Source organism: Cydia amplana, chromosome 18, assembly GCF_948474715.1.
Source record: "Cydia amplana chromosome 18, ilCydAmpl1.1, whole genome shotgun sequence".
Lineage (NCBI taxonomy): Eukaryota > Metazoa > Arthropoda > Insecta > Lepidoptera > Tortricidae > Cydia > Cydia amplana.
In genome coordinates, this window is record NC_086086.1 from 10022630 (window position 1) to 10535449 (window position 512820).

The 512820-nt window shown below is 36.7% G+C and overlaps 9 protein-coding genes and 1 long non-coding RNA gene across 10 annotated transcripts; 7 read left to right on the forward strand and 3 right to left on the reverse strand.

Annotated features, from left to right (window-relative positions):
* The first annotated feature begins 879 nt into the window (after window positions 1–879).
* LOC134656601 (protein unc-13 homolog B-like) lies at window positions 880–327856 on the forward strand. The gene is made up of 40 exons (XM_063512157.1): window positions 880–1333; window positions 65674–65703; window positions 66257–66359; window positions 74205–74319; window positions 80295–80418; window positions 106662–106775; window positions 107882–107997; window positions 110059–110162; window positions 111416–111501; window positions 114417–114513; window positions 114961–115183; window positions 115963–116047; window positions 116511–116651; window positions 117515–117626; window positions 117757–117821; window positions 118077–119270; window positions 119555–119904; window positions 282392–282429; window positions 282741–282831; window positions 284837–284911; window positions 285265–285484; window positions 290152–290284; window positions 290817–290923; window positions 292767–292908; window positions 293145–293271; window positions 293948–294088; window positions 318174–318349; window positions 319928–320078; window positions 320322–320480; window positions 321150–321275; window positions 321536–321718; window positions 322845–322958; window positions 323342–323509; window positions 323960–324181; window positions 324478–324644; window positions 325139–325280; window positions 325603–325734; window positions 325968–326111; window positions 326761–326980; window positions 327717–327856. The coding sequence occupies exons 1-40, from the start codon at window positions 1312–1314 to the stop codon at window positions 327854–327856; spliced, it is 6399 nt and encodes a 2132-aa protein (XP_063368227.1). The 5' UTR covers window positions 880–1311.
* Window positions 128113–140460, reverse strand: LOC134656379 (uncharacterized). Its single transcript, XM_063511894.1, has 5 exons — window positions 140127–140460; window positions 138250–138441; window positions 137676–137820; window positions 136410–136543; window positions 128113–128443 (listed from the first exon to the last, which is right to left on the reverse strand). The coding sequence occupies exons 1-5, from the start codon at window positions 140181–140183 to the stop codon at window positions 128228–128230; spliced, it is 744 nt and encodes a 247-aa protein (XP_063367964.1). The 5' UTR covers window positions 140184–140460; the 3' UTR covers window positions 128113–128227.
* Window positions 275060–280883, forward strand: LOC134656421 (uncharacterized). Its single transcript, XM_063511946.1, has one exon. The coding sequence runs from the start codon at window positions 275425–275427 to the stop codon at window positions 280018–280020; it is 4596 nt and encodes a 1531-aa protein (XP_063368016.1). The 5' UTR covers window positions 275060–275424; the 3' UTR covers window positions 280021–280883.
* Window positions 327857–328224: 368 nt separating the features above from the next.
* On the forward strand, window positions 328225–330557 carry LOC134656602 (protein unc-13 homolog B-like). Its single transcript, XM_063512158.1, has 3 exons — window positions 328225–328406; window positions 328962–329088; window positions 329511–330557. The coding sequence occupies exons 1-3, from the start codon at window positions 328225–328227 to the stop codon at window positions 329694–329696; spliced, it is 495 nt and encodes a 164-aa protein (XP_063368228.1). The 3' UTR covers window positions 329697–330557.
* Window positions 330558–331550: 993 nt separating this feature from the next.
* On the forward strand, window positions 331551–333548 carry LOC134656210 (uncharacterized). Its single transcript, XR_010097497.1, has 2 exons — window positions 331551–331978; window positions 332171–333548. It is a non-coding gene; the product is annotated as an uncharacterized LOC134656210 (long non-coding RNA).
* Window positions 333549–343458: 9910 nt separating this feature from the next.
* On the forward strand, window positions 343459–364727 carry LOC134656581 (actin-binding Rho-activating protein-like). The gene is made up of 5 exons (XM_063512139.1): window positions 343459–343655; window positions 356524–356660; window positions 358265–358442; window positions 362533–362625; window positions 364581–364727. Exons 1-5 carry the CDS (start codon window positions 343599–343601, stop codon window positions 364692–364694), a joined length of 579 nt encoding a protein of 192 aa, XP_063368209.1. The 5' UTR covers window positions 343459–343598; the 3' UTR covers window positions 364695–364727.
* Window positions 364728–375392: 10665 nt separating this feature from the next.
* Window positions 375393–377430, reverse strand: LOC134656603 (uncharacterized). The gene is made up of 2 exons (XM_063512159.1): window positions 376353–377430; window positions 375393–375571 (listed from the first exon to the last, which is right to left on the reverse strand). Exons 1-2 carry the CDS (start codon window positions 377428–377430, stop codon window positions 375393–375395), a joined length of 1257 nt encoding a protein of 418 aa, XP_063368229.1.
* A 2283-nt stretch (window positions 377431–379713) lies between these two features.
* On the reverse strand, window positions 379714–389915 carry LOC134656604 (sucrase-isomaltase, intestinal-like). Its single transcript, XM_063512160.1, has 6 exons — window positions 389782–389915; window positions 388519–389464; window positions 387876–388083; window positions 384560–384904; window positions 382236–383009; window positions 379714–380121 (listed from the first exon to the last, which is right to left on the reverse strand). The coding sequence occupies exons 1-6, from the start codon at window positions 389876–389878 to the stop codon at window positions 379714–379716; spliced, it is 2778 nt and encodes a 925-aa protein (XP_063368230.1). The 5' UTR covers window positions 389879–389915.
* Window positions 389916–437289: 47374 nt separating this feature from the next.
* LOC134656605 (adipokinetic hormone/corazonin-related peptide receptor variant I-like) lies at window positions 437290–479901 on the forward strand. Its single transcript, XM_063512161.1, has 6 exons — window positions 437290–437429; window positions 440598–440703; window positions 443322–443526; window positions 469730–469880; window positions 479243–479455; window positions 479763–479901. The coding sequence occupies exons 1-6, from the start codon at window positions 437290–437292 to the stop codon at window positions 479899–479901; spliced, it is 954 nt and encodes a 317-aa protein (XP_063368231.1).
* A 24113-nt stretch (window positions 479902–504014) lies between these two features.
* On the forward strand, window positions 504015–505144 carry LOC134656646 (ribose-phosphate pyrophosphokinase 2-like). The gene has a single exon (XM_063512203.1). It carries the CDS (start codon window positions 504107–504109, stop codon window positions 505136–505138), a length of 1032 nt encoding a protein of 343 aa, XP_063368273.1. The 5' UTR covers window positions 504015–504106; the 3' UTR covers window positions 505139–505144.
* The last annotated feature ends 7676 nt before the right edge of the window (window positions 505145–512820 follow it).

Sequence of the window (512820 nt, forward strand, 5' to 3'; positions counted from 1 at the left end):
TGAGCGAAACTTATAATTTCATGTTGTCAACCAAAGTCAAGTGTACAATATCAAAATAGCAACTGTATTACCTATAATTATTATTTTATCTTTCTGTATCTAGGTAAAACCAAATTGGCGTAAGTAATTTCCAAATAGAGCCTTAAACGACCCTATTATTAGGGCAGTTCATTGTCATGCGAGTCGCGAATCGGGCTGCTAAGACAACGACTGGAAACACCTGAAACTCACTTAAACCTTTTGGTGTCTGGCGTTGAATACAATCTTAAAAGCAAATTGCTACGTTTGAAATTATTTTACGCTAGGATTTATTGAAATAATTGCACTATATTAGGTAATATTGTCGGCGGTTACTGCGATAGTTATTCATGAAATAACTAATTGCACTATAGAGTTAGACCAAGATAAATCACGCGAGGTGTTTATGGCTACTTCTTGACCCCCCCACCTCCCCTTGGATGATATTTGGTGAGGTTTTTGGCTTTCAAACTCATACTTATCATCTTTTCGAAAATCCGATGTCTGCCTATAAGCCTATAACACTTCGTTTTTGAAGTAAGTACCTCATACCCACTTTTCATTATAACCATGCTAGCTGCGTGACCTCTTGTGACACCATCGACAGGTCTAGCTTCTTTATTCCTCTATACATATACCTATATATTACTTAATAACATACAAGCGATATAATCTTATCAACTGCCCAAACAATCAAACAACTTTAACAAGAGAATCTGTGTTTTTATTTAATTCTTAGCAGTTCAATGACATAATAACGAATCTATATGTATAGTAAAGTAATCAAGTCATTGGTACGCCTGGTGTATTTTTAGTCCTAACACTCCTATTATAAATACCTACCTAAACCTAACACGACCTAGCTAAGTTAACGCGACTCAAGTTAAGGTGCTCAAGTACACTGAATCATTGCAACTCACTGAACAGAAAACGTCAATACAAGCAAAGGGATGACCTAATTTCAGGGCCGGATAAGGGTCAGTGTACCAACCATGAGAACTGCATGAGCAGGCCCAGGACAGTGCAATAATTGCATCAAGTTTAACCGGGTCCGATCGATGTGAGGGTATTTACCTCTCCGGGCGAAAATAATCCGGTGCCGGTGATGTCAGAGTGGAGCGTAGTACGCTTGCGCGGCCGGTGGTGAGTAGCCGGGCGTCAGTCGGTTGCCGGCCCGCGTGAATCGGGCGCGCGAGTCAAAATATGCCGCCCCGCGGCGGCCGGTGAGGCGGCGGCCCCGCCGACCGCCCCGGGTCGACGGGCCAAGCCAGCTCCTAAGACAAGAGCCTCACCATGTCTTTGCTCAGCGTCACAGGTAGCACCACTCAAATCACTCGCTGTTCCTGGAGTGCCCGCTCGACCTGTGAATCTTGAGAGCTATGTTTTGCTTTTAGTGCAGGAAAACACTGTAACTGAGGAATACCTCAGGCCCAATGGATCGAAATAGCTGCAGGATGCGGTGTATATTGTTTTTGTTCATGATTTCAAGCAGGCACTCCAGGTTACAGTAAGTCAACGGTTAACATAAGTCTAGTGTAGTGTTTTGTACAGTATTTATAAAGGAAAGTTATTACCGAGGCTAGCCTTGAGTGTTCGCATAATTGCCTGTGAACGAAGGCTACGTGATGTTTTGTTTAGTCCATTTGGATTAAACTGGATGCACTCAAATTATTATGTTGGTAGTTGATTAAATCCGTAGTAACAAGAAATGTTTGTCTGTACTAGTGGTTGTGATTGAATGTGTCTATATTTATCATTTTGGAAATTTCTTGCATATTTGAAGGATGGATTGATGTTGTGACCAAATCGGAACAATTTTTGTAGGCAAATGGATTATTCTAAAAGTTGTATCTGCTCTAGTAGAAGGTTTCGACTTACTCACGATCTATACATTTAATTTTGTCACGAATGATTTCAATAAACCGACTTAAAGGACCGTTGCTACAATTTCCTTGTTACTTTAAGGCAATAATTCTTCGCTATGACAAATAGCGTGAATATTTCATGGTTTAAGCCACCTAAACCCGAAAATGCTTAAGTGAACATTCATGTCATGTCCCGATGCGGTTGACTGGTTTCAGAAGTAACGAATGTAGGTAACATAATTTGATATAATACTTCAAACAATCCTTTTGGCGTTTTCCTCATTCTCTAAAGAACAAAATAAGGATATTATGTTGGAAAACGGTTTTGTTTACCAAATAGGTACTTATTGGGTTATGTTACTAGATTATTAACTTCATTATAATGATGTGTAGGTACCTCTACATTAATGTTATTCTAGAAACTGATAATAGTTATTTGTTTTACAAGGGGGCAAAGTTGTTGTTTAACCGCTCGTGCTAATATTGATACCCGAGCAAGCAAAAGATCCCAAAATTGAACCACGAGCGAAGCGTGTGGTTCGAAAAATGGAATCTTAAGCAATGCGAGGGTTTCAAAACACGAGGGTTAAACAAAATTTGCCCCCGAGTGAAACACAAATTTTTTCACCACACCAACCCGAAGCAAATATTAAATGTAAAATATCAAACAAAATCAAATCAAATTAAATCCAAATTAATGTTATTAAATATTTATCATCTAACATAATCATTTAAAAGTCAATTCTACCAGCAAACATAAGAAAACAACTCAAAATTTGCATTTGATTACTTTGCCTCACATGTGAATAAAATGCAACTTTGCTATCAGTTTTTGAAGTGCAAAGTAAGCCTTTCCGAGTTGGTGTGGTGAAAACTTATTATTTCCGTTAAAATAATAGTTATCATGATATCAATAAGGTCTTTACCCATCTCGACTCTCTCAAGTCTAGTCCGATCAGAACCGAGGTTGCCTGCCTTGTATTACTTGTCACCTTCGCCGATGCTCGGCCATGTTTAAAACACTCGTCCGGTAATCAAGCCCGTGAATAGACATCATTTCATGAGCGTAGGCGTACAACTTCGGTTGTCTGAGATATCTGTCTCTGATGTTTTCCCTTTCCTTGCAATGGCTAAGTTTAATTTCGAGTAACTATAGCTTATAACATCAGATCCCTATCACCATCAGTTTACTGTTAATCGATTATAGTGATAACAATCGTGTTTTTATCTCGCTTTTAATCTACTATCCAATATGTTCGTTTTATTGTTTAACACAATAATAGTGAGGTTCTGTCCTTTCAAGTGAAGAGACCTGGAAAAAAGATGAGGAGTCAATGCTCAAAAATATTGTTCTAAGTTCGTAAACGAGTAGGGTAACGGCACCAGTGGCCAGCCAGGGACCAGTGGTCAGCCTTTTGAGTCGTTTATTGGTCATAAATATCTGGTATATTCGTTTAAACAAATCGCGAGTACTCAAATAGGAGCTTTGATTCCTTATTGGTTAATACGTCACACGACAAGTGCGGTGAGGGAACGGGCGGAAGAAATATACTCGTTCATACAGGTGCTGTTTGTCGAAGAGTGCAATAGTATCATGTCCGCCATATTTTTTACTGCACGTGGTGTTCTCTTAACAGGCAAGAAAAACTATGTTTTAATGTTAAAAGTTATTGTTTTTGTTAATTATTGGTTTATTTATTAGTTTATCTATTAAATTGCATTATATTTGAATGAAAATATCAATATTTCACTTATAAATTGAGGGGGCTGGCCACTGGATAACACTTTTTTTCAAAGAATCCAGTGCCCAGCCCCCCACGGCTGACCTTTGGGTTATTCGTTTATTTTATTATTTTCGAGCCAATGTGACCGTTAGGACCGTTAAATTTACATTTTCAAATTTAGTTAGACATGCCCTAGCCAATTTAAAGTAAAACCCAGTAGTCAGCCGCATTTGAAATAACGTTTTAATGCGGCCGAGCACTGGGTTTCGCGGATCCAGTACTCAGCCATTGACCTTGCTTGGTACGTCGCCGCCAAAAATATGTCCCCATTTTTAAACCCTATCTCATTGAAATAAGGTTCAAAAGTGTATACATATTTTTGACGTTAACTATACATAACTATCATTTTGCTTTTTCCTGGTCGGTATATGACTTTGTTTAATAATGATAATTAGATCTGCATAGACTCGATTAATTATTTTTTACCGAATACCTACTAGGAACATAATTATATATTACCTGATTTACCTCGTTAATTTTTGACGGATTAATTATTAGAAAATAAATATTGCGATTTTTAATTTGCAAGAATAGTGTTAGTTAATTAATTACCTATGGTCAACAAATTTCGTGTCATAAGAATTGTATATATATATATATATATATAAGTTTTTTTTTTATTAAATACGTAAACAAGTAGGTAAGTAATACATATATGCAAAAAAAATATAAACTAAAATTAATAACTACAACTAACTACAATAACAATAACTAAAATTATAAATAAAAAATAGATTTTATAAAATCGTTGATTTTGATATATGCAAAAAATTATAAACTAAAATTAAAAACTACAACTAACTATAATAACGATAACAAAAATTATAAAGAAAAAATAAATATTATAATATCGTTGATTTTGATATAAATATTAGTGATTTTGATATAATTATTATGAATAGTTTATATAGGCTGAGTACTGGGTACACAGAGGCTGCTCACTGGATTTTGGAGGCTGACTACTGGAGAAAAGTGCCACTTTTTGTTTAAACTTAATTAGAGATACTATAAAGAGGATTGTTATTTTTTTAAATATTTTGTTTTAAAACTATGATAAACAATTGATATAACCATGTCATTTGTTTAATTATCCGACTAATCCTGTAGAAATGCCGAACGTTAAAACTTAAAAAAGTCGTTATAAGGCTGACTACTGGTGCCTTTACCCTATCTAGTAATCATCAGATCAGTTCGACAGTATCATATTATTGTATTGTCATCAGAACTACATACAGCTGCCAATTTTCATGACGCTACAATCCTTGGAAGATGGTTAAATTAGCATACCCCGCAACGGAGCTAGCAAAACCGTAGCATATGACAGTTTTGTGTCAGGGTTGGCGATTCTGATGAACCATTTTGCTTTAACTTTGTTGTATGTAAGATTAATAAAATTGATCGAGAACCTTGTTGACCCTCTTCCGATATAACCCGGTTTAATTTACTGTCAAAATAATATAAATTAACAGGTCAATGTCAATATTAGATGCGTTTCAATGTATCTGTTATTTTGTTTAAAAAATCACGTTTTTTTACGCATTTCTTTCAAATATTAACATGGAATTTTCACTGCTTGAAAATATTGGTGTGTTTGAAAACAAAGAAAAAATATTTTTTGTACTTTAGTTTATGCGTAGTAGTGATAACCCTGACGTACAACTGCTACAGATTTGCTAGCTCGGTTGCGAGGTATGTAAATTAGTTACCTTAGATTCCATTACATAGTTAGTTACATACAGGTAGACCTAATAAAAGCTTGTTAATAGGCTAAAGTTTCCCTTAAATATTTTATAAAAGCTCTGTGTTCGGTTGGCCGGGATCTGGAGAATCTTTAGTACTATTACTAAAGAGTTTTTATGTAATTGCATATATTTAACCCTTAAATGCATAATGATGTATATATGCATCGTATATTTGATGGTCCGTGGCTCAATATGCAGCTATCCAAAATAAATGACAATGAGTGATATCATAAGAAAAACTAATCCGGTTTCCGATTTTTTATATAAATCTACGCAATATTTTAATTTATAAAAATTACATTCGTTTTAAGACGATATGTCAGAAAATTTGAAAAAATTCATAATTTGATGATTTTTAGTATGTGATATTGTATGGTTTTTTGGGTTTAGTAATTATTTTATATTTAAAAACTCTATCATAGGTGTATCACAAATAGTGTACCTTTCTGATGATAGTGGTATTTATCATATATCTCTTACTGAAAATTATATATTTACATAAATATGATTTAGCCTATGCAACTTCTAACACTGATTTCGCAGTGAAAATCGATGTTATATTTTTTTTACCATATTTCCATAATCAGCAAACAATTACGTAACACATATATTAATTTCGGGCAAACAGAAAAAATCATGCATTTAAGGGTTAAGACATTGTAAGTGACTATCACTACATAGTATAAAACAAAGTCGCTTCCCGCTGTCTTTCTATCCCTATGTATGCTTAGATCTTTAAAACTACGCAACGGATTTTGATGTAATTTTTTTTATAGATAGAGTGATTCAAGAAAAAGGTTTACGTACCTATAATTAGTTATCCCGTGGGAAACCGGGCGGGTCGCTAGTTGTTATATAAATAAGGTGACCTATAAGATCATTTAACCTTTTGGACGCCAATGACCGATATATCCGCACCGTAGGTTCAACGCCAAAGACCGATTAATCGGTCACAGACCACAGAGCAACATCGACCTACGTGCATATACATAAAGTTCAACTACAGTTTTGACACTTCAATGATGTGGCGTCTGAGTGACAGCTTTTGTGTTTGACACGGCATGGAAAAGGTTAAGCATGGTGAAAAGTGATCCAGTAATTATTTCTGCTGATCCATATAACATTTAACTCCCGGTCTCCCGTATACATAAATAATTACTTTATGTCACGCGTTTTCCCGGTTCATTGCCAACACAAATGTATTGCCGTTCTCTTCATGTTAACTACAGATTGTATAACTTTAGCAATAAGGCTTGCACGTGTACAAAAAGGGAACCGCCTTCAAAAAACCAACCCACTGAAAAGTACAAAATAATTTGTATATGGCACCCCTTTACGTGTCCAGTCCCTATCCCGTCGTAAAGCAAAATTTTGCCAAAAAGTAATGAATACCTAATAAGAAAATTAATAATCATCCGAGTAATTACTTAGTTTATGAAGTCGGTGCCAAACCAAAAATTTTGAGAACCGATATTTTAGACAACGAAGAACGCTGCACTTACTTGCATTATAAAGACATACTTAGTTTACTCATTAATTTCGTTCTTGTAGGTACTACGTACTCGTATTTTTTTTCTGATTGGTAGTAAAGACTGGTTTTGTTGGTTTGGCACCGCCTTCAAAAACTAAGTAATTACTCGGATGATTATTAATTTTCTTATTATTAGGTATTCATTACTTTTTGGCAAAATTTTGCTTTACGACGGGATAGGGACTGGACACGTAAAGGGGTGCCATATACAAATTATTTTGTACTTTTCAGTGGGTTGGTTTTTTGAAGGCGGTTCCCTTTTTTTTAAAAAGATATTATATTAAGTTATTTTATTTTTGTTTATTTTTAATTTTTTAATTATTTTATTTTATTTTTTACTTTTTAGTGATAGGTAGGTACTTCATTTATTTTAGGTTTTGGGCTAAAATACTAGTTAGGCTCTCCATATTTAGTTTTGGGCTAGTAACTACCTACTGTTGGTTATGGCCTAACTCGATGATAATCGCGACACAACATAATATGACGTTTTGGTGCTAAACGATTTGTATGTATATTGCTCCCACTTCCACTCCCATTCCCAGTCCCAGTCCGAGTCCGACTCCCACTCCCACTATTTTATCTAAATCGGTTTCAGCAACATAAATTTGTTGGTAGGTATACCGATAGCATCGCCACCTACCGGGTCCAATTGGTTTTTCAAACCATCCATGTACTGTACACTAAAACCTTCTCCAGAATGTAACAAACACTTTTCTGAAAACCGCATCAAGATAATCACGAACAAACATACACACATACATACGTACATACGTACATACATACATACATACGGGTCAAACTGAGAACGTCCTTTTTTTAAAGGCAGTTAGAAAAAAGTTCATCGACCCACCTAGTGGAACTCTGCAACATAGGCACACGACGACAAGTCGGTTAACCAAAACAAAGTGTGCCTATGTTGCACCAAACCTAAGCTCCACTAGGTACAGCAAGGGTTCAGCATCAGCTCTATTTTGGGTACTGCTCTCCCAAGTGCTCATCAAGATGTGACGGATGACCAAAATAGCGTGGGCCTATGTTGCACCAAACCCGAGTTCCACTAAGTACAGCAAGGGTTCAGCATCAGCTCTATCTTGGGTACTGCTCTCCCAAGTGCTCATCAAGACGTGACAGATGACCAAAATAGCGTGGGCCTATGTTGCACCAAACCTGTGTTCCACTAGGTACAGCAAGGGTTCAGCATCAGCTCTATTTTGGGTACTGCTCTCCCAAGTGCTCATCAAGATGTGACGGATGACCAAAACAGCGTGAGCCTATGTTGTACCAAACCTGAGTTCCACTAGGTACAGCCAGGGTTCAGCATCAGCTCAGATCTATGTATACTAAAACCTTCTCCGGAATGTAAGAAACACTTTTCTGAAAACCGCATCAAAATCGGTTCAGCCAAACGCGAGATAATCGCGAACAAATATACATACATACATACATACATACATACGGGTCAAACTGAGAACCTCCTTTTTTTTTGAAGGCGGTTAAAAACTGTAAGGCTACCATACAACTAAACTCAAATGGTAAATTTTTATTGCAAAAATAGTAAATTGTACAACAAGGTCATAAAAAATTTTATGACGGTGTTGTAAACTCGTTTTTACTCAGATTGTGAGCAAGAAAAAATACCCCGTATATAAATCGGGGCTAAATGAAAAATGATAAGTTTACTAACACAGTGTTAAGGCTATATTATGTTAATAACAAAATATGGATTGCTGCCCTGGTCTGATATAAATATTTTTTATTATTATTGTTTATTAAATTAATAGCTGATAAAATGTATAACATTAGAATGCAATATTATAGGAATTATATTATAATCAACCTGTTTAATGGATTTAGATTTGCAATTGCAACAGTTTCTTAAAAAAATTCCAATCTAAATACTGTTCCTATTTATTTATCTAGCCATTGGTAAACATGTACATACAGGAATGATTTTAGCCCTCATTGCCATACACACCCTGTATACAATAGTTGCTAATGCCAGGGGTTCTCAACTAAAATTTTTTTGTCCTTAAACAAGAAAGTTTGGTGGGGTTTTATTTATTGCTTAAGACATTCCGCGCCCACTTACGATTTTGTTACGCTCCTTGGGTTAAAACCCCTGGTTTATTTTAAATTCTAAGTTTTTCGAAAAAAAATGTGCAGTATATATACTTATCACACTATGATGTTTGCAGTGTATTTTGTTTTTTTTTTAGATCAGATAGGTCAAATATCCAATAAAGCATTCTGTGGAGTGTTGCCGTTGACCGTTTCAGTTATCGAAATTGTTAATCAATGCACACTTATCTCCTATCGATTGACGCATATTGCCAAATTGAATACTTTTGCGAAATACGGGCGGATATGCTTGATAGATAACCAACCAGCGCCTCATTGCAATGTCACCGGTTCATTTCAATGTCGATAATGCAAGTACCATCACAGAATAAATAATAGTACTAGGTACAGAAGACTCACTCTCTAAAAAAACGCGTCTGTTACGATCAGGACAAATATGGCCGCTAGGTGGCGACAGCGCCACGCGCGGATTATGGCTAGCCACCAAAATTGGTGTGGAATGGATGTACTTTTAGCTACCTGTAGCAAAGCGACGAAATCGCGGAGTGAGCCACGCCTGGTACCATCTAGTGTTGGTAGAAACTCGAGTCCTTTGTGTACCGGCTACCATGAGATGACATTTGATGTTCACGCTAGCGACTGCGTGACCTTGATCGCAGTCCATCTCGCTCACACTGCTCTATTGGTGTGAACGAGTTATGGTAACCGTTAAGCTTTCAAAATAATTTAAACAAATATTGTTAAAAAGGTGATATGGACGAAATTCAAAAGAGACTCAAACCATTAACTGCGCTTTACATTTTGTTATGAGAAAAACTGTTCTTACATTTTATATTTTCTTAGCGTGGGCGTGAAATACGCCATCAAAACATGTTAATTAGTAACCTACTAATTTATTTAAATGTAATTTGTTATCGTATTTCCTTCGTTCCCCGAAAAAGCGACTGTTAAATATCAAATTATATTTTGTATATAAGTTCCAAGAAACCTATTGGCACGAGCCGGAGTTCGCGATCTCTGGAGCCCGATTCAGGGCTATAACCGCGAAATTGTGGGCATTTTTCTCTGTCACTCTAATTACGCCTTCATTGGAGTAAAAGAGAAATATCCCCGCAATTTACGAATTTCGGTTTTCGCGGTAGCCCCTCAGATTTAACAAATTGTTACGATCTCATTGTGTGATCTCATTTTAATAAACTAGTAGCACTTTCTACTGTAGAAATGTCTTGGTTAGTATTGCATTAGCGTAATGGTTCGGACACGACATTGAGCGACTTGTGACGGCGGCAGCGACAACCATAGGTGAGAACGAAAGGTCCGATCGCTGTCTCGCTCTAACCTATGGTCATCGCTGCCGCCGTCGCAAGTCGCTCAATGTCGTGGCCTGTAAGTGTTGCTAAAGTATGAAGTGCTTCTGGGTTTATAGATACTCGTATTTGCCATTTTCAAAGTTAACTCAGTGCAAGTGAATTTAATTTTGTCATAATAGGGACTACCTAAGGAGCTAATGAAGGGCGACCTTCCAATGTCACTAAAGCGTAAACTCGTTGACATGTGTATTCTGCCTGTCCTAACCTACGGTGCCCAAACATGGTCACTCACTGAGAGTCAGAAGTCCAAATTGAAGGTTTGCCAGCGAGCAATGGAGCGTAGCATTCTAGGTGTGACAAGGACGGATCGTATCCGAAACACTACATTGCGCTCCAAAACACGCATAGCTGACGTGGGGGAGAAGACCGCCAGGCTGAAGTGGGACTGGGCGGGTCACGTCTGCCGCATGCATCCAGATATAGGTGGGCTAGTATAGCCACCAAGTGGATACCGCAAAAAAAGCGCGGACGTGGCAGGCCCAGACAGAGATGGCGGGACGACTTAGACGACTTCATCAGTAACTGGCCGGAAATAGCACAACAACGGGAGCTGTGGAGATCAAGGGGAGAGGCCTTTGCCCAGCAGTGGGACACTGAAACGGGCTATTAAAAAAAAGGGACTACCTATTAGAGACTGAAATGGGTATACAAATCTAAATTAGGTATAATCGCTCTACTTTCTAGAACCCTTAATATTCATATTATTTTTATCTACTTGGATGTAGAAGACGGCGTACTAAACGCGTTATACAGTTTGACTACTAAAAGCTCGAATCACCTAAGGTTGCTGTGGAAATATCAACTTAATCTTCCGTAACCGAAAGTTCACATTTCATCATCACGACGTTACACGTGTTTGGCTCAAGCCGTTTGAATGCAACAAAGCGTTTTATTCGCGACTTTATTACAAAAGCAATTAAGTTGGATTTGCTTCGGTTAGTCGAGGAGGCTCGCCAACTCGCCATGGCTATCGGAAATCCCGTGTGCAATAGGTTTTCCTGCTTTCGATGCGACGGAGCTGAAACGAGGCGAGGTTTTACGGGAGGTTTTATTTTAGACCTGAATTCTGTTGTAGCAAATTTTGAATTCACTCAATTTATTTGTTTTTTACGTCCTTGTAAGGTGCCAATCATGGGCATGTTAAGCACAGTAGTACCCAGTAATGGACAGCAAAGGTGTAATGCCTTATATAGCCCACCATTTATGATCTTTAATAGTTACGAGTTACGCGCGAGTAATATGGCCATCAGTTAGCTGAACATAGTGTTGTTAGTTTAAAATATAGTGTCTGTTTCTTTCCAATTGAGTTTACGGAAAATAAGTTTTTGACAAAAATTTCATTTTTGGTACAAGCTTACATCGCTGACTGTACTTTTCTTCCACAGGCAACTAATACTCATCGAGACATTTCTAAAAACCCCAATTAGGTTGCGTTGTTTTATCACAGAGTTCCTATGGTCACCTCCTGTCTCCATCATCAGATCAGCTCGATTGTACCATAATATTGCATTGTCACCCGACTTACACACGTATGCAAATTTTCAGCTTCATTGGAAACCGGGAAGTGGGTCAAATTTAACTTGCAAGATTTGATTACAGACCGACAACGGGACAGGTGAAACTAAATAAAAGCTTGTAAAAATGTCCATAATTGGTTCTTGTCCATTGCTGGTGTCGTCACCCTGTTTATCATACCTATAGGTCAAAATTTTAAAGTCAAACATGAACCATTGATGTAGTGTTCCACCTTTGAAACCATGGAGACCCTCGAACAATATGATAAAAACCGGTGGTTGCCATAGCAACTAGCCGTATTATCCCAATTAAATTGGCCTGTTCATAAATTAACAGTTTGGAAATGTCTATTAAGGGTATGTGATGATTGATACTGTTAGTTGCGCGTTAAAGTTAACTAAATCTAAAATTAGCTACCTGTGTTATTCCTACACATATATGTCATACTGTACGTATTCCTCCCGAGCCCGTACCATGAGTCATTGACAGTGTCAAAACTGACATAAACGCTTATGAGAACGTAATTTACTTTCTATACATCTCCCTTGCCCTAATATGCGAGTACGAGCGAGATGCATAGAAAGTAAGTTACGTTCTCAGTGGCGTTTATGTCAGTGTCAAACTGGTGGCCCCATATGCACTTTATTCTAAAGTTATTGTTGGAGTTGTTAGGCTGCGCACTGTGTGGAAAAATCGATGACGTGCATAACTTTTTATCACTGAGTTCAATTAAGAGCTTTCATAAACCGTCTGTTATACCGCTGTTATTATTTCCATCCACTCTAACGATTCAGTGGATATAACAAATACACAAGTGATGATCGTAAGAACAACACACAAACACGCTGAGATGTGACCACTTCATGGCACTCCTTGCTGTTTTTTTTCAAATTTTTGTATAATTTTATTTTTTGCGTCTGTGCTTACGAATTTCTATTTCTATTTCTATTTCTATTTCAAATATCAAGATTATAACAATTAGGTATACTACGTAATTATGTTGGTCCGTTACTGCAATTGCAAACTGATAACACACCGGTTAAGGGGGCGAAATGAGGTGGAAAAGTAGGAGAGGGCATTTTAACAAGTATCAACGCACGTTGTATTATTTTGAATCTAATTATAAAACTATTTATACTTTCCAGCAAACTCGAAATATATCGTTTTCTCGTTTCACTAAATCCCAGGCTCGAGACATAATTTGCGTGCCCCGCTCACGCTGGTACGTACATAATAGAATGTGCGATTTATAGAATATTTCACGAAGCTGATACAGCAGTAGATTAATTCAGTAAGTCAACTGATTTATGGAGGATATCCTCTTTAGCTTTACACATTTACGCAAGCCCAAACAAGTGTCTCTTATGCACGAGTCAGAAATGCCAGTTTAGATACTTTAGATCCAATATCTTGTTTTCTTACCTACTTCTCATTAAGAGCCCACTAAGGTGCTCACGAGCGCCACTGCTAAATACAATGAACTCAAAACAAAAACGGCCGTTTTAACTTTGGACGCATAGATTGACGAATCCAGCAATATAAAAACTATTATAATGTATTCAAAAGGTACTTAAAATACAGCACATAACGGGCCCGTTTTTTAAATATCTATCGTTAAATTAAATAATTACAATTATTTACCAATGGCGCTAGTGAGCACATTGATGGGCTCTTAATTTAACATTTTAAATTCTAAGTACCAGTGTAAGCGTTGTGAGTTGTTTTATGGCGTATGCTTTATATTTGCTACCGCTTGTACCAAAATGAAGTTGCCATGTATAACATTCCAAAATAAGATAAATGGCTAACCATCAAAATCGCCAGAAAAAAATACAATGCTAATAAATAAATAAATAAATATTATAGGACATTCTTACACAGATTGACTATAAGTCCCACAGTAAGCTCAAGAAGGCTTGTGTTGTAAGTACTCAGACAACGATATATAATATACAAATACATAAATACATAGAAAACACCCAAGACTCAGGAACAAATATCTGTGCCCATCACACAAATAAATGCCCTTACCGGGATTCGAACCCAGGACCGCGGCTTAACAGGCAGGGTCACTACCCACTAGGCCAGACCAGTCGTCATATGTTTGACAGACAGACAGACATATGTTTGTGATTATGGTGGCAGGGGAATACAGGATGACAAACTTTTGCGTTACAAAGAGGAAACACGACATTGCAATTTGAGGCCTAAGGTAAGCTTTAAGTAAATATCGGCCGAATTGGAGGCACCATTGAAGTTTGTAGTCGTTCGAGATCTATATCGACCAATAGATATATTTTGGCTTAAATTCTGTTCTTTCTTACCCGCTTTATGATTCAATTTAAAAACACGACATGAGAAATGTAAATTTATTACTGTTCTAAAAGGTGTACCGTGTAGTTGCGTAATAGGAACCGGTAGCGTATTTCGTTGTGTTTTCATTGTCCCACTCCCTTTCCTCGGTTCAATTTTAAATCGCAATATTATTAAAAGGTAAGGACGTTCGGCTCAAAGAGGCTTACAAAAAGATTTTTAGAAAAATCATTTTTTGATCAAAACATCCCTTGGAATTCCTTTTTAATAATATCTGAGTAATAACTCTCGCTGTCTTGTCACAATAACACGTAAAAGGTTCGTAAATAACTATAATGCGGTTGCGATTTTTCATAATATACATATAATACAAAACCTATTCGTTTTCGGAAGCTAGATTGAGGCCTTGCAACGGGCACAAAAACAAACCGATTGACACCTCATCCATCAAAATGGGCTCTGTAGTTTTGTCAGTACGTCGGAACATAAATAAGATAAGATACAAACCCAACAAGGGTAAATCTAACATATAAATTTTGTCTTGGTCAGGCCCTGGTAGAGTAAAAAAAACACCCTATTTAAAGGGCCATTTGGAACTGTGAGAATCCCATGCTAATGACTATTTTTAATGAACTTTATGTTTAGTTTTGGACCTTGGGGCGATTGGCGCTTACTAATGATACAGTAAAGTTCATAATTATGTACCTACTTATACATTTCTTCACATTAATCCAGTGCAATAAGGTGAAAAAATTTAAATGTAAACGTATTACGTATTTATGAACCCGCCTGTACAATATGACAGATCCACGTTTGCCTTACGAGGGGTTAAAGTACCTAACCTATCATCTAGTATTCCGTACCATGAGTTACTGACAGTGTCAAAACTGTATACGCTAACGTCTACGTAATTTACTTTCTATACATCTCGCTTGCACTTATATGCGAGTAGACGAGCGAGATGCAGAGAAAGTAAGTTACGTTCTCGATAGCGATTATGTCAGTGCCAAACTGGTGGTAGCCACATAGATATTCTAATCGTCTGTAAACTCCCGTAAACTAGGCTGTCACTGGTGTAATATGTGAAGGTATTTTGCAATCTCAATAATTAAACCCACAGAACATATTAAAGAGGTTAGAATGGCTATCGCGCGCAGTTAGTATCGGAACCGGTGTCGCCGCTCGTTCCTCTCCACATTTACTAACACTCGCGCAACGGTAGTAAAAACTTGTGTGCGTGGTGAATGGATACGCCTCCTTTAGACAGCAGCATTGCCAGATGGTCACAAAAGTCACATTTTTCGTGACTTTTCGCCTTCTCGTGTGACACGTGCGTGACTTATGATTTTGAGGCAATTTTTGTGACTTTTTAAGCTAGTCGATTTTTGGACAAGTTTAGTTTTGCAATTTGAATTATTTAGCAATGCTCCCAAGTTTACTATTTGACACTTGCACTGACCCTTGACGTTACATCGACAATCATGTTTATTATCATAGTCATGGCAAAATGAGACTCGTTACCTTGACGTGACGGTGTTATATAGTTTGATAGTAGTAGTTTTTTTTAGTGTAATAATTTATTTCTTTTTGTCTGTATCTATACTACTCATTGTACTGCATTAGGCCAGACGAGACAATTTTTCGCCAATCTGATGAAATTTTCCTATCGAATCAGGCCGTGCGGACGCAAACGCCAATTTGATTCCCCGATCAAATCAGCAGTTGCGGACACAATAATGGCAATTTTCTAAGTTAGTATCTATGGAACGCAAATTGATGATTAAATTGTGTACGTGTGGACGCTAGATGAGATTGGCACCAAATATTTTCCTGATGAAATCGGTCGATTTGCCCAGCTCGTCTGGGCTCTACTTAAAGATTCGCAGACCGGGAAATCGACTCCACACTCGCGTTCGCGCTTCCACACCGCAATTCACGCACATAGTCTGGAGGGGGCTTAAACAGTGTAAACTTTTAAAATTTTTCTTTCGCACTGACTGACTGTGACTCGTATCTTCTTAGTATACTTGGTCAACCAGATCTTGACAGTAGAAAAAGGCGGCAAATTTGAAAAATGTAGGCGCGAAGGGATATCGTCCCATAGAAAATTTGAATTTCGCGCCTTTTTTTTACTGACAAGATTTGGTTGACCAGCTATAGTTTGTGGACTCATGTGCTAGATTAAGGCGTGTCCAGACGAAGACAATTGATCAAATCAGGACGTGCGGAGGCAAACACCAATTTGACCAGTTTCATCAATTTTAATTTTATGGTGATATTTGACAGCTGTAAATTAAAAAAATGCCCCTAACTGCGAAAACTAGCGTCACAAATTAGTATTCTTGCGTCCGTACCCCATTGTATTCGTAGTATCGGTCATAAATCATAATCGGCGAGCCAAATTGGCGTCTATGTCCGCACGTCCTGATTTGATCGGACAATTTAATCAGATTGGCGAAAAATTGTCCTCGTCTGGACAGGCCTATACTATAGTATGTCAAGCCATTTCAGTAAGTAGAAAAAAGCGGCAAATTTAAAAAAAAGTACTTTATAATAACTTATTACTTATCGTAATTTTTTTTCGTTTTCAACAAGAAAAAATCAAGAAATAAAAAAAAGGAACTTACAATTCATGAAATCGATCACAAATAGCATAAAGAAAAATCATATAGCTGGTCAACCAAATCTTGTCAGTAAAAAAAGGCGCGAAATTCAGATTTTGACCAGACAAGATCTGCTTGACCAGCTATATTTTCTAAATTTCTTCTAACAAAATCGATTTACCAACCCATGCTATAAAAATGTGACCTAAGCAGCAAAACGTGACTTTTAGGGAAACGAAACGTAACTTAGGACTCCAGAGCCCTGGCAACACTGTTAGACAGATTTGATGTCTGGCTTCTTAATCTGAAGGTTATTGTGGCGCAAAAGGCATGTTTACTTCGTTTTTCGGTCAGCGCGGGCGAGTAGCATGCGAGCGTTTGCTCAAAACCGGCGGCGACACGTACCCTGCTCGCATCGCCATTCTACTTGTTCTGTGATTGAACCCTTCACGTGTATTCGTGACGTTGATTGATTATATCGTGGAAGTTACATTACGGGACCGTGAGAAATAGCGGTACGTAGCGGTACATTTTCCTAATTTCAAACTTTTTATTAGCTCCCCTTTGTGATTCATGTACGAAGTTTAAATCCCACAAATAGTCCAATTAAGACCGTAATAACTTTTAACTAAAGGGACTCACTGATTAACAGTCCGCCGGACGATATCGGCCTGTCAGTTAGAACAAAAAATTGACAGTTCCGAACAACTGACAGGTCGATATCGTCCGGCGGACTGGTAATCAGTGATGGGCCTCTTAAAAAAGAACCGAGCTTATAAAACGGTCTGTCAACATTTTAAAGGCTTCACCAGCACTTTACAAAATGTTGCTTTCAAATTGTGTACAAGTACTTTAAATACTCGCTTTCGTCTTAAAAATATCAATCTACTTTTGAAGTTTAGTCTTTAAAAAAGTTATAAATATTACCTTTTCCTAATTATGATAACGTATTAATATGCTTTAAAAGAAATTATGTTGTTCCATTGAAATAGTTGCAACTAAATTTTGTAGCCATGGGTGTATGATACGAGTACCTATATTTAAGCTGAAAGGTCTAAATTGACCAGCGCGGTAGTATTTGTCTCTAATTATTCAGCCCGACGTAAATGCTACCTTATTACAACGGAATAATTACCATATTAAGGAAAAAGAACACTAGCGCGGTTATGTTAACACGTCTACACCTTGCGGGGGTCCGAGGGGAGAGGGAAGCTCACATTGACACATAAAATATTAGGGTGTGTGACAAGTGACAACGTCTTTGGCGATGGTTTTACTAAGAACGACAAACTAAGATACCATATAAAGTACATATTACACGAGTCTGCTAATGATAATAATTCTATGCGCAAAAAAAGATAACAGTAATTGCTAAATTATTCTAAGGCGTAAACAAAAGGGAAATGGCGGTAAACGTTAAGGGCTTCAATGTCTTGAATAGTCTTGATAACAATGAAAACCCTGTTGGTTTGAAACGGAGTTGTTGCTCAAATTTCGAATGGTATATCAATCTACTATTTCACACCACCTATTCGGAAAAGAGCTTTTTCACCTCAGCAGCTCGAACAAGGGTACTTTGCTACTTAAAAACAGTGAGCAAAATCGCATTTTGCTCATTGAGAGAGACAAAATGAGCAAAATGCGATTTTGCTCACTGTTTTTAAGTAGCAAGGTACCCTTGTTCGAGCTGCTGAGGTGAAAACTTAATTGTTGGTATATCTTAAGAAAACATGAGTGAATAGAGGTAAGTGATGAAGAAGGAATACATTTTTCGGGTTCTCTAATATGTTCTCACTGCTGAGGTGAAAAGTTTTGTGAACTACACGAGATCAAAGTTATTTACATCTCGTGCGCTTTTGAGTCCCTTACTACGCTCAAGATTCTAAATTAGATTGCTCATTTTGTCTCACTCAGTGAGCAAAATGCGATTTTGCTTACTGTTTTTAAGTAGCAAAGTACCTTTGTTCGAGCTGCTGAGGTGAAAATAACTATTTCTTCCCTGCTAGGAGGGATCAAAGTGGCACTTTTCCTCCTTGTTAGGAGGGATCAAAGTAACACTTTTCTGTTCTAGCACACTATTTTTATATTTTCTTGCACATTATTTTTTTAGCTTAAATAATCTGTTTAAGCATCAGATTGTGTCAACACTAAGATTTTTTTATTTTCCTCATAGTTGATGTAAAAAGCTGTATGTGTCACACGGTATCAAAATTATTTCATCTTGGGCGTTAACACTTGAATCCCTCATTACGCTCAGGATTCTACTTTAGAATCCCTCACTACGTTCGGGATTCTATTGAATCCATCGCTTCATTCAGGATTCAATGTACGCCCTTGACGGAAATATATCATTTTGATGCCTTGTAACACAAACTACTATTTATAATCCAGAACCTGTCATTAAGTATTCAATTAGAATGGCAGCACCAAATCACCAAATTACATAAAAGCGGTAAAGGTAATCAGAAATCGTTTTACACACCGTCAATTACACAAAACTAAACGTCAAACACTATTATCGTTGTATTCGTGGTAGGTATAATAACGGGAATCTCGTGAGTAAATCTATTAACTATGTAAATATATTTGAATTCCTATTTATCTACATATTTACAACACAATGTTCTTATGTGAATTGTTTACTGTCACAATTAAAGTGTCATTCAATAGAACTTGCTAACTATGTAAAGAAACCACCAAACTAAAATTGACACTGAATGTCAAATTACTAGTAACTTTTGTTTACATAGTTAGCAAGTTCTATTGAATGACACTTTAGGTAAAAATTCGAATTCAATATAGGTACCTACTAAACTAGTTAAATAAAACTATAGATAAAACGTGAAATTAGTTTTGGTTGCTATACCTACTTTCAATAAAACAAATCGATATGAAAATATGAACGTGCCATTTTGATAATAAACGGCTCAAGCCAGCTTTGGACTGGAAATTGAAGACAAAACTTTACTACCCTCAGTATTGGAAACAAGTGGACGGGATGTTACGCTTACTCGAGTCCGGTACAATTCTCGAGGTTCAAGCAAAATGCGGTAGCACGGTCGCATTTTTATCGCTTGCCACCATGCCTGTCACGTTCTAACGCGTATGTAAGTGCGAAAGTGACGGGCGTAGTGACAGGCGATAAAAATGGAACCATGCTTCGAAACGTGCGGGACTATAAAAAGCAATAAAGCTTTAACGGCTTTCAATTTTCACCGTGGAAAATACTGCCGGTTTTTCGAATACCAAATAATTAAGTTAATAAACACTACACTTTATCTAATTAATGACTTCACAATTAGTATCTGTCAGATCAGTTCAATCAGTTCTCTTCGAAGTCCGCAAAAATATTGTGACACGCTCTTATGGCTCTACAAATAAGATCGTGGCAGATATTTTTGCGGCCTTCGTTGTGTATACATAAATACATATTATTGCACTTTGTGACTGTACTTTTGAAAATGTAAGTACTATGCAGAACCATAAAGCTGGCCCCGTAGACAACATGCCAATCGCTAACGCTCCATAGCGAACGAAACGCAACTGTCACTGTCACACTAATATGGAAGATAAGATAAAGATAAGATAAAAGATAGTTTATTCAAGTAGGCATAATTAGGTACAATGCGCTTATGAACGTCAAATAAAACTAGGTAGACCGGCTCCAACCCTACACCTCTGCCCCGAGAAGATTTAAGTCCCCCCTCAATTGGAGGAGGGTATCCCAATATGGGACCGGCAACAAACTCGGCGGGACACATATTTTCAAAAATAATTACATCTTATAATTAACATGCATTACGAGAAAATAAGGAAAAAAAAATACAATTTAAATTACTATAGAATTCATGCAATTGAATTCATGAATTCATGGAAGAGTGAGAGAGACACAAAGCGATTCGATGGCGAAGCGATAGCGATTGTCACCTTGGCTAGGCCGGTCCCTTAGTATCGTCGCCGCTCGTAGCTTGCGCCTAGTCAGGTGTACTCCGGAAACGATGTCATGTCAAGACGGTAGGCTGAAATGCAACAGCAACGGTACATGCCTGATAGAGAATTTTATAGAACCTATATAACACTAGTGGCTCTGTGAGCAGTAGACCTCGCATTAAGCTAAGAAAATTTAAAAGTGAAAAATAAGTTAGTTCGTAGAGACTTTATCTATCACAGTGAACTAACAATGGTCGTAAGCGCCATCTAGATGCTATTGGCGCTTAAGTCCTTTATGCCAATTTCGGCATTTTGAAAATTTTCCAAAAACTGGATCTGGAAAAAAATCTATTTAATCATATAATATGGTTACAAAATTTCACGAGAATCGAAGTACGCAATTTGCGGCCATCTTACTCTGTCACAATGACGCCTTCATTGGAGTAAAAGAGAAAGACCCCCGCAATTTGAGAATTTCGGTTTTCCCGGTAGCCCCTCTGTAGAGTATCAGGACATACAAAAGCAAAATGCCCGAGTCAAAACGGAGACCTACACTAACGATACGGTCAATAAATGCATAATGCAAACCAACATGTACGTATTGCTAGATGTGTTATCGATTCTGATAGTGCAAATAACAGATAAAAAGTTTGCTACTATGTACAGTCGACGTCAAAGAGATCTTTACGACTAACGTTACAAAAAATTATTTACACGACTTTATTGTCATAGCATTTAGGTCGTGTAAACATTTTTTTGTTACTTTGGCTGTAAATTTCTCTTTGACGTCGACTGTACATTTACTGATGATGCAATCCTACATACTTACCTAATTCAGGAATCTATCTATCTAATATCTTTAAACGAGCAATTATTCCATATCTATTTATTTATTTATATATTTATATGTATATATATTTCGGGGATCTCGGGAACTGCTCTAACGATTTCGATGAAATTTGCTATATGGGGGTTGTCGGGGGCGAAAAATCGATCTACCTAGGTTTTATCTCTGGGAAAACGCGCATTTTTGAGTTTTTATATGTATTCCGAGCAAAGCTCGGTCTCCCAGATATTCTATGAAATGTAACGTACCTATCTGTGTAACTTTTAGTTTTAGCTTCGTTGCACATCAGCTTATAAAAAGCTCTACAAATTAGCAATAATTTCTAACAATCACTTTTAAAATGAAGCTTATAAATTGACTGCAATTGCCCATTTAAACCTTATCTAACTAATAATGCAATGATGAAGAGTCTTAATAATATAGTGGACATGCAAGCCCATATAATGATCGCCTTCGGAAGGTTGGTTGCCCCTGGCTCCAGTAGGAGTTATGTGACTGAGGAGTCTTTGTGAGTGTGGCGCGTCCTCGCAGTTAATGGCAAACACGTGACTGCCTTTGGCTATGACAAATAGAGCTTAGAGAAATGCGAATGGCTTGAGTCATATATCTATCTACAGAGTTAGACAGACTGAAAGACATAATTTTCCATAGACTATTGTCATTTCCACTAGTAGACACAGACAGATAGTCGTACTAAAGAAAAAACATTACTTAACAATTTTTTTAAGGTACATCGCCATAGTAGGCCTATAGTTATTTTTATTTTTTCTTATGTTTAGTAAGAACTTGCAGTTTCGTCTATGGTACCTACTAGCGAACATGGACACAACATTTAATTCCTTTCACTCTTATAAAGTATACAATTATAAAAGTAGGCACGGTTAGTGGTAGCGAGGCCGAGGTAAGTACTAACAATTCGATTTCATCCACTAAAAAACAACATTCCGCCACCCACGCCTCTTGCAAATTATACTAAAACCTACATTAAACGGAATTACTCGGGCTAAAATAAGTGCACATCCACTGACCCATTTGGCTTTGAAATGAAATGCGAAGAATGGGCGAGAAGAGCGTTGAATATGAAAAGCTGAGTCTACGCCTCCATTTGGTGCTGCCGTATTGTTGTTGGCGCGTTTGTTTAGGTTCGCATCAACTTTCCCCGAATTGTGCATCCCGTTTTTGTGTATGGAAATTGGTGTTTATATTTAGTGATGGGGCGAACATGCAGTACCTAGCGGCGTAGGAAAATATTTGCTGAATATTTTTACAAGTTTTTATTCTTTTGACAATGGAGCACCATACACGGTTAAGAGCCAACAGGAGTGGTCATTTCTCCATACAAACGTACTCGACTCCTCCGTGGGTTGTGGGTGGGTGGGTTTTGAAGCTAGAGCAATGATTTTTTCAACACAGATTAATATTGTCAATATCTGTGTCGGACCGTTTTGCTTTTTTTGATATTTTTGTTTTTTAAGGCGCTAGAGCCCTTCAAAAATGGCCAAAATGGCCTAATTGACTATGCCGCAATGAGAGGCGTGCTATTCAAAACTGACATCAATTAGTCAAAAAAGCAAAACGGTCCGACACAGATAATGTCATAATCATTTAGATTTCCAAATTTGGTTACGATTATTTAAGTTTTGGAGGAGGAAACAGTCGAGTACGAAACCTCGATTTTTGATATTTTTACGCAGGATTTTTCGCCTTGTCCTTATCGCACTAGTTTTAGGAGCCGCTTCCGTTAGCGAGACGGGTATATTTACCTAAAATATTTAAATCTTAGCTCCTGTTGGCTCTTAAGCTTAACCTTTTGGACGCCAATGACGTATGTTCAACGCCAAAGACCGATTAATCGGTCACAGGTCACAGATCACAGAGCAACATCGACCTACGTGCATATGCATAAAGGTCAATTTCAGTTTTGACACTTCGGTGACGTGGCGTCAGCCTGACAGCTTTTGTGTTTGACACGCAGTCGAAAAGGTTAAATACGAGTAGGTCTGAACCACTGTCAGTGGTCAAAAATATTGCAACACACACGCACCACGCTGTTTTAAGTACAACAGGAATAAGTATATGTTGAGATATATGATATTTTGTTTTGAGCAGTTTTACAGTCACTTTCTGTAGTTTCTGTTCGATGCGTCCATCAAGTAAATAAATTATACTAAAATTACGAGACACTGATTTATTTTGCGGATGTATGAGATAGCCTCACCGCAATTTACGAGATGGTTTTTTTTTACTTTATTTGATAGTCTATATTTGTGTTCCACTGCTTCCTCTGTCTTCCGTTACTCATCGTCAAAGTCGTCTCGCCATTTATATTTACATCAATTATATACAGCAAACACAGAGGATTATTAACAAAAAAGCAGGGTTAATTTTTGGGTCCCTCGACCCAGCGACCTTCGCCTCACTTGGCATCTGGCTAGTCCACGGCCAGTATGGACATTATTCGCAGTTAGCCCCTTTTTGCTCGCTTTTATTTAACTTATTACGTTTTAAGAGAGACCGTGTATGTTAAATCCGGGTTTATTATAGCCCTACAAAGTTTTTCCCTTGATAATTTTTTTTAGACGGTACCAAATTCCTTTATAAAATATTCCTATTCCTTTCGTGTTTTTCGTGCCAATCTGATTGAAATCAATTAATTTTAATCTGAACCAACACCTCATTTTAGATCATCCATTCCATTTAAAACGCGAAGTTACAAATACGTGTTTGAAAAAAAAAATTTCTGGGAAGAAATATCTTGGGTTACTCTTCGAAGGCCGTAAAAATATGTGACAAGCTCGCTCTTATGGCTCTACAAATAAGATAGTGTCAGATATTTTTGCTGCCTTCGTTGTGTAACGTATTATTGCAGATAACTACGATACTTGCTGAACAATACGACATTGAGCTGGATTCTGATTTAACTATTTGTTATAGTTTTGATACGAACTTGAAGAACGCTTACGCTGATTGGTGCATGCGAAATGAAGTGAAAGTCGTGCGTGAGATGCGCGCCAATCACCAACAGAATCGTCAAAGTAGTGTCAAAACCAGTTCAAAACCATAAAACAATTGTTAAATCTGAAAATATTAAAATCGGGCTCCCTAATATAATTATGAGAATCGTTTCACATACTACAAAACAAACAAAAAAATGTAAAACACTGCTTTTGAAATTTTGATCCATTTTAACAATAGGTTGAAGGATCGTTACAAGTAAATTATTATTACCTCCAAAGCGGCTTATGGCTGTATATTCAATCAAAATGAAGCTTAGTTGATATCATTAAGGTTTGTAATAGGATCGGAGGAAATCTCTTCTGCGAAACAGTTTTCTATAATGACGTCCTTATTGAAGATTTATGTTTGAATAAAATATATAGTTAATCAACAAAATGCTCTTATATTAACATACAATAACTACAGAACCGATATATTCGTGTTTGGAGGAAGCAAAATGATAATAAAAAACCTAGATTTGAAGAAACAAAAACAGCAACGACCAAAAGGCTTTGTGAGGTCATTTGAGGGGAAGACCGGCATATAAAATTTATTGCAGGGAAGTCAGTCATAAGAAAAAATACGTTATGTCGCTCAGACACAGTCAGAAGTAGTGTTGAGTCGCTCACTCGTGAGGCACCTCATTTGTACCACTCATTTTGTTAATTTGTCGCAGTACTTCGTACCGCAAAAATGTCTTACTTCACTCCTCTATTCATTTTACTTGATTCTAAAATTATCTTTCTCCTAAAAGTTCTATTCTTAACCTCCAGAATTGCACTCCAATTAAATGTTACTATTTATTTATTTATAAAGGAAGTGATGGATACATAAATATGTATATACATTAAATATTTTTGTCGCCGTTGGAATTAATGGAATAGTCGACGCTGAAAATATGCTAGTACCTCACCTCATTTGAAGTAAGACATTGTAACACCTCATTTTAGAAAATGAGGTACTCATACAAACTCATTTTAAATTGATGTCCTACCCATCACTAGTCAGAAGGGAAGAGCTTCTCTCATTTGGCTCTACCGACCTTCTATTTCAGTCAGTCCACGTGACACACGTAAAACACAACGGGTTGCACTCCGGGAGTGCCGACAGATGATAACTCAATGACTAGTGCAAAATGTCTGCAGCACTATGTATAATTGAGGTTAACGCCATCTGGCGTTATTTCGTCGCATTACTTGAAACCCCTAAGCACATCACTGTTAGTACTCGAGTTATATTAGTACCAGTTAGAGGGAAACTCACTAGATGGCATTTAAATCAATAAAGAAAAACTCAATGACATTGTAACAGTTTTTCGATCAGGTCGCGTGTCCGTCTTACGTCTTACGAATCTTACCTGTCGCGAGTTTAACATTTTTTCCCCATCACAAAAAGTGCACAGCGCCGCTAAAGAAGTTTTCACTTAAAAAAGTGGCGATAAATGTGACTTCACACATTATTTTATGCAGCTCGGTCAAAGAACGGACACGGCTCACGCTCGGTACGAAGCCCGAGTCATTCTTAAGATTGCTACGTTTCCTCGCCCGTAAGACTGCCGGTATTCTATTATTAGAATCCGTGACTGGCCCGGCGAAGCCACTGGCTTACAATGCGACGTTGTGACTCGGAGCTAGACAAGGTAAAGTCCTTGTTAATGTTTCTCTGCAGAGATGGGTAACTACCCGGGTAAATACCCGAGAGCGGATATTTACCCGGTATATACCCGATATTTACCTACCCGCGGGTAAATACGCGGGTATTTTCGTTTTTCTTCTAAATTTGATGTGTTTAATGGTATGTGAGTATAAATAAGATTAATTTAAGTAATTTTTTATAATAATAATAACTCCACGGCCGGCTTCGGCCGCAGCAACTGCTGTCAACTCCGTTGCTGTCGCTGGTGCGCTCGCAAGTGGCTGATGTAGCCGATCTTTTTAGTAAATGTTCGCGAACATTGCGGGCACATGCTCACATGAGCACACCGTTGACATAATTATAGGGTATTGCCGCAGGTGGTCTGGCTTTTATTTTATCACGCTTGGCATCAAGCTCCAAGCGCCGCCGAGATTCAAAATCGGTTATCTTGGCATTTAGTGCAGCCCGCCATTCCGTACGCACGGCTGCCTGCTGCTCCCATCGCGAGGGCTCTACGCCACACTTTTTCATGCGACGCTTAAGCACATCTTTGTACCTGAGGAATTGGCCGCCCTGTTTTCGCTTGCCCTCCTCAAGCTCAGAATAAAAGATGTGCTTAGCCACACGCTGGTCGTTCATCCGCGAAACGTGACCGCACCACCGAAGCTGACGTCGCATGAGGTATACCTCGATACCACCCACATTAGCTCTACGCAGCACTTCGGTGTTCCGAACACGATCAGACCATCGGATCTTAAGTATCTTACGTAGGCATCTGAGGTGGAATAGATCCAGCATACGAATATGGCGGCGATAAACGGTCCACGTTTCAGCAGAGTAAAGGAGGTTAGGCAACACGACTGCCATGTACACGGAGATCTTAGTGGCCAATTTCAAGTGGTGTGAGCTGAGGACCTTGTGATCTAGCCTACCGAAAGCTGCAGCCGCAGCCCCGATTCTGCTGCTAACTTCAGCATCAAGATCGCACTTGGAGGTTATCGTGCTCCCCAGGTAGCGGAACTTGTCAACCTGCTTCAGCTGGTCCTCGCCGAGTCTAACGACCAGTGTCTGTTGACTGAGGACGTCCAGCGACATCACTTCAGTCTTCTTGACACTGATCTTGAGCCCAAATTTGCGGCAAGACTCGTCGAAACTGGACATGAGCTGTTGCATACCTTCCGGGGACTCAGTCACAAAGCACAAATCGTCTGCATACATGATCTCTGTGATCACTGCGTATGAGACTCTTGTGCGTGCTTTGAATCTGGCCAGGTTAAAAATGTTGCCGTCAGTGCGATAGCGGACGCGAACACCTTCGGAGCATGTCGATAAGACTTCTCGGACTACGACCGAAAAATACAACGCAAACAGAGTGGGTGCTAGGACGCAACCTTGCTTCACCCCGCACGTAACGGAGAAGAAGTCCGATTGTTCATCGTCGATAGCCACGCAGCACTCCATATCGTCATGCAGGAGTCTAACTAGTCTTACAAACTTCTCCGTACATCCAAGCTTGCTCAGCACTACCCAGAGGGCTTCACGAGGCACGCTGTCAAAAGCTTTCTCAAGGTCAACAAAACAGAGGAACAGTTGTCGACCTTGCTCTCTGCTTTTCTCTTGTAGTTGACGCACTGAGAATATAGCTTCACAGGTGCCTCGGTCCGGTCGGAAGCCAAACTGGGTTTCTGGGAGCAGCTTTTCGGATACATCCATAAGGCGGTTTAGTAAAACTCTGGCAAAGACTTTCCCGGGGACCGATAACAGTTCGCTGTTCGCCCCGGTCGGTATTTCGATACCACGGTAAGAATTGCAATCAGAGCGGTCGCCTTTGTTATAATGTTACATAAAATGTATGTTCAAACTAATTACGAAAAGGTTGCTATGAGGTGAAGTTCGATTTTAACATATAAGTCAAATTATGAATATCGTGTAAAATCATTCCCTGGCTTCCGGAAATGTTTTATAACGCTTTTAATATACATTAGAAAGATGAAAATAAAGACTACTTATGAATGATAACAAAAAAAAATTGTGCAGTGTCACAACTTGGGAAGCTCATAAGTCAAATACAGTTATTTTTAGGATAAAAATGTATATAACCTTTTTTGTAGGAAATTCTGTGTACTTTAGTTTGTAAATACAACACTTTTCCATATTAATGTCAGATTCCAAGAAATATGAAAAAGTTCACTTTTACCCCCCTCCCCTAACCACACCCCCCGCCGACTGAAGTTCGAATGTGTATTATCAACGTATAAGTATGATAATTTACTAAAATCTTAAAAAAATACTCTTATGACGGTCTTTTTTTTATATTTATCAAAAGTACTAAAAAATCCTTAGTTAAAACTGCAGGTTTCACTAAACCTTTTCATTTTAAATGACACACATTAATTACAACCATTAACTCGGTTTATATCTCCACTTTAACACAACTCGACATGTGCAATAAGAAATGAATCTACCCGTCCATTTGGGTAGATACGGGTAAATACCGGGTAGATGGGTATTTAGCGGGTATTTACCTGGGTGGGTAAATTGGGTAAATAGTAATATTATGAATGGGAATGAAACGGCAAAATACTTTCATGGTTTAAAATTAAACCCAAATGTGTTTTAACGAAATGCTAGGCAATGTGAAGATTTGTGATACTCTTAAAATAGGTGTAAAATTATTTTCTATGCATTAAACACACCTCTAGAAAACGAGTCAGTTTATATATAAATATGCACACGTTTTGATATTTGAACCTTTGAAATGTGGCCGTACGAAGCCATCAGTGCCAAAGTTCATTAACCTTTTCCACCACGCCGTGTCAAACACAAAAGCTGTCACTCAGACGCCACATCATTGAAGTGTCAAAACTGAAGTCGAATTTTATGTATATGCACGTAGGTAGATGTTGCTCTGTGGTCTGTGACCGATTAATCGGTCTTTGGCGTTGAACCTACGGTGCGGATATATCGGTCATTGGTGTCCAAAAGGTTAATATGTTCAAGCTTTACCGAGCTTAAATCATTTCAACTGTGGCCCGTTTATCAAAAGCTTGTAACTTGTAGGTAATACAAGTGGAAGTCCCTTTTTGACAGCTTTTGTTAGAAAGGGACTACCACTTGTATTACAAGTTACAAGCTTTTGATAAACGGGCCACTCTGGTCTTCTTCTCTCAGGTCTTCTCCAAAGAAGCTGTGCACCTTTAACGGCCGGTTGGCAATCGTTACAAAACTGACGGTCAATGTCAAATCCCATACATTTTGTCAGGAATGTAACGGTTAGAAGTTACTGAAACACGACATAAGTCGCGCTTTAAAGTACACAGTTAAGTGAAAATGCCCTATAATGCCATTAACAGAAATACATTGCATTTCATGCATTCTCGCATCCCATAATTATGTCATAGTACAAATATAGTCGCGTGGCGAAGCGTACTCGAGCCTGGCCTTGAGCGTGTCCAATTAGCGGCGTACAGCGATTTCACTATCGCGCGTTTAAGGGCCATACTGTTACGGCAAAGAGAATTTGAAATAGAGGCGGATTGTCAAAGTAAATTATGTAGCCATGGTAAATTCACTGCCATCTTTCGACAAAAGATAAAAACTGTTAGAACGCCATTTGACTTTGACCCTTATTCTTTCACCGATATGTGTTAATTTGTTAAATATTGAAATTAATGCCAATCTTTTCGAGCGATTGCGCCATAACCTTTGGCCTACTGTAGACGAGATGGCGTTAATTTCAATATTAACAAGCTTTTATTAGGTCGACCTGTATGTAACTAACTATGTAATGGAATCTAAGGTAACTAATTTAACCATCTTCCAAGGATCGTAGCGTCATGAAAATTGGCAGCTGTATGTAGTTCTGATGACAATACAATAATATGGTACTGTCGAACTGATCTGATGATGGAGACAGGAGGTGGCCATAGGAACTCTCGACCTGTATGTAACTATGTAATGGAATCTAAGGTAACTAATTTAACCATCTTCCAAGGATCGTAGCGTCATGAAAATTGGCAGCTGTATGTAGTTCTGATGACAATACAATAATATGGTACTGTCGAACTGATCTGATGATGGAGACAGGAGGTGGCCATAGGAACTCTGTGATGAAACAACGCAACCTAATTGTGTTAGGGGTTTTTAGAATTGTCTCGATGAGTATTAGTTGTCTGTCGTAAGAAAAGTACAGTCAGCGATAAAAGCTTGTACCAAAAATTAAATTTTTGCCAAAAACTTATTTAACAAATTAACACATATCCGTGAAAGAATAAGGGCCAAAGTCAAATGGCGTTCTAACAGTTTTTATCTTTTATCGAAAGATGGTAGTGAATTTACTAGGGCTACATAATAACATGACAGTAACTCTCTGATACACTCTATTCTCTTTGGTTACGGGTTGAGGAATTCGTTAGTGTTTTATGAGCACGCGAGTGAAATAGTCTGAAAGGGCTATTAACAAGAGTTTATGGTATAAAATTGCATGTACGTTTTATTTGTTGACGGTTCATTAAGGGTTAATATAGGTACGTAATAACTACAATAACTGCATGCTGTGTGCTTACGTACGTGCCTTGCATTAACTTTGCTTGAAATTTTCGATATTAAATTTTTAAAACACATCGCATTGAAAATAGGTGCAAAATTTGCTGCCTTTCTAAAAGAAAGACGACAGTTTTACTCTGATGTTAAAAACATTAGCAGAGTAGATTTAATAGTGTCACAAGTATCTTCAGTATAATAGTGCAAACTTTTTTGTATTCGAAAGTATGGACATTCTCTCTCATTCCTCTCAGTGGGCTTAGGAATGTATTACTTAGAGTGGTAGGTACAAACATATTAGTCGGAAATGCCTTGTTTAACCTTTTTGTACCGAACTATGAGTAATTTTTTGGAAAATTTTCGAGTAAAGTCGATTTTTTACGGTTGCATTCGAGGTTTTGACCACCACACATATGAAATACCTATTAATATCGTCATATTAATAGTAGTAGTAGTAGTAGTAAAATACTTTATTGTACAAAAAGAAACATAAAACATGAAAGAACACACATCATTAGTACAAAGGCGAACTTATCCCTTTCAGGGATCTCTTCCAGTTAACCCTTGAGCAATTGAGGGAGAATTGGAGAACGGTAGACATAAAAGCTGTACTAATCGGCATAAAGATAAAAGTTTTAATATCCTACAAGATAGGTCAAACCTATATCCTACTATAAGTATATACAAAGTATGGGATATGAAATATAACAAATATGTAAACAGCTAAATGTATAGCTAGTTATATGTAATAGTAATAGCAATGCTAATTTTTGGCTTTCCTGCTGTTACGTTATCACTTTTACTTATAATATTTTGTACCAGCCCGCCATTTCCCGTGGTTCAGACTAAACCCGACCCATAGTTCGCAGCCGACATCTGTTCTGACATTATATTAATTTACGCGCTCTTCGCCTCGGCGTATCATAATTAAATAAATAGCTATACTCATTTATTAATCGAGATTTTAATATTCCGGTCGTCTGGAGAAAATCGATCCGTAGAAGTCTGTTAAGACGAAACTGGACGAACGCTTCTACATACAAATCCGTAGAAGTCTGTTAAGACGAAACAGGGGGCCGATTTTATAAATTCGACCGCTCGATTTCGTGTATTTCGTTCAGTAATATCTCCACGACTAGGCATGTAAATTCTACTAATAGAATGGAAAACGAGTGGTCAATACCAATAGATTCCCAGTTTCTATCGCTCGTATTTCAAAAATCAGCATTTCGCCGTTTTCCATCGATTTTCGAGTGCCGAAATCGAGCGATCGAAATTCAAAAATCGGCCCCCTGGACGAAAGATTTTCCATAAAAACGTAGTCTACATTTTCCTCAGTGGATAGTATAGTCACCTGCAATAATATGTTACACAACGAAGGCCGCAGAAATATCTGTCACGATCTTATTTGTAGAGTCATAAGAGCGTGTCACATTTTTGCGGAGAAGAGTAACATGTTGTTGCAGGTGACTGTACACAGTGCAGGACCAAGCTTTCCAGTGGCATAGGCCTCTTCTGGCCTCTAAGTTCACGGGCCCGTTTCTCAAAAGCTTGTAACTTGTAATATAAGCGCATGTCACTTTTTGACAGCTTTTGTTAGAAAGGGACTTCCACTTGTATTACAAGTTACAAGCTTTTGAGAAACGGGCCACCAGGGCGCTAGCCGCGTAAGATGAGGACACCGGTTTGTTTCCTGCCTCTGCCACAGAAGTGCTTGGTAACTTTTTGTTTATATGACATCTATTTCAGGTTATAATTTGATTATTCATGGAAATACACTTGTGAAATACCTATCTAACTTAAAATTACTAAAAAGAACAAATAGTCTAAACAACTAACACAGCCCGCATAAAAGTAATCACATAGAAAAAAAAAACCGGTCCGAAATGCAAACTTGCGTTCCGAATTATAGTAAGCATCTCCAACTTTTCGCATACAATTTTCAATCTTATCCCGAGGAGGTAAGATTGAAAATGCTCCGGCACGTAATATTAAACGTTTGTACAAAACGGACTTGAGTAAACAGTACGCTTTGTTAACGCGGTTGTGAAAACAGAACTCGTTGAGTGTATCTTTTTAAGTTACGGGTAATATCAGTGAATAGAGTTTAAGATTATATTTAGAAAACGTAAACATATATCTTTGACGTCGACTGTACCTAGCTATTTTTGTTAGGTACGTTCCTTGATAAAATGGTACTTTTTTTGCTATGGGGTTTTTCATCTAGATGTACCTATAACGTACCTGCGCGGTGAAGGCCTATCGATATTTTTATTTTTCTTAAATTTAATTATAAACTTTATTAACCCTTTACCTACGGGCCCGTGAATCACTCCGTCACCGCCCAATACGGGCATGTTTTGGCGAGAGTCAGCGGTTAGGCATAATTTCACTTACTTGTAACTTTTGAAATATTACAGCTACACACTTGAAACTTCACACACACAATAAGTATTATAATGTGTTTAATCAATAAATAATAACTTGGAGTAATAATATTCACTATTTTCTCTGCTATCAAGCAATATATCAGTCACTAAGGAATTGAAGATTTTTAAGTTACTACTCGCGGATTTCACAAGTTTAAGTTTAAGAACATTAGTTTATAGTATACTTAACACAAATAAACACTTAAATAACGATAATTATATAAAAAATAATGCATAAATATCAATCACTTAAAACGTTGCATAAAACAGTTTGCCACTTATGGAAAAAAGTGATGTGCGTCTATCGACACATTTGTCGATATATCGATAACCTAGTAAATGTAAAACTTATGATTTTGGTGAAATTATTATTAAGTTGGTACAATAGTACCTAATAATGATATCATAACATGTTAAATTCCAATATTTGAACCAAAAACACTAAAAATAACACTCCAAACACTGCCACGCCATACTCTCATATCGACAACAAGTCGATGAAATTTAAAACAACACTATTGTCCGCCATATTGAGTTCAATTTTTAGCACCTCTGCAGTACGGGTGTCAACCCCAGTTGCCAGCAAAAAAGCGGTAATTTTAAAATTATGTTTATGTCAGAGCCATCTACCGAAATATTATGATATTTTTTTCTTTGTATCTATACTAATCCCAGTGCATAATGTGACCGCTATTACCAAACCACAAGGTCTCGTTTTGATTAAAAAAAATATTTAACACGACCATTACTTCGATCAACTATAGTTGACACCCGTACTGCAGCGGTGTTGCCTTACTGGCAACTCTGGTTGACACCCGTAGGTAAAGGGTTAAATCTATGGTTTTAGTACATGCACGCAAAAATGGAATGCATTTACATTTATAAAAGTATGAAATTTTGAAAGTAGGCAAGCTTAAGAAATAGGAACCGTGCCTTCTTTGGCGCAGGTACCTATGTGTGAAAGTATCCGAAACAGTTACCTATTGAGTCATCAATCAATGATGAGGTCTGCTTCAGTTTGTCGTAAAAACTACAACTTGAGGTTTATGCGAGAGAAGTTTTGTTTTAACTTTTTTTAAATAAACAAATAAAACTCCAGTGACATTGGTGGAATGATGACCGTAAGAAGCGTTACGTTCTACAACGTAGCACGTCGGCGTAGCTTTTTCGTAGCTACTTCGCGTCCTTGGAAGCATTTGCGTTTTAAAAGAAGTAGAAAAAACAAAAGCGAAATTAAAACGTCACAATTTGGTCTCATTTTCCTCCTATTTTTTTTATATTAAAGTCGATCACGAGTTATTTAAAAGTATAATGAACTCTAATTCAATTTAATAATTTAAATGCCGCTCCAGAGATTTCTATTCTATAAGGGTTTGCCTTTTTAATAATTTTATGATTGCTTCCTTGATCGCTCTATTGTGTCTGTCTGGCCGCAAGCCAACGCCTCCGTCTACGTAATAACCTGCCTTAGAATTGCAGGCAGGCAAGGCAGAGGCAGGCAAGGCAAAAGGCAGGCAGAACCAAAATGCCATAAGTAGAATTTTGTTTTGAATGCTGGCGTTTTTAGGGTTCCGTACCCAAAGGGTAAAAAACGGGACCCTATTACTAAGACTTCGCTGTCCGTCCGTCCGTCCGTCCGTCGGCCACCAGGCTGTATCTCATGAACCGCGATAGATAGACAGTTGAAATTTTCACAAATGATGTATCTCTGTTGCCGCTATAACATCAAAATACAAATAAAATAAAATAAATATTTAAGGGGGGCTCCCATACAACAAACACAATTTTTTTGCTCTTTTTTTGTTGATGGTGCGGAACCCTCCGTGCGCGAGTCCGATTCGCACTTGGCCGGTTTTTTAGATTTATATACTGAGAAAACTTTAATAAGAGCTGAACTCTAGTTACCGTTCTCTAGGTACAGTTCGTGTTGTGTGAGTGTTATTTTTTTTAATGTTTTTTTTTTATTATTGACCCAACATGCGAGTGAAGTGTCTTCGTTCGGACTTGGGCTTTAAAAATATTTTTGATTTTTGTCCTCTTCTACAAGTTGCATTTCAACTAGGTATTGACGGGATTCACTTTGTGAGTTAGCTCGATAATTAGGTATATAATATCATTTGCATGTAGGTTCTAAACCTATTAAACATTTAATATCTGGGAGACCGAGCTTTGCTCGGAGAACATATAAAAACTCAAAAATATGCGTTTTTCCCAGAAATAAGACCTAGTTAGATCGATTTTTCGCCTCCGAAAACCCCCATATAGCAAATTTCATCGAAATCGTTAGAGCCGTTTCCGAGATCCCTAAAATATAAATATATAAATAAATAAACAAGAATTGCTCTGAATATGCAAAATACAGGCCATTGCGAACGTATCTACACTGACATCAGAACGATATGTGAATTATGTCATTTAGATATCGTGCGTCTCACTTGGACAGGTACAGTCGCTATCATATATCGGAGCGGCTAAGGCACTCACAACTATCTGAACACGCCTCTATTGTCAAGGCGTTAGAGTGCGTGTTCAGATATTGTGAACGCCTTGGACGCTCCGATATATCTGATGGCGACTGTACCAGCGAAATTCACGACATGCTGAATCAATGAACGGCTAATAAAATCATCTTATATGGCGAATGCTGTAGGTAGTCTAGACAGCTTAGTTGGCCGAAGATCAGATAAACTTAAAACTCTGGCTTGTGCACAAATCACGCGAGGTTCGATAGGGGAGGGGGGAGTCACGAAAAAATCACGATAGATCACGTTGGGGGAGGGGGGTATAAGGAGACCTCACGACCCTGTATTTTTCTACAGTGAACGAAACTAAGAAAAAATACGTACCACATCATGTGTAGATACTTTTTCTCGGTGTCGTTAAACATAAATCTCACTCCGCACTTCAAAATAGCTCGCTATATTATCTTATTTTACGAAATTGGAGCGCGTAACTTAAAATTAGGTCGAATGTAAAAATTCAAAAAAGTACACGTGAGGTTATTTTATAACCAAAAACCTCACCAAATATCACCAAGGGGGAGAGAGGGGTCAAAAAGTAGCCAAAACACCTCGCGTGATTTGTGCACAACCTCCTAGATAAATAAGATTTTTCATGATCTTTCAGACATAAAAGGTGATAAATTGCTCCACTTTATTGTTGTTACTCTTGATGGGAGGATTTGTCTGTTCACATTATCCAAGGCACTTAAATCCTTTTGTATCCAGTCGTGGGAATAGGTATTTAGAGTTTAGACCATAAATAACCTGATATCTTCGAACTTGGTGAGTTTCATAATCCTAATGCTTCTATAAACAGAGAGAGATAGATATAGCACGTGACGAGAATTTATCTGTAGGTCATAAAACGATATCTGAATGTACAACGCATTTTATGGCCAAAGCAGATTTTATTGATATTTATTTTATATCGTAAAACTGGATTTTATTTACCCAATCACCCAAGAGATGTCGCTCTTAGATGCAAAGTGAATCTAGCATCGCGCAGTTGTCTTCTTCTTAAATTATATAATATGACCCGCCCCGGCTTCGCACGGGTTAACAAATTATACATAAACCTTCCTCTTGAATCACTATATCTATTAAAAACAAACCGCATCAAAATCCGATGCGTAGTTTTAAAGATCTATGCATACATACAGACAGACAGACATACAGACAGCGGGAAGCGACTTTGTTTTATACTATGTAATGATCAATACAGTGGAACCTCGCTAACTTGAATCTCGATACGACGAAATCCTCAGTGAAGAAGTTCCATACTCAGATCAATGTGTTGCATGAAAAATATTTATAATATAAATTTATGGGTATAATAACAAATCTATGCAAAAATTAGAAATTCGCAATTATTTTGTTACGTTTTTGTAATGAAATGAGAGTTTAAAAACGTAAAATTGCCTCGACATCGTGAAATTTCCTTTACCGTGATCTCCAGGGGCCCGTTTCTAAAAAGCTTCTAACTTGTACTACAAGTGGAAGTCCCTTTCTAACAAAAGCTGTCAAAAAGTGACATCCGCTTGTATAACAAGTTACAAGCTTTTGAGAAACGGACCCCAGGTCCATACCAAGAATGATACCTACATTATTTGGAGAGCATACATACCAAACCCACATCTTGCCCGTGCTCGGTAGACGATTGGAACGACGAAATGTTATGGGCGAGCCGACATTTACTGAGATACTGGAAAAACGATTTCATGTTATTTGGTTAAAAATGAACGAGGAAATAAAGCGACATATTCTCAAAATGAAAACGGCATGAACATGTATTGTTAGAGCTACTATTTATTTCTGCAGATATGTCTGATTCGAGGGATAAATTTCTTACGTTCTGGACATTTTTTGATGTGTTTTTGGGTCCAGTAGGTATATGACAAATTTTACTCAACTTACGGCGCGATTCAGGAAATGGTGGCTGCCTTACACTATTATTAACGCCGCTCCAATATTCAGCCGGGGCAATGGTATCTTTTGCCGTGGAATGTCACATTTCTTTACTATTTCATATCTAGTGAATCTCTTATTCATTTTGCGAATCGCGGCGTAAAACAAGAAATTAATTTCAAAGTACCTACATATATGATTATAAGTACCTATATATATGAAATTGCAAAATATAAAACGAAAAGAGTATGATAGGTAGATTAAGTATAATTATTATGAAAAGCATAATATATAAATGATACATGACCTGAATTAGATAATGTTGCTTTTTTTTAAATACCACGTCGGTGGCAAACAAGCATACGACCCGCCTGATGGTAGGCAGTTCCCTATGGACGCCTGCAACTACAGGGTTGTTACATGCGCGTTCCCGACTCTTGTTTTAGATTAAACTAGCGACCCGCCCCGGCTTCGCACGGGTTTACAAATTATACATACCTAAATCTATTAAAAAAACATAGGTACACACAGACAGCGGGAAGCGACTTTGTTTTATACTACGTTAGTACGTATTGATGATTAAAACAAATATACACGAGCAACAGATCGCTATCTCAAAACGATGATCTCACTCAATAAGATGCCGTCATTCCTTAACAACAAACGCTTGATAGCATTAGCATATTTCCCTCTTAATTCCATCCATGAGGGTTAGGACTGCGGACCTGGATCCGACCTTCGATCCAAGGTCACGGCCGGATTGCGTACGATTACGTCACGAGCCGCATTTTTACACAAAGGTATAAAATAGGTAGTCGGCTTAAGGTTATTTTGAGCTTGCAAACATGACATAGGTGATACGCCGATAGGTATAGTGTAAATCTTTTGAACTGAGCTAGTTTACTCAAAGAGTCTCAAGAATACAATACCATTGAGTGGTAAACCACAAATTAGGATAACTACCTCGTAGTAAAAGCAGATTATAACCGCCTTGAAATGTTACTATAGATTAACGACTCTATTTCTTTAAACAATAGAGTACAAAATACACTAACTAAAATATAATGGCTAACATAACTTTTTTGAATTTTGCACCAGACTACTTCCCTGTCGTGGCTAAGGTGGATATGACTTTACAAAAGATTGAATATAATTGACCGAAGCGTAGCGAAGGTCTACGTTTCGACTCGGGCATTTTGCTTTTGTATGTCCGGATGTTCTCGTCTACAGGTCGCAATTCTTAACCGATTTTCGTGAAATTTTGTGACCGAATTCTATGACTAAATAAAAAAATTTTGTCGATCCGGTTTTTGGAAATTTTTCAAAATGGCGGAGTCGTGATAGCTCCCGCCTAAACAAATAGTCGTATCGGTATCATAAGAGTTTTTTCTTTTTGAGATATGTTTATAGATTAAATGGCCAAAAATTCAGAAAATTTGTATCGCTGGTTTTGGCGGTATTTAGATATTTAGTTTTTAATTGAGAATGAGTAGCTAAATTTAGTCAGCTTTAGTAAGAACTATAATGGTGTATTTTGCAAACGTTCGCTTTTTTTGTTTGCATCGGGAGGTCCCTGGTTCCATCCCCAGTAATTGTATACTGCTACATAACTTTTTGTATTTTTTTTATACTTAAATTTCGTATAGTTTTTTTTTTTAATTAAAAATTTCGTATTTTTTATTTATCAAGCGCGGGTTAAGCGTATTCGTTTAATTTGTGTTTGTAGCTTTATGTAATTTTTAATTTTTTGTTTATATTACATGTACTATACCTATATTTTAATTAATATTTTTGCCATACATTTATTCAGTTTTAAGCTCTGGGGGCCGATTTTTGAATTTCGACCGTTCGATTTCGTGTATTTCGTTCAATAATATCTCCACTGCTAGGCATTTAAATTCTACTAATAGAATTGAAATCGAGTGGTCAATACCACTAGATTCCAAATTTCTATCGCTCGTATTTCAAAAATCAGCATTTTGCCGTTTTCCACCGATTTTCGAGTGACGAAATCGAGCGATCGAAATTCAAAAATCGGCCCCCTGCTCGCGAGGTCTACAGCTCACAGAGCCACTAGTAAAAGCAAGTGTACAATGTGCGTGCCGCTAAAACTCAGAAATGAGCCCCGATACGATCAAGGAAGTTATATGGTGTGGTAGCCGTCTACCTCCCGTCCATGAAGAAGTTTTCCGTTTTTACCTGAAGCGTGTGCTTTTGAAGATATAAGGGCTGAAAGTTTCGCCTAGACCCAAACCCAGAAGCAGTCGTTTTGTTTTTGAATTTTGAACCTTAACTTAATAGACGACAGTTCAGAATAGATCGTGAAATATATACCTACAAAATGTTGTACCTGGTGTGGTGTCTCGGGTCTCGGAGGCTAGACATTTCTAGAACAGTCCAGCACTCCACAGCACCCCAGAACATTCCGGAATGCTATCGAACGCTCGAGAATATCCCAGATCATTACGGAATATTCCAGAACACTCTCGAATGCTGTGGAATACCTATGCCGGAATATTGGGGGCCATTTGTTTTTTTACAACTACCTGTCAATGGTATGTCAACTCTCTGAGCTAGTAGGTACTAATTAAGGACATACATTACTGGCAGAATAGTAATAATAAAGTACTAAATTATTTATCTTGTGCTTTTACATTTTTGTTCTTTTAATTTGAAGCCTTTGAAGGTTTAAGGTCCCTTTTTATAGTTTTTCGTAAATAACTCTTAAACGGTGTATTATTTCCCCCGATTGGCAATTTTTGGTGTTCGTTTGGTGGACTATTGGATAGTTTCAGTAGGTATGAGGAAATCTGAGTTTGCATTCCCTTTAACTCTTTCATAATTTTTTTAAATGGGTAGAAAATTTGTTTAATATGTTTTTAGTAGTCGCGCACTAGGTATACGGTTTAGGATGATTTTCTTCCCGCGGATGGTTCGGCTGTGGAATGAGCTTCCTACCAAGGTTTTCTCGAGGGGTTCTTCAAAAAAATATTGTTCAAGTGTTTAAATGGTCGATAACGCGCATGTATCACCCCTGGAGTTGCAGGCGTCCATCGGCTACGGTGATCGCTTACCATCAGGCGAGCCGTATGCTTGTTGTCTATTCTATAAAAAAATCTGTTCTTTATATGATCTTCACTAGGGCATAGACATATAAGACAAACCTAGTTGATTGGTGAGGGTTTTAACTTTAACGACCGCGCTCATTCAAGCGCGAAGGCCTAGGGCTGCAGTAGGATAGGTACGTGTTGTTCGTGTAACCCTATTATTATACTATTTTTAACCACGACCCGCTATCATACTTCCCCTCAAAGACTGAACTTTTATCAGAAATTCAGAACTACAGAATAGAATAACGAGGATGTACAATTTGTTAAGTGTGTTTGTAATTTTGTTAAGTGTGTAAGTTTTCGAAATATTACCATAGACATCTTTATTAGCTGAATGACGGCCACTGCTGGACGAAATCTTCCACAAAAGATCTCCAGAACATGGGTTAGTGGTCGGCCTTTATGCAGACTTACCACTTCGCGGGTTTTGGTAGTTAGCCGAGTCCCATCGGTCATCGGATCTACAAAGGGTCAAAAATAGTAGATGATTTTTTAAATTGCTTATTTAGGCTAGAGCTTAATTTTTTTGGCATAGGTACATTTTTCAAAGTCATATACTTTATCAGCAATGGTGGAAAACTGATTACCCAATTTCCGAAAACTTCTGTCGTTAAGAATTTTTTATGTCCCGGATATCGCATCAATCTGAGTTCGGACAACCCCGGCCTTTAAGGCTACTTTTAAATACTTAACATCGCAATCCAATTAACTCCTAATAACAGTCATCAACTGTACTCAGGGTGTATTAATTAATCAAAAAGTTGAAAAAACTTTTGCAAGCGCCGCTGAAATTTTAATCTTAAAGTTAGGAACATAAGGTTGGGAATTTGAACAGCTGGCAAGCGGGAAGTTTTTGCAATCAGTTGGGAGTTAATGGCTTCGTGCCAACAATAACGGATAACCGGTGCACAGTAAAGTTTGAAAACAGTAGTGTTTCCAGCTGAATACTGTCAAGGCCGTGCAATGCCAAGGTATAGCAGCCCACAGTATACCTATCGCATATTGGCATGATATTCGAAGTATCAAGTCATAACGTATGAATGCCGTAATCTTTGAGATCTTAATAAATATTAACTCACATTTATAGACGCTATCGCGAAATAATTTTTTTTGAAAATGTGACCCCCAAACTTCTACCCCAAACTTTTTCATACACTTTTCGTCGGGTAACTGCACAAATCTCTGTTTTGACATTTTGCGACATCAGTTAGCCGCGACCACGACCAGTGAAACCTGTGTCGAAACGTCGATTAATAAAGGTAATAAAATAAATTTCGCGATAGATTTGTCTATAAATGTGAGTTAATATGTGTTCAAATCGCGAAAGTTTTAAATATTATATCTTAATAAATACCAGAATAAGATTATTGAGTTATGATTATGATTATTGCAATATTAATTACCAGTATCGCCGTATATATTAGATACGTACGGATTGTCTATTATGCTGGCGTGATTAGTTTTGTCGTGTGCTCTGCCCAACCAACGACTCCAGTCTATTTTGGTACCTAAATGTAAATCGGCCATATATGTACTTATATGTATGACGACTGCAAATGTTTTTTGTAACGGTAACTGCTTTGTCACTTGTTAGAAATATATGACCGACTCGTTCATCGGCCATATACGAGTTTGTATGTATGACGACAGCAAATGTTTTTTGTAACGGTAATTGCTTTGTCACTTGTTAGAAATATATGACCGACTCGTTCTTACCGCTTTTAAAATGTTTACTTTAGTATATTACGGATAACCGTGGCTTGCGCGAATATAAAACTAGTGCGATGCAAACTACAAATGTTGCGTGAATAGTTCGTTTACCCGCGAGGGATTTGGACGTACTTACTCGTAGCGAGTTGTTAGTTCACGGAATGATTTTTGGTTTTTACTATTTGCTGGGGCGGAAAAGTTATGAACAATACTCGAGATATACTTTAATGTAGTGTTAGCAGAAAATCTTTGATTAGTGATTAGTATGCGTACATTGTTTCTGCTGTACATAAAGTATTCGATCGATATGTATACGAAGGAAGGCTTAAAGTAGAGTATGCTATTCAAAAGAATTGCATCCATCTTGTTTGCGGGAATGTACCAACGTACAGTAACGTGGCAAAACCTCAACACGGTCACTATGGTACGTCAATATTTATGGTAACTTCAATAAGCGAGACAAAGTTCTTGGGTGTGATGCTCTCTTTCGGACTGCACCTTTTGGGCGTAAACCGCATTCTGGAGGCCAATTCGGACGTACATCAAAATGATATCATTTAGTTATCATTTGCGCGTGCATTTCGCTCGTATTTATTCGTACATGTATTGGCGGACGAATGATAACAAAAATACATAATATTGATGTCAAAATGTAAGTTTGCATTGGCCTCCTGCTTTGGAAATAGGTATACCACATTTTGTGATTCAATATAAGTTTTATAGTTTTCTTCTACCTTGCATTGTCCGTCCGGCTGTTGTCACGGGTCACTAAAGGGGTCTGTATTCACCCGGATGGGTCTGTATTCATCCGGGCATTAAGTACTTTTCAAGATAATTTGTTAGATTTGTTAGATGCAAAGGGACTTTTGTCTCAGATGTACTTTAAACTCATCCTAGTGTGAACCAACTAGCCTTTGTCCAGCGATAAAAAGTATCTTATCATTTTATTGCCTTTTTGTCCAGAACTAGATCAAAGAAACTTGTTATATAGATCATATCATATACTCGTAGATTATTTGATTAGTCTAGAGTAGGAAGTGACTAAACATTTTAAGTATTTGGAAATATATTACGATTTAACATTTTTTTATAATATAATCGGTCGTTGATTAACCTGTCTGATAACGATTTAATATTTAAGGTTTTATATAAAAGGGTGGCATACAATTTAATAAAGAATTTTAAATTATTATTTATATTGATACTAAAACTTAATACAGAAATGTACAAATGGCAGACTCGCTGCCTTATCTCTTTAATTATTTAATGTGGCTAGGCAGATAGGTTAGACTTATAAAAACCCATGTGACCATAAATCTGCCTAGATTGCCTCTTACTCTTAGGCTGATTCGGTCAAAGGCCGGCTTGAGCTTGATACGGATCACGAGCGTATATCGCTGAGTTTGATCTAGTACTTTGTGCTACGACTTTAACCTCCTAAGGCTCGCGGTACTAGCTATAAATATTAAATAACACATATATTATTCAGTTCGATGAAATGTAAATTCTTTTCAATTGCACCATTGTTTCGTTCAATTTCCAAACAAAACAATAGCAAGTCTATTTCCTGATGTTTTTAACAGTGTTATGAAATTTAACAGGTGAAGCGATTTCCATGTATGTCGGTCCTCTGCCTAATTGTAAGGCCTGAGTGGACGCTCGAGTTGGGTGTGCAGCGGGACGGGGCGTGCGGCGTGCATGTTAAACAAATGCAAGCGTATAGGAGCGGCGTTAGTGCACGCTGCTCAAATTACTTGTGAGCCCGACGCTACGCTGTACGCCCCGCCGAACGCTCCGCTTCGAGCGTCCACTCAGGCCTTACACTTAGGGGAGACCACGGAGAGTGTACAGGACCAAGTGCAAGAAAAACTGAACGTCGTGCCGTATCAGGCTATCAAGTCGAAGGACCGACTATTTAAGTAGGCATTGACTTCTAAGTGATTTAAATTACTGTACATGTTTCTGCATTTAACCTCGTAAGTCCCCGTGGACTTATTATACAAATACAAACTAAATTTTTGTTTTGAACTCATATGGAAATAAAAGAAATTCCAAATTCAAAAGCGCCAAAATTGCCCTGGGTCTTACTAGGATAAAAGGTGTATGTCGTCATCACCTATTTTTTTTCCTAATACAACGAACAGGAAACAGAAATGTATCCAAACAAAACCATCATGAAGTCTACTGAACATTACGAACCGCGTCACAATTACTCGTCCTTATCGTTAAAGCAGACAATCGTCGTGAATTGTACCTACGGATGACTGTACAGATTGGTAGAATAACAAAGCAATAGAATGTTCAGAGTTTTGAGATAAAAATATTCACTGAGAACTTCAGGTAACATTAGTAATACAAAAAGAATTCAATTTGAGGATACACACACCATTTTTGCGGTAGCCAGACCGACAATTCTTCAAACAGATATTATGCACGTACTCGTACATACGCGAGATTACAGCCACCGAGATCAAAGCAATCTACTTTCAAGTTTCCCTTAGCTTTGGTAACGATCTGATACGATACAATGACATGTTCTTACATAGGTACTGTTTTTAAGGTTCCGTACCTCAAAAGGAAAAAACGGAACCCTTATAGGATCACTCGTGCGTCTGTCAGTCCGACCATTCCCCTTAGTGTAAGGCCTGAATGGACGCTCGAGTTGGGCGTGCAGCGGGGCGGGGCATGCGGCGTGCATGTTAAACAAATGCAAGCGTATAGGAGCGGCCTTAGTGCACGCTGCTCAAATTACTTGTGAGCCCGACGCCACGCTGCACGCCCCGTCGAACGCTCCGCTTCGAGCGTCCACTCAGGCCTTACACTCATCGAGACATAGCAAAATCTCTACAATTACAACAAGACTTGTTATAACTTGACTCTTGACATTTACTCACATGTAGAGCTCTTTAACAGGCACTTAAGTTCAAGACAGAAAACGGGTTTTGTATTTTATAGAGACTTTAACGAGACTGAGTTGGAAGGCTAGCGATAAATTAAGTATACTTAAGTACTTTTCACTACTTTAGAAGTCATCCTTCACGTTTATTATTCAGCGATTAATGTAAGACAAATTGCAATTTTATTTCAGTCTTTTCACTTATGTTCGTTTTGGTCAGAGACAAGTAATATGACAAGACTGCCGAATTCCTTATTAAGTCATTGTTGTAGCCAATGGCGCCATCCTCTCTTTTAGCCCATATAAAAAATGTGGGCATTTTTAAGCTCTTAAACTTAGTGTTGTGAATAACGCTCATTTCGAGGCTTAAAGACTCGAACCCTTAAGACTCTCGAGGCCTAACGCCTGAAAGGCGGCAAAGACGATTTCTTACATTCATACGTGTAAAATAAATACATACAATTCTTAAATATAGTCGAGTCTTCAAGACTTACCAGTCTTGAGGGCTCGAGTCTTTAAGCCTAAAAAAAAACAAGCGTTATTCACAACACTGCTTAAACACCGTAACTCTATCAAGTGAAATATCAAAACGAGAAATAAATGCTACCATATCCGTCTGCGATAAATTCCATACACAAGATTTTTTCATCTCTTGGCTACAGAGCACTATCCACTTTTGACTGCTGCTTTATCGATGAAGTTATCAAAAAAGATAATTATTTATTGTTGGTTGAAAAACGCACTTGTGTTCGAAACTTCCCACAGAGAGAGAGACGTTGACGTTACCCACCCACATTGACGTTATCTTTGCAATACAAACTCAGCACAGGGCTTACATCTCACAAAATGTATGTATTGACATTGACAAATTTGTGTAAAGAGTATAGTCTTTATTATTTGCTTGTCTTTGGTTTTCATGTAAAAGTAAGTTAATAGAGCGTTTCTTTTTTTTTTGCCATTTTTATATATTGTGAAATTTTTTGCCACCCTTGTGTTATTTCTAGTCTGGATCGCGAGCCCTTTTCATCCTTATAGGAAAAAAAGAGTGTCCTAAAATTTCCATACATTTTTCAAACTTTCCTTTTTGTTAACACCATACAAAGTACCTATATGAAGAAATGGTAACAATAGGAAAAAAACTCTAGAACATTTTTTTACCCTTATAGGATCGAAAAAGCTCGTGATTCTGAGTAGAAATAACACAAAAGTGGCAAAAAAGGTCACAATAAATAAAAATGGCAAAAAATAAAAGAAACGCTCGTTAGCGGTATATATATGTTTGAGCACTTTAACATAAATGTTTAAAAATGCGTTTATGTTATTTAAATGTAAATGATTTATGCATGGATTTGCAAAGCGTTATGACATTAATTTAAGCTAAAATATATTTAAAAAGTCTCTACAAATTAAAAACAAACATTTGTTGGCTTCGTGATTAAAACAAAATAACCTCTCTGCTCGTAATAATTAACTAGGTCAACACATTTTATTTTCGAAGTTAATCGTTTCCGAAATTTAAGAGACGGATCTCCTTCTCTGTTTGGTTCTATTTTACTGCGTATCATCAGTAATCGTAGGTTTGCAAACTGCTTCTTAATAGTCGACATTTTCAGATCTTACTTATTATTAGATAGCTATTTACATGTAAGAAAATATCATGAGTGAATCGCTCTAATCCAAAAATAAAATCTTAGTGCTTTCGCTTATTCTGAGGCTAAAGTAGTCCATCGGGCACCGACGTTCAGCCTCTTTGGATGCAACCTAGAAAGCGCCGAGGAAAAGGGGCTGGAGGAAGGGGGGGGGGGGGGCAGATAGCACCCTGATTCACACGCAAATGAATGCCACGTGGGGCGCATATCTCTGAACTTTCAGAAGCAAGAGCTTTCTTGAGCTCAGGTCACGCCGTTCACATATGTCAGTAAAAATATGGGGAAACGCGAGCGATGTAGGCAAGTATGTAAGGTTCCGTAAGAAGTGTTGGCATCTCTCTAATGTTTCTCACCATAAACGATTGTAATTAGGAGAAACCTAACCGGGAAAGTACCTTTAAGTATTACAGAAAACATCAACGTAAACAACATTACTATTTTGTTGCTATTTTTTTGTTGTGTTGTGTTGATAACTGATGTTGCGAGATCTCCCTAGGATCTCCTGCATTATAAGCTGCTTATACAACAATGTATACTTATTTGTATTGTTTTATATTAATATTATTATTTATGTTACAATTATTTGAATTAATTTATGACTTGACTAAAGACGTTATTTTTTCTTTTTCGCATTGATTAATTTTACAGTATTATTGCCATGACTATTATATTAGTTCGTTATAACGAGGCATAACAACACTAGTTCGCTAACTGTCCGACCGGACATACCTACTCGTACAGTTTGTGCCACCGAGAACGCATGAAAAGTAGTAATGAAGAGGCTGCTGTCATTTCTACCTTCTGGGACACTTTACCCGTTATCCTTTACCCTTATCACAAAGCAGTAAAGTCCGAAATGGGCGAATTTGTTGCGGCTTAGAGCAGATGATAAACGTCAGGCGTTTCCCTAAGAGAATGTGAATTATTACCGGAACCCCTGGCTCCATTTCATTATCAAATGGATTATTTTGTACGTTTTATCAAGGCTCCTAAGAACATTACACGCATGACGAAGATGGGAAGATGTAATGTTTGAGACATTGATAGTGTTCAGTTTGGTAATGGTACGTTTTTGTTTTTATAGTTGACTAGCGACCCGCCCCGGCTTCGCACGGGTTAACAAATTATACAGTATAAACCTTCGTCTTGAATCACTCTATCTATTAAAAAAAACCGCATCCAAATCCGTTGCGTAGTTTTAATGATCTAAGCATACATATAGACAGACAGACAGACAGACAGACAGATAGACAGCGGGAAGCGACTTTGTTTTATACTATGTACTGATTTGATTCTTACTTCAAATCCTTACTTTTAAATCAGCGACAATATAAATTCGATAAATTACCAACAGGCGATTTGTCTGCTCGTTTGCCACTTTATCATGAAAAAATTGGTTAAACGTTAAATGTACCTAACACGTTTAGAGCCAATTGTAATGTCACTTAACACTTCGGCTGCCAAGAACCGGCTGGACCGGCCGCCCGGATCATTCTGTATAAGAATCACAGAGCTTGGCACTGGGAGTATTAAAATTTCAAATATCAATTCCGACCTCGTTCGAAGCTTAGCTATAAATTATAAATGAATCCACCAGTTCAACAATGGAAGATGTAAATAGATTTTAACCAATATTTAGTATGTGTAAATCTTTTCAACTGAGCTAGTTTACTTAAAGAGTCTCAAGAATACAATACCCAATATTGAGTGGTAAACCACAAATTAGATTTTGCACCAGACTACTTCCCTGTCGTGGCTAAGGTAGATATGACTTTACAAAAGATTGAATATGATAGTATCTTTTTAGACCATTTTAACCCCATTCAACAAGGAATAAGGTTAAAAATTCAATATACATGCAATGTACTTGTAACTTATTTTGTAAGTAAACCAGTTGGCGCTTACGGGAACAAAAGCAGATAATAGCATTGTAATAAAACAATGCCATTGTTTAACAGGTAAGTGAACAAGCTCAGTTCAAAAAATTTGTTTATAGTACAAATTTGATTTGGAAACATTTCGTTTTCAATTCAATTATAATTTAAAAGTATTGAGGCGTTTTCTTATGGTAATAACAGGTTAAATTATATGGTCTGTCATTGACAAAACTGACGCTTCTGGTTGAAAAAATATCACTTTTCCCTGTGACAGATAATATGAATAAAAAATTCGGATCAAATTCATAACCTGTTATTACAATCAGAATACGCTTTCTTGTCAGGTATTCCAATAAATTAGAATTAACTAGATAGGTACATTTGTTGGAAATGCTTATTTTGCTTTTGACTCTACTTACATGCTTGTCTCGTGTCTCTCGTTTGCTACATGCTTGTTTACAACGTAGTGTAAATGATATATGGGGCATTATCTATGAAAAGGGACCTTATTGTCGATGGCGCTTACGCCGCACAGTGTCGCGCGGCATTGTAATTATGTCGGAGCATCGTTAATAATGGCGTAACCGCCATCGACAATAAGGTCCCTTTTCATAGATAACGTCACATATGTTTTACAGCTTTCAAAAAAAAATCCAAGAGAGAAACATTATATAGAATGCCTTTAAGCATTAAGTCCGCCATTTATACTTAATTTTATTGTGCAATAAAGTTAAAAAAAAATAGGACTATGAGTAAGAGGTTAAAATAGTTACAATAAGCCTCCTTACCCCGTACCATGAGTCATTGACAGTGTCAAACTGATATAAACGCTTTCGAGAACGTAATTTACTTTCTATACATCTCGCTTGCCCTAATATGCGAGATGCATAATAGAAAGTAAATTACGTTCTCGATGGCGTTTATGTCAGTGTCAAACTGGTGGTAGTGGTACTTGTGTAATTTATTTTTTATTGATGTCCCTGGAGGCTCGAAATCACTTTTATGAACTGTCAAATCTAATTCGGCAATATTAGGCCACCGTAATGGATGGCACTTTGACCCTTATTATTCGAACATCTCAGTTTAACCATCCTCCCTTTTCACGAGATTATCTGTCAGCCACGGTATTTGAGGCACTTTAGAACTTTTAACACAAAAATGCACAACTTTTCATTGGATTGTAACTACATATTTTCAATTTAGTACGAGCTTGAGAATCTGCCAGCTGATAAATAGCATAAAAAACATGTACAGTCAGCAGCAATAGTTGGTAAGCGGGCGAGGTGTGCAAAATAATCTTGACGCGAAGAGAATAAGAGCGCGTCAAGGTAATTTTGAACACCTCGCCCGCTTAGCACCTGTCTGCTGATATTACTTAGTTTACATTTTCTGGTGTGACTGTTTTATTTCGCATTTCTTATAATAAAAATTGTATTTGTATGGGTATTCCAATTGTATTTCTCTTTAATGTAAAATATATTCTAGGCCATTCAATAGATACCTACTAGGTACAAAAAAATCACAATTTCACAGTATTCTATTTAGTCTGTATGAATGAGTTTAAACTCCATAAGTAAATATGGAAACAAAAGAAAGAAATAAATAAAAGTATATAGGAAGTCAAAAAAGCCTTAAATTTAACTCGACTCTGCGTTTAGAGTAATAAGCGATTCACGGCGTACTTTATAGGGAAATGTACCCCATTTTTCTTTGGGACGACAGTATAGGGACCCACAGAAGTAATAACACACAGTACCTTGAATAAAACACTTGATACATGAATAGCATAGGTACCTACGAGCACATATTAAATAGGGTGTCGCAGTCAGTAATAATACTTACTTACTTACTAACTTGGCTGGCGTGATGACCCAAAATGAGTCTTGGCCTATTAATATTATTACTTGTATCTCCTTTTTTGGGATCACGGGCCTATAAATCTCGGTCTTTTGATAGGCTTGCGTCCAAGATCCAACACGTAAAGGCCCCTTGGAAAGCCTGCTGGGACCCTTTCACAGGTGCAAAAACAGACATAGGTACATGAACCGGTCTCAGCAGGCATTGGGACTAATTGTAGAAAAAGTGAACAGAATGGATTGAAGTTTGGGTGGACTATGAGACTGGGTTATTGCAAAGACGTACGGACACCTGCCATAACAATGTTTACACAAGTTATCGAGGCAGGTGGTGACTTGCCGCGCACTAGATGGGCGCCTGAAACTGCCGTCGGGAAGACGACCAGGAGCAACATCGCTGTGAGCGGCTCCGGGGTGTCGAGAGGTGTGCGCCGCTTTCTACCCAGTGGCTGTTAATAGCCACTTTCACTTCCACTCCTGGAGCATATAGCTCTAACGACTCCTCTCTGGACGGCCAATGAAGGCAAGCCAGAGCCGAGAGTCCTGCGGGTCCCCTTGGGGTCCACTCCGACCGACGAAGACACGCCGGAGACGGAGACCCTGACCGACTCTCTGGAGCACTCGGGTTCTTCGGGTCGTTACTCCCCAACAGCTCGCCACAAGCTGCCCTTATTAACCTTATTATTCAGTAATAATGGTTTTGGAAAGTACGTTATTAAAATTCTTGATTATTTGTTTTTGGTTGTAGCATTTAAAAGCGTTAGACTTTGTAGTCGGAATTGAATATTTAAGTACCTACCTAGTATGTATCATAAGCAAAACTACTACTACTAAATAAATATCATAGGACATTATTTCACTAATACAGTAAGCTCAATAAGGCTTGTGTTGTGGGTATAAATACCACAAAAACAACAATGGATGAGACATGATGAAAATGGGTCTAAAGACAACAATACCTATATATAATATACCTGTATACATATTAAACACCTACTTATACGTAAAGGTTTTTTGCTTGGGACAGAAATACCTACCACTGAAATCAATATGAAATGTCCCAGTAGGTATATTGATGAATACTGGCTCAGTCCAACTTCTCCTATACACCATCCGGCCTCGTTTAGCGGTTATTCCTCTAACGATAGTAACGATACCTACCCTTCTAATGACTTACGCCATCTAGAAAAGCTTTTCATAATATATCTCATATCCTGACTAATATTGTGGCTGGTTTATTCTCAACTCAAGATTTGTTTGGTCTCATTTTGATTTCACTTGAATTGTAGGGGAAACTGGGGAGGGTTGATCACCCCTTTTGTTTTTAGCATACATTTTCTTAACTATTTGTAGTATTGAATAACTTTATAGACCATACGACTCAGAATTTATCTCTTCATTAATAGTTTGAATTAGAACAGATTTGTGCAATAAATTAGATCATTATTTAATGAAAACCCATACTGTTGACTTTTACCATGTGTCCCCTATGTAAGGGAGACTTGTTTACCCCTGGCCGGGAGCCTTGATCCTAGGGGGATCAAGTGACCCTGGTTCTTGGGACACATGGTAAACATATTTTTAGCATGTCTCCCCATACCAGATTCTCATTGATTATATAACTCTGATTGCTATTAGCAATGCATCTATAATTTGTAAAATACACAGCAAACATATATATATTGCATCTTCCATGCTTTGAAGTTGTATTTCCGGTAATCAGATGTCTAAGCCGAAGGGATCAAGTCTTCCAGATTTGGGGACACTTGGTAAAAAGATTTTAAGTGGCAATGTCATATTTCGAGGGTAGTATCTACATTAATTTATTCACTTTATCTACAGAAAATTAATATATGAAGATATCAAACACATATTAATCCATAATCTTATACTTTTAAAAAACAATGTAATCGTATTATCCATAAAACAACATAAAATAGGGAATCAATTTTTGTACCAAAAAAAAAAACAAAATCTAAGTTATTAACATAAAATTTCTTGTAACAAGCTAATTTTTTTAAAGTTCTTATGTAGGTATTTTTAGCGTCAGATACCTACAGCAATTTTATTTTTTTTACCCATCACTGGTAGTTATTGTTTACTATAATAAATAAGTTTAGAAATTTACTGCTCACGTTTCGAGGACGGTGTTTGAGCTGCATAATCCTAAAATGCTTTTTATGGACCGTCGGTTCTATAGTACATGAGGTCGGAAAGCCATTGAAATAGCCTTTCATCCATAAAAACAAATATCGCCGGTTGAAAACCAAATATCGTTATAAGTGTTTTTTGTCGACCGAGTAACATCCCCTGTGTGTAAAACGTTTAACTTGATAAAAAAGACCAAGTACGGGTAGTTCGTAAAATGTTGATGTCAACTTTAGTCAGTCTTCAAAGGCCACGGGGATAATTCCGTTTTCGGAGTCGGTTGTATAATTAAAAACTGAATTATACGCCATTAAATTCCGTTTTAATAAACAATAATGAGTCAAAAACCTTGAAAGTTTAAATCAGTGTTTCTCTGGTCGTACTTTCGCGGCATGATTTACTAAAGAAAAGAAAATATTTATGATAGCTCTATGAATCATTTTGTAAGTAAATTTATTATAATGTATACTTGATCGCTTTGGGGGTGACATGATCCCGGAATCATATCTCCCCTGAAGAAAAAGACAAAGTCTCCCCATACATAGTAAGATTATAAAACGTGCCGTACTCGAAACATGTGTTCGCGTATATCAATGTAATCTAAGTTAATCATCACCTCAATAAACAACAAATAAAATAAGCACACTCACTAACATCATTTCCATCTCATATTATAAAATAAATCCAGTTAAAGCTTACCGAAAATTGAATATAGTACGCAGAAAATCTTTCACCGTCCGCCATTTTTGAACCACTGACTTTTCCGATACAGTGCCATGACAGAACGTGAAGTTAGGAACGAATGAATGAGTGTTACCAGCGCAAAAAATTGTATCTCGTTTGGTTTGATTAAAAATGAAGTTTACCAAGTGTCCCCTAGGGATCGACCCTCCCCACCCTCACCTACCTACTTCATACAATATTTTATTAAGGTCTAAGGGAGTGCATATTAGGGGTCTGCCATCTTATGACCTAAATAGTTAACTGAAACTTGACATTGACACTTCACGCTAAGATGCTGCCCTCTAAAGTGCACGCACGCTCCCTACCGCGTTTTAGGTTCTGCCATCTTGCGGCCTAAATCGGAAACTTAAACATGACATTAATACTTTGTGCCAATAATCAAGGGGCTCCTGTGCTGCCCCCTACAGTTCATAAATGTTCTCTATTGGAAAAGTGTAATTTTACCATAGTTAAATACCTATTATGTGTTTTACGTATTGTTATTGCAGCCATGTTGTTTTCATATCAAGATGGGTGTACACCTTCCCTGTTTGTATAAATGATTAGTAAGGAAAACGTCCTGAATAAAATTGGTGTATTACATTTTACGACTACCCAAGCTTCTGTATAGTGACGGGTCATATCTGAAATATTTCTAGTTTCGTTAGCCGTTAGCAACAAAGTTTTTGCTTCCCTTAATGTGAAACGAAGCAACAAACAAATAATTTAGTGTAATTATGTAAAATATAACCTTCATACTTGTCATTACGTCCGTTCGTCCGCAGCACTAGCTCTATTTAAATAGCCTTCCTATTTATTTTTACGTTTAATAAAAAAAATGCGTTTATTTCGGACAGCGTATCCATACTACATAGTACATACACAACACAAATAAATCTCTCTAGTCTCTTTTATTTTAATTAACGTTCTAAGTATTTAATTGAAATCTCAGTTCCTTCTTCGTAGTTAGCAACGTATAGTAACAAAACAACGTAAATTAACAAAATAAAATAAAATGAGAACAATGTGGGTAAAGGTTAAAGCAACCGACATAAATTTTGAGGAATACTGCGTGGAATGGACAGAACTCAGGACACAGGAATTAAATGTCACCATTCGGGAATAAAATTAATCTTGATTAATATTTCAAAGGACAAATATTGCTGTATATACTGGATTACTTAATTAGTGAAATAAACTCTTTTTAAGCTTTAAAATGTCATTTGTTATTTTTATTGCCTATTTTATGCCTCCTCTGTAGAGTAAAACCAGTATTAAAATGAGCACTCTTCAAGTACGGGTACCATCAGTTTGGCACTGACATAAACGCCATCGAGAACGTAATTTACTTTCTATACATCTTGCTCGTACTCGCATATTAGTGCGAACGAGATGTATAGAAAGTAAATTACGTTCTCGATAGTGTATATGTCAGTTTTGATACTGTCCGTGACTCATGGTACGGGCTCAGTATGTTTACCTAACTCGTACGTTCAAATGTTATGTTAATGAGTCTACTGAAACAGATTGGAGGACTAACCTGCTACGTCGTAGTGCTACAAACGTTAGCTTAGCAAACAAAGGAGCTAACGCAGCTTAGTGTAAGGCCTGGGCGGACGCTCGAAGCGGAGCGTTCGGCGGGGCGTGCAGCGGGGCGTCAGGCTCACAAGTAATTTGAGCAGCGTGCACTAAGGCCGCTACTATACGCTTGCATTTGTTTAACATGCACGCCGCACGCCCTGCCCCGCTGCACGCCCAAGTCGAGCATCCACTCAGGCCTTACACTTACTCATACTTGAGGGCCGATTCGAGCGTACATTTTGATATCGAAATGGTGTTATTTTGTTATCATTAGCGCGTGGCTTCTTGGTTGATTTCTAAAGAAACCCTCCTTAAGTGCAGATCGAATTGACCGATTGTTCCTTAACAATTGACGACAATTCTTTATACTCAAATTAGGTAGTAGGTACGAGTATAGTAACAGCTAATAGTTGTAGAGGTTATTGACCGTTTGGTCGTTTTCCCTCCGTCAATTTGACCCCCGATGTCGCCTGACCGCTCGAGTCCGCCAAAAGCATTTGGTTGGCCGCCCTGATTCATGGCCTTCCGCTTTGACAAGCTTTGTTTAATGATTTCGGGTCGGGATGGTTATTTATAATGTGTAAAGCAGAGGTTTTGGGTAACAGGTTACTAGTTGGATTGGGTGGCTTGATGTTAAAAGGTTCAATGACACATTTTGGGTAATCTCTAAGTTTACAGATCTAAATAGGTATCTTAATACAAGGTTTTTTATTACCGATATTAGTTACTTTATCTTATGCGCTGTGAAAATGCATATGCGTAGGTAATGATTACCCATTAATGCATAGCGATATACATGATAATATATATTTTATAAATAAAATTATCTCGTTTGAGGTCCTTCTGTAATAACATGGTACCAAAATGTATAGGTATGTGTGATAAGTTCGTTATGAACTATGATATTACGCGTTTTCTGATTATGTGATAACACTATATAAAACTCTTACAAAGATCAGAGCCCGTACCATGATGATTGATGACTCATGGTACGGGCTCTGATCTTTACGGCGACCATCAGTTTGGCACTGACATAAACGCCATCGAGAACGTAATTTACTTTCTATACATCTTGCTCGTACTCGCATATAAGTGCAAACAAGATGTATCGAAAGTAAATTACGTTCTCGATAGCGTATATGTCAGTTTTGACACTGTACAGAGCCCGCACCATGAGTGACTGACATATACGCTATCGAGAACGTAATTTACTTTCTATACATCTCGTTTGCACTTATATGCAAGTACGACCGAGATACATAGAAAGTAAATTACGTTCTCCACGGCGTTTAATGTCGGTGCCAAACTGGTGGTAGCTGTACTGTACAAGCATTCGAATGAGATGGGATGTTTAATATTCATTTGCTTCAGTGTACGGTACAGATAAATCTCTGTCGTAGATTACGCGAAATTTAATTAAATAAATGGCTTGCCCGAATCAGCGGCATCTTTTTGTGGTATTTAGTTAAATGTAAAGATTCTATAGAATTTACTTACATTTTGTATTTAAACAAAACGTTGTTACAAGGTAAAATGTGGTGTACCCTTATTTTACCGTAAAATCTTTTGCCGAATTTTGTTTTAAAGAAAATTATTCATAGAATAATCGAATCCCACATTTTTTTTACAACTAATTTTGTTTCTTCGATTATTAATTTTAAAGAAACATACTATGTAACTTTATTAAAATTCAGAATATTTATTGAAAGATTATTAAATAAAATAAAATACTAACTGTAGAATAAAATAAATTTTTACTTATATTAGTTTTTTTATTTTATTTGTTTTTTTTTGTACTGTAGAATTATTATTCATTGAATATTATTTGTACGACACTACAGTTCACAGAATATTGATTTCAACTATTATTACTTCACTAAATTACCTTTCACCTAGTATTCATTTAAATAAAACACACTTCAAATACACCTAAACGCACTTAGACTTAAAAGTCTAAACTAATCAAAATCCGAATCGGAGCACGTGGTCTTGTCTGTCCTACCCCTAGAGTGTATGTAAAAAGCCGGAGGCGTGGAGGGGAAGCAGCTCTCGCCCGCCGTAACAAAGCGCAGAGCACAACGCGAGCCGAAGCTGTGGAGGCGAGTATTTGTGCCTGCGCTTTGATACGCAATGGTGAAGGGGCTGCTTTGCCCGTAGCGCCGGAGCAGACGCGGACCACGAGTACCACGACTCGATAAAGAATATAACTCCAACAATAACAACTCCGCAACATCATCACATTCATTCATTCATTGTGGATTCATTTGAGTCAACATTTCATATGATTTTACCAGCAATGTTTTTAACGTTGCAATGACTTTCGGCCTAACAAAAATATGTATGAAGAATACTTTAATAATATATTATTCTATGAAATTAATGTTCGACTAAATAACTGTTCTGTATTTTAAATTTCGGTAAACCATATTTATGAGAATCAACTTTTATACATATCGATGATTCTGTGAAATGAAATTACATGGATAAATTATCCTTAAAACGAAACAACTTTTTAATTTTTTCTGTGAAATGTAACTAAACCGAACCAAAATTGTTTGAATTAAATATTCTGTGTAATGATTATTTTGCAATATGAAATTACTTGAAACATTTTCTGTGAAACAAAAATCTACAGAAAAATTGGCAACAAAACAAAGGTAAACCAAAACAATGTACCTAATAATAGTAAGGCGGCGGATCAGGTTTTAGGTTACTTTTCGTGAATGTCATCAGCATCACTACATAGTATAAAACAAAGTCACTTCCCACCGTCTATCTGTCCCTATGTAAGCTTAGATCTTTAAAACTACGCAACGGATTTTGGTGCGTTTTTTTTAATAGTGATTCAAGAGGAAGGTTTATGTATAATTTGTTAACCCGTGCGAAGCCAGGGCGGGTCGCTAGTCTCGGATATGAGTGAATATAGTATCAGTGCATTCAGTTTGATGTCCTGAACACAAATATATGACATGACAAGCGCGAAAATGGTGGGGGTAGTTGTGTGACGAAGGAGTGTGACGTTATTAAGTCGGTCTTTTAAACATACCATATGGGGTACCAAAGTAAAGGGCTTTGTGAGTAGATTACAAATATATAACATACTCTAAAATTTTCACTACTTGGTTTAACAAATTAGAAGAAAACTGGGCAAAAGGGCAATTTAGATCCTTGCCCAGCATCAGAAAGTTTTTGGAAGCCAGCAAAGCGGACGGCAGGTGAAGTTTGCTTTATACGAGTAGGTTAGTAACCCGTATAAAGCAACTCCATTCAACGACAAAGTCTACACTGATTTAAACTTTCACGATTTTTACACATTTTTAAATTGTACAACGGGACTTAATCGCGTATCTAAGTTTTAAGATTTACCTCCGACCTTTCGAGGACGGCGATGTCCCCGTGGTCTCGGAGAAGACTGACTTAAGTTGATATCAGCATCTTCTAACCGCGCGAGTTTTTCGAACTACCCGCACTTGGTCTTGTTTATCCGCTTGAACGTTTTGCGCACTAGGAATGTCACTCTGTCAACGCATTTGATGCGGTTTTTAATAGATAGAGTGATTCAAAAGGAAGGTTTATGTATCATTTGTTAACCCGTGCGAAGCCGGGGCGGGTCACTAGTATATAGTAAAATTTAAAGTCACTGATTTCCTTTCAAATTCTTTTGCCGGTATTTGTACTTACGTACGTCGCGCGTCGCCAAAGCAGGCTATAAATAAGCTCGTAATTATACCAAGTTACTAACGTAAAACATGTTGAAGACTTAATAATAGGCCTTCAAAACTCGGAATTATTGACGGTTGAAATGTTTGGAGTAACATTCGAACTTTAGAAATTTTAATTTGATTTCATAATGATTTCACATTACCTACCATCCGTCTTGGTCTTACTTAGACATTAGTGCTTAGAGTCTGTGCGGAAAGAGAAGAGTCGTGGAATGTATGGGGCCCAATACATTCCACGACTCTTCTCTTTCCGAACATACTCTACAAGATGCAATGTAATTAACATTTAGTAAATAAAGTTGATTTTAAATGTCCGAATACGATGGCCTACAAAATAAAGTTGTGTTTAAAGCCATTTTAAAGTTAAAAGTATGAATTTTAATGAATAAATGTGTGTCCATTTTCAAAACTTTTATACTATTGAACAAGGCTATAATTATTGTAATTTATGGTAGTGAATTAGTAAAAAAACTTGTCTTTATGTTGCGAAGTACGACCGAACAGAATTTATCCAATCGATGTCATGTTTTTTTGATATATGTTTTTAAGCTATAAGCTTTTAATAAAATTATAAGCTATGTTTTAAATTGTTGAAAGCAGAACATCCAACTGGATAATTTTAAACCTAGTTTTAGGCGCTCTACTTTTAAATAATATCGAGTTCTCGATGCGTTATGACCGCATGAAAAAATAAACATTTTTGCAACGGAATATACGATAGCCTCTTCCATGTCTGAACCTCAAATCTGATACCAGTTCAATTTAACCTTTAAATGCATGACTTTTTCTTTTTGCCCGAAATTAATATATGTATCACATAATTGTTTGCCGATTCTAGGAAAAATAGTAAAAAAAAATATAACTTCGATTTTCACTGCGAAATCAGTGTTAGAAGTTGAATTGGCTAAATCATATTTATGTAAATATGTAATTTTCAGTAATAGATATATGAAATTTTTTACTACCATTAGAAAGGTACACTATTTGTGATATACTTATGATAAAGTTTTTAAATATACAATAATTACAAACCCCGAAAACACCGTTCAAAATCACATACTAAAAATTGTCAACTTCTGGATTTTTCCAAGCATTCCGACTTTTCGTCTTAAAACGAATGTAATTTTTATACATTAAAAATATTGCGTAAATTTAACCCTTAAATCATTACCCTACTACTTGACGTTTTGTATAAAGGTGCATTCAAGAACGTAAGCCTTTTTTTTAAATCTGTGAGCTGTCTAATGCTTTAATAACAAAACTTCCGTGAGACAAAGACATATTAAAATACGTGAGTGACCCGTTTCTAATATATTTAATATGTCTAATGCTTTGTAGACATTTGGCAACACTATGCATTTAAGGGTTAAAAATACAAGCCATCAAACTTGTCCACGTGATTTCATAAAATCGTTCAGAGAATGAGGTCACAGATGATTAACAAGCTGGTCAGCATCGATTGAAGGCTGAGGCTTTCGTGCGCCACGCAACCCTGGAGGCAGATTGAAAAAAGTGCGACTTATTTATTTTTATTAATTCAAAAATAGGTACATTAAAGACGAAGCTCAAAAACATGGTAAATTTAGAACATAATATATAAACACTGAATATGCCTTCGGGTCTCCGTTTTTAAACTTATTGAATACCTCTTAGATCATAATTAAATTTAATCTTATTAACGCGGTTTGTTCTCCCGTGTTCGAGGGTACTATGTTGTCAAACTAATAGTACGTTTCTTAATCAAGTTTTAATACGCCATACGTTTTATGTGTACGAAAATGTGTAGGGCATAATTGTTAATTGACAGTGGTTTTTGACCAAAAGCCATACTATAAATAGTCATCATTTTGATAGGCATATGCAGGATTATGTTTCTTGTGAGTCGCATAATTTCTTTTTAACCTTTTGGACGCCAATGACCGATATATCCGCGTCTTTGGTTCAACGCCAAAGACCGATTAATCGATCACAGACCACACAGCAACATCGACCTACGTGCTTATACATAAAGTTCAACTTCAGTTTTGACACTTCAATGATGTGGCGTCTGAGTGACAGCTTTTGTGTTTGACACGGCGTGGAAAAGGTTAAACCCTTTTTTTTTGGTATGGTTACGCATAATACATAAAATGTCATCATCATTCAATTTAAGAGCTGGGCTCTTGTCGGTGCAGCGTGATGAAGTTGTCTCCACCTTGGTCGATCCGAAGTCAGCCCCTTAGTGTCCTGGTACGACACGGCCCCTACATGTTCCTTCACTTGGCTCATATAACTTTTTCTTGGTCTTCCCCTCCTTCTCCTTCCATTTATTTTCCCTTCTATTATGTTTGTGATGAAGTGGTCGTGTCGTAGCAGGTGGCCGATAATTTTTCCTCTTCTATTTTTAATAATGTTCATTAAACTTCTCTTTTCATTCACTCTGTTCAGGACGGCTTCATTGGTCACTCTTTCCGTCCACTTTATTCCCTCCATCCTTCGCCAGCACCACATTTCAAATGCTTGTAGATATAGATAGATAGATAGATAGATAATATCTATTTCTGATTGAAAATTTACATGTTACTTCCTTAAAAATAGCAGAAATTCACAAAAAGATCGTCAAGTGTATACAAACAAAATTTAAAGAATAATAAAAATAATAGTAAATTGTGAAATCAATAATGTCAAAAATAAAATAGAAATAAAATTAAAATGTCGTACAACTTAACTAAAATCTAAAACTATTTTGTATATAATACTAGTGCTTTCCTAGGTAATATAATGTCAAGTTCCATAAATAAAATGTCAAAAATGAATACAAAAAACCAAAATAAAATAAAAACAATAATTTAAATTAATGTCAAGTAAAAATTTTTAGTATTTGTATTGTTCACTGTACTCTTTTACAGAGTACAGCGATGTCGTTAATAATAGTTCTTTAAGTCGGCGATCAAACATGTCGTCATCGGTCTCATTTCTGATACTGGCGGGTAGACGTTCATACAGCGACGGACCTATTACTCGCGGGTTCTTGTCGAGTAGCGCTAGCCGCCTCGGCACGGGTAGTAATCGCCCCGTTTGACGGGTTATTCTGCCGAGCATAGTTGACCGTTTAAATTGGTCAATATTTCTACGCGTAAACATTATAATTTCGTAGACGTATAGCGAGTAATATGTCATTATGTTAAATTTTTTGAAGAGCTCTCTACACGAGTTCCTCGAACTCACACCCGCCAATATTCTTACAGCCCGTTTTTGCAGTATAAATACTCGGTCTGAATCGGTTGAGTTGCCGTACAAGATTATACCGTAGTGCATCAGTGAAAAGAAATACGCGTAGTATATTTGTATTAAGGCGTCATTTGAGACAATTGGTTTCAGTTTGCGCAGCGCAAACACAGCGCTGCCTAACCTTTCACACAAGTTGTCTATGTGATCTTTCCACTTCAGCTTGGCGTCTATGGTGAATCCGAGGAACCTGCATGAGTCGCAGCGCGGTATCGGACTCTGTACCTGTGGGATGTGTGTAGTGTTTCCAGCTGAGAACAAGATTACGTTCGATTTAGAGGTGTTTAGGACGAGACCGTTCGCCGAGAACCACTCGCTAAGTTGGCGGTACGCGTTAGCTATGTTTTGCTCAAGTTGTAAGTGCGTGTGAGCGGTTACTACTACGGTTGTATCATCGGCAAACAACACCGTCGTACCTTCGGTTACAGAGGTAGGGAGATCATTTATAAACATTAAAAACAGAGTGTTTCCGAGCGCCGATCCTTGTGGTATGCCTAGTTTTAGCACACCTGCCTCAGATCTAATGTTTTCAATGGAACCTGATACCTCCATTTTGACCTCAACCGTCTGCTTTCTATCGTCAAGGAACGATGCGAATAAGTCATGAACTTTATTTTTGATTCCGTAGTGCCCTATCTTTTCCAATATCAGTTCATGACTTATAACATCGAACGCTTTCGATAAATCGCAGAATACCCCTGCTACCTTCTCCTTTGCATCTAAAGCGGTTGAAATGCAATCGTATATTTGATATGCCGCTGCTGTTGTCGATCTATTTTTTCTATAAGCAAATTGTCTGTCCGTCAGTAGGTCATTTGTCTCAAGATGGCGCATTATAGTGGTGGATAAGATAGACTCAATGATTTTGGATATATTAGGTACTATGGTGATGGGTCTATAATTATCCACAGAACTTTTTTCTCCTTTACCTTTATATACTGGACATACTCGTGTGCATTTCAGTACGTTAGGGTACACTCCGCAAGCGAACATGGAGTTTATAAGTTCTACTAGTAACCCTGCAACGACTGGCCAGATACACTCGATTATGTTCAGTGATATATCATAGATATCTAAGGTTGTGTTTTTTTTCATCATGGACCGCAACGTACGGTTTAGGTCTGTTAGTGTGACTGTGGGTAAAACAAGTTCAGGTATATTTGTGTTTTGTAACTGTTGTTGTAAGTATTGTACAGAGTCCGGTTTATTTATATTTAAATTAAACTTCGAAGCTACTGTGAGAAAGTGTTGGTTTAAGCGTTCAGGCACTTCTCGAGGTGGTATATTCTTCCCGCTTTCATCCTTTAGGGACACGGCATGTTGCGGTTGTTTTGTTGACGTTTCGTGGTTGACTACGCGCCACATTTCTTTAGGCGGGTTTTTGCTGCTTACGATGCGGTTTGCATAATATTCTCGACGGGCTGTCAAAGATTCCGATTTAATATGATCTGCTAGATAGCTAATGCGTTCCGCTAGAGTTTCCAATTCTGGGTACTGACGTTTCATCTCGGTTAGATCGTTATAGTCTGTAATTTGTTTTGAGAGGGTTTCTGTAAGCCATGGGACCGATTTGCTTTTTTTGATTAAGATGTTTTTGGTCGGGAAGTGTACGTCAGTATAATACTTTAAAACATTAAATAATTTGTCAAATTTGTAGTTAATAGAAGATATGTCGTCAAATATAAAATTCCAATTGTAATTTTCTATGTCAATATAAAATGCTAATAAGGATTGGTCAGTGTATAGCCGCTTTTGGATGTAAGTGTTTGGCTTGATTTTTTGTCTCAGCTCGTCAGTGGGCAAGGTAAACACTTGGGCGCTGTGGTCGCTGATGGGGGTGTCAAGCGGAGCGGCCGCGACGCCCCGCCACCCGCGCGCCACCAGCCCGCAGTCGATGCTACTTGCACTGTGCGCGGTCACACGGGTCGGAAACTCAACACAATTTCTACACATGTAGCTTTGAAGGATTTCGTCTACGCGCCGTTTCGAAATGTTTTCGGACATGAAATCGACATTTTGATCTCCGACCAAAATGAACTTCTTATTCTCATTTGTAAGCTTATCTAATAATAAATCTAAATTATTTATATACATGTCAAAATCACCATTTATTAAATGCTTGTAAATGCTTGTACATAAAATGTACTTATAAGAAAATACATTTTCAAGCCTCAACAAATATGATTTCAATCACCTTCGTGCTACACCCTAATACCTTTAAGTCACATCGAATTAAACTCATAACTAAACCAACAAATCCCCGTAAAGCGGTTAAACAGCTTTCCATTTCTCAGTGAGGATGATTACTCGTAGTTGACTACCAACTTGCCTAAACAAGCCGACTTAACTTTAAACTGATAAAGTTAAGCTTGGTTCGCTAGGCGCCTATAGTTATTTCACTTTGTTATCTGACATACTGCCGTATTCGAATTTCAAGATATTCACAAGAGACGACACGTACTAGATCCATTCTAGATACGTTATAGTTTATTTAGATTTCAACTAGTTCTCTTTTGCAGCGCAATTCGGGCAACCAATGTCACTTTTACGATAGATCGTGTTAGATATCTATTAGACGTGAATTAGATCTCTAAGTAATATCTTGTGGAAATCGTTCAAGAGTATCTCCAGAATCGCGGAAATGTCAAATTTGACAGGTTAGATCTTAAACATATCGTTATCGTATCTTGGCGATGTCTAAAAGATATCTAATAAATGTCTATTACAAAATCCGAATCGGGCCCTTTTGAGTTGATATATTGCTCTCAAGTGAAGAGAAAAAGACCTCAGACATTTTGAAAACACTTTTTTCTTTCGGTGTTAGGTAGTTTGGAAGTTGGCTTGGGCTCGTTAGCTTCTTTTGTTTGCTTTGCGGACGTGATGCGAGTTTCGTTTGTTTTTGTCCTAGAAGTTTTGGTCTAGTCTTGGTTGGTGTCACAGACAAGACATCCTCCAGACTGAGCATATTAGCGCTACCCCCTCTGCCACAAATATACGGTAGTTTTACTCCATTTTCGAGTCAGTGTCTTTGTGTGACGTCCGTGTCTTTGAACGGACCAATCACGGCACGGGACTCGCTCACCTCGTCCCCCGCACCCCAGTATTTTTGGCAGCATCGGTTTCATGAAATAATTGCTCTAAAACTCCGTCTAGAGGATTCCTAGTCTATGCAATGGTTGGTGTAAACATATAGGAAATTGGTTGTTAGGTCTTTGGCAGTCAATAGGGGTCAAGTAATCGGGAAATAAATAATCGAACCTAGATTTTCTTTTCTTGGCCACTCTCGTGCTCTCTTGGGGAATATGAAGTATAGGTATACAGTATACTGTGAGTTGTAAATAAATAGATAAATATAATAGGACATGGAGGCTACAGTTGTACGCCATTGGGTTTGGGCTTAATAAAATGTCTTTATAATTATGAAATTACATTATAAACAAAAACTTGTTAAGATTTTATTGTTTGTCTATCTGTAGGTTTATATGAAACCTGAATAAGAACTAACATTGTTATTTTCTTTTGTTTCAGTTAAAAAAGCGCGTTATGTTGGTATACAAGGTGAGTTACATTTACTTTATTACTATATGCCAATATAATATTTATGTATTTAAATTACATTCATTACTTTGATAAATGGATTGTTTATTGATTCCTTAAAGCTTGGAATGTACATCCACATAGTAATGTATCATTAAAACTATTCGATATTATTAGAAAGGTTTTGGGTACGCGACTAGTTTCTACGACATGTACGGCTACCATCAGTTTGGCACTGACATAAACGCCATCGAGAACTTAATTTACTTTCTATACATGTCGCTCGTACTCGCATATTAGTGCAAACGAGATGTATAGAAAGTAAATTACGTTCTCGATAGCGTATATGCTAGTTTTGACACTGTCAGTGACTCATGGTACGGGCTATGGAACGACAACTTTTAATATCGCAATCACGACGTTTTGTCATAAGACCATAATTTTCTCAAAATTTTCACAAATTTTTCGCGAACGTAACCGCCGTCCCCCTTTTCATCCGTTCCGAACTCTGCTAAATAAGTATTTATAATGAAAGATCAAAGATGGCGTTTTAATATAATTTTCTATTCAACAGCAACACAATTCAACACGTACGTGACACTCAAACTGCAGAATGTCAAGTCGACGACGGTGACAGTTAAGGGGCCCACACCGTGCTGGGAGCAAGATTTCCTGTTGTAAGTACACATGCGAAAACGAACTCTAACCATAAGACTGGATAGCTCAAATTCTACTGACGACTATTGCAGACAAAGTCGATTGCTAAAGTTCACAATGCTGTGAAAACAGAAATGAATTTTATGTAATAGGCGCTTGGGGACATTTTTCTTTGAAGTTGATTATGTAAACAAGGAATACTTTTGCTAAGCAACAGAGGTTTCTGTTTAACAGTAGCGAGGCTTTTTGTTGTTCTATCTATTACTATTGAAATACCCTTGATATCTTGGGTTTTGAGTTCGGGAAGACTTAAGACGGGTAACTAAGATGAGCATATAAAATATTCTACTAGAATTGTTTTCATTCTTTGCTCTACTTAAAAGAAAACTTTTTCGTTTGGAAGCAACCAATACCTATTTTACACTTGTGTAAGATTAATCAATTTTTTTTTTAATAACAAAAATATTAAAACATGCTTTATTAAACTGCCAAAAATAAACCAGCATCGCTTATTTCATTCATCATCATGTCTGTCAAGAAGATGACGTGTGTGATGCGTCTCGCGCAAACCATTAAGCCTATAGAAGGCTTTCGCGATAAAGAAATTGTAGAGGCATTCAATGTTTTCATTCTTTTATAAGAAGCTGTATACACATTTGGATTTTCAGATTCAAGATAGCTGTGAATAATTATTAAGTTAAAGATTAAATAGTAGGTACTTAAACTAATGTTGACTATCATAAGATATTCTCTCAAGAATATTACATAGCGTATTTGGTACTTAACTTAAAACAAACAACAACAACAACTTAACAATTGTCTTTAACGATATTTAATATCGATAAACAAACAAACCAAAAACCAAACCAAACATAATTTAAGATTAAGACCTCTCATACATTTCATACTGTGACATTTTGATTCAGGCTCAAAATTCATTGACCAGACAGGTGTCATTATTAATTTCTAAGAGGCGTGCACCAATAAAAATTATACTTTTCTATCCGCGGTTGTGAAAAGATAACTAACAAGAAAAGTCGCCCAGGTGAAAATAAAGTGCTGAAATGGCCAAGTTTCAATACCGAGAACCAGTCAACTGAATTAAACTCGTAATGTAATAAGTTGTTCGCGGGGTTTTAAGTATAAAGTACCAATTGGAGTGGAATTTGTGGCTGCAAAAATACCTAGAAATGTTCAGTTATATTGTAAGGAAAATATCCTAATTACAGTGAACGGAAATTGCGTAACGCGGATCGCGGTTGGAATGATTCAAAAGGCCGGTTGATAACTGGCTATAACAGTGTGTAAATCCAATACGAACATTAAATTAAACCAGATAGTATAATTTATTCGTCTAATCAAGTAATCATTTATTAAAAAGCTTTTTTAAGTTAGGTACACTTAATTATGACCCCGTCATTATTATTTTTAAACTTACCGAACAGAAATGTAGGTACTAAGATAACATGAAATTACGAGATACGAGCTTTTTAATAGTAACTGCCAACAAGCGTTGACAGCTACTTTAAAAAGCTCGTATCCGGTAACTTATTATGTGTTGTATTACATTGCGAGCCGAATTATTTTGTTTGGTTTAAATTTTCATTGTATGTATTTCTAAGCAAAATCTATCTCAATATACTTCTTAGGTCCTTTGCTAACCATCGTTTAAATATTCGCCCGTATTTAATGTAAGTACACACTTTATAATGGACGTTGAATATTCGAATAGTCGTTACGTTAGATCGTTACCAACATAATACTTGGCTGCCGTGTCACGCGCATCTCGTGTAACTTTAAAAGTTGAGTTTCGACATAATTACTTACGTTTAAAGTTTTAAAGATTCAAATGCTGTTATCGTTGACGGCTTATCGTAAATTTTTAATTTTTTCTAATCTACATGTGGGAAATATGGTCACAGAATAGGATCTTCCATTTTTTTTTCGCATAAGTAATTGAATAGTTTTCATTTTATTCGAATTAAATGGTTCCGCATGACCAACTCTTCCATACTATAGTGGTCACACGAAGTCATGTAAGTCAAGTTACATGACATACGCGTGATCAGACGTGCCACGTATTTAAGCGAAATAATATTGTTGTCGTAAAAACCATGCGCTCGGCCAGTCATGCCAAATTGCCTAACTCCGGTAACTTAAGAACATATATCATGCAACTCAAGTTAACTGATTTGTATCTGACGCCATCGGCAAAATAATGAAGTTACATGAGTTAGTCATATGCTTTTCAAAATGTTCTTTTAGAAGATATACCTATATTTAATGGTTTTTTAAGAGATTTAGACTGGTTACCCGTAACTCATGTAACTCGAGTCAACGGAGTTTGGCGTGCACGGCAGTTGGTACTAGGTATTCGTTTCTCAGGTTTTTTATTAAGCATAAAAAAGTAGGTTCGAATAATAAAAAGCCTCGACTTCAACTCGGTTATAACGTGTAAACGCTTTACTCTGATACCATCGTGATTTGGAACATTTGCCTCCTTTATTGACACAAAGCCTTATAAAACATAATATTTATATGAAGATAAGTCTTTATGGGACTAAGAATAGTCTGGTCGGCTAGATAAAGTAACAGATTGTTAGGGGAATGAAGGTTACGTGACAGGGATTGCAATTTTTTCCAACCAGATGGGATCTCTGAAAATGGACGCGTGTTTATAGCAAGCGCTTTATTCTCTTTTAAATTGGTTTTTCGTTATTGATCTCGTCTATTAAATACCACACTGGCTAACTAAACTCCCTGGATTCTTTAACCATTTCCACGCAGTGTCAAACACAAAAGCTGTTACTCAGACGAGACGCCACACACAGACTTAAATTTAAGTCTGTGACGCCACATCGTTGAAGTGTCAAAACTGAAGTTGAACTTTATGTATATGCAAGTAGGTCGATGTTGCTCTGTGGTCTGTGACCGATTAATCGGTCTTTGGCGTTGAACCTACGTTGCGGATATATCGGTTATTGGCATCCAAAAGGTTAAACAATTGTTTTGTTTTCAACCTTGTATTTTTACTAGTATTATTATCTTTATTATTCAATAAAATATCTAAGTAATTAAAATTTTAAATATGTACAATATTCTGCGTTGTTCATAATCATATTAATCTCTGTTAAATCTAACAAGCCGTTGATAAATTATGACGTTATCTATGAAAAGGGACCTTATTGTCGATGGCGCTTATGCCATTATTAACGATGCTCCAATATCAATACAATGCCGCGCGACGCTGTGCGGCGTAAGCGCCATCGACAATAAGGTCCCTTTTCTAACAAGCCGTTGATAAATTGTGACGTTATCTATATAACGTCACAATTTATCAACGGCTTGTTAGAATTAACAGAGATTTATATGATTATGAACAACGCAGAATATTGTACATATTTAACATAGAGGTTTAACCCTTTTCATAGATAATGCCCCAATTGTGATATAAAGAGACAAAATAAAACAAAGGTTGACAAGTTATATATAAATTTTTATAATTTTATATTTTTGATAATTAAATATGACAGAAGTTATATATGAATAAGGGGGGAAATATACCTACCTACGAGTTTGCTATTCATTTTTAAATTCACAAAACTGTCCCGCAGTTATTTCTGTGTCCCTCGCCCACGTTGTTTCACTGTACTCTGTAATTTGCAGACATAGACTAGGAATCCTCTAGACGGAGTTTAGAGGAATTATTTCATGAAACCGATGCTGCCAAAAATACTGGGGTGCGGGGGAAGAGGTGAGCGAGTCCCGTGCCGTGATTGGTCCGTTCAAAGACACGGACGTCACACAAAGACACTTTGACTCGAAAATTGAGTAAAACTACCGTATATTTGTGGCAGAGGGGGTAGCGCTACTCTCAGTCTAGAGAATGTCTTATCTGTGTTTGCAGACAATGTGAGCATCGGAAAATCCGCAGGAATTCGGCTGCAAATCGAGCGCCGACTGAAACCAGCTAATTGTCCCTATTGATAGCCGCGCGGTCTATAACGAAAGCTTAATTCTCTGGTGAAATAATCGGTCTGCATAAAACAATCGATTATTTTAAAGTTTAATGACAGTAAAGTAAAGTAAGTGCCAGTTGCACCATCCGCACTTGACAGACTGATCAACGTTACCCGACGACTTTATATACAATAAAATTTTGCGAACTCTAACAATGACAACCAGTTAGGTGCAACCGACCCTAAGTGGTAATTAACTTCAATTTAATATTAGTGGCCTGTGTTATGGCTCCTCTACACGATGGGCCAACGCCGGCCACTCCAAGGGACGCATTTGTGCGTTAGAGGGAGCAAGTGATATTGCCATCTCATTCTACCGCATGGCTGCGTCCCTTGGAGTGGCCGGCGCTGGCCCATCGTGTAGAGGAGCCCTCAGACAGAAAGGGGAAGGCCCTCGCTTTGAGCCGTTCCTCGTGCAAAGCCTGTCCGTGGTGATCCAGCGTGGAAATGCTGCGAGCATCATGGGCATTTAAATTTATAGTTTTATTTTTATTTGTAACCTTAATTAACAAACTAAGCTAGAGAATGAGGCAATAAATTGGGATCATTTTAATGCCTACCTTTATCCGCGACCGACTGTTTACATAGGCCCTTAAATCTTGGCGAGAAATTATTTCTCTTTATACGGTGCGGCCTAATCTTTAGCTATATTTCGCAACCTTCGAGAACTCTCAGTTCCACATGCACGAGAGCGTTCGTCTCAATCGGTCCGGCGTAAATTAGCTTTCTGTTCGGCTACCATCAGTTTGGCACTGACATAAACGCCTACGAGAACGTAATTTACTTTCTATACATCTCGCTCGTACTCGCATTTTAGTGCAAACGAGATGTATAGAAAGTAAATTACGTTCTCGGTAGCGTAAATGTCAGTTTTAACACTGTCAGTGACTCATGGTACGGGCTCTGTGTGCATATGTCAATGTGTGTAGGATCAACTGCTCTAATGCGACTCGACACTTAGATATAGTTGGTCAAACCCATTCGTCAGTCAGTAAGAACCAGGAAAACTATACTTATCCTTTTCTTTTGGGTATTAGTACTAGTGTAAGACAAATATAGTATGATTCTCTCTGTCTATGTATGAAATGAGACAGTGCTTTGACAAACTATATTAAGTAGGTATACGTAAAAAATTACCACCCTATAATATTTACCTATGTATTTGTATATTTTTAAGCAGAGTTTCTAGGACTTTAAAGAGGCGATGATGAGCCTTGAAACGTTTTTTTTTTAGTGTTGACTGTTAACGGGTTAAAAATGTATTCAAACCCATTTAATTTTGCTTGTCAGTTAACTAAACAATTAGGATCACTTAAATCCCAGCACCTGCTTACAAGCTAATTCTTTTGAGGTGAATTTTTGCTTAATCTTTTAAATGATCGGTAAGCGATTGTAATAAGACTGCTGAAACTTCGAGATAATAGACTAATATAACGTAATTTCTAATAAATTCAAATTATTAAAATTTCCACGTTGTCTGTTTAAAATCTATAGAACTTTCAATTTTGCGATGAATAATGCGATTTAATATTTTAGCGCTTTTGTCAAATTGCACTTTAGATAATTTTAATTCATCATCATCAATATTAAGAGGGCCTGGCCCTCTGTCGCTGCAGCATTTTCCATTCCAGCCTATTCTGGGCTTTCGTTTTTACTTCCTGATACGAGTGGCTACAGCACCATTCTTTTATCTGTGTCATGTATGATATTCTAGGTCTTCCTCTTCCTCTTTTTTCCTCAATTCTGCCTGCCTCAATTATTTGTACCTATCTTAATGTACATACCTACGTAAAACTTTAAAATTATATGTTATACCTACACAGGATAACATATCCTAGCAGTGCAGGGTAGGGCACCCTTGACGAAACATGTTGGGGCCCGATTCGGATTTTGTAATAGACATCTATAAGATATCTTTTAGACATCGCCAAGATACGATAACGATATGTTTAAGATCTAACCTGTCAAATTTGACATTTCCGCGATTCTGGAGTCTCTTGAACGATTTCCACAAGATATTACTTAGAGATCTAATTCACATTTAATAGATATCTAACACGATCTATCGTAAAAGTGACATTGGTTGCCCGAATTGCGCTGCAAAAGAGAACTAGTTGAAATCTAAACTATAACGTATGTAGAATGGATCTAGTACGTGTCGTCTCTTGTCAATATCTTGAAGTTCGATACGGCAGTTTGTCCCTTAGAAGGGACGCCTAACTACATGTACACGTCAAGGCGGCCAAAGGGCCAGACAGCTACCCCTCTCAGAGCTTATTCCCATGACTAACAGAGCACTAGCCTCTGTCAAACTAGTACAACTTGCTCTCCAAAACGCGTATTTGTAAAGGATCTAGGGGACTCATTTATTTTGGTCTATGATAGGCAGGAGCTAAGTAAGTGAGAGGAATAGAAGGCCAGCTGCTTGCGTAGAAATTCGGTCAGGAAATACGGCCAAGATATTTGGCGCGACGCCAAAGGGATATTTAACATTATCTTTACCGCCGTAACTCTTTTGGTTTCACTTAAGTTACGGAATGAGTTCTCGGAGTATTGATTTGTGTATAATCTTGTTATAGGTTCTAGTAACATTGAACAATATTAAGATGATACACAGGCAGCGGTATTGTACTTTAAGAGCACTTAGTTTAATATTGCGCCGAACAAACCATGATTCCAAAACAAACCAATCCAATTAGTGAATGTTTTAGATTTAAGTACTGTTTTGGTGGATGAAAAGTACTGAATGTTTTTCCTGATGTACCGCGCGTTAATTTTGTTGATCAAAATTCCGCAGAATTAATCAGTATGAAGTGCATATAGGTAGGTACTTGGAAAAATTCGACCTATGCCGCTGTGGCACGGTAGCTGAGTGGCAACAGGCAGCTGCCGCGATAGCAGAGGACGCTGCTGGTTCGATTCCAGCCTGGGGCACTGGAGGCTTGGGTCACTTTTTCTCAGTATATTATGACATTTATTTCGGTTTATAATTTATATAGTAGTGTTTCTACTTTAAATAACAACAAATTAAAATATTTTCTGAAAAAAATTAATTTGTTCTAGTAAATATGTAATTATGTAGGTAACTGTTTCCTTCTAACGTTTTTGTGTTTCGTGTTATCAACGTTTTTGGCCACAGGAATCGTTTATGGCCCCCCGGGAGAACCCAGAATATGTTCTATGCCGACACAATTTAGGGTTTCTGCAATATATTCTTATGAGATGAGGAGAGAGCGATTTTGTTTTTGCGAGGCCGAGGATAATGTCTTCCAGATATTATAGCGCCGAAGGGTCGTATCGTTTCCAGCAACGTTTTAAATAAAAGAAAGTATTTAAAAAACACTTGCTGGAAAAAAACGCTGCAACTCTCAGCTTAGTTGGTAGATCGAGGGCTGGCATCACCGAGTCACGAGTTCGATCTCGAGCGAGGTAGCGAAAATGCCATTTTTACTTTAATTCAAACTTTGTGGTTACATTAGCACTAGCAGGCGTCTGTTTAGTACAAATGCAATAGGTATTGCCTAAGACTTAATAACGAAAATCTACTAGAATAAGTAGTACCTATATTTTGCAACGGTGCAGGTGCCCCACAGGTGCCCACAAAGGGGTGACAGGAAGGGGCAGCTGTCTGTGCACATCTAATAATCGAAAAAAAAAACAAAATATAAAGCAACCAAAATTTTCTTCCCTGATAGATCGATTCTGCATGTCAAAGCTCGAATGCTTTGTCAATTTTTAATTTTTTATTCAAATCACAGGTCGCACCAAATTTATAACATTTTCATCTATATCTTTCGAATTTTCAATAACTTATAGGCGTGACACTAATGTAAGTTTTGTCCACAGTGAAACCAACGACATCAACCAGGGCTTACTAGTAGAGGTGTGGAACAAAGGCGTCATCTGGGACCGGGCTCTCGGCTACCACTACCTGCCTCTCACCTCCGTCGCTTACAACGAGGTGAGTTAGAAAAGGATACACGATCTGCTGAAATTAACTGTGCATTGCTTGTGTCCGGCCATATTTGAAGAAAAGGGCCAGGCGATTTATTATAAAAACTGCTTTAAACGTATTGTGTGTTCAAAATTAAATTTTGACTATACTTGTGTTTACCTTTTAAAAATTATATATTTTTTCGATGTTAATAATTCTGGTTGAACACATTATAGCAATTCGCTGAAGCTTGCGAATTCGATGTTCAACCTAATGAGTCCTAATAAGGGGACAAAGTAGGGGCACAGTCTAGTAAAGTATTACTTAACTAAAATCCAATAAAACATTTTTAATGCAATGTTATACTAGAAAAGTCGAGTCAGACATTAAATTGAGTCCAATATTCAGCATAATAACTGTCAATGAATAATTTTTCGGTTTACACTCACTTGTTTTAAGTCACTCGCGTGACATGTGACTTAAAACAAGTGAGTCTAAACCGTAAAATGATTCAATGTTAGTATGTCTCACAACAGTTTAAATTCGATAATAACTGTCGTTAGATTCGAAACCTCTCAGGTAAACTAATCATTCCAGACAATCGGACAAAGAATGATGAAATCCCTATTTTTTTTTCTTTGTAATCTAGGATATTGAGGAGGATTTTAGAGAGATCGAGTATGAGGCTACTTATCCGGTAATGGATTTAGATTGTAAAACTAGTAATGCCGAGTCATTTTAGGTCCTAATGTACAGTCGGTGTCCACTTTAGTGTACAGCGAGTATGGTGACGTAGATACTTAAGTTAGATTGTACTTACGCCACGCACTTAATGTACGAACGTTATTCATAAAAGCTGAAGATGTTCATTGCTGGCCGTATACACCTTGCCCAAGGGTCTCAAGGACTCCTTGCTCTAACACCTTCCAAATAACACTGATTTAAACTTTCACGATTATTACACATTATTAAATTGTACAACGGGACTTAATCGCGTATCTAAATTTTTAAGATTTACCTCCGACGTTTCGAGGACGGCGTTGTCCCCGTGGTCTCGGAGAAGACTGGCTTAAGTTGACATCAGCATCTTCTAACCGCGCGAGTTTTTCGAACTACCCGCACTTGGTCTTGTTTATCCGCTTGAACGTTTTGCGCACTAGGGATGTCACTCTGTCGACACACAACACTAACGATATCCGATTTATCGACTGTCGATATTTGTTTACGCTTACATTTACTAATGACTGGATTCCATGTGGACGAGGGTTTCAAGATCTCAAGATGCTGATCAACTTAAGCCAGTCTTCTCCGAGACCACGGGGACAACGCCGTCCTCGAAACGTCGGAGGTAAATCTTAAACATTTAGATACGCGATTAAGTCCCGTTGTACCTTCCAAATATTTGCTTAATATCAACGGCCCACCGCCCACCTAGTCTGATCTTTTCCTTTGCGTCCTTGCCGCATTTGTATTGACGTAAGATCTTAAATAAATTGTGTCCCAAATTTAAACTCCCACCTTCAACCAAACAACATCTTCATGAACAAATAAGTTTTCTGTTATAAATTGTCTGTCTGATAGAACTCACTAAATGGCTGAAACAACTAAGTTATGATGACACAGAGTCATTACTGTACCGCGTTAATTATTAACTAAACATAACATATTGGCAGAACTCATACGCTAATCCACACACGCACGCACATACACACACACACACACACACACACACACACACACACACACACACAAACACGCACACATTCATTCATTCATGTATCCTCATAATAAACATAGTAGGTATTTAATTAGGTTAGAATACTATATAATAGCATGAAATACCTAAAACATTCTTTAAAATAAAAATAGATAATATTAGTTATAAGTAGTTTACAAATAAAATAAGTTACTTGCTTATGTATAACATTTCCTATAATAAGTAATAATAAGACTGTTTAGTTATGGAGGAGCGGGGCACCCTGATACAGGTTCACTCACCTAAAAGGAAGTCCCAACCACTGATGGCAATTTGTATAATACTAAATAAGGAAATAAATAATTTTCATTTTCAGTATTCAGTATTCAGTATTCAGTATATTTATTGCATCTTCATGTTGTTTTTACAAGGTGTTAAGGTATTTCATTTCTGGATCAAACATGAACCCTGTTAGGGCATAGCAATCTTATAACTATATCTTATATCTAATAATTTACATGATACTACTATTCTTGAATAAAAAAAAAAATTAACATATAACATTAAAATTTGGTGCAAATAATATTAATTTGATTAAAAGTTTAATAAGTAATTACAAAAATGTATAAATATAAAAGTCTAATTGTGAAATATGCGTCAAAATATTGACTTACAATATTTAATATAGTTCATGAAAAACATTTCATTTTCATTTCATTTTCAAATTAAGTTTAGTTATATTAACAGTTGTTTTAACTAGGCGTCTTTAAAGCCACTGCTCGTTAATTTAGCATGCTTCAAAGTCTGGGCAAACACTTGATCCAGAACACAACTGGTCATTGTGTGGCACTACAATGGCGGCCGAACTTGGTGGAGTTGGGAAACCTTTTGTTAGTTATTTTTATTGGTACATTAACCAAAATTGTAATGGCCTCCAAGAACAGTCAAATTCTTAGGGTTTTTTTACCAAAATATCTGGTAAGATCAAGGAAGAAAAATACTTTTTGGTACTGTCAGTTAAAACTATTCTAAATTAATTATTGCTTAAAATATAAGGAAGTAAAAGTAAATCGAAATGACTAGTAGTGGTAGCGAGAAGATACACATACACGTAGGCTTAATTTAGGTATAGATGATCAACCAAATCTTGTCAGTAAAAAAAGGCGCGAAATTCAAATTTTCTATGGTACCATATCCCCGCTTCGCGCCTACATTTTTCAAATTTGCCGCCTTTTTCTACTGACAAGATTTGGTTGACCCAGTAAAGGTACCTAAGGCACCATTAGTGGAAATGTATATTTATTGTAATTTTCGATAACTATTTTCATTTTAATGATTCTACTACTTCTTAATGTTTTTACGAAAAAAAATTGAGGATGTTTCAATTTTTGTTTATTTAGTCTAATATAAATAACACGTTATTTTCACATTGTTGATGATAAAAATATGTATACCTACTATAGGTATCGTTTGGTAATAAAATTTCATATCACAAATGGCTGATGGCAAGGATATGCCTACGCATCGAGTTTCGTCCCACGTTGGTTTGGTCCGGTTTGGAGATCTAACGTACCGTGATTGTTCCGCTTACCTTTGCTATTATTTTAACATTATTCTCGTAAGTGTCAAGATTGTTTTCCTGCCCTTTGCCGTTTTAGTCAGGTACAGTCAGCAGCAGAAGTTGCTAAGCGGGCAAGGTGTTCAAAATTACCTTGACACACTCTTATTCTCTTAACAATAAAGTCGCGCTCAAACTTGGATCTTGTTCTGTCTTATAACGAGACACAACTTTAATTATTTGTAGTTGTGTTGCTAGCTATTTTAATGACGAATTGTATGTTTTTTACATTATACAAAACTCCAAAAACATTGACATACCTAGTGATAATTATTAGCTATCGCTAGAACCACAGAACAAGTTAGAATGGCGATGCAAGCAGTACGTGTCGCCGCCGGTTTTGAGCAAACGCTCGCATGCTACTCGCCTGCGCTGACCGAAAAACGAAGTAAACATGCCTTTTGCGCCACAATAACCTTCAGATTAAGAAGCCAGACATCAAATCTGTCTAAAGGAGGCGTATCCATTCACCATGCACACAAGGCGCTAGCAAATTTTTACTACCGTTGCGCGAGTGTTAATAAATGTGGAGAGGAACGAGCGGCGACACCGGTTCCGATACTAACTGCGCGCGATAGCCATTCTAACCTCTTTAATATGTCCTGTGGCTAGAACGTCAAAAACGCTATCGATTTAAAGTAACAAGTAGGTACTTACCTATTTCTAATTAAGTAGTACATAGTAGTAACTGGCAGTTGGCTTTGTAAGCATAATTGCCATATCATAAACTCGGGGTGGGGTCTACTTTGTGTGAGTTATCAAGGAAAGATTGGCCTTAATTAAGTCAAACAATGTAGCACTTATCGACGACCATCGTCGTCTATTGTTTGTAACTTTTAATATCATCTGAACATTAATTATTAATTAATTTTCAACTTTACATAAATGCCTTTATAAAAGTATATGACAATGGACATCACTGACATAACATAATTTGTTTAATAAAATATAAATAATATCATTATAATTATACAAAAGTTCCTGCAAGCTCTCTAAGGGCTGTGTTTTGTTTGACCACGTTATAATAATAATAAAAAAAGCGGCCAAGTGCGAGTCGGACTCGCCCATGAAGGGTTCCGTATTTAGGCGATTTATGACGTATAAAAAAAAACTACTTACTAGATCTCGTTCAAACCAATTTTCGGTGGAAGTTTACATGGTAATGTACATCATATATTTTTTTTAGTTTTATCATTCTCTTATTTTAGAAGTTATACAGGGGACACACACACACACACATTTTACCACTTTGGAAGTGTCTCTCGCGCAAACTATTCAGTTTAGAAAAAAATGATATTAGAAACCTCAATATCATTTTTGAAGACCTATCCATAGATACCCCACATGAATGGGTTTGATGAAAAAAATTTTTTTTGAGTTTCAGTTCTAAGTATGGGGAACCCCCAAAATTTATTGTTTTTTTTCTATTTTTGTATGAAACTCTTAATGCGGTTCACAGAATACATCTACTTACCAAGTTTCAACAGTATAGTTCTTATAGTTTCGGAGAAAAGTGGCTGTGACATACGGACGGACAGACAGACAGACATGACGAATCTATAAGGGTTCCGTTTTTTTGCCATTTGGCTACGGAACCCTAATAACATAACACATTTGACATTGTGATAATGATAATTATAACAATTACCTACAATTACTCCTCACTATCAAAATTATTAAAACAGTTTTTGCCTCCTTGTATGGGTAACTAGGTAGAATATTTTTTTAATTTAGTGATGTTTGTAGTCTTCAAACTTTTTGACCCTGATGCCCTGGCCAGCTTCGCGTTGGGTACAATTTGTAGACCCCAGGTTTTGATTATGAATTGGGAATCTTGACACGTACATATATGTAAATGTCAGTTAAATCACTCTTTTTAAAAGATAATAGAAGTAAAACGACAATAAATTTGTTTATCAAATATATTATAAACGGGTCACTCACGTATTTTAAGTCGAAAAACGCTCGACATGTTTCACTCCGTATCGAGGAGTGTCATCAGGAGCTTGCTTAAATGAGGGTAGTTTCTCGCCCCCCCTGCCGCCACCGGCGCCTGCGCCGAGTCATGGGGCGCGGAGAGCTGCTGCAGCCCGCAGTCTGCGCCGGTCCGTCACCGTAAACGCAAGCTCCTGATGATACTCCTCGGTACGTGAGTGACCAAAGACGAAACAGGAGCTGAGATTTAAATATTTTAGGTAAATATACCCGTCTCGCTAACGGAAGCGGCTCCTAAAACTAGTGCGATAAGGACAAGGCGAAAAATCCTGCGTAAAAATCGAGGTTTCGTACTCGACTGTTTCCTCCTCCAAAACTTAACCAATCGTAACCAAATTTGGAAATCTAAGTGATTATGAAATTATCTGTGTCGGACCGTTTTGCTTTTTTGGCTAATTGATATCAGTTTTGAATACCACGCTTCTCATTGCGGCAAAATAAATTAGGCCATTTTGGCCATTTTGAAAGGGCTCTAGCGCCTTAAAAAACAAAAATAGCAAAAAAAGCAAAACGGTCCGACACAGATATTGACAATATTAATCTGTATTGAAAAAATCATTGCTCTAGCTTCAAAACCCACGGAGGAAACAGTCGAGTACGTTTGTAGGTATGGAGAAATGACCACTCCTGTTGCCTCTTAATATGTCTGGGTCTCACGGAAGTTTTGTTATTAAAAAGTTGTTCGTTCAGCAGGAGTGCGGCGGTCGTTGGGTGGAGCTCGAAGCCCAGTTGATGATGCGAGGCGGGGCCGTTGTGGGCACCACGGGGCCCACGGGCCACGCTCTGCTGCTTGACTGCCGGTTTGAACCGCCTTTCGGTAAGTTTATTATTATATATGTGTCGGCGGCAGATCGTAAATGAAATGAAAAATTAAAAACTTTATTTTCAGGCAACTATTGGCCCATAGATAAATACCTTAAAACTAGCATACATATTATTACAAAATATATCTTAAAACTAAACACACACACAATTATGGCTGCGATGCAGTTCGTAACCCCGCAGTATCAGGGAGCCGGCCGCGGAACCGCCGGAACTTGATACTCTTCGGCCAAAACTCCTCCTTGGTGAAGGTCGCTAGGTGTTCAGTCAGAACGCTCACCACAAAGGAATTAAAATTCACAGTGTGTCAAGATTCCAACTTCACGACCCTCAGGATGAATCCGGACTTAACTCGACATACTTTACGATCTCTTCGACCTTCGTCGAAGATCGTAAAATCGGGCATATCGAGATATTCCTAGGCACATCATGAAACGCCACCTTTTCATGATCTGACTAAGATTAACCCAGGCATATCACGATCTGCCTTATAAAAGAGGCGGCAGATCGGTCAGACCAATGTATTAGTTGAAATTCCTAACTTCATACCGGACGCATCGTAAAGTAATTGATGAGATATTCCTAGGCATATCATGAAACGCCGCCATTTCATGATATGACTAAAATTAACTCAGGCATATCACGACCTGTCTTATAAAAGAGGCAGCAGATCGATAGGAGGCGGCGTTTCATGATATGCCTAGGAATATCTCGATATGCCCGATTTTACGATCTGCCGCCGACATATGCATATACTAAGTGTCACTGGGCATCTCAACGTAGGTGAACTTGTAGAGGGTGCTTCGTGGCCCACAGACTGTGTACCTAACCTGTTGCGAGAATGCTGGATTGAATCGCCTTTTGTTATATTAAAAACATACGCCCCTTCAATCGCTCATTATGTAATTGACCGGTACTGCGTACAGTTGTTTTTAGTTCTTAAGAGTGCTATTACATTTCGGGGATGAGCGAGTTTAGGTATTTTACGCGCTGCGGCAGGCCCCGCGATCTCAGGTCGCCGAACCCTTCCACCGCATTTTCCCTCGGTCGCACTACAATGATGGATTAAACATTCTTGATCCGATCGTGAAGCAAATTGAAATCAATCATAACAACACTAACTGTACTTTAATATCAAAGTCCTAATAGTAGTTTATGCAACAGTGATATAATAAGGGTTCTTAAAATTCAAGGGTCGAAGTTACAAAACGAGACGTAGTCGAGTTTTGTAAAAAAAGACCCGAGAATTTTAAGAACCAATTATGAGCTGTTGCATACATTACTTTTTCTATGACAGCTGCAGCAAAAAAAAAAAAAAAAAAATATATATATATATATATATATATATATATATATATATATACATATATATATATATATATATATATATATATATATACATATATATATATATATATATTATTAAAAAAAAAGAGTTATTATTGTAAATGAAAACATACCTCTTTCAATCAAGATGATCGGAACTTGTATCTTTTTCTACTCCAGCACTTAAATGTGTCAATTAAATGACTGACAGTGATATCTAAAGCAATGTCATTTGAATGATTTGCTAAAGCTTTATTTTTTTTAAAGATACAAGTTCCGATCATCTTGATTGAAAGAGGTATGTTTTCATTTACAAAAATAACTCTTTTTTTTTTAAATAATAACTCTTTTTTTTTTAAATAATAACTCAATTTTTTTTAAATAATAACTCTTTTTTTTAATAATAACTCTTTTTTTTTTTTTTTTTTTTTTTTTTTTTTTTTTTTTTTTTTTTTGCTGCAGCTGTCATAGAAAAAGTAATGTATGCAACAGCTCATAATTGGTTCTTAAAATTCTCGGGTCTTTTTTTACAAAACTCGACTACGTCTCGTTTTGTAACTTCGACCCTTGAATTTTAAGAACCCTTATTATATCACTGTTGCATAAACTACTATTAAAAAAAATAAAGCAGTTGTATTATACTCATAAGATGACTGCTAGCAGTCATCTTATGAGCCTATAGACAAAGCATTCAAATGACATTGCTTTAGATATCACTGTCAGTCATTTAATTGACACATTTAAGTGCTGGAGTAGAAAAAAATGTTATTTGGTACGAAAATACTAAATCCAGTGCAAATATACATACTTATGTAGGTCATTATTACTAGAAAGAAATTATACGTACTTACTTAGGTACTCGCTTATTTTCATTTTTCGTCATTGCATATGGTATAGGTTGTATAGTGAAACTATTTTAGCTATATAATAAAACCTTTAATTTGTATCTTAAGTTTAGAAACGAGCTGATACTAAGCATCTGATGATGAAGCCTGATGATGATGATGAAAGTGGTCACGGATACCAATCAACCATGTAGTAACATGATTAGGCTCGTTTGATTCGTCTCAACAAGATCTTTGGCACTAGGTGACACTCAGGGTCTGATAATGGAGCTGGAAGGTGGCCACTGTTACCAGTCAACTATGCAATTAAACCACTTCGTGTTTGAGCTCGTTTGATTCGTCTCAACAAGATCTTTGGCACTAGGTGATACTCAGGGTCTGATGATGGAGCTGGAAGGTGGTCACCGGTACCATTCAACCATGCAACTAAACCACTTCGTGTTTGGACTCGTTTGATTCATTTCAACAAGATTTTTGACACAAGATATGACTCAGGGTCTGATGATGGAGCTGGAAGGTAGTCACCGGTACCAGTCAACCATGCAACTAAACCACTTCGTGTTTGAGCTCGTTTGATTCGTCTCAACAAGATCTTGAACACTAGGTGATATTCAGGGTCTGATGATGGAGCTGGAAGGTGGTCACCGGTACCAGTAAACCATGCAACTAAACCACTTCGTGTTTGGGCTCGTTTTATTCATTTCAACAAGATCTTTGACACAAGATAGGACTCAGGGTCTGATGATGAAGCTGGAAGGTGGTCACCGGTACCAGTCAACCATGCAACTAAACCACTTCGTGTTTGAGCTCGTTTGATTCGTCTCAACAAGATCTTGGACACTAGGTGATACTCAGGGTCTGATGATGGAGCTGAATGGTGGTCACCGGTACCAGTCAACCATGCAACTAAACCACTTCGTGTCTGGGATGACAACCTTCCAGCTGCACATCAGACCCTGTGAGTACTATGTTGTGTCAAAGATCTGGTTGAGACAAATCAAACGAGCCCAAACACGAAGTGGTTTAGTTGCATGATTGACTGGTACCAGTGACCACCTTCCAGCTCCATCATCAGACCCTCAGTACTATCTTGTGTCAAAGATCTCATTGAGAGGAATCAAACGAGCCCAAACACGAAGTAGTTTAGTTGCATGGTTGACTGGTACTGGTGACCACCGTCCAGCTCCATCATCAGACCCTCAGTACTATCTTGTGTCAAAGATCTTGTTGAGACGAATCAAACGAGCCGAAACACGAAGTGGTTTAGTGGCATGGTTGACTGGTACCGGTGACCACCTTCCAGCTCCCTATCTTGTGACAAAGATCTTGTTGAGACGAATCAAACGAGCCGAAACACGAAGTGGTTTAGTTGCATGGTTGACTGGTACCGTTGACCACCTTCCAGCTCCATCATCAGACCCTCAGTACTATCTTGTGTCAAAGATCTCGTTGAGAGGAATCAAACGAGCCCAAACACAAAGTAGTTTAGTTGCATGGTTGACTGGTACTGGTGACCACCGTCCAGCTCCATCATCAGACCCTCAGTACTATCTTGTGTCAAAGATCTTGTTGAGACGAATCAAACGAGCCGAAACACGAAGTGGTTTAGTGGCATGGTTGACTGGTACCGGTGACCACCTTCCAGCTCCCTATCTTGTGACAAAGATCTTGTTGAGACGAATCAAACGAGCCGAAACACGAAGTGGTTTAGTTGCATGGTTGACTGGTACCGTTGACCACCTTCCAGCTCCATCATCAGACCCTCAGTACTATCTTGTGTCAAAGATCTCGTTGAGAGGAATCAAACGAGCCCAAACACAAAGTGGTTTAGTTGCATGGTTGACTGGTACTGGTGACCACCGTCCAGCTCCATCATCAGACCCTCAGTACTATCTTGTGTCAAAGATCTTGTTGAGACGAATCAAACGAGCCCAAACACGAAGTAGTTTAGGTGCATGGTTGACTGGTACCGGTGACCACCTTCCAGCTCCCTATCTTGTGACAAAGATCTTGTTGAGACGAATCAAACGAGCCGAAACACGAAGTGGTTTAGTTGCATGGTTGACTGGTACCGTTGACCACCTTCCAGCTCCATCATCAGACCCTCAGTACTATCTTGTGTCAAAGATCTCGTTGAGAGGAATCAAACGAGCCCAAACACAAAGTGGTTTAGTTGCATGGTTGACTGGTACTGGTGACCACCGTCCAGCTCCATCATCAGACCCTCAGTACTATCTTGTGTCAAAGATCTTGTTGAGACGAATCAAACGAGCCCAAACACGAAGTAGTTTAGGTGCATGGTTGACTGGTACCGTTGACCACCTTCCAGCTCCATCATCAGACCCTCAGTACTATCTTGTGTCAAAGTTCTTGTTGAGACGAATCAAACGAGCCGAAACACGAAGTGGTTTAGTTGCATGGTTGACTGGTACCGTTGACCACCTTCCAGCTTCATCATCAGACCCTGAGTTCTATCTTGTGTCAAAGATCTCGTTGAGAGGAATCAAACGAGCCCAAACACGAAGTGGTTTAGTTGCGTGGTTGACTGGTACCGGTGCCAACCTTCCAGCTCCATCATCAGACCCTCAGTACTATCTTGTGTCAAATATCTTGTTGAGACGAATCAAACGAGCCGAAACACGAAGTGGTTTAGTTGCATGGTTGACTGGTACCGTTGACCACCTTCCAGCTTCATCATCAGACCCTGAGTTCTATCTTGTGTCAAAGATCTCGTTGAGAGGAATCAAACGAGCCCAAACACGAAGTGGTTTAGTTGCGTGGTTGACTGGTACCGGTGACCACCTTCCAGCTCCATCATCAGACCCTCAGTACTATCTTGTGTCAAAGATCTTGTTGAGACGAATCAAACGAGCCCAAACACGAAGTGGTTTAGTTGCGTGGTTGACTGGTACCGGTGCCAACCTTCCAGCTCCATCATCAGACCCTCAGTACTATCTTGTGTCAAAGATCTTGTTGAGACGAATCAAACGAGCCGAAACACGAAGTGGTTTAGTGGCATGGTTGACTGGTACCGTTGACCACCTTCCAGCTTCATCATCAGACCCTGAGTTCTATCTTGTGTCAAAGATCTCGTTGAGAGGAATCAAACGAGCCCAAACACGAAGTGGATTAGTTGCATAGTTGACTGGTACTGGTGACCACCTTCCAGCTTCATCATCAGACCCTGAGTTCTATCTTGTGTCAAAGATCTCGTTGAGAGGAATCAAACGAGCCCAAACACGAAGTGGTTTTGTTGCATGGTTGACTGGTACTGGTGACCACCTTCCAGCTTCATCATCAGACCCTGAGTTCTATCTTGTGTCAAAGATCTCGTTGAGAGGAATCAAACGAGCCCAAACACGAAGTGGTTTTGTTGCATGGTTGACTGGTACTGGTGACCACCTTCCAGCTCCATCATCAGACCCTCAGTACTATCTTGTGTCAAAGATCTTGTTAAGACGAATCAAACGAGCCCAAACACGAAGTGGTTTAGGTGCATGGTTGACTGGTACCGTTGACCACGTTCCAGCTTCATCGTCAGACCCTGAGTTCTATCTTGTGTCAAAGATCTCGTTGAGAGGAATAAAACGAGCCCAAACACGAAGTGGTTTAGTTGCGTGGTTGACTGGTACCGGTGCCAACCTTCCAGCTCCATCATCAGACCCTCAGTAATATCTTGTGTCAAAGATCTTGTTGAGACGAATCAAACGAGCCGAAACACGAAGTGGTTTAGTTGCATGGTTGACTGGTACCGTTGACCACCTTCCAGCTTCATCATCAGACCCTGAGTTCTATCTTGTGTCAAAGATCTCGTTAAGAGGAATCAAACGAGCCCAAACACGAAGTGGTTTAGTTGCGTGGTTGACTGGTACCGGTGACCACCTTCCAGCTCCATCATCAGACCCTGAGTCCTATCTTGTGTCAAAGATCTTGTTGAGACGAATCAAACGAGCCGAATCACGAAGTGGTTTAGTTGCATGGTTGATTGGTACCGGTGACCACCTCCCAGCTCCATCATCAGACCTATATATTCTGATTCTGACATGTCATCAAAAGCATTTGTATTCAGCCATTTTTTTATTTAGTACCAATAAAATATCAGATCATTTCAAATATCTTTAATGCTGTCCGGTAGTTACATACTATACTATAAAACCAAATACACAGTACTAGGATCAAAGTTTCTCAGTCGCCGTTTACACGCACTGTCACGCACACAGTATAGCATTTTACACGGCGCCTGCCGCACACAATGATAAAAAACCTCGTCGTCGCCGTTGAAAACGTGCGGAGCCGACCGACACACGTCCTACCTCTACAAGCTCTGCCGCGGCACTGAGCTCACGACCGCGCGTCATCGGTAATATTAGAGTCGTTTTCAAAAATTTGCCAAAAAATTATAGTAGAATTTCATAAACACTAATGTATACCATCAGTATAAGCAAACGCTGCAGATTGCTTGAGTATGAAAATGACTTCGATATTAAGTAGAATTTCGTAGGAATTGACACTTGTTTCGGAGAGAAAATTGAGTTTGTTTTTCTTCGATTTTCTCTTTCTCAAAGGTATTTAGGAAAAATGTCAAAAGTAATTCCTAATGTACAGGGTATTAGTAATACAAAATAGCCAGCTTTACCAGAGTAAACTTCTCAACATTTCCAAATACGAGCTCACAATTTAGTGCTTCACGTGGTTTTTCGGAAACAACCATCAGAAAAAAAATCATTACTAATTTAATAAGCCCTTTTTCCAATATTTAAAAAGTAATTCCTAAAGATAAGAAGACGCTTTTACCGTAACAAGTACTCATTGTTTCTAATAATGACCCTAAAGTACTGAATGTCATCGAGGAATATCATCAATTTTGCATTATTTTGACTTTTCTTGTTGGAGCGCTCTTAAATGCTTCTGTGGCAGCTGTCAGTTCGACTCAAATTTACGTCTTAAAATCATATTTTTTTGGGTCAACCTGTACATAAAACAATTCAAACATTCTTATATTTAAGCAACGAGTCCCCTGTGAGACGAAACCGCATCACAATTTATATCGATTGCAATTTACCAAAGGCTCATTCAAGGCTCCATGTGATATCATGACGAGATATATTTTTACGACAACAGGAATTGGCAGTCACATACAGTTTTCGTGATCATCGCCAATCAATGTGCTTATAAGCCACATCATGGTACGAAAGATTTTTATCTAGTTGGTTTGTGAGGGTCCACTCCGTCCGCTTTTAGAATTTTTGGCCTCCACGTCGAATTTTATTGTTTATAAGTTCCGCTTAATTATTTTAATCAAAAATTTTACATTTTTTGTTTTATTCCACTGTGATGCGAAAAATCTTCTACCTAATAATACAACTTCATAAATTTATTCCGAATAACAGACTTGTTTGGTAACCGGGTTAAGCTTGTAAATAACATCCTTACACCACTCAATCGTGGATGTAAACCCACTATATGAAAATATATTGCGGTCAACAAAAAGGAAAATATCCCAGAATCTTGGCAAGGATCTCAACTGTGCCACTGTGGCGCCGTCTGACTGGTGGCCTTGCCAATTGTAAGTCCTAGTAAGAAACGAATAACCCTATTTTTAGGTTATCATGAGAAATGCTATGAGCATTTTAGTGTTCGGAAACTTTTTCGGGTCAATGGCCTGAGACTAGAGAGTTATATTTTATGATAACGATTAAAGTGTCTAGGTTTCACGAAAAGTGGTGATATGGTAGTTGCACTCCAAGAAAAAATACTTAAATCAGAAAACAGTTATTAAACTGTCCCTACTTTAAGTAACTACTTCTAAAAGGCTTACTATATTTCAATTACGGTCAATATTTTTGTACGTTTGTCTGATTTTGTCTATAATGCCAAATGACATTTAGTAGATAATGATTTCGAACATAATTTCTGAGAGACGAGCACAAATTCGAACCCGTGACCTCCGGTTTGAAAGTCGACCTACCTGGCTGCCCTAGACAAATTGAGTTGAAGCTTTATTCCAGTTGTTTTCAAGTTCAAGGCCTTATACCCCGAGGTTAGGCTTTATTCTGTCCATTCATGGACTATGGAAGCTCATTAGTAGCAGCTCTCGGTAGGTATGCGCTAATGAGTTGGGCTTGGATAAAATGGCAGAAAATTTATTTTTCACAATTTCGTGGAATAGCGTAGAATACTCGCCAAATTTAACGATCTTTCGTAATGTACAAAATGTGAGGGCTATATGATACTTACATTTTCTGTTTTAATTTCATTATATATTATGGCTGCGGAGGGTGGATCTACTAGCGGAGAATTTGTGTTTTGTTATGTCCAGTAAAACTCAAAGTTTGATATTTATACCTTTTTTCGTATTGTAGTGCTTTCACACAATTGGAGGCTTTGGAGCTGCCACTGCTCAAGTGAGCCCGGTCGAATAATAGGTATCCATATCCAATATAACCTCGATAGGTACTGACAAGCCTAGTTATTTTATAACAGGTCTATAACCGCGAAAATCGAAGTTCGTCAATTGCGGACATTTTTCTCTGTCACTCTAATTACGTCTTAATGAGAGTAAAATAGAAAGATCCCCACAATTTGCGAAACTCGGTTTTCGCGGTAGGCCCCCAGGATCATAATCCGTGACACTCTAACAAATAAATTTCGATGACATACGAAAACGAATGCGAATTCGTTACCCAAGGACCTTACATGCAAACTAAATAGATGTTCCGTCTAGCTAGTCTAGACTATTCAGTCGAGGCGCCATAAAATGATCTTATATGACGTCAGACTCATTTTAAATAACTTTGTGCGTAGCTCAGCAGTTTTACCGCTGGTTTCAAGGGAAAGCAACGTTTCAGCCTCTTTCAAAACAAAAGAATCACTCTACAGAAAGAGGCTGCGACTCCAACTTATACATAACATATTTCGCACTTCATCTGATTGACTTAGGCGGAACGGACAGTTTTAATGAAAGAACACTGGTTCAATCCAAATATATCTTCGTTATTTGATCATTTATGAATAAACTTAGCTTTTGTGTACATATCTCTCTAATTTATTTGAACTCCTACGCTTGAATAGATAGAAAAAATAATTTAGCAAGACTATTAAAATCGTGACGTCAAATGTTACGTCGGTTTCAAGAGATGATCTAGTACTTAAATGGGATAATTTGATCTGATTAGCATATGCTAATAGCGTGTGTATTTATAAAGTAATTTAAAGCGGTAATTATTGCTTTCATTTAATTGAAGTGATAAATATTTCGTTCTAGCTTATTTACGCCTGATGGACGCTTTACTCAAATGCAAATGAATATACATATATACAGTATATGGACGTTCCTATTGGGTCTAAGTCTAAGTAATCAATACGGGTAAGTGATACTTGCTACTGGTGTGTGTGGCTAAGGTGGCTTCAATATAAAAGACGCTTGGAAAGATGAGTGGCAATCTAACCTGCCAAACCCCAGCCTAAATACCTACGACCCTACCAAAAAGCCGTATGGCTTTTCAACATCTAGGAAGGAATGGTGCCAACTAAACAGACTCCGCACCGAACATGGACGCTGTGCGGACTACCTGTTTAAGTGTGGTTGGCGAGACTCACCAGCATGCGACTGCGGGGCCCCAGTACAGACTATACACCACATTATACATAATTGCCCGATACGGAAATTTGTCGGAGAGGCCCTAGATCTTCACTCACCTAATGCACACGCTGCCCAATGGGTGAAGAATTTAGATATTGTATTGTAATTGATAACTAGCGACTCTGTAAATGCCATACGAATAAATAAATAAAATACTTGTGTTTAGTGGCGAATTTTCCTCGCATCAATAAGTAATTTTAGGTTTTGGCAGTTTTATATACTTAAATGTACATTTTCTTCGTTTATCAGAAATTTAAAAGACGTTTGTTAATAATAGTAAATAGAAACCTTCTTAAAATAATTACAAGAGTCAACAACGGTGAAACCTAAATTGAGGTTACAACTTCCATGAAAGCCTGTAGACTTTTTTCTGCTTGTTACTTGCTTTTGATTAAATTTGAATAAACTCGTTTTAACTGTTCGACGTCCCGGAAAATAATGAATGCAGGACGAGACGAATGGAATCAGTCATGAATATTTTAAATTTTAAAGAGTCGAAAAAATCTGTAGAGGTTGAAGAAAATGTTGCTAACGAACAAACTAGCTTTCTGTCGCAAACTCTGTTTCTTCCTGTCACTGAACAACAATAACATTTCACCCATGGACAGGCGTGGCTCACTCCGCGATTTCATCGCTTTGCTACAGGTAGCTAAAAGTACATCCGTTCGGCCCCAATTTTGGGGAAAGCCATAAGCCGCGCGTGGCGCTGTCGCCACCTAGCGGCCATATCTGTGCTGATCGTAACAGACGCGTTTTGTTAGAGAGTGAGTCTTCTGTACCTAGTACTATTATTTATTCTGTGCCATGGATCAGTTTAGAGTCTGTGGGGCTGCTTGGAATAACTAGTTGGAATTAAAATCAATATGATTCTGCCGCGACAAATTGCGCACGTTGGCCCCCTTCAAGTTTCAAACTATCAGATTACAGTACTGCTTTAGGTATCCTCACGTAGGCTGTAACCTTATTTGCTACTGACTTGGAATTTGGAATACCTAACGTAGGATATTGTTATAGAGACAAATTTTGAAAATGGGCGTTTTTTTTTTGTTGTCCCCGACACTTTTTTTTCAAATTTGGGATTTTTTATGTTATTTCTACTCGGAATCACGAGCTCTTTCTATCATAATAGGAGAAAAAAAGTGTCCTAAGGTTTTTATTTCCATTACGTCACCATTTTTCATAGACTTTGTATGGCGGTCGCGAAATGGAAAGATCGAAAAATGTATGGAAATTTTGGGACACTTTTTTTCTCCTATTAGGATAGAAAGAGCTCGTGATTCTGAGTAGAAATAACATAAAAATCCCAAATTTGAAAAAAAAAGTGTAGGGGACAACAAAAAAAATGCCCAAATATCAAGATAATCAAAATGGTCAGGGGCATTCTAACGTGAAAAATTGATAGTTATTCCCTTAACTGTCCTGTTTTGCGTCTACACCAAACATCAATAACAAAACAACATCGTTCCCTTCACGCTCTTGTCTTGGAGAGGAGTAAATAGCGGCCGTATTCCAATTTGTTAATTTACAAGCGCAGTTTTTGTGGAACTGCTGATAGTGCTGATATATCACTCGCCCAAGTGATAATTATACTAAGTAGTTATTGATAATACATAGTCTTATTGAACCCAGGAGCAGATTTGAACTTTAAACATTTATTTTTGATTTGATATTGATTTTCTTTTTCTGCATATTTCTTTAGTGCATATAAGACAACCGTCTTGTAAACGCTTGTGCCAAGCGCCCCATTTCCAATACAAAATGAACAATACACCTGGCCTGTTCTTGGCAGTGAATGTGTACGTGACCACTTCCGTAGTTTAAAAGGCGTTAATTGGCACTAGCACTGGGCACTGTAAGTCGTTGACCCTGGCTTTTATCTACACAAGGGTCATAATCATAAACTTGTAACGGACATGTTATGCCGGTCGCTACGGTCAGACATTAGCCTAACCTTTATTAGGGAAGCGCTGATGCAAGAATTCTAACGGAGTATAAGTATACAGTCATTTCTACGTTACCGTGCTTCTTGCAATGGTACTTGTGTTCTTTGAGGAATACTGTCGTAGATACAAAATAATATCTATACTAAGTGAAGCGTTTATCAATATGTTAATTGAAAACTCCCGTGGCTCCAGTACTTTTCTAAGGAGGCTAACTTCATCAAAAAACAATCCCGACTACCGCCCCCGACGACTATTTTGATCGTCTGCCATCCTGGCGCCGTCTGGCCCGCTTGGTGGCTAGACGTCAAGGACATGTCGGCAATGAATGAACGTACAGACGCCTTGGCGGGAAATAGTGGGTTTGATGAGTTATGTCAATGGTTGTTGGTGTGGAGGGGGCGATATTGGAAAAAAATGATTCGACAACTGATCATCACGATATATTCACGTTATTTCGACTGGAGTGAACAAAAGTTGTACTTACAGAGAGTTTAGTTTGAGAGAGAGAGAGTAATTTTGATGTAAGTCACGATCTAACGACTGTCATAAAATAAAGACAAATTTATTTCACGTGATTGTACGAACCTCGGCGAAAAGATTGACTTGCCAAACGTGACATATTTTTACTAGCTAATAAGTATGTGTGCTCACAGATCCTGCACAACATTGTTTTGTTTTAGTCAACACCTTACGACATTCCGCTAATCACTAACCTAATTAGCAAACCTGTTTTAAATTTTGTTTCTTTCTAATAACACAAATGTCAAAATTTAAACAAATGTCATTATTAGATTTGTAGATTTTTTTTTACGTAACCCCATAAGTACTTATACCTAGAAACATGCAAACTCGATACAATCTATTTTCAATCACCATCAAATTGTATATTCAACTAAACCTATTTGTGTTTACCGTGACCTGTATTGTACCTATTGGCAAACAAAAACGGCCGGCTGCGAACTGCGAACCCTTTTCACGGCTTGACGTTTACGAGCAGGTAAGCACCTACTGCCGTATTCGAACTTCAAGATATTCACAAGAGACGACACGTAAGGTAGGGTCGCCTAAGATCGGATGTCACATAAGACCGGATATGTTTCACCTGTAAGAACAAAAGCGTACTTATGCATGCTTGAAAAGCCAAAGCAGACATTCAAAAAGCACATGTTTACGTTTATGAATGGTAACGAATATGACCATTCGTTTCACACAAATAGTAAAATTTACACACAGTAGTAGTAAAATTAAAATTAAACTAATTTAGTAAGTATACCTAATTATGAAATGGTTTATTATTCGAAGACACAAATATCAGACGGCCTACCACAAAAACACCTTTATCTCAATAAAGACAGTATAATAAGTTACTTTTTTTAGATTAATAAATATGACGGTTAAATGGTAAAATAAAATAAATCTTGTTTTAGGAAGGTTTTTAACATTGACGTACTTTGATGATAACATGAAAGCAACAAGCTTGTAGGCGATTAAAAGGCAGGAGATACAAAATAAAATGGAAAAATAATTTGCTTTATCCTTTAGAGAGAAACGCTGTCGCTATTTAGGTATCACTTTATGATCAAAACGACAGGTAATCACCAGTAGGTATCCGGATTTTTTATGGCACTTTTGAATGTTTTCAGAGATTTCGTTTGAAACAAGTGATTTATTAATGTAAAGTTAGTATTTTCATTATACTCGTTAAGCACTAATGACGTGTTAGACATTCTAAAAATTAAAACATTTTATTACATTTTTTAAAACAAATTCATAGTGAACCTCTGCCATAAAATTGCATGGGCTTTTTTCATGAATGGTTACATTCATAATGTGTAAAATTTTGCAGCTTGCTGTACACGCACATACATTACTAGGCCTCGGAGTATTCATAGCGGTCTCATACTCACAAACGTTGACGAAACTTATTCGTTAATTGGAAATTAGAGGTCGTTTTCTAAGATTGCTTTACGTTTGAAACGTCAGGACAAATCAAAAAAATATACCTACTTTTATAAGATTAAGTTTTATTTCAATAAAAATATTCATATTATTTATAAGTTCGTGCTACTTTTGAATTCGTACCTACTTCATACGATTATATAATGTTAACTATAGGTCGGCAGGCGTTCAGCCGCGCGTGAAATGTGCCCGGTCTTTGATGTGTCATCGATCGCTTTCTAATGGATGAAATGCAGAAAACACTAGTAGGTGCCTATATCGGACTATCCATTTATGTACTGTCTTTACCTTTTAAGCTAACCTAACCTAACCTTTTTAGACTTTTAACTTTTCATATTTTATGAGTGTAGTGGTCAAAAATCGTGGTTTGTAACCTCAGGTGTACTGTATAATAATATAATAATAATAATTTCAGCCTATATACTCGTACGTCCCACTGCTGGGCACAGGCCTCTCATGCGCGAGAGGGATTGTACTGTATAGAGCATAAAAAATCGAAAAATACAAGAAAAATTATAAAAATATGACTAAGAAAAGAATTCGTGAGATTTAAAAAAAAAACAATTTAAAAATAGTTTTCTCGATGTACTTAAATAATTTCGAAATGTGTGAAATAACAAAATACTTGTAAAACTATATCTACATTTTAAAGTATATTTTATAATGTTTATGCTATATCCGTATATCGTATTCGTGAAAGTGGGATTAATATTCCTAACTAAGTAAAGAGGTATAATTTTCCTAAAATATTAAACTGGATATGACAACGTTACATGGTATCTTATATTATATAATATTAAGGTAGTATATACTTAACATAATTGTAAATAGACCGTTATATAAACGTATGAATAATACAAATACGTCGATAATAATACTTCTAATAGCATCAAAAGTCCGACCCCGGACTATGACCTACATAATTTAATACATACACATACTCGCAAAGACAATTTTTATTTTATTTAAAAAACCCTGTATACAATGTAAAAAAAAAACATCCCCAATTACAAACAACCAAATACAATGTTTAAATGCTTAGCATTTCCCGGTGAGTTTATGATGCTCTGTTAAAGACGACTTTTATGACGCCTTAATATTAGCCACTCAGTATTCAGGACGGGATTGGAACCGAAAATAGCGTTTCGGATGCCTTATCTCCCCTTGCAGGAAAATGTCAATTGTGTCACGTAAAAGTTTCTACTGTATATTTTTTATTTGTTTAACAAGTTTTACGTTAAGTTTATAATGAGTCGCGGAATTATTTTGTTTTTACTGGACTACTCGTACGGTAAATTTGCTTTAGTCCGGTAGAAGGAACGGTTATTATTTTAGAAATTTTGTTGTTTATATTTTAAGTGCGTTTCCCAATAGATTTGTTCGTCAACTTTGGTAAAATGAATCTACCTAACATTCAAGTCAGAAAGTCTGATATCCGTAACGCGACCTATAGTTCGTTTTTATTGCATTAGAAATAAGGTAAACAATCTTGATGTGTCTTTTAATTGAAAAACACATTTTAAAAATAAGTTACGGCAAATATGTAACAATTATGAATCTAATACGATCATTTATATTCTTCTGCTTTCATAAGTAATAGTTACTGATTTATAAAAAGCGTTTTTCAATTAAAAGACATGTCAAGATCGCTTACCTTCTTTCAAGTTCTTTCTTTTCTTTAGGAAGAAAGAGAGGCCTATGCTCAGCAGTGGGACACAATAAGCTAACAAATAATAATAATAAATATAAGGAAGGACGGTACGGTCGACATTTGTCGGGCATGCCGCCGTCCCGGAGAGTCACTCAGGCATATCATTTCCGGTTGTTCTCATCTTGCTAACGGCGAGTACTTGCACAGACATAATCTCGTAGCCAGGATTATTCACCAACAGCTTGCTCTTCTATACGGTCTTGTGGACCGCGAAGTACCGTACTACAAGTATTCACCTGTGCCAGTTCTTGAGAATGGTCGTGCCACGCTCTATTGGGATCGATCTATTATCACTGACAGGACTATTGTAGCCAATAAACCTGACATTGTGATAATAGATCGAGCGCAACGCCGGGCCGTGCTCGTTGACATCACCATCCCCCATGATGAGAATCTCGTGAAAGCCGAGAAGGACAAGTCCAGTAAGTACCTAGACTTGGCTCACGAGATAACCGCCATGTGGGATGTTGATTCGACGATCATTGTCCCGATAGTTGTATCAGCGAACGGTCTAATAGCGAAGAGTCTCGACCAACATCTTGAGAGACTCTCGCTAGGTGGTTGGATCAAGGGTCAGATGCAGAAGGCGGTGATCTTGGACACGGCGCGGATAGTCCGCCGGTTCCTCTCTCTGCGGCCCTGACCACCGGCAGCTTGGGCCTTGCCCCGCTGCTGGCGGCACCCTAGGTTAGGTTTTTTTATAATATGTTTATAAGTATTTTGTATTGTTTTTGTAAGTGTTTTTGTATTTTATTTTTATATCCATATTATAAATTAACCTAACTTAAGATGATGAATAAATAAAGAGAATAATAATAAATATAACTATACTGATCATTTCAATCAATCTTAAGAGGACTTATAAAGAGACTCCTTGAAGGCGATCACAAAATGTTGAAAAATGTTTTAATTAGAGTTTATAATAAAATTAAAGTAAAGTAAGTATTTAGTTTTAATAAAATTAAGATAGCAGAATTTGGCTCTTTATAATCGTTAAAACTCATGTATAAAGGCCTAATCCCTAAAGCCCCTAACGAATTTTCTTTTTTAACACCGTTAGCTTCGTATTCTTAAGAATTCCGACTTTTTGTTTGATATCACAGCAACGTTGCTCACGGTTGATCTGAACGGGGAAGTTACTTTGCCGTCTCGTGTTAAAGAATTTTCATTGTTTTCAAAACAATGTTTTCATAAGAAAAGCTTAAGCAACCTGTGAACCTTAACATATCTTCAAATAAGTGTCAGGCGACTTTAAGCCAAGCCAACCACCCGGTTAGCAGTATGTACAGTCGCTATCAGATACATCAGAGCGGCTGGGGTGGTCAAAAATATCGGATGCACCTTAACGTCTTAATAATACAGGCTTTGTTACGATATAGACCGCGAGCCACGAACAGGTTTCCATGACCAATCGCCTCCCAGGCGATAACTCCTATAGTGGTTAACGGCTACGTATGATGAATCCTCGTGGACGTCAGCTGCCGCTCCGTTGGTGGGTTGAGGAATGGCAGCAACCGAAACACGTAAAAAAAAAAAATATTTTCAGTCATCGCCTCCCGTTTGATACTTTGCCAGATGATAGTTTAGGTGCTATTGTTAATAAAAAAAATCGTCAGCCGGTTGTATCGCGGTGGAAACACCGTCAGCTGGTCACATGAACATGTAAAAAAAAAATTTTTTTTTCAGTCATCGCCTCCCGCTTGATACTTTGTCAGATGATAGTTTAGGTGCTATTGTTAATAAAAAACATCGTCAGCCGGTTGTATCGCGGTGGAATCACCGTCAGCTGGTCACATGAACATGTAAAAAAATTTTTTTTTTTCAGTTATCGCCTCCCACTTGATACTTTGTCAGATGATAGTTTAGGTGCTATTGTTAATAAAAAAAATCGTCAGCCGGTTGTATCGCGGTGGAATCACCGTCAGCTGGTCACATGAACATGTAAAATAAATTTTTTTTTTCAGTCATCGCCTCCCGCTTGATACTTTGTCAGATGATAGTTTAGGTGCTATTGTTAATAAAAAACATCGTCAGCCGGTTGTATCGCGGTGGAATCACCGTCAGCTGGTCATATGAACATATATTAGATTTTATTTATTTATTTGCTTGATATGTTCATGTGACCAGCTGACGGTGATTCCACCGCGATACAACCGGCTGACGATGTTTTTTATTAACAATAGCACCTAAACTATCATCTGACAAAGTATCAAGCGGGAGGCGATGTCTGAAAAAATATTTTTTTTTTACATGTTCATGTGACCAGCTGACGGTGATTCCACCGCGATACAACCGGCTGACGATCTCTTTTATTAACAATAGCACCTAAACTATCATCCGACAAAGTATCAAGCGGGAGGCGATGACTGAAAAATTTTTTTTTTTACATGTTCATGTGACCAGCTGACGGTGATTCCACCGCGATACAACCGGCTGACGATTCTTTTTATTAATAATAGCACCTAAACTATCATCTGACAAAGTATCAAGCGGGAGGCGATGACTGAAAAAAATTTTTTTTTTACATGTTCATGTGACCAGCTGACGGTGATTCCACCGCGATACAACCGGCTGACGATTTGTTTTATTAACAATAGCACCTAAACTATCATCTGACCAAGTATCAAGCGGGAGGCGATGACTGAAAAAAAAATTTTTTTTTACATGTTCATGTGACCAGCTGACGGTGATTCCACCGCGATACAATCGGCTGACGATTCTTTTTATTAATAATAGCACCTAAACTATCATCTGGCAAAGTATCAAACGGGAGGCGATGACTGAAACCAATTATTTTAAATTTTAGATTGTATTTATTTATTTGCTTTATAAATTCATGTGACCAGCTGACGGTGATTCCACCGCGATACAACCGGCTGACGATTTTTTTTATTAACAATATCACCTAAACTATCATCTGACAAAGTATCAAGCGGGAGGCGATGACTGAAAAAATATTTTTTTTTACATGTTCATGTGACCAGCTGACGGTGATTCCACCGCGATACAACCGGCTGACGATTTGTTTTATTAACAATAGCACCTAAACTATCATCTGACAAAATATCAAGCGGGAGGCGATGACTGAAAAAAAATTTTTTTTTACATGTTCATGTGACCAGCTGACGGTGATTCCACCGCGATACAACCGGCTGACGAGTTTTTTTATTAACAATAGCACCTAAACTATCATCTGACAAAGTATCAAGCGGGAGGCGATGACTGAAAAAAAAAATTTTTTTACATGTTCATGTGTACAGCTGACGGTGATTCCACCGCGATACAACCGGCTGACGATTGTTTTTATTAACAATAGCACCTAAACTTTCATCTGACTAAGTATCAAATGGGAGGCGATGACTGAAAAAAAAATTTTTTTTTACGTGTTTCGGTGGCTGCCATTCCTCAACCCACCAACGTAGCGGCAGCTGACGTCCACGAGGGTTCATCATATATGGCCGTTAACCAGTATACGAGTTTTCACCCGGGAGGCGATGACTGACGAAATTTGCGCCTGGCTCGTGGACCAATATTTGTGAACATCTAGGCCGCTCCGATATATCTGTAAACAGTAGGTATATATAATTTAATAAGTTTGATAACTAGTGCTCAAAAATTGGTAAAACGTAAAATAATAAAGCCTAGAAACTTAGTACCATTGAGCCGACGAAATATAATCTCTTTCGCTATTACAATATTTTTTATGACTTGTACGAGTGTCCATTGTGTTATCTCTCATTCCGAGGTGAAACCCTTAATCCTGGGTCATACATGGGCACCGTGTTAAAGTAATACAGTTTTAATGGCTTCACCGTGATTGCCCAAACTCCCCTTCAAGTTTTATTATTCTAAGTCTACATAATGTATTGTTTTTTTATCCCACACACGTATTGTATACACACGTGGCGCTGTTTCTCATAAATACTTAACCATACTACTCCCGTGTGGAAACAAAACAAAACACAATATGTTTCCAAGAAGATTGGAAGTTAGATTTTAAGTAGGTGCAATTTTATTAATAAATTGTCGTGGTGACTTTACCAATGAAATTAAAATAGCTTTTATGGCGTTTCGCCTACAACTAAAATTAGAATATATTTTAGAGTGTTACAAGTATTATACAGGGTGAAACATAAAGTCGTAAACAGAAATGTTTGTTTCTATCACAGTATTTTAAGGCAAATTCATTTCATTAACTCTAGAAGCAAACAATTAAACTTTATTGATAATAATTTTTAATAGCAAAAACATCAACCTTATGGTCACCCTATACTCACCTTAGTTCGAATTCGTCGGCCTTTACTTCGTCGAAAGTTAAGTCAAGACTACGCGGTAGTGTATGGGTCCATTTCGGCCTATCCAGCGTTCAGGGTATTCATAATCCAAGTAATTACGGACGTCACGTTGAAAATGAGCTGGAGCTCCGTGATGGTGATTCGGGGTAACGTTCTCGAAATCCTTCTCGTGTTTGCTCTGTACATTCGTTCGAGCGTGGTCTTACCATATCGAAACGTTCAATAAAAGTGTAAGCTAGATATGCAGCCGGCATTTTAAACGCGAATTGATATTAATTATTATTTTTTCAGTTTAAATTCGTAGCGTAATGTTATGACTTTATTATGAATTTTGATTTTGTCATTGTCAATTTAATGTTTTTTCAACGTTCTTACCAGCTAATACAAAAAAGTTGAATGATCAATCTTAGTAACATGCTATCATATGGGTCTATGACAGTTTATCGTAGCAATTAGGATGACCATGAGACTCAGTAAATTTAAAACATGTTTTTTAATTAACAAATTAACAAATAACGTATACATATTTTTGCATATTTCTGTTCATGACTTAGGATTCACCCTGTATAATGCGACTAACGTTAAAGATAAAATTCTGTTTATATTCGTTAGTCTTATCGTTTAATTTAAAGATTTTATAAACAAAAATTGCCCCGTTTTATTTTTTATACACTTACTATTCTAAGATTATAAATAGAAAATAATAACTCTCAGTATACAAAAAACATCTAATTTAAAACAGCACCATTTGGTGAGTTCAAACTCATGAAATATTCATCGCTGGTATATATTGCAAATCATTTTAAGAATATCGCAACTAAATTTGTGAATCTGTTGCAGGGATTAATGGGAACATACATTCGTATGCACAAACTAACACACAACCTACTTTAATTTATATTAAGTTACATAACCAGAGACTGGTGACCCCACAGTCAAACTCATTGTTGAGTTTTGCGGGGCTATTATAGTTAAGAATATCACTGTACTTTTATTAAATAAATAATAATAATAAACCAGTCTCACACTCTAAAAGCGAATATAAAATAAAATTTAAAAACAACACAAACAAATGTGTCAATTAAAATCCCAATATCCACGTATTTCGGTCTGACGCGTCTATACTTACCTATAAGAGGTTTGAAATTAGCGTCGCCTGAAATAGCCCGGTTTGGAGGCAGGCTGCGCTGGCTGAAACGGGGGCAGTGAAGAGTCGTGACCTCTCTATTTATGGAGGCAGTACCTAGTGTAGTTCGCCGTGAGGTGAGTTTGGCGCACGAATGTACTTTTATAACGGACAATTCAAAAAGTAACCACAAGTTTATTGGATTTTAATTAATATTAGTACCAAATGAAAGATACTACAAATAGATTGGAATAGTTAGTTAGGGAGTTTAGCTGCCGCATAGCTTTATGTAAATGGTTCAATATGTTAGTTCAGTATTTTCAAAGTGGCTGTCACTATCTATTTGATGCTGACTTTATATATCTAGATTCAGTATTATAGAAGGTAAATAAATATTTGAGCACTTAATAATAATTATGGTACACTCTATAAAATGTGTGATGTTTAGTTAGATGTTAGTTCGGTATTTTCATTAGTTATACCTACCTAATAATTATTGTGCACGGAACCCTCGGTGCGCGGACTCACTCTATTCTAATTCATAGTGGTCTTTACGGCCATACAGACCCACATATCACACATGAAAATAAAAAAAAACAACGGGTTGCACTCCGGGAGTGCCGGCAGAAGTGAAAACTCAATTACTACTGCAAAATGTCTGCAGCACTATGTATAATTGAGGTTAACGCCATCTAGCGTTATTTTGTCGCATTACTTGAAACCTCTATGCTTAGATTCTTTAGAAAACGCATAAAAGAGGTGATTTTCCACTAAGACGTGCTCCTTGTCTAGCAGGATCTTCGAAGATAGGGTTACGTGGAGTTTAGGACCAATAAAACGTTACGGCGCACTATTACTTACATTGTATGTGTTCAAGAACTATTAAGTGTCTTATGAGTGTGAGAGGCTATTTGGAACCACGATTAGATTTCCTTTTATGATCTATGGGACATGGGACTAATGGAAAAAGTCTATTATTGTAATTAAAGGGAGTCCGGGAGACTTGCCCAGATGGGTTTCATAAATGGTTCAAGTATCCTGGGCAAGTCTCTCGGACAACCAACATTTTTAAGAATTTATTTAGAAAGTTTACACGCTTAGGTTGCCTACATAAAATTTACTATCAAGGTTTTTCTCCACATTTTGACATACCTATAATTTCCATCTTATGTATTGATGAGACCGCGTTACGCTGCGATTGATATGAAAAACAATATCAATCTATAAATAAGGTTTGATACAGGTATGGGTTTGATAATGTCGCCATATGAAAGAAAATATCAAAAAGCACCAATCTTTTAACTTGTATCGCCTATAAACACACAATAAAAACACATTGAGATAACATACGTATATTTGAATGAACTGAAAGTAAATAAGGGTTATTTGAGAAACTGAGAAAGCCTATAACATATATAAGTGTATTTTTAACTAGCTGTCTAGGAATATCGTTTGGTATTCTCAACCGTGAAATAACATGAAACAGGCGCTAGTTACTTCGTGCTAGTGATGTGATGTTTTGTTTGTTACTGGGAATTTTTCAAGTACCTTCCTTAAACTGGGGTTAATTTTAGTCGCGGAAAAAAAATATCGATTAATTACGTTCATAATTGTTCGTTCGTTATTTTAATGTATGTTTAGCATGTAGGCACTAACTCCTAAATGTAAGTACTTGTAATATTAACAATTTTATGGACCTATGCAGTCTGAAATAATATGAATTGAATTGAATTGAATAATCACTGATTCGCTATATATATATACTTGAAAAATGTAGGCGCCAAGGGATATCGTCCCATAGAAAATTTGAATTTCGCGCCTTTTTTTACTGACAAGATTTGGTTAACCAGCTATATTTAGTAACAAGGTGGGTGACGTCAACCATCAACTTTTCAGTAGATTTAACGCAACCATGAGCGCTAAAAACTCAAAAATTAAAAGTAAACTAGTCACGTATTTCTCTAAGTACATGCGCTTTTTGAATACTGAGCTAGAAAATCTCGCCAAGCTTGATGAAAACTTGGTAAATGAAAATTTTAAAACTTAAAAAAAAGGTTCGTTTTAAAAGTCTGATTTAAGCGAGTTACGAAGCCTATGTGAGGTAGTTATTTTTTAAGTGATACATTTTTTGCACCGCACTGCACTGCATTTTCACTACGAAGTAAATGAAGCCAAAATGTCAACTTAACTTTAATTTTTGGTAATCGATTTCCATGGGATCATTTTGAGGTTAAAGTTTGTATTGAGCATATATGAATCGGCTTTTTATTCCTTCTTAATAAGTTATTAATTTGAATCGTTTGTTTTAAATAAACTTGGCTGTAATTATTAATTTCACGATAATAGTCCAGTATAACTGAAATATCATTTTCGAGTTGTTTATTAATTTAGGTTTCGTTTCTCATTATAATATTACAGGTAATCTAACTCAGTATCTCTAGACCGAATAAAAGCTCAAGCCGTCAATAATTGTAGACATTTTTCATGATCTTTTACATAAAGGTAGGCATTGTACTAAGTTATACCTTATCACAGCCAATACTAAGGCGGGTCATGATTTATTCGCTCCGAAGCCTGACGTAGCATTTTCGTCACGCAAGCTTGCTTTTTGCTGCCACATATTCTCTGTAAACTGTTGACCTGAACGATTTTGAACTCTATTTTTAAGAGTACTAAATACAAATACGAAAAGATATGAATCTAATAAAGCAGGGCTATTTTTAAAATAAGGCTATTTTAAGTATTTTCCAGGTAATTTTTGCATTAATGTTTTTTTGCGTTTAATTGAAATCTAGTACGACAACCTGAGCACTTAGGTTAATACCGCGTGTTGTTCCTGTGTATATTTTATGGTCACGTGTTGCCAACGTTGTCACAGAATTTCTAACTGCGGAATAACTAATAGGGTTATTTTTAACACAAGGCTATTTCAAGTGCTTTACCTGTTTCAGCTTCATAAAGTCATACCAAGTTGTACCGCTTATTGCAGAGGCGGGAAAATACTCGTGGAAAAGTATTGTTAATCCATTTTTCGGGGTTTTCCCAAAGGGCCATAAAAGGAACGCTATTATTATTCAAGGATGACCGAGGCTTTATTTAGTATCGTTCTAAATATCCTCATTATCCGATAATAAAACAAATTAGGTCAATAAACTCACATCGCTCCAGCAAATTAATTCTAACCCGGCGCTGAACGCTTCGGCCACGAAACGCACGCCCCAAACGTTCCCGCTAAACGCTGCGTTGATGCCAACCGGTTGATAACCAAAACTAATTGCAAAAAATAACTAACAATAATCATAAATTATAAACTGAAATAGATGTCATATAGGTATTAAAGAAAAAGAAGAAGCCCTCCAGTGATGAAGGCCGGATTCGAGTCTTTAACAATCCGGGCTAACGCCTTGAACCCCTTGGCCATCCCGCCACGGTGGAACCCGTCCCAATTTTAGTGCCCCCGCCAAGACGAGCAAAGCGAAGCGCAAGGGCACTACCTACCTTTTCTCGAAGCGCTTCGTCTTTTTTTTTGAACCCTCTTAACTTGGGTTTGGATTATACCAGATAAACAAAACACTCGGGATATGATGTCAATAGTGGACTTAATAAGCATAAAAAATTTCAATTGCATAGCTCTTATACTTTGGATTTTATTAATGTCTAAAAAAACCCGATTTCGTCACTGACTCATTCACTCATTCACTCACTGTTGATCATCAAAACCTCTAGGGTACTTCCTGAAGTCCTAGGAAGCTGAAATTTGGTATGTGAGATAGTATTAGTCCACAAACAACAAAATAATCCAAAAACTTGAAATTATTAGCCCCTAAGGGGGTAAAAAGGGGGGTGGAATTTTGTATGGGAAATCGATAACCGCGGAACCGATTTAGTTGAAATTTGGTATGTAGATAGTTATTGTTATGGGGAAGGATATAAAATAGTTACAACCCCAAAATCACCCCGTAAGGGTGAAAAGGGGTGGTAAAAGGCATTAGGGGAAAAAGGGGGTTGAAGTTTGTATGGGTCAATCAGTAAAAAAGCAGATTGTATATAAAAGATGCCCCCAAGTACGTATTTCAGGATTTTTAATAGTAAATCACCCGCAACCCTTTAAATCAGAAGATTGTCATAAGCAACTTACAAAAAGATGTGAAATCCCACCAAAAACATTTTCATGTAAAATGTTGCCAAGACGAAACCATAAGGCTCGCACTGACAAAAAGTTATCAGATATCTTGTAGAGCCAAGCTTCTAACTCTACAGGCCCTACCTTCACAGACTCTACACCTTAGTCAAAATATGTGGCTTGGCCGTTTCATTATTACAACAACTATTTTATAATAAAAAATACGACCCTTGTGACGAAGCGGTCAAGCCACATATTTTGACTAAGGTGTAGAGTCTGTGAAGGTAGGGCCTGTAGAGTTAGAAGCTTGGCTCTACAAGATACATATCTGATAACTTTTTGTCAGTGCGAGCCTTATGGTTTCGTCTTGGCAACATTTTACATGAAAATGTTTTTGGTGGGATGCCATCTTACTAAGACTAGAATTAGAATTTGTATAGGTGCAAGCGCATATTGCTTGCCCTTAGAATTGGTCAATGACGCCTAGTCTTATGGCTCTTATGGCTCTGAACTTGTGGAAATAATTAGTGAGTTTCGGTTGTCACCTGACGATATATTGGTTAAAACTTAAAACAAATGTATGGTGGTCGGCGTCCGCGTTGAGCGTGCATTATCGGAGCGTATATTTCGTGGCCCTCCGGGTAACGGTAGTGGCTCGGGTGGAAATTAGTTTAATACAAGAATTAGGTCGCGTATAATAGCGATGATAGGACGCGAGCTGAACGCACTGTCTTGATCTTGTGACCTTTTAATTCAACCAAATCAAACCAAAACCAAACCAAATCACTCTACACATCAGATTATAAAATACGTAAGATACGAGTAGGTATTAACAATATTTGGGAAAATCTGATCACAGGGCATTATTAAAACTCCGCTTTAAAATTATAATTATCATGAGATTGATTTGTTGAGCGTACCTATTTAAAATGTAGGATTTGGAATAAGTTTTAGTATAAGTAATTTTCATAGTAAAAATAAATTTACAAGACCAAGGTGAAGACGGGTGTGGCGAAGACAGGTTTTTTGTACTATTTTTACGCAGCTCTCTTTATTGTGAATTCAATGGATATCCAATTCTTATTAAAATTATTATTTTAATATTATAAATGGGCGGAGATAGGCAACTGGCGAAATGACGCTTCAAAATTCTATACAATTTTCGGGTCTATCAACTTTTTAAAGTAGTTATTTTCAACAGTTCTTCAGTACATAAATAACGATGCTGTAACCAGGTTGAATAACCATGTAACTTATTTCTATTCCAGACGCAGAAGGCACGGGGGGCGCCGACTTACAGCGCAAGTTGGACCTTCTCAACGGTGCCCTCGACGCCGAACGCGCCGAACAGGCTCGCCGGCAGATGCAGTATATAGCTCATTGTAAGCACACTTATTAATTAAACTACTTATTCGTAAGCAAGCTTTTACTGGGTGGGACATGTTGTTGTGCAGAGTGATGGCCGGCGGACCAAAATGTGGACGGATTGGTGGCCGCTTTCGGATGAAAGAAGCGCCTGGCGTCTGTTAGCTAATTGGTTGGACGACATTTAATAGTTATTTGTACAACAAGAGATCAAAGTTTGCTTCTTCGAGTGCTTATTTTGAGTCCCGTGCAAGCGAAAGATTCTATACTAAAGATTCTATATTAATTTAGAATCTTGAGCGTAGTAAGGGACTCAAAAGCGCACGAGATGTAAATAACTTTGATCTCGTGTAGTTCACAAAACTTTTCACCTCAGCAGTGAGAACGTATTAGAGAACCCGAAAAATGTATTCCTTCTTCATCACTTACCTCTATTCACTCATGTTTTGTTAAGATATACCAACAATTAAGTTTTCACCTCAGCAGCTCGAACAAGGGTACTTTGCTACTTAAAAACAGTGAGCAAAACCGCATTATGCTCACTGAGTGAGCAAAATCGAATTTTGCTCATTTTGTCTCACTCAGTGAGCAAAATGCGATTTTGCTCACTGTTTTTAAGTAGCAAAGTACCCTTGTTTGAGCTGCTGAGGTGAAAAATAAATTGTTTCTTTTTCAACCAGTTTTTTCCTAAGTGTCGAATCCTCCTATTAAGTTTGACACTTCTGTTAGGAGGTATTCGCTCTTTTATATATTAGGAAGATGGCGGAGCACTTCTGGATGAGACTAGCGTACACGAAGAGAGACCTATGCCCAGCAGCGGGTGACAGTAGGCTATAGTGATGATTATGAAGTAACCTTATTAAGATATAAATTCACATGGGGCTTTCGACGCTGACACTGTACGGGATCATGATAATATATAGCCGCTTTTCTAATGTTCTGATAATAGGTATCATAAAAAATAGCAGCACCACATTTTGGAAAGGAAACTTTAGAAATTGACATTACTACAACACTTGTATTCTAACAAAATACCTACCTATTATTTATGAATGAAGAATATTGTTTACTTTACCATGTACTTCCTTGCTGTTGCCCAATGTACGCATTATTAATTTTCCAGCGGGTTACTCCGAGGATTCCGACTACACGTCGGACCTCAACTATCCCGTGGGTCAGCACGCCAACTGCAGCGCCTCGCAGTTCCGTACCGCTGCGCATCAAATGCACACGCCACAGGTAATAGTCGCCATTTTACCTTTGATCACGTACTTAGGTACTTCTCAGGAACATGTGTAAGGCCTGAGTGGACGCTCGAGTTGAGCGTGCAGCGGTGCGGGGCGTGCGGCGTGCATGTTAAACAAATGCAAACGTATAGGAGCGGGCTTAGTGCACGCTGCTCAAATCACTTGGGAGCTCGACGCCACGCTGCACGCCCCGCCGAACGCTCCGCTTCGAGCGTCCACTCAGGCCTTACACTTACGGCCCGATTCGAACTTTAAGATACCTACGTCAATTAATAGACCGTGGGGACCTAGCGCACGTAGCCTCTATGAGGAGCTGTCAAAGCGCCTTATAGAGGCTTCTGGTGACCAGAGGGCTGGCCAATATTTTTCCCAGCGGATCAGCATTGCCATCCAGCGGGGCAATGCGGCCAACCTTCTGGGTATCAAGCGACCACGACCTAGGTCAATTTTTTTATTTATAAGTTTTTATTTTAAGTGTTTTTATTAAATAAATGTTTATTAATAGATCTAGAAACGATATGGACTAGATATGTCAGTGTCAAAAGTGACGTTTTTGTTTGAAGAAACGTCACATTTAACCTGACGACCGGTCTGGCCTACTGGGTAGTGACCCTGCCTGTGAAGCCGATGGTCCCGGGTTCGAATCCCGGTAAGGGCATTTATTTGTGTGATGAACACAAATATTTGTTCCTGAGTCATGGGTGTTTTCTATGTATATAAGTAAGTATGTATTTATCTATATAAGTATGTATATCGTCGCCTAGCACCCATAGTACAAGCTTTGCTTAGTTGTCCCTTTAATATTTATTTATTTATATATTTGACACTGACATATCTAATCCATATCGTCTCTAGATCTATTGATTGACGTATCTTAAAGTTCAAATCGGGCAGTTAGTACCCCAAACAAAGCTACCAAAAATAACTCCCAGAATACCATAAACGTTGGAATAAAATAAGTTGCATTCAACTGAAACAAGATTCACTGGCTTGTACTTTTCTATCAAATAAAATGTTCACTTTATCGAATCCCTATCTAGTTAAATATTTGTTTTATAGACGTTTATTGAATACAGATCTAATCGTGTGTACGATATGTCTGAAACGTTATACGCTTGCGTTTTACGACCATTTTATAGCAATTTGCTACGTGTTTCAAATCTTAGGACCCGTTTTATTATTGAAATATTTTATTGTTTGGTTTATAGGTTCCGTATTTTATGTCCAGCAGCTGCAATTTTATTATGGGGTTCCTTAATTATATGTATTTCATTATCTAAATCGATCTTTATTATTAGTAAGTGACTGACAACGCACGCCATATTATAAAAAAGTATTTTTTTTAATCCTAAAAATCAGAAATCAGAAATTATTTATTTGCATCGATACAGTATGGAGATGTTACAATATTATAGTACCCTACTCCTTAGGGGGTGGAAATAGGGTTGAGTGTTTTTATAACTTCTTCCCCGAACAGAAGTGGTGTGCTTGAAGGTACTTGATTCACAACATAAACTTGATGATTAAGAGCCCATCAACGTGCACACTAGCGCCACTGCTATAAAATCTTGATTATTTAAATTTAATGACAGGTATTTAAAAAAGGGGGCCGCTACGTACTTACTGTATTTTGTATTAAGTACCTTTTGAATACATCAAACTAGTTTTTATGTTCTGTCAATCTATGCGTCCAAAGTTAAAACGGCCGTTTTTGTTTTGAGCTCAAAGATCGACGAATCCAGCAACATAAAAACTAGTTTGATGTATTCAAAAGATATACTTTAATACAAGATACAGTACGTAGCGGCCCCCCTTTTTAAATATCTTTCGTTAAATTTAAATAATCACGATTATTTAGCAGTGGCGCTAGTGTGCACGTTGATGGGCTCTTAAATTTACCTATTACGATAGGACTAGGGTAGTTTATGTAAGAGTATCCCAAAATTCACCATTCGACTTGATTATGTTTCAATTGACAAAATAATTATGATTCCAGTTCCAAGAACTTCAACTCCTCATAATTATAAACAAATTGTTTTCGTTGTAATTTCAGAGATCACTGGAGGTGTCCAGAGAAAATTCATCGGAGAGGGAGGAGTATCATATGCACGGAGACACCGACCCGCTTTACTACAATAGTCAGCCAAGAACAAATAGGTAAGTCTACCTATTTGTAATAGTCATAAATTGTTTGTTATAGTCATAAATACCCACTCCATCATCATCATAACTTAAGAGCTTTGCTCTTGTCGGTGGAGTAATCGCCAGTCATTTCTTTCTTGTGATAGTCTTTTAATTTACTCATACAACGCATTATTTTTTTATTTGGCTCAGATAAGTAATTCTAGGTTTCTCTTCTTCTCAAAAGTTGTCATGACGTTATCAGGTGTTCTACCATCATATCTCTCCTATTTCTTATTATATTCAAAAAGCATTGCTCAGGACTTCTTCGTTCGTCTTACTTTCAGTCCAGCTGATCCTTTCCATCCTCCGCCAACACCTCATTTCGAAAGCTTCCAACCTTTAACCTACCTACCTATTTCAACTATCATGCATTTAACCAAAATTCTAAATCATCTAGTAACTCAACACAATCTTTGTAGAGCTTGAGTTTAGAGTGGTTGAGCACTATGCGATATAGGTATATTTTTACAGAGGTGAATATATTTTTCATCAGTCTCCCAATGACCACGAACGCTTGTATTTTAAATTCATTGAGACGCGATATTAATCCATTTACATGGTTTTATTTTGTCGCTAAAACTTCTAACTTTGCCAGTGGGTCCTTTGAAATGGTACCTCGATAAAACTGTTTCCCGTTTCGTTGCAACTATGGCCAATTTAGAACGAATGCACTACAAGTAAACGTTCGCGTACATAACTACCCTGCTATTCTATTCAGTGACTATGTATCTAAATAATACACAGATGGCGTTCAGGAGCAACAATCGATTCTTTGATGCTAGCGCCATCTCTTGTGAATTGTTCAAAGTATTTACCTTGAATGTTTGCTAAGAAGAGGATGATTTGGTTTGGACTATCTTATGTTTACCAGCCAGTATGATTGGGTTTTTATCCGCAATAGGGTTTATATCCGTCATAGCAACTAAAATAAAGACAAAAACATTTTTAATAAACACATTGTTTATTACTATAAATTTGCCACTATCGCTGTCCCATAGGTACCTACTAAACTATATAATAATATGATACAATCACATGTTCGGGGAAAATCACGTTCGTTCTGTATAAACCGTGCCTACTTTTATTAAATTATTACTAACCACTTGTAACTACGTGTGGCATTGTGTACACTGTTGTGTACAATGTTTTGTAGGTACATGATCCAATGATCAAAATGTGTTGTTATTAGTTATATTTTGATATTTACCGAGATTTGTTTGTTTTAGGTTAGAAACGTGGTCACAACTTCATGCTCAAACAAGCGTTGAATCTGCGATATCTTGGCGAACAGCCGCCGATTGGCAATCTGCAGGTATGACATAAAATCAGTGAACGCATATAAACCATGGAAGTATTCTGTCCGCTCAATTATGACCCAACGTAAAGTATTCGATTGTAGGCGGTGCTTACAGAGTGTTCGATTGGCAACTTCAGTGCGGCCGAGATGACAGTCAGTGAGGGATGGCTAAATTGGTTTATAAAAACTACGTTTTTTTGTAATTAAAAATGTCTTCATGTGTCGTGAAGTGGTGCAGAAGTTGTTTTAGTTCATATCAAGGACAGTGGAATCACTTTTCACTTGTAGTAAACAGATAACTTCAGTAAAATTTGGAATAAACATGACGACATTTTTTCAATACTACCGTGCTAAGCTAAAACGTAACAACTGCATACGACTTTCATAACAACATACGACTTTTTAAATTGCGAGGATAATAGGGATGGTTTTATGCCAAATGAAGTAGACTATTTTATTAACTTATGATTGGTTTAGGTATTTTCTATATACAGTAGAATCCGCTTATAATGACATTGAAGGGAAGTAACAAACATGTCATACTAAGCGGATGTCATATAAAGCATAGTTGATAAACTTTTTATTTTATTTTTTCCAAATTAATCTCAAACAATTTTGTGAGAGATGAGTTTTATTAACCTTATACCAATTATCAACTTTCACAGAGAGTAAAAACTAAAACAATTTAAACGCCACAGACGTCCTCGCAGGGAAAGATGTGGGGCCGGCCACGAAAACCAGCGAATTTGTCAGTATAACCGGACATAATTCCATAAAAATAGTATTTATAGGTCGAAGTTATCTTATCCGACTTTGTCACAAAGAATTTCATATGAAAACCAAACTTCGCACAGTAATTGCGTCATAGTAAGCGGTTGGTCAGTATAAGCGGAGTCATAATAAACGGATTCCACTGTAATTATAAATGTAGTAATAAATTCCTTCTTACAGATTTGTATTTTCCTTTTTTATTTCATGAGATGGAGCTATAAAAAAACTACCTAGTTATTTCAAATTAATAATCAAATTTGGTATTGTCATTTTACATTACTTTCCATTCAAATTCCCACAATATGCTATTCGCAGCAATATTGCAATATTGCTATGGAAAAAAGCTGTCCAATTAGAGAGACATGAAATTGAGTGGATGCCTGGCAAGATATATAATGTTCTATTCATGAGATAACCCGTGAGATAATCATATCCGGTCTCCTATATGTAGATACATTTTTTTCTATCACGCTTTCACTGAACTAATTTAACAAATACACACATTATCTCAAAATGTTGATCATTTTAATCCACCCTCTACTGTCACATATATGTAGTTTCTCTCTCAAGCCATTTCCGTCAGTAGAAAAGAGCGGCGAATTTAGAAAATGTAAGCGCGCGAACGGTTATGGTCCCATACAAAATTGTAATTATGCGCCTTTTTCTACTGACAAACTTGCTTGACCGGCTATATACATATAAAATATTTCCATTGGAACTGAAAGTGGGGATTTATTGTGACTCCGCCTGTTCAAATGTTTTTGACCCGATTCGTGTACCTACCCATGTAAATTTTGCAGGCTGTATAGCCTGTCCGATTTCTAAGATCAAGTTCGCCATACATTTACTATGGCTACCATCAGTTTGGCACTGACAAACGCCGTCGAGAACGTAATTTACTTTCTATACATCTCGCTCGTACTCGCATATTAGTGCAAACGAGATGTATAGAAAGTAAATTACGTTCTCGATAGCGTAAATGTCAGTTTTGACACTGTCAGTGACTCATGGTACGGGCTCTGAACGTGACTTCGCACTGCCATACAGATTGATAATAAAATATACAAAATACTTATTATAGCGGAATACATTTATACAACAATGAATATTTAATTATGTTGAGTTAGTCTGTCATTTAATTTCATAACAACATTTTAACTAAGTAGTTATCTTTTAATCTGCATTAAATTATTATACGTGAATTATTTGACTGGTTCTTCAATGTATGGCATAAACCTATCCCTGTCCAAGTCATATTCTGATCAAATATGAACCGCGAATTCTCAGCGGCCAGTACGTACAGCAAGAAGGTTATTAGCGGATTAATGTCGCTGATTGGTAGTTATTGACATTATATGCATTTCATCTACACTTAGCTGTGTACGTTAGTGTAATAGAGACAGGCTCTGTAAACGTATCGTCTTATTTAAATGTAGGCGTAATTGTGTATGTGTGCTAATTTGGCCCGAGAATTTGAACGGTAATGTTCCCAAAGGCGGTTTCCAGTTATATGCTTTCACTGCATAAAATGATTGAAATAATAAAAGTTATATTTTCTTAAATATTACATTCACCATTTAAGTTTAACCAAACTGATACGTATATTTATAACAGCTGCTACACAACTTATATAATGTACATAATGTGATAACTATGTTAGGCTGTTTTATTATTCAATACTTACCCGCACTCTGTCTCTCTCTCTCTCTCTGTGCGAGTACTTTGTCGAGAAAAGTCAGGGCTGAATGGTCTTGTTACTAGGAAAATAATTGTGAAAGTGACTGGTGTCGTATCATCATTATGGTCACTTAAGATACAAATTACCTTAAGACCTTAGACACCTCTAAGACCTTAGACACCTCTAAGACCTTAGCGAACTCGGCGCCGTCGACTGGACAGAAACGGCTTTGGACAGAGTAGCATGGCGGTCTTTAGTGTCGGAGGCCAAGATCCACTTCGGGTCGTTGCGCCACAGCAGTAAGTAAGTAAGATAGAAATAGGCACAGATTTCAGATTTCTTGACCGTATAGTAAGATAATCTACTAATCAACTCCAAGTATGAACGCCATGTAAACGAAAGTTAACCATGTTCAAAATATTCCTAAATGTCATCAGAAATTTAATAATACATTTTCAGTGGCTTTTTTTTACTATTGCAGAAGACCAAAGGCGGCCAAGCCTCGAGAGGCAGAACACGCTTTACGACGAAAGTATGGGCTACGGTTATGACCCGTTTTCCAACAGCACGCACATTAGGTATGTTTATTCAATTACTATTAACGGATGTAAAGTTGCACTCTATGTCTTCGCAATAAGGTTTACGAAGGTATAGTCAGTTACTGTGTGAATGATGATATGTACGATGCGCGTGCTGTGCGCAAGAGGTTCGCGAAATTATAGCGGCGTATTCGCCAGAACTTGTTCGTGCAGATACTGTTAAAACTCGACTCAAGTAACAATTTCTGATTGTGAATAACTTTCACTAATACAACAAGCATGGTAAACTTCAATCGCAAAATTCGCAAATACTTAGAAATAACGCAATGTAAATAAATTCTGTTACATATTAAGCTTACTTTTACTGTCTTAAAACAGCCACTAATATCTATAAATTATGAGCGGTTAGTTTAGAAACTCGCTCCGATCCGATCAAAAATATAAGTCAAAATAAAGTTTTACCTAATAAATAATCTGTGTTTCCAGGGACCATTCGCATTTATCGCAGCAACCCAGCTACGAAGAGTACTACGACTCAAGTAGCTACCCGTACCAGATGTCGTACCCGGCGGAGGACTCGAGGCAGTGGGACAGCGGCGGGCGCTATTTCTACGATGAGTGCTACGGGCTCACGCCGACTGAATACGAGAACATAGTTAATAAGAGGCGGTCTTCTGTCGTTCAGTTGCCACAAGTGCCGCATAAACAGGTGAGAGCTGGGGCCCGTTTCCCAAAAGCTTGTAACTTGTAATACAAGTGGAAGTCCCTTTCTAACAAAAGCTGTCAAAAAGTGACAACCGCTTGTATTACAAGTTACAAGCTTTTGATAAACGGGCCCCTGCAGTAAATGTCAATGGTTCATTTGATACTGGAAATACGCCACGACTAGACCTAAAGTTTGCGATTAATGAGAAAATACAAGAAAGGCTTTGGCGCCGCTATCGCTAGCATAAGGTGACTGCGGCGAGCAAAGATCGAAGGGCGTGTTCCCGTAAATATGTCAGTAGGTCGACCTCTATTTATACGAAACTTGCGTGAACTGTAGGGGCAGTTTTAGATTTGTTTAGGGGTTGCAATCCGGATCCGGAATATATGAAATTATCGGGATCTGGATCCGAATCCGCGGATCTTCTCATACATTTCGGATCCGTCGTGCAAAGCATAGATTCGTGTCATAAGGTCGCAGACCATTCAACGAGCATGGTCTCTATAGCTGAAAGTGTACAGCCTATAAACTATAAGCATAACTTCGTTTAAAAACAATCATCTGTCGTCCAATTGATCCACCTGAGGATGTTTTAAACTTGCAAAACTTTTTGAGAGTTAGTCTATTTAGTAACAGATAGGTACTTTTCGGTCGAAGAAATTCTTCGAAGAGATACCTTTGTACTGGTTAAAGGCATCTTTTTTATTTGAGCACTAAAGTGTATAATATATTACTTAGGTACTTGCTGAAAGAGTTATTTCTAATCTGTTTCATTGTTTCAGCTACCGGCGTCCTCTCGGTTTTCGGACTTCAACGGCATGGCGCCATACAGACCGCGGCAGCGGCGGACCGCCGCGAGTCTTCCTGGTTAGTTTATTTCAGAAAGTGTACATTTTGAAGATTCCCTGTGGATTTTTGGATATAAATTAAGTTTACGTACCTATGCGCCACAAAGGACGCATACTGTACTTTCAGTTTTTGTAAAATTGCACGTTCTACCGCAGTTGCTAAATTACACTTGAAATATACCTACTTTATTTCAATAGCGACATGAAGGATATAATTATATATTTATCTTAGCATTTTTCCGAGCATCTGGTCTATGGTATAAGACTATAAGACTAGACTATTATAAGACTCCAATATTTTATCCATGTACTTGCAATATATAGTTTGTCAAAGGACTCTGTCTCATTTCAAACGTAGACAGAGAATCATACTATCTTTGTCTTACTAGTACTAGCACCGAAAAGAAAAGGATGAGTATAGTTTTTTTTTGTTCTTTTTTACTGACATATTGGTTTGACCAACTATAATTAATTGTAAACAGCAACCCCCTCGTCGACGCCGAAGCGCGGGCGCGCGCTGCCGGTGCCGCCGGGCAGCGAGTCGGGCTCCGTGCGCTCCCGCGGAGGCCGCCGGCTGCCGCGCGCGCCCCGGGCGCCCGAGCAACACGTGCCTTACCTACCCGGTAATTATCTTTCTGAAGGCACGGATGATAACTGCAGCTGCATTACTGTTGCAACCTTACTGAAGCAGCGTTTGACCCGAAAGACTGAAAGTGGCGGTTGCTGTAATGCGGCAACAACAAAAACGCCTGCGACAACGCAGTTGTCATCTGTATACTTTCATATCTATCTAAAACTTGCAATACAGAATAGAGATTTTCTGGTAAAAACAAATTTTACATTAATAAATATATCCGAATAGGTACACATATGTTCGTTAACTAAATGAATTATTTCATAACATTGATACAGTAAATAGACTGATAATATCGATAAAAAGCGGTGCTTACAAATATGTCAGAACTTCAGAAGTCGCACGCAAATTTCCGGGCCCTAGTTATCTCTCTAAAATTTGGACCAGTCTGTCGGAGATATTTTATTCTAATGTTGTGTTGCGTCTCTGGTAAATGTGCAAGGTCATCAGCCTGCGTGTGCGTGGTAATATCACACTTCGTGTTAATGTAATAACGTTGATCGACCAGCGGCGGGCAATAAATTTTACCTCTACCATTGTCACGCTGAAATTGTTCTCTTTTTCATTTCGAAATAGGTAGTTTTAAAGCGCGTATATGTCATGGCATTTGCTTGCCCCGAGAGTAATTAATTATCATAAATAATCTTTTTCTATACACTTACCATATTAAGTACCCGTATTACAGCCCGTACCTATATTGATGTATGCATCCAAAATTTCAAAACTCTTCCATGGATATTTTTTAAGTAAAAACTTAAGTTCTTTAATTTTTTGCGACTTGGAGGTGAAACATCTTCACACAAACGAGTATCATACCCATAAATAAGTTAAAGGACATTGTTTTTTCCACAGAACCTGTCAAAACGATACCGGACGTGAGCTATGGTTATGACAGCTACGGGTACCAGCCGGAATACCAGGACGCCGTCACCGAGCAATATCAGGATCATAATTATAACACGAAGTAAGTCATTTTAGAACCAATCTTCATTTAATTTAACATGCAAAAATATCATAAATAACTAAATAGGTATATATATAAAATATGAGTGATACTTCTGATAATGATAATACAACATAATTATTTGTTACAGCTACGATGAAGATGGAATGCAGCCTTTCTTTGATGAAACCCCACACGCTACACCTCCTGCCGCAGGTAACATTCGCATTATCATAAATGTGCGGTAAACAAAATAATGCAAAAAATGTTTTATAATTCCTAATGTGTAACATTGTACTGTCGTCATTGAATAACGGTTTATAAATGAACTCTTGATAACAGTTTCCGCAATAAAATATTAATCAACTCAGTTAGTGACCTAGTACAGGCGACAAATGACGTCCCGACTCGCCAATTGGCTCTGTGAGGAATTAACCTTTAACATATTCACAATTCTCTTTAAAATTTCAGCTCAAAAAACTCCGTGGAGTGAAACGGAAACAACGACACAATTCACATATCCAGTTACTAGTGAAGAAGACTCTTTAGTTCCCTTATCCGTGCCATCAACTATATCAGCGTATTTACCGCAACCCCCAGTTACTACCCAACACGATGTTTATCAAGACCAAAGCTATAAACAATACGATTTACAATACGACACTCAATCACAATACCAGACATACGATCAGCAACAACAATATCAGGAGCCACATAGTCAGTACATGGATCAAACACAAGACTATCAGCAGCAATTTGAACAAGAACAATATCAGGATTCACTAAAACAACAGCAGCATTTGCAACAGGAACAACAATATCAAGAACAGTTTGCGTTGCAGCAGCAAAGGCAACAACAAGAACAGCAATTGAGGCTGCAACAACAACAGCAACAACAACAATTGCAGCAGCAGCGACAACAAAAGCAGCCAACGCAGCAAATCCAAGCGAGCGTTCTTACTGGAGCTGCAACGCTAGGAAACTTTATGGCTGGCAGTGCTAAAAAACTCGGAAGTCTATTTGGCTCTGCCGCTGCAGCTATTGCACCACCTGTAGTGAGTCTTCCGTCTGCAGCCGGTTCAGTTCCTGCGACTACAACCCATTACATACAATCATCAGTTATAGCACCAGTGACGCCTTTTACGAGTACAACAACTCTACCCGCATCCGTCCCCGACGTATCGCCGCCAGTGCCCACCGCAACCACCTCAGCATCTATCACATTACCTCGAACACCGTCGCTTAGAAGACAAGAGTCTATACAAAGACCTTCTGTGCAAAGGACACGGACGTTGCCCGATGCACCAGAAGAATTACCCCCTTCGAGTTATGACGAAAGTGCCTACGAAGATGAGTACCATAAGACTGAATACGATCAATCTGTTGAACGTGATAGAACAGGATCTTTGGATAGGTATCACGACGATGAATATGTGCATGATACAATCCCTGAAGAGATCCTAGAAGAAGGCCATTTGCCAGAAGAGGGTGCTCAGCAAAGCCCCTCTATCCAGAAAACTGCTTCGCCGACTAGATCCGGCTCTGTAATAAGGAAACCTTCTTTGGACAGCTACCATAGCCAAACCCCGTCGATAGTTGATCGGAGAACTTCTCAAAGCTCTTTTCATCTTGAGGAGAAACTAACTGTCCCTACCACAAAAGAAGGTTAGCATACCGACACTTTTAAGAGTTTATTAAAATGAAAAGTCATATTTCTTTTCGTTTACATATTCGCTACCTATCAAATTATTTGGCCAGGTAGGAGATACGTTTTATATTTATAGAAGATTTATAATTATCATTAATACAAAGCTTTTTAAGATTTCAGTAAAATGAAAACTGGAAAATACGAGTACAATAATTAATCTTACCACAATCGCATCTTATCTTACCCCCATCTGACAATTTTGTTCAAAAGCTAGGTTCGTTAACCATCAAATATTTTTCAGAAACAATTGCTGACAAAGCAAAAGTCAAATTTCAAGAAGAACGCCCGACATTTCACGAAGTGCCTGAAGAACCAGAGCAATTCGAAAGACGAGAATCTTATGCCAACCGCGAAGAAGAAGACAGGGAATCGTTCCATGAGGATGAGCCTTTTAGCGAGGAGCAGGAAAAGTTCGATGATCAGGAACAGTTTAACGAAGGAGACGAACATTATAATGAAGATGAGGTGTTCCAAGATGACCAAGAAGACGCTCATGAAGAGGAACAGTTGGAATTCCAGCCTGAGAAGCCGAAGCTGACGCCGAGGCAACGGTGGCACCGCGCGTACAACAAGATCGTGATGCAGCTAAATGTGAGTCCTTTTAACATTTCGATGAAAGCAGAATACTTTATAAATTATATTTTATGATAATGTTATTTCCTGTTTTATTGAAAATGATTTTTCTGAATAGTTACAGGTTCTGCTTTCATTATTATTTTTATAGTACGTATCGGCCACTAATATATAACTTTTAAAGCACTTATGAGGAACTTTTTAATATTTAGGTACATTTTTTACTTTGGCAAGCTCTGCTTGGTAGATTTCTTGCTGATTGATAAATTATTTATTATAAATTAAATTTAATCAAAGTTAGTTACATATATTTGGCAGATACTGTAAATGTTTCTGTTATTACGTCAACCAAGGAGAATTCATATTTGAGTTATCGAGAAAGAGGTAAGTTATTAACAACATAGAAATTTAGTAATGTTTTTACAAGTTTAAAAGTCAATATATATATATATATATGTCTATATTACGCTGTCCCAATCACCGAAACTATTATTCCTATCAATTGTTAAAATTTTAACAAATGATGTGACACAAGTAGGTAATAAAACCGGATGCTATGATAAGGTAAGTACTAAATAAGGAGATAATAATTTAAATTTGTAAAGTACCCAATATATGCGTACGTATAACTACACAAACTTGCTCGGTAATTACAATACAGGTAACGTTTCTTAGTGGTTTCTTATCTCCGTCGTTTTAGGTACCTTTTTCTTTTAAAACGCTACGCGCTAGGTCAAATTTTTACTATCTTTTCTGCAAAAATACTGAAGTTAAAAATAATATTATATGTATTGTTTTCGATGTTATGATGAAATATCATATAAAAAATCATATATTGAATATGAAAACATATCCAAACAAAGTTCAAACTCTATCCAACTGAAATATAATTCTTGTGACTATGTAAGTAAGTAACTCTTGTAACAAGATTAACGCATATAGTGACATAGTGCCACTATGTCCCCCGCTGTGTAAAAGCTCTCTGGAATGTGTATATTGTACATAACAGCCTTACGAACGCTGACCTCTTAATGTAACCTTGAAAATATATATAGTTGGTACACATAAACAAAATTCTTTGTTATTATAGGGAGAAATGATTTGTCGCAAAAAGGAGCTACATTCGTAATTTAAAAAATATAATATCGATTATTTTATTGATATATTATTAATTTCACAATATTCACACTGCGAATCCGATCATACTATCGTCCACATTATTAAATAGCAATTTGTAAATTATGTAGGCACAGGCCCAGGGGCAGTGGCGGATTTGCAGTCTTTGCCGCCCTAGGCTCAGACCCTGTAGCCGCCCCTTCAGCATCAGCACCCATCATATTGACTACATTTAGGTCAGGCAACGAAAAGGTATAGAGGGAAATGCTTGGGACACATTTTTAACTTAGTAACTTTGTTTGGACTCGTTAGGAGGTGAAAATATCAAAAGTCCCCGGCCGTAGCCCTTGAGCGGGGGTAGGGAGGTTTGATTTGAAGGTTACATTTTTCGGTTTTTCGCTTATAATATCTTAGAAACTATGCGTCGTTGTGACATGATCATTATACAAAATGAAAGCTGATTAAATTTGCTACAAGTTTTATACAGTCGAGTTTTTCGATAGGTATCTTGTTTAGTTTTTGAGATAGCTGCTCTTGAATGTCTATAATTTTGCATTAAATTTCCATCAATAATATTCACGGTGCTCACGAGAAAAGGAACCCGAAAGTTTTTAACAGTGTAGCAGATCTGCGAAATCGACTCACTCGCGACACACTCGCGTTCGCGGCTTCGCGCCGCGATTCGCACACGAGTGTGGAGGGCCCTATACAAGCCCCCCTCCAGACTATTGTGCGTGAATCGCGGCGCGACTTCGCCGAGCGAACATATCGCGACGTTGACGTATAACTCCACACTCGCAAACTTCTCGGTGATTTCGCAGTTTAGTTCGGGCCAAGATGGCTGAAAAGCATCAACTGATCGAGTTTAACTGTCATTTATCTAAGGCATCATACTTGCTGTAGCTATTTTTCCATTTTGTATTGTTGTAAAACCGTAAAATATAGCCGCTATATATAATAGAATTAATATTTATCTTGCAGCTGATGAGCCAAAATAGTGTGTATTGTGGAGTCTTGCAAGTTCGCGCTTCGCGCCTCCTTTGACGCTGGCCGAAAAACCGACAAAAAACGGGGAACAAGGCGCGAAGGCGTGAACAATCTGTGAAATCGACGCCACACTCGCGTTCGCGGCTTCGCGCCGCGATTCGCGTACAACTGTGGAGGGCCCTCAAGATATCGAAAAACTGTACTAAATAAAACTTGTAGCAAATATAATCAGCTTTCATTTTGTACAATGATCAGTCGTTAGAACGCAGAGTTTCCGAGGGTTGTCTATTGTTTGTCCGAAAATTGTATAAAATAATACTCATATGCCCGAATTTTATTTACCCGAATTGTTTGTTTGTCCATATTATTAATTGTAATAATACTATTTCATAGAATATTTAAACGCCATACTAAATAATGGTTTTTCCCCGAATCTATCTAGTCACTATAATTCTGGCATACGATTACGCAGTTCGCCCTAAGAGCCGGAACAAGGCGCGCAAAAAAGCTCCACTTCGCTTCGCTCCCGCCTTAGACTTCTGAACCTAACCTATCCGAGTCGGAGTGCCCCGGAAAGTCTTGCTCGCTCGCTTCGCTCGCTCGCTTGTTCGCAGTTCTACCCTAATCTAACCTACTTTCTGGTAGCCGTTTTATTTTGTAGGAGGTCACAGTTCTAACCTAACCTAACCTAACCTACTTTCTGGGAAGCAATTTGAATGGCAAATTTTATTATGGCTAGTGATAATTATGGCTTACAATGATGATGACAAATGATATTATTGAAATTGATTTTATGGGAAACAAAGTTTCTGGCACGTGACTAATATAGTAAACAATAAGTATTACATATGTAATTATGGGAAACAATATAATGGCTGTTGACTATTATGGCAGATGAAATTATGGCAAATGAAATTCTGGCAAGTGGGTGTATACCGTTTCCGAGATATAAGCGAAAAACCGAAAAATAGGACCTTCAAACCTCCCTCTTCCCCCGGCTCACGGGCTACGGCCAGGGACTTTTGATATGTTCACCTCCTAAGTATGTAGTTCAAACAAAGTTACGAAGTCAAAAATTGTGTGCCAAGCATTTCCCTCTATACCTTTTTTTGAGAATTCGTTGCCTGGCCTAATTTCCAGTTATTTCTTGTTATCATCAGTGTTTTTTTTGTCACAATTTGCCGCCCCTAATATCTCGCCGCCCTAGGCACGTGCCTACTGTGCCTTATGGGAAATCCGCCACTGCCCAGGGGGCTTAGCTAAGATGACAATCGTTGATGGATAAAAGCAAATCGAAACTAAAATTAATGATTCAAAATAGTCATTCAATAGGTCCTGGATATTCAAAATGACCTCCCTCCAATTTATAATTTAAGTAGCTGTCAATCACCAAAACTTTTATGTAAAATTACCTACTTACTAAAGAATCGAATGAAGCTTCTTAACTCGTATCTTAAGCCTCGTCATATAATCTGAAATAAATGTCATATACAAAGTGAAGTGACCTAAGCCTCCAGTGCCCCAGGCTGGAATCGAACCAGCGTCCTCTACTGTCGCGGCAGGTGCCTGTTGCCACTCGGCCACCGGGCCACAGCGGCATAGGTCGAATTTTTCCAAGTATATGCACTTCATACTGAAGGCTTATGGCGCCCCCTGACCACCTCTAAGGTAGAACAGTATGGTTCGACCTTCTAACTGGATTATAATTATATGTCATATATGTTGGTTAATTCAGCTTGTCTCATTAAAATCAAACGGATCCCTTAAACGAAATACTTAGAAAGAGGATATTAAACTGGGAATTATTACAAAGTTTTCTTTTGATGTTGTTTTATGCAGATTTATTACGACGAAGTGGATTTTGCGCATAATTATTCTCGTATTAATCCGTAAGATGAATCCTTGTCATTTTCTCTTTTCTGGAATACAAATCTAAAACATGTTTGAATCTTTGCTGAAACAGTAGGTATTTTTCTCATTCTATGTTTTCAATCGGTAAGTAATACAGTGAATTTATGATTATTTATAGTTAAGGGTTGTATATACTTTTACTAAATGTATTGGGCTGCTTTTAAATTAACTTTAAAAACTATACTTTATAAAGTTGTATGTCTTAACTTTCCTGGTACCAGGCGTGTTTCACTCCGCGATTTCATCGCTTTGCTACAGGTAGCTAAAAGTACATCCGTTCAGCCCCAATTTTGGGGAAAGCCATAAGCCGCGCGTGGCGCTGTCGCCACCTAGCGGCCATATCTGTGCTGATCGTAACAGACGCGTTTTGTTAGAGAGTGAGTAGGGTTTGCAATCCTGATCCGAAATGTATGCAATTATCCGGATCTGGATCCGGATCCGCGGATCTTCCCATACATTTCGGATCCATCGTGCAAACCCTAAGAGTGAGTCTTCTGTACTTAGTACTATTATTTATTCTGTGCTGGTACTCAAAGGTTGTCTGGACGACCGCCTGTTGTTACCTAGTCCTAAGCTTGTATTTCGCTCTCTGTGTATTATTTAACACTATGGTGCACAATTGAGAATATTTATATACTTACTTTAAATATGGTGTTGACACCTAAGTTCTTGCAAACAGAGGTGCTGTAGGAAAGTTCAAGCTTTATAGTAAAACTACTAAGTCCTACCTAGTTGTTCTGGTTTCCAAATAGCTTTTATGATCGAGTCAATGTTTGTAGTTTCAATTGCCCTACTTTATCCAACACTAACTGCCGTATCTAAGCTTTGCTCACATCGGCAATAATCTTCTGTGGACAACGTCCCCGCGAGGTTATAACTACCATATACGGTGTTTCTTTCCCGGCCCCAAATTGTACCAATAGGGAATACGATTAGTGTCACATTTACATGAGTGCGTTTATTTATTTATCTGGGTCGCAGGGAAGTGTCGTCGAACCAACTAATTTCATTGTAAGTTAGACAAGTTATAGTTGATTGTTGTAGCGGAAAGTCTATCGTCAATCGTAGATTAGGTTTCTATCTAGTTATGTTATAAAGCGATTCGACAAGGCTGTCTGGTTGGTTATTAAAGTTAATTGAGACAATGGTCTTCGCAGTCGCGTAGGTCGTAAAAATATTGTATTAAATTAGGTTATATGACTACCTACGGTAGGGTAGTGACCCCAAACCCTTTTAAGATTATGATTGTCTGTGTTTTATTTTATAATTATCAAAGAGATCTTTTATCACATGAGCAAATATTGGCGGTAATAAAAACGTGGCTATATTATTCGTATTCCCAATAGTTCCTTTTTGATGTCGTATTATCTTTCTGTATATAAACCATTATATGAAATGCCTACGGCTATGTCAGTATAAACAACAGAAATAAAATTGAACTGTCGAATATTACATTTTGCTCCAAAACATTGCTTGCGGGGCGACCACGTGTTTGATGTTATAAATTACACACAGTAAAACTGGATGTTAATTAATGTTAGGTTTAATTAAGGTTTATAAATACTTTCAATTTGACGGGGGCAAAAAGTTGCGTTGTTATTCTAACATATTTCTACATCCGTAATTTTGGTATCCCGCAGTCTGGTGCCCGAGGAGGTAGCCGCCCGCAGAGCTATCGCCTCTCTTTGAACCCGATCACCTCATTAGTTCAGCTGAGTTACTCTTACGTACATAGGCAACTACGCAATCCACTCAGTCCCTTAGCAGACTTCGTCCCGTACGCACTCTTGAAACTGTACGATATTTATATCTTGAAGAGTTTGGAACACTACATGATGGCGGAAACGAACCCGTAATGTCGCGATAGCGGCATCCTGCGGGCCGTGGCCTTACTGATACGACTCGTACGCAGCTATTTGTATGCAAATTAAGTGCAGCCACAGGTGTGAGTGTTAACATTCAGTGGCGTCCCGGACGTGGCTTGTAATGTACTTTAAATTGGTCTGATAAAGCCGTAAAAATGGTGCGTAGCCGGAAAGTGCAGGCGATTAGCGAGGCTGACGTGCGTCGTGACCAGCCTAGCGCTAGCGGGTCTCGCTTGCGTGTCCGTCGAGGCTCCAGCTTGACTGACTTAGATAAGCTGCGAAGTGGCGGGTCTAGTGGCGGTGGTTCCATCGGGGATCTGATGAACATGTTCAGTGGGAGTGCTAACTCGGTGGGCAGTGATACGTTGGTGGCTCGGACTGTACCTCTGGAGACTGTCAGGCGAAGTGTTGCTCTGCCTTCATCTACCCTAGCTCGCCCAACTCCATCACCTCTGATACATGTGTCACGTCCAGTTGGACCGCTCACAATGGCTCAACGAACGTTAAGGTTCAGCAGGCTGTTGAAATATCAACCTTGCTCAGCCGACGCTCCTATAACTTTGGTGAGTGACGGTAGTTTCAATATTAGATAAATTAATTTTTACGAAACAAATAAAACACTATTAGTTAAAATAGGTACCATTAATAAAACGGAAAAGCAAATTACATAAACGATAAATCAAGACAAGACTGACCACAGTAGTTTACTCAATTAGTAGGTTAAGAGCAATAATATAATATGTTACACAAGAAAGGCCGCAAAAAATCTGACACGATCTTATTTGTCCGAAGAGTAACATATTATTACAGCAAGTGAATCAAAATTCCTATCAATATACGCCATTGCGTGTCATTATTAGATGCAGTAAATGTTATTTGATGTTGACTGTAACCATTACTCGTTAACTCTTGTCATTATCCCATTATCTGCCGCTTATAACAACTTACTGATATGATTAACTATCGATTAACACTTATCTGGAAATTATTTGAATTCTGTTTCCTATTTATGCAATGATTTGTCCACAATGTGAATACTTACTGTATTAATACGTAGGTAGTTATCGTTTATGTTCATCTTTCGAATATAGGGTGTAGTTTTGGGAGTAAATACAATTTTATCTTAAAGTTTATATGTATGAAATTATTATGTAGGTATGCAAATATCACAATACTAAAACTCCAGTAGAAATACAGATCGGAAATCAAACTGTAGTGCAAAATAGAGTTATTTTTATTGAATTTATTCCATATTTTTACTATGTAAATAAACCTTGATTGTAAAAATAGAATCGATAGCAATGCATAGAGAAGTAGATGCATTAGCCAGAGCGGAAAGTCATGCATTTTCAAGTGCATTTTTATTTAAATAGTTCCATTTACATTTGAAATGAGTACGCAGAACTTACTGTAGGATGCAGTAGACATTTCGCTCTGAAATATAAGGTGAGATCCAGGCCACCCTTGTTTATCTTGTTCAGAGAAAAAAAATGGCTGTCGTCTTTTTATTACTTAAAGCTAATTTAATTCCTTTTTTTGTATAGGTAGTCAGTTCGTTAATCGTTAGTCAGAGTGTAACCATTTTGTAGGCTTTTAATAAGCGAAGTGGCTATTCGGGACGGTAAATGCTATAGTTTTTTTTTCTTCAACTTGATTTATTTATGTTATTTATTTTCCTTTTTTTTTGTAGGCTATTGGGCCATATTGTATTATTTAAAGTTTTTTTAAGAAACTTTATGTCGGGTTTGGGTATTTTTATGTTACTTCTTAGCTTAGCTCTTTCGATCCTGATAGGAGAAAAGAAATGCCTCATTTCCATACTGTTTCGTTCCTTTCATTCCGTTACCAGTCCATAGAAAGTCTATGAAAATTGGCAACGTAATATAAATAATAATCGTAAAACTTTTTTTCCCTATTAGGACCTAGACAGCACGTGATTCTGAGTAGAAATAATATTGAAAAATACCAAATCTGAATAAAGTGTACCTAGTGTACATCTAGAAATAAAATGTTCCTATACGTAATAACACTATACGCCAAATCTTTAATGTCAGCATATTCCTACCTAAGTATTTATTCAAAACATTATGAAAAAAGTGACACCACTCCATCATTACTTAAGAAGTCCCGTCGTGCGAAACATTGGCTTAACCGTGGCTGTCTAGACATCTAAAAATAGAAAGTTTACCAAATTAATAATATCATTTTAGGTCGGTGTTAGCCTCAGTAATAACCTAGAAATAAAACACTGATTTATTTCAAGACTATTTGTTTTACAACATGAGCGCCGTTTCTAATAAATAGCCATTCGACAACGTAAAATATTATAAATGAAGTGAGCGTATTTGCGCTTAAACGGCAATCATCACTCATAATGTACATAAGCAGAAATTTTCTTATTTCTGTTTTATTGTTATCAAGTATCATACTCGTACCTAAAGCTAATCTATTTCTTATGCCTTTTAAGCATATTTCTTCATGAATTTCAATAGGTACTTCAGTTTCGGCATTTCTATGTTGTGGATGCATCTATTGAAGTCGCCGATTACTTTTACCGAGTGCGTCATCATTCGGGAGATTATGTCTTTCAGGCAAACGCTCAGATCCGAAACTTCTTTGAAGCCATGTATGCCTATCTCCGCCATCACCACTGGAAACGGCGATGTTTCGTAGAGGAACTGTAAGAAAAATGTACAATATAATATGTTTTATTAATGCATGTAATATCGAGCTTATATCTATTTAATTCACCGTATTGACCATTCTACCCGATTCTATTCGAAGTGGCGGGAAAATACCAATGAAAAGCTCGAACTGGGGAAAGTGAGGGCCCTAGGGCTATGCGGAACAGTGGGACGATATGCTAATCAAAAAAATATTAGCCATTGTGACTTTCATCGTTTTTTAAATGATCATATCAACGAAAAGCCATGCTTTTTCTGACTACATAGCAACTACATAGATATCAGTGTTGGCCGAACGTTAATCCCAATTACCATTAAAAATTAACCATTGAAAAGGTTAATTCGAATTAACCATTAACCATTGAAGGAAAATTAATTGTCAATTCGCATTAACATCAATTTACATTAATATTAATTTATTTCGAACCATTAAAAATTAAAAAGAATTAATGGTTAATGCTTCACAAACCATTAAAAATTAAATCAATTTTTAATGACAATTAAAAATATTATTGATAATTATCAATTAACAAAAATATATCGTAATTTTATAAAGGCGCCCGTAATTTTTATCTAGCTAGTGGACCTCAGGTTTGGTGCAACATAGAAACACGCCGTTTGGTCATCCGACTCGTCTTGATGAGCACTTGGGAGACCAGTACCCAAGATAGAGCTGATGCTGAACCCTGGGTGTACCTAGTGGAATTCAGGTTTGGTGCAACATACACACACGCCGTTTAGGCTATTCGACTCGTCACAATGAGCACTTGGGAGAGCAGTACCCAAGATGGAGCTGATGCTGAACCCTGGCTGTACCTAGTGGAACTCAGGTTTGGTGCAACATAGACACACGCCGTTTAGGCTATTCGACTCGTCACAATGAGCACTTGGGAGAGCAGTACCCAAGATGGAGCTGATGCTGAACCTTGGCTGTACCTAGTGGAACTCAGGTTTGGTGCAACATAGACAAACGCCGTTTTGGTCATCCGACTCGTCTTGGTGAGCACTTGGGAGAGCAGTACCCAAGATAGAGCTCATGCTGAACCCTGGCAGTACCTAATGGAACTCAGGTTTGGTGCAACATAGACAAACGCCGTTTTGGTCATCCGACTCGTCTTGGTGAGCACTTAGGAGAGCAGTACCCAAGATAGAGCTGATGCTGAACCCTGGCTGTACCTAGTGGAACTCAGGTTTGGTGCAACATAGACACACGCCGTTTAGGCTATTCGACTCGTCACAATGAGCACTTGGGAGAGCAGTACCCAAGATGGAGCTGATGCTGAACCTTGGCTGTACCTAGTGGAACTCAGGTTTGGTGCAACATAGACAAATGCCGTTTTGGTCATCCGACTCGTCTTGGTGAGCACTTAGGAGAGCAGTACCCAAGATAGAGCTGATGCTGAACCCTGGCTGAACCTAGTGGAACTCAGGTTTGGTGCAACATAGACACACGCCGTTTAGGCTATTCGACTCGTCACAATGAGCACTTGGGAGAGCAGTACCCAAGATGGAGCTGATGCTGAACCTTGGCTGTACCTAGTGGAACTCAGGTTTGGTGCAACATAGACAAACGCCGTTTTGGTCATCCGACTCGTCTTGGTGAGCACTTGGGAGAGCAGTACCCAAGATAGAGCTGATGCTGAACCCTGGCAGTACCTAATGGAACTCAGGTTTGGTGCAACATAGACAAACGCCGTTTTGGTCATCCGACTCGTCTTGGTGAGCACTTAGGAGAGCAGTACCCAAGATAGAGCTGATGCTGAACCCTGGCTGTACCTAGTGGAACTCAGGTTTGGTGCAACATAGACACACGCCGTTTAGGCTATTCGACTCGTCACAATGAGCACTTGGGAGAGCAGTACCCAAGATGGAGCTGATGCTGAACCTTGGCTGTACCTAGTGGAACTCAGGTTTGGTGCAACATAGACAAACGCCGTTTTGGTCATCCGACTCGTCTTGGTGAGCACTTAGGAGAGCAGTACCCAAGATAGAGCTGATGCTGAACCCTGGCTGTACCTAGTGGAACTCAGGTTTGGTGCAACATAGACACACGCCGTTTAGGCTATTCGACTCGTCACAATGAGCACTTGGGAGAGCAGTACCCAAGATGGAGCTGATGCTGAACCTTGGCTGTACCTAGTGGAACTCAGGTTTGGTGCAACATAGACAAACGCCGTTTTGGTCATCCGACTCGTCTTGGTGAGCACTTAGGAGAGCAGTACCCAAGATAGAGCTGATGCTGAACCCTGGCTGTACCTAGTGGAACTCAGGTTTGGTGCAACATAGACACACGCCGTTTAGGCTATTCGACTCGTCACAATGAGCACTTGGGAGAGCAGTACCCAAGATGGAGCTGATGCTGAACCTTGGCTGTACCTAGTGGAACTCAGGTTTGGTGCAACATAGACAAACGCCGTTTTGGTCATCCGACTCGTCTTGGTGAGCACTTGGGAGAGCAGTACCCAAGATAGAGCTGATGCTGAACCCTGGCAGTACCTAATGGAACTCAGGTTTGGTGCAACATAGACAAACGCCGTTTTGGTCATCCGACTCGTCTTGGTGAGCACTTAGGAGAGCAGTACCCAAGATAGAGCTGATGCTGAACCCTGGCTGTACCTAGTGGAACTCAGGTTTGGTGCAACATAGACACACGCCGTTTAGGCTATTCGACTCGTCACAATGAGCACTTGGGAGAGCAGTACCCAAGATGGAGCTGATGCTGAACCTTGGCTGTACCTAGTGGAACTCAGGTTTGGTGCAACATAGACAAACGCCGTTTTGGTCATCCGACTCGTCTTGGTGAGCACTTGGGAGAGCAGTACCCAAGATAGAGCTGATGCTGAACCCTGGCTGTACCTAGTGGAACTCAGGTTTGGTGCAACATAGACAAACGCCGTTTAGGCTATTCGACTCGTCACAATGAGCACTTGGGAGAGCAGTACCCAAGATGGAGCTGATGCTGAACCTTGGCTGTACCTAGTGGAACTCAGGTTTGGTGGAACATAGACAAACGCCGTTTTGGTCATCCGACTCGTCTTGGTGAGCACTTGGGAGAGCAGTACCCAAGATAGAGCTGATGCTGAACCCTGGCAGTACCTAATGGAACTCAGGTTTGGTGCAACATAGACAAACGCCGTTTTGGTCATCCGACTCGTCTTGATGAGCACTTGGGAGAGCAGTACCCAAGATAGAGCTGATGCTGAACCCTGGCAGTACCTAGTGGAACTCAGGTTTGGTGCAACATAGACACACGCCGTTTTGGTCATCCGACTCATCTTGATGAGCACTTGGGAGAGCAGTACCCAAGATTGAGCTGATGCTGAACCCTGGCAGTACCTAATGGAACTCAGGTTTGGTGCAACATAGAAACACGCCGTTTTGGTCATCCGACTCGTCTTGATGAGCACTTGGGAGAGCAGTACCCAAGATAGAGCTGATGCTGAACCCTGGCTGTACCTAGTGGAACTCAGGTTTGGTGCAACATAGACACACGTCATTTTGGTCATCCGACTTGTCTTGATGAGCACTTGGGAGAGCAGTACCCAAGATAGAGCTGATGCTGAACCCTGGCAGTACCTAATGGACCTCAAGTTTGGTGCAACATAGACAAACGCCGTTTTGGTCATCCGACTCGTCTTGATGAGCACTTGGGAGAGCAGTACCCAAGATAGAGCTGATGCTGAACCCTGGCTATACCTAGTGGAACTCAGGTTTGGTGCAACATAGGCCCACGCTATTTAGGTCATCCGTCACATCTTGAACCTGCAGGTACTGCCAGGGTTCAGCATCAGCTCTATCTTGGGTACTGCTCTCCCAAGTGCTCGTCAAGACGAGTAGGATGACCAATACGGCGTGTGTCTATGTTGCATCAAACCTGAGTTCCACTAGGTACTGCCAGGGTTCAGCATCAGCTCTATCTTGGGTACTGCTCTCCCAAGTGCTCATCAAGACGAGTCGGATGACCAAAACGGCGTTTGTCTATGTTGCACCAGACCTGAGTTCCATTAGGTACTGCCAGGGTTTAGCATCAGCTCTATCTTGGGCACTGCTCTCCCAAGTGCTCATCAAGACGAGTCGGATGACCAAAACGGCGTTTGTCTATGTTGCACCAGACCTGAGTTCCATTAGGTACTGCCAGGGTTCAGCATCAGCTCTATCTTGGGTACTGCTCTCCCAAGTGCTCATCAAGACGAGTCGGATGACCAAAACGGCGTTTGTCTATGTTGCACCATACCTGAGTTCCATTAGGTACTGCCAGGGTTTAGCATCAGCTCTATCTTGGGCACTGCTCTCCCAAGTGCTCATCAAGACGAGTCGGATGACCAAAACGGCGTTTGTCTATGTTGCACCAGACCTGAGTTCCATTAGGTACTGCCAGGGTTCAGCATCAGCTCTATCTTGGGTACTGCTCTCCCAAGTGCTCAACAAGACGAGTCAGATGACCAAAACGGCGTTTGTCTATGTTGCACCAGACCTGAGTTCCATTAGGTACTGCCAGGGTTTAGCATCAGCTCTATCTTGGGCACTGCTCTCCCAAGTGCTCATCAAGACGAGTCGGATGACCAAAACGGCGTTTGTCTATGTTGCACCAAACCTGAGTTCCATTAGATACTGCCAGGGTTCAGCATCAGCTCAATCTTGGGTACTGCTCTCCCAAGTGCTCATCAAGACGAGTCGGATGACCAAAACGGCGTGTGTCTATGTTGCACCAAACCTGAGTTCCACTAGGTACTGCCAGGGTTCAGCATCAGCTCTATCTTGGGTACTGCTCTCCCAAGTGCTCATCAAGACGAGTAGGATGACCAATACGGCGTGTGTCTATGTTGCATCAAACCTGAGTTCCACTAGGTACTGCCAGGGTTCAGCATCAGCTCTATCTTGGGTACTGCTCTCCCAAGTGCTCATCAAGACGAGTCGGATGACCAAAACGGCGTTTGTCTATGTTGCACCAGACCTGAGTTCCATTAGGTACTGCCAGGGTTTAGCATCAGCTCTATCTTGGGCACTGCTCTCCCAAGTGCTCATCAAGACGAGTAGGATGACCAATACGGCGTTTGTCTATGTTGCACCAGACCTGAGTTCCATTAGGTACTGCCAGGGTTTAGCATCAGCTCTATCTTGGGCACTGCTCTCCCAAGTGCTCATCAAGACGAGTCGGATGACCAAAACGGCGTTTGTCTATGTTGCACCAAACCTGAGTTCCATTAGGTACTGCCAGGGTTCAGCATCAGCTCAATCTTGGGTACTGCTCTCCCAAGTGCTCATCAAGACGAGTCGGATGACCAAAACGGCGTTTGTCTATGTTGCACCAAACCTGAGTTCCATTAGGTACTGCCAGGGTTCAGCATCAGCTCTATCTTGGGTACTGCTCTCCCAAGTGCTCATCAAGACGAGTCGGATGACCAAACCGGCGTTTGTCTATGTTGCACCAAACCTGAGTTCCATTAGGTACTGCCAGGGTTCAGCATCAGCTCTATCTTGGATACTGCTCTCCCAAGTGCTCATCAAGACGAGTCGGATGACCAAAACGGCGTTTGTCTATGTTGCACCAAACCTGAGGTCCATTAGGTACTGCCAGGGTTCAGCATCAGCTCTATCTTGGGTACTGCTCTCCCAAGTGCTCATCAAGACGAGTCGGATGACCAAAACGGCGTTTGTCTATGTTGCACCAAACCTGAGTTCCATTAGGTACTGCCAGGGTTCAGCATCAGCTCTATCTTGGGTACTGCTCTCCCAAGTGCTCATCAAGACGAGTCGGATGACTAAAACGGGGTTTGTCTATGTTGCACCAAACCTGAGTTCCATTAGGTACTGCCAGGGTTCAGCATCAGCTCTATCTTGGGTACTGCTCTCCCAAGTGCTCATTGTGACGAGTCGAATAGCCTAAACGGCGTGTGTCTATGTTGCACCAAACCTGAGTTCCAGTAGGTACCTACTGCCAGGTTTCAGGGTCATTTTGTTGTCTCATTTTAAAATATCACGACCTGATAATTCACTGAAGCTTGTATTCATATGCTTATTTTTAATTTTAATACCTAGCTCCAAGTTTCTAAGCAATAGTAACATTAATTATTAGTTTATGAAAAAATTGATTTAATTGCATTAAACGTTAATTTAGATTGACAATCAATGGAATTAAACGTCTCAAAATTCAATTCTAATTAACTTAATTTAAATTGATGCGTAATGCAATTGACTAATTGCGGATTTAATGGTTAATGGAAATGATTAATTGTTAATTAGAATTACACATTACGGCCAACACTGATAGATATATATATCTCAATACTCAGTCGATTGCTGATCTCATCCAGCGATCTTTTTACCATTTTACCTAAACTTCTCATTTATCTCTAATACATACATACATCCAATTTAAGAATTTAACTCAAACTAGATCTGTTTAGACGACAATTGTTCCACTCACTTGAATTTTTAGTCGCTATTGGCGACATGTTTTCAAATTCACATTTGATCAAACTAGATCTGTCAGTGATGCATTCATTACTCGTACAGGCATAGGAGCCATACTCCATCGACCCACAACTAGGACAGTACTACATTAATGATTTATGATATTATTTCAGACGCCGCGGGTATTGTTTTTTTTTTATTTCGTATAACCCTGCGTTTCACTCCCCAAAACATGACGAGACGAAAATTTGCAATATAAAACAATATGGGCCTCTAATTACTACGTGACACGTGTAAAACTCAGGGCCAACATTCTCCTAATTAATTGACTGTAATTTCGAGCCTAAGTGACGCGTCAACCATTTACTAAAGTGCGTTGAAGCTTTTGATTAACATGGCAGATGCTGCCAATATTGAATTTTGGTGCTTGTATCGTGAAGAAAGCCTACAGGCGGTCTTGTTGTTCATTATCTACATACGCTATATGTTTAACCTCGTAAGGCCCACCATAAATAAAAAACTTTCCCATTTTTTATTTGAACGTCGTTTTAGGTATAAGTATATTGGAATTAATTTCATTTGTTTGAAGAAATGCCACTTTTGACACTGACATATATCTAATTCATATCGTATCTAGACGTAATATTAAACTTCGAATCGGGCCCTTAGGATTTGGCAAGCCGGTTGTTTATGATTGATTTTCAAACTGTTTTGTGCAAGTCGATTTTTTTTCTATTATATTAATAGATTATTTCAGAAGCTTTTATCTTACCGTGACCGATTTGTTGGCTTTCGACTACTAACGTCCTAACGACATTTACCGAACCACCGTGCTATCTATTTATTAAAAAAAAAAACTGGTGGTCGTAATAGAAACTTTTGTAATTATATTAAGAATTACGAACTTATATTTTTTAATACCCAACTTCATCGCTTCATTTCAACTGGCTTTAGGTAAATTATTCTACCGCTAGTGTAAAATATACCAACCTCCAACATCAATTTACCCGAAGCTTCGAGTCTCACGTTTTTGACATAATTACACTGGCTGTCAGAATGCTGAGTAGGCGCAGAATTTCGGCCGCTATGAATGTTGATATTTCAAACCGCTCATATTATACACACAGCAATCAAGTCCGCATGTTTACTCTGCGTGAAATGCCTCATACTTCGACTTTACAAGTCAATCACGTTTGCTAATTTCCCTTCTTGATTACTAACATACACTTTGTTTTGCAAACTTTTTTGTTTGAGTTGCGAATTTAATTGTCTTTCAAGACAATGAACTCGTTTGAATGAATTCGTCTACTATAAGGTTTTTGGGTGTGAGTTTACAGTAGATATTGATGACATCTTAGTTTTTATTAAATATCTACCTAAATTCATCAGAGTAGGGGAAAGATGAAGCAAACTGTCTAATTTTACCCATATACGAATGTTGTATAGGTACTCTTCATATTTTATATGGCTTTAATAAGAGGCCATTATCTCGTATCTAAAATAGAAAAAAAACCTTCCCGTAATAGAAAAATAAAACAATACTTACCACGGTCCGCTCCAGATCTTGACTCTCATGAGAACAGTTGCCACCAACTTGCTGTTGCTTCTGGCACTCAAATAATTTGGATGCCGAATATTTTTTTAAGTTTTCTAACGTTTCAAAGTGTACTTGTAGTTTTTCTGTAATATTTAAAAATGCATGTGTAATTAATGCGTATATATTATGTGGTAATTTTAAACCCAGGCCATATTTACTTGTACCTATATAATTTCAGGCGGTCTAGCATGAGTTGCGTTCTCGCGCGCGACTCCATACATCTGGCGCGACTTCAAGTATGGAGTCGCGCGCGAGGACGCAACTCATGCTAGACCGTCAGGTTTCAAGACGTAAGTATTAACAAATACCTAAGGGATTCATGTTATTATTAGATTGACAAAGCTTTATCAAGCATGAACATACCTAAGCATATAAAACCATAACACACTTGGAATATTCATTCCAGAACAATAAACTAGTTTCAGTACGTTGGGGACACATGACACATTATAATAGGATATTATTTGTTTTGAAATTCAACAGAGTTGTCGGCAGCGGAACCATTCAGAACTATGTACGTATAAACAAACGAGGTGAGGTCCAAATAATGTGGCGCAGGTTGATATGCGTTTACCGGAAACTGGAGGCGGGCGGAAAACAAACAAAATATCGTTATCCTCACGTTGCTTGGACTAAATATGCGAGAGAAAATTTAAAATGTATTTGCGCTGGAAAGAACTAGCATTTTACAGTTCCGGTAGTAATATTCGTGTGGGTTTTAGAGATTCATTTTTGCAATTTCCACTTCATTTGTGATTCACTACATCTTACGTTCTACGTTCGAAAATTTGATTTCGCTGTGTGTTTTAGTTATTGTAGAATATTGTAAATATTTTTGTAATATTGTAGGCGGTACAGGAAAATATAAATTATATAGAGAATTTCTCACTGATTGTTCATGTTTCTGTACGGCTACCATCAGTTTGGCACTGAAATAAACGCCATCGAGAACGTAATTTACTCTCTATACACCTTGCTTGTACTCGCATATAATAACGAGATGTATAGAAAGTAAATTACTTTCTCGATAACGTATATGTCAGTTTTGACACTGTCAGTGACTCATGGTACGGGCTCTGCTACTAACAAATACATAGGTTATCATAAAACAATGAACCAATTTTAAACCTCCTTCTAGACTGGTTCCCTTGATGAGGATACAAATATGAAACTGGAAATTATGTATGGAAACAATAATATGTTAATACATCTCACCTGGTAACCTCTGCACTCGCTGGTAACCTAAAGCGAGGCACAGAGTGACATTTTCATCGGCAAGTTGCAGATTTTCTCCCAGTAGCTTGACGATACTTTCTTTACAATATGTGCCGTTCCGAGGTTTCCGATCGTGTATGATTACCTAAAAATATAACATTCATTCACTTCACAAAAAATATAATGAGGCCTAATGCTCAGCAGTGGACGATAAAAGGCGGAATTGATATGATGATGATGACGATATGTAAGAGAGAGAACTGTAAAAGTTAACAAAATAATACTTAATGCAGAAAATTGAAATAAATGTCATGTTTATTATACATACAGTCAGCAGCAGAAGTTGCTAAGCGGGCAAGGTGTTCAAAATTACCTTGATGCGCTCTTATTCTCTTTACAATAAAGTCGCGTCAAGATCATTTTGAACTCCTCGCCCGCTTAGCAACTATTGCTGCTGACTGTATGTATAATAAACATGACATTTTCATTGGTAGGTAAAGGATGCAGGTAAATTTACTTAATCCAGTACATTAACGTTCTAAAACTAGGAAAAATGCATATTTAAATCACGTACTTGAAAATACAACGATATTTGTTCCAAATAGACAGTCATGTAGTTTATCGCCTTGTCGGCTTCGTTTTTCATGAGTAGTTTTATTTGTGACACCAGCGTATCCATATCTTCTCTCGACTTCTGTGTTCGCATTTGAATGTCTGCGATAAGCGCTCGGTAGCCATTTACTAAGTTCTCCTGAAAGTCTCCAGACTGAAAAATCGATACATAAAACATTTATTCAGCAAATAGGCCACAGGGGCACTTTTACATGTCAAATTTTTACAAGCAATAATAAATAACCAAAATTAAAATAAATATATATAAATATGGATCAATGAAACATTAGATACTTCATTAGAGATGTATACAGTCTCTAAATGTCGATAACACAAAAAATATATTTAAAAAAAAAACAGACATACTAAAAATCTTTAGTTATAGATGTAAAAGGTCTCTAAGTGTCAGAGATAAAATATATACAATAAAAAAACGATAATCAAAGTATCATTGGAGATGTAAAGGGGCTTATATATACGAGACGTAAGGAAATACAAACATAACTAAATAGTATTGCTGTTAGTCATTGATGATGTTAAAAGCTTATTACAGAGTCGAGGACTACTTGACAGACAAACATGCATGGTCCAAACCAGAAACTAACTAATAAAAAGTAGTAGCAATTAAAAACATTGTATTATGTATAGAGTTATAGGTGACACAGCTCAGGTAAGCAGGAAAGCACATCAAATATTATATGTTGGTAATTAATAATAATCAATCAGATTTATATAATATGTTTTCCCATTTCTTTTAATAACTTTATTTTCTTTTCCTTTTGTAAGAATTTGATATGTTTTCTGAAAGAGCTACGATTTTGTATGATTCCATGTACATATGTATATTTTCTAAATCAAATTTCTATTACACCTTATGTGTATAATTGCATGAATTCTATAGTAATTTAAATTGTATTTTTTCCCTTATTTTCTCGTAATGCATGTTAATTATAAGATGTAATTATTTTTGAAAAGATGTGTCCCGCCGAGTTTGTTGCCGGTCCCATATTGGGATACCCTCCTCCAATTGAGGGGGGATTTAAATCTTCTCGGGGCAGAGGTGTAGGGTTGGAGCCGGTCTACCTAGCTTTATTTGACGTTCATAAGCGCATTGTAATTATGCCTACTTGAATAAACTATCTTTTATCTTTTATCTTATCTTATCTTTATGTCAAAATAAGCACTTATTTCGAGACTTAAAGACTCAAGTCTTTCATTAAGTTAAGTGTAATCGCTAATGCAAGCCGGCAGAACATGCTGTCCTAACACCTTCTATTTACTAACCAAAATTGTACCATATTCTTAGAAATAAATGATTAAAATTGAAACTGATAACATTAAGCTGGTTTTTGTGTTTAGTACAAGGAACGAGTATTTGTAATCTTGCAAGTATACTCCTTAACGGCCTTTGTGTCACAATTAATCTCAAGTCTTTTCGTGCCGCGGCTTTTAAATCCAAGATAGTTCTAACTCATTAATTTAATCAGTATAATTCAAATAATTTTGCTTAACGTTTGTGTCGAGTCATGAAATGTATTTCACATTACACAATTAATCTCAAGTCTTTTCGTGCCGCGGCTTTTAAATCCAAGATAGTTCTAACTCATTAATTTAATCAGTATAATTCAAATAATTTTGCTTAACGTTTGTGTCGAGTCATGAAATGTATTTCTATAACAATAGTGTGCCTAAGTGATCCAAGGACGTGAATTTGGGATTCCTTTCATATGTTATTGAATTGTGATTTTCTAGATAGAATTCTGCTAAAGATTTTCCTCGCCCGCTTTCTCTTCTATAAATATTTTTCTCTCGTAAGAAGTAAATATTTAATTATCTTACCTGCACAGTTGACGCAACGTAGAAAGCCAGTACAGCACAAAGTATAAACTTATTCATGTTTATGTTTATGCCGCATTCCAGCTCACCGTAACGCACTTGACATTTCTTCCCTTATCCACAAATATCCTTCTAAATACTTATCCCCAAGAAAATGTGATGGAGGTATCTAATTACAAATTTACTTAAATGTAAAGCAGGTATCAAATATCGATCCAGGCTCAATGGTTATCGAGTAAAGACTGATTGTTTTGGACGTCGTCTTTTGTTTTGGCTTACCGCGCCGCTTTCCTTGTTGATTGTTTGAAATTTGCTCCAAACTTATGACTGTACATAAATGAATCGAACTGCGGTCAATTGGTGAACAATTAGTTGTTTGCTGGACTGCTCATAAACCACGATAGTTTATAGAAAACATGAACAAGAGTGTGTAACTTTGCTTACTGTAATTGATACCTCTATTTAAGAAGTTAATGAAACAACGATGAATAATAGTAGTTATGAAACTTAAATATGTTAATAAGTATGAAGAGAAAAGTTAAAAATGAAAAAATGCCACTGGTAGTTTTTACTCACCGTGAGTGCGTAGCGTACATTCACGCCCAAATACAGTGCAATTCATGTACAATTTGAAGACAACCAAAATGTCTAAGTAACAAATGCACCTGAACTGAACCAATACTACGTTAGTTTCTAGGTAATATATTGCTTTCTACTTTATAGAGCCATACCTATTACATTTCTAGGGTAAATCGATCTTGTAAGTTTAGAAATCAGAATAATAAAATTGAAGTAGGTATCATTATGTAAAACATATTTAATAAAAAACACAAAGGGCAGGCATAAAGCAGAGAGGCGGTACAGGGAAAGGTATTCAATTTGAAGTGTAAATTATACAGGGTGCTTCCTGTAACAGGAGCAATAAATTAAACTGAAGGCTGTACTCCTCAAACTGACCAACATTTTTGTTCAGTAACTTTTAAAAATTATGAATCCTTTAGACTTCCTCTTTTTCATACAAAATAAATATTGCCTTCATTGTACGCTGACCTCAGTGTGTTTGACGTTGCTGGTCACGATTTAAACATAACAAAATTTGCAATACATTGCGTCTTGGAATAAACTTTAAAGTGTAATGAAAATCAGAACATGAGTTATTTAAGTGCCGTGTTGCTTGATCTCGAATACATTTCTTTATCGAATGTATTGTTTTCAAAATGCAATTTTTACGAAAACATTTCCTACTGAAAAACAGCTCAGCTTAGTTTTAAGTATAGCGCCATCTACGCGACAGCAGTGGCATCTTCTGCCGGAGAAAGCAACGGCTACCCTTACATTACAGAAATCAGAGAGTAAAAGGTTTTAATATTATTTCACGTGATGGCGCTCTCAATCAATTGTTTGTATAGACATCCATATTTGTTTTTTTGATAAACCGTAAAAGTTACTCAGTTTTCTGAAGATAAATGATTTTCAATGTCAATTTACTTCTTAAATACGTTGTAGGTAGTAAACAAAACCCCATGCAAGAAGCATTACATTCTACCCATGTCTTATGTACCAACTCGTACACGTAACCATTTATGTTTTATTAATAATAACAACATAAATATAATCAAAAGGTTAGTCATTCGTTAGACTGTACAAACTACATGTACAAACAGCCTTGTCGTAGTTAGCTCCTTTAACGAGAGGTTAGCTACGCAAACCCCGAATTTGATTTGTTGGCCGAATTTGAACAAGAATCGCGTACCTACCGCTCATCAAGCTTTGCTGTTTGGATTTATTCAAGTTCCATTCAAGTAATCAATAGGTACCTACGTAGGTATATACATAACGGCAAAAGTACTACGTGTAATAACGTAATACATACTTAAACTATCCTAATATTTTGCTTGAATTGGCTACGGGTACCTATGCAATTAGACGAGTCATGCTGCTTGTTATAAAGTATTGAATAATATTTAAGTATAACTAGCATTATACCTAATAAATACTTAATAACAAACTTTAATAAGCTTATAGCTGTATAATTTAATAAGTAACTCGTTTAAAGGTATAAGATAAGTGGTTTGAGCTCAGTATCTAGATATAGTTTACGTTTTACCTTCTTTATGTAACTAAAATTTGCTATTTCAGTAGGTTTTGAGCATAAACGTGTTCAAGGTATTATGATACGATCGGCGAACATATTGCTCCTGCCTGTATCTGGAGGCAGCCGACCGCCGCTGATACGATAGCTTTAGTCAATTCTCTTTGCCTTTAGCTTTAGTTCTAAGCTAACCAGGAGACATCACTTTAATAGGTATTTCCCTAGAATAATAATCTAAGATTAATTCTAAAATGTTATTTTTTCCTTACTTTTAACTATCTAGTAAACTTATAGACCGGCAAAGTAATAGGTATTAATTAAGAAATAAAATATTAAGGACTAAAAGAAACATGTTTAAAATTATTGAAATCGATGAACTAAAACATAATAGATACGTTTTTACAAACGTTCTAATAAATTGCATGTTATTATTTATTTATTTAATCGTATGGCAAACATATTGTACAAATAGAAACAAATATAATTATAAAAAGCAAAGACCATTATGCTGCACACAATGTGGTGGTTTGACCTAAATAAGTTTTTGGCAAAAATTTCATTTTTGGTACAAGCTTTTATCGCTGACTGTACTTTTCTTACGACAGACAACTAATACTCATCGAGACAATTCTAAAAACCCCTAACACAATTAGGTTGCGTTGTTTCATCACAGAGTTCCTATGGCCACATCCTGTCTCCATCATCAGATCAGCTTGATGGTACCATAATATTGCATTGTCACCCGACTTACATGTGTATGCAAAATTTCAGCTCAATTGGAAACCGGGAAGGGGATCGAATTGAACTTGCAAGATTCCATTACATAGTTACATACAGGTCGACCTAATAAAAGCTTGTTAAAAAATAATGCTACATTTAAGTAGATACGAACAACTCCTGTGGTAAATAATCTGGTAATTCCTGGTTAATATTAAATGAACATATTAACCGCTTGAATGTTTCTTAAAGTATCTCTCAAATGGCACATTAAGAAGAAAAGCGAAAGCAGTGAATATACTTTGGAAGTGTTTAAATTACATCATTTAGGAGATGTTCAAGTTTAAACCAGTTATAACACTGAAATTAAAACAATCTACATAAGTAAGTACCTAAGTTATAAATTATTCTTTTAATAATATGTATTTTCTTACCTTAAAGTATGTTACATAACGTGGACCAGAGTACATATTTGTACCTACTTACAGTGGAGTTTTTAAAATTATATCTCTAAAAAAGGGTTTTTAATTGATGCTTCATTTTAAACATTTTATTTGAATAAAACCGTTTGTAAAGCAGTAAAGTACAACGTCTGATATTTTTTTAGCAAGTATGAAACAGTTTTTTTTATTCAACCTCGCCCTGTCAATGCATTATTTAAAAAAAATACTGGACTTTTGTTATATTCTTTATATTATTATCAGTATCACAAGCGATTTTTTTACCCATTATAACTATGGACATACCTAAAACAAAGTCTGTGACTCACAAGTCGCAATCATAAGAAATAATTAATCATAATTAATCATTATCCGGTTTGTCTGTGTTTTGTGACTCTGTATTATTTATTAACAATAGTCTTAAGTTATGCTTTAATTGTAAATATACACTAACACTTTTATGGGCTTTGCCTGAAATAAATGATTTTATTATTATTCTCTTTATTTATTTATCATCTTAAGTTAGGTTAATTTATAATATGGATATAAAAATAAAATACAAAAACACTTACAAAAACAATACAAAATACTTATAAACATATTATAAAAAAACCTAACCTAGGGTGCCGCCAGCAGCGGGGCAAGGCCCAAGCTGCCGGTGGTCAGGGCCGCAGAGAGAGGAACCGACGGACTATCCGCGCCGTGTCCAAGATCACCGCCTTCTGCATCTGACCCTTGATCCAACCACCTAGCGAGAGTCTCTCAAGATGTTGGTCGAGACTCTTCGCTATTAGACCGTTCGCTGATACAACTATCGGGACAATGATCGTCGAATCAACATCCCACATGGCGGTTATCTCGTGAGCCAAGTCTAGGTACTTACTGGACTTGTCCTTTTCGGCTTTCACGAGATTCTCATCATGGGGGATGGTGATGTCAACGAGCACGGCCCGGCGTTGCGCTCGATCTATTATCACAATGTCAGGCTTATTGGCTACAATAGTCCTGTCAGTGATGACAGATCGATCCCAATAGAGCGTGGCATGACCATTCTCGAGAACTGGCGCAGGTGAATACTTGTAGTACGGTACTTCGCGGGCCACAAGGCCGTATAGAAGAGCAAGCTGCTGGTGAATAATCCTGGCTACGAGGTTATGTCTGTGCAAGTACTCGCCGTTAGCAAGATGAGAGCAACCGGAAATGATATGCCTGAGTGACTCTCCGGGACGGCGGCATGCCCGACAAATGTCGACCGTACCGTTCTTCAGGATATATTTCCGATAGTTGTTCGTCATCATTACTTCGTCCGCAATTGCACAGGCAAAACCCTCGGATTCTCCGAAGAGGTCCCCGAATCGTAACCAGTTCACCGACGCGAGCAGGTCTACATTATTATTATTATTATTATATCAAAGTAGCGCGAAGTTTTTAGCGTTAGCCTTTTTCAAAACTTATATTGAAAAGCTTCAGTCTTGAGCTAATATTATAAAGCCAATTTGCCTTATCGCGGTGAATATTAAAGTGCAGGAGGTTGCTGGAAATCTTTCTCCGTCAACTAGAGAGACAATACATTACATTACAAATAAGAATTTCCTATACTTAATCTACTACCTACTACTACTACCTAATAGGTTTTGATACTTTTGATATGATGCAATAGGGTATTTGACACATGTTGAATTTTATAACTAAATCTAGTTAAATCGATAGAAAATGAGCAATTTGTCACAATACGTTAGAAGTTTAAAAAGTATATGGGAATAATAAAAAAATACAGGGCTTAAGTTTCAAGAAAAAAAAAATTAACTTCCAAATAGGAAAAACAAAATGATACCATTTGATTACTTACATACATTTTATAAAAAAAAATTGTATATACATATATGCAACCATATACAAAAACGCAATAATTCACCGACAAAATCGCAATTTCCTTGTTTTCCATACATTGAAACGGCTTCTATCGTTACATGATGACGTCACGATGTATTGCCATTTTCTATGAAGCGTTTCGTCAGTAAAGTGCGGGTGCCAAACTTTGACCATCATTTGTGACTTTTGTATTGCTTTAAGACAATGGGTCCCATACAGACATTTGATCCTCAAAACAAACCTGATCGACTGATACCATTCATAATAAATTGTCAAATACCCTATTGCTCGCGCTGTTTAGTGCGCGTGAAGCGTGTTGCGGTGCGAACGGTGAAGGTCGTATCGTAACAATATCACAACTTTAACAAATTGAACAATCAGGAAACCGCTCTAGATTAATAATTTCACGAGCATACAAACGGTGATTTCTGACTTTGCGGGCGGTGCAGCAATCTGGACGCCCGCAATCTCCCTAATTGGTTTTGCAGTTCGTCTAATTTCACTGGCCGCGAGGCGTTAGAGCAGTTTGAACGTCGTTTACTGTATTTGATTTCTATTCCTGCCATTTCAATTCAAATTCAATAATCTATTGATAGCTCAGAAAGCTTCATAATAGAATAATAATATTGTAATTAACTTACTGGCTATTGGATATTTTCAAACACTAGCAAAAAAAGTGGTCTTTTCTGTGGAAATGTGAGCTGTAAACCTCGTAAACCCCCGTATACCATAGCTTGACTCATTTAAAAAAACATAAACTTAATCCCGGACTGAAATACATGAGCATTTTTTTACCAAGCTGAAATACAGACCTTCTTTTCGCTCAGTCAATAATATATTTACAAACTTTCCCAAAAAAAGTGTTGCTGTTTTTCTGTGGAAATGTGGCATGCATTGTAAATACTATTTTCAAAGTCAGTCGCAGCGAAGGCGAAGTGTGTAAGGCGAAGAAAGTTACGAACTGAAACTCGAGTTAGCGAATGACTTTTTCTTTTTTAATCTATCGAACTTTTTAAAAGTCGGCCAGAGCTAATCCGTGTCGGTCAAGTTTTAGTTCAAAGTTTACAGATCAACCCCGGATAACTGTGTCTTGGGAGAATAATATTGTTATATCAACAGTTTGTATTGTTAGAAAACGAAATATTGATAGTAAATAATTTATACCGTGTTATTTATTATATTCTATACGATTCGGATTAGAGTACGAGTAGTATCAGGTAATATCAATACCTACTTCGTTTACTATTCATAACATAATATCTGGGTGGCCGAGCTTCGCTCGGAAAACATATATAAACTCGAAAATACGCGTTTTCCCAGAGATAAAACCTAGCTAGATCGATTTTTCGCCCCCGAATAGCAAATTTAGCCGTTTCCGAGATCCCAGAAATATATATATATAAATAAATAAATATACAAGAATTGCTCGTTTAAAGGTATTAGATAGATAGATAGATTAGATAAACACGTGCCATAGATACATAGGTATATAGGTACTTATCTTTAAAAAGATCTGTCAGTCGGGTGAAAGGTGAAAATATAGCTATTGCCAAGTAATTAGTGAAGTTTATTTTAATCCCAACTAGATGTACTTCCATTCTATTTATGTTAAAAGCTTCATTAGTCTAACTACACCAACAATGAGTGAAAAAAATAGAAAAAGCACTAAGATATTTCCAATTGTATTTCAAGTGTTAACTTATACGTGTTTATTCGAAAAAAATCCTTTCAATCAGAAGTCAAATTTCGTGGACTCAGCATAAGGTTGTACTTTCTGTGAACATTTTCAGTTAGATAGGAGAATGTGAAATATATCGCTAGGTTAAGCTGAAGCCGAGTCAGATACGGTGCAATGTTTATTGGTAAAGGAGTTAGAGCTACTGGGTTAAGCTTGATCGGATAGACTTTCCTATTCTTTCGTTATTTTTATTTTACAGTAGCTAAGAAATCAACTGGCGCTGGCACGTCTGTCGTTTTGGAAATGAACGTGTTGAATAACCATTATTTCATTTTCTTTGCCGGTCATGCTATGCTCCAGCTAAGACGCCGCGGGGACTATTAATGAAAAAAATATAATTTTAATAAAAGAAGTATTCCGATTTTCTTTGTAATAGAAACACGTCTGTCCTTTAGGTATAGTAAATTTGTGACCGCAGGCTCTTTTCGAGCTGGTTTGCGGACTTTGTAGTATTTTTCCTCTGAGGCAAACGCTTTTTTCAAAGGCTTCTGGGGTTGTTTTGATTATAAAGTGGGCAAATAGGTTTTGAGTCATAACGCTTACTGAAAAGTTTTGTTTCAAATTATTTGCTAGACTTCATGATATTTGTGTAAAAAACTGTTGACTTATTTCTTTCTTCTTTCGTCTTGCTGTTAACGGTTTAAAATATTGCCAAGTTCTAGATATTATTCATGTTGTTATTTTGCATTGAATACTTAACAAAGTAAACTAAACTCAGATTGTTCCTTTGTGCAGTTACAAGTTTTGTTCTTTGATTCCTTTTGAGAATGCTCAACTTTTGTAAAAAGTTAAAACTGAAGTTTGTGTTCATCGTCGAATATTTTTAATGAGAAACAGATATTAATTACACCCAGTTGTGCAATCGTTATTGGGTTAATTGAGTCCATGATTTAGAAAGTAATTTCTTGTTATTCATTTGTTTCGGGTTGAAGAAAACTGATAACAAGATTAGCCAGGTGTACCTTTCAGAAACTTTTACTTTGTAGTTGAGTAAGCTTTAATAATTATATTCTAGATATTTGTATGGGTTTTTTCCCATTGGCTGGAAATGAATGAATGAATGAATGTCAAGATAACTTGCCTGGTAAACATCCAACATGAATTTCAAACAATTCCTTTCATCATTTTCGCAACTTGCGCACCCGGGTTTATGAACAATCGGGTTATGTTTTTCTGGATCGAACTTTTTCGTAGACCGCCATTTTACTAAGAAGCATACTGATTGCCTTTGGGCCAGTTTTATTTGTCTTTTTATTCCTGAAATGAAATAGCTTTTTGGTCTAGGGGCTGTGTAATAAATGATCGTATTTGCAAATCTTGGGTTTAAGATAAGGTTATCGGGACAGTAGAATAAGTAATGCTGCTTAGGATAAATCTTTAGTCTGAATCTCATTCTGAGTTAAGTGATAGCGTTTTGTCAAGAAACTAACTGTTTTGTTTGTAAAGCTTTCCAATAAAATAATGCTTCTGTTACTATACCCTAAACTCTATTTGATAGTAATTCGGCTTTGTGTTAGATCGCTTAAAAACCGTTGGCGTACAAAAGGATAAAACAGTAGACACAATTTAATTTGATAAAATTTACGCTCCGTCTTATGGGCCCTGTCGTTCTTGTAAATGTAAGGCCTGAGTGGACGCTCGAAGCGGAGCGTTCGGCGGGGCGTGCAGCGTGGCGTCGAGCTCCCAAGGGATTTGAGCAGCGTGCACTAAGGCCGCTCCTATACGTTTGCATTTGTTTAACATGCACGCTGCACGCCCCGCCCCGCTGCACGCCCAACTCGAGCGTCCACTCAGCCCTTACACTAAGTTATATCGGTCGCGCTGGTAACAGAGGATTGTATTCATAGAGCAAAAGCCAGATGCAATATGCCCGAGTTATCACGCACGAATTGCCTTGCGATCACGACCTCTTTTGATAGATGGCGTGGCATTATGTTGACGTGTTTAGGATTGTGGATGAATGCGATGCCGAAATGGGTCAGTTTGATAAACGGACTTTTGTTGGTTTTTTCAATTGATAGGCGTTTGTCTTTTGCTTTTGTAGACTGACACGCGTAGGCAGGGTCGGGTTTGATGAATGAGATACATTGTTCGCTTGATAAAATTGTCGAGGAAAATAAAGATGTCATTTTTTTATAAATTATGTTTGTGAAAATAGGGACTGTTATTTTAGTTTTTAAGCGAGAGTAGACTGGCTGCGTCTGCGTAGATGTGCATGTGAGCGTGCGCTAAAATATTGGAGCAGTGCACGCACACGTTACGCAAGCGGTGTGTCGTCTCATAAGGATCAGTAATCAACATATCACAACGCGTACGTGCACTTCTACCCACACGCCATTGGTGTGCACAACTGCACACAGGCCTTTAAAGTTCATTTTCATTGGAAGAACTTCAAGATAGCTAACAACCTTGCCAGTGGCAATTTGATGAATACCTACAAAAATACCTTTAGTTTAATATAGCTTCATAGTGACTCCAAAATCTTACGGTGTCAATACATATACAGGGTGTCCCAAGAAGTAGTGATATACTGAAGCTGGGAGGTAGAGGACCTAGAGGGCTATCTGAATCACCCCCATGTATGTTCCGCGATTTTTCGTATTTTTGGAGTTATGATTTTTTTTAATTTTTCACCTATCGCCGAGTACGATGAGATTTTTATTTATGGTGACGTGAATTATTGCGGTAGATGCTTGATTTTTTTTGTGTGTTAAGCTGATAGATAGGCCAATTCAGTATGGTAACATTTACTATCGTTAGATCTCTGAATAGAATTTAAAAAAAAAAATAATGCCAAGAAAGATAAAATTACCCAGTATGTTTTATTTTTCTAAGCGCCCTTGAAGTTGTGAACATACTGGGTAATTTTATCTTTCTTGGCATTAATTTTTTTTTTAATTCCATTCAAAGATCTAACGATAGTAAATGTTACCATACTGAATTGGCCTATCTATCAGCTTAGCACAAAAAAAATCAAGCATCTACCGCAATAATTCACGTCACCATAAATAAAAATCTCATCGTACTCGGCGATAGGTGAAAAATTAAAAAAAATCATAACTCCGAAAATACGAAAAATCGCGGAACATACATGGGGGTGATTCAGATAGCCCTCTAGGTCCTCTACCTCCCAGCTTCAGTATATCACTACTTCTTGGGACATCCTGTATAATGAATGTATAAAGTGGGTTTCCATTTGACAAAATGTTGCTCTCTAAACCTTCTCGTCAAATGTTTTATGCGACCCGCATCATTACTTTGTCGTAAAGAAATTTCAAGCTTTACGGCTCACGTTTGAATTAATTTAATAGCTAGCGAGATTGAAAAGCGAACATTTTGAAATGGAAAGCAGATTTAATCTGAATTTATGTATATGCACCAATTAACTGGACTCTAATAAGTGATGGTTCAAATAATGTGTAGACTTTTAAAAGTACCCCGACCCATTGTTCTTGATTTTTAATCATAGCATTAGAATCACGTCTTGTGTAAAGTGTATATGTAGTTATTACTAATTACTCGTACACACTTGATAATATAAAACTATATACTTAAATTCATGGTTCTCTCAAATAAAACGCAATACATCCCGAACTTCACGAGGAAAACTTTCATTTCATTTAAGCAAAATACTAAAGTTCCGCCTAAAACATGCAATTTATTTTGACCTTTATACCTCTGAGCACAAGGATGCTAACCGCCTAAAGTTTCTCTAGTCGGGACGAGTTAAGGAATGCTTCTGTGAGGAATACATTTTGCAACGCTGGTTCAAACAGGCTTAAAACTGGATTCCGTGCACATAGAAAGGGATTGCATTGAAATTCGAGATAACTTTTAAATACCTACATAATACTATTATAAGTATTCCTGCTTACGGTTAAGAGCAATAAAAACAGCAACATTATCTTGTTCAGAATATCTTTACTAGATTTCAATTAACTCCGACCTAATTTATTTCAAATTTTGTTTTGCGTGCCCGTTCTCTAAAAAAAATATGTATGATTTTGACCCACATCCCTATTTCATATCACTTATGATTTTGTATGCAAATATCAATCCGATAAGGATACAATATTGTTATGAATGTTATGATACTGGACAACGGTTGGAGCGGAGGCTGACCACGTTAACGAAACCCCATCGAGTTTGAACATATTTGATTGTTTTTCATAAAATCATATCTCTCGTAATTTAGTCAGTTTTTTTGACTAATCAACTTATTATGTTCTCTTACAAATTAAATCTGCTTCTGCTTATATAAGTATCGCAGTACGATAGATAAAGCCGTTATATAGTTATAACCCTAGGGATATAATTATATGCCGTAACATAATTATACGAAAGCGATTCATTACTATCTTACTAGGAATATAACTGCGTCTTTAGTTTAGTGATATAGTTATATTACTGGATTAAGTTTAGTGAAATAATTGTAGGTTGTAGGTAAGCATTACGTGGATGTCAATCCCACTTGTAATCTTATACAATGTTGATTCCCGTGAGAAATTTATATTCAAATTTTGATAAAAGAGCCTGAGTAAAATTTCTTTGCTTAACGACTTTTATCCAACTAATTTAAAAGCTAAGTTCTAACGCGCTGTGCCAAAAGAATACAACTTTATAAAAATTGAGGTGATCTATATGCCCCTTTAAATGTACTACGCCAGGTTTCATATAAAGGCATATTGAATAACGTAGGAGCAAAGCTGCTCAATTTAGCTTACGCTCTGCAACCAAAACGAGCGAATATACATGTAAGCAAGATAATCTCCCATTATCTTACATCATGTTTCTTGTAAGTTGTAAAAATGAATGTTTAAAGTTTTATAAAAATATTCCAGCTATTATAAAAACAAAATAGTTCTAAATTTTGAATTAAGGCAATATCAGCGAACTACGTAATTTAGTGATGACTGTTACGAGCTTTATTTTTTGAAGGATGACTGATTAACTTATAATTTACCAAATTACAAGTAAGTAGTGTTTGCGTTACTCAATTAGGTATAACCTCTAGCCGCCCACACGTAAAAACTGGCCAAGAAAAACCAATTTTAATTTGTTAAAATAATCTGTTTAGACAACAACGGTTTTACTCACTTGAATTTTTAGTCGCTATTGGCGTCATGTTTCGGGCCCTTCGGGGGTCCTTCTTCAGGCTCGAGTGCTCGCGACGACTGCAACTCGTGCACTGTCACACACATGCACATGTGCACATGACGCCAATAGCGACTAAAAATTCAAGTGAGTGAAACCGTTGTCGTCTAAACAGTTTGAAATATGTCTCACGAAAGTTTAATATCGATTGTGAAAATAAAGATTAAATATATTAAATATTTTATAGGTCTCTGGATGGCCTGGATAAAGTTGCACTTGTTCATTTTTATAATTCGTCGAAATTACCCGATTAATATACCTACCAAATTAGTCACACTTTTGTACAAAAACTTCCTATTTCATTGCATCAATTTCTAGGCTAGCGATACCCTTTGTGATCCGTATCTAACTTTTCTTTTTGACAAAGCACCGGTAGAACCGGTAGAATTTACTGCCCAATAAACTAACACGCTCTACCTCCAAAATCCACTGAATGAAAGCTTTTACGACCATGATCTCTAAGTAAATACAATATTTTATGGTCTATTATTGCAAGGTTGCATTATATTGAACTATTTTATTGAATCAGGTTTGTTTTATGTTAGATTTTATATAAATATTGCCTTTTGGCGACCTGTGTTTACAAATATTAGTACCAAACTAGAAAAACAGAGGTGCTGGTTAGACAACTCAGTATGTTATTGATTTGTATCAATATTTTAAAAAGCATAAATTTTACAAAAATATACTAGTCCATCTTTCAGTAAAAGTATCCTATTTTGTATTTTATTACAATTTTATACGTGTAGCGCAGCCCTTAGTTCCCACACAGACGTGTAAACACACCTTCATACACACGTCTGTGAACCCCTTAATCTTCATACACTCACCATTCATCACATTCACTCTAACCAATCACTCAATCACCTCGCGTGCGCCATATTGGCAGTCCGATTCCGTTTGCCCTTTCGAGATGCAACGCACGCGACCTTTTATGATATTTCCGTGAGTGTTCCCTTCCCATAGTTATTTTGTGTAAATCACAGGACCCCTATTGACCATCCCTGGTTATACGTGGCGCCCAGCGTTCGGATTGTGTTACGAAATAGCAATTAGACGGGAATTGCGTGCAAAATGCCACCGAAAAAAGACATGGCCGCCGCCGATTCAAACACGGGTGCGAAGCTGAAAAGCTCACCTTCCACTCCGACATTGGCGACATCGGAGCCGTCCTTTAATTTAACGATGCCACAAGAGTACCTAACTATTTTGTTGCAACAAATGCAACAATCGCACAACGAATTGTGTGAGAAGTTAGTGACGGCGACTCAAGCCACAACGCACCAACGCGACAGACACTTCGCCGGTTGCAAACTCAGCTTTAGCGGAGCTGAAGATTCGGTCGAAGACGCCTTAGAGGTTTTTGTCGATGGCATCCAAACATACAAAGATTGTGCTAAGATATCTGATGAAAATGCAGTACGCGGATTGTCATTTTTATTCACCGGACTCGCGGCAACATGGTGGAATGGCGTTCGTAAAAGCATAAAAACGTGGAACGAAGCCATTACCGACCTACAACATGCATTTGGCAAGCGAAAGGCTCCTTTCCTCATATTTCGAGAGATATTCCGCGAAGAACAAGGCGATGAAAAGACAGAGATTTTCATATGTAAAATTCGTGCATTGATAGCTCGGCTGCCATATTCGTTCGAAGAAAATATTCAAATTGACATTGTCTACGGTTTACTAAACCGACGGATACGGAAGCGAGTCCCCCGCGATGACGTCAAGTCGTTCAACGATTTATTTCGAAAAACTCGATCAGCCGAAGATTCACTGGCTGAAGTGAACGAGACGAATGGAACGACATCCGTGAACGCATCAAACGTCAACGCTGTCAATGGCCGAACTGTCAACCGAAATAATGGAAACGATCGGAACTCCGAAAATAAAACAAGTACCGCGTCTTCTGATAATAAACAATTAAAACAGAAAACCTTCACGCGACAAAGTGCTACTAATGAAAATAAAGTGTCGAACGATACGAACTCTACCGCGAAACCAAAATTAAGTCGTTTTTGTAATTATTGCAAGTTATTCGGACATAATAAAGATAATTGCAAATGGTTGCTCGCGAAACGTTCAGACACGACGGTTACTTCTACCGATAACAGTGACAATGCAAAAAGTGAAAAGTTTTCGTGTTATGGCTGTGGAACCCCTGGAGTGGTTCGCGCCAACTGCCCGCGATGTAAACAAGACCCCGGCGCTGCAGGGAGCAGCGGAGGCGTTGCATTCTGCGCATTCTCGACTGAAGAAGAAGCTACGACGACGGAGTCTACCACACCTGTCGATATATGCGCGCGCGAGACAAACACACACATTTACACACTTACACTAGATGAGTACCTTCTACTGGGACAACAAGCCGACAGACCGCGACCTATTCTTCCTATTACCGTCTGTGGACGCGAAGGTCGTGCAGTCGTCGACACAGGTGCGGAGAGGAGTGTTGCAGGTGAAAGTCTGTACAAATTAATGAAGAACTCCGGTAAGTCATTTACCCCTTCCACTTTGAATATTAAATATGCCAAAGGGCGTTCTGAAGTAGAAGATATACTCTCCATAAACATCACTATTGTGTTAAAAGGAAAACCTATACCTATGAATTTTATAATCTTCCCCGAAGCTACCGGTAATCAAACCTTGTTAGGCATGGACTTCATATTCAGATCAGGTTAAAGACTGATTTTGACAACCATACCTGGAGCTTTAGAGGTGAACCTGACATTCAGTATGAACTACAATACGAACATGACCCTGTAGCCATAGCTGCATGCAAACCTACTGAGGCATCTCAGAAACTTCGTGATAATGAAGGTATCACACTCAATAATGAACAACGGGACAAGTTGTCCTCACTCCTTGACCGTCACCGGGATACTTTCAATCTAGGGGGAGAGCCAACCACATATGCTGTCCATCATATTGAGTTGATCAATACAAATATACAACCTATCTCTGTACCACCTTACAGATTACCAGAGCCTAAGAAGGAAGCCCTGCGAGTGGAACTCGAGAAAATGCTGAAAGATGATGTCATCGAAGAGTGCGAGTCTCCATGGTCTGCTCCTGTGGTACTAGTACCGAAGAAAGACAATACTATAAGAGTTTGCATTGACTACAGAAAACTGAATGCAGTAACCAAACCCGATCGATACCCGCTGCCAAGAGTGGATGACATATTGCATGGAACTGGCAAGTTTAAATACATATCTGCCTTAGACCTTCGTGCTGGATATTGGCAGGTACCAGTCGCAATGGAAGATCGTGATAAAACCTCATTTGTAACACCACTAGGAATGTACCGCTTTAAGCGAATGCCTATGGGACTGCGAAACTCTGGATCTACATTCCAAAGATTAATGGATAGATTTCGTTCCAACCTTCCCAATGTAACATTACTGGCTTATCTTGATGATGTCCTGATCCTCTCAGATAGTTATGAGAAGCACCTCCAAGACATGGAAGCTGTATTTCAGAGACTCAAACTTTTCAAGCTGCGAGTGAACAGAGAAAAGAGCACTTTTGCCTGCGAATCAGTGAAGTACCTCGGACACATCCTGTCAGCCGATGGAATCCAACCTGACATCGAGAAGACTAAGGCCATCAGTGAGATGAAGGAACCACTCAATGACAAACATCTGAAGACCTTCATCCAGACTTGCTCCTGGTTTCGGAAATTCATTCCCGATTTTGCGAAGATAGCAAGACCACTGACAATGTTACTTAAAAAGAACCAAAACTGGATCTGGGGAGAAGATCAAGTCAAGGCATTCAAAGAGTTGAAGAAATGCCTCACATCCGCGCCAATCCTACGGCAAGTTGACTATACCTTACCTTTTACACTTAGAGTTGACGCGAGTGGATACGCTTTGGGAGCTGTTCTGCTTCAAGGTCAAGGCTATGACGAGCGACCTGTAGAATACGCGAGCAGACTACTCACGAGCGCCGAACGGAATTACTCGACCACAGAGCGTGAAGCTCTTGCTGCCGTTTGGGCCCTTGACAAGTTCCGTGGGTATATCGAAGGCTCCGAAGTCACCCTCGCCACTGACCACCAACCGCTGAGATGGATCCTGACCCTAAAAACACCTACAGGACGCCTCGCGCGATGGGCTCTGAAGATACAGGCCTATAATTTGAAAATTGAGTATCAACCCGGAAATAAGAATGTTGTCGCCGACACTTTGAGCAGACCTGTGTGTGATGATACCACTAAGGATTCTTGTAACTTATGCACTGTCATAGTAGATATACCACACATGTCACCTACTGACCTGCGAAACGCACAGGCAGAGGATCCAGAAATATGGAAGATTGCCAAAGACTTTGAAAACGACAATAGAGAAGCTGCTACACGCTGGACTGAGCGCGGCTATTACATGTCACAGGGAGTGCTATACCACTTTAACCCTGACGTCGAGAGTGACGACCCTCAGCTTGTGGTACCACAGTCCATGAGAAAGGACATTTTAAAGGAACTACATGACGCTCCTACAGCTGGACATAACGGAGTTGAAAGAACATACCAACGAGTGAGCCAAAGGTATTATTTCCCTGGTATGAAGAGATATATAACAGAATACATACGAGATTGTAACGAGTGTCAGCGCTACAAACCTTCCAACTTGAAACCTGCAGGTTTACTGCAGACCCCAGTACCAGCTTTTACGACCATGATCTCTAAGTAAATACAATATTTTATGGTCTATTATTGCAAGGTTGCATTATATTGAACTATTTTATTGAATCAGGTTTGTTTTATGTTAGATTTTATATAAATATTGCCTTTTGGCGACCTGTGTTTACAAATATTAGTACCAAACTAGAAAAACAGAGGTGCTGGTTAGACAACTCAGTATGTTATTGATTTGTATCAATATTTTAAAAAGCATAAATTTTACAAAAATATACTAGTCCATCTTTCAGTAAAAGTATCCTATTTTGTATTTTATTACAATTTTATACGTGTAGCGCAGCCCTTAGTTCCCACACAGACGTGTAGACACACCTTCATACACACGTCTGTGAACCCCTTAATCTTCATACACTCACCATTCATCACATTCACTCTAACCAATCACTCAATCACCTCGCGTGCGCCATATTGGCAGTCCGATTCCGTTTGCCCTTTCGAGATGCAACGCACGCGACCTTTTATGATATTTCCGTGAGTGTTCCCTTCCCATAGTTATTTTGTGTAAATCACAGGACCCCTATTGACCATCCCTGGTTATACGTGGCGCCCAGCGTTCGGATTGTGTTACGAAATAGCAATTAGACGGGAATTGCGTGCAAAATGCCACCGAAAAAAGACATGGCCGCCGCCGATTCAAACACGGGTGCGAAGCTGAAAAGCTCACCTTCCACTCCGACATTGGCGACATCGGAGCCGTCCTTTAATTTAACGATGCCACAAGAGTACCTAACTATTTTGTTGCAACAAATGCAACAATCGCACAACGAATTGTGTGAGAAGTTAGTGACGGCGACTCAAGCCACAACGCACCAACGCGACAGACACTTCGCCGGTTGCAAACTCAGCTTTAGCGGAGCTGAAGATTCGGTCGAAGACGCCTTAGAGGTTTTTGTCGATGGCATCCAAACATACAAAGATTGTGCTAAGATATCTGATGAAAATGCAGTACGCGGATTGTCATTTTTATTCACCGGACTCGCGGCAACATGGTGGAATGGCGTTCGTAAAAGCATAAAAACGTGGAACGAAGCCATTACCGACCTACAACATGCATTTGGCAAGCGAAAGGCTCCTTTCCTCATATTTCGAGAGATATTCCGCGAAGAACAAGGCGATGAAAAGACAGAGATTTTCATATGTAAAATTCGTGCATTGATAGCTCGGCTGCCATATTCGTTCGAAGAAAATATTCAAATTGACATTGTCTACGGTTTACTAAACCGACGGATACGGAAGCGAGTCCCCCGCGATGACGTCAAGTCGTTCAACGATTTATTTCGAAAAACTCGATCAGCCGAAGATTCACTGGCTGAAGTGAACGAGACGAATGGAACGACATCCGTGAACGCATCAAACGTCAACGCTGTCAATGGCCGAACTGTCAACCGAAATAATGGAAACGATCGGAACTCCGAAAATAAAACAAGTACCGCGTCTTCTGATAATAAACAATTAAAACAGAAAACCTTCACGCGACAAAGTGCTACTAATGAAAATAAAGTGTCGAACGATACGAACTCTACCGCGAAACCAAAATTAAGTCGTTTTTGTAATTATTGCAAGTTATTCGGACATAATAAAGATAATTGCAAATGGTTGCTCGCGAAACGTTCAGACACGACGGTTACTTCTACCGATAACAGTGACAATGCAAAAAGTGAAAAGTTTTCGTGTTATGGCTGTGGAACCCCTGGAGTGGTTCGCGCCAACTGCCCGCGATGTAAACAAGACCCCGGCGCTGCAGGGAGCAGCGGAGGCGTTGCATTCTGCGCATTCTCGACTGAAGAAGAAGCTACGACGACGGAGTCTACCACACCTGTCGATATATGCGCGCGCGAGACAAACACACACATTTACACACTTACACTAGATGAGTACCTTCTACTGGGACAACAAGCCGACAGACCGCGACCTATTCTTCCTATTACCGTCTGTGGACGCGAAGGTCGTGCAGTCGTCGACACAGGTGCGGAGAGGAGTGTTGCAGGTGAAAGTCTGTACAAATTAATGAAGAACTCCGGTAAGTCATTTACCCCTTCCACTTTGAATATTAAATATGCCAAAGGGCGTTCTGAAGTAGAAGATATACTCTCCATAAACATCACTATTGTGTTAAAAGGAAAACCTATACCTATGAATTTTATAATCTTCCCCGAAGCTACCGGTAATCAAACCTTGTTAGGCATGGACTTCATATTCAGATCAGGTTAAAGACTGATTTTGACAACCATACCTGGAGCTTTAGAGGTGAACCTGACATTCAGTATGAACTACAATACGAACATGACCCTGTAGCCATAGCTGCATGCAAACCTACTGAGGCATCTCAGAAACTTCGTGATAATGAAGGTATCACACTCAATAATGAACAACGGGACAAGTTGTCCTCACTCCTTGACCGTCACCGGGATACTTTCAATCTAGGGGGAGAGCCAACCACATATGCTGTCCATCATATTGAGTTGATCAATAAAAATATACAACCTATCTCTGTACCACCTTACAGATTACCAGAGCCTAAGAAGGAAGCCCTGCGAGTGGAACTCGAGAAAATGCTGAAAGATGATGTCATCGAAGAGTGCGAGTCTCCATGGTCTGCTCCTGTGGTACTAGTACCGAAGAAAGACAATACTATAAGAGTTTGCATTGACTACAGAAAACTGAATGCAGTAACCAAACCCGATCGATACCCGCTGCCAAGAGTGGATGACATATTGCATGGAACTGGCAAGTTTAAATACATATCTGCCTTAGACCTTCGTGCTGGATATTGGCAGGTACCAGTCGCAATGGAAGATCGTGATAAAACCTCATTTGTAACACCACTAGGAATGTACCGCTTTAAGCGAATGCCTATGGGACTGCGAAACTCTGGATCTACATTCCAAAGATTAATGGATAGATTTCGTTCCAACCTTCCCAATGTAACATTACTGGCTTATCTTGATGATGTCCTGATCCTCTCAGATAGTTATGAGAAGCACCTCCAAGACATGGAAGCTGTATTTCAGAGACTCAAACTTTTCAAGCTGCGAGTGAACAGAGAAAAGAGCACTTTTGCCTGCGAATCAGTGAAGTACCTCGGACACATCCTGTCAGCCGATGGAATCCAACCTGACATCGAGAAGACTAAGGCCATCAGTGAGATGAAGGAACCACTCAATGACAAACATCTGAAGACCTTCATCCAGACTTGCTCCTGGTTTCGGAAATTCATTCCCGATTTTGCGAAGATAGCAAGACCACTGACAATGTTACTTAAAAAGAACCAAAACTGGATCTGGGGAGAAGATCAAGTCAAGGCATTCAAAGAGTTGAAGAAATGCCTCACATCCGCGCCAATCCTACGGCAAGTTGACTATACCTTACCTTTTACACTTAGAGTTGACGCGAGTGGATACGCTTTGGGAGCTGTTCTGCTTCAAGGTCAAGGCTATGACGAGCGACCTGTAGAATACGCGAGCAGACTACTCACGAGCGCCGAACGGAATTACTCGACCACAGAGCGTGAAGCTCTTGCTGCCGTTTGGGCCCTTGACAAGTTCCGTGGGTATATCGAAGGCTCCGAAGTCACCCTCGCCACTGACCACCAACCGCTGAGATGGATCCTGACCCTAAAAACACCTACAGGACGCCTCGCGCGATGGGCTCTGAAGATACAGGCCTATAATTTGAAAATTGAGTATCAACCCGGAAATAAGAATGTTGTCGCCGACACTTTGAGCAGACCTGTGTGTGATGATACCACTAAGGATTCTTGTAACTTATGCACTGTCATAGTAGATATACCACACATGTCACCTACTGACCTGCGAAACGCACAGGCAGAGGATCCAGAAATATGGAAGATTGCCAAAGACTTTGAAAACGACAATAGAGAAGCTGCTACACGCTGGACTGAGCGCGGCTATTACATGTCACAGGGAGTGCTATACCACTTTAACCCTGACGTCGAGAGTGACGACCCTCAGCTTGTGGTACCACAGTCCATGAGAAAGGACATTTTAAAGGAACTACATGACGCTCCTACAGCTGGACATAACGGAGTTGAAAGAACATACCAACGAGTGAGCCAAAGGTATTATTTCCCTGGTATGAAGAGATATATAACAGAATACATACGAGATTGTAACGAGTGTCAGCGCTACAAACCTTCCAACTTGAAACCTGCAGGTTTACTGCAGACCCCAGTACCAGCTCAGAGGTTTGAGGTACTTGCGATAGATCTATTTGGACCTTTACCTACTGGAAAGAATGATGAACGATGGATTTTTATTATAGAGGATACTGCGACTAAGTGGGTCGAGCTCTTCCCATTAACTATAGCGACAGCAGAAGTTTGCGCCAAAACCCTGGTTGAAGAAGTTTTCCTTAGATACGGATTTCCCAGGAGAGTAATATCTGACAATGGTGTACAATTTGTGTCACAAGTCATGCAGAAAGTCATGCACACCCTAGGAGTAGAGCAGAATTTAACACCTCTTTACCATCCAGAAGCAAACCCAGTAGAGAGAAAAAATAGAGACCTCAAGAGCCAACTGGCCATCATAGTTGAAGGGAACCACACTAACTGGCCGAGCGCCCTACCTGCTATACGCTTCGCCATGAACAGCGCTGTCACCCAAAGCACCGCGAAGTCGCCTGCTTACCTTGCCTTCGGGAGAGAGATGCGATCACCGGTAGAGAATAAGCATGACCTGCGGGCAGTTATCCAAGCAGAGAATTTTATACCTCAGATACCCTACCTGTTGAGACTTAGCGATAATCTTGCCAAAGCTCAAGAACATAATCTCCAACAACAGGAATGCAGGAAGACCTATGCAGATCAAAAGCGTAGACCACATGAAAGTTATAACATCGGCGATAAGGTCCTTTTGAAAACACACGTCCTAAGTAACCAAACAAAGGGCATAACTAGCAAATTTGCGCCCCGACGTGACGGACCATATACTATTTCAAAGATAGTAAGTCCGACTACTTATATGTTAACAAACAATGGTGAAACTGTTGGTAAATACCATGTGTCAGACTTGACTACATACCATCAGAAGAGTGGTGATGAACCTGCAGAGCCCATCATGCCACAAAGGAAGAGAGGTAGACCGCCTAAGCGAGCACCTGCTACCCCTACTCCGCCTGCAACTGGTGAGAAGAAGAGAGGAAGACCACGCAAGAAGCAACCTGTGTGTCGGCCCATGGGCGAGGACGTCCCCATGGCCCGAAGGGGGAGCCTGTAGCGCAGCCCTTAGTTCCCACACAGACGTGTAGACACACCTTCATACACACGTCTGTGAACCCCTTAATCTTCATACACTCACCATTCATCACATTCACTCTAACCAATCACTCAATCACCTCGCGTGCGCCATATTGGCAGTCCGATTCCGTTTGCCCTTTCGAGATGCAACGCCCGCGACCTTTTATGATATTTCCGTGAGTGTTCCCTTCCCATAGTTATTTTGTGTAAATCACAGGACCCCTATTGACCATCCCTGGTTATATACGATAATTACAAACTATATAACACATACTAAATACATAAAATAATTTCATTTCATAACAGACCTACATAGAAATGAGCGTTTATTTGCATACTTATACGTACGAACGTAGTTCCTTCGTAAGTAAATAAGTAACTTTGTTACTTTTTACGTTGCCTCCTTATAAATACGTGCTAATAAGAGCAAAGGGAATACATGCCTATTTATTTAGGCTCTAAAATTTTACCTTTGAATATAAAATACACTAGGGATCTCGTTAAATTGCGAGAGCTGTATTTTATCATAATTTCGTGTTGTAACACGCCTGTAATAATTTTAAATTGTTATCTTGTGTTTCTTTTAAAACATTAGCAAATACATAATACTGTTATTTAGTTATAAATGTGTACATTACAATTCTAAGAATTTTAAGTTTCGTACATAAGAAATAAAAATATTACAGGTTGGGACCGATTTCGCCGTGACGTATTTTTTTTAAGTAAATCTGCTGTAGTAGCACGGTCGCATTTTTATCGTTTGTCACCATGCCTGTCACGTTCGCGCGTTCTAACAAGTATGTAAGTGCGAAAGTGACGGGCATAGTGATAGTCGATAAAAATGGAACCATACTGAGCACTTAACCAGTAAAAACCGTTCTTGATAGTGTCGATGTCTCCGTGTGTTTGTTGTTCCAATTAAAAAAATAAAGAGTTAACTTGTTATGAGGTTATAACCATTTTATACTTATTCTTTTATTATACCGTAAAATGGGGTGAGTAGGGTCAAAACTGGAATTCAAACCTCGATAACATTTTATTTTTACATAGGTATGAAAATAATAAATAGGTGTATATATAATAAGTGTTCCGGACGTTTGTATTTTAGTTTTTATTTTATTTTGGTTAGTTCCATTTCATAACTTTGACGATAAAGAGGAAAACCCACCTCACCCCGTAGTGTCTCGTATTTGGGGTGAGAGGGGTTTTCATACAAAGGTGATTTTGGAAGATTGTTGGATCGATTTTTTTTATTATGCGTATTACTATATCCATTTTAAATTGGAATACATTATTTTTATAGCAGTAGCCTTAAAATCCCTTCTCACCCCCCTCTCAAACCTTCTCTCCCCATTCATAACCCACCTCTCCCCGCGAAACATACTCACCCCGTTTACGGTAATTATACTCAGATTATGGAAAGGGTACTGATTAACACGGAATCATGTAAATTTGTCATTTTGTCGCCTTTTGTCATCTTCATTAGTGCATTCATTTACGTGAATAGCAATTGGTTAAGTGGTGTTACATCTCACTACTTAAATATTGAAAAAATAAGATAAAACTTTGCAACAAAGTGCTACTTTGTATTTCACATTGTCATATTACTTTGCAAGTTTAGTGTCTCGTGGATACAATACAATGTTCACTGATATTCTCGGAAAATGTTTGAGTTTGTATCAACAAATATTGTACCTAGCTTTAATAGCTTTTGATTTGCACAATACCCATTTCTGGTGCTTCTGAATACCTATAACATTCAATAGCTTGCGCTCCTTTGTTTTTTGAAGTGAAAACTTCTATAGCGGCGCTGTGCACTTTTTGTGATGGGGAAAAAATGTTAAACTCGTAACAGGTGTCACATGACCGTAACACGTAAGACGGTCACGTGACCTGATCGAAAAAACTGTTACTTCAATGTCATTGAGTTTTTCTTTATGGATTTAAATGTCATCTGAGTTTCGATCTAACTGGTATTAATATAACTCGAGTACTAACAGTGATGTGCTTAGGGGTTTCGCTATAAATAACGCTAGATGGCGTTAATCTCAATTATACATAGTGCTGCAGACATTTTGCAATAGTGATTGAGTTTTCACTTCTGCCGGCACTCCCTGAGTGCAACCCGTTTTTTTTTTGTAATGTTTAGAGACTATGTCAGTTTCAATAATAGCGGTTGAGACTACGCGTCAAAAGTATACCTACAGAGTGTAACAAAAATACTGGGAATCCGTTTAAGGACATATCCGTTATCTCTAAGTTTTTATAAAAAGAGACATGTCTACAAAACAATTAGTGTGTGGTAGGCACTTTTGAACGAATATTGTAAAGAAAAAAATGTATCCGCAAAAGCATTAGAGCTTGGCAAATACACTATACACTACTACCTATTGATACTGACTGTATTACATTGTAAATAAAAGATATGATACATTCTGATATTTTTACACTTTCAAAGTTATGTATATTAAAACATTATAACTTAAAAACTGGTATTAAACAGCTATGTTTACCAAGTAGAACATCAAAGTACTTAATAAAATGTATTAAATTTTATCCGGGCGAATAGCACTCCCTCCACACACAAACTTTACACAAACTTCACGCTCAAGAGCGAAGTTTCTGCCATATACAATTACTTTGTTCTCAAAAGATAGACAAGTAACAGTCACAATCACGGACTGACGGACCAACAATGATGACAGTTGTGACAATGACGTATTTTGTGATGCAGACCATAGTCGTATATATGACACCGTAAGATTGTGAACCCGTTAGTATATAATCTAACGTAGGTTAGGTTAGGTTAGTTTATAATCTCCCTACCGTCAGTGTTGTTATAGTTTTTCCGTCCTTATAGATGCAAATTGTGGTAGACGTCCTTATCTTACAATCTAAGATTCTTAGTAATTTAGATAGAACGGAAACTTTAAACATTACAAGTCTTACGCTGCTGACTTGTTCAGAAAGTTTTAATAAATGTCTTTGTTTTTTGATAAAAAATCTAAACAAGCATTCCGTTTTACTTGAAACAGGCAAATGCTACACAAAAATAAATAAAAATAGAACTGATACAAAATGACACAGTTGTAAAGGCAATTTATTATGTTGTACCTACTCTACTTTTGCGTACTTGCGTCACATATAAGTAGGCAAGCAAAATATGTACATCCGTCACAGAAACATGCAAGCATTACAGAAAAAAAAATCCAAAACATCTAGCTTCCCAGGTATCCTGTAAAATAAAAGTTTCAATAGGTTATGTTGGAGAAAGAAATCAAAACAGGTGAAGTTAAGAACGTGACTCGTCGTTTAGAAGCTTGGAGTGCACGTTCCTTCCCTCGCCTCGGTTACAACGAAAAGGTGGAACTTTTCAGCTAGCAAATAATATTCAGCAGCAATAGTTGCTAAGCGGGCGAGGTGTTCAAAATTACCTTGACGCGCTCTTATTCTCTTAACAATAAAGTCGCGTCAAGATCATTTTGAACACCTCGCCCGCTTATAGCAACTATTGCTGCTGACTGTACAGCAACTCGTGTCGGATTGCGCCCCTAGCAATAGAGTTGCTAAAAGCATTTTGACCTATATGATGAAGTCTGAATCGTGATCAGATATTACATCACGATTTGGTGTTGTTTTGTATGAAGTCAAAGTTTATGAGATTGATAATGTAATAGATAATTTTCTTATTTACCGAGCTGACCTGTTTGTGATTGTTATCGAGTTTGCGTAACTGCCGTCGTAGGGTTTACAATCCGGATCCGAAAATCCGGATCTGGATATTCCCATACATTTCGGATCCGTCGTGCAAACCCTATGCCGCCGTAATGCTATGCAAAGGTATGTTGGTTAAAAAAAATAGTTTAATGTTAGAAAGAATGCATATACAAATAATAAGCGGGTAAACCATCAGTCCACTGCATATTTGTTATTTAAATCATATTCCTTGAATCATTATTAATTTTGAGGAGAATTCACACCTGATTGCAATTTGTCTGTAAATTGTTGTAATATACCTACGACTACTTGCGGCAATTTATGCCAGATTTTAAATTATTGCATCAGATTGTGGTCATCAGGAATTACGTCCCGTCAATTTCTCTGCCGCATAATATTGTGCTTACGTGATATGAATTTCAAATTAATGGGATTCAATTAACATCAACAGTCAAAGTGAGTCATTACTACTCGTATTAATATGATTAATTAAAATATTTACATTACCTATATCTTATGTACAATATACCATATCATATACTTTTGTGTATATTTGCGCATAGGTAGGTATACATTATTTTATGCTGCAGCCTCCAACTTGCAAATGTTATAAAGTCAACAATATAGTTTTTTGAACAAATATATGTCGGAGAATGGCTGAAATGTGCCATCTATTGTCTTCAAGAGGCGTTTCATCACGCAATATTTGATAAATAGAGGTGTACACCTGAGTGGCGTTCGGCGCAGTTCCGCCAAGGCGTCATAGAGTGCGCTGCCAAAAACAAATGAAATCCAGAATAATTGAAGTGATGCTGTCAATCGATCTTCAAATGAGAACTGGATGAGAATGAACGGGAGAAGATGACGTCTGTGGCGGTTCCTGGGTCTAATCCACTGGTTTGCTTTGAATAAGAAGTGTAACGTGTGCTACGATTTGTAATCAGTCTTATCCAGTACAGACTGTGAGTTGAATAACGTATTTCATTGACGAGGGCTCGTCATCCATGATTGAAGGTCCTAATGTGCTCCTGATAGTGTGATACGCCCACGATTCCGACATATATATACATATAATAAAATCGAATTAATTATCTAGGTATAGGTAAAATATTGAACAATTGATAAAAGCGAAGGATTATTATCTTTGATGAAATCTTTGTTTTACCATACTTAAGGTGTTTTAAGTATACCTACAGTTTACCAGTGACTTTCGAAAACAATTTTCTGATAAACTCGGCTTAATGCATATGCATAAAATTTGCGTCATCAAAAACATAATTAAGGCCCCAGCAGTGCAGCAAGTGCAGCTTTGCCTTGCACTCCAACCTTATTTACCTGTCCGCTTTCCACCGCTCGGTTCCCAAATGACGTAATTACGTATGAGTTTCAATGGAGCATAGGCTTCTTTTTGAAATCAAGGCGCATTGTCATGATGCGTCATTTCAGATTCAAACTGCGCTTCATTTCAGCTCATATGTGGTTTAATCTGCGTTTGCTGTTAACTTTGATGCAGATACGGTTATGGTTATTTTCTGGAATAGGTTATTATTTTGTTTTGTTCCTTCCACTGACCCATCTTCTGTCAGACATGTCTTCAATTCAGTATGAAAGCAATTATTTGCATTAACCTGTCGAATCCCACGATATGACGTCACCATAAGCGTTCTGGCTCATACAGGGTGCTTCCTGTAACAGGAGCAATAAATTAAACTAAAGGCTGTACTCCTCAAACAGACCAACATTTGTTCAGCAACTTTTAAAAATTATGAATCCTTCAGACTTCCTCTTTTTCATACAAAATAAATATTGCCTTCAATGTACGCTGACATTAGTGAGTTTGACGTTGCTTGTCATGCTTTAAACATAACAAAATTTGCAATACATTGCGTCTTAGAATAAACTTTAAAGTGTAATAAAAATCAAAACAAGAGTTATTTTCAAAAGTTGCTGAACAAATGTTGGTCAGTTTGAGGAGTACAGCCTACAGTTTAATTTATTGCTTCTGTTACAGGAAGAACCCTGTATATGAGCCGTGGGAGCTGACAGATTAAAGCGGATTATTAATCTCTCTTATCTCAGCGATTTTATTCGGACAAAATAGGTTAAGATTGTGATTATTTGTACTATTTGATTGAGTACAGTGAGTACAATAAGGATTATTTGTGTAATATTTTGTTTTATTTTCGATGTATGCACAATAAGTCGCATCCCCTTAGAAATTACTAAAAACAACAGTTAATCATCGCATTAATTATTTTATTTTATTAAGTTGGGGCGATTCCTGAGTAAATTTATCAAATATTTACAAGCAATCTTGGTCTAAATGAAACATTTTCAAGTCATTAATCGTCATTAATGAGTTCAGAATGTTTCATGTGATATCACGTCTTAGGCTCGTGAAATACACGCTCGCTTCAACTTGTGGCAACTAACCCAATTAAAAGTTTAGGCTACATAATAAGACTAACTTTCTTCTTAGCTACAATAAGTCGGAATTTAGGAAATGAGTTGTTAGAAAATAAAATTACGCGGTGAAAAGGTCGGAGATTAACAGGATGTGAACAAAGTAAACTTGTATTTTTTGTCATCCTATGTTTTTCTTAATGTCAGGTCTTTTAGAGTTTATCCTTATATGAACTGACTTGAATTGGTTTCCCATGTTTAATTATGTAGATATGTACTCACTCATCATTTAAAAATAATTTAAATAAAAGAAAAAACAAATTAAAAACTACAAATTCGTTTTATACTCCTGCATCATTGCACCTGCTTTTGGCCTGAATCAGGTTCAGCACCTATACATAGCCTCAGCAAAGTTATTGCGAGTTTCACGAAATTTCGCAATATCGCAATCGCAACCTTAATATCGGAGCTTTCAAAGAGACTTAATCCTTTGCGCTTTCAATTAGACTGGATTATATAAATGAACTAGGCTACATTGGCTTAATGCCAGTAGTATACTCGTACCGTGGCGACGAGCCCAAGTAAACAGGGCTATATTTGTGTTAACACTGCTTGACCTTCACTGAGTGGCCGGCACAGAGGGAATTCGTGATGCGGATTAATGCATGAGAATAACAAATGTGATTAGACATTTAAGAGGTTAATCCTTGATGTCGGAAATTAGTAACAAGTCGTACTTAAGATAAATAGTCACGATACGTTCAGCTGGTAGGTATATACCTACTTGCTTTGTTTATTTGAGGAAAAGGGTATTTTATATGTATTTTATATAGCAAATGGTTACTGATTGTAATAGAGAGGTAAAGTCTAAGAAAAAAACGTTTCCCTAATTTGACAGCCGAAACAGATGGCACTGTACTCGCCATATGTTTGGTGGTCACTGAATTGTCAAAAACTTTAACTTTTGACAATCAGAGTTACCGCAAAAATATCGTGAGGGGCCGTACATCGTCTAGCACATCTTACTCAATCAATATTTGGAAATTGTGAAGTGAAAACGTTGAAGTCATGCCACACGGCCACTCGATACAACTGATCACATATTTTATTCAGGGACCATAATCTTATATCTGTCTGGTAGGCTGATCACATGGTTGTTCGTTCACTGACGTTTTTTACAAACATAATCAGTTTTCCGCTGATTGGAAGCCAATTGGTAAAGGTTTATTGAATACGTGAGCGGGCTATGATCGCATTTTAAAACTCGTTTTTGCTGTAATCAACTGAGTTTAATTCCCGTTTGATTTTTTCAAGGCTTTATAATTGCCTGGATGTTTAACTAAAACCTGGCTACGCCAACCCGTTAAAAATGAAATTTAAGGCGAAATCCTACGGGGGTTTCATATTACCAAGAAAAAATATCAAGCTAAATTAGATATCTTTCAATGTCTATTTCTAGAACAAAGCATTTTCACGGCCCGAGTCACCGAGCAAACAAATAAACGCGGCTTCGGATATCTAAATAGGCTTTTATTATTTTTATATCTTTTTTCTTTATATGAATCTCCACGGACCTTAGTAAGCTGAGGCAGGTACTAAACTGAACGAATTATGGCCGCCATTAAATAAAGGTTTATTCTCATAAACATCCAGTGGGGTCAGTAAAAGCGTGATGGTGCCAATCTGTCATAGCGCGGCCTTGACGGCCTGACACTGGGGCGAGTGAGAAGAGATGAATTGTGGTCCAAGTGATTTGATTGAGTGTTCATTCTACTCGTGTATTGAGGTACCTGCTTACTGATTTGAGGAAAATTGTAGCAGTTAAATGAGAAAAGTAGCAGATGTGCAGTTACACTGCTACATTGTTAATGCATCAACATGGCATTGTTATCTCGATATACTGAAACTACTATTTAGCAGTAGTAGTCGCAGATGAATTTTGTCGCAGTTTATACTTGTTTGTTTGTGTAAGTTTGTTGTTTAAAATTATTTGCACTAGTTTATTTATTTAGAGGCAATGGTAAAAGAAACATTAAACCTTTAAAAACGCTGCATTCAAATATGTACTATCGAGATGATAGCAAAACACGCCCTTGTTAATATTACACAGTTACTCTGATAACCCGGCCGTCTGTAATCTCGTCAAATTTCATTTAAAATTCAACGCCTGTAAATAGTAGGTATTAAACACAACGGGGTTTCGAAAGTACATTTTGTATTTCCTATCCTGAGCATTAACGAAATCGCTTTGCCGGATTTCACTGTGACGTAATACAGCTAGAATTTCACAGGCTACGGATCACATTTTGAATAGGTCCCCTTTTAGACGCAGTTAAAGGGGTAAATAATAGTTTCAATTAGTAGCCCTACTAACCGTTGATGAGATGGGACACTTAAGAAGGAAGGGAGTCATTTTACCGCTTTTTATTGCGTACGCTTTGAACTGAACTCAAACACGTGACGACCTCAATCGTTCAATATAACTAGTTTTCAATCTGAACTTCTTGCAAAATTTGCCTGTAAACAATACAAAATTACCAACCACGAGGAGTTTATTCATCTTGCAAAATCAGAACCTAATTTAACTTAATATCTTTTTTAACTTTACACCTAACAAGGATAGCGAGAAGTATTACGCTTCATTACAACTTTCCTTGATCACGTTTTTCTTTTAACCTCTACCTCCATCTACTCTATTTAACTTACATGGAGCGTTGTCTTCTAAGTTTAAGATACTCTAGACTTAGGGATTTAGGTTACACAAGAAACTTAACTAACCGTATCTAAACTCAAGCTCAACAGCTTAAAGCGATTTGAGGTTTTGTTGAGCGTAATGATCTTATCGTGAGAGATATAGGTACCGAATCAAAAATGGATCTTGATAGTACTGAATACAAAAAAAAAATCTGGTGATAAAGTGCCATAGTGACCCGTGGCCGCAACGTAAGAAGCATTTTTGAAGATGTACCTATTTATAATAATATTAATAACATCAGGTAGTACATAAAATTCGAAGTAAGTAATTTTTTACATATATTTAATTTCACTTAAAACTTTATAATTTACATACAACCTGGTTTTAGCTTAACTTTTAATGTACTAGTAAATTTACTAAACATTTTCTTCTTAAGAGCTACGTAATTTAATTAGAAACGGTGAATGAATTAGGAATTAAGTAATGTTAGTTTTACGTGAACTTTACAACAGGATTTTCTTAGAGATGCTATAGATAATGCGGTGTTTCTTCTATATCGCCATGTCGTGGAAGAGAGACTATGATTGTGACAATATTATGGGCGAATTAACCGCCAACCGGGGTGAATGCTTGAATAGGGATTAAAACCAGAATGATATTACCTGTTAATTTCTTAGAAATCTTAATAATTCCTATTTTGATTCTAAACCTAGGTATAAAGATTTTCTTCAAACTAGGCACGAGTAAGCTTGTTTCTTCCCAGAGCCTTATTTAAAGGCAGATAATAAATTCGATATGATTACATTAGCACTAGTGTAAATTGACTATGGCGGAACGTTTGAATAAACCAAGTCACGAACTTGGAAATACGCCCCTAGGGAGTCCCACCTAAATAACAGTAAGAAAAAGCAAAGAGAATACGATACGCCGCTACTAACAAGGGAAGATACTATTAGGCGTACCAGTTACACGTACGTGACATTGAATATCAGAACAGTTTGTCATTTGATTTCCTTACTCGTGTCATTTTGTGATATTAAATATTACTGTTTTTGTTTGGGCATTACTTTTGTTAATTTTTTTTTTAAAACCACATGTATTTCATGTTCATACATGTCTCTAAATGGTGTATTTATTTATAACTAAAAGTAAATTTGTAGTAGCTGATATCATTAACCAGCATTGTCATATCGCCAATAATGCTCATAATATTGCAAATTACGTACTTACAAGTATTGCGAAATCCAAGTCAATTTATTCATTAAAAATTATTGTGACTGAAATGTTTGTTTGTTAAACAGCACAACACCGCAGCGAATGTCACACGAATGTCGTGTACAACCACAACAAGGCAAAATTTTCGCTTGATAACCCTCTGTTCAAACTCATGTCACATCACACGGTATTTAGCAATTCCATCCGCATGAATGGGTTGCGACGGTAAACCTACAAAGTTCCTAAAAACGGTCAGGTAGCTTTTCCGTCCGCGGTAATATTTCGCGTTTTGCGTCCCGCTGTGCGACTTTAATTCTCATATTTCAGAGCAGTTTTTAAGGAACTATTTTCAACTACCTGCACAGCAAAGTAGAACAAAAGTTACTGCATTCAGCAATATTTTTAAATTAGGTACTGTTCCTTTGTTCTGTTGTTGTTAAATTATATTACGCTTTTATTAATGCTAAATGAATTGCAAGGATTGTTAGTTGAAATTCCTAGCAGTCTTTGTTACAATAGTTTTGAATGATTCACGGTTAGTTTCACTAGACTTACCTATATCGACCGGCTACTAGACTAGACTTATAACAATAAAAAAGGTAATCACGGTCCATGTAAGTCTAGTCTTTATTATATTAAAGGCCATATATTATGTAGATGCCAAAAACTTCCAGAAAACGATATCATCGAAGTAATGAGATGAGGTCACCGTCTCAAATACGGCTATGTACAGAGAGCGATAGAAAATATTAACATATTAGGGCTTGAATAAATCTCTCCGAGTAAGCGCGGAAAATTGTCGAAGTGGCGACAGTAGACGTAGAAATTAAGTTAGCGAATTTTCTTGTGTGGTTTTCTAACTTGAAAAGTAAACAGGCAGAGTAAATGCGAATTTTGGCATGATTTCAGTAAGGGTGAAATCACATCTGTCAGCATCGAGCCGCATTTTATGTATGAGAAATCGCTCGTTAGTATGAAGATGCGTACGCATCTTCATACTAACGAGCAATTCCTCATACATAAAATGCGGCTCGATGCTGACAGATGTGATTCCACCCTAAAAGTTTCGCACCGCTTTAAATAGCGTCAACCGGTAGCGGCGCCGGCGGAGGGAAACATTTCTAATCAAACCTATATTTATTAAGTTTAACATTCTTCGACATAATATAACATGATAAATATATACGACATAACATTACGTGTAGGTACGAATCAGTTTTTAATACTCATGGCTTAATATATTTAAAATTGGAGAAAAACATGCCATTATGTTGACTGAGCATGACTTGCCGATTACTGGTTATGCATTTGACAGCTTAATCTACTTTGACTTATGTTTCGCAATCTTGCTGGATTAAATACTTAAGAGTAGGTATTTTTTGCTCGATCAAAGTGTAAGGGGCCTATTCAGATAGTACTTTCTTGTTGTACAGATCACAGAACAAGTTAGAATGGCGATGCGAGCAGGGTACGTGTCGCCGCCGGTTTTGAGCAAACGCTCGCATGCTACTCGCCCGCGCTGACCGAAAATGAAGTAAACATGCCTTTTTGCGCCACAATAACCTTCAGATTAAGAAGACAGACATCAAATCTGTCTAAAGGAGGCGTATCCATTCACCACGCACACAAGGCGCTAGCTAGTTTTTACTACCGTTGCGCGAGTGTTAGTAAATGTGGAGAGGAACGAGCGGCGACACCGGTTCCGATACTAACTGCGCGCGATAGCCATTCTAACCTCTTTAATATGTTCTTTGGTACAGATAATCCATATCCATAACCGTTTAGTGACAAGAAATTTATATCTGAATAGACGTTTAGTTTATTATCATCACTATAATCAGCGTAAAGACTTTTCGTAACTACTCTTTGGTGAATAAATTACGGTAAACCAACACAGATTACGAGCTGTAATAACACGAAGAAACTTTCTGATACAGAATTCGGAGTATTTATATGTCTTTTACTATTGCACTTATAATAAAAAGAAAATAAAACACCAACCTCAAATGTTACTTCGAAACCACATGTTTGTAAAGAGCTGGTTCGCTTGCGACAGTTACAAAGTTATTTTTATATCGCTGTTACGATGCTACTTTGTATGTTCAATGTAATAGTAAAAATGAGATTACACATATATATGTTTACGACGATGTTGGAAAGTAATCTGTAAAAGTGGACAAGATCAAACAAAGCCTTTTTCCTTTCAAAACATTTCTTTTAAAACCACTAGGTATCCGTTGACTTTGGTCCACGCAAAAGAAAATGTCCCTAACCTTTCACAGAATCAATAAATACAAATTAAAATGTTGTAGGTATTCTAAGTAAATAATGTTTTGGCATAAAAAAATATGAACAAAATAGTTATTTGTTTTACAAGGAGGCAAAGTTGTTTTTAAGCGCTCGTGCTAATATTCATACCCGAGCAAGCGAAAGATTCCAAAATTGAACCACGAGCGTAGCGAGTGATTCGAAAAATGGAATCTTGAGCGTTGCGAGGGTTTCAAAGCACGAGGGTTAAACAAAATTTGCCCCCGAGTGAAACACAAAATTTTTCACCACACCAACCCAAAGCAAATATTAAATGTAAAATATCAAACAAGATCAAACCAAATCAAATCCAAATTAATGTTATTAAATATTTATCATCCAAAATCATCATTTAAAAGTCAATTCTACCAGCAAACATACGAAAACAACTCAAAATTTTGTTTGATTACTTTGCCTCAAATGTGAATAAAATGCAACTTTGCTATCAGTTTTTGAAGTGGAAAGTAAGCCTTTCCGAGCTGGTGTGGTGAAAATATTATTTTAACATACCTATTTCAATTTAAAATTTATTATAACCGAATCTGACTAATCTTTATGAATGATGTTTTTGCATTGACTTAGAATTGAAAGTCACAGCCTTTAGATGAAGATCCCTCTAAATATTTCCGTATTGCCAGCGAAGCGTGAAGGCGCGAAACGAGACATTTTGTCACGAACACTCGAGAAGGGCGGATTGAAGTCGATTTGTTCGAATATTATAAAAGTTTTTTGATAGATCCGTCACTTGGATGTAATGAAAATCATGACGGTAACATCCTGGGGTCTTATTCGACAAGCGATGTTTGACGTATCGTGTTGAACTTCCGTTGAATCTCAACAATCCTGTGTCAAAATATGACATTAGCAATCCACAGTTAGGTGACAACCAGACCAAACCATTATAAATCTTAAAGTAATAATATAATAAAGTTGATATTTTGTTGCATTATTGGTTGTACCAAATGATATTATCCGCACTTGATGAACATGCGATTCATTCAACTGTTGAATTGAAATGGACGCAAAAATCTGACAGTTGTACATGTCGAATAGGGGCCCTGAAGTAATAACGCATTCCAAATTTGAGAAATTTTAAAACTGTGTTGACCCATACGGTGGAAAGATTTGCTGGCTATTGTTGAGGTCTTGGTGGCTCAGATGGCAGCGCGCTGAGTATCGAGTGCTATCGACCCAGAGGCTGTGAGTTCAAGTCTAACCCAAAACAGAATTTTTTCCACTTTTAAATTTATTCTAAGTTTAAAACTGTGTTGTAATGTCTTAAGTTAGGAACATTTTCTTTATGTATTAGGTAGTTAATTGCTCCACCTACCCGAAATATTATAAAACTTTAAAGTTTAATTTAATGTGCCACGTATCCAGAATCTAAAAGCAATCTTACATGCTATATACAAGCCGTAATGTAAAAGATTTTATACCACATTTGAGTAAATGACGTCATTCCGAGCAGAAATGAGACTTTAAACACGTTTCGTATACTCTGAGGCCATGTAACTAGAGGTCGTAGGTGTGGAATGAATTGATAATGAAACCTTTTATGAAGGCAGTACTTAATTTAGATTTTATAAAACGCTACAGTGTACTGTACCTTTTAGTAATCGAACTTTCGAAGTCTGTATACCGATCGAATATATTTTCGCAACTAGGACTATAAGTACGTAAGTATTCTATCGTTAACCTAGTAAAATTTTCTGTTACTTGATATTCCTTTACTTTTAAAACATTTCAGTGCTAGTATTTCAGTATGACTACGTACAGTAAAAATAGGTTTACTTTCGCATAAAAGCTAGCGAGCTCATTCATGAATATCCGTGTATCGCGCTTATACTTACAAGTCCATGTCTGTTATTGAGATGTACGGATATCAAATCGGAATCATATTCTATGTTTCTGAATACTCTCGTGACAAAGGTACCTATGGAAGTAATAAACAAACAGTCCGAATTGAAATGGACAAGCACTCTGTTCCATTAAAATACGCGTCTGCCTAACGTTAGCCGTGGCAAGAAGATTTCGTTGAATAATTATAATAATGGCGCTGTTTGTGTTAATTTTGGGAGTATTCTCGCAACGAACTTACAATCGTTATTACTTCAATTAAACTCGAATTGTTCTCATAAATATTAATTTACAATGTTGATGTCGTTTCTGCATTTGTAAATATTACTCTACAAATAACTTTTTGATGAATACTCTGGTATGTGAATTATGTGCTTGGGTGAGAATTTGGTAAAAAAAATATTCTTATTATTTTTAGTGGAATTTGCCATAATTTAATTTTAAATTTCCATGTTATCTCTGATAATGCAAAGATATTCGAAGGCAAAAATACAGGAGTTAAGTATTAGGCAGATACAAGTTACATTTTAAAGTTACATTGTTATCTGTATAATAATCCAATATTATAGATAGATAGATAGAATACTCTTTATTGGCACTCCTCAGTAAAAGATACAAAAGAAAAGAACAATTGATTAAAAGAGGCAGACAACAGGCAATTTATTGATGTTATTATGGAATAATAACATCAATAAATTGCTCTGATAATTAGCTTAAGAGAATACCTATATATTATATGTTACGATGCATAAGTGCTTGTTGCTAGGCCTACATGAATAAAGTCTATTTTGACTTTGACTTTGACTTATCAGAGTTTGATAAGTTTGTTAACTCAAAAATAATAATAAGATCCTTAGCAATGCGTAGGTAAGGTGGTTAAAAAATGTAGGTAGGTATAATACTTACTGTGTGTCTAAATTAAAATAAAAACTTATTTCTTGGATTAAATAATCTTAATTGTAATGAAAGAGAAGAACTTTATAAAGATTTCTTGTTGATGAAAGTAATTAACTATCCTAAAATTCCTAAGCTATTTAATAAAGAAATATTACATTAAAAAAAGTCAAAGTCAAAATAGACTTTAACATGCATGTCAGTAGTTGAGTGTTCCAAAATGTATGTGCGTGTGTTTTTTTATTATTTATTTAATTTCATTCTAATCTATACAATATTAGTTATTCATGAAGATGTTTTTCTTTAGTTAACGGGTAGTACAATAATTTGTGCACACGTTTTACTTCTACGTCGTAATGGTCCCACGGATGCAGTGCTGAATTTTCGCGAAATGGCACGCTAGAATTTCCTAAATAATTTGCATACCCTGTTGACTGCATGAACAAAGTTATATTGTACCCTACCGGGCCAAAATTACCTAGTAGAAACCAATGTTAAAACTTGTTGTTTTTAACTTTTGTCCGTAGATTATGTACGTAAATTGTAAATCAACAATTTTGATGATTTAATAGCCATGTGGTATAATTATACAATTAACAGTTTCTGATCCCCTAATAAAATATCTAGAATATTCATTACCTTTTTAACTCTATTATTTTGTAATTTGTAGTAGTGAATTTAAGCAAGGTCATTATTTCAGATTCAGATCCTATCTGCTTTTGACACGAAACTTAATTAATTATATGAAACCTACCCTTTTAATGAAAACTTTACTTAATTGCTCATATTTTATTAAACTTTGTACTTAGGTACGTAAAAAATTTGTTACATGAAATATAATTATTGGATATTCTGAGCTTGTAAAGTTTATATCACTACTATCTATAGTGCGCTCGCATACGAGCCTAACTACTTAATTAAATATAATGGCAATGCTCAAAAATATTTTTAAGTAAATGAAAGTGAAATGAAATCTTTATTTTAGGCAACTAGTGGCCTATACATAAGTATCGGGTTTATAGCTTTCAGTGCTTTATTTGATTTTAATTTTAAATATTAAAGAACATGCATGCATCGGCGTAGCATAATTATATTACAAAAACAATGTTTTTTGTATTATGTATAACACACACATAACAATCTATGTACGTGTCTTACTCACATTTTAATGAAAACACCCTTGTTATCGTGAAACTTGGTCAGTTGCGAAATACTCGTAACAAAATTGCATTAGTAAAAACTCAGTTGTTCCGAATGCAGCGCAACTCTGCTTATTCATCGTCAAGAGCCATGAAATTGTGTTGAAAATCCAGTCTAAATTGGCCACCGTTTCTTCGCGCTAGATGAGTGCATTCGCACGCGAATAGCTGACGCTTACAAACAAATGCATAGTCGGGTCTACTCAAACCATACTTTTTCGCGAAAATGTTTTTTCACACCTCCTATTCAGAAAAGAGCTTTTTCTTCCCTGCTAGGAGGGATAAAAGTGGCACTTTCCTCCCTGCTAGGAGGGATCAAAGTGGCACTTTTCTGTTCAAGCACACTATTTTTACATTTTTTTGCTCATTATTTTTTTAGCTTAAATAATCTGTTTAAGCATCAGATTGTGTCAACACTAAGATTTTTTTATTTTCCTCATAGTTGATGTGAAAAGCAGTATGTGTCACACGGTATCAAAATTATTTCGTCTTGGGCGTTAACACTTGAATCTCTCATTACGCGCAGGATTCTACTTTAGAATCCCTCACGTAGAATCCATCGCTTCATTCAGGATTCAATGTACGCCCTTGACGGAAATATATCATTTTGATCCCTTGTAACACAAACTACTATTCCCTCCTTCCTCGAACTCGCTTCAATCTCGGCGCGATTAAGCTTCAAAACCGTCTTTGTATAATTCTGTGTGGTAGGTGTGAACCTGTGTTGTAGTATATGGGAACTGTTCCGCAATGCTACGTAAGATCTCAGTAAGATCATGCGCGGAAAATGAAATTGTATTAGGGCATTTGTGGTATCATTGTTCCTTTATGGTAGTAAATAATAGTTGTATTACAATGTAGGTAAAAGTCAATTCACTAGGACGCACAAAATTTGATTTATTGTACCTACTCAGCTTTAGCAAGACATGATGCTTAAGTTAAAAATATATTTTTTTACTTTTGGAAGAAGCGGTGTCCACTCTCCCCTTAATTTTTGCCCGTTAGTGTTACACTTTACAGTCTACACTAACGGCTAGCACAGGCAGCCAACGATAAATTCAAGCGGCTTGAGCTCTACCGTCAATGTTGATCAATCTGGTTTGAGCCCGACGTGTGCTAGTTTGGAATCCCGTGCAAGATTATCCCTTGACTGGTGGCATGTGTTTGTTAATTCAAGTAGCTGGATTAGAATTACTTAGATCGCTATACATTAATTAAGTTAACTATAGAATGTATTGGATTTTACTTTTGTTATTTTGAACCCCATGTGTATTTGGTATTTGGTAAATTCAATCTATTATGCAAACTTACTAAAGAGTAAAAAAAATTTTGAAGAGACTTGTTGAAAAGTTTATCCGTCTCTTTTATGGATATAAACGTTTTCATGTACTACTCCAATTTAATATTAATAAAGTGCAACTTTTTCTTTATCGCATACTTTTACCTCCATAAATTTATCACGAAATGTCTATTCTCGAAACAAGACAAATTCTTGAGCAGCGCGACTAAACTCCATAGCGGCCGCAGGTGCGAGAACAAACTGGGAGATGTTCTGAATTTAAAATTCAAGCAAAGTTGCAATGCAAATTTAATCAACATGCTTTAGTAGATGTTGATGCAAGCTACTATTATAGTGTTGGCGTGGGCCCGGAATGAGTAGTTTAGGTACCTTTAGGTACTTATACTTTATTTTGTGTCAAATATTTAAGTTGCTGTTGCTATTCACCAGTCACAGTAGGACACAACAATATGTTTTTCTGTTTGCTTTGCTTTCTTCTACATTTGTATTGTACCTAACAGACAAAATGAGAAATAGCAACTGATTCATATTATTATTAATTGTTCATAATCATGTGATTTTAAAGATCCATCAACATTGTTAGGTATTTCAATGTTGAAATATATTTTTTGCTACTCTAATGTCGTCGGTAACTAATTTTCATCAACGCTGCTCAATATTACATGTATGAAGTAGGTACCTACCTTTCAAAGGTTGATGGCCGTTAAAATTTCAAGGAGCCAACAAGATTTTATAAGTACCTATAAGTGTGCTTAATACTGAAACGAAATTAGCAGATAAATCGTGCGCGTCAACACTGCAAGAATAAGGCTATTGCTGCTGCGCTGGTGTGAATGTCACCTTTAGAGACTTAATATGGGATGAAAGAATAATGATGCACAGTTTATTAATTATAATGAACAACACAACATTGAGGCTAACAGTCAGGCATTTAGAAACCTAAAACAGCCGAAATAACCATTGAATTACTAGTAATTCCGTTTGTATCTCAAAATGATAACGGTACAGTTGAGTTTTGTACAAATTTCTTCTTGAACAACGCGAGTATTTGAAGCACTTACTAATTAGAAGCAAGCGTTAAGTACTTAACAGATTAGTGTTTTTGAGTCTCGTTTCAACTTTGAGAGAAATGCAACGTTGAATATAATTGTGGGTAGTCGGGTTGCACTGGGAAAAACCGGAGTTACTAACTATATGAGTGGAAATGTTTTTACACGGAGAGTGGAACATGCCAATGTATATTGCAGTGGTAGATTTACTAACAAATCTAAACTTTTAAAAATATTATTTTGAGATATTGAATCAAATTAGTTTATTTTGAATGTTCTTGCTATACAATCATTTTTTTTTACTTTACCAAACATCTGGGAACTTGCGAGTATTAAGTTACTAGTAGAAGCTACCCATTTGTTTTGAGTAGGGGTTCGAAACTGCATTATTCGGTTGAAAGCTTACCACTGACACTCTAATATCTGAAGATTCTTATATAAATTATATCAAAATATTACTGTAGGAACTATCAAGTACAGTATTGTTAAAATTCTCCTCCAATACTTACTGGATTACAAAATAAATAGGTAAATATCTTTTATACTCAAGCCATATTGGATTCCCGTACTAGGTCAAGGCTCTGCCTATTTCAAAGCGTCTCAGTCTAGAACCGAGGCGTTTATATCCAGAAAATACTCGGTAAAATACTTGCAAGTATTTCCATTCAGAGTAACAGTCGCCGGCGTTGGTAATATCCGGTGCAGAGTATTAATCAATGTTTCCTCGGCGGTATAAATGGGAAATGGATCTGGAATGTCATTCCAGCTTTTAAGTTAATTACTGAAAAGGAGAATATGCGAATAGTGATGCTAAAAGGTTAACGAAGGGCTGTTTTTAAACCTTCCAAAAATAGAGCTCTTAAATTGGTCGCTTAAGTAAATGTGACAAGCGACGACCGTTCAAATCTTCATATATGTAAAGTTTTAATAAGCTTTTTAAGTACTTGGGCAAGAGCATACCTTTACCCTTACCTTTACCTTTTTACATGTGACGTTAATATTTCATATAACAAGTTATATTTGGCTTATCCATCGATGATTAAATGAGTTGAGGAATTGATTTTGAAATATGATTGATGATCGAATAACCTTATGCAATGATATAATTTTTTTTTATATCCAAATAAAACATAGTATTTCGATCCGTTTTGAACACTTTACAATCTCAAAACCTAGTTAATTATTTTTAGTTAAATTTTATACTTAATGAAAATTGTATCAGCATTTGTTGACGTTAAGTGTAGGTACCCTTTTACAACTTAACTAGCCTAAATATAATAATATAAGAGTTGAAAATGATAATAAACATAATCTATTTTATTAATGAAAGTGTAATTTCATTCGGCAATTAGCAAGGAAGAATTAAAAATACCATCCACTTTTGCTTTAAAATCAAAAGAAGCTTCAGATCTCATCGGCAATTTATTATGAAAAGTGCCTCGAAGGAGATAACATCATTATGGTTCTCGCGAACGAAATGGGTCACCGAGGACTGCGGCTGCGGTGACCGTCCGTATATCACTCGTATCTTTCAACCAGCTTGTACCTATTAACTGTAACTTTACTATGTTATCGACACTATGTTTACACAACTTATTCAGTTGCTGTCACGGGTCCGCCAGCTTCAGATTCGGACTCAATTTTTTCCTTTCCTACAGGGTGAATTTAAAAAATAAAGTTTCCTACGTCCATCGACAATCTAAACCATTCTTAGCGACGTCTTTCTAGATACCAAATTTTTTTAAAGTCCCTCCTCTTTTTTTAAGATACTTAATTACTAGCTTCTGCCCGTGACTTCATCGGCGTAAAATAAGTACTTTCATTATCCCCATACGGAATTTCATCTTCAGTTCAGCGTTTTAAGCGTACAAAAGGTAACACATGAGAGACAGAGGTAATTTGCTTTTATAAGTAATATTAGTAGGGATTTATATGGTTTTGAGTAGACGTTAAAACTCAGGTAAAAGCCGCATCATTTTCGATTTAAGATTTTTCGAAGTCCTTCGTGCGTAAGAAAATATATTATTATAGTTTGTGTAAACCCCTCTGGTGTTACGGTTGCCTATGGGCGACGGTAATCGATTACCATCTGGCGATTCGTCTAATCGTTTGCCTCCTTTATCATAAAAAAAGTTAAACAATCAGCTAAATGCCATATAACTTTCCAAGCATGCAGTACTTCTTACTAACCCAAAACAAAGTTATTTATATTCCTTCTATAAACTGTAAACGTTTCTAATCTAAGCGATTCACAAATAATGCTTCTACCGTGTCAAATACAGGTTGTACCTAACTGTCGTCACGTTTTAGAATCATGTTCTGTCCTCGAAGTTAAATGCATCCTTAGACGTGCAAGCGACGTTGTAATTTTATTAAAGACTCGTTGTTAGCGCAGAGATTCCATAAACGTGATAAACTTTACGATTATAGCTGAATACACACCCATGTTGTGACTGCGTGACGTGGTTGCTTATAAGATTTTCTTATATTTGAAAAAGTCTGTATACAAATAGCTATAATCTACACCCATACATGATGTTGCTTGTCGTGGAAAATCTTTACTGCCAGTATAATCTTATGCAGCAAGCTTCTTGTTTTTGTATATTTTAAATCATAAATTTAAGAAGTTTGCTATATTATAATATTATGGCATTTTATTGCTTAAATTCCATAACAAAGTTATTAGAGAAATGTTTCGATATTATTGCTCGCAGCTCTCGAATTCTTGCAAGCTACATTCATCAAACTATATAAATTATCGCTTGCAGTTTGTGGCAGTTACTGTGGGCTGGTGTGTTTCTTGGTATGAGTGTTTTGAACAGAAGCAGTAGATACATATATATAGTAGGTACATATATCATATATCGTAACATTGTAAGTAAACCGGGAATGTTCTAGTTTCGATATAATACTGGGAATAGTGGAGGTAGAATCTTATAGCTAAGGGATGGATGAATCAAGTATTTCTATTAAAATATTATTGCAGTACAGTTTACAGTGCAAAGTAGTGATTTTTAATGATTTATTAAGATGTCCCACGTTAATAGGGAATTTGAAAGTAAAACCCTGGTAGAAGTTTTAAAACCAGATTATATAGGTAAACACTTGTTGTTGAAACAGTTTGGATTGATAGGTTATTTAACTAACCAAATACTTAGTATATTCTTACACGTTTATGCATGTAGATACATATTACTCTGTTAGATGTAATTTAATTTTACAAGCAGAAACGTCTGCGTCCGATGCTATTAAGCTTAGAATACATTTAAAAGTGGAAAAAATTACTGTCTTGGGTGAGACTTGAACTCACGGCCTCTGGATCTGGTGAGTTCAAGTCTCACCCAAGACAGTAATTTTCCACTTTTAAATTTATTAGGTGTATTTCTAAAAACACTACTAATCGGTTTTATCGTAGCTATTATCTAATGTGCATTATTTTATTACTACCTAGGTTCAAAATGCATTGTTGCAATTGAAGCTATCGATGTTTGCTGTGCAACTTAATTAAGTTTCAAGTAAGCTTGAAATATTACCTTGCTAACGATTCCCAAGATAGACAACAACAAAGCATTCACTTAGTTTCCGGTACAAACTAACAAAGTTTCACTTTAACTGCATATCGGGTTTCCACGCTTAGTTGCTGCATTGTAAACTTGTAAACAGAGGCGACGATTCTGTTTAATAATTTGATATGGTTTTCATCTTGTTTTGATATGACTTTGACCTGGAGCACCAATCAGCGCTAGCTGCTTACTATGATTGGACCCGGGGAAATGCAATTTTGATTCGTCTCATAAGACATTTTGGGCGTCCGTTGACTTAAGATCGTATCGAAATGGGATGAAATTAAATTAAATCGTTAAAACAGAATCAGCCTCAAAGGGCCTTGTAAACTGGGGTATGGAGCACGATAATTTATTATCTCGGTCGCTCAGTGTTCCAGATTTTAATTAAAAACCCGACCCAGCGTTCACAATACTTGGAACGTTTTGCGTAAAAAATATGACAGTGCCATTTTTTTTGGTGTCAGTATTGAATAGCGTATGAATTCACCCTAGGTATCTATAGTTTTATATATTTGCTATACTTAGTCGCAATTTGGCTACTTTGTACTGGGTACTCGATCTATTTAATTAAGATGCTCAATCACAAATTTATCTGTTAATTCAGTATGATCAATTTGGCCCTCAAAATCTATTGTTACTGCTTAAACCTCATACTATAACCCAAGTTGCTATCTTGTTCTGTTAGTTCAAATTTGTTTACTAAAATATATTGATATTCTTTAACTTTGCAACTTTAAAAGTTTTTGCTTCATTAACCTGTATTTTATTCTAAATTATAATGAAATCGTTTATTATGTAGGCTCCATAATGTTTTTGCAACACCTACTTTTTCGATAATTTCTCTGTTTCCGCTACCCAAAGGTTGTCTGGAAGAGATCGCTCTTTAGCGATATGACCGCCTGTTGTCTGCCTCTACATTTAATCAATTGTTCATTTCTTTTGTTATTTTTTACTGAGGTGTGCTAATAAATAGTATTCTAACTATCTATCTATCTATGTAACAAAAACAATATATATACTAAACATTGATAAGATACTAAATATTGGTAACAATATAGTGTATACCAATATTTAGGCTTAGCACGCACTGCGGTTTTTAAAAAGCGGTTCCGCTACCGCAAAAAATGTAACGTACGGCATTCTTAAATCGCAAGTGCGTGCGCTTATAAAGAATGCCGTACGTTACATTTTTTGCGGCAGCGGAACCGCTTTTTAAAAACCGCAGTGCGTGCTAAGCCTTAGTATCTAAACTACCTAAGTACCGTCAAATAGGAAAGTTCAGCCGGGTACCGACATTGTCATACAGTACTATTGTACATAACTGACAAAAGTTATTTGGTCCCAATACTTTAGGTACTTAATACTGTAAGCTTAAAGCAAAAGTTCGGCTGTCCAACTTGGATACTAGGTAATAACATATTGGGAGTTATAGTAAAGTTAGATTTTTTAAATGTCCGAATGTTTCTCAAAAGTTCGTCCTCCCATTCGGATATCTTAAAAATCTGAGTACTTATACCTACATGTTATCGGTTTTATGAAAAAAAAACGGACCCGGCATGGCTCAGAACGGGTTTTAGTTCTTAAGTTTTGTATGTACCTTTATATTATTGAAATAAAAAAAAAAACACTTTTATGAATTCATTCAAAAGACCAACTTGCAAAAATATGAAACTTTATTCACAATAAAGCCAGGTATATAGATAAAACGTGCATGGAAAATGTTTTACAGGATCGCTCAAGGCTTTATCTTTTGCATTGCCATACATTTTCACAGCTTTAATAGTATGTACTTGCATAACAATAGAGAAAATTCTCGGTATCGTAACATTTTTAGTCGTACATATTATTAGATAAAGGTTTTTCTATTTACACAATATAAAACTTCGTTTTCAAATCTTTGTATGACCAGTACTCGTATGTGACTGGTCATACAAAGATTTGAAAACGAAGTTGTTACTTCTATACAGCTTGTGTGCCTAATTAATTCTTTTATCCCAGAGATTAATAAAAAGCGGCCAAGTGCGAGTCAGACTCGCCCATGAAGGGTTCCGTATTTAGGCGATTTAAGACGTATAAAAAAAAAACTACTTACTAGATCTCGTTCAAACTAATTTTCGGTGGAAGTTTACATGGTAATGTACATCATATATTTTTTTTAGTATTATCATTCTCTTATTTTAGAAGTTACAGGGGGGGGGACACACATTTTACCACTTTGGAAGTGTCTCTCGCGCAAACTATTCAGTTTATAAAAAAATGATATTAGAAACCTCAATATCATTTTTGAAGACCTATCCATAGATACCCCACACGTATGGGTTTGATGAAAAAAAATTTTTTGAGTTTCAGTTCGAAGTATGGGGAACCCCAAAAATTTATTGTTTTTTTTCTATTTTTGTGTGAAAATCTTAATGCGGTTCACAGAATACATCTACTTACCAAGTTTCAACAGTATAGTTCTTATAGTTTCGGAGAAAAGTGGCTGTGACATACGGACGGACAGACAGACGGACAGACAGACAGACAGACATGACGAATCTATAAGGGTTCCGTTTTTTGCCATTTGGCTACGGAACCCTAAAAAGGGGCATCCCTTTATGCAGATAAGGGCTCAATCATTATAACTTTTTAGCCCTTAGCTTCGGGCTTCTTCACAAAGAGATGAGAGATGTCAACCTTATTGCTGTATATGACCCGTAAGTATTTACATACTGAAAAGTCGCTATTAAATGCATTAACGGCGTAGATATATTTCAAAAAACTTCATTAGTTATCTTTGTTATGAACAAGTAAGTTTTAATTATGCGTTTTATAAATTTATTTGTGTTGTCTAATTTTTGTAATATGGATACGCTGTCCGAAATAAACGCATTTTTTTTTTTTTGTTACCTTAAAAACTTACTCATATTTACATCTAAACAACGTTCAAAGGGATAAAAGCAGAGAATGTCTGTATATCGCGAATGTACACGAAATATGTCGGATCGGAGTGTCCGTAATACAGATTTATCATTTTGGTGCAAAATATGCGAGGCGGCGATATCAAAAGCAATAGTCGTTTTGCATGGTAAACTAGACATTCGCAAAATCAGTTTTGTTCAAGTTAAAATAAGTATAATCCGTGATTCGTGAGTATATAAAAGTAACTTCTTTATGGACAAACAAAACACGGGTGTGTTTAAACATAAAAACGCGAAAGGCTCATAATTCGAGCCTAGATCTGTTTCATATCAAATTACGTTCCGAATGTCATAATTTATTTAGGTCGTACACACACATCAGCCTGTTTGAACAAGCAAATTGCGATTGTCATGAAAGCATGTGATTATAAATATTTTTTCATGAAATTTACGGAGTAGCTTGCAGTAATTTGTCACTATTCAACGTGACTGTAATTACCTGAAATAAAGGCTTTTGAATATAACTTTTGATTGATTGTTTCCGAGATATCAATTCTTAAGTTATAAGTAGAGGATTTTATACACTACAATAGTAACTGACCTAATAAACTGATATTGATATGTGCCTATACGACTTGATACGTTATTGGCCAACGGTAGGTAATGCCGATATAAACACATCTACTAAAAAGTATAATTATATGGGTTTTGGAATAGTACAAGTGACAAGATGTTTTAATTTAGGTAAGTATGTGTTGTTTCCCTAAAAAATAAAATGTATAAAATTTATCGTGATAAAGAAAAATATAATGCTTACAACAAATAATTCGACAAGTAAATAATAAAAAATGCACAATAGCAATCAAACCCTTGTGTGTGCAAATAGTAATATTGATTGTACGTGTACAGTCACCTGCAATAATATGTTACTCTTCGATGGCCGCAAAAACATGTGACACGCTCTTATGGCTCCACAAATAAGATGGTGTCAGATATTTGTGCGGCCTTCATTGCGTAACATATTATTGCAGGTGACTGTACTCGTAACTGTAGGTACACAAAATGCGAATAATTTCACCTAAAACTAATACTGTTTTATATGTGTGTATGTTTTTGTTATTTACGTATTCATCTCGCGCGAGAAGTAATAAAGTCGTAAATGAGATATAAAATTACTTATTCAGGCATGCATTATCACGTACAGAGTTATTATCATAAAATAAAACCCTGATGGGAATCATGGCAGCATTATGAAATAAATTACAAATAAGCAGCACTATATCTTTTTTATCTGAGCTTACGTATGCAGCGGACCCTTATGTTTTATGTTTCACACCCAAAAAGTACTGCATAACAAACAATATTTTATACTTTATCCACATTCATATAAAAATGCGTACATGGCATAAAAAGGCTGATTCAGCGAGGCTTTGCATTAATTCGTAGTTTCGCGTTGCCGTCATACCTTTTTTCTGAATGCAAGGATGATGAATAACACGTCACGAAGCGAGTGTAACGTAACGTGAGTGTCACGTGTAACATATTTTTTGTTAAGCTCTTCTAAATTGAACAAGAATTTCGTTTCTGGTCCATCACCTTATCAAAACATAACGTAATATTAAATAATTAGGTCCGCAAATATAGGTATCAAAAAATGAATAAGTATGTTAGACTCAAACTATACCTGGCGGGATTTACAGAGTCGACTCGACATGTAAATCCTTACCGATCTGCTAGGTAATATATTTATTCCTGATTTGGGGGTGAGGCTTCTATCTTTTATACAAAAGTTTTATTAGAAATAGGCGAAGCAGAAAATGTGGCAAAATAATGGAAGGTAAAAAGATTTACCTCGGGTACAGAATAAAAGGCTCGGCCTGTCCTGAATAGCGTCAGCTGCTGGAATTCCACTCGAAGCGACCTTATTACTGTAAAGGCACTTTGCTGAGAAGTTTTTAAATCATCATAAAGAAACTTGAATTTTATTGAGCTATTTTAAGTGTTTAGCAGTGGTTTCTGTTTTACATTCCAGTTTTAAAAGTAAATCGAGTTTTAATTTGAGAGAAAAATTCAAAAACTATATTAATATGTGAATTTTACGGGTCTCTATTGTTTCCCAACAAGTTTTAAGTCATAATGTATTGTTTGCCCGCATTTTCGTTAGTAATAATTTATTTGGTTCGGAAACTCACTTCACTTTGTCACTTTTCAGGGTCGCGATAAAACAATACAGGGTTGACATAACCTAACCATACCAACCATAGGTATAGGTTAACTTTACGAAAATCCTGAAAAATTAACGGTTTCAGTTTTATGACTAATGATGATAATATGACAAACAGAAAAAAAGTAAGGGCAAACCGCCTAGCGTGGTACGGGCATGTGATGCGGAGGGATGAAAGTCAGAATTAGCGTATCGCCGGTCAGTTTCCTAATTCGTCAATTTTGCTGATTCAACAGTTTAATGATTAGACTGTTTCTTAATTCGCCAATTTCCTTTTTTGCCAGTTTCACTAAATTGTCAGAGCCCCTATTAAGCCAGTTTCTTGAGTCGCAAACTTCCTTATTCCTCAATTATCTTAAGTTGTCAGTTTTGCTATTTCGTCATTTTACTAATCCGTTACTTTCCTTATACAACAATCCAATATTATAACTTATATCGTAAAAGTAGCAATGTAATCTCTACAAAGGTCAAAAGTTAGTTTGCATGCATAAGTACCTTTATCATTAGAATTACGTTTACAAAATACTCGGTAACAAATTACACTTCATTGCAATGCCATTAGTTGTTACAATAAAAAAAATTCATACTTAATTATGGTCAACCTATTCATGACTCAAACTGTAGTACAGTCACCTGCAAAAGTATCTTCGACAACAAAGCACAAAGGCCACTAAAATATGTGACACGCGTTTATGGCTCTACAAATGAGATTGCTTAAATAAGATACTTTTACAGTATTTGTTCTGGAAGATAATTTCGCAGGTGACTGTACCTACAGGAGAATAGCAGATGACATAACTTTGTATGGTGTCGGATAATAGTTTTAAAATAACATTTAATAAGGTGACTAGAAACATCAATGAACCATCAATAGGTTCATCTTTTGATTCTGCATCAAGCATGGTCTCTTGCTAAATGAAATCACCTTGTATATTTGATACACCGAAACACGACTATAAGACCCTGGCAACTAGTGAAACTGGCGAATATAGAAACCGATTATCTAGGGGAAATGACCATTTGACCAAACTGACGAATAATTAAATTAGCACATAAGGAAACTAGCAAATTTACGAAACTGAAGCCTAGCAAAAATGGCGAAAGAGTAAACTGAAGGTTTAGGAAAATGACCCACTAGCGAAATTGTCAACCTAGTGAAAATGACCAGAAGGTAAACTGTTGAATCAGCAAAATTGACGAATTAGGAAACTGACCGGCGATACGCTAATTCGAAAGTCATGTGACGAGAAAGGTATTACGAATGAATTTGGAGGGAAGTACGAGGAGAGGAAAACCGAGGAAAAGGTGGATGGACGGTGTGAGAGGTGATATTCATATTCATATTTATTTATAATATCATTCATATTACATGTCAATTTACATATACGTTATTAGGTGCCGTATCATACACTATAAAATGTGTGCTCGAGAAGCCACGCTTTTAGTTTGGTTTTAAAACATTGCAAGGATGGGGCGGAGGTGACCTCTGCAGGTAATTTATTGTATACGGTCGGACCCATCACGTGAGTGACCTTTTCGGACTACGCCAGTCGTCGCTTCACAGGGAGAAGCATATTTGGGTGCCGGAAATAGCGCGCCGAGTCCGAACGTTTTTTTTATATTCGCTTAAATTGACATACGTATAAATTGCTATCTGATAGATTACTATCGACGGCAGAGTTAATATTCCTAGCTCTTTGAAATATGGTCTTACTGAGGTTTCCTGTGCTACCAGGACCACAGATCTTATGGCTCTTTTTTGTAATCGGAACGCGCGCTGCCATTCCGCGGCGCGTCCCCACATATGAAACGCGGCAAGTGGATGATGAGATGACGGGTGACAGAGAGATGGAAGATAAAGATATGCTGCGCCGACCCCAAGTGTATGAGACAAGGGCAAGAGAATGATGATGATGATAATATCACAAACAATAAATTATGACTTAAAACTTTATGGGAATCATAGACACCCCGAATTTTACGTTACGATATATTTCTAACTAACCACTTGATTAATTATGTATATCTTTAATCATGATAAAACAAGTAGCAGTAAATTATGTAGCCAGTTAGCTTTCATCAAGACCAATTCTGTTTTTCTGAAGTAAAGCAGTGTAGCATGCTAATTGCTAATTTAAAATAACGGCAAAGAGCATAATTTATTCTATTAACTTCCTTGGCGCTGCGCTGTTTGCAAGATGCCAGACAAATAGAACCTATTTAATTTTACTGCACATGTTCAATGGCACGAATGTATTTCTTAGCTTAAATATTTTTTTGCTAAAATGTTATTACGAAATAAGTCAAATTTGAATTTTCAAAACTGTGTTTTTTTTATTGGAATACAGCAAAATGGTCAAGTGGCAAATAGTATAAGCATAGGTAAGTGTTATAGTAAAGTCGTAATCCAATTGAATCAATTAACTTAAGACTAATTACAGGTCCTTAACTATGTATTTTTTTTGAAATTTTCCTATAATATAACACTTATATTTACCTACTTATACTTTTTTTATGACACAGTTAAAAATCCTATATAGCTAATATATTTTTATCGGAATACAGTGTAATTATATTTAAAAAAAAGTAATAGTTATTATCACCAACATATTCTTCAATTCTTTTCCCTTGTGTCATGCAAAAATGAGTGCCGACAGTGTGCAGAATGATATAATCTTGTTAATGGCGAGTCCTGTTTCAACCTGCGCATTCCTTGTTTATATTTTACCCATAATTGTTTACGACAACATTGTTATGTGTTTTGTACTACACCGCTTTGTTTACGATACGACGGCTCATAAACAAGTCACGTTTATGTAATGATGCTAATACAAGGATGTGTATGAAAATTGTTTTTCTTTCACTCTTTGGTTAGAAGACGTGTTGTCCTTACACTTATTTTAAGGATCGACCATACTATTCCACATACCACATTTTGCTGTGAATAATGATTATGAATAATATTATTGGGAGACATATAAATACTCAACAATGCGCGTTTTCCCAGAGATAAGACTTAGCTAGATCGTTTTTTTGCCCCCGAAAACCGTTAGAACAAATTTCATCGAAATCGTTAGACCCCTTTCCGGGATCCCCAAAAAATATAAATATATACAAGAATTGCTCGTTTAAAGGTATAAGATAAGTAATGAATATATGAGCGTTACATTTCACGCTGCGGTGTGGTCGTTCTTTTAGTTGATTTGAACTGAAAGGTTTTGGTTTAAATCAACTAAACTATTTAAATACTACTAGTATTTTTATTGGGTATTTTTCTATTTATTATACTAGTTAATAAACACAAATCACGCTGAAACTTGAGGCAGCGTAACGTGTCTTAAACGTTGCGTTTTTCATTAATCTTTCTGCATATTTGGCGACCGGTCTGGCCTAGTGGGTAGTGACCCTGCCTGTGAAGCCGCGGTCCTGGGTTCGAATCCCAGTAAGGGCATTTATTTGTGTGATGAGCACAGATATTTGTTCCTGAGTCTTGGTTGTTTTCTATGTATTTAAGTATTTGTATATTATATATATCGTTGTCTGAGTACCCACAACACAAGCTTTCTTGAGCTTACCGTGGGGCTTAGTCAATTTGTGTAATAATGTCCTATAATATTTATTTATTTATTTTTATTTATTTATTCTGTATTTTGAGTACAAGTGTAATTAAGATATAAATGTTATAAGTTCGGACATTTCAATAAAACACTGGCTAACAATTTCTAACTAAGCTCATTTTGTTTAGCTTACCGTACTTGTAATCTTGTTCGCAAAGAAAATCTGGTTAAGTACTGCTTGTATTGCCCTTCCATTCTGTTCCTTGGAAATAAAAGAATACTCTGAACAAATTTATAGGATTACAAAATTGCTTTGTTTTGCTTTTCGGGGCTTTACTTTCTGTTAATACCTAGGTGTGATTGCCAGTGTATTTTGCTTTGGTATTAAAAAAATGGTTTATTTATGACTGCCTATTTGAAGATGTAAAATAATGCCCACTTGAAGTTTTTGCTATCATCTTAAACTTATATTTTATTTAGTTATAGAACAGGATATATTATTTTAATCCCAACTATTACTCAAATCATTATAACATCTGGCTTCAGGTTCAGAATTTAAAATGACTAAGATTATTAATAATAGATAATATTAAAATTATAAAGAGCTATGATCTCATCATTTGTATGGGAGCGTTTGAAATAATCTTCACTTTTAATTTAAGCCGCTAAACATTGACAGTTACAGTTGGTATTAGAAAAGAAAAAGATTTATTTAAGTAATGTTTAGTTTTATTCATGCTGTGACTGTCGCAAATAGCAGTTAAAAAAATCCTGCCAAGCTTTAAACATTCAGACACCCAGAATCAAATCATTCGTAATGGCAATCCTGTTTATCCAAACCCAATGGTATTTGCTAGTGGGCAATGCAGCGTGATGTTTGAACAGGGAGCTAATAAATACCGGCGATGCAGGTAATTAAACATTCGTTACACTGTCCGAATAGTTACTTTGAAAATTGCATATCTTTACAACAATGATTTTCTGAAAATGAACCTTGTCTCTAAAACTATAAGATTAAATTTCGCAAGAGAGTTTACAGTTAGCGCATCTGAATCGTTTACAACACGTCAACAACGCTTGTTCCAATAACATCGGCTAACCAAAACACGCACGAAATACCGAATTAGGAGCAACCTACATTGTCTCTTTTATAAACTGTTAGATGAATAGGTACTGTTTGTTCATACGTGAAACATTCCTTGTCAAAATTAGAAAAAGTATTGCAATAATTTATTCTAGTTCTACCCAAATCATATGCCGTTATAGCTTAAAATAAAATAATACCAATTTTATTTTAAGTCATCATGTATTATGTGATAAGATTAAATGATAGAAAATTATTATAACCATTCGTTTCAATTTTAACACTCGTTTCGTTAGTTATCGCAACTCTCTAAAATTCCTAATTTACTTAAGCAAGTAATCGCAAAAGCAACTTTGAATTAATAATAATAAAGTTTATTTTTGATAACAAATCTTTTAGGAATCTGAAAAGTTTTAAGAAGTCGATTTTATATGACGGCGGCGCACAGCGCATACCGAGTTCCAATTACCGCTAGAACACTCCATCCAATTAAGGATTTTATATCTCTTGGAAATCTTTACTTCTGAAGCTTTAGAGGGTCATTTGGATGTCTTTGAATTTTGCAAATAGGGAACGCTTCATTCGAAATGATTTTAACATCTATTTTAGTAAAATACGTGGTAATTTATTAAAAATGTTTATTTTGCATTGTAATTGTTGTTAAACGAATAATCAAAAAAATATTTTTATAATGATACCTACTATTGATGCTAACCAAATACGTCAGGAATCTATCTCCGTCTCTTCATTCATAATACTTCTGTTTATTTAAATAATTATCACCATTAAGATATTTTTCTATATACAGGGTGGCGCATTCAGATCGGTCAGTATGGGAAAATCTGAAACTATAAGACATACGACGATCTCTTCTTAGGAACCATGTCATCGATTTTAGTAACAAGAAAAACTGCATTCATACATTTAAAAAAAATGTGTACTCAGCTCGGGAAAAAAAAAATCTAAAATTATTTCTATTTAGATATCGATTGTGTAGGTCTTAAGCAGTAAATGTTACTATGAAACATGATGTCTGAAATGAATAAAATGCATTATTTTCATATCCTTTAATTTATTTTAGTATGTTTTCGAAATGGCCACCATTTTTTTCAATACATTTTACATAAAAAAAATTTAAATGTATGAATGCAGTTTTTCTTGTTACTAAAATCGATGACATGGTTCCTAAGGAGAGATCGTTTCAGATTTTCCCATACTGACCGATCTAAATGCGCCACCCTGTATATGTTAACAAAAAAAAAATACAGCCGTCCCGTACACTTTTCGGTAGAAATGATCTCGCCAGAAAAAAATAACAAGCTTACATTTTGCTGTACAAACGAATGTGAATATGGCCCGCTATTTGCAAGCTAGTTAATGAATTTTCGTGCATTAATTGCTAAGAGGGAATTGCTAATTGTTTGCCTTATACACAGAAAAGCACTATTCTACTGGCAACACTGAATTAGCATCGGACTTTGTTAAATATTCTAAGTGATGTCGGAAATAAAAGGTTTTCTCGCCGCGAAATTGTGAATTTGAAGTAAAATACACTGAACGGAACACTGATTGCAAATATTCTTTATTTTTATTAGTACAACTTCTCTTAGTAAGATAAATCTGCACAATAATATTTTTTTACCTAATTAATTGCAAGTTAAATTACTATTGTTGTTTGATTTCAACTTTTAGTTCCTTTAGATCAGTCACGTCAATTTTCTAGAAATACCTACATGTGTTTTTCGTGTTCTTCGTTAATTCAAATTCGTCTGATTATTTCATCAGTAATATTAATTTTGAAACGTGGAAATAAATTCTACGCTATTTTATATTAAATCCACCATGTGTAGATTTCTAGCAATCCGTACTGACCTCCACAGAGCATTTAAAGCTTTCCGAGCTCTTAGTTAATCTCCAAGCACCGACCAAGTTAGAAAGAGATTAAAACAAGTCAATCTTCATACATTTAGTTCGAACGTTTAATGTTTCTTTATAATGAATTGTACTAAAGAATAAAATTTAAAATTAAATATCCCATCACGTGGACGTCCTCTGACGTGGTGGACGAGTATGGCCAAACTATTATGGCTCCTCTGCACGATGGGCCAGCGCCGGCCACTCCCAGGGACGCATTTATGCGTAGAGGGAGCAAGTGATATTGCTATCTCATTCTACCGCATGGCTGCGTCCCTTGGAGAATTGGCCGGCGCTGGCCCATCGTATAGAGGAGCCATTAGAAAAATCCCAACTACCCGACCCGACAACTCAAGACAGATCGTCTTGGTGCTGAAGGATAAGGAAAGCCGACCTCACCTAATGTGGGATAAAACAAAGGAAAAGAAGAAAGAAGAGATCAGCTTAACAATTGACCATACAGAAAAGCGGCCAAGTGCGAGTCGGACTCGCCCATGAAGGGTTCCGTATTTAGGGGATTTATGACGTATTAAAAAAAAACTACGTACTAGATCTCGTTCAAACCAATTTTCGGTGGAAGTTTGCATGGTAATGTACATCATATATTTTTTTTAGTTTTATCATTCTCTTATTTTAGAAGTGTCTCTCGCGCAAACTATTCTGTTTAAAAAAAAATGATATTAGAAACCTCAATATCATTTTTGAAGACTATCCACAGATACCCCACACGTATGGGTTTGATGAAAAAAAAATTTTTGAGTTTCAGTTCTAAGTATGGGGAACCCCCAAAATTTATTGTTGTTTTTTCTATTTTTGTGTGAAAATCTTAATGCGGTTCACAGATTACATCTACTTACCAAGTTTCAACAGTTTCAATAGTTCTTATAGTTTCGGAAAAAAGTGGCTGTGACATACGGACGGACGGACAGACAGACAGACAGACAGACATGACGAATCCATAAGGGTTCCGTTTTTTGCCATTTGGCTACGGAACCCTAAAAACTGTGTTTTATAAAACTGCCCTTTCTTAAATGTAGAAAAACTTTCATCCATCAAGTTGTATGTCACAGGAAGATGAGTTTATGTACATTCCCGTGGAGAAACCACGAGAGATGCTAATTCGTCGCGATAGTATCTGCCGCGCGTCCGCGATATACATTATATTTAAACATAATTTTCGTTGAGACTGCAAAATACATATAAATTTGTTAAAAATGTAAATGTAGAATTTATTTACTTGTTTTTGAAATATCTTTATTATTTGAGTTATATGGAAGAAAAGTCAGTAATATCTATTTACTTTCTTACTTGTAGATAAATATACCTATAGATATAATACTCGTTATTGCACACCTCAGCAGAAGATTTAGCAAAACAATTGGATGTTGCTGTTTTTGCTTATCTACCATACATTTATATAAGGGTTGTAAAAACTTGGTAAAAACCTACAAAACGTGCATGTTTACAGTGATTTCTTCAGTGGGAATAAGTTTTTATTCCATAATATCTCACTGCTGATTTTGTATAAAATACTTGCTAATGTATCCGATCAAACAAAATCAGTAGGTTCCGAAAATACGATTTAAAGTTTGGGTTGATGCTAAATTGACTTCGCGCCACTTGCACCATCCCACTAACCCGGGGTTAAACGCTTAAACCTGGAGTTACCAAGGTTACCAATACAATTTGACACTGGGTGGTAACCAACAAACTGCTAAGTTTAACCGGTTAACCCCGGGTTAGTGGGATGGTGCAAGTGGCGCTTAGTGAGAATAGTGAGCAATTTCTAGTCGTTTAATGAATTGTCTTTCTAACGTAATAACCTTTTTTTAAAAGGCTTGTATTAGTAAATTATGAGAACAAGTTTAGCGAATTATGTCCGTATCAATCCTAAGGTAATTTCTCTTTACAATTCTCAGAAGCTTTTAGGTAGATTATTGCATAATTAAAATGAATTAAGTGGTACGTAAAGTACACCGGAACGCTAAACAAGGGATGTAACTCAAGTATAATTTAATTATGGGTTCTGGGGTTTCCCATTAAAAATCAAACAAACATGTTCTCTTTTTGTAATACGTGGCGTATTTCCTTGCTGTTTAAGTTATAGATTAAATTTTTTAAACCATCAAGTAAATAGTACCTATTATTTATGCTGGGACAAACAAGGATTAAATACAAAAAAGAATGCAACTGTTAGCAGGCGGCCGGTTCTACAAATATAACACGCTGGCTTTAGATTGCAGCCATGCACCCGCTATCGTTTACTTGATATTAAGTAACATATTTGACTTAAGTAGGACACAGATTTTCCTATTGAATTGGAATAAAATTTAAATTGGATTCAAAAAATCTAAATAAAGCTCCAGTATACCGCGTTTTATCCCATCGTTATTCTCACGATTTACAGCTTTGGCAATATAATTCTGGCTCTCGGAAATAGAATCTATTGGTGTTACAAAGTCAGATATTTTCAGTGAATATAGGATTTTAAAATATGTTTTGCTTTGGCCGTGAATATAAAACGTGAAATGTGTTCTTTTGTTTTATGACGGTGTTGAATACGCTCTCAAATTTCATTTCAAAATCTCAAATTTCTGCTTTAACACAAAGATAAAGTTCAGAATATAAAATATATAATATTTTACGTGCGTATCAAGTTCTAGATTCTGCTCAAGAATGAGTAGTAAATTTATTTACTAATTCTGTATTACCAAGCAGCGTGTTGCACTGATTTTAATATTAAATCTTCCAACGCATTTATAATTATGCCAATGCTGCATACATTACATTTGCGAGAGTAACTTACCCTCGCATGTCTTTAGTGGCAGAGTTTTAGCTGTCCTAAATGATTACTATTCCGGAAAAAAGTATTTAAAAAACCTGAAATTTCAACTAAGGTATTTTGGTTACGATTACATATTCGAAACATTCTTAATTGTCCCCAGCTGATTTGTCCTCAACTAGGGTTTTCGTAAGTGCGACATCACGAAAAAATGTAACACATCAACACGGAATGTTTGGATGTTTTGGCGGGGCGGGCCCCGGACCTTCTATTGATTTTGCCCCGCTGCCCGACCCCGCACGCATCGCAACTGTTGCTTGAGAGAATCGTCCTTGGCCGAGAAGTATCGAATTAAAAAGTGCATCTCCGGGATAAGATAATATTTTTCGATGGATATTTGAAATCCTTTAATTTAACTGCCTCAAACGCCTATTTTTATTTTGAACTGGCCATGACACCTACTGCCTTCCATTGTACAACACACATAATTCTGAAATTAGTAAGCACTTCCTTACTTAGTAATATTTTGCAGGAACGGGGCGAGACGCGAAAATGATTGAGATGAATGGGGACCTAAGCTTAATTGCGTGAAAATTAGTGGAAGCACCCCCTTTGATTTACACCACTTTGTGCGCCGTAACCGCGCATTACGACCGTTATTGGGGATAACTCTTTTTACATCATTTATTTTGACTTTTGGACTCAATTATATGAGGTTTAGTTCCTTATTCGACATATGCTCCTGTTGGTTTATACTTTTGGTGACTAAACTAATAATAGATTGGGAGAAATGGGTTTGTCAAAATCATTTTAAATAATTATACACGTAGTACAGTTTTAAATGATATTATGGCAACATTTACCCAGATTTCTACTTTCTCGACATATACATTTGACCTTGAATAACTTGAGAATAACCTAGGGAAAATATTGTGTTATAAGAATAGATACGATATCCTCGAGAAGTTTCAGGGGCGTCATAATTATGGCTAATACCATAACGACGCATCATATTAACAAGTAAGCATTTTTGTGTAAATGTACTTATACAAAAGTGGAAATAGATTTGTAACACACACTCGGCAATAAAAATATGTCACTTCAGTGACATCAATATCACTTTAGTGACATATCTTCTAGCTCATGAGGACATTTTGTCAATAACAAAGTTGAAATTGTCAATTACGTCGTTCGCGGGTAGTTGTACAAGTTTGAAGTGTCCTCTACGACCCCTCGGAAGATTGCTCTCGCAATAAATATGATTACATTATGTATTCGACGTCATAAATATGCCTTCGCGTGGGACAATGTAGAACCCAGACACAACTATGTGAACCGTAAGCTTACGCTTCAACTAGTTTGACCTCTTTAAATATACTTACCGTTATGATGGTTTTGATTAACGTAACATAATAGTCTAAGTACTTGAAAAAGCGCTGCTGGTGGCCTAGCGGTAAGAGCGTGCGACTTGCAATCTGGAGGTCGTGGGTTCGAACCCCGGCTCGTACCAATGAGTTTTTCGGAACTTCTGTACGAAATGTCATTTGATATTTACCAGTCGCTTTTCGGTGAAGGAAAACATCGTGAGGAAACCGGACTAATCCCAATACGGGCCTAGTTTACCCTCTGGGTTGGAAGGTCAGATGGCAGTCGCTTTCGTAAAAACTAGTACCCACGCCAATTACTGGGATTAGTTGCCAAGCGGACCCCAGGCTCCCATGAGCCGTGGTAAAATGCCGGGACAACGCAAGGAAGATGAATAGTCTAAGTACTTATTTTCAACAAAGTAGTATTTAGAAAAACTGTTTTTGAGTTTTTCCATTGCCTCTGATGGGAAAATGCCATACAATAGAACAAATAGAACAAAGCTTTACAAAATATTGTATTAAGTAAAAAATATTCGCAGCATCCGTTCCAACTAACCATACGTCACTCAAGGCTGTCGATATTTCTCTCGCAAAGCGAAACGTACAAATTTATGGCTTCGGAAAAAAAAACCAGGAAACAGAAAAAAACGTAATAAATACACTTGCAAAACTGCCATGTAGCGTACCGATAGAAATTCATTAACATGCAAATTCATACCGTTAGGTATATTATTTAAAATAAAAATCTTATTTGTGTAATGGAGTTTACCTTGGGATACATTGTTTCGGCACTCATATGATTTCTTGTTAGCAAAGTCTAAGTTAATTCAGAAATTGATCAAAATCGACTTTGGGTAATATACGGCCTGTGTTCGGCGACAATTTTCATTGGCAATAAATTCAATGATCAGGGTTTTTAACTCAATTATAGGCTTTTAATTATCTATCTGATATGCGTTAAGCAATTATAGGTTTTTTTTATTTAATCTCAGTACATCAAAAGCACACGGGAACAAACCTAAACGTGTTTTGATTGCGATCGAGTGGAATAGGCGAGCAGAGCACTCCCGTTAATGTTATTGTTTACCTCTGAATGTAGATTAAATTCGTTTTTCTACTCCCGTACTTTCATTTGTCATTTAAAGGGTCGTACACACACCTTTAAAACCCTACCTTATAGTCGTCAAGACAAGTCTTTAGTCTATTCCCCAAAAAAGAATTTGTGCATACACGCAGTATCTTTTTGACGATTTTACGATACTTCGTGTAATGACGACTTAAAAAATATTGAATGAAATACAGTGTTGCCATTGTTGCCAACCTTATTTTAAATGTCATCTCTGACAAATAAGTGAACCATAGACATGTTTTTTTTTAATATTTCATTCATTCATTCATTCTTTTCCCGCTCGTACCCTCCATTTTTGCTACTTCTTGAATTAAAAATATTTGTTAAATTTACAATTTTATTTCAAAGTAAGTGCTTGGTTGTAGAAAAAGTATTGTATGCAACGTTGTTTAACTGAGTCAAAAAATACTCGTGGCGTCTTTATTAACAATTTTCGGCTTCGCCTCAAATTGTTACTCACGCCACTCGCCTTTTTTGATCTCTCTTAAACAACGGTTGCATAAAATACTATTAGAATATTCGATTAAAAAGTATATTGTATCGTAGTTAGTGCATACAAATAATAAGTAATCTCATAAAAAATCGTACTGTACCAAGTACCTATTTGTGAGAAAATGTGTGTGTTGTTGTGTGTAAATAACTATGTGTACGAAACACAATGGTGATAGATCATTCGCCTGCATTAAAACGATATAATTATATTGTATTTAGGCCAACATAGGATTAAATGTAGGTTAAATTTACTAAGTAGTAAAGCATTGAATAATGCATTAATCATGTATCTACACAGTGAAATGAATAACTAAACAGATGTAATTGCGAGTTGATAGATTATGGTTTCAATTTATTGTTATGTTGGTGAACCATTACTGGAGGCCAATTCTAATTTACCGATTTGTTAGTTTTGATCTTGTTATCATACGACCTTGACGATCGCTTACGCTGATTGGAGCACTCAAAATTCACTGGGGTGTCGTTTCATTAAGTATCTCGTTCGCACCTATTGGCGTGAAATCGTGATTGAATAGTGAGGTCTTATCATAACATGATCAAACTATAACACATTGTTAAATCAGAATCGGCCTCCAACAACAACAAACATATTAGTCAGCAATTTCGATTGATCCGTTCCACGTTATAAATAATATAACTGGGCTTTTTCTAAAATAAATATCAAAAACCTGATTCTTTCAGATCTGGACATTGTTGGGCTCATTCTACTCAGAATCGACAGCATTCTCCTTCCCGTCATTAAAAAAAGATGTCCCAAAATGTCCATTCCATTACGTCACGTTATATTATGAGAAAAATTTTCACTTGTATGGGCGTGACGTAGTGGAATGTACAATTTTCATACAAATTTTTGGGACATTTTTTTTATCATCAGGATTGAATATGCTAGTGATTCTGAGTTGAAAGAACCCAAAAACACCAGATTCTGTGAGAATCAGGTTTTCAATATTTATTTTAGAAAACGCTCAACTACGTCAGTGACACGTTCATCCATCTCTACTTAGGTTCAACCGCAGCCTAAACTGGTAAAGACACGCAATTATCTAGAGGCATGGAGGCATAGAATAGGAATCCTCTAGACTGAGTTTAGAGCAATTATTTCATGAAACCGATGCTGCCAAAAATACGGGGGTGCGGGGGCACGGGATTGACTCGAAGATGGAGTAAAACTACCGTATAAGTGGCAGAGGGGGTAGCGTTACTATGCTCAGTCTAGAGGATGTCGTCTGTGCATGGAGGTAAGCTTAGTCCCACTGTAGTGACTATCTTGATATGCTAGGAAACGGAAACGAATTATCAGATTAAAATCAGTCTTGCATAAACTTACTAAATTAGAAGTGGAATTAATATTCCCATTTAGCGAAAACATAACGTGAATAGGAACCGGATTTATCTTTAATTTCTTGTTATGAAACGGTTATGGATGTGGTCTGTCAGCTGTCAACAGTAACTTTGTGAATGTCACTGTTGATTGAACAGATCATATTCATGAACTTTTCATAACATGAATCGGATTCTAGTAAAAACTATAAATTAAAATTATTAATTGAATTCCGAGGAGGAATTAGGTACTGAATTTCGCGTGAACGAAGGGATCTATATCTGAATCCCTAAAGTCTTTTCTCGTATCTTTGCATTCCCTAATATTGTTTGTCATAATGATCAGTTGTCCTAACAGTAAAAACCCTAACTTTGGTTTCCCTAATTATTGATTGCTTATCCTAATGTTATTAAGCATATTTTCTTTTTTGCGAGGGTCGCAGTTCTAATCCTAACCTAACCCACTTTTGAGGCAGCAAGTTCTAAAACCTAACCATTTTTCAGAACCTTACATTATGGAAAATAATTGTTATGACAATTGATCGTTCGGGCATGTGCCCATTAGGACAAACCAATTAGGGCAAGTGACTTTAGGAGTAACTAAACGTTGTTAGGGATTCAGAATGACACCCGAACGAAGTGGCAAATAGTTGTAATTAGTAAGTTTAAACGCAATGGTCTAATGAAACGTACCTACTGTACCCTGGAGAACTAGTCTCATATTGCGCAGTTAGGTATCCTAAGGGATTGAGGCACTTACCCAGTTGCGATTCACAGAAGCTATCTAGTGACGCAGGCTCTTAATTAACATATAAATGTACTAGGTTACTATGAAGTTGGGATCATAATTCATATCGTACACAGATACCTATGTATGCTGAAGAGCTGTTTGAGATATTGTCGTTTTCTTTTTTATTGCATGGATTTTGTACGAAAAGTAAAAGCGATAATTTTAGCTATGATCACCTTTTATGATACTTATCCACTTGGTGGTTGTGGGTCAGTTAAGTTACTTGACTTTTGACATATATGAAAGCTTGGATACATGAAAGTTCACATTTTTTCCACGCCATAAACTGCTATAATAATTACTTTTAGGTCTCCCACCACCGCAAAGCTAATTCGAACATTAAATTGTTAGTTAAAACGGCACTCCTACATGTAAACGTACATAATATAAACATTATTTTAATACTTCACTACATTTAACCACAACAGGCACTTAAATTTGTCGGCCGTCAATTGTTCAAGCGAGGTGCGATCGATCGAGGTTTAAAGTTAGGCTCTCCGCCCGAATAAGGCAGTCTGAATATTTTATGACACAGAGTACGCCCGGAAACAGCCGTACGTGTATCTAATCCTATTTGGGGTATTTCTTTCCAAAACAAAGGTACTCCGGACAATAAATAATACATTTATGGGTTTTTAGGGCAGTGGCTTGTCATAACAATCTCTTATTTTGCTCAAAAGATGCTCAGAGATATTTGAAACAAAATGTGAAACGTGAGAGAAAATCTTGCAACTCTTATTTTATCACACACACTTGGACCAATTTAAATGTTCTCAAGAGTTTATGTTTACCTACCAACCTCCGTTGGACCAACGTTTGCAAGACGTTGTTAGTATATTTTATTAAATGTAATATCTATCAGATTATAATTCACCGCGTTAGAGTAAGGCCTGAGTGGACGCTCGGAGCGGAGCGTTCGGCGGGGCGTGCAGCGGGGCGACGGGCTCACAAGTGATTTGAGCAGCGTGCACTAAGACCGCTACTATACGTTTGCATTTGTTTAACATGCACGCCGCACGCCCCGCCCCGCTGCACGCCCAACTCGAGCGTCCACTCAGGCCTTACACTTAGCGTTTTTTACAATATTTTGGGAATTACTTGTTTCTAAAATTTTGTAGAAACGACATTTATAATTTATCAAAATACCTTGATGACACTCGACTCCCTTGATAACAATATGTCAAGGAATAAATTTCTTAAAAAATACAAGTACTTTCCCCAGGGAGTCAACTAAAATACAAAGTTTTACTTGGATTTTGCGCCTTGAATTCTTAATATTGTGGTTCATTTTTCAACGTCACGGGACGAGATTTTGTGATGTATCACCATTGCAGGAGCCATGACAAATAGTCCGCCAAATACACTGTTAACCATAACAGCACTTCAAGATTTCAGGCCACGAAAAGAAATCTGATTTTGATATCGTGAAGAGATAAAGAACTTATAAATAACATGATTGTAAGATTATTACAAATTCAAATTAATGTTAATCTATTGACTACTAAAAATAGTAATGTTATGTTATGTCAGAAGTGTTATCCTTACTGGATAGTGTTAGGTTACAATAGAAAATTTGGCCCTTATGTTAAGTATTAGTAACTTTGTAATTTTTTGAGTCGATGTAAGAGAAAAGCGATTTATTTTATTCTCAGAATAAGTGGACTCTGTATTGTGTCTACTCTATATTCTGTCACTTCTAATAAGTTAGGTGTACCTAACTCTATTTAAGTTTGGTTTTCTCTGTTTGATTGTTGTTGATCTGATTTATCCGAATTCTCGCTTCGGGTTAGGTACCGTATTATTTTTTCTTAAGAAATAAACAAAAATAAGACTTGAATCTCAAGCCGCCCAGAGGCCTATAAAAGGTCTCACATTCCATTTTAATTTGAATCCTTATATGGACAAATCAAAATTGCATTTGTCTTGGCAAGTTTTTATGTCTGTGAAGATAGAGGTTAACTACCCAGGTAGCAAATTGACGTCAGCGACGCACAGGCGACGTCATTTATAGGTCATAATAAGGTCGGTCATTTATTCGTCGAGAATAGACGTTTTACTGACGTCCATTTGGGGTCACTATCAGGACGTACCTTTTTGTCACAAAATTGACGTTTTAATGACGTCTATTTAGGGTCACTATCAGGACGTACTATTTTAGTCACAAAGTTGACGTTTCACTGACGTCTATTAGGGGTCACTATCAGGACGTACCTTTTTGGTCACAAACAAGACGTTTCAGTGACGTCTATTTGGGGTCACTATCAGGACGTACCTTTTTGTTCACAAATACGACGTATCACTGACGTCTATTTGGGGTCACTATCAGGACGTACTATTTTAGTCACAAAGTTGACGTTTCACTTACGTGTATTTGGGGTCACTATCAGGACGTACCTTTTTGGTCACAAATACGACGTTTCACTGACGTCTATTTGGGGTCACTATCAGGACGTACCATTTTAGTCTAAAGTTGACGTTTCACTGACGTCTATTTGGGGTCACTGTCAGGATGTACATTTTTGGTCACAAACATGACGTTTCAGTGACGTCTATTTGGAGTCACTATCAGGACGTACCTTTCACATAATTCATTTATAGATTATGGTTATTTTTGTTGGCAATTAACTCTAAAATATTTGTAAAATTATTTGGAATAACATGTTTGTAATATTTTGCATTAAAATTCACAATTTAGCAAATGTAAAATTTTGTTGTTATAGAAAATTTATTACCAAATAAGTCAAGAGATGGCGCTTTGTTCCCAACGCGTCTGTTCTACAACGCGGTGTTAAGATTTTTCCGGGCTTATATATAAGGTTCGAGGAACCATAGGTCGTCAATTCAAAAGCATTAGTGAGTGTTGTACAGTGTACAGTAGTGTAAATAGTAAATGAAGTGGTAGTTTTATACAGTGTTATTTTTGAACCTCGTACATGGTCCTTCGAACCGGATAGTTGGCTATTCGGTCCTAGGATTCGACAGCAGAGCGCGTTACTCCAATTTCTTGGCTGCCCTAATACGTACGGCCCAGTAACGTCCCTATGAATCCAGTATATGACGTCACTCCAACGTCAGTGGCTGCCCTAATATGTACGGCCCAGTAACGTCCCTATGAAGTCAGTATATGACGTCAGTATTACGTCTGTAAACTGACGTCTTGAGGCTGTGACAAATTAACGTCATCTGCTGGGACCCCCCGACGTCAAGAAATGACGTCTCTTACGTCGAGCAGTACCGTAAACGGACGTCATAATGACGTATAAATGCTACCTGGGTATGCACAGACATGCAGGCATAAACTGACGCCTCGCCAGACAAAGAATGAAGGACTTTGGAGTAGGATACCTGGAACCAAAAGGCTTTAAAATGCTACCCATGAGCTCCATCATCCGACACATGGATATGGTGGGAAAAGCTCTTGAGTAGTTGACGGATCTTTTCTAGGGGGTAATTGCACAAAAGATCCCTATGGGTCGAAGTGTATCCGCAAGGGCCCCCGAAAACAATAAGATAAGATAAGATAAGACGCCTTGCGGCGGCGGGCCATCTAATGCTTCCTAAAATAGGCTTGCATCTTTCTTAGGCCGATTACGCGAGAGAGACCGTCTGTGAAGTTTATCTTTAGAAACCCAACGCCAAGTTCGCCAGCCGCTGACAGCGCGTAAGTGTTATTTCAGTGATTTAGAGGTTACACGACGCTTAATATAAATAAAAAAATCTATGAATTAACGAAAATGTTGTTGTAAAAGCTTTTGTGTTCATGTTATGTTATTTTTAAGTTAGTTATCAATCTTCTTCTTAAAGTATTTCCTATTAGAATTTCAAAACACAACTAGTTCATGTTAATGCTAACATATCCACTTCATTACTTGCCCATATTTAGTAGGTATGAATTTTCATGAATACACCGCATACTATAGCTAAAGGTCGGAAGGATTTTCATAAATTAAACAAATTATGCCAAGCTGCCATTGAATATTAATGTGTCAATTGAAAATAAACTTTCCACCAACGGTTTACGGTGTGATATTTAATGAAATTGTATGCAGATACGGGTACCCGGGTATCTTCTGAATTGAACTACATTTTATATCAGTTTCAGCTAATATTAAAGTTAAAAATATGCAATTTTGGTACACTCCACAAAACATGAATTGTAATCATCGCAATATCATTGAAATAATCCAAAATACACACATAGAAAAAATTGTTTAGTTGCTAATAAGAAATGCTTCCAAATGCTAATCCTTCCCATTTTATGCAACAGTTTGGCTTACTAAGCAGAGTGTTTTCTGCACTTGTTGTTAGAGGTTAGAGGAGAGTGCATAGCAAAGTTCATAAACTTAACGAATGGGTCAGTAGCCATAAAAGTAAACACACTGCTCGTAGAGCTTAGTGACAGGATAACGAGGCACTTTATCTAAATTTAGCTTAGCTTAGCGCTGAACAACGTTTTATTTATTCAGCAAGGTGACTTAAAAAAATTAAAAATATCGCTTTCGAAAATATTCATCCATTTCAGTCGCTCGTAATCGTTTTAAACAGCGTTATATTACGTTAAAACGTTGAATCGCTTATTAAACATTTAATGGATAAACTGTTACGCTTTAAGGTGTTTTATTTTAATCCTGATCTATGGACGCAAGCATTAAAATGTTTGCAGTAAAACAGTGCCGGTATTAATAAAACCGGATGTTTACGCTATTGTGAAAATATATTACAAACGTTTAAATGTATGTATTAATAGTAGTTTATGTGACTGCTACATAATGAGAGGCATTAAAATACGAGTGTGGGTTTAAGAAACGAACGTCAGTGAGTTTCTTAATAGGATCACACGAGTGTTTTAATGCCTAATTATGTACAGTTACATACACTACTTTATCTAAACACATACTTAAAACTAATTAAAAGAAAAACTGTACGTCAAATGGCGGTGAATGAAAACTTTTTTCACGCATGTCACGCATCCGTAAGTAGTTTTTTTATTTTATTTCTAGACAAACGAATGAAGACAATGAAGTCCCTATTCTCATGTCACTCGCGATCAAATTTCGTGCGGTTTATATTAAAAAAACATACTAAATTGACGTTTCGTATCGATAACTGTTTTAATATCTATGGATACTAGAATAGAGACCCACTTGGAAAACTCAAGTTTAAATTTGTAACAGCAGTCAAAACGACTGCTGTTCCAAATTTAAACTCATAATGTTACAAAAAATCTGTGACGTTTTAACTACTTATAACATTAAAGTACAGATTTTACCTACTACCACCGCTAAGAAAGTTCTCATAGTAAAATTGGTTGTAATAAAGCTTGTCATTTCCCACAGTTTCTGAACGCATTATAGAGCACTAATGACATGTGTGTAGATAAACAAAGGTAAATGCATCATTACTTAATATGAAACAGTTTACATTTCATTAAGTAAGTCAGGTTTTCTAACTTCATTAGGTTTAAAGTGAACAAATGCCTCGCCCTGCTTTTTGTAATTTATCATTGTTAGATATTAGATATGGGTTAATATAGATTTATCTCAAAAAAATTCGGTTTGTCAAAGAGCGATGGAGAGAAGCCTACTCAATGTCAAGATTAAAGTGAAGATCAAAAATAAGAACATTCGGGAAAGAACGAAAGTAATTGATGCATTACAGTACGTCAAGAAAATGAAGTGGAGATGGGCAGGACACATTGCACGCTACGATAGCTCGAGATGGGTGAAACGAGTGACAGAGGTGGAGAGGACCGGGGAGTGGGGATAGACACGCAGGACACCCGCTCAAGCGCTGGGTGGATGATATAAAGAAAATTGCTGGCATGGGGTGGCCACATGTGGCCCAAGACCGAGATAGGTGGCAAAAGCTGGAGGAGGCCTTCACCCAAGAGGAGATCCCAAAATAATGTTATTTTATTTGAGTGTTACAACTGTTTTAAAGGGATCACAAATAAAAGGCTTTTTTTTTCCTTTTTCCTACGTTAAATTTCCGAAACATTTCGCAATTTTGGAAAGTTTCCTTAGGCACATCAGTACGTACTACGCACCACGCACCGTCTTGATGAGTCGAATAAAATCATATACATCTGTAAAGTTTTTAGTCAGTTATTCCGAACTTATTCTTATACGCAAATGTTGATTGTTGTTAAAAACACACATTGGTCGCAGCCCGCGAAATGACATAACCAGTTTATGAATGAATTCAATCGTAATATCTCCAAGCAATTTTGCAGCTATCTTTACCTGGCCTGCCTGTAAATTACAAAATAGAGCCAGAGAACTAGACTTGACTATCCTATCGCACGAATTCATACTATATGTACACATTGTTATACCTATCAGATATAACATTATATTCCCAAAGTTCATGACACCTCCGGGGTGCTGGCTGTAATCTTATCTATCGTAATTATTGGCTATTCTGGCCATTTGCCGCGGCGTTCTCCAGTATCGAGCGCCAACGATTTGCAGCTCCAAAGGAAATCCCTTCTCACCCTAGGCTAAAATGTATTTAACTGGTACATTATACGGGTTGACTACCGTTGAGTTACTGAATCAAGGAAAATTGATAAAGGATGAAATTGGCTACTTTACAAAGAATTTGTCTTCGACGTACTTCTTTATTCGTAAATTAATTTTAAATGAACTTAAACTTTAAATTTGAAACTACTAAACTTTTAGCTTCTTAAAATGCGTCTTAAAATGGTAAGTTTTATAGAATGCAAAAGTTCCGCATATTATTAAAGAAATTTTAATTTAGTGATTGCCAACTTGGAATTAGGTAAAGTTAAATATTTTAGCATGAGCAGTTCAAGTTTTCAGCGTAACTTTTCTCATTATAGTCGTCAAAAACTACAGTGAATCTAGTTTTCAACTGTTTGCTAGTGTTTTTCTGCTAGTTTTATGAGAAATAGGTACGCGTACGATACGGTTAAAGTACGGTACCTATGTTTTTCAGAGTACAGAACTATTTATTGCATCTTGCTATCGCACGCAGAGAAAACTTCAAAAATACATTTGAATAAAAAGACACTGTTCGTCAAAAATACTAAGCATAATTAGTCTTATAGCGAATATAATTGAATATTCATAGAACTTAGCTAAATAGTGTGGGCGATTTAATTCGCTCGTACCTTGTACCGAGTTTAATAGAGAGCACAATAGTCTAGTTATCGGATCAAACATTAATTAATACTTATCGGAAAATAATTAGTTTCCACTTTCGCAAACTAGATAAATTCATGGGCGGACAAGGCACTATCAATAAGAATGAACAAAATAATGATGTGCTACTCTCAGGCGAATCATTTGTCAAACTTACATTTGACCGAAGTGTTTTTTTTTTCAACAACAGTCAGGTTTCCAGAAGGTTCATACATGTAACCTAACCTCTAATAGAGAACTGTATTAGCATTCTGAAAAACTGTTCTGGTCGGGGGGGGTGGTAGCCAATATTATAACCGTACATCGACCGACAGCCTCAACCTCTAATTGGCTTCTACAGGAAGGAGAAACTGATGGTTTTTGCAAAAAAAGCGGCCAAGTGCGAGTCGGACTCGCCCATGAAGGGTTCCGTATTTAGGGGATTTATTTATACGTATTAAAAAAAAACTACTTACTTACTAGATCTCGTTCAAACCAATTTTCGGTGGAAGTTTGCATGGTAATGTATATCATATATTTTTTTTAGTTTTATCATTCTCTTATTTTAGAAGTTACAGGGGGGGGGGGGGCACATTTTACCAGTTTGGAAGTGTCTCTCGCGCAAACTATTCAGTTTAGAAAAAAATTATATTAGAATCCTCAATATAATTTTTGAACACCTATCCATAGATACCCACACGTATGGGTTTGATGAAAAAAATTTTTTTGGGTTTCAGTTCTAAGTATGGGGATTTTTTTCTATTTTTGTGTGAAAATCTTAATGCTGTTCACAGAATACATCTACTTACCAAGTTTCAATAGTATAGTTCTTATAGTTTCGGAAAAAAGTGGCTGTGACATACGGACGGACAGACAGACGGACAGACGGACAGACAGACAGACATGACGAATCCATAAGGGTTCCGTTTTTTGCCATTTGGCTACGGAACCCTAAAAATGCTTCGGTCAAATGATAATGTGGCAAATGATACAACGGGCATACATTTTCAACCGACTTATTTACCCAGAAGGAGGAGGTTCTGCATTCGTGGCTATTTTTTGTATTAGAATTTGCGATAAGGTACCCAATAAAGCACTTAAGTTCGAATGCCGCTCATTGATCATAGCTTTTAAAAGCCTACAAAAGTGGCTTTTTAAAGCCGTCACTTCAATGCAATTTGGCGCTATGGCTTTTCATCTATATACCTAAATTTAGCTTAATTAAAAATGAAACTTAACGAGTTCTACGTTCAGTTTGAGTCAGACTAAATAGTGGCAGAATTTCAGAGTGACCGCCTACGCGCAATAATCGTGGATACTTCTACTATAGGACACATTTTCTTGCTTATTTGACTTTAGCTTCAGTTTGCAAAAGTACGCCACATAAACCTACAGTCGGTACCATCAAACATTTTCTTTTACAATGAGTATCAAATAATATAATATTCATTTGCCTTTCTTTTTATGAAATCAAGTTATAGGAGATTACACAATACTGTTATGGCTACTAAATAAAGCCTAATATCAAATATGACATATCCTATCCACACTCAGTATAAGTGCCGATTGTAAATACATAAATAAAATAGGTATGTAAGTTAATTATTAATTTGATTACTAAGTACCTATAATCGTTATTATAAGTAGGGTCGCTCTGAAGGTATCGTAACAATATAGGTAGGTATATTCAGATAGATTATTTGATGATTTAGAATCGTCGTTATAGGTACATCCTGGATCGTTTTAGAAAGCTTCGTCTCGGGATAGCATCGCTTAGCACGAACATTTTATTGTAAATCACAACAAGTTTATTATCAAGATTTCTTAATCTTAAAAGCGATTCGGTTCAACCTCTCCGTTTGACGGCAATTTTATCACATTTTCCTATTCGGTGAACCATAAAAACAAAATTATATATGATTTATTGCACATTACGAGTTGATTAAATTTTTCGTTTATATTATAAGTCAGCTCCTTACAAGAATGTTTAATATGTTCAACATTTATTGGTAAATTCCAATGGAATCATACTCAGGAACGTAATCAGTAGGTATCTTCGTGATATATGACGTTGATATTATGAAATTATTTATAAAAGTACTTTGGATGGTTTCTATAACACAATTAACGGAATCTCGTCAAGTATTGATGAAGTTTGTCGTGACTTTTATACCCTTGAGGCTCTCATATTTATTTTGTGTTTTTAGTGTTCCGTACCCAAAGGGTAAAAACGGGACCCTAATACTAAGACTCCGCTGTCTGTCCGTCCGTCCGTCCGTCCGTCTGTCACCAGGCTGTATCTCACGAACCGTGATAGCTAGACAGTTGAAATTTTCACAGATGATGTATTTCTGTTGCCGCTATAACAACAAATACTAAAAACAGAATAAAATAAAGATTTAAGTGGGGCTCCCATACAACAAACCTGATTTTTGACCGAAGTTAAGCAACGTCGGGCGGGGTCAGTACTTGGATGGGTGACCGTTTTTTTGCTTATTTTTTTTGGTTGTTTTGTTCTATTTTTTGTTGATGGTGCGGAACCCTCCGTGCGCGAGTCCGACTCGCACTTGGCCGGTTTTTTCTTTTACAGCTAAAAGCTTTTCTCAGAAACTGTTTACATTTTCCTGGAAGCAAACAAAAACAATATTCTTTGTTGCAAACTTTATAAGTGAAAAATGTTTTGACTATGTAGAAACTTATAGCTCTAAAATAATAAAACCGGCCAAGTGCGAGTCGGACTCACGTTCCAAGGGTTCCGTACATTAAGTCCGACTCACGCTTGACTGCGCATTTCTAAACGGACAAACAGACCGACAGAAACACGAGTGATCCTATAAGGGTTCCGTTTATTCCTTTTGAGGTTACTGGAAAATAACTACCTATATTTAATCTGATAATGTTGTTTAAAACTGAAAGTTTGGACAGCGCTTAATAAGTTGTATTATTTACTTAATTTTACAGTGCATTGGTGTTAGCTGTAATGCTGTAAAATTTGTTTTCAATAAATATCAAATATCAATATCAAATAACTTATAACGTGCAATATTTACTATATGAACAATAATGTAAATAATCTACTTCACTTTTTCAAAACAAATTAATATATATTATGACTAAAACAGACGGCCTACCCAAGGTGATGATCGCTGGCGCTTCGCCATCGAATCGCTTTGTGTCTCTCTATCACTCTTCCATATTAGTGTGACAGTGACAGTTGCGTTTCGTTCGCTACGTAGTGTTAGCGATTGGCATGTTGGCTACGAGCTACGGGGCGAGGACCTACGTATTTTAACATTTGAATTGAATTCGGTCCTGACGTAGTATCCTGTATTACTGAACCAGTAAGCCTTATATTAGTCTCTGTTATTATACTTATTATATACCACCAGATGAGATATTTAATGCTGCCAATCGTAGCTTAGTTTGTTATGAAGTAGAAAGCATAACAATACCTGTAACAAATATATATTATAATGAATAAAAATACATCAATAACTCTATATTTCGTATTTTCTAGGATAAGATCAAATTATATTTGTCTTGTCTACTAAGCCATATTCTACGTTACGAGTATATAAGAACTGATAAGAAGCCGATTTGTATTCAAGCTCATTTTATTTTGGCATCTTGAAGATTTGCATGACGATAATAACTCACGCAAATTACTCAATATCTTGTACTTAAATTCCTGTCACTTGTGCATGATGAAGTATAATATTGTCGTTCTACTTTGAAATTATTTACCAATTCGGTAAATTATTTCATTTGTATAATGAGTATTTCGCAATTAAGCAATTAAACTATAATTAGTGTCGAAACAAAACCTTGGTAAACTTTCCTTGGGTCGTACCTATTACAGTATTTACAGTCGAGCTCATAAACATGTAAAAGTATACATTTCTTCACCGTAATCCATTGCAATTAGGTGAAAAGATGTTTACATATTTGTGAACTCGACTGGTACTCGTAATTTGAAACTAAATATAACAGGACTTCGATCAAAACCAAAATGCGTGGCGTTCGGTTCGGACACATTTGTAGCCTTGAACTAGAACATGCCAGCGTACCTGGGCGTTTTTTTTAAAGTTGTCCCGTACACTTTTTTTTTCAAATTTGGGATTTTTTATGTTATTTGTACTCGGAATCACGAGCTCTTTCTATCCTAATAGGAGAAAAAAAGTGTCCTAAGGTTTTTATTTCCATTCCGTCACCATTTTTCATAGACTTTGTATGGCGGTCGCGGAATGGAAAGAGAGCTCGTGATTCTGAGTAGAAATAACATAAACAATCCCAAATTTGAAAAAAAAGTGTAGGGGACAACTTTAAAAAAAAAACGCCCACCTAAGCGATTATTGTAAAATTCTAATTCCATAATTAAGGTCTCTTGAGTCTTGTCATTAAAATAAATCACGTTAGCATTTAGGATCAGAATTAAAACGCTAAATGCCACAAAGGATTGCCCTTTGTGCCTTTAAAGAGGTGTCCCGCGGATGCGATTTATCCGGGCATCTTAATTTTACGCCAGTGTGAGACGGTTTTATTTGACCACGTAAATTGTTCTGTGCACAATGCACTTTTGACGACAAGGGAAAATGCACCTATTTTGTAGTCACACAGAGAAACATTTTACGTTGAACGTAGAAGTGATTTATTCTGTCACAAAGATGGGATTTCGTGGAATGTCTAGTGGCATTGTAGAACCGTGAACTATTCGAATTATAAGGTTAGATTACTTTGTGCGGATTCTATTTAATAAGTACCTAGTAATATTTCTAATTGTGTTTGATCGTATACTATTTATATTTCGTCGTGAGTTTATAATACAGGGTTATTTTTGGACCGTTAGCCATATTGTGCGAGGTGATTAGGTAGGCCATACTGAACAACTTTTTCTATGAGACCAACTCCGAAATCACAAAAAATGATTTGGCCGTTTCATACATTTTGGTCGAGTGGATGTCGACATTTTCAATGGGGAGGCCAATTTTTTTTTGGGATTTCGGGGTTGGTCCCATGGGAAAAGTTGTTCAGTATGACCTACCTAATCCCTAAGTAATGACCTTGTATAGTGATTTATGTGACCATGTAATATTTTTCGTAATTATGTTGTTTATTAGTGTATACTACAACACTTTTTATATTGTATTTATACAGATTGTAAACCGACATCTTTATAGGCAGGATCTAGACGACCTCTTTATCAGACCATTTTATAGGCTGTGTGAGCTTGTGGTGTAGATTTATCGTGACAGGTGAAAGCCTAATATACACTTGAATTGTGGTCTCGACGACTTTTCACAATCTTTGTATTATACTTTAGAGTTATGGCTCGACAGAATTTTAGTATATACAGTTAGGTTCCCTGAGCCATTATAGTTTTATGGCGTTATTCAATAAACGGCTGCTAACTTAATCAGTTGATGATCGTCTTTTGTCTCTATCTGTCGTTATACCAAAGAGAGGGACAAATGACGATCATCAACTGATTAACTTAGCAGACGTTTATGAATAAGGGGGTCAGCCTTTAAGGTTTGGCTAATATACCCGAACTTACTTTCTTTCACTTTTTTTTTGTCTCTTATATGATGAGCTTTTGTCAGACTAGTCATGATGAGGGGATCACAGTGATGCATCTATACATATATCTCTAACTTGAGACTTATACATAGGTATATGTATTATCTATATATACATTTCCATTTAGTCCAACAACGCAAACACAATTATATTCACATTTGTTTAAGTCTAACAATAACTTGTTTAACTTTAGCTTTGATAATATTCCTGTTAACTAACTCGTATTTCACTTTAAACTTGTCTGTAAATTAACTACCCGTTAACTTATACTCTCATAACCTTTAATTTAATGGTGACACATCAAAAAGGTTATTAAAAGCGTACTTTACCAACTCTAGGTCATAAAACAGTCCCAACTACGTTCTAAGTTTTTAATATTCTGTTACCGACATAAATGCTGAAGTTACACTGTAAGTGTTCGTTTGTAACAAAGCTAAGCCGCTAGCTCGAGTCTACGGAATAGCATAATTACAATTTTCATCGCGGCACTAAGTGTAAGGCCTGAGTGGACGCTCGAAGCGGAGCGTTCGGCGGGGCGTGCAGTGTGGCGTCGGACTCACAAGTAATTTGAGCAGCGTGCACTAAGGCCGCTCGTATACGCTTGCATTTGTTTAACATGCACGCCGCACGCCCCGCCCCGCTTCACGCCCAACTCGAGCGTCCACTCAGGCCTTACACTATTAAGAGTTTGCAATTAAATTGTGCTCGCACTTGCTTGTTACTGTTAGTTTATAATTCGTGTTTGATGTTTGTTTATAGTGGTCGGAACTTATGGCCTCATGGATTCTCTTAAAATTAAACATAAGAAAATAATTTTCTTGTTTTACTGATGCTACGAATAGTATTTTTACGAATTGGTTTTGGTATTTCTATTCAATTTAATCAATCGCATTCGACAGTAAAAACAGTATTACTACAGCATTTCTATAAATTGGCAAAGAATCGACAATAAAAAAAAATTGGTTTACTTTTTGTTATAATCTGACGTTCTTTTAATTAAATATATTCCTAAATAAGTAGTATTAAGTTTTATTTTGAAGAAAACGTAATAGCTTAAGCAATATACACTAAATTGAAATTACTGGACAGTAACATGGTTATGTTACTGTCTACTATTATACTTAGTGCGCAGTATACATAAAGTTAGATAACCGTTAAACATAAAACGGGCTCGTTTTCCCCTTTCTATGAAAAGGCCCGGAGAAAATCATAAGTGATGGTCATGTTTATCAGAAAAACTCGCTTCTTAGTGACCTTGTGGAAAAGCGAGAAAGTTATATTACGTCAACCTTTACGACTGTCATATAATTACATTTATACAGAGATATAATATTCTTGTAGGTAGCGCATATTTTATACCAGCTACTGTCTGCAACTTCGCCTGCGTAGAATAATGATTTCCGTGATAAAAACTATACGTCCTACCCCCATCATCCGACTTTCCTCAGAACTCAAACTATCTCCGTACCAAATTTCATTTTAATCGGTTTAAGCGTGAAGAGCTAACAGACAGAAAGAGTTACTCGCATTTATAATATTAGTAGGCGATTAGCAAGGATTATAACAGCACACAACACTTATAAGTGTTCTGCGTTCATGACGTAAATATATACCAATGGTTGGTGCATTAGCGCGCCGTGTATGGAGCCACTTAAAGCCAGATGGTGCAGATAAGTTTCCACTAGTGTGTACTAGTAAAACATACCTACCTGCACTAATTAATGAACTTTACAACTTTCAACGGTTTTAACGAACGGCTAACGAGGTTAATTTTTAACTTCAAAGTGGTGAATACGTTACCTTTATCAAGGTTACCTTATTACTATATCGGTCAAAAAGGGTTAAAAATAATAAGTAGAATATTTCATCTTTTAATATACGTATTAAATCGTGGCTATTATATTTTGCTAACAGTTGGACGTTTTTGGTAACACACGTAATGATACTCTCCAACAAAGAAATGTTCAGAATAAATACATACCTTGTCTAGTAAATATAAGCTGTGTGTAAAATGCTACTAAACGGGAGAGTTGCGACTAATTACTTCATTAAATTTTAAAACAAGATTGCTGCAATCAAGGTTTCTTTTAAAATATATTACAGTATTATTTTGCTGAGATTTTTACCCGATCATATGAAGCCTCGATTTCGTATTTTTTTCATCTTATTACTGTCATGAAATAAAACTATTAAAACGGATTATATCGCGTATATTGAATTTACACTACATCAATTCAATATACGCGATATAATCCGTTTTAATAGTTTTATTTCATGAGTAACTATCGCAGTAACCGAAGACAATATCATTACTCTTACACAAAGTTTTACTTGTCATGAGGAAGCAGTCTCTATTTTCAAGGAAAAATTGTAATGGATGCTGGAAATAAATATGTTAGTATTGTTAAATATAATGTGCCTATAAAGCTATGATGGTAGTATTTGTCTTTGTGACACCGTGGCCATGACAGTGTATGTATGTCTCTTTCAATCGCGTAGTGTTATAGAGTGACACTTATTTTATCACGTGGATAAAGTCTCCTGGACTTAAGGGACGGGACATACTTTCATTGACTACTAAAGTAGAATTTTCTTGCCTAAAGCTATAACTAATTTTACTTGCAATCATTTCCCTCAAGTATTCTTCACGTTCTGTAGATTAGGGTGTATGGAACATTTATTTAGTACAAGGCTTTAAACATGTGTCCGCCATCTTATTCTTGAGATCTATTTAGAGTGATCTGCTCTTAATACAGAACGCGACCCGGCTTTATCACCCCGACCCAGTTCTGCCCGATAAAACTTCATCTTATTTAATCTAGTATCGGAGTGACAGGATACAATCCCTTGTTATGGCCTGATTAAGTTTTATTGATAGACTTGGATATAAAAAAGCGCTGGTGGCCTAGCGGTAAGAGCGTGCGACTTGCAATCCGGAGGTCGCGGGTTCGAACCCCGGCTCGTACCAATTAGTTTTTCGGAACTTATGTACGAAATATCATTTGATATTTACCAGTCGCTTTTCGGTGAAGGAAAACATCGTGAGGAAACCGGACTAATCCCAATACGGGCCTAGTTTACCCTCTGGGTCGGAAGGTCAGATGGCAGTCGCTTTCGTAGAAACTAGTGCCCACGCCAATTACCGGGATTAGTTGCCAAGCGGACCCCAGGCTCCCATGAGCCGTGGCAAAATGCCGGGACAACGCGAGGAAGATGATCATAGACTTGGATATACTTAGAGAAAACACTGTGACCTTCACATATAAGATTTTTTTGTAAGATAGTTGTAAGACATGAAACTTCTTATTGTGAGATATGTTGATGATGAATAAGAGTGAAATTGAATAGTGATGAATTGATGATAAAGGCTCGAAAAAACGCCCGTCATTTTAAACACATAGACATAAACATAGACATCATTTATTCGTAATTAGGTATTACAGGTCACAATTTTACAACTTATTTTATACATCTTAAATCTATTATTTACAGCAATTCGGACATTATATTATTCTTTATAATCTAAAAACTCTTTAAAAGTATAAAAACTTTGCCTGACTAGCCAGTTCCGTAGATACTTCCTTTTACCAATGTCAACTATTAAATCTGCCCCAATGACGTCAATAGACTGTGAATGAACATTTTCGACTCATAACCGAATGGGTCCTATATTATAGTAAAATTTTCAAAATGACGGACGTTTTTCCAAGCCTTGATGATGATGTAATGACCTTATAGTTAAATAATAAGGGCTTTATTCAATTATTGTTTCTTTTGCTTACTCAAAAGTCCACAGAACTTATGAAAAATATGTTACTGACTGGTATTAACTGATGAAAATTAACAATAACCCATTCTTTCATAAGGAAAATCATGGCCATCAACACTGAGACATTATGATCGTATCGCTTAAACTGAAAAAAAAAAAAACTGATATCTAGTTGTTCAAATTAGCATACAGGATTGTTCAAAATAAGGTTTGCGTAGCTTTGTAAACTAATAACCCAGTATTCAATCCATGCCATCAATTTCCGAACAACAACAAAGTATTCCAAAGAATTTCCGTCAGTAAACTTTCCTTTTACGACTAAAAGGATTCGAACCAAATTGGCTCAATAATTCATTCGGCTTTTCAAATTAAAAGGCATTGCGGGCAGTGTGGCATTATCTTAGATCAATACCCTAAGCTGTGAACTCTATTATCGGAATAGCAGAATGTAAATAGGCTATTTGTCACTGCGAGTCTAGCGAGGGACGATTAAGTGGTACCATTAGGAACACCTACTTGCCTGAACAAACTTTTTATCTTTGTTACCAGGGCGGAACTTTGCTTTACTGATTGAACACTTTCATTGGAAAGTAATTCTATGTAAGCAATCCTCTTTTCTGAATTGATATGCCTTATAATAAAACTTAACGGTTACTTTTATATTTATTCAATAACCAGTTTCAAAACTGCCGTCCAATCTTTACTTTCTTTTACATTTTATTTTGGCGATATTACGATTTTAACTGAGATTTTTTTGCATACCTAAGACAATATATAAAAAAACAACGGGTTGCACTCAGGGAATGCCGGCAGAAGTGAAAACTCAATGACTAGTGCAAAATGCACTATGTATCATTGAGGTTAACGCCATCTAGCGTTAGCGTTAATTACTTGAAACCCCTAAGCACATCACTGTTAGTACTCGAGTTATATTAATACCAGTTAGAGCGAAACTCACTAGATGGCATTTAAATCAATAAAGAAAAACTCAATGACATTACATGTAACAGTCTTTCATGTAATGTCATTGAGTTTTTCTTTATTGATTTAAATGCCATCTAAATGAGTGGCCATCTAAATCTTAAGGTCACGTGATCGTCTTATACGCTGTCTCGAGTTTAACATTTTTTCCCCACCTCAAAAAGTGCACAGCGCCGCTAAAGAAGTTTTCACTTCAAAATCTAACATTCACTTTGATTTCCTTATCTCGTGCAAATACGGTTCTAGAATTAAATTAGAAATGCGACACACCACACGTTTCAAATGCAATTTCCACTTGGATATTCCTCAGGTATTACTCAATATTCCGAAGTGCGCCCGCAAGTTTTCGATTCTTTTAAAAATGGGTGCATATATTTTTCAACAAGCGCCACGTCCCGCGCCGAGCGTCACGTGCGATGCATGCTGCCACCGATCCAAAGGTAAAATTTACAAAAGTGCAGCGGTGCGTGTAACAAGCCTGTGCTCGTTAAACTTTTCCAACATATTGTTTGAGTGCTTTATAAACTTTATCTACATAAAATATATTATTTCGAGTCAATAGCAAGTAACAAAATTTAATCGAGAGTAGATAGAGTATATCGTAAGAATTCACAGGCTAATTGAAAGCCATTTATTTCCAAAGACGTTTTTTGTCTACGAGAAAAATGGCAATTCACATTTTTATGACATAGAACAGTTCTAGAAGATGAGTATAATAAAATCTTTTAAGGACAAGGACTAATATAGTCTTGCACTTAGCTTAATGCTGAATCATAAAAAGGCACTTATTCTCTCCAAGCCCGTGGGATCCGGTGGATAATAAACTGCATCGTTAGTATTATCTCTTCACACGTATACCTACCATGTTTTATTTTAAGCTCAATCCAGGGAACACTTAAAACGTTATATTGGATTTTATGATGAATACAATCTCCCACCGCTCCCATTGTAAATGGTTTTTATACTACTAAAATATTTTATGTGACTAATAACAAAGTACCGTTTTATTTCCGCAGAAACGTTTTAATGCAAAGCGGAATTACTTCACGCAATAAAATTTACATGTAAATGTGTACCTTAATGTAACGTAATAAGGTCTGTGTGTGCTCGAACACACAACTTCTCGCAAAAAAGTAAGCTAATTACTAATTAAACTTAACTTACCCTTTTTAGTTCCTGCGGTTGCTGGCTACTTTTACCTCAAAGACAAAAGCAAAAACTGAGTGTAAACGACTTTATATTCAAACATTAAAACTCCTTACAGTCCTTGCCTACATTGCACAATAGGAAAAGATCAACTATCATATATTTACCCAAGTTAATTAGGTATGAAGCTTGATGTTCAAATCCGTGTCTTCCGGGATAACCCGGTCAAATTTACTTGTATATTTAGTACCTACGTTTCCTATAACTTAAGAACGTACTGGAGTTACCCTTGTGTGTAAAACTTTAGTTTGTGTTTGTAGAAGTCAAGGGGAAATTCAAAGTTACGAAGAGTTGGGATAAATGGCTCTGAGGTGGACCAAAGTTTCCGTTTCATTCTGTACCGAACGCAAAGCTAACACAGAATTCTTATTTACTTAAGATTAAGGTTTTAACCTAAATAAATACTAGCACAACAAAACAAAAGCAAAACAAAAGTACTATAACAAAATCTAAGGAAACATCATGCAAAGTATGATACAAATGAGAATTTTTAAAAAAGCTTTTACATTTTTGGACATATCTACCCATCACTGATACTAACGAGAACATACGCACACAACAGCAACTGATTCATGGGCAACATAACCCCTTAATGGACAGAGCTGTGATACATCTGGGTATTATTTCATCTGTGCCCAGCGCTCGTGAACTCAGCACTACCTACTATAAAATATTTCTTTCCGGATTCTCTACTTACTCCAATCGGAGGGGAAGTTTAGTCTAGAAAATTTTTGTCGAAAATAATCATTCCTAAATTCTTATACTAGTTTATGGTGAGATTGGTACGGTGGAGTTTATGATTTAAATCAATTCATTCCTTAGATTCGAATAAATACAGTTAAAAAATATATTATAAAAGTGTACAGTCTAAGTTCTAAGTCTATTAGTTTGCAACGTTCCTCGTTTCCTATTTTTCAACATTAAATTTCTTTTTTATTCCTTTCTTGTTGAGTTAACCTCTCCGTTGACTGAGCTAACTTGCCCCGGCTCAAGCAAACGGTTATGTTGCTTTATCCGGGGTATAAATTGTGGCAGAGCAGTAAAAGGTTTAGTAGTAAACATTAACGATGTTTTAGCTTTTTAAGAGTTTTATGTAATTGTTATGTTCTCTGCTGCTAATGTTGTTAGCTACTTACATATATTTCAAGAATATAAACGAACTGTACTTACGTTTTTCGTCATAATCTGATATCAGATCTGTGTAAGACAATAGTTATTTGTTTTACAAGAGAGCAAAGTTATTGTTTAACAACCCGTGCTAATATTGATATGAACGCTATTGTGTCACTCAAAATCATCACAAAAGCATTTACGAGCTGGTGTGATGAAAAAAAAATGTGTTTCCTATAGGTATAAGTAGGTAGTCTCCGCTCTAATGTCCTGAACGCAACGTCAAAAACGACATCTATAAAGAGACATTAATATTTAGTGTTTTAATGGCTCCTCTACACGATGGGCCAACGCCGGCCACTCCAAGGGACGCATTTATGCGTTAGAGGGAGCAAGTGATATTGCTATCTCATTCTACCGCATGGCTGCGTCCCTTGGAGTGGCCGACGTTGGCCCATCGTGTAGAGGAGCCATAAGATATCATTTCTCTGGATTTATTTGGACACGTCAGAAGTGTCAGAACATCACTCACACCCAGGACAGTAATAATTATACAATGTATGATTGTGACAATATTAATAACAGTAGTAATTAATATTGTCACAGCTAAACAGTTTCAGAGCCCGTACCATGAGTCACTGACAGTGTCAAACCTGACATTTACGCTATGGAGAACGTAATTTACGTTCTATACATCTTGTTTGCACTAACATGCGAATACGAGCGAGATGTATAGAAAGTAAATTACGTTCTCGACGGCGTTTATGTCAGTGACAAACTGATGGTAGCCGTACAGGCACACGGAGATAAGTCAAAATATGTCAAGGTGTTATATTTTATAAATCTAAAAATGAACTTTCAGTGATCTATACTCGCTTCTACAGGCGGTAAAGCTTTTACCACATCTGATGCGGTTGTGGTGGGTGCGCTTTGAGCGAGGTTGATTCTAAAATGACAAGCGTTGTTTAAAACATAGCGAGGACTAACGTTGCAGCACATCGCAGCCTCTGTGCGCTAACTGTCAGTTTTGCACTATTCTGGAGATGTAAAGCGAAAAGAGCAAATTGCACGTCAAAAGCCGCCAGTGGACAAAGCTCGCCGAGTTATTACGCTCCCGTGACCTATTGTGCGATGTTACACTTACCGCTATTGCCACATTTCTTTCGGCTTTGAAATAGTAGTTTGTGTTACAAGGGATCAAAATGATATATTTCCGTCAAGGACATACATTGAATCCTGAATGAAGCGATGGATTCTAAAGTGGAATCCTGAGCGTAATGAGGGATTCAAGTGTTAACGCCCAAGACGAAATAATTTTGATACCGTGTGACACGTACTGCTTTTCACATCAACTTAGAGGAAAATAAAAAAATCTTAGTGTTGAAACAATCTGATGCTAACAGATTATTTAAGCTAAAAAAAGAATGTGAAAAATATGTAAAAATAGTGTGCTAGAACAGAAAAGTGTTACTTTGATCCCTCCTAGCAGGGAGGAAAAGTGCCACTTTCATCTTCTGCTAGGAGCAGGGAAGAAAAAGCTCTTTTCCGAATAGGTGGTGTGAAAAAACTATGTTTGTCTCGTTTTAGATACACATACGTTTAGGGCCGGTACAGACGGACTGCAACACGACTGCAACTTGTATGGCAACTGCGCGCTAACGTTGCAGTTGGCGTGCAGTTCTCATATAAATTGCAGTCGGGTTGCAGTCCGTCTGTATCGGCCGTTGAGTTTGTGAATAGTGTGACTTATGAATTAGGAGACACTTCCCGATTTTAACAAAAACTTTAACTGGACCGATCAACAAAACACATTCAACTTATTTTTGTAGGACCTATCTATTGACAGCTATGCTACATACGGGTGTAATTTTATTTGACTTTGGAATTCTCAAGCCGGCAAAATTAAATGTTTAATATTAAGTAAGTTTTAAAAGAAGTCATTAAATTAATGAAACTTTTTTTTAAGTTAATAGTTGTTCAAAAAAAAAATATTAAAAAACATGAATTTTATTTATTTTAAACGACGTAATGTTAAAATTAAAAGATGATTCATTTTTAACTTGTGTCATATTCGTAATTTATTGTCCTACTCAGCATGCGTTTTTATAGACGTTATTTTCTATTGTGAATTCGAACCACGTCAATAATAACAGGATCGTGTTTTCCTCTTTTCCTCTAAACCACAAGTCGAGGGTGTCTCTATGCAGTTTTATTGCGAGTGTCTAACTATGTTGGGGAACGCCAGATAAAACCCATTCCGCGTTATGGCACACGCGAAATGTTCCACGTTCTTAAATTCCTATACAAACTTTACATATTTGCAACGCAATATTGTTCTTCTTAGTCGTACGTTGAATTGTTTACACGGCGCTGTTTTTGTCAACATTATCCCGTGAAGCGATATTGTTAAGAGACAGTATAAACTGTGCATTTTATGTTAAAATGTATCTCGTTACACAGTTAAAACGGTTATGCTTGTTAAATTTTAACTTGAATACGAAACATGTGTTCATTATGTAGTTAGGTAAATAATGTTTTAATAAATATTAGAAAAGATATTTCGAAAACATTCGGCAGTCGCTTTCGTAAAAACTAGTGCTCACGCCAATTACTGGGATTAGTTGACAAGCGGACCCCAGGCTCCCATGAGCCGTGGCAAAATGCCGGGACAACGCGAGGAAGATGATTTCGAAAACATTCATTTAAAAATGATGCTTCGTGTCTTTGCCGCAATAGCAAAAATTAAATATTGTTAGACAACTTTATTAAACCGCGAGGACAAAATCTCTTTTTATCTCCAGTGTTTATTACTGCAAATATTATACTCAGACAAAAAGTGTTGAATATTAATGCCGTCCTCATAATCTAGGACATAACATTCTAGGCATACCGTCATGTTCCGTCAACTTTACTACTATGTTTTAATTAAACAAGACGAATGGCGTCACGGTGACTCGGTCTCTTCGCCCCGTCGATGCCGTGACTGAACTCTCTAAGCACGTAGTTGCGATATCTTATGGCTGTTTGGATAGTTGTCTAGGTTCGCTTGGCATTCAGCTCGAGTGGAAGTTGCGCGTACTAATCGGTGGTAGCACAATTACTGTTAAGGGTTACAGTTTAAGGGGCATTTCCTTTTGTAAAATGTATTAGACGCTTGTTACGATCATTTCGCTTGTTTCTTCCGTTTCTTCTCTGCATTTTTTTATAATAATGGAAATCAAGAGTTTCCCTACTGCCCAATCTAAGTCATTACTTTTGTGTGACATATAAGATAAGTTCAATGTGGCGAACTCCGTCGAAGAACTCTCGTAGATGTATGCGTTACGTCGCTCAGACAGTCAGAAAGGAAGAGCTTGTATCTTGTGCTTGTAAAGCAAAAGCTTCACCGACGTTCTGTGAGTATACTTACTTAGTAGGTAGGTATGTGTTCAAACGCAAAAGTTAAAAGCGACGAAACCGACGATCTTGTCCACATTGACCTTAGTTTGTATTTTGCCTATCTTATTATTCCTTATTTTGTATGAGTGATAAAAACTAACTTTACCTTCATTAAACACACTAATAAATCTCGATCCAATAGTTACTGTGCATGAATACAATCAGAATTTATTGTCTAGGTTAGAGTAAAGGCACTCGTATATCCATAGTAAGAACGTTGGCGTAGTGAGTTATCCGGGATGCATTCACACGTGGCAATAAATTAAGTATGTACGATTCTCCTATTGGCAATAGATATTCCAAACTTGCCATGTTAGGCTGGAATCGATTGGTGAAATATTTGCCGAATCCATCGGCTCGATACGCCCTCTGGGAATACGGCCGTGCTCATATTCTACCGTTTTCAACTCGCACTTGTTAAATATTTAGACGATTTCTGACTAGCTACAGAAACCTCTTTGCATTACTAATAATTATTACAATTTGGATAGCGTGAAAATATTTACAAAGCCATGTGAGAAACAGTTAAGTCGGGTTTCCCGCGTTCAAGTAGGTACTATAAACAAAATCTGAAAAAAAAAAAGAACGTGAATTGGGTCATTATCAATTGTTATTTAAGGTAAACTTACTAGTGCTCGACATGCTAATGCCCAATAGATGACACCCTGCTGTCACCTCTATTGACTATGATGTAAGTTTCAAGATGACATGTACTGGGACTGCGTCGAGTACCAGTACGTTTACCTTACTGTTACTTAATATAATACTTGGTAAATAAAGAAATACAAACTCTGGGCTGTGATAGAACAATCTCCTATACTTTAATGGTACATTGACATCAAATAAAACCTGCTTCGTATCTAAGGCAGTAAGCTTCGTCTGTATTCACAGTACGTCAATCTCGAGGCCGTCCAAAATTATATGCCGGTTTTATCACTTCTTATCACAGTACAAACAGGGCTCTCAGAAAATACCAATCACTCGGATGAAATCTCAGCGTTTGAAACCCTTTTTATTTCCCTGTGTAGCAACACAATCTTGTTTGTTTTGATCATGATGGCGCCACTGTCTTGTCGCTTCTATCGAATTAGTATGCGGTGGCTCATTTTCCGGAGTTTCTCGTCCGCACAGAAAAGTTTGTGTCTGTGTAAAGGAAATGTGTCGGAGGGATGCCGCGGCGGGCATCCGATAAGGCAGTTTCGAGCTGAACTTGGCTTTAGTGCAATATGCAGCTGTGCCGCAATGGGCTGTCTGTATTGATCTCGATGTATCGCAATGCTGTAAATTGCAATTGATTACATCCTGTGTATTTTCTCTTGAATCTCATAGTCGTAAAGAACTATGTACCTACTCAAATAATTACAAGAGTAGAAAGCAAGTCAGCAACTTGTTTGATGTATCAATCACAAATGCGCTTGAAATTTAATATTTATCTGCTCAACATATAAATAATGTATAATGACTTGACTGGTTAAATTAATATGTAGGTAACATACATACTTAACAATAAATAATAAAACATTAAATTTTTGAGTATGGTACCATGATAACAATAATAACCTATCTTTGTATTTATTTACAATTGTAGTTGTACAATGTACAAATTAACACCCAAATCCACGCTCCAATCATAAATCGAAGTTATTGACAAGTAACCTTTACAAAAAGTAGGTCAGCCCGCGTTCCTTATTCAGCACCTTCACATACAATTTGTGTATATAAAATGTATATTGTATATAATTGTGTGGTTGCAGAAGCGTAATACAATGTAGGTACGTTAACATGAAGAGGTTATATTAAAATCGTTAATCATTGAACGTGACATCGTTTATTTTGCGACATTTTGGTAGTGTTAATATAGCTGTGGTTTGATTATAATTTAGAACTAACATATATATGGTTCATTCGTCATCAATTTGTAAGCACGGGTATATGGCGCGTACCTATAATAGTGTGCAAACAGGATACACTGCATTATCATTAAGTAACTACAAATGTTAAAAGTTTTAATGCCTGCTTTTATGCAGCTTTTGTTAGGAAAATTAGAACGATTGCCTACTGGCGTACACATACTTTATGTATTTAGTTGACTAAAGCCTAGTTTTTAATTCATATACGAATTCCGTGGGTTTGCACATCTGACATCTGTAATTGTATTTATATCTGTCATTGTATTTATATCTGTCATTGTATTTAGTATCGGTACAAGATCAGCGATAGCACGAGCGGTCATTAAATCCCCTTGAATAGGACCCCATCACTGAAAGCGACACAAAACAGCTCGCAATTTCGGGATACGTGACATATCAGTCGGTCGACGTGTATTATTGTATCTGTTTTCCATCGTGTGAACCCTGCCACACATGTGAGATTCTTGATTATTCACTCGTATCTTAATGGCAAAATTAACGATGACCTGGCGGTCTAGCATGAGTTGCGTTTTCGGGCGCGACTCCATCCATACATCTTGCGCGACTTCAAGTATGGAGAACGCAACTCATGCTAGACAGCCTGCTAAGATTTTTCGTAGGTCTTATACGTTAAACCGTTCCAAATACCCTTATTTATGCGTATGCGTTGCATTAAACACCGAAACCAAAAACCAACCGACCATTGGGTTTTTGTTCATTTCAAGTTTCTGACAAAACATACTTGTTAAATTCAAGTTTCTGACCTTGACAGGCCATTGCTTGCAGGCAGGCTTGTAGGTCATTGTCAAATACTTAAAAACCAAGAAATAATCGTATTTTGTTTTCGTTTTGACTGGTTTTCCTAGTAAAGACTTATTTCACGTCGGCATGTCACCACACCATGCCGTCATTTTAGTCTATCTAGTAGAGATATTTTTTATATTTTTGGTATTTGACGTGAACGGATCTAATTATATTAAGGAAGTGTTGGAGCTATTTTAGTTATTTCTTCTTTTCTTGGAGCTAGGTGACACGTTAACTGTCTCTAAGAGGCGCAAGTAATGGTCACGGATGTTGCCAACTAGCATCTCAAAGGTCTTTGTCGCGCAGTTGTGTTGTTTTTGGATTTTTTTTATGCTTTTTAATAGTCCAATCGAGTTTCGACTGTGGATAAAGTAACTAGTAACTTGTTTATTTTCTCGATAATAAACCAAACAAGATGTTTTTGATTTTTTGGTAATTGCTTGTGTATATATGTATGTAATAATGTATCATTTTACATTAACTATGAACATTTTATTGAGAGATAAATAAACTAAAACTGAAACTAACGATTTATTCTTCTCCAGACGTATTTTTTCACGAGAAAATAGTTTAAATATAAAATAACACCTAAATACGCTAAATAGTGATAGATACTGTTAGAAACTCTGCTTAAATGAAGACATAGATAGCTTACAGTTTCTGTAATCGGATTTTGCGGTCAACAACGTATCGATAGTGCATGCCAGCAAAACCACTAACACAGACCATTCGCTCCAAATTGCAATTTCGGGTCGTAATACTCGTTATTGGTGTGACATCGATGATTTTGGATGCGATTATTCGATTAGTCGGATCCACTTTGACGCTGAAATTTAGCGAATCACTGCTTTCATTTCGTGTTATTAGTCCGGATTATTGTCAACAACTTGATACTTTTTAGATCTACTAGATATAGGATCTGTAATGTATAATGTTGTAGCCAGTATTTTTATATAGGCATATTGTTGATTAATGATAATGATAATACGAGGTTAATGTAACCCTGGATCTGGTCAGCTATCAATAATATATTTTTGGTAAAGGAAAATACCAGGGCCACTGTCTCAGCCTTGATAGCATTAAACCGGTTTCCTCATAATTTATTTAAAAATTTATTAGGTCCGAGGGTCAATTCTTCAGCCAAAATTGTTCGGTTACAAATCACCTTCAGCTATTGTAGATAGCGTATGCAACCACTTAGTACGACAGGGGAGTAATTCAGTGCTCCGCGTCCGGCCCGCAGTGACGTGTCAGCCTTTCCGCTCGGACTCCGCTCAATTCCGCACGACTCCGCACAAATAGGGTAGCTGACATTTTTACAGCTGGAATGAAATAAAATGTGTTTGCTATTATAATATTAAAAGTGATATTCTGCTCATGTACATTTGCAATCCTCCTTATTCTTCTTAACTTAGCGGTATTCCGGTTGAATTGTAAAACGCTCTGCTTGGCTCCTATCAGTTTAAAAATAATAGAAGGTTCCTTACCTGCATACACTACAAAAAGACATACAATACAAGCAAATGAGTGTATCTGCGCGGCACTCACGTCGCTTAAATAGGAAGAGAAGTTTAAAAAAAAAACATTAATGGCTCAACCGATCATAATCGAAATATTTTTCCTGGAAAGTATTTATTAAGCTTTAGGTATTTTGGATTTATTTTGATAAATAAATTCAGATAGTAAGTAACAATTTTAGTTTGAAATATTATTGCTTTGTAATGTTTCCGACATCACAAATTAAATACGTGTCTAAGCATTGCACTTATTATCCCATTGAGAATTGTAACAGACTTCGTTTAGATGGAGACAAATAGAATGCGGCCCTGGCCTAAACTCCGTTGGTCGCTGCGGTTTTCTCATCAGACAATACGATTATTTCCGTCTTCCGTAGTCAAAAAGGCCTTACTGATGTGTCTGCTATCGCTAGGTGTGCTCTTTTATTACCAATACAGTGCAGTCAAACGTTAAGCTACCTAAGTATAATTCAACGCAAATGCCTGTTGCGGACGTTTTTCGTAAAGCCTAGTGGTTAGGATGAAGCGGTTGCTTTTATTCTTGTTAATAATTCGGAATTCAACACGAGAAAATTTGTAGCATTTGTAGATTTGTTCAAGTTTCTCTGAAATAAAAAGCCCTACTACAAAATTACTTTTATATAAAACCGTTTTCTTTCGGAGATTGTTTATAAATGTTGCTCTGCGCATAAAAAACCGACCAAGTGCGAGTCGGACTCGCGCACGGAGGTTTCCGCACCATCAACAAAAAATAGAGCAAAACAAGCAAAAAAATGGTCACCCATCCAAGTACTGACCCCGCCCGACGTTGCTTAACTTCGGTCAAAAATCACGTTTGTTGTATGGGAGCCCCACTTAAATCTTTATTTTATTCTGTTTTTAGTATTTGTTGTTAGCGGCAACAGAAATACATCATCTGTAAAAATTTCACCTGTCTAGCTATCACGGTTCGTGAGATACAGCCTGGTGACGGACGGACGGACAGCGGAGTCTTAGTAATAGGGTCCCGTTTTTACCCTTTGGGTACGGAACCCTAAAAATGGTCGATGCGAAAGTTGAGGTGTTTAATGAACATGCTTAAACACTTCTCTGTTTTAATTAACTGACGTCGAGAATTTTTCACGAGATAATTAGAGTCGTGCATGTGAAACAAATTACGTAATTTTAATATTTTGTATGCTTTTATGCGATTGACTATTATAAAAGGATGACTATATAATCGATTAATCGCAGTCAACACACGCCCGTTTTATGAAATAAATTGTTTACGGTTTAATAACCTTTTATAGTTTTATACGAGATAGCGAAATATCTTATATTATGGTATGTACTATCAATTTTGACAAATAATTAAATATTCAATACATGTTCATAATAATTTGACTGACGTGACTCAACTACAGATAAACAGTAAACATAAGTATGGCATTTCATTTCACTGAATTGAGAACACAATAATATTCTGACATAAAATAACCTTATTTATTAGTAGGTAGGTATCACTTTTCAACTTGTGTTCTGTTTTATTTCTTCCAATTTCATGTAGGCCTCTAGGAGTAGTAACAAAACCATCTTAAAAATATATGGTTCTATAGCTTAAATTAATATTACAGCTTTAATATTATCATGCCGCGATCAGAAAGGGATTAGAAATAACAGATTCCCATACACTTACGTCAAAATCAATATGGACTGACAGCTATCTCAATCCCTTTCTAATCGCGATTCAGTAATAGAATAGGCACTATACCACAGAATAACTAATAGTACTACCGACTATACCGAAACGCCTTATAGATCAAAATTATGTTTGCCTGTAACAACCGGAACCGATTCAAATAATTTTATTCCCTTTCAAGTAACTGAATTTAGGATGAAGCGATTTAGCATTTTTTATGCGTGTCTTGAAAATTGTATGGCAGAGTACAGGGAGGATAAGTATTATGAGTAAGGGCTTGTGCACAAATCACGCGAGGTTCGATAGGGGGGGAGGGGGTCATAAAAAATCACGACAGAGGGTATAAGGAGACCTCACGTGTATTTTTCTACAGTGAACGAACTAAGATGAAATACCTACCACATGAGTAGAAACTTTTTCTCGGTTAAGTCGGTTAATCATAAATCTTCACTCCGTCCTTCAAAATAGCGAGTCTAATTTACGAAATTTTGGAGCGCGTATCTTAAAATTAGGTCGAAATTGTCAAATGAAAAAAAATCAAAAAAATACACATGAGGTCATGTGGGGCACGGAGCCAAAAACCTCACCAAATATCACAAAGGGGCAGGAGGGGGGGAAGTAGCCAAAAACACCTCGCGTGATTTGTGCACAGCCCCTAAGGTATTGTCGTTACTCTAATGCGCGAAACCCCGTTCGCGAAATAGGACAGGTCCTTCGGGATCGACGTCAAATTACTTTTTCAGTTAATGTGACCTTTGTTCTGATGGACGAATATTATTTTATTACCGTAACTTTGCCTTGTACTTATTGTTAAGTCTTAGATAAACATCCTGGTTTCCTGGTAGATATAATATTAAATATTTAGAATATTTAGACCACAACGGTTACACGTACTTGAATTTTTAGTCGCTATTGGCGACATGTTGTGTGTTGTTTGGCTATTAGCGAATACTCAATGTTGTCTAGATGACCTACATAAAATATGCATTAAGTTCTTCTGCATAATTATTATTGTAGTATTTCATCATCCCAATCTGCAGAAATAAGAATAAATCAAACAAAATCTCTTTGTGTTATCACTTTTTGTAAGATAAATGCAATTAATATAGAATATAATTACCTAATCAAAAGGCTCATTAAATAGACTTGAATTTTGATAGTAAATTTGGTAAACCACTGTGTCTAGACTTAATGGAGTACATTAGTCTAATGCGTTTGCTTAATTAAATTAATTTAATTCTTAGCTAAAGGAAAAATAAATGATGTCGTGACATAAAAGTGCTCGTAGCAATAACTTGAGTTTTTATAAAGGCAACTGAAGATGTTCACAAAAACAAGAAAATTGACTTGGCTGGTTAATGATTGTAATCAATTCAAGTGGGTCTGTGGTGTCAACAAGTCTAGCCAATATTGCCATTAGCCCATTACAGTAAACTTTCGATTATTGTTTATTGGTATTATCATTTAATTTCTAAGTGTGAAGTAAGTGAAGTGTGTGCGAAGTAGTAAATGTGGACATACATACATTCTTTAGAATGGTCGAGTCATATTTCTGCGCCGTCATAACTCATACGTCATAACGATAACCCAAAATCGATTTGACCCGGTTTCATTCTTAGTTAAAATCGTTTTCCTATACCTATATTCTCTGCCCACTGTTTAAGTATAAATTTTGAACATTATTTTCTTATGTTTACTATGTTACCTATGTAAAGTTAAATAAGGCGCATGTAGGCGGGCTTAATTAAAAACCACAAGCTTTTGTAGGTTGACAACAAAAAAGTCTGAATTCACATTGTGTGACGGGGAGACTAACAACATCTCAAAGTTGTAAGGACCTCAAAGGGCGGAAAAATGAGGTCCCAAATATAAATAATATAACCAAATGTCGGTTTTATTTCGACGAAACTGTTATTTTATTTGTATGCCATGAATATGAGTAGGTATATAAAGTGGAAAAGGTTTCACTTACTCCTACTTGTCATGTAGTTACTATTGTTGAAAGTAGCTCGCTATACGGTACCGCGGTCATACGGTAAGTCAGTTTCACTAGTGAAACCGTAAGCCTAGGCTAAGCCTAGACTTAAAAAGTCAGTTTCACTATTATATTTAGGTACTTGTAATATATTGGTCTGAAAGCAAATTAGTCGATGACCAGAAAGTTCAGCAACGCCACATGTTTTTAAATACTTACTCGTAATACCTACCTATCTATTTACACAAAATACCTACCCATTGTAACATAAAGTTGCCATATTTATTTTATCTAACACTACCAAAAGGAATATAAACTCTCGAATAATAATTAAATTTCATCAGTTTGTTCTTTTTTTTAACGTAGGTAGCTATTATTACTGTTTAAGAAAAGCCCCCAAAATTCCTAGCCTCCAGTAAAATGTCTCCAAATTTTAATTACCAACGTTATTTCAAGTCATTCTGACGGCTAAAAGTAATACTGCCTGAGAACATTTAACGTTCAATTTTATCAAGTTTTGTAATCGCAAAAGCAACCTTAATACGTAAAACATAAAGTTAACAATGGAAAACCACTTTAAACAGAGTTAAGAGCTTGGGAAAGTGATCAGACATTACAGCGGTCGCTTTGAGTGTTATTAGGTACTTTGCTCGTGGCTGGAAAAAAGGCTCTAAAATATGAAGACTGAAGGAGTTGATTACGTTTTAGGGACAATCAGCTAGTATGAATTGTGTTTTTAACTTGACTCTATAGGTAAATGATTTTACTTTATTTTTAGTAGTTTTTATATTCCTTGTTTTATTTTAGATATATTTAGGATTGTTAGTTTTAATTTAGTATTATTCATAGTTGTATTTAGTTCATAAGTTATTTATTTGTCTTTTTACTGTATTTTTCAATGAACTACATAGTATAAAACAAACTCGCTTCCCGCTGTCTGTCAGTCCCTCTGTATGCTTAGATCTTGAGAAAATTGAATCGACTATTTAACAATTGAAACAATTTTACTTACTAGAAAATATCAATTTAAGTACTAGAGAAAACTAGAGTATCTACAGAATGTACAGTAGTTTAAATATATTCAATTGTAACACACAGGAAAATGTATTATAATATGATTTTATTTAAACCTAACTGAAACCTTAGGTTACCAAAATCAATTGGTAAATTTGTTAGTGTTTCATTGTTACGTGTTAACATAGAAAAAATATGTTACTTTAGCATATACAAGTGTATTCAAATTTTGAAAACAAGAATATATCTAAAAGGCAAACAAGCCATCCTATTATCAAGACAGAAATAAGTTTTTGGCAAAAATTTAATTGTTGGTACAAGCTTTTATCGCTGACTGTACTTTTCTTACGACAGACAACTAATACTCGTCGAGACAATTCTAAAAACCCCTAACACAATTAGGTTGCGTTGTTTCATCACAGAGTTCCTATGGCCACCTCCTGTCTCCATCATCAGATCAGTTCGACAGTACCATATTATTGTATTGACATCAGAACTACATACAGCTGCCAATTTTCATGACGCTACGATCCTTGGAAATTGGTTAAATTAGTTACCTTAGATTCCATTACATGTTAGTTACATACACATACAGGTTGAGAGTTCCTATGGCCACCTCCTGTCTCCATCATCAGATCAGTTCGACAGTACCATATTATTGTATTGTCTTCAGAACTACATACAGCTGCCAATTTTCATGACGCTACGATCCTAGGAAGATGCTAAATTAGTTACCTTAGATTCCATTGCATAGTTACATACAGGTCGACCTAATAAAAGCTTCTAGGTACCTACGTTAAAGTGCTTACGTCTCTCGCGGGTAAACTCTAACAACGTATTTTGTTTCCATCCTCCAACAGAAAGGTTGTTATGAAAAAAAATCCTTTGAAGATAATTTTAAAACATTAAATAAAAAAATACCTTTGAAGATAATTTTAAAACATTAAATAGATACATTACTTAAATCGGTTTGATGAAATAATAAAGAAATCTCCGTGTTACTTTGCATTTGCACACATTAAACAATATATGCTTTCCATATAATTATGTTTTCTTTGCAGTTTTCTGGGTTTAACAATCCATTTGTTTCATTTTCATGTGTTTGAAACATGTGTCAAAACTTTGAAACATTGCAAAAGGATTCGAGACCTAACCCAATCCTTTGGAAAATTATATTTTATTAGAAATTTTCTTATACCTATACACTTTTTATTTATTGGCAGTTTTTATTCACAATGTGTGTTATGAAAATACGTTGCCATTACATAGCTGTACCTGTCTCGTAGCATTTCTTAATTTATATTTCTTATAATACATACTTATAAGTGTATCTGAATACATTACTAAATATTTATACTTTAGCTCGTACGGACGTTGATATGCCGTTATTTAAATGAATATTCGATACGCATCAAATATAAATAGGCTGGAGAATGTAATGATAGGGTTGCTCTCGGATTTTGTATTAATGGAAACATTGGACACTTAACTAGACGTAGTTTGTCGGGGAGTAAAAAGTTATTTTGATATCTTTCATTTACGAGTGTAGACGTTTAGGCAGCAAAAGTACAATTTCGGTAGATTATTTGGTATTATTTACCTTGTATTATTTACATAGGTATATAACATTTCCCACAAAAGTACGATACTGAACTCAAATATAATTCTTCGATTGTCTATAAATTTAGAAAAGATTAGCTTATTATACTTTCCAGGAAAATTGTTTTGAATATGATCACTTGAGCCATTAATGAGTTTTTTCTAAAAAAAAAACTTTAATTTTTATTTTGCGTGGTCCGACACGCACCTGGCCAGTTTTATTGCCCTTGATATTTTCTATGTTGTTCCAATACGATGTATTAAAAGAATATAATATATTTGAAGGTTGAAACCTGTTTATAAAACTTGACCTTAATCAACGCTTTTACAATAAACAACCTTTCGCCCGCTAAAACCGAAGGTACTTATAATTTCTACAAAGACGTTAAATGTCAAAAAGATTAACGAGTAGCAACATTTGTACTTAAGCTTCCAAAGGATTAAATATTTAAAATCGTACCAAGAGTCAATAATTGCTTTAACGATTTACCTTCACGCGACGTTAAGTGGCAAATGAAGTGAAACGCTCTCTCATTATGATTGGGATCGAACCTGTGACCGGCCGCCCTGGCACGTGATAGCCTGTCTGTTTATGTGCATATTCATTACATAGGATACGAATAATCAAGGTTGAAATTGATTTCTATTTCAACGGCTGTAGGTATAACGGTGCTATGCGCAGACGAATGTATTACTCTGTATTACCCACGACTTAAGGAAAGTGCCTAGTATACAGAGCAATTCCTGTACGGATATGATGGTCGTTCTTGTCTACGTGACAGCGTGATAAAACGGTGTCCGTCACTTTCTTTCCCACGGTGTTAAACAGTGACAGTTATTTTATCACGTGGATAAAGATAGATAAAGCTATCCATAATAGGCTGGCGGAACTTTCGTATTCTTATTGGCAGCGGCCTATTTGGCTAGTTTGTTAGTTTAGATATTAAATAACTGAGTTAAATCAATATAATAAATAAAATTTTGATCGGGGACTGAAAATCAGCGGTCTCGAGGAATCTCAACAATTTTACTAAAACAATATTAAATTTTGGGGGTGCTACGCTAGTTTTGCTGACTGTACATGGACTTCTTTTCATGTGTTGATATTAAATTTTTGGTTAACGTCGTATTTTTATAAAACTTGACGTTTTCATTAATAGGATTTCTGCGGCGCGCTGTATTAAGTTGGCATTTTGTTAGTTTTCATTCGAAAAAATATAGTGTTCGTTTATACATAAGTGACTCTAGGGGCCCGTTTCTCAAAAGCTTGTAACTTGTAATTCTAACGAAAGCTGTCAAAAAGTGACATCAGCTTGTATTACAAGTTACAAGCTTTTGAGAAACGGGCCCTAGGTAATACAAAAGACAAACGGTAGTTTAGTATATTAAATATAGTATCCGTTGCAAGCCGTTGCTTGGCTTCCATGTTCAATAAAATTCCCGTTCCATTTCCTAGATTCCTTATAGCAGTAAGGCGTTAATTAAAAGATGGAACTTGAATGCACATCGCGTTCTACTTCGCGCCGATGACGTCCGGTGGAGCAATTTGAACTTGCTCGATTACAAGTGCAGTTTCATTCAATAAGCGCGATTTTACACGTAGAAGCGCTGGTGGCCTAGCGGTAAGAGCGTGCGACTTGCAATCCGGAGGTCGCGGGTTCGAACCCCGGCTCGTAAGTACCAATGAGTTTTTCGGAACTTATGTACGAAATATCATTTAATATTTACCAGTCGCTTTTCGGTGCACAAAACATCGTGAGGAAACCGGACTAATCTCAATACGGGCCTAGTTTACCCTCTGGGTTGGAAGGTCAGATGGCAGTCGCTTTGGTAAAAACTAGTGCCCACGCCAATTACTGGGATTAGTTGCCAAGCGGACCCCAGGCTCCCACGAGCCGTGGCAAAATGCCGGGACAACGCGAGGAAGATGATGATGCGCGATTTTACACGGTTTTATCACTGGAATGAACCACTTGGTTTTTATTAAGGCAGTCGTAATAAGTAACTTTTTCAGGTTTGGCTTGATGTTGTGGTAATTTTACTGAAGTAATTTAAAGACATAGATTATCTTATTACTAACACTTAATTGAATCATTATATGTGAAAATGTGAATGTTGTTATTAAGCACATTCGTGTCCAGTTTTTTGGAATAGCAGGAAATCCGGACATTTTTCCTGTTATCTTGTTACCAACAGCACCTCTACCACATTGGAGATACCATAAAAATCTACAGCCGATTCCCGATAAATTTATCTTGGTTGTGGAGCCACTCGAATGATTATTACCTTCATTTTAACCCTTAATTCGAAACCGTCTAATATACCTTTGACCCTCTTTTTGTATAATATTCGTAACAAGAATCAAGTGTATTGGGCGCCAAAAAAGCTTCAACTACCAAGCTTATGTTTGTGTCAAATTAAGTCTTTCTTCGCGCACGATTGTTTAGCATCAAGTATATTATTTTTAACAATAAGATTTCAATTGGCCACCTGATTTTATGCACATTATGACCTTTTTTTTTTGAAGTGGGAATGCATTTACGCACGGTGTGTGGGACTCGCCGCTCCTTATCCCTCTCTTGGCGAGAGGGGGGGGAGAATTGGCCCTACCCACTAAACCCACTCCGGCGTTTCATCCTCTTTGCCGTTCGTGAGGGCGCACTGGGATCGATATCATTCCACCACGGCGCCCTCCGGCAGCCCCGGCTTATCGCCAGGGCGCCCTCACAATGCAGGGGGGGGGGGGATCCAGCGTTTCTGATCCCCCCCCCCCCCCTACGACGTGTGTGGGGCCGTGCAATGCAGGTTCGGTACCCGCCGGCCCCACTAGGGCTCGAGGCGAGCATATACTCTTCGCCTTCGACCCTGCCGCCTCCTCCTTCGCAGAAGCAGGCCACCGCTTCCCATTTCCTCTCGCTACCCAGCATCGCCGCTATTATGCTGTGTAGCGAGAGGTCCGCCACCCCCGTCGCTGCCCTGAGGGAAGCTCTTTCCACGGCTCACAGTGAGGCACATTATGACCTAAGTGAGAAGAAAATAAGTATAAATAATTAAGTTGTTTAAAGAATATATTACCATATTTTGCCGCCCGATGGTGTCGAAGACAGTAATTACTTAAGCAGGCTCGTAGAAAATAAAATTAATGGTCTTTTAAGTCTTTTAACCGTCCATAAGAAAATTCTCCAATCTTTTTTCCGACTTTGATGTCGGTTTTAGTACATCGATAATTTATAAAGCTTAGAACAATAAAGTATTACTATATTACGAATTTTATACGAATTTTATACGCATAGGTATAGGCAGAGTATCTAATAGTTGTCCACCATATGGGGACTGTAAGTAACTTATGTGTACTGTATAGCAAACTGCACGAGTGACGGTTTTACCTAGAAAACGTTTTTTAGCACAAAACTAGTTGCAAATTGCATAGTTACGTGATACACGTTGTAGTAAGTTGTATAGGTATGTTTTTATTTTATTTCACTAAGTCCACAACTCGAGCTTTAATTTTCAATAACAAAAATAAACAAAATAATAAACACAAAGACTATGCTCGATGTATTCTGACATGAACATGAGGGTAGTGACTAGTGAAATCCACGGGACGGCACACAATGACTTTTTATTTGACAATGTGTCACCGGGCACAGTAAATGCCGGGCTTATCTGACCGGAACTTGTGTTTGTCAACAATATGGCCTCGTAAACTCAGTCACGTTTACAAAGCCGTTATCGGCCATAGTAAAAGTTTGTAAGGTGTGGTTAGGGCTGTTTGACATGGGGAAAGTATTCGCAAAATTATTAACAGGAATACTTTATAATGTTAGAGATACGTAAGCATATTTCTGAAATCTTTAGATTCTTGTTTTTTTTGACGGGATTCGTTGTACAAAAGTAGGTATGACCCCTGAAATGCTATAACAAATCGTTGGCAGGTGGCAACCCTAATCACTGTCCAGGGTAGTTATTGTGGGCGGTGCGCCAGGGTTAGCACGAAAGTGACATCACTAAACTTGTTGCTTTTCACGGCGTCAAATGGAATTCCGTTGCACGGACGTAGCGAGTGCAAATATCGATTCGAATAGTTCTATAATCGGAACGTCTTTTCACACGATGTGCCAACTTCTCGATTAATTTTGATTTTACAAGGTGGTTGATTGAATTTAGAAATTAATTACTAAAGCGTGATCGTAAATTATTAGTTCATTCTATCGCTTAAATGTCAAAGCTTTTATTTCTAAAAATAACGTGAAATGATTATTCTGGTTCTGGGAATATTTTAAGGATTGGATTTGTTACACGACTCTGCACTCGTATTGTTTGATATTTGAAACGAACCGCGACTATGAGGAAATGGCGATAAGCTGTCAGAGTAACAAAATTGGGGCTGTGACGATGACCTTGTCATACGCTGTATACAAATAACATAGAAATAATGAAAATCAGTCAAAAGAACGCCGAGAACGGGTTACACAAATACATTTTTCAAACGAAACTTAGAAAACCATTTTATTAGATAATACCTTGACGACCGTAAACGGCGCAAATCCTACTGTTATAGAGTTAGTTTAATTATGTACCTATCGTTTTATTTTTTCATAATTTACTCTACCCCTATATAATGACTATGACTTAGATATCTATTTACATATCTATAAGGGTGAATTCATAACTGTCAAATATGTGATCTTAGAAAAAAACACCGTAACTTACTTCCTTTGAATGCCATTAAGAAAATAGATGCAAAGCTAAAGAAAAAGCAATTTAAAATTAAGCCTTAGCTAACAGGATTTGAGATAACGACGGCGTCTGCTTACGAGCGTTATTGATTAGTGCGTCGAGCTGCTCAACTGGAGTTGAATCGAGACTTATGGCCGATGCTCGCTATTAATTGTACGGTTAGAGCAAATATGTTAAGCTCGCGCCATGGAACGATCCATGTACTTAGGAAATGCGATGGAATTGTACTTAACTCTACTTGTAAGAAGATGGGCATTATAGTCTTAATTTTTTTAATAAGTAGCTACTGATATCGTTGGTAAACATTTATCTTTTGCTGCAGTTACAGGCATCCTCGAACAATGCAAGTTAAAAAGAAGAATAAGAATAAGAATAAAGAATAAAGATCATTTATTTCAGCAATAGGTTACAGATATACCAGGGGTCTCCGCACTAGGCAGTGCCTGTATCGCGGGGAACCAAATTACAATTAAGGCCGTGCATCGAAAAATAACAGGATCTTAGAAACGTGGCAGTGGCTAGCCCCGGAAACAAACAGTAGTGATTTTCGGATATATGTTTCTTGACTATATGATAAGTGATTTCGTAGTAGTCGAAACACGAATGCTTAAAATTTTCTCGATAGAAAATAAATCCAAACTTACGTGTTCATTTTTCGGTTTTAGCTTCGTGCAACTAGAAAACACATCCATATCCAGCACAATCCACCTTACAGCAAAGGTTTTAATCTCGTCTTAACTTTCAAAGAACTAAATATTAACTTATTATCCTTTACCGATGGATTTATTATCGATTTTTGATTTTATGAATTCAACAGCAAACGCCCATTTTACGCAGTTCGGTTTCTCTTTCTGTCATGCGTCAAAGTCATAAATGCATTCTTTATGCCAGTAATGTTAGATGGCCGTCGTGCCTCAAAGAGGTAAGACCTATGTCACTTCGCGCAGCGCTCCGAATTACGTAAAATTTTAATATCCAATAAACGTTGAGTCGTAACTCCATTGAGTAGTAACGGAATCGGAGGTAAACCTATGATGGTGCCTTCTTACAGGCCTATACGTTACGCATGTGTGCGTGTTTGCTTAGCTACGTCATGCTACGTCGAAATCTATACTCTTTGTCAGTTACAACGGGTTAGGAAATTTCGACAGATATTGAAATGTATCGGTAGCTGTTTGGTATTTAGCCATCAGAATCTAATCGTAACTTTTTGCTTTATTTTTGTTTGAAAATAAAATATCTATAAGAATATATTTTTTGCTTTTTTTCTATTGTAATGATAAAAATAAATCTAGTATGTTTCATGCTCAAATAATTTAAAATAATTGAATAAATATTAAAAACTAATTGATATTATTCGTTTTAATTATTATATTATTAAGTTTGTTTGAATAAAATATTTTATTTCAATAATACGAAAAGTTATTATATTTAAGTATCACTAAAAAAGGTCCCTACTTACAAAAACTCACTTGCACGGGCCGGGGTTCGAACCCGTGACCTCCGGTTTGAAAGTCGCACGCCACTACAATTTCACATAAGTAATTTACAATGACATGATACCGTGGAAAAAGTGAATATTACAATGTACTGTGTTACTATCATTTTATAGTTTATTTTGGCTTGACAAGGAGGAATGAGAAAAACGTGCAGAGCGAGAGGATTAAATCTCTCTGTCCCTTTCTTAAAGTAGCCAATCCTAATTATGACATCTGTTTTGATATTAATTCTTTGAACATATACTGGGTCAACCAAATCTTGTCAGTAAATAGGAACAACAAAAACTATACTCATCCTTTTCTTTTGGGTGCTAGTACTAGTGTAAGACAAAGATAGTATGATTCTCTGTCTATGTTTGAAATCAAACAGACCTTTGACACACTATAATTTGTCGATGTTCTTTTCATCGAGAAAGATTTTTATTAAAAAAATGTGTTGAATTTATATGTTTTATTTATGTTTTTTGGCATACATTTCATTATTTTGACAAATTTTTATTGTGATGACAAACGATTTGATGTGATGTGTGAAACGAACGATGTGATCAACGATTTATCTAATAAAACTTCATTTAGTCGAAAAAAATTGTTGTCTACTATACCGGGTGGAAAATAATTATGGGCCCTGGAGGGAAAGTGCCTTAAAACCTTAAGTTTGCTCATTTTACTTAAATGAAACATTATTGTTTTTTAAAGAAACAACTGCATTCAAAGATTATTGACGAGAAAACTTCTTTAGCGGCGCTGGGCACTTTTTGAGGTGGGGAAAAAATGATAAACTCGAGACAGCGTAAGGCGATCACGTGACCGTAAGGTTTAGATGGCCACTCATTTAGATGGCATTTAAATCAATAAAGAAAAACTCAATGACATTACATGAAAAAGGTTATAATCTTGTACGGGCTGAAATACGAGGATCTCACAGTTACATTATAACTTTATATCACTCAAATATAAATAATAATTATAATTCAATAAAGCTACATCTTGATGAAATCGCTAATAAAAGTGAACTCTAGTACTGGTGAATAAAACTCAAAATATCATGACCAAATATTAGATGCGAGGTCTGCAAGGTAACTTTACAATTTATATTCGAATTTTAAAAAATTAACGCTACAAATTTGAATTTAGAATTTTAAACAAGCTCACTGACCAGCAATTTCGGAACTAAAGTTTTTCAATAGAAAGGAGGATAGGTCAATTAGTTATTTTAGATTACAAAATTAGCGCATCAAAAAAATCAAAGTGCATAGAAAAAAGTCTCCTGAGTCATAATAAAATTGATGTCTCTTGGGTCACCAGAAAAGTCACCAGGGATAACGATGACCCAAAACACATTTAAAAGAAAATTTAAATTTTGTGTACTACCTACGAACATTTTTCAATAAACTATGTTTTTATAACATATTAGACCCAGGATAGATCTAATACCTCTTTTCGTACCCCGGATAAAATGGTCGGCGACTAAAAAAGTAACTGAAACGTTACGTTATTAGGTTCACGATGCCGCGTTGTACCCTTGCCTTCGTTGCGATATGTTTGGTAAGTCAGGAGACTTAAAAATGAGCCATGATTTTGGGACATACTAACAAATATTTTTTTGAATATATATAAATTTTAGCGGACTTCAATAATTTACCAGTTAAATTAGATGCAAATACCTTTTTAGTTAATCGTTAATATGATATATTAGTAGCAGTAAAACACTTTATTGTACAAAAAGACACATAAAACATGAAAAAACACACATCCTTCGTATATGGTAGAATATATTTTTCACACTTATAAGTAAAAACCAAAACCGATACGCGATTGGGATACATTCTTTTTGTATGGGATACAAAAAAAATTCTCCTGGGTCACCAAGAAAAATCGACATATTAAAATAATTCTGTTCGTTTTTAAGTTCTAGTCAGATTGGTTTTTTGGTTATTTGAGATAAATTACAATAACGCTTAGATTTGAAAAATATGATTTTCTATTTTGTTGCGACACGACCCGGGTAATAAAAATACTGCGAATTTGAACTTTTGTTTGTTGTCGTTGTAAAATGTATTAAAAAATTAATTTTAAATTAATACATTTAATACAAATACAAAATAATACATTTTAAATTAATTTTAATTAAAACCCCTGACAATTGAAATTCAAAATTATCCAGAAAATGGGTGTTTCAAAAAGACACCCTGTATTCCTTACATAAAATAATGTCTTATTCAATAAAACATAATTACTAAACACTGATTTATTTCAAATAAATGCAAATCGATCGGATAAAAGATATTAATACCTACCTATACAATGAATACGAGTACAGTCAGCTGCAATAATATGTTACACACCGAAGGCCGTTTTGCGGTAGATCGTGTTAGATCTTATTTGTAGAGCCATAAGAGCGTGTCACATATTTTTGCGGCCGTCGAAGAGTAACTTATTATTGCAGGTGACTGTACCTATGAAAAATTCGAGGGTTAAAAAGCATTTCAACCAAAGCATTTATAATAATAACGACTATGGACGCCTGCAACCCCAGGGGTATTGTAACCTCATAACAATAAGGTTGAAATTTGCATTTAGTGACCGCAAAGTCAGGTGAGCGTAATCAAGTAAATCTGTTTTCATCATATTTTATCAAAAATAATCTCTTTTCTGTTCTTGTGCTATTTTCTTATTATCAATACTCTTTAACTTATATGCTATCTACGCTGCTGCTTCTATGCTGTTAACATCTTCCAAAAACAACAATAAATATTTAGGTTTATTAATTAATTATTTTATTGTTTGCTATTATGAACAAGTAACAACGCCATCTGTTTCTATTTTTTCCGAATATAAGTTTCTGGCCGACCGCAGCGACCGCGTATAATGGTAGTTAACTTCTGTAACGTTAGATGGTGCTAAAAGGTCACACAAACTTCACGTGCGGCGCGAAGCGTTTCCATGTGTGCGTGTTAGCGGGGAGGGAAGAACTAGCGGGCGTGGTTTACAAAGCGCCAGACGCGGCTGCAGTAGGCCCTTAAATATCGGAGCTGTTACATTTAGTCTAACATTTAGTAAGAAACTAATTACGACTAGTAATCTTAACTACAAACTAAGGCTAACCCTAGACACAATATTGAAACTAAATCCTGTCAAATATGGCTTCTGTCTCGGCATAATTTTGTGAGTGCAGCAGTATGAAAAGTAGTTTTTTCGCTTCCATTTGAGTGCAATCCCTGAGGTTATACATAGTTATTTATTAAGCATAACGATTTTAGCAATTTATTCATTAATATAGGTATGTAGCGGCTATGTATGGTATACTAACTAGTATTTGTGCCGTATGAAGTATGTGAATAGATCCATTTTTCTGATCCATTCAGCTGACGTGGGCTACATTTTTAACTGACTTTCAAAAAAGCAGATTAGTTCTTTCGATACAAAAATCGTACCCTGGTGTTCGTCAAACATATTACTTCTTTATTTAAATCAATGGTATAATAATGTCATAGGTATGTGTAAGGTATTATAATACTGTTTTAGGATAAAACTACCTCTCGTGTTAGATATTCTATGACATATATAAACTAAATATTAAACTCGTTTAATAAACAATCAGGGCAAGGGACGGAAGGGTCTTAATAAAGCGCCGAAATATTAAAAATATTTAGAAAACACGAACGCAGGCTTTTATGAGTTCAGAACATGCGATAATCATTGTTATGAAAAGTTAGAATCAAAATATTCGCTAGTTAAGCAATTAATCTGTTAACCGTAACCGGGACAGCATTTAATCATGGTGACGGGTTTGTTAAGCCCTCATGGTCTTGTTAATTACTAATTAGCGGTAAAGTGACAATATATTAACCTTTTCGACGCCGTGTCAAACACAAAAGCTGTCACGCTGACGCCACGTCGCCGAAGTGTCAAAACTGAAATTGAACTATATGCATATGCACGTAGGTCTATGTTGCTCTGTGATATGTGACAGATTAATCGGTCTTTGAACCTACGGTGCGGATATATCGGTCATTGGCGTCCAAAAGGTTAACACTATATGGGTTAAGGCGACTTATAATCTCAGCGACCACACTTCCCTTGACCCGCGAATTATAATTCCCAAGAATCAACTTTCAAAGTGGACGCTTTAAGATCAATATTTTTCCAAAAATGTTCCACGATAGTAGTCACCTCATGGCAAATCTTTACCCACTGCCAAAAAATATTATGGCAACACCGTACGTCGCTAAGGGCACACATAAAATAAAATTTCTCTACGAATGCTTTCAGAGAGAATTTAATCCTATGAACTTCTGTTTGGTCATAGATAAATATAATAAGACAAGAGTGCTCACTCCATACATCAGTTAGACTATTATTTTCAGTGTCTACATCTAGCATCGAGTAGCGGAACTATCAGTACTGCTACATCTATTGTCAAGTAGCAGTAACTGATAGTTCCGCTACTCGATGCGTCTTCTTCTTTAGAGTCTTTTTGGTACTAAAACTGATGTATGGAGTGAGCAATCTATGTATTTTTTTCTCTATGGTTTGGTTCAGTTGGTATTTCCCATTAAAAAGAGATAAGTAATGCTCGCTAAAGCATATTTTCTTTACTCCCATAAGATAAGCCGCTTATTGAGTCGTCGTGCGGTTAAGGCGATGTTTTCTCGAGGGCGATACCTTCCGCTTCTCTTAACAGATCCAAGAGATTTTAATTATGTATCTCGTCTAATTCGTCGCATATTGGTTATTGATTCGGGAATAGATTTTTTTATGTATTTGCAAATTAAATTTCAATATACAATACAATATTGCACACGTCATTACAGAAAACAGTACAAATAATACAGAAAAGAAGAGGTTAAACAACAAAAAGAAGAGGAATAAGATATTAATTTTGGTTTTTCTATCGATAAAAAACAATAGGTGTTTTAATGATATTCAAGTACCGTTTGATTAATTCTACTTCATGTTTACTTTTTGGTCGGTGTGTGGCGCATTTTACTGTGAAAATCAGGCGTGAATTTTCTAGCTTACGAGTTTTTGATCTACCCGCATTGGTTGGCCGAAACGTTATTATTCACTTGTAGATGAGGGCTGTCACCTGTACCAGTCATACTTTGGGAGCGTTCAAGTATTACGTAACGCAATTTTTGGACATTTTTGACTTGAAGGTTGAAAGAAGACCCATATTAAGTAGAAGAGGCAATAGCTAGACTGTTTAGGAATTTTGCGACCAGAATTAGGACATTACTCGGAGTGACATTACGTAGCTGACTATAGATAGACCATTGTCTATAGTCAGCTCAACCTCGGCTTCGGCCTTTCTCGTCTAAAGATATCGTACTCGTATATTATATTTCTGCAATAAAATATATGCAAAACTATGCTTACAGGAAATCTGGAAAACGTGTCAAAACAAGCATTATTTACGGCTTCGATAACTATCCGATACCCTCGCGTGGGCTCGATTCATGAGAACCGACACGTACATGGTAAATAGTCTATAGGTATCCTATGTATAGGGACAATACAATCAATAACTCAGGCCAGATTGAGCCGCTATTCACAACAATAGAACAATATATCATTAATGATCTCTTCACTGTAGGCACTTGTTTTTGCTTACAAAACAAAATAACTTTTTGTATTGTAGTACTCTATTGGCATATCGAAGACTTATGAAGCAATGTATAGGCTTTTAAAAAAATTTATTGCACAATTGAGCTGGCGTTATATAAAAGAAATCAGGAAACGAATGAATTATAAGAAACCTAGACAGATCTATCTGGCGCGCCATTTTGTAACTGAATATTTTCTCCTAAGGCATATCGATTTCACGGCACGGACTTAAGAGAATAAAATATTGAAAACCTTTCTCTACAGGCGGCCTAGCCAAGGTGACAATCGCTTGCGCTTCGCCATCGAATCGCTTTGTGTCTCTCTATCACTCTTCCATATTAGTGCGACAGTGACAGTTGCGCTTCGATCGCTACGGAGCGTTAGCGATTGGCATGTTGGCTACGCGGCCAGGACTTTAAAGCGTATTCAAATAGCAAACACTTCGCTACTAAATATTTGATGCCACATTCCCAGTAGCTTTCCTAAATCCACATCGAAACTTTGGCAAGGGTAAACCTAAACACAAACTATTCAATTTACATCAACACTTCATTATATCAAAATGGAATATTAGAGGCGCGTTTTTAGTGTTTTTACATTATATATTTTCAATAAGCGATAAAAGTGTAGGGTGGAATATCTTGCCGCGGAAGTTAAAATAACATGTAGGTATCTTTCTTTTCTGTTATTGGTTTGAATTCGGGTTTTAATATTATTCATACCTAACTCGTTTTAATTCATATAACAGGTAAAGCTAGTAAAGTTATTTGCCACCATTCAATTTACCATCACAATAAAGTATTTATAGATAATAAATAAAAATCTCCCTTATAATAATTGTCCTTTAACCTTTTGGACGCCAATGACCGATATATCCGCACCGTAGGTTCAACGCCAAAGACCGATTAATCGGTCACAGACCACAGAGCAACATCGACCTACGTGCATATACATAAAGTTCAACTTCAGTTTTGACACTTCAATGATGTGGCGTCTGAGTGACAGCTTTTGTGTTTGACACGGCGTGGAAAAGGTTAAACATTTCGAGTTTCGAAATTCAAGTCTACAAAAAGAAAAAATACAATCCCTACAACTACATATATTTTACGTTTGACCGATAAAACATATGAGGTTAACATAATTTTTCCAGATATTGCTCCTCGACGATTTTACTTTGGAGCACAGATGTTCACGGTGTAGAATGCAGCGGAGCGATAACATAAGGCCCAGAATATATTCAGCCTCCAACACGAAGGTGCTATGTCTTTTTGCGTAGCACAGCGCTAAAGCTCTTTTCAATTTGGCCGCCGTGTATTATCCCCCTGGGCCGCTCGAGACCGTTGAAGAAATCACTCGCATGATAAGGGAGGGTGTACTGACGAGAATTTATAAATATATTTCTTTTGTATTGATTTAATAAAAATAAATGTGCCACTGGTGCAATGTACATTACGTCCAGGTCACATTTATTTTTTAAGATAACTTTGTTTTATATTTTGAGGAATGGTTTGGGTTGGCTGATTATATTTTTCATAGTAATTTGTTTGGTAAAAAGCCACAAATTTAATGACAGATGACAGACACAGAAAAATGACAGGCAGACCAAAAACAATACAACAAAAATTATATTAACCTAAAGGAAAAAGATAAACCAATAAATAAATAAGTACTATACCATTATCCTGAAATGTTTGAAGCTAAACAAGTACATATGTTACATGTATTACAAAACGAATAATTACAAATTACGCTACTTTTGTCTCGCGAATTAGATGAAGAACGAATGTGGCTTAAAGGGTTCTTGCCGCATTTATACTGTGCGCAGAATAATCATCATATCCACATGTCACTCGTGATATCCGTATATACTACTAACATAGAAATTGCATTATCCTGGTTCGAGTCGATCTCTCGCTGTAAATGTCCAAATGAAGGGTAATATTGAATGGATAGAATTTTGTTTTGTAGCCTCCATTTTGATGTAACACTATTAATGTTTACCTACAATAATTGAATGATGAATCAATGCTCTTATATATTAAGTAGGTATCTTACAGAAGTGCGCATTTCTCCCCATTCGCCGGCACAGAATAAATAATAGTACTATATAATTACAGAAGACTCACTCTCTAACAAAACGCGTCTGTTACGATCAGCACAGATATGGCCGCTAGGTGGCGACAGCGCCACGCGCGGCTTATGGCTTTTCCCAAAATTGGGACGGAACGGATGTACTTTTAGCTACCTGTAGCAAAGCGACGAAATCGCGGAGTGAGACACGCCTGTCGCCGGTTACAGTTTATCGTCTTTGTTAACGAATATCATAACAGTAAACACTTCATAGGGCTCTTAAACACCTAAACTATTTAGATAGGGTCTACATCGAGGTATCTTGCCAAAATGTTATTACAACGGCTTCAACTAACCAAGTTCAGAGTATATTAATATTCATTGATTAACTAGATAGCATTCAGCGATAGAATATAGGTATTTTATTTTAATACAAATTAAAGTAGTTATGTATTATTTGTCTATGAAATTCTTTATGTTTAAAAAAACGTTCTGTAGTTAATTAATTGTAATATATTTACTGTTCCGAGGTAAAACTTTTTTACTAAACTTGTAAATTAATTTTAGTTCAACTTAATTGAATCTGTTTTTCTATGCTCAGTTAAAACGCTATTGATATCCCGGAAGAAAGAACTTATGAAAGAATCACGTTAGATACCATTAAAATGTCATCACCGGAAACTTGCCAGTCTTTATTTCCTCGCGCCACGAAAACCGAATCCCTGTTTTATGGTGCGCTCGGGGTATTCGTAATTTACTTAAGTTTTGAACTTGCTTACTCTTAGCCGACCGACACATTTATAGCATTGTAAAATAGAAATATAGGGGGCTTGGAAGTGGTGCAATAAAGTATGGTGGAAATATCACAAGTGGGCTTCACAGAGGTACAACGCAACTTTTAAATTAACATTTTCCCATCTGTGTTAGGCAGAAACTCATTTGACTTTTATATTTGCTTCACCTCTTCTCATTGCTAAGGATAGTGAAACAGTTACTGCATATATTATAGAATAAGCGTCGATTATACGCATATTTTATTAACTAGTGAAAACCATAACAGACTTATGCAAATACCTACTCATAAACCTGTCTTGAGGTGCAGTCGGTTCAGCCAGCAGTGTTTTTGAATAATTGTAGCCCTTTTTTGATTACACTCCGGTTGCCAAAAATGTGATTAGCAATCTTGATTCCTTTCTGTAGTAACTTCATCGATTTGGAACCAGATTTTTTGACGTTCGCTCGATATAAAAAAAAGCGGCCAAGTGCGAGTCGGACTCGCCCATGAAGGGTTCCGTATTTAGGCGATTTATGACGTATAAAAAAAAACTACTTACTAGATCTCGTTCAAACCAATTTTCGGTGGAAGTTTACATGGTAATGTACATCATATATTTTTTTTAGTTTTATCATTCTCTTATTTTAGAAGTTACAGGGGGGGGGACACACATTTTACCACTTTGGAAGTGTCTCTCGCTCAAACTATTCAGTTTAGAAAAAAATGATATTAGAAACCTCAATATCATTTTTGAAGACCTATCCATAGATACCCCACACGTATGGGTTTGATGAAAAAAAAAAATTTGAGTTTCAGTTCGAAGTATGGGGAACCCCAAAAATTTATTGTTTTTTTTCTATTTTTGTGTGAAAATCTTAATGCGGTTTACAGAATACATCTACTTACCAAGTTTCAACAGTATAGTTCTTATAGTTTCGGAGAAAAGTGGCTGTGACATACGGACGGACAGACAGACGGACAGACGGACAGACGGACAGACGGACAGACAGACAGACATGACGAATCTATAAGGGTTCCGTTTTTTGCCATTTGGCTACGGAACCCTAAAAACACGAAAACGTATCTTAAAAATTCGAGATGAGATCGATGAGAGACACTGACATATCCGATCCATATCGTTTCAATATCTTAGATTTGACATATCTTAAAGTTCGAATATGGCTGTTACTCATTATTAAAGTATATTTTTCCTTATTTAGCTCACCGTAAGTCTTAGACCTGAAATTGTAAACGTTTTAAATAACCGCACCCTATTTTGGCTTCTTATTTATTCATTTAGCGCGGCCGGCTGCCAGGGCCGGACATGTTCGTAATTTATCATGAAGCTTTTCATACTGTACGTAAGGATATTCATATAATTCTAGTATTTGTGTGCCTAGCGGGAACAGGTACTAGGTAAAGGTTGAGTACCTACCCGCTTTTATGATGATCCGCGCTTAATACTGTAGTAATCTTATTACTTACTGGGGACCGACCTGCTACGTTGTAAATTAACACAGTAGATATAACAGAGTTAAATTTAATTCACCAGCCAAAATTACCGTTATCGTTCAAGAAATATACGCTACAAACACTTACCACAATTTCATTAAACTAACTCATCTTCATTAATTTGCGCGTAACATAATTGAACGTGTTTAGGTTATAGGATTCTACGAAGGACTAGTCGTTTATTACTCTAGACAAATTTATCTTTCGAGAATAGGGCGATGTCAAAAAATTATAACCAGAGTGTGACAAGCTGTGATAAAGAATGCAGGTGTAAAGAGTATGGCTTTATCCATGTTATAAAATGTGTCAATTATAATGTGTCACTTTTTAACACCAAGCGATTGAAAGAGGCAGACACTGTTATTATCACGCTGTCACGTAGACAAATACGACCATCATATCCGTACCGAAGGCTATAGAAACCTATGTACCTAGTCATTTAACTTCCGTGGAGTAAGTGACACATGTCGTTAAATAAATTGCTCTTCTTCTGTTGTATATTTACTGAAAATATAATGTTCATGCTGATAATATATTACTATAACGTCGTAGTACTGATATTATTTGGATAACTTAACAGCGTAATATGTGTCTATTACCTACACTTAAAAAAATATTGCATAATAATGCAGTCCTGTGAAATAAGTACCCACGTTGATGCCAGAGATACTATTTGGCAAACCATTTAAATGTATCTATTTGGATGAACGCCATGTTATATTGTGAACATACAGGTGGTAGCAAACTAAGTATAGAGTGCGTGCCAAAATCCATTTTAAGTGTTTGAATAATTTACTAGAATCTTCAACAGGCAGTGCGTAACCTCAACTAGTTCATTCAGTGATTCCGACTACCGCGTAGTTGAATGGTTGGATAGGATACACAAACTATGTCATACAAATATGTTTTGCTGTCTGAACTTATACCCGTAAACCCCTTCTTGTGATTTCTTCGTGCAAAATGAGGTGTTTCATCATCATCATCACATCATCTACAGAAAGCTCAGTGCTGCCAATGATCGCGACAATATCCTATCCTTTTCTCTCGTAAGTCTTCAGGGTGCTAATAATAGACTGAGAAATGAAACAAATGAGATGAATGAGAGAGATGAAATGTTAAACTCTGCTCGTAACCTAGTAGTAGTTACAAGGGCGATGATGAACATTTTCCCATTACACTTAATGTTCAGCAGTTGAGCTGGTATGCTCGTGGTATTAAAAAAATAATTGACGTTGTCCAAAGAGCAATTGAGTGAAATGGCAGCGCGCGTGTAAAAACGATCGATTCCAGGAAAAAATTATTATGAACGTGTTGGGTGTCGAAAATTGATCATTGAAGGCGGACAGGGTTGACAAAACCCATGGCATGTTGTGACGGGCCTTACAGGTGGTAGAACGGGGTGTGTGGGGCGCGGTGCCGTATTGAGCGGGAGGTATTGCGCGCGCAGGGCAGTGCTTCGGGCGCCCGCCGCCCGACCGGCCGCCCCACGCTCAGTGGATGCGAACCTAGCCAGCCGCCCGTGCGGCGGTCCCGCCACTCACATATCCCCCACATATCTGTTAACGGAAGCAGTGCCCTCAGGAACCGGTCTTCCAAAGACCCCATCACATAAACTAAAGTTCTGACAACTTTGAAGTGACAGTGACTTTATTTACTCTCGTGTTGCATGCTATAGAAACGAATATTTTGTTAACACGTTATTTTTATCGATTTGTGTTCTTATAAAGTGTTATAGTAAAGGTATTTGGGTTAAAAGCGGAATTTTTCGCAAAACCATCCATCACCCATTCACCATTTTCCTTTGGAATAGTGGTAAACAAAGTTTGTATGCGATAGTTGATACGTCTCGTTGTCTTGGTTATATATTGTGACACGTGATAGTTTTCCGTGTATTGAATGTCCCGACGTCGCTACCGTAATTAGGTGGTCAATTACGTAACATACGAAATCACACTAACCAGAGCGGTTACGTTATAAAGTACCGGAAATATTTCGAACACGATCGCGTGCTACATTGCCTAAGTATATAAATTATGAAGTTGTCACAGACTTTCATTAATTTTGAGTTATGGTCAATAGGAACGCGAATTTAAGGAAGTTACTTAAAGTACGTAGTATGACTGAATATGTATATGCAGCTGATTAAAAATAAATTAGAATATCCAGCACCTGACTAAAACCTTATTCAGTGCTGGATATTCTAATGCTAATACGTATGTTTATAGACGAACGTCTACTACTAATTGAACGTCTACTGAAACGTTTTTGTTTGACCAATGACACTTGAAACTGACATATCAAATCCATATCGTATCTAGAGCAAATATTTGACGTATCTTAAAGTTCGAATCGGGCCGTACATCGCTTTAATAGCTCGTAATTCGTAGCAGACGAAGATCCTGACGTAGCACTAGCTACAACACGATAGTTAGAGAACTAAGGATGACGGTGCTACGCGTTTCGAATAACAATGTGTATTTACGCGTAGCGTAGTCTTATCTCAGGGCCCGATTCGAATTTTGTAATAGACATCTATTAGATATCTTTTAGACATCGCCAAGATACGATAACGATATGTTTAAGATCTAACCTGTCAAATTTGACATTTGCGCGATTCTGGAGATACTCTTGAACGATTTCCACAAGATAAGATTTAGAGATCCAATTCGCATCTAATAGATATATAATTCTATGTAACGTAAAAGTGACATTGGTTGCCCGACTTGCGCTACAAAAAACAACTAGTTGAAATCTAAACTATAACGTATCTAGAATGGATCTAGTACGTGTCGTCTCTTGTGAATATCTTGAAGTTCGAATACGGCAGTGTGTATTTACGCATAGCGTACCGCGGTATTCGGAAAACAAGATCCGTTCTAGAGAAGAGAACGATACCATATGTACTAGATACCTGGTAGTTTAGATTTCATCTAGATATCTTTTGCAGCTCAATTCGGGCAAACAGTGTCACTTTTACGTTAAATTATCGTATTAAGATCATTTCAAAATCGTTTTGAGATCTAAAAATACATAACGAGACGTTTTAGACATTGTGGAAATCGTTCAAGAGTATCTCCAGAATCGCGGAATTGTCAAATTTGACAGGCTAGATCTTAAAAATATCGTTATCGTATCGTGGTGGTGTCTAATAGATATCTAGTTCAAAATCTGAATCTCGCCCGTAGTCTTATAATAGTATATGATCGAATGTGTAATCTTCTTATTCCTGTAATTTATTTCGTGCTCTACCTGTTTTTAAAAGTTTTCTGTTCTTTATATCCTGCTACCCCAAGGTTGTCTGGAAGAGATCGCTTACAGCGATAAGACCGCCTGTTGCTACCTTTATTTACACTGTAAATCTGTTATTGTATTTTTCTTTGTGGTGCAATAAAGTGTATTTACTTTACTTTACTTTACTTTACTTATCTCACACTATGTACACACTTAAAATCTAATACCTTTAAACGAGCAATTCTTGTTTATTTATTTATTTATTTATATATATATATATTTCGGGGATCTCGGAAACGGCTCTAACGATTTCGATGAAATTTGCTATACGGGGGTTTTCGGGGGCAAAAAATCGATCTAGCTAGGTCTTATCTCTGGGAAAACGCGCATTTTCGAGTTTTTATATGTTTTCCGAGCGAAGCTCGGTCACCCAGATATTATGTATTAAAAATGTATCAGTAATTTTGCCTGGTTTTAGCAGTTTTCTGAAGCATATCAATGCAAATTACATTGCCAATGAAAAATACAAAAACAGAAAACATATAAGCAATCTTTTGGTGTTTTTTTTATTTTGGTCTTGGTAAAATCCAAGAATATTCGAAGAACGTTTCAAGAATTCTTATGTTTCATGTTGTGACAATTTATAAAACGTCACGTTCAACCCAGTTACGTGTGGTCTTGGATGTACAAACAAAAGACCCTCGTTTCATGTCTGAACATATCATCACAAGCGGAATGACAGGCATGTGAAAGTCATATGAAAAACATCCATTTAGTTGGATACATACATGTGTTAAAAAACATACTAATACGCGCAAATTATGTATATACTTACTGTCCTATTTCTAAAATTTTTATTTTAAAATTGATTAATCGTTTACATGAATAATCAATCGTTTGAGTTTGAACCCTAAACAAAAGTATCATTGATTCATCCATTGATTATTACCAGTACCATTGATCATTGATTTCTAAATGAGTTCTTGAAAAAGATTCCTACTATTTCGATGAAATTTACAATTTTCAAGTTCAGCTTTTGATCGGGCTCGATTCTGACGGCAAAAATGCCTATAGTTTTTATCACCACTTGGATAGAAACCCCAAATTTCAGTCACTCAGACTTTAATTTATCTAATACCTTTAAACGAGCAATTATTGTATATTTATTTCTTTATATATTTATTTATTTATATGTATATATATTTCGGGGATCTCGGGAACGGCTCTAACGATTTCGATAAAATTTGCTATATGGGGGTTTTTGGGGGCGAAAAATCGATCTAGCTAGGTTTTATCTCTGCATGGGAAAACGCGTATTTTCGAGTTTTTATATGTTTTCCGAGCAAAGCTCGGTCTCCCAGATATTATTGAATTAAATTAGCTGTCGCTAAATTCAAGCGTTACTTTAGTACTATCTAATATGATTCAGAGAACTAGGTTCAAGTCTAACTTTAGCCTCACCACTTTATGCAAATACTTTATATTTATTTTTCCATTTTAGAGTTTTCATCTCTTATATAACCTTTGTAGTTAATCCTTAAATTGGACACAGGAGGCATAGTAGCTTTTATAGTATTTTTGTATTTTGTTCTGAAATAAAATCACTAGCGTGATAGAATTTCGAGGAGAGTTGAACTCACGACCTTCAACGTTATTTGCCAATTTAAGGATTCAATTTAAAATAGGTATCAATTTTCATTTCCTTGATATATTTCCAAGGCAAAATATTATGGTCTTCCTGATATCACATTAACATGTTCAGCAACAGCGGCATAATCTATTAATGTGCGTTTTTGTACTTTTGGGGAGTTCAGATACTAAAACGTTTCAAAAAGGTTGACGAAACTACTCATTAAAGTGTATACTGACTTTTGAGTCGAGCTCACGAGACTATAAGGGGTTGCGTCGCAAACTTTTCCTGCGCCAAGTTAAATGCAGTTATGATTTAAGTATCTTGATTTAAGACCCTGAAACATCTGATTTTATCTCTCATTTCGCTCCCCTAAGAGTTGAATTTCGAAACTTTTATTCGATAGACATTTCTCAAATCTCCGTTGGGAACGTAAGTATTGTCGTTTGAATTTAATGCTTCAGATTTAAGCGGGTTTATTAAAATGCGATTTGTCTTTTATTAGACATAAAATTGGATCTGATATTGTTAAAAAGTACGTATCAAATGAACTCGAAGATATGCTTTCACTACCAAAATTATATAAGTACCTATATCAGTTTATATTACATCAGGTGTAATTTAAAACGAATGTATTTGTGACAAAAGCAGTGTTGTTAATAACGCTTATTAACAAGCTTTTATTAGGTCGACTATGTAACTATGTAATGGAATCTTGCAAGTTAAATTTGATCCACTTCCCGGTTTCCGATTGAGCTGAAATTTTGCATACACATGTAAGTCGGGTGACAATGCAATATTATGGTACCATCGTGCTGATCTGATGATGGAGACAGGAGGTGGCCATAGGAACTCTATGATGAAACAACGCAACCTAATTGTGTTACGGGTTTTTAGAATTGTCTCGATGAGTATAAGTTGTCTGTCGTAGGAAAAGTACAGTCAGCGATAAAAGCTTGTACCAAAAATGAAATCGAGAGTCTTAAGGGTTCGAGTCTTTAAGCCTCGAAATGAGCGTTATTCACAATACTAGACAAAAGCCTAATTGTTCAACGAAAATGTATAATGCTTATGACCTGGAAAGTGCAATTGCTAATACATGCGTGTCGTTAAACTATTCGCGGTGCATGTCACGTAATACGTCGGGAATCACTTAGCGGTCTATTTTCAAAGATAAATTGTTTCAATTTCTATCGAAACTATGTTTGACCCAATTTTGTTTCTATTAAGTAATCACACTAATTTGATTTAGTAAAACGTCAAAACAGGTTAACAATCAATACTCAGTATTTAATGGAAGAAGATATACTCGTATTTTGAAATACTTTCTATTAGTCTAATACCAAGCTATTCCAAATTTTTGCCTGTCAAAATTTTCCATAGCAATTTCATCGTCTATTTCGAAAACAAAACAAACAATTTAAAATACAGTGGAGACTTTTTAAATTAAAAAATGTTTAATGTAATAAAAAATATAATATCTTGTTTTTATTGATGAAGATGTAGTTAGGTTGGTACTATAAATCATATTAAAAACTTTTACATTATCATACCCATTTACTGATTCTCATATTAATGTGTCTTTCTATCTCTTTAAACATTTAACACTTGATAATCAATTAAGTAATATCAATAAAGAATTAAATACAATCACGAATATTACTCTAAATTATTACTTACTTACTTACTTGGCTGGCGCGATGACCCAAAATGAGTCTTGGCCTCCAACACAAGAGCACGCCACTTTGCTCGGTCCAGAGCGGTATCACGGAGCTTTCGCCGACGCCGAGCTCACGGAGATCTGCCTCCATTCTGTCCGCCCAACGATATTTAGGATGACCAACGGGACGGCGTCTTGTTGGTCGACCTAAGTAGGCTGTTGTGGCTACCCATCCTTTTGAGATGGCCTCAAAATTATTAGCTAATCATTTCTGTACGTACGCGTAGGTATTACATGTTAATACTTTAACAAAATACACCTCAAAAGAAATGTACCTAGTGTTTTACGAAGGAATTCCAGGCAATTTGCTTCTCAAAGTTTTTGTCGGCACGGCCCTTGTACATTCATCACGCCCTCACACGTTATAAAAAAGGTAAACTTGCTAAGAAAATTGCTGCTGTAAATTTATAGGCTTTAGGTAGGCGCTTTTATTATAGCCACATTATGAGATGGCCACTATAACCACATATAACCACGATATAACCAATTATTAACTGCTCAAAATTACTTACAAATTGTAAGTCATTTTGAGCAGTTAATAATTGGTTTTTGTTTTAGCTATGAAGTATATTGACATATTTATTTCGAAAGTCAAAATCTAACATTCATGTTGCTTGCAATTTTACAATGCGTTAGTGTTTGACATTGTATCCGTGTCTTAGAAATGAAATTAACGTATAAAACATAAATCTAGATACTTATGTAGGTTTAAGTAAATGTATAAACACGCAACGGCATTTTGCTTACATAAAAGCTAACACCAATGACTGGTCTATGTGAATATACTCAAATATATTATGCTTTAAGCCATTTTTATAATACTTAATTTAACCGTTTCCCATATTTTACAAGAAAATGTAAATCTGTCAGTTTGTCATCGTATATTTTCCGAGCATCGCGAAAAATTTATACTCCCTAAGGGGAAAAATCTCATTCCATCCAACAGGAAACCTCTTAAAGCACAATATATCGCATTGGTAATGGGAATGGGGACATTTTTGTGAATTTATCAAGCTTCGGCATCAAGGACTCTCATTGATTGTAATAAGTACAATAATGATTATAAAAAAATGCCGGTTAACATAAATATTTCTGCATGATTTTTTTTAATGTTTAATGAACAATTGTGATAGTTATAGAGCTACATAAATACAAAATTGTGTAAGCTTCAAAAATCGGTTACAATATAAATATATGGCCCAAACACTCAAAAGATCTTTAGCGATTTTTCGTCTGTCAAATTACTTAAAGAACTCTGACCGCCTTATTTACTCTTTCGTCACCTTTCCATCGGAAACAAGGTGACGGTAATTATTGAAAGTCATTAGGCGTTGGCAATTTTGGAGTTTCCTTCGCAGTCCTTGACAAAAGCCGATCTGCTTCTGAGATAGATATCAAGTCAAACTGACGCTAATGGCAGCGGTTGACTCAATTCAAAACCTTGTAAATGCCAAATCTAAAATATTGTTTTGGCAAATTATGTTATATAAATCATGGTTATCTGTTACTAGTATTTTCGTATATACTGTCTGAATGAGCCGATAGGGTTTTTATAATCTAGTTTAGCAGCAGCTATTAGGCCCAATACATATGTAATTTCTGAGAATTCCCATGATTGCGCCGAGCAGTCTTTAACCACTAACTACATTAAGGCCCAACAGTGCTGGGGCCTGTTTCTCAAAAGCTTGTAACTTGTAATACATGCGGATGTCACTGACAGCTTTTGTTAGAAAGGGACTTCCACTTGTGTTACAAGTAACAAGCTTTTGAGAAACGGGCCCCTGGGTTGAAAAGTACAAAGCTTTTTGAAGTGAAAACTTCTTTAGCGGCGCTGTGCACTTTTTGAGGTGGGGAAAAAATGTTAAACTCGCGAGAGATGAAGTGACCGTAAGACGTTCATTGAGTTTTTCTTTATTGATTTAAATGTCATTTAGGACGTGAGTTTCGCTCTAACTGGTATTAATATAACTCGAGTACTAACAGTGATGTGCTTGGGGGTTTCAAGTAATGCCACGAAATAACGCTAGATGGCGTTAACCTCAATTATACATAGTGCTTTTTGCACTAGTCATTGAGTTTTCACTTCTGCCGGCACTCCCAGAGTGCAACCCGTTGTTTTTTTCTTTATGGCATCTCGATACATGTGTGTATGCAGAGATGCTAAGCTAATAACTTTGCTGACTGTAGTTAGATACTGAGTTTTGGCAACACGCAGACACGTCCCGAGAGGGCCTATCTTGGGGATGGGCCCCTGTCTCCCTAGCTTGATTGATGATCGATTGCCGAAGGCTGGTATAATTAATGCCCCGGCCCTGCAGATCTTTAACCTACTAAATGTTTATGTAAGACGAATCGCGGTTATCATACACCGGTGCTCCCATACTAATTTATTATAAGGGCAGAACCTCTAATTTCAGTTGCGTTTACGTTTCTGAAATTACTTGTATAAATTACAAACACATATAAAGAAACGATTTTTGTTTAGCAAATAAGTCCAAAGGGATTACTTGTGGTAGTAAAACATAATGATGCATAAGATTGTACAGCCAGCTCCAAAAGTACATAGCTACTTATATTAAATTCTACTCATAATGTGGCCATTAAATTTTGCAGCTCACTATACATAAAAATCTTATGTGATGGCCTCGAGCCCAAATGAATTCTTCAGTATACGAAGTCGCGCACCTAGCCAGTCAATAGGCAGACAATTATAAGCCCTATTATTAATCTGACCGATTGTCCCGTTGCCCGCAATGCTGATGCAGTAAGACAGACTATTGCTCAACCAGTTGTTCAACCAGTGGTTCGATGAGTTTGTGAAAGGTCAACAGTGACACAATAACCCTCCCTTAGTTTGATTTTGAAAATGTCAGCTATCAGTTTCGTTATTTAAAGTTAACCTGTCGTTTCCTTGCCTTGCTGTTTAATTATTGTGATTAAAATATATTTGTAAGCGTAATTAAAAGTACGTTGGGGTAAGATAAGATGTTTTTTTGACGAGACGATCAGTGTTGCACCATAAAACAAAACACAAAGAGGAAGAAAAAAGTTTGGCTAAATCTTAATCATAATCATAATCATTTTATTGGTAATAAATAAATTACATGTCAATCAAATACAATTGTAAATTTAGTTATTATAACTTTAAGCGAGCAAATCTTATATATTTATTTATTTATATGTACCTACATATATTTCAGGGATCTTGGGAACGGCTCTAATGATTTCGATGAAATTTGCTATATGGGAGTTTTTGGGGACGAAAAATCTAGCTAGCTAGGTTTTATCTCTGGGAAACGCGCATTTTTGAGTTTTTATAATATGTCTTCCGAACAAAGCTCGGTCTCCCAGATATTATGTATTTAACTCTTACCCACCAAGGTCTGCAATACACAGTGTCCGTGTTCGGGTTTAATGCTTGTATCTATTTTCTGATAGAAGTTTTGAAGACTTGTTTTCAATTTATCTTTTTTTTTAAATCCCAAGGGTTGATTTAATATACTAATATATATTTAATTTAATATTGTATACCTTTTCAAAGTAAAAAAACGTACTCATTGTCGGTCTTTGTCGCTTTTTTTGTTCTATCTTTAAAGCGGCCTCGCAGCAGGAATGTATATTAGGGGGCCGCCCAAGGAAGCTATGTATGCTATGTAGAACTTTGTGATGACACACGACATTCCACCCGTCTCTGAAATTTGCTTGGCTCATTTATGTTTAGTAGACGTACAATAGATTCAAAATTCTGGGCGCACCAGAAAACTCATTTTGTTGCTAGAATTAAACCTATTTAGTTAGATCAACATTTTGTCTTCGTAAGCTACATACATTTTGAATGTTGTAAATCGCAGTGTCCTTGTCCTTTTCATGAAATGTTACTAAAACAGAAATGATAACAAGACTACACAAATGAATAATATATATATTTGTCCATTCAGTTTGCGTATGAGTATATCATTTCAAGAATATAATCATAATAGGCAAGCACATACAGGCCGGGAGCTTTGTTTATAATGAAAACATTTTAAAAATTATGGGAATAAAACATTTAATATAAAATCGTTAGCAGGTTTTAGCCGAAAGCTTTCCGGTCTCAAGAGACTATGTCGTCCTAAAATAACAAGAGCCGATGTTTCGCTCGTTTAGTCCTGTTTTCAGAAGCGAAAACACCCTGTTAGCGTGTAACAAAGATTGTGTTGTCTTTGCTTTAAAATGAGGTATAAACATACCTTCGTTCTTGCGCATGTGTTTTTAGAAAGATGGCGGTAAACCTGACCCCGTACCATGAGTCACTGACAGTGTCAAAACTGACATATACGTAATTTGCTTTCTATACATCTCGTTCGAACTAATATGCGAGCACGAGCGAGATGTATAGAAAGTAAATTACGTTCTCGATAGCGTTTATGTCAGTGCCAAACTGATGGTAGCCGTACTGGAATGAAAGGATAAAATTTCGTCACGCTTACTAATTAATAAAGCTACAACTGAGATTAAAATCTAATCCGTATAAAGTTAATAAATTGAAATTCCATTCTAAAATCTTTACACATATATTACTGTGCAGGCGACAAGTTCAGGTAAAATGTTCTGATGATAGGAATGGTTTTAAAATTATCAGCTTCTCCATGGACCAAATTTCTATGATATTTACCATTATCTGAGACTGAAGCTGAGAGATTATTTTATAAATATTCATGTAAATTGTAGGGTGAAATAAATGAGCATACCCTGCCCCCTTTTGTAGGTAACATTTATGAAAGGTTTAAAACGTAGACGATGTATAATTAATTATCTTACTATTTTAAAATTAATATCAATCTAAAAGTAGTCTTGCCTAATTACATCTGTCTAAATTTCAATTTGAACAAATCATTCCTTAATTTTCAAATTATTTGAAACGGGTTCCAGGTGTACCTAGACTTCATGTACCTAAACTTAAACTAGTTTTCAAACATCCAAAAGGTTGTTTGAAAACTAGTTTAAGTCTAGGTACATGCAGTAGGTATAGGTAGCCCCTGAAAGTTGTTGGTCTAACTAATTTCACCTGACACTCACACTGGTCACCTATTGTTAATGTTAATATTAAATCTGCGAACTAACGGAGTCGTAGAACTTCTGACAGTTTATATTACTTAATTGAAGTTAGTTAAAAATTGAAGCAAATGATTTTCGGATCCCTTATAATTTCATCGCGCACTTCATTTAAGCTTCTACATTTAATTACTCAAATACGATTTAAACATAATTTGATTTTGTTAACGAAAAATGTTCATAGACGTATATCCATAACAGGTCATATAATCTCACATGACTATCACTCTCATTCACTTGATGACGATAAAGATCGAGAACCGTCAGCAATAAAATCCCCGAGTAAGCGCGGACCAAATTCTACGAAAGCTCACTACTAAATAGCGACCCGGGATGAGATGGGTAGTTTTTGTTTCACCCTCATTAACGGCCATCGATCGGGCTCTGCACAATTCTGCGATTTCTACAAACCGTACCTGTATACACCAAAAGCATTGGGTCAATAGAAAAGTCGTGGCGTTTTCGCCTTTTTTAAATCACGCTCGCGGTGTAAAGAGGGCAGCATACCGCTCGAGGCAGCAGCTAACGAGTTATGACTGAACGTAGACCAATCCGAATCGTTGCTCCATTGTGGTCGGAGAAAAAGATTTGAAAAATTAATATGCCTTGGGTTTTAACAGCGAGAACTTGGTTTAAAAAACTGTTTGAATAGATTTCCGTATTTACATCGTAATTGTTGTTTTAGAAGAGAGTTTCGATAACGAAATCACATACTAATTATTTTTATATCAAATTTTTAATTCGATTTGTATGAAGCGAACAATTAGGTCAATTAGTAATTGTATAATTAACTGTTCCGCAGCACCATGATAATTACTCGTAAATTGCGCCAAGGTAAAACTTACATTCTTAAATGCGTTGCATAAAATTAGTTTAACAATTTTTTCTAGTAAATACGTACTAATTGTTTTCACAAAGTGATATAAATAAAATTAGTAATGATTGTTCAACAATTAAACTAGTTGAGTAAAAATTGAATCAACAAAATACAGACATTAATCTCAGCTCACATAAATATTATACATAATTTACGTAAAAATACTCTAGAAAATAAATTAGTCCACAATATACAGCAAGTTTTTTGTAATGATTTAAAAGTGTTTGAAAGCGTGCCGATAATGGACCCCGCTGCTACTTCACGTTTATGTATTACATTATGGATGAAGTCAACATAATGATAATGCTGACCTGATCAAATAAACACCGACCTAGTTCTTCGTGATAAAATTACACTCTATTTTGGATTGGGACAGCCTTTGACCTGTACAATCATGACTATGTAAAAATACTTAATAGAGCGCCGTTTTTCTTTTATATTCGAGTCTTAACACAACCGTCATGACTTTAAGCATTTGTCTGTATATGATAAGAATCCTGACAGACTTTTTTTTTCATCATTTGATTATAAACTAACGGGTTCACAATCTTACGGTGTCATATACAACTAGATAGCTACTTAGTAGATTGTGTACAGTACGTGCCCTGCAGTGCTCCAGCGACGCTTTATAATGAGGCGGGCTTATTCTTAACGCCAAGCTGTCAACAAAGAATCCTTTACAAATGTCTCTCTCTTATTTAAAGCACACCTAATTTCTTTGCGTGTGCCAGAAGTAAGCGAGCATTAACATTACCCTGTAAATCCGTTACCTTATGAATTATATTACCTTTTAAACTCCGACACAGTTTGCGTGAGTTGCCAGCACGTAATATAAGTTAGTAGCCACACTGTGCGATAAAAGTTGCCCCGTGGTGGCTGAAGAATTATCACGTTCGGAAATCGTCCCAAGCGATTGTGTATTGTGAGCTAGGTTCGCAAACTTTGCTAATACACTGTGAATCAAACATACCGAAAGTTTGAGTTGAGAGGCCAATATCAACTTTATTGGTGCAGAATACTTTAGAAACTCGCGTTCTCGCATACCGTGTATGCAAGTCGATTGACAAATTCCTTATATGATTTACATTCATTCCGTTAAGAGGCAACAGGAGTGGTCATTTCTCCATATAAACGTACTCGACTGTTTCCTCCGTGGGTTTTGAAGCTAGAGCAATGATTTTTTCAACACAGATATTGTCAATATCTGTGTCGGACCGTTTTGCTTTTTTTGATATTTTTGTATTTTAAGGCGCTAGAGCCCTTCAAAAATGACCAATATGGCCTAATTGACTATGCTGCAATGAGAGGCGTGGTAGTCAAAACTGATATCAATTACCTAGCCGAAAACGCAAAATGGTCCGACACAGATAATTTCATAATCATTCAGATTTCCAAATTTGGTTACGATTGGTTAAGTTTTGGAGGAGGAAACAGTCGAGTACGAAACCTCGATTTGTGAGATTTTTATGCAGGATTTTTCGCCTTGTCCTTATCGCACTAGTTTTAGGAGCCGCTTCCGTTAGCGAGACGGGTATATTTACCTAAAATATTTAAATCTCAGCTCCTGTTTCGTCTTAACTTATCAGGAAAATTATTTCACCCTCCTTCATTTTGGTTACTTTTCAAGCACTTTATTTAGTTTCGTGATAATTTACTGTAGATTTAACCACGATGACTTTGAATAAAGAACAAAACGCGTTTGATAAATTGTAATTCCAGGTAAGCGTTATTTTAATGAAATGACTCACACAAACAAAGAGCGTAGAGTATACACAAAGTGAATGCCTTTCAAAATTTCTATTCGTAACTGAACCTTTTGTCAACGCAACCTCTTAAGTACCGCGGGGTGCGGGCTCATTCCGTAAAGTGCTGAATTTAGTAACTGTTTGTACAGGCTTGTATGTTCAAGTAGAAGTAAAGCGGTGTGTCTTACGCTTTGCTGACAGAAAACAATGTGCAAACTGAGATAGGACTTGAGTAAAAAAGACTCAATAGATTTAGGGTAAATCGATATAAGTTTCAGCTGAAGTTAACCAACTTACCTTATATTTTTATTACGCTTCAGTTATTCTTTATACGTAAAAAGGTGGTTTCTCAGTTCGTCGAGTTCTTAAGGCTTAAGTACATTTGCATTTAAAATTAATTAAATATCTTAATGATTTTCAACTATTTTTATTACCAGTGTATTGCGCTCAAACGGTGTGTATTTTAAAGCTAATGGGCACATACGCTGCGTTAGTCAACATTTAATTATTTTATTACAATTTTACTTTTCTTTTTTACATTTTATCAGTTAAATCTAAAATGAACAATTACAAGTTGCTGGTAAAAGAAGCTTCAAATTATACAAATAAAAAAAAATGTTTGTAGGTACGCATATTACACAACCCATCCCGACAAAGCTAATAACCAATCCCATTTTCCAACCCTTTGTGAGGAGGCTGTTCACCCTTTCCTATTATTAAAAAGTTTTATTACATTCTGTATGAGTAATTTGTCCTAATAAAGTTTGAAGATTTCTGTATTTTAATCAGAGTTTAATGATTCTATTGATAGTTTTAAACAGAAACGGAGTTTTCAAGACAAAAATTGACGAAATAACTTTGCAAAAACTAGTTTTGAATGAAGAAACGCGTGTTCACTAAATTTCAGTCGTTTGTTTAGAAACATTCATGAGCCTAATTCTGATTTTAATTTCTTGGTTTGAAACTGTTATGGACTTCATCTTTCAGCTGTCAACAGTGCCATTTCTTGTCAAGTCCTATATAACAGTAGTAAGCAAAATAATGTGACAACGAGTATAGATCCAATTGACAGTAAATTACTACCAATCTCCTTCTGACCCACTTATTTAAATATATTTCAGCACGGTCCCATAAGTCATTACTCTCAAAAGATGCTCTCATGGAAATAATGATTGATAAATTGTTACCAAGAAGGTGTTTAAAGGCAAAATATCCTCTCTGAACCTAAAAAATAAAAGGCGATTTACACGTCTGAGAAGAACTCTCAAAGGCTTTCGCAGAAGGCGGGAGTAAAGTGAGGCCTTTGTTCCGAGATGTCATAAAAGCTGTCAAAAATGATGTAGGAAGCAGATTTCGCAATAAAAAATCATTGGTTTTACGAGCGGAGATATGAGAAAGCTAGTAGATACTAATGTATGTTTAATGTTCATTCGCAAGTGCTGCAGATGCGGTGCATTTCACCAGTAAAAGCTATGTAACGACTCGTATTAACTGTATACGTGTCTCAATAGCTTCAGTTTGCGTGTTATTTTGCACAAAAATCCGATTATAAATAAATAAAAAATCTCGTAATCTCGTATGTATAAGGGAGAAGTAGAAGAGGGAGTTGGAAGGGGCAGACCTCGGCGGACTTTCTTCGATCAGATCGGGGAAATCCTGAAGAAAGGCCAGGTCAAGAGCACCCTAAACCGGCGAGCGTGTATGAGGAATATTATGAAAGTAACGGAAGCGAAAGAGGTATGTCAGGATCGTAGCAAGTGGAAATCCGTGGTCTCTGCCTACCCCTCCGGGAAATAGGCGTGATTATATGTATGTATGTATGTATGTAAAAAATCTCGATTTAAATTTTTTTAAGGATAATCATTGTTCGGCTGTTTAAAACTCTCATTAATTTTATAGGTATTTCCAGTATACAACACTCAGTGATTCTTGTTGACCCCATTTCCTTCTCTGCCCGCTTTGTTATTTGTTATTTTACTCATTCCCTCGGCCTTCACGATACGTAATTTTTTGTCCCGGTATTCCTAAAGAACATTATCTTGGATTGTTCTTTCAATTTCATTATTCGTATTTTTTTCCTGAAGTAGGTACTTAAATAATGTGACAAATAAAATTACTTAAAGGGGCAAAATATTAAAGTGGTTTCCAAAACTACATCAGGCGGTTTGTTTCTAAACATTGATATGAACAACAATCAGAAATAAAATATTGAAACTTAACCTTTGGTATGCTTAGGATCAGATCTGCTCCCATATATATTCAACTTAAACATACCTATATTTATTATGATTGATATAATAAATGACAAATTTTTGACAGGAGCATAAGAAAGGTTATCAATCACTTTTTAACAATTTTTTTCAATCAAATGAGATCTATGGTATAAATTCAATATAAGTTCTGAACAAAAAAAACTTTCTTTTTCAGAAATGACTTGCTGAAACCGCATTGCAAACCTCCATTTGTCTTAAAAGCTATGTTGATACAGGCCGACAAGCTTCCGGTCTTGTTAGGACAAAAAACTGCTAAACGTCAGCAAAGGGACGGCTCCGTACGTGTCTCAAGGGACAAAGAGGGTAGGGTTGGGCAAAGGGTTCGTTTTAAAATTCTTTTGGATTTGGGTACTTAAAAATTTGAAAGATTCCAGAGTCAGACCTGCATAATTAATTTAATTGCCGGCCGCCTTTGAGAGAAATGTGCCCGATAATTAATGGATACCGGTTAATTTTTTGAATTGTCTGTTATTTAAAGATAATATCGGTTTTACATACAATTTCTTAAAGAATTGGAATACTGTACAACAAAGATGCCATGAGTTTGTAGGTCTTCAAGTTATCATCATCATCAACTTATCATTTTCGGGTTTATATAATATCTTCTTCGCAAAGAGTTTATGGAATAATGAACTACAAAGATGAATTGAGTTTGTAGGTAATTTATCATTACTTTGTATTTGGGCAGGAAAATGCGTTTGTATCCATTTAAGTCTAAAAATGTACCGAAGCGTATTTAGATTTATGATAACGTTTTATTTTTAACATTTCGGGAGGTCATAAATCACTTTTCATGACAAACGACTACAATAAGAAGTTTAAGAAAACAACCACGAAGTTAAATGGCGCGTTCGCAACAGAAAAGTTGGTTGTTATAATTATTGTTTGCTCGAGAATAGAAATCCGATCTGGTTGGTTATTTACGAAACTAAAAAGCCATGATAAATCGATTACACAATTTAAAAAGGGTCAAACTCGAGTGAAACGCTAGTTTTATAAATTTTATCAAGTACTTGTAATAAAAATACGCCCATTTCGTGATCATTTCAACATTGTTTACCGGTAGCTTCCTTTGCCCGTCCTTGTAGGTAAATACGCCTCGGAGAATGCTATTGTCCCAAGCATTTATTTGTGAGTTAATTTAACTTTTATGCTCTATTTTATTTCGCTTAATTTAAGAAATGTAGTGCTGGGAATTAAGATTTTTTTTTTCAAGTATAATAGTAAAATGTTCGTAAACTCAATCTTTGTCTAGCAAATGAGCCTGAATCCATGAAAACACGTAGGTGAACTTAAATGAAATCAATAAAATTATGTCTTACAAAATCAACCTAATATAAAACCAACTTATCAATAATATGCTTCAAGTCTGCTTGAAAATATTGAAAAATATGTTTATCTATGTAATCGATGAGAACCGTAAAAAAATCACACATACCAACACACACACACACACACATGAAAAACTTTTGTAAGTAGTCAAGTTGAGTCAGAATTCCTGACGTTTAATTTACTCCTCAATAAAATTTAAGTGCTGTTTACTCATAGGTAATTAAGAACCGCATAATTTCCGCTGGACAGAAAGAAAATTTATAGCGTACGGGCGTAATACCGAAAAAAGTAAAATATATCTTTCTTTTATAAATGGACTGAAAGTCGCAGGTGGAAGCTACAGAAAATATATGAATGGCGTCATGGCGAATGCAGTCGACTATAAGTATTTAATATACCAAGCTCGGACACAATATTTGAAAATTACCGTAATTTTCTTCGAGCTTCATAATCGTTCGTTCAATATATTGATTTATACTTTCGCGATTTTCTTACATTAGAATTAGCACTCTTCTTTAGTTCATTATAATATTAACTAGCGGAGCCGCTGAAATAAGAACTACGTTTTTTTCTTCTTTTAGTCTAATTTTATTCATTCTTATTAATCTCTTACAAAGCTTTTACCTTTATACTTGCCATCGTTATAACTTCATTATACTTACCTTATTTTTAAAAAACCAACAATGCAACAACTGTTTAATCGAACGCCATGTTGCCGCAACTAATGTAATTAATTTGCGGTCGTCGTTCCGAGCTAGCACTTTCTGTGCAGTCAACAATCGACATGTACGAGTAATATATGTAAACACGTTTCACCGTATTACAACAGCGTAAGGTGCAAATTTGTTTAATATTTTTTACATCAACCGTACTATTTTTAATTGAAAAGATGTAATCAACACATATATGTCCAATAAAAAACCGCGTTTTAGTTAGTAGCAAGGTGCGGAAAAAGTAGGTTCAAGATTAATGAATTGCTAATGAATGGAAAGCTTTAATGCTATTAAATAATTTCGAATATGTTAGTAATGTTTATTTTCCTGTTTTTAAAATAGTAAATATGTAAAGATATTAGTTAGGACGAGTAATATGGACTCAGTGCTTAACACAGACGCTGTGCGGTAAGTTAGTGCACAATAAGGTTGAAGTTTGGGTGTGTGCGACTGATTTGTGCTAATTAGTTATGCTCTTTGAGTAAAAATGGTTCGATTATACTAGACAGTCGCAGACTAAGCCATCTTGTAATAGACGCGCACAACCGACGATGCTCGTTAATCCGTTTTTATAATCTCTTTATAAGTTCATCATCCAATTAACAAGCTACAATATGCTTGGGATACATAATGCGACAAACGAAAGAAACCATTGCGAAGCGGAACTCGCCATTCCTATAAAATTGGGCACTCTGCATTATGTCCACAAAATACCCCACACTAACACAAACTTCCAAAGAGGCTTCCACCACAGACATGTAATTTACACACACACACACGCGCGTTTGCCTTCTTCAAGTCTTTGAATTAGTATATAAACAAATAAAACTCCCGTTCACGCTAAGATTAATCATGATAGTATACCGTGATCCAACATCCCGTGAACAGTAACATCTGGGGGAACATTTGAACGGTTGCCAACAGCTGCATACTGTTCCCTGCCTGTTTTCGGTAATAATCTCCAGTCCATTTCGGGCGCCGCAATCCAATGTGGCTCAAATGTTCGGAACAAACGTTGGGCACACATTGCGTTGAGACTTAAGTTGGAGATTGGGCGTGATTGGCGGAAGCGGCTTTTGGCAATTGATTTCGTAGTAGTTTGACTACTTGAGCGAAATTTTGGGATATTCTGCAGACGTTAGTGAGCTTTACGGTCTTAGGCAAGAATGTAAAAGATAATGCTATGTTTTTTGAAAAGGCTTTACAAAATTATCTTGATTGTTCTCTTACTTAAATGTATTTTTACCTACGGTACGAGTATTCTTTAATCAGTATTAAACAGCTCTAAGACAAGATCCTTAAAAAATCATAACTTTACTTTACTGTCTGACGGTAATTTCACATTATTAATTATAATCCTGGTTTACATTCATTATTTCAAAGTCTCCAGTTAAAAACCTTATTCAACAAGATGTTTTAAAGTATTCTCTACGGAATTTACTACAAATCCAATTAGTGTTGAGCAAAAGTTTTGGTCGGTTTTGGCGACCCTCCAACCATTTCAATCGTTGATTGCCATTCCAAGGCACTACGTTCTCTGTCAGACCATTGGCACTAATTCGGAGGTGTCGTGAGAGGCAAGACAATTACCCTCTGATTAATTTTCCCCAAGCTGCAAATTATGACGTGCAAAGTGCACAGTGTGCTGCAAAGTGTTTTTCATGCAGACGTTTCAATAGCAAATTATGTTCTTTTTCTGATTTAACTGTAAATTCTTAACGGTATGGCACTAAAGTTGAACCAAAGTTTTGGCAACAAATAACAAGCGATTATATCAAATAACACAGATTTTTCTGTACTGTATAATAGTATTCTGGCGACGCATAAAACACCACAAAAGCTTACACATGTAAGCAATCATTTTATATACTCGTATAGTTTTATTCGATGATAACTATTATTCAACTTGTTATTCTGTAACTTTATTAAATTGTTGAATGTACTTTTTCCATTACGTTTTAGGTCGCCTATTCGGATAACTGTTCTATACTGTTATAGTTCCGGTGCCTAAGGTTAGGTGTAACACGAATGGGTGTTTCATAAAAATATTCCTTTATGCGGTGTCAAAGGAATTCCACGTTGGGAAGCCAGTCACGTTTCAGCCGCCTATAGCCGTCCTTCATTTATTTACTTCGTGCCAAAGAACGTGCAGTTTTGGCACGCCCTTTCACCCTATTATTACATAACAAATATTCATAAATCGAAAGTTTTTGTGTATCGTGAATCATCGAATTGTTCGTTATATTTTTACAATGAATGACCAAAAGTGACAATAATAAATTCGATGATTTGAAGCTTTGTTCAATAGCGCCGTCAGTCAATCGTGTTAAAAGTTGTTTGAGTACATTATTTTTATTACGCGATCGCAGGAACTTTGTTTACCATCTTGATCCTAATTTAATATTTAATTGTAAAGCGAAGCGGTGGTGAAGCTCGGCGCATCATTTCCTGACACTAATTGATCCCATTTCCCTCCCGCGCCGAGTAACGCCCTCCACCTCTGAGTCCATCGCTCACGTGGGTTCCAATAAGAACCGCTTAGCTGCCTCGCCAAGGAGCACGTCAACATTTCTTAAATATATCCGAGACTTAACGTGCCTTTAATCTTCCCAAGGATAATAAGGAAGGAAGGTTTACGTGTTCCATAGAGGTGATCCCCGTCCTTTTCCATAACCTTATAACATTCATGAGACTGGTCTGGATATAAGTAACTTATATCCAGATCAGTACAACTTTTATCTTTTACAGAAAAGTGATTTAAGTGTATTTAAAATCATATGTATTTTTTGAGCGAAATTACCGATTTGATTCCGTCGAAGTTTAAAGTTTACATAAAGTGTTGAAACGAACATAGTATAATAAAATGATAAAGTGCATCAAATGAACAATGATAATGTGAAAAAAAAAGTGATCATGACATTTGACAGAACTCTAAATGACGCGAACGTTTCATATGAAAAGTGTGAAAAACAAATCGATATGGGATGACTCAAAGTGTAAAATGTTATGTGCAACCCATTTTCCGACCCGGAGATGATGCGCGAATTTCACGACAATGCTGGGGCAGGCGCGGGCGGCGCGATGGAGGAAAACGAGGGCGACGAGAATGGGGCTGCCGAGGTCGATATGGACGACTGCGGTTCCCTCGCGCTGCCGCCCGACCTGCCCCCTTACTCCGGCGACTACATCATCAGTGACTACATGGAGCGCCTCGGCACCCGCCTTAATATTCTCGAAACGGAGCTCAAGTACGCCTGGCGAGCTCTCGACCTCCTCAGTCAGGAGTACGTCAGAATGTGGGAACGTCTCGAGAGGCTGGAGGCCCTGCTCGCGGACCAACAGGGTGTTATATCAACATTACTCGACTTCTACACGTGCCGTGGTGTTACCGCCAGAGATCCTATGACCCGGCTAGAAGTAATAAGAGAAATTTTAGGCAATGGAACGGTAGAAGATGGTATTGAAGAAGGTTTAGATATAGGACGAAGCTCTGTCTTGATGGATCCACAAGAGGAAATAATGGAGTCTGATGAAGCTTTTTACAAAAGCTTAAACCAAGCTTATCGAGACGATCTGGTTTGCGAAGAGACTTCTCGTCCCACTTCACAATTAGATATGATTTGGGAAGCGCCAGAAGAACACGAGATGGAAATTATGGCTGCTGGTTCAAGACAAGTGTACAGTGCAACAGATTACAAAGATTACTGTGGATTACAGGGCGGGCCTGTTATTAGCGAAAGAGATTTGGTACATTTATCGACGTTAAGTACAATAGATCAAATCGCCGTAGAAAAATTACATGAATTAGATAGGCTGACAACACAATTACACAAAGATTCGAGAGAGTTAAAAGACTTGAAAACTAGAATTCTTAGCCCAGAAACAATGACATCTAAACACAATATTGATATTGAAGCCAAAGCACTTGTTGAAGACGGCAACATAATAAATGAACAACTTAAAAATGTTTACTCTGGTGAAGAAAACTGGGGTATCAACGATGTTATGAAAAGTTTTGACGATTTTTTATTGTCTATGCCTAAAGAGTCTATCAGTAGAGAAAAATCTCCATCTCGATTATCTCTTACCGAAAAATCTGTAACGGATCGAGCTATTGATTACTTACCTTCAACGGTATCTCCTCGACGAAATTATGTTCCTGAAAGAACAACAACAGAACCGTATACTACTGTAACTGGACGGTTAGCATACAGTTCGGCAGTAGCAAATGCGGAAATAAATGCAGCTAAGGCTTCCAAATCTCCCAGCGCACTTTCTAGAGAAAGGTTTGAATATAGTCCATCTTATCAAATGACAGACCCTTCAATGTATTATTCCAGTAAAGGATTATCTCAACCAATTAACGATATTTATAAAACAGCTGGCTTAGATCAGCAATCTCCTATGTCAGTCCATGAAATGTATAAAAGATCTTCTGAGAGTAGATATGAAGTAAATTATGAAGAAAGTAGGTTACGAGAGCCCCCTAGTCCACCGCCACCAGCTCCTCCAAATGGAGCTAATTTATTCGCCACTATTGGAAATAACAATGAATCAATGGCTGCTAGTCAGTCAATGCTTTCAGCCGGTAATTTACCATCAGACAATTTACGACTAAGTCCTAGGTCTCCCAAATCACCAAAAACGTCCCCAAAACACGTGAAACGAGATACTACGAATATAGTGGCCGCTAAATCTGACTCGGGTTTATCATCTATGAGTGGATGGTCCAGCTTGGAGAAAAGCCCAGGCTCGCCAAAAACAGGAAAGGTCGTGCATTCTAGTCATGACTCGCACAAAGTAAGAATGGCATCACCTCAGTTGGTTCAAAGAATAGCATATGACATTGATTCCAAACCCTATTTAGAAACACTTGCAGACTCATATGCCCAAGAGGGTAAAAATGTAAAAAGTGACTATAACTTACGAAAAACGGATAAGATTAGCAAAGAGCTCTCATCAAGAGATTTAAATAAATTACAAGGGAAATTAGAAAGTGATTTTATGAAATCTAGTATTCCGCATTCGATCGGGGCATCAAGTTCTCAATTAAACATGAGTGAATATTTTTATGGAAATGAAGCTCCTTCAATATATTCAGTTGCCGGTAATAGGCAACCAGTATTCACAACGGTTTATAGCACTCCAAGAGGCATGCTTTCTGAGGACCGAAATAATTTTTCCGAATTATTAGATAGAAATGAAATTGTAGAATCCAATGCACCAGTTGCAGACTCATATCCGCCTGAACCTAGTTATCATGCCCAAACCGTTGTTATGTCAGGTGCAAATGTAAATAAGAGAACATTGACAAGAGCAAACACAATGGGCCCTAATGATCCCCAATTTCATCAAAATGGATATAAAGCGTCTCATCGTGGTGCGTATCCACCTGGCAACCTTACTGATGCCTTGTCATATTATCCAACATCCAGTAGGTATGATTCACCAAAACGTACATCATTAGAAGATCAGCTTTCATGGCAAGGTGGAAGTAGATCACCAACTAGTTCAATGGATACATCTAGTTTAAAGTCCCACTCCCTAAATATTTCTGAGAGAAAACAGTTTCAAAATCAGCTACAGCAAGAATATTTTAAGCAGCAACAATATGATCAAAGAAACGGAAATCTCAATTGTTACGACGAAGAAGAGTATAATCATCAAATGATACCAGAACCCTCAAAAACAAGAAAAGAACAATACGTAGACTCAGGTGGTATGTTAGTCTCAGAGTCAGGATATTTGTCTATATCACGAAGTAAACCCCAAGATAAAATACCTAAAAAGCCAAAGAGAACATCTTCCTTAAAATCTGCTATGTCCAGCGTAAGCCATTGGCTGCCAGATTTGCACTTACCCAAAAAACATAGATCTCATTCTTTACCTTCTGGTGTAGATACCGTAGAACAACCTCAACAAGAAAAGAGTTTAAAAGAACGAATATTGTCTGCTCAAAGAAGAAAGAAAAAATATCATTTAGTAGCTTCCATGTCAGGCTTATTACAAAAGGCTAGAAGAAAGCAACAAGCAAGTCATCAATCGTTATCAGACCCAGAAACGTCAGAAACTGAGTGGTCTGGAGGAAGATCTAGTGCGCAATCCGAAGATAGTGACAGTGTGTTTTCTGATTCTACTCATGAGACTAATATGTTTGCTAAAGTACCTCCAAAACCAAAACAAAGAAAATGTAACAACCAAGATATAGTGCAACAACAACAAATGATCCAAGAGTTACACCAGCAAGGACGAGATTTTCCTGAAGATATTTCAGAACATGACATGGATGAAATTGATAAAATTTCAGTAAATAATACAATTCCAAGAGATAAGAGCGATGATATTGACTTTCACTTCGCACGAATTAGCCAGATGAATAAAGATAATATATCAGAATTAGAAAAATTGGATATAGATACGGACATTTCAAACATAGACCTTTTTGAAGATGACATAAAAGAAGAAGATGACCAATCACCTGGATCTCTTTTTGCGACGATCGGTGATGTGAAAAAGGCATCTGCTACCTCAGACGAAGGTCTAAATGATAGTAATAAATCCTATAGTGGAAGTTCGCAAGAATTTGCAGTATCAAGGGCTTTAGGAAAATATAGGTTAAGAAAGTCTACATCGATATCTGATGAACAAATGGATGATGAACTGTCTCCACCGAGAACCGAAGCCGAACATCAGGAAGAAGAAATGCCAAGTCAAAAAGATAAAAAAGTCCGCAAAACTAGCACACCCGAAATCATTAACACTACAGCACCCGAAGAAACATCTATATACCCAGAAAGAAGTCCATCAATTCAAAGTGCCCGTACCATTCATAGTAAATTTCCGACGAGGCATCAGCAAAGTTTAGATATCCCAAATAAGCACGATGATGATGACAGTAAAAGCACTCATTCCTGGAGAAGTGGCTCGCGAGTATCATCGAGACGACAAAGCACGGAAGATAGCATCGATTCTGAGGATGAATGGTATTGTTATGAATTAAGGAAACTAGAAGAAATGGAACACCAGTCACATAGTGAAATGGAAAGACAAACAACACTGCCAGAAGAACCTGAATATGAAGATGAGGAAGACCCAGCTAAAGACAAGGAAATATTAAAAGAAAAAATGTCGTTTGTATTAAGAGAATTAAAACTTAAAACAGCTAACGTAAAAACGAAATATGACAAAACACCAGAAAAAGAAACCTGGAAAGATATCACAACATTCCCTGCAACTTCTGATTCAAAGGACTACGAAAGCCCTATCAGAGACGACGAAGATGATAAATCTTATGCCGATGATTCTGGATCGGGTGAAACTTCGGGTCCAGATAGTCCTGTTCAAAGTGGGGATGAACTGGACGAAGATTACGATATGCCGCAGTTTCACGAAGATACCGCGGCAGTTCGAGAACCACAACAACAGCAAGATGCACCTGTTGGGAGTAAATGGAAGTTGTTGAAGGCGCTGAAGGACCGAAAAGCTGAGGACAAGGCGTCTGACACTCCAGTGGCAACAACTCCATCCACGGAGAAAGACAAAGTCAGTGCAGGTGTAAGTTATCTTATGCAGAAATTTCATGAAATTAGAGTTAAAAGTTAGATGCTCGCATATGTTTACAGCAACACTAATGTTAAATAATATTTCGTTTAGCATAAAAGTTAAATTAATATTTAGACTGATGAACTGCAAAATATTATGCTCGCTTTACAATGTCAATATAAATTATAATGATATATGATCAAATAGGTACTCTTGCGCATAAGGCATAGGCTGTAGGAAATATTTTACAATGACGTAATACTCTGTCCATTTCAACAACTTCCATTACAACGTTAGCTTATTGTTGTTTCAGAGAAAGTAGCTGTTAGATGTATACTGAGATTAGGGTGTTTATATTTTACGAACGATTCGACAAGGATAACGTACGCGTAAAACGGTATTGTGTCACCTAAGTTTAAAGTTAAATATGAAATAGTCAATATACTCGTAAAATCTGAAAAAATGAAGACATAAACTAGGGTTGGTAACTGGGTTGTGATGACTTTACCTAATTTCAACCAGTTGTTTTGCTCCAGTAACAATAGCAATCCTACGACAGCAACTTTGAAAATATTTACTTATATTATATAGAGTGCGTGTAATAGCAACTTTATAATATTTATTATACATTATTTATAAAAGTATTAATGCTCTTTCTATATAATTGAGGCAATAACTTAGTAAATAAGGACTTTCTACATGTACGTTAACAGTATTTTATACGAAGCTTGAGAAATTAATCCCTATAACAATAAAACTATACAATTTTTAACTAAAGCGATCTTGCTTAATATTGTGTTATATTAATAACTACATAACTCAAACAACTAATAAGTAATTACTCAGTATTTTAACGTAGGCAGGTTTGTTGCTTTATCAGTAATCATCAATGAAGCTTTTAATATATTAAAGGTGTGCTTTCACCGTGTACGTGTCGTGTCGTACAAGCTTAGCTGGCATTTTATTGTACAAATCTCATATATTATATCATATCATCTCATATCACAAAAGATAAACGTATTTACCTTACCTACAAAGCACCTTCTAAATAAAAAGTTTATTCCATAAATGAAATAGTATGAAATGCAGAATAAAAAAAACTTAATACAAATTCTCGTAATGCGAAAATCACCTATAAAATCAATAAAAAGTTGGATTTAGCGTTGTATAAAAAAAAATGATTTGATATTGAGAGCTTGCTCGCATCAATATGACCAATTATTGCTCGCATAGGTTTGACCAATGAAAGTATTAAGATTTGTTAAGTTTGTTTTAAATTGTAATAATATACATGTCAAATGTGTGTATCGTGTCAGATGAGAACAATATTGCGATATTTTTCAGTGTTCATGTAAATGTATGTATGTATGTATGTATGTATGTATGGCACTTTATTGCACATAAACAGGTAAATCCTTATGAAACTATCAACACACACATTAGATACATTTTATATGATTGATTAACGGAAAACCAGAAGAGATAAGTGTATCTATGTCTAACTATGAGAATATGAACTATGCTATGGAACTATGAGAATAAAAACATGTTCAAGTAAATCATTGTTTCATCGCCTTATACAAGGTGTTGAAAGTACGGTGTTTGTTAAATTTGTCGCCATTTTCTAGTTTCTACTTTCATTAGGACGAGACTATGTGTGTGGAATGCACTGCGAGTAATATCCAATCGGTGACAGGTTAAAATCAACTTTTTAATCTAAAATGTCGCCCTTTCATCAGGTATAAAGATAAATAATTATCTATATTTCAAAGCTTATGTTCGATTATTGAAAATCTATATCTCCTAAAGCCATTAATTATTATCGCGTCTCATTCGACAACTCATACATAATCATCATGAAATATATCAAAAATTACTTATGTCATAGAAATCACGTCGCTTAGATTATCGTATATTTACACAACGTAAAGAGGTTAGCTGGCACTTTATGTACTAACGTATTTAGCGGATGACATTAGATGTTGGATTATGTAGGCAAAAATTAAAATACATAGCGGTTTTAATTAGATTTATTTACTTAATATACAAGATATATTCATTTAACTACTTGGTCTGATGGGACAGTGTAATCTTATTAACATAAATTCGTACCTGGCAATTATTAATGTCATTTAATCAGAATCTCAAAAATATTCAGTTAATGTTAACTAATCATAGTAATCATGCTAAAATATGAATTCTCCTTGTTAACGTTTTGATCAATTTCGTACATAAAATATCAATAGAAACAAAACTTAGTTAATACAACTTGCGACTAAAGAAACATACATTGATCATCATCAAAACAGAAATTGATCGAAATTTATATTTATACAATGTTATTGTTAAGCTTGTTTTGTTAAAAATAAAATGTTATTTTTTATTTTTATTTATTTTTCTTTTAATTAATTGTTTTTTTTTTTGTTTTTAGAATGGTTCCGGAGGATTCAATGAAGGAAAAGGAAATGGGTATGTTGTATAATTAATTCAATAACACACAGCTTTCCGAAATAAAACCAATAATAAAATAGAATAATGAAATAGTAGTGTGTCTACTTGAAATAACACGAATAAAAATATTTTCATATAAAGTAATTTAATTTGTTCTTAGAGTACACATAGCTTTGTGAAAGAAGGTCACAGATATTTATTTGTGATAAAATAATTACAGCAAATTGAATAGCGTTCGTCATCAGAAGGCTGCCTGGAGTTCTTTTACTTTATACTTAAGCTTCTGAAGGATTCATATTTATATAATATATACTTGTTTTTGTCATTAGCCACCCGGGAGATAACCCCTTCTACAGTAACATTGACAGTATGCCTGACTTTCAACCACCACGTAAATACATCCCGCTCGTCTCTGAACTTGTAAGTATGGCTCTATCCGTATCATCAACTAATACATTATTTCTCAATATAATCAATAGTACGCTGTTTCTCTCTCTGGCCGGTTTCAATACACTATCTTAGGAGTAAATATTAAACTACAAGTTTCTTCAGTCACTTATCTCGTCGATGTTCCAAATAATTACTATAATAGTCGCTGTCAAAAAAAAATTTTTGTGTGCAACAAATGTTTTATTGATATTGAAATTGATGACTGAACAAATTTGATTGAGAAAGTGAAAATATCAGAATACATCGTTGACAAAATCTAATGGGGATAGAAAAGGATCATGAAGAACATCAATAAATAGGTCCTTATTTGGGAAGGTAGATATTTGAAACTGGTCGTAAATGTTTACAGGGTGTCTATTCCCAAAATTCGCAGCTCGCCAAAACGAAACCGAAATTGAGGAACGACCGTTTGAAGTGGTCTCCCTTCGATCGTTAATGTATGAAAGTGGTGATTCTTTGAGCGGCTGAATTTGCGTTCGGATTTCGTAATTTAATGTTGCGGAATTTGGAATAAGCGCCCCGCTCGCATCAACGTTTGCTTCCTCAGGCTTAGTAATATTAGGCGCGTAATAAATGTTTTCTTCTAAACGGAATATTTCCATTAATGTGTGTTTTGGACAATTTATGGAGCGATATGGTTGCACGGGAAGCGTGTATACCTTAAACGCTCTTTTTATGACTATGCAAATTGGCACACCGTTATGGAGAAATGTTGGCAAAACGGTTCAGCAATTCCGGTTCAAAGACTAAATCGTGTCGATTTTGAAAGCTCTTCCATTTATTGTCCAAATTAAATGGATATATAAACTGAAACTATCAGAGGGCCTATTTGGATTCCTTTTTCTCTTTATTGGTGTCTCTGTGTTACCTGTAACTATGTGTCTCCCTTGTAACTTTCACTAATACCTTTACCTATTCTTAGATGGCCTACCAAGTCCAAATTATCCAACTAACGTCACATAAATAGGGGTCACCGGAGAACTTAGCCGTAGCGAAACCAGTTACCAGAGAATGATTCTGTTCCTAATTAAAATTAATGATGTAATTGCATTTTACCCCTTACCACGGACCCGCAGGTTCTCAAGGTATTTCTCTCCCAATAACACTTTCTAATTCTATGCATGCAACACTTTTATCGTCAGTAAAAAGATAAAATCGTGGCAACTAATAATCTTATAAAGTAACGCTTTTTAACTTTTTACTAATGTGACGATATCTATCTAGTTTGCTTGCATCTGAACGGATTATTGAACTTCTGCATGATCCTGGCTGTTTTGCATATTAAATGGACTCAATATTTTTTTCTATTTTAACCAACTTTTGAATTACTTTAGTTACTCGAACGCGAACGCGGGAAGGTAAAGTATGTTGACACACGATGTCAATTCTATGACATAGTGCTATATCAATTAATTAAATTTATTTATAATATTTTATTTCAGAATGGAATGCACGTGCTTCCGTGCTTGAATGTTTTATTGCGAGGCTTTGATAAACTCAAAAATTTTCAAATTTTCATTTCAAATTTTTTGTCGAAAAATCATTTGATTTCATGCGCAAATTTTCTGTTCTTCACACACCAAAATAAGTTTAAAAACATGCACAAAAATGATATGCAGCATTTACTTATTATAATTTCCTTTCTATTTGTATTTTACAAAATACCTATTTAATAAGGCTTACATAACAAAGTAACATTATTCAGTCATTAATTTGTAGTATAAACTCATGATTTATTATTTACATTAAAAGGCTTAAGAAACAGCTTTAATAAAGCATGTTAATGTAGATTAAATTAAAACCGCCATTCAATTAGAATAAAAGATTAAAGTATTAAAGAATACTATTTGCGTAGGTAGGTACATATTATATTCATTTCATATAAATAGACACTTGAGAAAAAGCTTACATAATGTATTTGATTGCGACTCGCAAAATATTTTTATCATGATTTTAAAGTTTTTATATTTTTTAGACTATGGCTGCCACAAAAAGGAATGCAGGTTTGACATCAGCTGTGCACCGGGCCACGTTGAACGATGAAGAATTGGTAAGTTTTTTATATAAGTAACAAATACATTATTTTTAATAATGACTCGTATTTATTTAGCGCAAACATACATAAGTATATCAAACACCTAATTGTCTAAAAATACGAGAATAGAGAAAAACTAAATAAAATGTACAAACTTAGTTGTAAATGCTCAAATGTCGTTCCTACTATTATACTCTTACCACGCTAACTGTGCACACCCTATAAGCTATGGAGCTTAGCTACGTGACGTAGCACGAACACTTTGAGTGGTCAGACTCTAGCCAATGTATTTTAACTCAGAACTGTATCATCTGTAGCTCAAATTAGTACAAAGTATACAAACATACTGACATAAACCAAAATTTCAGAAAATGCACGTTTACAAGAAAACATTGCAAGCGCTCATATATCCCATCTCATCAACAACGCCCCACAACTTTCTGCTATGGACCGCCACTTCCCCCACGTACTGCTATGAATGCGAAGGCCTTCTGTGGGGTATTGCGAGGCAGGGCGTCCGTTGTACCGAGTGCGGTGTCAAGTGTCACGAGAAATGCAAGGATTTGCTCAATGCCGATTGCCTGCAGAGTAAGTTGCGCTTCACGATAGAGGGAGATTTAAAGTTTGGTGATATTTTGAGACGTCTCTTCATGGGCGATGTTATAATTGTACATTTTTTTCGATATATCTATACAAACACTTGCCTATAATATACAAAGCATACCTACGAGCCGAAAAAAAAATGTTAAGTACCTACTATTGCTACAAAGTCTCGCCAAACAGGGACCCTAATGAAAATAATTAATAATCACATTCAATTAATAACCAAATGCCATACATCATAAAATTAAGTAAGGTACTAATTGAAAATAAACTAAAAAAAGGTATTAATTATTTTTCGTAATTAAAATCTCAAGGGCAATGTGGACATGAAAGTCGTCACTTCGTTAAAATAAGTGATGTCATGTTTGGAGACTGCAAAGCACAGTTCGCTTCTTATTAAACTGGAGTGGAGGCAAGCGGCACTTGACGGGTCACTCATCGCCACAAGATCTCACCGCCGAGGCACCCGGGTGTATCGATATACAAGTTTATCGTATGCCAATATTGTTTCGTGTCTATATTATGTTAAGTCACCTTCGCTTCGGTAAAGTTATACTTTTCATTAACATCAGTAGGTAAATAAGTCAATATATTTGTTAATATCCGTGAAACTTACAAATAACGTTAGCAAAATAATTAAAAAAAAAAATTTATGATAGAAGTTACAGATAGAAGTATAAATTCATAGTTGAATATTTAGGTACCTAATAATCACATTAACTGAAGTTTTTAGGGTTCCGTAGCCAAATGGCAAAAAACGGAACCCTTATAGATTCGTCATGTCTGTCTGTCTGTCCGTCTGTCCGTCTGTCTGTCCGTCCGTATGTCACAGCCACTTTTCTCCGAAACTATAAGAACTATACTGTTGAAACTTGGTAAGTAGATGTATTCTGTGAACCGCATTAATATTTTCAGACAAAAATAGAAAAAAAACAATAAATTTTTGGGGTTCCCCATACTTCGAACTGAAACTCAAAAATTTTTTTTTCATCAAACACATACGTGTGGGGTATCTATGGATAGGTCTTCAAAAATGATATTGAGGTTTCTAATATCATTTTTTTCGAAACTGAATAGTTTGCGCGAGAGACACTTCCAAAGTGGTAAAATGTGTGTGTCCCCCCCCCCCCCCTGTAACTTCTAAAATAAGAGAATGATAAAACTAAAAAAAATATATGATGTACATTACCATGTAAACTTCCACCAAAAATTGGTTTGAACGAGATCTAGTAAGTAGTTTTTTTTTAATACGTCATAAATCGCCTAAATACGGAACCCTTCATGGGCGAGTCCGACTCGCACTTGGCCGCTTTTTAAGATGCTGCATTTTCTTTCATAATCCGCTTTCAAGGTAAAGTCACGGTAACTAGTACTTTAAAGCGAATTTATAGTTAATAAAATTATTAGGTAGCGTAGTTTTAATTACATTGTCACACTGCACTGGCATCCGTCCAAATCTCAACGGAAGTCTTGGAACTTCTTTATCTAGTCGGTAACTCGCCCCCTTATACAATTTGCCGCTCTGCAAATTTAAATTGGAATTATGCAGAGTTTATTTAATTCTGTAATATTATAGCAATAGTCGATGGATGAAAATAGATACGTGGAAATAACTCGATTTAGTTTTGGTGCCATTTAGTAAAAAAAAATAACAATATTTAAATTCAATAAACAAAATTTTAATGATTAAAAAATGTTTAGATTATGATCTAACTGGGTTATTTCCTTAATTTCTTAGTCATTAGAATAGTCATACATTAAATTGATTTTTACAATATTTATTTAATTACAAGCAAACATCCGTATTTTTTTATACGTAAGCATCATATATTTAACACTAGCGACCCGCCCCGGCTTCGCACGGGTTAACAAATTATACAAAAACCTTTCTCTTGAATCACTCTAACTATTAAAAAAAACCGCATCAAAATCCGTTGCGTAGTTTTAAAGATCTAAGCATACAGACAGACAGACATCGGGCAGCGACTTTGTTTTATACTATGTAGTGATTTGGTATAAATGAATGAATATTTATTTATTTCGTGTAACACATGGACACATATTTATTAGTAGAGCTTACAAGCTAGTTTAGTAGGTACAAAAATTATAAACAACACAACACTGTTGGGGGAATGCAATCCCTCACAGTGCGATAAGTAGGGACAGTCGACCCTAAAAAATGCATCTAATCTAATTATAGTCTGTTTTATCCGCGTTTGTCCCGAAAAAACACGGCGAATTATATTCTGTTCATCATTTACCACTATTGTTGTTTAAGGACTCTTAAACCTAGTAATCAATACGTCAGCGTCGTAACATTTTTATAAACCAAATGTTCATCTGAGAATAAGGCCTCTTAGTTATAAACGGATGTTCGCAGCATGTTCGCAGTAGGTGTCCCCTCGCCGCAGGAGTTTCGAGTAGCACTTAATGGAGCACCAGACTTTTCAAGAGTTGCCCTTTGTGCCATCACTTTGAAGACTGCGTTACTCGTATCGTATCTTGTAGTATTGAAGCTGAGTAGTTTGACCTCGTTGCGCGTTTTTATATTAAGTAACACTTGTTATATACTCCGGTAACTAACTTAATATTACTTACCATGAATCAGAAACTTGTCGATATATTTTGGTCACTTTTGAATTCGTTCCATTATAGAGACAAATTGTATTTGACCGCAATAGAGTGACCCGTCTGCGTTTCTAAACTCCGTGCACAATTTAGAGTTTGCACCAAACGCTATACATAACAGCTATTTAGAAGCACCTTAGGTACAAAATATAGAAATTGACTAACCAGTATAAATGTAGGTATAAAAAGCGAAACGTGTTTTGCAAGTCCAAGCCACGTATTATAAAACAGTGGCGATGTTTTTTCTGTATATTTGTAACTGTACGCTCTCTAAGTGGCATCTAAATTGAAGGTAAACTGGTAAACAAAATGTCGTGGTAGTCAAAATTTTAATATAGATCAAGTTATGCATGTTACGTAAAGTTTTTGCATGTTTCAACGCTAGACATCAAGAAAAACATCAAGATCCAATCGACAATCATCGTTATTCAAAGTATTAAGATAGATCACGTCAAATTATCACGTTACAAAATCATCTTCATAAATTTTAATCGATGTCGTGTCTTTTCTGGCCGGTCGTTTTATATATTTATTTTATATTTTTGACCTCATATAATAATAAAAGCATGGTGTCTGTACCCCTTTCGATTACCTTTTTATACAAATGTATATGCTTTTTCAATGTGCATGGCTATCAGTTACGAAAATAAGTAACACATGATATTTTTCTGAATTGTTATATTATTGGACTCGGCGATATTGCACGATCATGTAGGCGAGCAGTCGTGTGATATATTCCAGATTTTAACACAAAACTAGAATCCATTTACAATTATCGACTGCACGCCGTATTCATGGATGTCTACACTTTGAAAACAATTTTTTTCTTATAATTTATTTATATCTTTAACTAAGGTAACTTTTAATTTGTAGGTATTTTCATCAATGAAAGTTTTCTTTGATTGAAAAATTTCTTACACAAAAAAATTATAACATCTCAGTTGGAATGAAACATATGTACCTAAATAAAACATTTTCTTTTACTGATGTACGTATCTAATACTGATGTAGATATATTGTGGTTTCAATTTTCTACTAACTGCATGTGAATTATTCTTTTATATATTTAAATATTTTCTATTTCTATAATATTCATGCTATTCAAATCATTCTAATAATGTTTTCAAAGTGTAGACCGTAGATAAAGTAGATAGGGCCCCCTCCGCCATCCGATCCTTCGGGTTGCCCCGCCCAGCGCCTAAACTTGTTAAAGCCCTTGTCGAATTAAATTAGTTAAGTTTACTACTTTTCTGTACCCTACTTCACATATACACTGTCTCACACACGATCCTAAGTATCGGTACAGAGCCTTGAAAAACAAGCTGCCGACTAATTAAAAATTAAATCAGACACTAAACTGTCGCAAAGATGTGCCTGTCTAGCAATGTATGCACGCCTCCAATGTCTGCCCACTTCGATATTATATGTGGTCCCATAGTTTATTTATTTAAGTACATTTTATTTTTTCATAGACTTCCGCGTTTATGTGTTTCTTTCACTATCTTTACGTTTCTATTTAATAATCCTTTTTAAGACGTGTGCTTAGAGCTTACGAAACGATGACGATGTCTTGAAACGTAAGAATTCAACTACAAGATGAGATATAGACTTTCATTAAAACTGAAACATACAATTCTTATACAGACTATAGTTTTAAAGGGTGTTTGATTTCTGAAATACCAACCTGACACTATCCTTAGTCATGTTATTTTAGTTGCAATAGACGTCGACGCGATTGCTGTGATATTTAGATTGCAGTAATTACGTCTCGGATAGTTTGTCAGTTGATATTCGTTTTGGAAAGGCGTCGTGCTCCGGTCCGCTTCGGTCGGCGCCGCTCGGGGTTAGCGACGCGATCAGATCTGGCAACGGTTGTTAAAATAAGTGTTCGTGTTTTTTCGGTCTTTAGTTAGCATCTGGTCGAGTTGTGTCCTCGCAGAGGCCGCGGCGGGCAGGGGCGCGGGGCGGGCAGCCGTCCCGGCGCACTTGCTTCTACGATAGAACTCCCGGCACCGCCTGAGCAGTGTGTTTCGCAGGGGCTGCCGAGAAATCTTCGAAGCACGGGGCAGAGGACAAGGCTAACTCCATCATAACCGCCATGAAAGAACGAATGAAGCAACGCGAGAGAGATAAGCCGGAGATATTCGAGCTAATCAGGTATGCAAGTTCCAAATCGTTCGTTGATTAACGAGTGTTTAATACTTTATAATTAATGGGGTAATAAAGGGATGGGTAATTTTGTTCTTCACATCGCATTTAAGAATTTAATGAACCTAAATTGAATTAGCAGTCTTATCTTTAGATTGTTTTTTTCCGGTAAAATTATACTTCCTTTATAGGTATTCCAATTTCTCTTTTTCATAGTTTGATAAATCGTTTGTTAAAGCTTTGCCACGAAAGTTAAACTTTGCGCCCATTAAACACCAAGGCTATTTTTATAACTATTCTCATATTTATAGCCACGTTTTGATGAAATCAAATTTAATGTCAGCACTTATTTTGGATATGGTATTGGGTAAATACAAAATGTTATATAGTTACGCTTCTATTACATTCATATTTTTATTTTCATTTCCATACTACAATTATACAGTTATATTTTCAACTAGGCTTAAGCAAACACGAGTAAATTAACAAAAAAAAACAGCTTTAGCAAGTGTAATGGCTGACACCACTGTGTATGTAACAGACAGGTGTTCAGCATGGAGCCCGAGCCGCACGCCGCACACATGAGCACCGTCAAGCAATCTGTCCTCGATGGCACGTCAAAATGGAGCGCCAAGATAGCTATCACAGGTTCGCTGGTAACCGTGTCAGTGTTTCTTCCACCCACAGCCAGGAGACTGCAGCGAACCAGCGAGGATCCCGCTCAACCCAACACACACACCACACTTAAACTTTCCGTCTTTCGTTTCATGTGGCGGCCAGGCGGACTTTTAACGTCGATCCAGACACTCACATAGACAGCCTCGAACAGGCAGAGCAGGTCACTATAGAGGGAACGTCAAAATGGTCATGCAAGATCGCCATTACAGGTTTGCGGTGGTCTTTCGCGGCTCCGGGCCGCACGTTCGCAACTTTGGCTCTATTAGACAGATTCTCTTCGCCTGACTTCTGAGTGCGTTCTTTTATAACTGCAAAACTAGATATTTCAAACAACTCTAAAAAAAACTTTTTACTACTTCTGGCTATCTATTGATTATGTTTTCTTTTTCAAGCTTACATACGTATTATATCTGTAATTCTAGTTGCAGTTGTCAAGGAAATGTTGCATACCCTACTTGAATCCCTACTAACCCAAACCAATCACGGTCGTCTTGCACCGCCTCTGATCACTTTCATCAACAAATCGTAGTTAGGTTTCATTAAAACAGGAAATTCCACGAATCTCACACAACATCTTCTAACAATACAGAACTTAAGTCAATCATGCACACGGAATTCCCACTTGATTTAACACGAAATTATGCAAACACGTGAATTTATATAACGATTATCGCAAACTACTAACACGTCTGCTGGAATTACACGATTGCATGTATTTCACGAGAATAACACTTAATTGTTACTGTTACGAATGGTTTCAGGAGCCTGCTTACTAACTTGCAAATGAAGAGCCCCGAATGTAACTATTAACTTCTCTGATAGGTAGTCATGACCCTACACCTGTCTCCCAAATAGCTACACCCAAGTAGGTAACTTAAGTGAATGAAGTTTCAACTACTGAATGAAATAAGAGCATGACGAATGAGAATACTCTTTTATCGAATTGAAAGTAAAGATGCTGACGCCTTTACTTCTATATAATATTCATCCATATTTTCGATTCGTGAAAATTCCGGAATCATTAGATTTGACTGTCGCGCATATCTTTTAGACCTCTTCTTTGAATCTTTCCTGGTCGAAGTTTGCATTAGATGTTGCGATAGTAGTCGCTATGATCTACTTGTTTTAGAATTGGAATTTGGGCATAGACAAAAAGTTTTGTAGTTTTTTGAAGCTAGTGTCTTCTTCTTGACCCCCGACCTCGTTAGACACGAATCCTGATTGTAGTGTTTCGACACGATCTTCACTTACACTGTTTTTAGTATCAAGGTAAGAATGTTTGCAGCACAATTACATTAAATGCTAATGTGACATGTCACCCGACAAATTAAACGGCACGACAGAAAAATTATAATACCTATCTATAATATTATTTTACCACTTCTTATTGTAAAGAATTACTCAAGCAGCGAGTTTGACCCTATAATATTATTTTACCACTTCTTACTGTAAAGAATTCCACAAGAAGCTAGTTTAACCTTTGAAAGACTTAGTGGCAAGAGGTTTATCAGAAGTCGCTCGAGCTTGACATAGGGCAGCTTTGAAAGGTCCATTGAAACCTCCTAAATGTGGTACTAATGAGCCTTTTTGATATATATCCCTTTTTGATCCTTTCACTTGCTCACAGGATATATTTAATAATAAATCAACTTGTACGCAGTGATAGCTTTATGTATTGGATTCTGAAATTATCGAGTATTTTGTGTACTTCTTATTGAGATGGTTAGCCAGCTCAAATAATGCTTAGATGCTTCCTGAACGAATTTGTTTACTAATAAGCTTATTTTTTACTAAAGTAGCCCTTCGTGGGCAGTTATCTGTGCTCAAGGGTTAATCGCCAAAGATAAGAGTGGGACCTCGGACCCCTACGTCACTGTCCAAGTCAGCAAAGTCAAGAAGCGGACCAGAACCATGCCTCAAGAATTGAACCCCGTCTGGAACGAAAAATTTTACTTGTAAGTTGCATAATTTAATTCTCCGTTCCGCTTCTCGCTTTGAACACGCTTGTATTGAAAACTATGAGGGCGAATCGTAAATAATTTAGAGCTGGTAAATCCGATTTTGGGTTGTACCAGTCTACTTGCAATTTATGTTGGCATTTCGCGCGGTATGTGTTTTGCTAATGTTGGCTTAAAGCTATAAACAAGATTTAAAGTGGCAGGGATTGTTAAGTTGGTTATGAAATTTGCAGTGAGTGTCATAATTCATCGGACCGCATCAAAGTACGCGTGTGGGATGAGGACAACGACCTGAAATCTAAGCTTCGACAAAAGTTGACGAGGGAGTCTGACGATTTCCTGGGACAGACGATCATTGAAGTAAGTATTTAACTGTTATTCTGAACCTGAATTTTGTCAGCATTAATGAAAATAGTCTTGATTATGGTTGATGTAGGTCTACTAATATGATCAGAGCAACCGTTTGAATGGACGACATTAATCTCGTTTTGTTTTACGTCACAATATTCTTTCACAATTCCATCAAAGTCAGACAAGCATGTGAATTTTATAAGTAAAATATCACTAAAAAATACGTTTCACAGTATCATTCTTAACATATTGCGAAATGGATTTTTTTTATAAAATTGTCGATGTACAAGAAAGAAATTTTGCAAAAACTGCTTTAAAACTAAGGTACAATGATTAGGTGAGCATTTCTCAAATAATTTGTACATTTCGATCACATCTTAGATTTCTATAAAAATTGGTATGCTGGTAAAGTACATGAAGCTGAACAATTTCCACCATATTTCCCAAAATGTCCAAGAAAGTTTGTTTGAAACATTCCTTTTTTGTTACCAAATGTGTAAGGAAATCTGGTAACAAAAAAGGATGTTTCATATAAACTTTCTTGGACATTTTGGGAAATATGGTGGAAATTGTTCAGCTTCATGTACTTTACCAGCATACCAATTTTTATAGAAATCTAAGATGTGATCGAAATGTACAATTTTTTTGAGAAATGCTTAAGTAACTTAAAATACTTACTCCCTAGGTTCGAACGTTGTCCGGTGAGATGGACGTGTGGTACAACTTGGAGAAGCGGACGGACAAGTCGGCGGTGTCCGGCGCAATCCGGCTACACATCAATGTCGAGATCAAGGGTGAAGAGAAGGTGGCGCCATATCATGTCCAGGTCAGTGACTCTGTATACTATAATGTTCATAATCTGCAGATTTTACTCCTTTACCTGTCTTAACATGTGTCTATGGGCCCGATTCGGATTTTGAAATAGACATCTGTTCGATATCTTTTAGACATCACCAAGATACGATAACGATATGTTTAAGATCTAACCTGTCAAATTTGACATTTCCGCGATTCTGGAGATACTCTTGAACGATTTCCACAAGATATGACTTAGAGATCCAATTCACATCCAATAGATATCTAACACTATCTAAAGTGACATTGGTTGCCCGAATTGCGCTGCAAAAGAGAACTAGTTGAAATCTAAACTATAACGTATCTAGAATGGATCTAATACGTGTCGTCTCTTGTGAATATCTTGAAGTTCGAATACAGCAGTATGTATGATGGATCCTGGCCAAATTTCTAGTCATCTGTTTGCAATTTTTTTGAAAACCGTTTTCACAGCACAACCGAGGTTAGAATCGTGGGATTTTTGACCACCACACACATATGAAAGTTTAAAACTGATTTAAAAAATCAGCAGTGTCTTATGCTGTCCCTGTGGTGGCTATCATAGCAATTATAACCCCACGCCAAGCTCGCCAAACACACAGTTGCAAAGGTGGATACCCAGTTTATTAATAGAGTTGTTGTGTCTACGTCCAACCCTACCATTTTACTCTGTTATAACCTCTACAATTCTACACCTACACTGGCCGAAATGTTTTTAGTTTTAATTAAGTACGAACGACTAAACGACTATTTGCAGACTTGATCTAAAAAGAACAAGTTTTAGACATTGTTTTCGTCGTTGTGGTTACTTCCGAAGTCAATATCACAGTATCATGCATTGTAAGATGACAACTTCCGTAATTCTAACCCACGTAAAATTGATAAAACATGTTTTATGGGGAAGGGGTTGTAGCACACATAGACTATTACCTATTTATTGGACCTTACCTTTTCTTCGCATTCCTATAAAACAATAACAGCTATCCACGCGAAGTCTCAACAGGTAGTTAAGGACGCTGGCATGCCGCCCTTTGGCCTTCTGCCAGCAGTAATCACGTGTTTCAACCAATTACTAACTGACTGATGGAGATAGTGAACAGTTAAACATCCGTTCCGGTTTGTTGTCGACGTGTTGATTCAAATTAATGTAATTCAGGGGTCGGAATTAAATCCAAAGCGTTCATTACACGCGTGACTGGTGCTGTTAAATGTGGTTTCAAGAGTCACAATTATGTTGATAGGCGAAAATTAAGGATTGACCTTCTGGAAAAAGTATGGCACCTGATAGAAATTTTAAATGACACCACACATTTGTACCTCACCTTAGCTTCGGGTCCTATTCGGTATTTCGGTCATCATTTTCCTCGCGTTGTCCCGGCTTTTGCCACGGCTCATGGGAGCCTAGGGTCCGCTTGGCAACTAATCTCGAGAGTTGGCATAGGCACTAGTTTTTACAAAACTATCTATTTGGTATTTCGGTATTATGCAGATGGGTGATTCTTAAATTGTGTCCAAAAAAAATTTTTTTTTCACAAAAGTTTTAATTTTTGACATATTGTTACATATATCAAAAGAACATACAAAAAGTAAAATTTTGATGCATATGGTCAAGCTTAATACCCTCAGGATTGGTAAATAAAATTAGTACATAAACACGGTTGTGACAAAGTGTCCCTCAATCGTGACATTTCGGCATTTTGGCGGCCAACCCCACTATTTTGATTAATGTAATTATTTGAACATAGCCTAAGTGAATACCATGACTACGACAAACCTAATGACAGCTTATACGTTGAAATCCGTCAAACTATATAGGCCATAGAGCGTGACAAAGAAGTGGATACACATCATACATTCGCAGTCGGGCAATAAGAGCAAATGATCTACAGTGCCAACCACTTAAATAGCCTCACCTATATATTGTGAGTATTATAATTATACGTGATTATTTTTATCAATATATCTTAAATTTGAATTGTACGCCCTGACGTTTATCGAACGACACATTAACAAGTCCGAATTTGTCTGCGCGCGAAACGTTGTGGACGCAAGAGCTAATACGGGCCGTCCACATGAATAGCCTCAGTGTAACATAATCGTCCAAACCGTGCATTTAAGTTTCGCTTTCAAATTTATTTTATTATGATTAGATAATACAGATGGCATTCTATTAAGTACCTGCAGTAACGCGATAAACACAGTGTTTTTGTGACTATGGGACGTGGAAAAAACTTACAAGTTTAGAAATTGAAAAGGTTAATTTTTATTTAACTCTAAAATTATCCCATCGTGAGATAGCTCAAAAAATAGGTCGCAGCCCTAAAGTTATTAATAATTATGTTAAAAATAAGGAAAATTACGGCCACCAGTATAAAGGACGCACAAAATTTGCCACTACGGATCGTGAACGTCGACTTATTTTACGCACTGCTTCAAATTCCACCAAGACCGCCAGGCAAATAGCTAGTGAAATAAATACTAGAGCACCTCTCTCTACAGTTCGACGGATTATTAGAACATCATCCCACCTCAAACGAAAAAAAATCATGAGTAAACCTCCTTTGCGCGAACAACATGTGGCGGGTCGACTGTCTTTGGCTAAAAAGTACATGTGCTGGAAAACCGAGTGGCGAAATGTGATTTTTAGTGATGAGAAAAAGTTTAATCTAGATGGTCCAGATGGATTTAAATATTATTTTCATGACCTAAGGAAAGAACCGAAAGTACTATCACGTCATCATTCAACTCTCGGATCGGTGATGGTTTGGGGAGCAATTTCTTACTATGGTACTGTTGATTTAATTGTGGTAGACGGAAGACTAAATTCTGAAAAGTATTTAAATTTATTAAAAGAAACAAAAAGTAAGATCAGAAAAGTAATAGGTAGAAAAAAAGTGTTTTTTTAGCATGATAATGCTCCCATACACAAGTCAGCCATAGTTACAAAGTGGTTTGAAGAAAACCAGATTGAAGTTCTAGATTGGCCATCCTTGTCCCCTGATCTGAACATCATGGAAAATGCCTGGGGTTGGCTTTCTCGGCAATTATATTACAACGGAAGACAGTTTAGTAATAAAGAAGAACTCATTCAAGCTATTTACACTGTTTGGGATTCTGTGGACGTTAATTACATATATTCTGTATATGAATCACTACCTAAACATATTTTCGAATTAATAAGGTCTAATGGAAGGTATACGAAATATTAAACGAGAGTTTTAATAACTAAACAGTATCTTTTAGCATGTGAGGCTATTCAAGTGGAAGGGTCAATTTATTTGTTTGACGTTATTTCTTAAAACTTTGATTAGATAACAATAAATATTGTATTTACTATTACAAGGCTTCTTGTTTTATTTCATATTTAATGTTTAATATATATCTCCTTTTTATATTACTATGAGAAATATTAATTTTGTTGAGTGAGGCTATTCAAGTGGCTGGCACTGTATAGCTAATGAAAATCCATTTCTAAAGAGTACATATGCCTCTAAATAATCATGCGAATTAATAATTTCACGACCACGTGTCTATATGTCACAAACGTGGATTCAAAAGTCCGTGACGGTGACAGATTTTTGAGGCCACGGTCGTGACAATTTGGAACATGTTCGGTATTATTTAAAAATTACCTTTGAATTTGCAAATGTTAAATAATTAGCTTAATCTTCAATGTATGACGTATATCTTATATGTTACAAACTATAACGTGAAACCGGTACTTATTTTTAAATTTCTAACACGGCAGTGACGCATTAAGGTTGACCATTTTTACAAATTAACACAAATAAACAATTTTCGACAAAACTTCGACCATCAGCCATTTCCAAATATGACAACAACACAGTGTTGTCGTTCTTAAAAAACTTTAAAAAGGCTGCCAGTAGTAAAGATAATTTTCTACCGAGTACCGCATGTTTATATTACCACGCGCGGCGGTGACGCGAAAACTGATCACAAAATGTATATTGCTTAAAATTATATAAAAATCGTTATAAATCCATACAATTTTTAAACAGTGTTGTAGAACAAGGATTAGTGTTTTATATTTAATATAAATTATTACAAAATCACTTCATATTTAAAAAAAAAAAAATCAAATATCACAAAATCCGGGGAAGTCACACTACACGGTCCGTGACATTTCGCACTTGTAATTTTTTTTATATGTTTATAATACTCTTCGGACAATATATTTAGGTTGACCTAAAACTAGTGGTAAATTGCTAAGTATATTGATATAGAGTTTACTTATTTTCACAAAAATACATGCTATTCTTACGTGTTACACAAAAAATGCATAAGAATAAGAATTACCCAGATATGTAAATTTAGTTGAACTAAATACAATATGAATTTGATTTTTTTTATAGCATAGGTAGTAAAAAACTGTACTTATTTAACTCTTTATTTCTCACATTCCCAATTTTAAATGCTGATACACGTAATAAAAAATTTTTTAAATGCAGCACGTAATATTATGACCCTGTCTGAATATACCTACATGACGCTATCTTATTAAATTACAATATGATATTACCGCAAACTGGCCCCCTATTAAAAATATTATTCTTGTTACATAATACCTAAACCAAAATTGCTGAGATTTCCTCACTAATTTCATTCAAATTATCGTAATATATTACAAGCCTTGTTCGACTTTGATTGCGAACAAACAATCAAGTCTTGTACCAGATCGTTTATAAGAAGCCCTCGTATGCCCTCAATGGAGCAACTTTTCAGAATAAATGTGAAAAGTTCGCGCGGCTAACTAAGCGAAGTTGCTAATGCAAAAGAATAATTTCTTATTCCCTATACCTATATAAAGCCCAGTATACGATTAACATTTCAAACACGTGATCGTTTATCGTGAAGAGCCTCTTGAAATAGAATATGTTATCGAAGTCCACGTAAGGTTAACTACAGAAATAGGTAAGGTTCATGCATGCATAATGAATATATGCCAGGTTCTTGATTTTGTCCACCCTTCCGTACGACCATTTATATAAAACGGTAATTTATTATTCTTAAGATAAGAAAGAGATCAAATAAGGATATTCATATTACTGGGCAAACTTGCATATATAAACAGTAAGATACTATATTACCGAATAGCCGTCATAGAAAATGACATGACGGATGCCTTGGCTCTGGCTCGGCCCGGTATAGCGTGAGCCATACATTACTTATATGTGTCTCCGTCACATCTGTCTGGCAGATTGGTCTGCCATGCCGTCTATATGACGGGAATTAAGTACAGACATTATGTTTGCCGGAGATTTGTCTGCAGACAATATAAATGTGACTTCGAAATTGCAGTTCCATCACAAACCATGTCACGTATGTACATTGCACAACACAAGCATTATTTTAAATGCTGATGCAGTAATGTGTTTGGTGCGCCGCAAACGGTTCGTCCACAAATTCGCCTCAACATACAGTAACCGTACCGAGCTTTAAGCAAGCTTTTATGCAGGAAATTTCCACTGTCCCGAACAAAGCCGGCTTCAGGTGATGTGCAAGTATAATTCCGTGGGAGTGCGTCCAACACTATGAAACTTAAAAGTGTTTATGTTAACTTGAATATTTAAAAGTTCCGCGTCTACAACGCTGCACTGTTCTGGTGTTTCAGAAGCGAAGCGCTCTTAAGTTTTAAAAATTATATAAGAACTTTTCTCATAACCCGTGAGCATTGCAGCACAATACTTAAATCTTTGATGGGGCTTTAGAATTAGTTGGGAAATAAACGATAAATTTGACTCTAGACGTGTCAAGTCCAGGCCAATTACGGTACCTATTTCCGATTAGATTTTCTGCCGAATGAACTTTATATGACACCATTTGAGTTTGGAACTTAATTACATGTTTGTATCATTTTCTTCTTTTGATACTTTAAACAACTATTTAACATTTTTAAATGGATGTATAAATAGGTACGTCGTACATGCATATTATATTTTTGATATAACCAAAACCAAAGGCTTGAATAATTGGTTTTCATGCTAATCGGATGTATTCAATTCTGACAAAATGTCATATAAAATGTTAAATCAATTGGAATCAATCAACATTGTCACATGTGAAAGTGAAAGTACCGAAATCAATATAATGAGATGACTTTATAGGTATAGGTATACAAGAAAATATGAATTATTGAAACACTGTCACTATACACAACAAAATGAACACAATACCTATTAGGTAAACTCGATATCATTTATTCAATATCGAAATGAAATATGCAGTGATAATAACCCGGAGCGTTGTAAAAGGGAAACAACTGTTAATAAAACGTATTGTTTATTCCGAATTCAGGCGCGCGGTGTTACGCTTCGGCGAGTCTTGCCCCATCTCATTACTGAATTTTGTCGTATTTTTAATCAACTTTGGAAGTAGAAGATAAGATTGTTATCCGTATTCTTCTTTGTTTTGCAAAGAGAATTGATAGCAGCGTGGAACTTGTTCACCATTTTGTTGCAACATGCTACGCAACGTGTTTTGCCTATCTGGTAGTTGTCACACCCTATACTGCCGCATATCTAAATATACCAACACGAATGTTGCAGTGTCTATTACATACAGTGTGTAAGTCTAATACGGGCAATAAATTAAACCAGATATAGAATTTACCCGTCTTATCATTAATTAAAATGTCTTTTTAAGTTACACTTAATTATGACCCCGTGATTAATTTTTTCCACATGTACCGAGCAGCAATGTACTGCAAACATTAAGAAACAGAAGATGACATGACATTACTAGATACGAGCTTTTTATAGTAACTGCCAACAAGCGTTGACAGTTACTTTAAAAAGCTCGTATCCCGTAACTTGTGTGGTGTCCCGTAACATTGCGGGCCGAATTATTTTGTTTTTAGGTCCTATGCTAACCACCGTTTAAATATTCGCCCGTATTGGATTTACACACTGTATATTATAATCAGTTTATTATCACCTGAAAACCAAATTATGTATTATTTCAAAAAAAGATTTTAATTTGTATAAATTTGTAGTTTTGATATTACCCAATGCTATTAATAATTACCTACCCCAATTACATCACAAAATGAGAGGTAATTAGTAGCGACAAGGACCTTCCGCAGACACATGGTAAAAGGTAATTTTTAAATACATACACACACATACATATTTATTTTTTACATAGGTACCTATATCAAATTTATAGATAAATACAATGCAAATTAATTGTTAAATTGTAAAAATAACTAAGTATTGAAAAAGTTTGTTAAAGTAACATTGTCGAGGGTCTTTCCGAATCGAATCAAGTACTACAGCCATCAAGTACAAAGCCAGCAATACAAGGCACGCTCTAGGTCGTACAGAAAAAAGATACAATCTTGCAAGATTCTGGACGCGACGTCCCGTCCGCTCTCGAGCTTTCATTTCAAATCCATGTTATTAAAAGTTACGGGTCCTTCGCTACTCTAGACTCATCTGTATTGGATAAAAAGGGTGTCCTAGTTTCATAAGCTCTGCTTTAAATGAACGCGTAACGTAACAAATAATTCCGTGAACGCTTCTGAGTACTTCATTTACATTGATAAATAATTATGTGAATGTTTTTTTTAAGTATATATATAGACGACATATCCATAAAAGTTTTGTTTCAGTCCTTTATCCCAGTCAGTCTGATCCCTCGATAATTGTATAACCTTCGCTCGATAAACAACTAATTCAAACGTAAGTAATATTTTAAATACTCATTTAATTTCAATTTTATCCGAAATAAGGATAAACACGTTTAATTTGTCATCGATAAGTACGTACTTATTTCTTAATGTTTCTATTTTGGGAACATTATTTCTATACGCACCCTGTCTGATTTTAGTAAGAGTAGGGGCATTAAATTGCTCGTTGTTTATGGAGTTAGAAAAACATATTACTGATCACGACTCAAATGGCACCCTGTATTAAGGTGTGGACGAATCATAATATTTTTCAAGAATTAAATAAAAAAACTACACTCATTTTAAGCCAGCTATGTAAAATTAATTATGTAAAATAAATAAAGGTATATATACGAAATAACGGGAAGGTAGTCGAGAATGTTTATGTAGTTTAATGTCGCATGCTACTTAAACATATAATGGCATACTTAACCCGTGAAATGTTTTGCAACCCGTCGCCATGTAAATTGATGATCCTGAACTTATTAGTGTTCCAACAGTTTCCAGTGGTGAGTCGGAAACTTTATAATTTCCTCGTTAACGTTTCTCACAATAAAGCGTAATTAGAGAACTCGCGACACGTGACGGGGTTAGTTTGAGTGCATTTTATTTGAGTTTTTTATCTGTGATGTAAACAGGAGGTTGTTATAAGTTTAATATTTGTTTTAATTGCGACTAGCTAGTCGGATAAGGCGTTTGCTATTAACCATTATTTATTTTTGCAATTTATGTATGAAAGTATGTGTGGGTGGATGGATGTTTATAATGTAACATATGTAAAATGAGCTAATATACGATAAAGATAAGCAAGGTACAATTTATTTGATTGAAAAATATCCAAAAATCAAAACAATCATAATACGCTTGCAGTAAATATATATACAAACATTGTTTAGAAAAATAAATATAATATAAAATTGTAACTGGCTTTAAAATATTTAACATCAAAACCTAAAGTAACTTAATAATTGTATTGTAGGTATTTCGTGTTAGTAGGTACATATAGGTCGATGTAGTTTAAGTTAGGTGCTTATGGAGCCAAAACAATACAGATTATATTAGCAACAACAAAGTATATAGATAACAAATGAGTATAAAACGTTTCACCTTTAATATAAAATAACAAAATAGGTAGTTTTTAGGGTTCCGTAGCCAAATGGCAAAAAACGGAACCCTATGGATTCGTCATGTCATGTCTGTCTGTCTGTCTGTCTATCTGTCCGTATGTCACAGTCACTTTTTTCCGAAACTATAAGAACTATACTGTTAAAACTTGGTAAGTAGATGTATTCTGTGAACCGCATTAAGATTTTCACACAAAAATAGAAAAAAAAAACAATACATTTTGGGGGTTCCTCATACTTAGAACTGAAACTCAAAAAAAAATTTTTCATCAAACCCATAGGTGTCGGGTATCTATAGATAGGACTTGAAAAATGATATTGAGGTTTCTAATATCATTTTTTTCTAAACTGAATAGTTTGCGCGAGAGACACTTCCAAAGTGGTAAAATGTGTGTCCCCCCCCCCCTGTAACTTCTAAAATAAGAGAATGATAAAACTAAAAAAATATGCGATGTACATTACCATGCAAACTTCCACCGAAAATTGGTTTGAACGAGATCTAGTAAGTCGTTTTTCTTAATACGTCATAAATTACGGACCCCTTCATGGGCGAGTCCGACTCGCACTTGGCTGCTTTTTTCTAAGGATAGTGACGCGTTTTGGGCGCTTTTATTTGCTGGGCACTGCTCGTCTCCAGTTTTGTGGTCAAATGTAACTCCTATTACTAAGGGTAGTAGTAGTGTGGTAGAACGTAACTCCTATTGTAGTTTTGAAAGTAATTTGGACAACATTTTAGGTAACATTACTATTGATGTGGTACTTACTTTCTGTGCCTACGTTAACTCACAATAAGTGGCACTATATATTAAGGTATGGTCACAGACAAGACATCCTCCAGACTGAGCATAGTAGCGCTACCCCCTCCGCCACAAATATACGCTAGTTTTACTCCATTTTCGAGTCAAAGTGTCTTTGTGTGACGTCCGTGTCTTTGAAGGGACCAATCACGGCACGGGACTCGCTCACTTCGTCCCCCGCACCACAGTATTTTTGGCAGCATCGGTTTCATGAAATAATTGCTCTAAACTCCGTCTAGAGGATTTCAAGCATATATGGTGCAGTTAATAGTATACGCAACTCTTTCATCTGTCAGTGGCAGAACGCAATCAGAGGCGCCTTTGTTTCCGCGCTTTAGTACAATTCTTTCAGTTGTCTGGGCTGGAACGATTTTGCGGTATGTAGGAAATATTTTTAAACTTATTTACGACATTATAGTTGCGACCACTGCGTATTTAATAATAACTAGCGACCCGCGCACGGTTTATACAAAACCTTAACAAATTATATACCGAATAAACCTTCCTCAAGAATCACTCTATCTATTGAAAGGTGAATGAAAACCGCATGAAAATCCGTTCAGTAGTTTTTGAGTTTATCGCGAACATACAAACACACAAACAGACAGACGTGGTGACTTTGTTTTATAAGGTGTAGTGATTTAGTAGACACTACTGCGCCTTATAAAACAAAGTCACCCGCCACGATTTAGTAGACATGAAGCGCTGGTGGCCTAGCGGTAAGAGCGTGCGACTTGCAATCCGGAGGTCGCGGGTTCAAACCCCGGCTCGTACCAATGAGTTTTTCGGAACTTATGTACGAAATATCATTTGATATTTACCAGTCGCTTTTCGGTGAAGGAAAACATCGTGAGGAAACCGGATTAATCCCAATAAGGCCTAGTTTATACCCTCTGGGTTGGAAGGACAGATGTCAGTCGCTTTCGTAAAAACTAGTGCCTACGCCAATTCCTGGGATTAGTTGCCAAGCAGACCCCAGGCTCCCATGAGCCTTGGCAAAAGGCCGGAACAAACGCAAGGAAGAAGAAGAAGAGTGATTTAGTAGACGAAGGTTAGAAAAAGAGAACGGCATAAAATACATATCAAAAGATAGTTTGACTAACATTTTAATTCAACAAGTAACGTTACGTCAAAGTTACGCAATGATTACCTAGTGGCAGCGGTGTACTAGTCGCCAAGCCCCCTTTGCAAAGGTATAATTTTCTATGTAAGCCTCCCTTGTAACCTGCAGTAAAGTCTAATATTATTTTGCAAGTACTTATTATGTATTTTTCTTTCAACTGTAGCAATTGTAAACTGTTTGTTGAATATTGTTATGCCTTAGGGTGCACGGTCAGTATTCTGTCTAACCATAATGACCCCAATTACCTACGCAACATTCAAAATTGTTTAATGTGTAGGTATACCTTACTTTGCCGAAATTATACATTTTGCCAGTGTACCTTAAATTTGCGGGAATAAATTTTATTACGAGCAAGGTAATTTTATTTAATAACGACCCGGACATTTACATATTAATACTAAATTTTGGAGTAAGTCAGTAGAGTTTTACAGCTTTTACTTTGAATGAAACATTTGTTTAGTTTTGTCTCTATTTAAATTTGTGGCTAACTTTGGCGTATTATAACATTATAATTATTATACATAAATACATACCTAGGTATATCAAATTATTGCAATATCATATTGTGTTTACGACCTACAATACACATGTGAAGTTTTGTAACTATTATGAATACAGTTCTAAGAAAAATTAAGAACAAAGCTATAATTATTATTCAAAAACGTAAAAATCACATGCAAACTACGGACTGAAAACGCAAGTCCAGTTTGCACGTTTTCGTCATTTACTACAAAGAAAACAAGTCTCGGGGCAATTAACCATGCTATTAACGAGCTTTACGGTATAGCTTAATAACTTATGTACAATGCCTGTAAAAGGCCTTAACTATCTCTAATTCGCGGTATTTTGAAATAAACCTTATTTTAAATGGATCAGGGATACTTTTACGACGGTACGATTGAGGTTTAAGGTTGCCGGCTCCTTGGAAAAGGGTCGGTGGTCACTGTTCTCACGCAAGCTACTTCTAATTGCATTACTCCGCCGTTCAAAGTGAGAGCGAGGAATTTTATACGTTCAACAATTGTGGGAAATAGGAGAGTTTTGATGGAATGTTATGTTAGTGAACGAAATCTATTATTTTATATAGTAAATAAGTATTTGGCTATGTTTGAACGATACTATTAGGGCTATGAGTGCGATTTCCGTTAGACCGATTCTTTATCTACCTATAAATTACGTAAACCATTACGAGAGCAGCTATCGCCTACTTACTTGGAAAAATATAGATTTAGATTATAAACTATGTACTTAGTTAATGAATGAACAGTGTAATGTAAATGTAAATGCCATACGATAAATAAATTACGTAAAATATTTTCTTGCAGCTCTGTAAAAAAGATTGAAGAAATCTAATGTCCAAAGATAACAACGCAAAATTACGTCCAAACAATACTGCCATTCATTATTACTACTAAGAACCTTTTAGCTGATTCTTAAGACGGGGTCAAGTGTAATCCGAGGAAGGTGACAAAGTAATATCCACTTATCACAGTTGGGTTCTCGGCGAACCTCGCATGTATTTGATTGTACCCACCATTCCACGAACTTTTGGATCTCCCTTCGTAATTTGAGTTAAATATTTTGCAATAAACCTTTAATAGTGGACAAGTGTTGTCGACAATTATTAATTTGTAGTTCGAATTAATCTTTTAAACACTAGACCAGAACGTTGTAATGTTAAAAAATCTCATCTAGATTTAATATTGATTTTATAGATCAATTCAGGAGAGCTGGCAAGAATTGTGTATTTATGCGTGTATGATATTATGGTTACCATACAGATTGATTCTTACCTAATAACCGTGTTTTTATTCTTTTCATTATTTAATATATTAGATCAAGAATTTAAATTTATATTGTAATGCTGAACAATTTAAAAATGCTCGACGCTTAACGGCTCACCTAATTTTGAATTCCCCCCGCGGCGCAAATGGGTCTGTGGTCTTTGCGTCCTGCTAGCGACCTTTCACTTGAATTTTACGCTCATAATGTTCGGGGAGGCTTTTCTGACAAATTGCGATGTTCTTCGACGAGTTTTGAGTGGGTATAGCGATGCCTAATTGGATTTTGAAATATCAATTGAAGAAACTGCTGGGCGAAATGATTTGTAATTTAAGTATAACATTTTAATGTTACTTTCGATATTAAGAGCGTAATATGTTTTATCAGTTAGACAATAGCTGCTATCTTTTCATTCGCTATGAGAAAAAGCGCGATTTATGAGCAACATTAAAATAAATGAGCTCAATCAGTATAAAAATGTGCGTTTGGGCGATTTTTTTCCAGTCATTTTGTTTGCGATGAAGCACAACATATCGTTTTTTTGTCCAAAAAACGTGACACTTAAAAGAAATGACATTGTTTTGTTTGGGAGATTTGTGTAATATAAAATAATGCCCAGTAGTTAATATTAAACATGTACAGTCAGCAGCAGATGTTGATAAGCGGGCCAGGTGTTCAAAATGATCTTGACGCGACTTTATTGTTAAGAGAATAAGAGCGCGTCAAGGTAATTTTGAACACCTCGCCCGCTCAGCAACTTCTGCTGCTGACTGTACTTACTTGAATTTAAAACAATCCCATTTTCCCAGAGATGAAGAATCCAGTGAAAGCATAGGTAATAAAGTCACGCTAAAAGGCATTTTAATGGCTGGAATTGGCCCATTCTTCGAATAACAATGATGACGGTAATTAACGTTCTACTACATTAGACTATTACATTAGACCGCTGACTGCTGCATTCTTCCCCGTACCGGGGACGGCGAAAACGGATATTTCGGAATGAAAGGCGAGTAGTCTGCGAGAAAATCGTCAAATTATGAATGTAACTATTTAGTTGCAAAAATTTGTACTCGCAGGATAGAAGCTATAAAATAATAATTTGAGCCTATATACGTCCCACTGCTGGACACAGGCCTCCTCTCATGCGCGAGAGGGATTGGGCTATAGTCCCCACGCTAGCCCAATGCGGATTGGGGACTTCACATACACCTTTGAATTTCTTCGCATGCAGGTTTCCTCACGATGTTTTCCTTTACCGAAAAACTAGTGGTAAATATCAAATGATATTTCGTACATAAGTTCCGAAAAACTCATTGGTACGAGCCGGGATTTGAACCCGCGACCTCCGGATTGAAAGTCGGACGTCATATCCACTCGGCCACCACCGCTTATAGATATGAAACAGATAGTGATTAAATAATACTTCTTCTTCCATCTTATAGTGTTTACCATATTGTACACTGAAAAGTATAGTCACAAGCTCAGCACAAGCAAGCAGCAAGCAGCTAGGGGATAATGATAGAGAAAAATAGTATCCAAAATTACGTCACTTTATTAATTTGATCAATATAAGCTCATATTGATATAATGGCATAGTAGATATAATGTATAAATTGTTATTTCAATAATAAATACGAGTAAGAAAACTGGAGGTTTATCTTATATATCATACCCAATCGCTTTCGCTTCTAGCAAATTTCCTTTTACCATAACAAATTCTATTTGCAATAAAATAATATGGCCCGCGTAGCCACCGTTTCTTACGTTCCTCGCATAAATCGGTAAATCTGAACCCTGAAAATTGGCACCCGTTCAAACAGTTTGAAAAAAGGTGGTTACGTGAAGTAAAACAGGGTTGATCGGCTCCCAAGATATAAGAATATATTCAGCGAATAAATTCAAAAGATTCTCGTCACAAGAGCGATAAAATAATAAAACTAGAGCTGTTATCATTTCTAGGTTTTAATTGCGATGAATAATAAATTTATTTATTATGTATTTAATACCTATCTGTAACAGATAGGGATTAAATATACAAAATGTTATGTTCACAATCACATTAGTAAATGTAACAAATGTTTTAAACATTTTACAACTATAGAGATGTACCTACAGACTTTATCATTTTATTATTACATTAATATTACCTACAGTACAACTCTGCAAATTAATACTCCTTTTTACAAGCTTTTATTTAGTTTCACCTGTCCCGTTGTCTGTAATCAAATTTTGCAAGTTAAATTTGATCCACTTCCCGGTTTCCGATTGAGCTGAAATTTTGCATACACATGTAAGTCGGGTGACAATGCAATATTATGGTACCATCGAGCTGATCTGATGATGGAGACAGGAGATGGCCATAGGAACTTTTTGATGAAACAACGCAACCTAATAGTGTTAGGGGTTTTTAGAATTGTCTCGATGAGTTAAGTTGTCTGTCGTAAAAAATAGTACAGTCAGCGATAAAAGCTTGTACCAAAAATGAAATTATTGCCAAAAACTTATTTTTATTTATTATACTAGCTATAAAATCTACCACCAATATTAAAAAGGGCACCTTGGAAATCTTCGAAACAGTTTATTTTAACGTCCACAAAATGTTGTAGCGTGAGAAAAAGTGTTTTGTCTTGAAACCACAACATTTTCCTTAATGAACTTGTGAATTTATTACAACTACCTATTTAACAGTTAGAATTCTTAAGCGTATGGACGCTTAAGTTTTAATGATGAAACTTATCGATATACTTGCTACAATAATTATAATCAGACTTCAAGAAAGGGTTTCTAAGGCGACATAATGTTTTGTTTTTACTTATTAAAATATATAGGGTGCTTCCTGTAACAGGAGCAATAAATTTAACTGTAGGCTGTACTCCTCAAACTGACCAACATTTGTTCAGCAACTTTTAAAAATTATGAATCCTTTAGACTTCCTCTTTTGCATACAAAATAAATATTGCCTTCAATGTACGCTGACATCAGTGTGTTTGACGTTGCCTGTCACGCTTTAAACATAACAAAATTTGCAATACATTGCGTCTTAGAATAAACTTTAAAGTGTAATAAAAATCAAAACCTGAGTTATTTTCAAAAGTTGCTGAACAAATGTTGGTCAGTTTGAGGAGTACAGCCTACAGTTTAATTTATTGCTCCTGTTACAGGAAGCACTCTGTATTAGTCGGAAACTTTCTATAGTTATTTGTTTTACAACGGGGCAAAGTTGTTGTTTAACCGCTCGTGCTAATATTGATACCCGAGTAAGTGAAAGAGTCCAAAATTGAACCACGAGCATAGCGAGTGGTTCGAAAAATGGAATATTGAGCGTTGCGAGGGTTTAAAAGCACGAGGGTTAAACAAAATTTGCCCCCGAGTGAAACACAAAATTTTTCACCACACCAACCCCAACCAAATATTAAATGTAAAATATCAAACAAAATCAAACCAAATCAAATTCAAATGAATGTTATTAAATATTTATCATCCAAAATCATCATTTAAAAGTCAATTCTACCAGCAAACATAAGAAAACAAGTCAAAATTTGCATTTCATTAATTTGCCTCACATTTGAATTACTGATAGCAAAGTGCAACTTTGCTATCCGTTTTTGAAGTGCAAAGTAAGCCTTTCCGAACTGGTGTGGTGAAAAAATATTTTGGGTTCAACCAGGCGTGGCTTACTCCGCGGTTTTGTTGCGTCGCTACAAGTACATGCGGCCCACACCAATTTTGGTGTCTAGCCATAGTAGTTGCCGGAACAGAGCCTGCTCGCGCTTGCGCTTGCCACCTAGCGGTCATATCTGTCGTAATAGACGCGTTTTGTTAGAGAGCGAACCTTCTGTTCCTACTTAGTACTATTATTTATTCTGTGGTTCAAGTAACGAACGAGATACACGTAGCTTACCTTAGGCCCGAGATACACTTGGAAGCTTTACTTACATAAGGGGGTCATCCATTAATTACGTCTCACGTTTAGGGGGAGGGAGGGGGTCAAGAAAATGTGACATGTTGTGACATGGGGGAGGGGGGAGTCACAAACATTGTGATGTCACTTTAACTTCATCAGTAACCGAAAATTAATTTATATTTTTTTATTCGCTGTACAGTTAGATAATGAGATTTTGGATGTAACTTTCGTTGTGTTATCAAATTACTAATATTTATATATCAAAAATATTTTTTTATTAAAAAAATAATGCCGAGTTAATATTGTCGATTTCGTTGAAAACAAAATTGCCTAAAATGTGACGTCACACCAGGGGTGGAGGGGTTTGCAAAATGTGACCAAGTGTGACAAGGAGGGGGGAGGGGTAAAAAAACCTAGAAATTCGTGTGACGTAATTAATGAATGATCCCTAAGTAGAGACACAGCTATTTGTTAGAATGAAATAACGATATTCACCTCTCATTCTGTAGTATAGCTGTGTCCCTACTTACGTAAGTAAAACTTACAAGTATATCTTGGGCCTAATGTCACCTTTTTTCTGCAAATTCTATCAAACATCAATGTCCTTATAATAATTCATATTCCTCTCATTTTGTTAAATATTTCAGACGTCTTGAATTTGCTTCAGCGCTTGACCCGAAAACCAATACCTAATGCCATTAACGAAACACATATAGCAATATAAATCGTAGGACGCTGGACGTTTACCTGGGAGGCCTCCATTTAAACCAATTTATCTTTCCTTGATTAATTAAAGGTCCCCTTAATTAAATGGGGTTCAAAATTGGCAAGCTCAGAGCAAATTACGAGCAAGACACAATTAGAATAAGGTAATATAGTCGAGTGTGCTCAGAGCATAAAAAGGTCAACGACGGCGTTGCATAAACAAAAGATTTCCTTTGGCAGCATTGGTCCTTAGGACCCGAGGATGGATTTAAGAAGTGGAGCCACCCAGATTTCTAATGCAGGTGGGGGGTTTTAAGCGTCTGCGACGTCTGAATTTAATAATTTCTTTAAGATTAGGTTCTAAGTCAAGTTTAGTATCATTTTCAACTAAATCAAAGATGTAGACATAGATTTCATGCAAATCGGATCAGCGTTTATTGATTCCCCATACAATCTTACACCTTACCTTTCATCTTTAAGGGATTTTTTGGAATAAAAACTATCCTATGTTCTTCCCCGGGACTCAAACTATCTTTATACCAAATTTTATCTAAATGGGTTCAGCGGTTATTGAATCCCCATACAAATTTCCACCTCCCTTGTCACACCTTTAAGGGATTATTTCTGAGATTAAAAGTATCCTATGTTCTTCCCTGGGACTCCAACCATCTCTATACCAAATTTCAACTAAATTGGTTCATCAGTTTAAGCGTGAAGAGGAATTTAAAAAAGAGGTTTGTTTTCACATTGTATGTGTTTTTACTTCGGAATGGTGTCATTATGATATCATAAATGAATTTGGCATTCCCGATTTATACGAAAACGATACCAAACTTGGCCTAGTAACTAAAATGATATAGATATCGAGATAAAATTGAGAGCCCCCCCTAAAAATTTACATCAAAAATCTTGGTGGCTCCACTTCTTAAATCCATCCTTGGGTCCTAAGGACCAATCCTGCCAAAGGAAATCTATTTGTTCATGCAACGCCGTCGTTTAGGGCCTACACTCTCGAGTAATATTAGGTCTTCAAATATTAAGTAGGTATGTGGGTAGGTAGGTAGGTGGTATTTTAAGTAAGTATGTAAATTTCTCACAGTCTCACAAAAATGTTTTAGGTATACGCCATTAAAATTAGCAACCATAATAAAAAAGTGACTGAAAATATGTATGTATTCTAATTTGAATAAACTGAGCACGTAGTATTTTAAAGATTAACCTGTTTTAGTCTTAATCAAAAGTAATCTCAAGCCTAATGATTGCTGTTACTGAAACATTTGCTTACAAAAAAATCCTATTCAATTACCAAAAAGATACTTTAGTATTATTATGGCCATTCCTTTAAATTCTACCTCAGAAAATATCCCCGAGACATAACAAATAATGTCCGTTCACGCTCAACTTTTCATCATAATGAGGGAAAGAGACAGCTGACTCAATTTCCCTAAAACTTTACTCAGCACTTTGCTTCAATCGTAAATGTTTCCGACTGCCAGCGTTCTTTATGAGCTTTTAGTTTTCGGTGAAACTCTAGTACGTCCCTTTCTGTCGCACTAAGCAGAAGTGCACTAACTATATAGTTTTAATTGAATTGGCTCGAAGGTCAACAATTGAAAAATATTTTAATATCAGTTATTGCACTTAGTGTAACAAGGCCTGAGTGGACGCTCGAGTTGGGCGTGCAGCGGGGCGGGGCGTTCGGCGTGCATGTTAAACAAATGCAAACGTATAGGTAGCGGCCTTAGTGCACGCTGCTCAAATCAGCTGCTTCGAGCGTCCACTCAGGCCTTACACTTATGCTTAGCACGGCAGTAATTTTATTGTACCTTTTTAAATTATTACTGGTATAAGTAGATTCATAAGAGTTGGCGCGAGATTTTATACCTACTGAATTGTCAAAATCCGCATATAAAAACCGCGCCAGGTTTAGTGAATCAACCTGAGACATACTTTAAGCAACACACTAAAGTAACTGACCATTTGATGCGTTCACTTTATGCTCCTATGTAAAGGCAAACTAATTTGATCCTAATGATATTATCATACCTTTGTGTAACATGATGCTGTACGCACACTAATGTCCCCCACCCTTCCTCTGACGCAACCCCCACTTTTAGCATAATTTTACCGAATCAATAGGTAGATCTTATCTCTTGCGTAAGGTTTACGAATAGCTAGTTAATTGAGTCACCGACGGTATTACCTATATTCTCTTATCCATTGAATGAAGATGAATTACATCGTGTTAGCGCCTTAAATTGACCTTGAATTTACTCTTACCTAAATGTTGTCTGACAATGTAACGAGAGTCTTCGGTATTAAGATTAATTAAAACCTTGAGCCGTGGCGCTCATCACTCGATGACGCTCCGTTTATAAATTATTAATTAATTTTATAGACGCATAATTAATTTTCTCGAATATTTTTGTTCAATTATTACTTCATGTGGTTCTTCAATGAAGAGGCCTCGACCTATATTTTCTTTTTATTAATGCTTGCTCGTATTATCTCAAATTTTAATTACGTATAACCATTTAATTTTGCGCTGTGTGCCAAATTTAATATGGTTTAAAATATACCGAAAAGGTTTAAAGAAAAAAAACTCTCCCAATAGTAATTTCAACAAAGGAATTCCCTGGATAAAATTAGATTCCTTATGGCCGACCACGGAATTTCTTTCAATGTAAGTCGGAATTTCCTTCGTATTACTAATTAGTTTTCCACGTTTTCCCCACTAAGCGTCTTAATATAACGACTAGGTAGTCATGTACTTACAAAGGCCACTAGAATAACGTAAGCTTTTTACAGATAACTACCTACATTAAGTATTTGTATATTTTTTTTATTCGAATTAATGAAGTCTGTAAGAAGAAATGGAACAATACCGCTTCCATCAGCGAGCGTGGATCTAAATTTCACAGTCGTATTATCTAATGATGATGGCAGAGGCGTGTGCTTTTAGAGCTTATTTGTCCATGTCTAGACGCAAATATTAGTATTTATATAAGCAAACCTTTTACGTAACGCTGGATCTCATATATCACAATACGAAATTCAAGTCCTGATGGATAACGTGTCTAGTGATAAATCGCTGAGACGAGACGGGTTATTTATAAAATGAAAAATCTAGACGTATATACATAAATCTTGTTTGGATGTTTTGCTGATATAAAATCTATGGTTTCATACTATTGTGACCTACTTTTTCCTAAAGATAGAAGAGATAGAACAAAGTTTTTAGTTGCCTACTGGAAAAGTGTTACTACAAGTTCAAGCGTCAAGAAAGGTTCTATTCCCGTGTTGGTAATTAACTATTATTTAATGAAACTCTTGTCGTTAGCTCTTCATACGTGCCTGTTACATTTAACAAACCGTGACAAAATGCTGCCAACGGATTTTAACTATTAACTCGTTGCGGTTTACTTAGTTATCTCGTGGCATTGTTACAAAATTCAATAGCCGCTTCTGCTGAATACGTGCTCTGATAAAATGGGACATCTCGTTGGCTAAACTATTAGAAACTAATAGTTGTGTTCCAATAACATTTAACTTTTTGAAGTGAAAACTTCTTTAGCGGCGCTGTGCACTTTTTGAGGTGGGGAAAAAATGTTAAACTCGCGACAGATGACGTGACCGTAAGACGGTGACCGTAAGACGGACACGTGACTTGATCGAAAAACTGTTACAATGCCATTGAGTTATTCTTTATTGATTTAAAAGCCATCTAGTGAGTTTCCCTCTAACTGGTATTAATATAACTCGAGTACTAACAGTGATGTGCTTAGGGGTTTCAAGTAATGCGACGAAATAACGCTAGATGGCGTTAACCTCAATTATACATAGTGCTGCAGATATTTTGCACTAGTCATTGAGTTTTCACTTCTGCCGGCACTCCCGGAGTGCAACCCGTTGTTTTTTTATGTTTTTGTATCTCTGAGTTATTTTAATGGTACAATAAAATCGCGCTTCCATTTTGGGATGCAATTAGGCTAAGAAAAATCTGGACGGTGTAGATTTTAAAACTTTTCCCGTTACTATTTGTTGTGTTAAATTTTTTTTTATTAGCTTTGCGGTTTATATTAAATTTTGTTAGTAGTAGTAGTAGTTGTACCGCCCACAATCTCTCTGCTTTGCCTTAAGGTTGACTGGTAGAGAATGCTTTTGGCATTAAGTCCGCCTTTTGTACGATAAGTTTTTCTTTTGTGCAATAAAGTTAAAATAAATAAATAAATATTTTAAAGTCAACTTCTTTTGTTTTATTTTGATTTTACATTCTACTATAGCTATATATATCACCCGGTACAACCCGCCGGGTGCCACCTAGACGGTGGAAATCCTTCAGATCAGAGAGGTCAAAATGGCGCCTTCAATCTTATCTCAAATGAGATGGTAATTCTGGCGCCTGTCAACAAACAACACTGAATAGGTATAAACAACTAAGCACGATAGTTCGGTAAACAACATGTTAATTTAAAATCCTATGTATACAGAATTCCTATAGTTCGACACTTCCTAGGTATAGGCACATCGGTATCGTTTATCTCAATTTAGTACAAAACCTTTGAATATGACTTTTGGAACGACCAGTTTTAGTACCTGACTGTGATAATTACTATGCATGTAAGCAGATATTTTTATGCACCGCAATATGTACTAAATAATTACGACTAGTTTCAGTATTAGCAAAGACATCGTGCCTCAGAAATCAAGAAAAAGTCATTCTTGGATAGATGGCGCACACACCTTTGGCCTATGCTCGGCTAGATGGCGTTGACGGCACCGTTACATATTCAACAATTGAAGGGATGTTTACAAAAACAACATAACTGCTTAGAGCGGTTGACACTTTTTTAAGAACATTGTTAATCGTTTCAGGTGTCAGTCAACCAGTGTAGGCAGTTATGTTGTTTTTGTAAACATCCCTTCAATTTTAACACATAGGTATCAGTGAAAGAACATGGGTCAAAATGATATAAAAATAATATAATCATTTAACCATATTATACAGAGTGCTTCCTGTAACAGGAGCAATAAATTAAACTGTAGGCTGTACTCCTCAAATTGACCAACATTTGTTCAGCAACTTTTGAAAATAACTCATGATTTGATTTTTATTACACTTTAGAGTTTATTCTAAGACGCAATGTATTGCAAATTTTGTTATGTTTAAAGCGTGACAAGCAACGTCAAATACACTGATGTCAGCATACATTGAAGGCAATATTTATTTTGTATGAAAAAGAGGAAGTGTAACGAATTCATATTTTTTTAAAGTTGCTGAATAAATGTTGGTCAGTTTGAGGAGTATAGCCTTTAGTTTAATTTATTGCTCCTGTTACAGCCGTTACAGGCATAAGGGCAAGCACCCTGTATACATTTTTTGGATAGATTATACATTTTCATTTTGAGTTTTAATCGTGTGTCGATAGATGGCAGTAGATTTACTGTGACTACAAAATTGACTATGACAGGACCCCTCTATAACTATCTATTATCTTTGGTATTAAGTACACAATATACCTGTGTTGACGGTGAAGTGAGGTGACGACGGTTTATGAAATTGGACAGTCGAGAAAGGTTTTATAAATTTATTGTAAACTGACTTGACAAGTGTAACGTAATGGAAAGTAACACAAACAAATGTGACGTTCCACGGCAAAAGGTACCTTATGGCGGCTGGGGCTTACGCTATTACTAACGCCGCTCCAATATTCAGCCGGGGCAATGGTACCTTTTTGGTGGAACGTCACATATCTTTAGTATTTCATATCTAATGAATCTCTTATTCATTTTCCGAATCGCGCCGTTAGACATTCACTAGATATGAAATAGTAACGATATGTGACGTTCCACGGAAAAAGGTACCTTATGGCCGCAATAATATTGGAGCGGCGTTAATAATAGCGTAAGCGCCAACCGCCATAGGGTACCTTTTGCCGTGGAACGTCACAAATAATCTCAGCGTGATATGACTTTAGCCCGTAACGTCGCAGCTCAGGCGCGACTTTCTAGCGAGGTCAAACACGACTGGAACTCAATTTACGTTCGGCGTAACACTGATTTCCCACGCGGGCCCATTTTCGTTACAAACGCTCCGATTGAAAACAAAGTAGCTAGGCATTTGTTTAACTAACTTGTTTCTATGTGTATTGGCTGGCTTTGGGGATTTTTTAATCAATGATATTCCCGTTTTTTTGAAGTTTTGACTATAAATAATACTAAACCAATATAGGCATTGACTTATTACATATTATGTAAACCAAATGTCAACCTAACCTAATCGGACACACGAGCAATCCTATAAGGGCTCCGTTTTACCTTTTGAGTTACCGAACCCTAAAAAAATGCAAAATGATCTTAAAATATGATATTAAAATACAACTGTGCTACGCCGTAACGCGTAGGCTGCCTATGCCATATATGTAGCGGAGCTAATCTATGAGATTACAGTAAATTTAGTATTTAATGCCAATTCGAACGTACACTTGAACATCAAAATGATATATCTAAATGTTTTAATTACGTTAGCATTTCGCTCGTACTTGCCCAGCATACATGTATTAGCGCGAGCGTGATGTACGGGCGAATGAACAAAATTAAATCATTTAGATATCAATTTGATGTTCGTATTGGCTTCCTTTTTTTGCTTAAATCATTACTGCCAGCGCGAGCTACGCGCTACGAGCGTAGCCGATTAAGTGGTTTATCCGTAGGTGTGAAGCTAGTGGGTCGCTGGCAGTGAATATGTTAAGCATAGACGTCTACTCACGAAAATGTACCTATGTTTGAAATAAATGATAAATCCACTCGGCCGAGTCAGTGGAATTTATTCCATATTCCCTATATTTTAAATTATAAAGCACTACACCTTGACAAGTCACGTGCGCTGAAAGATGCAATCACTAAATGAAGATAAGCCAACTATTAGATTATTTAATCTTATATTTACTTCCAGTATACGTGTCTCCACGAGAACCTGTTCCACTACCTCTGCGAAGAGACGGGCACGGTGACGTTACCCACGGCGAGAGGGGACGACGCGTGGAAGATCTACTTCAACGAAAACCCGGAGGAGATCGTCGATGAGTTTGCTATGAGATACGGCATCGAAGCTATCTACCAAGCTATGACGTAAGTTTTTCGTGTATGGCCTGAGTGGACGCTCGAAGCAGAGCGTTCGGCGGGGCGTGCAGCGTGGCGTCGGGCTCACAAGTAATTAGAGCAGCGTACACTAAGGCCGCTCCTATACACTTGCATTTGTTTAACATGCACACCGCACGCCCCGCCCCGCTGCACGCCCAACTCGAGCGTTCACTCAGGCCTTACACTTATGGGAACTCTACATGTTAAGCTTAACGGTACTATAAAAGAAAATATGAGCACGTTTGCCTTGTCTAAGATTCTGAAAGGGTTTTCTCTAGATCACGCTGAATGTACAGTCTTAAACTGACTTGAAGTAAAATTTACTAATACATTAAATGTAAACTATGGCATAACTTATACATTTTCTTTTTTAATTGAAATTATTTACAATGTTTAATATAGGGGTGCTCATTTGCAGCCAGGGGTAGACTAGGCGTCAGTCGTGGAACATTTGTCGCCTAGTATATTTTTTAAAGAGGGGAAATGAAAGGGGACGGGCTCGGATGGTTATGTGGGACTCCCTATTGTGGGCTAATGAGACCCCAGGTTTACCCACTAAAACCCCTCTGTTGCCGCCTCGCTGCTATACGGCGAGGTCCCAGGAACGCCGAAGTACTCTTTCGCAACCTCGTATATCCCTGGCTTAACTCTTTTTGAGCACTTCCTTTTGTTTATAATGTAGCAATTTAAAAAAATCGCTTAACATGATTAATTTCAAAATTATCGCTTCGCTTGCTTTATTAATCAATTTTCACGAAGAGCGATAAATAACACGATGATATCGCGTTCCAACACGGCCGTACGAGTTTACCTCTTCAACTACTTTGAATAATGTTGAATAATACATACGCAAATAACACGAAGCAATAAAAATTGCGTACCTATGGCGGAAGGTTTACTTTGCGGCGACATGTTCTCACGTTTTTACGTTATAGGTAATGCAATGTAATGAATTGAGAAATTAATTCGTAATAACAAGTTTTACATCGGAGCAGACGCTTGGCTTTTTCTACTGAGCCCTTTTGCGAATATTTTTAATAAACATGTCGTGAGTAGCTATTATCGGTATGGATCCACGCATCGCAGACTAAGTAGGTATTGACATTGAAATATTTTGTAAAATCACATTATTTCCTTAGCTTATCCACTACCTCCTGAGTCTCTGAGGCCTTTATAAAGGCTTTAATCCAAATCGAATTTTGGATTAAAATAAAATAGGTACAAGGTTTCAAAACTGCAAAAATGACAAGCGGGACTCGGGAGGTTGATGCCATTGAGTCAATAATTATAGAATTTATTAACCGTTTCCGGGCAGGTGCTCATGTTTACAATGAGCAAGCACGACGTAGCCTAAATTACGCTGATGCGGTGTCTACATAACAAAATTTATGTCGAAAACGCGACGCATTAATAACACTAGGGCACTTCGCCAAGCTTTAGTGTGATTAGTCTGTATCTACCTCGTAGTTTTGTGCAAAAACGTTAGCCATATGTGGCCAAAATTTACAGTTATGACCGGTTTTATTTTACAGTTATTCTTGATTATAAGATTTATGCATTTTCCAGGCACTTTCACTGTCTGTCGACCAAATACTTGTGCGCGGGTGTGCCGGCGGTAATGTCTACGCTTCTGGCGAATATCAATGCGTACTACGCTCATACCACTGCTTCTTCTGCCGTGTCGGCTTCGGACCGATTTGCCGCATCCAATTTCGGGGTACGTAGTAACTAATACGGCCATGATTTAGTTTTTTGTAGGTAATTTAGAAAATATATACTAGAACTTAATACCACCAAAAATTCAATCACAATCACAATAGAGTCCGTTTTCAGAATACCCGAATATCATTTGAAATATTCGGAATTACTTTAATAAACTCTACCTAATTTAGGAGTAAAATCAGTGTCAACAAACTAAATGTTATTTATCTTTATCATCCACCTTTTTCTTTTTTCGCAGAAAGAGAAGTTTGTCAAGCTACTGGACCAGCTGCACAATTCGCTCAGGATAGACCTGTCGATGTATCGCAACAACTTTCCGGCCTCCACGGCTGAGAAGCTCATGGACCTCAAGTCTACCGTCGATCTGCTCACTAGTATTACGTTCTTTAGGATGAAGGTAAACGTCTTTGTTTTTGACTTGTTAATGTGATAACCTACATAGGTACTTAGAGTGAACTATGTATTAATTTACTCTCGTGCATGAATATAATCATGTTTTAATCATTTCTTAAATAAAAACCTACAAAATAGTTGGACCCGTTTGAGGAATACGGTAAAACGCAAAAAAAAAACGTTTAAACTCAGTTCCTAAGTTCATCGTGTATCGCCTAGTGTAGGAACCAGCTCTGTATGATAATGTGGAATATGTTGTGTAAATAAATAATCCTTAATCTTTAATCGTAATGATAACCACGAATGAAAACAATCTTCAATTTAAGAGTGCTATTTAATTGCAAGACAGTGCATAATGTGTGAAGTCTTTTTTCGTTAAAACGGCTTGTTTTCTGTTTGCAATGATTTATAACTCAAGATAGGTTATAGGCGTTCCAAAATTGAAGCGCTTAACTTGTGACAAATTGGATAAGTTGCCTTTAGACGCGGCTGGACAAGCGATAAATGTGCACGTGCTAACGAGCTCCCGCACACCTAAAGAGAAAAAGAAAAATAACAGATTTCTTCGTAGGCACAGAAATAAATATGGAAGTATTTTTTATGCTCCTCAAGTATGAGTATAACCTATATATGGTTATAATATAATTTTGTTAATATGCTGTTAATATTCCAGGTCCAAGAGCTAAGCAGCCCGCCGAGAGCAAGCACTGTTGTCAAAGACTGTGTAAAAGCCTGCTTGAGATCGACGTATCAATTCCTCTTCGAGAATTGTAACGATCTCTATAATAGAGAATACCAGGTATTTTATGATAATTATGTATTCATTTAATACACTTTGCACCTTACCAAATGCACAGTTTTTTTAGTATATAATTTTGAAATTTTTGATGTTGTGTAATTACATTAGGTATCTCCTAAGCGCAAGGCAAATGATGATGCTGACTAAGAAAACGACAAAAAAGTTGATTGTCTTGTTTGTAAAAAAATCTTAATATTTATTTTAATTTGTTATGCTTACTGTGTACTTTGCTTAAATATGGACACATTTTTCATTTATAGCCACTTGTCAATTCAAAGGTGGATCCGAACGAAGCGAAGCGCGACGGAGACCACGGGCCGCAGTTGGACTCAGTGGACTTTTGGCATAAGCTGATAGCACTGATTGTGTCGGTCATAGACGAGGACAGGAACAGTTACGCGCCTGTATTGAATCAGTTTCCGCAGGAGTTGAATATTGGACAGGTTAGTTTAAGATCTATTATATTTATTTTTCAACTTCTACTACAATATGGTATTTTCCTGTATTTAAAATAAATTATTTCACACTATGCATGAAATAAAGCACCAGAAAATGTATTAGAAAAACATAGATAGCAGTTATTTATAAACACAAATCGGATAGAAATATAAAAAGTAGGTGAGTTAACCGTGACGTCACGATGTAATGTTTCATATAAATTATTAGCAAATCGTTTTGACACTTCTAAAAAAGAAGCTGATTTGACTAGTAGGAAAATACCCTATTGCAGCAATTAGTGTTAGTGATCCACTTGGTGTTACCCGAATACAACCCATAAATATTTCACTTACTCTTTCTTCTGTCGACACAATGGAATTGTAAAAACCCTTTCGCTTAAAGTGTTTTTGAATTCTGCAATTTGACGTAGGTACCTATTTAATGCAGACTTGTGTTATTTATAAACAAAATCGCTAAAGCGTTATGCATGATGAATTCATAAAAAATGGTGCTTGACGAATATAGAAATAACCGAACCCTTTTTAAAGGGAAGATGGATTATTGCAGGAAAGATTCGCCCTTCATATATATTATAATGTAGATTGTACTTCTTTTCGAGTTCTTAATTGCAAACGATTTATTAAATTTTAATGACAATCATTTTTCTACTTCATAATGCAAAAACATGTTCGAATCACAACTATGGCTATATCTACCAAAAACAAGTAGGTACTTAAGTATTATTTTTGTCGCTGGATGATTTTCTCGATATTATTAAGACTGAGGTGCCTAATATTTGTTTAACTACCTAACTAGATACATTTATTGATTGAGAGTCGGATCGCAGTCAAGTCTGTATTTTTACAGTTTGATTCATAAGAGTCGATGCCACGTTTTTATTAATCTCTCAACATTTTTATAAAAATCGACAACAGGAATGATTCAGATTGCAATTTCTTGTTATGAAAGGGTTATGGATATGATCTGAATCGGACTTCGTGGAGCTCTAATGAAGTCTAGTGTATCAAAGAGTATACTGGAATGTATAGCATTTGCTCTGATATCCGTAAATGCTCACATTATGATAATATTTTCCTAATCAATATTTCAAAATGATCATTTTCTCACCAGCTGTCGGCAGCGACAATGTGGTCGCTATTTGCAGTGGATATGAAATACGCGCTCGAAGAACACGAACAGCATAGGCTCTGCAAGTCTTCCGCTTATATGAATCTACACTTCAAGGTATTTTATATTATTATAAAAAAATAGGAATATATTAAATTAGGTCTTATTTTTATTTTTTAGTTACATATCTTTCGTTTATTATGTTTTCACCGATCGAAAGCAGTAGCACCATACGACCGTAATTAAGCTAGTATTCTAAATGTATAACTGCCTAGCTAGGCAGTACCTATGTATAACTAGGGAGGCATGCTCCGGGCTTTCACGCTCGACGCTGATGCCGACCGCCATATTTTTTGTTAAAACAAAATGGCAGTCGGTGTCATCTTGAACTTGGTGACATTTTGCTGTTTTTACTCCACGCTGAACGGAAAAAAAGCATCTAACGAAAATATGACAATATAGAAAAGTCCATGTAAACAAATCAATCTAACTTTTTCCAGGTAAAATGGCTGCACACGCAATACGTGAAAGACGTGCCGCCGTACTGCGGCGCGGTGCCCGAGTATCCCGCCTGGTTTGAGCCCTTCGTGATGCAGTGGCTTAATGAAAACGATGACGTCTCGCTCGAGTACCTTAATGGTGCTTTCAACAGGGATAAAAAGGATGGGGTGAGTTGGCTGTTATTGCTACACCTACGTTACTTAATCGTTTTACCATATCAAATAAAAATAAGAAAGAATAAGAATAATTTTTGTCATGCACAAAGGTGTCCGGTAAGCCACAAACTAGGCTGAGCCTGTATCTTGAATGAGTGATATATTTGGTAATGTACCTATTTGCAAATGGTTTAGAATTTCCGGAAATATAAATGCCTGCCACAAACTGACTACTTAATTGATGACCTTAACAATTAACTGACTCACATTTTGGTATTAACAAAAATTTATATCACGATCTTCTAAATTAAATTGTCCCCAAACTCATTTCCAAATATTTTTTTTTTTAAATGGTCTTTGTATTAACAGGATTCACTAACACATTTCTATGTGGAGAGAATTCCGTACGCTCCACTGCACTGTTTATTATGGAATCGTACTTAAACCTATTTTTTATTCTAGTTTCAAAAATCAAGCGAGCACGCGCTCTTCAGTAACTCCGTGGTGGACGTGTTCACCCAACTCACGCAGTGCTTCGACGTTGTGTCCAAACTGGAATGTCCTGACCCGGAGATATGGAAGCGGTACATGAAGAGGTTTGCGAAGACCATCGCCAAAGTGTTGGAAGCTTACGCTGACATCGTGAAGAAAGAGTTTCCTGAGCATTTGAAAGAAGAGCGGGTGGTGAGTACAAAACAACGGATAAAATCCTAGGGCTACCCAGGTTGTTACTAACAAGACATGAATAATTTTGACACCGCACATAATAGTCTACTCTCAGCTTGTCTGATATTCTTAGTATTTTAGATTTTACTATTAGAGGCCGTCTAAGTCGTCTACACTGAACTTACAGCGAAAAAAGTATGGTACTATTTACCACATTTTTCACTTATCAAGCTTGGACTGACTAATCCTTTTTGAGATTATGTCATATTTGCAGGACACATCATGTAAATATTCAAAACAACCCATATTTTCAGGCTTGTATACTGATGAACAACATCCAACAACTACGTGTGCAACTTGAAAAGATGTTCGAGGCTATGGGCGGCACCAAACTTGAGACTGATGCGGCGGACATTCTGAACGACCTGCAACAAAGCTTAAACAGCACGCTTGACGAGCTCGCTTCCATGTTCGCTAACAGGTATACAATATACACCATGTCGTTTTGCATTTCACGGGCCTATAATCCCGGTCTTTTGATAGGCTTGCGTGGGGACACAGATCCAACACGTAGAGGCCCCTTGGAGAGCTTTTATGTCATGTCTTTTTATTTATTTTTATTCTTTTTATTATTATTATGATCACAAAGGAGAGATAAAATAAAATCTTGTGCATGGCTGTCAATTCATCACCATCTAAGATACTACCTGGAGCCAAAGGAATTCAAATGTTCCCTACGAGTATCCTTTAGGTTATCATCCCATTTTTCAGAGAAAGATGTTTAGAACTTCTTCTTGATGAAGAATAAATGATCTATCTCTAATGATTTTAAGAAATTTTCTTCTGATACGTTTCGCTCGAAAATCCGCTGACACACTTATTATTATCATGACATGAAGTTATTAAAACAGGTTTACTTAACAAGTAGTAAAAAAAGGTAGTGTTTCGGCTAACTAAGCTAATATTTTTCAACAGCTTGGAGACCAGGATAACAGCCAGTGTGAAGGAGCTGGGCGATCTGCTGCAAAAGGTTGGCGGCGGCAACGCGCCGGGGCAACCTCAACCGCCCGTACATCACGAGGCTGATGAAGTGCTAAGGCCGCTCATGGATATATTGGTATATTACAATACCATTTTTTTCCTTTACCTAAATAATACATTTCCTAAGAATTTCTCATTTCTTATTCAAAGATAACGTTAAAGATTTCGCTGGTTTTATATTATTAACCACCAGCGTTTAGCGATCAATATTTCTTTTTTTTTTTCACGGCATCTAAAACTGTACGCCACGCCTCTTGCTCGAGAGAATAGTCGCGTGCATTGCTATTCTACTAGTAAAAGAGAGCTGCTGTGACCAGCTATGAATAACCCATAATCACGACCGCTTTAATAAGAGTGAGAAGAAAATACGCAGTATAACACTTTGTTTATTATTTCAGGATGGTTCTCTGACTATGTATGCGGAGTCCTGTGAAAAGACTGTTCTTAAACGACTGCTCAAGGAATTGTGGAAGATAGTAATGAAAATCCTCGAAAAAACCGTAGTGCTTCCGCCTATGACTGATAAGACGGTATGATTTCAATTAACAGTTTTAATAATAGGTCCCTATCTCAACCCTCATCAAGATGTCCTGATTCTCCGTTCTCCTCACAGCATTACACTAGTTAAAATTTAACTAAATAATGTAGTAAAGGTAGCTAAGCTGATAAAACGTAATAGTGCAACTTGATTCTTGGGAGAATAAAAATTATAAGAAAGATTAATAATTACAAAAATATGTAGCGAATTTCGTTTGTGCCATAGATGATGCTGAAGAACTTAACCAACAACGCGAAGAACCTCGCAGCGAACGCCAAGATCGAAGATATGACGCAACTCTTCAAGAGCACTGTTGGCAAGCAAGACGTCAAGCACGCGCTGTCTGGAGTTATGGATATATCTAAAGAGGTACATTCTAACTTGAAAATGTCTAGTAGAAGTACACTATATAGTAGAAGAGATAATATTATATAGTTCGTTTTTTTTTAGCATTAGAAAAAAGGTAAACAATGTTGATGTGTCTTTTAATTGAAAAACATGTTTTAAAAATAAGTCACGGCAAATATGTAACAATTATGAATCTAATACGATCATTTATATTCTTCTGCTTTCATAAGTATAAGTTACTGATTTTTAAAAAGCGTTTTTCAATTAAAAGACATGTCAAGATCGCTTACCTTCTTTCTAATGCTAAAAAAACGAACTATATTAGGTATTTTAGAGTAGGTTATGACAAACAAGAGATTTTTAGTGGTACTATATCACACAAATTGTTTCGCGAAATATGCAAAAGCTGTATAGCATATTTTAGTTCATCTGTGAAAACAGCAATACGATTCCATCGGTGTTACATATCTAATATACTTGGTAGATAAGGTATAAGACAACAGGTTATCAAATATTGGACATTAGCATGTCGAGCAATGAGATGTTTAACTTTAGTTTTGTTTGTGTATGCTCTTCAGATGGAATTATGAACACCATTACATACCATTATTTTGCATGGACTGTATAGTAAACTGGTAGGTAATATAATAATATTAACAATATTTCACAGCATTTGTCAGCCGAGAAGAGTCTGACTCCAAAGCAGTGCGCGGTGCTAGACGCCGCTCTGGACACCATAAAGCAATACTTCCACGCCGGCGGGAACGGGTTGAAGAAGACGTTCTTGGAAAAGAGCCCAGAGCTTCAGTCGCTGCGATACGCCCTAAGTCTGTACACGCAGACGACGGACACATTGATCAGAACGTTTGTCACAAGTCAGCAAAATCAAGGTTAGTTTGAGTTCTTTGACCCATATGGGTTGCGAACTCACAGGTTTTTAGGGTTCCCTAGGGTACCCAAAGGGTAAAAAACGGGACCCTATTACTAAGACTTCGCTGTCCGTCCGTCCGTCTGTTACCAGGCTGTATCTCATGAACCGCGATAGCTAGACAGTTGAAATTTTCACAAATGATGTATCTCTGTTGCCGCTATAACAACAAATACTAAAAATAAAATAAAATAAATATTTAAGGGGGGCTCCCATACAACAAACACGATTTTTTTGCTCTATTTTTTGTTGATGGTGCGGAGCCCTTCGTGCGCATGTCCGACTCGTACTTGGCTGGTTTTTTGTTAAATGTGTTTGTGAGGTTTTTGTCTTGCTCTTGATAGTTATGCAGTTCGCAAACTTTAAACTGGGGGTGAAATTACTTATGTTGTAACGTCTATGGCAGATAATTGCAATTTCTGTAGAAGGTACATTAAACTATAAATGTGTTCTACGCCGGTTGAACAAACCAATACAGGACTAGCGTGCACGTCAAGGAAAACCAGAAGCTGCATAAATAAATGTAGAACAATAAATTAGACGATAAGAGAGCGAGACGGCACAGGTGCGTCACCAGCACATCAGTCACAACATATTCCCCTATCGAGTTGAATGAGCGAAGAATACTTACCATTTTTTTGTTTAATTGTTAATTCATGATACGTGTGATCTTTATTTTTTTTTGTATAAAATTTCAGATGCAGCAGTGGCTGAAGAAGGAAGCGTCGGAGAAGTTTCGGTGCAGGTTGATATATTCACGCATCCAGGAACTGGGGAGCAGAAAATCACTGTGAAAGGCAAGAATTACCATAAACTATCTAGTAAATCCAGTTTATAAGTAGTTTTTGATTTAAAAAATCCGTATCCAACAGCAGGACTGAGATTGCCAATTCGAGTAACATGCGCCAAAATGCCACTCACACGCTAATATCGAGCGAGCCAAAGTCATAAAAATTACATTGATAGCGTACGTCTTAACACCTAGGTATAAATTTTCTTAGCGCTGTGGGCATGACAGCTTTAGGTATTCTTGGCTTCCGAATGGTTAAATGGCTCCGTGAACGCTCGAAAATACATCAGAATCGTGCACCTAACTTGAGCAACTTTGATGTTTTCAATCTGATGAGCTAAAACCCTATGCGCATGCTCAAAACTCATCTCGCGGCATGTCTAGGCTGTTTTGCTCGTTTTTAATTCGTAGTAATAATGTATTTTTTGTATCCAGTGGTAGCAGCAAACGACCTGAAGTGGGTGATCCAAAGCGGCATGTTCCGTCCGTTCATCGAAGTGAACCTCATCGGGCCGCATCTCGCCGACAAGAAGCGGAAGTTCGCCACCAAGTCCAAGAGCAACAACTGGAGTCCGAAGTTCAACGAAACCTTCCATTTGTAAGTTATACGTTTATGCCTTTTTTTTTTTCACTTTCACTGACAAATACCTACTAGAAAGTTTTTACTGCGTTCAAATCGGTTTATCACTTGAGGATCCACGATACCACATTCACGTACATACAAACGTTATTTTTATAGGGAACGTACCTACATGAACTATAGGAACTAGCACAGGAGCCCCCCTGTTTATTGACGCGAACTGTAAATGTCAAGTTTAAGCTTACAATGTAGCCCACAAGATGGCAGAACCTATAATGCACAAGAAGACGGACCTAAACAGCATGTTTTGGCGTGATGTGTCAATGTACAGTTTATGTTTCCGATTGAGACCACAAGATGGCAGACCCTCCAATGCGCACGGCCCCTAAAACACCCCTCTTTTAATACTAAGTGGTATTTAAATGTGCTAAAAATAGTGTAAGATTTTTTGTCAGTTAAGGTGTAATTAGATACCTTGCCGTCGAAATGAAATCTTACCGTGGTTGAAACTCAACCTATTAATTAAGGTTCATAGTTCAAGTCATGGCAATAACGAATGTGTCGTATTTTCAGCATGATAAGCGCCAACGAGCAACTGGCGCTGTTCGAACTCCACATCTGCGTGCGCGACTACTGTTTCGCTCGCGAGGATCGGTTGGTCGGCGTTGCCGTAATGCGGCTTGCCGACAACATCGACCAGGTAACACCGCATGACTGGATTTAGTAGACATTGGACTAAAGTAACGAAATTACTGATGGTTTGGTGCAATCAGCTCTTAAAGCTTTCCTCCTGTATAACTGACGAATACTTTGAAATGATATCATTGGCCCACTCATAAATATTGTAATACTTAGTCGATATTAAACTGGCAATAACTGTGCAAATATCTTAAAATTAAACTTAAACTAATAACTAACTGTGTGTTTAAAAGATATATGAATTAAAAATGTGACATATCTAGTTATACCTTATATATATATTTATGCCTGACATGTAAAATTCTGTTACTTTTACCAATAAAATACTGATTCTGACTAAGATAATCGAGTTGACAATATCGATGAATAAAGGCATGGGAGGTGATACAAATAAAATTACATGATTCGATTTATACATTTCAGAACTCATGTGCTGCTTGGCTCCCACTCGGCACGCGTGTGAAAATGGACGAGACGGGCTGGACGATCCTCAGGATCCTCTCGCAGCGGCACAGCGACGAGGTCGCCAAGGAGTTCGTCAAGCTCAAGTCGGAGATGCGGTCGGAGGCTCCGGCCGGCGGCGGGCCCCCGGGCCAGGGGCCCTCGTGAAACCCGTAAGGGCCACTCGCGAGCCACAGTTCTTCTAGCGGCGTCCGAACGGACGCCACCGAGAATCGCCGATCTCACCGATCGCAGTGATACTCGCTCCACGGTCCTCAAACGTGTCTAAACACTCCGATGTGTTGCTACCGCTCGAGTTGTGAGACATGGGGTCACGGAGATTCCGCCGGAGAAGCAGACATGACGCTAGGCGCTGCGGCGGTTTCCGGTCAGTGCTCCTTTTGTTTAGTACGGCCTCGTGGCGTATTTTGTAAATATTATAACAGTATTAAGTTACGCGACAAGTAGAAATATTTTGCACAAATTCCTAAAAGTTAGCGAAAAAGACTGACCGTAGGCGGCCGCGGTCGCCGCGACGTCCACGCGCTCTAGGTATTCAGCAAATAAATCTACACTTTGCACTTTCTTAGACACACACTACTTATTTTATCGTGTCGTTATATTACTTTAAATATTCCATACAGACGGATTTGATAGGTTAAAGTTACTTACCTACTACTATATACTTGACTTTAATTCTTATTTTATCTTTGCACATTTTGCTGGGTGACTAAAGTGGTGGACGATTCACAATTTATGTAATAAATATGGACCAAACTGTCACAAATACGGATACATTTATCCTAATCCATTAACGTTAAATCAACATTATTTATCTAATTAATCATCTACTCGTTATACGTGTACAGTAAAATAATATATGGCCTTATGTAAATTATTTCCTCGTTTGTTTGAGAATACTTTGCTTGTGTCAAGTTAAAAGGTACAAAGTGTCAACGATGTACCTACTGGGTGTCGAGAAAACGTGAAATATGCGTGTTTCCTGTATAATAATATCATGATAATCTGAATGGGTATAGGAGATGAGTGATTTAAAAATGGTATGAGTATGGTTAAGGTTCATTGTTTCTACCAAAGTATTGTAATGTTTTATAAATATTCTGTTCGCGTCCCGTTATGAGTGATCTTTGTTGTCTTTCGTGGTCCATGTCGTTGCATATACTAATATATGTAAATACCAACTTAAATATAACATACTATCACATATTTGCTCTTACTTTTAATATGCTTGGCGTGTCTAATGTGTAATTTGAAATCTCCTATAAAATTATGTATAAATTATTAAAAATTGTGATATTGTTATAAAATTATACATCTCATGGATATTTTATGTGAACCTGTTTTAGCTGATAAATCCAGTATTGAAATGTTGGTTGTTAACGTTACATTTATTTTATATTCCTTGTTTATTGATGGGGCACTGATAAGGAAACCATTACTTTCTACTTAACTTTTTCTAATTATGGGTTACTCATTTTTGACAAATATCGACATTCCATTTTAAATTTACTCAAAAGTCACTAGCATTTAAAACGATCAGTGCTCAAAAAATAATTTGTTAAGGCTATAATTATTATGGCAAATATCACTAACGAATGGTTGATTTAACAAAATAATACTATAATTATGACAATTAAATATTTATCACAGTCCAATCAAAACACGGCGTTTGAACATCACGTAAATAATAATTAGTGTGTGTATATTTTCAATACCACTAAGACTTCTATTTCATAAATTTAAATCAAATGAATTTCTTAAATGATTATATTTAATACAAATACCAAATTCATACATTTACGATTATGACAAGTGTTCTCTTAATCCTTTTCTAAGTATCAAAATTATTTTTTGAAAATTACTAAATTCATGGTCCGCATGTAACATTACACTTACTTTACTATTACTCTAACTACTTACATTGAACTTGAACTTGTTACTCCTCTATCAGTTGTATCTCTTATGGAACTTATTATTTTGTTTAGAAAAAAAAACAATGTTTCCTAGTTGTACGTACTTTACGGGCTTCCTTTCTATACAGATTTGCTATAGAACTTTAGACTTTGACGTTAGTTACTTACCGTTCAATTTACAAAACATGTTTAAAAACTCTCCAAGTCACAAAATGGTAAATTTATGTAGATTAAAGCAAAAAAAAGTCAAATACGTTTTAGTAACCGATGTAAAATTTGTTCGGACAGCATTATTTATCACCTCTTTAACTTTAATAGTGGTTTCTCCCTTCCTCTCTTGCAGAATTGCGAAGGCAGTAATATAAAACTAAATTGATAAGTGTTAAAAAATATAATTATATAAAATTCAAAATCAGACTGAGTGAGCTTAAACGGGATTCATATAAACATGTTTTGGATTTTGGATATCAATGTTTTGTATACGACATGTTATCGGGTGTGTCTTAGTGTACCTAAGTGTAAGGCCTGAGTGGACGCTCAAGTTGGGCGTGCAGCGGGGCGGGGCGTGCGGCGTGCATGTTAAACAAATGCAAACGTATAGTAGCGGCCTTAGTACACGCTGCTCAAATTACTTGTGAGCCCGTCGCCCCGCTGCACGCCCCGCCGAACGCTCCGCTCCGAGCGTCCACTCAGGCCTTACTCTAACAGTGTTACTCATTAATGTTAGTTGTATATGTTATAATAAATGTGAACTTGTGTGTAGGAGAGATGTAACCGGAGTTTGTAATGGCGATTGTTTAAAAACACAGTGTTTTTAAATCTTGGTTTTGAACAAATGATTAAATAATTTCAATTTTGTGGGAAAAAGATACATAGTACACAGTGGTGTACGATAGTGCAATGGATTTGATGTTGCCAAGGAGAGTTGTTTGATGTACTTAATAGAGGAAAGTATATGTGGTCCGTTTATTAAAGTTATTGTGATGTTACCAGTACTTGTAAGAATATGAAGTCTAGGTGGCTTTGAAAATGTATACGATGTGTAGAGAGAGGCACATCACTACCACCATGGAACTTAGATTTTCTAAATATTAGGATTTATCATGGATTACATATCTATAGATAGAAAATGTGGTTTGTCTAGTCCAAATCTCAATAAATAATAATATATATTTACTCGTCTTAAAATATAATAATAAAGTTTTGTTAATGAATTTGTATTTCCGAGTCGACTGAGTCTGTGTTTCTATTTGTATAGTGCTATAGCGAAATATTGTCAAATTGAAAATTAATCTTTCTGTTTCTAGAGTTCGAGCAATCTATTCAAGGTAATAATGTTCTTAAATACATAAGTCAGTGTCAAAATTAAACGTTTAAAATAAATAGTAAAATTTCTTGTCCGTCGCAAATGTTGTTAAATACCGAATAGTAAAGTTAGATAAATTTAAAGTTTCTAAACATTTCAAACAGTCACGTTAATACGTTGAATAGATGTTGCAATTTTTGAAAAATCATGACAAATGGATCGCTTGCCATTTAACGCCAGGTTCATTATCTTGTCTCGTTTCCGAATATTCCCATTGTTAAGCCCATATGTCATTCATTTGTAAATAATCGACTCTACTCTCGTCCCTCCGGGGCTACAATACAGAGCGTGTGATAATACATCATTTACAAAGTAACAGTATTAATTATGTATCATTTACCGTGTACCAATAATCATTCTATATTAGTTACATCGCAACATAACGGCTTTCGGATTGGCGGTTCGAGGTAGAATAAAAGAAAAGCGCACAGTGTCCATTAACCTCATCAAATTAAAATTGTAATTGACACGTAACCTTTACCATTTGACAATACTTGGTAAATATTATTTTTAAGTGTAAAATGTGATCGTCACATGCATTGGCATCATTGTAAGTCTGTTACGCTCCAATTTTAGTATTAAAATCACTAAACATTGCATATATCTTTGTATAAATGCATATATGTAAATGTTACATGTTTAAAACACATTATTGAATTTAGAATTTTTATGAAAAAATAAATAAATATCCGTATTTCAAATATATCTTGTTTCGTTTCATTTGAGTTATTTTTTACTAAAACCTACCTTATCAAAGGCATCTTTTATCAATTCAATTAATTTTTCACATGCATTAATTATCTAGGTAAGGAAGACGTCCGAGTGGCCGTCACTGTCCCGGAGTGTAAGGCCTGAGGGGACGCTCGAGTTGGGCGTGCAGCGGGGCGGGGCGCGCGGCGTGCATGTTAAACAAATACAAACGTATAGGAGCGGCCTTAGTGCACGCTGCTCAAATCACTTGTTAGCCCGACGCCACGCTGCACGCCCCGCCGAACGCTCCGCTTCGAGCGTCCACTCAGGCCTTACACTTACACTTACCCAATATAATGTCATCTTTAACCCTTAAATGCATAGTGATGCATTTATACACACAACATAAACATCAAATGTTATGCATTATTAAACAAATTCTATTTGTTATTGTATATTATTTCAATAGTAAAACTAATAAATTTTCCGAATCATTACATAAATTTACGCAGTATTTTAATTTATAAAAATTACATTTGTTTATAGACGGAATGTCGGAAAACTTGGAAAAACCTGGAAGTTGATGATTTTTAGTATGTCATTTTGGGCAGATTTTTCGGGGTTTGTAATTATTTTATATTTAAAAACTTTATCATAGGTATATCACAAATAGTGTACTGTTCTAATGGTAGTAAAAAAATTCATATATCTATTACTGAAAATTACATATTTACATAAATATGATTTAGCCAATTCAACTTCTAACACTGATTTCGCAGTGAAAATCGAAGTTATATTTTTTTTAACTATTTTTCCTAGAATCGGCAAACAATTATGTGATACATATATTAATTTCGGGTAAAAAGAAAAAGTCATGCATTTAAGGGTTAAACTCACGTTATTAGAAAGGTGTAGAGGTGACTACAAGATGTCATCAATTATGGCGCAATAGCACTGGGAAGTTTACCTTATATCGTGCTTATATCTATCTATTCAGCTCGCATCCACATTTTTGTAAAAGCGCATCTTCTATCGTGGACCAGTTGTTCGGCCGGTGATTATACCTACAATACGAACTAGCTAGGTGCTTGTTGGAGAACGGTACATTATTTACTCGTCGTTCGGCTGACAACATTTTGATGATGATGACTGATAGTCTACTTCGTAAACGGTGTAGAATTTTATCATCATATTGTCGTTTTCCGTTTTTTTTTTTCAATATTGAGACTATTTGCGGTGTTTGCGTTTGCGCTCCTCAGTCTAATAAAACATGGTCTTCTCTTCCCAGAGTGACACAAGCCTACGTCACAATAACATTGCCACTTTATATAGCGCTATTGCATATTATTATATAGCGCTGTCCATGATGACATAGGCTTGTGTCAGTCACGAGGTCGGAAGAGAGTACCAGGCGGAGTATATTATTATACCATGGCGCCCCTTTTGCGGAATTCAGTAACCAAACAATTAATTGCATGCCCCTAAATTTATGATACCATGCAGCGCCATCTAGCTCAGCCTATCAGAAACTTTTCCACTATAGATGTCGCTAATCCATCCCGAGTTCCCTTCAAACGCGAGTCGACCACAAGAAAACACACTGCAAAAGTTGTTGTTACCGGCGCGCGCCAGTAGGTGGTACTGTCATAGCATTACGGCCCGATTCGAACAATGCTTACCTATAAGAAGTTACAGCGATACGATACCGGTCTATCAGTGTCAAAAGTGACATTTCTTCAGCCAAAATACGTCACTTTTGAGACTGTCCGATCGGTATCGTACCGCTGCGACTTCTTATAAGCATTGTTCAAATCGGGCCGAAAGACGTATCAGTTTTTTGTTTCCTCCTCCTCTTCCTCCTCGTATTCGGGTGAAAGGCACCAAGCATTATTAAATTTCATCCCTTTGTTAACAATCTTCTGTACTAATAGCTCCAGTTTAGCCTATTGTGACGGAAGGGTAACTAAGGAACCCTACACTGAGCATGGCCCGGCATGCTCTTGGCCGGTTCTTTTGTATTAGTTATTAGCGTTGTTTATTTTTTTAGGAATTAACTACTACTAGTTAAATCATCATCTTCCTCGCGTTGTCCCGGCATTTTTGCCACGGCTCTTCGGAGCCTAGGGGTCCGCTTGGCAACTAATCCCAGGAATTGGCAAAGGCACTTTTACGAAAGCGACGGCCATCTGACCTTCCAACCCAGAGGGTAAACTGGGCCTTATTGGGATTAGTCTGCTACTAGTTAAATACTTGAACTTATTTAATATTTACTGCGATTTCAAAACAAATCAGCCTACGATTTCAAAACAAAGTGCCTAGGTATCAAATAAAATAACGAAACTTCGTAATATAAGTACATTTCCAAGAAGGTAAGATCAGACTCGATTCCATAAAAAGCCTTTATTCGCTAGAAAAAAAACATATTTGGAAAAAACAATTCCATCATAATTATCTTAATTGGGACTCAGGAGCATTAAACAAAAAAAAAAATAACGAGTGTAATAAAATAAAAATAAAATATTTTTTAAGGCTTTATTTTCATTAATCAATACCTACCTAATTTGCTTACCTTTATAGTTAGGTAGCCTTAGGTACAGGTATAGGTACCTTATAACTTATAACTCAGGCAAAGTGTTGACAATGTTGTGATGATGAGACATAAGCCCCAACTGCGTTTTCGTTTAGTCCGATCCTATATCAAGTAGGTATTTATATTTTATCCATTTCCAAATTATGTTAAAATTGTAATAAAAAAATAACAAAAAATAAACGTAACCGATTCGTTCATTCAAGACTCTTTGACAAAGACGCAAACTCCTTTTGCGCCTCAATACTTCGTAACCCCAAATATATTGTTATGTGGAGTTGCGTCCAGTTGTATACAGCATGCTTCCTGTAACAGGAGCAATAAATTAAACTAAAGGTTGTACTCCTCAAACTGACCAACAATTTGTTCAGCAACTTTTAAAAATTATGAATCCTTTAGACTTCCTCTTTCCATACAAAATAAATATTGCCTTCAATGTACGCTGACATCAGTGTGTTTGACGTTGCTTGTCACGCTTTAAACATAACAAAATTTGCACTACATTGCGTCTTAGAATAAACTTAAAAGTGTAATAAAAATCAAAACATGAGTTATTTTCAAAAGTTGCTGAACAAATGTTGGTCAGTTTGAGGAGTATAGCCTACAGTTTAATTTATTGCTCCTGTTACAGGAAGCACCCTGTATACTACAATAGTATCATCATAATTATTGTTAGTAACTTAATTAAAGTACTTACCTAAGTTAGTTTTAAGTAACTCTGACAGTAAATGTTGTTAGTAACAATGGTTTAACATAATGTCTAAATCTACCTGTCACAGAAATGCTAGACTACCATACCTTGATAGAAAGAAAAATATATTTTTCTCAAAAATGGACGGCAAAGTCGACGTTGCCGGTTAAAAAATAGGTCGCGAAGTGTGTAGTTTATGGTCATTCTAAAAATTAAAAAGTTAAAAACATTGCAGTCTCGATTTCAGGACTGCAATGTTGCATACAAATTCCATTATTAAACGAGTTCCAAACTTTTTAAAACTTTAAATGGCCATATCAAATGAAGGCCTAGGTCCATTAAACAGCCAAACAGATGATCAGCACTTATTATTATTATAATGTTGGTACCGCGACTATTTAGGTGTCTCAAATACGTTGGCGTATTTTCAGCAGAAAAATACACTTCTATGTTTTTAAAGACGGCAAGCAAATCTTTTTAATGGTTTTACTTTTCTCTGTGAAAATTAGAACGTTGCTTCTGTAATATTTCTATTTCTTGCACCATTTTTGAGAAAAGCACTATATATGACTCGGCTGGAAGGCTACTTGCTGGCTTCGGATTCAATTAAACGGACTTCCAAGGTCGTTTGTTTAAAACGAATCCTCAGCCTGCAAGTAGCTACTTCCGAACCTCGACCATAATGTACTATTTGTCTCAAAACAAAATCTTCGTAACATTCTCGACGCTCCTTTACCTACTTTACATGTACCTTATTATTTACATACAAGGAACCAACATATTTTCGTCATGTCCATCGGTCCTTCAGCCCACCTTTTAGTGGCATATCTCGAAGACCCTTAAAATTCTGTTGTTTGCCATGGGTGTCGATTATTTTTAATTTACGAAAACAATGTACGTAGTGAAAATAAATGCTACACCCACCTGCCAAACCATCGATTTACGGCTGCACAATTGCAGACACATTATGAATTGATTAATAAAGTGGCTATACAATTTTTTTTCTGTACCTACAAGAATAGCTTCCAAAATTATATTACGAGCCTTTTGAAATATTTTTTACTACGTATTTAAGGATCTTTTTACTGTTTACGGACCCATGTCTAGTAGTAAGTTTAAAAGAAATGTCGGCATCATTTTACATTACCTATTACACTTTCTTTTTAAGGCCGTGCATCGAAAAATAACAGGATCTTAGAAAGGTGGCAGTGGCTAGCCCCGGAAACAAACAGTAGTGATTTTCGGATATATGTTTCTTGACTATATGATAAGACATTTCGTAGTAGTCGAAACACGAATGCTTAAAATTTTCTCGATAGAAAATAAATCCAAACTTACGTGTTCATTTTTCGGTTTTAGCTTCGTGCAACTAGAAAACACATCCATATCCAGCACAATCCACCTTACAGCAAAGGTTTTCATCTCGTCTTAACTTTCAAAGAACTAAATATTAACTTATTATCCTTTACCGATGGATTTATTATCGATTTTTGATTTTATGAATTCAACAGCAAACGCCCATTTTACGCAGTTCGGTTTCTCTTTCTGTCATGCGTCAAAGTCATAAATGCATCCTTTATGCCAGTAATGTTAGATGGCCGTCGTGCCTCAAAGAGGTAAGACCTATGTCACTTCGCGCAGCGCTCCGAATTACGTAAAATTTTAATAACCAATAAACGTTGAGTCGTAACTCCATTGAGTAGTAACGGAATCGGAGGTAAACCTATGATGGTGCCTTCTTACAGGCCTATACGTTACGCATGTGTGCGTTTTTGCTTAGCTACGTCATGCTACGTCGAAATCTATACTCTTTGTCAGTTACAACGGGTTAGGAAATTTCGACAGATATTGAAATGTATCGGTAGCTGTTTGGTATTTAGCCATCAGAATCTAACCGTAACTTTTTGCTTTATTTTTGTTTGAAAATAAAATATCTATAAGAATATATTTTTTGCTTTTTTTCTATTGTAATGATAAAAATAAATCTAGTATGTTTCATGCTCAAATAATTTAAAATAATTGAATAAATATTAAAAACTAATTGATATTATTTGTTTTAATTATTATATTATTAAGTTTGTTTGAATAAAATATTTTATTTCAATAATACGAAAAGTTATTATATTTAAGTACCACTAAAAAAGGTCTCTACTTACAAAAACTCACTTGCACGGGCCGGGGTTCGAACCCGTGACCTCCGGTTTGAAAGTCGCACGCCACTACAATTTCACATAAGTAATTTACAATGACATGATACCGTGGAAAAAGTGAATATTACAATGTTACTATCATTTTATAGTTTATTTTGGCTTGACAAGGAGCAATGAGAAAAACGTGCAGAGCGAGAGGATTAAATCTCTCTGTCCTTTTCTTAAAGTAGCCAATCCTAATTATGACATCTGTTTTGATATTAATTCTTTGAACATAATTTGTCGATGTTCTTTTTTATATCATCGAGAAAGATTTTTATTAAAAAAATGTGTTGAATTTATATGTTTTATTTATGTTTTTATGGCATAAATTTCATTACTTTTGACAAATTTTGATTGTGATGACAAACGATTTGATGTGATGTGTGAAACGAACCATGTGATCAACGATTTATCTAATAAAACTTCATTTAGTCGAAAAAAATAGTTGTCTACTACCGGGTGGAAAAAAATTATGGGCCCTGGAGGGAAAGTGCCTTAAAACCTTAAGTTTGCTCATTTTACTTAAATGAAACATTATTGTATTTTAAAGAAACAACTGCATTCAAAGATTTTTGAAGTGAAAACTTCTTTAGCGGCGCTAGGCACTTTGAGGTGGGGAAAAAATGATAAACTCGAGACAGCGTAAGGCGATCATGTGACCGTAAGGTTTAGATGGCATTTAAATCAATAAAGAAAAACTCAATGACATTACATGAAAAAGGTTATAATCTTGTACGGGCTGAAATACGAGGATCTCACAGTATTATAACTTTATATCACTCAAATATAATTCAATAAAGCTACATCTTGATGAAATCGCTAATAAAAGTGAACTCTAGTACTGGTGAATAAAACTCAAAATATCATGACCAAATATATTTAGACGCGAGGTCTGCAAGGTAACTTTACAATTTCTATTCGAATTTTAAACCTGACCTGACCAGCAATTTCGGAACCAAAAGTTTTCAATAGAAAGGAGGATGGGTCAATTATACATAGTGCTGCAGACATTTTGGACTAGTCATTGAGTTTTCACTTCTGTCGGCACTCCCGGAATGCAACACGTTGTTTTTTTTTAAATTCGCTTAGTCGCGCCCGGGAATCGAACCTACTTTTTCCACACTGTATAAAAGAACACAAATGCTTTTCTTCTGGTAACTTAAATGTTCTATCTATCTTGGTGATATGTCAGTGCAATCAAATAATCTGAAAAAATAATAATATCCCAATTTATGAATTCCGTTCCTTCAGAAAAATGCGAAATGTACGTACAATTTTTAGGGATATCGTACTTTTCCCAGAGACAAATTTAGTTGGCTAAGACACATTTTCACTGATTTGGGGTCTGTACTAAAAATCTAACATAATATGATAAGGACTTAATCGTTTTAAGCTCAAGAGTGAGTTTTCCTAAAGCTTTTTCTAAAAATTATGTCTTTATTAACGTTAGGAGTGCACTGCAGCATGTCAAATGTATGCCAAAATGTCAAGGGAGAGAACAATAAATTAAGTTTAAATTCCACTTCCACTCATCAGCAAAGTGATATAAGTATATCAGCAGTTTAAAGTTATTTTAGATTACAAAATTAGCGCATCAAAAAAATCAAAGTGCATAGAAAAAAAGTCTCCTGAGTCATAATAAAATTGATGTCTCTTGGGTCACCAGAAAAGTCACCAGGGAGAACGATGACCCAAATGACATTTAAAAGAAAATGTAAATTTTGTGTACTACCTACGAACATTTTTCAAAAAACTATGTTTTTATAACATATTAGACCCAGGATAGATCTAATACCTCTTTTCGTACCCCGGATAAAATGGTCGGCGACTAAAAAAGTAACTGAAACGTTACGTTATTAGGTTCACGATGCCGCGTTGTACCCTTGCCTTCGTTGCGATATGTTTGGTAAGTCAGGAGACTTAAAAAATGAGCCATGATTTTGGGATATATTAACAAATATTTTTTTGAATATATATTAATTTTAGCGGACTTTAATAATTTACCAGTTAAATTAGATGTAAATACCTTTTTAGTTAATCGTTAATATGATATATTAGTAGCAGTAAAACACTTTATTGTACAAAAAGACATATAAAACATGAAAAAACACACATCCTTCGTATATGGTAGAATATATTTTTCACACTTATAAGTAAAAACCAAAACAGATACGCGATTGGGATACGCTCTTTTTGTATGGGATAAAAAAAAAATTCTCCTGGGTCACCAAGAAAAATCGACATATTAAAATAATTCAGTTCGTTTTTAAGTTCTAGTCAGATTGACTTTTTGGTTATTTGAGATAAATTACAATAACGCTTAGATTTGAAAAACATGATTTTCTATTTTGTTGCGATCGACCCGGGTAATAAAAATACGGCGAATTTGAACTTTTGTTTGTTGTCGTTGTAAAATGTATTAAAAAATAATGTAGGCACCCCTGACAATTGAAATTCAAAATTATCCAGAAAAAGCGGCCAAGTGCGAGTCGGACTCGCCCATGAAGGGTTCCGTATTTAGGGGATTTATGACGTATTAAAAAAAAATTACTTACTAGATCTTGTTCAAACCAATTTTCGGTGGAAGTTTGCATGGTAATGTACATCATATATTTTTTTTAGTTTTATCATTCTCTTATTTTAGAAGTTACAGGGGGGGGGGGGACACACATTTTACCACTTTGGAAGTGTCTCTCGCGCAAACTATTCAGTTTAGAAAAAAATGATGTTAGAAACCTCAATATCATTTTTGAAGACCTATCCATAGATACCCCACACGTATGGGTTTGATGAAAAAAAATTTTTTGAGTTTCAGTTGTTCTAAGTATGGGAAACCCCCAAAAAAAAATTTTTTTTTCTATTTTTGTGTGAAAATATAATGCGGTTCACAGAATACATCTACTTACCAAGTTTCAACAGTATAGTTCTTATAGTTTCGGAAAAAAGTGACTGTGACATACGGACGGACAGACGGACAGACAGACAGACAGACATGACGAATCTATAATATGGGTTCCGTTTTTTGCCATTTGGCTACGGAACCCTAAAAATTAGTGTTTCAAAAAGGCACCCTGTATTCCTTACATACCTAAATAATCTCTTATTCAATAAAACATATAATTACTAAACACTGTGATTTATTTCAAATAAATGCAAATCGATCGGATAAAAGATATTAATACCTACCTATACAACAATGAATACGAGTACAGTCAGCTGCAATAATATGTTACACACCGAAGGCCGTTTTGCGGTAGATCATGTTAGATCTTATTTGTAGAGCCATAAGAGCTTGTCACATATTTTTGCGGCCGTCGAAGAGTAACATATTATTGCAGGTGACTGTACCTATGAAAAATTCGAGGGTTAAAAAGCATTTCAACCAAAGCATTTATAATAATAACGACCATGGACGCCTGCAACCCCAGGGTTATTGTAACCCCATAACAATAAGGTTGAAATTTGCATTTAGTGACCGCAAAGTCAGGTGAGCGTAATCAAGTAAATCTGTTTTCATCATATTTTATCAAAAATAATCTCTTTTCTGTTCTTGTGCTATTTTCTTATTATCAATACTCTTAACTTATTATGCTATATACGCTGCTGCTTCTATGATGTTAACATCTTCCAAAACAACAATAAATATGCAGGTTTATGAATTAATTATTTTATTGTTTGCTATTATGAACAAGTAACAACGCCATCTGTTTCAATTTTTTCCGAATTTAAGTTTCTGGCCGACCGCAGCGACCACGTATAATGGTAGTTAACTTCTGTAACGTTAGATGGTGCTAAAAGGGCACACAAACTTCACGTGCGGCGCGAATCGTTTCCATGTGTGCGTGTTAGCGGGGAGGGAAGAACTAGCGGGCGTGGTTTACGAAGCGCCAGACGCGGCTGCAGTAGGCCCTTAATCAATTTATATTATGTTTTTAGGAAACAAATAGTACTTTATCTATTTAGTTATTTCTACGAATACCAAGTTGCCATAGTTATAATTTGGCATACTTCGATAGATTTTACGGATAAATTTACTAAGTTATAAGTATAAACCTGTTTTTACTGTTTGGTAAAGTTAGGAGTTTTTCAGATAACGTCCACATAAGTAAGAGTGGCAGAAACTTTCTAATATAACTTTTAAATTACTCTTATTCTTGCCATCTTCTAGGTACCTGCCTACGTAATGTACGAAGTCTCCCGTGTAAAAAGAACTAGCTCACAAAACGAACAAACAACAAAAAGTTTCATTCAACTTATGACTAATCTACAAAAATTTCGTATTAAAAGAAGAAAAGTTCCGAATAAATGTGTCAACTTCCCATCAACTCCGAACCGCCGCTGATTGTCTTACTCTATTTAGGGATTTGCACACAAACAGATCGGAACGCAGACGCTTGGCAGTATGTGCTTTCGTAGCCACGCGTGACGTCACATCACAGGAAAGTATTTAAAACACGTCACCCATTCATGAAGTTCTAGTCTGAAAGAACATTTCATTACCAACGGCCGTCGCGTACGCACGTTGCACGTTCGAATTTTCGCGCGCTATTTATATCACGTTTTTCAAGAACAAAGTGTTTATAATAGTTCCGGTAGTGTGCGCAGTGAAGATGAGCGGAAATTTTCTAACTATCCCTGGAGATGAGCCGATGCAGAGGCGCTCACGGGTAAGGCTTCCCAGCTGTTGTTGATGCATGAATGAAAGCCGTTTAATTAAGGGTGAAGGCGACTTGGAAGGCTGCTATTGCAATAGCATCTTCATTTATGTTACTTATACTTATTATCAGCAATTATATCATTCAGATCGAGAGTAGTACTCGTACAGTACGATTAACATTGTTTCATAGATAAGTATTACCTATACTTTTAAAACAAAGTCCCTCGCCGCGTCTGTATGTCTGTGTGTTCGCGATAAACTCAAAAACTACTGAACGGGTTTTCAAGCGGTTTTCACCTATCAATAGAGTGATTCTTGAGAATGGTTTAGGTGTATAATTTGTTAACTCGTGCGAAGACGGAGCGCATCGCTAGTATTTTCATAAACTATGATTGTCCTTCTTTTTAGATCAATTCATAATGAACGTACGTACTATGTATTTAAAACATTAGATAAACTCCGCACGTAAAACATGCAAAGGGTCTTAATTTTTTGTCTTTATGTCGGACGGCCGACCCATAATTTGGCTGCAAGGGGTTTTATCCACGAGCGTCTGACCAAAACAAACTTCCTGTGTTATATATTATTTGCGAGCGTCAAGATATAATTAGAATATTAATGTTTCCCTTTTCAACCACGTCACCCACATGCATACTCGTATGAAAGCCTTGTGTGCTATCTTTATTACAGTTGTTGTTTTCAATCGTAAAATATTTCATATTTTGCCATTTACTGTCAATTTTATCTATTTTATGACTGTAAATTATTCATATTATTAAATATTTTAATCTCGCATTATATGAGTGACACGTGTCCATTTGGCTATGCGCATTTTTAATCTTTATTTTAACAATTATAATCACTAGTGTTTATAAAAGCAAGTCAATATTTATAGGACTCAGTCATCTACACCTAATAGTACTGTTTAAATAATTTACACTTAATTTTTAAGAAAAATTAAGCATACAAATAAATTGTTCAATAAGCAAAGAAAGATTATTAATGGACAATCTGACACAAATAGACCGAATGTTTAATGTCAGAAACCTCAATGAGACTTGTGTTGTGGCCTAAGTATAACAGGTCGAATTTCTTTCAGCTATGCCTTCAGTATGAAGTGCATATACTTGGAAAATTCGACCTATGCCGCTGTCCCCCGGTGGCCGAGAGGTAACAGGCACCTGCCGCGATAGCAGAGGACGCTGGTTCGATTCCAGCCTGGGGCACTAGAGGCTTGGGTCACTTTTTCTGAGTACATATATGACATTTATTTCAGTTTATAATTTATATAGTAGTGTGACTACTCGAAATAATAACAAATTAAAATATTTTCTGAAAATAATTTAATTTGTTCTAGTATGTAACTTATTGAAAGTACTTAAAATAATACAGTCAGACCAAAATAGCTCTCTAGCGATTTTTATAGCACAGACGCACGTGTTATATGTAAAACGTCTTTATTTCATAGTAGTTTTACGTTTAAAATAACACTTGCTAGTCTGTGCTATAAAAATCGCTGCAAAGGTCTTTAGGTCGGACTATAGGATCTTAATATTATATTGTTAAAAACTATTCACAATTTTTCCAAACACAATTGGAATCAAGTATCTTCACATTCATATAATATAGTCACCTAATATATGTGATTGTACTCTCAAACAATTCTTCGCATTAAATCGTGGTGAAAAATAGAATCGATGAACAAACCGATAAACAGTTTATCTTGTTTACATTATAGAATCGCATTAAGATTAAAATAAAGTGTTGCATGTGTCTGTCTAGGCTATATATCTCCAACACCGTGCAATGAGAACTATAATATATCGTTCAGGCGGAACGCAATATTTCACAGCTGTGAAATCTTTTCAATTCAATTTAATTAAATGCAGACACGTTGGTTTTATATTTTTGGTGACCAATTTAAAAATCAAATATAATTTGTTTTTAGTAGGTAGGTATTTTTAAGTTCTGCAAATTATTAAGGAATATCTATAAAAAAAAAAACAGTTTTTACCATAAAATCTTAATAAAATAATTGATATGAATGTAGGTACCCAACCACTAGAAATATCTAAAGTATAATGAAACCTGGCCTGAAATAAGTTTTTCATTATATGTAGACAGAAGTTTTATGGAGAAACAGCTGTGTTTGACGCTGGCAACAGTGTCGCTAAATGGGCCCTTTTGGGGTGTGAAGTAGGGGAAATCTCCCAAGTATTTACCGAATCTCAAAGTAACGCACTCTAACTCTTTTCACAGACCTATTCGATTACATCCACATACAGTATAAATATAAGCTATCGAATATATTTATATATACTAGTATTTATTGAATATGTCCGTTAATACTCACCTATAGAATTATTCCCATTTACAATGATACCCTTATACAAATTCTGCGTATAATTGCAACATATACAATCACGCTAAAAGGATTAAACTTTAAGGTAAGTTATACGGGGGCTAAAAATTATTATGGATGATCTTTGACGCGGGCGAAGTCGCAGGAAGAAGTTAATAATAAATTATCCTAATAACAAAATAATAGTAATAATTCTACATGACAATAAAGCTCTCCAAAGGGCCTCTGCGTGTTGAATCAATATCCCACGCAAGCCTATCAAAAGACCGGGATTTATAGGCCTGTGAATTCCAAAAAAGGAGATACAAGTAATAATAATAATATTAATAATTTATTCCTTTTATTTGGGTAAATTTGTAACATCCCTAGTACCTATTTGCTCGATATTAGATGAGCACGTATTTCAAATATTCATCTTGTATCCATAAATTTTCGATAAACGCCATTATTATGCCGTTATGCCCGAGGTTATTTGAGAAGAGTACATAGGTACTTAAATATAATATAAACAGTGTAGAGGAGTTTTCATTGATTGAATACAATGAAATGTATTGTTTGTCTTATTATCATTAATCATAAAACTGAAACAGTTAACTTTTCAGGATTTTCGGAAGGTTATCCTATAGTGGTTAGGTTAGGTTAGGTTTGTTTTATGGCAATCCTGAAAAGTGCATGACGCCTTTCTGAACCCAATGAATTATGACTAACTAAAATGCGGGCAAACAATACATTATGACTTAAAACTTTTCGGGAAACAATAGAGACCCATAAATATTTATATTTATTGTTTTTTAATATCAATATAGGAAATAGGTAAACACGTGCCCAAATGCTCCGGCTATTACAAGTGCTCTTTGTATAATATTGTATCCACAGTCTATCGAAGTATTGATACCCACATTGAAGCCCTTCAGATTTCATTGTATTGATGTGTCAGTTTTCCCCACACTTCCATTTATTATCGCAACAAAAACGCTTGATAAACCTTTTGTAGAATAAAGCTGTTTCTAAAAACAATTTAAAGGGTAAATAGTCCCTTCAAATTGCTTTGGAAAGCCTTAATTCAGAAGGAATTACTTAAAGGACGTTCCATTCCACATCGTTTATCCAATAATGGAATTATACTGGAATAACGTACGGTTTTGTGAATTAAAATGTAAACAATGCGGTGTCAAGTTCATTATTTTTAATCTAACGTGTCGAGCGTCACTCCCAGTGTCAAGTTGTGTAATTGAAGCAACGAACAATCTTTATTTTCTAATTGATATAATATCACCTACGCGTCCGAATACTAAAGAATTTAATATACATATTTACGAGGCAATAACGCATTTAACCTTTTATTAAAATTTCCTAGAAATCAAACCAAGGAAGCACCGACAGCAGCTGACAAGGCGTCATATGATATATATTTAGCTTTTATGATAACAGTCACACTAATGCTCAATATATCTACGTAATTATACTTATAGTATGATACTGGCACTACGCCAGGGTCAAATTCTTTTCTACTAAACAATAATCGTTTGTTGTATTACATTAAAGTGAACTTACACCGTTATAGCTTCGCTGGATGTTTTTGCGAGCGGCGCGCTAATCAATTTGATTGTCACGAAAAACTTGAAAACCTAAAAAATGTTGGACAAAGTGAATGTTTCACATGCATGTCTGACATGTGTGTTACGAGAATGCGGTCTGAAAACACAGACTAAAAGAATTTGCGCAACTGGTCCATTTTATTTCTAACGCACAATATCAAATTGTTTTCTAAAATCTTACATCCATACATATTACACATTATCATTATATTATCATTACATTTATTTAGAAAGTGTTTAGACCATTTAGACATTTTCCAAAATTACCTATTTGAAATGCTAGGCGAGTTATCAGTAGATACATAAACCAATTAGGATTTTCCTTCAGCTTAACACACACAGTTCAGATATTTCCCATTATCAAACTCCTTTAATATTTAAGGACCGAAAATATTAAATACATCATGAAGCAATTCAGGCATTGTACCAAACGCCATTGTGTAACAAGTCGAATATAACAATGAGGAATAGTAAATAATCATTTATTTACAAACAAGATATATAGGTACAGTGTATTACTAAAAGAAATTAAAAACCGGCCAAGTGCGAGTCGGACTCGCGCACGGAGGGTTCCGCACCATCAACAAAAAATAGAGCAAGACAAGCAAAAAAACGGTCACCCATCCAAGTACTGACCCCGCCCGACGTTGCTTAACTTCGGTCAAAAATCACGTTTGTTGTATGGGAGCCCCACTTAAATCTTTATTTTATTCTGTTTTTAGTATTTGTTGTTATAGCGGCAACAGAAATACATCATCTGTGAAAATTTCAACTGCCTAGAGCTATCACGGTTCATGAGATACAGCCCGGTGACAGACGGACGGACGGACGGACGGACGGACGGACGGACAGCGAAGTCTTAGTAATACGGTCCCGTTTTTACCCTTTGGGTACGGAACCCTAAAAACTAGCTTAAATCTACAATAGGCCCTTGAGGCATTGTAGCAAGGATGCTGGCGACATTTCCTCGCTGTATCGCAATGCTGATACGTTGTGCGAGGTAGCCGCCAGCTCTTCGGTCACCAGTTACGTCAACGAGACGCTTCGCGATTTCTGCGAACTACTTATGCGCGCTGGGACCCCATGGACCTAGAGTTTCAACTCCAAATGGTACAAAATGGTCTGAACGTAGGAATAGTATCTATCAATCAAGTTCGCTCAGAAAAACTTGTAAACATATCTGTCCTTAATGCCAGCATGCTAATAAAATGCAATTATAATTATTTCCTCTTCGATGTACCCGGAACGGGGGTCCAGGAGTTCCAGGACACATTCGTCACTCTCACAAAAACGCAATTTTACATTATTAGGTCACTTTCGGCACTAGTGACGAATGTGTACTTAGATTTATGTTTTGTTCGTTTTGGTCAGTAGTGACCAAAACGAACTGAATATAAACTGGTGTGTACTTTTGTTGACATATCTCACACGATATCGTTTGCAATTTTATTTCATTTCTAATTTACCATACAAACATTAAGTCAGCCCCTTGATTAAAATTCACTAATTTACGTACATCCATAATTATGTCAACATTTATTTTCAGGATTTCTTTTATAGCATTTTGTAATGAAATTCTAAACAAGAGACACAGTCTTAATATTGCTGACAAAAGTACACACCAGTTTCTGTCGTTTTGGTCACCACTGACCAAAACGAACAAAACATAAATCTAAGTACACATTCGTCACTAGTGCCGAAAGTGACCTAATAATGTAAAATTGCGTTTTTGTGAGAGTGACGAATGTGTCCTGGACCCGCCTGGAACCTTCAATCAATCATCATTCAATTTTTGTCGAAAATTTACTATGTGCTAACAATAAGAACAAAGAACCAGCAATTTTACAGCCCGCTGGCGCCAAAAGGCAGAATATCAAAGGAAAACTTCTAGTTGCAAGCCCTCGACTCACAAGAGTGCTATTTACGTAAACTTTATCGCGTCAATCTCATTCGCGCGGCTTCAGAGTCCGCGTCAAAATACGGCTCCAGTCCAAACAAGATGCAGTTTGTTTATTTGAACTGCGAGGTAATCAAAATAAACGTTTAATTTTATCTCCGAATGCCATAAATATTCGTGTAAGTTTTGGAATGCAGGAAGTGAGTCAGGACGTCAAGGCGGTCATCATTCAAAGCTAACGAGTGGTACCGCAAGGTCGACGCAAGCGCTCGCCAGCTGACTCACGCGTCTGTCATTCACCCCCGCACGACACATGCAACGCGTGAATACCCGAAGCTTACCGCAAGTGAGCCTATACATATACAATGTACTTACATTAACCGCGGCAGTCCTCACTATCACTATTTACGCGAGATTATATTCCTATGCCCAATCTCTAGACCGTTAAATATACGGAGAAAAATAGTAAAATGTAGTATGAATCATCTTACAATGTTCTTCAAACCCTTCATTCAACGCGTCAGATAATTAATGCCTCCTAATAAACACTTATCAAGTACAACTTTAAATGACAGAGATTGGCAACCTTCCTTCTGATCGTGGCGTACCTGGCAAGTGTTAGCAATCCATCATATACAAATCTAGCTAAATAAATCTACGAGTAGTGCGCCATGATAGACAGTAAAACCAATTAGGTATCATTTCATTTTCATTTCATTTCATTTATTGAATGCCATCATATCATATTATATGTTTCAGAATAAACTGTGCAGTCGCCCAAATTGAGCCATTCCATTGATTTCATTGTGTTACCAAAATTAGCTAACCGGGATTAACCGGTTAAACTTTGAGTTACCATGGTTACCAGAACAATTTGACACTGGATTAACGGTTTAACCGCTTAACCCCGGGTTAGTGGGATGGTGCGAGTGGTGCTTAAGGTATTAATTGTATAAGTGTCAATTTTTACACACATATTAAAGTTTTTATACACAGCTTACACCTTCACACTTTACGTAACTTAAATTAAACCTGCTTAATTTTGATAACACAAGGAAATCAATTAAATTAAGATTCATTACAATTATTAACTATGTACAAATTTACATTTATTTGCAATTCATCTTAAGCTTAATAAATAATAACTGGATGTGCCGGTTAGTGGAGGAGTTCGTTTAAAGACAGTGGCATTTACACACGTGTAGGTAAGGGGGCTGTTTAGCTTTACCACAAATTGTAATGCCTGTAACAACACATAACGTAAATCAAATCACGTTTAATTATCAAAAATGAAAAATTATAATAAAACAGAATGAGCAACAACAAAAACATGGCCCTAGTGCAGGGTGGAGGTAGACGGGCTAGGTATGGCTGCACCGTCATTGAGACCGAAGAAATGTTGGATGGGTTTGAATTTGTGCCGTGTCCCATACACAACGTAAATTGTTGAAATGTAATTCAAATTATCGTAATTTCTTAATTATGACAGTTATAATAGCGTTGCCAAGAATCATCAAATGTAGAAAGACAACACAATTTATGAATGGCAATCAAATTCAAATGTTACGAGTACCGTGTGAACTCAGTCACCATAAGTTCGCAATCAAATTATAATAAGCAAAAGATAATGTAAGAAATAATGTGAGTAGGAACAATAATAAATATATTAGGTAATGTAGATACGATGAGTAAGGACTCGTACCTACAACGCGATTTTTTTTATATTCGCCTAAAGACCTACCTACCTACCTACGTATAGTGCATATATAACAATAACTCAGTCCTTTATTTAAGGCTCAAAACAATGTGATTGTGTGTGTACCTAGCGTAAAATCCGCCCAGGGGGCCGATTTTTGAATTTCGATCGCTCGATTGTCGAAATTCAAAAATCGGCCCCCTGGGTTAGCAGAATTTATTTTTATCGATCACACAACCTGTCTACCTGTTAGACACTTGCGAAATTGAATAGACAAGACCCATTTCAACGCAATTTTGTCAAGAACTCAGAATGTTTTATTTAGGTGAGATTTATGGTATGTCAAACACTTCCGTCAGAAAAGAGCAGCAAATTTAAAACTGTAAGCGCGAAGGGTTATCGTCCCAAAGATTTTTTTAATTTCGCGCCTTTTTTGCTGAAAAAGTTGTTTGACCGGCTGAAAGGTAATTTATATGGTCGGCGGATAAACAAGTTGTCTTACCGATTACTTCCATATATTGTAATTTAGGTACGTGCTAATATAGTAATTCTGTTTGCAGAATACTGCACATAAAAGTTTCAGTTTCAGTGTCGACCGAATCTGAGTCAAAAACGAACATTTGGTTTCGGTTTTTAGCAAATCCGGTTTCGTCCGGACCAGACATAGGAATCCGTGGGGCAATTTTTTTCCTACTTCCTATATCGATAAACTTAATTATCGATGCTCGTTCTATATACTAGTGATTGTCCCCAACATTGTGTGTTTTTGTAACTATTGTTTTGAAGACAAGTATGAAATTTACACATAGCATATTTTAAATAATCGCTAGGTTATATAAAGGTAGGGCGTAATACTTATTGCACTATAAAATAGTTAATATTATGTCAACCTCTTTATTGATTGATTATCAATCAAAGCGAATTGAGTTATTATTTTATTAGATTTTTACACTTTTAATAAAAAAACATATTTTACAAGCAAACCTTTGAGTGATCACTAGTATATAGAACGAGCATCGATAATTGAGTTTATCGATATAGGAAGTCCCTACCTGTCAAGAAAATTTGCCCCACGGATTCCTATGTCTGGTCCGGACACTACAACATAGAGTTGCTGCTGCTGAACGATATTGCAATAAACAATGAAAACAATATTGCAAAGCTAGATGCCGGGTAATTAAATTTCCCTCTTTCATGTTCGCAGACTTTGATGTTGTTGGCATATTTTCTACTTTTGTTATTTATTCAAGATTACTCTTTTCGTGCATTTCCTGGCTCTACCATAAAATAAATAAGAATGTGAAAATGATTCTTGTCTTAATCAATAGTTTAGTATAGTTTTTTGCATATGCAAGAAAAATAAAAAAAACAATTAGAATAGAATAGAATAGAAAAACTTTATTTGGTGTAAAACATAAAACATAACCTATAATACATCTTATTCTAATATATTTTAACACCAAAATGGATGCCACTCAGCATATGCCGATGTCTAAGATACTTAGCCATGGCGCTGGTTTTCAGGGCAACCAGGGAAAACACAATGAAAATAAAAATAAAATAAAATAAAACAAAACCAAGCTAACATGTGGGAGAAAGTGAGTTTAAACTATGAATATACAATAAGACAGTACATAATCCATAACGTACATAATGCATAATAATTAGGTACTATATTTTAATTGATATTTTATATTTGAATACAAATATACTTTAGTTCAATGAAGTTGAAGGCTTATCGTTTTTTATACTTATTAATTGAAGCTTTGACTATGTTACCTAGTAGCGAATATGGTCCAAAAATTTTAACCCATTCACACTTATAAGCAAGGTTAAAAACCTTTGTGTCAACTTTTCTTATGAAAGTAAAGACACTCAAGTTTCAACCGTACCACTATCACATTAGAGCTAAAATTATTTCAATGGTACATAATTTCACCGAGACAAAATTAAATCAAAATAAGTAATGTTGGCCAAGTATATTTTCAATGCCTCATGTAAAAAGTGTATTTTTAATCCAAGATCGACGAAATTTTACTCCAGCTCCGATAATTATCGCCACGTCGCGTCGCACCAGCGGGCGCAGCACGGTTCCATTTTTATCGCCTATCACTATGCGCGTCCCTTTCACACTTACATAATTGTTAGAACGTGACAGGCATGGTGACAAGCGATAAAAACGCGACCGTGCTACGCCGCCAGGTCACTTACGTGGTTATTACACTGATGCAAATTTTGCTCGCACACCTGAGCGACATGCGAATTCGCCGAATTCGCATGTCGATCGATTCGATGTTCGAATCCAATGTGAATACCGCCTAAGAGCGGTTTCGCACTACGTCCGATCCGAATCCGTGAAAATATGGTCCGAAGTAGCCGTCGAACTATTTCTATGGTAATTTACGCACTAGATCCGTCTGATTTCTATCCGAAATCGGATGACGGAGTGCGTAAATTACCATAGAAATAATTCTACGGCTACTTCGGACCATATTTTCACGGATTCGGATCGGATTCGGATCGGACGTATTGCGAAACCGCTCTTACTCTTCGGCACAAGAAGGCAGTCACTTAACGAAATTTACTTAGAACCAAAATCGTTGTACAGGGTATGTGCGAGGACTTTGTAACTGGGTTTCAAATCATTGTTCAGTATGAAACAATGAAAACAAACAAAACGGCTTCAAGTCCTTGGTAACCGCTCGCTTTTGTTCTTTATTTATATCACTTACGTGTAAAATGTAACTTAGATGATTATTTTATTTCTATTAGGACTGTGTAGGAGTGTGTGTTCTACTACTACTGCATTGATATGATATGATATAGAATAAAATAGAATATTTTTTTTATTCGTAAACACACAGACAATAGACAAAATTACATAAAAAGAACATGAGAAATGCCAAAAAAAATAAGAGAAATAAAACATGTTTTTTTTCATCTAAGTTTAAGGACAGGTATATCATGTCTGTAAATTTTATAACCGCGTTATATTATGATCAATTCTGATTTTATTTGGTTGCTCGCTTTAGCTAAAATAGCAGCTAATAGTCTTGATTTTTTAAATTTTCTTGAATAAGTCTGAAACAAAAGAAGACCAAAAGCTGGCTATACAGCAGTGGTTCCTAACCTTTTCAGTCCGGTCACCCCTATGACTAACTAGGGAACCTGATTTTACCCCTCCTCCCAATGGTAATAAAAAAAAGCGGCCAAGTGCGAGTCGGACTCGCCCATGAAGGGTTCCGTATTTAGGCGATTTAAGACGTATAAAAAAAAAACTACTTACTAGATCTCGTTCAAACCAATTTTTGGTGGAAGTTTACATGGTAATGTACATCATATATTTTTTTTAGTTTTATCATTCTCTTATTTTAGAAGTTACAGGGGGGGGGACACACATTTTACCACTTTGGAAGTGTCTCTCGCGCAAACTATTCAGTTTAGAAAAAAATGATATTAGAAACCTCAATATCATTTTTGAAGACCTATCCATAGATACCCCACACGTATGGGTTTGATGAAAAAAAAAATTTTGAGTTTCAGTTCGAAGTATGGGGAACCCCAAAAATTTATTGTTTTTTTTCTATTTTTGTATAAAAATCTTAATGCGGTTCACAGAACACATCTACTTACCAAGTTTCAACAGTATAGTTCTTATAGTTTCGGAGAAAAGTGGCTGTGACATACGGACGGACAGACAGACGGACAGACGGACAGACAGACAGACAGGCATGACGAATCTATAAGGGTTCCGTTTTTTGCCATTTGGCTACGGAACCCTAAAAACGTGTACGTTTGTTGTATTCTTATAATATATTAGGTTAGCTTATTACCCCCGTAAAATACCAGTTTTATAATTAGGTACCCCCAGGTTAGGAACCACTGCTATACAGTATTCTTAGCAGAGCTCCTGTCTCTATTCCACCTAAAAGGAAAACCAAATCTCTCGTGGGACCAAAACCTTCGTATTCAATTGTTTCATTTCATGAATAACTATTTGGGTAATCGGAGACAATCTGCCATATTCGAACTTCAAGATATTCTTGTGAATATCTTGAAGTCTTGAAGTCTCTTGTGAGACGACACGTACTAGATCCATTCTAGATACGTTATAGTTTAGATTTCAACTAGTTCTCTTTTGCAGCGCAATTCGGACAACCAATGTCACTTTTACGTTAGATAGTGTTAGATATCTATTAGATGTGAATTGGATCTCTAAGTCATATCTTGTGGAAATCGTTCAAGAGTATCTCCAGAATCGCGGACATGTCAAATTTAACAGGTTAGATCTTAAAAATATCGTTATCGCATCTTGGTGATGTCTAAAAGATATCTATTAGATGTCTATTTCAAAATCCGAATCGGGCCCTAAGTTTAGATTTCAACTAGTTCTCTTTTGCAGCTCAATTCGGGCAACCAATGTCACTTTTACGTTAGATAGAGTTAGATATCTATTAGATGTGAATTGGATCTCTAAGTACTACTGTATTGTAGTACTGTATTGTGGAAATCGTTCAAGAGTATCTCCAGAATCGCGGAAATGTCAAATTTGAAAGGTTAGATCCTAAAAATATCGTTATCGTATATTGGTGATGTCTAAAAGATATCTTATAGATATCTATTTCAAAATCTGAATCGGGTCCAATATTTTTTCTGCGTATTGTTATTTAATAACCTAATAATAAAAATAGTTATTTAATAACCATCTACATCAATATATCACTTTTCATTTTTGCTTCCATTTCCGATCGGGCCCTGCTTATACCGGCGACATTCTTCGACTTTTATTCCGAGCAGTTATAACAGTACAGCGCATCTATTCTAGTCCCAGCCGGGTTGCCAAGTCGTATTGATTTGCGATGGACATTACCACGACAGAATTACTGGCTAATAAATATTGTCATTTGAACAAATGGTTGCTATTCGACAAGAAATTTAAATTAAAGTGTTAGCGGGAATTAATCATGAGGCAAAATTGGTTCGTTCTGTTAATAGAGCTCGCTTTTTTACAATTTACATCGCGTTTAAATTTAAAAAAATATCCTTGAATTGATTGCACAGATATTCCTTTAAATGATTTTTTTTGTGAAACTGTGTAGTCCCAGTCAGCATCAAAAGTAATGGATCAATTCAGATTACGCGCCAAAAGCCTCGACCACCAAAAAATCAAATCAAATCAACTGGATGGATTCTTTGCAATTGGCATTGATAAAGAATATATTTAATCATAATCATTCTATATGTGACTTCGTTGTTTTCCACTAAACCTCGTAAAACTTGTTATCTTCTTGTTTTCTCGTTTTAAGTGAATCGTATTTCTTCCAGAGTTCATCTTTGACAAACCTGATCTCGGCGTTCGACACCAAGGCACAGTCACACACAGAGGGCCAGAAAATATGCGCGTTCAGTGGACAGTTCGACAAAAGCATCAAACCAACATTCTCGAGGGAAGAATATGGAAAGTAAGTTATTTTATATCAATAAACTTATTAAATAGTTTATTTATCCGATATTTTATTCAACTTTCAGTTAATTTTCACATTATTATACCTAGATATTTTTAAACTGTTGACAAACTGATATTATCTAGGTACCTATTACGTTCTTAAAGAAGGAAGACAAAGTATCAGCTCACAATAATGCATCGTACTCTAAGGTACCTGAAAATTTTATGTAGGTATACTAAAATGAGACTACATTATTGTTCATAAAAATCATAATAAACGCAACTAAACGCAACACTGTCCTGTCTGAAGATGTACCTAATTATTAATCCGACGATGAACATTTTCATGTTGTCTGTTGGCAAGACGAGACAATATGGCTCGCACTGTCAAAAAGTTATCAGATCTCATGTGGACCCAACACTAACTTCTAACTCTAATGGCCTTACTCTACAAGCCCTAATTTCATTATAGTTCGTTTTTTTAGCATTAGAAATAAGGTAAACAATCTTGATGTGTCTTTTAATTGAAAAACACATTTAAAAATAAGTTACGGTAAATATGTAACAATTATGAATCTAATACGATCTTTATAGTCTTCTGCTTTCATAAGTAATAGTTACTGATTTTTAAAAAGTGTTTTTCAATTAAAAGACATGTCAAAATCGCCTACCTTCTTTCAAGTTCTTTCTAATGCTAAAAAAACGAACTAAATATAACTATTAACTAAAGCTCGTGGAATATTAAATGTCACAGAAACATTGATATTGGTTAAGTGCTTCTGAAATACTTTCTTTATTAGAAGTGAAAGATTCGATGCCTCAATTTATTTAGAAATCTAGACACGATAATACCTAAGTACCTACATAAATACAATTAATTATAAATAATAGGCCCCGAAATATCTAATCAATTGTGACTGGCAATGACTGTGATACGGGTAAATCGCATTTATTGAGAATCCCAATTGAATAGGGACCAATACTAATGTTAAAAGTGTTATTTTCTTTTTTATTTCAATATAAAAAATAGGGAGCCATCATGAGTTGCCTGTAATATCAAATAATTATCTTTGTAACTTTTTTGTTTCTCTAACTTTTTTGTAATTTAAAGGTATAATCGTACCTAATTAAACTATACAGGGTGTCTCATTTAAATCGGCCAGTATGGGAAAGTCTGAAACTATAAGACATACGAAGATCTGTTCTTAGGAACCATGTCATCGATTTTAATAACATGAAAAACTGCATTCATACTTTAAAAAGAACCTGTACTCAGCTCGGGAATCGAACCCGGACATTTTGAAAAATAAAACTAAAACTATTTTTATTTGGATATCGATTATGTAGGTCTTAAGCAGTACATTTTACTATGAAACATGATGTCTAAAATGAATAAAATGCATTGTTTTCATATTCTTTAATTTATTTTAGCAAGTGTTCGAAATGACCACCGCCTTTTTATTATTTTGAGTACAGGTTTTTTTTAAATGTATGAATGCAGTTTTTCATGTTATTAAAATCGATGACATGGTTCCTAAGAACAGATCTTCGTATGTCTTATAGTTTCAGACTTTCCCATACTGGCCGATTTAAATGAGACACCTGTATGTTTAATTTCAGACCTATCCCTGGATCCATGACGGAGTTGAGAGGCGCAGAAGCACAAGCAAGAGTGTGCACAGAGATGAAAGAGCTGTGCGAGATCATTAATCAATACGGAAAGACCCCCTGCAAGGGCCTACTACCCCCGGAGCTACAAAATGCCACAAAAGTAATCTCATTCGGGGAGTTGTTTTCGGTGAGTTATTCTGCCAGAAACTAAGTTTTACTTAATCAGATACGCCACCAGCCGGCCTAGCCAAGCTGAGAATCGCTATCGCTTCGACAACGAAACGCTTTGTGTCTCTTTATTACTCTTCCATATTAGTGCGACAGTGACAGTTGCGTTTCGATCGCTACGGAGAAAAAAAATGGGTCGTTTATAATTTTATTGTATTCGTATTTGCATTGTATTAAATTGAAATAGTACTACATTACATTGTGCGACTATAAATGAAATTTTGCAAAAAAGCGTGTCAAGAGTGTGTAAAGCCCTTGCTACACGGTCGCCGACAAGCCTTCTAACCGTCTGACCTTGGTCTGTCCTTGGTCAGTTTTGGTAAAATTTTGTTGGAAACAACTGTCTACACGGTCCGGGACGGACCAAGGCCACGCGGTCTGAAGGCTTGTCGGCGACCGTGTAGCAAGGGCTTAAGCCGCAGGTTGGAGTGATTTAAAGACTCGAATTTGCAATATTCTTACCCCGTTACACACAATGTTTCTCATCACACTTGCGAGGAATAAATTAAATTTTAAATACGGTGACAGGTCAAACATTCGTCCGCCATATTGTCATTTATTGACAGTTCATCGAAGGCACAGACCCATCCAGCAATCAGCCACGGTTGAAAATTGTATAAAATATTACATTATCCTCGTGCCGCCCACCATACAAAATTATAGCCAAGAGAGTTTGAATCTTGTTGTATTTTCAATTGGGTTGAATTTCATTTTTTCGAAAATTTGACGAGACAAATGAAATGCTACCTACTTTGTTTTTAATTAAGGTTGACATTCCATCGAAACTGAGTGTACATCCAAATGTACATTGGGCGGCACGAGGTTATAAACGTCAGTGTTTTAAAAGTAGGTATAACTAATTTATAGGTAGTACTTACGTATGAATTATAAACAAAAAAAAAATACAATCCATAACTCTCGCGGTCTTTGTCCTTAGTACACGTGCATGAATTGAGATCTTTTTCGAGCAAGTGTGATGAAAATTGTAATTAATCCCCGGGGACCGTGCACGTGCAACAATTTTACTTTGAGTACCGTGTTTTCAAGAATGATTCTGCTAAAGTTAAATTATAAAATCTTCTTGTTCAAGGCATCCGCAGTATCTAAGATCAAAGACCCGAGCTCAGATTATTACTCTATCCTCTAGCCGCGTCAAACCCATACGTCAAACCTTGCCAAGCAAAATGAAATTTTATTTTGTCAACACAAAGTTCAAATTAGAATGGAACAGGAGACCTTTTTATAGGTCTCTGGGTGGCTAGAGGCTATACCAGGCCTGACTGGTCATTATATTTTTTGCACCATCGCACAAATCCGGATTAAATTAATGCAATAATCAATGATTATGCCATAAACGGGTACAAAACGTTATTATTGGTTGAATTTGCTTTGTTTTTAGGGCTCCGTACCCAAAGGGTAAAAACGGGACCCTATTACTAAGACTCCGCTGTCCGTCCGTCCGTCCGTCTGTCACCAGGCTGTATCTCACGAACCGTGATAGCTAGACAGTTGAAATTTTCACAGATGATGTATTTCTGTTGCCGCTATAACAACAAATACTAAAAACAGAATAAAATAAAGATTTAAGTGGGGCTCCCATACAACAAACGTGATTTTTGACCGAAGTTAAGCAACGTCGGGCGGGGTCAGTACTTGGGTGACTGTTTTTTTGCTTGTTTTGCTCTATTTTTTGCTGATGGTGCGGAACCCTCCGTGCGCGATTCCGACTCGCACTTGGCCGGTTTTTAATTATCTCACTATCCGTTTGCCAATTCATGTGGTTTTGTTATTTTAGATTGCCTTAAAATATTATTGGTTACATGCTGCTAAGATTTGAAGAATAGTATAAGTTTTATGCGCGTATTTTTCGCGGACGACACATTAGTGATTTGAATTGGCTAAGCACTTAATATCTGAAGTGGAGTGTTAAGTTTCAAATAGGGATTATACTTACCATCCATTACGGAACATTACAAAATGAGTAGGTATTTAGGCCAAGTAGGGTCAGAGGTAAGCCAATTTGTGGTGGATAAGCAGTTTCGAATAAACGTTATCTTGGAAACCAATCATACGGTTGATGCCTTTAATTATATGCTTATGTATTCTACATTACGCTGTAATACCTATGCATGGGCAATACTGAATGTTTCTATAATGAGCCACTTAGTGAGCCACGCAGTGAAAGAAAACGTTTATTGTTTATGAATAGAACTGTTTATTTTTGAAGTAGGTACAATAAAATTTATTTGGGTGTGATTTTTACTTTAGGAACACCGGCAGTTTGAAAATGTTATATCGAGGTTTTTCATAATTTTAACCCGATAAATTTTTCGTGTTACAACTTTATACCACTTTCTATGTGTTGACTAATGACTTAATGAGAGCCTTGCGAAATGTACATATTTGGACTTTGGTTCCGAAGGGAAAGCTTAAATCAAACACAACGTGTAAATAGACAGTAGAATGTTTAATCAGGCTGAACTGAACTCCACAAAAATCCTCTCAAAGTACACGATTGGAAGACGAAATTATACGTACAGTGGGACCACTCTGGACAAGGGTGGCTAGAGAGAGAAAATACTGGAAGAAGTTGGAGGCCTTTGCCGACAGGCACACTGAACTAACAGCCATATTCGAACTTTAAGATACATCAAATCGGATATGTCAGTGACACTGACATATCCTATCCATATCGTTTCAATATCTTTTATTTTACGTATCTTAAAGTTCTAATCTTCGCATATGGCTGTAAGAGGCTTCATATAAACATTCAAAACGAATTTTCTATCACCAAATCAAACATGTTCAGAACAAAGGGGGTATATATATGTATAAATTAATAAAATGTGTCGCCATATGAGATCAAAGTTATACCACGCTTCGAGTAATATCTTATCGTGCCCCTGTTTATAGTAGGTTTTATAATTCTAGTCGCTTTCGTATTAACCTTTTTTTAAAATTATAAATGGGCTTACTCATGGCCACAGACTATTAGCCGAGGCGAAGACGTGGCCTACGATGGAGCGAGCCTGCCCAGAAGGTGCCTGTTCACTCTACCGTATCTTACGGATAATCGAGAAGGACGTCTTTCAACAGCGATGCTCTGATTGATAAAAAAAATCGGATATCAGATTCAGACAAACTATAAGTAGGGCTTCGTTAAGTTTGGGACTAAATCTAACTGTGTAAGATTGTCCTCAAATAATTATTTTATAAAATTTTCCTACCCCATCAACCTGGTCGGTATAAACGCTTCAATCGGATGCAATGCATCATAGCCCGGACAGATGTGAACCGTCGAACCCAGTGGCGTCCAACTGTGGCGTCACACATTCCGCGACGCGCCGCAGTCACGGTCGACATTTTAAATTTGGAATCCGTTTACCAAAGCTACCGCGTAATTAGCGACGCCGGCGCACCCTAATATGGACGCGGAAACTTCCCGTTCGAAATAAACATTCCGATTTACCTACGTAAATTACTGTGTGCAATATAAACCTTGGCCGGATGACTATAATATCTAATTTTCAAGCACTGCGTCATACGTTGAAGTAACCCGGCTTGACTTTTATTTATGTAGCGATCGATCGATTTAGATTTGAAATCAATATTAATGATGTCTGCCAGCTCGAAATTCGAATGCGAAGTCGACGCATCTAGATTGAATTCAAAGTGTATTGTTTGCACACACTCGTTTGTAAAGCGCTTAGCCAAATACATACGAGCGGATCAATACACGTATTTGGAATCAATTTGATTTACATTCGCCGAGTGCATTCCCGTACCTGAGAACCTACATGCACTCAAGCTGTTCCAAGGTGAACGCTTTATACTCGTATTAAAAAAGTAACATATAGGCATTAGGATACAACTTTCAACATGACCAACCTTTAAAATATCTTTAATAGTATTCCAAAGGCAAATTATGACACACTCACTACAGTGTAACAGAAGACTATCTAATTTTAAAGTCAAAACAGCATAGCACTGCATATCTTTATTGCTACTCTGTTCGTAAAAAGGGCTATAAACCACTGTTATTGTTACAGATATACACAGTGATCTCTGACAAGCTCGTCGGCATTCTTTTACGGACCCGAAAACACCACCTCACATTCTTTGAAGGCGAAGTTTTATTTCAGGTAAGGAATTCCACAGTTTTATTAGGAAATACGTACGTAATATAAAGGACACGTGCTCAGATTGGTATGCCACGGGGAAGATTTTTAGGGACTTTTAATATAGATTATTGAGCTCGATATTTTGAAAGCAAAATTAATTGATATCGTTTACGAAGAGTCGTAATTAAGTCGTAATTAATGAAGTTCCGGGACTCCTAATCTAATGGGATTTTGGTTTGAAGAGGTGTATTTCCGTTTTGTTGTTAATTAAAAATAAGAAAATTAACGGTTGGTGGAATTGTTCGATAATCGCATATGACTTGGTTATTAGTACCTACTTGGCTGAGGCGTGTCCACAACACATAATGATGTAATGGGTATGGCTATTACGTCAGTGCGTCCGGTAAATACGGAGGAAAAGCTACAGTGTACATTAACATAGACTAATATTCCTGGAGGCGTTTAACTTAAGGCAGGGATCGGAACCGGTTTTTTGCAAAAACTTAGAAATAACCATATTTTTCGAATTATTTTATACTCAAAATGTAGGACTCAGTTGTGTTTTTAGGTTACGACTTCGTATTATTAGATTGCTCAATAAGAAATGAAGTAATTAGCTAAGAACGAAAAAATACCGTTTCCGTTCCCATACAAAAAATACCGGTATCCGATCCCTGACTTAAGGTGTCGTTCGAATTCAGACTACTTACACCAGCAGTATTGAAGCACGACATAACTACCGACTGCATTGCTGCGAATTGTCGAAATTTCAGGCAGCAACAGCGGTTTTGACATCAGAGGCAGTAATGCTGTCGATATTATAGTCACGCTGCACTACTGCAGTAATGCAGACGACTGCATTCCAAACGTCACCATTGCTAATGACTTCATTTTGATATTGTCTACTTGCACTATTTTTGGTGTGATCGAAATAAATCAAAGAAGAATAGGTAATAGACTTATTAAGTTAAGAAAACTTTTGGGAGTTTTCCTAATAACAGCCCAAGTCCCGAGAGAGACAGTGGCGAGTGTTTTATCGCTATTCCATCTTCAGTTCTTAGTTTTCAAAAACTTTCTGTTCACTTTGCCGGACTTGTTTACCTGATAAAGTAGAGCAGCAGACGTAGAATAGGTACCTAACCCTTAGCTCGCTTAAAACCTACGAGCGTTCCCAAATTTTTAGTTTTTAGTTTTTACTTGTAACAACTTAGGTACAAAATTATCTAATTTAAGCTTAGAATAAATTTAAAAAATGGAAAAATTACTGTCTTGGGTGAGACTTGAACTCACGGCCTCTGGATACATCGGCTCGGCTTAATAGCATCGATCGCAGACGTTTCTGCTTGTTAGAAAAATAAATTATTTTAGTCTAATGTCTGCGGCACTTATTTTTCACCTTTGCTATTTTTGCGTTCGAATATTTATTTCATGTTTTATTTTACCCACATTTCTTTCTTTCTATAAGTGGGTCGTTATTTCGGCGTTATAAATGTGATAAATGTGAGGCCATTAAAATACTCGGATATTACAAAAATATTAGACAAAACGTAAAAGTGTGACTATTTCATGGTGAAAAACTAAGCTAATAGAATTTCTGCCCGGAAACGGCGAAGTAAAAAAACGTTTTAATTTTTACAAGCTTTTATTTCGTTTCACCTGTCCCGTTGTCTGTCTGTCGGTCTGTAATCAAATCTTGCAAGTTAAATTTGATCCACTACCCGGTTTCCGATTAAACTGAAATTTTGCATGCATATATAAATCGGATGACAATGCAATATTATTATAATATAGAGCTGATCTGATGATGGAGACAGGAGGTGGCCATAGGAACTCTGAGATGAAACAACGCAACCTAATTGTTAGGGGGTTTTTAGAATTGTCTCGATGAGTATTAGTTGTCTGTCGTAAGAAAAGTACAGTCAGCGATAAAAGCTTGTACCAAAAATGAAATTTTTGCCAAAAACTTTTTGTTTCAGAAACGTGATGACGACGTCCCAGTATTCCTCTTGATGCCAATAGCTGACATCCGCCAGCACTGCGACAACAAGGCGCTACAAGCCAGAAGATCAGTCTCACCCATGCCTCAATAATTCAATGTGATATAATAATATACAGGGTGTTGCCTGTAACACGAGCAAAAAATTAAAATGTATATTATACTCCTAAAACTATAAAACTTTTGTTAAACAACTTTTAAAAATTATGAATGCTTTAGACTTCCTGTTTTTCATACAAAATAAATATTGCCTTCAGTGTACGCTGACATCAGTGTGTTTGAAGTTGCTTGTCACGCTTTAAACATAACAAAATTTGCAATACATTGCGTCTTAGAATAAACTTTAAAGTGTAATAAAAATCAGAACATAAGTTATTTTTAAAAGTTGCTGAACAAATGTTGGTCAGTTTGAGGAGTATAGCCTATACAGTTTAATTTATTGCTCCTGTTACAGGAAATACCCTGTATACTTACGAACTTTGGAACTCATCAACACAGAAGCCAAACAACAGCGAACTTAAGGATGGCTCACGCTAAAACGTGGCGAGCTCGGGCCGTGGCGTTACATACTTCAAGGGGGCTAGCCAAGGTGACGATCGCTATCGCTTCGCCATCGATTCGATTTGTGTCTCTCTATCACTCTTTCATATTAGACGTGACACTGACAGTTACGTTTTGTTCGCTACGGAGCGTTAGCGATTGGCATGTTGACTACGGGGCCAGTTTTCTATAGAAAACATTACCGATCACCTGTCGTAGAAAAATATTTGTCGGAAGCCTCGGCCCGGACCCGGGCCGTTCTAGCGTGAGTCATCCTTTATACACGGATTAGTAATTATGATATAGTTGCACTAAATGGTGCTGACCCGCTGACCCAGTTCCATATTTCCATACATTTGCCACCAGTTAGTTATTTCCTAATGACAACTTGTATGTTCCACGTTGCGGAGACATTGTTTTTCAGTTATTAACATCAGGGATAAGTTCGTCGTTGTTGTATTTAATCAACTCTGTAACTGCGTTTCTTTTCCAATGTTTACTAAAGCATAAACATACATAATATGTACATACATTACGTACAACTACATATGTTTTACTAGCTGTAACTAGCCTCGTAAAAAACCCTTTTTTTAATTTCAACATGTCGTGTAAGTAAATTGGAACTTTCAAATTAGATTTCAACGAATATTATAGTGTACATTGAGCCTTACGCGGCTAGAAAGAGAAAAGTGTTTTTTTTTTCTCATTGAAATTGAAATATATACCCTGTGAAAAACAGTTATACCGTTTAACTTGTAGGGGAGAGTGGGGGAATAGCGGACACTCACTCAAATCCACAAAAAATAAATAAAATCAATCTTATTTTCTTTATTACTAAACTTTGGACATTCCTCTATAAAACCATCATTAATATTATTTTGTCACTTATCAACAAGTAGGTAGTTAAGTGTAAAAAATATTTCAGAAATCAAAATGCTTTGTGTCCGGAATTACCCAATGATGACGTAAAAATACGGACAATGTATGAGATAAATAAAGACAATTTGGAATAAAAGACGTTGATCTAGGTATTTATTGTAGTAACAATCTCAAACATAGTCGCCAGATGATAAACTCCCTGTGCAGTTTAACAAAAAATATTACTTAAATTAAAAGTTCTAGTTGGAAAGTTGGATTTAGTTAATTGCGAATTAACTAAAAATTACTTTGGGTAATTGTGGACGCCAAACATTACCCAATAACGATAAAAACTAACAACTGTCTGTAAATAGCCTGAAAACCCATATTCAAAGAAAATAAAAATGTTTCTTAAGCGCAGACACACGTGATGGTTTTATGATTACCTCTATTACAAACTGAAAATGATAAGAATTAATAACAAAAACTTAAATAATCTTACCTTCACACACATGTCTGAATAACAGACTACTGTGACTCACTATAGATGGCTCCTAAGCCATCTATCTGGATACCTCAATCCAATCTTCTCCTTTTTATGTTTTTCTGTTTTGTATTATTTTCCATTTTTATGTATGTGCTAACAAATTAATGATTTCTATTCTATTATATTCTATTCAAACCAGCCTCGCGGGATGCGAAGGATTACAAGACGTTAGATATTCTAGTGTCCGGAATTACTCAATGTCATATTTACCCCACTTTCCCCTAATACGAAGACCAATATGAAGTAAGAGTAGATTCATGTACAAAACAATATCAAGAAGAGGTCAGAGTAGATTATATAAGTAATTTAAAAAAATATAGTAAAAATATAAAAGACGATATAATTATGTTAAAAAAAGATACGCGCTAAGTGTCTGTGTTGATTGATGTGCCTTAGAAAAATTTTATACGCTTTTATATTACCGACTAAATAACTAAAGGTAAATCATTTAAAAATAGATCTTGTTGCACAGTGTTTCATCATATTTCAATTAGTGAGGCAAGAAATATTAACTCGCGTTACTTGAGAAGCTCAAAACATTTTCTAATGATTTTTAATTCTCTGAAATTCAGATTTAAATTTGTTATTTCAAAAATACAAACATATTTCAATGTAAAATTTTCAAGTGCGTATTTAAAATGCTCCTAATGGGGTCTAATTATGTCTAAGTAGTAATGAAAAAGAATAATTAAATAATCTAAAATACTCAAAAGCTTGTTTACATCGTTGTTGTTGACTTTCATTAGTCATTGGCCTTGATTTTAAACTGCTATTATGTCACGCGAGCGTCGGCAGATGTAATCGCCAACTGGCAGTCCGACAATCCAAAAAGAAAATTTGCACTGTCCAATAAGTAGCTAATGAGAGAATGTTACCAAGTGAAGGGTACACGGAAATAACATGTCTAGTCACTTTATTCGGAAAATGAGATTTTCATCTCAAAATGTAGAGCTCTTAATGACCTGTTACTAACATCTTTTGCTACCACTGTATTATATATGTAACACAACTTATTTTTTAGTTAAAAAAGTCCTGTTCACGGAAATTCCATACATTTTGACATTGTTCCAAATTTTAAAACTGCCATTACTCAAAATGTTACTAAAGTGACTAGATATGTTCTTTCCGTGTACCCTTCAAGTGTATTATATTACGAGTACTAAGTAATAAGTTAAAATGCGTAAAACATTGTTCTGCGTGTATTTTCACACGTGGATTATTTTGAATTGCTTTTAATATTATTTGTATCCCAAAATTGACTGGCAAACTAAATCTCAAGCCTCGCCTGTGCCAAGAGATAACATGGAACGAAATGACATAATATTCGTATTGTTAGAATGAAAGAATGTTTGTATTTGGCGTATACTGTTATTGATGTCCATAATTATCTGTCTAAGTTTGTGTTTACCAAATACTAGTTAAAATTTTAAGTATAATACGTGGAAGGTAAGGGTTTGGGTTTACTCGAAAATGTATTTAAACAAAGTCTAATTTACAATGTAAAAGAGATATGTATTTGGAAAGAAGGGACCCGATATCGTATTAACTTTTCAACTTTATTTATAAACAGATTAGCAAGTAATTTCTTAAACCTGCGTCTAAAATTGACAAGGAAGTAAATCACAAAATATATTTTTAGCCAAACTTGTAGATGCCATCTTATTATTATGAATACATTTTGAAATTCATAATATAAAATAATTCTTATTGGACTTCTAATCTTATTTGATATATATATACTTACAAATTTAATTTCATACTTAATATAAGGAGTAAGTAATATTCTTAGTAGGAATCTAATATTTATATATTTTAACTTTATTCGCGACTTAGCATGGCGATATATGATGGAGTCATGATAATAGGATGGCCATAATTACACATAATATGTTTAAATAAATATTATTTATTTTATAATCGGTACCTAATTTTGTATCAACTTCATCTAGTCTTTTCTAGTCCTTTAAGTTTTAATTTTTAGCACACCTTGTAACCTTGTTTTTGTATATTATAACATTTTATATAACAAAATTAATGTTATATAGGTAATTAAGTTTTACCTTTCTAACACATCGGTAATATTGTTATATGCGTTTGTCATCAACAACGTAAATTTTTAGGAATCGTAGAGTATAAAAAATATGACCAATTAATTACTATACATACCTTATAAAATGGAACAATTCACTGAAATTGACTATATTTATTCCTTAAACTGAACAACGCAGCAACTAAATTTTTGATGTGTACTACGTATGAGCTAAATGTTTTTTTTTTGTATCTTTGTCATAAAAATGGCACCATACCTTGGTACCTATTTATTAAGAGGCTAAGTATTATTATATTAAATACTATTTTTGGTTCCAATGTTATTATTACCTATTTAAAGAAAAATACTGCAATATAATAATTTCCAATTATGTCTTTTTCTAAATAGTCACCTGGTTATTCCCACACATTATTTGTTTTATGATTGTCACCTTGGTTACACCCTTACACCCCGTGATTAGGCATGATAAGCTTTTACTCGTGTTGATTTTGACGTAGCCATGAATATTAATAAGGAAACATCACTACTAAGCATAATATTGTTGTTATACATATTGTTTTCCGGCGCCTCAATGTTGCCTACATTCTTTGACCTCCAATTTAGAACAGCTGCTAAGGATCCAAGTGTCAAATTGTAATGGTTTTCCAGTACATGAGGTAAACAACCTTGCTTTCCGATGGTTATTTTTCTTCACTAATTATAAACTCCATAATTCACTCTGTGAAGTGAAATTAAGTTATAAAGATAGCATATTTTGTATAGAATTTATGTTAAAATATATCCTAAAATAATCCTTTATTATTTTTAAGTGTTTTAATAAATATACAGTTACAAATATTACATCCTTTATTGAGCAAATACTTGTTATTCGATTCCAGTCAAACAGTTTGTTGCCACCCCGTCACCTGCTTATATTCAAATTCGAACTCATTGCAAGGTTATTCAATATTATCGTAAGCTCACTTTACATTATTCCATATAACTGTAAAATATTAAATAACAGGATTTATATCGGACTATTTCTTTTTTTAATTTCAAAAGTGAAAAAAAGACTAGATACCTAGGTTAAAGAACATTTTTTTTTTCAATTTAAAAAATTAGATAATGTTAAAAAAATAGACAAATTCACTAACGGTATTTCAGAATGTTGATTTAAGATTCAAAATATTATTTATTCAAGTAACTAGGCCAAGCACTTTAGAATAATCGTACAAACTATATCATATTAAGGGAAGTATTTATTAGATCAATTTATTGATTAATCATTATTGTTATTCTTCAAAAACATTGAATAATATATAGGTATACCTATGTACCTAATATGAGTTAAGTCCGTGTTTTACCCGAACCGATGAAGATTTGAGGAGAATGGTGTGGGAATGCCGCCGGGCCAGAAGGCCTACCGCGAACCACGTTCGACGTGTTGCCTCCCTGTCACACTTACGTACGAAATTACAAGTGCGACAGAGACACGTCGTACGTGGTTCGCGGTAGGCCCACAGTAACCTGCAGCTCCAACCTCAGGGAACTGACCCCATAGACAACACGCCAATCGCTAACGCTACGTAGCGACCGAAACGCAACTGTCACTGTCACACTAATATGGAAGAGTGATAGACAGACACAAAGCGATTCGATTGCGAATCGCAAGCGATTGTCATCTTGGCTAGGCCGCCTGGGCTGAATGAACGCGACACGCGATCGACAGCCCGCCTGTTTCCGACCGGGCGCCCCTACTCAGATGTCGAGTAAAGATGTTTTTACAATGCTTTCTTTTATTTCATAAATTAAAAAAAACCTGTGAATCGTTCGAATTTATCCTTCCCGACCAGCTCTCGTTCTTACTACATCTTCATTGATATAAATTTGAAAGCGGGAAAAATTACTGTCCTTAGGTGAGACTCATTTTTGCCACCTTTAAATTTATTCTAAGCTTAATAGCATCGGACGCAAACATTTCTGCTTGTTTAAAATTAAATTTTCATTGATAATAATTGTGGTTTGTAAGTCAGCACTGGACGCTACAGTAACAATCAATATGCGGTCACGTTTACTTACACGGCTGACTAACTTGAATTTCAATTTGAAAGCGTTTATACAATAAAAATATATAGGTACTTATTCGTTTCTCTTCTTAAGTCTGTCACGTCTTCACGCTTACCTTGTCGCACTCTTATCTTAACAATAAAGTCGCGACAATATCATTTTGAATACCTCGCCCGCTTAGCAACTATTGCTGCTAACTGTACACGAAGTTGCAGGCATAATCAGATCTGCGTGATGAGATTTTCGTGCGGAAATCTGCTTACAAATGATGTGGTACGGAAACCAATATTTTAGTGACATTTATATTATGGTTTGCAATATATCAAATGTCAGTTCGAGCATAATCCGCAAATAATTCTGCCTGCGTTTGACATACCTACTCTGCATTAACGTGATTTGCAAACTCGATCCGACTCGCACCGACATGGTTGTCTCCAGTGGCGGATTTGCAGTCATTGCCGCCCTAGGCTCAGACCCTGTAGCCGCCCCTTCAGCATCAGCACCCATCATAATATTGACTACATTTAGGTCAGGCAACGAAAAGGTATAAAGGGAAATGCTTGGGACACATTTTTAACTTAGTAACTTTGTTTGGACTCGTTAGGAGGTGAAAATATCAAAAGTCCCCGGCCGTAGCCCTTGAGCGGGGGTAGGGGGGTTTGATTTGAAGGTTCCATTTTTCGGTTTTTCGCTTATAATATCTTAGAAACTATGCGTCGTTGTGACATGATCATTATACAAAATGAAAGCTGATTAAATTTGCTACAAGTTTTATACAGTCGAGTTTTTCGATAGGTATCTTGTTTAGTTTTTGAGATAGCCGCTCTTGAATGTCTATAATTTTTCATTAAATTTCCATCAATAATATTCACGGTGCTCACGAGGAAAGGAACCCGAAAGATTTTTACAGTCTAGCAGATCTGCGAAATCGACTCCACACTCGCGTTCGCGACTTCGTGCCGCGATTCGCGCGCGAGTGTGGAGGGCCCTATACAAGCCCCCTCCAGACTATTGTGCGTGAATCGCGGCGCGACTTCGCCGAGCGAACATATCGCGACGTTGACGTATGACCCACACTCGCAAACTTCTCGGTAATTTCGCAGTTTAGTTCGGGCCAAGATGGCTGAAAAGCATCAGCTGATCGAGTTTAACTGTCATTTATCTAAGGCATCATACTTAAAACCGTAAAATATAGCTGCTATATATAATAGAATTAATATTTATCTTGCAACTGATGAGCCAAAATAGTGTGTATCGTAGAGTCTTGCAAGTTCGCCATTCGCGCCTCCTTTGACGCTGGGCGAAAAACCGACAAAAAACGGGGAACAAGGCGCGAAGGCGTGAACAATCTGTGAAATCGACGCCACACTCGCGTTCGCGGCTTCGCGCTGCGATTCGCGCACAACGGTGGAGCCCTCCACATATCAAGATATCGAAAAACTGTACTAAATAAAACTTGTAGCAAATTTAATCAGCTTTCATTTTGTACAATGATCAGTCGTTAGAACGCATAGTTTCCGAGATATAAGCGAAAAACCGAAAAATAGGACCTTCAAACCTCTCTCTTCCCCCGGCTCAAGGGCTACGGCCGGGGACTTTTGATATGTTCATCTCCTAACTAGTTCAAACAAAGTTACGAAGTCAAAAATTGTGTTCCAAGCATTTCCCTCTATACCTTTTTTTGAGAATTCGTTGCCTGGCCTAATTTTAAGTTATTTCTTGTTATCATCAGCGATTTTTTTGTCACAATTTGCCGCCCCTAATATCTCGCCGCCCTAGGCTCGAGCCTACTGTGCCTTATGGGAAATCCGCCACTGGTTGTCTCATACTGCCGTATTCGAACTTCAAGATATTCACAAGAGACGACACGTACTAGATCCATTCTAGATACGTTATAAGTAGTTTAGATTTCAACTAGTTCTCTTTTTCAGCGCAATTCGGGCAACAAATGTCACTACGTTAGATAGAGTTAGATATCTATTAGATGTGAATTGGATCTCTAAGCCATATCTTGTGGAAATCGTTCAATAGTATCTCCAGAATCGCGCAAATGTCAAATTTGACAGGTTAGATCTTAAACATATCGTTATCGTATCTTGGCGATGTCTAAAAGATATCTAACAGATGTCTATTTCATAATCCGAATCGGGCCCATGGTTGTTTCTAAGATTATCCTTATTTATACAAAGAAAGGTCAAGCTGTGCCGACTAAATTCAATCGTTTTGGTTAAACCCTGCTTTAGTCCTTGGAGTGAAAGTAAGACAAATGCGATTGTGGCCCGCGATTAACCCAAATCGGAGGTGCAGCCGCCGGTCAAGGGCCAACTCCCTCGATATTTTCTGACCCACATTTACAACTCGATCAACTTGACTTCTGTTGTCACACTTGTATATTATACAAACAGTTTGCGCTTGACGTGACGTGGACTTAGAATGGTGGTTTACCTACGTTAGCCCCGAACTATAGTGTCCTAAACATGATGTCTCATCCGATGATACTATGTTGTGAAAAATTAACTACAATAAAACAAATTATACAGTTTATAATAGATCTTTATTAAAGTACCTACTCACCAGGCAATTTCAAACATAGTGTAGCGGCGATATATATTGAGAGGTCAAACTTACATAAATCCAGAAGCGCCTTGGCGGACCGCGTGGTGGTCTATGTATGGTGATTTGGAAATCCTCTGCTTTTATCGACAGCTGCATATATCCATGAGGGGCACTGGGTCACTGAGTAGTTTCTGGTTGATGTTCACTTAAATTGCAGCGACAGAACTCGAGATATGAATTATTTTAACCGGAGCGCGGAGCGATCGCAGCCATTTCGATTCAACGGCAGGAGAAGTTTTTTTTATCTTCGCTAGGTGGCGCGGTCATAGGTCGCGCCGGAAGTAAGGGCTTTGAGATAAATGTAGTTGCCAACTCAAAAACATCTCGCTAACATACATGAAAATATATTCTATCCTAATTGTGTTGCTTTGTATGTAAGAAAAAATACCTATCTAAATATGCATAGAAATTAATTAATACTAATCTGTTCCTCGACGGAACATGCCGCTCACCTTAAAAGCACGTAGTGACTTTTAAAAGTAACGTTACGAAAGTTTAGAAAGATAAGAAACCTATACCTAACTTAAATGCTAACATTAAGAGTCGTAACGATAGTAGGAATTATTCTAAAGGTAAAGGACAGACCTTAACTACGGGTCGTTTGAACAACGTCTTCCCACTTTTTAAAGTTACGACGCGAATAACTTGATCAGTGCCCGGATGGACAGCATGAACGCGTGCGAGTTTCCACTGTAACGGCGGCAAGTGGTCATCGCATACTACAACAACAATACCTTCACGGATGGCGGGACCGCGATCTTGAAGCCACTTTGTACTCTGTTGCAGTTGATGGAGATATTCGCGACTCCATCGACGCCAGAAATGCTGGACAGCTTGCTGTACCCAGCGCCAACGCGTAAGACGACTAGGGTTTTCGTCAATCAAGGAAACGTCCGGTAGGGCCGTTAAGGGCTCTCCGATTAAGAAATGAGCCGGCGTAAGGGGCAACGGATCAGAAGAGTCCGAACTTAACACGCACAGCGGCCGACTGTTCAGTACCGCTTCAATTTGACAGGTCAGCGTGTGCATAGAATCATATGTTTGCGTTTGTGTACCAATTACGCGGTATAAATGGGTTTTGAAACTCTTAACAGCCGCTTCGAATAGTCCACCGAAATGGCTAGCATACGGTGGCTGAAAATGCCAAGTTAATCCTTGTTTTAAGGTTTGTTGGTTGAGAGCGCTCATGACCGAATCGTTACGTAAGAACGCGTATAATTCTTTAAGGTAATTATTACAACCAACAAAGTTACGTCCGCAATCGGTATATATGTCTGTACAATATCCTCGGCGGGACGTGAAACGACGCAACGCGGCTAAAAAACCTTCCGTAGAAAGTTCGGAAACTAACTCAAGATGTACAGCTTTAACACTCATACATACAAAAACCGCAACATAACATTTTATTATTTTTGCATTATTACGAACTTTATTAGCGCGAACGTAGAATGGCCCACAAAAATCGCACGAAGTTTTACTAAATACGCGCGCGGGGCGCAAGCGAACCGAGGGAAGCATGCCCATGCGAGGTTGCACGCGAGTAGGTCGTGCGCGGAAACATGGAATACACCGATGCACGCGCAGACGCACAATATCGCGACCCGAAATGATCCAATATCGCTGTAAGAGCGAGTTTTGCACGCACTGCGGACCGGCATGCAATTCGTGTATATGAACATCGTCAATGATAAGATTTGTAAGAGGATGTCGTTTAGGTAAAATTACTTGATGTTTTGACTCATAAGGTAAAAATGATTTATGAATACGTCCGCCGACGCGTAACAATCCCTCACTATCTATAATAGGCGCGAGACGCCGTAAACGTAAGGAAGGGGATTTACTTGACGAAATATTTTTAATGTCGTCGTCGAACACTTGTTGTTGCGTAATCAATATGAGTCGCTTTAATGCAAAGTGGTACTCTGGTACGGTGATGTACTCCGGGAGCGTTTGCTTATGTTTTCTACATTTATTATAGAAACGAAATATCAATGCCGTGACGCGAACTAATTTACCTAGCGACGAAAATCGCGTAATAAGCGTATCATCGTCCGGGGAAGTAGGTAGTGTGGACACACATGCACAATTAACATTTGTCGATTCATTTTTATTGCGTTTTTCCTCAGTTGTGTTTACTACCGGTTTTTGTATAGGCCAGGAGTCGTGACTTTGTTGGAGCCATGTAGGACCATGGAGCCACAAGTCATTTTGTACGAGCGCGGCGGGCAGCAGACCGCGCGACGCCGGGTCAGCGCTGTTGTCAGCTGACGGGACGTGACGCCAGCAGCTCGCCGGGACACGGGACAAAATCTCACTGGTGCGGTTAGAGACAAACGTTTTCCATTCGTGCGGGGGTGACTTAAGCCACGCGAGCGCGACGGAACTATCTGACCACGCGTACACTTGATCGGGGCGAATGCGATCACCGTAAATACGCATTACTCGTTCTATCAATTTTGACAGGATCACGCATCCCATTAATTCCATTTTCGGGATAGTAAGGCAAATCCGAAGAGGTGCTACGCGGGTTCGAGCTATGACTAAATAAGTTTGAACCTTACCGGTATTGTCCGTAAGACGTATATAAACACATGCGGCATACGCAATTTGGCTTGCGTCTGCAAATCCGTGAATTTCGATTGAATCGAAGTCGTCAATATTAAAAATATGACGAGGAAATGAAATTTGAGATAAGAGCGGGAGCTCGCCAACAAAACTCGTCCATGAGTTAACTATATCGATAGGGGCTTCGGCGTCCCAGGGAACCTTTGCTAACCATAGCAATTGAATTAGATGTTTGGCAAACAATGTTACCGGAGATAATAACCCGAGTGGGTCGTAAATTTTTGCAATTTCCGAGAGAATTGCCCGCTTCGTACAGGCCTTAGAAGTACTTTGTACTTTGAAACTAAATGAGTCTGATCCCGGATTCCATTGAAGTCCAAGGACTTTGACCCCTTTGTCATTTTCCATTTCGGCAAAATGAACATTATCGCGCCGCTCACCATGAGAATCTGGGGATCGCGTAGCAGCGAGAATAGCGGGCGAGTTACTTTGCCATTTACGTAATTCGAACCCGGCCGTGGCACAAATACCTATCAGCTCCTGCTGCAGAGCGAGGGCCTCGGCTATGGTATCTGCACCGGTCACCACATCGTCGACAAAGACGTCATTTAGTAAGACTGGTGAGGCGAGTGGGAAACGCTCAGCTTCATCATGAGCTAGCTGTTTGATTGTGCGTAATGCGAGATAGGGGGAACTACTTACACCGAATGTGACGGTACGAAGCCTATAGTCGCGCAGAGGCTCCTCGGGCGATTGACGCCAAAGGATGCGCTGAAAGTCCCTATCACTTTCACGCACAAGAATATTGCGATGCATCTGTTTGATGTCGGAACAAAATGCAATGTTATGCACTCTGAACTTTAGAAGAACGTCAACGATGTCTAAGTGTAACTTAGGACCCGTTAACAAAGTGTCGTTCAAGGAGTGTCCACTTGTCGTGCGACACCCAGCATCATATACTACGCGTGTGCGTGTAGTTTCGGAAATTTTTGACACAGAATCGTGGGGTATGTAATAACTCGCGCCAGTGGGGGGGTTATCGTCCGCGAGCTCCATGTGGTTGAGATCCACGTACTCCTGGAGGCACGCGTGATAATCCGCCTTCAACTGGGGGTTACGTTCTAGACGGTATTCCAATTTATGGAATCGTGCTAGAGAAATTTGCCGAGACTCGCCGAGCGGCGGTGCGTCGGGCTTGAATGGCAGAGCGACTACGTATCGCCCTGTGTCGTCGCGCTTATGCGTCTTTTGAAAAAAGGATTCGCATAGCTTTTCTTCGGGAGTGTAACTCCGCAACTCTGGTACTGACTCCAGCTCCCAAAACTTTTGAAGATTGTCGTTGTCGAACGACGTAAAACAAGTATGGCGTGGAGTCGAAACATTGGAAGTAAAGTTCACTTTACCTCCTAGCAAATAACCAAACACACTATTAATTGCGGTGGGCGTTCCAGGTTTACCCCTGACAATGCCATCGCGAACAATATCCATGAAGATATCCTCGCCTAGTATCATATCAACCGGCTGAGGTTTATGAAATTCAGGGTCGGCCAAAGCGAGGCCCTGCAAATGAGGCCAATCAGCGAGAGGTGCTAGTGGTACACTAGGCATTTGGCGGGTTAACTTCGCCAGAATAGAAGCCTCTAACGGAATAATCGGACTTTGTTTGCCCTTAGGCGAAATTGAGCACACGAAGGTACCCCTAGGTTCCAGCGGCAAGTCGCCGACACCGACCAAAGGCTCGCTATCGTGATGTCGCGGTAAATTAAGTCGTTGCATACACGATTCTGTAATTAGAGCTGCTTGTGAACCCCCATCTATCATACAGCGAATAGTAGCAATTTTATTGCCTACGTAATAAAGGTCAACCAACGCTGTTGACAATAGAACCGTGCTAGGCCGTTTACCTACATTACCTAAACTCTGTTCGTTTACGCCGTGAACTGCAGACGGGCTGCTAGGGCCGGGCTGCTCCGTAAGAGCGAGCGAGACGGCAACAGATTCCGCAGCTTCGTTGATAGCCGGTCGCGGAATGTTTGATTCTAAATGAATTAACGTATGGTGTCTTTTATTGCACTTACGACACTTAAAACTTGATTTACAATTCCTTAAGTCGTGCCCGGGGCATAAACAATTGTAACATACATTATTTGTTTGAACAAATGCAAATCTATCTTGGATTGATAAGTCTAGAAACTCCAAACATTTATTAAGTGAGTGCATTCCTTTACACTTCAAGCAAGATCGAACCTTATTTGTATCGTTGTAAGGTCGACTTTGGGCTGACGCCGTACTTGTTGCAAAAACACGCTTGGGTGTTATTTGATTTGAATTTATATTTGGGTTATTTTTACTACTTAAGGAATTGTTTCGAGTGGACTGTGTATTGGAAACTGAAATCATCTGTTCCGCGGAAAGTTCGCGTTCGAGGAAAGCAATTAGGCCTTGAACTTTAGGTATTTCGCCCGGGTTGGTTAAGGAACGTTCATATTCTTTTCGGGTATTAACGGGAATCTTACGTAACAATAAATTTAACAGAACGAAGTCCCATTCCTTAACCGGAAAGTCCATTACTTCCAGAGCCTTTATGTTTTCATGATAAACATTTAGTAAATTTCTCATAGCAACAGCTGATCGCGCGGAACAAATATCTATATCGAACAACTTATCCAGATGTTGTGATGCGATAATGCGTTTATTGTCATAACGAGACTTTAGAATATCGAGCGCAATTGCATAATTACTTTCCGTTATGGGAATTGATTTAATTAAATTATGTGGCTCGTTTTTAACGGAAAGGAGCAAATACCTAAACTTCTCCGCATCCGTGTAGGCATTGTTATTGTGTACCAGCGATTGAAATAAATCGAAAAAGGCAGGCCAACCAGTCGGTTCACCGTGATATTCGGGAAGCGATAATTTGGGTAAATTTCGACGATCGTTGCTAAGCGTATCGTTGGGGGTAAGTACGCGGCTCGCGCGACGCCTTTCTACGTCTACCTCCTTTAGATTATTTAGATGTGTAACTATCGCGTAATACAAGTCGTTAAAATCGTTACGAATCTTAATATTGGCTTCTTTGTTGAAGCTTTGCAATTTAATTAACGCTTTTTCGATTTTAGTTTGAATCTTAGTAAACTTTCGCTGATGCACTGTTAAATCTGTTGTTCGTGAACGGAATTGATCTGTATTTGTCGCTGCGAACTGTAATGTTCTCTTTAATTCGTCGAGAATTAGATCTCGTTCGAATATGTCTTGTGTAATACACGATGGCTTCAGCATTGCCGTCTGTAGGGTTTGGGACCATTTTGCGAGACAAAGATGGCGGAAATGACAATACTAAATTGAACTACAAACGTGTCTAAATGAAAAACTGGGTACGAAATACCGCAAATTACAAAAGCAACACAACCAGAGAAAGAAAGATCCGGATCGAACGGATCAAAAAACTATGTAGCGGCGATATATATTGAGAGGTCAAACTTACATAAATCCAGAAGCGCCTTGGCGGACCTCGTGGTGGTCTATGTATGGTGATTTGGAAATCCTCTGCTTTTATCGACAGCTGCATATATCCATGAGGGGCACTGGGTCACTGAGTAGTTTCTGGTTGATGTTCACTTAAATTGCAGCGACAGAACTCGAGATATGAATTATTTTAACCGGAGCGCGGAGCGATCGCAGCCATTTCGATTCAACGGCAGGAGAAGTTTTTTTTATCTTCGCTAGGTGGCGCGGTCATAGGTCGCGCCGGAAGTAAGGGCTTTGAGATAAATGTAGTTGCCAACTCAAAAACATCTCGCTAACATACATGAAAATATATTCTATCCTAATTGTGTTGCTTTGTATGTAAGAAAAAATACCTATCTAAATATGCATAGAAATTAATTAATACTAATCTGTTCCTCGACGGAACACATAGGTATACAGAATTTCATCATTCGTGGCATCTTTAAGATCACACAAATTTATATTCACTGAAACTTGCCTGTGGTTATCATAATTATTATATTCATCATCCAGACCATATACACTAATATCTTTAATTACATGTGCCACTTTGGCGTTCTCTCCACACATTACTTCAAAATCTTCACCGACGGCTCTAATATTTAATTGTCGTTCATTTGTTTGTAATACAAGAGACAACTGGCTTGTAATATACAACGAACCGTTAGCAAGGCAATTTGAATCCATACTTGTAGAACTTGTTGCGGTCGTGTGATTGGTTTCACAGTCGAGGGCGATAGTGAGAGAGAAATCTGCGCGCAAACGGGTTTCTTCGGCTGAGGTCATGACGTCCTAGAAAATATAATATAAATTATTTGACTTATAGTTATAGCCATTTTTGTTTGTTTGTACAAAGTAAAAAAAAATTATAAATAATAAATAAAAAACAATACACTATTTTTGTTTGGGCAGTCGTGTAATAAAGGTATACTGTACGGTATGCTCACAATAAATATAAATCTGTACGCAACGAATTAAATGTATCCGTTGCCAACAAGTCAATGTTGCACACCTTAAAACAATACCTATAACGAATATGTCCGTTTATTCATTTCGTTTAGGCTTTAAAATGCAAAACGCATGTACTTAGGTTTAACTTGGGATGAACAGCTTTTGTATAAAATGATCATATAATATTTTATTTTTTTACATGCGTGGAAAACCACCAGTACCTATTAAATACACCTATTACATTTCTATTAACTACAATATAATTATTCAGCCAATCTAAGGTTCTCACTTATATTTTCTGCCAGCTTAATAGTTTTAGAGACATTATTAACATTTATCAAAATTTTCCTGGAAATGGAAATAACTGGCTTTAGAGCCATATTTGATTATTAACCTTTTGAATAATTTTAACTAGGTATGTGTAATACAAAATGTAGACATATTTTACGTAAATATGGATAGAAGTCAACCAGTTTGCGCTCTATACATGGATTTAACCAAGGCATTCGACTTAGTTGACCACAATATTTTAATGCAAAAGTTATATAGCTATGGAATACGCGGCAATGTCCATGACTTGCTAAGGTCATACTTATCTGATAGGAGACAAGTAGTACAAATAGATTACTTAAGTTTAAAAACGAGATATGAAGTCACTCTCTCATCAAAATACAGAGAAATTAGTCGTGGCGTTCCGCAGGGAAGCGTATTGGGTCCATTATTATTCCTCATCTACATAAACGATCTGCCACAGGCTATTGACTACCCAATGGTTCTCTTTGCCGACGACAGCACGGTTATATTCACTGGTGAAGATCCACAGACATGTGAAGTCAATATAAATAATACATTGGAATTAATAATAAATTGGTTAAGTTGCAACAATCTACATATAAATTTAGAAAAAACTAAAATTATGAATTTTTACCAAAGAAAGAATAACATGATTAATAATATAACTGTGACATATAATAATTATATAATTGAAGAAACTGATAATACGAAATTTTTAGGATTAAATTTAGATAATAAACTGACGTGGAAACCCCAGATTGACACTGTATGTAAGAAGTTAAATAGTTTTTCATATGCATTGTATAATTTAAATAAAGTTGTAAGTCAGACTGAGGTACTTACTGCCTATCACGCATATGTAACAGCTACATTGCGTTATGGTATCATGTTCTGGGGTAACTCAACTGAACGAGAATTGGTGTTTATGGCTCAAAAGAAGTGTCTGCGTTCTGCTTGTGGACTAAAGATACCTGACTCATGCAAGCCATATTTTATTAATTTGAAAATATTAACTGTGCCATGTTTATATATTTTTGAAATTGCTATGTATGTCAAATTAAATATTAATCAATTTCCTGCTTATAATAGTGCGCGGCAGGGACACAAAATTTCATATCAGCAATCAAAAACAGCCTTGCGTGCAAAAAGTGTTTATGGCATGGCACCCAAATTGTATAATAAGCTGCCCAAATTAATAAGAGAATCCGAAATGCCTTTATTTAAGAAATATTTGTTGGACTTTTTGGTACAAAATGCTTTTTACTCATTGAAAGATTTTTTATGTATGTGTATAATGTAGTATTTAAATATCGTGTATTACTTTTGCATGCTGCATGGTAGGTCATAAGAATCTAGTCATAGTTATAGGTAGTAGGTATTCAATATTTCTATGCCTATTCAGGCAGGATGTGCTGTTCAGAAATTGTTTCTTTTTTTACATCTTTATTGTACCACATTCAAGAAATAAATGATTATGATTATGATTATGATTATGATTACGTATTAAATTAATTATAAGACACATATTGAACAAACGATAAATCAAACCATGACAGGATAATTTAATACCCATGTAGTTTAGGGAATATTAATAATGTTCGCTGGTTTTCCAGGAAATCAGTGGCATGGGTATTAATAAAAAAATAGATAATTTTGAATACCTTTTGCATTATGAGGATTGCTCCACCACGAATAAGAGTTAATAAGTCCGCCTCCGTGGTGGTCATTGAGACAACCTCCCCCTCTTTTCCTTGTATCTGTAAACCTCCCCACAGCTCATACCACACACCCGGTGGTATCCAAAAATGCACATGTGTTTGGCTCGGCAACAGATTCGGTACAATCACAAGGTCATCACCAACGCTATACTGAGTAATCAAGTCTTTTAAATACTCAGAGGATGGGAACTGATAGAACATTGGCCTCAAAAGTGGTCCTGATTGCATCGTGGTGAAGAAATACGGCAGCAAGGACAAGCGTTTCCTTAAAGCTCCGAGCATTAAGTTTTTATTAGTCCCAGTAAAGGCTAACGGATGAGTAGGGACGGATGATGAGTGGATTTTTATAAGAGGCATGTATGTCGCAGCCATGTACCACTTGACACACAAACTAGTCTGGGTATCAGAGTCGAAGGTGTCCGTGTCGCCGCAAACGGGTACAGACCATAACCAATGGCCGGAAATCCCTCCTAAAGCAGCTTCCACCAGTTCCTTTCTCAAGTTCGTCCAAGACGCGTCGATATTCTGCCTGTTTATATTCACACTCCCATCCAACCAATTGCTGGTCGACCACATTGGGACCTCGGTAACGAACAGATTTTTAAAAGCAGACACGACGTGGTTTCCGTATTTATTATGTTTATAGAAGTACTTATTGGTATCATTATAATATACTGCATTCCATTTTGGAGTATATTCAAATACTTCTTCCAAGTTCTGAAAATGTAAAATGTAAATGTAATTCAAACATGTCAAAAAAAAACAATAATAAAAGCCTTAAAAACTTCTACCGTAAAATGGGGTGAGTAGGGTCAAAACTGACATTCAAACCTCGATAACATTTTATTCTTACATATGCAAACTGAATGGTGTATATAATAAGTGTTCCGGACGTTTGTATTTTGGTTTTTATTTTATTTTGGGTAGTTCCATTTCATAACTGTGACGATAAACAGGAAAACCCACCTCACCCAGTAGTCCCTCGTATTTGGGGTGAGTTGGGTTTTCATACAAAGGTGATTTTGGAAGATGTTTGGAGTATTACTATAGCTCCATTTTAAATTGGAATACATTATTTTTGTTACCCCCCTTTCAACCCTTCTCTCCCCATTCATAACCCTACTCACCCCGCGAACCCTACTCACCCCATTTTACGGTACATTAAAAAACAAATCACTTAACATAAAACTAACAGCTTAATTATATACCTTGATATTAAAAATCTATCACTTTACCAGCTCACTATTTGGCATCTTATTAGATTAAAAAGCAAGCCCGTTTTAAATTTTCCGCAAGACAACTTAGAAATGATGTGGAAAATAATAAATTCTACAAACGTCTAAGAAGTAGAATAAAAAAAACTGCGAAATAAAATCAACATCTTTCACAGAAAGAACCTACAGCAGTAAGACGAAATTAGTTCGTTATGAAATTTTAAATTAAAAAATAACAACATCCAACGTGACCTAGTTCCTAGTGAAATAAACAGGCCAATTCGAACGTACACTGGCATCAGAATGATATATGAATCATGTTATTTAGTTATCTTGCGTCTCGCCTGCACCAATAGATACATGCACGGACAAATACGAGTGAGATGCACGATAGCTAAATAACAAGATTCAAATATCATTCTGATGTCAGTGGAATTGGCTTATTCTTTTTTAAAGTATCTCTAGTCGGAAAATCTATTTAGAACATTAGATTAATTATTTTTTAACTCACACATTTATACTATTGTACTTAAACAATTTTCTTCCCCAAACATTAGGCACAATACAGGTATGTAAAAAATAGATAAAAAAAATCATGCATGTAAATATGTCGCATAGGTAGGTACCAGTACCTACACACACCTTAAGATATACGAGTTATTATTCCCTTATTAAACATACCTACTCTTCTTCTTCCTCGCGTTGTCCCGGCATTTTGCCACGGCTCATGGGAGCCTGGGGTCCGCTTGGCAACTAATCCCAGTAATTGGCGTGGGCACTAGTTTTACGAAAGCGACTGCCATCTGACCTTTCAACCCAGAGGGTAAACTAGGCCCGTATTGGGATTAGTCCGGTTTCCTCACGATGTTTTCCTTCACCGAAAAGCGACTGGTAAATATCAAATGATATTTCGTACATAAGTTCCGAAAAACTCATTGGTACGAGCCGGGGTTCGAACCCGCGACCTCCGGATTGCAAGTCGCGCGCTCTTACCGCTAGGCCACCAGCGCTTCAAACTTATTAAACATACCTACAACAAAATAATATTAGTACCTTACTAAAGTACGGCAAGTACAACCCAGTTTCGTTGCTCTTCAGAGACTCGTCTAACGGCCAATTATTTTGTATGATAATACCATCTATTTCGACTTCGTATGCCCACAATCTTTTCATGAATTCAACAGAAGCGTTTTCAAACATTGGATAAACAAAGGTGTCGTCACCAACTACACCCACGTAGACATCTGAAGTATAATTTGCATCAAATGCGCTGTGGAGGATGTATTGCTTGTGGTCTGATATTATGTCTATACATGTTCCGTTATCTGTTCTTTTCATTTCAATTTCATCTGATGCCTCGTTTTCATCTGATGTTTCATTTACTTCGTGGTATCTAATCTGTAATGAGAGGAAAAAATATATACGAGGGCTGCTACTTATGTATCCGGAAACACAAAGAGTAACAAATATCTATAGTTATAAATGGTTTTATTTCCTTTGTATTTGTCCACCAAGATGAATGATGCACTTTTGCATAAATGTTGAAACGACTTCATAGCACTTTTTCCATTCTGATCTTGATATACAAGATGTGCATTTTGTACGCAAGAACGGCTCTTTCGCGAGTTTTTCTTTTTTTTTTGAACCAAATGTTCATGTAATATCTTACAAATGCTCGTCATACTATTGCCATGAGATGCCCCTATCTTGCGATATATACTATGACCATCTTGCATTATGAGTTCGTTCACAGCATATATATTTTGTGGGATAACAGCCGATATTGAGCGTTTTTTTTTTTAATTCGTACCGTAAATACCGTAATATACTACGACCACAATGTATTGACCTTCGATGAAACTTACTCCCCAAAAGTCGAAAAAAGTCGATCCATGCACTATTTTTGAGTTTATCCACTCCGAACATGGCGAACATCGTAAAAAAACATCTGCACGAAAATTATCACAAGTAAATCCGTTGAAGATGAAACAAAGAATTTTTAAAAATAATGCTACAATGTAAAACCAATTGATAGACATGTGAAACAAACTGTATTTTGCTTCCAAAGAGTTCCATTTTTATATGTTATATATATATTTTTAATATAGTTCCAGTAAGTGGCCCATTCCGGATACATAAGTAGCAGCCCTCGTTAATACACGAAGCCGTAGCTACCATATACGTGGCATGGAGTCCAATTCAAACTTGCATTAGGTATGATATATAAAATATAATATCTAAATGATATCAGCAGGGCCGGATTAACCCTAAGGCAGAGTAGGCAACTGCCTATGGGCCCCGCCTCGGCTAGGGGGCCCCGCGCGCGCCAAATAAAATATTTGTTTCATATGGTCAAAAAAAATCTATGGTACCTAATGTCCAATATCAGTTTCTCAGACACACAATCATTAGATGTTTATGTAAATTATGTTATTTTATAGCTTTTAAAGTATGTAATGTCAAGCACAAATTTCAGGCTCCTGAGGGCCTAAAACCTCATCAATGGAACTTCGGCCCTCCGAGTAACTCTTGTACATATGACACATATTATTGTTGGGTAACATTTGACGATTGGTTCGTGTCAGAGCGCTGCACGCTGCTTTCTTACAGCTCGATCCTCGGCGTCGCTTTTTAACAAATATCAACATTGATTTCAGAAGCTTGGCCTTTTGCCTCGCATGAAAGCTCACCTCGCTGGTTATAAGTACGCTTTGGGCTTGTTAAGTAATGTGGAGATTGCTGAGCTCGACCTTCAGCCAAAAGTGAGGCTACCTCAATTTTTGGTTTGTCTTCCTAATCTCCTCTTCTTCAGCTTAGCCTTTGGTCTCGCTTCGCCAAGCTCGGCCTGCGGTCTCGCTTTTTAATACAATGGACATTCGTTGGCGTCTGTGCTCCAGCTGAGCTTGTCCTGAAGCACGGCTTTGACCTCGCATGAAAGCTCGCCTCACTAGGGAACTTCGAATTTTTAGGGCCGGCCCGGCCTTTCTAACACGCTCTCACAATTTTTTTCCAAAAAAATTCGCGCTCGCTTCGCTCGCGTTTTTTGCTGGTTGGGCCTGTACCTACATGGTAGCTTAACTAGTCAATGAATACATGGAAAATCATTATTAGTACTTTAATTTTAATCATGTGGCTCAGCGTATGGTCTTACGGTCGGACAATCGCTGTTCAGCCTCGCAAAATATTTAACTACCTAGCGAAAAACACATCGCTCGGCTTGTTCGGATCGGCTCAACCGACACCTGAAGGTTGAAATTAAAACCGAAAACTTACTTCCCTATACTGAACATTATGTATGCAGAATTAACTATAAGGGGGCCCCGAACATTGCACTGCCTAGGGGCCCCGACACGCTTAATCCGGCCCTGGATATCAGTCGTCCGTGCGTCTCGCTCGCACCAATACATGTACGGATAAGTACAAGTAAAATGCACGCGTGAGTGACATCATTTAGATATCATTTTGATGTCACAATGTAAATTTGAATTAGCCTCATGTCATGATATTTGTTGCCAACGTGTGTGTTGGGGAAAATTTGTTTGCATAGCACAAGTTCTATAAAATGTCACTTTACAACGCACGACGCGGGAAAATTGTATTTATACTATTTTATATGCAAAATAGTATAAGAAAAAAGTAAATATTTTTCAATGGCATCTTATGTCAGTATTTTTCCGAAAAGTACAATCAAAGATAATATTTATATTGAAGAGGTTTGATTCAATTACAAAAGGAAGTCAAAGAAATGTTTAGCAATATTCTGTGTTCCAATTTTCTATTTTTCCCAATTTTATTGTAAGAAAAAGTCACGAGTCGGCAGCCTATGTCAGAAACCAAAGGGAAGCATGATTTATATTAAAAGGATTTTGATCTTTCCGCCATCTTTCTTGTAACTTGCCCGACAGGAAATTAAATTTTTGTTATAAATAAAACGTCACTAAAAGCACGGGCATGGCTTGTCTAAGGGCCGGTACAGACGGACAACATTTGAACTGCAACCCAGCTGCAAAATGGCAGTCGAGTGCAGTTCTGATGCAGTTGACATCATTTCATCCAAACTGCTCACCGACTGCGCAGTCTTCTTGCAGTTGCCTTGCAATTCTGTCGGCCGCACACCGACTTCATTCGACACGAAAGGTATAGATTTGAGTACCTACGGTTATTTTTTATCGGAACCCTTGGCAGCCCAAATTAGCAATTTTCGGTAGAAATATTTAAATCTCGTATTTTACTTTTATTTATTAATTATGTAAAACTTAACTTCCAGTGTTATGTTTCATAATTTAAATAAGTCGATAGGTAATTTTGTTGTCGCCAATATTGGCAATTGGCATTGGCAATATTTATTAACACTAAATTGTGCACTTACGTAAGGAGATACTTGCGGCACATATCGTTTTCCAGCCGACTTTATGACATCAGCTGCCTCTTCAATGAGCTGGTCATCCTCACAGTTAGAGTCAAACACTACGGGCGCCGAGCCACAGTGACTGTCGAATGGAAGACTTTCGCTAGCTGCTGAACTCATAAATTCTTTCAAGTCCGTTATAGCATCTTCTGCAGTCTTTGGAGATTCACTGGAAATAAAAAAAATATATACAAGATTTCAAAATACATAGTAGATTGTACAACTAGGGCATAAAGCATCCTATTTTACCTGAAGCATTTTATCGGTCCGAGCTTAAGCGAGGATCGATATAGGTCGAGGATGAAATGGGGTATTTATACCCGAGTTATATTACTCTACTTTTCAATTCGATTGTGAGTAATATATACAAAAGTGTACAATATTTTAGGTTATTTTAGCGTATTTATTGAAGACTAAAGAAAAATGTACTCGGGCCGTTCGGGTCAATGAACGCTTGTTTTAGCTTATGCTTGTGATTGCTCCTGGAAATCATTTTTCTCGTATAGCTATCCTGTCAATTCCGTTTAAAAATTGTTAAGTCATAATATGTGTGCATATGAGTGTATTACATCAACGTTAAGGTCTTGTAAATATAAAAAAGTACCTGCAGATATGTGCACCAAGCATCCAATACTCTAATTGTTCATTAGCCCCAATAACTGTCATTGCGTCACTCATGACATCACTAGGTTTTGGTCCGACAAACACATGCAATTTTAATCCCTCATTCGTGATGCTGCGTAACACAATCTGATTTTCTTCATGCACGAACACTTCCGTCGGGGCGTCAGAATCGATCAATAGCCCGTGATACGAGTCATTCACTTTAGCAAATAATAAGGGAATAGTACTGAAGTCACCTTTATGTCGGTAAAGGACCTTTACTGTGCCCGCTGTCAAGGGCAATTCTCCGAGACCGTACATTGATTCGTTGGTTAACTTGAAAGCTATTTCCCATATATCATTTGAAGCTATCAACGGGCCTCTTATGGTGCTAAATATCAAACCTTGAGAACCCTCCACGGTGACGGTCATTTCAGGTGAATCCACGTGGTGAGTGTAGTTCTTGTGCTCAATTCTCCTACCCTCGTGAGACATTATTTCCGCATTATAAAATAGTAAAGACAGATGTGAAGGCGATATTTCGTCGATTGATAACCTGAGCTTAGGTATGCTACTTTGAGATGAAAAGGGTACGTTCGCAACTCTAGGGTGCAGGATCACTTCTTCTGACCATTCTTCCCATATATTGCGGTCGATTATATAGGAGAATCTTGAAGGATATCGGTGGAAGCATACATGGCTATTTAAATCGTAACAGCATAGTAAGTGGCATTCGTCCTGAGTGACATTACCCAAGCCACATGGTAGTCGGGAAGCTCTTGGCACAACGCAAGACCCCGTTGAGTATCCGTCGTTTGGGGCGTGCTCTATACTCGAGAAAAACAGCAATTGATAGATCAGTACTGGTGCTAAAATTGCCAGTAGCAAGGTCACAACGATCACTTTCAACGGTCTATTAAGAAGAATTTGATCATACCAGTCATAGTCTGAAATTATAAAGATGTTGTAATGGTAAACGAGTTAGTCTAACGGCGCGATTCGGGAAATGAATTAGAGATTCACTAGATATAAAATAGTAAAGATATGTGACGTTCCACGGCAAAAGGTACCTTATGGCGGCTGGCGCTTACGCTATTATTAACGCCGCTCCAATATTCAGCCGGGGCAATGGTACCTTTTGCCGTGGAACGTCACATATCTTTACTATTTCATATCTAGTGAATCTCTAAATCATTTCCCGAATCGGGCCGTAAGTATATTTATATGTATAAACATAAAAAGTAACGTAAAATTTTATACATACGTGTTTTTTTCTCATCATTATAAAGATTATTAATGTCAACTTCATCTATATCATATTCATTGTTGGCTTCATCAGCTTCCTTAACATAAGGAATCATGGTTCATATTTAACCGGACCTTAAATAAAATTTGTTATAGTAAATTATAACTATAAAATGCTTTAACATCTAGCCGCCCATACGCCAAACCTTGCCAAGCAAAATGACAATTTATTTTGTCAACATAAAGTTCAAATTAGAATGGAACAGGAGACCTTTTTATAGGTCTCTGGGCAGCTAGAGGTTAGGAATGCAATTGAACAAATAAATTCCAGTGGTCTTGATCTTTTATAAGAACTACAGTCAATTTAAAAACATAAAGTAGATACAGTCAAAGATTTTGATTTAATTTTGTACTTTGTCACAGTGACAATCGTTAGTGACAATAGTAATTGAGGTCTCTAGCGAATTTCATATTGATTGTTACTGTGTCAAGGCATAGAGAAATAGTAAGACAAGAGTGCTCACTCCATACATCAGTTCAGACTATTAATTTCAGTGTCTACATCTAGCATCGAGTAGCGGAACTATCAGTACTGACAATAGATGTAGCAGTACTGATAGTTCCGCTACTCGATGCTAGATGCTAATAGTTTTTTTGGTACTAAAACTGATGTATGGAGTGAGCACTCTATGTATTTTTTTCTCTATGATTTTACTATAAAAACTGACAGTAACAGCGACGTGTTCAGTACCAGTAGTGCAGCTGCGGTCAGAAATGGAATGTTACCCTTACTGTGTCAAGGTACGAAATGAGTCATAAATTTAAATCTTCGACCGTACTACGCCATACTCGTACATTTTCTATAAGTTCTTACAAGAAATGTCCGTTCCATACTTGATGAAGGAAACAATTGTATTTTTTAAATCTTTGGAGCTTAGGTAGGTACAATATGTATTTGTATTTTTTCGTAATGACTAAAAATCTATATTTCCAATTTAAAAAACCGGCCAATTGCGAGTCGGACTCGCGCACGGAGGGTTCCGCACCATCAACAAAAAATAGAGCAAAACAAGCAAAACAATGGTCACCCATCCAAGTACTGACCCCGCCCGACGTTGCTTAACTTCGGTCAAAAATCACGTTTGTTGTATGGGAGCCCCACTTAAATCTTTATTTTATTCTGTTTTTAGTATTTGTTGTTATAGCGGCAACAGAAATACATCATCTGTGAAAATTTCAACTGTCTAGCTATCACGGTTCGTGAGATACAGCCTGGTGACAGACGGACGGACGGACGGACGGACGGACAGCGGAGTCTTAGTAATAGGGTCCCGTTTTTACCCTTTGGGTACGGAACCCTAAAAAATTAATTCCTATTAAAATATTCATCTTTTTATATACGTCCGTACGTCCTTATGACTGTATCTAAACGTTTAATAAGATAAAGAAAACAATGAGGTTTCAAATGTGTTTACAGAAAATGTTTGGTGCTAACGCGTACATACCCACACGACAAATTAACAAACAACGCTTGTCTCATAAACGTACACATATTTTCAGAGATAAAAGGTATCGTTGTATATGGTATTTTGGTAGGTTGGTACAGATACGAGCTTCACTTTGATTTAAATGTTATATTTTCACGTGCAAATGTGTACTTTTAATGTATACTTTATTCTACTTCTCCTTAGTGTGAAAAAATATAAATAAATACTAGTAGGTAACTTAAAATAAACTTCTTAATTAATTATTACACGGATATATTATATGTATATATGTATATGGTTTAAATTATTGCCCGTATTGGATTTACACACTGTCAGGCGTGGCTCACTCCGCGATTTCGTCGCTTTGCTACAGGTAGCTAAAAGTACATCCGTTCCACACCAATTATGGTGGCTAGCCATAAGCCGCGCGTGGCGCTGTCGCCACCTAGCGGCCATATATGTGCTGATCGTAACAGACGCGTTTTGTTAGAGAGTGAGTCTTCTGTACCTTAGTACTATTATTTATTCTGTGACACTGTATAGGTACTTATATACTCTATTCGAATTTCTACCTTTATTAAGTTAAGTAAAGGTGATTTTTTTCTCCTTAACATACATCTTGGTTTACTAATGAATGGGCCAAAAACGTTTCCCAAAGTATCACATCCCAAACTATGTTTCCCAAATTATCATTTCCCAAAAAAATGTTTGGCAAAACAACTTATCGCAATTTTTCAGTTAGCAATAGTCTTTTTTGGCAAGTTATTGTTTAGCAAATAATTACTTGGTCAATTTTCATTTTACCAAGTATTATTTAGTCAAATGTATCATTAAGCATAACTTACATGTCCCAAAATATTACATGGCATACCATTTACATACCAATAGAGGGCCTGCAGTATTTTTATTTTTGCTTTCATTTAAAATACTTTATCATTTTGGTTATGTTTTACGCAAACGGATATTATTTGTTGAACCATGAACATATCTGCAATAATATTTTAGAATTATATAAGGACCTAAAATAAAAATTAAGTAATTAAGATTCGGTAATCAATGGGATTGGCCGGTCAAAGTATTTAGCAGATGGCGCCAGCATAGATTGCTCTGTCAATCCCTAGAATTGTGTCAAATTCTTGTTTTTTATATAGAATTTTATGCCCTAGATGCCAGCCCTTTAAGCCAAATCTCACAGAACTCAACTAGAGAAGGGGCAAGCCCCGGCAAGCTATGATGGTGCCATCTATGCAAACCATTGACAGTTGCCAATCCTATTCAGTGTAGTGTAACTGGTAAAGCGGTATCCAGACGGGATGATCAAATCGATCGATTTGATCAAAAGTGAAATTGACTTGATTTTGACATTTTGATGATTAAAAATTTAAAAAACATAGTAATTTTTTTGGTACTGCATTGTACCTACTATAACTTAATTTATGAAGATTACCCCCAATCTGCATTACACAGAACTGTGATTTTTTTGTATTATTTCCAGTCAGAATCACGAGCTCTTTCGACCCTAATACGAGAAAAAAAGTGTCCCCAAAATTTCATACAAATGCACCAAAAACTTGTGGACATTTTTTCTCAGTTAGAATGGAGAAAGCTACTGATTCTGAGTAGAAATATTATATCAATTCAAAATTCTAACAAAATGAAATTAGGTTCAAATTTAAATAGACATGCCTATTTGCCAAATTTGCGAAGTGACAATTTGAGCAAACATCTTTTTGGAATATAATATTAGCCAATAAAAAACGTTTGCTAAATAAGTTTTTGTCCTTATAACATTTGACAAAGTAAAATCATACCAAATGATAATTTGACCAAATAAGTTATATGCGAAGTGTAACTTTGCTAAAGGTTCCTTTGGGAAATGAAACTATTGCGATAAGTTTGTTGGGAAGTGAAATTTGGCGAAATGTATTTGGGCCAAACGGAAGTACACCATACATCTTATTACATCATATCATAAAAGGAAATTGTATGCCTCCAAGTTGAGTCACTTCAACCGCAGCTTCATTTTAATAACACGAGTAACATAATAATGATATCGGAATCTCTTTCTATGAATATTATGTACTTAGTGGAAAAAAATCAGTCTAACTTTCTGCAAAACGCACCTCATTTTTGTAAACAAAGAATATACCACTAATAGGTACCTATGCAAGTATGTAACAACACAATTGTACTTACGAAATGCAATGTGAGTTTGGTCACTTCACAAATTAATTAGGTATTAAATTTACAAACAGCACAAATGTTGAAACATTATTAAAATCAATTTCAACTGCTATTCGACAGTTATTATGACGAGGAATTACAAACGTAATGATTATTTTTCCTATGTCACTAATGAGTTTTTCGTGTTTAATTCTAATATTATACTTTACTCAAACACAACAAAGTAGTTTTTATGGAAATGGATACCACACAGATAATACATTATTGAAGTAACTACATATATCTGATAAAGATAATTATATGTTACTGATTAATTGCTTGGATTGATAGTTATCTTATCAATCCGATGTGTTTGTGGGATTCCTGTAGAAAAGGAAGTGGATGATTAAAATGATGATTAACTTATTCGCATGCAACAATAAACTACGGATAATTATTTTAAATACGTACCCAAACACAAGCTTGGTGCTTCGGATTTCGAACTAGATATCTATTAGACATCACCAAGATATGTCAATGTCAAACAAGTGTCAAAAGTGACTGTTTTGTTTGAAGAAACGTCACTTTTGACACTTGTTTGACAGTGATATATCCAATCCATATCGTTTCGATATCTAATATTTGACGTATCTTAAAGTTCGAATATAAATAAATAAATAAATAAATAAATAAATAAATAAATATTGGGGGACATCTTACACAGATCAACCTAGCCCCAAACTAAGCAAAGCTTGTACTATAGGTGCTAGGCGACGATATAGGTACATACTTATATATATAAATACATACTTATATACATAGAAAACATCCTTTCGATCCTTCGAAAATGGCCCTTACTCGTACTTTAATGAATACGCAACCCTTCGGAGTTAAATTCAAAGCAAAATAAACATCAAAGCGATGTAAACATTGGTAGACGTGTTATCTTAATAGGTATAATTTTCAGAATTATTTTCTACTTTTACAAAATAATGAGCTTATATTTATTTTCATATACATTATATGCAGAGAAATATACGTAAGCTCATTAAATATTTGTCAATATTGCTCATTTTGTTCGCACGAACTACATATATGTTACTATAAATATACCTACCCATTTTTGTTAATATAATTCAAATGCTGTTAATTAATAATGTAATTAACTAATTATGTGAGGACATCTGTTTTTTTTTTCGAATTTGAACAAAAGTCATATAACATTTTTTGCTCCTTATGACCCGGGACCCACCACCCCTTCCCAGAAAAAAGCCTTTAAATGGCTTAGTCGTTTATCGAATAGCCCCAACGATAGGTTTTCCCTTTGAATTGCTTACCCGTTTATTTGACTTAGCACTAGGAAGGGGTTTTTAGAGATACCGCTAAAATTAAAGGGTATCCCTTTCCTAATCAAAAAACTATGACACCTGACAGCCAACGCGCTAGCCGGCCATTCCTTCACTTTAAACATAAACGAGCAATATTTAATTTTATTTTTACAAAGATAAAGTTTAAAATGGCGTAAGCGTTATAATTTATAATCGCCTTTGTTTCCCATAAAGTTTTAAGTCATAATGTATTGTTTTATAATCGTTAGCGCTTAAAAAGCCAAATGAAAGAGTTTTAGTTAGCAACGGCTTTGGTAAGCAAAGCCGTACAAAATACCCCTTTCAAAACCCTCGAAGGGAATACCGGACCGGTCCCTGCTTATGACCTCTGGAATCTATAAGGTTACTCGAGCGTGTATATTTGTGTAGCATCGATTTTATGAGTTGTTTGTTAACTTTTATATGGCAGTCGGTCAAAACCAGTTCTAATGTAAACCATAAATAAATTCCTAGTACCTACACATTTTCTTAGTTTGATAGTGCTATAGATTTCTGCTATATAGTGATAGGTTTACCTACCCCCACAAAAGATGTCAACAATCCAATTTTTTTATTAAAACAAATAAGACGTTATCCACGTCGTACTCACCACACTTAAGTATTAAAACGTAACTGTAGGGTTTTTGGTATTTAGCATACCTATTTAATTCGTTTTTAAAGTTACGGGTAGTTTGAAATAAGACCTAGCATACCTACTTAATAAGTTTTTAAAGTTAAGGGTAGTTTGAAATTGAAGACTGTTATTGGTTGGGTATAAAAAGAAAGACACTTGGCGGACAGCTCTCTTTTTGGTTGTTGAGTCCTGCTAGCGAACGGTTGTCATAAGACGAGATTATTGTGAATTGGAATAAGACAAGAAAATAAATGGATAAATATCTTCAAGGTGTTATTATTTTTACACTTCAGAAGTGTGCAGAACGTAAGTACACGCCTACTGCTATTACTTATTGATTTAGTGAGATAACTGATAACATGACCCTTATTCTGAGCTTGGAGATAATTAATTAACTATACGAAATTCTAATGGATTACGTAAGAAATATGGTACTGGTAACATTTTTATTTAATTTAAATGAGTACCTGCATCATTTATTAATAATATTATGATGATTATGATTATAGGCTATCTAATTGCATATCAGTTAAACTTAGGTTAGTTTGACCCATAAATGTAATTAAATGGACATAATATCAATGTGTAATCATAAGAATATATGCGTCAGTTTGTCGAGAATTCAAAGTATTTAACCACCATGCCACCGACAGCTAGGCATAATAATGTTCAGTTAACAAAATCAAGTACACGTGTTCTTCTTAATAAGTAGATACGTGACTGTAGTTATTAACTTCTTTGCTACTTACTTACCCACACACATGTGGGAATTAGGCAGAATATGTCAACACGTGGGTCTTGATATGTGTTGGTTGGAGTATTCAAGGGTGCCTTAATTTTCATTTTTTTTGCTACGACGCATAGATTAAACATTATTTTGTCATATAATTCCTTTATAGTTTATAAGGTATTATGATATAGTATATAGGTATATGTAACACCGGATACTTTTACGTTTCATGCCGAGTTGTTGGAGAATATGGCTGACGATGACTCATGATGATCAACGGCGCTTGCGAACACCAGAAGCCTCGGTCTTCGCGAAAGGGAATGTAGCTCGAATAACAGCGGCAGTGAAAAAGGAATCCAGACCGAAGCAGAGTCCTGTTGTGAAAGTCAGGAGTAACCCCGCTTCGACAGCCTTAGCGAGAGGCACGCGCCACTGGACATCAGGTCATGTACACCTACTTTTACTATTATATTATGAATGATTTGATATGGTAATGTGTTAGATACCGTGAATTGCTTGACTTCATCTCGTTCATCGACATCTAGCACATATAACATAAGTATAAGATGAAAATATTGCCAGAGGTCTGGATAAGTTAAGAAAAATAAATTTGATGAACCGATAGAAACTATTACTTGTGTACCAATTATGAGAAATTTTTGCCTAAATATGTCAATGCGATATAATAACGCGTATATATCTTATCTTACGAAATAATAGATACGATCTATGAGTGGTTCTCAGCCGGTCAGGCCTTGACCAACTTTTGTGATTTCTATTTGAACTGCAAGGAAGCTCCACATTTATAATGCCATCTGATTATAAACAAAATTGGACAATAATTAGCTCATTAACGGCACATTTTCTGTGAATTGATTGATTTGTTGCTTTGTTTATTTATTGGTCGAGTATCGAGTATCGAGTATCGAGTATCGAGTATCGAGTATCGAGTATCGAGTATCGAGTATCGAGTATCGAGTATCGAGTATCGAGTATCGAGTATCGAGTATCGAGTATCGAGTATCGAGTATCGAGTATCGAGTATCGAGTATCGAGTATCGAGTATCGAGTATCGAGTATCGAGTATCGAGTATCGAGTATCGAGTATCGAGTATCGAGTATCGAGTATCGAGTATCGAGTATCGAGTATCGAGTATCGAGTATCGAGTATCGAGTATCGAGTATCGAGTATCGAGTATCGAGTATCGAGTATCGCGTATCGAGTATCGCGTATCGAGTATCGAGTATCGCGTATCGAGTATCGAGTATCGAGTATCGAGTATCGAGTATCGAGTATCGAGTATCGAGTATCGAGTATCGAGTATCGAGTATCGAGTATCGAGTATCGAGTATCGAGTATCGAGTATCGAGTATCGAGTATCGAGTATCGAGTATCGAGTATCGAGTATCGAGTATCGAGTATCGAGTATCGAGTATCGAGTATCGAGTATCGAGTATCGAGTATCGAGTATCGAGTATCGAGTATCGAGTATCGAGTATCGAGTATCGAGTATCGAGTATCGAGTATCGAGTATCGAGTATCGAGTATCGAGTATCGAGTATCGAGTATCGAGTATCTAGTATCGAGTATCTAGTATCGAGTATCTAGTATCTAGTATCTAGTATCTAGTATCGAGTATCGAGTATCTAGTATTGATAGTCATTTGGTTTCTTGAATTATAGTCATTTGGTTTATTGAATTATAGTCATTTGGTTTATTGAATTATAGTCATTTGGTTTATTGAATTATAGTCATTTGGTTTATTGAATTATAGTCATTTGGTTTATTGAATTATAGAGTCATTTGGTTTATTGAATTATGGAGTCATTTGGTTTATTGAATTATGGAGTCATTTGGTTTATAGAATTATAGAGTCATTTGGTTTATTGAATTATAGAGTCATTTGGTTTAATTTGGTTTATTGAATTATAGAGTCATTTGGTTTATTGAATTATAGAGTCATTTGGTTTATTGAATTATAGAGTCATTTGGTTTATTGAATTATAGAGTCATTTGGTTTATTGAATTATAGAGTCATTTGGTTTATTGAATTATAGAGTCATTTGGTTTATTGAATTATAGAGTCGTTTGGTTTATTGAATTATAGAGTCGTTTGGTTTATTGAATGATCGAGTCGTTTGGTTTATTTAATGATCGAGTCGTTTGGTTTATTGAATGATCGAGTCGTTTGGTTTATTGAATGATCGAGTCGTTTGGTTTATTTAATGATCGAGTCGTTTGGTTTATTGAATGATCGAGTCGTTTGGTTTATTGAATGATCGAGTCGTTTGGTTTATTGAATGATCGAGTCGTTTGGTTTATTGAATGATCGAGTCGTTTGGTTTATTGAATGATCGAGTCGTTTGGTTTATTGAATGATCGAGTCATTGGTTGATTGAATTATAGTCATAATTTATAGTCATTGGGCTTGAATTATAGTCATTGGGCTTGAATTATAGTTATTGGGCTTGAATTATAGTCATTGGTTGATTGAATTATAGAGTCATTGGTTGATTGAATTGTAGAGTCATTGGTTGATTGAATTGTAGAATCATTGGTTGATTGAATTGTAGAATCGTTGGTTGATTGAATTGTAGAATCGTTGGTTGATTGAATTGTAGAATCGTTGGTTGATTGAATTGTAGAATCGTTGGTCGATTGAATTGTAGAATCGTTGGTTGATTGAATTGTAGAATCGTTGGTTGATTGAATTGTAGAATCGTTGGTTGATTGAATTGTAGAAGAATCGTTGGTTGATTGAATTGTAGAATCGTTGGTTGATTGAATTGTAGAATCGTTGGTTGATTGAATTGTAGAATCGTTGAATTATTGAATTGTAGAATCGTTGAATTATTGAATTGTAGAATCGTTGAATTATTGAATTGTAGAATCGTTGAATTATTGAATTGTAGAATCGTTGAATTATTGAATTGTAGAATCGTTGAATTATTGAATTGTAGAATCGTTGAATTATTGAATTGTAGAATCGTTGAATTATTGAATTGTAGAATCGTTGAATTATTGAATTGTAGAATCGTTGAATTATTGAATTGTAGAATCGTTGAATTATTGAATTGTAGAATCGTTGAATTAATGAATTGTAGAATCGTTGAATTAATGAATTGTAGAATCGTTGAATTATTGAATTGTAGGATCGTTGAATTATTGAATTGTAGAATCGTTGAATTATTGAATTGTAGAATCGTTGAATTATTGAATTATTGAATCATTGAATTATTGAATCATATTTTTAATTCATAGGTTACTGCAGTTAATGTTGCAGCATTACATTGAAATTATTTTAATATGATGATTTTAATATAAGCGATAATGAAGAGTGCATGGTTGAACCTGTAGAACTCACCACAATTAAACCGAGATCGAGGAGGATTGATGGCCTCTTATTGGTTATATTATTATGTTTAAATTAAGACTTGATAAAAATAGATGTACAATAATAAACATTATCTCATTACTAGATAAGCTGATATATTAAATAATGCATGAACTATAAAAAACTCGTCAAATAATAGTAGATTACCATTGAGGCAGTTTTTAAAAGAGATAATTTAATAATAAGAGATATTAATTTCAACTGGGAGGTTATTAAAGACACGTATTGCGGTAAAGAATTCACTTTTATACTTTTACTTATTGCCGAACTTGAAATTTGATAATTATATTTATACTAGTGCGCAAATCGTAATTAAAAGATTTATTCTTAATATTTTATGTTTACAAAAAGGCGAAGCTCCAGTATGTAGATCTCAATTAACGCAAGTATTTCCTTGAAGAAATCTCTGAGTGGATATTGGTGATACATATTGCGTGGGCAGTTTTCTTACAACCTAAACATAATTACAACGTCGTCGTAATCACCCCAGTAGTTAAATGATACCATATTTCAGTTACAAAATATGCGATTCCATGGTATACATTTTTGATTGTATTCTAGAACAAGTCTGAAGGTACGGATAGGTAAAACATCAGGTTTTTGCAGTTCTATCGTTTATGTCTGCCATGTAACATTTGAAACGTATAATTTATTTAATTCAACGTGTAGAGAAAATATTACTGGTCCTTTTTCTGCGGAAACACGCCTATTTAGGTGCTATGTTTATTCCCGAACTGCGGGATTTGGTATGCTATAAAGACGTTTAGTGAATTAATATACTGTTCAAGTCTTTCATAAAACAATATGCATATTAATCCCAACGCGTCTTGCAATTGATGGACTAAGTACTTTGTCAGCTTGGATAAATCCTAACAAGCTAGAATATACGACCTTCTCTGAAAACATTGGGAGGGGAGCTATTAGGTATAGGTTTTTAGTACCAGATGATTAATGCATTGATAATGGGAACATAATAGGTCAAGTTGTACACAATAATTACTTAATTATCGCTGTTATTCATCATAGTAATATTTTATAAATTATAGTCAGGGTTAAAGTTACTGAAAGGTTCTCGGGAAATATTCCTGTTTCAAGAGTGAGGTTTATAATTGAAGATTTCTTGACATGATAATGGAAAATGATGTTGAAGCCACGAGAATTTGATTTGATTCGTGTGCTGACACAGCTAAGTACTACCATTTTAGAAAAGATTTGAACTGGTTCATATTATATATGGCAGGAAGATTGATAGTGCTTCAGTCACGAGAATTGAATTGGTTCGTGTACTCTGTTGTTTCAGTCACGAGAATTGAATTGGTTCGTGTACTATCTACCTGCAGATAGAGATGATCATTACTCATGAAAATCGAATAATAAATGGCACTTAATGATCTGTTACCCTGAATTACTAGTCAAGGTGTACACTGTTGTGATTATTAACCCAATGTTGGATATTTTTAGCAAGTTGAGCGCCGCACCTCTACCGGCGTCCCCCGCCTCGCGCCGCCTGAGTCCGATGCGAGCCGTCTCCAGCAGCCGCCCCCCTCGCGCCGCCAGAGTCCGGTGCGAGTCCGGTGCGAGCCGTCTCCAGCAGGAGCCCGCCTCGCGCCGCCAGAGTCCGGTGCGAGCCGTCTCCAGCAGGATGTCTCCGGCAGAAGAGTAACAATTTTAACCCTTCGTATGCTTTAGTCAAAATTTACCACTGAATTAATAACCTTGAAACTGTAAATTCTAGTCCAAATTGTGTGGCAGGCATACGAAATGTTATTTAGATGATGTTTTTGAGATTTTGACTTGCTGATGCCTGATTGAAACTGTTTCGTATCCTATGCGATTAGTGTATCCACTGTTACGTAGTATACGTAGTCTGTCGGCCAAGTGTAGGGTTTCCACCTGGCACGTGTATGAGGACATACACGGAGTCAGGATGGACGAGTGTAGGGTTTTTGGTATTTAGCATACCTATTTAATTCGTTTTTAAAGTTACGGGTAGTTTGAAATAAGACCTAGCATACCTACTTAATAAGTTTTTAAAGTTAAGGGTAGTTTGAAATTGAAGACTGTTATTGGTTGGGTATAAAAAGAAAGACACTTGGCGGACAGCTCTCTTTTTGGTTGTTGAGTCCTGCTAGCGAACGGTTGTCATAAGACGAGATTATTGTGAATTGGAATAAGACAAGAAAATAAATGGATAAATATCTTCAAGGTGTTATTATTTTTACATAACATTATTGTCACCTACCGTTTTTAGGGTTCCGTACCCAAAGGGTAAAAAACCCTATTACTAAGACTTCGCTGTCCGTCCGTCCGTCTGTCACCAGGCTGTATCTCATGAACCGCGATGACTAGATAGTTGAAATTTTCACAAATGATGTAAATATCTCTATTGCCGCTATAACAACAAATACTAAAAATAAAATAAAATAAATATTTAAGGGGGGCTCCCATACAACAAACACGATTTTTTTGCTCTATTTTTTGTTGAGGGTTCTCCGTGCGCGAGTCCGACTCGCACTTGGCCGGTTTTTATTTATAAAATAGCTACAGATTTGTAAAAGGAAACCACGAAAGGAAAGGATAAAAGCTTTTTGGGGTCCACTTTTGCGTTCACGCGTTCGTTGACCTGCCATACGCAAGTATACTCGTACTTACTGCAGATTATGATGGGACAAGTGGAAATACTCGTACTTACTGCAGATTATGATGGGACAAGTGGAAATACTCGTACTTACTGCAGATTATGATGGGACAAGTGGAAATACTCGTACTTACTGCAGATTATGATGGGACAAGTGGAAATACTCGTACTTACTGCAGATTATGATGGGACAAGTGGAAATACTCGTACTTACTGCAGATTATGATGGGACAAGTGGAACTTGAGTGTGGATACCTTTTTTACATACATTGCAGCATATTTGGAACATTCCCAGTTTAGTACTTAGATAGTATATTGCTAATATGAATCACAAATTAAATATAAACCTACGCAGCAGCTAAATAAACATGTTCCCCTTTTGAAGTTATTATCGTTTGGTAAAACGATAAATTTTGTTATATTTATCACGAATCTTGTCCAATTATCTGAGGGAAGTGCTACATTTTAATATGAGTACCTATTAAAATATAATGAAAAATGCGAAAAGTAATGGGATTTGATACAATTGTTTCACTCCTAAGACTCCTAAGTTATTTAATATAACTAAAACAAATGCATACAATGTACATCATCAATGCATAGTATAAAACAAAGTCGCTTCCCTGTCTGTCTGTCTGTCTGTATGCTTAGATCTTTAAAATTACGCAATTCAAGAGGAAGGTTTATGTATAATTTGTTAACCCGTGCGAAGCTGGGGCGGGTCGCTAGTTTATTATTAAAACGAGTATATTTCGTCACAATTTTTGAGGAATCTCTGTCTTTATATAGATACAAAAAGACTTCTTCCACTTAGGTCACCGGAAATGGGCACTTTCTTTCCGGTCCTCGGCAATAATGCGCTATTTCCTTAATTTCATGGGCCCGATTCGGATTTTGAAATAGACATCTATTAGACATCGCCAAGATACGATAACGATATGTTTAAGATCTAACCTGTCAAATCTGACATTTGCGCGATTCTGGAGATACTCTTGAACGATTTCCACAAGATATTACTTAGAGATCTATTTCACATCTAACAGATATCTAACACAATCTATCGTAAAAGTGACATTGATTGCCCGAATTCCGCTGCAAAAGAGAACTAGTTGATATCTAAACTATAACGTATCTAGAATGGATCTAGTACGTGTCGTCTCTTGTGAATATCTTGAAGTTCGAATACGGCATGTATTTCGTGGACCGCACCATCCTGACTACGAGCTACGCAAGGTCCACCAGAGATCGCTACGCCGCTACGGGTGCCGGACGTACGCTACGATCTCGTAGACGCGTTACGAACTAGTCAACAAGTCACAACAAGTTGTTTTGGGGCGATTAATTTAAAAAAAAAGTGTACTAGGTGAAAAGAGTTAGAAAATAAAGTCCTCAAACAAAAAAGTTAGAATATTAAGTTTCTAAAATAAGTGTAGTGTACTTAAATTAAAGTGAGTGTACACTGGACTTGCAAGAATACTGCACGTGGCTGCCAAAAATGGAAATTTTTAAGTCAGTGAAAAGGCTTATGAATTTTATAACGCTTTAAATAAACAATAATAATATTATATTGTGTTAAAAATAATCAAGGCTTATTTTACTAGTTTACTTCAAAACTTGTAAGTACTTATGACTTGCTCATAAATGGCTATTCCATTTCAAATTTTTGTATTCATAATTATGATAGATTTTAAATATACTTTGTTATTAAGGCAAAGTAAAAGAATGCTACTAAATTAAAGCAACGCGTGTACTTATTACAAATAAATGTGTAAATATGAAAGGGTCTGATTTTTACAGATTTCTATTACTTCTCAAAAGTAAGAGCAAAGTGCTTAGCGGCGACATTTAGGTATGCTTCGCCGATTAAACTTTTACGGACTCTAAAAAACATTTGTCGCCTAAACAGTAGCGCTCATCAAAATTCCATAATCTTATTTCTAAGTCTACTCATCCAAATTACGAAAGCAAGGACTCCTACACAAATTTAATTACTAATATAAAATTGTTATTAAATCGTGTGGTTGATATGTGACGCGCATAAAATGGTTGCTCAAACATAAATAAGTTTAAGAACAAAACGTGAGAAGATGTGTTAAATTGTAAAATCTAATCTTCTATGCAGAAAATAGTTTTTTTTTTCTATTTGAAATAATCATTTATTTAGAAACAAGATATATACAGTACTAAAAGAAATTAAAAACTAGCTTAAATCTAAAATAGTTAGGCCCTTGAGGTACAATGGTACCAAGGATGCTGGCGACATTTCCTCGCTGTATCGCAGTGCTGATACGTTGTGCGAGGTAGCCGCCAGCTCTTCGGTCACCAGTTACGTCAACCAGACGCTCCGCGATTTCTGCGAACAACTTATGAGCGCGAAATAAAATTAGTGTTAATAAATTAGTTATACGTGAAAAGTCTAAGTGATACGCGTAACGTTTAAGGCAAAAGTGCATTAGTGCAGTATGTGGAACGATACGTATGAAATAGAATTCTGGGACTACTTCGACGCGACGGAGCCGAGCGAGGCATCGGCGGCGTCCGTCTCAGCGCCGGACCAGGGCTTCGTGCTGGTGCTGTACAGCGTGCTGCTTGGCACGGGGGCCGTTGGCAACGTAGCTGTGTTTGCCTCGTTGCTGCGCTCTCGGCGCCGCAAGTCACGTGTCAACCTCCTTATGACGCACCTGGCTGTTGCTGACCTTATCGTTATCTGCGTTATTATACCGCTTGAGGTAAGTTAATACATAGCTTGGAATATAATATGATCGTTACAGCGTGCTGCATGGCACAGGGGCCGTTGGCAACGTAGCTGTGTTTGCCTCGTTGCTGCGCTTTCGGCGCCGCAAGTCGCGTGTCAACCTCCTCATGACGCACCTGGCTGTTGCTGACCTTATCGTTATCTGCGTTATTATACCGCTTGAGGTAAGTTAATACATAGCTTGGAATATAATATGATCGTTACAGCGTGCTGCATGGCACAGGGGCCGTTGGCAACGTAGCTGTGTTTGCCTCGTTGCTGCGCTTTCGGCGCCGCAAGTCGCGTGTCAACCTCCTCATGACGCACCTGGCTGTTGCTGACCTTATCGTTATCTGCGTTATTATACCGCTTGAGGTAAGTTAATACTTATAGCTTGGAATATAATATGATCGTTACAGCGTGCTGCATGGCACGGGGGCCGTTGGCAACGTAGCTGTGTTTGCCTCGTTGCTGCGCTCTCGGCGCCGCAAGTCACGTGTCAACCGCCTCATGACGCACCTGGCTGTTGCTGACCTTATCGTTATCTGCGTTATTATACCGCTTGAGGTAAGTTAATACATATAGCTTGGAATATAATATGATAGTTACAGCGTACTACTTGGTACGGGGGCCGTTGGCAACGTAGCTGTGTTTGCCTCGTTGCTGCGCTCTTGGCGCCGCAAGTCACGTGTTAACCTCCTCATGACGCACCTGGCTGTTGCTAACCTTATCGTTATCTGCGTTATTATACCACTTGAGGTAAGTTAATACTTATAGCTTGGAATAATAATATGTAGTTACAGCGTACTGCTTGGTACGGGGGCCGTTGGCAACGTAGCTGTGTTTGCCTCGTTGCTGCGCTCTCGGCGCCGTAAGTCACGTGTCAACCTCCTCATGACGCACCTGGCTGTTGCTGACCTTATCGTTATCTGCGTTATTATACCGCTTGAGGTAAGTTAATACTTATAGCTTGGTCACCGCGACGCATGTTATCTCCATTATTTATACTGCTGACCTGGATAGCCTGAACTAACTGTAGATAGGCTATACTCATACATAAGGAGCACAAAAATAAATCCGTATTTATTTATACCTACAAAGAAATCTGTTATTTTTGATTAATTTTCGCATTCCATTCATTTTTGTCATACTCGTTGTTAAATATGAGCTTGTCTCTTTCTCTTTCGGTGAGCGGGAGCTCGTTAGCACGTACACATTTGTCGCTTGCCCAGGTACGACTAAAGGCAACTTGTAAAATATGTCACAATTTCGGAACACCTATAACATGTCTTGAGAAATCATGGCCTTTTATGACAAATACTCAGACAGCAAGTCGATCTAAAATCTATTTCTCCACAATAATTTCATGTTTTCAAAAAAAATCTTCTCCTAACAACTTCAGATAAAGTTGTTGTCACAAGGCAAAATAGGCAGAGCTTTCGAATAAGTGAAGCGCGTGAGTAAGACGGGATAATGGCACGCACCATATAAAATGTGGCTACTTTAGCTACGAAATGACTTTTTTAATGGTGTGCAGAGGAAACCAACCGTGAGGGACGCTAGCCATTGATTTTTTTGGGTCCGGACTTCACAATCCACAACGAACATTTTTTAATTACAAAGTTTTTGTACTCTTTCCTGCAAAATGAGTTTTAAATCAAGCTGAGTGAGGACCATTTAGCACAATGTTCTGTTCCTCTTAATGAAGCTTTGTTATTATTTTTTGTTAATTTATGTGCTTATAAATTACTTACTTACTTAAATAGTACTTGCCAAATTAAAACAATAAGTAATAGCTCCCATTTTGCCTTGAATTGAAGAATTGAGAACCGCACATACAGGTTTTATTGAATAGATGATGCAAGTGATTCGCCGGACCGAGATCGGAACCGGTGTAAAATTTCCTAGACTTTGGTATGAGTTTGGTTTCCAACCTTCAATATGGCGTTCACTCGTCTTACCACTTGGCTGTCAAATCGCTTCGGATTATCTAAAGAAAGGTTCAGTACCTACTGTCAGAAGCTAATTTATTTCATTTTCTGACGAGGATTCCTCATGAACACGATCATTCGATGGTTTTATTTCGAAATGCTGCATATAATTATGTAAAAATATGTGAATTATGAGATCATCATCGTAAATATGTTAATTTTTCGGTAAACTTTGCTCGATAGCCAAACATTCCATACATTTATATCAACCAAAAATTAACTCGAATAGGTAAGGGAAAATAACATTCTCAAAAATAGACGTCAAAGATTGTTCCAGATGCGTAATTTTACGAATTTTAGTATTTGTCTGTTTTTATTTTATTTTATCATAGTGGTTTTTGTGTTTTCGACATTTAGAAATTGTATACATCTCTAATATCTAATATTTCATTGATTCCATATTTGTAAATGTATTTTGTAATATTGGTTAATTTAATTGCTTGTAAAAAAATTACATGTAAAAGTGCCCCTGTGGCCTATTTGCTGAATAAATGTTTGATTTTTGGCACACCTCAGTGAAACAGCAGCTCTGAAATTAGGTACTGGGAAATTCTCGCGTTAATAAAAAATACAGACATGATTATTCACAGAATATATTAAAGGGTTAGAACGGCTATCGCGCGCAGTTAGTATCGGAACCGGTGTCGCCGCTCGTTCCTCTCCACATTTCCACATTTCTCGCGCAACGGTAGTAAAAACTTGTGTGCCTGGGGAATGGATACGCCTCCTTTAGACAGATTTGATGTCTGGCTTCTTAATCTGAACGTTATTGTGGCGCAAAAGGCATGTTTACGTTTTTCGGTCAGCGCGGGCGAGCACTAGCATGCGAGCGTTTGCTCATAACCGGCGGCGACACGTACCCTACTCGTATCGCCATTCTACTTGTTCTGTGTGATTATTCATGTGTTAAAACAGAATTAAGGTAGTTCGACCGTGAATGCGGCCGGACTAGTCTAATCAAATAAGAAAAGATATATCTTTTAGCATATATGCTGGCCTATTGAATGATTTAAATTATTATCAATGTAAGTACCTATTTAAATTTTCTTCATGGTGGAACATTGAATCTATTTTATAAGCAACTTATGATCGAATACTTGGATATCAAAAGACAAATGAAAAGATAAATTCCTCTCTAAAAAGGTATTTTGTCTTGCGAATATGTATATTATAGCTTCTGATTTCTAAACAGAACCGTGGCCTGAGTGTAGTTATAAAAATATCGACAGTCATTTAACGACTACAGTTTGTAAATTATGTGTTGTTTATTATTACACGTGACACAAAAGCTAACCATTTCACTATAATAGCACCGGTCTCTTTGACAATAAGTAATAAATCATTATATTAACGAAAGCGAATAGCAATCATGTTTATATTTTCTTTTTGCGAGCGAGTGCTAGTTAGAAAAGTTCTCGCCGGCTGTGTAAATACACAGCAATCGCTATATCATTTTGTTGATTACAAATTATTTTCACGCCACTAGTCAGACAGGTTTAGCAGAGCTTTAAAAAAAATTTAAACTAAAAAGTTTTTGATCATACTAATATTATTATATTAGTATGATCAAATTATACTCGTTAGTACAATAATCGTGTCCAAAAGCCGTATAGCTTGCTTCAAATGGAATGTTTATATACTTACCTATTTAGGAAATAATCTAGAAACACCATTAACATAAAAACTTATTCATAAATTTAATATTATCCACAATATTTCTTAACTAGTCCTTATCCGCCAGATTTTGATCCCCCTAACTAAGCGAAGCAGTATTTCGGCTACGTAGAAAAAACCCCACTGAAAAGCAAATCGATTATCTAACTAGATGCAGTTAAATTACAAAACGGGAAGATATACACCCTTTTGGATTCCTACTGCCGTATTCGAACTTCAAGATATTCACAAGAGACGACACGTTCTATTCTAGATACGCTATAGTTTAGATTTCAACTAGTTCTCTTTTGCAGCGCAATTCGGGCAACCAATGTCACTTTTACGTCAGATAGAGTTAGATATCTATTAGATGTGAATTAGATCTCTGTCATATCTTGTGGAAATCGTTCAAGAGTACGAGTATCTCCAGAATCGCGCAAATGTCCAATTTGACAGGTTAGATTAAACATATCGTTATCGTATCTTGGTGATGTCTAAAAGATATCTAATAGATGTCTATTTCAAAATCCGAATCGGGCCCCTAGATACCTACCCTCCTAACTACAGAGAACTGCTGGAAATCCGGATGAAATTGCAAACTGAAAACGAATACTAACAAGTTGATTTTATCCGTTATAAATAGATTCCACCTAATTGTTTGAATTTGGAATTGGAAATTTATTTTGTGCATAAAAGGGGCCGTATGCAGTACAGCTTATATGATTACTGGTATCCATTGATCATGCAGGTGTACGCTTAATCTTACTATGCTAAAAAAAGTGACGTAGGTGCTCAGAAAGTGACGAACTCAAAAAGTTACGTCCTCAGAATGCGACATACTCCGACTCATCATCATCTTCCTCGCGTTGTCCCGGCATTTTGCCACGGCTCATGGGAGCCTGGGGTCCGCTTGGCAACTAATCCCAGGAATTGGCGTGGGCACTAGTTTTTACGAAAGCGACTGCCATCTGACCTTCCAACCCAGAGGGTAAACTAGGCCCGTATTGGGATTAGTCCGGTTTCCTCACGATGTTTTCCTTCACCGAAAACCGACTGGTAAATATCAAATGATATTTCGTACATAAGTTCCGAAAAACTCATTGGCACAAGCCAGGGTTCGAACCCGCGACCTCCGGATTGCAAGTCGCATGCTCTTACCGCTAGGCCACCAGCGCTTCTGCGACATACATACTCCGACTAACCCGAAAAAACTATTCAACGTTAAACATTATCGAACACCTCGCTCATAATCTTTTTACTTATTTTTTTATATATCTAAATTCAAAATTAGATTTATTTGTATTAAGCAGAGTACAATTTTGTTACCTCCCGGATTCCTTTACCCTGATTTCCCGTATAACAATACATAATTATCTTGTTTTATTACTAAAATCACGCTTGACAGGAAGCAATTTCAGTATTAGTTTAAACCTATTAAATTGATGCTTATCCAAGGAAGTCAAATAACTAATGCAAGCTGAGCTGAGGCATATCCTGAAATATAAAGCAAATGCCGCTAACTTGGTAAATAAAGCACTCACTAACTAATCAATGAGCTAAGCCAGAGTGCGTTGACTAATAGTTACTTTGAAAGTACGTTAAGTAAAATAGTTACGAATTCCAACTGAAATGGTGGTGGCGGCCCTCATACAACTTTACTAGTTTAGTCAATTTAAGTACATAAGGACCCACGGACCCACGGAAAACCATCGATGGTGCAGGCCGGGGTTCAGGCAGACCAAAGAGGAGATGGCGGGACGACTTGGATGCATTTTATCCGGATTGGCGGGAAAATGCAAACGACAGGGTTTAGTGGAGGAAGGGAGGGGAGGGCTTTGCCCAGCAGTGGGACACTAAACCAGGCTAACAAAAAAAAAGAGTACATAAGGCCAAAGCGGCCAATTCCGTTATAGGGGCTATTCCATCAACCAGCTAAAAATTTATTTTGTTTTCAACCGTAGGAAAGAAAGCCATTTGCTTTTGATAGCCGATACTAAAAGCAATCCCTGCTTTGTCGATGAAATTATCAATTATGTACGTTGTTCTAAAAAATCGCTGGTCGACCGAATTGGCGGCATTAGGTAACCTTAAACACATTCCTATCTTGTAATTAGTCGATCCTTTTCACCGGCAGAGATACAAAGGCTTCACAAGTCCCTCTTTCTGTAACTAACCAACCATTGTTCATTTAAATTAAAATATCTGGGAGACCGAGCTTTGCTCGGAAAACATATAAAAACTTAAAAATGCGCGTTATTACAAAGATAAAACCTAGCTAGATCGATTTTTCGTCCCCAAAAACCCCCATATAGCAAATTTCATCGAAATCGTTAGAGCCGTTTCCGAGATTCCCGAAATATATATATAAATAAATAAATATACAAGAATTGCTCGTTTAAAGGTATAAGATTATATATGGGTTTGTCATTACTTACAATACAAACTTATCATTAATCAAGTTCCTCTCTCTCTCTTTTAACTTGTCTATTATAATATAAATATTCTTATGTGGGTAACTACCTCAGATCATAGATGAGGTAACTACATAACTACTTTGAAAAGAATTAAATTAAAGTCACTTGAGTTCTAAACTAAAAGGACTAGACAAAATCATGTCAAAAATTCCCACATAAAAATATGAAGAACAAAATTGCAGTTTTCTACGATAACCAGAACTAAGTCGTTATACGGATTTATGTAAAATAATAAACTAGTGGCTCTGTGCGCTGAAGACCTCGCAAGCTCTTATGGCTCCGCCATTTTAAAACATTCCCAAAAACAGAATCGACAATAAAAATTATTGAATCATCGTACCTGCTCACAAAATTTCAAGAGAATCGGTTGAGAATGGCGAGTATTGCAACCAGCCCTAGTAGCACGGTCGCATTTTTATCGTTTATCACCATGCCTGTCACGTTCTAACAAGTATGTAAGTGCGAAAGTGACGGGCATAGTGATAGTCGATAAAAATGGAACCGTGCTGAGCCCCCTGTAGAGGAGAACATCCGGACATACGAAAGCATTTTTGCCCAACCTGCCGCGGCTAGCACATGATTGGCGCGACAGTATTTCGCCGCGAGATAAACTATACCCGGCCCTCTTTAATTAATACAGTTAGAAAGAGACGGGTAGTCTTTCTCGCTGCAAGATACTGTCGCGCCAATCATATGCTAGGCCTACTGAAACGCAGACAAACCTTCGCTAACGCTCTAACTTGAAAATGACTCAACTTAGTTCCTTAATTACTTTGCACATTAGCTCTTAGCATCATTATTATAACCCCTTTTAGGAATATGAATAAGAAAACGTGAAATTTAATTCAGTTTTCTATCTAGCCAATCAGTCCTGTTACATTTAAGAACCATAATACTGTATGAAGACATTGCTGTAGGAATGATGGGCGAGGTAGAAAATTGTGAATAAAATTTCACATTTTCTCCATAGTAAATGTATGGAGAAAGTTTTTATTAATTTGTGGCGTAAGTTGACCCCAAAGAAACTATTGATACTGGATAGCAATGGAATCGATTGGCATACAAAAATAGCATATGAAAAATAAAAGTTTTCATTTTCATACAAATTGTATGGGAAAAGTTTTCCTCGATTTGTGGCTTTTCTAGCCGGAATTTTTTTTTTGCTTCCATACAAGCTTTTGATCCTCAATAAGAATGGGATCGATTGGCATCAAAAAAAAAGTTTGTCAAAAATGACCTTTTTCTCGCACCCTGTATGTTTTTTCCAAAATCTGTAAAAGCGAATCTTCATTAATTTGAAATTGAGGGAAGGTCTTCTAAGACCGTTTTCTCGTAGCAGCACGGGATCTGGTAGCTGCCCTCACTGACCCAAAAAGAAAATCCACCCGGGATATATGTATATCGCATCACAAGTTACCCATTGACTGGAATCAATTGGTAACATGATGTATGTGTTTATTCGGTCAGTGGAACAGCCTGTGCTGTTCCACTGACCGAATAAACACTATAACGAGCTAATTCGCTCGACGAACCTATCTAACTTTGTCGAAACTAATTAATTCTTGCTAATGCATTTCCATACCTACCTAAGTAGTGTTAATGATTTGCATTAAAAGTTTGCCCTTTTCCCCCCATTATAACTATCTACTGTACTTTGATGGCAGACTGACTTCCTATACCTACACTTGTAAATGCTTACCGTACCTATAGGTAATGTTAAAAATAAAAGGGTACCTAAAATCTTATGCCAGAGGTAGGACAATTAAATATAAACCTTTATAATTTTAATTTCTACGCGTAGCAAAACAACCTTTTAAACATCATTTAAGCAGTTAACACGATCCCTAATAAAATTTTATGGCTAAAATTGGCGGTAGCTACCTTAATTTAATTAGCAAATTATAAAGGCAATATTCTACTATGCCAAAACTTAGACAGAACATGACAAATATTAACATTTTGTATTCTAATTTACTTTAATTTCAGGAAATGGCATTGTGTCAATTTAGTTTAAATTTTTTTGCCAAGTTTTATCCTTAGTTTTATGGTCAGTGGTAAATTTGGTCAGACAAAAAAAAACCCTACGTCGGATTGATTTATGGGTAATTAATTCGCTTATGCATCCAGCTTTGTCATACGAACGGCTAAGGAGTGGCACTCACTTCCTGCAAATTAGACTGCATCGGCATCTGATGGTGTTTGTGGTCACATCACCTTGATAAAATGAGTGACGTTCGCCGCCGCATTACTGCCGTTATTTCATTAATTCCATTACTAATTTTATTAAGGAAATTGACAAATAAAGCGGCGCAGCAACGATGTCGCAACAGTAATGCAGCTAATACAGTTGCCACCCGTTTGGCTCCTTTTAATCATCCGACTTTTTTTTGTAATATAAAATTCTTCCGTTTAAGGAGGCTATATTTGCTTTACGACCCAATATGCGTGCAGTTGATTGCGTCTGGGATTTCTGAGGGTTCAGACAACAATTTATATTCATAGTTTATTTGATAGTCAAGGGCCGAAAGGATAAAGGGTAAGTTCTAGTTATGTTTACGCTCATAACCTCTTCGCGTGAACCAACTAGCAAGATGTTAACAGGAAATATAATATTAATGTCATAGAGTGAAATGGATAAATGAAGTTGTCAATAAAAGGTATTTATTTTATAAACACTGTAGCCAATAATTGTTTTACGTAGGTATATATTTATATGTACGTGTCCTCGTTTAGCACATATTTATTTCGCTTACGAAGATGCAAAATATCCGTTACGGAGATACTTAAGTACTTTCACTTGTATATAATCCAATTTCTTACTAAGACCGCACAGTTCATCAGAGTATTTTTATAAAGGCCAGCAAAAATTACCTACAGTTTAGGGAATGCGAAACTAAACTATTCTACCATGGTATTGCGTTTTAACACTCAGGCGGTATTAACTTGGAAAGCTGGCCCCGAAGGGTGACCGGAATTCGCCTCCATTGTGCTGAATTTAGGAATATTTACCGTTCCGACGGGCCAAACAGATGCAGTAAACAGTTGCTAATGCATACAGTATAAAATTCGAATTGCAGCAGCACACGTTGCAATAAAGTCTGCTGTAAAACTACATGACGCATATTGGATGAAATAAAACAAAATAAAGTCACTCAATTTAAAAATAATTATTTTGTGATATGAGCTTTAGTCTAATTAATTCTTCCAATGTCCAGAGCACCATTGTTACGTGATGGGTAAAAAAGCTATTTCCATTGTAAAATTACTTCCAGATATTTAGAAAAATTGTTAAGTGTCCGAAGCGGTGGTGGCCGAGTGAAGCGGTGGTGGCCGAGTGAATATGACGTTCGTCTTTCAATCCGGAGGTCGCGGGTTCAAATCCTGGCTCGTACCAATGTACGAAATATATTTACCACCAGCTTTTCGGTGAAGGAAAAACATCGCGAAGAAATTCAAAGGTGTATGTGAAGTCCCCAATCCGCACTGTTCTAGCGTGGGGACTATAGCCCAAGCCCTCTCGTGCATGAGAGGAGGCCTGTGCCCAGCAGTGGGACGTATATAGGCTGAATTATTATTATTATTATTTATTATTTAAGTGTCCAAGTCAGAATATTCATTAGAAAAGGCAAAGCGAAATTGTATTAGGTACCTACATACTTACCTAAAATTATTTACAGTGTACAAATTCTCTAATATGTCTAGGATACACATACAAAGATAGGTACACAGGATACACAGGGATTTACAAAAACCCAAACACCGAAATAAAGTTAAAAACAAAATGAACAAGAACCCAATGAAATGCCTCTCGCAGCACTCGCTTAGTGAAATTAATTGAAAAATGCAGTTGCAATACAAAGTTGAACAATAAGGTTTCCATTACGGTCGTGTTCCCTAAAAAAACATATTAATACCTACGTATACATATTTGCATTCCTATATTTCACTGTAGGTACACACCGTAATATCAACGTTGCGCTTTCCAAAGCTGATATGTGCTCAATTTTTGATTGACAAATAGTTGCCTAGCAACTAGCAACAAAACATATAAGGTATTTTCATTAGATTAAAATCACGCACATTAGCGATTTGGTATGCGCAACGTTGATATATAATAATATTATGGATTAAATTAATTAATTAATTTATCTACGAGGACCAAGATGGACCACTTTTCTTAATGTTCGATATCATAGCCTATCCGTTCAAAACATGGGCTCTACATATATAGAAGGTAGGAGAGATAAAAGGGAGAAACGAGTTATTTGTAACGACAGGAAATACCGAGAATGCTCAGCTTTGTTAGGAAAAAATGGGAGAAATTCCGAAATACACAATGGTAACTCGAGTTCAATTTACTATTAGGTACTTCTCGAGAAATGAGACATGATCAATAGTAGTTTGTGTTACAAGGGATCAAAATGATATATTTCCGTCAATGAGGGATTCAAGTGTTAACGCCCAAGACGAAATAATTTTGATACCGTGTGACACATACTTCCTTTCACATCAACTATAAGGAAAATAAAAAAAATCTTAGTGTTGACACAATCTGATGCTTAAACAAATTATTTAAGCTAAAAAAATTATGTGCAAAAAGATTTAAAAATAGTGTGCTAGAACAGAAAAGTGCCACTTTGATCCCTCCTAGCAGGGAAGAAAAAGCTCTTTTCCGAATAGGTGGTGTGAAAAATTGTTTATTTTGGGGTTCGAGCTCGAGTAACACGTGTTTTTTCACACTTTGTGATTGGATGGGATACAGTATATGCCAAAATTAAATAATTGGGAATTAAAATATCTCCCTCTACTCTATATAGCTCTTGCAAAAACTAAACGGAAATAACGCAGATAAACTGTTTACGAATTTCAATAAACGGTAGGTCCCCAGAGCGGACAGCGAGCTCCAATTTCCCACAGGCGCATGTTTGAGCGAGACAACGCTATGCGCGTATTATAGAGACATCCCGCTCGCACGTCGGAGCAATATGTGAATCGGATGCAGCCATGCCCCATTATTTTGCCTCGAACATCAAATATGTTAAAAAGCAAATATTTGCGTAAAAATCAGAAAGAGTTTTAACAAGCTTTACCCGGATGTGTTATAACATCGGTTATAAATATTATAAAATGAAAACGACCATTGGGATTGGGTGGAAATGTTAAAATTTACGCAAATTAGAAGAATAAATTAAAATGTTCGGATCGGAATAATGTTGAATCGGAATGAGATCGGTCGTACTCATATAAGATGAGAATCATATCAAATAGTTCTTTTTAGTGTACCGCACAAACTTTGTTCGCGGTACACTTATGGGATCACATCGGTCTTGCAAATCAGTTAAATGTGTTTTTCTCAGAAACCTTTTGACGTAGATAGCTGAAATTTGGAACAGTTATAGCAACTACCACCACTAACATTATTAATAAGTCAAAATCGCTTATTATTTTAGGGGAAAATTTGGGGGTTTAAAGGGGTCAGCTGAAATTATTTTTTATTTGTAAGAATGGTGTCGGGTACCATTAGAAAGCTTGCAAAAAATTCCAGTCGATGGACTGATTTTGACTTCATTTTAGAGTGCAGTGGTTTCGCTAAAAAATGCATTTAAAGTTCATACAAAAAATTTCACCTCTGTCCTGGCGATTTTCGCGAAAACTATAGCTAACAGGCAGCTGACCAGTCAATACCCAACTAAACCAACCATGAAGACGGCGGGAAAATTATCAACTTAACTTTATCTTTATTAGTTTTTCAACTGCAGCCTGATCTTTGGTTGCTTAGGGTTAAGGTTACTAGCTAACACTGGTCATTTCATATATGGTAGTAGTTTTGGCGAGAAAGATCCTAACTTCCAACTTTGGCATTTACAATTTATGACTTATGTACTTTACACAAAGTTTAATTCTGCTTGCTTATTTTTGTGGGATATTAATTTTTTTCTGAATAGTCTACTATAAGTATGAGTGAGAAAAAGATCTACAAAATACAACCTTGTTAAAATGCTAATAAGTTAGAATTTCGAACGGGCTTTACAACCAAAAGAATATCTCAATGTGCTCAGTAAGAATCATATTTATTACTAATAATAAAAAAGTTTATCTGTAAAAATTTAAATTAAGAATTCCGTTCTTCACTGTCGTTGTGTTTTGTTTTTTCACTTTAAAGCACATAGAGTTAGTAAGGCGTATAGTAATAGAGATTACAAAGTACGTAAGTAAGTAATACCTTTGAACGAGCAATTCTTGTATATATTTATATATTTCGGGGATCTCGGAAACGGCTCTAGCGATTTCGATGAAGTGACCTATATGGGGGTTTTCGGGGGCGGAAAATAGATCTAGCTAGGTCTTATATCTGGAAAAACGCGCATTTTCGAGTTTTTCTTCGTACGCGCAAATCTATTTTAATCCTTATTAGAAACTACACAAGGTTGCTTAAAGTGGAAAGTAGGTGTAAATATAAGTTTGTTGGCAATTGTAATAGATGACGTTTAGATGCGAGGTCTGCAAGGTAACTTTACAATTTCTATTCGAATTTTAAACAATTAACGCTACAAATTTGAATTTCGAATTTTAACCAAGCTCACTGACCGGCAATTTCGGAACTAAAGTTTTTCAATAGAAAGGAGGATGGGTCATTTCAATTATACATAGTGCTGCAGACATTTTGGACTAGTCATTGAGTTGTCACTTCTATCCTCCTCCCGGAGTGCAACCAGTTGTTTTTTTTTAATTCTTGGAAAAACAAGATACATAGGTACCTAAGTATTATGTAACTTTTCTTGGCCTAAATTCAAGACGTGCAGAAAATATTTATAACTTATTCATAACTTATAATATTTTGACAGCTTAATTAGTAGAGTACCTAAATAATGCGGTTTATATTGCATTAGCAGTACTACATTATAAAAACTCGGACTGAATTCAGTATCAATTGATCGTAGTTTAGCGAAAAGGATTCATCCATAAAATATGTCAATTAAATTAATACCTACTGCAATGACAAAGTGTCACTATGTCATCATAAATGTCAATTTTCAATGAAAATATGACGTTTATCTCACTCTTACACTTTATATACTTACTTACACTCTCTCACTTTGTTAGCTTAGACGAACTCTGCATTTTTAGCAGTTCTATATGATATTTAAGTCTATGTATGATATGGCATGGAACTAAATAAAATCAAAATGATTAGTTCTAAATTTAAAATTCAAATTCAAGCAGTAGGTATAGAATACCGAGCTATAATGGTGAACCGTAAAATACTAAGGACCTACCTAAAATTGCAGCATTCTAGCTTTGACGAACGCAAAGCAAAGCCTCGGACAGACCGACAGATGGACATGGCGAAACTATAGTTGACTACGGAACCGTAAAAACAGGCAAACAATCTCTGTAAAATATAACGAAGCGTGCGGTACACTAAATGCCACGAGCTATGACTCGGGCTTGACCAATTTTTTTAAAACAGAATCGGGCAATATGTCGGAAGCACGCGCACGCTACGACTATTTAATTGGGACTAGGGAGTGCTCCCGGTACTAGTTTTCTATACAAATTACAAATACATTAATACAGTACCGGAACCGGGAATTCCCGGTTTTCGCCATACAAACTCAGTACCGGGAGCATTCCCTAATTGGGACCGTTGCAAGTTGAGTAATTGTTCAGACGCCTCATGTCTTGAAGCAAACATACTATACACGTACGATGACATTGTAAATGCGTAGGTAGTGGTAGGTTGTGGACATTAGCCTTTATACGCATAATGCCAAAAACGCAGAAAGACAAAAACGCTTACATATAATTATATGTTAACAGGAACTATATATATGTAGTAATTAGGGCAGTATGGGCAATGGGTGTGTCGCGTCGCATTTCAATTTGTCAATTTCTTATCGTTCCCGCCTGTTGTCTGCATAGGTACATAAAATCTATTTTTTTATTCGGTAGACTGAAATGACAGTTCATAGTATGTGTCATTTCATACTAAGAAATGTCATTATAGTCTACCGAATTAAAAAATAGACTTTAATTAGGTCGCGCTATTAAGATAACGTAAGTATAATAACGGTACGTCATAATACTTTTTATACTAAAACAAAGTTTTTTAACGTCGTAGTGATTGCGGAAAGTGGGAGAATTGCGGACAGTTAAGGTATATCATCACTACATAGTATAAAACAAAGTCGCTTCCCGCTGTCTGTCTGTCTGTATGCTTAGATCTTTAAAACTACGCAACGGATTTTGATGCGGTTTTTTTAATACATAGAGTGATTCAAGAGGAAGGTTTATATATAATTTGTGACCCCGTGCGAAGCCGGGGCGGGTCGCTAGTCATTGAATAAATCCAAAAGCAGTTGAGCGCCACATTGCTGATTGCGCCTCGTGTTTTTTTTTTTTTTGTTTTAGCTCATTAATGTTGTTTACCGGCCTTTAAGATGGAAGTACGCTTTTCTTGGAGGTTGTTAATGAGGAGGTTGGGTAAAGGTTGTATCGGTCGGAAAAACCATGGCAACACCAACGGTTCATTCCACAGTTTCATCTTTGAAGACGAATTATCAACATCTTCTAATTAATATTCCAGTCACATTGTTTCCTTATTTTAATTATAAAATTGGATTACATTGAGCTGACTAGGCTCAGCTACTAGCATACTACTAGGTTTAATAAGATTGAGCTTCTATCACAGAGCATTTAAAGTACTTATAGGCGTTACACGTGTGGGGATGATTATTAGATCGTGTGAATTCCACTCTTTCCATACCTACTATAAATATTCGGTTCCGCGAATACCAAATCGAGTAGAATACCTATCAGTATATAGTGATTTACATCATTCACCGTATTTGCCTAAACATCCATCTACTTTATATAGTATTTATAGAAACGAAGGAAATGAAGAATGTTTTATGCCGAAATACGATAAAATGTCTTTGCGCTTTGTTTTGTACTTAGGTACCTAATGTGTTCAATTACTCGTAACGCGTTCGATGAATAATGAATAGTAATGGTAGGTACATTGTCAATCTTTAAAAACTTAGTTGCTTATAAAAAATCGACCAGATATTTTAGAAGTAAGATTTATGTGCGTATTATGCGCTTTTGACATATTTAATTATGTATGACTGTATGTGTTGTAAATAAATAAATAAGTCGTAAAGTAGGTTTCTGATAGACGATAGCATGAAAATGATAAATGAAATACTTATCTATTTTCTTGGAGTTGAAACTCTAGGTCCATGGGGTCCCAGCGCGCAGAAATCGCGAAGCGTCTGGTTGACGTAACTGGTGACCGAAGAGCTGGCGGCTACCTCGCACAACGTATCAGCATTGCGGTACAGCGAGGAAATGTTGCCAGCATCCTTGCGGCCTTGGTACAATGCCTCAAGGGCCTATTTTAGATTTAAGCTACTTTTTAATTTCTTTTAGTAATACCACTGAATATTACCTATCTTGTTTGTAAATAAATTTAATTGATCTTTTCTTATTTCATATTATTACCTATTTCATTGTGGCCCATTAATTTAAATTTACACGTGGAGGCGGACGATGTTCTCTTTAAGTGGCTTCCTGAATTTAATTAAGTAATTAAAGTAAGTATCTATTTGAAGTATCTGAAGAAAAACCGTTGAGAATATTCATCTTGTTAATAAAGCCATTCCTTAAATATTAGCATAATTTCCCGGATTTTTTGAAGTTTTGATGGATGTCAATTGAAATACAACTTTTAACGTCAAAACTATCGAATGAAATTTACACTAGCCGCGTTATTCGGAAAACAAGGTCCGTTCTAGACTAGAGAACGATACGATATGTACTAGATACGTTGTAGTTTAGATTTCAACTAGCAGCTTTGCAGCTCAATTCGGGCAACAAATGTCACTTTTACGTTCAAATATCGTAATAATATCTTGTGGAAATCGTTCAAGAGTATCTCCAGAATCGCGAAAATGTCAAAATTGACAGGCTAGATCTTAAAAATATCGTTGTCGTATCTTGGTGATGTCTAATAGACATCTAATAGATGTCTAGTTCAAAATCCGAATCGGGCCCTAGGGGTTCTGACTTTATGAAGGTACGTTATGCACATCAACGAAACATTTATTCGAAATGATTATGCGACTAGTGCCACTTTAAGTATTAAGTATATATTATAGGAAAACAACTTAAAGGCTTGAACTAGATACCAAGTATTTATTCAAGAAGTTAAGTGGATGTTACGTTTTATTAGATATTCCGTTCTAAAGTCGAATATAAACGCAAAAGTAGGTTAAATATTATTTCGTTATCTAGTTTGATTAAAATAGTTCAGAACTTCTGTGATATTCTCACCTGTTTGCAAGTTTTCCAGCTTTATAGAGAAAACATTTTTAACCAAATAAGTTTTAAGAACATATCTATTTGAACTTTTGTAGATAGAACTATACAAGAGGAAACGAAGTCACTTTTACAACTTTTTTTTAACAAACGAAAGACACTTTTTTGAAGAAGAAATCATATTTTTCGATATATCTACTTATTTATTTCCTACAACTTTTCAACCGCTCTAGAGCCTCTAGAGCGCCCATACCATACAACCGTATTTCGGGCCGTCAACGCGTGAAACTACGCTCATAATAAATTATAGTTCAAAATACTACTGTATAAATAATGGTGTAGGTTTTATAGAACTTTATTGATTTCATGTTGGTACACAGGTCTTATAGTATAATATATACAGAACAACATGATACCCTGATGATAAGGGTGTTGCAAATTCATATCTTATAATTAGGACCAATATTTAGCAATAATTACTCCTTTATACAATAGGATAGGGTATAAGTAGAGGAGGATATTAATTAAACTTACATCAAAACACTCTTGCAGGGTATAAAAGCAGTGATCTATCTAGGGTTGCCAGATGGTCGGGATTTGGCGGGATTCTCCCGATATTTAGCAGGTGTTCCCGATTCCCGACAAAGTGTAAACTGTCCCGAAAAACAGCTTCACGTTATAAAACAATAATTTCAAGTTCCGAACTGTCGTCGAGCGAGCGAGCTGACGTAGTGCCAATAATGTAAAATATCGTTGTTTTTAATACAATTACTTTAATTTGAATGTATTTTTTTAGAGATGCCCCGAATAGTGAATTTGGCCGAATACGGCCGAATACCGAATATTCGGCATGACATGCGAACATTTTGAGTCACAATTATTATGCAAACTGTTCGCCATCAAAGCACTACGTTTGCTAAGATATATTTTTATGTTGAACAGAATTAATGAATGTATATTAGTCAATCAAATCAGACCCATGATAAAAATAAAATATTTTGTAATCAATAAATGCTCAAAAACGTGCCTTCGTATTTAACTACTTTCCAAGAATACATTTTAAATATTAAATATACCTAGTTTTTGGTTATTTTTTTGTAATTTTTCTTTTTAGGTAGATGCAACAGATATTCGGTATTGGGCAAAGTGTCCGAATAGGCCGAATACCGAATAGTTGCCGAATCATGGCATCGTGGTAATCGTGGCATCTCTAATTTTTTTTTTTCCCGACTTAAGTCCCAAAATCCCGATAAAATCATATTGTTTCCCGATAATAGCGCCTTTCGATCTGGCAACCCTAGATCTATCAGATACGTTTTCTAATAATGCACGATTTTTGTGTATTTTTGTTCTTCTGTTAATTTTTTTGGAAGGGAGTTATGTAGTTATAAATTCTTATGAGAGTTATGACTATCACTTGGGGGTTCTTATTGCTAATTTGTAAATTACTTGCGGTTATGGCTGTTTTATCTTTAAGTCTTAAATTTATGGTATACATATGGCGGTCTTTTGCTTTGGTACCTATATAAACTGCGATTCTTACGTACAAATTATGTACCTTGTTCTCATACGATGTGTCACACACATTTAATGAAATTTAAAAACCGGCCAAGTGCGAGTCGGACTCGCGCACGGAGGGTTCCGCACCATCAACAAAAAATAGAGCAAAACAAGCAAAAAAACAGTCACCCATCCAAGTACTGACCCCGCCCAACGTTGCTTAACTTCGGTCAAAAATCACGTTTGTTGTATGGGAGCCCCACTTAAATCTTTATTTTATTCTGTTTTTAGTATTTGTTGTTATAGCGGCAACAGAAATACATCATCTGTGAAAATTTCAATTGTCTAGCTATCACGGTTCGTGAGATACAGCCTGGTAACAGACGGACGGACGGACGGACGGACAGACGGACGGACGGACGGAGTCTTAGTAATAGGGTCCCGTTTTTACCCTTTGGGTACGGAACCCTAAAAATTAGTTTTGGTCTTAACCTTAGGAGGGCAGTACAGCTACCACCAGTTCGCCACTAACACAAACGCTAATAACTTACTTTCTATGCATCAGACGTTAGCATATATGTCAGTGTTGACACTGTCAGTGACTCGTGGTACGGGTACAGATTGTTCTTAACTTATTAACACAGAAATCAATTTCGATTCCCATAAGCCACAGAGTAGGAGTTAGCTTCGAAAACCAATACCTACTTAAGAACTTGTTTTGTTCTGACTTTGAGAAGTAAGTTGTAGGACATACAAAAGAAGAAAATTAAAGTAACTCGTAAAAAAATTTACAGTACATATGGGGCTACTTTTCCGCACTAGTGCGTAAAATAGCACTTTTCGTGCGTATGTCGAAACTTTAAAGTGCCATATGTACTGTAAAACGTTGTTCGATACATGTGCGAATAGGTAATTCGCAACTCGTGTCGATTTAAAACACTCCCTTCGGTCGTGTTTTAATTTATCGCCACTCGTTTCGAATTTCCTCTTTTTCGCACTTGTATCGAAAATAACTATTACCTGGTCCTGCATACACGAGAATCAAATAAAACACCTAATCACAATTAAGTACGAGTATTAGGAATGTGAGTAAAGTGACCTTTTCGCGCGATTATTCTCTGTCAACTGCATCCTGTGCCTACGTTTACTCAAAATGCCCTACTTTATTTCATTTACGACCTATTTGTTTTGTACCTACACCACTCGTTTTCACGTCGTCGTCTCGCATGATTATTAACTTTAAGGGCGAGTTCTGCAATACACAATTAACTTAATCCAATAGAAAAACAAGCTGACTTCATGATCCTCCCACAAAGTCGAGCGTAAAGCAGAGGTACCTAGACTTAAAGAAAAACTAATGCAGTAGATAACGTAGGGTCCCAACTATTCGTGATTAAAGTTTTACTAGTGAACTGCGCTTATTGAGCTGAAATAGCAAACTTAGAAGCAGAAAATTGGAGTTCTTTTCAACAACTAGTCTTTATTGTTTGACTTAAGAATCGTTCTGCTGTCGTTGAACTCACAGAATAGATGAAATAATTGAGAATATTAGTTATTAAATGTTTTCATTCGGCTTATAATAGTTATATTTACAGAAAAATACAAATACCAGGTATTTAACACAGTATTAGGTAATCTTTATAAAAACCAGGTTGTTTGCAGTAACTAAACAGAAATGTTAATGTTAATGTTGTTATGAATAAATTTAAAAGTGGAAAAATTACTGTCTTGGGTGAGACTTGAACTCACGGCCTCTGGATAGATACTCCAGAGGCCGTGAATTCAAGTCTCACCCAAGACAGTAATTTTTCCACTTTTAAATTTTTATTCTAAGCTTAATAGCATCGATCGCAGAAGTTTCTGCTTGTTAAAAATTAAAAATGTTGTCATGATCTAGATGAAAATACCTAGACGCTTTCAGATCAGGTTATTAGGTATGTTTCGTCTTTAATTCTTCGTCATGTCTTGTTAGTTGTTATCAATAACCGTGTCTCGTATTTCGCATTCTACTATTACGTATTAAATTGATCGGTTAATAATATACCGAGCCCGTAAATTATTATCTTGCGTTCGCCTTTGCTTGAGGTTCAGTACACTTAATGGCACGAGCTTAGTCATATTCAGGGTTTGCAATCCGGATCCGAAATGTATGAAATTATCCGGATCTGGATCCGGATCTGCGGATCTTCCCATACATTTCGGATCCGTCGTGCAAACCCTAGTCATATTACATATTTTCTCTCCGTTACGCGAGGAGAAAATCTCACTTCCTGGCCAAGGCAAGACGTAAAACTTTAGACAAACCACGGGCGGTAATTCGTAAAGCCCCAGATCGCATATTTATGGCCCTCACCTTCGGTTCGGGCCACAAACACCTGCGATCTGGAACATTCACGAATTCACCTCCAGGGGCCTTATTCGACATGCCAATTTTGACGTCGCATGTTGAAGTTCATTTGAATCTGAACTATCGTGGGTTGTCGAATAGGTAAAGATCATTATCTGTCAGTGAATCTCATGTAAACAAATCATTTCATCGCTAGACTTGATTGTCTATTGGTATGGCCGCCATGTTTGGATTTATGACATTTAAAAGGGGATTCTATGGCATAGAGTAAACTGCATTTCTATTTTCTATAGTTTTTTGATTCCTCTACTCGACGCAAGATGGAGTTAACAGTCAAATTTTGATCTTGGCGTTATAAAAATAAACCGCAAGAACATGACATGCAGTTGCGTTGGTGTAGATCTATCATGAAAACGAATATATGACAATTGTCCAGAATTAAAAAAAACTTGACAATAAACATACATCAATACATATACCACTAAATGTCAAAAAGAAAACAGATTTATTATAATTACTAGGTAACAAATTATACATAAAGTTTAAATTTTAAACCAATCGTCGTGGTTCTTAGCAATGAACTTCTTGTAACTTGTGCGAAAAATATCATTTGATATTACACCAATTACTTTATGGTGAAGTAAAATATCATGAGTCATGAGGAAGACGGAGTAGCCACAATAAGCTATATTTTTGTCCTCTGGGTTAGATGGCAGTGAAACAGGGAGAGATAGTGAAGAATGCGGCAAAATAAGCATTTATTGTGTTGTTAGTAGTTAGTAGACTAGTTTTTTTTTCTAAAAATGAAAATTGATGCAACGGCGAGCTCATAGCCCCCTATGAGCCAGTCTGTTAGGTGCAGGCTTAAGGGCTAATCCCGGGGGAAGCGGAGCGTCGGCGACTAGCTGGTTGCATCTGCATATCAACCTCTTCTCACTTTTACCTCAGGTCCTTTGATTAATAAATTAAGGTAAAATTCGTAAGAACTAGTGCCTGTGCCATATTCTAAATTGGACGCTATGCCTAATTAGTCGATATAAATTAAATAATAAAATAATTATTTATTTAATTAAATTTATAACAACGCAACGTGGGGTTATTCATGTTGATATTTAATGGCTTATATAAGACAGCGGTCGTATATTGCCTCAGAAATTTGGATTTTGTCAGTTTGAATGAACAGCAAACTGGAGACATTGAGATTAATTTTAAACTTATTATTTTAGGTGTTCGTAAGAAATAAGGTATTGAACATTGACGGAAAATCGCGAAAACACGGCCAGGTGCGTCGGACCACGCAAAATGGAGGAGGATTCCATACACTTACTTCTTCTACCATGTATCCATATGCCAAAATAGCAACAAAAAAGCCGAACAAAAAATTAATTAATTAAAAATTAAAAAACACGACTGCAGTTTAAACAGAGTTTAAAAGCGAACTGAAAAGCTAAAAATAATTTTTAGTTATGTTAGGTACTCAACTTAATGAATGTAAAATATAATATATAGGTAAGTGTTCTGTCAGGGTCGTAAACAGCAAACGGAAAAGTTTAGGCTCATTTAGGATCGTGACTGTACCTGTATATTTTATTTCGATTGCAGTCGGGGACCTTGATATGTTGAATGTTTTCCCATTCACAGGTCCCCGACTGCATCGAAATAAAATATACAGGTACAGTCACGATCCTAAATGAGCCTAAACTTTTCCGTTTGCTGTTTACGACCCTGACAGAACACTTACCTATATATTATATTTTACATTCATTAAGTTGAGTACCTAACATAACTAAAAATTATTTTTAGCTTTTCAGTTCGCTTTTAAACTCTGTTTAAACTGCAGTCGTGTTTTTTAATTTTTAATTAATTAATTTTATTTTATGCATTTTAGTGACCATCATACAAACCAACCACATTTTTTATATGATTTAAAGCACTTAAGTTGCTTCAAGGAGCTTTCATCATATTGATATTTTGATATGTTAGCATAAAACGTACTTAAAAACCTAAATAGGTCAGACCCAAAAACCAGACGTATTGAAAAGTGCTATGGCTTAATATCTCTGCAACTACATAATTATTGGCTTTCGGCCTTCGCAATTAAGATACTTAGGGAAACTGCAGAAAGCATGCACCTTTCTTACGTTCCGGACCTTCGGCCCTACGCGAAGCTCGGCCTTCGGCCTTTGTAATTAAGAATCTTGAGGAAGCTACAGAAAACGTGCACCTTTCTTACGCTCTGGGCCTTCTGCCCTACGCGAAGGTCGGCCTTCGGCAATTAAGAAACTTGGAAAAGCTGCAGAAAGCGTGCACGTTTCTTACGCTCCGGGCCTTCGGCCCTACGCGGAGCTCGGCCTTCGACCTTCGCAATTAAGATACTTCGAGCTGCAGAAAGCGTGCACCTTTCTTACGCTCCGGGCCTTCGGCCCTACGCGAAGCTCGGCCTTCGGCCTTCGCAATTAAGATTCTTGGGGAAGCTACAGAAAGCGTGCACCTTTCTTACGCTCTGGGCCTTCCGCCCTACGCGAAAGTCGGCCTTCGGCCTTCGCAATTAAGAAACTTGGAAAAGCTGCAGAAAGCGTGCACCTTTCTTACGCTCCGGGCCTTCGGCCCTACGCGAAGCTCAGCCTTCGGCCTTCGCAATTAAGATACTTCGAGCTGCAGAAAGCGTGCACCTTTCTTACGCTCCGGGCCTTCGGCCCTATGCGAAGCTCGGCATTCGGCCTTCGCAATTAAGATTCTTGGGGAAGTTGCAAAAAACGTGCACCTTTCTTACGCTCCGGGCCTTCGGCCCTACGCGAACCTTCGGCCTTCGCAATTAAGATACTTGGGGAAGCTGCAGAAAGCATGCACCTCTCTTACGCTCCGAGCCTTCGGCCCTACGCGAAGCTCGGCCTTCGGTATTTACAATTAAGAAACTTGGGGAAACTGCAAAAAGCGTGCACCTTTCTTAGGCTTCGGGCCTTCGGCCCTACGCGTTGCTCGGCCTTCGGCCTTCGCAATTAAGATACTTGGGGAATTTACAGGAAGCACGCACCTGACTTACGCTTCGGAGCGTTGACCCTATGCGGAGTTCGGCCTTCGGCTTTCGTTATTAAAATACTCGCATGGTATAATAATATACTCCGCCTGGTACTCTCTTCCGAGATTCGCGAATGACCTAACTGGCACTTGCCTACGTCATCATGCTGTTTACAGGTTCTCAAACTTTAAAATGTGGGAGAATTTTAACCAACAGTGAAAATTATTTTAACGGCATTAATTTTAAGTTATTCATGTAGAAACATAGTAAAATAAAACAAATCTATACTGCACTTTTCACTCCTACTCTTACAGTTCCGAATAGAGCAGCCAACCATTTTCGTAACAAAACATTAATTACGAAGCTTACGACGTGAAAAGTTTGGAAAACACTGCGACTGCTAACACTGAGCGAGAAGGAAATAACAATTAACACGCGTTCGACAAGGACGGTCGGTCAGGGACAAAATGGCGGATTGTCAAATGTGACAGCGCTATCCTGTGTTGCCAGTAGTGTAAACAGAATTACCCGAACGTCTGAAATTTCTTTCGTGAATCGGAAGATATTGCTAACGAATAATTAAAAATGACGTGTTATTGTAAAATTTAAGATAAAATACATATAAATGAAAATTATTAAATTATAAAGAAATAAATTAACTTATTAACCATAGATATAATGTACCCATGTAACATGTTATGTTGAAATAAAGTGGCAATGTTATTGTGACGTAGGCAAGTGACACTCTGGGAAGAGAAGACCATGTTTTATTAGACCATGAATACTCGTGGAAGTTGCAGGAAGAGCCCCTCTGTCTTAAGCTCCCAGTCTTTGCTTCTCGTAAAATATTGTTTCACAGTAGTAGCACGTGTGCCCCGGGATTTGCAAAATTTGTCGTGCAAAATTAAAATCATCATCAAAGACCTGCCTTCTACAGTCATGATAATAGTGCCTTCTATTCAAAGTCTCATGTTAAATCTTATAATAAACAGCACAATATGTTTATTCAGAGTACCTGAGCATTTCTCAAATAATTTGTACATTTCGATCACATCTTAGATTTCTATAAAAATTGGTATGCTGGTAAAGTACATGAAGCTGAACAATTTCCACCATATTTCCCAAAATGTCCAAGAAAGTTTGTATGAAACATTCCTTTTTTGTTACCAAATGTGTAAGGAAACCTGGTAACAAAAAAGGATACAAATATTTTGAGAAAGGCTTACCTAGTCAATCGTTCAAACCGTTCCTTTCGTATTTGACACTTTCGCAATTGAAAATAACGTAAGCGCCACGTATGACGTTGTCGTATATAGCTGCAAAGAGAAATGTCATTAGCGCGATGTAGAACATTTCGTATTTTCTCTCCAACGATACAATTAAACATATAACTTATATATATTCGTATGATCGCCTTAAAAAATCCTTTCTTTTAATATCCCATTCAATAGATTTAGACAATTAATTTATCTTTGCGTTATACTTATATTTTGTAAAATCTTGTCCTACCAAATGAATAGTTTAAACCATATTTTGTGTACAGTTTTAGAATCGTCTTTCAAAATCCTTTATTTTAATACCCAACTCGATAGGTTTATAAGTTTTATTTTTGTTTCGGTTCCACAATTTGCAGTGCATAATCCGCCATATTGGTTTTGTGATGACGTCACATAGCCTATGTTACTCGGGATGACGTAAGGATTCCAATGATATCTCAAACACCTAAATCGGTTCAGGCACTTAGCTGTTACGGTGTAACAAAGAAACTTACATACCCACATACAAACATGAACCCTGAAAACAATACACTCTTTTTTTGGGGCAGTCGTGTAAAAATACCGTTTCTTCGCAGCACTAGATTTCAGTCCTTTTTTTAGAAAAGTAATATGTTTAGGTACATAATATATATGTAAGTAATTTTTGTTATAATGTGAAACTTATATGTTGTGTTACGAGACTTACGAGTAGCTAACTTTAAACTTTAACAGCCTAACAGATCCCAATAAGGCCTAGTTTACCCTCTGGGTTGGAAGGTCAGATGGCAGTTGCTTTCGGAAAAACTAGTGCCTACGCCAATTCTTGGGATTAATTGTCAAGCGAACCATAGGTTCTCATGATCCGTGGCAAAATCGGGATAACGCGAGGAAGAATAACTTTGTCACAATAAAGAATATTTGGCCAAATATAAATCCGTATTTTATTACTCTTATTTGACCTACCTACTCGTATTGAGTCGTATTTTGCCGCCTAGTAGCCTCGAATTGGTTGTTGTATGTGGCTTTCCATAAATTAAGGGTCCTTATGCTTCAATAAGGACGTTTTCATCTGAAGTTGCAATAGAAATTGGAAAGCCACATTTTTACAAGCTTTTAGTTAGTTTCATCTGTCCCGGTTCCAATCAAATTATGCAAATTAAATTTGACCCACTTCCCGGGTGTTCAATGAAGCTGAAAATTTACATAAGTACATAATATGTAATATGGGCATAGAAGGTATCATCCTATAGAAGTGGTCTACGCGTGCCTCCGTGAGGGACAAAACATACGCAATGCGACGCTATGATAGGTAGAATTTATTTGTTATGGTGGGCAACAAATAAATTCGACCAATCATCCATGCTAATTTACGGTGAGGAATAAAAAAAAATGTGAGACTGTGACAAGGACAAACAATAATAGCGCTTTCGCTGCTACTCCTACTGAAAGATACATAAGTCTATCCCGTTCTGTCAGTTATCCCCACCACTCATGCCCAATCCAGTTTAATACTAGATTCATGAATATGGGTGACAATACAATATTTTTATGGTACCATCGAGCTGATCTGATGGTGATGATACAGACAGTAGTCTTTTAAGTCTTTTTAACTTTGTGATAAAACAACGCAACTTAATTGTGTTTGAAAATATTTAAAGAAAAATACAGTCAGAAATTCGAAATTTTGTTATCTAACCTCTCAATCACTCTTGCATATTCGAGCGATAAAGAGGCAAATAGCTGAGTTTCGATTTTCGCACTTCCCGGTAGGCCCCTTTGTAAACAAACCGCCTTGATGTATCAATGTCAAATTTTTAATTGTCATTGAAAACTTGTCAAAAAAAAGTTTAAAGAAAAGGCAAAGAGTAGTATAATATATATAGCGCTGGCGGTACACCGAGAAATTCAGTAAAATGCTGCAAATGATGTTAAAGGTATGAAAATCGGTACGAACATTTGAAACAATTTGACCTGAAGCACCAACAAATAAAAAAAACGAGAGGAGTTATGACGTCATCTTTTTTTTTTATGGAATTTAAAAAAATATTGTACCTATCGTGTGTGGTATTAAACGAAAGGGCTTTCTGAGCCGATTCCAAAAATATATCACATCATTACATTTCAGTATTTTTTTTAAATAATACAATAAATAATTTTCAAAACATACCAAGTTTGGGTTTCTCCGGATACAATACCGTTAAAAAATGTTTTGTAAAATATACCTCAAATTTTATACTTAATATCCTCATATCTAATACTAATAAAGCAATTTTGAAATTATTTACATTTAGGTTTTTTTTTTATTTTTCAGTTTTACAAAGTGTGATTATGAATCTCTCAATTAAATATTTAAAAAGAAAGCATAAAATTAATATATAACGTTTTTTTCAGAAAGTCGCTTATATCTCGGAATCTATAAGTCGTAGTAAAAATTGTCTATGTAAGAATTAAGAAAGAATTAACTGAAAAAACTCACCTTTAACGCCCCCCCTCTCCCGAGTTCTCCACCCCCACTCATTAGAACTTTTTCTTACTTAAAGCTTAGATATTACCAAAGGAACATGCAGTAGTATTTTATGCAACCGTTGTTTAAGAGAGGTCAAAAAAGGCGAGTGGCGTGAGTAAGTAAATTTAATAAAGACGCCACGAGTATTTTTTGAAAGTTAAACAACGTTGCGTACAATACTTTTTCTACGACCAAGCGCTTACTTTGAAATGCAATTAAATAATAATAAAAATGGATGATGATGATTGTTTCATGTCCTAATGTGATAGGTTGTTCAGTGGGTGGGACTTTTAAGGGGAACGAAAATTTTATTACTTTTGCGCTACGACGCACGGTTTAGGAGATACAGCCCTGTAAATATTTCTCTTCCTTTTTTTCTTTTTTTGTTTTTTAAATCTTACTTAGGGATTTCTTAAAGGGGAACGAAAATTTGATTATTTTTGCTCTACGACGCACGGTTTAGGAGATACAGCCCTATAAAGATGAAAAAAAAAATCGTACCAGTAACCAAAACATGTCTATGGTTCACTCGTCTGTCAGAAATGACAATTAAAATTAGGTTGGCAACAATGTATTCCATACAATATTTTTTAAGTGGTGATTACACGAAGTATCGTAAAAGTGCCAAAAAGATACTGCTAACTATAAGATAAGAACTATAGGGGGTTTAAAGGTGTGTGCACGACCCTTTAAATGACAAATAAAAGTACGGGAGTAGAAAAACCAAGTTTCAATACTCTTATTTTACCCGAATGACATTATTACTCGTATTTATTCATTCGGACATTATATTCGGCAGGGCTATTATTACACTTTGTAAAATTGAAAAATTAAAAAAAAAAATTAAATGTAAATAATTTCAAAATTGCTTTATTAGGGTTAGATATGAGGATATTACAGATAATTTGAGGTATATTTTACCAAAAAAAAATTAACGGTATTGTATCTGGAGAAGCCCAAACTTGGTATGTTTTGAAAACTATTTTTATTATAATTTAAACAAAATGACTGAAATGTAACGATGTGATATATTTTTAGCATTGGCTCAGAAAGCCCTTTCGTTGAATACCACACACGATAGGTTTCTAATTTTTTTTTTCATACAAAAGAAACATGACGTCATAACTCCTCTCGTTTTTTTTTATTTGTTGGCGCTTCGGGTCAAATTGTTTCAAATGTCCTAAAGATCAATCGTACCGATTTTCAGACCTTTAACACCATTTGCAGCATTTTACTGATTTTCGCGGTGTACCGCCAGCGCTAGAAGTCGGCAGCAAAGAGTAGTGTAATATATAGGACGGCAGTCAACGTTTGTTCCTAATAAATATAACATTGATGAATAAAGACGGTTTCCTTCCGCGAAACCAATTTCGTTATGTGCCACCATTAAATTTCGCTCGGATATGCAAGAGTGATAGAGAAGCAAATACCTATCGCAATTTCCCCCATTCCCCTTTGGATGGTTCTTGTTTGAGTTATAATAATGTCATTGTATGGTGGACTCAACCTTTCCGTTGCATTTTTAAAGTGTTTTTATATCGACATGACACTGGCTAAATGCCAAAAAAAAACCGCTGTCATAGTAACGAAAATAATAAACACGTCAATCGAAATAAACAACGTAATATACAAGAAAAAAATTGGAAAAATAGTATATGATAAATATGTAAAACATCATTAATTATCGAATTAAAATTACATACAACATTGTGTAAAAAAATTGAGGCAAATTATACAGCCCGATTATACGGGTTACATCTTGAAAAAAAAAATGATTATCTTGGAAAGAAGAGTAAATATACATAGGTGAACACAATGGTGAACAAAGGTATAGTAAAATAGGTAGGTAAATAATTCAGGGTTTGCTTGTCTGGTCCACGCATGCTGTACCTACCACGACCACGGCACGGCCGTCTCCTGCTAACTTTTCGCTATAATATTAAAATCATAGGTATTAGACCTATGATTTTACTATTATAGCGAACAAATATTTCATGTTCATGATCTCGAATTTAAGACTTTAGCTTAGATTTATGGCGTGCGGCCTAGCGCGCGTTGCCTCTATGAGGAGCTGTCAAAGCGCTTTATATCTGTATGCTTCTGATGATGCGGATCAGCATTGTTATCCAGCGGGGCAAGCGGTCAGCCTGCAGCCTTTCTGGGCACCCTACCGCACTTGGTATGTCACTACCACGATTTAGGGCAAATAATTTATTTATAAGTTTTTAATAATATATATCTTATACCTTTAAACGAGCAATTCTTGTATATTTATTTATTTATTTATATGTATATATATTTCGGGGATCTCGGGAACGACTCTAACGATTTAGATGAAATTTGCTATATGGGGGTTTTCGGGGGCGCAAAATCGATCTAGCTAGGTTTTATATCTGGGAAAACGCGCATTTTTGAGTTTTTATATGTTTTCGAGCAAAGCTGGGAAGACATTAAGTTTTTAATTTAAGTGTTTTTATCATGTTTCATATTTAAACTTACAGATGTGGACCACCAGCGTGGTTTTCTTATTTCCTGTTACCAACCTGAAACACCATACCTACTTGAATATCAGAAAATAATCTATAGTGAAGAAAATTAAATAAAGTTTAATGCTTAAAAACTTTAATGTTTTATTAAAATTAAACGAAAAAAAATGTGTAAACTGAAATATAGCTGGTCAACCAAATCTTGTCAGTCAAAAAAGGCGCGAAATTCAAATTTTCTATGGGACGATATCCCTTCGCGCCTACAACTACATTTTTCAAATTTGCCGCCTTTTTCTACTGTCAAGTTCTGGTTGACCAAGTATAGATCTAATTTTTTTATTTGTAGTTGAATAACATATATGTATTTAATTTCCTTTAATTAAAAATCATCTCTGTGTAGATACATATTAAACAATAGGTACTTTTAGGTCTTGGTAAGTAATATAGCCAAATACAGTAGGTCTTATGACTATATTACTTACCAGTATTTGGCTACATTACTTACCAAGACCGGAGCCTGACCTGTCAGTCACCAACTATTTTGATGCTCTTTGTAGGTAGCATCAAAATAGTTGGTGACACAAAGTTACCAAGTTACTAAGGTAGGTACCTATATAGTAGGTAGTAGTAGTGCAATATTTAGTCAAAATATTTTGACTAATTTAGATTATTTTTATGCCAAAAAGGTAATACAAGCTATAGCTGGTCAAGCAGATCTTGTCAGTAGAAAAGGCGGCAAATTTGAAAAATGTAGGCGCGAAGGGATATCGTCCCATAGAAAATTTGAATTTCGCGCCTTTTTTACTGTCAAGATCTGCTTGACCAGCTATATTCATGTTCCACTTAGAAATAAAATACGGACTTTTCTGAATATATGGTTTACGAAATGTGTTAAGGTACAACTTGTGGTTTGTTAACGTGGATTAGAAATAGGCAGCTTGAGTTGAGAGAGGTGATGAGTAAATTCTTTAATTTTTTTTACAATTTTGAGCGTTTATAAGAGAATGTGTGGAGCAAGCATTATTTGACGTGTAGGTGTGGGTTCAACAAAAAGATCGCTTGTCAATAAGGCATTCTTGCTGTTAAAATTCAATTATTAATAGCCTTTATCGACCATCAGCAATGTAGTCCCTTTTTGATTGATGGAAATTGTCACGTAAGTTCCACTACTCGCCGCCGCATCGCCTACAGCGCATTCGTTGGTCTATCGCTCACAAGATGTCATTAATTCATGTAAACTTACGTACTGAAAAAAAAAAGTTTTACTCTTTGCTATAAATTACCCTTTCGCACGTCAAAATCTCCAAGATGGTGCCGAAGGTCATAGAGAACCAAGTCTACCTTTGGAATCATTACTTGTCAAAATTTGACATTAGCAATCCACAGTTAGGTGACAACCAAACCAAACCATTATAAACCTTAAAGTAATAATAAAACAAAGTTGTTTTTTGTTAAATTATTGTTTGTACCAAATGAACTTCAGCACTTGATGAACTTCAAATGAACTTCAGCAGTTGAATTTCAAATGACGCGAAATCTGACAGTTGTACATGTCGAATAAGGGCCCAGGTATGTAATCTACTATAACGATACCTAGATATCCGTATATCTAGGCGCAAAACGGCGCAAACGGCGTGGCTCCACAGCCACGCCGTTTTGTTGATTAAATAACTAGTGTTTAGTTTTAAGTTTATAAAATACATATGTATGTTAGCTGTAAGGTATATGGGCCTTGTTGCCTGATTTAAATTTCTAATAAATAAATAAAATAAATTAGGGTGCATTGTGGTAAATCCGAAGACGGGGTAATTTTGAAAATGGCAAATATCTACTAAACTAGAAAAGCTTTCTATTGTGTAGCAACAGTACGCAAGGTGCCATGTAAGCGTTGCAGTGGTATAAGTGTTGCTAAAGTATGAAGTGTTTCTAGTTTAGTAGATATTTGCCATTTTCAAAATTATCCCGTCTTCGGAATTACCCCAATGCACCCTACATATTTTAAATTAACGAAAATAAGGTAATTGACACATGTCAAATAATGTTTTTCTTATTAAAAAAATCATAGGTCACTAAATAGATAAGTTTTGCAGATTCCTACTTTCCGCACTTGTAGTTACCGTAAACAACTATTTTATGAGCTAAAATAATCCTGCCGGAAGTGGTACGAGTAGTGGTGTGGAAAAATTTGTAGTATTGCTCGCAGACGTATCTGGTGGCCTAGCCAAGGTGACGATCGCTTGCGCTTCGGTATCGAATCGCTCTGTGTCTCTCTATCACTCTCCCATATTAGTGTGACAGTGACAATTGCGTGTCGTTTGCTACGTAATAGCGTTAGCGAATGGCATGTTGTCTACGGGGCCTGCTTGACAAAAAAATGTGTGATAAAGTAGTAAATCAAAAACGATTAGAAAAGTAACATTTTCATCCACCAAGTGTGATCAAAAACATTGTATGTAACTCAGGGGGTAATAATATTAGCCTGCATTAGATAGACTGCAGGTGTCGTGAATCTAAAGACTTCCTTTGAAATATTTCACTTTCCCCTCTAGTAACACGATGTGATGTAGGTACTATAACTTGCTGTTATAATTGAATTCTCAATGGATTTATGAATGTTTGCTATCTCCATAAGAGTCAGAGGTACGAGACGACGTATCAAAGCGTTTGAATGCGAAGACGGAGCAGGAATCCTATATACTGAAAATTATACTGAAGAGTGAAGATCCCTCAATATATATATATATTTTTTATGTAACTCTTACTGTCTCTTCCATATATTGTTTACGTCGAAATAAATCATAGTTTTCAATTAGAATACAAGAAAAATATGAATGTTTGTTCTCAGATCGGGTGGCGAACCACCAACGCATGGATGGCGGGTAACCTGGCGTGCAAGTTCTTCCTCGTGCTGCGGGCCTTCGGCCTTTACCTCTCCTCGAACATACTCGTCTGTATATCACTCGACCGGTAAGATTTTGGTACTTCTTTAGGACTCATTTAGACGGCGCGCGAACTCGTATACGATTTTAGTTACATTGCGGACCATTGAGGTTACATCAATTCAGTCGACCGATCAAATGACGCAATGTAATGAAACTCGCATGCGAGTTCTCACACCGTCTAAATGAGCGCTAAAGAGTCGTTGCCACCGCCAAAGCCGCCCCCATACATCTAAGTTACACCGTCATCATTCTAAGTGTCATCATTTACGAAAACCAGTACAGTCGCCATCAGATATATCGGAGCGGTCAAGGCGCTCACAAATGTCTGAACACGCCTCTATTGTCAAGGCGTTAGAGCGCGTGGTCAGATATTGTGAACACCTTGGCCGCTCCGATATATCTGATGGCAACTGTATCAGACAAATATATTGTTACTTAAAATTATGATGTCAAATTTCATGTTATTTCAGAACGTCGTTTTAAAATGAGAGTGTCCCTTAAGGCCCACTGATTAACAGTCCGCCGGACGGAATCGGCCTGTCAGAGTGTCAGTTGTTCAGAACTGTCAAAATTTGACAGGCCGATACCGTCCGGCGGACTGTTAATCAGTGGGCCCCTTAACTTCTATTGAATTGCGGCGGCTAGTTTCGTGTGGCTCTTAAATAACGAGAAAATAATTATTCGTCGCTATTGGCGACATGTATAATTATGTCTTACGAAGTTACGAACGCTTGAATTAAATAGTTTCCTAATTACTTAATTGAAGAAATTCGATAGGTCTTCACAAAATGTTATTGGAGCCAAGGACCTTGGAGCCTTAAAAGTAAATTATAATAATCGTAATTGGGCGTTATTTTTTTAAAGTTGTCCCCTACACTTTTTTACCAAATTTGGGATTTTTTATGTTATTTCTACTCAGAATCACGAGCTTTTTCTATCCTAATAGGAGAAAAAAAGTGTCCTAAGGTTTTTATTTCCATTCCGTCACCATTTTTCATAGACTTTGTATGGCGGTCGCGGAATGGAAAGATCGAAAAATGTATGGAATTTTTGGGACACTATTTTTCTCCTATTAGGATAGAAAGAGCTCGTGATTCTGAGTAGAAATAACATAAAAAATCCCAAATTTGAAAAAAAAAAGTGTAGGGGACAACAAAAAAAAACGCCCAATTATTGATTTATTTCCTTCTCACTAGTCAATTGTAGGTTTTGTTCCCGCGAAAAGGGTTCTTATTGTGTTTGCCACTTAAAATATTACTGAAATGCCGAATATGGGTCGAATTTGTACTAGTGATTCGGCAATATATAAAGGAGTAGGTACCTAACCGCCACGCCAGACGAAGTAAAATTATTTTTCTCACTTGTTTGATATTTTTGGTTGAGCTCTATTAATAGATATGTAATTAGGGCTGGTAACTACCGCTGCCAAAAGTAAGTAGCTAATAGATTCTCTATATAAGTACCTACCTATTTATCCTTTATGGTTCAGTATGGTTTGGTACAATGTGAAGAATATTTTTTCAACGAATAACTATAATTTGTTTCACTTTAATTTTTGATCAAAGATAGTTTTTATACGTTTAATATTCTACTTTATTTCAATAATTGTAATCTGTACCAAATTTCAGCTCTCTGAGTTTATGGGAGATACTAGTTCTATTCTGATGATCATGAGTGAGTGAGTGTCATAAATGCGAAACTTTGCTTTCGCTTAACTTCGGAACTAAATGACCTACAGACTTGAAATTTTGGATTTTAAGTATGTGATTATAGCTTACTGGATGACGAAAATTTCTGCGTTCTGGTCTTATCCAGAGGTTCTCAAATAGGGGCCTGAAAATGCGGCGAAATGGTTCCAGTAAAGGATGGTACGGCAGTGTTTGCTTCGCGCTCGACTTGGCGGGGGCACTACCGTGCCCCCAGATTTCAATATTACAAGCATCATACGATTGGGTGGAGTGTTTTTTTTTTAATACAAAGATAATGGCGCAATTTTTTTTTATTAAAATATCTATTTTCTGTACGTCATGTAGGTACGTAGATAATCTAGTGAGAATAACCCACCGCAACGTTATCATACTTAAGTATTTACTGTCTAAGAAAATGTCAGGGCCCCATTGTGAAATAAATTATTTCATTCAGGATTTTAGAAAAGACTAGGTAATTTACGTAAACTCCAATATCTCCAGACTCAACGTGCACATTTATAGCGTATAATGCTTATGACATTAAATAATGATAGGGTCATCCTTAAGCTTGTTACACACCTAAAAGCTCGGCACCGGATCAGCGTCGCCCTATAATCGGCTCACGTAAGCACGTAATGGAAGAGACTTATCACCTCGGATATGTTTGCACGGCTACACCTAAGTGACATCGCACTTTGGTTGGGTGACAGTGCGATTACAGCTCCCGTAGCTAGTGCATTCACTGCCAGAAACCCGCCAGGCGGGCGCTCACTCCGTAGTCGCTTTTCGCTAGCGCTCGTAGCGCGTAGCACTCTCTGACACTGAATGTGCTAGAATGAAACCACCGCCGATACAAGCGTATTGACACCGCTTAGCTTGTGCCAAGTCGAGGCGATTTTCCTACAAAGAATACCTACTGGAGGCGGGCGGATCAAGTTAAGGCGGTACCGAACTTTTAGATGTGCACCAACCTTTAGCGGTAGACCATATTATATTCCTGGGAGCTATTACATCTTTCTAATATTACTCGTATGTACTCGTATTGATCAAGCGTGCGCTTAGTGTTTTAGGTGTTCAATGTTTGCATTGGAAGCTTTCTATTTATGGTGCGAAGGACCAAAACCAAATACTATGAAGATCGATGTGTCCTTTGCGTTTAATATTCATAAAGATGCGTGTATTGTTTGGGAATTAGTTTCGTTTCCATAACATGCGTAATATGCGTATATTTCATCTCACTGAGGCCTTGAACGTGACGTGGGTGTGATACGGTGTACGGTACGTTAGGTATTAGAGAGTACCCGTCACTGTCGCTTGCCTTAAATTCGGATATTCGGTGTAAATATTTAAGTAAATCGCTGGAGCAATAATTTTCACCGAGTGGCGTCACAATAGGATAATGTAACTAATATTTATGAATCAAAACGATTTGATAAGTACTATCCTTGTACTCTTAAATCAGAATTTTTGTAGCAAATAAAGTTAATGTATTATGTTTCTTGCAGGTTTTTTGCAGTCCTGTATCCATTGAGGTTGGCGGTCGCCAGGTCACGAAGTAAGACAATGCTGTGTTTTGCGTGGTTCATCGCCTTATTCTGCAGCTTACCACAGGTACACATTTTTGAAGTGAAAACTTCTTTAGCGGCGCTGTGCACTTTTTGTGATGGGGAAAAAATGTTAAACTCGCGAGAGCGTAAGACGTAGGTAAGTCGTGAGACATAAGATGTCTTTGAGTTTTCACTTCTGTCGGCACTTCCGGAGTGCAACCCGTTTTTTTTTTAAATAAATAACTAGCAGGTTGGCGTTTTTTGTTTTGTTTTGTTAAGTTGATGTTACTTGGAGTTGAGTCGGAGTATTACGCTTAATGAGAGTGAGAAAAAGAACATGAACCCACGGGGCCTTAAAACACTTTTGACTTACACATGCATCTATAGACTACCTTCCTAACTGAATTAAGTATGCCATTATCAACGTACCTAAGCATTGGTAAGTAACTAAGTATGTAACTGGTAAACTTGACTTTGCCTTCGATAAGATTTATTCAGTCAGCAAAATGTGATCAAAAGACCAAAACAATTTTGGTTAGAAATGAACTTCTTTAGATATAGAAATTCCATGATATAAAATCACCTTAATGAGATATATTGTATCAACTTTTCGCTAAATAAATCCCTATGTCTCAAATAATATTGGAATCAATTTTACAAAATTCTTATGGTAATATTCACAAATTCCACGAAGAAATGTGTCTGGAATCCTTTAGAACCTAGCAATCATCTTAACTTCGCAATTCTCTTTGATTTCTAATAAGTATAATTATCGCATTTTATATATGATTTTCAGCTTCTCTTTTAAGATATTTTACTGGAGTACCGTAAAACGGGGTGAGTAGGTTTCGCTGGGGAGAGGTGGGTTATGAATGGGGAGAGAAGGTTTGAGCGGGGGGTGAGAAGGGATTTTAAGGCTACTGCTACAAAAATAATGTATTCCAATTTAAAATGGAGCTATAGTAATACGCATAATAAAAAAAACTATCGATCCAACAATCTTCCAAAATCACCTTTATATGAAAACCCCTCTCACCCCAAATACGAGGCACTACGGGGTGAGGTGGGTTTTCCTCTTTATCGTCAAAGTTATGAAATGGAACTACTCAAAATAAAATAAAAACTAAAATACAAACGTCCGGAACACTTATTATTATATACACCATTCAGTTTTCATATGTAAAAATAAAATGTTATCGAGGTTTGAATTTCAGTTTTGACCCTACTCACCCTATTTTACGGTACCTACTAAATTAAATCGATACCTATTATACTTACTTTAGGTACTCTTCGATCATTGCTCTGACGGGTGAGTACCTACTCACATTATATCTTATCTAGACGATAAAATAGTGGGCTCAAAACTGATTAGCGGAAGGTAGCGATATTCCAGTCGTGCTTCCATCGAATAGCTAAGTACCCTTAAACACTTATACTGAATGGTTGGTTAATACAACCTAATTTCGATTCAACGAGGCTATTTTTGATACATTAACTCAAATTACAAACATACTTATAAAAAACTTTACCTACTTAATTAAAAACTCGAAATCTAAATCTAAAAAGGGCCAAGTGCCAAAGATGCTGGCAGCATTTCCCCGCTGAATTGCAACGCTTATTTATTTGTTGAGCGAGAAAACTGACTGCTCTTTTGTCGGCGAATAAGAAACGACTTGCGACGCTCAAAAATGGACTAAGCCAAAATCTTTCGCCCAAGTGCCATGTAGAATTAATGAATGAATGTTTATTTGCGTCAAACAAGCGTATATATGTATATAGGTGTTGTAGTTCTTACCAACGAAATGTTGTGAAACTATCACATCACGTTTCGCGAGTAAAGGGGATCCTATAAAAGGCCTCTTAGCCGTTTTTTTACTCTCCTTAAATGGGCTTAAAGATGGCTGAATCAAAATATACTTTGTAATTCTGTGTACTTTTTGGGGAACGCTAACGGTGGACCGTTATCTTTTTTCCTTTTGTGTGGATTATTCCCAAGCGGACTTATTTCTCATAAAAAATATGAAAAGGAACATTTCCGGTTATGAGAAATGACTAAGTTGAGTCCACGGTCCTGTTTACAATTCAGACTGAGTAGGCAAAAAAGTGAAACTGAAAGAGAAATAAAATTAAAGGATCACACTCGTTTTGATTAAGGGAGAAATGACGTCATTAAACTATAATGTCTTTCCCATTATTCCATTGAGCTGAAATTCACATACATATGTAAGTAGTAGTAGTACTATCCAGCCGATCTGATGATGAACACAGGAGGTTACACTTACCTGGTAAAAAAATTCTTGACGAATGTACAGCAGTCTCCAATAAGTTTTTTCGCCACGGGCTGCAAAATGCTCATAGCGCGAGCACTCTAGCTTTAAGTTATACTTTATACTAGCGACCCGCCCCGGCTTCGCACGGGTTAACAAATTATACATAAACCTTCCTCTTGAATCACTCTATCTATTAAAAATAACGCATCAAAATCCGTTGCGTAGTTTTAAAGGTCTAAACATACATATGGACAGACAGCGGGCGGCGACTTTGTTTTATACTATGTAGTGATATCATATCATCCACCTTTTTCTTTTTTCGCAGAAAGACAAGTTGGTCAAGCTACTGGACCAGCTATGTCACCTATCTATGGGTCACTATGGGCCAAAAAAACTATTTCACTTGTCTCAGAGTCTCGTGTTCCGCGTGCTCCGGCACCCGGAGGTGCCCGAGTTCCAGCAATGCGTGGCGTTCGACGCCTTCCCGAGCCACGGCCAGGAGCTGGCGTACAACGTGTTCTGCCTCTGCGCCATGTACTTCCTGCCGCTGCTCATCATCACAGTCTGCTATGGGTGCATTTTCTACGAAATATCTAAGAATTCTAAGGAGATATCAGGTTAGTGAGAAAAACGGCCGGCTAGTTAGTGCCCTAGTGGGTAACTTTAACTTGTTACGATTATAATTGCAATTTTTGAACTTTTATCATGCTTATACATGTATATGTATATGATATATGCTTTTCTGATTTATTATTTAACTCTTCTATCACTTGACTTACCCGCGTCTTGTAAATGATACGATCAAAAGTTAAAAATGAAAATAATCATTTATTTACAAACAAGATATATACCTACAGTGGTATTACTAAAAGAAATTAAAAACTAGCTTAAATCTAAAATAGGCCCTTGAGGCATTGTACCAAGGTAGCCGCCAGCCCTTCGGTCACCAGTTACGTCAACCAGACGCTTCGCGATTTCTGTGAACAACTTATGCGCGCTGGGACCCCATGGACTTGAGTTTCAACTCCAAATGGTACAAAATGGTACTCTCTACCGAGGTTCTTATATTTGTTACGTTTTAAAAATTCGGCGCTTTCCGCCGCCCCGCCCGCTTTTACATTAGTCCGTTGGAGGTAGGACGGTGCCAGTGTGTCTACGCAGGTAGCATCCCACACTAACATCCGTCCCAAGCTCCAAGGAACTAAGTACACCCCAAGTAAAGTTTAAATAAAAGATAGGTTAATATGTATATTACATGTGTGACACAAATATGAAGATGTATGAAGATGTGTATGTGTTTAATCAATGCATTTGCCGCTGCACCACGAAGCAAACATACATTTATATGCATTAAGATTCATTCCAACTAGTTGGCTAAGCGCCAAAATTTGACATATTTAATATATCCAGCTTGCGAACGATAGCCGAAACATGAAGTGTCGGTAAAAGATAAATAAGTCATCAATATTTTACTACATGCTCAACCTCCTCCTACACATATTATGTCTACGATATGGCGAGAAGTTGTTGCCATTTTTATTCGTAGGAGATATATAAATCTGCCTTTTTGTTAAAAGCGAGGGCGACTGTTTTAATAAAACATCAACCATACAACTTTTTAAATTATAAAATAATGTTTTCCCAATTAAATTTTGGTCTAACTTATCACACTTGAAGATCTTAGTGTTTCTTTAGTTTATATTATAGTTAATATATACTTACTACACCGTTGTTTCCCATAAAGTTTTAAGTCATAATGTATTGTTTGTCATATTATCATTACCTAGTCATAAAACTGAAACCGTTAACATTTTAGGATTTTCAGGTTAGGTTTGTTTTATGGCAATCCTGAAAAGTGACGCGTTTCTGAACCAAATGAACTACTTGGTAACGAAAATGCGGGCAAACAATACATTATGGCTTAAAACTATTTGGGAAACAATAGAGACCCACTTATTACAACTCTATATAGGTAGGTAAATGGACCAACAGTTGATACGAATTGTAACTTTACCGTATGGACAATGGAACCATCACAGTATCCCTGAAATAAAATATTTTATGCAACGAATAAAATATTATGGAATAAAAAATATGGTTATTTATTTTATTTAAAAGAAAATATATAAGGTCAACCAAGGTAAATGCAACCATGGTTATTACGACTATTTAGTACTTCTCGATTACGATTGGTTGGAACGCCGTGTATGTTACGTTCTATACTTACAAAAAAATATGAATATATAATTATGAGGATAAAAAACTAAAATAAATCTCAATGTGACAAAAAAAAAAGTTGCACACGTATTGTACTACCCTCCTAAGCCTAATAGCGCTATCTCAATAACAAATGATTTTGAAAATGGAACTATCAGCTATAGAAACTACCTAAAGTACCTAGAAAATTTTCAACGGATTTACTTTGTACTCGTATATTTAAAGGCAGTTTCGGTGCACTGGCTTTCAATCGCTGCTAACGTGTTTTTGAATGGAGTGACGTAATTTCCATTAATTTTCGAATAGAGCAATTATTCAAACTGTTTCGACCCGTGAAATACGGGCTTTATCAGATTTGAAGGTAAATTTTAATAACCATTAATATTCCGATATTAATATTTTAGAGAATTGAAATTCCACGACAACAACGACGCCCATATCTTTGTCACGCAAACTAGATTAATAAGTTACTCTGTATTAAACTTAATACCTATACTTGGTCAACCAGATCTTGACCGTAGAAAAAGGCGTCAAATTTGAAAAATGTAGGCGCGAAGGGATATCGTCCCATAGAAAATTTGAATTTCGCGCCTTTTTTTACTGACAAGATTTGGTTGACCAGCTATAACTGTTACAACACAAATTGTTCAATAATAACAAAGGCGCGATTCGAACTTTAAAATACGTCGAATATTAGGCATAGAAACGATATAGATCGGATATGTCAGTGTCAAACACGTGTCAAAAGTGTCGTTTTTGTTTGAAGAAACAGTTTTGACTCGGGCCGATAGACGTCCTACATTAGATTAACTTATACCAAAATTAATATATAATTATTAGGTATTATTACATTACGTACTTTTATAGTTTTAGTAAGTAGGTACTTAGCTAAACTAAATTCGACTTGCTTGAAACCTGTGAGATAATGCATAGAAACGAACAGGCACATTCAAGTTTTAGTTATTTGATCTGTTTTCAATATGATACTGAATTACTGTTCTGTCGGTGTTAAAGTGCCGTTTTTGCATGAATCTAGTATTTTAACTGGATCAGGCATGAGGAGTGGGGGGAAATGACCGAACGGGATAGTCTTATGTATCTTTCAGTAGGAGTAGCAGCGAAAGCGCTATTATTGTTTGTCCTTGTCGCAGTCTCACATTTTTTTAAATTTCCCACCATAAATTAGTATGGAATATAGTGGGCAACAAATAAATTCGACCAATAATAGTGTCGCTTTGCCTATGTTTTGTCCCTCACTAACGCACGCGTATACCATATCTATTAGGATCCTACCATTTATGCGTTTTTGGTTGAACAAATGTCACGTTTGTCACTGACAGATCAGGAGGGCTATGATGCTTTGTCACCAAATCATTAATCATTTATTGCGTGATATGTGAAATACCTGATAAGTGATTAAATTTGGTAAATAGACGCGAGGATAAAGTACAAGTGACTAATGATAGCGTGACATGATTTGAGCTTTTGAAAAATCAATTTTAATCTCGATGACTTAAGGCCTATTTTAAAGAATAGATTACTTAATCACATTCCACCACTTATCTACTTTTGCCATTGACTGATAAAAATCATCCGTGGTTTGAGCTTTTGAAAAATCAATTCTAAACAAGTTTACTTAAAGCGTATTTTAATGAATGACATCCTATCACCACTTATCCACATGTGACGTTGATAGTTAAAAGTTATCCACGGTTAAAGCTTTTGAAGCTTTATTTTTAAGTACTTAGAGTTTATAGTCTTTGAAATAAGCTACATTATCGAATTAAGGTAGAACCGGCTGCAATACTTAATTAACGAAGGCTCATATTTGCTTGTAAATTCATACAAAATTTTAAGGACAGTAGACCTTATTAACCTCAAATACGGTGAATTTTATACGTCAAACCATCTGTCAAAATCAACTAAATTGTAGGCCCTCCCCAAACTTAGCCACCTTACTAAGGCAACTGCTCGATGCGTGTGGCCGTTGCTCTCCGCCTAATAGGTTGCCATGGGTATGCCAACCCCACCACGGTTTCACTGTGGGGAGCAACGGCCACCATGTCTTGAGCTGCTGCCGTTGCGCTGGGAGGTTCCTACGGCACCATGTTCTTAATGACATCGTTAGGAGAGCCTTATTGTCAGAGTTACCTAATATCCCATGTATGCTTGAGCCGCCAGGCTTTAGCCGATCGGACGGCATAAGGCCTGACGGCTAGACCCTGGTGCCATGTGAAAGAGGTAAGTGCTTACTGTGGGACGCCACGTGCGTCAGTACTTTTGCCGCCCCGCATCTTAGTCGTACAATGCGGTCGGCAGGAGCGGCTGCTGAGCATGCGGCGTCTCTTAAAAACCGGCCAAGTGCGAGTCGGACTCGCGCACGAAGGGTTCCGTACCATTACGGTACGGAATCCTTCGGAACTAAAGGGTTACGGTACGCAAAAAACGGCAACAAAATCACGTTTGTTGTATGGGAGCTCCACTTAAATATTTATTTTATTTTGTTGTTAGTTCTTATTATTTGTTGTTGGCAACAGAAATATATCATCTAAATAGACAGACAGACCGACGGACAGCGGAGTCTTAGTAGTAGGGTCCCGTTTTTCCTGAAACCCTAAAAAGATAAATACTCGGCGCTGAGCGGGTATTTATTCGTCTCCCTCGGTGTCGAAACTTCGGGATGCTCCGGGAGCTGGGACCTCGCCTGTTTGAAAGGGGCCTTGACCCCCGCTCCGGATTTTTCCTGATGCAAAGACTGTCCATCGCAATCTAAGGCGGTCCTAGGTCCTTGCTACTCGTAAAGTCTGCAGCGATATTGATAGCCCACGCAGTGCAAGCTTAGTGCAAGTGTTATACTTGGTCAACCAGATAGAGAGAGAACAACAGTAGAAAAAGGCGGCAAATTTGAAAAATGTAGGCGCGAAGGGATATCGTTCCATAGAAAATGTGAATTTCGCGCCTTTTTTTACTGACAAGATTTGGTTGACCAGCTATATTTACCCGTCATAAATTCATAGAAGTTTGACGTTTAAAATGACGCTTGCACTGCGTGGGCTATCAAAATCCCTGCAGACTTTTCTCGGTCTGACTCTATTAACTACTATACAGGGTGGTACAAACCTCGATGTCCAACATTTTTTTTTATTTTATCACTACGTGGGCTACTACCAATATTTTTTTTATATTAAGGCTAGATTTTAGGAAATAAAGTTGTGTATCAAAGAAGTAAAAAATAAAATTCGGCACCGAAGTCAGGCACCGAACGTCATCTCTGAGAATCGCCTAATAGCCCACGATATGAGGAAACTAAAAAAAAATTTGAACGTTGTGGTATAGACCATCCTGTATAGTTTGAGTGTTGGATTGCAACTAAATTAGTACGACGCTGTCATTTTCTATTACGCGATTACGTCCGATTTTACCCGAAAAACGAAGTGCATTCTTGTAAGTATAGTTGGTCAAACCAATTTGTCATTAAATAAGAACAATACAAACTATACTCATCCTTTTCTTTTGGGTGCTAGTACTAGTGTAAGACAAAGATAGTATGACTCTCTCTGTCTATGTTTGAAATGAGACAGTGCTTTGACAAAGGATATAACCTATTTGTAGTTTCGCATTTTAAATATACTTGGTCAACCAGATCTTGTCAGAGGAAAAAGGCGGCAAATTTGAAAAATGTAGGCGCGAAGGGATATCGTCCCATAGAAAATTTGAATTTCGCGCCTTTTTCTACTGACAAGGTTTGGTTGACCATCTATAGAAAAAAAAATCAGCGATGTCAAATCGGTGACATGATAGATTTTCATTGTCAGTCAGGCTAAAAGTACAATGTAATATTAATTTAAAAATTCATTGCGTAACCTATACCTATAGGAAGAAAACAAACAAATAAATTGCATTAAATATATGCAGAACATGTGAACTATGAGAGTATGGATCACTCCATACGCAGAAGTGATTGATGGCTGAACATATATTCTGAAATTCGGCAACGCTATGAAGAAAAAATCCTTGGTCGCCTATTCTCCACAGGTGACACGAGAGGAAATATTGTCTGAAAAAAACTGCAAGAGCTGATTTTATACGCAGATAAAAAAGACGTTAGAGTTTATGGAGACATGACAGAAGACGCGATATGCTGAAGAATATGTTGTCACAAAAGGAGCGACAGTCCGTTTAAATGTAAATATGTTGGAATGACCTTCAACTGGTGTCAGCGAGCTTGCCGTGATACCTTCACGAGCTAATCACAGCGGCGTATGATAAAATCATGGTTGCTACTGTGCGAAACATTTAGGGCGCGTGTACACGGTGCCGCCTCCGCGCCGCTGCCGCGCCGCCGCCGCACCTTCGCGCTATTTACACGAGACGCGTAAAGCCCGCTGCCGCGCCGCCGCTGCGCCGCCGCTGCACCTTCGCGCTATGTACACGAGACAAGTATAGTCCGCCGCCGCGCCGCCGCCGCGGGTTTTACGCGTCTCGTGTACATAGCGCGAAGGTGCGGCGGCGGCGCGGAGGCGGCACCGTGTACACGCGCCCTTATGTGTATGGAATCGAAGCTGTTTCAGGCCTAACTCCAATCTGTGGCTAAATGTTTTGGTGCTTGTAGTTTTTAAGTATTCTGAATTAAATACTCTGATTTAAACATAATTAGATTGTTTTTTTATTATTATTAATCTCTCTATTTTCACTTTATTCCACGAAACATAGGACGTTTTGCCAAATGGAATTCTCTACCAGTCAGGCGTAAGGCAAACAGAGATTGGTGTTGGTATGTAGGATATAAAAGCGACCGTATGTCGAACAGGTAATCTGGTTGCTGGCATTACATACATCTTTCGTGCTGGTATTTTATACTGTTAAATCGTACCTATGCTAAAAAAGTGACGAACTCCAAATGTGACGTCCTCAGAAAGTGGCGTTCTCAGAAAGTGACGTCCTCAGTGCTACATTATATCTTTAATTAAGTACTTTAAGATGTGCCGGCAATCCGTCGCCATGTTGAGTTTGAGGTCGGCGTCTAGGTCGGCACACAAATAGAGTGCCAAGTCTTTGAGCACTCTATATATGTGCCGAAACTCCTCGTTGGGCATATCAAAAGGGTTCCATGTATCCCTTATGGCACGTCGTTGAATTTTTCTTTGTTGATGCTTTTCTTCCATGGCAGCAGCTGCCAAGAAGAAATGATATCTTTGCCATCCCTACAAATAATGTAATGATATTCTTATATGAATACAAATGGAGTTCAAATAGTATATATTATATTTGAAAAAAAAACTATACCGGCCAAGTGCGAGTCCAAAATTGTAGACCCAGTAATTTCGGATATAAAGGTGGGAGGGAGGGGCTAATTTTTTGGCTATTTTCTTAAATAACTTCTAACCTATTTATTGTACTTAAAACAATCGCTGGTAGCCTAGCGGTAAGAGCGTGCGACTTGCAATCCAGAGGTCGCGGGTTCAAACCCCGGCTCGTACCAATGAGTTTTTCGGAACTTATGTACGAAATATCATTTGATATTTACCAGTCCCTTTTCGGAGAAGGAAAACATCGTGAGGAAACCGGACTAATCCCAATACGGGCCTAGTTTACCCTCTGGGTTAGAAGGTCAGATGGCAGTCGCTTTCGTAAAAACTAATGCCCACGCCAGTTCCTGGGATTAGCTGCCCAGGCTCCCATGAGCTGTGGCAAAATTCCGGGACAACGCGAGGAAGCCATGTCCGTCTTTGGGTGAGGGGTCACTAATTTACATATGTGTACTAAATTTCAACTTAATTGGTCTAGTCGTTTCCGTGAAAATAGGGTGTGACAGACGGACAGACAGACGCACGAGTGAACCCTAAAAATTGTATTTTTCACCACTTCTATACCATGAGAGCACCTTATCGTGCTCAGTGAGCACCACGATAAATTAATCAAAGGCTAGCCGTCAAAAATCGACTATATGTCTAACTATCCAACAAACGTAGCCATTTACCGTCTATCGCTGTCAAAGTGGACAAAACGGTATGAATGTTATAAAAATGTATAAATCTAGACAAGTGTCTTTTATATCATTTAACTTATCCACTTATCAACTAAGTTTAAGTTGGAAAAGTAGACAAATGACATATTATCCAACGAGCATGTTATGCAGTTAATCGTTTAACGACTATCGCTGTCAAAAGTGGAAAAGACGTCAAATCAATAAAAACTGGATTAAATGTCAGTTTTATCATCATTTATACAACTATATCATTTATACAGTCGACCATCATAGCCCTACAGTATCATATTGGACTCAGATCGTATAACTAAACTCGAATTGGCCTGGAAGACAACAGACACAAAGCTATTATATGTAAGTAATCCATAGGGATTATTCCAGACAGACGGTCTGGCTAGAAGCTTCAATTTATGGTACTATGCTAAGTCGAAGATGATCGTGGGTCGTATAATAGTATTTTATGCAACCGTTGTTTAAGAGAGGTCAAAAAAGGCGAGTGGCGTGAGTAACAATTTAAGGCGAAGCCGAAAATTGTTAATAAAGACGCCACAAGTATTTTTTGACTCAATTAAACAACGTTGCATACAATACTTTTTCTACGACCAAGCACTTACTTTGAAATAAAATTGTTAATTTAACAAATATTTTTCATTCAAGAAGTAGCAAAAATGGAGGGTAGGGGCGGAAAAAGAATGAATGAAATTAAAAAACATGTCTATGGTCATGGTGTAATAATATACTCCGCCTAGTACTCTCTTTCGAAATTCGCGAATGACCTAACTGTCACAGGCCTACGTCATCATGCTGTTTACAGATTCTCAAACTTTAAAATGTGGGAGAATTTTAACCAACGGTGAAAGTTATTTTAACGGCATTCATTTTAAGTTATTCATGTAGAAACATAGTAAAATAAAACAAATCTATACTGCCCTTTTCACTCCTACTCTTATAGTTCCGAATAGAACAGCCAACCATTTTCGTAACAAAACATTAATTACCAAGCTTACGACGTGAAAAGTTTGGAAAACACTTCGACTGCTGACACTGAGCGAGAAGGAAATAACAATTAACACGCGTTCGACAAGGATGACGGTCAGGGACAAAATGGCGGATTGTCAAATGTGACAGCGCTATCCTGTGTTGCCAGTAGTGTAAACAGAATTACCCGAACGTCTGAAATTTATTTCGTGAATCGGAAGATATTGCTAACGAATAATTAAAAATTACGTGTTATTGTAAAATTTAAGATAAAATACATATAAATGAAAATTATAAAGAAATATTTTAACTTATTAACCATAGATATAATGTACCCAAGTAACATGTTATGTTGAAATAAAGTGGCAATGTTATTGTGACGTAGGCCTGTGACACTCTGGGAAGAGAAGACCATGTTTTATTAGACCATGTCTATGGTTCACTTATTTGTCAGAGATGACATTTAACATAAGGTTAGCAACAATGTATTTCATTCAATACTCTTTAAGTGATCATTACACGAAGTATCGAAAAAGTGCCAAAAAGATACTGCGTGTATGCACAAATGCTTTTTGGGGAATAGACTAAAGACTTGACAACTCTAAAGTAGGGTTTTAAAGGTGTGTGCACGACCCTTTAAAAATGACAAATAAAAGTACGGGAGTAGAAAATACTCGTAATGTAACCTACGTGATGAGTAACCTACGCATGACGCGATACGATTATAATAAGTCTACACCCAGTTGATTGTTTTCTGGCGCCAAGACGCCATTCTATACCAAATTACATTTTCATACTCCGTAAAATGTCCCTGCTTTGCTCCCCACTGGGTAATTGTTCTCCAACAGTTTTTATATAGTTAATATGCCACTATTAACTAACTTTTTACGTACCACGTTTGCCAAAAGTTATCATAAAATAAAACAAACAAAGGATTAGACTTATATCGACCGGAATATGAACCGTAATTACCTTTTGTATTGTTTTCGATCTCACGGGTTCACGAATCACGGGTAACTCCCGTCCCGATATAGGTCTAGTGAAACTAACGCGATTATTTGTGCCTAACCAGTACACTCGCGCGCGGCGCCACCCGCTGCTGGCGGAGGGCACCGCGCGTACGCGGGCGCACGCGCAGGCGCCAATCGCGCGCGCGCACGCTCTGCTCAACTCCGTGCTCGAGGCCACAGATCATATAATACTAGTACAGATACCCAATCCCATAGTAAAAACGCGCACCGTCCTAAGTAGCAAATACTTGTAGGCAATTTTTTAGTTCACAGTAACAAACTAGATGGCGCACGGAGCCCCACGGAGCTAATAAAACTCTTACGACAAACATGCGTTGAAATGGCGTCAAAACACCTCTCGCGCGACATCTGTTGTAGCTTTCACGCACTAAACCTACACATCACATTCATTTTTAAGGTCAATCATTACTAGATGGCGTTTCAGCCATCGGCGACAAAATTGAAATTTATTTATTTAAATTTGACTTTTTAATTTTTTTGTTTATTTTTTTGTATTGTAAATAGAAGTTTGAATAGGTACCTACTTAGTATAGGCGAAGGTGTCAAAGTTTCGTTACAAATCACAGGTCGTATTCTTATCGCTTACCTTGCTTCGGCAAATGGGCACGACAAGCGTTCGGGTAAACCAGCATAACTGTGACTTTGAGATACACAATAATAATGCATAATCAAAGAGGACTCTTATGCTGGTTTGAAGGTATCTAGTAGGTACCTATGCTTCACATTAGGGCAGAAAGAACACGGCATTGCGGTATGATCTGTTTTAATAAAATAATTCTTGGAGCTAAGCGTTGCATTGCCGCGTGCCGTCCACATGGCCTTGAGAGGCCCAAAGCCCAAGGTCGCGCCGACGAAACAATCTATTTTTAACGTCCGTTAAATAAAATCGGAAGTAAAACGTTGAAAAAATATGCGCATATTAAAATCTAAATTTATATGTGACGTTATCTATGAAAAGGGACCTTATTGTCGATGGCGCTTACGCCATTATTGACGATGTTCAGATATAAATACAAGGCCACGCGACACCGTGCGGCGTAAGCGCCATCGACAATAAGGTCCCTTTTCATAGATAATGCCCCATATCAGTACCTAGAGATATAGATACTACGCGGTATTTTCTTAGATTTATTATGAAATAAAAAAGACCATGTATATAGGAAAGGAAGGAGTAGGTATTTTGTAAGGATCACAGATCATATGTGTATGTGACGTTATCTATGAAAAGGGACCTTATTGTCGATGGCGCCTACGCCGTTATCAACGATGCTCCAGTATAAATACAATGCCGCGCGACGCCGTGCGTCGTAAGCGCCATCGACAATAAGGTCCCTTTTCATAGATAATGCCCCATATCAGTACCTAGAGATATAGATACTACGCGGTATTTTCTTAGATTTATTATGAAATAAAAAAGACCATGTATATAGGAAAGGAAGGAGTAGGTATTTTGTAAGGATCACAGATCATATGTGTATGTGACGTTATCTATGAAAAGGGACCTTATTGTCGATGGCGCCTACACCGTTATCAACGTTATCAATAAGGTCCCTTTTCATAGATAATGCCCCATAAAATACTTGTACATACATAGTACATGCAGATACCCAATCCGCCAATCCCATACTAAAAAAGCGCACCGTCCTAAGTAGCATATGTGACGTTATCTATGAAAAGGGACCTTATTGTCGATGGCGCTTACGCCGTTATTAACGATGCTCTGATATAAATACAATGCCGCGCGACGCTGTGCGGCGTAAGCGCCATCGACAATAAGGTCCCTTTTCATAGATAATGCCCCATATACGTTGCTTTGCGTGTTTTACATTATATTTCGTAATATTGCAATAAAAAATGTGTGTAACGTTTTTTTTGCCATGCTTTTAAATTAATAAATTAATTAATTGTATTTCCGATTTATTCATTTTTTTATTTAGCTACTAAAAGTTTTGTAGCTTATTCGCTACGGCTATCATGAGTTGGCATTTGACGTTTAGGTACGCTAGCGAGTGCATGAAGTCGATCGCAGTCTATCTCGCTCGTACTCGCATTGATGTATTGGTGCGATCGAGTTCACGCAGTCGGTGGCGTAAAAGTCAAATGTCAATTAATGGTAGCCGTACTTGTCCTATCATGTACAGTCAGCAGCAATAGTTGCTAAGCGGGCGAGGTGTTCAAAATAATCTTGACGCGACTTTATTGTTAAGAGAATAAGAGCGCGTCAAGGTAATTATGAACGCCTCGCCCGCTTAGCAACTTCTGCTGCTGACTGTACCTAAGAAAACATTTTTTGACATACGATGGATTTTTTAAATATGATATATACAAAACGGATTAGTTACTAGTGGCTCTGTGAGCTGTAGACCTCGCGAGCAGAGCTTAAAACTGAATAAATGTATGGCAAAAATATTTATTAAAATATAGGTATAGTACATGTAATATAAACAAAAAATTAAAAACTACATAAAGCTACAAACAAAAATTAAACGAATACGCTTAACCCGCGCTTGATAAATAAAAAATACGACATTTTTCATTTTTTCAAAATAAAAAAATAAAATAAATAACAATTATACGAAATTTAAGTATAAAAAAAATACTAAAAGTTATGTAGCAGTATACAATTACTGGGAATGGAACCAGGGACCTGCCGATGCAAACAAAAAAAGCGAACGTTTGCAAAATACGCCATTATAGTTCTTACTAAAGCTGACGAAATTTAGCTACTCATTCTCAAGTAAAAACTAAATACATATCTAAATACCGCCAAAACCAGCGATACAAATTTTCTGAATTTTTGGCCATTTAATCTATAAACATATCTCAAAAAGAAAAAACTCTTATGATACCGATCCGACTATTTGTTTAGGCGGGAGCTATCACAACTCCGCCATTTTGAAAAATTTCCAAAAACCGGATCGACAGAAAAATTTTAGTTAGTCATAGAATTCGGTCACAAAATTTCACGAAAATCGGTTAAGAATTGCGACCTGTATAGGAGAACATCCGGACATACAAAAGCAAAATGTCCGAGTCAAAACGTAGACCTTCGCTACGCTTCGGTTAATTAAAAATGTTACTCGAGCGCGCCAGCTTGCAGCTATTGATAGTGTCAGTCGCGCACCAAGTCTCGGTAATAAATAAGAGGAGGGAAAATAATAAGGGTATGCCGGTTTCCATGGTCAGGGTGTTTAACCCGTAAGTAGCAGGGCCACAAAGTTACAAAAAAAGTGACCTTGAATTACCTACTCGATCGATATTTTTATATTGAAAATAAAGTGTAATTTATTTGTGTAATGAGACAGATATTTGTTCCTGAGTCATGAATATTTTCTATGTATTTAAGTATTAATTCTATATTACACATTTGTATCGTTAGTCAATTTGTGTAAGAATGTCCCTATAATATTTATTTATTTATTAAACATTTATTTCATGTTAAAAATTTACATTCTCGTACAAACGGCAGTAACACGATTTATTTTGTAGTATTTTAAAATACAAAAAGGAAATATTTGCACTAAAAACAAATATTTACAGCCGGGCTAGCCCATGATAGGCACGACAGTATCTCGCGGCGAGATATACTGCCCGTCCCTCTTTTATTAACATGGTTAGAACTGTTAGAAGTTTCAAACCGTGCATGCTGTCCCTGTCGCTCCTATTAGAAAGAAGAAGAGGACGGCACGAATTACTGTGGCGTTCACGCCTATGTACCTAGTTGTATGGTAGTTTTCGTAAGCACACAGACGCACCTTACAATTAGTATTTAATCCGAGTGTGCGTGTGCACGTCGCTGTGTGGCCTTGAGACGCTGGAGCGATTGAGGACATAAGTATTTGTATTAAATTAAAAATAAATACAAACCTATAGATATAACACACCGTATTGTCAATTCAAGTTTGCAAACGCGCACTGCGCGCAGTTTAGAAGCGAAACATCAACTTTTGACCAGTCATGGCGGTCATGACCTTGCATTGGAAATACGAACACCTAGTTGGCATTTTTTTCAAGGCTAACTCGCATGTCACACCATGGCCAGTCCATGACCAAATCATGACCACCCCCATACTCCCCGTCGTAGTCATGAATGCAGTCATTGTCGGAGTCTGTCCGTCAACAAAAATTCGACTAGGCAAGCCCCGCGACCCGCGAACACCGAATATTGCAAATTTTGGGCTCTTTTACTCACATTGAGTTGTAATTCGAGTGACAGAGATAGTTGCATGAGTCATACGAAGCATATTTTTTTAGTGTTATTTTAAACATCAAACTTCTATTAGTTTATGTAATTAAAAAAACACTTGCATAGTCTGTGCTATCAAAATCGCTGTCAATTTAGTTTGTTCTACCTCATGAAGTTTACAAACTTCGATTTTCGCGGTTTAAGCTGATCGTCGTTTACAACAAGGAAATTAATAAACTGTAGACCTCGCGAGCATAGCTTAAAACTAGAGATGCCACGAATATTCGGCAACTATTCGGTATTCGGCCTATTCGGCCACTTTGCCGAATATTCGGTATTCGGCCGAATGTTGCCTACTATTCGGCCGAATACCGAATATCCGTTGCACCTACTTAAAAAGAAAAATTGCATCAGAAAATTACCAAAAACTATGTAGGTAAGTATATTTAGAATGTGTTCTTGGAAAGTTGTTAAATACGAAGACCCTTTTTTGACCATTTATTGATTAAAATACATATTATTTTTATCATGAGTCTGTTTTGTTTGACTCTACTCATTAATGCTGTTCAACAAAAATATAACTTATCATCATCATCTAACGTTGAGCTTTGTTAGCGATCAGTTTTCATAATAATTGTGGGTCAAAATGTTCGCATGTCATACCGAATATTCGGTCGCCGAATATTCGGTATTCGGCCGGGAGAGGGGCAGAATATTCGGTATTCGGCCAATACCACTATTCGGGGCATTTCTACTTAAAACTGAATAAAAAATATATGGGTACGCCGTTTAGAATTATTTAGAAAAACTAAATTAACAAAAAGTTAAATAAAAGATTGGAAAAATGAAACGAATACGTTTAACCCGTGCTTTGCACAAATAATAATACATAATACAATAATATAAGTGTAAAAATTTACAAAAAGTTAGCAGCGCACTTTACTGGGGTTCGAACTTCGAACCTCCATGCATCAAAGCAACTGTTTGCAAACTGCGCCATGGTAGCACTTAGCCAATTTGACGAAATTTGGCTACTTATTCTCGAGTAAAAACCTTTAGAACATTTCTACATTTTTGCCAAGCACTGTAAATATATCTCAATAAGAAAAGAAATGCTCTTATAATATTGATACGACTACATATTTGTTTCCGCAATTTTGAAATAATCGGATTGAAAAAAAAAACTATTTTATCCTAGAATCTGGTCACAAAATTTGATGAGAATCGGTTGAGAATTAAACCGAGGAGAACGTTCTCCTCAAACGAAATTTGGCCCGAGTTAAAACGGAGACCTTCGCAAACGCGTCGGTCAATAAAGGAGTAAAATGTGCGTTTGACTTGGACATCAAGCGAAATAAAAACTTGCATTGTGTTTAAAAACAAAGCATTCATTTCTTTTGAAAGACATCGCCCTACGAGTTTTTTTAATTTATATTTTAACGTCAGGCCTACTTTAATAAAAAATAGGTACTCATTTAGAGTAGGCATGTTTATTGACCGATCTATTTTTTAACATTTTGTACTAATTTCGTAATTCATAACTCAAATGTAATTATTCTAAATCAAACTCCACATATTAGAACCGTGGTGGCTCCATCTAGTGACAATATTTAATATTACTTCGACAGCTCCACATAACTGTCCTGCGCTGTTGTTCATAACGTAGTCAGTCGCGATATAATTGTGATTTCAAATCTTGAAAATTAATGCATTGAATTCGTGTTGTTATTAATGTTTGTATTTCATTTATAATGTTTTTAATTTATGACACTTTAAATGTCTCTTAATACATCTTAATCTGTAAGATAAAAATTTCGTTATCGCCGATTGTGACATATAGCGCCATCTATGATATCGATTTAAAAAGAATTATACGGCCTTCGGGATGGGAGGGCATGTCGAGGCAGACCCGGAGTGTGATTTGTTTGCGAGTGCAATTGGACGACTGATGATTGAGTGTAAGAGAGTGTTAGAGCGAGAGATGCCTGTAAGTAGTATTATATAATGTTGTTATGTATGTAAATACTTGTGTACCCTATGTATAAGTATCACTGTCTCCCAATTTGTGCCGCTGTGGCTTTAGCTGTTAAGGTACAATTGTCAACTTAAATATTATTATTATTTTTTCTCGTAATGCATGTTAATTATAAGATGTAATTATTTTTGAAAAGATGTGTCCCGCCGAGTTTGTTGCCGGTCCCATAATATAGGATACCCTCCTCCAATTGAGGGGGGATTTAAATCTTCTCGGGGCAGAGGTGTAGGGTTGCAGCCGGTCTACCTAGCTTTATTTGACGTTCATAAGCGCATTGTAATTATGCCTACTTGAATAAACTATCTTTTATCTTTATCTTATCTTATCTTAAAATAATAAACAATAAACAATAACCGTGAATCATTGAAGACTGTTAAACAAAAGATTATTTTTGAAAGGATCGCAATGTTGGTAACTTTTTTTTTCATAAAGCTGAGAATCAAAATGATGTGATAAGTTAAAGATGAATTCGATTCTTCCATAGTCGCAAATTACATTTGAATATTTTATCTCGTTACCAAATTTTGTAATTTTTCAAGGATCCGCAGGGTTTTAATACAAATATTAAATTGACGATCAAATTAACAGTCCTTCTTTAAAAATATTGATGATTTCTAAAATGAACTCTAATTTGATGGAAGTATTTATGTAGGATTTTCGGAATTAGATGACATTTTGAAGTAGCCGGACTTACCCGAATACGCCTTATTACGATATATAAAATCGTCGAGATATTTGCCGATATTATTTTCATACTTTTAAGTTTCAACTTTTGCGTTTTAAACACATCTAGAAGTAAAGTTCGCTCCAAACTGAGAACTGTCGGTTCGCCAAAAACTAAATTGTGTTTCAATTTTGGACACGATTGATTAAATAAAATTAATTAATTAAAAATTAAAAAACACGACTGCAGTTTAAAAGCGAACTGAAAAGCTAAAAATAATTTTTAGTTATGTTAGGTACTCAACTTAATGAATGTAAAATATAATATATAGGTAAGTGTTCTGTCAGGGTCGTAAACAGCAAACGGAAAAGTTTAGGCTCATTTAGGATCGTGACTGTACCTGTATATTTTATTTCGATTGCAGTCGGGGACCTTGATATGTTGAATGTTTTCCCATTCACAGGTCCCCGACTGCATCGAAATAAAATATACAGGTACAGTCACGATCCTAAATGAGCCTAAACTTTTCCGTTTGCTGTTTACGACCCTGACAGAACACTTACCTATATATTATATTTTACATTCATTAAGTTGAGTACCTAACATAACTAAAAATTATTTTTAGCTTTTCAGTTCGCTTTTAAACTCTGTTTAAACTGCAGTCGTGTTTTTTAATTTTTAATTAATTAATTTTATTTTATACATTTTAGTGACCATCATACAAACCAACCACATTTTTTATATGATTTAAAGCACTTAAGTTGCTTCAAGGAGCTTTCATCATATTGATATTTTGATATGTTAGCATAATGCAGCAGCAGCAGCTTGTGGGTTACGCTGTCGCTCAAGGACAACTTCAATAGGTTAGTAAAAGTACATTTGTGCGTACTGTATTTGTGTAATCAAAATAATGGTAACTCATTCTCACAACAACTAACTAATTTCTTAATTAAATTAAGTGAGTTAATTCTAAATCGTCCAGATGATAAATTTGTAATAATAGGCGATTTTAATATGAGCGGTATCAGGTGGATTAGCCGTGACTCGGTGATGGTTCCATCTTCCTATGCTAGTAACGACGAATGTAGCTTAATTGACGAAATTCATACTCTAAATCTGAATCAATATAACGGTATTTTAAACCGGTTCGGTAAATTACTGGACTTAGTATTATCTAATGATTTTTTACGCGTTAGCGGTTGTGCTGCACCCCTAGTTCCTATCGACCCATATCATGAGCCCTTAACTATTCGAATTAAGCTTACCACTGTCGTCCCGCTTCATACAGCCCCTCGGGTTAAATATTTTTACAACAAAGGTGACTACACGTCTATTAATAATGAGCTAGCGACTGTTAATTGGGAGAATGAGTTTTCTGACCGTACTTTAGATCAAGCTTTGGATTTCTTTTACGTAACTTTTAAAAAACTTAGGAATAAATTTATACCCAGTAAAACAATTAAAAAGGATAATTATCCGGTATGGTATTCCCTCTCATTGAAAAAAGCAATCAAGGAAAAATACAAATATTTGAAGAAATATAAAATATACAAGAATTTATCAGATTTAGTTTCATATAACTTTCTTAGAGAAAAAGTACGCAAATTAGAAGATACATGTTTTACTTCGTATATGCACCAGATGGAAAAAAATATTACCACTAACCCAAAACAATTTTGGTCGTTTGTGAAGTCTCGTGCATCCTCTCAGGGTTTACCCAGCAGCCTTAACTATGGTAACAGAATATTTAATTCAGGTTTAGATATTTGTAATGCTTTCTCAGATTATTTTTCTACCACCTTCGCAGCCTCAAGCGTAAATATCGACTCACCCTATCCTACTAGGTATGACTCAGAGGCTAGCTTAAATAGCATTGAAATTAATCCTGACGTTGTCACTAATATATTACTGAAATTAGATCCCTCAAAGTCAGCGGGACCTGATGAGCTACCTGCCCAGTTCCTAATTAACTGTGCTAAGAGCTTGGTGTGTCCCATTGTTTTACTCTTTCAGCGTTCATTCGCCGAGTGCTCAATACCCTCAATATGGAAGTCGGCTTTTATCACCCCCGTGCATAAAAAGGGTCCGAAAACGGAAATAACTAATTATAGACCGATATCGAAATTGTGTATAATTTCTAAAGTACTTGAAAAAATTGTATTTAAACAAGTATACGATACTTTTAAACATTCTTTTAATGATTATCAGCACGGTTTTTTGCAACGAAGGTCAACTGTATCCAATCTTGTTTTACTGAATGATTATGTCACTGAAGCATTGGATGGTGGCCTTCAGGTAGACGTCATATATACTGACTACAGCAAGTGTTTCGATAGGATTGATCATAGGTTACTGATATCCAAGTTATATGACATGGGAATACATGGGGATTTACTGAGGTGGTTCTCCTCGTATATCAATAACAGGTCTCAGGCTGTCGTAGTCAATAACTATATATCTGGATGGGTGTCAGTCCCAAGCGGCGTCCCTCAAGGGTCCCTGCTCGGTCCGTTATTATTCAACATTTTTGTTAACGATATAGGCAAGTGTTTTTTGCACTCTAAACTTCTTTGTTTTGCGGATGACATGAAAATCATTAAAAATATAAAATCCAATTATGACTCAATGTTATTGCAATCCGATCTAGAACGTCTTGATGAGTACTGTGGAATAAATAAGTTAGAGCTTAATCCCTCCAAGTGCTTTTCGTTAACATTTTCCCGTCAACGCAATGTAACTCCCACATCATATATAATAAAGGGCTACCCGCTCGAGAAAATAACGTATATGAAGGACTTGGGTGTTATTCACGATTCTAAACTTATATTTGACAAGCATATAGATAATATTATTAGTGGAGCACTAAAAGCGCTAGGTTTTATAATGCGAAATTCTGTATACTTCACCCAAGCTAAAACCCTTAAAGTGCTATATTGCGCATATGTCAGGAGTAAACTGGAGTACGCGTCACAGGTCTGGAACCCTTGCTATAATACTTACATTGACCGAATTGAACGCGTTCAGAAAAAGTTTATAAAATATTTATGCTATAAACTGAAATATCCCTATAGTTCATCCAATTATTTAAGTATTTGTAAGAAACACCATCTAGTCCCTTTGCGAAAAAGACGTGATATATCTGACATTACTTTTCTCCTGAACATCACCAGTGGCGTAACTGACTGTTCCGAGCTACTTGGTAAACTTTCTTTCAATACTCCCTATCGTTCTAAAAGGTACTATCCCCCATTATCTGTTAAGACTGCATCCTCCAAGTATAGACAGAATAGCTTCCTAGTTCGTGCGAGTCGAAGGCTCAATGAGCTGTCGAAGGAACTTGATATCGATATATTCAATTGTAAAGTTCCCAATGTAAGGCATAGTTTGGTTGAGCGGTGTTTTATGTGAGCGACCTTCCTACCAATGTATTTAATTCATGTATACTTTTTGTTTTTTTTTCTAATTAGGCGAGCAAAATGCATTAAAATTAATTTATTCAACTAAGTGTATTGGCGCCTTGATAGCGACATTACATAATTATGTATTATTTAACTGTATACCGTTATGATAATTTTACTTTATTTTGTTTTCATCGCTCGAATTTTGAGACCTCTGACATTCCAGGCGCTAATGTACTAAGTAGGTATTAAACTTATTAAACTTAGGATCTATTGTAAGGCTTCTATTGCCATTTTCAATTATGTTTTTTTTCTCTTTTTTTCCTTCTCTTTTTGTACGCATGTGTGTGTGCGTAGGTGCTAGCATTAGTTTTAAATTTAATACTTTGTAACTACCTGTGAGTTCCTGTAATTGGCTTCCTGTTTTTAATATTACTATCTATTTAAAGTTTGTAGCTGTTGGTTCTCCTTAACATAAATAAATAAATAAATAAATAAATAAAACGTACTTAAAAACCTAAATAGGTCAGACCCAAAAACCAGACGTATTGAAAAGTGCTATGGCTTAATATCTCTGCAACTACATAATTATTGGCTTTCGGCCTTCGCAATTAAGATACTTAGGGAAACTGCAGAAAGCATGCACCTTTCTTACGTTCCGGACCTTCGGCCCTACGCGAAGCTCGGCCTTCGGCCTTTGTAATTAAGAATCTTGAGGAAGCTACAGAAAACGTGCACCTTTCTTACGCTCTGGGCCTTCTGCCCTACGCGAAGGTCGGCCTTCGGCAATTAAGAAACTTGGAAAAGCTGCAGAAAGCGTGCACGTTTCTTACGCTCCGGGCCTTCGGCCCTACGCGGAGCTCGGCCTTCGACCTTCGCAATTAAGATACTTCGAGCTGCAGAAAGCGTGCACCTTTCTTACGCTCCGGGCCTTCGGCCCTACGCGAAGCTCGGCCTTCGGCCTTCGCAATTAAGATTCTTGGGGAAGCTACAGAAAGCGTGCACCTTTCTTACGCTCTGGGCCTTCCGCCCTACGCGAAAGTCGGCCTTCGGCCTTCGCAATTAAGAAACTTGGAAAAGCTGCAGAAAGCGTGCACCTTTCTTACGCTCCGGGCCTTCGGCCCTACGCGAAGCTCAGCCTTCGGCCTTCGCAATTAAGATACTTCGAGCTGCAGAAAGCGTGCACCTTTCTTACGCTCCGGGCCTTCGGCCCTATGCGAAGCTCGGCATTCGGCCTTCGCAATTAAGATTCTTGGGGAAGTTGCAAAAAACGTGCACCTTTCTTACGCTCCGGGCCTTCGGCCCTACGCGAACCTTCGGCCTTCGCAATTAAGATACTTGGGGAAGCTGCAGAAAGCATGCACCTCTCTTACGCTCCGAGCCTTCGGCCCTACGCGAAGCTCGGCCTTCGGTATTTACAATTAAGAAACTTGGGGAAACTGCAAAAAGCGTGCACCTTTCTTAGGCTTCGGGCCTTCGGCCCTACGCGTTGCTCGGCCTTCGGCCTTCGCAATTAAGATAGGTGAGGGTGGGGAGGGTCGATCCCTAGGGGACACTTGGTAAACTTCATTTTTAATCAAACCAAACGAGATACATTTTTTTGCACTGGTAACACTCATTCATTCGTTCCTAACTTCACGTTCTGTCATGGCACTGTATCAGAAAAGTCAGTGGTTCAAAAATGGCGGACGGTGAAAGATTTTCTACGTACTATATTCAATTTTCGGTAAGCTTTAACTGGATTTATTTTATAATATGAGATGGAAATGATGTTAGTAAGTGTGCTTATTTTATTTGTTGTTTATTGAAGTGATGATTAACTTGGATTACATTGATATACGCGAACACACGTTTCGAGTACGGCACGTTTTATAATCTTACTATGTATGGGGAGACTTTGTCTTTTTCTTCAGGGGAGATATGATTCCGGGATCATGTCACCCCCAAAGCGATTAAGTATACATTGTAATAAATTTACTTACAAAATGATTCATAGAGCTATCATAAATATTTTCTTTTCTTTAGTAAATCATGCCGCAAAAGTACGACCAGAGAAACACTGATTTAAACTTTCAAGGTTTTTGACTCATTATTGTTTATTAAAACGGGATTTAATGGCGTATAATTCAGTTTTTAATTATATAACCGACTCCGAACTCCGAAAACGGAATTATCCCCGTGGCCTTTGAAAAGACTAACTAAAGTAGACATCAACATTTTACGAACTACCCGCACATGGTCTTGTTTATCAAGTTAAACGTTTTACACACAGGGGATGTTACTCGGTCGACAAACAACACTTATAACGATATTTTGTTTTCAACCGGCGATATTTGTTTTTATGGATGAAATGCTATTTCAATGGCTTTCCGACCTTATGTACTATAGAACCGACGGTCCATAGAAAGGATTTTAGGATTATGCAGCTCAACCACCGTCCTCGAAACGTGAGCAGTAAATTTCTAAACTTATTTATTATAGTAAACAATAACGACCAGAGATGGGTAAAAAATTTAAAATTGCTGTAGTTATCTGACGCTAAAAATACCTTCATAATAACTTTAAAAAATTTAGCTTGTTACAAGAAATTTTATGTTAATAACTTAGATTTTTGTTTTTTTTTTAACTTTTTTTTTGGTTCAAAAATTGATTCCCTATTTTATGTTGTTTTATGGATAATACGATTACATTGTTTTTTAAAAGTACAAGATTATGGATTAATATGTGTTTGATATGTTCATATATTAATTTTCTGTAGATAAAGTGAAAAAATTAATGTAGATACTACCCTCGAAATATGACATTGCCGCTTAAAATCTTTTTACCAAGTGTCCCCAAATCTGGAAGACTTGATCCCTTCGGCTTAGACATCTGATTACCGGAAATACAACTTCAAAGCATGGAAGATGCAATATATATATGTTTGCTGTGTATTTTACAAATTATAGATGCATTGCTAATAGCGATCCGAGTTATATAATCAATGAGAATCTGGTATGGGGAGACATGGTAAAAATCTGTTTACCATGTGTCCCAAGAACCAGGGTCACTTGATCCCCCTAGGATCAAGGCTCCCGACCAGGGGTAAACAAGTCTCCCTTACATAGGGGACACATGGTAAAAGTCAACAGTATGGGTTTTCATTAAATAATGGTCTAATTTATTGCACAAATCTGTTCTAATTCAAACTATTAATGAAGAGATAAATTCTGAATCGTATGGTCTATAAAGTTTTTCAATACTACAAATAGTTAAGAAAATGTATGCAAAAAACAAAAGGGGTGATCAACCCTCCCCAGTTTCCCCTACTTGGGGAATTTACAGGAAGCACGCACCTGACTTACGCTTCGGAGCGTTGACCCTATGCGGAGTTCGGCCTTCGGCTTTCGTTATTAAAATACTCGCATGGTATAATAATATACTCCGCCTGGTACTCTCTTCCGAGATTCGCGAATGACCTAACTGGCACTTGCCTACGTCATCATGCTGTTTACAGGTTCTCAAACTTTAAAATGTGGGAGAATTTTAACCAACAGTGAAAATTATTTTAACGGCATTAATTTTAAGTTATTCATGTAGAAACATAGTAAAATAAAACAAATCTATACTGCACTTTTCACTCCTACTCTTACAGTTCCGAATAGAGCAGCCAACCATTTTCGTAACAAAACATTAATTACGAAGCTTACGACGTGAAAAGTTTGGAAAACACTGCGACTGCTAACACTGAGCGAGAAGGAAATAACAATTAACACGCGTTCGACAAGGACGGTCGGTCAGGGACAAAATGGCGGATTGTCAAATGTGACAGCGCTATCCTGTGTTGCCAGTAGTGTAAACAGAATTACCCGAACGTCTGAAATTTCTTTCGTGAATCGGAAGATATTGCTAACGAATAATTAAAAATGACGTGTTATTGTAAAATTTAAGATAAAATACATATAAATGAAAATTATTAAATTATAAAGAAATAAATTAACTTATTAACCATAGATATAATGTACCCATGTAACATGTTATGTTGAAATAAAGTGGCAATGTTATTGTGACGTAGGCAAGTGACACTCTGGGAAGAGAAGACCATGTTTTATTACTAGACCATGAATACTCGTGGAAGTTGCAGGAAGAGCCCCTCTGTCTTAAGCTCCCAGTCTTTGCTTCTCGTAAAATATTGTTTCACAGTAGTAGCACGTGTGCCCCGGGATTTGCAAAATTTGTCGTGCAAAATTAAAATCATCATCAAAGACCTGCCTTCTACAGTCATGATAATAGTGTCTTCTATTCAAAGTCTCATGTTAAATCTTATAATAAACAGCACAATATGTTTATTCAGAGTACCTGAGCATTTCTCAAATAATTTGTACATTTCGATCACATCTTAGATTTCTATAAAAATTGGTATGCTGGTAAAGTACATGAAGCTGAACAATTTCCACCATATTTCCCAAAATGTCCAAGAAAGTTTGTATGAAACATTCCTTTTTTGTTACCAAATGTGTAAGGAAACCTGGTAACAAAAAAGGATACAAATATTTTGAGAAAGGCTTACCTAGTCAATCGTTCAAACCGTTCCTTTCGTATTTGACACTTTCGCAATTGAAAATAACGTAAGCGCCACGTATGACGTTGTCGTATATAGCTGCAAAGAGAAATGTCATTAGCGCGATGTAGAACTTTTCGTATTTTCTCTCCAACGATACAATTAAACATATAACTTATATATATTCGTATGATCGCCTTAAAAAATCCTTTCTTTTAATATCCCATTCAATAGATTTAGACAATTAATTTATCTTTGCGTTATACTTATATTTTGTAAAATCTTGTCCTACCAAATGAATAGTTTAAACCATATTTTGTGTACAGTTTTAGAATCGTCTTTCAAAATCCTTTATTTTAATACCCAACTCGATAGGTTTATAAGTTTTATTTTTGTTTCGGTTCCACAATTTGCAGTGCATAATCCGCCATATTGGTTTTGTGATGACGTCACATAGCCTATGTTACTCGGGATGACGTAAGGATTCCAATGATATCTCAAACACCTAAATCGGTTCAGGCACTTAGCTGTTACGGTGTAACAAAGAAACTTACATACCCACATACAAACATGAACCCTGAAAACAATACACTCTTTTTTTGGGGCAGTCGTGTAAAAAATGTGGAAATTCAAAATGACTGCCGTTTTTTTATTATTTCAACTACCGTCAAACTAGCCAACTTAGTCCGCCTTTTTCAAACAAACACTATACAAAAAAATAATATATGAAAAGCTAACATTTATTCTGGCTCACCGCATCCATTGTGATCGTATGCATCATTTTATTTGAAATAATAATTTTTAAATCATCATTAACCAACTAAACATTTGACTGGTGACGCCTCCGAGGGAGACGTTCATCGACAGAATCGATAGAGCTATATTACCCAAAAGATGGATTGATTGAAGACCAATGTTACCTACGTTGAAACTTCGGAAATAAACCTAAACAAAAAAATCGCGACAGTTCTACTAACAATTTTGGTAATATGTAATAAATGTTAAGCAGAATTTTAATTTCGAAATCTCGCTCAATTTTTCAATCTACAATTCTACATACAACTTTTGCACATTGGGAACTAAAGTCTATTTTTTTATTCGGTAGACTAAAATGACATTTCATAATATGAACATAAAATAACATTTCATAATATGAAATGTAAATTTAGTCTACCGAATAATAAAATAGACTTTAGGTAGGTATTTGGATTTTAATTAGTCCCTGCATTAAACCAGTCACTACCGTGAATACCCAACACTCGTGAAAACTCGTTTTAATTTTAAAGTTGCGACGAATGGTATGAAAGCTGTATGAATAAAGTTTCAATGTTAACGACAGGAGTAACAGAGAGCACACATACAGCAACTTGAGTCTTCGGGCATAATAAGACATTTATGTAGATTGTGCGAATGTTTTCGGTATGAACTTGACTTAACTTTCTTAAGTTGGAATTTTCTTTTAAGGAACAGGAAGGAACACGACGTTTTATTGTAAATGCCCTTTTGTGTTTGTGTAACCGTATCACATGATGTCAGTGCCTTCAAAAGTCGTGTAAATTGGAGTTAGGTAGGTACAAATCTTGGCCAAACACTTCTCGAGAAACTGGCCGTTTGTCAATATTAGGGAATTGGGGGCAATATAACGACTTCTACGCAGACTTGGGCGGGTAGAGGTTATAGTTTAAAACAAAATAGCCTTAATGGCCTTAATGAATATAGTTGATCGTTGTTATTTTTAAATTTAATTTTTTAACTTATTGTATTGGTAAATATTTGTTACAGATAAAAACGTCTCAGACCACAGCCGCATCCAACTACGTCGTTCGGATCGGCGGCCGCTGGCGCGAGCGCGGCGGCGAACGCTGCGCATGACGGTCACCATCGTGGCCGTGTTCGCGTGCTGCTGGATGCCCTACGCCACAATGACTTTATGGTAAGGTTACACACAATTTGGTGCTAATAACGTGTCGGACAAACTATATCATTCGCACCGGCGGCCACCGCTGGCGCGAACACGGCGGCTAACACTACGCATGGGCCGGCCATCACCATCGTATCATGATATTATTCATACCTAGTAAGGTTACACACAACGTCGCGCTAAAAACGTGTCGGACCACCGTCGTATCCAGCTCCTTCGCTTGGATTGGCAGATTATTTTAGTCTATTATTCTCTTATCTTAAAACTAACCAGTAAATACGCGACAAAAGCGTAGGTTTGTAACCTAATCGACGCTGTCACGAAAACGGCTTAAGGCTAGAAAATATGTTTGTTGCGTTTGATATCGTGGTAACTTAGTAGAGGATTGGAAGAAATATGGACGGTTTTGCTAGCTCATGCAATATACAGTAGGCTAGACAAGCCAATAACAATTATTTATTACTTACTAGCTACCGTTCCGGGCTCACCCTCGTCGGATATTGGCCCTTTTGACTGACCGCATTGCTTTCATATCGACGAATGACGACGATATATTTAACGAGCTTCCCGAACATAGATTGGTAACTATAAATAATATAGTCACAGCATAAGTATTGATTATCAATCGCGTGGCTTTTTTCTTTTGAAGTTGCAATCTCTAGTATTTGACGTATCTTAAAGTTCGAATATGGCTGTTTGTCTCGCATGCTATTGAACAACAATTTCCGACTTTATAACAACTCCAGTGTCCTTTTGTAAATAACTAACGAGTATACAAAAACACAAAATAATAAATCGATAGATGGGTAAATAAATATTGGACATTTTGATTTATTATCTATCACTTATAAGTAGGTACTTGACGCTTCTGCGGTTAAATAATAACATAACTCGTTATGTATTTATTTACTAATGGACCATCGGGCACTTACGGCGCGATTCGGGAAATGATTTAGAGATTCACTAGATATGAAATAGTAAAGATATGTGACGTTTCACTGCAAAAGGTACCATTTCCCCGACTGAATATTGGAGCGGCGTTAATATAATTAACGCCGCTTAACATTAACTTAACTACTACTTATTAACTTAATAATAGCGTAAGCGCCAGCCGCCATAAAGTACCTTTTGCCGTGGAACGTCACATAACTTTACTATTTCATATCTAGTGAATCTCTAGTTCATTTCCCGAATCGCGCCGTTATTCATAGCGGCTATTATAATATTTTTAATTTATGGCTCTGTATTTATTTTATTGTAAACATTTTTTGTTCAAAATAACATAAAACTAAGTAGAAACCTGTTCGTAAAACGGTCAGTTAACAAATCTACTGCCAGCGCGAGCTATGCGCTACGATCGTAGCCGATACCACTCGAATGTAGCGAATAGCGCTTACGAACAGAGAATCCGGCTAGCGGGTCGCTGGCAGTGGATGTGTTTAGCCAAGACCTACTAGTGCGAGAAGACCTATTAGATGAAAAGCTTGTAGGTAATCTTCATACACGTGGACCATGATCGCTAGATTAAGCCAGCTGGAAATTGTAGGATGATAAAATTGATAAATCTAATAAAGAGAAAACGTTTAGACCTTGTCTGGAGTAAAAATACCTTCATTTTAGGAACTGACACGTTCCTGAGAATGTCTGGATCGACTTACCCTTTTAACAGTGAAATGGATAAAGTTATATAAATGTACGAATGCCTTTGGTTTATACCACGTCTTAGAATTGAGCAGCATAGCGAAATCCGATTCCTGTACCTTCATGACTATGTGAGTTAGGATTAGGCATAGGATCGGTGTCTTTCAATGACCCTTCGGTGAACCAACATGTGTTACCTACACTGTTACACACGGAAGTGCTATTTATTGTCAACTGGGCATTCTCATAGTAGATATATTTAAACAGAGGCATCTGTGCAGATATGTGGAAAATATGTAATAACATTACACTCTCGATCAGGGCTTGTTAACGTTACCAATTCACATTATAAAGTAACGTTACTTAACGTTAAAATCATAAAAATACCTTATTACCGGTAGTAAATGGTAACGATACTTGATAACTTAACATTATTATAACGTTAGCTAGTTAACGTTAATTTTACCGGTAATTTTACTTTTTATTGCAGGGCTTGTTAACGTTACCCAATTCACATTATAAACTAACGTTACCAAACTAACGTTAACACTATCATTCTTTAAGCTGATATTTGCTTGTAATTTCATACACAATTTTAAGGCCAGTCATAGATGGTAGTATTTCTATAGATGTGGCCTACCGCGTGCCCCCGTAAGGGATAGACATAGATGACGTCACAAACCCGGGGATACCATATAGGTAAAAATTACCCCAATATTATCAAATATTGGGGTAATTTTAATCACGTTCGCGAGTTGTTCGCCTACGTAAGACGCAGCGATAAATAAAATATCAATGGGCCAAATTTTTTTATTTATTTAGAAAACAAACAGCCTTTTACAAATAAGTCTTACAAAAATGACTAAAAATAGGCTTAAAGTTTCATACGTCACTAAGTTGACTATTACAATGAAAAGTAAATAGGTTACTTAATTATAAATTACCCGTAGGTATAGTTGTGAGTACAACGCGCAAATAAAGTAAGAAAACAATGCAAAATATTTACTTGAAACAATTTTTCAATTACTAGTAAACAAAATATGCCGAACTTTGTTCTTGAAAACGGACAAACTATGAACAAAAATATCTATATCATTAAGCGATTCATTATACATATTACAAGTACACCTAAAGAAAGAATTTTTAGCATACTGTGTGCCACAGGAAGAAATAGAAAAGATAGGTTTTCGTAATATGCTTTGAGTATATCCGGCAGTTTTGCGTCGGTGCCCAGTTTCTCCTTCCGGTTGCTAAAATCCATTTAGCACGCGTGCCTGCATCTTGTGGAAATCTGGAGGTAATAAACGAAATATTCATTTTGTAATCTGTCACTCTTATTGCAAAATTAAGAATTAGTGCCTGCAGCATATCATAGAATTAGATTCTCTGAGTCGTGGCAAAACCCCCTATAACGTTAATATAATTTACATTCTAATTTAAAAAAAAATTTAAACACTTCAATTTTATTGTTCGTATATGTCCAGTTCTACAGCAAAATTATTTATAAAAATGTTATTAAAATACAAAATACCCGAATTTTGGGGTAATTGTATGCATCACGGGCTGGTATCCCTCGAATAATAGCAATGCGACTAAATTGAATACACGTTATTAAAAGGGTGACGGCTTACTGTCAATATGCGTACGTAATTTGGTCGGTTAATTTATCAGGAAATATTTATAGGTTAATTTTTTTACCCGAGTTATTATTTACTGTAAATGCTTTTTCTACTCAGATTTTAATTTATATAGCTTGTAGGATGCTGTTACTAAGCATGATAATGTGACCGAAGTATAAAATACTGTATTTACCTGTGAAATGTTACGTTGTCCTGTTTTTGCCGGCAGTCACTTGTACAGCGCAAAACTGAGCAATTCACCATATTTGTTGAATTGTTAAGTACTACTACATGCACACGAAACACTGATTTCAATATTTTTCCTGATAATCTTTGCACTGTTCATATGTTTCACACCAATTTGACGTTTACGCATTGTTTGTATCCCACCATAAACTACGGTGGGGAATAAAAAAATATGAGACTGTGACAAAGACAAACAATAATAGCGCTTTCTCTGCTACTCCTAGTGAAAGATACATAAGACTATCCCGTTCTGTCAGTTATCCCCACCACTCATGCCATCCCCTCGAGGCCAGTAGACCTTATTGACCATAAATACGGCAGGGCTTCTGTCAAATTGAAATAGAATCAGTCAAAATACATTAAAGATACGTTAGTAAAACTCAACTTTAATTCTAGTAGTTAGAGTTCATAGTCTTTTGTCATTATTCTTTATGTTTATCAAATTAAAGAGGTGGTATTCTACTTGTTTAAGATCTTTGTCCAATATGCATTGCGTCTCACTCTCTCATTAAGCAAAATGTGAGACGCAAATACACATTGGACCGAGATTGGACAGATAGAATACCACCCGGCTGTGTCGGAATATATTTGCCAAAATAAGAAGGTTGCAAAACGTCATAAATTACTTTGTTAAATATGATGGTATAGCTAATTCGTTACTTGGTCGGTTTATATTAGGTACAGGCGTCTTTGATATAATATACGTCAAGATTATATAGGTTGGATAATGTCTTGATTTATTTTGTGAACTATGGAGGTGTTGCTGAAATGTAATTTAGTCGGATTATATTAAATGAGACACCTATTTATTGATGTTACTGCTTGCTTGTAAAAATGATTCAATTAAATTCGATTAAAGATAATTATGTAGGTACGTTAGTAAAACTAAACTTTAATTCTAGTAGTTAGAGTTCATAGTCTTGTGTCATTATTCTTTATGTTAATCTAGAATGGTGAAACTTAAATTCTTATTTGAGAGTTTTTTAAATGTTATTAAGGGGTTTCCTAAAGGGGAACGAAAGTTTGATTATTTTTGCGCTACGACGTACGGTTTAGGACACTTTAGGAGATACAGCATTATAAAGTTTTTTTTTTCTTCTTTTTGTTTTTTTTTTTTAATTAATTAGGGGTTTCGTACAGAGGAACGAACATTTTATTATTTTTGCGCAACGACGCACGGTTTAGGAGATACAGCCCTATAAATATTTTTCTTTCTTTTTTTTTCTTTTTTTGTGTTTTTTAAATATGACTTAGAGGAGTTTCATAAAGGGGAATGAATATTTGATTATTTTTGCGCTACGACGTACGGTTTAGGATATACAGCCCTATAAAGATGAAAAAAAAAGAAATCATACCATAAACCAAATACTGCCTATATATTTTTTAAAGTGGTAACACACCATCGCACCGCACCGCGACCCTAGAGCGTCACACCCATAAGTGAGAGCGAGAAAGAGAAACAGATATCTTTTTCTCGATCTCACCCATGGGTGCGACGCTCCGAGGCCGCGGCGCGGTGCGACAGTGTGTTATCACTTTAATGGCTGAATGCCACGAAGGTGTGTCACAAATATCTGTGAAATGGAAATTAAAAAAAGCAACCAAGTGCGAGTCGGACTCGCCCATGAAGGGTTCCGTATTAAAAAATACTACTTACTAGATCTCGTTCAAACCAATTTTCGGTGGAAGTTTGCATGGTAATGTAATTTTTTTTAGTTTTAACATTCTGTAATGGTTGTTTACTCAATCTCGGGATAGATGGCGTTATGGGTCTCAGAAATCGCTTATATCTGGCATGGTTTTACGTCAGGTTGACATTTTTACAAAATGAGGGTGGCGAGAGAAAATCCGGTCCGGCGAGTGAATGTCACTGTGTCCGCGGATAAAATTATAACGAAATAATTCAGTTTTTGGTGCAATTTGGTTGTAAACTTATTGAAATATTGTACATTAATTGTTGAAATAAGTGCATAAACGTTATCCAGACAGGGGGTAAGTGTTTTTACCAGCAATTGTTAGTTATAGTATGTGAATGCAACTCGTTCAATTCAAGTGTACCTAACTTGTATTCACATACTGCTATTATGTTGTTCGCAGCCTTTGAGGAACGCCCCTTATGCATACGGTGATCAATTGTGTGGCAAATCATTGAACGGGAATCAAATTTTGATTACAAAGGCTGTTACTAGGAGCTTGTTAATACGGACACAAGATTCGCAGCTACTCACAACGGGCTCATGGTCTAGTGGTTCAGACACACGATTAAGACGTGCTCTTCACAGAATTCCCGAGTTCGATCCTCACCGCGCGAATACTTTTTGTTTTTTCTTTTCTTTTGTTTATTTTCATTTTCTTTTTGTTTTGTGTTTGCCTCCGTCTGTAAAATCTTACATTATGATTTAAGTGCATCTTTCTATTTTTACATATTTTGTTCTAAGAATTTTAGACTGCGAAGGAAGAACTGTGTAAGTGGCTTTTCGGAAATATTAAATTTTTACATTTTTTCTTTAATTTCTACTTACGCCACCGTTTATTGGTTTGTTAAACAGATATTTTAAATTTATTAAATAAGTATTTACATTTGTAAGCTCAAGTTTCATTTATCTCTTACTTAAGAACCTGACTCATTACAATTCTTTTATTTTAGAAGTTACAGGGGGGAGGGGGGACACACATTTTACCACTTTGGAAGTGTCTCTCGCGCAAACTATTCAGTTTAGAAAAAAATGATATTAGAAACCTCATTATAATTTTTGAAGACCTATCCATAGATACCGCACACGTACATGGGTTTGATAAAAAAAAATGTTTGAGTGCAGTTCTAAGACTTCTAAGTATGGAGAACCCCCAAAATTTATTGTTTTTTTTTTTCTATTTTTGTGTGAAAATCTTAATGCGGTTCTCAGAATACATCTACTTACCAAGTTTCAACAGTATAGTTCTTATAGTTTCGGAAAAAAGTGGCTGTGACGTACGGACGGACAGACAGACATGACGAATCCATAAGGGTTCCGTTTTTTGCCATTTGGCTACGGAACCCTAAAAACGAATAAAAAGAAGAAAAAGAGAGAAAAATCTTTATAGGGCTGCATTTCCTAAACAGTGCTTCGTAGCGCAAAAATAATAAAATTTTCGTTCATCTTCAGAACCACACACACTGAACAACCTATCGTATCACTCCCTGAAACGTATAAAACGACATCCATGACGACTTTTATGACATACTGCATGGTCGCCATCTTGGATTCCAAAATGGTCATTTTCGAAATCTGCACACCTGATTCAAATAAGGTGCATCTATATCTATTAAGCCAATGATTTATAACTCAAGATAGGTTATAGGCGTTCCAAAATTGAAGCGCTTACCTTGTGACAAATTGGACAAGTTGCCTTTAGTCGCGACTGGACAAGCGAGAAATGTGCACGTGCTAACGCGCTCCCGCACACCGAAATAGATAGAGACGAGCTTATGTTTAACAACGAGTATGACAAAGATGGATGGAATGAGAAAATTAATCAAAAATAACAGATTTCTTCGTAGGCTCAGAAATAAATATGGAAGTATTTTTTGTGCTCCTCAAGTATGAGTAACCTATCTATGGTTATATAATATCATTGTATTAAGCCAACATCAACAACATATCTACTATCGAAATGTACTTTTGATAGTAGTAGTACGAAATGTAATCTGAAAGGAATCAAGTAATGCATTCCTGTAATGAGGAATCGACATTGATTCCAATTACTAGCAATTGTAATATTAGAAAAGGTGATTCCTGATTCCTTAATTGGAAGTGTAAGTACTTAGTAATTCGGTATTGTTAGATTACAAAGTAATCTGGGAATCGGTAATCAGATTACAAAGTAAGTAATTTCGAGTAATCGTGGAACCAGGAATCAATTACGAAATGCCCATCTCTGCTTGAGAGTGAATGAACATTCGCTCGATTGTCAACGATGATGGCATCTATCAGTGAATCAAACGGTAAATAAGCAGCTGTTAACGTTACCTACTAACGTTAAAAATGGTGTATCGATACCTTTGACTTAACGTTAGCTCAAATTGACAGCTGCTAACGTTACCATTTTGTTACCGGTAAAGAGTAGTATAACTAACGGTACCTGGTCTAACGTTAGTTAGAACTTAACGTTAGATCTGTCACCTTGTGGTAACGATACCAACTTTTTAACGGTATTTAAAGCCCTGTACGGATATGATGGTCGTTCTTGTCTACGTGACAGCGTGATAAAACGGTGTCCGTCACTTTCTTTCCCACGGTGTTAAACAGTGACAGTTATTTTATCACGTGGATAAAGATGGATAAAGCTATCCATAATAGGCTGGCTGCTCTCGATAACTATATATATAATTATTATTTAAATTTCGCGCTGTGTAAAACCATTTCTATGCATAGGGCTGGCTATGTTAAGTTCTTGAAATACACCCATCTACCTAATTAATACAATACATTTAGATTTTAAGTTTTGACATGTATTTAAGTGTATCTTAAATGATGTACTTATTAATACATAAATAGGTAATACTAATCTAGATATAAATATAGTAGACATACATTTGATTATTTCCTGAAAATTAACAAAAATGATCGATGATACTCGTATGTAAACCTGTGTTGTGTACAATAAAGTGATTACTGCTACTACTACTACTACTCGTATTGTACTTATCCATCATACAGACCAGGGATGTTGCGAACATCCGCATCCGCATAAAATCGATGCGGAGCTTATGCGGATGCGGATGTCGAACAAGTCAAGTATCGTCGGTACAGGAACGTCTTAGCGGCGGCGTAAGTGCTAGGTAATTTCGTCATTATCTATAACGAAATGGTCTAGATCCAGAAAAGTCGGCCAAGTTACGTTTTATTAAATATAACGCACCTATATTCTTGCTCAAATACTAAACGTTTCGTTTTTTTTTTAAATAAAAAAATACTAAAAATGTAAAATTTGACGTTTACTAAGTACCTAATCTTGACATCCGCATCCGCATCCGCGGATGTGAGCCTTTAAATATCCGCATCCGCATCCGCGGATGTCAAAAAATCTGCATCCGCAACATCCCTGATACAGACCTTTCTAAAACATAAAAGAAATGTGAAACGAAACAGCACAAAGGCTCATATTAATAAATATTTCGCATAACTCAATAATATTCGTACCATTATACAGCCAAGTTCGCGTGAGGGATGAACAGGAAACAAGTTTGCTGGGTGTAGGGTACAGTCAGCATCAAAAGTAGGGTATCAGAATGATCATAATGTACTTATAAATAGGTACAGGGAGGCTGCTGTGGCACTATTGTAAAACGGGGAAGCAGCATTCCATGAATTTGTCTGAATAATGAAATTGTCTGTCATTGTCCCGTACAAACGCGATTTGTTTGAAGATTTTCAGTTAGAGGAGTTTTTTCTGTCACAATTTATGTGAAAAATGCTCAGTATCTACCACTTTTCATCTTTTAATTTCGTTTATTAAACAATTTAATGTACATACATAAAATATGTAGAATACGGGAAGCGCATTTCTGTAAAGTATTGACAAAGTTATCGAGGTATTTAGTGGTCGGGATTCGTGTTGACAGACTCACTTTTCATAACTGCCTCACTTTGCAAACAAATGTTAAACCCTGTCCTCATTTTCTATACACAACACCTCATATAAAAACTACCTACCTACATCATATTAGATGCAGATATAGCTCATACAAAAGCAACACCTAGCAAACTCAAGGTTGTGTGGTAACCACACCACATCTAGGTACCACATTAATATAAGCTAGATCATTACGAACACTTGAAAGAAATAATATTTTTCTGAATGTACCTACGACACTTTTTTTACTAGGTACATGGTGGACCGGCAGTCGGCCAAGCATGTGTCAGCCCGGCTACAGGACCTGTTCTTCGTCATGGCAGTGTCCAACTCGTGCATGGACCCCCTCGTGTACGGGACCTACGCGTTGAACCTAAAGGCCATCTTCACAAAGACGTTTAAGAAAATCTTCTGCATACATGCCGCTAGCAATGAGATCACACGTAAGTTTGATATTATATGTTGGTACTGTCAATCCCCCCAATTAGCACCTTTGTCTAAAAATAACATAACGAAATGCAAATAATAGTTTGGGTTTGTTTATCTTCCAATCAAAGCATCATCTGAAAAATAGAACAACGGGTTGTACTCAGGGAGTGACCGTCTTACGGTCACGTGATCGTCTTACGCTGTCTCGAGTTTAACCTTTTTTCCCCACCTCAAAAGGTGCATCGCGCCGCTAAAGATATTTTCACTTCAAAAAAATTTGCAACGTTAAACAAAATAATTGTCACGAAGAGTACCTGAATACCAATGAGATCTGTTGACCCAGGTACGACCCGGACCGAGGGTCACAACCCCTATCCCTCAGCCTCCGGCCCAAATCCCCTACAGATTTGGCCTCCACTAAGGTCCCGCAATCTCAACTGCAACTGGCACAAACTCGTAAATTGGCTCCAGGGGCAGAGTAAATAATTAAACACATTTATATTAAATAGTATGCTACCGTCTAGCGTAATATGAAAATTTCAACAAAATGTTCAAACATAGAAATGCCAACGTCATTTTGTGTTGTTTGAATGACTAAATTTTGTTAATTAATTAAATTCCACGAAGAGTTAATCGTCTCAATCTCGGCTTAAGTTAACAATTTCGGAATAAGCCACTAATTGTTCGCACGTTTAAATTAACATCGATTGATTTTCTCTCCTAAATTTTCTTTTCATTTGATCGCAATAAATCAAATCTCGACAGCTTTAATTATCGGAAGAGATGACGAAGCAATCTAAATGGCTTAAATCAGCCATACTCTAAGTGTGTTCCGCGGAACCCTAGGGTTCCGCGACACCCCTGCAGGGGTTCCGCAAGAATTTAGAACACTATGCTTTAGTCGCCTCGAAAAATTTTACTATGCCGCCACCGTATTGTAGGGTTCCATCAAGTATTTCGCTTTCCAAAAGGGTTCCGTCAAAAAAAATATTGAGAACCGCTGGCCTAAATTATAATGAATAATGGTCTAGACGTTCTTCAAGTAAAACGAAATTTAAATTCAGGTGTTGTAAAAGACATCCTTATTTCTGGGATGGGTACGAAATGACAGTCTCTGTTAGTGTAGATAACTTTTTTAGAACTGTCAAAACGATTTGCTAATATGGAATTTATATGAAACATTACATGACGTCACGGTCAACTCGCCTACTTTTTAGGGTTCCGTAGCCAAATGGCAAAAAACGGAACCCTTATGGATTCTACATGTCTGTCTGTCTGTCTGTCCGTCCGTATGTCACAGCCACTTTTTTCCGAAACTATAAGAACTATACTGTTGACACTTGGTAAGTAGATGTATTCTGTGAACCGCATTAAGATTTTCACACAAAAATAGAAAAAAAAAACAATAAATTTTGGGGGTTCCCCATACTTAGATCTGAAACTCCATACGTGTGGGGCATAGACTAGGAATCCTCTAGACGGAGTTTAGAGCAATTATTTCATGAAACCGATGCTGCCAAAAATACTGGGGTGCGGGGGATGAGGTGAGCGAATACCGTGCCGTGATTGGTCCGTTCAAAGACACGGACCAATCACGGCACGGGATTCTGTGCTATAACCGCGAAAATCGAATTTTGCAAATTACGGGCATTTTTCTCTGTCACTCTAATTACGACTGCATTGGAGTAAAAGAGAAAGATCCCCGCAATTTGCGAATTTCGGTTTTGGCGGTAGCCCCTCTGACACTTTGACTCGAAGATGGAGTAAAACTACCGTATATTTGTGGCAGAGGGGGTAGCGTTACTATGCTCAGTCTAGAGGATGTCTTGTCTGTGGTGTGGGGTATCTATGGATAGGTCTTCAAAAATTATATTGAGGTTTCTAATATCATTTTTTTCTAAACTGAATAGTTTGCGCGAAAGACACTTCCAAAGTGGTAAAATGTGTGTCCCCCCTCCCCCCCTGTAACTTCTAAAATAAGAGAATAATAAAACTAAAAAAATATATGATGTACATTACTATGCAAACTTCCACCGAAAATTGGTTTGAACGAGATCTAGTAAGTAGTTTTTTTTTAATACCTACGTCATAAATTACGGAACCCTTTATGGGCGAGTCCGACTCGCACTTGGCCGCTTTTTATATTTCTATCCGATTTATTAAATAAGACTTGTGCTTAAAAATAACTGCTATCTATGTTTTTCTAATAATTATTAGTTATTAAATCTGGTGCTTTATTTCATGCATGGTGTGAAATAATTTATTTTAAATTTTAAATACAGGAAAATACCCTATTATTTCTTTGACGTTGTCAAGCCTTTCGTTAAACCGAAGGAGAAAACTGATTCGTTAATTAAGTACGAAAGCGTTATAGCCAGTTTAAACTCTCGCGCGAGCCACGAGACGAGCCGCGAGCCGCGCCACGAGACGCGAGTATAAGTGGTGGGCTCGCGGCTCGTCTCGTGGCTCGCAAGCTCGTCGAGCTAATATAATTTAAACACTAACGGCACGGTATAAGGTTTATAACCGAATGACAAGCCGAACGCGAGTGTAAGCGGTGGACTCGCGTCTCGTAGCGCGGCTCGCGGCTCGTCTCGTGGCTCGCGCGAGGCTCATAATTAATGATCTTAATGGAGCGCCCCAGAATTACCGTAGTATGGAACTCCTATACTAGTTACTAGCACACGTGTCTTCTTAGGGCGCTCCACGGGTTAAGTATTTACAGTTTTAGACCAATGAGGGCAATATTATTGGCTCTTTGAAATATCTGTAACCTAATAATGTAAACGCTAAGCCTAAATAAGTATGACTATGACCAGGCATCGGAGTTTTTGTCGCATGGTAAGACTAATAGCAAGCTATGGAGTCGACATTTGCCATAAATGTAAACTCTTATTCATACTCATAGTCATGATTAATTTTATGTAATATGAGAACAGATTACTAAATAGTTACTAAGTATATGAGTTTAATTTATTAAACCTCATTTGTTGCAATAGAGCCGAAAGTGAATGGAACTGTCACCTAAGAAAATAACCTTCCGCAATTAAAAAAGTTATGAATTAATTCTATCACTACTGTCATTGATTAGTTGTTTACTTGAAAGATATTTTACGTTTCAACATGTGTCCGTCTATACTTTCATACTTATTTAAACGAGAAATTGGAAAGATTAATCAGATGTGCGATTTGGACGAATCAATTTTATCAGCGGTCAGTACCTACATGACATTAGGTCTTTCGCAGCGATGTAGTTTGTATAGTTGTATGTTAAAATAGTTGAAGTTATGAATTCATAATGTAAGTAAGAGAAAAATATTTTTTTATATAATTCGACTAAGATAATATACACGACCGACCGCTCTAAAGGCATTTTAAGATAAATTAAATAAATGAGTATGAGTATGAATAAGAGTTTACATTTATGGCAAATGTCGACTCCATAGCTTGCTATTAGTCTTACCATGCAACAAAAACTCCGATGCCTGACTATGACTATGATAATTATCTAATGAAAGAGCGATACCGCAATGTTTGGTAACTGTGATAGAATGATTTCACTACATCTTGCCTACTCAGCTGTGTTATTTTGTAATTTATTTAAACCGATTTCTACTACAATTCGCTCTTCTCAAAAGTTTACCAACCCCCGTCCTCTACCATACCAATGAAATATAACAAATCGATAGCTCTACGGCAACAAAGTTATTGAAATAATTCAATTTGTATTGTTTCGACGACTTGTGGGCCAAGTTAACCACAGAGTGTTAGCCCCACGAGTCTAACCGGGGAGCCGGCAGGCCTCGTCGGCGATGGCGGGATAACTTGGACTCCTTGAGAGGCTGGCCAGATATTGCACTAAATAGAGACGAGTGGAGGAAGAGGGGGGAGGCCTTTGCCCAGCAGTGGGACACAGTGGGCTCTGAATAAAATAATAATAAAATAAATATTGTATTGTTTCATATGTACAAAGGAATGTCAGCGCACGCAACTCTCAAAACGAAGCTGCCAACCAACGACTTGCAGCCTGCTCTAGTAAGTACTTTATTTACTGTTATGTAGTATGATTCATTGCATTTTATTCATTTATTTATCGTATGGCGATTACAATAGGTACACTGTACATTAATTGTTCAGTTTACAGTCTAATGGCGTTATTCATAAACGGCTGCTAACTTAATCAGTTGGTGATGGTCGTTTGTCCGTATGCGTTATGCCATAGAGAGGGACAAACGACTATCATGAGCTGCTGCGTAATTTAGCAAACGTTTATGAATTCGCCGTAAATCTACATTTTTCCAAGTAGGTAATGGCTGCACTCGTTACAGTGGTGCACGATATTCCGTGATTTCCACCGACGATAAAATGGAGCCTCTCAATTAAAAATAACGTCTTTGACAGACAAGACACCGAAGTGACCTCATAACTACCTAATTAATGTTCCGTGACCCATGATGGCAATTTTTGGTACGGAACACTGAATATTATAGAAAAGAATTGCGCTATCGACAAAGGGGCCATAACCCAGGGCGGTGGACTGCGAATGTCAGGGTCAGGGTGCGTATTAGCCAACATGCCAATCGTTCACGCTCCGTAGTGAACGAAACGCAACTGTAACTGTCGCACTAATATGGTAGAGTGATAGAGAGACACAAAGTGTTTCGTTGTCGTAGCGCAAGTGTTTGTCACCTTGGCTAGGCACTTAATTTTGAGAGGCTATGGGCCTGCAAACATTTTAAAACCTAGTGCGCCAAATCTTAAAATACTTCACTGAGAATTACTAATTATTATTATAATTTATTATAAATAATTTTGCGACTTTCTATGAAAGCGTAATTGACGTTAAATAAGTTAAATATAGATTTATAACAATGGTAATCTCTGATAATTATTATATTTACCTGTATCATCCAGACAAGTTAAGCCTAAAAAGAGTTTGACCTCGGAGTAAGCGATAATAAGCTCAAACTCGTGTATGACCTTCTAAAGGTTGTCTTCTTGCCTTAAAAGTCACAGAAATTCTCGTCTATCCTTATGAAATTAATCAAGCTAAAAGTTCACACAAAACGGTTTTTACTTTTAACATCTCGGGATAGAGACATAAGGGCGTTTTTTTTTTGTTGTCCCCTACACTTTTTTTTTAAATTTGGGATTTTTTATGTTATTTTTACTCAGAATCACGAGCTCTTTCTATCCTAATAGGAGAAAAAAAGTGTCCCAAAACCATACATTTTTCGATCTTTCCATTCCGCGACCGCCATACAAAGTCTATGAAAAATGGTGACGTAATGGAAATAAAAACCTTAGGACACTTTTTTTCTCCTATTAGGATAGAAAGAGCTCGTGATTCTGAGTAGAAATAACATAAAAAATCCCAAATTTGAAAAAAAAGTGTAGGGGACAACAAAAAAAAAGCCTACAAGTAAGCGTCCTTATTTTCTTTGAGCTCGATAAAAAAATATAGAGCATAAAAGTTGTCAGATGTGACCTTTAAAAACTTCAACGCGAACACAACATTTTCCTTGACGGAAACCTTTAATTTTCCTAGGTTATTTAGGTTGCCACATTTTCATTCGTCTGGTTGACGTAACTGCCGGCCTAGCCAAGCTGACAATCGCTATCGCTTCGACAACGAAACCCTTTGTGTCTCTCCATATTAGTGCGACAGTGACAGTTGCGTTTCGATCGCTACGGAGCGTTTGCGATTGGCATGTTGGCTACGCGGCTTGGTAACCGAAGAGCAGGCGGCTTGCTCGCCTATCAGCATTGCTATGCAGCGAAGAAACGCCGCCAGCATCCTTGGTACAATGCCTCAAGGGCCTATTTTAAATGGCCTATTTAATATAAGTCTGTCTGTTTTGAAACAAAGCTGAATTAATAACTAGCTAAAGTCTATTTTTTTTATTCGGTATACTAAAATTACATTTCATGTGTTGCTAGTTTTTTACGTCTTATAAATAGTGATGTGCTACAACCGGTACTAACCGAAAATAAACTATTGGGAGGTACTTATATTTGTTGATGAAGTGTCTGTAATACAATGAATGGATAACCCGTGACGTGCTAAAAGGGGACACTAGAAGAGGTATTAAAATATGAAATAGCGTAGGTAGAAATGCCATCATTTTGAGGTATTTAGTAATTTTGTATCCAGGGGGCCGATTTTTGAATTTCGATCGCTAGATTTCGTCACTCGAAAATCGGTGGAAAACGGCGAAATGCTAATTTTTGAAATACGAGCGATCGGAATTTGGAATCTATTGGTATTGACCACTCGATTTCAATTCTATTAGTAGAATTTAAATCCCTAGTAGTGGAGATATTATTTAACGAAATACACGAAATCGAGTGGTCGAAATTCAAAAATCGGCCCCCAGGTCTATACACAACATTTCTAATATTTTAAAGCGATTTTATTGTAAGATTAACAGTCACATCGAAGCTACATATCATATAGCTCATAATGCACCAAGTTACTCAGCCTATTTCTCTACGTATACTAAGTTTTATTTAAATGAGAACCTTACTTTGTACTTTTCGTGACCTGTTTTATAAAGGAACCATTTAGATTTCATTTTTTGTTTATTTTGAATCTAAAATTAATTTAATATTTATCGGTTATTCACAAACCGAAATCAAAGATCATCACTGTTTGTTTTAAGCTGGCCACATTATTTCTACGTTTGCCATTTGTGGTTGTCATTTTAGTCTACGGAAAGAATATATAGACTTTAGCTAGTTATTAATTCAGCTTTGTTTCAAAACAGACAGACTTATATTATTAGAAACCGTTAGAATAATGCTTATCCGGTCTGTTAGCTGCAGTCTACAGTGTCTAGACTAATAAAATACTAGTAAAAAATGTTGAAAGGCTTACGTGCTGACAAGAGGAAAAAGATAGCTCCGTAGTGCTTTACCTACACAACGAATTTCACAGGCCAATTCGAACGTACCTGCAATGAGTCAACTTGATAATTGAATCATGTTATTTAGTTATCATGCTTTTCGCTCGTACTTGTTCGTACATGTATTGGCGCGGGTACTACGCAATTATCTTTTAATTATAGTTCAACGTGTAGAACAAACCTGTTTATTAGTGTACCTTATAAAGCTCTATAATTACGATTAGAATCTAACTAACAGGATTCTATTAGACGCGTAATTAGGCACCGTTAAAGGGCCATTCTACTCTCATTCACCTGGCTACATATACCTATTCGTATATTCTCAAGAGATTTCACTTAGCTTGTAATGTATGCTTGTAATAGAACGCAACTACAGACTCGAAGTATAATGACCCAATGCATATGGGAGTAGTAGTGACAGCGAACGGTGTTGGTTATTAAGTACAGAGGGCCTACCGCGAACCACGTTCGACGTGTTGTCTCTCTGTCGCACTTGTAAATTCGTACGTAAGTGTGACAGTGAGGCAACAGACGCTGTTGAATAGGAATGGACATATAGGGTTAGCGATAAAAGACTTACTGGTAGCTGAACGATGTTTGATGGCACGTGAAAAACATATTTTGAAAGTATAATAATAAACTCAGTGTTAACTAAACTAATTGTTTATTACTAAACGTTACATGGCGCAGTCGGTAGGATATACTCGTAGTATATGTATACTTTTGGTTTTAGATGGAACTTGGATATAAAGGAATTTTCGAGTAGGTATGGCCAGGGGAATGAGATTTTTGTAGAATGACCCTAAATCCTACTTGTACTTAAATACTAATGTTAGGTCGTACGTATATTTATAACAAACTATCGACCCGCCCCGGCTTCACACGGGTTAACAAATTATACACAAACCTTTCTCAAGAATCACTATATCGATAGGTGAAAACCGCATGAAAATCCGTTAAGTAGTTTTTGAGTTTATCGCGAACATACAAACATACAAACAGACAGACGCGGCGGGGGACTTTGTTTTATAAGGCGTAGTGATAGTCGTTAATGTATTGTTGTAATCTCATAATACATATTTAAAATGTTTAGTTGCGTTAAATTAAATATAATATAATTTAAAATTAAGAATAAGAATAAGAATAATTTATTTATAATAAAATAAGTAGGTACGCATTCACAAAGGTGTATTCGGTAAGCCCCAATTCCGGCGTAACCTTTATTGATTCACGTAATGTAAAAACTTTGAAGTATATTACAGTGAAAAATCTACAACGCAATTAAAAACCACGTACTTACTCTGCTTGCGAAACTAAAATAAAAGATACACACTTACATTAAGTACATACAAATACGTTTAGCACTAATGGCTTCTGTATTGACACTGCTTTAATGGTTTACGAATCTGACACTCTAAAGGTGACAGTCCATTTCCAACGACAGTTGCACTACTGTTCATTTTACTATGGAAATTGACTGTAACACCAACGCGTTCAGTAACCAGTAGTGCAGCTGCGGTCAGAAATGGAACGTTACCCTAACATTCAATTCAAAGGAAATCAATAACCTTTCATCTTATTCCCACTATCGCAGGTCATAATTACATTAGGCTATATTTCCAATACGAATATAATCTTATTAATCTTATTACTAATCGTTCAACTGAAAATGAAATACGACTGTGGGTTACGCAATAGCAGAATATACTTAGGTTCGAACCTACAATGAAGAACCCCAAAATTAAGTACAAAGTGGTTTGTGAATGGAAAGACCAAGCATTATCCTAAATCTTAATTGTTCTTGCCTCCTACATTGGCCCCGCAAGAGGCTCTCCTTTCAATACTAATATGGCTACATCCACTTGCTATCACGTTCACTCGCTACGACATACACTACGCACGACACACCAACTGGTAAAGGCTCTCTTGATTGTTTAAAACCGGCCAAGTGCGAGTCGGACTCGCGCACGGAGGGTTCCGCACCATCAACAAAAAATAGTACAAAACAAGCAAAAAAACGGTCACCCATCCAAGTACTGACCCCGCCCGACGTTGCTTAACTTCGGTCAAAAATCACGTTTGTTGTATGGGAGCCCCACTTAAATCTTTATTTTATTCTGTTTTTAGTATTTGTTGTTATAGCGGCAACAGAAATACATCATCTGTGAAAATTTCAACTGTCTAGCTATCACGGTTCGTGAGATACAGCCTGGTGACAGACGGACGGACGGACGGACGGACAGACGGACAGCGGAGTCTTAGTAATAGGGTCCCGTTTTTACCCTTTGGGTACGGAACCCTAAAAACTGATAGCAAAGTTACATTTTATACACATGTGAGGCCAATTAAGTAATCAAATTAAAATTTGGAGTTGTTTTCTTATGTTTGCTGGAATTGACTGTTAAATGATGATTTTGAATGATAAATATTTAAAAACATTCATTTGGATTTGATTTGGTTTAATTTTGTTTGATATCTTACAGTTAATATTTTCTTCGGGTTGGTGTGGTGAAAATTTTTGTGTTTCACTCGGGGCAAGTTTTGTTTAACCATCGTGCTTTGATACCCTCACAACGCTCAAGATTCCATGTCTCGAACGGTTCAATTTTGGAATATTTCTTTTGCTCGGGTATCGGAGCGGTTAAATAACTTTGCCCCCTTGTAAAACAAATAAGTATTGTAACGTGTTCTTCAATTGCAATTGCAGATTAATCAACAAGGCTTTTTGTAGGTATTTTTAAACTGAACCTAATGTATGATAAAGGTATAAAGCACTATTTTGGGCCCCGTTTGCTTTGATGACAATGAAACCTGATATCTGATAAACAATACATTGGGCCACTGGTTTTGACTTATCACATAGTAATGGAGCGATTATACGTCCGCCGGTGTATTATACGTGCCCTATTGATGCGCAACGTTGCTGTCATCGCCGTGACTTAAAAGACGCTCAGTCACAAGTCGAAGGTTCTATTGCAGACAATAACCTCTAAATCAAATGGGTCAATTTCTGAACACGATTTTTTTTCTGTCCGTGATGAAAATCGCGGGTTAGCATCAGACAATACTTACCAATTTTTTTTTACATAAAGAAGTCACACTTTCACACCGAGTTCCATATGAATTCACTGATTAGTTGGTTTTTAGAGTACACATAAAAATACCTAAAGGCTCAAATTACTACTCCCGTGCCCTGTCCGGAATCTACTTTTGAGCATAATGAAAAATCCTACGAAAAATTCTACATTAGTATCACTAATTTAGTGTCAAATACTTAAACTAGATGATATTTACTATCACTGAACACATATACTATTAACTTCATTGTGGTAAATAACTCGTGATCGATGTTTAAATTTTGTCCGAGCGCGCGAGTAAAATTTCGTCGGCAAAACTCAAAGGGCTCTGACAGCCGACGTTTGTATTTGAACCGCCTCGTGTCCCGCCTCACCTGTACTGGCAGTATTCGGCTGTCTCTCAAAGCAAGCGGATGTAAGTCAAGCCGCGGCGTGTTCGAGCAAATCGCGTAAGTATTTCGGAATCCGGGTGGGCGACAAATTTTTTCTAATTTCGATGCCCCTTATAAATTTTATTTTCCACATAGCTTTTCAATAGCAATTGTCATATTTAGGAGCCCTTTATGTATCTTTATGTAAGCGATAACATAACAGTTTGGTCAAACACGATTTAAATTTTTGGCGAATTTTTTTATTACGAATTCTAATTTCCGTGCCCTAATTCCCATAACAAATTTACCTAAAACAGCTGATTAAGTGGCACGGGAATTAGAAAGTATTACATATATTGTCAACAAATCTTTTATTGGGGGCACTGTAAGTTAATTGGCAATGTTTACGTCATATTATTATTACTTATATATATTGGCATTGAATATATATTATATGTAATAATAATACGACGTATATCTTTCTATTTTACATTTAAGGAAATCTTAAAGAATGCACAAAAATCTGTGAATAGTTTTTTAGTATAAGTACTATAGTACTTACATACAGGATCGACCCGAATAACCCGGGCAATTTTAATACGTAAGGTAAGGTGGGGTAAGACGACACCGGGGTAAGACTATCACTTGTATGGAATCCTTGTACTGTTAGTCTTGCCCCACCTTACCTTATTCATTGATCATATTATAACATTAAAATATTATATAAACATAAAACTATTTCTGGAATTATTACATATTATAATACCTGTACCTAAGGTTACATGAAACAAAATGAATCACATTTGCAATGTTTTGTTTTTGTAAATTTGACAGCTGACAGCGTATGCCGTATAAAGTTTAAATATCTGGGAGACCGAGCTTTGCTTGGAAAACATATAGGTACCTACCTACCTAAAAACTCAAAAATGCGCGTTTTTCCAGAGATAACACCTACCTAGATAGATTTTTCACCCCAGAAAACCCTCATATATGATAAAATTTCATCGAAATCGTTAGAGCCGTTTCCGAGATCCCCGAAATATATACAAGAATTGCTCGTTTAATAGATTAGTTGTTATAAATTAGCTTTTCTAATACAAGAAAAATTAAATATATCCTATTCTTACTATATTATAAATGCGAAAGTATCTCTGTCTGTCTGTCTGTTATCTCGTCACGCTTAAACCGCTGAACCAATATCATGTTGATGATATTTGGCATGGAGATAGTTTGAGGCCCGGGGAAGGACAAAGGATCTGGGGACACGGCAGTGCCGCCGCCAAGTCGAGCAAAACAAAGTGGCACGGTCAAAATAACATTTAATTTGAACATGTAATCTAAGAATTAATGCACTTTAAAATCCCTTAGTTTTGTCACTGACACAATCACTCACGATCATCATTATTCTAAGGTACTTCTAGCATACCCACAAGTTCCAAATTTGAAACGTAATTAGGTTTAAGCTTTTTAAGCCAATAAAAATCTAATAATACTGCAATATTAGTCACGTTCTAAAGATCTAATAACTGCATAAATAAGTTTGTAATCCTATAGAAATATATGCGATAACAAATTTACCTTTTAGTTCTTACAATTAGTAGGGAAAGTAAAGGTACACTACGATGTACGATGTGAGTATGAATAAAGATGTATATAGTAATGATATGTGTATACATAGTATCAGTATGGTATGGGTATGATTACCTGAAAAGAAGGACAGCCTACAAAAAGAGATGGGATCCTATCAAAAACATTACATGTAAAAAGATGCAAGTCTCGCAACGCAGTTCTTCTACTACAAAAAAAGTTTTGAGATGTAATGTGAAACCAAGTCGGTTATTTTAGACAATGCCAGGGGGGTATTAAAACCGTAATACTATTAGATACCTTATTAGGGTTCCGTAGCCAAATGGCAAAAAACGGAACCCTTATGGATTCGTCATGTTTGTCTGTCTGTGATAGTCTTACCCCGGTGATAGTCTTACCCCACCTTACCTCATATGTGGTTAAACAATTGTTTGTGTTATGAATTTATGAAGGCAGCATATTCGATTTCTTCAGATTAACTTACACAATAACTTCTTCTCTCTGTGCACCTATTTATTTCTTAGTATCATTTCCTATACGGCCATAAAGCAGATCATACACCTTGTACCTATCTACATGCAGATACATAATGACACTTTTTAATGAATAGTTTTGTATGTAAGGCGGACATGTTTACGCAACTACTCAAAGTATTGTTTTGAAATATATATATTTTACTAAGAAAGAGAGATTAGTTGCCATTAAAATCAAGGAAACTATTAGTCAAATACGTAGTTTTTAGTGTATCATACTTTCGTAGATTTGTCGTCCGAAACTAAAATTAAAGTAGATAAATATGTTCGATGCCGCTTCAGTATGGTTGAAGTATATTATTGTAGATTAAAATATACATAAATAATAGTTTTAACTACCAAAATAAGCTAAGAAAACAATTTCTGTGCCATGTTCTAATTTCCGTGCTAGTAAAATCTAATTCCCATGGACACACTAATTCCCGTGCCCTGACCAAAATTTTAAATTGAAATAACTTTTATAGTTTTATGAATATTTTTACCCCATAAGAAAATTAATGTTTATTATATTTTTTATCAAATTATCAGCATATTTTTTTTTGTGTAATGTTGGTATTTCAAAATTCCATGGGAATTAGACAAAAATGCTCGTTTGGTGAAATTGACCCAAATAACAGATTAGGAAAGATATAAGTTGTCGTATAAGTATTAGGTAGATTATTATTTTCAACGTGAATAAATTCACATAAAAAGCGCTGGTGGCCTAGCGGTAAGAAGGTGCGACTTGCAATCCGGAGGTCGCGGGTTCGAACCCCGGCTCGTACCAATGGGTTTTTCGGAACTTATATACGAAATATCATTTGATATTTACAGTCGCTTTTCGGTGAAGGAAAACATCGTGAGGAAACCGGACTAATCCCAATACGGGCCTAGTTGACCCTCTGGGTTGGAAGGTCAGATGGCAGTCGCTTTCTTAAAAACTAGTGCCCACGCCAATTACTGGGATTAGTTGCCGAGCGGACCCCAGGCTCCCATGAGCTGTGGCAAAATGCCGGGACAACGCGAGGAAGATGATGAACGTGAATAAATTCACATAAAGCAGTTTTTTTGTCGCCCTCGACTTATGCACTTATTTGTGCGCTCGCTCGCCCTTTTTCCGAGGTTATTTTTTATTGCAACCTTTCCACTATCCCGTTTTATACACAGAGGGCGCCCGCCTACCCTATCCATTATATCACTCACCCACTTGATGAAAAATAAACGTTCAATGTTCACTTTTTTTTACTCGCCGTTTATAAGCGTTAAAATTGTAAGCTTATTTTTATGTATGAGTATATGGTCACGTTTATTTATCGCATCATCGACAAACTTTAAAACATTTGTCACTTAACGCATGACAAGTAAAGTGTCATTCAATAGAACTTGCTAACTATGTAAACAAAAGTTACTAGTAAATTGACATTCAGTGTCAATTTTAGTATGGCGGTTTGTTTACATAGTTAGCAAGTTCTATTGAATGACACTTTAGGTAGACACAGCTGTCTTATTTCCTCAACTACCACATAATACAATAATATCACTCACAAAAAATAAACTACATAAATAAGAAGCAAAATCATGATATTAATAATTATATGTATTTTGTACTCGCAAATCTACAGTGACAAAAAATCATAAACATGTGACAAAATGTGTATTTACTCACTACATATATGGCCTGTGCCATAGCTAGAAATGTATGTATAAATAAGTATAGGACCTGTGGGTACCTACTGCAAAAAACACGTCTTTATTGCTTTTAAGTTTATTGCGCAAAAGCAAATACATCCTTCTCCAGACGGCTTCATAAGAAAGAAATAAAATTTACAAGCAGAAATCCCCGAGAATTTTTACGCTGTACCAGCATCGACTTATGGTAATGAACGCTATCGAAAGCCGGCTTAGCTTTGCGTCTCGTCGGGTCGCTTCGCTTTCTACCACGTTATGTGATGCACTCGGATTTTCAGGATTATCTGTACAGTATACAAGTGTAGTTCCATCATATTATTGTCTAATGCACTTAGGGCTGTCCGTACTTTTACTATGAGTTTATCGACGCCATTTTCGCTAGTGAGTGTGTAAGCTTCCTTACGCTGCGTCTTACGTAAGCGAACTCGCGAACGCGACGCGGCGCGGCGCGCTAGCTGCTTTGACTTGCCACTTGCCGTCAAAATTGCTTACGTTTGTGCAATATTTCGCAGTAGTTAATTGAAATAACAAGCCTTCGTAAGCTCAAATTAGGTTCGTTTATTAAACGACTATTGGGACAAGTGAAGCTAATAACTTCTAATATTGTATATTATCATGACAAGGCTCAAATTCTGATCTGGATTGGAAAAAAAAAAAAAAAAAAATATTATAAGTACCAATATACTGCGCAATTGAAATCAAATAAAAATGAAGACCTAAACTTCTAATGTAGATATTTTTATTATAATTAATGGTATTACTCAATCAAGCATAGAAAACGGTTTATTGCTTTATTTTTGAGGGTACTTATCGATGACTTTTTTTGATAAAACTTACAACAGATTAAATTTCAAAAATATTATAGGTATCCGCGGTCGCGTAACGCACATTCATAGCGCTCACGTTTACGCTTAGTGAGAGTGAGAGAACACGAACCTACGGGGCCTTAAGGCTAGCTGGATGTGAGCAGTAATCATATCACAATTTGGTTCACTTAGTTTACCGTAATGAACCGTCAGAATTCCACGAGCGTCAAAATGAATTTAAATGAACTTTATTTGCATCCCGTTTACCAACTGAGTCTATGGACATTTTCCACGACGCCATATTAAACTTAACAATAATAATATCTAATTAAAACGGGCCATCGTGCGTCGGCCTCGATTAGAAGTGATTTTGATAATTGCAATGAAATCGCTGATTGGGAGGCCCATTCAAACTTAAAAATGAATGTCATTTTGGTCTCGTTTTGTTATCATTCTCCCTTGCCTCTGACTCGTAGGTACTGGTGTTTAAGCAAGATGCGCTGTGAAGCCTGCGAAGTATGGATATTAATACGAGTATATTAATAAAGACCAGAGGCACTAAGTGGCACTAGAAGATAAATTCTATCAAAGTCAAGAGAGAGTATTTAATGTAATACCTCTCAAAACCCTCAAAAAAGACAAAACATCTGATTATGGCTAAAACAGCCGATTGCAGATAAAAAGAAAAAAAAATATTAATAACGGAAGTCGAATGTCTAAATTCCAGTTTGTTACCGCACAGCCAGGCCGTGAGCTACGTTCCTCCCGAAAACTCACTTTGCCAGTTCCATTGTATCGCTCCGGATCCATGACCAACTCCTTCACCGCACATGCGATTCGTCTTTGGAATTCCCTCCCTCTCGAGATAAGGCAAAGTCAGACCAAAACTCTGTTTAAAATCAAGTTGCGCAGACATCTTTTAGAAAAGTCTCTTAGCTAAGTCTCATAAAAATCTTAAAGCAGGTATATATTTATTTATATAATATTTGTATGTTTATATGTATATATATATATATGTGTGTATATATATATGTATGTATATTAGTATATTATGTATGTATAAGTAAGTATATTATGGCAATAATAATATGTATATTTGAAATAGTATGTTGTACAACATAAAAATTATGTTTAATATTAAACTGTTCGTACTTTAAATTTTTCTTGCACCTATTACTGCTTGCTCTCTGTTTGGCCCGAGGGTTAACTGGTAGAGAATGCCTTCAGGCATTAAGTTCGCCTTTTGTACATTTTTTACTGTGCAATAAAGTTTAAATAATAATAATAATAATAATACCGTACTACAAGTATTCACCTGCGCAAGTTCTCGAGAATGGTCGTGCCACGCTCTATTGGGATCGATCTATCATCACTGACAGGACTATTGTAGCCAATAAGCCTGACATTGTGATAATAGATCGATCGCAGCGCCGGGCCGTGCTCGTTGACATCACCATCCCCCATGATGAGAATCTCGTGAAAGCCGAGAAGGACAAGTCCAGTAAATACCTAGACTTGGCTCACGAGATAACCGCCATGTGGGATGTTGATTCGACGATCATTGTCCCGATAGTTGTTTCAGCGAACGGTCTAATAGCGAAGAGTCTCGACCAACATCTTGAGAGACTCTCGCTAGGTGGTTGGATCAAGGGTCAGATACAGAAGGCGGTGATCTTGGACACGGCGCGGATAGTCCGCCGGTTCCTCTCTCTGCAGCCCTGACCACCGGCAGCTTGGGCCTTGCCCCGCTGCTGGCGGCGCCCTAGGTTAGGTTTTTTATAATATGTTTATACGTATTTTGTATTGTTTTTGTAAGTGTTTTGTATTTTATTTTTATATCCATATTATAAAATAACCTAGCCTAAGAGTTCAAATAAATAAAGAGAATAATAATAATGTCGCTACTGGTATAATGTTATTGGAAATTTGATTTTCATAGAATCACTCTGTGAGCTGTATTGATAAATGTAATTTGTTACACGAACCGTGATGCTTACTCGTAGAAACGTAATAGGGATATGTAATTGCTTTTGTTTATGTGTAATTTTTCTCTTTTGTTTTTTATTTATTTTGCGTAAGTATGCTGTTGCGACTGTTTCCGCTCGTGCACCTACTCACAGGAGCACAGAATAAGTAAATAGTACTACCGTACAGAAAGGACACTTCCTACAGACAGCGATACAGGGTCAAATCTGATATCCCTTTCTAACTTATGGCACTATCCCTTTCGGCTATTTAGGGTTGTCAAAATTCAAGTCATTTATCTTATCTGTGGTCGTGCACGCAAATTGACGTCAAGTTATGTCAACCCTAATAATTGATCGGAGCAATGCTGAGTCGAACGGAGCCGAGTTTGCCCGAAGTCAGGAGTGTCTCCCCACTGACACGAGCGGAAACAGTTACTTTACCCCTAACGAAATAAGGGATATGCATTTTGCATTTTACAAAAGTGTTAATAACAGCCTCTGTTCATTCCTAGAACTCCTTTTTAGCGTTCCGTACCCAAAGGGTAAAAACGGCACCCTATTCCGTCCGTCCGCCCGTTTGTCCGACCGTCTGTCTGTCACCAGGGGGCTGTTCATAAATTACGTCATCTATTTTTGACGATTTTGACCCCCTCCCCCTTAAAATCATCCAAAAATCATGCTTCGAATGACCCCGTTTCCTCCTACGTCTTGCTACCATCATCCGATGTCCAGATAAATTGAAATGACGTAATTTATGAATAGCCCCCAGGCTGTAACTCATGAACCGTGGTAGCTAGCTACAGTTGAAATTTTCTCAGATGATGTATACAGATAGGTATCAGTATACGTTCGAAATTACCTGATTTTCTCGTCTCATTATCCTCTCAACTCACCATAATAATTTCGTTACATTTTGATCTTACGATATTTTTATCTCATCGCAATGGTAATTTATTTATTTAATCGAATGGCATAAAAAATCACATATAAATCTAAAATATATCATGTATGTCACAAGTTTATATCGCAATGGTAATACGTATCTACTTTTAAAAAAAGTCGTAGAATTAAGAACAGCCTACTCAATTTAAATTTGAATGTTTTATCAGGGTAGCGACCCTTAATAAGCGTAAACATTGTATTAAGACAAGACCCTTATTCACAGAACGTTGATACCTATAATTAACTAAACACTGCTGCATGTAACATACAAAGGTGCATATATTTTTATATACATACCTATCTAGTAGCTATCTACATACATATACACATGTACAGTCGGTTTCCTGACATACCTACGTAGGTATCCACGATTCTATACAATTAGTATGGCAGCTTGGGTACTTAAGTTGAGGCACCGATCGAACAACATTTTTTTCCTGAAATCACTGATTTTTCCTGAATCAGTATAAGTGAAGGTAAAGAAAATGTATCGTACATGTAACACCAATAAATCTTCAAATATAGGTAGGTACGGCGCGTGTGTAGCATGTCTTAATTTCCTAGAAACAAACAATAATATTTAAGTAGTCTACGTACTTTATTTGGAAGCGTATTAAAAAATATAGAAAAGATATTTTCATAAAAATCCTACAGAAAAAAACATGTGTATTACGTATTTGCACTGGAAAGCCTATTACGATTTTTTGTTAAATTCTTGTACTAATACTAGAATCATGAGATATCCTTAAACACATATTAATTTATTCACGTATACAAAATCACAGCATATCATAATAAGTTATAAAATAGTATAAGTCAAAATAATTAATTATATGTCAATCCTTAAACTAAAAACATCATTACTTGAGTAATGTTGCATAAAAGCACCTTTGTATATAATTATGTAATGTTTTGACATTCTCGGGGATTAACGTTACCCCGCTACATAATTTAATTTTCCTCAAGTTAAATCTCATAATCCTCCTTTCGCGTGTGCTACGTGAATAGGTAGGTACCTAATTGAATATCAGCGTCGTCTGTGAGAATAAACTAAGATTTAACTGGCTCCGCAACTAAAGTTTATTGCAAACTGGATGCTGTTTAGCAAAAATGTGTCAACCCACATTCATTTTGCAATAAAATGTCAACATTGAGCGTCATTTTTTGAGTGGACATCTTATTGGTAGGTTAATGTGGGTTGACACATGATTGCTTATCCTTACTAGAGAGCGCTCAATACGATATTCCTCATATTTCCTGCTAGTTGGTATGTGAAACTAAACTACAGGAGGTGCATTCTAATTGTAATATGTAAACAAGTTATGAATTTGATCTGGATTTGTTAAGGATACGATCTGTCAGTCCATAACAAATCCAGCCAGCCTATTATGGATAGCTTTATCCATCTTTATCCACGTGATAAAATAACTGTCACTGTTTAACACCGTGGGAAAGAAAGTGACGGACACCGTTTTATCACGCTGTCACGTAGACAAGAACGACCATCATATCCGTACTATCAAATTCGTAATGACGCTACCTATTACAATCAGAAAACGCTCCTAATGTAGTAACTTATATTTTCCAACCATGTTTTATATACGTACCTACCTATCTATTAAATAAAACAAGTTTGCAAAGTGCAGGTCTACTTACATCACGTCATACATAGGTATCTTTTCGTAACTAGTTCCGTAAACATGTAAGTGTTGACCATATTGTCTGTTAGCCAACACTTTTTGGAGTATAAATTGTTAAATAAGACAATTGTAGGTGAAGAGTTCCTTCAGTCCACAGTACTAGTATGTGGTGTTCAATGTTCATCAGCAAATTTACTTTATCAAATGTCACTTTATGGATAAAAAATAATAAAATCACGTTAAGCGTGCAATTTGCCATGCATAACTTTAACTGTATTTTGACAATAAAGAAAGAGGTACAGTTGTCAACAAATCAGACCTTTCAATAGAAAACAGTAAAATAACAACTGGTGGTCTCTAACTTGCATATGTTTTACAGGTACAATGCAGCAGTGTGCGTCGGCACCGTGTGCGGTTCCAGGAGACGTCTCTCGGCGGCCCCAGCGTCACGTCCGACCCCGTGCGCTGCTGGCGCGACCACTCGGACGAGGACCGCAAAATCAAACCGTCGAGAAGCTGCGAGGTGTTCACATTGCAAACGCCAAGGGACTATTATTAAATGTGCCAATTATCCTAAAAACTGTAAACAAGACTGAAAAAAATAGTCCACAGCGTGATAATAAATAAAAAAAAGTCCTAGGAAGAAAGGTTCTCATATAAAACTCTACTGTTAAGTTCCACAGCATCCCGATTTTTCTCGTGAATATACCTATTCCTATTTATTCTCTCGGAGTGACAACACCCCTTTTAGTAGTGTATATATATAGAACTACTAGTACATTTCCATTATGTAGCAAGTGTCGTTGAACTTACAGAAATGATAAACATTTTACCTAGTTGACGTTCCATCATCCTCCGAGCTGGTAGTAATAATATATGTAATATTCACTACGAACAATAACTCAATATAATAATTTGTATATATGTAAGAAACATTACTCATCTGAAATAAATTAGCAGGCACCTAATATTAATAACTGTGATACTTAATCTTAAGAAATTTATATTAAGCTAAGAACATTAACCCGTCCCGTCCGCTCCCACGGCTCATATATGAGCCGCAACGCTTATGGTGACGTCACATAATAAGAAATCGATGTTTGGCGTAGGCAGACGGAGATGGCAGATAAACCTAAAATAGTTATTTTCGATACAAGTGCGAAAAAGAGGAAATTCGAAACGAGTGGCGATAAATTAAAACACGACCGAAGGGAGTGTTTTAAATCGACACGAGTTGCGAATTACCTATTCGCACGTGTATCGAACAACGTTTTACAGTACATATGGCACTTTAAAGTTTCGACATACGCACGAAAAGTGCTATTTTACGCACTAGTGCGGAAAAGTAGCCCCATATGTACTGTAAAATATTTTGTTACCTAAAATGATTTTGTGTACAAAAATAGTTTTACTTTGATATATTATTTTTACCTGCTGTATTGTAATAATGTAATTTATATGGTTATAAAGGACGTTTACGGTGATTATAAGTATGTAGGTAGGTACTAAGTTTATGTTATATATGTGTAATTAAAAATAGCTAACACAATGTACTTAACTAATTAGGATCCCCAGTACTTTACTTGACAAATAAGTGAGTAAGCTTATACAGTAATTTTTCACAGTTCGGTAATATGGTTATACTTAGACAAAAATCAACAACCCTTCAAGTAATATGAAGTTGAAGTATAATATAGTTATTTTCGATACTAGTGCGAAAAAGAGGAAATTCGAAATGAGTGGCGATAAATTAAAACACGACCGAAGGGAGTGTTTTAAATCGACACGAGTTGCGAATTACCTATTCGCACGTGTATCGAACAACGTTTTACAGTACATATGGCCCTTTAAACTTTTGACATCGCACGAAAAGTGCTATTTTACGCACTAGTGCGGAAAAGTAGCCCCATGTGCACTGTAAAATTCATTATCTTGTCAATATATCAATATTATCAATATGCGTGCCGTCAAGCACAGGTGTAGAACACTATTTAAACATTTCGTTACCACGCGCACGTTTTCTCTGGAACGACTTGGATTGACTAACTATATTAAGTACGTACATACGACGCGCCAGAAACGAAAGTTTCGTCCCACTCCTGGCCCTAAATAAAACAACATCTGGACGTGTCGTATCTCTTTCCACTTTCATTTGGTGACTAGAATATATCTTTATTTTAGACGACCGGTCTGGCCTATTGGGTGAGCCTGCCTATGAAGCCGATGGTCCCGGGTTCAAATCCTGGTAAGGGCATTTATTTGTGTGATGAACACGAATATTTGGTTCCTGAATCATGGGTGTTTTCTATTTATGTATAAATATTTAAGTACCCACAACACATGCCTCATTGAGCATACTGTGGGACTTAACCAATTTGTGTAGTATTATGTCCTATGATATATATTTATTTAAGGATGACTCACGATAGACCGGGTCATGCCCGAGCCGAGGCGGCCAACATGTAATTTTCTATGACTGCTAATCGGTGATCACGTGGTGCTTTCCATAGAAAACGAAGCGCCGGAAGCTCCGGCTCGGCCCCGGCCCGGTGTAGAGTGTCATCCTTAAAGCAACAGTATTTAACGAACAGCTTTAATTTAACATGGGCCCAGCCTGCTATGGCTATATAATGTATAATATGTATAACTATGAAAGGAAAGAGTTCTGAAGTCATAGTTTTAAAGATCTAGGTACATTAATGTATATTTTATTAACCTGTAAATATAATGTAACATATTGTTGTTATTAACATATCAGTGTTAATTAAATGTTTTTATGACAATAATGTTTTCTGTGTTTTTTACCCGATTTGAATTATGTTGTAATTTCTAATAAATACCATTTTAGGTTTACGAAATAGTAAAAAGATTATTATGATAAACATTAGGTACACCTTGAAGCGTATTCTGATTGTAGCAACATTTGTTGCTACATGTATATGTTTTGACGTCGCGGGCGTAATCATATGTATATACAAAGATAATTGTGTTTATAATTAACAACTGTGTGATGCAAGAGATTAAAGGCCACACTGAAATGAACTTTATCAGATGTCGACATAAATATTTATTCCTCTGAAATATATATTCCTCTGATTTAATTTGGAGAAACGGTAACATTGATGGATTTATATACTTGTAATTGTATCTTGTTTCGAGTATAACAAAGGGCTAGGATTAACAATGAAAAGAATATTTCGGATACTATTTAATGGTCGCTTTTATAATTTACTGTTGACGTCCACGTCCCGGCCACGTTTTATCGACACGGTAATAAGACTCTGACCACTCTAATGTTGCACATGCACTAGTAAGAATGCATACAATTTGGGCGTTTTTTTTTTTGTTGTCACCTACCCTTTTTTTTTCAAATTTGGGATTTTTTATGTTATTTCTACTCAGAATCACGAGCTCTTTCTATCCTAATAGGAGAAAAAAAGTATACTAAGGTTTTTATTTCCATTCCGTCAACATTTTTCATAGACTTTGTATGGCAGTCGCGAAATGGAAAGATCGAAAAATGTATGGAAATTTTGGGACACTTTTTTTCTCCTATTAGGATAGAAAGAGCTCGTGATTCTGAGTAGAAATAACATAAAAAATCCCAAATTTGAAAAATAGTGTAGGGGACAACAAAAAAAAACGCCCAATTACATATGCCTATAAGCGCTATACATGTAGGTAATAACGTAGATCAGGGGCCCATTAAATTTCTCAAACAGTATTAGACTAATATTATTAGTCCACGAACTGTCAAATCGTATGGGTTACCACGACAACACACTAATAATATTAGACTAATACCGTTCGAGAAATGGGCCCCTGGCATGAGAAATTGGCGTGGTCCGATTGGAATATATGAAATTGTATGCAGACGCTGTTAGTTTACTGTGAACGGTATTTATTAGCTTGCAGTGGACGTAGACGATAAATGCGTTCCTGGCGTGGCGTGCGTGGCGTACGTATGTAATGTACGTATGCCGATGCCGTACCTACTCTTTGAGTTCCGTTCCCATCTATTATATTCACGGTATTCAGGGTGACATTTCTTTCAAATCACCAGCCATACTCCTTTAACTGCGGCGGTTGGTAAAAATATATTTTAAGGTCAGCTACTGACTGGTAGCAGGTACAGACTGGTGAACGGACGGAGCATTGCAAAATACTAGAAAATACATGCATTCTACTACAAAATAAATACCGTAAAACGGGGTGAGTAGGTTTCGCGGGGAGAGGTGGGTTATGAATGAGGAGAGAAGGTTTGAGAGGGGGTGAGAAGGGATTTTAAGACTGCTGCTACAAAAATAATGTATTCCAATTTAAAATGGAGCTATAGTAATACTCATAATAAAAAAAATCGATCCAACAATCTTCCAAAATCACCTTTGTATGAAAACCCCTCTCACCCCAAATACGAGGCACTACGGGGTGAGGTGGGTTTTCCTCTTTATCGTCAAAGTTATGAAATGGAACTACCCAAAATAAAATAAAAACTAAAATACAAACGTCCGGAACACTTATTATATACACCATTCAGTTTTCATATGTAAAAATAAAATGTTATCGAGGTTTGAATTTCAGTTTTGACCCTACTCACCCCATTTTACGGTACACAATTTCTCAACCAACCACCAGAGATAACTCTACAGAGTGGCCTAAAAATATGTTGACAAAAAATTTACTGTGTAATATAAAGAAAAAAGTGAACATTTTAAGTCAAATTATTAAACCTTCATAACGTAAACAAATACGGAAACAGATCGTGACGTAGACGTTCGCGTCAAAATATAATAGGACTCAAAGGTTTCCCTTGGGTTTCCTTGTTTTCTATAGAGGTCGGTTGGTTCTTTGTTACATTAAATCAATACCTACTTCATTAATTTGAAATTATAATAAACAGCAATCACTCAAATTAAATCTTACATGAGGTTCAAATCATGTTTAGCATAACATTGTTTAGTTTAGACAATAAACTGCTGATGAAATGATAAGCCAAATAAATAATAGGTAGGTACGTTTGAGGCAATTCGACCGTGTTTGCGACTGCTGTTTACAGCTGATAACAGTGAATAAAGTTCCATTGCGGGGGATCGATAGAGGCGACCTGCTCGTGAACTCCGATAAATCAGTTGAGCAAACAACTATCACTCAATACCCAGTTTAGAGCTCCGCAGTTGATCAGAGGTCACTCATGAAACCAGACGAAATACAAGTGAAGGAGGAAGATTCGCATCCACGGAAATTCATCAATCCGAGCCCAAGAATGCCAAACATTAAAGTATTTACCGGGACGTCGCATCCAGAACTAGCAAAGAAAATCGTCGGCAGACTTGGGATCGACCTGGGTAAAGCTACGACGAAAACGTTCAGCAACAAGGAAACCAGCGTCGAGATAGGAGTGTCTGTAAGAGGCGAAGATGTATACATTGTTCAAAGTGGGTGTGGCGACATCAACGATAACCTCATGGAGCTCTTTATCATGATCAACGCCTGCAAAATTGCGTCAGCCTCTAGAGTAACAGCAGTTATACCGTGTTTCCCCTATTCAAGGCAAGACAAGAAAGGAAAGAGTCGCGCCCCTATCGCAGCTAAACTTCTTGCTAATTTAATATCTGTAGCGGGAGCCGATCACGTTATCACCATAGACTTGCACGCGTCACAAATCCAGGGATTCTTCAATATACCAGTAGATAATCTGTACGCGGAACCTGCGATCACCAAATGGATTCAGGAGAACATTCCGGAATGGAGGAGTAGCGTTATGGTGTCCCCGGACGCTGGGGGAGTAAAGAGGATGACAGCGATCGCTGACAGACTCGACATCGACTTCGCGATCATCCACAAAGAGCGTCAGCGTGCGGTAGAAACAGACGAATCCACCGTTCTAGTTGGGGACGTGAACAACAGGACGGCCATCATGGTCGACGACTTGGCAGATACTTGCGACACTATCGTCAAAGGAGCGCAGAAATTGCGTGAAGCTGGTGCCAATAAAGTGTACGCTATTGTGACTCACGGTGTTCTAGCAGGAAATGCCATTGAGAAGATAAACAATTCTAGTTTGGAAGCTTTTGTCATCACCAACACGATTCCTCAGGAGAAGCTAATGAAAATTTGCCCTAAACTGCAAATTATAGACATTTCAATGATGCTGGCGGAGGCTATTAGAAGAACGCATTACGCGGAATCCGTTTCTTATTTATTCACAAACGCTCCCTACTGAACCTCTATGGGCAAAATATAAATATTATGTACCTATTTAGAAGTTTTCAACATTAATTTAAGAATTAATAAAATATATCACCTTAACTTGTGTTTAGATGCCTAACAACCAATAATACTACAACAAAATGGTAAATAATTTATTTCCTTTTGTTATAGTGTAGTAAACAGTTGGATTAATAAAGATCTATCTTTATTTATCCAAATGTAAAACTCGAGATTTGACACACAAGTTTCAGTTAAATCTGCCATTAGGTGATCGGTCAAAAAGCCCCAAAATTCCTCATAATGAAAGCCGCAAGGGAATGGAACAATTTCCTCGTTGATGGATTCTTGCGGCGACTGTCCAAATATAGGAGTTATTTGAGTATGCCTAATTAAAAGCTATTATATTACCTATACCTATATATTATTATGTATAACTGTCGATGTGGGCTGTAATTTTTTAATTCTTAAATACATAAAGTACATTCATAAAATTAGGTTTTTTATGGTCATATTATTATTACATGGGGTGATGCTGATGAGTAGGTACATACGAATTTATATTTAATTTTATCTGTTATTTTATTTGATTCACAGCATAGGTTAGCAATGGCAATAACCTATCTACATACCTACATACATACGTATTATTAAGTTACTTACCTAGCAAAGTGCATCCCGTAAAACGTTAAAGAAAATAGGGGAGAGGAGAATTTATAATCCGGCCAAATCAAATAACAAACAAGGGTAAGTATGCATGCATTTCACGTCTCAAAATTGTAGCAAAAGCGTCAAAAGCGATATAAATTGGCATCATAAACGTCTGAACGTTTATCAAAACGCCACAGGCTGAACGCCGTGGTATAACCAAAATGCAATAACAGATAAATGGAAAACGATGGATAAGCAGAGCAGCAGGAGTTTAGAACGTAGGTATTTAGTTGTTATCGTGTTTTATAGCTTATGTTGTAGAAAGTTATACCAGTTACCAGTGACATTGTGATGACATGGTAAAATAAAAGAATGTAAGTACAATTCATTGATATTCATTAAAATATACCGACAAATAATGTATCTAGGTAGGTATAGTCTTTAAAGTTTACTGATTTCGTAGAGTTTACGAAATCGGTAAACTAGTTCTCGTTGTTATGTTACGAGTAGCTATTTTTATGCATAATATTATGGTTTCTAGTAATTTTGCTAAGTAAAATGTAGTCAAATAATATTAAACTAAAATATATGTCGCTTTCGTTGTGTTTGATTTGATTGATTGGTGGATTTGGGACGTTAGGTAAAGAGTCAATTATTTTAACGGACGATATTTACTTTTGATTGGTAAATAAATGTTGTTGGAAAAATATTGGCAAAGCATCGCGCTCGTTTCTGATAAATCTTTGTGTGGATTCGTATTTCGATTTATAAATATTTATTCAGCGAAATAGATAATAGGCCTTAATAGTGCAGAATACAATAGCAAAGCATTATTATATAAGCAAACTTATTAATGTCCTAAGGCTTACTTATGTTGGAATATTGTTTTCATTTAAACATATATACCTACCTAACCAATCCTGTTATGAATGAATAGGTGGGTACGACTACGATCTTGAAAATGTAATGAATTTATTAAATAATTTTACCTAATTAAATAATTTTAAATAGTTTTTGTTTAAAAATATCTGTTAATTGGGTCATACACATTTTTTAGCAAACTCGTTCGCGTCTTTTCTGTACACATCGCAAATTTAAGGGAACATAAACCTAATTTTTACGCGGCACCTTTACAGGCGGGTTACTTACATATTTTTCAGTACTTGAGACTCAATTCTCAAATAAGAAAAACGGGATATCTATGTACCAGAGTCGTTAACTTTGATTGTATTGTCCACAGAAGTGATCTTTTTCTTTAAATTAATGTTTTTGATGCAAGTACTTAATTTCAAGGCCATTTGATGGTGTCTTGAGGGAAAATTGATATTTGAATAGACTATTATAGAATGTCGTTTAATGAAGTATGATTTTACAATCTCTTTTGAATCGTCTAATTTTAAAAGCCATTTTTTATCTGAAATTGGGTCGTTCTACCGTTTCGTGCCGATTTGGTGTCCGAGCCGGAATCAAGCGTCATAATTATTATATTAAACAAGTGATTATTTTTAAAAAGTACGTTTACGTGATACGTAAAATGCGCCTGGTTTAGAATTTAGATAAACTTAATCATCTATTAAATAAAAATAAAAAACATGCGAAATCTTCATTTCCTAAAATAGCGTATACCATTGAGTTTATGATTTAAAAAAAAATATTTGCAAAGAAACCCTTCGTTTTCCGTATTATTATAATTACTTAAGTGTATAATTAATATTAAGTATATTAGTTTATAACAAGCTCAACTAGAGTAAAATTGTCCCAGAGAGAACGCAGTTTTTCATTCTGTCACGCGAAAGACTTAATTTCCAGTCGAATAAATTGTCACTCATGCCAAATCTAAACGCGCCTTTATTCACGAATTTTTGTGATTGCTACGCGTTTTTACTACCTTAGTCTGCCGCAATACGTCAACGAAAGAGGTTTCGCGCTCTTGATTTACGAGTAATTTTGGTTTTCCTCACCGGAAAGGCACTTTGTCACGGTTAATTACTCATTATTATCCATTAAGTAATTTGGTGCTATCTATTGCAAAAAAATCACATTGTTAATAATCTGTTAGCATTTTGGTATAACTTCATTACTGTTACTCGATGACATTCTAGCCTTAAAGACGATAAAGAAATTAAAAAAAAACCCGTCGAAATTTCATTTCACTCCAATTTATTCCTCTTCATTCCTTCCAATATTTTCGGCTGAAGGAAATGAACCAGTTTGGAAGGAAATGAACAATATTTTTTTATGACAGATGTGATACATTTTTATGTTTTTAGCCCACGCACGGCCCAAGAGTTATGCACACATACGCTCTCAAATAATAACTCTCATATAATATTTAAAACTTTCGCGTTTTGAACGGGTAGTTGCACAAATCTCTGTTTTGACATTTTGCTGGAACATCAGTTAGCCGCGACCATGACCAGTGAAACCTGTGTCGAAACGTCGGTAAAAGGCATGTAAATAAATTTCGCGTTAGACCCGTCTATAAATGTGAGTTAATATGCATAACTCTCATGTTTTGAAACGTATACATGTCCAATTCCCTCGACTTCGTTAGACTGTTTGACATAGTTTCAGGGTATAGGTCAGATGTCATGGGATTCCTTTTGGTTGTGGATATTGCATATAAATAAGCAGAAAGGCGCGTAAGTAGTTTTCATGGCAAATATTGTAAATATATCGGATATAGATAAATAAGATTTCCAACATTTTATAAATGCGGAACATTTTGGACAGATAGCCCTATTGAAACGTATCTAACGTCTAACGCATGTTAATGTAAAATTAATGCTAATTAAAATACTTAAAACTTTTGGTAGTCCATGAATAAAACTTCAATAATAATACAAAAATCAGCAGAAGCGAGGCTTCTGGCAGCAGATATTTATGAGAAGGGAGGGCCTCACAAAGATCTGCTCCCGGTAGCCTCTTTCGTGTGCTAAGTTAAGAAAACGGGTAGGCTGTATCAGAGAAACTTCTTGTAACTTTGTAACCGTCCAAAGGCCAAGATTTAGGAAAATCAAGAACCTTCATGAACCAATGATCCAACACCATCTTGAACTAAAAAGGAGCGTCCCATTCCCACCCTTTTCTGCGAGTTCCGCAAAGATAGAGCGGGCAGCTCGGAGCGTCTAATTGTGGCGCGCTTTCCTGCGAGACTGAAAGCCGAGCTTTTGCAGGAGAGTAGAGCTTGAAATTGCTCCAATGCCGAATTGCAAGCGGGACCGAAATTCGAGCTCCGCAAAAGGTGTTAAAGATTTCTTTTAACTTTGCGCAGCGGGCCCAATCGTGCGAGGTCAAAGACTGAGCCGAATGTATTCAAAAGCAAGGCTCAAGGGCTGGGGGAGCTTCAGATAGGTGTACATTTCCGTACGAGGCCAAATAAATATTAATCTGCGAGAGAGAAAAACTTATCTAAGTGAGGCTGAAGGCCGAGGTCCGCATAAAGGCTGAAGGCTCATTACGTCCTGGGCTTCCATAGAACGCCTAATCTTATTGTTAAAAAGTAGATTATTATATTTAAAAAAAGTTAATACTTTATAAAAGCCAAGATATTTATGGTTCCATCATTTAAAATAATATAACTTTGTTTTCTACCAATAAAGTTCATTTATATTTTCATTTCCATCTGTGCCTTCATTACATTCCTTATTTGTTTTCCAAAAGTATAGGTAACTAGTATATACTCGTAGGTGCCTTTCTTAAAATAATATACCTACACAATACGTATACACATTCACAATATCAAAATCTACACCGTAACTTAAAAATAAAAAAATCTCCAAAAAAGTGCCAAATAGAACGACCCAAATACATTATGAATGAAAATTGAAATGAGATTGAAGATATTTTTGTGAATTCTGTCATTGTGTCAATTGACACAGATTTCACTTGGACCTTCTTTAATGCTATTTTTAAGAATAAAACTCGTGTAAATTCTACTAAGCATGATCAAAAATGTATTTGGATTATGAACCCACAAAGGTCAGATGGCAATTATTCCAATACAATAATTTCAGGCACGAGTGACGATCTATCAAGGATAAAATATTTAAATTATATACCGAACGTAGACCGGTATTAGGGATTTCGTAAAACAACATCAACAGAAACAACTTCCTGTACTCGATCTACTTACCTAAACAAACAAATGAAAGTTAACACCTACCGTAAAATGGGGTGAGTAGAGTTCGCGGGGAGAGTTGGGTTATGAATGGGGTGAAAAGGGTTGAAAGGGGGGTGAGATGGGTTTTTAATGCTACTGCTACAAAAATAATGTATTCCAATTTAAAATGGAGCTATAGTAATACTCATAATAAAAAAAAATCGATCCCACAATCTTCCAAAATTACCTTTGTATCTAAACCCAACTCAACCCAAATACGAGGGACAACGGGGTGAGGTGGGTTTTCCTGTTTATCGTCAAAGTTATGAAATGGAACTACCCAAAATAAAATAAAAACTAAAATACAAACTAAAATACAAACGTCCGGAACACTTATTATATAGGTAGGTACACCATTCAGTTTGCATATGTAAAAATAAAATGTTATCGAGGTTTGAATGTCAGTTTTGCGCCTACTCACCCCATTTTACGGTACCTATTACCTATTCAACGTGTTATTGGCATTTGAATAATGAGCAACCGTAGACAGGTAGGTACTAATCTAATAGCGAACGTGCATACCGTAGACAGGTTCTAATAGCGAACGTGCATGAACTGTAGGGGGCAGCACTGGATCCCTCTGTTTATTGGCGCGAAGTGTAAATAAATATCAAGTTTAAACTTCCAATGTAGCCCATAAGGCGGCAGAACCTACCAAAACGTACGTACGTGAACCATAAGAAAACGTACGTGAACTCTAGAGGGCAACACTTGCTCGGGGGTGAAGTGTCAATGTACAGTTTATGTTTCCGGTTCAAAGTTTAAAGCCACACGGTGGTAGACCCTCCAAACGGTGTATTCCTCCGAATATATTGATTTAAACTAACACGATTTTCATCCATACTTTTATAATTAACACGGGACTTAATCAAGGGAGTCTGCCTGTGACCACGAACGTAACGTCACGTTCGAAACGGCAGGCCACAAATAAACATAAGTTTTATGCGATTAGTCCCGTGTTAGTTATAAAAGTATAATTCCTCCGAATGTCGCGAAATTACGAAAATGGATTCGAAATAATTTAAATGTGATGGAATTATAGGTGATGTTTGGAATTACTAAACTCGTACTTCATTTCTAGCAAATGGTAGGTACTTACAGAATATTTAATGTTTTTTTTTAACATTTTAACTCATATTTCTATAAATTTCATAGTTCGTAAATCTAAATTACCTATTCATCAAATGTTACCTATTCATCAAATGTTATTGAAAAATGTTTCTCACATAAGTTAAATGCAAATTTATTTTTGAGAAAATAAAAAAATTCTTTAATCATTAATACCATTGTAAATAGAGAACGAGACTTGGAATTGAATGGAATTCTGTAAAGTTTTGTAAGTTAAGTAGATATCAAATTTTATTTTTGACGAAGCTTTAGTTTCAGAAATTATGGTTTGTTTTAGTGTTAATCATATTAATGTTAGAATAAGGTCATGACTATACTCATGACGATGCTTATGCGGATTACGTTTTTGTTTTGACGAAGCATGTAGTCGGATTACCTTTGTGTTTGATTGCTTTAAATTAATTTTCGTAGTTATATCTTTCTAAGCTAGTAATATCACCCCTTTATCACCCAGATGAAAGAGGTGTAGCTAATTCCGAGTAGGTAAACTTGAGATTTTTAATGATCTGAACAGTGACACTAATAATGATGGAATTATGAGTGGATTTCGAAATTAACCGATATTTAGAAGTAGGTATGTATTTGGAATTACCTAATACATCTTCATTTGCCATAAGAATAACTTTATTTTAGCATTATATTTTTTTATAAAACTTTATACATACCTATAGAAGTAGCATCCTCTAAAATCGTATTTTGTAAGCCTGCACTGGCCGGAGGTACAGTGGGCCAAGAAAGTGGTCTATCAGTTTTGACAACAGTTTCTGCGAGATCTAACGATCGCTAAGGTTGACTTTTCTAACAGAGTTTAAAGTAAATCGACCTTGTTGTCTCATGACCTCAACCGTAGGGTGGTAGACCACTTTCTTGGCCCACTGTACATACTTAAATCATTATTTATGGGTTTTATGGCCATTGTGCATCGTAAAGGAGCGACCCGACTCATAGCGCTTTTCGAGTTTTCGCACACTCAAATAAACGCGAGCGATTGTATCATACCAACATCATTGTAAACAGATTTTAAAATCTAAAGAGTGTCAGTACTCAGTAGTTCCAGTAGTGACTTAGATCTCAGAGAGCTCAATTAACGCCGTTTGTAGGTATTCCAACCTAACGTAGTTTATAAACCGAGTTTAAAACGAGTAAATAACAAACTCAATTAAGGAAGGCAGATGGACATTTAGTACGTTCGTACTCCTTTTCCACTAATTAGACTGAAAACAGCAAGGGAAGGAACCAGTTAACTGTCTTCGAAGGCTATAACCGCGAAAATCGAAGTTCGCAAATTGCGGGCATCTGTCTCTGTCACTCTAACTAATTACGCCTTCATTGGAGTAAAAGAAAAAGATCCACGCAATTTGCGTAATTCGGCCCCCCAGCTTCGAACTCCATTAGTGAGACTGACAGGAGTGACAGGCCAATTCGAACGTACTCGTACACGGACATCAGAATGATATTTTGTTTTTTAAACATCCTGGAGGGCAAGATTAAGGGTAAGGACGCAGAGGAAGGCCTAGGATCACATGTGACGTTATCTATGAAAAGGGACCTTATTGTCGATGGCGCTTGAGCGATGTGAGTTAATATGTAACCAAGCGTTAGCTAGTTTGTGGTCGTAACAGCGCCATCTAGTGCGTAATTTCGGCACATATTCATTATTTTAAAATTAAGAGGCCGGTATCGATTTTAGGCGCAAAAATTTAAAATTGATAGATTTAGTGAAATTGTACACCTTCTGTTACGTAATAGAAATAACA

Excerpts from the sequence above, each read along its gene's own strand:
- LOC134656602 (XM_063512158.1), top strand. The coding sequence starts at position 328,225 with ATGTATTTTTTGTATCCAGTGGTAGCAGCAAACGACCTGAAGTGGGTG. Across the intron at positions 328,407-328,961 it reads TTCAACGAAACCTTCCATTT|CATGATAAGCGCCAACGAGC; the intron begins GTAAGTTATACG and ends TCGTATTTTCAG. Across the intron at positions 329,089-329,510 it reads TTGCCGACAACATCGACCAG|AACTCATGTGCTGCTTGGCT; the intron begins GTAACACCGCAT and ends TATACATTTCAG.
- LOC134656603 (XM_063512159.1), bottom strand. The coding sequence starts at position 377,430 with ATGCCTAGTGTACCACTAGCACCTCTCGCTGATTGGCCTCATTTGCAG. Across the intron at positions 375,572-376,352 it reads TCTGCAGCAGGAGCTGATAG|TGAGATTTTGTCCCGTGTCC; the intron begins GTATTTGTGCCA and ends TAACCGCACCAG.
- LOC134656421 (XM_063511946.1), top strand. The coding sequence starts at position 275,425 with ATGTGCAACCCATTTTCCGACCCGGAGATGATGCGCGAATTTCACGAC.
- LOC134656604 (XM_063512160.1), bottom strand. The coding sequence starts at position 389,878 with ATGATTCCTTATGTTAAGGAAGCTGATGAAGCCAACAATGAATATGAT. Across the intron at positions 389,465-389,781 it reads TAATGATGAGAAAAAAACAC|ACTATGACTGGTATGATCAA; the intron begins GTATGTATAAAA and ends TTATAATTTCAG. Across the intron at positions 383,010-384,559 it reads ACTTGCCGTACTTTAGTAAG|AACTTGGAAGAAGTATTTGA; the intron begins GTACTAATATTA and ends TTACATTTTCAG.
- LOC134656379 (XM_063511894.1), bottom strand. The coding sequence starts at position 140,183 with ATGAATAAGTTTATACTTTGTGCTGTACTGGCTTTCTACGTTGCGTCA. Across the intron at positions 138,442-140,126 it reads ACGTTGCGTCAACTGTGCAG|TCTGGAGACTTTCAGGAGAA; the intron begins GTAAGATAATTA and ends TCGATTTTTCAG. Across the intron at positions 128,444-136,409 it reads AAGATCTGGAGCGGACCGTG|TTCCTCTACGAAACATCGCC; the intron begins GTAAGTATTGTT and ends TTTTTCTTACAG.
- LOC134656581 (XM_063512139.1), top strand. The coding sequence starts at position 343,599 with ATGAGCGGAAATTTTCTAACTATCCCTGGAGATGAGCCGATGCAGAGG. Across the intron at positions 343,656-356,523 it reads CGATGCAGAGGCGCTCACGG|AGTTCATCTTTGACAAACCT; the intron begins GTAAGGCTTCCC and ends TATTTCTTCCAG. Across the intron at positions 356,661-358,264 it reads TCGAGGGAAGAATATGGAAA|ACCTATCCCTGGATCCATGA; the intron begins GTAAGTTATTTT and ends GTTTAATTTCAG.
- LOC134656646 (XM_063512203.1), top strand. The coding sequence starts at position 504,107 with ATGAAACCAGACGAAATACAAGTGAAGGAGGAAGATTCGCATCCACGG.
- LOC134656601 (XM_063512157.1), top strand. The coding sequence starts at position 1,312 with ATGTCTTTGCTCAGCGTCACAG. Across the intron at positions 116,652-117,514 it reads ACACGTGCCTTACCTACCCG|AACCTGTCAAAACGATACCG; the intron begins GTAATTATCTTT and ends TTTTTTCCACAG. Across the intron at positions 293,272-293,947 it reads TGGGACAGACGATCATTGAA|GTTCGAACGTTGTCCGGTGA; the intron begins GTAAGTATTTAA and ends CTTACTCCCTAG.
- LOC134656605 (XM_063512161.1), top strand. The coding sequence starts at position 437,290 with ATGAATGTTTGTTCTCAGATCGGGTGGCGAACCACCAACGCATGGATG. Across the intron at positions 437,430-440,597 it reads GTCTGTATATCACTCGACCG|GTTTTTTGCAGTCCTGTATC; the intron begins GTAAGATTTTGG and ends TGTTTCTTGCAG. Across the intron at positions 479,456-479,762 it reads AAGTTTGATATTATATGTTG|GTACGACCCGGACCGAGGGT; the intron begins GTACTGTCAATC and ends CTGTTGACCCAG.